Source organism: Acomys russatus, chromosome 6, assembly GCF_903995435.1.
Source record: "Acomys russatus chromosome 6, mAcoRus1.1, whole genome shotgun sequence".
In the NCBI taxonomy this organism is placed as follows: domain Eukaryota; kingdom Metazoa; phylum Chordata; class Mammalia; order Rodentia; family Muridae; genus Acomys; species Acomys russatus.
Genome location: NC_067142.1, coordinates 65934954 through 66403038, shown reverse-complemented (window position 1 = coordinate 66403038; position 468085 = coordinate 65934954). Strand labels below are relative to the sequence as shown.

The 468085-nt window shown below is 45.7% G+C and overlaps 5 protein-coding genes and 2 pseudogenes across 8 annotated transcripts; 2 read left to right on the top strand and 5 right to left on the bottom strand.

Moving 5' to 3' along the window:
- Nucleotides 1-20933: 20933 nt before the first annotated feature.
- On the bottom strand, nucleotides 20934-58764 carry Olfml2b (olfactomedin like 2B). Of its 2 annotated transcripts, none has more exons than XM_051147821.1 (8): nucleotides 58162-58764; nucleotides 55368-55631; nucleotides 53424-53531; nucleotides 40950-41126; nucleotides 34621-34852; nucleotides 32240-32752; nucleotides 22484-22660; nucleotides 20934-21997 (listed from the first exon to the last, which is right to left on the bottom strand). In XM_051147821.1, the coding sequence occupies exons 1-8, from the start codon at nucleotides 58375-58377 to the stop codon at nucleotides 21396-21398; spliced, it is 2289 nt and encodes a 762-aa protein (XP_051003778.1). In that variant the 5' UTR covers nucleotides 58378-58764; the 3' UTR covers nucleotides 20934-21395. The 2 variants fall into 2 exon arrangements, with proteins under 2 accessions (XP_051003778.1, XP_051003779.1); XM_051147822.1 differs by having other exon boundaries at nucleotides 34621-34846; nucleotides 58162-58763.
- Nucleotides 58765-101568: 42804 nt separating this feature from the next.
- On the top strand, nucleotides 101569-389984 carry Nos1ap (nitric oxide synthase 1 adaptor protein). Of its 3 annotated transcripts, none has more exons than XM_051147818.1 (12): nucleotides 101569-101822; nucleotides 180050-180121; nucleotides 297000-297092; nucleotides 312353-312411; nucleotides 340834-340942; nucleotides 352803-352944; nucleotides 362468-362634; nucleotides 364102-364287; nucleotides 371385-371550; nucleotides 373274-373426; nucleotides 388255-388582; nucleotides 389487-389984. In XM_051147818.1, the coding sequence occupies exons 1-12, from the start codon at nucleotides 101718-101720 to the stop codon at nucleotides 389980-389982; spliced, it is 2076 nt and encodes a 691-aa protein (XP_051003775.1). In that variant the 5' UTR covers nucleotides 101569-101717; the 3' UTR covers nucleotides 389983-389984. The 3 variants fall into 3 exon arrangements, with proteins under 3 accessions (XP_051003775.1, XP_051003774.1, XP_051003776.1); XM_051147817.1 differs by having other exon boundaries at nucleotides 312338-312411; XM_051147819.1 differs by lacking the exons at nucleotides 388255-388582; nucleotides 389487-389984 and having other exon boundaries at nucleotides 312338-312411; nucleotides 373274-373869.
- Nucleotides 222324-237612, bottom strand: LOC127190893 (protein FAM162A-like; annotated as a pseudogene).
- Spata46 (spermatogenesis associated 46) lies at nucleotides 379275-382159 on the bottom strand. Its single transcript, XM_051147820.1, has 2 exons — nucleotides 382057-382159; nucleotides 379275-379786 (listed from the first exon to the last, which is right to left on the bottom strand). Exons 1-2 carry the CDS (start codon nucleotides 382157-382159, stop codon nucleotides 379275-379277), a joined length of 615 nt encoding a protein of 204 aa, XP_051003777.1.
- A 26353-nt stretch (nucleotides 389985-416337) lies between the features above and the next one.
- Nucleotides 416338-434826, bottom strand: Sh2d1b (SH2 domain containing 1B). The gene is made up of 4 exons (XM_051147816.1): nucleotides 434603-434826; nucleotides 421109-421172; nucleotides 418327-418489; nucleotides 416338-416449 (listed from the first exon to the last, which is right to left on the bottom strand). The coding sequence occupies exons 1-4, from the start codon at nucleotides 434734-434736 to the stop codon at nucleotides 416412-416414; spliced, it is 399 nt and encodes a 132-aa protein (XP_051003773.1). The 5' UTR covers nucleotides 434737-434826; the 3' UTR covers nucleotides 416338-416411.
- LOC127190892 (ferritin light chain 1-like) lies at nucleotides 431028-433841 on the bottom strand (annotated as a pseudogene).
- Nucleotides 434827-450729: 15903 nt separating the features above from the next.
- On the top strand, nucleotides 450730-465930 carry Uhmk1 (U2AF homology motif kinase 1). The gene is made up of 8 exons (XM_051147815.1): nucleotides 450730-451105; nucleotides 453400-453692; nucleotides 454350-454541; nucleotides 456975-457069; nucleotides 458869-458945; nucleotides 459080-459178; nucleotides 459926-460014; nucleotides 463777-465930. The coding sequence occupies exons 1-8, from the start codon at nucleotides 450838-450840 to the stop codon at nucleotides 463921-463923; spliced, it is 1260 nt and encodes a 419-aa protein (XP_051003772.1). The 5' UTR covers nucleotides 450730-450837; the 3' UTR covers nucleotides 463924-465930.
- The last annotated feature ends 2155 nt before the right edge of the window (nucleotides 465931-468085 follow it).

The window sequence follows — 468085 nt, the reverse complement described above, 5'->3', positions numbered from 1 at the left end:
TAATTTACATGAGCAGTGATCTTCTTTTGCTGCTAATGTGAACACCAGTCATATTTTTAACCAAAAGGAAAGAAAAGTAAAGCCTAGAAGGAAGATAATGACTTGAAGACATTGTCGGTCCCATCCTAATAGCACTTGGAAGGAGACATTCCTCCCCACTCCCCACTACAAGGATTGTGGGTCATTTTTAAGTAACTTCTGGACTACCTAGGAAGATATCACCAGAGTCCACAAGGAACTATGCACACAGAAGAAATATAGTGTTCTTCTGCCTAAAGAAAGTCTATTAGTGTTCTATTAGCTTATATTTTAATAACTAAGCTTAAAACATAGTTTATTTTGGATATTACTAGAACTTTCAGCAATTCTAATATGTCAGGCACACATAGAATCTATGGGGAAAAAAAAGAATAAGCCTGTGTAATGCAGAAATTTACTGAGTCATACCATGGCAAGCCAGTGTCAAAAAACTGACCCTGTGTTTGGCTACCTTTAGGCATTACAGACCTAGTGTATGAAAATACTTAATTATATTGGGTTTAAGAACTCCGGAGTCAATAAGTCATTTGTGAAGGCCAACAAATACCACACTGGTGTGCTTTTCTCAGTCAAGCTGATAACCACAGGTAAATAAAACAGGAAGTGCGATAACTGGGTGTGGTAATCCCAGCACTAGGGAGGCAAAGGGAGGTGGATTGCTGAGTGAGGCCAGCCTGGTCTACAAAGCGAGTCTAGGACGGCCAAAGCTACACAGAGGAACCCTGTCTCAGAAACAAACAAAAAGGAAGTGTGGTATATTCCCCAGTAGGCTAATCCCAGACTGAATCAGCAGATTGAATTGAAGCAAGTGTGTATCAATTGAACCATCTTATTCATTATCAGCTCTGATTTCTGGGCAGTCGTCAGGATACAGGAGATGTTGACAGCGATGAAGCTCTGCTAGTCTCTGAGATTCTAGTCTTGCCCCTGATTGTGGTAACAAGGTTCAGGGAATGTCAGCGGCACAGTATCCATGATCATTTTTAACAGTCTGTTGGAGAGGGCTTCTGTACTAGCTCAGGTGGAAGAGTACTTGCTTAGACTGCCAAAGCCATGATGGGTTCCTTCACCACAGAAACCAGGATGGTGGTGTGTGCTTGGAGTCTTAGCACTCGGGAGGCAGAGGTGGAAAGATCAGGGTCAACCAGGGCTACGTGTGTAGAAGATGCAGGAAAGATGTATTGTTCTCTCCCTTAGTAATTATGTCCGTTTACAGTAAATAATGGCAACAGACTATTTCATATTTTCAAACAAGTCTTTATAATGCAATACCTGTTCTTTCTCTAAAATTCAAATAAAGAGTTTTAAAACTTGGCTTGTCTGTCTGTAGAAAGTAAAACAAAACAAAACAAAAAAAACAAGCAAATCTTCAATATTAAGTAGTTAGTAATGAGAACAGAAGCCTAGAGAGGTTCTGTGGTTTGTGTGTGTTTAGATAGAACACCAAGTTTATTTCTACTGTCCTCCCAGGATAGGCCAAGCAAAAGTTCCCTTAACTTCTTCCAGAAATTTGGACTACAATTACATCAGACAGTAGAATCAGCTAAAACCCTTTAACCTTCTGCATCATCAGGAAACTAGGTTACTCAAGTACAAATCCAGTCCTTACCAAAAAGCTCTTTCCTAGCTTGGCATGGCAGTGCCACCATGAGTGAAGCTAGTCACTGTGGGCAGACAGCAATTTAATACAGGTGTTTTCTGCGCCTCAGACTTCTTCAAGTTCATTATCTTATTCAGGCCTCTGTGGCATGTTTCCTAGGAGAGCTATATGGTTATTGAGCAGTTGGGCCAAGGCAAATTATCAACTACTGTATTCTTTCACCTTCTGAGGCAACGAGGTTGCATAGGTTCTTGCCCTGAAAGAACTCATGTAAAGTCACAAATAGATAAAATTATAACATCAGGATTCTTTGAAAGGGTAGATCGGTCAACTTTATGTTTCTGTGATAAAATGCCTGAGCTAACTCAGCAGGAAAGATGTATGTTGGCCCATGATTCACTGCATAGTTGGCCCCTTTGCTGTTGGGTCTGTGGTAGAAGCCCATGACAGAAGAAGCTCTTCATTTCATGGCAGCCAGGAAGCAACGAGGGACAGAGCTGCAATATCCCCTGCAAGGGCACACCCCCATGACCTAACCTCCTCCACTAGGATCCACCTCCTGATTCTGTCAACTCCCAAGAGCACCACAGGCTGGTAACTACACCTTCAACACATGGCCTTGAAGGGGGCTCAGGATTCAAATTGTGGCAAAGGCAAAGTAGCATCCCTTCCCAAATATACTTCAGTAGACTTTAGAAAAGTACATCTCATCCAGAACATCTCAGATCCCTTCTGCAAGGAAGCTTAGCAAAGAGCAAAGAAATAAGCAGCAGAAAAGAGTCAGACATGGCTGTTGATGGGGCCTCCAGAAAGGAGACTCCCAGGAAGGAGCTCTGACGGCAGAAGAGCCCTGGGACTTCAGTGAATTATGATGATGAAACTTCCATCCTCTTCCTTTTCCGAACCCTTCAATCAAAGCGGATATGTGCCTTTCTACCACTGTTGTTCTGGGAAGGGAGGAAGGAAGGAAGGAAGGGCAGGTTTAATGTGACACAGCTAATGAAGACGAAAGCACGCTGACATATGAGTGAGACAAGCCGTAACAACGAAAGAAGACAGCTCCTTCCACTCCACCATCACCATCAAATTCATACAGGAATGTCCCCTGGGACTTCCCACACTGTGTGGAATGTAGGTCAAGGCAGTTTTTGCATCTCAAAGGACAACCACAAATGATACTTGGTTGTGAAACACATGGTGTCTTAAGTAGAAGAGTCTTGTGGTGTAACCTGGAAATTTCTAACTGTTGCTCCTTGGATAGAGACTTGGATCCAGTGTTTTGCTCATCACAGGAAATCTATAGCCTATTCCATTGCATCACACTCATGTGCCATGACCTATGCAAATGGTGGAAGAGAATCCTTCCTTAGATGGTAATGGCTGATGCTTATCGAAGATGTAACTTTCTGTCAGACATCGTGCTAAAGCTTTACAAGCATTACTCATATAAGCTCCAAAGCAGTCTTCGTTGGGCTAGAGAGATGGCTGAGAGGTTAAGGACACTGCCTCTTCCAAGGTTCTATTCCCAGGGTCCACCGGGCAAATCACAACTGTCTCTAATTCCAGTTCCAGGGGATCTGAGACACACACACACACACACACACACACACACACACACACACACACACACACACAAAGCAGGCAAACATATACACTGAAAATAAACATCAAAAAAAAAATTAAAAGATACAAGTCATGGTAGACATCATTTTCCATTCACATCACCGATGAAGAAACAAAAGGGCTTAATTTTCCCAGCATCTCATAACTAATGTAAAATGAAGCTGGAAGTTCACCTTAAGTCTGATGGTTGGACAGTCACAGCCTTCTACATCACCCACTGAGGCCATCCATAAAGGACAACAACAGGTAACAAAGCAGAGAGAAAGAAAGCAGGCCACACAACACATGCAAGCCTGTTGTGGTGTTGAGGCATGTCCAGGAAAGGGGACCATCACTAAAAGGCAAGTGCTGAGGAGGTTGCCACGGCTGACTCATTCCCTCAGAAGACACTCAGAGCTGACTGCATGGATAACAGCTGTTGCACTGCCTCCCCTGGACGGCGGCCTTTGTGGTCTCCATCTGTATGAGTTATACAGTGGGACAGAACATGCAACTCTATTCCCAGGAAGCAGCCACTGCCTGCAAAACTTTCCCCAAACCTATGCTCCCTTAGGTGTAAGAGAAATTGTGGAAAGTGCTGTGTCCGGTTGTTTACAGGCATAACTCACAAATCTGCAAAGAATGAACCAGGTACTCAGGAAGAGCTCAGAGCCTTGGGAGCGTTCTTTGACTTTCATTTCCAAGGTGTCCAACCTGACTTCTTAAGTCTCCAGGGTCATCCCCATTGTCTGAGGGCCAGTGGGGCTGGTGGGGTTCTTGGGCTGTTTGATCCCAGACAGTGGGCTAGAAGAAATGGCCCTGGAATGCAAACCTTTAACCACAGTCTAAGTGCTACTCCAAGCGCACACATCTAGTATTAGGCTGTGGGAAACTGCAGAGAGGCTGAACAATAATCTTTCTCTTGGTGATGCTTAAACAGCGTCTCTTCCCTGGTTCCATGTGGTCACCCCTCTGCCCCCACAGAAGGAGAGGCAACTTCCAGAAGTTGCTGGTCAGCCTAAAAGAATAAAGTTAGACACCAGTTTGATCCCAGGAGAGATCTGGGAGTGGGAGGCTCGCTGCCAGGGTCTTACCACAGCCACAGAGCTCACCCCCTCATTTGACTACTGGTCCCGGGGAATAAATGGTGTGTTTACCACATTGCCTCTGGTTTCCAGTTGCTGGAATTCCCCACTGCTAAGCAACGTTCTGTACATCAGACCAGCACATCACCCCTTTGAGTCTGGCAGTCTCCTGGAAGACAAAACCCAACAGCCCTCATCCAACAAGCCAGGCCCTTCCCATCAAACCACCGGCTGGGAGGAACTGGAAATGCATCCTGATTTAAACAGCCTGGCCAGGAAGGAGAGTGAAGCACTGAGACCTTTGGCATAAGTGGCTCTGTGGGCCACAATCCTGGCGAGCATCTCTAGCGACACCCTTCTACTGGCAGCACACGTGGGACTAATTCCTCTGGCCAGGAGTTATAGTCTCATTCAGATCAGAAGGACAGGGGCCACCCAGAAGGAGTCTTGAACTCAGAGAAATTAGATTTTTCCCCCTCTTCATCATCTCTGAAGTAATGTTTGTTAAATACTTGGCATTCCTGTGAAATAGTGACTAGAGAGGCAGGAATTCTCTCAGGGTCTCAGCCATTGTGTTAGGCCCAGGAGTGCTATGGACAATGAGCTGTGGACATAGGGTTTGGGGCATGTTAAACTAGATCCAGTACTTTGAGTTGTGTTTGTGGTGGTCTGAATAGGAATAGCCCCCATAGACTCCGTGGCCCCCACAGGAAGCGGCACTATTAGGAGGTGTGGCCTTGTTGGAGTAGATGTGACCAGGTTGGAGGAAGTGTGTCACTGTGGGGGCGGGCTTTGAGGTCCTCTATGCTCAAGCTACCTCCAGTCATGCAGTCTCCGTCTGCTGCCTCTGGATCAAGATGTAGAACTCTCAGCTCCTTGTCCAGCACCATGTCTGCCATGCTCCCTACCATGACGATAGTGGACTGAGCCTCTGAACCGGTTTTGTTGTTAACTTGTTTGTTTGTTTGTTTTTGAGACAAGGTTTCTCTGTGTAGCTGTTGCTGTCCTAGAACTCCCTTTGTGGACCAGGCTGGCCTTAAACACACAGAGATCCACCTGCCTCTGCCTTCTGAGTGCTGGCATTAAAGGCATGCACCACCACGCCCAGCTAAACCTCTGAAAGTATAAGCCAGCCCCCAAACCATTGTTTTTCTTATAAGAGTTGGCATGGTCATGGTGCCTCTTCACAGCAATAGAACCCTAACTAAGACATAGTTGTTGAGTCTTTACAAAGCCAAAAGTATACACTGTCTTTCCATAAGACTATACAATAAACTTGCATTCATCACATGTGGTTTGCACATCACCACGTGCTAATAGTCTCACTAACTGTGACAAATGCTTGGGGCCTAGGACTGCCAGAGGACAGTCCTACCTCAACAGATAGAGTATCCTTAGCTTTCTCCTCCTCTTTTCATTGTTTCCTACTGCCTTTCCCCTCTGCCTTCAGTCTGGCAAGTTAGAACAGGCCTATAACTATAGCCCCTAGATTGCTGCAGCCCCTGAGAACTTACTAGCAAGGCCACTTCCTTGACTCCAAGTCAATGAAAATGGCTGCCACAGGCTCATATATTTGAATACTTGGTCTCCAATTGTTGGAACTTTTTGGGAAGGCTTTGAAGGCATGGCTTTGGTGGAGGAGGTGTGTCACTGTGGTTGGGCTTGAAGGTTTCAAAAGCCCACACCATTCCCAGTTATTTTTCTCTGCTTCATAGTTGTGTCTCAAGATGTGAGCTTACAGCTACTGCTCCAGCACCATGCTTGCCTGCCTGCTGTCACACTCCCCTCTTTGATGGCCATGGGCTCTAACCCTCTGAACTGTAAGCCTCAAATTAAACACTGCTTTTGCCTTTATTATGGTATCTTATCATAGCAATAGAAAAGTAACTAAGACAGACCCTGAGGCTGGCTAGGCCCAGTAATCTGTTTAAACAGGCCCGTCGAAGGATCCACATGGGTGTCTGAGTGCCCGGTATGAAGGTGTTTGCCCAAGCAGCTGGAGTTAAGGACATCCACACTCTGCTACAGGTAAACCTTCTGAAGCTTCCATCTTTTCTTTTTGGAGCTGCCATTTTGAAAGCCCACAGGGGTCATCATGAGCATTCACAGTGTCCTACCCTTTGTTGGATCACAAGGTCTCTTGCTGTCCCAGATGGCTGCATTCCCAGCTAAAGTGACAGGAGTCAGGAGTAGTGCTTCACCAGGCGCACATGCACAGCCAAGCCAGCAACCATCCAGGAAGGAGACCCACTGACAACTTGCTGTCCTCCAGACTCCTGGACATTGAGCTCCGAGGTGTCCAACTTGAAATGGCACCCTCTGTTGAGGAAAGAAGATATCTCCTGGGCTGCTGGTCAGCCCTCCTTGAGATACACACTGGGAGAGCCCAGGTCTACCTTGAAGTTATCTGGGTGCTGCTTGTCATTGTCATGGTTCCCCAAGCTCTGTGGATTATATCCCCTTGGCTACAGGCTCTCACTCCCTTCAGTACAACTCTCTACAGAGGTGGCGCTCAATCTTTAAGATCTGTTGGAGTCATTGGGAGTCTTTAAATCCTCCTGGAGCCTGGCTCCCACCCCCAGACATTCTGACTTACTTGTCATAGGGTGTGATCTGAACACAGGAGTGTTACATTCCCCCAGATGATTCCAATGTGTAGAAGGGCTTGGGAACCAATGAGTTACATTGTTTGAGACCTACATCTGATGTTTATGAAGCAACATGATTCAAGACACTGAGGGTAGAGCAGGCTTCCGGGGACACACAAAATTGTTTAAATAATCAGAGTCAAGACATAGCAATCATCTAGTAAAGAAAGAAAAGGCGAGAGTAAGTGGGGCGGGTGGCTATTGGATTCTCTGGTGGCGATGACGTCAGACATTCCTCTGCGATGTTAGAACGGGAAACACATGAAAATAACCATGACGGCAAATGGAACTTTCTGTGAAATGGCGTGTTCTTGGAAGGAGAGGAAACTGGACTGGGAGGAGGAGAAAAGAAAAGGAGCATGGCAGAGGGAGGGCAGGGAGGCCCGGGGGAGGGGGGGGAAGAAGGAGGAGGAGGAGGGAGGAGGAGGAAGAGGAGATTCTGCTTCCAGGCCTCTGGCCCCAGAAGAGCTGACTAGAAATAATATAAACACAGGGGAAGCGAGAAGGCATGGGTCGGTGTGAGGGGCAGGTGAAGGAGGACAGTGGGTGACCCAGAAGAAGCCTAAAGCAACACAAGTAGAGATAAACCAAGAGAAAGAAGAGGGAGCCACCCCCAAGAAGAGAGACGAGTTCAAGCCTTGGGCTCTGGGGGTTGGAGGGTTTCTTGGGAGGAGGCTTAGCATGCAGCCTCTGGTGACATTGGTTCTCCAGGGAAACAGTCAGACTCAGCAGTGCTTTCCTTCCCGTTCCTCCTTCCTCTTCGGGAGAGAGGTCCTGTGTTTCAAGAGTAGCCTGGGAACAGTGCCTGAGGGGCAGGTGGGCCAGCTTGAGCCTCTGCTCCCATATATGTTTATTGGGGTGCAGAAAAGCAGCTCAACCCCGAGCCTGGCACCAATCTCATTCTTAGATCAAGCCCTAGTGACTTTTCTTGGGGGAATCATCCAAATACAGAGTCAGAGAAAAAAGAAAAAGAAAAAAGAAAGAAAGAAAAACAAGTTTTTTGAAAGACAAGGAAGGTTACACAAGCTCTTAAATTCTTGGAGGAAAGATTTTATAATGACTGTGCAACATCAAGAGACTCTTCATAATGCCTTGTGCTTAGAGCCCACCTATGGTGACAAGGCACTACAGAATAGAAATGCCAACCGTGTCACTTGGACGAAGGCTCTGACTCCCTGAATCCCTTGGCACAGGCAGGGGCATCCCACCTTTACTAGTGAGCTCTCTGGGAAGAATCGGGTGCTCCACATCCATCCCACTCACTCCCTACCGTTTGAAGTTGTTTTCCTGGGAGGTTCTGAGGAGATGCTCGTGGAAGCGCATGACTTTGAGGGAAGCCCATCACCAAAGGTTTCAAGATACTGAAGGTATTTACCAGCTGGAGTTGCTTCTCTTAGGCATGGTAGACCCTCAGTGCAGTTGCGTAGAGGACACCCTCAACTTGGCCAGGCCTTCGAGCTCTGTTTGAGTGCTCTGGAGTCTTTGAGCCTTGTAGCCAGGAGGTACCATGGGGGCCCCAGTATTTCCAGTCAGCAGTTTGCTGTGGGAGAGAGGCCCAGTTCCTGGCAGGCCTCCCAGCTTTCTGTGTAGCCTCCTATTTATCTTGACCACTGGCCTGGCTGCCACAGAGAAACAAAATGTGAACAGCTTCCTCAGAGTTCAAAGGGCAGCAAGGCCTGGGGGCGCGGGGCATAAGCAGTCACTTGCTCTGAGATTTTAAGAGAGAGAGAAGAAAAGAGGGGCCCTGGCCCCTCGGAGTCAAGAGCTTGTTTCCTACAGAGCCACAGAGGGCAAGATGGTTTGTCCTGCAGGAATGCTGTGACCAAAAGGGCATCGCTGTGAAGGCCCTTTCTGTTCTGAAAATGCATCATGGAAGAAAACGCCCCTCCATAACAGAAGTGGCCATTGTGGGGTGAAGGAGTCAGCATGGGACTAGGGTCTATGGAGGCAGAGAGGAATTCCTCTACCAGTCATGAGGGCTAGAAGGGTAGAGTACCCCAGAGGCCACTGAGGCCTGGTGGGTATCAGGGGCTATTGAGAGGATGAGATGACTCAAATGGTGTGGTCATCAGCCTATAAATCTGAATTCAGTACCTAGGATCCTTATGGTGGAAGGAGAGAAATGGGTTGTCCTCTGACCACCATATGTATGCATTATAGCACATGTGCCTGCAAACAAATGAATAAGTGTATGTTTAAAAATGTAAAGGTTCAACGGTGTGAGTGGAACCAGAGCTTTCTGATGGCAGCCAGGATGTCAGTCCACTACCGACCTTGCTGAGCTCTGACAGGGACAAGAAATGTTCTCCAGAGACAACCAGACCAAGGAGGGAAACACTTGGGAATGTGAGACCCTGAAGTGGCCTCATGGGGCATATGCTAAGACACAGGTGACCAGGTTTGGGGGCCACAGGAAAAGATGAGGTCTTCCTGTGGGAGGGAGGTTTGAATAAGGCCTTTAGGAAAGGGAAAACTTCATCTCATGTTGACTGGGAAGGACAGTTGAGCCAAGGCAAACAAGATCCCGTAGGGGCCAGAGTAGCCTCATGGGCAAAGGCCTGTTGTGCCCACGGAAAAGTCAAACTGGCTAATAGGTAAGGTCTTACACAGAGGGTGTCACCCTGGTGCTAAAACTGGTCTTGAGGAAACATGAAGGATTCGGATGGCTCCTTGAAAGCTCTGTTGCAAGAGCCATGCTCGAGGGGCCTAGGAGGGACTGTATAGGAGCCAGCTTGCAAAAATTAGTTCTTTGAAAGCACAGAGCACTGCTGTGATGGTTGTTCTTGGTTGTCTACTTGACCACGTCTGAAATTAACTGAAACCCAAGTGGCTGGGCACACTTGTAAGGGATTTTATTATTATTGTTGTTGTTATTTAAATCATTTGATGAGGAAAGACCCACTTCTAAGGTAGATCTCCGAGAGGAGGAAGATACAGTTTCTTTTTAATCCAGATCTTTTGGTGTGGGAAGATCTACCATAAATCTGGGCCACACCTTCTGCCAGCAGCCTTTATAAAGAACATGGGAGAAGGAAGCGTGCTTTCTTTTGATAGCTTGCTCTCATTCTCAATAACAAGAGTCTATCCTTCACTGGCTTTAGAACTGACGTCTTCAGGATTCTGGTGTATACTGTAGACCAGCTGAGACATCCAGCCTCATGGACTGAACAAGTGCTGGATTCTCAGACCTTCCATTGGTAGACAGCCATTGTTGGACTAGCTGGACCACAGACTGTAAGCCACTGTAATACACGCTGTTCTGTAAGTTATGCTCCACCAGGGAACCCTGACTAATACAAGGGCCTTTCACCAGTGGTCCAGGCGCACCTCCTCTCCTCAGAATATTGAAAGCGATGGCCCTGGAGCACAGGAATACCTTCCCATCTGGATCCAAGAAGGCTTTGAGGTGACCTTTCAACTAAAGGGAAAGGTCAATGCTGACAATTCAATAGACTTAATATTTATGGAGCCCTTCTATGATCCTAGAGGAATACACTAAGGATTTCTCCTAGCCAGGCAGAGTGGGTGGGGGCGCTGACCTCTACAACCAGGACCAAAGAGAGTATGCCACTCCCAGGTCCCCCCCAGTCACTGGCTCACAGGCAAAATTTGAGCTTATCAGAGATTGGAGGGTGGGGCTGGGGTTCTTTAGAGAGTGGCGTCAGACTTCGCATCTCTCTCAGCAACATCAGTCTCACTACTCCAGTCAAGAGCTGGTTGCTATGGGACTCTGGAAAGTTCACCAGAGTTCTCTGGCCCAGTCTTGGCTCTTGCGGCTGTTGGCGGCTTCTTAAGTCCCCCAAGCACTGCCAGATTTTCCTTGGTGCTCCAAGGCCAGGCCATCTCCTCCAGAAAGAGAGCTCAGTTGAGGTCACTTGGAAAGTCACCCTGGAGCAGAGCCCTGCCCCACATTGCCTCAGCCAACTAGTCTTTGTTCTTGTGTCCCCCTCACCCCCACCCCCACTGTCTTGTTGTCCTGGCCTGTGTTACCATAGGGTCATACTGTGGTCCCCAAACATAAAAGTACTAGGCAGCAGAAGCTTGGTACAACTTGTTTGCATCTAGTGACTCTGGGAAAGCACTAAAAATGGAGCACCCTTGGGACACTGTGCCATGACATCTTTGTAACAAGTGGTTTCCAGAAAACCCTTAGTATAGACAAGCTTCGTCCTACAGCGTCACACATTCCTGAAGAGTCACAGGTCGGCTGCTCATCTAGGTTTTGACTTATCCCAGAAATTCGAGCGCGCGCGCACACACACACACACACACACACACACACACACACACGCAGCCACGCATGCACGCACCCACGCATGCACGCATGCATGCTCACTTGCTTCAATATAGCTAACTAGAAAGAAAAGGGAACGCTGAAAACATAAAATTGACCTGGTAGAGAGGCAAGACCAATGTGGACACCATAAAAGCCCCACATGCTTCTGATGAGCCTAAAGCTTTTCCAACAGCTAATATGAAAAGAGAACTTTGTATGAAATGACCTTTGGAAAAACGAGGTGGATTTTGAATGTATTAGTGGAGGTTGCTATTAAGTGTAATGTTTATAGTGGCCATCTGGTTTAGTTTTGTTTTGTTTGTTTCTGTTTCTGCTCAGCAGCTCTTCCTAGAGGAACTGCCCCTTCCTCACTTGGTACGAAGAAGCATCGCTCAGACCCCACCCTGGATATGAGGTAGGGCTGGCACCCAAATTCATAGTCAGACACTCTTGTGGAAATCCGAATCTTGGATAGAGACATGAGGATCTGTAAGTGTCTAAATGGGAGGTTCCTGTGAAAGCACCATCTCCAGGAGACACGTCACAGAGTTCTGCTGTCCAGAGCTGGTCTGCTTTGTCCTTCCTGTGACATGATTTTCCGCATTTACCTCTGAGTCTGTGAACTTCCCAGTGTCTTTCCAATACATTCCTTTTGGTTTAAGATAGCATGAAACTATTGTTGAGGATTATAACTGAGGGCTTCTAAAGATGTGAGGCTAATGGACATTTGTGTAGAATATGAAGGTGCCCTCAAAAAGCAAATACCTCATTATGTGTTGGCTTTTTAGAAAGTCACAATCCCAGACCTTTTTATTCATGCCCATTTGTGATTTCACAAGAGTTGGGGAGCAGTTAATGAAGCATGTGGGTAACAGGAATCTGGTGTTGGGGTACTCATAGGAAGCCAGAGAAAACACTGCGGTCAGGAGCCCTAAGTTGATCTTCAAGTTCCCCATGACAGAAGCCTCAGAAAATAATACTGACCACCGCTGCTCTTCTGGGCTCAGTGAAAATTCCAGTGACCCCATTTCCAGCAAGTTATTTCACTAGTTGACCTACAGGGTACAGTGCTGCTTCTCCAGATTTCCAGAAGAGGCAGTCAGTCTCCCTCACTCAGACCTTGACCGTGACGGATGAATGCTATAGGCGCCATGGTAGAGAATGTGGACTCCTCTAGAGATCCTCTCTCAGTGTGTCTAGAGTCTGCCTTCCTTGAGCCGCAGTTTCTCTTAAGTCTCATCATGGCCACTCTATAGCCTGCCTGGCCTATGGGTAGGAAGCCCGTGAGGACAACAGGGCTTGAAAATGGCTGCCTGAACACTCGCTGCAAGAAGCCCTGTGACTTCAGCTGGAGTCCACTTTGTGAAGTCTCTAATCTGACTTTGCAAATCGTATGGTCAAGTCAACTGCTGTTCATGCAACAGATCCCTAATGGGCGGACGTTATAGGTTAGACTTGGTGCTGAAGGGAGTCCCAGGTGAAAGAACAGGCCTCTTCTCAGATCACAGACAGAATGTTCCCTGCAGAGAGACCACCCGTTCACAGACAACAGAAGGCAAGCACATTCATAAGCGTACAGTTCATATTTAGGGTTACCTTGGCTGTGTCTGGGGGAGTGAATGTACTGGCTTAGTCTTAGGTCAGTTTGACACAGAAACTTGAGATATCTAAAAGGAAGGAATCTTAATTGAGAAAAATGCCTCCATAAGATTCAGCTGTAAGGCATTAATTAATAAATTAATCTTAATTAACTAATTAACCTTAATTAATTAATGGTGGGGTGGGAAAGCCCAGCCCATTGTAGGTGGTTCCTACCCTGGGCTAGTGGTCCTAGGTTCAAAAAGAAAGCAGGCTGAGCAGGCCATGGGAAGCAAGCCAGTAAGCAGCACCCCTCCATGGCCTCTGTATCAGCTCCTGCCTCCAGGATTCTGCCCTGCTTGAATTCCGGCCCTGACTTCCTTTAGTGATGAACAGCCACGTGAAATTGTAAGCTGAATAAACCCTTTCCTCCCCAACTTGCTTTTTGGTCACAGTGTTTCATCACAGCAATAGAAACCCTAAGACAGCGGGCATGACATCACTTGGATAAGACCTTGCCGACAGGCCAAGTGTGAAGGAAGACAGGACACAGGGGCTGGGAAAGTGTTCTGGCTGCAGGGCACTGGGGAAGTATCACAGGATGGAGAAGAGGGGGGCCAGTTTCAACCAAGCTTGCCTCACATTCCAGAGATGGATTCCCAAGCTTGAGCCAACCAACAGCTAGGACTCAGCGGGGAGGGTTCGGGGAAACTTTTAAACTTGTTCCTGATGTGGAGAATATAGAAAGTATCCAGAGTTGGGAGGCAAGTTTCGAGAGAATGTTTGAAGGATTCCTTTGGAAATAGCTCTGCTGGGTCCTGCTGCCTTTCCGGGTATGCCTCCTCTTCATGCAGGACTTTGGGAGGATGTTTTTAAACACACATCTGGGGAACACTTAATCCATGTTTTTGTAGTTCGGGGGCCACAGTGGACAACGACTGACACCCATTTGGGTGACCTAAGATGGGGAGATCGGCTGGCAGCAGACACACACATACACACACACACACACACACACACACACACTACTTAACTGGGATGAGCCTGCACTCCCAGAGGTTGTCAGGATAATGTGTGAGAGTTTTCTGTGGGCCAGATGTGGCCACATATGAGGTCATCCTGGGTCCCGTCCAAGTGGACCATTCAGAGGGGCAGAGGAGACAGTTCTTCGGGTTCAGGAAAGGAAGATGACCGGCTGGAATAGGGGTTAGTCACGCGAGGAGAAAATGGCCGAACATCCCTACTGAAGAATAGAGACTTCTTCTGACATGCCCAGCAAAGTTTCTGAAACTCCTCAGAGACCTCGACCTCTGGCGCCAGAGAGGCAGGCAGTGCTTTCCCACCCTTGCACTTGGCCTCCTTCTGCTCTATCTCTTCCTCACCAACCTCCTTCTCCCCACTCTCTCCTGCGACAATGACAACTCCAGGACCCTGCCTACAGCAGGCCCAAGTAGGGTAGTGGCTGAGGCAGCAAACTGAAATCAAGTTCAGTGTTTTCTTTTCCTTTTTTTTTTTTTTTTTTTAATTTTAAAACTTTTTTCAAAGTTTATTTTTTATTTTATTTGTTGTGTATGGGTGATTTGCCTACATGTACCTCTGTGTACCATGTATGTGCCTGTTGCCTGCAGAGTCCAGAAGAGGGCATCAGATACCCTGGATCTGGAGTTACAGATGGATGTGAGCCACCATGGGGACTAAGAATTGAACCTGGGTCTTGGGAATCAAGCCTGGGTCCTTGGGAGAGCAGCCAGTGCTCTTAACTGCTGAGCCATCTCTTCAGCCACTTGGTGTTTTGATACAAAAACTGATTGACCAGTGAGGCATGGTGGTGTACAGCGAGTAGTCTCAGTGCTTGGGAGGCTGATGTAGGAAAATCACAGGTTCTAGGCTAGCCTGGACTATATAGTGAGACTATGTATGTATACATGTTTGTGTGTATGTTATAAATATATATGCACACATGTATATACATAATGTATACCAAAACACATAAAATAAAAAATAAAATTTGAAAAAAACGTTTAAAAAGAAAAAAGGAATATGTGTGTGTGTGTGTGTGTGTTTATGTATGTGTGTGTGTTCCAAGTTAAAATTAATTACTCAAGGGAATCTGTGTTGCTGCTGATATTGTTTGAGTGATCATAAGACTTGTTATGACCTAAAAGTTATCAAAAAGATCTGGGCTCATCTAAGCTCTCCTACAGGAGGAAAAAAACCAAGCTGAAGCCAACAAATAAATTATAGGATGTTGCTGGGGCGGGGGGAGGGGGGGAGTTGCCTAGTAACCAGCCACACAATCAAAGCCAGGACTATCTATCAGCAGCAGGCGAGGGAGATCCCACAAGAGACAGGTGGGCCTGGCGGTATGTTTGCATATGGCATCCCAGGACGGTGGGGTAAGCAAGAGGGATGGACACAGGAGGAGTGGGAATGGCTGAGCACCGAGTTCATAGTGTCACGGTGACGTGTTCTTTTCAAAGCAGCTCACGGAATCTTTAGACCCAACTTCATCTTTAAAGGGAAAGTAGGGTGAAAGAACTAAGTTAAATAGTGGGAGAGAATGGGCCGAAAGAGGCATTTTCACGGAAAAACAGCAGTCTTTTCAAGGCGGTGGTGTGACAGAAGGCGGGCAGGAGGGAGCCATCTACAGGAAAGAAACTTGACCACGATGGACGGAAGTAGTGTGCCGTCTGCTTCTTAAATTTGTCCGAGGCCAGTTCTGTGTAAAGTGTTAACATTGTGGGAAACTGGATAAACGGTGTGCAGGAAATCTCTACTGATTTTGCAGCCTTTCTGGGAATCTAAAATTAGCCCCCTCCCCCCAAAAAAATTTGTAAGAGAGGAAAGACTGAAGCTATGAAACCCTAGGTTCAATGTGTGGACACGGATTGTCCAAACCTCCCAACTGTCCAAGATGTCTCAGACCACTGGGAAATTAAATGTGACTCAATGGTAATGATCTCAAAGAATGACCTTAAAACTCGTTAAGTGGAAGTCATGTAGGAAAAATACCCTTTCTGTCGGAGAGGCTTACAGCATGCTGGCGCGAAGTGTCAGGCTGTCTTCAGTTTAGAACGTATCAGCAGAAAAGGAAATTCAAAACAAATATAACTAAACACTAATGATCATGACAACCTGGACAGATGGATATGGGAATTCTTATGGCAACCAGTGGGGGAGGGAGCCTGTGCATGTGTGCCTGTAGAATGGTGTGTGTGTGTGTGTGTGTGTGTGTGTGTGTGTGTGTGTGTGTAGGCTAGAGTGTCCTCTTTAATCACTTTTTTTTTTTTTTTTTTTTTTGGTTTTTCGAGACAGGGTTTCTCTGTGTAGCCTTGGCCATCCTGGACTCACTTTGTAGACCAGGCTGGCCTCGAACTCACAGCGATCCGCCTGCCTCTGCCTCCCGAGAGACAGAGTCTCTCATTGAACCTGGAGCCAGCCACTTCAGCTAGATGGAGGGCCCATCAGGTCCCTGAGATGCCTCTTCCCAGAATTAGGGTGACAGGTATGCACCACCATATTCTGTTGTTATTGTTTATTTTTATTTTTGTTTTTGTTTTTAATGTGGATACAGGAAACCCAAATTCAGGTCCTCCAGCTTGTACAAGTACTTTACCCACCGAGCTATCTCCTTGGCATCCTGGTTTCTGCTTTTTGATATTATTTTCATAACAAAAGCTAAAACTACTAAGTGTTTATTTTTTTCTTCTACTTTAGCTGTTTTATTGTGTCTCCAAACAGGCCTCTAAAACAGACCCCTTATGCTTTTAAAAGGAGAAAAGTAAGGCTCAGAGAATCTAAATGGCCTAAGATCACACAGCCAGCACACACTGGAGCGAGGGTTTGTGTGACAGAGCCTATTGTCCCCTGGATCGCTCTGTGGAGACTCAGGAGACAGGAAGATAAAGAGAGCCTTTGCTTGTGTCCCAGGGGGCCAGGAGACTATCAAGGCAATTCAAAGGAGGAGCTGGCTTGGGGAGTCAAGATAAGGCATTTAAGATGACAACAACGGCCAGTTTGTTGCTGCCGCTTTTGAGACAGGCTCTCATCTATCCCAGGTGGCTTTGAACTAGTTATAGAGTTGAGGATGACCTCGAATTCTTGATCCCTCTGCCTTCTCCTCCCCAGGTCTAGGATTACCAGTGTGCACCGCCAAATATGTAGCTCTCTTTCATGTTATCCTGGGGATGGGACCCAGGACCTCATGCCTGCTAGGCAAGCATGCTACCCTCCGAGCCCCAACCCCAGCCTCATGGCGGATGCTCCTCACACACTTGCTTGACCTTCCTTCGATATTTCACAGTCTACCCCTGTTGCAGAGACAACTAGACTCAGGGTGGTTGAGGGACTTACCCAAGGACACACAAGTGTTACAGCAGGGAGCCAGGACTTGGGCCCAGGCCCAGAAGATAGTTTCCTGGACCCAACATCCCTCCTTACGAGTTAGGAGCAGATGGAAACGAACTATGCGCAGTCACCTGATGGTGTTCCCGTGAATTGGCCAAGCAATGGCAGCAGAGTGCCACCAGTCTCCCCAAGTGAGAATCTCTGGGATGGCACAGGCCACAGGCAGTCTATACTTCTGCTCCTTGCTGCTCTGCCTGCATCTTTACCCTCAGACCCTCATACTTGTCTTCTGCTCCTTCCCAAATGCCTGCCGAATGCAGGCTTGCACTGACCTGAGACAGCAGCCGCTCCCTTCCCCGTTATCTCGAGCTCTTCTCTGTGTTACTCATTTGCACCCATGACAGTACGTGCCATGTACTGGTCTCTCTCCTCTAAAGGGGGTTTTCTTATACTGTCTCCATCTGAAACCCCTCTCCATCTGAGAAACTTGTACACATCCCTGGGTACATAGGTACATAAAATAAGAGTACAAATTAAAAGTACTCATAATAAGTCATGAATTTGTCTTAAAACATCGTTCGGTGTACATATAATTTGTCATTTGATATGTTTAGTATTAATTGTCCACTGGACAAAAATCTAGAATCATCTGAGAAGTAGGACTTTGAGCCCAACAGGGATAACATGAAAGGATGGGAAGGCTTGTCCACTGTGGGTGGTGCCACTCTTTAGTTACAGGATCCTGGATTGTTGCAGAGTACAGGAAGTCAACTGAACACTGGCCTGAACACATTAATTTCATCTCTGCTCCTTGAGTATGCATGCACGGTGACCAGCTGTCTTAGACGCCTGCTGCTGTGGCATCCCTGAAATGACTGGCCTTAAGTAGAACTATAAACAAAAATAAGCCCTTCCTCCACTAAGTTGCTTTTCTCAGGATATTTTATCACAGTAACAGGAAATGAACTATTTATTAAAGATGAAAGCAATTTTCATACTAATGAGATGAATTGCTAGGTTATTTACATCTTGCTTGACTATTTGATACTTCAGAACCTAGGGTCTCAGAGTTGATTCACATTTTAATTTTTTTGTCATTGATGCTGAAAATGCTGCTTAGCAGAAAGAAGTACATAGTCCAAAATGGCAGAATAATAATTAGGGTCATTTTGGAAATAGTTGGAAATTCCCAAGCCAAAATTCATTTGATTGTTTCTATGAAATTCAAGTCAGTAACTCAAATAGCAGTTTTTGAAGTCAAACATTCTAATGCAATCTAATTAAAAAATATACTAATTTGGTACTTAAATACCGGGGAATGCTGGTAGGAAAATATCAAAAGCTTTTAGTTTCTATAAGCCAGCATGCTTCTATAAGAGCAGAAAACTTCGTGTGTGTAAAAGGAATGCAGCCCATAGCACACAGGTCTCAAATTCGAGCTGAGGTAATTCTGGTGTTCTGCATGGCCCATTAGCACATACAGTGCAAAGCCACCATGTGCGTGTTGCGGGTTAAGCAGCACGGCAGCAGTGAAGTAAGGAGAACACGGCAAGTCAGGCCAGGAAAACCTGAGGACCGCTGTGTATTTGACTCTGAATTAATTGTTGACAATTACACCTTTCACTGCTTGTGGCCAAATTGCAACCCTTACACAATCCCATACTCTAAGGACTGGACTCTAGGATGTAGGTGCCTGAGTGGCTTGGTCTTATTTACTCAGCAGGACTTCCAGGAATGTTTGCTTTCTTTTTGCAATTTTTTTAATGACTTATTTTTTTTTTATGTGCATTGCTGCTTTGCCTGCACATATGTCTGTATGTATGTGTTGTGGGGCAGGAGCTGTCAGATTCCCTGGAACTGGAGTTACAGACAGGTGTGAGCTGCCATGTGGGTGCTGAGAATTGAAGCCAGGTCCTCTGGAAGAGCGGCCAGTCCTCTTAACCAGAGAGCTATGTCTCCAGATGCCCAGAAATGCTTTCTAAAGGAGTGCACGAATGCAGAGAAAAACGGGAGGGTGAGTTGCTGTTTCCTCTAGTTTTGAAATGATACTGTTGGGAATACCTTAATAGGGAAATAGCAAGTACAGATTTCTCATCGCTATCAAGCAATTCAAGTGTCCTAGGTTATGTAGGGTGACGAAGTGAAAGAAGATTCAGTCAGTAAGAACGGGAAGTTGAAAGGACCCGCTCATTGGACAGGTGAAGCTGCGGCTCAGGGAGAAGGGATGTGCTTTAAGCCTTTGGCTTGCAGCAACAAGCAAAGGCACATCTGTCTTCTGAGACACTTGGTCTCTCAGTCTTGACATTTCCAAAGTTTCACCTCAACTGAGGGAACAGCTTAGGAGGAGTCTTGAATGTAGCCAGGGAAGGCATTTCCCACCTCCCAACCTGAGGCTGCTGTTGCTCCCTCTGTGGTCACCAACTCCTTCCTCTCCTTCCTCTTTGGAGCTGGTAGAAGGCACCAGAAGGCATGAATAGTCTTTTGGTCGTAAGGTAATGAGTTTACCCAGATACACTGAACCAGCTTCCCCAGATGGCTGTTCCTCGAGGCCTTCCCTTGGTCTGCATGCAGGGGGTACCTGATAGGTTACCTGACATGAGGGGCAAGCAGAGAGCCCGCCCCCTCCCAAGCTCCTCTGCTGCTACCAAGACAAACTGCTGCTTGCATCTTCTGTGGAAGAATTGACTACCTGTTGTTTGAAAAGGTGTTAAGTGCAGGAAGCTACTGGGTCTGGGAGTGGAGCGGAAGTGTAGGCTGAGGAAAAAGCACACACTGACAGCACATGAGGAGGAGGCTGAGGTCCATAAGGACATATGGGCAGTTGTGGCTCTCCAAAGAGAGTGGGATGGACAGTGGGCCTTGTGTGGTGACATGTCCTTGTCTCCCCACCTCATCCACCAGGCTCTGCCTCCTCCCACACCGTCTCTCATGCATCACTGGGTGTTCTGGCTTCTGCCTGTGCTTTTGGAAGAGAGTTACACTGTGGACCGCAGGTGTCACACAGGGCTCAGTCTGAACTGGGAGGGGCTGCAGTTCTTCCCTGTCCCTTGGGGAACATGGTTTATAAAAGCAAAGACCTATCTTGGGGCACATATGGGATGGAACTGTGGGCAGGAGGAGTAGAGGAGATAGATTGACTCACTAACTGGGCGAAGATGTCTTAAGGCCATGGACAGTCACACTCAGCTTTATATTTTCAGCAGTAACTAACACCAGGCTAGAAGCTGGGTTATTGGCATTGCACGTGGTGGCTTGTGCTTATAATTGGAGTAGCTAGGAGGAGGATTGTGAGTGTGGGGGCTATCATATGGGAGAAAGGGGGAAATAGGGAAAGAAAAGGAGACAGACAGGGGAGAAGACAGGAGAGGAAAGAGCACACACCACCACTGTCACCCCAAGGAGGGGAGAGGGGTGGCTTGCACCTCAACTTGTATATAGGCTAGTTTGTCAACAGTTCTCTCTCTCTCTCTCTCTCTCTCTCTCTCTCTCTCTCTCTCTCTCTCTCACACACACACACACACACACACACACACACACACACACACACAGCCTTGGTAAATTGCCTGGCCTGGGCTGGGATTGAGGCTGCTGCAGCCCATGTGGCCTTAACTTTTCAATCTTCCTGGAATCTCAGGTGTGCACCACCAGGCCAGGCTGAAAGAATATGCTTCTGAGCAGAGAGCTAACACCCAGCTAAATACATCCTTGAGAAACAAACATGATCTGGGAAAGAATTTTAAAATATCTCCTTTATTTAAAAAAAAAAAAAAGCTTTTTTTTTCTGAGTTTTAAGAACTTCTATAATACATAAAAAAAAAAAAATTCCCGCCACTTAGCACTTCTTTCTTGAGCCCTTCACTCCTGCTCCTGGCACAGTGTGGCTGCAAGACCCAGAGGAAGAAACATTTCAATCCTTGAGCTCAGGAGCTGGAGGTACAGAGCATGAAGGAAGGTGGTTACTGGTCAAAAGAAGTTCATTTGCACAAAAATATACATTGTGGAGGATGAGACCAGCACATACGCGTATGGATTGATCTACAATCCATATAAAAAAAAATAGACCCAAACTGTCATTTTTACATTTGTACTATTATACAAAATAATATATATTTTAAAACAACACACACCCACCTGCACACTTTCTCGCACACAAACATGCACACAGACACACACAAGGTGCTAGCGGCTCTTCTGTGCTTCCTTTTGCAGGGTCGGGCTTGTCAGTAGGCAAAGATGACATGGTAGGTGACCTGGTGGCCATTGTCCCAGGCGTAAAGGAGGCGGTCTTTGGGGTTGTAGTCTATCTGGGTGGTGTAGGAATATTCGTTCTCAAACAGCAGCCTAGGGACAATCTGTGTGTTGGTGTGGGTGTCGAAGGCGTAGGAGATGTTGGCATTCCTCTGGTTGTAACTGTCCACAGCATATAGCACTCCGCAGATGACGAAGCAGTTGCCGTAGAAATTCCTACGGAGCCCAGTGCGCCACGTGGTCTCCTTCTGCGTGCTCAGGTCCACTGCGTTGAGCTTGCTCAGGACAATGACCTCCTGGCTGAAGCCCTCATCATCCAGAGCTGGGTAGATGAGCCACAGACCGTTCTCATCCACAGCAAAGTCCACATCCGAGTGGCCCTGCCACCGCCAGGGTGTGGCTTCATCATAGGCCACGTCGTGGAGCATCGCCCAGGCAGCCACGTAGCGCTGCCTCAGGTCATACTTGATGATGTTTCGGGTGAAGGCCCGGTTGTAGTAGAAGGCGCCATTGTACACCACGTGACCCGTGCCGATCCAGCTATACGGAAGCTTGTAGGAATTGCTCCAGCGACCTGTAGTGGCAAGAAAGGCGAGAGGCTTTAGGGCCACACTGCCTGTGACGGAGCCAGTCTAGGGTCTGCACGCCTGGGTTTGTGTCTTGGCTCTGCTGCTTTCTAGTACTCTACAGTACATTGCTCACTGCTCTCCCGCGGCATCCTCAGCCGTCACACAGCAACAGCAATCTCACTTGCCTCACTGAGGGTCCCAAGGGTCCCACACTCGTCATCTGACTGTGATTTGTAAACTGTTGAGGGCCATGGGGGAAAGAGAGAATGTTTAGCTGTTTTTTAGACTGGCTCAAGGTCATCTGTATCCCAGGAGTCGAGAGAGGGGACAGAGCCAAGAGAGCAGAGAGTGGGGAGAAAGGTGACTGCCCTTTTGGAAATGCTCTTTCTGTAACCCACTGAGGATGCTCTGCTTCTTGCATCGCTATGCCATAATTAGCAGAGGGAAATAAGCCTGGGAAGGCACTACCACATCATAGCTGAGCCACAGACCTTGTTTGAAGTTCTCCAGATTGCGGAACTCTACCAGTGTGTTGCCATAGTAATAGTTGGTTACGTAAATCCGGTCATCCTTGGCCAGGGGGTCTTTCATCCAGGCCCCTTCATTCCGTCCGTACGTGTTCTGGGTAGTCGGCCCCGTGATTGTGGAGAGGGTGTCCTTGCACCGTCCTAGTGGAGAAGAGATGTGTAGAAGGATTGGAGCGATCTAGTGATGCCCTAAATCTTACCTTTCTTCTGACCCCTTGGGCTGAACTCTTGGCAGCCTTTAGCAGCCCCATGTAATCTGACCTCTGTCATCCCAGCACCATCCAATGCTACTCCCATTGGGTAGCACACACACAAAGCTACCTACAGTCACCATGGTGAGCCATTGTGATACTGCCCTGCCTCCTTCTCTTTGACCCTATCCTTTAACAGGCAAAGATCCAAAGTCATTTCTGGATACCATACCATTTCCCAGAATGCCATCCTGTCCTGTTCTGTTGATCCCTGCTACTATGGTGCCATCAACATACCTCTATAGCAGGACATGCCTGTGTGGGTGTGTGTGTTTTAGTTACTGGGGGTTAAACTCAGAACTTCTAGGTAGGCAAGCACTCTATCGCTAGGCTAGTCACCAAGGCCACAGTGTGCCTCTCTCCACCATGCCCATGTCTCTCTCTCTCTCTCTCTCTCTCTCTCTCTCTCTCTCTCTCTCTCTCTCTCTCTCTCTCTCTCCTCACTCCACACCCACCCCAACAAGAGCATTCGCACCAAGCGGCAGAGGGCTGTGGTTTTTTCTGTGTTCTCAGAACTGAGAACATGACGTATCTGGCACACCACAGGCACCAGCAGATGGTCTGATCCTTGGGTGTGAGGATTGGGAACAGAGAGAAGTGTGAGCAGAAACAACTCTGGCAGGCATAGCCAGGAGCACTCGGCTGTACCGCGCCAGCCTGGAGCGGCTCCGACTGGATGGTGGGCACTCATATCCCGAGGGAGCTGTCACCAAGGCCACGTTCTATCTGTTGCTACGAGGGCAGGTTGTATGGAATCCCTGCTGGGGAGTTGGAGGGACAGGGTGCCCACTAGCTTACTCTAGTTACGGAGGTCCTCCAGTCTTCCTTAGTGGGGCAGGAATCCAGTAATATGCGTCTAAGTGGCTCTTTGAATCATCTGGTACCCAGGAAAGGCCCTCACAGGCCACTAGAACTATTTAGGATTCTAATCTAGACAAAATTGAAAACAGGAAATGCTTGATATGTGACATTACTGAACATGGGCTTGAGTGACACTAAAGTTACATACAACTACTGGAGGATACACTCTTCCAACCCTGTATTAAGTGAGCTCTGCTGAAAGAGGATAACCGGAGAACCAGATGCCCTTTGACCCCTGAGAGTCTTCAGGGTCCTCTAACCACAGGTACCAGTAAACACCACCCCACCTACCACCAAGACCAGCAGCTCTGGTGAACAGTGGTGATGAGGATTGGTTCTCTACAACACTTGGGACAAAAAATAACCTAGGTCTATAGTTTGGATCCAGGGTTTTCTTATTTCCAGGTGACTCTGTGTCCAAACCCTGCCAGTCTGTTGCATGAAATCTGTGTTCCAGTGATCTGAGGCAGGAGGAACCCAAGGTCTACAGCTGGCAGGGCAGGAAAGCACAGTTGTGCTTTGGCCCTGACTCTGGGGGCAGACATGGGGTAGAGCCCGGATGAGCAGTGTTTTCCAAGCAGGCTTCACAGTCAGGTGCAGATGGCTGACCGAGGCGGCTTTGTGTGGGGATAATCGGGTTCCACTCTGACAGAGTGTGGAGAGACTGTCTCCATTTGACAAACAACAGAAACCACCCAGCCTTGCTTCATTCCCTCAGGTCTGAGCTCATTTGTTCAAGACAATAAAACAGAAGTCTCCAGCCGAGCCTGGCAGCAGTCGGATGGAAAATAGCTCATTTCCTGGCGCTAAGCGGGACCTTGACTGCCAGTGGATAAGCCACGCTCCTCAGCACCGAGGTGAGCCCTCCTGTGCCATCCCCAGGCAGCCTATTTTTATGGACCTCTTTCCTTGGCAGAGTCCCTCAAAGACACTAATTCTCTACCAGGCATGCTCTGAAGCCCCACAGCTGTCCACGTGAGGCAAAATGTTTCTGTCACAGTTGCCCCAGCCATGTTCTTCGTTCACTACACATTAAGATGCCAATGGCAGGCTGGGTACGGTGGTGCACGTCTGTTCTCTCAGCACTTCGGAGAGGCAGAGGCAGGTGGATCTCTTTGAGTTCGAGGCCAGCCTGGTTTACAAAGCAAGTCTGGACAGCCAAGGCTACACAGAGAAACCGTGTCTTGAAAAACAAAACAAACAAAAAAGCCAATGGCCCTGGAAGCCAAGACAAACTCTTATTTCTTGGGTAACCAGACCCCTAAAGGATATAATCTCAGCCCTGAGGTGGTCAGTGGCAGGACCTTGATATAGGACTAATATCCCTGCCTGGGTTTGGAGCCAATGGCCTGGCCTCCATTTTGGGCCCTCCACTCATTCCAATGTCTGTGTTGCCCCCATGGTGGCATGGAACCTTAACTTCTTCACAGTGCACAGTGGAAACACCCAGAGAACCCACTCTGACAACAGAGGGTGCGCTGAGCAGCTGCTCTGTGATCGTCCGTGTTAACTGTCACCCTGGCAGAGTATGGAATTGTTTGGAAGATGAGCTTCTCTGGACCTGTACTGATGTGGGATGACCTGCCCACGGTGGGCAGTGCAGCACCATGCAGCCATTACGCTCTGCTTCCTGATTGTGGATGTGTTCATCAGCTGCGCTGAGCTCTTGCTGCCACAATTTCCACTCCATAAAAGGTACCTTGAACTGTAAGCTGAAATAAGCCCCCTTTCCATTAAGTTGCTTTTGTCAAGAGTCTTTTGCCACAGCAACAGGAAAATAAACTAAGACAGGCCCTCAGAGATATCCCGGCTCTAACCCTTCGGACTCATAAAGGTGACCTTCTGTGGCAAAAAGGACATTGTGTGACTGAGTCCAGAGCCTCGAGATTAGCCTGGATCATCTAAGTGAGTTCTAAGTGTCATTACAAATATCCACATGCCAGAGGCAGGGAAATAATTACAGAAGAGGAGGAGGCAATGTGATGGTGGAAGCAAAGACTGGCTGGCCGGCCACAGGCCACAGAAGGCTGGCAGCGAGTGGACTCTGGGAAAAACAAAGACATGGGTTCTCCTCCCCTGGAGTTTCTGGAAGCAACAAGACTTCTGACACCAAGGGTTTAGCCCTATGAAACTAATTTGAGACTTCTAGCCTACAGAACTGCTAGAACTACAGAACTGGATTGGTTTATCCAGTAGGCCCATGGCAGTTTGGCGGAGTGGGAATGAATGCAGATGAGGTCCGTTTCTGGAGCAAGGGGAGGTGTCCATGTTTCAGCAGGAATAGGGGAGTCCCAGCTTGCAGTTGTACAGTGCTGATACCTGAATCCTTGGGGCAAATTTCCATATGCTACTGAGGTGCAGAAAACCCCACAGAATGGGTGAGTCCTTGCAGCAAAGCAGGACTGTTGTGTGTGTGGCTTCAGATGGGACCCAGGAGAGTTAGAGGGCCATGAGGCCCAACACATCACCATGTTCAGATGAACCTGGATGGCTCTTGTGATGGTTAAAACGGTCAGTTTGAAGGGGTCTAGTATCATGGAGGAGACAAGCGTTGGGCAAATCTGTGAGGGATTATGGGAAGATCACCTTAACTGTGGGTAGCATCATTCCATGGGCTAGAGTCCTGGGCCAGATAAAGAGGAGGAAATGAGCCAAACACCAGCATTCATCACCTTCTGCTGTCTGACTGTAGATACAATCTGACCCCAGGACCCTGCCGCCATTGCTCCCCACTCCCCATGACAGACTGCACCCTCAAACGTGAGCCAAAACAACCCTCCCCTCTCTCTTTAAGTGTGCTTCTGTCTGGTCAGGTATTCGGTGACAGCAATGAAACAACTGCTATAGTTTCAAAACTCCCACCCATGGGCACAGACCATCAGCCTGAGAAAGAAGGGGAGAAATAGGAGGTGGTTCACAGGACATTGGGGAGGAGGCTTTGTCTGTGGTCCTCCAGGTCTCCCCGAGGCAGGGCAGACACCAACACTCAGGGAGCATTTTCTGTTCTAAACCACTCGCTCACTGACAGTTCTTCAAGGCAGACAGACAGCCCTTGCTATAAAGCTTACCAGGGCTGGAAGGGAAAGATCCCTCCTCCCTCCATATGCACATCATATTTTAGATAGCAAATGTATGCCCCCTGCGCCTCTGCCAGCTCACCACCTGGCCCCTCTGTGAGGTCCTCCTTCACTCCACAGGGTGCTCCCTTCACCGTGCCTACGTGCTCATGGCCTTTCAGTACATACTGTTTTACATACCTGCCACTGCATCTCAGGGATGTTGGTATCCCTCTATTCACTTCAAGGATCTGTATTTAGGTCAGACACAGAGAGCCATCCGCAGCACCCGCACCCATCTCAGGAGGCATTACCTCCCTCACTGGCTCCCCATCCTCATCCGCATATGTTACTTCTTAGACCCCCCTCTCCCAGTTGCTTCCTCTGCTCTCAGCTCTTACTGAAGAAGCACAGCTCAGCCAGATTCTCCGGCATGGCTCATCTAATGATCTACTTGACATTTGTCCCCGGGTGTCCTTCTGTTCCTCAAACTTGGTTACTGTCAAGCGTACTCACGCGCTCCTATTCACTCCCCACTCCACCTGTCCTTCCCCGACACCAGTCTGGCTCCTGCCGGTGACAACAGCTGTCTTGCTGATTCACCTCTGCCTCCTTCCAGCCTGCCTGCCCAGGACCACAAGAGCTGCTTTCCCACACATACATCTGCTTAACCCTTAGTAACTTGCCATCTCTAACTACCATACAAAGCAAGTCCCTCCGTCCTAGCATATCAGCCCCTCCAGCGTCACTATTCTTACTTCTCACCACTTCTTTCTATTCAGAAGTCTTGACTCAACAGCTTCTGGGAGGCAAGAAGACACTAAAATGAGCCTTTGGGCAAGCATGCACGCGCGCATGCGCCCTCTCTCTCTGTCTCTCTGTCTCTGTCTCTGTCTGTCTGTCTCTCTCTCTGTCTCTCTCTGTCTCTCTGTCTCTGTCTCTGTCTCTGTCTCTGTCTCTCTCTCTCTCTCTCTCTCTCACACACACACACACACACACACACACACACACACACACACACACACACACGACAACAGGTTGCTACAGAGATGAGGGAACTGAAGAGCAACTGATCCAAAGGCATTTAAAGTAAGAACACACATAGAAAAACATACCTCAGAGTGACCTCAGTCCTAAGGTTGCCAGCCATAGGCTCATCACTCACTTTAAGCTCTGCCTGTGCCAGTAGCCTCATTGGGGCCATATCCCCACAGACAGCTTGATAAACCTATGATCTGTGCAGTAACATAGGGCCCTTGCTTGGAGGGTCTGTTCCATGTTAATTCCCTGAAGCTGCCATTCCAAAATTCTTAAGGTATGGTGGTCTGAGAGAAAAATATCCCCCATGAGCACATGTGTCATTTGGGGAGGTTATGGAACCTTTAGGAGGTTCAGTTTTGCTAGAAGTGTATCCCTGGCAGAGGGCTCTGAGAATTACTCCACTTCCTGTTACGTCTCTCTGCTTCCTGTATATGGACATCCAGGCTGCCTTTCCCTCTCCTTCCAAGCCTGGCTCTAACTATCATGGGGTGGGGGTAGGGGGCATCCTTTGTCCTGTGAACCTGCAATGTATGACTACCTTTGGATAGAGAGCCCCACAGCAGAACAGGGCCACATGCACCCGATGCTTGCTGTGCCTGCAGACAAGGTTGCCACCCTGGCTGCTGGCCTCCTCCCGTGCTCAGCCCCACTCAGTCTAGATCCCCATGGCCTGGCTTGGGGTAGCTTGATCCCCAGGGCCTGGTGTAGCTTGACATACAAAAAGCCTTATCCTCCATGAGGGCCTCAGACTCTGGTCCTGTACACATCTAAGGGAGCAATTCTACTTTATAGACTAATTTCTGGGACCTGTGTCAGGCGACAGCCAGATCCTCAGGGAGCTAAGGGCTGGGTTAGAGGAGTGACTAGAGACTTGTGCCTGTGGCCTCAGTTAAGGAGCTGTCTGTCCTACTGGGAGAGGCTTGAAAGCATGGAGGCTCTTGGAAAACAAAGCCCCAGCCCACATCAGCATCCCTCTCCCCGGGCATCTCTGTAGCAGCCTCCCCTGGCCAAAGGCAGGCAGGCCTGGCCCCTCACACCACTGCCAGAGTGCATGGCCAAGCCCTGGGGTTTCTCAGGCCATGTGCTCTGTGGGGGAGACATTCTTTACAGATCATGGTAGATTCAAATATGAGACAAACGCTTGCTGGTATTGTCATAAGCTGACTGTCCTCTTTGTGCTTCCTCCCCTGCTGCTGCCCCTAACTGGCCCCTTGTAAAAATCACATCAGGACTTGGCATTGAGAATGTCTAGGAATCTGCAGAGCCGTGGCCATTTAGCACAAGCTTTCTAGTTCTCCGTGACAGCTGGAGCAGCTGAGCAGAGCCACCGGGCTCCTGGGTCCTCAGTCTCTCCTGAGCCCAGGCTGCCACTTGGCACTCCCAGGATCTTCTCTCTCTCTCTCTCTCTCTCTCTCTCTCTCTCTCTCTCTCTCTCTCTCTCTCTCTCTCTCTCTCTCTCTCTCTCTGTCTTAGAGCTATACTACAGGGCCCAATAAAACACAATCCCCATTTCCTTGTCTTAGAAAACTTCCTGAGGATTTAATATTTCCTTGAGGATAGTCCTGGGTACCTTAGGTCTAGACGCGTGGGGTAAGATAGTCCTTTTGGAGGCTGGGGATGTAGCTCGCAGGCGTGAAGCCCTGGAGTTTATCCTGAGCACTACATATGCCCTGGCTGTAGTGATACACACCTATAATTCCAAAACTCCAAAGAGTCAGGAAGACCAGGAGGTGAAGGCTGAGGCCAAACTTGGGTTTAAAGGCAGCTGCCTTTAAAACCATACAGTAAGGTCAGGCATGGTGGGGCATGCCTTTATTCCCAGCACTTGGGAGGCAGATGCAGGAAGCTCTCTGTGAGTTCAAATCTAGCCTGGTCCACATAGTGAGCTCTGGGACAGCAAGAACTACGTAGAGAGACCCTGTCTCAAAAACAAAACAAAACAAAACAAAAAGCATATGGTAGTTCATTCATGCCTATTATCCTAGCACTCAGGAAGCTGAGCTAGAAAGACTGTGAATTGGAGGGCAAAATGTTGTTTTGTTTTGTTTTGTTTTGTTTTGGAAAAGCAAAGAGAAAAAAAAACATCTTAAATTATTTTTAAAAAATCAAAACTACCAACTCTCCCCCAAAAAAAGACACAAACAAACAAACAAAACAAAAACAAACAAACAACAAACTGCCTTAGCCGGCAACAACGCAGTGGCCTGTATATGTTTCAGTCAAAGGACCTTTGCTTAACTGAGGGCTGGGAGGCAGCAGCATGTTGGTGTTCTTGCTTAGCTAGGCACAGGAAAGTCAGGAATTCACAGAGAAGGTTCTAGTAACAAAACCTTATCCATACTCCTAGCAGCCAGTGGGAGGCTCTTGATGGCAAGAGGTGATGAGGAATAATTACCCAAAGAGCAGAAAGATACTAAGAGCCAAGAGGCTGAGGAGGACTGCCACAAAACCCTACCATCCAGATATGTGCGCGTAACCACGAACACACAGCAGCTGTGGGTGCAGCTGTGGGTGCAGCCCTTCAGCATTCCATCCTGCCCCACGAGGCCCCGCCTCTCCCTGAAGAGCTGTTGCCTGCTAATAGGTGCAGGAGGGGGGACTAGTCTGGAAGAAAGGGCAGAGAGCGGAAGAAGTGGCTAACGGGGGTGGAGGGGGGTGGGGGGGTGGTCGGGGGGTGGTGGTGGGGGTGTGTGTGTGTGTGAAGGAGGGGCTAACAGAAGGGAAGGAGGGGCTAACAGAGGGGAAGGAGGAGTTAACGGGGTGAAGGAGGGGCTAACAGGGGTGAAGGAGGGGCTAACAGGGGTGAAGGAGAGGCTAACAGAGGGGAAGGAGGGGCTAACAGGGGAATGAGAGGGGTGGTAAATATTAGCACAATGCATTGTATATACCTGTGAGACTATCAAAAAGGGGGAACCACTACTTCCCCAGGTCACCCCCTTGTCACACCCTTGTCACCTGAGCAAAACACTACATCTATGTCACAGTCCAAAGCTTTGTTTATTTGTTTGCTTGCTGTTTTGAGCAAATAGAAACAACAGGAGCCCCAGTGCTTTTGAAACAACACCCCCTGCCAGAGTCTGCAAGACTCAGCCCAGTCAAACAGAATATTAAGCCACAGGAGAACTTGTGTCCCCAGCCTACAGCTCCTGCCATCAGGTAAATCGCTGTCAGGACACAGGTTTTCTCTGCAGACCAGCTGAGCTACTAAGACGGCCAAGACCCAAGAACTCCAGATAAGTACCTATCAGCAGTTACTCTGGTTTAAAGGTCCACTGGTGGAAAGCCTGGGAAGGCAGGTAGGAGAGGCTGGGGTAGGACCCAGGCTGGAAACAGTGGGGGACTCCACTTTTGGCTAGCCAGTCTATGAAGAAGAGGCTCCTAGGCTCAAACCTGATGCCTTAGGACCAAAGGTATATGGACCTCATCTGCAGACGCTCTTCACTCAGAGCTTTCCAACTACCTGCATAGGGCAGTGGGGACAGGCAGTGAAACAGCCAAAAGAACTTCCCATTCTACCCAAGGGTGCCAGGAAGCTGAAGCATGGAATATGGGCCAAGGGAGCTCAAGGTGCTGGGTCTGGGGCTGTAGTTTCAGGGCAGCCCCCAGCTAGGGTAAAAGAGAGGGCTTCTATTTAGCATCTAGCACATTCCGCAGACAAAGGAGGACATGGGGCTTTGAAAAGGTGGTCATCCATGCAGTGGGAAACTGGTCTTGGGCTCTTACATCCCATGGAGGAAAAGAAAGTGGAAGGGCAGATGGGGAGGGAAAGGAAGGGGGGAGGGAAGGGGGAAGGAGGGTAGGGAAGAAAGAAGAGGACAGGAAAGGGGAGGAGAGGACAGGAAAGGGTGGCATGATGGTTAGGAGGTGAAACACAGGGAATGAAGATTTGGGTTCAGGTCCCCATAACCACTTAAAAGTCAGGGTAGTGTAGTGGTTACTTATAGTCCCATCACTCAGGAGGCAGAGACGGGGCATTTCAGGAGCAAGCTCCAGGTTCAGTGAGAGAACCTGCCTCGGTAAATAAAGTGGAACACTGTCAAGGAAGATTCGTGGTAGCAATTTAGGACTGCCCCACACATGTCTATACATTCCCACATACACATGTGAACACACACAAACACACACACACGCGCGCGCGCCAGACAGAGCAAAACAAAATTGTGAAATTAATTAAAATATAAGCTTTGCCTGCAGGCTCCTTTTTCAAGCTCTATAGCACAGTCGTCCAGTGTGTGAACTCTGTAAACGACAATGTCGTGTTACAACTTGAAAAAGTTAGCCATGCTGCTGGATGTGAAAAAGTAACTACTGGTCACAGACACACCACCACTGACCTATCTTGTGTTGCATTGCTTTGGCAGAGGAAGGGTGAGGCCCAGAGCCTCACTCGCGCAAGGCCAGTGTTCCACTCCTGCTAAAAGCCTGGCTTCCCAGTCCCTGTCCCCCGCAAAGCTCTCTTACCTTTTACTGAACTGTCCAGAGGACCTCCAGTCCAGGCAAGAAGAACTCACCTATGACATTCCGGATGTCATCTTCTTCTTCAGGGCTCAGGATGGGGCCAGCAGAGGTTGCTTCCCGCCCGGCAGTCCCCTCTTCCTCTGGCATGTCTGTCCCAACTGGGTCAGGAGACTCTGGGACCAAGTATGGAGTGTCTACAAACATGTCCCCAGGAAACATTGCCGGAGGTGGCTGGATGGCTGTGTGGGCCACGGTGGTGAGTGGAGCTTGAGTAGAAGTCGTCGCCTCCGTGGGCTCTGGAAACATTGTGCTAGTCTGTGGGCTTGCCAAGAGTTGCCCATCTGAGGCCTGGGTAGCAGAGTCAATAAGGCTGGGCACTGAGGCAGATGCCTGTGGAGGTGCTGAGGACAAGGCTGTGGCCTGGACGCTAGCATCAGTTGTTACGGCGGCACCATGACGAGTGGTGGCCGGCCTCCGGGTGGCTCTTGTCAGTAGGTCCTCATGTCTTAGGAGCTGATCTTCAATCAGCAAGTCTACGCCGCTGTCCCCACTGAAAAGCTCATCATCTATGGAATAGACACGAGGCTCATTTGTGGCATGGGACAGGAAACATTGTGACCAAGAACGAGCGGCAACTAACAGGCGAATGGAGGCGCCTTGCTGTGACATGGCAGTGAGCTTGGAGACGTAGCACAGCCAGGATTTTACCTTGTCATTTTTATTTTCTTTTTGGAGATTGAACTCAGGGCCTTGGGGGATGTTATACAAGCCCCCTAGCTGAGGTCCCACCCCTAAACCCTTCTGGATGGGGATCGAGAAGATGGCCAGGAAGATGCTTCGTAGAAGTGAAGCCAGCGTTTGCTACTTTATAAGTTCCATTTTCTCCCTTCCACTCTTATTAACCCCCTAACACTAGATAGGAGAGGAAAGAAAAGGACAAAGGGAAAGGGGACGGTGTTACTCATTAGACTACTTCCTGTACTTCCTGCTGATTAGGGGTGTCGAGTTCCTTGGGGTAAGTTTCACCTTCGCTGTCATGCTGTCTAATTTCTTCCGGCTGTTTCTTTGCACTACCTGACAAACAGCAACCAACAGCAGCCAACCACCAACCAGCTAACAACAGCGCTCCTGGTAGAGCACAAGGCAAATCATAGTCACCTTCTGTGAAGCAGTTTCTTATCCCCATACCTGAGGTGAAGACAAAAATATATCCCCATAACATTTCTAGGGGTTTTCTTTTTCTTTAAGAAAACAAAAAAAAAAAATCACAAAATTCTTGCTACACAGAGGCCTCGAGGGCCTCTGGACAAATTATTGCTCTCCTTATCCCAGCCTTGTGGGGGGCGGGGGAGGGCTGGGCTATGAGCCTGGGTAGCTCACACCTGCAATGTTAGCACTTGGGAAAGTGAGTCAGGGGATTAAGAATTCAAGGATAGCCTGGGTTACATAGCCAGTCAGAGGCCAGCCTTCAGAACAGTATCTAAGAAACATTTTAAAGGAAGAAAGAAAAGAAAAAGGATGGAAGCTCTCAGGAGTGACTGGAGTGGTCAGATGAGGCTCACTGAGGTGGGTAGGCAGTGTGTCCTCCTGGAAAAGGTAATGGCATAGAGGTGGGTGACAGGAGGACTCCGGAGGAAAATAAACAGTAATGTAAAAGCGTGGGTCCTGAACAAGCCTGCGGGGGCTGAGGAGCGATGAGGTGCCCAGTGCAGACACAGCAGAGGGTGTGAGCGGGAGGTAAGATCAGAGGAAAACTGAGCTTAGATCATGGGCAGCTTGGGCGTCATAGAACTCAGTTTGTATCCTGAGTGAAAGGGGCGAGGCCAAAGGCTTCTGAGCAGACAAACCAGGAAAAGGCAAAGGTTTATTGGAGAGGACACAGAGATCTAGGTGCAACAGAAAGACCCAGAAAGTGAGATTTCAGAGGTTCACCAAGAACGCCAGGAGGGAAATGAAACTGCAAGTGACAGGCAGGGAGAAAACATCCTAATGGCTGGACTGGAAGAAGACCATAGAGAGAGCAGATGGCAGAGCCTACCAAGTGTCTCCAAGAAAGTCATCTGCCCAAGCCTTGGCTTCCCCATCTGTAAACTGGAAGGATAGGACGGGAGGATGCAGTGGTCCCTCCCACTCAGCTACCCTTTCCCTTAGCGTCTTCTAACCCCCAGAGATGTTAAGTGATCTGCCTAAAACCATGGACTAGGGATGGGTTGCAGAATGCAGTCTCTACAAGATCCAAATGGCGGCTGGGCGTGGTGGCGCACACCTTTAATCCCAGAGGTAGGAGGATTGCTGTGAGTTTGAGGCCAGCCTGGTCTACAAAGTAAGCCCAGGATAGACAAGGCTACACAGAGAAACCCTGTCTCGGAAAAAAAAAAAATCCAAATGGCCATCTCCTCCCCACCCCACCTCTGTCCTGCTGACCCAGACTCACGTTGTTCGTCAATGTCATTTTCCTCCTCAGAGACCTTGGCTTTGTAGTAGGTGACTCCCCTGATGACAGTGGGCTTGGAGGCCAGCCGACCTCGCAGGTGCACCTGTCTCTGCAGGGGCTGCTGTGGCTTCATCATTGCAGGTGGGACCAGCGGCTGTGTCCTCAGGAGTTCGATGGAGTTGATCTGCTGTGACACAGTTTCCTCCTGCAGAAACCTCTCTTCATACTGTTCCTCAGAGGGAATAAAATGGAAGATCAAGTCAATCACTGGTGAGAGAGATGGGATGGGATGGACAATGATGAGGTGGAGGCCATGTCAAATACAGCAGCAGCACTTCCTAGGAGTGCTTGGTGTGTGTTTAACTATGTCAGCTGACGTATCTTTGCATTTGGCCTTAAGAATCAGGAACACTGCCAGACTTTGGTGGCACATGCCTTTAATCCCAGCACTCAGGAGGCAGAGGTGTAGTGAGAATTTTGTCATTTTAATTTTGGTTTCTTAAAAAAAAAACACCAGAAATATTATGGGAATATGTTTTCCTTTTAATGCCAGGTGTGGGGGATATGAGGCTGCTTCACAGCTGGTGACTGTGATTTGCCTCGTGCTCTAGTAGAGGCGTGGTTTTGCCAGCTGCAGATAGTTTCTGCGAGTGTGTGATGTTTGAAATTCTGGGAGCTTTTCAGAGGATATATAAACGCTAGGGCCCCAAGAGGTGGGGTTGCTGTTGTTGGCTGGTTGGCGATTGGGTGCTGTTGGTTGCGGTTTGTCAAGTAGTCGTGTGACAAGAAACAGCAAGAAGAAATTAGACATCTTGATGACGATCAAACTTGCCCTAAGGAACTTGACACCCCTAATCAGCAGGAAGTACAGGAAGTTGTCTAATGATGCCCCCTTTCCTTTCTATCCTTTTTTTCCTCTCTCTCCTATCTAGTGTTAGGGGATTAAAAAAGAGTGGAGAAGGGTGGAAAAGAGAAAGGAGCCCACAAAGTAGCAATGTTGGCTACACAGAGGCAGATAGATCTCTGTGAGTTCAAGGCCAGCCTGGTCTACACTAAACTGAAAAGGAGGGGGAAAGGGTCAACCCCATTTTTATCATGCCCCTTCACAGATTAAGAAACTAAGACACAGGCCCGGTATGGTATGAATACCTTTAATTCTAGCGTTCAGGAGGCAGATGCATGTGGATCTCTGAGTCGGAGGCCAGCCTAGAAGCCTTCTCCGATGTTAAAGGTCTTTGAGCCACAGACTCAATTGCCAAGAGATATAAGATTACACTTCTGGGGCTAGAGAGATGGCTCAGAGGTTAAGATCACATTATACTCCCATGGCAGGGCCTCTCCTGGATGCTTTCCATGGGCCCCACTTAAGGAAGCTGTTGCTTCTCTAGGCTGTGGCAATCTGAAAGACTAGCGGCCATCTCATGCTGACTTCCCCAGGCACACAGTCCTTAATAGTTATTAAGGTTTCATATCCTAATAAATCCCGAGGAACTGCCTACATTTGTGACTGGCATTTGATTCTATCAAGTCAAATGAAGCTTCAAAGTAGGTAGCCCAGTGTCTGGGGAATCCTGATGACACTATGACAATGTCACCTCAAGGGTGCTGGCTGTGGTGAAGACCTGTCTTGTCCTTCAGAGAGCTGCTTGCCTCACACTGGCCTCCCGGGGCCTGCTGTATGACAGGGTCTCTAGGTCCTCCCTGGGCAGGACAATCACACACTTGGTAAGCAAAGGACTGTGGGTGCAAGATTAGTGCTTGCTGGACTCAAAGTCAGGGCCACCTAGGAGGTGACTGCAGTGAGAGCAGTGGACGTGTAGGAACATGTGGCCAGCGCTGCTCTCACAAGGACTCTAGTGTCTGAGTAAAGGTGGCTTCCTATAGTCACCTAAGCAAACAGCATCTACCTTGCCCAGAGGAGAAAAGAAACTTCCTTAAGCCATGAACTTCCAAGCCTTCCTTGGAGATATCTACCATCTACCTGGGAGGAAGGCCTTAATAAAGACAAGACCTCAGCCCAGAACCATGTCCTGAGCAGAGCAGGACCACACGAGCTGTAGACATTCAGCTACCATGGAGACACACACACACACACACACACACACACACACACACACAGAGAGAGAGAGAGAGAGAGAGAGAGAGAGAGAGAGAGAGAGAGAGGGAGGGAGGGAGGGAGAGAGAGCGAGAGCCTCACTGTGCACAGAGGGCGGCAAGCAAGGCTTTTGTTCTGACCTTTAAAGTCCAGCCTGGAGAAAACCTGGCATGCTCACTTCCAACCACATCTCACGTTTACACTTGTTTTCTCATGGCAAGAGTTTAACCAGACAGTGAAATAGATATGGCAGCCCCTAAATATGTGCTTCTCTGACATGAAGTGGTGACAGACAGCTGGAAGAATGTGTATACATCTTTGCCAATCTTCCTTCACTGGGGCAAAAGAACTCCCCAGGAGAATACAAAACATGCTAGTATGCTGGCTGTGCCCTGGGCAGCCTGCATCCTCCATGCCAGGTCCCTGTACCTCCCTCAATCTCTGTTTGGTTACCTCTACCAAAAGTATGGGGATGTCTGGTTGTTGGTGATACCGTTTAAGTGTGCACCTCTTATGGCCTATCCACTATATATTATTTTTAATCCTCACAACAGTGGAGTCAGGTAATGCTACCAGCATTAAATGGATGAGGAAAAAGTCATTTAGTGACTCTGAAAAAAAATAATCACTCAGTGAAGTGGCTGAGGAGGATACAAATGAAGTCACGCAATCATCAAGTAGGCCAGGCTGCTACTTCCTGGGCCTGTGCTCCTCCTTACATTAAAGCCACATTGGTTGTGACCTCGGGACTGCTTATTTGCCATCCAAAAAGTAGCCAGCCCAGCAGACATTGTAGATGGTTCATTTCCCAGTGGAAAAAGCTGCCTGGGAGGCTGACAGGAGGCCCCTGCTGCAACCCCTACCTCAAATGCCCAGGAGCATCTAATTGCTGGCTCTGGTTTCCCTCTGTGTTACTGAAGTGAGCTGTCATTTCTTTGTGGCAAACCCCAGGAACTGTCTTTAAGTTCCAGGCTCTCGGGAAAGGGCAGGGCGGTAGTGCTTTGTCCCAGCCAAGGATATGGAGCAAGACAGGCGGACAGCCTTTACCAGACACCATATAATTTCCTTGGATTTGCTGGCGACGAGTTGAAATGGGCAGCAGCTGCCTCTACCATGTTCTGATTGCCTCTCTGTTCATCTAAGTGTCTGCCAAATGATTTCACCACCTCTGGGCATCCAGCGTTCCCACTCTGCCCTTTCCACTACCAAGTTAGCCTCCATGCCTCCCCACCACCCTTCTAAACATGCTGGAAGCCCACCTTACAGACAATCAGTCGCCATTCCAAGAACTGCCTGACATCATCTTCAAGAACCAAAAGTAAATAGGCAAACTATCTCCCGTGTTGCAGTGTGGTGCTCACCAAAGACACAGGGCTGCGTACACAGGGAGAGAATGAGGCCACCTTTGGGCATCTTACATTTCCCTCTGCACTACCAGGCTGGCTGGGTGGATTGTGCTAACTTCAGCAGTGTGTGCTGTGGGGACTCAGGGAAGGATGGAGACTTTTGCTGAGCAAGAAGAAAAGAAGAGTTTGATGTGTTTGACTCGGCTTGCAGTTTGCCCTCAGAAAATCTGAGCTGGGTTCCTGGACACACCACAGAATTTGTCATCAAGACAACAGACCACATTCTCCAACGTAGCTGGCTGACTGGGAAGCTGGAAGTGGAAGGCAGGGAATGCTGGCTGTACTGGGCAGTCGGAGGGGGGGGGAGGGGGAGGCTGAGATGAGGGGCACGAGATCCAAGTGTGGGGAGCAGGTGCCCTTAAGTCTCTTTCTGGTCCCCCAAATTTTCTGGCTTTGGAGTTATGATTTCAGGTTCCCTCAGGGGTGACACACCAGGCAGGCCAAACACATGCTTAGTGGCCAACATGCCAGGGACACTCAAAAATGAGAAAAATTATTTCTGAAGGAATATAATGCTTCCAGAAGCATTGGAAGGCAGATAATGACCGCCTCTCCTCACTTTCCAGCAGGAAATTGCTTCTGACTTAGCATATAGGGGATGTCCACACACCAGACGTTCCCAGTAGTTGCTGTCTCAAAGTCCTCATCCGTCATCTTGCCTTCAGAACACATGTGCCCCAAAGTTTCCCAGCCCACCAGGTATGCCTGCTTGGCCCCACTATGATGAGTTTCTTTGCCCAAGAGTTCTGAGCCTGTAAGCTGGGACTGTAGTTCAGCTTGAAGAATGCTTATCCTGCACAAAGTCCGGTGTTCAATCCCTAGCATCGCACAGACCATTACAGGTAGTCTATACCTGTAATCCAGACATCTGGGAGGAGAAGGCAGGGAATTCAAGAGTTCAAGGCTATCTTTGGCTACATAGGAAGTTTGAAGCTAGCCTAGGATACATGACACCAAACAAACAAACCACGGGGTTCTGAGCCTACCTACACAGCCTGCCTTCTTCTCTATGCAAATTCACAATGACCCGGGTAACAGAGTACCACAAAGCACTGTGACCTGCTATAATTTGGATCTTAAATCTCTCAAAGACCCACTTATCGATGGCTTGGTCTCCAGCCTATGGTGCTATGATGTGCCACAAGCTTTAAAGCATGGGGCCTTGTGGGAGAAGTTAGGTCTTCAGGGCTGTAGCCTCTTCCAGTTCTCTCTTCCTTTCCCAAATCCTGGGGTAAGTGGCAGAGCTTTACCACATACCCCCTTCCTGCCCCCCAAACCAATGACAATGCACAGAAGCTTCTGAGGCCATAAGTCAAAACCAAGCCATTTCTCTTTGTTAGTTGATTATTTCAGGTAGTTTGTTACAGTAACAGACAACTGAGCAGCCCATTTCCCACCTTTTACGTGTCACTGCACACAGACGAACCAGCTCAAGGCCTCTAATTAACCTAGGCTCTGCTCAACCCCATACCCAGAATAATTATGCAAGGCAGCAAAGTGTTTCGGCTCTGCCATCCACCACTGATTCAGAGAGGCAAAGTGAGCCAGGTTTCAGAAATGACCTTTCACAATACATCATCCAACCTGCCTTGCTAACAGGGTTCTGCAGGTCTCGCACCAGAAGGCTTGTTACTTCCTCTATGCTCGTGGACTTGGACTGTCTTCTAAATCAATGCCTGTTCTTTGGCCATTAATGCAGTACACAGCTCACTATATTGCATGTAAACAAATGTAACCACATAGAAGTTTTGTTGTTTTGTTGTTGTTGTTGTTGTTGTTTGTCTTTTTTTTTTTTTTTTTTTAAGACATAGTCTCTCTACATAGTTCTATCCTGGAACTCACTATGTAGAACAGGCTGGCCTCAAACTCACAGAGATCCACTTGCCTCTGCCTTTCAAGTGCTGGGATTAAAGGAGTGTACCACCATGCCTAGCTAGTATTTTTTATGAAGAGGTTACCAAGTGAAGTGGTATTTTTATGCAAGTAGGTCTTGTGGCATCACTCAAACTATATTAGCCATCATATATATATATATGGGTAGCTTTGTGCTAGGAACACAACTGGGTGGAAGGGACAGAGTTGGAAGTGCTCTGCCACAGCTTTCCAACTGATCCAGAATCTATGTCCAACTGTAAGATAGGGGTACTGACCTGCATCTGGCCTGCTTTCCAGAACTGCAGTGATGGCCACACAGTGATCAAAGTATCTGGTAACTAAATGAGTCCCTTGTAAATAGAACGACCATATCATTTATTGTCTCCAAGCTAAGACATTTCTGAGAGGGGAAAATGTGGTATTAATAATGATGCTGGGGGTGGGGGTGGGGGGGTGGCTCAGTGGTTAAGAGCACTGACTACTCTTTCAGAGGTCCTGAGTTGAATTCCCAGTCACCACATGGTGGCTCACAACCATTTGTAATGTGATCTGATGCCCTCTTCTGGCCTATGAGTGTATATGCAGGCAGAGCACTGTATACATAATAATAAATGAATACATCTTTTAAAAAATAATGCTAGGGCAGGTGCAAACCTGGATGGTCCCAGGTAAGACAGCATTTATGTCCTGCGAGGGATGCTCACAAAAACAGGATGGGATATTATGAGAAGAATGGGGCCAAGGCTCAGAAGACCCAGATTTGAGTACCAATTTCCACCCTTACTTGCTGAACTTTCCTGGCCATCAGTGTTGAGTGAAGCCAGGCCAAGCCCTACACATCACACATAGATGTGAGACCCTGGCTGTAGAAGAAATGGTGCTTGAAGAGCTCTTCCTGAAGCTGATCTCACACTTCCAGGCAGAGAAGATGCCCTGGAGAGATGGGGCTGTACCTGTGGGTGGGCGTAGGCTGCGGCTGCATCCCTCTGCAGGGCTGAGCGTATGTCCGGCATGCTGTCTAGGATGTTGTCAGAGCAGTTCTCTTTGCTCCGCTTATTCATCTCAGTTCGAATTTCTTCCATGTCCTCTTTGATTTGCTCATTTTCCTTGGTGAGGTTTTTAGAAACTTCCTGAGAAGAAAAGAATTTTTGAAGAGAGGATACGTCAAGATGCTTTGAAGACAGACAACTTGGTGACTGGCAGCCATGAGAACGTGGTGAGGTGGGATGGCTTGGAGCATGGAGATAAGATGTGGGGTTGGCTCAGAGTGTGGTGACACATAGACATGGGGAAGCCTTAGAGGACAGAGCCACCTGCAATGGCTGAGACACCAGCCAGTGTGCCTAGCCCTGTGCTGGCACCAGTGACAGGCACCCAGGCAATGTTTCCAGCTCTAAGACACTGTTAGAAATACCCGGACTGGATGGAGAGATGGCTCAGAGGTTAAGAGCACTGTCTGTTCTCCCAAAGGTCCTGAGTTCAATTCCCAGCAACCACGTGGTGGCTCACAACCACCCATAGTGAAATCTGGTGTCCTCTTCTGGTGTGCAGGCACATATGCGAGCAAGAATACTGTTTATATATTAAATAAATAAATCTTTAAAAAAAGAAAGAAAGAAAGAAATACCCAGACTAACATAGCTTCCTTCCTAATACCACTGCAATGGCCAGGGTACCCAGATCTTTTTTTTTTTTTTTTTTTTGGTTATTTGTACACAGTGTCCCTGCCAAATGATGAAGACTGGTGGCAATGGTTCCATTCACTGGCACAAGTGAATCCGTCCGTCAGTGTATGAAAGAAGGGTACTGAAGTGATTTTAGAAGAGTTGGTCCAAAAGGAGTGCACTTACTTCACTTTCCTCTGAGCACAAACCGTCCCGCCCCTGCCCTTTTGGATCACTCACATAGAAAATGCATAGCCTGGCATCAAACTTTCCTATCTGTGCGTGCAAACAGCCGCCTGAAATGACCCCAAGTGGGCACTTTCCATGTTGTAATCCCTGCCTACTACACACCAGAAAGGGCCAAAGCAGCATCTTGGTCAGCTGGCACAGCGGAGCAGGCAAGGCTCCAAACGCCCCTCCTGGAGTTCTTCTTGTCTCGCGGAGGTGGCTGCCGTCACTGGGGAGAGACACTGCTGCAGAGCCTGTACATGCTGGACAGGAGGGTCAGAACATGCAAGCAGGAGTGTGGAGGAGTCAGGGGAGTGCACCCGCAGAAGAAGGTGGGTGCCGGTGAGATCTGAGCCACAGAGCTTAGAGACCCCCTCTGTCCAGTAGTGAGCACAAATAATAAGTAAGTAAATATGTAAAGAAATAAATGGTTTTAAAGGCAGGGTTGGGGATATAGCTCAGTGGCAGAAGCCTTTTATGTCTTTCATAAGGCCTCAGGTTCTATCCTCAGCTCTGAAAATAAATAAAATGTTCTATGTAATGAGGGTTGGTGAGTCAGACCTATAGCCCTAGCTGTATAGAAGGCTGAAACAAAACAACCACAAGCTCAAGACCAGCCTGGGATACAGAGCAGGCTCAAGACCAGCCTGGGATGCAGAGGAGGCTCAAGGCCAGCCTGGGATACAGAGCTGATTCAAGGCCAGCCTGGGATGCAGAGCAGGCTCAAGACCAGCCTGGGATGCAGAGCAGGCTCAAGACCAGCCTGGGATGCAGAGCAGGTTCAAGACCAGCCTGGGATGCAGAGCAGGCTTAAGACCAGCCTGGGATGCAGAGCAGGTTCAAGGCCAGCCTGGGATACAGAGCAGGCTCAAGGCCAGCCTGGGATACAGAGCAGACTCAAGGCCAGCCTAGGATACAGAGCAGTCTCAAGGCCAACCTGGGATACAGAGCAGGCTCAAGGCCAGCTTTGGCAACATACTGATAAAATAAGAGACACACAAAGAGCTGAGGATACAGTCTGTATTAGAACACTTGCCTAGTATGTGTGAGGTCCTTGGTTCAATTCCTAGTACCACATACATGCAAAAGCAATTAACATTAGATATCAGATGAGTTCACCTTTGGACCCTGTTTTTGAGGTTGGTGAGGTTGGTAGAGGAAGAAACCAAGCAAAAGAGAAGACACATTTGCTCTCTACCCTTTACCAGATACAGGAAGTGCAAAAGCTCAGACATTTCCAGCCCCAGCCCTGGGTGGCTCGGAGCCAAGGTGATGGTCATATAGCCAAGAAGACGGTGACACCCAGACACTGTGGCTCCAAGGGGGGTCGGGTCCCCAGGGGAAGCCCAGTAGATTCTTGATAAACTTTCCAGGCTTCAGAATGGCCAGCACACCATTCTAGGGGCATTTCACCCTCAGCCCTTGATGGGTTTGCCCTGTTCTCTACCACTTAGCCCAAGCCAGACTCTCTAAATTGCACAGAATTAACTGTTGAAGCTACAGCCTGTGAGAAAGGGGCCTGGTTTGGAGATTTCAGCAAAAAAATGAGTGTGTGTGATCTTTGCTGACAGGCTTTCTGGCGGGGGGTGGGGTGGGGGTACAATGGTTAAAACCATAGATTAAGGAGGAGAGTGTCCAGCTCATAGCTCACTGCTGCTATTCCCAGCTCTGTGATCTCAGGCAAATTATTTAAACTCTCTCCATATCCATTTCCCATTAGTAAAAAGTAGACAGCACTAGCACATTCCTTGGGCATGCTTATGAGGATCAAGTAAATCAATACAGCTGAATGTATAAGAAACATATTAGGTAGTTATTGTCTATCATTATTGGAATAAACCCCAACACTCAGGCCTAACTTTACATATTACAGAGTGGTTGCTGAGGCCTGCTGCTGTAAAGATGTGATTTGCTAAATGCCATTAAACAAAACAAAACAAAAACTGGCAGAGGGCCCAAGGGTAAAGGTTATTGCTTCAAAAGCCTGGAGACCTAAGTTCAATTCCCACATAAAGTTGGAAAGCAAGACTGAAGCCATAAATTTTCCTCTACCTGTGTGCTATGGCATACATACACTTATTACTCTCTCTCTCTCTCTCTCTCTCTCTCTCTCTCTCTCTCTCTCTCTCTCACACACACACACACACACACACACACACACACCAATAATAAATACAAGTAAAAAGTGACTGAGCTGACTCATCACCAGCCTCCTGGTCTTCACTCCTGAAGTTCACTTCCTGGAGCAGTAAGGGTGCCCAGACAGCCCAGACAGCCCCCAGCAGCACCAAGCCCTTTAAAGATGCCAGAGCATCCTTGCAGCTTGCTTTCAGATGCACCAAAGGCCATGCATCTGCAGAACGGCTTGGGATACTGGACTCCCACAGATCCTCACCACTCAAAGTACAGCAAGAGGCCAACACAATCAGAACCACGCACAGAAATGCCATTCCCAGGCCTTTCCCAGAGCTGCAGAATAAGAACCTGCAGTCTCCCAAACTCTCCAGGTGTGCAGAGTCAACATGGGAGTCTGTGAAATGCTGCATTAAAAAGAAGCTTGAGATAGCTCTAGGACAAGTGAGCAGAAATGGGAAAGAAGCTATTTGTGACAGCCAGGGTCTTCCTGAGTGAGAGCGGAAAGGCTCCTGGTCTCTGGAACCATGCGACCATGCATACAGCACCTGTCCCTTCTGTAGCTTCTCATGTAAGATAGAACAAAGCCTGGCAGTGCAGAGACCAGCAGTGGAATTTCTCTGTTAGTGCGTGGATGCTGAGGACCATGGGACAGGGCGGCTCAGTGACCAAGACCAGTGAGGAGCCCACCCTGGGGATGATCTCTTTCCATGAAGAGGAAGTAAGTAACAGACCAAGAGATGAGAAAACATCAACCAGAGAAAAGAATTGGGTGGGAACTATGTCAACTAACAAAGGCCAGTGTTGACCCCTCGCCAAGGGCAGGGACAGCACTTCATGGGTACTGAGTTTTGTCCTCAGCCCCAGGACACCAGCCAAAGTGCCAATATCTTGGAGTGCTCAGGATGGTGACATGCGGGTTGAGTATCTTCCTTGTGTGAAAGGTGGCCCCCCTGATTCCTGAACACCCCAAGCATGAGCTTCCAGAACTCTCTGGGAGGTTCCAGCAGCCCACAGGTGCAATTCCCACCTCCTGCCTGCTGGGCCCCAGGGTTTCGCTGCTCATTGATTTATAGTCTCCAATCCCTTTTCTGATTTTGTCAAGGCCGTTATTTTGGATTCTCACAGAGGAGGGTTTGAGGCAGGCCAGCTCTGAAAGCCCAGAGGAGCTGTATAGTTTATTTCCCTCATGGGAACAGCAAAGACTGTTGGCCGCCTGAATAAACACTAGGCTGGAGGTGGCATCACCCCCATCAGCTTGTTGGGCTGAGCCAGCTGATGTCCCCAGGGCAGCAGCAGCAGCTGTCCCTTTGTGGCTACCTCCAAGCAGCCACCTCCCATGAACTGCTGCTGGCCCTCAGCAAGGTTTTGCCTTCCTCACACCAAGGGCCTTTTGTGGAACACTTCTTGGAGGTGTGGGGAGTGGCATTAACCCCCACCCCCCCAGTGCTTAGGATCCTCCCCTGGCAAGTAAGAGAACTCCATGACCTCATGCCTTGAGCTCTTCCCCTCTGGGACAGCTGTGCTCATGACATTTACAATGTATGCGAACTCAGCTGAAAACAGCAAGAAGGGTGCCTATCTGCCTTAAGCCAGCATACTACATGGTCCCTGCCAAGGATCCTGGCGCCATGAAGTGGAGGGTGGGGAGAAAAGTGAAAGAGCAAGGCATCCCAGAGGACTGGAACAGAAGTCTGAACACAATTAAGGATCTGGAGACTTGACTATGAGTCCCTAGACTAGGCAGGGCTAGGGGACTGGCGAGTGTTCCTTCAAAAAGTGCCACGTGCTAGAGAGTCATGCACTCCAGCATAGCAGGCTATCAGCTGAGAGCAAGCCCCCCGTGCCACCAGACCAGGAAAAGGTGTCAGTTCTAACTGTAACTAGAGGCACAAAAACCAGAGGGAGGGAGGGAGTATGTGAGTCGAGCAGAGTCCCTTGGCAATGTAGAAACAACACATAGGTGGTCTTAGGGTCAGCACGGGGCCTTTATCAGCACACTGCTCAGCAGTTAGTCAGCGTACACTATGCAGAGGTGTGGAAGACAGTACACCCAGATGTGTACACTGGTGGGGTGAGCATGGTGCAAGGGTATCCTCTGGGTAAAGCTTCTTGCCTGAATTGGACAAGGGTAGGGATGGTAGGTACAGACAGAAGGTAGTATGGATGCCTTACTTACAACAAAACCATCAGGAGCAGGGAGGAAGGGCCAGAGCTCCAGAAGCTCTCTAGGACCTTGCTTTTCTAACCAGAACCAGAACGTGTGCGTGCGTGCGTGCGTGTGTAGAAAGGCTCTGGAGGTCACAGCCTGGTTATATAACCAAGCCACCGATGAAACCTCTCCAGGACTCTTGGAGAACAAATGAAGGCATCAGCCACACCCAGGGTGGTTACAGAGAACAGACAAGGGGCTGTGTGTGGCAGACTGCTTGGGGTGCAACAAGGCTGGAGACTGTATAGGCGACGCTGCAGTAGAGTAGCTCTTACAGTGACAGTAGCAGACAAACAGATCTTAAAGGAAAGAAGGGCTGTGGTCGGTATGGCTGAGGCCGGGAGGAAAGAAAGAACCCCGGGATGCACGGGGATGCATGTAGGAGGAAGCTGGGCCAGACTGCATGTAGGCCAAACCTTGCTCCCATGAACACGCAGCAGGCTACTTGCTACTTGGGCCAGGCTCAGGTTCGGAGCAAGTTTGAAGTGGTCTTGCAGCAGTGTTGTGCACATGTGTTGGGGTGAAGGGGGTCTACAGTGGGAGGGCTAGCGGTTTCTGTCAGCTTGCCTTGACTGTCCCTGCCCCCTCTGAGCCCTCAGGGGCCCAATTTGAACCAGATGGCCAGGGACAGCCACCCCAGATGACAGCTGTCCCCCAGCTCCTAGTAAGGAACTAGAGTGGGAAGAGCAGCTGGGAACAGCCGGGGCTCCTGACGGCAGGACAGACAGGCTGTGGTCCGATCCCCTCCGACCACAGCTGGTGCCACAGGCAGACCTGAGGGGTGAGCGAGCCACCAGCTGCTGCTCTCAATCCCTCCCCAGCTGAACAGCTGCTGAGCAGCTTGTGTGTGTGTCAGGTGCTGCTGATCCAGGCCTGGGGAACAAAAAAGGCTGCTACCCAGCTGCCCTCAGGAGATCCCAAGCTTGGAAGGAGAGACAGACCAGATAAATTCCGGGCCCCTGGGGATGAGGTTGTGTGTTAGACCCTCAGACACTTACTTCTCCAAACCAAGCCGCACGCTCCCTCATATCCTGGCAACTATGAGGTGTTCCTAAGCCAGCAGATGGAAGGCTGACTCCTATACCTTTAGCCAAGAAGTGGAGCTTGAATTCCACAGTAGCAAATTGATTTGGAGCATATGTAAGCCCAGGAGAGGTGATACCTCGGCTTGAACTCATATTAAGATGTAAATTGAATTAAGTAAAGCTGAAATGTATATTGGAAACATTATCGCTGACCCTCCGCCTTTTCAGCAGAGTACTGCAGGAGACAAGAAGAACCTCCCTCTCCAAAGCCGCACTTAAGGAAGCCACGAGGGTGAGATGACTGCAGAGAGGCCCTTCTGAAGTGGCACCTTTGATCAGGAGAGTGAGCACTTGAGGCTTTTTGATGGGCTGGGAGGTAGGGTGGGAGGGAAGCTCAGAAAGCGATGGTTTCCCTATCTCAGAGCCAGCACTGCCCAGGTGAAAATTACATTTTCCTATTAGCTAGTGTAAACATATATCCCCCCTGAGTAAGGAACACTACTCTGACGTTGCCTTCTGAGCCAGAAACACAGCTGCTAACAGAGCTTCAGATTTCGGGGAGAACCTCACCAAAGCCTGGGTCAGTGCATTTGAGGGCGAGGGCTAGTTCTGACCCTGGAAAAACCCATCAGAGACAGTTAATCTTCCTCAGAGGCAATTGTATCTGGGGGAAAAAAAAATCAGCTGACACACAATGTTCCCTCCATCACTCCCCCCCCCCCCCCCCCCCCCCGCCACCGTCCGCCATGCTCATCTGTGCACAGGGATAAAGAAAAAGCCACACACCAGGAGGGGCAGGGCTCAGCAGCAGCAACTGTGCTTCTTTGCTGTCATCTGAGATGGTGTCTTAAGTCCGCCAGGCTGGCCTTGTACTCCCTATAGCTGGGAATTGCCTTGAATTCTTTATCCTCCTCTCTCCAGCTCCCAGGGCCTGGGATTACAGGTGAGTGCCACCAGTTTGCATCATGTATTTTACAGGTATGGGGATCTGCAGTCACACGTGTATAAATGCATACAGCCCCAATCATAGACAGGTATATCCAAATGCTTACACCCAAGCATTTATAGGTCTCCTGCAGCTAGGGGTGAGGGCTCTACAGAGATTTGCATATCTTATGGAAATCCTGTCCCATAGAACATCCTTTAAAAACCTGCTTGGAAGCAGTATGCTATAGTAGGCATCACAGCCCGGGCTCATCCTGCATCCCTTGGCACACCTGTAGTTCAGGATGAAAGTCTTTGCTTACATTGACTCAGTACCATCTAGGGCCGTATGCAATGAACAGGGTTTACTGTTCTCTTTGGAAGATAGAGGTTTCCCCCTACACTTTCAGTCCCAATCTGGCACTAATGTTCTGTGTCTACCTATCTTTCAACTCCAACTCCCCTGTCATATTCTCCAAATTCTCCTCCCTTCCCTAGCCATTGGCAGGGAGTCTGCCATGTTTAAAGTGTTGGGCTGTTTCTTCTTCCTGGACCAGTTCTAAAAGCAGGGTGTACTTGTTTCAGGCCTCCCCAAAGTGAACAGGAAAAATATTTGAGGCTCAGATTTTGGAACTCAATAAAATGATTTCTACTATGATATATCTCCCCTTCCCAGATTAGAAAGCCTAATATTATCAAGTGCTGATGAAGGTTCATATCTGTTTAGAGGGTATATAAACTTGTATTTGCTTGAAAAGAGAGCTTGGCAATAACCCCTTAAAGCCAAAGACAGTGGTTCTCAACCTGCGGGTTATAACCCCTTGGGTTGCATATCAGATATTTACATTATGGTTCATAACAGTAGCAAAATTACAGTTATGAAGTAACAATAAAAATAATTTTATCATTGGGGGGGAGGGGCACCACAACATGAGGAACTATGTTAAAGGGCTGCAGCATTAGGAAGGTTAAGAGTCACTGGTCTAAGATAAATAATAAGCCACTCACTCCATTACTTGTCCTATGCCATAGAAAATGCAAGTAAGCATGGAAGGGCACATTCACAGGGCTGTTCCTACACAGCAGAGTTCCTGGGATATTCTGAATGATGAATCTGGAAATAACTCACATGTCTACCATCACCAACGTAAATAAATTGCAACATGTCCATGTAGTAAAATAGTACACAGGCATAAAAATGGGTGAATCAAAAGACACAGAAACAACAGTTAAATATTAACAATGTGAAGTCGAGTGAAAGCAACTCAACACATAACACATTCCTGAAGACACACGTGCTCTGTAGGATTCTATGTGATCAAAGTTCAAAAATAGGTGAAACGACCATGCTTGGGAACTCATCCTTAAAGAATAAATTATACAGAAAAGCAAGGAGGGGCTGGAGAAATGGACCCATGCTTAAGAGCACTGGCTGCTCTTGCAGAGGACAGGGTTTCAGTTCCCAGCACCTACTGTGAGGCTCACACCCTCTGTAACTCCAGTTCAAGGGCATCTGATGCCTTCTTCTGCCTTCCATGGGTACCAGGTACACATGTGGGACACATACATTCATGGAGACAAACACTCAAACACATAAAAATGAAATACATAAATCTTAAAACAACAACAACAACAAAAAGAACAATGTGAAGAAGGAGGAGGAGGAGGAAGAGGAGGAGGAGGAGGAGGAGGAGGAGGAGGAGGAGGAGGAGGAGGAGGAGAAGAAGAAGAAGAAGAAGAAGAAGAAGAAGAAGAAGAAGAAGAAGAAGAAGAAGAAGAAAGCTGATCAACTTCCCTTGGGGTGAGCCTGGGAGGACCTAGGGGGCTGCGGATGCACTAGCATCACCGTGTCTTCAGCTGGAGGGTGGTTTCCCTCCAGGTTAGCATTATAGTGAGTTGTCAAGCTGTGTGTTTACTGTGGGTTTCCCTAAGCATGTATCTTCTCCATCGTTTAAAACAAAACCTTCTACTCGGCCCACGGACAGAGCCACCAGGGAGGACTTTACTGAGAGCGAGGAAGCTCTGAACCAGAATCCACTTCTCTCTTCTTCCTTCCTCTTTCATCTGCAAATGAGGTTTCCATGCCTACATTCTCCTTTATGCCCTAGACAGATGTGCACACGTGTGCCCACTTGTGCTGCCAAGCAGCCGGCTTACTCTGAGAGGGCGGCCCCTCTGATCTGACCTCCTTTGGTCTTGTCTGACCTCCAAAGAAATCCCCTCGGGATTCAAGAATCTGCAAGGAAAGAGTGGAAGCAGAATTTTCCTTCCATTCCTCTTACAGAGCTGGGCTGGAGAGAGAGAGTGTGTGTGTGTGTGTTTTTCCCATTTACCCAGCATTCTGCCTTTTCAATTACTGCATACCCCAGACAGACAGGCTGCCTCAGTCCACCTCAGCCTGAGGTACAGTGCTTCACTTCATGGGTCTAAAGGCTCCTGTCAGCACAGCAACCCGTCGCCTAGGATTGTCTGGCTCAGGGAAAGCTCTGTGGAGTGGGACCTTTATGTGTATGGGACACAGCCGCAGTTCTGCCTAGAAACTCCCTCGGAAGAAAACTAATGCCTACAGAGCAGACAACAAGAACTCGAAGGAACTTCTGAGATTCATTAGAAAGAGCTCTGGACCAGAACCAGAAGGTCGGAACCAGAACCCAGCCCTGGGCGTCTTTTCTCTTGATTTCAGGCAATCCATGGAATTTCCTGAGGTCTCACATCCTGCCCATGTATACGGAATGTTAAAAAAACAAAAACAAAACCGTAAAATGCTGTGTAAATACAAGGATTATTATTATAAAAGTCCAAAGCTGGCTACTAAACATGCGAATTTTGAAAAGATACTCCTGTCATGGTGACGACTGGGACAAAACCTCAGAGTGACTAAGTGTCCTCCTGCTGGGCCACTGCAGTGCACTAGGCTCCTCCCATTTTTAACCCTCAGTCAGAGGAGGGTCTACTATGGGCGGTGGGGGCGGGGCTGGGAATGGGCTTGGCCTCCTCAGAGGTTGGGTATCATCTGACCTTGGCCTTTAGAATCTTCTCACAGAGCCATCATTCCCAAGCTGTGTTCCCTAGAAAGAACGGAAACTATGTGGCTGTCAAGGTCAACTGAAAGTAGAAGAGGTGGCTGCCCTTCGTTTTCTTAAAGGGACATCACACATTTGGACAGTCCTGGGGGACTCTAGGAACAGTGGTTCTTTCAAGCTCTGGACCTTGGTGGGATCCCTCCAGAACCAACCCATTTGAAAGAATAGTTAGTAGTTACACTGAGAAGGGTCCTGTATCTGTGCCATCATTCTGCCATCAGCACCAGGGCCACCTCTCCAGCCAGCCCCTCTGATGGGTGAAAGATGGCACAGTCGAGAGAGCTAATGTGGGCCATGTGGCTGCCTCACCCCGTCCGCAGACTCAAGCTGCAGACCCTGGACCCTCCTTATCACACTTAGCAACTAAAGTGACTTTGGGCCCACTAATGACCCCAGAACAATTCTCATCCTTTGATCACTCCTTACAGCGTGGAAGGGTCTAAACCTAAGGGCGACTGAAAGGAAGTGATTAGAGACATGGGCTGCCATGATTGGCTTTTGGGGGCATTAAAAGTTCTCTCTCTCTCTCTCTCTCTCTCTCTCTCTCTCTCTCTCTCTCTCTCTCTCTCTCTCTCTCCCTCTTGTGTGTGTGTGTGTGTGTGTCCCACAAGATAAATTCATGTGGAGATCAGAGGCCACCTTAGGGAAGCCTGCACTCCCCTTTCACTATGTGGGTCCCAGGGACTGAACTCAGCTAAAGATGCATGCAACAGGCACCTTCACCAACTAAGCCACCTCACAGTCTCCCAGCCCCCTCTAGGAATGCCTTTTAGGGGGCATTCCCCTAATTGAAGGGGAGGTACTGAACTAGCTAATCCTGAATGCAGTGGTTTGTCTTCTCTGGCCCAACATCCCTGGCAGTGCATTGTGGGAATATTTATCCTCATCTCTCTTTGGTCACGATCCAGACGTGGCATTTCATTCAATGGTTTTGAAGGAGTTTGATCATGACTAGTGTACCTTTGGTCCCCTGGACAATCATACAAAGTGGACAGGATAGCATGGGTGGGGTGGGGCATGGCGGCTTGGTGGTAGTAGACGGAGTCTGCTGACTTGACTCTGCTCTTCTTTCTACATAAACTAGAGACCCTGTCTTTCTCACATTTTACCAATCACTCCCCAGGGAACCTCGGATTCCCCATGATAGAACCCCTAAAGACTATTTATTCCATGAGGAATATGCATATGCTTGTGGCCCTTGCATTATTGAATCCATCACTTAGAGCAGCAGTTCTCAACCTGTGAGACGTGATCCCTTTTGTCGGGGAGGGATGGAAAGACCCTTTCACATGGGTCACATATCAGATATCCTACGTATCAGACATTTGCATTATTACAAAATTCAGATCCAGAGACCAACAGCCAAACATTTGGCAGGCCTTGGGCTAATCCTGCAGAAGAGGGGAGGAAGGCTCGTAGGAGCCGGAGGAGTCAAGGACACCATAAGAAATCCTACAGAATCAACTAACATGGGCCCATAAGGGCTTGCAGAGACTGAACCAACCAGAGAGCGTGCATGAGATTGGCCTAGGCCCTCTACGCGTATGTAACAGCTGTGTAGCTTGATCTTCATCTGGGATTCCTAACAGCAGGAGCAGGGGCTGTCTCTGGCTCTGTTGCCTGCCTTTGGAATCCTGCCTCCTAGCGGGGCTGCCTCCTCTAGCCTCAATAGGAAAAGATATGCCTAACCTTACTGCAACTTGATATGCCAAGGCTGTTTTAATATCCATGGGAGGACTCCCCTTTTCTGAAGAGAAAGGAAAGAAGAGCAGACGGCTGGGGTAGGGGTAGGGGACTAGAAGGAGGGGAGGAAGGGAAAACTTCAGAAGAAGAAAAATTAAAAAAAAAAAAACAGTAGTAAAATTACAGTTTTGAAGTAGCAACAACAACAAAAAAACCATTTTATGGTTGGGGGTCACCACAACATGAGGAACTGTATTAAAGGGTCAAAGCATTAGGAAGGTTGAGGACCACTGCCTTAGAGTAATACTCCAAAGCTAACGTTATAGATTTGTGCTTAAGGCAGCAACCGTTTGGGCACAAGAGTGAGATGTCTGTCAATGGCACCTGTCAGAGGGCTGAGTAAGGACCACTAAAGCCTTATATCCTTTGGGGCTGGAGTGCAAGAAAGATAGTAAAGCCTTGGACTCTTCCTTACCTCCTCCAGTTTGTCCACTCGACCCACCAGTTTAGTGGTCACTGAATGCAGCTTTAGGAGATCCAGGCCATAGAAAGCGCCTTCCAGCATGTCTATAATTGTGGAGAGCTAAGAAGCAAGAACAGTGGATTAATTAGTTCATGTCTGGGACTAACAGAGACACAGGGAAGAAGCTTCCTTTTAGATCTCCATGTTGGAGGCTCTACAGCGAAGCCACTAGCCAGGAATTGAGAGGTGCCCTCAGAGGTGCATTTGTGCAGGGAGGGACACAGATAGGCCCCAGCTGTAATATATATATATGTGTGTGTGTGTGTGTGTGTGTGTGTGTGTGTGTGTGTGTGTGTGTGTGTGTGTATGTATATATATTGCCTTCAAGATAAAACAATTAGATGACCTTACATGGCCAAGTGAACCTGAGGTCTAGACACTTTCAGAGGCTATTTGTGTCTGTTACAAAACAGGTCAACCACCTACATTCTGCAGTTCTTACTAGATTCTGAGCTTTCTCGGGCCTTTTTCAACTCTGCTCCCTCAAGACATACATCAGGCTTTTTTCTATCAGACCCATAAACACTCAGCAGAGTGACTACAAATGTCAACACCTTGAGGGTGGGCTTCAGGAACCCTTCACTTCAGCCTGGACCGAAAACCCTGAAAGGCAACCACAGTCTTTTCGGGGGGCGGGGGGAAGCAAACTAATCCTGGAGTATCAATGGCACAGTAGCCCATGTCTGAGACAGCAACCTACCCCAGGGCATGCAGTCTTCTTGTCTTTTCCAAATGCCACCTTCCCTGAGAACATAGGCTCTGGCAGCATCCAGGGTGCGCAGAGCTCAGACTAAAGAGTAGGTGAGACATGGAAAAGAACCTTCCTACCAAAGAGACCTGTGCCTGGGGGATGCGAGGACATGCTTCTGTAATCTCTGCTACCCATCCATCCACCTCCTTGCTTTGCTTCCAGATGAGGAACCCCACGCTGAAATGTTCAGTGTTTGGAAGAGTTCCTTCTGTCCAAGGGGATCTCACAGCCGGTCAGTATGGACTATGGTACCTTTTCTGATTCCTAATAGAACATTTGCCTGGTGTAGTTCTAGAAATCCCCCAGAGTCCAATCTTAGAACTGAGTAACTGTGGCACTGGGTTCAGAAAGTAGCTCTGTGTAGAACTAGCACTCTTGAGTCCTGTGGCCAAAGCTGGGACATTTCTTGTCCAATTGAACACTTTTTCTGCTTAAAGAGGAATCAACGGTTTGCCATGTGAGCAAGTGGACGCCAGGTACCAGACTCAGCAGAAGCAACATCGTCTCTCCGCTCACTCCTTCATTTACACAGGGTCCATGGGCATCGTGCCCACTAGTCACTAGAGATGGCATCTATCCATGTTCCCAGGCCCTCCGAGGCCACCACATTACATTCAAGAAGGCTGAGCTCAGAGAAGTGAAGGAGGATGCTAAACACAAGGCCGTCTGACCACCTCACCGTGCAAGGGAAAGAGGAAGAGCAGGGGCAGCTGACGCCTTCAGCCAACCATGGGGCCGCCCACACCACTACAGAACACCAGCCCAGGAGCAGCGTCATTCTAACAACGGTGCCAGGACCAAAGCCCTCACTCCTTTGTGTCTTTTACATCTGTGTTCATGGTAGGCTGACAGTAAATTGTGACAGGGATTTTCCTGGAGAACACTGAGTTCTTTTGGCCAGAGGGTCCTGGCAGCTCCTTCTAGTCCTGGCCTCTCTGGTTCCATAGGTTGGGCAGACATAGGGCATAATTTGTTTCCCCCTCACCCCCCTGTCTGTCACTGACTTCAGAGCTGAAAACATCCAGCTTGTTGGATTAGCCTCAGATCCACACTGAAGACTCCGGGGGGCCAGGCTTGACTTTCCTCAAAGGCCTTTCGTGCCCAGCTGTGAGTCTGCGGTCTCTTAGCCCCTTACCAGCTCCTACCTTCAAATCCCGGCTGTCAGCTTCCCGAAGCTTCTGGAGCCTGAAGTCTCCCTCACAGGGATTGACGGCGGATGGGGGAGCGACGCAGGCACATTTACAGGATGAGCCCGAGGTGATGGTTTCCACCGTGTAGAAATCTTCCTTCCCGGAAGCCCCCTCATTGATCCTCTGGCAGGCATCTCGGCCCAGGGGTCTCACCACACACTTGCAGCGACAGTCGGAGCCCTCAGATACAGCCTTGACTTTGTCGTAATCTCCCAGTAACTAGACACACAGAGAGAGACTGAGTTGGAAGTAAGCAAACACAAACTCCTCGAGGAAGCTGCCATTTCACTCTGTCAGATGTGCTGCCCTAGCCAGAGACTTCAGCCCTGAGCCGTGGAGAGAACAAGTCATAGCTCGTAATTCGCTGACACAGACCTTTCCTTGAATGTTCTTAGGGCTCTGCTAGCATGAAGGCCTTGAAAAGACATATATTTCTCAGCAAGGCCTTCACCTTTTAGCATGAAAGAAACACAAAAATGAAACAAACAAAAACAAAGCAAGACAAAAAACCAAGCTTCATCATTCTTTTAGTAGCCTTTTCCCTTAGCTCAAATCCAGTTTTACATTAGAAATAAAGACAGAGTTGAAGGAGGGATCAGAAAACTGGTCTTTGACTGTGAGGACTACAGGCTCCTCATTCATTCATTCATTCATTCATTCATCCATTCAACACTTAGAGAATTCCTCCTCATGTCTGTGCAAAGCACACTGAGAAGTAGTAACCGGCCAGACAGAGAGCCTGTTCTCAAAGAGACTACTGTAAGTAAGCCACACAGACGAGACAGTGCTACATGCCCCTAAAGAGCTGCGATAACACTTGTGCTGGGAGCTGAGGCTCCACCTGGGATCTGGGAAAGACTTCTTGGAGGAGGTGGTATTTGAGTGAGCCCTCATGGATAGATTCTTTCTGTCTTCAAGGGTGGAGACAGAAAGAAAACAGGTCCAGAAGTCTGTAAGATTTACATAGTCTAAGAGTTCCTTTGGCTCCTGAGCCAAAACCCCAGGCCAAAACCAGAACAAAACTAGCTGTGCTTGCTGCTTCTACAATGTGAAACATTTCCTTCTGGGTACATGTTCCTCCCAGCCCTCCCCCCGCCCCCCCAACCCATGCCAGCTTTCTGCTGTCCCTACCAGGAATAAGATCTGCCCCCGCCCCCAAGCTCCATCAACTCATCTCCTGTAGGCTATATCCTCAAAGCCAAGGCTCCCATCCTAACCAGGCAGGGGGCTCCTTCGTTTGTTTAATGAAGGCAGCGGGCAGGCTTACAGCCTGTAAATGTTCCTTGGGATGCGGGAAGAAGGCATGTAATGTTTTCCTTTCTACGCTTGGGTTTCCTCTAAAGCTAATGTTTGCTTTAGGATTGTTGTGAAATGCAGACTGGACCTGTGGAAGCCAGAGGTGCAGGTAGCTCAGGGTGACTTAAGCAGCTAGACTCTCCGGGTAGATAGTAAACGGTTCTTGCCTCCTTTCTGAATCTGCCTAGATTCCTACGCACCCTACTCAGAGAACCCTGGACGGGTTCCTTTCCTTCATGGGGCTCTGGTTTCAGGCAAGCTTTTCTTGATGGTTTTCCAGAGCCCCAGCGGGAGGGGTTTTAAGTCTTTTCGATTTAAGGGTCAGTGTGAGGTTACGAGTGGGCATAGGGTATATGTCAGCATAATTATTAAAAGAAGAAACAAGCGTTTGATCAACCCCAAAGTAGGGCTGCTGGCTCTCTCTACAGAGAGGAAAGAGCCAGACTGAGGGCCTGGAGGAGGTGCAGGCAACGCTCTCACTCTCAGCATCCTTCCTCTGACATTACTCATCCTGAGGACCATGGAGACGCTGCCCACTGTACATCAGCATGCCAGCTTTGGAGAGCATGAATACCACATAAGTGAGAGAAGCGTCCCTCACAGTCCTGAGCAGTAGGCTGGGGAGTGTCGGAAGCCAGGCTCTCCCTCGCCCTTTCACCTCTAGCTTCTGCTCCTCATCTCTGGGAGGGCCATCAGGGTGTTCTGGGGACTGAGTTAGTTCATGAATGGACACTCTACAACACTCATCACTCGAGTGGGTCACTTGGTCCCCACTGAGAATCAGCCACAACTGTGTGGATCTGTACTAACACTTTCTAATCCCAGCGCACCAAGTCTTAGCATAAATCTCTCTGCTCTGGGGTCCCCCTCATATGCATCCCACATGTGGCAGTCCCGTCTTCACCCCATGCTTCTGCCTGAGAACCTAAAACATCTCCCATGGCTTATGCCATCTGCCTCCCTAGCCAACATACTCTCCTGTTTACACATTCCAACCCTGACAAGCAGTCTCCGAGGCAAGAAGGACTTTTTCCGCAACCACTACACCAACATGCACACACACCCCTGTCTTCTCAAGGAGTGTATGGAGTCTTCCATTCTCCCGACTTGGTAAGCTTGTTATACCTCACAGTTGTGAAAGTAGGACCCATGTGACCTTACTTTAAAGACAATACCTTGACACAACCAAACAAAACAAAAGTCAGTGTGATGGAATCTCCACCCTTGGGAAGTGGAGGTAAGAGGGACCAGAAGTTGAAGGCTAGCCTCAGCTACACAGTGAGCTGGAAGTCAGCCTGGTCTATAAGAAAGTCTGTCCAACACCAAACAAACAATATACTGTGATAAACGAAAAATAAATACCCTTCTCATGAAAAATAAAGAGGAAAAACGGACCAGCCATCCATCCCCCAAGGGAAGAGGGGTGGGCATGGGATGAGATTCCTCTTCCTACCTGAGATAAAACGTTCTCCTGGTTGTCCGCCTCGTTTTGCAAAGTGTCATCCTCCGTGGGCGCCACTGTTTGCACGTCAGGGGGCTCGCTTGTCCCTGCAGGAGTTGTACTGGACCCCAAGACCTGTGCCACCACCAGAGCAAAGCAGAGAACTAATGGCAGAGGGTTGGTCATGAGAGATGCGACAATAGGGACCTTACTCCCTACAGAGACCATCTCTGTTGGGGGGGTGGGGGTTCTCAGGAAAGATAGGCTGGAAGGAATCTTCAATGAAGTCCGGAAGAGTGGCCGCTTAGAGAGAAGTCTAAAGTTGGGTGTGGCTGAGCGGAGCAGGACTGTGCTCCCCAGAGACCCTGAACATCTCCCCCGCAGACCCCAGCAGCCTAGACTGTGCAGAAGTCACAAGAAAGAGGTGACCGAGGGGGCGGAGACGAGCGCCGGCTCGTGGAAGGCGTCGCCGCCGCCGGGTGAGCTCAGGTGGAAGGCTGGTCCTGGTAAGCTCTAGGCACACTGGGACGTGCAGGACCGACAGTGGCCACAGCGCAGGAGGCGAGGGAGGGCTGCTGGCCCTAGGCGCCGCGGGGCCGGCGCGGAGGGAGGGCGGAGCCTCTATTGTGCCGGGCCAGAAAGATGCAGCCAGTGACGGCGCGGCGCGGAGGAGGAGGACCGGGAAGCTCAGACCCGGGCGCTTTGCCTGGGGACCCCGCCTCCTCCCGCTTCTCTAGCGGACAACTGCGGCCGTGGGAAGGGCGCTGCTGGCCTTGCATCTGGCTGTAGGTGCTGTCCCGAGCAGGACTTCGGGTGCCTTTTCTCGAGTTTTCTTCACGGCCGAGCCCCGGCGGAGCCCAGTCTTGTCTGCAGTGGACAGTGGAGAAACTCGGTCGCTCCTGTTGCAGTTTTTCGCCTGGCTTGACTCCATCGGCAGTGCGGGCAGTTTTGAACTCAAGGCCAGTCGTAGTACGCGTGCCTACCATAACTTTAGAACCTATTATCTCCACCCAGAGGATGCATCTTAAATCTCTGCCAGAGTGTGGCGGGGTTGGTTGGATAAATGTTTAAAATAAAAAGACTGGCTACAGGTCTCTGCCGCTTTTCCTGTCCTAGTGGCTATCCAGAACCAAAAGGCTGCCACGGAGAACACCTCTTAGAATCTCCATGGTTTGGGACGAATAGACGGACCCCTCTCTCTGGCTAGATAATCGTGCAATGGCACGATAGTTACTGTGCTCTTTAATTAGTGATCCCTGTCTCTGCCTACTCTGAAGATTAACAATGTGCCACTTTCGGGAAGAGCATTCTGACTTCGAGGACAGCTTTCATTCTGAAAATACTCAACAGAACCAGATCAATTCTGAAGGACTCTAGCTGGCCTGAGCACGGCAAACAGGGCTCTGGCAGGCCTTCCCCTGCCACTATTCCCTCTTCCTTGCGAAGAACTGTTAGACTACATTCCTAAAGCCAGTTACCAAGATCTATTCCCTTATATGGCCACTTCCTGCCCTCTGAGGCTGACTGCCAAAGTCCAGCAATTAAAATCCACCCCCCTTTGGCTGCCCTAATTAGTCTGTCCAATCAAAATTAAACACTTCATCCTAACACAAGGTTTCTCCCTTTACCTTTATAAACTGCTCTTTGTCTAAGGGCCGCAGCTGTCTCCTCTCTATCCAGAGGTAGGCCTTTCTTTCCCCGCTATGCCTTGGTCCTTTCCTCTCCTCCTTCATCCTCTATCTCCTGTCTTTGTCTCTTATTCCCTGCCCTTTTGTCCCTGGGCGAGGGGCAGGGGCAAATGAATCTCCTTTGTTCTGAGAATTTGGTCTTGGGGTGTCTTTGCTGAATACTGATCCCGTCAAATTCAAAGACCTAAAAATATTCTACCTCCGTGAGAAATCTAAACACATTGTTCCCAATGCTAAACAAAGAGGTTGGAATATTTTAAGTAGTCAATCAAGCTGGCTCCAGATTAGATGTGATGATAGTTGACAGAAGTGTAATGTTACTGTTACTATTACTACTATTATTACTATTATTACTATTATTATTATTATTATTATTATTATTATTATTATTATCATTATTTCAGTGCTAAGGAGCCAACTCAGAGTCTCCTGGATCTTAGACAAGCTTTCTAACACAGAGGCGAACCCTTGACCCCAATAATAACAAGTATTAGAGTGTTTGTTTGTTTGTTTGTTTGGAGACAAGATTTCTCTGTGTAGCCTTGGCTGTCTTGAACTCACTTTGTAGACCAGGCTGGCCTCTACCATGTCTGGTAGAAGGTCAGTAAGGATTTCATGGAGGAGGAAGGCTGAGGATGGCCACCACAGAGAGGAAGGTTCACGACACGCAGGCAGGAGCCAGATGAATTTCTGGGCAGACAGCAGCCTTAATCTTTACATTCCTGTTTCAGCTGTCAGGAACGCCTTCCCTGACCCCAGCTACAGGGGGGAGCCTCTGTGATGTGCTCCTACAGAACTGGTTGTTGGGGGTTTCTACCCTTCATGCGTGTCTTCCCCACGGGAACGTGGCAGGGAGTGGGGCTGGCTTTGCTCACTGTTACACCCTCAGAGTTCCACCAGTGCTGAGAGTCATGTCTAAGTTACTTTTCTATCGCCGTGACAAAACACCATGACCAAGACAACCTCTAAAAGAAAGCGTTTAATTGGGCTTCACAGTTCCAGAAGGCAGTAGAGTCCATGCCCATCACTGAGGAAAGCACAGCAGCTGGCAGGCAGTAACTGGAGCAGCAGCTAAGGGCTTACATCCTGGTCTGTATGCAGCTGGCAGAGGGAGAAACTGGGCTTGGCATAGGCTTTTGATACCTCGAGACTCACTCCTCCTCCAAGAAGGCCACACCTTCTAATCCTTCCCAAACAGTTCCGCCAACTTCAGACCAAATAGTCAAATATACAAACTCATGGGGGGAGGGGGTGCGCATTCTTGTTCAAACCACCACAAGCACAGTGGCCACTCAGTGAATATTGTTTGAATGCATGGGAACATCAACTGGATGTATTTCTCTGTTACCCTCATCAACAGCAGCTTTGCATCCACTAGGGTGCATTTGACTGGAGTACTAGAGACTCCTACCAGCAGCGACCTAATCAAACACACGTTTCCCGCCCCCCACCCCCCCCCACCCCTGGCAATAGAAGTCAGCCATTTAGCTGCTCAGTCATACAATCAAGGAGCCATACTCTTTTCATTATCTACTCTATTATTGTTAGGATATTGGCATGTTGGCCTAATCATAATTGATTTAAGCTACCCATGATTGATTTGACTACCCATTAACTAGATGCTCAATTTCCTTGTCTCCTGTACAGCCAGAGGTAGGCATAGGATTCTGTTCTGCTCAGCAAATAGAATAAATCTGCAAGGAGTCTCAGGAAGAGATTTCCACCAGCGAGCACAATGGAAAAGCTTTCTGATGCTAGCCCTTCCTCCTTCTCTTTGAATATGGTCATGGTGCTTGGAACTGTAGCTGCTGTTCTTGAGACAATGAGTCTCTTCTGCTTTTCATCTGGAAAATAGCTCTTTCTGAGGCTCGCATTTTAAAGTGTCTTTAAAATGTTCAGCCCTATGGTCCCGCATAGAATATGACTAAAAGCGTTCCCACCAGAGGGCTTTTCTTTCATGTGATGGTACGAAGCACAGGCCTTAAACCACGTCATTCTCAAACCAGGTCCCTCTTCTCTGTGTTCTTCCTGCGTTTTAGCATCTTTCTCAGCCCGCGTGGCTTTCCAGATCCTCCATTACTCTAGGGGCTTTGCTTGTTTGCTTGTTTATTGTTGCTAGTTTCTCTCTCTCTCTCTCTCTCTCTCTCTCTCTCTCTCTCTCTCTCTCTGCTCCAGTTTAAAGAGAGCGTAGAGCATAGAGAAACTAGTTTTTTCTCTCTCTCTCTCTTTCTGAACTCAGCTCTTTTGTAACATTTTGGATTTTGTTTTATTTTGGTTTTGGTTTTTGAGACAGTCTCACTCTGGAGCCCGTGCTGGCCCAGAACTTGCTATGTGGACAACGCTGTCCTGGAGCTCACAGCAGTCTCTCTGGCTCAGCCTCTGCAGGGCTGGGATTACTAGTGTGAGTCACCACGCTTGGTTTCTTGGTGCTGCCCTTTCATTAATGTAGCACACAGCCACCTCAGCTTGTTTGGCAGTCATGTTTCAAAAGTGATTCACATTGATTTATTTTTTTAATGTAGTTTTCGTTTTTCATATGTGAACTCTATGATGGTTTTCTCTTTCCTCTGCATTCCAGTGATTTTTGTTTGACCCAAATATGGGCTTTTAGATTTTTAATCACTGAAAAATATGGTGGGCTTGGCCCATCTTTTTTATCCTGTTGAAGGCATGTATTTTTATTTTTTTTTAACTTTTGTTCTAACTTTGGGTGAGTTCCAAATTCAATAAACATAATTTCTGTCTTCATTCAAATTATTCTAAAAAGTTGATTCAGATGGGGTTAGATTTAGAGCCTTACAGCCATCATAAGAAAAGTCTCTCCTCAAGCTTTTCTCCTTGCCTCCCTCCATCCCTCCCTCCCTCCCTCCCTCCTTCCCTCCCTCCCTTTTATTGGATCCTAAGCCTCACTCTAGCTAAGCCTGTGCTCTGTCACTAAGCTACCAACCCCTCTCCTTATTGGGGCTTGAGCTGACAGTCAGAAATGCGGGTGCCCAGGCCACATGCCTTTAGTGCATCCTTAAGCATTTCCCAGGAATCCTTTGTGATATATCTTTCAGAAATCTGTATCCTGTGGCATCCTTCTACCTGCTGATCTGGCACCCTGGTCTGACGATACTGAGTTAGGCTTCGTTTGGTTTTCAAGCACCAGAGTCACCTACTGCAGACACCCTAAGCCCCTTACTAAGAACCTGTTGATTCCATGTCCCTCAACTCTCAGCACGTTAGTACAAAGTAAACACAGCCCTCCATGCCTAACCGATGAGGTCACCAAGACAAGAGTGTGTATGATGGCAACACTGCGCTGAGTGCTAAGCCTATGCCAGGCATCAGGCGATGTTCAATCCCGGAGTCGGTGACGTCATTTGCTCTTACAAATGCGGAAATGGATTTGGAGTGGGACATGCTGTGGAAATGTTCAACAGGGTCTCTGAAGCTCCTCCAAGTGGGCCACTTCAGCTCCCAGAGACCCGGGACCCTTCCCGGTTTTGCCTGCCATCGTGTCGCTAGATTCTGCAACTGCCCAGCTACCTCAAGCGTCACCTCCTCCCCAGCCAAGTTTGCTTCTGGCAAGCGCATCTGTTTTCCAGTTTACCCAGGAGCCCCCTGGCTTTCCTCTGAAGCGTCTGTCTGTTGCCAACCAAGGCTTCCTTCATTTGCCAGGTGGGGCCGGTGGCTAGAAATGACCTGCCACCCCCACGTGTAATTTAGAAGAAGCACCTGCCCCCACGGCGGCAGAATCAAAGAGTGGAGCAAAGTCCCATGAGCAACATCATTCTGCCATCTCCCTTGCCTGGCTGGCTAGGAGTCGGAGCCAGGCCAGGGAGCTGCAATAAATGCTGGGGAGGGAGGGAGGACCGCTCAGCTGAAAATGAAGTCTTTCTTCTCTGCTCCCTCTGTTTTGCCCTTGATCTTCTGTGTTCACTCTCCCCTGCCGTTCAGCTTAACTCAGTTCCTGAATCTACCTTAAGGGCCAGGCGCTCTGATTCACCGAGCGAGCACAGGACACGAGGATGACCTCTGACTTCAGGAGCTCGTGTTCCACAGATTATGAATATAGGCGCCAGGAAAGCGGCTCCGTAGATAAAGTACTTCCTGCACAAGCAAGAGGACCACAAAAAGCTGGCACAGTGGCGAGTACCTAAAATTCCAACACTGGATGGCAGACACAGGAGGATCCCCGGGCTTTGCTGGTCAACCAGTCTAGCCAACTAGTCATCTCCAGGTCCCCTGAAGGGCGCTGCCTCAACCTAAGAAGGAGATGGAGTGGATAAGAGAGAGAGAGAGAGAGAGAGAGAGAGAGAGAGAGACACCCGATACCAACGCCTGGTCTCCATATATGTACTCATGTGTGCGCACGCAAAAACCATTCATGTGGAATCCTAGGAACAGGCAGCCACAAAAGAGAATTATTTTTTTTTCCATCATGAATTTTTGTTTGTTTGTTTGTTTTTTAGTCCACTAAAAATATATGTTTCTTCTCTGGATTTCCCCCAGTTTTTAGGGACATTTACATTTTCTTTCTTTTTTCTTTTTTCTTTTTTCTTTTTTAACCATGCCAACCCTGGAAATTTTTATTTTTATTAAACCAAGTATTCTATAGTAAAATGTAGGTTTTAAGCCAATCAGAGTAAAGTCAGCACACACCTACCAAGCAGAAATCATGTTTTCAGTAAAGATATGCTGCTTAGGTTCTGCATTCTGAGCCAAAAATATGTTGTTGGAATTTACATTTTTCCTCACATGTTCTATGTATTCCAGAAAAGGATATTTTCCTCCCCGTCCCCTGAGACTTGGTCAGCAGGTCCAGATATTATCTTGGATGGCCTTAACCCCACACACACCTCGGTTGTATCTGCTCCCAGCCCGATGGCTCTCCACCCTTCTTGTCAGCTCTGATTTCAGAGAGACTCTAGAGTCAGCCTCTGCTCTGTTAGTGATCTTGGGGAGTTCAACTCAGAGATCCAATTCAGACACCTTCTTACTGGGCTTGGGGGAAATGCTGTGAGAGCAGGGGTGCTGGCCAGCTTGCTCTGTAGCCTGACTTCCTCCCCAGCACCAGGACAGACTGACCCCTATGTTTGGAGCAAGGAGGAAGTCAACTTACTATCTGAGCAGAAAGAGAGGAAAACCTGAGTAGAGGTTGGACGAGGCGGGTCACACCTGTATTCCTAGCATTCAGAAGGTAGAGACAGGAGCATCAAGAGCTCAAGGCCAGCTGGAGAGATGGCTCAGAGACTAAGAGTGCTGCCTGCTCTTCCACAGGTCCTGAGTTCAATTCCCAGCAACCACATGGTGGCTCACAAACATCTATCATGAGATCTGGTGCCCTCTTCTGACAGTCAGACAGAACACTGTATACTAATAAATAAACAAATAAATCTTTTTTAAAAAGTTTAAGGCCAGCCTGGGCTACATGAAACTATGTATAACAACAACAACAACAACAACAACAATAATAATAATAATAAAAGAAAGAAAAAGAAAAGTGAACTAGAAAGAAAAAAAGAAGTGAGACAGAGAAGTGGTGCCATAGTTTCTGTGATAAAGTAGGAAGCGAGGAACTTGAGGGAAAAGGTACACTCAGCTCGCAGATCCCGATTGCCCATTGCGGCAGAGAAGTCACGGTGGCGGGGGCTTATGGGAGCTGTTCTCATCACATGCGCGTCCAGGAAAGAGAGATCAGTGAATGAGCACCCAGCTTACCTTCTCCTCCCGCGGTTCCCGGTCTCGGGCCAGGGAACGGTCCTGCCTACTGTACTGTACCCACACTCACAATGTGGTCAAGTTTACTTATCATTCTTTCCCCAGTGCTACAGTTCAGAGTAAAGAGTCTCAGCCGTTCTTCCGTGAAGTAGATGGTGCCCGCTGCTTTAGTGGACAGTGGGCAGTGTGGAGGGGTGTTGAGGACGAATGCATCTCATTGGCTGGGACTAGGATGTTGCCCGTGCTCTATTTGCATGGGGTGACAAGCTCACCTGTTACCGCCTAGGGTTACACGCTCTTGAGGCGGGCCCAGAAACAGGACAGAGCTTTGCCCCACACCTTTCATTCTCAGGATGAGATTTTTAAATCTCAAGTTTGAGATTTCCGGGGTTTGAACATGCTTTATGCCGGCAGTTCCGTGCCATTCCCTCCTCTGGAGGCAAGGTCCACAAGCCACGCATCTGAGTGCCTGCGGTAGAATCCCACAAGGTGCAGAGTGTCCCTTTACCTTTGAACACGGATGGCCCGGTGGATTTGACTACTTGGTTATAAGGGAGTGGTGCTACTTCGCTGCGATTAGGGGCTGTGGCCTTGTTGGAGGAAGTGTGTCACTAGGGGTGGGCTTTGAGGTTTCAAATGCTCAAGACAGGTCTAGTCTCTCTCTCTCTCTCTCTCTCTCTCTCTCTCTCTCCTCTCCCTCCTCAGTCCCCCTTCCCTTCCTTATCCTTTCCCCTCCCCCCCCATCCCTTCCCCTCCCTGCAGATCTGGATGCAGAACCTTCAGCTCCTCTGTCTGCCTGCCTGCTGCTGCCCTACTTCGCACCGTGCTGCTAATGGGCTGAGCCTCTGAAACTGTATGCCAATCCTAATTAAATGGTTTCCTTTATAAGAGCTGTTGTGGTGACGCTGTCCCTTCACAGCAGTGGAACACCGACTAAGGAGACTTTTAACAATTCATATGACCCTGTAGGGCATCTCAGTCTGTCTTAACAATCATACTGGGTAGACATGGCCTTCAGGCTGCAGGCGAGAGCTGGACTAAATTGTTGAAGGCAAAAACAACTGGGAAGTAGCCAGCTAGTTGGTTTGTAACTTACCCGGTCTGGGATTCTCTGTGCACCCCGTAGGGGCTACAAACTCATGATGCTCTTGCCTCAGCCTTCTTAGTGCTATCATGTCCGGCTATCACTGGTAGTTTTGCCAATGATAGCAAACTAAACTAAACTAAAAACAACTCAAATACAGCTATGAACTGAGGAGCAGAGTTTTAAAAAAAAATGTTATATGCTCCTGCCATGAACTGATTTCCACTAAAAAGAGGCAAGCTGTAATTCTATGTGATAATAAGAAAATTCAAATGAATTCTTTCTTTTGTTCCCGCTTATGGTTTTTCTGAATGGACAAAGGGACTCCCAGGGAGAAGCACACCTTCCTATGTGCAAACTGTCAAGATTAGAAGAGGAGGCACACTTGATAAGCAAATTGTAGTGCTTTCATACAGAAAAAAAAATGCAGAAGAAAAAAGCTAGTACAGATAATGACAGAAACAAAGCCAAAAATTATTGTGCTGGGCCAAAAAAAAAAAAAAAAAAAAGAGGCGGGGTGGTCGGAGGGCGGGGTGAGAGGCCAGACCCAATAAAAATAATACATTGCCGATAATAGTGTGCAACTTCCTGGGGCTGAAGGAACATTCTGTGTCTAGGTATGGATGGTGTTTACATAAGCGTGCACACGGTTAAAAGTCGATACACTTAAGCTTTGAGGATTTTTCGCTTGAATTTTCCTATAGTCATTTAGAAACGTCACACACTTGAGGTCTGGGGGAATGCCCTCTGTCTTGGCCTTCAGTGGTGGCTGAGGGGTGGCCTACACTCAGCGGAACTGTGTTCAGCAAACTTGCTGAAAATGGGGGAAGCTGCCATGTGAGGTGACAGCATCTCCACAGAGAGAGAGAGCAAAAAGAATCCTGGACCAAGGGGAGAAGTCTCTATATCTAACTCCTGACTGGGCTCGGGCATGCTGCTGGCCTGGTTGACAGGCGCTGCGGGCAGCTCACAAGCCTCTGGGCATGTCTGTGAGGCATCATCTAGATTGGAAGAAGCATCTTCACTGTGGGTAGCACCATTTGTGGGCCGGGGTCCCGGGTCCCGACATTTATCACTTGCTGATTCCTGGCTGTGAGTGCAATGCAACCAGCTGCCTCAAGCTCCTGCTGCTGTGACGTCCCCCACCACGGTGACTGTAAGCCTCAACAGTCACAACATGACTGTTCTCGGTAAGTTGCTTTTATCAGGGGTTTTGTCACAGTAACAGGACAATTAATACAGCTGCTACAGTGCCCCAAGGCCCTTGCCATAAAGGCTTGGTCCCATCCTGCGGCATTACTGGGAATCAGTACAACCTTTAAGAGATGGACCAGAGGTCCTGAATTCAATTCCCAGTGACCACATGGTGGCTCACAACCATCTGTATTGGGATCTGGTGCCCTTTTCTGTGCATGTAGGTGAGTATGCAGAACACTCTGTCGTGAAAAACAAACAAACAAAAGAACAGAAAAAAAAAAATATATATATATATATACCTGCCTCTGCCTCCTGAGAGTTAGAATTAAAGGTGTGCACAAGATGCCAGATTCTTGAGCAAACCAAAGAAGCGTGACTTACAATAGGACCAATACTATTGTATGTTCTCAAACACAATGGGTTGGCTTTACATGTAGCTTCCCACAGAAAGCCGATGCCTTGTATTCATATTTTTTTAAAACGCCATCAACTGGTGCAGAAAATACTGATTACCTGAGGTGTGAAAAGGGTGGATAATCTGCATTTTCATAGTATACACACCAACATCTCTGCATCCTATGTTCCCTTTAAATTCTAACCTGATGATTTGGATAGCCACTATATACTAGTTAGGTGTGTGTTGGGGGGGACGGGGCTGAAGAACAGGGCTACCCCAAGTCTGGCTTCAATGAGTGAATTTGCTGGTCGCTTTTGGTGGACATCTTCTGGTCTCAGGTGACCCTGGTTGCTGAACTGTAGCTAGCATGCTGTAGGATTGGGACAGGCTAAGCAGTGACAGCAGCATGCATGGCTGTGCCACTCCGTGGACGTTTTATGACCTCTTGCCACTGCTCTAAGCTTCGCTAGCAAACAGATGTGCTTTCCTTTATGTGACAGGAGAGAAAACAGGAACTCAGAGTGTGAGTGATTAGAGTGAGGCCCCCGAGTTCTTGGCTCACCGTGGAACCCAGAGCTTCTCTCTTCACACACTCCCACCTGTGACGTGAGCGCTCGGTCCCTGGATCCCCAGCATGTGACATTCTTGTTTCTGGGAGCACTTGAAAATATTTCAGATGCTAGATGCCCACTTTTAATTTTAGTGGCTCTTTGGGGCTTTGTGTTTTGTTTTTCATTTAGAAGGGTGTTAGAAAACAACGCATTGGGGCTGGAGAGATGACTCTGTGGTTTGGAGCGCATACAGCGTTTGGGTCCCAGCACCCACATCGGGAGTTTACATCTTCCTGTCACCTCAGCCCCAGGGCATCTTCTGGCCTTCACAGGCCCTACACTCACATGCCCCACACCCTCCCCCTAACACCCCTATAAAACCCACACATACAGTTCAAAACAAACAAACAAAAAATGCCATATCATTAAATTTTTAAAAAGAAAAACAACATGTAAAAACTCCATGGCTACTGTTTAAGTCTAAAATTTTTAAAAAGAATTGACTTAATGTCTTTTAAAAAAAACTGTCTGTTGATATGGAAAAATACGACAAGCATTTGAAAACCTTCACAAACACCTGACGTTTTGGGACAGCTGAATCCAGATCACACTCTCCTGTGTCTACTGGTTTCATGAAGACAAAGCTGGATCAAGGTCGCCCTAAGCCTCCAGCACTGTGACCCACCCCTTGAGCAACTGGTACCCTCTGAGTGAGGAAAGAAGTGAACTATGTCTACAGACGGTGTAACAATAGGCAAAATCTCATTTTATCCTGCTTCTAGCATCTCCATCCTAGGCACTCAAGGCTTGCTCTTGGGGATCTGCTAGCATTTTCTCCAAGTGAATGGCTTGTCATAGGTTGCAGGTGTGTTAGTTAGGCCAATACTATTATTTTTGTTTGTTTTACCTTGTGAATTTCAGTGTCTTTAGATAGGATGTGTAAGCCTGGACTTTTGAAACCTCAAAGCTCACAACTTCTCCAACAAAGACACACCTCTGTCAACAGGGCCACACCCCCTAAACCTTCCCAAACAGTCGACCAACTGTGGAACAAGCATTCAAATATATGAGCTTATGCTGGGGGCTGGGGGAGGGAAGGCATTCTCACCTAAACCACCGCAGGGCACATACTAGTTCGCCTTGCCCTTTTCTTCCCCTATAGGAACAAACTTGGTAATTACATTAGTGCAAGTTTGCAAACCCTGGCTTAAAAGGTTTCCCTTCCCCAGTGGCTCAAAAGGCTGGCTCTTCAATCATAGATTTTGGTGGCATACTGCTTGGATTCCCAGGGAGCCATCCACATGTCTAGCATGCCTTTGAATCTAGCGTAAAAAGAATTTCTCCCTGCAGGAGAAAGCGCGGCCGGACGGAGCCCAGCCAGCAGATGGCGCTCGCACAACTTTGGAAGCTCCTTTGTCAATTCAGTGGCTGCTCCGAAGTTTTCAGGCTTGGAGTATAGCGACACCTGGTGCCTGGCAAATTGTTACCTGATTTCATTTTCTCCAGCTCCAACCAGGTTCTTCTGCGTCAAGGCCTCTTGGAGGCAGGACACTTCACACACATCCTGAAAGCTCCTGTCCCGTGCCCAGGTCTACCAGTGTGATCGCGCTCTTTTACCAGTTCACCACTTCTTGCTACTGAGGTTTAAATGTCCCCAGCAAACTCGGGCTGAAATTGAATGCCCCTTGTAAGACCCTAAGAGAACGGGCCACCTCCTAAAGGATCACTATTTCCCAAACCCGAGTAGATGGGGGACATTTCACATCTCTCCACAACAGCACTTCCATTGCACCTTTCAAGACTCGACGGTTGCAGACAGTCTACAATCCCTCTAAGAACAGAGCATCACTTTTGAGTCACTAGTTTTCTAGACAGAGACATCTCTGGTGGCTTCTAGTTAATCTTTCTCACTCTAATGGCCCTCATTCACTCCATAGGTTAGAGAACCAGTGTGTGGATTCTGTCAGAGAGTAGGTATGTCTAGTCTAGCGTGTACTAACACTTAGAGAAGCACCACAGAGTAGTTGCAGGACGCCCTGGACCAACTGTGAATCAGATGGAAGGTAAAACTCCCTTGGTCACATGACCTCCACAAACCTCTTAACACTGGCTGCAGGACTACAGTGACTTTTTGCGGGGGGAGGGGGGAGTTCTGGGGAGGGACAGGGGAGAGTGACTCAGATATGTCTTTGGGAGTGCACAGGAGATCTTCCTCAAGGGGGTGCCCCCTCCCCACTTCATTCAAAGGAATCTGGATCCATACACTGAGACAAGTCTGAGAGTTCATTCAAGGGTCATGATTCTACTTTTGCAGTGAGTTAAACTTTTGGTTGGTTAAGCCAAAAGATTTTATAAGTCAAGAAAAAAGTAGTAAATTTTCTTTTTTTTTTATTTCTACTTTATTTTTATTTTTTTTAATTTACATAAACTCTCATTTAATTTAAAATTTGTGCATACACTAGGCAACTTGTATCTGGTTTTTTTTTTTAATTTTTAAAATTAATTTATTCTTGTTACATCTCAATGGTTATCCCATCCCTTGTATCCTCCCATTCTTCCCTCCCTTAAATTTTCTACCTATCCCACCTCTAGGAACTTCATGATCACCTAGCCCTAGGCAGGGGTCTGGTTATTGCTTTGTCTCTGCTGTCTACTATGGCAGCAATGCCTGCTTTACCTCTGACGGGTTCAATGCTGACACTTGGGTCCTGTCATTCCCAGCGCCAATTGCTTTCATTGTATTTAGGTTTACCAGTTCCGGAGCCCAAGTTCCAATGTCAGGCCAATCCACAGAGAAAAGCCATCAGCCACAGAGCCCTTCCAGGTCACTAATCTTCCCCTACAGGTCTTTCTCTGAGACGTAATGAAAGGCCTGTGTCCTGGACCCTCCTGAAGTAGGTAAGTTAGCTACATCTGTAGGTGATGCGCCCACTCCAGTGTTTAAGTCTCCCTGAGCCTAAATCAAGAGGGATCAGGCACCTCCAGTTCACTCAGAGTCACCCCCTTTTCGGATCATGCTTCAGTCAATCAGAGAGAGGAGGAGACATATTTATCTTCCCTCAAGCTTGGATTAAAGGCCAGCTCTCTTCTCAATAGGCCCGTTTCAGTGAATTTAGCCTGTCTCAATTGCTGGTTCCTTCTGCTGTTACCTCGCACTGGGAATACCCATTTCCATATATGCTTCTCTGATTTCTGCTTGGTTGGGATTTTCCCGCATTCGATTCATTGATCTTATATGCAGGATCCCAGAGTTTGGCATGGTGGTGCATGCCTTTCATTCGGGCACACTGGAGGTTAAAGCAAAAGGACCACAGATTCCAGGCCATCCTGGGACACATAGTGAGTTTGTTTGCATTGATTTGTTTTAGTGTTGCTCGAGTGCTTTGTTTGTTTTCTTATTTTTTGAGACAGTGTATCTGTGTAGTCTAGACTGGCCTCAAACTCATGAAGTTTTAACCTCATTCACCTGAGGCCTGATATTGTGTGTGTCTTACTACTTTCAGCTGCTACATAGCAAATTTGAGGTCAGCCTGGGCTATATAGTAAGACCTTAACATACACACGTATACACACACACACACACACACACACACACACACACACACACACACACACACACAAACCAAAAAACAAAACCAGATTCCATTTTCCAATCAGTGACCCCAATTTAACAGTAGACATCTCACAAGGCTGGGGCTTGACTTTAGTTGTGATTCAGCCCATCAAGCATGAGAAGGATTTGTGCTTTGACATAAAAGTCTCCCTTCCAGTTCATCTAGAGTTTTTAGTTCATGGATTGTCTGAACCAGCACCTCAGATCTCCAAGTTCATTTTTTTTTCTCTCTCTCAGCAATTTGAGAGCAAACCAACAATGCTATTTTATCACTTAATTCTCTGATAAGATTTGGTATGTTCAGGGTCCTTAATTTTCTAAATGTTTGGAAGTCTAACATAATCACTAAGTTTCTTGCTCTCTCTCTCTCTCTCTCTCTGTGTGTGTGTGTGTGTGTTTGTGTGTTTGTGTGTGTGTGTGATGTGTGTGTACGAAGATGCATGTCCCCATTCTTGCACACAGGGTTGTTATAACTGCACACCAGATATGTAAACACTAGCAAGCAGGAAGTTGATAGTGGATTGCTTGGCTCCGCAACTTCCAAAATCTGTCAACTGAGAGTAAATCCTGCTGAGCATGGTGGCTCACACCTGGGATCCCAACGCTCAGAAGGCAGAGGCAGAAGGATTGACACAATTTCCAGGCCAGTCAGGGCTACATAATGAGACCTTGTCTCAAAACAAAACATGAGTGAGTGCCGTGATTTTTCTCTGACAGATCATCTGCCATCTGAGCTGACTATGGGCCTTACCAAGGACATTTTATGAGATGCAGTCTTCCCTTGATAATGGGTCCCCTTGTCTGTTTGTCACTTGTGCAATCGTGGTGTCTGCATGCTGTCTGCATGGTGTCTAACCTGTGAACATTCTGGGCTTGTCACCTAATCTGTGTTTTAAGACAGTGTTGGTGAAAGCATGCTTTTAATGGGTAACTGGCCAAGGATTCAGAATTGTTTTGCATTTTTCCCTTTCTGGTAGACCCTAACCATCTTACTTCCAGGTTGTTGAAGGCACTGATGCTGAAAAGCAGGCACCTGGAGAGGGATGGAAGCATGGCACCCCATGTACCTTGCCCTGTGTGTTGTCTCATAGGCCTTCTTATACTCCTGACTTAAGCAAAACACCTTTGTGAGTTTCTCAGGTCACATTAGCAAATTATAAACAGGAAGGTAGGGGGCTGGGGAACCCCCAGTTAGGTAGCTAAGTTAAGTGAACCATGACTACCCGGGGATCTGCTGATAAAGAGAGGCACATGAAGGAAGTACAACATTATAGGACTAAAGGCCTAAAGACTAAAATCTGATGTAAACTCGGAGTCACTAGAGTTAAATTTCAGGACACTGATTGATGTCAGAATTGGTTGGTCATGAGAGAAAAAAAGAAATCCCGCCAGTATCACTGAAGGAATCTGCCTTAACATTTACCATTAAAAAGTTAAATAAAATAGCCTCAAGAAGAGTGAACTGATAGAGAATTTAGCTACCTCTTAAAGGAGAAGTAAACTACTGCATGCCTTTAATGCCAGCACTTGGGAGGCAGAGTCAGGCAGATCTCTGTGAGTTCAAGGCCAGCCTAGGCTACATATGAGGTTCAGGCCAGTCGGGGCTACAACATAAGACCCTGTCTCCAAAACAAAACAAAGTTTAGACATACTCTCATAGTATAGTATTCTGAATGTTCAGTATCTAACAGAAATATTTCTACACACACACACACACACACACACACACACACAGAAACTAGAAAACTATAGCTCATCATCAAAAGGAATACTCGATGTGGGAGCTAAGCCTCTAATCCTAACACTTGGGTGGTTGAGGTGGAAGGGTCACAAGTTTGAAGGCAGCCTGAGATACAGAATAAGATTTTATCTTAAAATCAAACAAAGCAAAATAAAACCAGTTAATAGAAATGGACACAGCTAATTGAAAAACAAGTAGATAGTGTGACACTCCATATGTTAATAAAGGGAATCTTTAGAATTTTAATGTAGGAGCTGGGCTGTTGCTGAATTGGCAGCGGCCTTGCCTGTTGTACTCTCGGTTCAACCCCCAGGACCAGGTGAAGAGTGAGAGAGAGCTAGGGTAGCAGAAAGGTCATTGATTGCTTTGGTCTAAGCTTCGACGTGTGTCTTTAACAGACAGGGCAAAAGTGAAGATGGAAAAGCTCATGGCATAGCAAGCTGTATATCTGACCAGCCAAGAAGCCAGGGGTAGAGCGATAACTGCTCAATTTCCCAAACACGGCAGTAGCAACTGGCATGATAAGGAAGTGTTTCTGAGGTAACCCCATCCTCACCAGCCAGCTATTTTTAGATTCTCCTCCCCAGGCCTCTGTGTGTGTGTGTGTGTGTGTGTGTGTGTGTGTGTGTGTGTGTGTATGTGTGTTTGTGTTCTCTCTCTGTCTTTCACTCTCTCTGTTCCCATTAATATACTTACTCTGTTTTAAGAAATGAAAGTTACCTGACACCAGAGTAAAAATATAAAGCCTTTCAATGTACATAAATCTCTTTGACAAATGGAAAACATGAATATGAGCAAAAACCAGAACCTACGCAGCATGCTAGGTACTATAGAATACCAATGAATAAACTTGAAACCGCGGGAAGGAAGGTTATCTAAAGTGAGTGTCAGAGGAAGGAGAACCGGGGTGTGGGGTGGACAACAAAGTAACCAGCGAATCTTCCCGAACACAGTGAGCTGCAGGAGAATAGCAGGGAAACACTTCCGTTGAAAATGCCGAGTGAACAGATGTTCCCACCTCACTCTGTCTGGCGGGAGAATATGAAGCTCAGGAACATGGGAACGTTGGAGATACTATGTGAGGATTGTGTACCGCCAAAAGACGTTGTGCCATCAGATGACTCAAAGGACACACCGTTTACCATGGCCCTCAAGGGCGCGTTGGCAAAGGGGCACTAAAACCATTCAGATGCCCAGTGTGGCTCTTCCATACTAGGGCCAATGGCATGAGAGGCAGGCTTCTGGTATACGTGGGAGTGATGGCAGTTACGAAGCTAAAGACTGGGGGGACGTAGCTATCTGGAATCCACACAATCATGTCTGGCAACAGCAGGACATCTTGTGAGGCTTGGCCGGCCGGGATTTGTAGATCTGGCTAGTAGAGGACATCATCTCGGGAGGGCGGACAGATAAGACGCTCTGAGCTATAGCAGACAAAGTGAAGAAGGCTGAGGAAGGCTGTCCCAGTGAAAGGTCAGGGTCCTTTGCTCCATTCCCAGTCTTGAGTAAAACTCTGGATTTAGAATCTATTGGCTGAATGTGCAGCCAATTCCTTGAAGGAAAGATTGTATAATCTTATAAAAAAACTATGTGTTTGAACGATGAACTCAATCTGTCTGGCTCTAATGCCACGGCCCTAATGATGAGTTTATTTTGGAAAGAAAATTATATTTACTCTGTGTGTGTGTGTGTGTGTGTGTGTGTGTGTGTGTGTGTGTATACAAGCTAATGAATGCATGGGCTCAAACGCCATGGCCTGAAGGTGGAGATCAGAGGACAGCTCCTGGGAACTGGTTCTCTCCTTCCATCATGCAGGTTCTGGGGACTGAACTCAGGTCCTCAGCCTTGCCAGCAAGCACCTTTGTTCACTGAACCACCTTGCCCCCTGTCTGGCTATAATTTTCTATGTTCATTTTCTTTCTCTTGGCCACGGGGTTAGCCCATTCCTTATGTAGCCTCATGACTGCATCAATTACATGTCAATTTATAAATGTCTTCCAAAAGTTCCTACATGTGGGTGATCATGTGACCAATGGTCCAAGCATATGTGGAGAGGAAGATGTGTGTAGACCTTGCATTGTGATAGTGCTGATGCTGTCTTAATGTTACACTTGTAATCCCAGCATTCAGGAAGCTGAGGCAGAAGGATTGCTGTGAGCTTGAGTCTAGCCTGGGCTACATAGTAAGAACCTGCCCCGCCCCCGACACACACACACACACACACACACACACACACACACACACACAAATAAAATCCCAAGAACTAAAAGAAGGAAAGAAAACTTTGTTGACATTTAAATCTCATCAGAATTTTTAATTTTGAAATTATTGTAAAGGTCACGTGTGAGGCATTCTAAATAGGGAACAGCTACTGTGGTTTTAGGGCTCACATTTACATTTGCAGTTATGACTTTGAGGCTCCTGGTGGTAAGCTAAGTGACAGCGCTTGGCTTGTTATCCTTTATCGTTTGTAGTTTATCTATCAGTTTAGTTGTTTGTTTATTGGAGACGGAGTCTTGCCATATAACAATATACACAGCGATCCACCTGCCTCAGCCTGACCTCTGGGATTCCAGGTGCTCCCCACCACACCTGGTGTGGTACTTGATTTTTACCGTGTTGGTGTCAAAGTCAGATACGTCCTATCATCAAAATGACATTGACCCACAGCCATCGTGATCACGTTGAATTCTTTGTACAGTTCAAGGACTAAGGTTTCCTTCCTCAATGATAACTTAGGCTGTAAACTCAATTATTTTTTCTTTAGCATAAATGCATCATTCATATTTTTTAAAAAGAATCTCCTAAAATAGTACTGATGCAAACAAGCAGATTATTTTGAGTTCAGCATACCTGGAGATAACTCAATTCTCCTCCATTTTCCTCTATTTGAACTATCAGGGTTTTCTCCTGTATGCGACGTTGGACTATGCCTGTGAACAGCAAGTAGCAAACACAGTCTTGAAATCTATGCCAGTGTTTGATTATATGTTGGCATTCCACATAATGCCAGATGTGCTTTTTATTGTGTGTTTTTACTTTTAAACTGAAATGGAAGCTTGGGCATGTGAAGGAGGGTTTTTTCTGGGGGGGGGGGGGTTAAATTGGTACCAGCTAGCTGATCTGTGACTGGAGGGGATGCATTTGGGCTCACGATGCACCAGGTGCCAATGTGCTGTGCACACCAGCTCCTGTATCTGCACAGCTTTCATGATGACTGGCCAAAAGTTTATATTTAACAGCAGTAGTTGACCAGTTAACTGTGTAATAGAAGATATAACTTAGAGAGACAAGCCAGCAGTTAAGAGCACTAGCTGCTCTTCCAGAGGACCTGGGTTTGAATTCCAGCACCTACATAATAGCTCAAAACTGTCTGTTTACTCCAGTTTCAAGGGATCCAATGCCCTCTTATGGTCCCCATGGGCACTACATGCCAGTGGCACATGGACATACATGCCAGCATAATACACACACACACACAATTTTTTCAAAGAAAATATAATTTTCATTCGTTTTTGAGACTATTTTCTCTTTTTTAAAACTTTTTATTGATTCTTTGTGAATTTCACATCATATACTCCAATTCCATTAATCTCACTGTCCTTTCATCTCTACCTTCACCCTTGCAGCCTCCCCCCCAAAATAAAATTAAACTTAAAATCTCGTCATGGAAGCTGCAGTGTGCCACGGCGTATCAGGCAGCACATCCTTTTGTCTGCACATCTTTACTTATGAACGTTCATTGCAGCGAGTCATTGGTCTGGTTCGAGACCTCTGGCTTCTGCGGCGTGATCAATACAGGATCATCACTGGCACTCCTCTCTGATAGCCTGTTGCAGCCCTGTGTCATGGAGATCCTGCATCTTTGGATCTGCAGGCCTGCCTTCTTTGTATGCTCCAACAGTTCACAGATGGAGTGGATGTTGAGGTGGGCCAATTCAAAGCCCTGGATCTGGGCCTGGATGGTAATTGAGTTGGTCAGTCTGACAGCTCTTCTGCACCCGCACCATCAGGGTGAGCTTTCCATCACTGCCCCAGCTAGCTTGCCCTATGCCAGCAAAGGGCGGGGTCAGCTCTCCTGAGTGTCACAACCAGTGAGGGGCAGGGCCAGCTCTGGTGGCCCTTGGACATCGACATGGTCCCAGGTGGCATCCCAGACCAGGGTAATTCACGTGGTCTTTGGTGGTAATATGAGCCATGGGTATTGACACAGACCCCTGCTGCTGCATGGCCACAGACCCAGACATGGCCCTCAGCAACAGCATGGGCCGGACTTCACCATGGCCTCAGGTGGGCAGGCTACTCACATCAGGCTACTTCTCCCCACCCTCGCATCTCCAGTCTAGCCTCTCTTCATAGTGCTTCCTCTCCTGTCACTCTGCCACATACTTGCACTCGTAGTGGCCCCTGCTGCAAGCAGGCCACATAGTGCTTCTATTTGTTTTTTATTTATACAAAGTAACAGGTCTCATCATGGCATTTTCATACATTTATGTCATTAGGTTTTGTATATCTTTTTCATCTTCTTCCTTCCTTCCTTCTCCCATTTCTCCTGCTTCTCTCTCTCACTCAGCTTTTTCTCCCCACTAAGTAGTCCCCTACTTCTACTTTCATGTCATGTCACATGTACTCTATAAGGTCCTTTCCTTTTTCCACTGTCCCTTAAATTCCCTTCCTAGCCTCCTACAGACCCCTTCTATTCTTTTCTTTTTGCATTTTCGTGTGTGTGGGTGTGCAAATGTGTGTTTATGTGCATGCTTGTATGTGTGTGGGCACATGTGTGTGAGTGTGCAAATGTGTGTTTATGTGCATGCTTGTATGTGTGTGGGCACATGTGTGTGGGTGTGCAAGTGTGTGTTTATGTGCATGCTTGTATGTGTGTGGGCACATGTGTGTGGGTGTGCAAGTGTGTGCTTATATGCATGCTTGTATGTGTGTGGGTGTGCATGTGCTCATGCATATAGAGACCCAAGGCTGAGGCCAGGACTCTCAATCAAGCCCAGAGATCATCTATATGCCTGTTTCCTTCTGCTTTCTGGAGCTGGAATTACAGGCAAAACACCATACCTGCCTGGTATTTATGGGCCCTAGGGATCCAAATTCCAGTTCTCACACTTTTGCTACACTTACTTTAATCACTTATCCATCTCCTTAGCCTTAGCTCCCCTTTCTATTTTTAAAACACATACATATATATAATCTATATGGAAAAAAGCAGAAAACCTAATTAATTATATATTCAAATTTTAGTTTCTCAGATTTTCACACAAGTTAGGATAAAAGTAGATAATGCCATAAAAAAAAAATCCACCCTAGGATACATAAAACATGATATGTTCAAGCAAATATATCAGTGCATCCAATTTCAGTCAGAAATTTCTGGTACATAAAATTATTGATGTTAAAAGCGGCATAGATCAGCTACACTGCTTCTCATATGAGTGCATGAGTCCTTTTCAGCAGCGTATTGAAGTCTTTCTTCTGTAAGTGCTGTGCTTTGTGCAAGGTGTAGGAGGAGCCTTGTTTCTCATCTAGACCCTACTGCAGCAAGGAGGAAAATTTCCTCCCTGATATGAATCCAGAGAAGTTTTTCCCACCAGAGAACTCTGTGGATATCCACCAGATCTGCTTAAATCATCATTCTTGTTAAAAGGAGGCCAGTAGATTCTCGAGAGTCGTAGTTTTCCTCTGGTAATAATGAAAACCCCAAACTTTTCTTTTTCTTTTGGATGCTAATAGAAATCCATTTCATTTCTATTATGTCGAACGAACTGGTGCCGGGATGTAGCCCAGTGGGTAGAGTGCTTGCCTAGACTGCGTGAGCTAGAGACACCAAAGGCCTCAAGTTCAGTTCTTCAGGGCTAGCGACGGCACCAGAGGGGTGAGGGTTTCCTTCCTCTCTGACTCTTCACACTGAGGTTATCATCTTTCTAGGTTCAGAACTCCAGCCTGGGGGAGGTGATCAGCTGTGGTGTGCCACTGTGCCTTGCTGTGTGGATCTATAAAGAAACGGAACCTTCACCAGGAAAAATGTCAGTCTGCTTTCCAGGCTGCCACAGAAACGTTCCTCACCCTGCTCATCTTCTCAGTAAGCCCCAAAGGGCAATTTGGTCTATCTCTTGTCCCAGTATTTGTAACTTCAGTACCCACTCTAACTTTGGTGGCTACAGAGGCTCCGTATGGTGCAGTAGATAAGGCCTCAGAAACCTGCCCAGCCCTTGGCTGCTTTCCATATTGCCTGCCTGCCTGTCTGCCTGCCTGCTTACTTACCCACCCACCCACCTACCTACTTACCTATCCACCTTGAGCCAGGGTCTCATGTATTTCAGGTTGGGACCTTCTACTCATTATTAGCCAAGTATGGTTTTCATTTCTGATCCTCCTGCCCCTATCTCCCCAGTGCTGGGATGACAGACCTAAGCCACCACAACCAGTTTATATGGTACTAACAATAGAGCCCAGGACTTCCTGACCCAGGCCTTCTACTCAGCTATATCCCTAGACCCAAAGTATGCCATTTATATGACAAATGATTTTTCCCCTCTTATCTCTCATATCAAAACTTCAGTGTCTCTACTTATTACAAAATACTGTTCTGGCCTAAGTGATTATAACAAAAGCTTATGATCCTTCACCTATTAAGAATCCCTATGGCCAGAGAGCCCAGCTTCAGTGCTCAGTGCACCAAGGGGGATCAGGTGACTTAGCCTCACCTGAAAACTCCCAGCAAAGGTGAGGCATGCTGCTGGCCTGAGGGGACTAAGTTCTCTCCTCCCTTGAAAGCAGTCACCTGACTGAATATGTAGAGTCCTGTGAAGATGGCAGACGGCTGGAGCAGGTTCCTGCGTCATCGTTTTGTTTCCTTTCAAAAGTTTAATAAACCTTTGTTTTGTTTTGTTTTTGATACAAGGTTTTTCTATGTATAGCCCCACCTGTCTTGGACCTCACTCTGTAGACCAGGCTGGCCTAGAACTTAGAGATCCACCTGCCTCTGCCCCCCAGGTGCTGACATTGAAGGTATGTGCCACCACCGCCCGGCATTAAAAAAAAAATCTTGCAAATAGAAAATATCACTAGCCGGATGCAGTGGCGCACACCTGTAATCCCAGCACTTGGGAGGAAGAGGCAGGTGGATCACTGTGAGTTCGAGGCCAGCCTGGTCTACAAAGTGAGTCCAGGACAGACAAGGCTACACAGAGAAACCCTGTAATGAAAAACAAAAGCAAAAACAAAACAACAATAAAAACATCACATACTGATAATAACCAGACCCAAATCTTATAACTTCTAAACCAGTGGTTCTCAACCTGCGGGTGGGTAGTGACTCCTTTAGGGGGGCTGACTAAACCCATCAGAAAATGCAGATATTTACATAATGATTCAGAACAGTAGCAAAATTACAGTTGTGAAGTAGCAACAAAAATAATTTTATGTTTGGTGGTCACCACAACATGAGGAACTGCGTGTGATAAAGAGCCAAGGCATCAGGAAGGTTAAGAGCCGTTGTTCTATATACAGACCTTGTACGAGTGTTTCATTTCTCAGTTCTGCCTCTTGAGGGCACCAGAGACCGCTCAGCTTTACAGAGCAGAGGCAGAGCTCGCCGAGACCCGGCTGTGCACAGCTGTGCTCCTGTGAGCTCAGTGCGGTGTCAGCACAGCTGTAAAGCTCTAAAGCGGTCCTCACAGTTCACTCCTCACAGTCCAGCGGGCGGATCACTCTCCAAACACAGCGCTTTAAATTCCCTGAATAATAAGGAAAGCCAAGCTTGGGGGAAGCAGGCCTGGAATTCCAGCTACTCATGAGGCTGAGGCAGGAAGCTTACAAGCTGAAGGCCAACACAAGCAACCTGGTTAAGACCTGATCTCAAAATTTAAAAAAATACCAAAGAGGTCTAGAGACACAGCTCAGCGGTATAGTGATTGCTTAGCAAAAACAAGTTCCTGGCCTCAACCGAGCTCTACTCGGTTAGGAATGTCTGTAAATGATTTAAAACACACACACACACACACACACACACACACACACACACACACACACAAAACATCATACATTCTTATTTCCTGAAGCCTTTGAAAGTGTACCTGTCCTGGGCACTAGCTCAGCATCACTAGAAATTCATTAGGGCATGATGGCTGGAAAAGCATAATGGTTACAGTGTCAGGAGAGGAAACTGAGTCCCAGGAGATAGATTAAGGGTAGGAAGATCTCAGTGGTACACAGCACAAACAGAGCATGCTCAGGGCTTCCCCCTCCCTCACAGCTCCTTTAAAACAGACGTTTGTCTCTGATGAGCTTTCTCTTCAAACCTGAGTTGCACAGCTGCTCTGCCTCATAGTGACTCACTGGCGTGAAAAGAGAAAACACGTGTGTACAGCATTGCTCCCGAGTAAATGAATGAATCAACCACGTGAAAGCAAGCCAGCACTGAAGGACTGGCCCCGGCTGAGGATGGAAAACGGACACATAGGCGCACACCTCAGGAAGGAAAGCTTCTGTGCAAGGTGAATGTGCAGGCTAGAAGGGGGCCTGTGTCATCGTCTCAGACCCAGTTTGTGCCCAGGTTGGACTTGGAACGCAGGCATTGCAAAGGGCTCACGAGAGCATGTGGGGAATGTGAGAAAGGGCCATCTTCTGTGCTCCGGGGAGAGGAGGTGCGAAATTCCGGCTTTTGTTGTCACTGTGCTGGGGACAACATGAAAATTGAGCTTCTTGCCTATCATGTGGAACAGGGGCCAGGAAACAGGAATGATGTCCAGAGAAGAAAATTACTCAGAGAGCCACGGAGTCAATGGGGCCGCTGGGAGTCTTTCTAGAAGGCATTGCCCTCCTCGCTTAGTGCTTAGCGTTGACCGCTCTCCCAGGGGAGTTGTATGGAGGCACCTTAGGTTTCCTTTGGTCTTGGCTTCACAGCGCTTCCTCTTTCTAGAAAGCTCCTCCCACAAAGGGGTGGGCAGACAGATTACAGAGCAGGCAAAGGAACCGACGGGCCCTGAAAAGGTTGCCTTCGGCATGCTGGGCTGGTCTGAGCTCCAGGCCGGCTGTTACATCCAACTGATCTTGGAAAACTTCATAATCCACCTGAGTCGAGTCTCAGTTCTACACAGGGGGAAAACCCTGATCAGTCGCCTTTCCCTCAGAAGTTCTCATGAGCGTCAGGTGAGCTAACAGATAAAAAGGGGCTTTGTAAGCTGTAAGGAGTGCCTGAACATAGAACACATATGAAAGACGGAAGCCGTGGGTAAGGATCAGACCGCCAGATGTGTAATTCTCCCCACTGTATGTTTCAGAGACCCCGGAGGTCTTGCCAGAGGTCTTGCCAGAACCACTTCTATTGGGTGACTGCAGATGCTCACAACCTGGGTTTGTAAGCGAGGTCAACGGCACTCCCTGTGTGGCTTGAGTCCTGGCACTTGTCTTCTTCAGGCTGGCTGTCAGACATCGCTTTTTGTCACAGACTGTCGGGGGCGCTGGAGGAAGCCTACACATATGGTTTGTAGTTCTGTGCTTTGCACAGGAGTGGATTCCTTCTACCTTGTTTGGCTCCCTACAACCTATGTGACAACTGACAGTGGTGACCAGAAAACCAATAGGCTGTAAACACCTCCACAGGGTACCAGGCAATGCCACTTACGTACTGTGGTTGAAGAGCCAGGTGATACAGATGCTCACAGGCAGGTCTAGTCATAGGGCCTAGGAGGAGATGTTCTGGGGGCCATATTACCAAACTGCCACAGCTGGGGTTTTTGCTCGTTAGTTCGTTCGTTTGGGGAAAGTGTGCGCATGCGCACTAAGAAGGCCGGGGGGGGGGGGCGGGGAGGAGGGGCTGTCTTAAGGGTCAGTGGCCTTGGCTTACTATGTAGCTGAAGATGACCTAGCTGGATTACAGTCATGTGCCACTGTGCTGGGTTCTAGGCAGGGTTGGAATGGAACTTAGGGACATATGCTTGCATAAACACTCTGTCACCCGAGCTACATCCACAGCCCTAAAATACCTTTCCGCAAGGCTCAGTTGTCCTTCTTGTATATATGAGGTGAACACTCTGCCAGTGGGCTCCATCTCCAGGTTACGTGGGTGACTCCTCTCATCCAAGTGCAGCACTAATGCCGCCATGATGTGCCTTCGACAAGTATCAGTCAAGAGCTCCCAACGTGATGGAAAGTGTGTTATGTACTTATCATGCACGACGTCATTGTTTTAAAACATTTATCTGGGCAAAAACGCACTTTACAGAATTTTTTCTTAGCCTTTTCCTTCTTTGGAAGGGTCAGATTTGTATTTACCAGGAAAGAAAACAGAAAGAGGAAATCCACTTTGCTACAGTTCCCAAGTCTCTGACCTTCAATTGTGTGTTGCCGGCAGGGGCAGTGAGTGCAGGGCCATGGTTCCAACAAGTTGAGAGAGAGGCAGAAGGCACAGTCCTCCCCATCGCAGGCCCCAGACTCAGCCAGCTCTCCAGCCCTTGAGCTCAGCAAACTCAGATGTCAATGTGCTCCTGGCCCAGGTTTTGTCTCTTCACCACAAACACCCTGTGTCCTGGCAGGCTTAGCAGAACCGTGCGTTCTCCACAGACCATAGGCAGGCCCCTTGAAGGGGGTGCTTGTGTCATGCTGTGATCCAGCCAGAAGCCACAGACCATAAACAGCTCCAACACAGTGCTGGCTGCCATGTAGCCCTAGGTAACTTGGAACTTGCAAAATTGCTATATAGAGCAGGCTGGTCTTGAACTTGTGCTGATCCTCTTGTTTCTGCTCTTAAATGCTACAACGTTAGGCTTGCCTGCACCGCCACTCTCAGCTAAGAATTCTTTTTCTTTTTTCTCAGCTTGACTTTTATTTTTTTTTTATTTTTTATTTTTATGTATTAGGTTGTTTTCCCCATGTGTATTTCTATGTACCACGTTCATGTCTGGCACTCACAGAGGCCAGAAGGGGACACCCAGTTTTCTGGTACTAGAATTACAGATGGTTGTGAGCCCCCATGTGGGTGATGGGAACCGAACCTAGGTTGTCTGGAAAAGCAACTGGTGCTTTTGGAGCTATTTCTCTAGCCCCAGGAATTCTTTTCTTTAATTAATATTTCTTATCTCATTGTGTACATCCAACACACTACATTTATCTTTTCATAGACATTTGAATTGTTTTTACTTTTTGGTTATTATGAAAAATACAGCCTAACACATTCTAAAATGTTGGATATATATACATAGTGTGGTGGGGACAGGGCATATATGAAGGCCAAAGGCCAACTAGTGACAGTCAGTTATCTCTTTCTACTAAGTGGGTTTCAGGGACCAAACTCAGGTTTCCAGCTCATGGTCCTGATTTAAAACATTTTAAAGTGGAAAATTCTAAACATATGAAAACTTAGACAATGATGACAACAACAAAGGGAGTGGAAACAAACAAACAAACAACAACAAAAACCCCCACAAAACAACCCCTAAACTCAAATAAACCCAATGAGCCCCTCCATACAACTTTAACTCAGCAGTCTTGGGTCTTCAGTGTTTCCGCCTGCTTTGCCTGCCGCAGCCCATATCATGATGAGCCAGATAATACGGCAGCCACAACTGGCATGTAGACTTTGGAAATGACTGCGTGAGTCGAGTTGTCAATCAGCTCAGGAATCGCTGGCCTCCAGAGCTGTGGGCCTAACAAGACAAAGGTTTCTTCTGCTCTTTGGCTCCGAGGAAGCTCTGGGAGTCTTCCTTACATGTGGCGTATCAGTACGTGTCTTCCTTTTCCTCCTTGTGGGGCAGTTGCTTCTTCCCTCCATAGCAGCAAATATTAATAACCTGGAGCCAGCAGAGGGTGGCTTCAGAGCTCGCGGAGGGTTGGGCTGTAAAATCCAGGGTTTGATGCTTTTGTCTTGAGGAGTAGCGAGTGCAGAGCATCGGTGGATGATGAGTTTTTGCTGTTGGAATCCTCTGTGTGTGTGTATGTGTGTGTGTGTGTGTGTGTGTGTAGGAGCATGTGCACTCATGTGTGTGCCTGTGTGTATGCATGTGCACGTGCATCCCTGCCTGTCTGCCTGTTGTATCTATACCACGTGTGTGCAGTGTATCTAGTGTGTGTGCGCGCGCGTGCATGCCTATTGTGTGTCTATGCCATGTGTGTACAGTGTGTCATGTGTATGTGTGTTTGTATGTCTACAATGTGTCTGTAGTGTGTGAATACATGTGTTACACTGTGTGTGTCTATAGTGTGTTTAGTGTGTGTGTGTCTATATGCACAAATGCAAAAACAATCTCATGGGCAAATTAGACTTTCCCTGTCATTTTTTTTCCCTGTAAAGAATGATCTCAAAGCCAGGCATGGTGGCACATGCCTTTAATCCCAGCACTCAGGATGCAGAGGCAGGCGGATCGCTGTGAGTTCTAGGCCAGCCTGGTCTACAAAGGGAGTCTAGGACAGCCAAGGTTACACAGAGAAACCCTGTCTCAAAAAAACAAAAAAGAAAAATAAATGATCTCAAAATAAGCAACTACATTTTCTTATCCCCTTTCCTCTAAGCTAGGCGTGGTGGCATATGCTTTTTAATCTCAGCAGTTGCAGGGAGTCATTGGCAGGTGGATCTCTATGAGTTCGAGGCCAACCTGGTCCACAAAGAGAGTCCAGGATAGCCAAGGCTATATAGAGAAACCCTGTCTTTAAAAAAAAAAATGTCCTCTATTAGTTAAAACAGGAGGAGAAGGCACTGTGGAGCTCTCTTCCTTTTCTGGCCAGGTATACACAGTCACAAGACAGAGGTCTGAGTGCAGGTGAGTTCAAGTGCGTCCTCCTAACCCTCAATGACCAGGGTTCTGTAGTTAACCTGGGAAAGGCCCGAGAGCTCCCTGGACAACTGAACAGGACTCAGCTCCTAGACCAAAAGACAGAACAGATGTGCAGAGGTGGCTGGGGTGCTCTGGCTTCAAGGACACAAGCCCAAAGCTCTTTTGGCTCTTCTCTCTGCCCAGAATGATCTTCTCTGTTCTTGCTTATGCAGTAATATAACTCTTCAGTGCTGGACTCAAATACCGCTTCCCCCATAGCACTTCCTCCGGTTCTCCATCCCACCCCCTCCACCCCAGGCTGGCACACAAAGGATGATTGGTTCCCCTACTGCCACTCCTTATGGCATCATTTTGATTCCTTTTTTTTCTGTTTTATTTCTGTACCATGGGCATACCTAGATACCAGTCCTCTTTGGTTATTTAGACAGGGCCTTGCTATGTAGCCCTGGCTGGCCTTAAAATCATGGCAATCCTCCTGCCTCAGTTTCCTTGGTGTTGGGATTGCAGGCATATACTACTACTGCAGGTGTGAGGTCAGTCTTAACACCTTGTTTAGATCAAGGTGAATTTCTTGAGAAGAGAATTTATATCATCTCTCTCTATATATTTTTTTATTGTTCAGAGCACAGTAGCACCTAGCTACTATTGACTACATGGCCAGATGTCTTACATAACAATAGCGTCTGGTAGGCGCTCACTAAATGCATGCAGACGGAGGTAACATCGACCTCCAGGCACCTGGTAAATACAAGAAAATTTTGCCCTATCCTTGGAATTCAGCTTGAAACCAGCTTCATGTAACTCTTCCAGCAGTAAAATAGGTCAAAATTTCCATGGAAAAAGCCATAAAAGTGCCTTGTGTATCTACTGCCCAGGCCTCCGTCAGAGTCTCAGGTGGATCCAATATGTCCAAGTGTGACATTTGTTTGTTACTGCCAATTGGTCTCCAGAAGAGCTTGAACGTCCACAAAGCAGTACACATTTGTTTACTTCAGACTGTCTCAATTAGAAGATAAGGATCAGCCAGAAAATGTCGTCTCCGTCAGCAGAGTGGACATTGATTTCACATTGATGGGCTGACTGTGTTTGTGTGTCCAGGACACTGTGTGGAGGTCAGAGAAAAACATGCAGGAGTTGCTTCTCCCTTTCTCCAGTGAAGGGTCCAGGGGTCAAACTCTGGTCACCAGGCTTGGTGACAAGTGTGTTTATCTGCTGAGCCATCCTGCCAGCCTGCCTTTTATCTTTTATTTTGGAGACAGGGTCTTGTGTGGCCCAGGGTGACTTCAGATCCACTATGTACCTGGAGATGGCCTTAAGTCTCTGGTCTTCCTACTCTGTCTTCCATGTGCTGGGGTCACTGGAGTTGTGTGGCACTAGAGATCGAAACCAGGGTCTTGTGAATGCTATGCAAATCCTCCATGAGCTGAGCTGCAGCCCTAGCCTGAAGTCAAGGGACAGGGTGGTGGGATGGCTTCTCCCCTTCTACCGTGTAGACATTGAGAATTGGATTCAGGTCTTAAGGCTTAGCCTTTCCCCCACTAAGCCCTCTGGTAGACCCACCCCTACCTATCCCTTAACCATCTTCATCACCTTGAAGAGAAACTTTGTACCTATCAAACTGTATCTTATTTAAGGGGAAGAATAGTGTCTGTCTTATTGCAACTGGCTTGTTTCACTTAGCTTAAATCCTCAAGGTTGGTCCACACTAAAGCAGCTTCCAAGATCTCCCTCCTCTTTTAAGGCCACAACTCTGTTAAATGTAGACGCCATGTTGCTGTTTATCCAGCCATCTTTCAGTTGGCAACTTGAGTTGCCTCTTTACTTTTTGCAAAGTTTTGGTGGATAGTGATGCTATGAACACAGGGCAAGTAATTACCTACCTGTTCTGAAAGGAGTGCGCCTTGGTCCCCTCACTCACGTGCTTTTTGGCAATTCCTATACCCATGGCAACTTCTGCTACCTCAGATACTTGATTCTCTAGCCGACTCCATCCCACCATGGCAAGGACTCTTCCTGGGCGCTGAGTGCGGTAGATGCACAATACATAGGAAGGGACAAGAGTTCTGTTGTCATCTCAGGAAAGGTGATTGGGATTGCATGGACTGCGGTGGCCCACTGTGTGGGGGCAATCAGATTTTGGTTTGGACATCCCACCCGGTTCTACCCCTACCCTCATCCTGATCCCCTCACTCTTCTATCTATTAGGCTGGGATGTTTTTCCAAAAGGGTATGAACACCAGGAACATTTGTTCCGAATTAAAGTTGGCTGCAGTTAAAGTGTTATCACATACACGAAGCTCAAGTTACAGAGGTTGCCTTTAGCCGGTAAGTGGCACAGGGAGGTCGCTCAGAGGGGTGGAAAATTCTGGGGCCCCCTCCAGCATGGTCGCAAGAAAAATGCTCCAGGGGGTGTGGAAAGGGGCCAGCTGGTGATGTCAAGGGATTTATAAAAAAGATTACAAGACCTTTTAAGGGAATGAGGCAGCTGCTAATGATGGAAAACTGCTAAGGCTGAATCGGAGCTCCTGCCTCGTTGGCTGGTTTTCCGGGGGTGCCTGTAACTGTGGAAAAACATACTGTGCCACCTACTTTGTGTAAAGTTCAAAAGATAGCACCAGAGTGTGCAGAGCAGAACCTGTTTCTGTGAAACCACTTGGGGCTCGTAGAACACATGAAGTGCGAAGTGGGGCCCTGGTGCTGTGAGTGGGAACACACCTGGTTGGACTGCACACCTGTATGGTCTTTTCTTGTTTGCTTTTAAGTTTTATTATGACTCACCATGCCAGGGATGGGATCCAGGCACTTACTTATGCCAGGCAACCACTCCACCACCAAACTGTGCCATTGGTGCCTTCTTGTTTCTTTCTAGCATTCGTGTGTGTGTGTGTGTGTGTGTGTGTGTGTGTGTGTGTGTGTGTGTGTGTGTGTTTTGAGGTGGTTTGGAGAATGCCTGTTTGCTTAGTTTTTGTGGTGGCCAGAATCAAATTCAGGGCTTTCTGCAGGCTAAGCAAATTCTGTATCATCCAGGTCCTTTACTGATCCATCTATTTAAAACTCTACTCTGTGTGTGTGTGTATGTGTTAGGTGGAGGAGGCATGTGGGTGGAGGTCAAAAGACAGCTTTATGGAGTTGGTTCTCTCCTTCTGCCTTTACATAGACTTTGGGGACCAAGCGCAGGCCATCAGGCTTGAGTATCCAGTCCTTTCTCCCGCTGAGTTATCTCAGTGGCCCTAGTTACCAATTAAAACAGCAGCAACAACAAAAATAGCTCCAAACGGCCTAAAAGCCTTCTATCTCCAAAGAGAAGTTTTAAATGAAATATTATGTCCTACATTACCACCGCACCCCCAACGGTTCCTATGGTCTTTTTACAACCCTTGTATCATCTTATCTTGAGAAATGTGGGTTTTATAAAGAGAAACCAAGATCCATTACAATTTCACAGAATAGACTCCGTGGAATAGACAAGCCCCAACTTTGTAAAGTTAGCAACTGGCTTTCCTTGTGTTTTAAATAGATGGCTAATGGAAATAGTTCCAGATTTAGGAACAGTGAAGTTTAGAGGGTTAAAAGTAGAGGCCTTGATATCAATTTTCAGTAGAGGAAATAAATGAGAAAAATTTTTGTCACAGTGCATGTGTTTTGCCTACGCACACATGCATGCATGAGAGAGAGAGAGAGAGAGAGAGAGAGAGAGAGAGAGAGAGAGAGAGAGAGAGAGAGAGAGGAGAGAGAGAGGAGAGAGAGGGAGGAGAGAGAGAGAGAGAGAGAGAGAGAGAGAGAGAGAGAGAGAGAGAGAGGAGAGAGAGAGGGTGTGTGTGTTAGGGGGTAAGGACAGGCATAGGGCATGCATCTCTAGACTCAGTCCAAGAGTTCAAGACTACTCTAGACAACTTAAAAAATACACCAGGGGCTGGAGAGATGGCTCAGAGGTTAAGAGCACTGACTGCTCTTCCAAAGGTCATGAGTTCAATTCCCAGCAACCACATGGTGGCTCACAACCATCTCTTCTGGACTGCAGGCAGAATGCTCTATACATAATAAATAAATAAATCTTAAAAAAAAAAAAAAGATTGTTTAAAAAAAATTAAAAAAAAATACACCAAACAAATGAGCACACCAATAGAACTCAATTTGTCACTCAATGAAAAAGACCAAAGCTAAAATGGAATAAAAGCAAAAGTAAGAGCTATTCGGAGGTGAGCAGTAGAGAGATACTTTGGGCTCAGAGATACTGAATTGAATTGATTGAAATGTTCTCTTCATCATATTTCATCTGTAGATACAAAAGACAAGTGCAAGAATTGTCTGGCCACTCTGTACCTTTATAGAACTGATAATCTACTCATTTCCTGTAGTGTCAAACCTTTTGTCAGCGGTGATGGTGGTGGGCTGTGGGAATTGAACCCAGAAGCTGGGGCATGTTTGTCAAATGTGTCCTTGGCTGCTTTTCAGGGAGAGGCTTCTAGTTGCTTCTTAAAATAAAAAGGCAAGGGCTGGAGAGATGGCTCAGAGGTTAAGAGCACTGTCCGCTGTTTCAGAGGTCCTGAGTTCAATTCCTAGCAACCACATGGTGGCTCACAACCATCTGTAACGTGATCTGATGCCCTCTTCTGGCCATCAGATGTACATGGAAGCAGAGCACTGTGTACATAATAATAAATAAATAAATGTTTAAAAAAAAAAAAAGGCAAGACCATTGGCTAGATAGGTTTTTTTATTTTTTCCCCTTCCCTCCCTCCTTCCCTTCCTTCCTTCTCTCTCCCTTTCCCTTTCTACCTTCTTCCTTCTCTCCCTCCTTTCTTTTTTCCTTCCTCTTCCTCTTCCCCTCCCCAAATTGTGTGTGTCTCTGTGTGTTTGTGTGTGTGTGCATGCATGTGTGCGCACGCGCGCATGTGCACATCAGGACCCTCAGTTCAGACACTCTGATGAAATAGAGTCATCAAGCCGAGTTCAGAAGCCCTCCCCTGGCTGTCTCCAGCAGCTGCCAGCTTCATCACCAGTTGCTCCCAGGAGAAACTCCTTCCTGGGAGCCTATCTTCCTACAGTCCTCTAAGGACATTTTGCAGACTAACTGTCTCTAAAGACCCCATCTCCAAGTCTGCTGCATTATCAAACTCCTTTCCTTCTTTCAAACTCAACTCAAGCCAGACCTGTTCTTTGAACCTTACTTGATCATGGATACCCAATGATTTTTCTCCCCCTTCATGCTGTACAGAAATGTTGCCTTTTGCTTTGATGCTTGGACTACACGCTACCTTCTGTACTTCAAAAGTCTTTCATCAAGGGTGCAACACAATCTTATGTTCGTTGTTACTGGTGAAAAAACCTTATAGCAGGAACACTTAATAAAAGGAATGTTACTTATTTGTTTTGTTGTTGTTTGTTTTTGATTTTTGGCTTTTCGAGAACAAGGTTTCTCAAAAAGGTAGCCTTGGTGTCCTGGACTCGTTTTGTAGACCAGGTTGGCCTCAAACTTTCTGCCTCTGCTTCTCTGAGTGCTGGGATTTCAGGCGTGGGCCACTGTGCCCGGCTGTGATGTTACTGTTATTTATCATGAACTAATGAATCAAAAGGATTTCTTGCCTGAAATACAGAGTAGAACCAATAAGCACGGTTATTAAGTTTAATGTGAAAATTAAACTTGTGAGTTAAAAAACAAGCACAAGATGCCTATACTATCTAATGGAATTCTAAACATGCTAAGAACTTAACTTTATTCTTCAGCTGAAAATTCGTAAGACTTTGTCTCTTTTCTCACCTCTCCTAAGTCCTTACCACTGTCAGGCAGCTGGCATCAAGCTCAGGGCCTTAGGAGTCCTCTTTCTGCAGCTCCTTAGTCTCTGGGACCACAGGTACACACCACAGGGCCCAGGGCCATAACCTTTGGTACGGAGCACATGTGTCATGACTTTCTGGTCCAGGAATGTGTGTGGGAAGGTAGCACAGGAAGAAGATGCTGCAGCCAGGCATATCCCTGTGCTTCCCATGCAGCGTGCCTTTACCCTCCTTACTTGACCTGGACCCACAGGCTGTGGGGGAAAGCTAGGTGTCTCAGAGGCATTCCCACCAGGAAGTGGACTTGACAGCATATTTGCTTTATAAAAACAGAATACACACATACTTTTGTAGAAAGAGATATACTTTAAAATTACTGGTGGTATGGTGCTGCAGGTAGAATACGTGGGCCCCCCAACACAATCTGTGGTATTTTTTAGGATACATTTCTTTTTCTTTCTTTCCTCTTTCTTTCTTTTTTTCTTTCTTTCTTTTTGAATCAAGGTCTCAACCAAGTAGCGCCGGCTGGCCTTGAACTTGTGCTAACCTTGCTGACTCAGTCTTTCCAGTGCTGAGGTTACAGGCATGAGTCATCATACCTGCCCATTTGTTTTACGCCTTTTGAGACAGGACCTTGCTATGTAGCCCAGGCGACTTTGCACTCTCAGTAATCTTCCTGCTCGGTTTGTGCTCCACCACACCCAAGAGGGTCATCTTTCTTACTGGGAGAGCATCTCACATAGCAAAGACTATCCTAGACCAAACTTGGATTAGCAAGGGTTAGTAAGACAGGATCTAACTATGTAGCTCTGGCTGACCTGGAGCTCACTATGTAGACCAGGTTAGCCTTGAACTAACAAAGATCTGCTCCCTTCTGCCTCCCAAGTGTTGAGATTAAAGGCATGTACCACCACACATATCTGAGTATGCTATTTTTTCTTTCCCAAAGGGAAATGACTTAGTATCTTTTAAAGTAAAGATGTTTTTGTGACTATATAATTTTTTTTAACAGTACGCATGTATGTATGTATACATGTATGCCTGGTCCCTTGAAGGTCAGAAGAGGTGTCATATCCCCCTGGACTGGAGTTCTAGGCAGTTCTGAGCTGCCGTATGTGTTCTCTGAGAGAGCAATGAGCACTCCTAACCACTGAGACATCTCTCCAGTCCCAATCATGGGAACATCTTTATTGCCATCCTCTAAGATGGGTTAATGGTCTCTAGAGTCCCCACAAACACTGTCAGATAAAAACGGTACTGTGGATGAGATGAGGGTACAACACTACAGAACTGTAACTCCACTCAGGAGGCTGAAGCAGGGGAGGTGCTTGTCCAGGAGTTCAAGGTAAACCAGAGCGATACAGTGAGACCCTGTTTCAAGAGGAAATGGTGCTACGAAAAGTAACTTGAGCCTTCTAAGGCTAAGTATTACCCACTGGTGGGAAATAATATGTTGTCAATGTATGATCTTTTATTTATATAATACTCTGTTTTGTTCTATCCATCTATGTGTGTATCATTTACTTTTTTGCTGCAATGATAAAATACCATGACAACAAGCAAGAAAAGAGTTTAATTTGGCTTATGGTGCTAGAGGGATAAGACTCCATTATGGCAGAGCCATGGGAGCAAGCTTCAGGCGCAAGGGACTGAAACGGCACATCCTTAGCCACTACTCAAAGCAGAGAGAGTGAGCCAGAAGCGGGGCGAGGCTGTGAATCTCAGAGCCCACCACCGCGGTGACTACTTGTTCCAGCAACCTCCACCTTCTAAAGATGTGCACACAGCAACAGCAAACGGGGACCAAGGGCTCAAATGTGTGAGCCTCTGGAGAACACTTCTCATGCACACTTAGTCCGGGATGGACTAGAACTCACGGCAATCCTTCTGCCTTAATATTTCAAGTGCTGGGACTGCAGGCTTAAGCCATCATCACACCTAGCTGCTGATAAGAACATTTTAGGCTTTTGTTATGCTTGATAAATTCTAAATCTAAATCTTTTTGTTGTTGTTGTTGTTAAACAAGCAAACAAACAAAAACCAAACCTGGCTAGAATTTGCAGGGGCTTCTTATGGGGTGTTTTCTCTGGGCTTGACTGACCCCTGATCATCACAAAGCAGCGCAGCTGTGGGGACCTACAGGGGCTGTGGCAGCGGTCATGGGGACAGAACAGAACTGAACCGCAGAGCAATAAGGGTGTTGACATTTCTTTTTTTTTTTTTTTAATTTATTCTTGTTACATCTCAATGGTTATCCCATCCCTTGTATTCTCCCATTCTTCCCTCCCTCCCATTTTCCCATTATTCCCCTCCCCTATGACTGTTCCTGAGGGGAATTACCTCCCCCTGTATATGCTCATAGGGTATCAAGTCTCTTCTTGGTAACCTGCTGTCCTTCCTCTGAGTGCCACCAGGTCTCCTCCTCCTGGGGACATGGTCAAATGTGAAGCACCAGAGTATGTGACATTTCTTCTTGGAGAAAGGAGGTGAAAGGCACAAGACCTCCCTAGAATCCCTTTTGTTTTTGGTCTTTGGTTTTTTTGTTTGTTTGTTTGTTTTCTGGATAGGGTTTCTCCCTGTAGCCCTAGACTGGCTTTGTAGACCAGGCTGTTGCTGAGCTCACTGAGATCTGCCTGGCTCCAGTGCTGGGATTACAGGTATGTGCCAACCTCTCCCGATGTTATAACTACCTCTGTCTTCTGCTCCAGTGCATAGAACCTAGAAATGCTAAAACATCTTATGGGGTAGGAAATTGAGGTAGGTTCCAATAAACTGAGCCCGAGGAATCTTTCTTTTATCTGTGAGCTTCTCCCTGTTTTTGGTGAACAGACCTGTCTTTTACATCTCCCCAGGAGAGTCATGAGAAGCAATGAAGCTGTCCACCCGTATGCCCAGTGCATGCTTTGACATAGATCTTTTGTCCTGTGGCTATGAGTTCTTGTCACCTCTTCCATGGCAGAACATGCCTTTCGGGGCACGGTGAGGGGTGTGACTTCGGTCCACATTCCTTGGTCATTTTCACTCCTATTTAGCTCAGAGTAAGCTATGTTCTGATTTCAGGATGCAGCCTGAGTGGTTCCAAACAACGGCTGCCTCACAGTGGACAGCATGGGCACTGGCAGTTGCTCGTCTATTAAGACTTGATCCCAGCTTGATGCGGGAAGTCTAGAGAGTTACTGGCCTTCAGCCTGGGTTGGAATCCCGAGGAAGTCCGTTCTAATTTTGATGCAAGAGTTCTGCAGCAACAGGATAGATGAATTTGGCCAGCAAGAGTGTAAGCAAAGCTGGGCTGTGGTAGCTAGCACGGCACTCAGGAGGCAGAGGCAGGTGGATCTCTGAGTTTGAGGCCAGCCTGGTCCACAGAGTGACTTCCAGGACAGCTACACAGAGAAGCCTCGTCTCAAAAAGCAAAGCGACAACAACCCCCCCCCCCCAAAAGAGTGAAAGAAAGCAGGCAAAAACTTCCCTTTTCTGTATTCTTTTATCTGGGCTGCCACTGGAAGGTACAGCCCAGGCTTTAGGTGAATCTTCTTGCTTCAGATACTATGATGAAGAGGGCCCCTCATAAAATAATAGTGCCTCAAAGCTTGGGGCTTGGTTGAATTCTTGTGTGGTCAGTAGACAGCCAAGATCAGCCATCATAGTGTGTCTGGGCAGGATTTAGCAAGCTAACACATTTTTTTCCCATTTTTGTTGGCTATGTTCATGCAAGGATTCCAGGGCCTTACTGCTTGTCCATCAGTGCAAACGATTTCTTTCTCTCAGCCTCGGTTTTCCTCTCCTGTCAAAGGATGGCAAGAACAGTGCATAGCTCATGTGGTTTCAAGTAAGACTCCATTAGTAAGTCAAAGTAGGGCTTGTCTATTTATTTTTTCAGTACTGGGGAGTGAAGCTAAGCTGTATCTCCACAAGGTTGAAAAAGAGAGCAAATTTGTGTTTTGAATTCTAAATGTTATAAAAAATTTAGATTTGCTGTAAATCTCAACTCGTTTATTATTGTGTGATGGTAAGATTACTGAAGATTACTGAGCTGCTACGCAGGTGTTCTGCCACTAAACTATAACCACAGCTTCTTTCAATTTTTTTGTTTGTTTTAATTTTTTAAGGCAGGGTCTTACTCAATATGTAGCCTTGGTTGGCTTGGAACTTACTTTGCAGAGCAGACTGGCCTTGAACTCCTGGAGATTCACTTGCCTCTGCCTCTTGAGTCCTGGGATTAAAGTTATGTGCCACCACACCCAGCCTGATTTTGATTTTAAAAAATTTCATTTTTAATGCGTTGAGGTACTTGACCTACATGCGTGTCTGAGAATCACTTTCATGCCTGATGCCCGGCAAGGTCAGAAAACAGCATCAGATCCCCTGGAACTAGAGTTCCAGACAGTTGTGAGCCACCATGTGGGTGTGGGTAAGGGAACACAGATCCTCAGGAACAGCAGCAAGTCCTCTTAACTACTGCAATCTCTACGGTCCCCAATTTGACTTTTTGTTTTTATTTATTTTTTTGAGCCAGCATCTTGCAACATAGCCCAGACTGGCCTTGACCTCTTGACCTTCCTGCCTCAGCTTCCTAGCCTCTTGTGTACTAGAATTACTGGCATTTGCTACACATAGACTCTACAATTAATTTTTAAACAAAGTTAAGGGGCTGGAGCAACGGTTCAAAGGTTCAAAGCACTGGTTGTTCTTTCAGAGGACCAAGGTTTGGTTCCCAGCACCCACATGGCAGTTTACAACTGTCTGTAACTTCAGCCCCAGGGCAACAAGAGTAGGTAAGCATGGTGCCTACCCATACACACAGGCAAAACACTCATATACTTAAAATAAACATAAGTAAATCTTAAAAAAAATAACTAAACAAAGTTAACACAGGAAGTATTTTTATAAATAAGCAATTTCTATGTAAATGAAATATAATTCAAATTAAGTTTTCATATGTAATGATTAAGATACAGAAGAGCTGGGGGTGGGTGTAACTCATGGGTACAACACTTGCCTAATGTGTACAAAGCCTTGGATTCAGTTCCCTCACACTAAAAAGAAATACATTTTTTTTTCATGCAAATACATAGATAATACCAACACGAAGGAGCTCTGTGTGGTCAGGCACACTTGCAACCCCAGCACTTGGTGAGGCCTGAGGCAGCAGAATCAAGAGTTCCAGTCCAGTCTAGGTAACATAGTAAGAGTTTGCTTCAAAAACTGAAGCAGGATGGGCCTGGTGGTGTAGGTCTGAAGCTGAAGCAATTTTGGAGCCAAAGGAGGGGTATTGAACACTTAAGTGCAATCTGGGCTATTGAGTGAGGGCCCAACTCAACTTGGAAATTCTGAAATAATATTCAGTTGTATTTTTTAAAAAAAGATTGATATCACTTTAAAAATATTAAAAAAGGAAATCACTGTGGATATCCATTGTTTTCTGAAAGAAGGCTGTTTGCATGCCTGTCTGGTGCTGATGTGATAGAAGGCAGAGGCCAAAGCCGAACAGGCTCTGATTTTTGGAACAGTCCATCTCTCTGAAACAGAAGGAATACAGGCTAGCAACAATACACACAGAAAGCAGTCATAAACCTTGAGTTTCACATGTGTCTTATTTGCAAACGAAAGCATTGCAGAGCCAGTGTCCACCTTTTGAAATAGGGTTCACTCGGATGGGATTCTGGCTCCACTCCTTTGTACTGTGACCTTGGCAAGTTGTGAAAAATCTCTCCGTACTTCAGCGTTTTTATGCAGTCTGCTAGGGCTGACGTATATATCATATGAGGCCAAGTTAAGATGACAAGAACAGTGTGAGACACACCAGGAAACTAACGCATATTAGCCTTATCATTATCCAGCCTCATAAATAATTATTGGGTGTCTTCTATGTAGGACTCTCCATGCTAGACCCTGACAGATCTTTCAGGCCTCCTGCCCTTTTGTGTCATGTCTAGTCAGAAGATGTTACAGTCTTAGTTAGGAAATTATGGCAAATTCATCTGTCCAGTGAGGTTAGGGTTAATCTAGAGGAAAAGGCCTCTGAGAGCCAGGGAACATTCTTAATTTGGGATAGACTATGAGATGTAAATAAAAGTTCTTTAGCGGCTTGCCTTTAAATTGCTGAGTTACTGTTCCAGGTTTTAAAAGGCGCATTTCTGATGCATATTAAAACCACAGTGACATTCAAAGAGTCAAACATGCCTGATTAGAGCTTTGGGTCTTGTATTTATAAAAAGGTTACTGGTGCATTTCCTCCGTGCAAATTATTTTTGGCTCTTACTAATATTTACGGATATAATAAAGTCTGTGCAGCATAATGTATGTGATTAATTTGCTCTAGTCACTGGCTAGCTTTTATTTAGGGAGATATCCCAGAAAGATGCTGTCTCTTCATGGGAATTCCTGTAGACAGGGAACAGCAGTGTATAGCAAAGGGCAGCTGCACTTTCACCCGAGGAGACAAGATAAGAAATATCAGCAGTGCAATAATGTGTTTGCTTGCATACATTTATCACGGAGATGACACGGATTGGTTTCTTTGGGGGTGTTTCATGGAGATGTCAAAGGTAGCCTATGCAACAAACAACAGTTTGGGCGGATGTGTTCACAAAGCATTAAAGGCGGGGCTATTCTGGGCCTCCTGACGCAGGCCTGTAATGCCTGCCACTGAAGACAATGGATGAGGCAGGAGGATCTTAGGCTCAAGGAAAGCTTGGGCCATTTAGTGAGAGACCCTATTTTCAAGCAAAAGAGAGGGGGCTCAATGGTAGATTTACTCCTCACTACTGGGAGAAATAAACCCAAACCTAGACCAAGACAAAACCAAACCAAACAGATGCGCTCGTCACTTCTCTTGTTGCTGTGATCACGTACCTGACAAAACACGAATTAAGAAAGGAAGGAAGGATTTGTTTTGCTTCCCTATTCCAGCATAGTCTGTCATGGTGGAAAACACAAAGTGGCGCAGGCGTGAGGCAGCCGGTCTCATTGCAGTTGCAGCCGGGGAGCAGAGAGAGATGACCGCTGGCCCACAGCTCACTTTCTCCTTTTCACTCTGTTCTGGACCTCAGCCCATGGATTGGTGCCCTCACCCTTAGGACGGGTCCTCCCATCTCAGTTACCCAGCATAGAGCCTTCTTCACAGATAGGATCAGAGGGCCTGTCTCCTAGGAGATTCTGGATCTCGTTATGCTGATGATATTAGCAACCGCAACAGATCGGTACAACAAAAGTTGATCATTTTTGGCTCAGGGATCTCAGCTTTGACACTAGCTGGGCTGGTTATTGCTGGGGACTCTGGAGCTCTATGAAGGGGTAAAATTGTAGCTACTATGTCTCTGAATGTTGTATGACAAACTTTTCCTGGGGAGACAGTGCAAACATCTATTCACCCCATAGGAAACTCACTACAGACCAAAATATGTATACCACCAAAGTCTAACTTGGTTGAAGCAATGACTTTTATGGGGTTGCTATGGGTGAGAGGTTACTTAGAGGAACAGAAATGACTCAAAGGCAGCTGCATCCCCAGGGCCTACCACCAGAAGGGTGATTGATGGCCGGGAACCTGGAGCACAGTGCGAAGCCCACGAGCAGCTCAACAGGTTGCCGAGTGTCCTTTCCAAACGACCCTGATCATTTGCCCGCCACCTTGCAGGCCAATGGGCTGGTTTCTGTTTCTTCTGTGCAGCTGGTCCAGTTTCACAGCCTTCTTAGCTGTTTAGCTCTACCTTATCAGAGACTCTCTGATTTTATTGGTTACTTTGACAGGGAGGGGCCTAGTGGATCTGGCCAGTTTCAGGAACTTCCTGAAACTACATTGAGCTGTTTACCTTCCTGTTTCGGGAGCTTTGCTCCAGGGTGGAATGTTTCAATCTCAGAGGAAACTATACACACACACACACAAACTCTCATCTGTGAAGTTTTGATGATACACAGTGATGTTTGGTCTCTAAATCCTCCTATAGCTATGGCTGCTTCATATCTTCGTTTTAAGAAACCACAGAATTTTGGAAACTTAAAAAAAAATTAATAGCCAGTTTTAGATGTTTAATTAAGGACATAAGACCTTTCTGAAATTTCTTGTCTCTAGTGCTCTATTTTCAGCCTTCTCCAGTTCCAGGTAGCTGACAACTTTTAAATATTTAAATTCTTCCCAAAGACACCATGTTGTGCACCCAAATGCAAGCCACAAACCCGAAGGGACAAAAAGCACTGGACCCCGCTATTTGGATTTCGCGGGAATCTTAATTAAAGCGGCCCAGACCGTGGGTATTTGGGAACAGATCTTGGGTCTTTTTGAGAAAACAAAACCCAACAAACACCCATCCTCTCTCGCTCTCAAACAAAACAAACAAGCAAATGTAAGGTGATGCTATTTCGCTGCTACCAGCTGAGCGGATTGTGCCTGGGTCGCCACGGTCCTGCCTTCTGGCCAGGGCGAAGTTCCCGCGTCCAGGCTAGGCGCTGCGGGGACTTTCACCTGCTGGGCGCGCGCGGGGCGCGGGGCGCGGGGCGGACCCGGCGGCGGCGGGCGGGGCTCTGGCGCGCGGGAGGAGTCGGCCCGGTCCCGCCCCGCAGGAGGAGCCGCGGGCTGGCAGGCGATCCGGCGTCTCCGTGACAGGCACCCCGCTCCGCCGCCACTGCCGCCGCCGCCTTTCTTCCTCGTCCCGGGCCGTGCGCGCCGAGCTCGGGATCGGGCTCCCGGTCTAGCTCCGCTTCGGGCCGTGCGCCTTTCGCTCGGCGTCCCGGTCTGGGACTCCGCGTCTCCTGCTCCCTCCTGCCCGGCCGCCTTGCCCGCCTCCCGGTAGCCAGAGCGCGGCCACCGAGCTGCTCGCGCCAGCCGCATCCGCGCCGCCCCTGCCGCTCGGCCCTCCGCTCTGCTCCGGGTTCCCCCCACCCCCCGCCATCGCCTGGCACCCAGGCTGCCCACCGCACCACCCGGGTCCTCGCTGCCGCCTCGCTCGGCCACACGGTTGCTTCCCCGGGGTCTCTCCAGCTCTTTCTCGCCGCCGCCACCGCCGCCTCTGGAGCAGCGGGTCCACCGCGGGTCACCATGCCCAGCAAAACCAAGTATAACCTTGTGGACGATGGGCACGACCTGCGGATCCCTTTGCACAACGAGGACGCCTTCCAGCACGGCATCTCCTTTGAGGCCAAGGTGAGGGGCCACGGGGAGGGCAGTACTCGGAGGGGGCAGGTCTGGGTGGATGGGATGGCAGCGGTCCTGGACTCAGAGCTGGTGAGTTAGGCCTTTCTCAGCTGCTGCCCAGCTAAAAAGAGCACCTGCAAAGTTTGAGGTGTACTGCCTCACCCTCTTCTCCCACCTGCAGACACCCCATCCTTGCCCGCCAAGGCTGGATTGAGTTACTTCCCGGAGAAGCCTGTGCAGAGCAGCTTGCATGCCTGGTTCTTTAGAAAGCTTTAAGGAAGCGCTGGTGTTATTTACCTGCTGGGCTCCCATGAGAGTGGTGCTTTCTGGGGAGGTCTTTTAAAAGGAGAGTGCCTGTTTCCTGACCGGTTAAAATATATGTTAAAAAAAAAAAATCCAAGTAGCTGAGTTAAAGTTACTTCCCGAACGGCTGCTTTTTGCAGTACTCTTTTGCATGTGCCCGTCATTGGTATAGTGTGGTAGGGTGAAACCAGCTTTCTAGTTTTGTGGTGCCCTGTTAAATCTCAGCAGTTGCTGATGAAGAATTTAGCCCAGACGACTGGAATTTGCAGGGCCAAGGCCCAAGCCACGCTTGGGGGGAGGGGTGGAGTGGGAACCTGCGTGCTGGACCTAGTGGTTGTGTGTAAGATGGGCGACCCTGTGAGGGTGAGGCACCTCTGGGCCAGGAGTTCTGGCTGCTGAGACCTGCAGTGGATTTTCCCACTGCTGTTTTCCTGAACAAGTGCTCTTGCTTGGTGCCCTGCCTTACCCCCCTAACCTATAACCTAAAGAAGGACACAGGGAACCAGCATGCTTGTCGCTTGTCACCGAGTGAAATTTCAGGGAGCTCTGTATAGAATGGGTTTGGGTGGTTTTGAGAACGGGACTTTTGACGAGGAGGCAAACTTGCTTCGTTCTCTCTTCTTCGGTGACCACAGGTTAGGGTATTGTGCAAGGACTACCATCAGGTGTCTATTTCCTTGAATTTGCAAAAACATCTTTGAAGTGTCAGATGCCCAAAGGCCACACTTGTCCTTAGATTTCCTCCCCTCTTCTCACGCAGATTAGGAATTGGCGAATCATACCTCCCCCCAAAACAACAAAACAAAACAAAAAACCCAAACAACAACAACAACAGCTTTTCTCACTGATGAAATTTGCTAGAACTAGAGTTGTCATCCCCTGTTGATGTCAAACTCTACCTTGGAAGGCAGAGCTCATTGCTGAGTATAGCTGGAACCAGAGGGGAGCTGTCAGCCAAGATCTTATCGCTGCCTCTTCTCTATCTCACAATAGATCTGGTTGGCCTAAGATACGGGATGTTTGGGCTCATGTATGTCTGGGCCTGTGGATTTGGTAAGCAGTTTTTAAAAAGCATAACTTTTTTTTTATGGTTATGGTTGAATTTTCTTGCATACCCATGCACTAAGAAATTGGCTTCTGTCTTGCTTGGTTAACCAGTGAGATAATAAAAATATTTTTATTATTTTTAATTATGTGTCTGCGCGTGGTTATGTATATGTGAATGAAGGTTCCTTGGAGTTCAGAGGCATTGGCTCTCCCTGGAGCTGGAGCTACAGGCACTTTAGAGCGGCTTGATTCAGGCTTTAGGAACTGAACTCTGGTCCTCTGCAAGAGCAGTGTGTGTGTGCGCTTAACCACCGAACTGTGTCTCCAGCCTTATCAGACACACACACACACACACACACACACACACACACACGCGTGCGCGCACTAAGGTAAAAAGAATAATCAGATTTAGAGGTTTTTTTGCTTTTAATTCTTTTCTCACTGGCCTCTGCAATTGGCCACAGCTAGGTGTCAAAATCTAATGTGTGTATATACAAATTGCAAAAAAAAAAGTCCAATTCTTAGTATAATCTGCAGTTGGAATGCTGAGGCAGGGGGATTGCTATGAGTCGGTGGCTTGCCTGGGCCACATAGTCCTATCAGAGAAAACCAACCACCCAACGAAATAATAGTTTTGGACAAAATAGTTCAATTCTTCTGTGCTCAGTTGCAGCTTGATATATTTAGGGAAATGTGCACCTTTAATGAGCAGTCACATGACCTAATGAAGGTGATTGCTGACCTCAAGAAACGCTGTGCTTGAGGCTTGCCTCCAACTTGCTGGATCCCACTCTTGTTTTTTTCCCCTAGTACTAAACATGTAATTTCTTTTCTGAGCAAATGTCTGGGGGCTGCGTGGTGTAGTTTCTATAGTAACTCTCGGGATTCACAGACAGTGGTGGTCAATAAGAGGAGGAGCCATGGCTGGTTGTAGGTTGTGTTTCTGATGCGGATCTGAAACACAGGAGGCCAGGGGTTCAGCAGCACCGAGGCAGAGAAGGAAGAGCTAGGGCAGGTGGGGCTTCTACAGGCAGAGGCTGACTTTATGCACCGGGTCCTGACTTCAGGCTCTTTGTAGTTGATGGTGGATTCTGGCATGCTCACATACCATGGCAGCCAAGACCTGTGCAGAGGAGGGGAAGCAGGTCTGCTCCCCCTCCACCCCTCACCCCAAACACCTTCATACCTAGCTTCTACCTCTCTATTGAGCAGTGTCTGTCCCTAGGAATGTGCCATCCTGGGGATTTCAGGGTTAAAACCACAGGGCACTTGCTCCTTGTTTTGGAAAAGCATAAACTGTAAAATGCAAATGCACTGTTAGGGACCTTGGAAAATGAGCCCAAGACTTCCTCTTCCAAGGGCTGGCAGTTTTTCAGAAGCAACACTGGATGGACTAAGTCTCTGGATGTGTACGCTTCTAGTTTTTTAGCGTCCCAAAGAGACAAGTTAGGTAGGAAGGTGTGTCCCTGGCTGAACTTCTGTGTACTTAAGAAACACACATACCTTCCGGAATCTCAGTTGGGAGAGTGTTTGCCTAGCTTGCAGGAGGCCGTGCATTACGTCCTCAGCACCCCTGTTCCAGATGTGGTGATGTATGCCTGCACTCCCAGTACCCAGGAAGTGGAGGGAAGAAGATCTGGATACCTGAGGCCCTGGCTCCCTGCATGCACCCCATCCCACATGCATATAACGATGACTGCCCAACTGATGTTTTCACCTGCTAGGCTTCATTTAAGTCTTACCACCTTTTCTACCAGATATGTCTCCCATTATATCTGTTTACATGAACTAAGATATAGGCTTGGGGAGGCTGCTGCCTGCCAGGGTCCTCACAGCCGAGTTGACAGTGTTAGCATTTGAGACTCCTGCTTTTGACTTTACACCCTTATGTCCTCCTAGTGCTTACATATTTGGTAATTTTTTTCATGCCTTCCTTGCATGGTGCTGCTGATTACTTTGCATGGAACTTTCACAAAGAGTATTTTGCAAAAATAGGTACATTAGTGTTGTCTGTTTTTCAGGCGGGAAACTTGGAGAGGAGACTCACAGAGCTTGTAAGCAACAGATAATGAGAGATATTTTGTATCGGTCAGGCTTTGGTCACTGTGATCGAATCCCTGATTCATGCAACTTAAAAAAAAGGGGGAAGGTTTCTTTTATTTAGCTAATGGATTCAGAGGTGTCACGGTTCTAGTTGTTGGTTCTGGTGGCAGATGGGAACCCTAGCCCTCCAGGATGGCTCACGCACCTGACACGCAGCCAGCAGGAGACACAGCTGACATGCAGCCAGCAGGAGGACAGCACTCAGGTGTTCATGCACCTGACATGCAGCCAGCAGGAGGACAGCACTCAGGTGTTCACACAGCTGACATGCAGCCAGCAGGAGGTCAGCATTCAAGTGTTCACACACCTGACATGCAGGCAGCAGGAGGTCAGCACTCAGGTGTTCACACAGCTGACATGCAGCCAGCAGGAGGTCAGCACTCAGGTGTTCACACAGCTGACATGCAGGCAGCAGGAGGTCAGCACTCAGGTGTTCACACAGCTGACATGCAGGCAGCAGGAGGTCAGCACTCAGGTGTTCACACAGCGCACAGAAGCAAACGCTCCACTCAGTGGAGTGCTCTTCAACACCCATCAGGATGGAGGAAGTACTTGGCAGAAGTCACCCACCTCAGGGCGTAAAGCAGAGAAAGGTGGCGGTGAGGAGACTGGGGACCAGTACAACTTTCAAAGACATATCCTCATTATTTCCTTCCTCTGGCTAGCACCCAGTTCTTAAAGTTTCTACATCCCCTCCCCTAAAATAGCGCCACCAGCTGGGATGGAGATGTCAATACATGAACCTGTGGGGAACATTGCATATCCAAACCATAATGTATTTACTGAGCACCTGTGTGCCCTGCACTGCTGTAGCCACTGTCTCCTTTGATCTGGACCCTCCAGCCCTGCTCTGTGGCTGCCTTACCTACTCCTGAAATAGTTGTTCTGCCTGTATTCCTAGCAAACACTGTCTGGACTGTGGCTCCGGTTGTCAGAACTGAAAGGCACCTTAGCTATCTAGTGTGGAGTCACTTTATGGATGGAAATTGAGGTCCAGAGGGGAAGTCTTGACCCAGGGTACATAACTACATAATAACAGAACCACTGGATACTGTTATCCGTTGCTATCTAACACACAACCTTAAGACTTAGGCAGGGCAAAATACACAGGCTGGGCTGTTCTTCTGGTGCACGTGGTAAGCATTCTTTTTTTTTTTTTTTTTTTTTTTTTTTTTGTGACCAGACTGGAAAGTCCTAGAAGGTTCTACTTACATGGCTCCTGCTGTACTAGTCCTCATGGCTGGCTTATAGTCCTACATAGCACTTTTGTTTGGCTTTCCAGAGGGGATGTTTTAAGATAGAGGATACTGTTAAGGTTTGGCCTTCTGAGTTTTACAGCATCTTTCCTGCTGTGTTCTGTCAGTCATAACTGACTGTGTAGGGGAATAGAAATAGATTCCACTTCTTTTGATGTCTTTGAGTGTGTAAGTACACATGCATGTGTGTATACATGCATGTGGAGAGCATGGGTCCACCTAGAGTGTTATTCCTCAGGCGTTGTTCACCTTTTTAAGATTTGTTGTTAAGCGTGTGTTTGCCTGTTTGCCTGTGTGTGTGTCTGTGAACCATATACATGCAGTGCCAGGAGAGGCCAGAAGAGGGCACTGACTCCTCTGGCATTATAGACTTCTGCCATGTGGGTGCTGGGAACTGACTCTTGAGTTATCTGCAGGAGAACCTGTGGTCTCCAGCGCTCACCTCGAGTCTTTGAGTCAGCCAGCAGGCCAGGCTGACTAATAGACAAGCCCCAGCAATCCTTCTGTCCCTGCCTTCTCAGCTCTGCCTGGGATTACAAGCATGTGTCACCGTTCCTAGTTTTTTGATATGGGTCCCGGGCTCTGTATGCTTATGTGGCAAGCACGTTACCAGTTGAGCAATCCCCGCCCCCCCGCCCACCCCCGGTTTCCCAGGCCCTACTTCTTAGTGAGGGGGCGTCAAAGTGAAATTTGCAAAATAGCACTCGGGGTGAGAGATATTACCGATGCATAGAGTTTCATCACCCTTATAAAAGTAGCTAGGCCAAAGTGTCTTGGGGTTTGATGGACAAATCTATTTATACCTTAGTGTACATTTCACGATTTAATGGCATTTGGTCATGGTTCATTTGCCCAAAACATCTTTTAGTCCTTTTTAGTGGTCAAAATCATGCAGCCATGTGTAATGATGGCTGGTCACCTATATATAGGACCCTAATTAAACTCAACTTACTGTTTATTATTGCTTACTGAAAATGGTGCTGCGAAGAGCTGGAACACTCAGTGCCATTGCTGGCTATAATTACCCATCTCCTCCTCGCACTCGTCCCTGGATGCTGCCTGTAGCTTCTGGGGGACCTTTTAGCTATCCTTATCCTTGATGCCCAAGAACATAGCTTGCTTCTTTCTTTTCTGCCCTATTTTTTGGAAGAACTTCTTATCTGTACCCTCTCTCCTCCCTCCCTTCTTCCCTCCCTCTCTCCCTCCCTCCTTCCTTCCTTCTTTCTTTGGAGCGGTGCATTTGTGTGTGTGTGGAAACCAGGGGTTGATGCCCTCCCTGCCTGTGGGTATGTGCACGGGGAATACAGGTGCCTGCTGCAGAGGCTGGAGAAAGATGGTCCCCTGGAGCTAGAGTTAGAGGCAGTCATGAGGTGCCTGATATGATGGGTGCTTGGAACTGAACTTGGGTTCTCTGCAAGGGCAGTAGGTTCTCTTAACTATGGAGCCATCTCTCCAGCCCTCCACTTTGTGGTTTGAGACAGGGAGTCCTGCTGAATTTGGAGTTCACTGATTTGCACAGACTAGCTGGCCAGTGAGTTCCAGGGATCTGCCTGTGCCTGTCCCCAGAGCTAGGATCCCGACACGTGCTGCCATTCCTGATTTTTTAAACATGGACTTCGCTGATCTGGACTCAGGTCCTCATGCCTGCACAGCAAGCACTTTATTGACTGGGTCATCTTCCCAGCCCCGTTTCTTCTTTCTACTACTGAGATACGATTCATGCACCATATGATCCATGCACCAGTTTAAAATGTATAATTCAGTGATTTCTTTTTAATGTGTTCACCAACATATCCATTGCCACAGTCCGTTTTAGATCACTTGTATCGTCGGGAAGGGATCCCTGTCTCTAGCCCTAAGCTGTCACTATTCTATGTTCTGTTTCTAGATTTTTCCTATTCTGGACATTCCGCAAATTTAAACATATAATACAAATGTCTTTTGGGTCTGACCTCGTCTTGGTTTCTTTTCCTGTTGCTGTGATAAAACACTTTGACAAAAGCCACTTAAGGGAGAAAGGGCTTACTCTGGCTCATAGTTCAGGTGACAGTCTACTGTGGTGGGGAAGTCACAGTGGCAGGAGCTCGAAGGAACTGGTCACACTTGTGTTCAAAGGCCAGAAAGAGAAAGCAACGACTACATACCTCTCTGCTCCCTTTCTCTATCTTATCAGTTCTAGACCCAGGCCTACAGTGAGGGCCTTGGCCCCATTTTAGTCTCCATAAAGTCTTTGTCTGGGTCTGCATTCTTCTGCCCCCTGTGTCCCCCACAGTGACAAATGCAGTGTCTTGCATATATAAAACATGAGTGAGGAGGCTGGAGAGATGGCTCCGAGGTTAAGAGCACTGGTGCTCTTCCAGAGGTCCTGAGTTCAATTCCCAGCAACCACATGGTGGCTCACAACCATCTATAACATGATCTGATGCCCTCTTCTGGCCTGCAGGTGTACTTATAAGTAAATAAATCCTTATAAAACAAAAACAAACAGACAAACACAAACAGAAACCACGAGTTAATGAATACATGTAATTGCTTAGCTGTTCCCTGTGAGGACTGCCAGGGTCCTCCCTGGCCACCCCTCTGTGAGAGATGCTGTGTTGGCGCCTGTCTTCTCACTGTTCCTCGTGAACTTGAGGCACTCTTCTGTCATGGTGTCTCACCCCCAGTTTACACTGAGCTCCCGCCCCACCCCCCACCCCCCTGACTGAAATGAAGCCCCTATGATTGCTGGTGCAGTGGATTGGAGTTTCAATTAGAACATATGTTTAACTTCAGGGATAGGCAATTATCATTACTAATTATTCTTTAAGTATTATTTCCCTTGATGAATGGATTCCTATCCCGTTCACTGTTTATTTTCTTTACTTTGTTATTTTTATGTCATATAAATTTGGATGTCAGGAGTGTCGAGCTTAGATTTAAGAGCCCGTGCTGTGTTTGGCTTTCTACCCTAGCTCTGTCTCTTGCTTGCTATGTGACTTTGTATGAATTCCTCAACGTCTCTCATCTGGAAGGGAGGTTCCATGTGTCGTATGATAGTCCACATATCATAAGGTGGGTGGGAGGGGGAAGGGAACTGTCCCTGGAAATGCCTGGCACAGTAGTACAGGGTAGACTTCTGTTTTCATTAAATTAAATTCTGCAACTTGCAATCTGCTTCATTTGTTTGGCCTGTCCATGGTTGGAGCCACAGAATAGCCACACATAGTTGTCTTTCTCACTGTGAGGCTTGGTAAGTGATGTATTATCTTCAGTATACATGCCTGCTTTAAAAAACAAAAAACTAGCTAGCTGAAGAATTGCTCTTGATTCCTCAAGCTGCAAATCAGACAGCAAGACGGCTGTGTAGGCTTAAAATAGCTGTCAGCTTTCTTGGAAGGGGGTGGGGAAGGGTTAACTAGGTGCTGATGTAAGCCCCCAGCACATTTGTTCCAGCCTTTTAATCCCTGTTATGATTAAAAGTCACAGCATCTTAAGTATGGCGTGTTGTCTATCTTCACTTGCCTTTGAGTTTCTTGGGTAAATATTTCTTTAAGCAGGCCTAATCTAAGCAGAAGGAATCTTGCAGCATGGGATTAATTAATACCTTGCAATGCTTACATTTCCCTTTTCGGTTTTTATGCTCAGCACCATGTTTACTTTTAAACATCAGAGCAGCTGGCTTTAAAGTTGTTTAAAAAGGCGCGTCTAGCAAGTTCTGTGCCCATAGAAAGCTAAATCCCCACACACCTCTGCATGTAACCCAGTTGGTTTTTTATGGTAGGATTTGGGTGTCATCTGAGACCTATTGGCTATGCCCCACTTAGCTTTACTTTTTAAACTAATAAATGCTCTCTCTGTGTGTGGTGTGTGTGCCCATTTGCTTGCTCTTGAGCACATATATGCGTATACCATGTCTGGGCATCAGATTACAGCTTTTGGGAGTTGGTTCTTGCCTTCCACTTGGTAGCATACTCCAAGGTAGCTGGCCCATGAACTTCCAGGTGATTCTCCCTGCCTTTACCTCCCATCTCTCCGTAGGAGTGCTGGGGCTATAGAGATGTGTGCCACCAAGTCTGGGTTTTTATATCAGTTTCTGGAATCAAATTCATGTCTGCAGGCTAGAGCTGCAACTACTTTTTCCTGTTAAGCCATCTTCCTGGCTCCTACCTCCACTTAGAAGTCACCCCCTTGGGAGGGAGTGACAACCCTGTCAGCCTTCAGTATTGAAGGAGACAGAATCCTCACTGTGTGTTGGGTGTAAGGAGGTAGCTGGGAAGAGCGTGCTTCCCACTAGTGCACAGTGAATTGATAATAGGCTGATGTCTGTTAGTCTGTGTGTGTCTGTTTGGGAGAAGAGAGGAGATGGAGGATGAACATACTACAGAGACAGTGTCCATGCAGAAATACTTCTACTTGAGGACAGTACCTTGTAGGTACCTAGGTGTCCCCTTTTGCCTATCTTCATTGTAAACTCTTCTTTTTTCTCCCCGCAAGACAGGATTTCTCTATGTAGCTTTGGCTGCCCTAGACTCACTTTGTAGACTAGGCTGGCCTCGAACTCACAGCGGTCCGCCTGCCTCCGCCTCCTGAGTGCTGGGATTAAAGGCGTGTGCCACCACCCCTGGCACATAGTAAACCCTTCTGCTCTGGTCTCTGGGTGGAAGGGACGTGACCCATGTGGAAGTGTTTTCTTTCTTTTTTTGTAAAGAGGAAGATTAATGTCTCTCATGGGCCAAGTGACAGATAACATATTATCTCACCCTCTGCTGTTTCCCGCAAGCATATAACCTGTACTGGAACTACATTTTCAAACTTGCTCTTTGATGTGTGTGTTGGTTTTCTCTTCTTAATTTGGCAGCCCAGATTAAACACATACTCTGGGCACCCCGTAGCCAGTGTTGGTGGAACCTTCATCTCTGCCTCCAAGGTCACTTGAATGGAGCTCTTTCCTCGGGGTCAGGAGTTTTGCAGTTTCGACAAATGAAGGGAGTTTTGCCTGTAGATGCCTTTGATCAATAAACCAGCTGTTCTCAATTGTTGGCCTGTATCACAATAATGTGAAATTTAAAAGTAATAATAAAAGCCTTGAGGCCCAGGCTTGCCGGCTTGAAGGCTGTCTAGGCTGGTCTGATTGGGTGTTTGAGCCATGACGTTCGAGCATTGTTTCTTAGACACGGAGCTAATCAGGATCTCCAGGCAGTTCAATAAAACAAGAGGAAAAACTACTGTTGGCTGGTGATGGAGTTTGGGCCTTGGGTCCTCAGAAGGTCCGTGTCTTGAAGGCTTGCTTGGTCATTGACCCATGGCACTATGGAGAGTGGTGAGACCTCTTGGGGTCAGGTCTACTGGAAGAACGATTACTGGGGAAGGTGTCCTTGAAGATGATCCGGAACCTCTGGTCCCTGCTCTCCTTCTCTCTCTGCTTCCTGGTTGGATGAGGTGAGAAGACCTCCTGTGCCACACATGTCCCCACCCTGCTGTAGTGTACCAGAGCAGACCCCGAGCAACAGTTCAGGCTAGTTGACCTTGGACTGATGGCTGCGACTGGAAAAAAGAAAGAACTTTGGATACCTGTCCTGCAAAACGCCAGCAAGCAGAGCCAGGGACACATCTTAAGTTGTGCTTTTTTTCAAGGGTTGATGGTCTGTGAGGGTGGCTAGGAGACACTGCTTTTGCATCCTGCCTCCGTCTGGCTGGCTTTACAGGGAGTCCCAGAGCTACCCCCTCCCCACTCCTCTGATCCCGTGGTCAGACATGGTTTTAAGACTTGTGATGTCTTTGTCTCTTTTGTTATCATCCTTGGTACCCGTTTCTCAATTTCTGCACACATGGGTTCAGGGGCTTTTGGATCACTGAGTCTAGTTAGAGCCCCGTGCTCCTTCAGGTGCCCCTGGACTCGAGAGTCAGAACAAAGAAATTATTGGCAGTGTGTATATGCTAAGCTAAAAACAGCATGTATGTTCGGATTCCTTTCTACAGTATCCAACGCAAATGTGTTTTCATTCATCTCCTCATCTCTTTTCAAAACCTCTGAAACTAAGAGTCAAAAAAAAAAATAAAAAAAAAAGTTTTTTTTAAAAAAAAAAAAAACAGTTGATTATCTCAGGCATTTTTTTTTCCTGTTTTTTGTTTATTTATTTATTTTTTTTTCCAGACAGGGTTTCCTCTGTGTAGCCTTGCTTGTCTTGGACTTGCTGACTAACATCCTAGAGATTTTAATGTATAGTATGGGGCTAGCCTGGGGCACTGTGACTTTTGTCTTTTGACTCATTGCTGACACTTCATATTTTTCATTTGTTTCAAGCGTTTGCATAATGGGTGGAGGCATTTCGAGTAGAGCTGTCACCTTTGGGCTTGGCATCTGTTTTCTCTGTTCACATTTGTGTTGAGCCCTTTCTTGGTTCTTTTCGTGAGGAGGAAGCATTGTGGAAGTGGTTCTTTCCTTCCACGTTTATGTGGGGCCTGGGGATTGAGCTCAGTCATCAGGCTTGCATGGCAAGCATTTTGCCTGCTGAACTGGCACCCAAAGCTTTTCACTACAGTAGTTGTCTCTGCTTTTGTACCGTACTCCCATCCCCACGCCCCCAATGGTGTGTCCACACTGCATAGAACAGTGCTTGATCTATTGGAGACATGCTGTTGAATAGACCAAAGAGTGAATGGATTGGCATCGTTGAATGTACACGGCTTTGCTTCTCGTCATATTTTCTTGGGTACCTTTGTCGGGAGTGGGGTCCTCAGCATGGCTTTTCTTTTCCTAAAATTTAATTTAGAATTTCTGTATATGGGTGTGACGTCTGTGCATGCCTGTTACCTGTGGAATCCAGAAGAGGGCGTTGGTTCTCTAGTTGTGAGCGCCTATGCAGGTGCTGGGACTAGAACCTGGGTCCACTGGAAGAGCGGTCAGCGTTCTTCTGTTGTTCTTGTTTTTTGAGACAGGGTTTTTCTGTGTGGCTCTGGCTGTCCTGGAACTCACTCTGTAGACCAGGCTGGCCTTGAACTCAGAGATCCACCTGTCTCTGCCTGGGTTTAAAGGCATACGCCTGGTGAGTTAGTGTTCTTAACTACCGAACCAGCTCTACAACTCCCCAACATGGCTCTTTGGCAGTGTAAAAGTTCTGTCTCCTGTGCCCAAGCCTGTTGTCATCAAGGATGGATTGGTTTAGTTTACAAAATGGCTCTCTGGGGAGGATGTGGTGTGTGACTCCCGCTCCCAGGCTTTCTTTCCTTGGCAGGGCTGTAAGGGTTTTTATGGCGAGGTGCTCACGCGTCTTCTAATGGCAAGCCAGTTGGTGATCTGAAGCCAGCTTTGTTGTTGGAAGCCTAAGATGATGAGCACCCCAGCTCCGTGCTGGAGTGGCTTAGCCCATCAAATACTCGTTTCTCTTTCTCCTCCATCTATACATGTGTTCCTTCTTGAACAGCCATTATAGCAATTGGTTGCTAGTCCTAGATTTCCTTGTGAACTTGCGTAGCGTAGACCCATAGAAATGGTTCCACTTTTATGTTTCCTATAGCACTGGCATGTAGCAGCTGCAAAGACACATAGAGGTTTTGTTTTGTTGTTTTTTGTTTTTTGTTTTTTTTTTTTTTAGAGTGAAACCTATATCCTTAAAGCTCTTGAGGCATCAGGCATCTTGTGACAGTGATGCTTCTCCCTGATTCTTTATTTCCCTTCTCCAGCAGTAGCTGGGAATTGCTTTTCATTAAAAATATGCCTGAAGCATACACTTGAGGCTACTGACTCACCTCTTCTGAGGGAGGAGCCTCGGTGCCTTGGATGTGTCAGCTGAGAAGGCAGCAGTGTTCCTGACTCCCCATCCCAGTTTATATTTTCCTTCCTTAATAAGAACTTTTTAGCAGGGAGCTGTGGCTGAGGTCTGGAGTCGGGGCAGGGAAGCCGTCTGAATTGGCTGCACAGCCCATCCCACCTCTCGTTGCATCAGCGGCCTTGAATAAGGCCCTTCCACCTCTTTGTGCCCCAGTCCCCTCATCTGTAATTAGTGGAGCTGAGTCAGCACCTGAGTCTTAAGTGAGGCTCGGAGGGCCCCCCAACCGCACCTCCCTGGGGCTCTCTGATTCTTTCCATGTTTTCTGCAGACCATGCACCCTGGCCCTGGTCAAGTGACATCTTCCAAATGTTAAGGCCACATACTGGTTGACAGATCAATTAGAGCAAACAGCCAGAGCTCAGCAAGGCTGCACAGCACTCACAGCATGGGTTCCTGGGCTCCGTAAAGGGCCCTTAGTGATCAAGATAGACAGAGATATGTGCTATTTCTTCCTTGGTCCACATGTGGCTCAAATGGAAATACATGCAGGCAGAATGGATTCTCTACGTATCTTAAGTTCTCAAGTATTTATACCTTTTACTGGTTCATGGCACATATATGTATGCATGTACATGTGTGTGTGTACACATATGTATGTCCCTATGTATATGTGTGCATGTATGTATGTATGTATGTATGTGTGTGTCTTAGTCTTCACTTTTGCCCTATTAGAGCCAAGAGGGGAATTTTGAACAGCAACAGAGCTCCATACAGTCAAATTCCACAGAGAAGAAAAGTGGGAAAAAAAAATTGGAGATAGCATCTTGAATTCTGACAAGTTGAAGGGGAAAAAAAAAAAAAAAAAAAAAAGAGGCCTATGTGTGCTTGCCACCCCGAGGGGCTGCCCCAGGGGCAAGGTCTTGACCTTAAATGGTGGCATTTGCAACTCACAGTTCAAAAGTCTTCCCCTTAACCTTGTTGCTCCAGAAACAGACTTCTGTATGGTAGTGTTTACTGTCTAACTGAGCCTAATGATTATCTAGGGAACTTACAAAACATGGGCCCCCTTGCACCCATGGCTTCTTATTTCCTGTGTAGCTTGTTGGCGGGACCCACATTATGATTTTTAGAAAGGTTCCAGTGTGATTGCACCGTGCATCCTGTTAGCTGCTGGTATGTGGGCACACAGAATAGGGGCATTTATGGGCAGACCTGGGTTTCTCAGGTTGTCAAACCTGATTTATTAGTCCAGAGTGCCCTTTTTTATGAATTTACAATGGGGTATGTAATTGCATGTGATCCTGGATATGCTCAGTGGATATGAAACCAGCCCTTATCTCCCTGCGGGGATGCGGGTGATGCCTAGGAGGAGATGTTGTTTGGGAGTGTCCGATGGCAGCAGGCCAGGGATGCTTGGTGCATACACTGAGAGACACTTTCCTAGTTGGAATCAGTCTGCAAAGTCTCCAGGTCAAAGCTCTCTGCTGTGGTTTTGATTAGATACTGCCAGCAATTACCTTTTAAAAACATGTTACTGATTGATTGGTTGATTGATTGACGTCTCACAATGTATACAGCCCAGGCTGGCCTCAGATTGTGATCCTCCTGCCGTAGCCTCTGGAGTGCCACCCCTCCCTATGCCTGTTGTGTTCAGGGTTGAGAGGTGTTCCCTTTCCCCTTGGGATAATGCCTGCTTTTCTTCTTCTTCTTCTTCTTCTTCTTCTTCTTCTTCTTCTTCTTCTTCTTCTTCTTCTTCTTCTTCTTCTTCTTCCTCTCCTCCTCCTCCTCCTCCTCCTCCTCCTCTCCTCCTCTTCCTCCTCCTCCTCCTCTTCTTCCTCCTCCTCCTCCTCTTCCTCCCCCCCCCTCCTCCTTCTTCATGTTGGGGATCCAGTCAAAGCCCTTTCTCATACCTTTGTTTGCATTTGTAAATATATAGTTTAAGCCGGGCATGGCATCGTAGGGCACACCTTTAATCCCAGCACTTTTAATCCCAGCACTTGAGAGGCAGAGGCAAGTGGATCTCTGAGTTCAAGGCCAGCCTGGTTTATAAACCAAGTTCCAGGACAGCTAGGGCTATACACTGAGAAACCCTGTCTTAAAAAAAGACCTGAAAACAAAACAAAACAAAACAAAACAAACAAAAACCCATCCACCCACCCACCAACCAACTAACAAAAACAATCAAACAAATACCCCAAAGTCTAGGAACTGATTTGTCTGCTGGGCTGAGCACTTCTCTCTCTTCCTCTCCCTGTTACCTTCGAATCTTGTTGTCCTTCTTCCTTTTGCTTCCCCTGGACTTTGTGCATGTTTTTGCCTCGGCCCCTGAACCACGCATTTCTCTAGGAAGACCTGCTATCTTGTACAGCAGCAGTGCAAAGAAGCACTGTCTTGGGCACCAGGGCTGCTCACTTTTACTACATAGCCATTGTTTGGGAGGCCTCAGTTTTCAGAAACGGAGCTGGGAAATTACATAGAAGGGTAGAAATGCATGTGCTAAGAGGGGTACTGGTGAGTGGACACCGATGTTTCCAGAAAGAACTTGAGCCTAGAAATTTGATACTCTTTTATACTTTACTGGTTCTTCCTTTCACACCAAGACTCCTAGTTTTTGTGCATATAGGAGAAAGTATCAATTGAATATCCCATAATTACTCATTTGTTTTGTCCTGTAACATATAATTAACACTCTCAGACTAATGATACTAATGTCGGTATCAGTTGTGGTTATTGAATACTTTTGTTTTCTGCATGTGCCATCTATAGTCTACCATTTAAGAAGTGAACATATGCTGAGCCTTGTGGTGCAGGCCTGTAATCCTAGCAAGTCTGAAGGCTGAAGTTGGAGGATTGCAAGTTCAAGGACAGCCTGGGCAATTTAGTGAGACTCAGTCTCAAAAATAAATGCAGGAAGGAAGGAAGAAAGGACTGACGGACTGGGCATATGGCATGCAGTTCAGTGATCAGTGCGTAGTTAGCACAAAGGAAGTCTTAGGTTCAGTCTCCAGTACCATACAAATAGAAGAAGAGACCGGCTGGTGAGGTGGAGAGGTGACCCAGGGCTTAGGAGTGGTGGATACTGCTCTTGCAGAGGACCTGAGTGGAGTCCCCGGCACCCATGCTGTCTATAACTCCAGCTCCGGGGGCCCTGCCACTCTCATCTTGATCTGTGCATCAAATGTGCATCTACGCACTAGCTTGCACATGACCACACTCAGGCACACATACACATAAATAAAAAGTAACAAAAAATAAACACCCAAAACATTATTATTGGGATCCGCTATATATTATTAGGGTCTGAGGAGTGGCTCCTGTAAGACACACTGTTCAGACAGTCAGGCTGGGGAGCCGGCTCAGGTGGTAAAAGCACTTGCTCTATGAGTGTGAGGGCCTGAGTTTGATCCGTGTAAAGGGCCGGATGCTGGGGAGGCAGAGACTCCTTGCAGCTTGCTGAGGAAGGTACCCAGCGTAGATGTCTGGTCTCTACACACAGCGTGACATCAGTGGGAGGTTGTAAAACCTTTAAGAATTGGAACCATATTTGGAGTGGTGTTCCACCGCTAATTCTAGCCCTTGGGAAGGGAAGGCAGGAGGATCTAAAGTTTGAGGTCATCCTAGGCTACGCAATGAGTTTCAAGCCAGCTTGGGTTACTTGGTATTCAGAGAGATGGTTCAGTGACTGAGAGCACACACTGCGCTGGCAGAGGACTCAGAGTTCAGTTCCCAGCACCTATGCCGACTGGCTCACAACCACCTGTAACCCCAGCTCCAGAGATCTGACACCGTCTTCTGGCCTCTGAGGGCGTTGCACATGTGGGGCACACGTTCACAGACACATACATACCCAGAAAAAGAAAAAGCATAATAGATCTTTAAAAACCCATAAATAAGTGGGGCCTCATGTGTGTGTGTGTGTGGGGGGTTATTCAGCCATTGGAGAACCGACCTCGGAGGGGCCTCTGGGACTCTTGATTGTCTGTTTTCATATCCTGAAGGTAGAAGGAGCCCTCAGTTTGCTTTTGGTGTGAAATTCATCTTTGTTCCAGGCCCCAAAGCAGCAAGGCCAAATTACTATGAAGGAAACATCTAAGCCTGTGAGCTGAATACTGTTTATGAAGAGAAAAGTACGTGCGCGCTACAGTAATTGGAAGTTAGCAAGCCGTGCCACTGTGAAGGATAGGGGCCCTTCAAACAGCCCTCCGCTCTTTACCCTGGAACCCGGTCCCGTTGCTATGCACAACAGAGTTTGCATCCACAGTTGTGTTGAGGAACTTGAGAAAGGGAAGCTGTCTCTCCCCTTCACCCCACACGCCCCAAATTATCTGGGCAGGCCTTAAATATAAATCACACTTGTCCTCACAATGAAGGCAGCGGGAGATTATACCCAGAAAGAAGAAGTAGTGTAACCATGGAGACCCAGGCTGGCTCTGTGGCACATCAAGTTGGAGGGGGCGAGGCAAGACATGGACCCTCCCCGGAACATCTTCAAGTGACACAGCCTGCCAACACCTTGCAGGTAAAATTGGTTTTGGATTTCTGACTTCTGGAATGGAGAAAGAATACTTTTTATTTTTAATGTTCCTTTTACTCCTTTTATTTATTTTTTTAATTTAATTTAATTTATTTATTCTTATTACATCTCAATGGTTATCCCATCCCTTGTATCCTCCCATTCCTCTCTCCCTCCCATTTTCCCCTTACTCCCCTCCCCTATGACTGTGACTAAGGGGGACTTCCTCCCCCTGTATATGCTCATAGGGTATCATGTCTCTTCTTGGTAGCCTGCTATCCTTCCTCTGAGTAACACCAGGTCTCCCCCTCCAGGGCACATGGTCAAATATGAGGCACCAGAGTACATGTGAAAGTCATACCCCACTCTCCACTCAACTGTGGAGAATGTTCTGACCATTGGCTAGATCTGGGTAGGAGTTTAAAGTTTACGGCCTGTATTGTCCTTGGCTGGAGCCATAGTTTGAGTGGGACCCCTGGGCCCAAATCTGCCTATCATAATGTTCTTCTTGTAGGTTTCTAGGACCAAGAATACATTTTTAATGTTTGTAGCCGCTGACTTTGTAATCAACTGTGACAGTGTAGCAGCAGCCTGCCCAGCATCCCTCAGGACCACACTGAAAAAGTCTCCTTTTTAACCTTCATTTAATTCTTCAGCAATTACGCACCTAATATTACTAAAACTTGGGTGTGTGCACGGTCATTTTGCTCTTGTAAAGTTCTTCTCTGGGATCCATAATAAGGGCTTCTGAGGATAATAATCCTTTTATCTTCATGTTATTAAGCTTTTTTGTCTGTGAAAGGTCAAAATTACCAGATGTGAAATCTTTAGTTTGCGTTTTCTTTAGTGTTTCTCCCTCTTCAGTTGATAGACCTTTGTGGCATGATTTATTTTGTGTGCCTGGCCCTTAGATGGATCCCCAGTTGCTAGCCGTTCTCCTACTGGGCTCTTTACGCAAAGGGAAGATAGTATTTTAGAATGGCTCTTCCTAGCACACAAAGAGAGTAAAAAAATTAAGAACTTACATAGCAAGGGTTTCAGATTTAATTATGATTTAATTATAAAAGGAAGAATAAGATTTTGTCAAAGTGTTTACTTGTTATTCGTGAATTTTGAAAAAAAAAAGGGGGGTGGCCAATAGATGGTCTCTAAAGTATATTAGTTCTTCCTGAGATTTTTTTTTTTTTTTTTAAAAACAGAGTCTCATGTAGTTAGGTTAGCCTCCACAGGCCAGTCGTGAACTCCCGATCTTCTCAAGTGCTGCAATTACAGATGTGCACCATCAAACTCAACCCTAGAGAATACCTTGGTACAGTTTGAGTTGGTACCCCAGGGGTACAGTGTGCTTCCTCTTCCCATGCTGGCACAGGTTTGGTAAGGCTGTGCAGTGAGCTGTATCTCCAGCCACGAGATGCTCTTTTCTATATGAACTTCCTAATCCTTTCATTTATTTATTTATTTATTTATTTATTTATTTATTCATTTATTTATGAAAAGTGTTCTCAAATCACTGTTTGTGGACCTTTGTCTTTTGCTTTCGGTTTTGCTCGTTACGCACTTCTCTCGTTCGTGTTGTCCAGGGTCTTGTTCTCTTTGCTTCCCTTCAACGTTTACCATTTTAAAGTCTCTTTATCTCTTCCTGTATTTCTCATTAAAGTTTCCCCCTATTTTAGTCTCCACCCCTCTTCCCCCCAACCCCCCTCCTGGGAATCAAACCCTGGGTTTCATAACTTAGGCCTGAGTTTTTATTTCTAAACTAACTTTCCCAACTTCCATTTTTTTTTTTTTGAAATCTGTCATTTCACTTGAGAATTTTCCTGATTCTAATTTATGTTTTTTTTCTTCCAAGCCTTGCATAGTTTAAAATATTTATAGGCTATTTTGAAATATGTTATATTTCATGTGCTTTTTAAAATGTGTTCTTGGCATGCTTTCGTTGTCACATATCGCTAGAGATGCAATTTTGTCCCTTAGCCGCTCTTTTCCTTGTAGGAATGCTTATAGATTTATTGCTTTTCTGTTAATATTTATATAACTAGTTTTCATGAAGTTTAAAAAGGAGTCTTGAGTGCTGGAGAAATGACTCAGTAGATAAGCTGTTGCTTGTGCGGAGGACCCAGGTTTGGTTCCTAGCACCCACCTGACATCTCGCAGCCACCTTCATCCCCAGGCCCATGGTTTCTGACGCCCTCTTCTGGCTGTCATGGACACTGCACATACACAATGCACAGGCATAAATGCAGGCAAAACACACTCAGGCACATCAAAAAAGGAGTCTTGCTTTGGTGGTTTTTCTAAGTTAACAAAGCTCTTATGTCTTCATGTCAATTAAAAAAAACTGGTAGTCGGGACTGGAGAGATGGCTCAGAGTCTAAGAGCACCGGATGTTCTTCCAGAGGACCCAGGTTCAATTACCAGCACCTACATGGCAGCTCACGATTGTCTGTAACTTTAGTTAAAATAAAAATAAATAAATTTATTAAAAAAGCTGGTGGTCTGGGGCTATAGCTCATTTTCCTGGCATGTATAAGGCCCTAGGCCAGTGGTTCTCAACCTTCCTAACGCTGTGACCCTTTAATATAATTCATTATGTTGTAGTGACCCCCAACTATAAAGTTATTTTCATTGCTACTTCCTAACTATAATTTTGCTACTGTTCTAAGTCGTAATGTAAATATCTGATATGCACATGGTCTTAGATGACTGCTGTGAAAGGGTGATTTGCCTTCCCAAGGTGGTTGCAAACCGCAGGTTGAGAAACCGCCGCCCTGGGCTCAACATCTGGAGTTTGGGAAAGAAAGCAAAATAGTGGCCTTGCTTTCAGAGTCCATCTCCCACTTTTATCTGTGTCTACTTATTCTCTTACTGCTGTTGCCTGGTTGCCCAGCTCTGTTTCTCTTCTGGCCGTTAATCCTCAGTGGTGCTGTGTCTTCTCAGGACTCAGTTCTGAGGGTTCCAGTGGGTTGGCGCCCCAGCTCTTCTTGGCCACACTGTGTGTGCCTTGCAATTCTGTGTGCAGATAGCTATAGCTCTCCAGTTCTGTCTGTTGATTCTTTTGGGGTTCCTCTCACTCAAATCTTCATGTGCCCTATCACTTGTTTTTTTTTCCCCCTTTCCTTTTATTTTATTTTTTATAGTGCTGAGAATGGGCCCAGAGCCATCCAGGCAAGTACTCTTCCACTGTGCTGCATCGGAGGCCTTCTGGCCTCTGTTTCAACTCACACAGATGCCAGTATCACACTGCCTGCGGGTGATTTGCTTGTAACTTGGGGGGCTGTGGTAACACCTTGTCACATTTAACTTTTTTTTTTTTTTTTGGAATGTCACCTGAGTTTTTAGTTTCGCTTAGTTGCTCTGTTAACATCTTTGTAGAGATGCAGAAGACCCCAAATGTACACTGGAATATCATTGTTAAAAAAGTTCCACCATAGTGTGGCAAGTCATTGTTTAAGGTTATTTGCTTATTTAATTATTGCCTGTTGAGGCAGCAAAAGACATATTTACATGAGACGGCTTGTAAGCCCATTCTGCCTGCATTACTTCCGTTTTCTGTTTGATCCATGTATTGATGAGGAGCTCCTGGAAGGAAGATCACAGGGCCCGCCTTCCGTGGCTCACGTAGGGCACTTTACACAGCCCAGGAGCCCATGGAGCTCAGCAGTCCTGCTGCTCGCTGTTGGCTCTGATTGAGCTGGTGTGTGAGCATGCTGGTGAGGGCTGACTTCACTGGGGCAAGGGGCCATGTTTTACAGAGAACAGGAAAAGAATCGGAGTCCCAGAGAGATGGAACAGGATTGCTGAGGGGACCTCAGAGCCTTAGCAAGATTCAGATTCTGCACTAACTCACTTAGAAGAAAAAGTGGGAAAGAGCCTGGAACATATTGGCACAGGAGACAACTTCCTGAACAGAACACCAACGGCCCAGGCCTTAATGTCAACCATTAATAAATGGGACCTCATGAGGCTGAGAAGCTTCTGTAAGGCAGGAGACACTGTCAAGAGAACAAAGCGACAGCCTACAGACTGGGGGAAAAAATCTTCACCAACCCTACATCTGACAAAGGTCTAATATCCAAAATATATAAAGAACTCAAGAAATTAAACACCACCAAACCGAATAACCCAATTGAGAAATGGGGCTTGGAACTAAACAGAGAATTCTCAACAGAGGAGTATCAAATGGCTGAGAAACACTTAAAGAAATGCTCAACCTCCTTAGTCATCAGGGAAATGCAAATCAAAACAACTCTGAGATTCCATCTTACACCCATCAGAATGGCTAAGATCAAAATTCAAGCAACACCACATGCTGGCGAGGATGTGGGGAGAGAGGAACACTCCTTCATTGCTGGTGGGAATGCAAACTAGTACAGCCACTTTGGAAATCTATCTGGTGCTATCTCAGAAAAATGGGAATAGGGCTTCCTCAAGACCCAGCTATTCCACTCCTTGGAATATACCAGAAGATGCTCCAGCACACAACAAGAAATTTGCTCAACCATGTTCATAGCAGCCTTATTCATAATAGCCAGAACATGGAAACAGCCTAAGTGTCCCTCAGTAGAAGAGTGGATAAAGAAACTGTGGTACATATACACTATGGAATACTACTCAGCTATTAAAAACAAGGAATTCCCGAAATTTGTGGATAAATGGATTGAGCTAGAAATGATCATAATGAGTGAGTTAACCCAGAAGCAGAAAGAATCAAATGGTATACTCACTTATATCTGCATACTAGCCCAAGGGCATGTCCCACGAAAGCCTTCACTTACCAGGAAACTGGGACAGAGGGGAAGGCATCCTATGGGACTCTAAATGAAGACGCATGGGAGAACAGCAAAATAAAAGGATCCAGAGGGTCCTAGAAATCTACAAGTAGAACAATATGATAGGCAGATTTGGGCCCAGGGGTCCCGCTCAAACTAAGGCACCAGCCAAGGACAATACAGGAGGTAAACTTTAAACCCCTTCCCAGATCTAGCCAATGGTCAGAATATTCTCCACAGTTGAGTGGAGAGTGTGATACGACTTTCTCACATACTCTGGTGCCTCACATTTGACCATGTCCCCTGGAGGGGAGACCTGGTGGCACTCAGAGGAAGGACAGCAAGTAGCCAAGAAGAGACTTGATACCCTATGAGAATATATAGGGGGACGTAATCCCCCTCAGGAACAGTCATAGGGGAGGGGAATAATGGGAAAATGGGGGGGGGAGGAATGGGAGGATACAAGGGATGGGATAAACATTGAGATGTAACAAGAATAAATTAATAAAAAAAAAAAAAAAAAAAAAAAAAAAAAGAAAGATACCTGGCAAAAAAAAAAAAAAAAAAAAAGATTCAGATTCTGAGTCAACGACATTATTTATAGATGAGGAGACTTGGGACTTGGGTAGAGAGAGGTGTAAGGGTCTGGTTCAAGGCTGCTGATGCATCAGGGAGCTCAATGGGCTTGTCAGGCTGTCCAGCTTCCCTCGTCTGTGCTAGACTCTCAGATCCCAGACTTCCTGTTGAGGGCTTGCTAAGTAGGCCATTGTAAAGAGAAGAGGGCTTGTACAGAGTAAACTGGAGTGTATTCGCTCTTTTGTTTTAAGAAGTTCAGTGTTTCAAATAGTGGGTTTGCTTAAAATAGAGGGGTACATAATACGGTGTTTGTGTGGAGTAATTATGGAGTAGGATGGCGGATTTCCAAAGCAGTTTCACAGCTTGCTCATGGGAGAAGCAAGGGCAAGACCCAAAGGCCTGGCTGACAGGTCCCAGAGAACTCCACTCTGCCAGGTGGCAGACATAGGATTGGTGACATTCCCAAGAAAGGGATTCTTACTGATCAGAGGTTTGTGACGGTTGACTTAATGAGCTGACCTTATGTCTGTCAGCATGCCTTCTGTCCCAGTCGTCTTGTTTCCTTGGTCAAGAGAATGGTAGTTAAAGGTGACGGCTGTGTTGTGGTGGCACGCACATTTAGTCCCAGTGCTTGGGAGGCAGAGGCAGATCTCTGAGTTCGAGGTCAGCCTTGTCTATAGAGCAAGTTCCAAGACAGCCAAGGCTGCACAGAGAAACTCTATCTTGAAAAGCCAAATCAAACCAAACCAAACAAAAAACAAAACAAACAAACAAAAAACAAAAACACAACCCAAAACAACAAAAACAAAAAACAAACAAAAAACAAAAACCCCAAAAAAAACAAAACAAAACAACAAAAACAAAAAACAAAACAAAACAAATCTCTAAACCAAAAAAAACCCAACAACAACAACACAACAAAACAAGCCACCAAAAAGATAACATCTCATAGTTGTGTAGTACTGCCTAATACAGGCTTTGTGTTCAGTATGTATGCACTGCGTGAGTCTGTTTGGAAAAAAGGAAAAGATGAGTGAGCATGCGTGCATGATTGAGTGTTAAGTCTTCAGTTCCTATGGTGGTTTGAGTGAGAATGGCCCCAAAGCCTCCTATGTTTGAATACTTGGTCCACACGTGGTAGAAATATTCGCGGAAGGACTAGGAGTTGTGGCTTTGTTGGAGATGTGTCACTGGGGGCAGGCTTTGAGGTTTCAAAAGACTTGTGCCATTCCCAACTTGTGCCATTCCCAGTGTCTTTTTTTTTCTCTGCACCTACTTGTGAATTAAGGTGTGAGTTCTCAGCTGCATCTGTGCCTTTGCCCCATGTTTTAGCTAGGGCTTCATTGCTGTGAAGAGACACCGTGATCATGGCAACTCTTATAAAGGAAAACCTTTCATTGGGGCTGGCTCACAGTTTCAGAGGTTCAGTCCATTATCATCATGGCGGAGACCATGGCGGCGTGCGGGCAGACATGGTGCTGGAGAAGAAGCTAAGAGTTCTACATCCTGATCCTCAGACAGCAGGAAGAGACTGTGGGCCACACTGAGCTTAGCTTGAACACAGGAGACCTCAGAGCCAGCCTCCACAGTGACACACTTCCTCCAACAAGGCCACACCCACCCCAGTAAGGCTACCCCTCCTAATAGTGCCACTTCCTGTGGGCCAAGCATTCACACGCCTGAGTCTATGGGGAGCGTACCTATTCACACCACTTCACTCCCCCATCATGGACTGTAACCCTCTGAATCCAGAGGCCCAAATTAAACAGTCTCTTTTTTATACACTACCTTGGTCATGGTGCGTTATCACAACAAAAGAAAAATAACGAAGATAGTGCCTTCATTTGAAATGGTGGTTATTTTTCACTTGTGGCTAGAACTAGGTTTTGGCTGCTCAATATTATAGCATCCCTTAGCTAAGGGAACCTGGACTCCAGAGGTTCTGACAGAGAGAGAAAGACTGCTGCAGAGATGGCCACGATAAAATTATCTCTCATCCGGGAGCAGAAGATGAGTGGCAGTGTATTAAATTTGGAAGAGAATTAATTCCAGTCCTGCCACCAATGCTGAGTACTGCGGCAAACCAGGCCCCACGCTGGGTGCTGGGGAGGGACCCCTGAAGGTTATCTTCAAGGATCATGCGATGAAGATACAGAGTCAGGCAGCGTTGGGATGGCCTGTAGACCCTTCTGACTTCTCCTGGCAATCACTGGAAAACAAATTCATTTTCTCGTGCTTGATGAGGTAGGCCCGTGTTCCACATTTGGTATCTCCTTTGGGCTACACACAGACTAGTGGAGGAGTAGGATACCGTGGGCATTCTTGAAAAACAAATTAAGGAGCAGTACAAAGGAATTAATAAATTAATGAATCAACATTGGCAGAGATCACGGTATAGTTTTTTGCCTTCTAAGATGTATAGCTGATGATGGTGACCAAGGAGATAGATTCTAAGATTCTTTCAGGGAGCCACATTACCACGTGACGTGTTAAGAAATTAGGGTGTGTCAAGCGCTCATCTGTAACCTTCGTGGCTCCCCTTGTGTCCCATTATGTCAGCGTCCTGTCCTAGGAGAGACGTCAGTGATGGCAGCTAAACAGCTGGACTCTTAGCTGATGGGTGGAGCCGAGGGAGGGGACTTTACATTCTCTTGCTTCACCTGAATAACCATGGCTACTTGATGGAGTGGTCCATGGCTACTTGATGGAGTGGTCTTCATGGCATCATAAAAGGGTTGGTTCTGTGATCCGTCTGCCCCATGCTCCTAAGCCCATCGACTCTCCAGTCTCCCATCAAGACAACAGACGATTGATGGGAGAGAGCATGACATTTGCTTGTTTTGCAGACTTGAGGTCTCATTTAAAGGTTTGTGGCATGTGCCTAGTCAGACTTGGGAAACTCTTGCTTGATTTATTCTTCCCTTGTAGCCCACAAAACCTGTAGAAGAGAATTGGAGAAGCACCCCTTAATGATGTGTGGTAAGGCTAACCATCACCATAGTCCCACTGACGGATGGTTTACCACACACCTGCTGCGTGTTGGAGCCGGGTCTACAGGCATCGGCCTTGACCTGGCTGGAAGGTGGACACGTGGTAGATTCCTGGACTCTTAGAAGGCATTTCCGTTCTTTTGTTCTTTTCCTTTGCACTGTTTGAGACTCCGACTTCAAATAGTGAAAACTAGTTTGGCAATTTATCCAGCATCACCTAGTTGCCTTGGGGTTGAGCAGAGAAGACACATGCCTGTCTCTTGTCTTGTTGATGGTCCCTTCCAAACTGTGGTTCTGGTGTCAAAAGTGTGGGCCAAGTATTTCATCTTTTGTAGCTACAAATCTAGTACCAGATAGCTGCAGCAGCTTATACAAGTTCATTCCACACATGCTCCCTGTGGAATTTTTATAGGTGTCTTGTGCCATGAACATAGGTGTGATGTAGCTTTCTGTTTTCCGTGTTCCAGCGCAGGCCCTTACTAATAACCCAGAGTTGGGTAACACAGTTGCTTCAAGCAGAGACTTGATTAATGACTTAAAGACAAGGTGCTGTGGACTGAATGCTTGTGCGTGCTACAAATTCATATTCTGAAGCACTGATCCCTAATTTGATGGCATGGCATTAAGGTAGGACTTTTGATAGGTAACTAAGTCCTAAGTGTGGAGCTCTGAGGATACAGTGAGTGGGTGAGTGTCTACAAGCAAGGAAGGACCTTTTCTAGAGACTGAGTCTGATGGTGTCTTCTGGCATCCAGGAGTGTGAGAAACAAATGTCTGTTGTGCAAGCCATAAAGTCCATAGAACGTCTGAGGCTAAGATGTGTAGGGGGTGTGCAGATACGATCTGGCATTGGAAGAAGACGTTGGGAGATGGGACAAGAATGTTACAATGGATGGTGAATTTAGAATGTTCAGTTGTCACTTGTCCTCTGCTTGTCAAATTTTGTAGGGACTATTTAGATTGTTAACACATCTGTAGGTGGGATTTCTAGTATCCTGTACTTAGTGTCATGTGTAAGATGGAGGATTTTAGTGCCTGGATACCTATGTTCAGAAGTCAGGCAGGTCACCTTTTCAACTTTAGCTTCTTTTCCTTCCTTTCTTCCTTCCTTCCTTCCTTCCTTCCTTCCTTCCTTCTCTTTATTCTGAAGCACAGGAAACTGAACAGAGTGCCTCATGTATGTTAGGCAAGTACTCTACTGCTGAGCCTCAGCTTCAGCTCCCTCATTGACAGAACAGAGAAATAAAACTGCCTCACAAGATGCAGCTTCCTCCTCCTCTTCCTCTTCTTCCTCTCCTCTTCCTCTTCCTCTTCCTCTCCTCCTCCTTCATTTTTAAAGACAAGGTCTCCTAGTATAGCCTTGGCTATCCTGGAACATCCTCTGTAGGCCAGGCTGGCTTGAACTTCTAGAGACCCACCTGCCTCTGCCTCCTGAGTTCTGGGATTAAAGGCATGTGTCACTACCTCCCTCGTGCCTACCCCCTCTCTTCGAAGGCTCTCAGGCAGTGCCTGCTGGCCCCAAACTTGCTATATAGCTAAGGACATCCATCCTCTTTAATCTTTGTTGGTGAATGTCAATTGATAGTCTTAATTGTTAATAAGCTTTAGGGTTATTTTTCATTCATTTCAGTTTTCTTCTGCTAACAATTAGTGGCTTAAAATTTCCATTAGTCAGCTGTATTAATCAAGGGCTTCAACCAGAGACATCACAGGAGAGATGTAATTTATTTTTGCAGGGAGTTGACTTTTTTGAGATACAATCTTCTTTTGTAACCCAAGGTGGCCTGGAACTCAGAACCTCCTGCCTTAGCCCTCTGGGCAGTAGGGTTACATGTGTGCACCACCCTGCCTAATAAGAGGATAGTTGTCAATGGAGACATTAATGGGCCTTCCCTCTTCAGCCTCTTGCTTCTGTCTATGTAACTCCAAGAATGGCAGAGTCTTCATTTTCACAACAGCGCATTTTGTGTAGAGATGGCTTTTGCTGTTAGAAGATTCCTCCCTTAGTTTGAACTGGGCTGTAGAGCATTGCCAGTTAGAACCACAGTCAGGCTTTAGGCATATGCTATAGATAAAACTACAAACACATGGGTGCAGTGGCCACGCCTCTAATCCCAGCGCTCCAGAGGCCAAGGCAAGTGAATCTCTAAGCATTTGAGGCCAGCCTGGTCTAAATAGGGAGCTGCAGTCTAGGCAGAGAGGCCTACTTAGTAGACCCTGTCTCAACAAATAAAACCAACCAAACAAAGAAGCGAATACACATAAAATTAAGCCCCTATATACTCAATTTGTTTTCATTCTTTATCTTTTTTCGGTAGCCACCATTTTCAAGTCATTGTTTTATTCTGCTCTTGCATGTGTTATTTTGAAAAACATGTATATAAATTTAGTTTGATGACATGTTCCTGTAATCCCAGCACAGGAAGATATGTGAATTGAGGCCAGCCTGTACTACATGGTAAGACACTGACTCAAGAAGCCTGCTTGACACTAATTATTTAATACCATACTTACTCTTTTATACTTCTCTTACTTTTGCTTTTGTGTGTGTGTGGGGGGGAGGGGAGGGAGGCACTCTATCTGCAATGAAATAATCTCTAGGCTATGTTAGGTGAAAGCACAAGATAATATTTGTCTTAGAAGAGACTATATGTCTTTGTTTACTCCTTGTTTGTTTTTAAGAAGTGGAAGAGTGGGTCATTTAGTCAGAATAACAACAAAAGGCTGTCCTCAGGAGAAAAGAGCTGACAGCTGGGATGGGGGTGTATGATGCAATCTTTCCTCAACACACCTGTTTTTGCTGACTTAGTATTAGAAAAATGTAAAGTTATACATAATATTAAAATAAAAAGCAATCGCTGAGAAAGCCAAACAAACATAACTGTTTTGAGCTGTTTGGCATGACCCAGCTGAGCAGAGGAACTCAGCAGCCTGGCCTCATGACACCCTTCAAGGACACCCATCACAGTGATCTCCATCCCAAGTAGCATGTCAGTAAAACGCTGAACACATTTTCCAGTTGTCAGTGTTGGTGGCAGTGTTATTCTGAGATTCCTACATGTGTTGTGGGGTAAACAGCTAATTATACTGCCAGGAGGAAGGAAATGCTGACATAAGGACACTGAGGTGATGGAAGTCCCACAGCCCTGAGTTTGGTGGCTCATGGTAGGAGTTTGTGAAGCATTTCATTATTATTCTTATTTTTTAAAGTGCTCAAGTTTTGACAGCCAGGTTCCAAATGACCTACCCTGGAGCAGGAAGCCTTCCTTTGGGCCAGGTTGTGATTGACAAGGACGATTTCCCAAGAGAAGCAGCCAGGGCTCTTTGGAGAAGTGGCTTCCTGTTCTGGTACAGGAGGTAGAATGTGCCTGGAGCTTCTTGACACACTAGCAAGCAGGGAATCCACCAAGGACTTCCAGGGTCGTGCGAAGAAGGCTTCCAAATCAACCCGGAGAGGCTTCTGCTGGCCAAATGGGGACAGTTTGGACATCCTTAAAAAGTAGCATGGCAGTGAATTGAATGATAACCCCATCCCCACCCCTCAAAAAAAAGGTCAGTCATTTTGTTGGATGCTTGGACATTAAACTCATTACTTTGACAACTGGGAAACAAACAAACAAACAAACAAACCTAACTCCCTTAAGTGCTGTGGGAGGTAAGGATAGGTAGGAGGAGAAGGGTGTGGCAACAGGATTGCCATGGTTTTTAATCTCTGTAATACATCCATGGATCTAGGCAGGAGTTTGAGGACATTGGCAGTGCATGGAGAAGCTAACCAGGCTTTGTGTGTCTCTGGATTAAAAAAAAAATTAATTTGTGTGTGTGTGTGTGTGTGTGTGTGTGTGTGTGTGTGTGTAGTAGTCAGAGGGAATCTTGTGAAAGCCAGTTCTCCTCTTCCATCAAATGCAGCCCTGGGTTTAACCTTAGGCCCACCAGTACCTTTACCCACCGAGTCATTTTCCTCTGTCTTTGGTTTTATCTTGGCTATCAAATGGCTTCATCTACCCAAACCTCCAGACTAAAATTTTGAAATTTGTTTATTGAGCCAGTCTCATATAGCTCAGGCTGTCCTTGCGCTTTCTGTGGAGCCAGGGCTGTCCTTAGACACCTGGTACTTCTGCCTCTAGTCCAGGTGCTGGGGTTGCAGGTGCATGCCGCCATGCATGGCCAGCGCATTGTTTAAAAGATCTACAAGGAGCGGAGGGGGTGCTCAGTGCGGTCGAGGGAACACAGTCAGCAGAACTTGGCTTGTAGAAAACCCACGGGAATGATCTGGGTTTCCTAATGATTGCCTAAAGTAAATGGTAGAGAAGAAAATTCAAGATGAGCCCGAGGATTAAAAATAGATGAATTAAGCAGTGGTACTTTGGACTTCATTTGCATATTAATTATAATGAAATATATACCGATGTTTTTGAGGATGTGAGGGGAAACCTGGGCAGTGATTGATGGTAAAAATCTTGGATGGTGGTAATGAGGCTGTGTAAGGGAGGGCCATGGGCTGGGAGACAGCTCTCTTGGTAAAGTATTTGGTGTGTAAAAATGACTTGGTCGCAAAAATCCACATAAAAAGCCAGGTGTGATGACTCACAGCTGTAATCTCAACATTGGAGAGGCGGAGTAAAGTGGATCTCTGGGGGGCCAAATGGGCGGACAACATCCATAGAACACTGTACTCTGGCCTACACACACACACATACACACACATACACACACACACACAAAGACACACACATACACACACGCACGCATGCACGCATGTTGGTGTGTGTGCATTCACAGGTGTATGTGCGTACATACGCTCACGATCTTTATCATGTATATTTTGAATTACTTACTTTTGAAATAATTTGTACCTGGGATTTTCTGTAAGATGATGCGTTAGGGAGCAGTATGGACAAAACTAAAATAAGTGGCTCTGGGTTGGTGGTGACTGAAACTGGGTTACCACTGGGGACCATTTCCTGCGTTCCCTCTACTTCTGCGCATGTTTAAGGTTATCTGTGGTGAAACGTGAAATGAAAATGGGACACCCGGCAAAGATCCGGCTCACACAGGGACCGTCTGAAAAGTTCCATGTAAATGGTAGGGAACTTCATTTTTGTGTTGTCCCTGTGCATTGGAGACAAGTTCCTGAAGGGGACAGAGCATAGGTGGGTGACTTGGATTTGTTCCTGCTTGGGTTTACTGGTGTGGTGCTCACCGGGCGGTCAGCGCATGCTGAGGGAGGCAGCCCAAGCTTGCTTCCTCAGGAGGCCTTTCATTAGAGGACTCACTGCAGATTTTCCCTTTCTCCTCCCTGCTCTTTTGTCTTCTGTTGTTCCCTGCAGCCAACTAGATACTGCGTGGTCTCCGGGTTGTTTCTCCATCCCTAAGTTTCCTGGGTCTGTTGAGGGGCTGTGACCTCGCAACAGCTGGGATTTAACCCTGGGTCCTACCCTGTTGCTTTGCGTTCATCAAAGTCTGCATGTTGTACTGTGTAGGGAGGGACACCTGTACTTCTTCTTGAGCCTCTAGCATGTTATTTAGAGTTGTGCACTAAGTCATTTATGGCCCACTGCCTGTCTGGGCACACATTCACTAGCTAGCCCCTAGCCCCCCTACTCTCACCCCTATCACCCTTTATTTTTTTTTTTTAGTGTAAAGGATTGAACTCAGGGCTTCCCAAGTTCTGCCACTGAGTTATATCTCGGACCCATTTTATGTTTTTATTTTAAGATAAGTTCTTTCTAAGTTGCCTAGATTATCCTTGAATTCACTGTGTATCCCTGAGTGGGCCTCAAAATTGTGATCCTTCTAGATCAGCCTCCTGATTGGCTGGGATTATAGGCTTGTCCTACTAGACATGGTGGCCAGAGAGCTTTGGACATGTTCAAGGAAGTGAGCAGAGTCCTTGGGACCCAAAGAATATTAATAATAGACTAGGGAAGCTCTCATAGTAAATTCAGTGCTCTGGCATTTAGGAAGCTTTCACATAAATGTACTGTTTCATGCCTTCCTCCTGCACATACCTGTGTCCAGGGAAGGGTTGACTTGTCATGTTTGAAACACCAGTCATCATTGTCGCCTGGCAATAAACTCCTTGCTATCTCTGCTTTGTCACACTGCTTCCTTCCTTTAGCAGAAGTTGGTAATACTAGGTGACACCAGTGCTGACCATTTGATGGCAGAGGCCACCACAATTATTGCCATGGCCAAATGAGTAGCTGTTGCTGTTAATATCCATTCAGAACATAACTGTGCTCTAGGGATACCTGAGTCCTTAACCCTAACCCTAATATGTAAAAATAATAAGGCTTAATTCTTTTTAAAATTCTGTGGTATACATATTAAAAATACATTAAGTAGCTGGATGTGGTGCACACATCTGTAATCCTAGCATTCAAGAGGACTGTTAAGATGGAGGTTAGCCTTGTGACTTTAGGTAAGATGAAATACTTGCCCAAGTCATGGTACTAATGAATATCAGAGCCAGGATTTGAACCAAAGTGTATCTGATGCCAAAGCCTGAGCTGCAGCCATGAAATTACTCACAGATGTCCATTCAAATAGCATCTATTGAGCATCTGTCTTCTGCATGCCAGGTACCAGATAGTCTTTTGTCCTAAAACAAGTTTAGAGGCTGATAGAAAATTATCTATGTATGTATGTATGTATATATATATATATATATTATAAATATATACATAAAAATATATTTAGGCAAGGATAAGTGGTTTGAAGGAAAGACAATGGAGCCAAATAACACAAAATATGTAAGGTATATGACTGGGGCTGCTGTTTCTGGCTCAGTCAGGTTTTCTTTAAGTTAAACAGGACTTGAATGTTCTGGACAGAGGGCCGAAGTGGGAAGAGGTCTTACAGTGGGAACTGGGTCTTAAATGATGTCAAGTGAGAGCAATGTCAACAGAGTGATTTGGTTGCCAGAAAGTTGTTGCAGCCAGAGGCTTTCCTGATGGATGAGGTACAGAGAGGCTTGATGCCTGCCAAGTAGGAGGTCGAGGTTCCTGGGTGAAATGGACACAGAATTTTTGGATGCTGCTGCATTCCCTCATGGCTGTCGAGAAGTTGCCCTCTTCCTCATCAGGATGAGTTGAACCTGACTGGAGGTGGAGGAGAACTTGGACCAATTGATCTCTGAAGCCATCCATCCTACAGGCCTAGAAGCCTTATAGGCCAGGCATCAGTCTGTAGGCAGTGACATGAGTGGTAGTAATGATTCAAGGAAGATCCCAAATGACGCCCTCTTTGCCCTGGCAATCCATGGTGGTATCTCCTCACAGCCTGACTCTTCTCAGTGTCCTGCAGCTAAAGGGCCCTGAATAATTCTTGCGTCTCTATTATTTATTGTGGTGCCTTGTTTAAGGTGGCTCTAGCTTTTCCCCTTAGCTGGTGGTCAGGAACTGCACTTCTTAGAGCCTTGAGGAGTTTGCCTGCTGCTCTGGCAGTTGGGAACCCTAGTGGTAGTCTCCGAAGATGTGCGGTCGTACTGCAGAACTTCTTTGTATGGCCAACAGAGGTACTGTACAGTGTCTGGGTGTCAGCAAAAACCTCAGAGGGAAGGCTTGGGTACCCATCTCAGGAGCTTCTGGTGGAAGGCGCATGAGAATTTGTCACTGGGTTTGACTGCATAGTCTAGGCCACTTCTTTCAGTCTCTTGATCTCTAGCTGGTGTATGTGTAAGCATGTTGGGGAGTTCAGAACAGTAGCTCCCAGAAGGGCTGTCCCTATTTCAAGTTTTTTTTTTTTTTGCTGCGGCTTTTAGCATTAGTGATACGTATAGACTTCTAGACAGGCTTTCTTTCCTCGGAGCTTGCAATCTAAGACGTCCTGACACAGATGCATGTTTAAAAGATAGACTCCCTAAAGACTGTTGTTTTGTCAGTCGTGTGCTAAAGCTGTCGCTTAATGAGAAAGGAATGCTAAGTTTTACCTCTTACTTTTGCTATTTCAGTCAAATCACTTGCCCTAAGCACAGGTGTACTTATACCATAGAATGCGTGCATTAGTGTTCTAAACAGCTTGGGGTAGACCAGTAGTCCTCTGTATTAGTTACATTCCCCAGTGCTTTGACAAAGCACCTGACAAAAATAAACTTCAGGATTTATTTTGGCTTGTGTTTGAAGGCATGTCCATCATGGCGGTGGCATGGGCGTCAGTCAGTGGGTCGCTTTGTGTCTCTAATTGTAAAGCAAGGAGAGATGAATGCTGGTATGCAGCTCATTCCCTGCCACCCTGTTTTCTACTTACTCAAGGATGCCACCCACATTCAGGATAGCTTTCCTTCCTCAGTTAAACCTTCTTGGAAACCTCCCCAAAGATAAGCCCAGAAGGGTGTCTCCTAGGTGATTCAAAATCTCTTCAAATTGACAGTGAGAATGGGCTCTTCTTTCCACCTTCTGCCTACATTGTTTGTGTCCTTAGAAAACTATGGAGTGAGTTGTTATACTCCAGTGAAACGATGTAGGACTCCAGAGGGTGAAGCATCCAGAAAGTTCTACCATGTTGTTCTCAGTGCCTGGTACTTTGTTAGCTTGTTCTGTTCTCCATCTTTTGCATGGACATGTTGGGTTGGCAGGTAGATCAGGAAGAGGACGGCGGCACAGAGGCCACTGAAAGAAGCAAGTTGACAAGATCCTGAGTGCCCAGAAACAAGGATGAGAGCACACATATTCATCTCTTCCGGAAGGCCTTTGGGGGAGGTGACATTTGGGGCTGGCAGCAGGCCTGTGGTGGGTGATCTTGGTTCCTGTAGTGAGCACAGTTGCTTCTGAAGGAGAAGGACTGGCAGATGGCCAAGCATGACTCAGTTGGCAGGGCATCCACATATCAAGTGCAGAAATGAGTCTGGGTGCTCAGTGCAGTCCTGTCGGTGGGTGTGGTACAGTGAGGGACTTAGGCTGTCTGGAAGGGTATCTTCTTCTACCTCTGTATCTTATCCTCTTAGGAAGCAGGGCAGACACAATAGAATACCTACTTGCCCCTCATTGCAAGTGATGGGGTAGTAAATATGGTTTTGTTTACTATTCTGTAATATTGGTTTAAGGTGGCACACACAAAGTTTGAATGGGAAGGGTTGCGGTGGCTTTCACTTTGGGTGCAGATGATGGGAGAGTCTGGGCTATTCTTCAGCAGGACAAGGTCATCCTGCTTAGCTGGTGTTATCAGTCAGGCTTCAACTAGAGAAATGGATCCGTGGGCAATGTGTATGGAGAGACGTACAGGGGAGAGCTGGCTTACGCAATCGTGGGAGTTGTTAGACAAGGCTCCGGACAGCGCATCACGCAGGAACACAGGGCAGGAAGGCAAGCGGCTGTCTGTAGGAGGAGTTCCTTCAGGGGGGTCCCCGTTCTGCTGTGCAAGTCTTCTGACCAAATCAGGCCCGTCTGGATCACCAAGGAGAAGCTCCCTCTACATCCATTGCCTAGGGCTCTGAATCCCATGCGTAAGTATCTTCACCCACAGAAATGACTAGACTGTTTATTGTTTGCCTGATTGACAGGGCTGCCCCTTGACACAATACACGCTCAATACCCTGTATTAATCTTGGGACTTGGGTGCGTTTGTGTAGACATTCAACCCCTCCTTGAGCAGCTCTCCTGGGAAGACAGTCTTGCTGATCTCCCCTGGTTCCACCCACGCAGGGCATTGTTTGTTTATTTGAAATTTTATCTAATCCATCCTGTTTATTTATAGTTCTATTTCTTAAGTATGCTTAAATTGTCTTGTATATCTGAACCCTCGTCCCTAGAGTAGATGGAAGGTTTTGACAAGGTGATGCATTAGTTAATTTTCTTGTTGCTGTGACCCAATATTGGGCAAGAAGCAAATAAGGAAAGGAAGAATTTATTTTGGTCACAATTTGAGGAAATAGAGTCCGTCAGAGCAGGCATGACTACTGGTGGCTCCACTGTGGCAGGAGAGTGTGGCTGGGACCCCTCGTCTCCTCATCTCAGTGTGACAGAGGCAGAGACAGAACATGAAAGGGGACCCAGCTATAAAACTCAGAGCCTTCCCCTACATCAACTCACTTCTTCCAGCTATGCCCGGTCTCCTAAAGATACCATAGCTCCCAAGACAGCCACCATCCATGGCAAAGTCTAATTCCTCAAATGCAGGAACCTGTGGGGACACTTTGCATCCAGACCATAACAGATGGGCTGTCATCTTCTGCCCCTGTAACCCCTGCTAATCCGTGCCTGGGCTGTAGTGTTCTGAGTAGCTTCTCAGAAACCAGTGGTTGATCCTTACGACTTAACACCAGCTTCCAGAATGGACCAGTTCTTGGTTTATCATTTTATAGAGGAAGTAGCAATGTATTTCGTTTGTTTGCATTTATTCTTTTCATTTCACAGATGTCATCTAGTGCCTCCTATGAGCTGGACATCGGTCCATGGTACATCTGGGGATGCAACAGTGAAACAGACAGACGTTTTTCTTGTTAGTTCTGGGAATGACAAGGTAGCCTCAGTGTTAGAGGTATGGGCAGAAGGAGAGGAAGAGCACTAAGTATAACAATATAAATAAAATAAATAAAACGAGTAAAATGAGTAAAGTAATTTCAGATAGAGTTAAGTGCATTGAAGAAATCAAAGTGGTTTAATGTGATTCTAAATTCGGTAGCTCCTTTCGGAGTGTAAATGTTTTGTGGCTGCAAGATATGGGGTGAATGGCCTCAGCCCTCGGAACCTCAGTTGCAATGTTTTAAGGAAGGACACATGGATATGAGAGATTTGGATTTTGAGGTATCCACTGTGGGAACCATAATGCATGTTTATGAGGGGGGCGGTGTCCTAGGAAGGTGAATTGTTTGGAAATGTCACTTGAGGTGGTTAGAGCTTTACTTTAAGAGTGCTGCTTTGTAGACCTGTGTGAAGTGTCACTTGTCAGAAACACAGGCCCATTGAGCCAAGTGTGTATTTTACCAAGATCTTTCAAGTGAGCCTGATACTCAGATTGAGAAACACTTCAGGGAGAAGCTGCGGGCAGTTTGGATGTTGGGAGAGGAATTTAGGTCTAAACCATGGGGTTTGGCTGGCAGGTGGGGGTGGGCAGTGCTGGGCATCATAAGAGAGTGAATTATAATGTTAGTTTTTTTTTTTTCTCTAGAGTGAGGCCAATCTCTGAAGAACTGACTTACAGGAAACCATGTTGTGGGTTATGGATGGATGGCTCAGCTGTTAAAAAGCACGCATTGCTCATGCAGGGGACCCAGATTTGGTTCCCAGCATCCACGTGGTGGCTCACGGCCATCTATATCTCCAGTTCCAGGGCATCTGACACCCTCTTCTGGCCTCTGCTGGTATCAGTCATGTGTGTGGTACTCTTACATACATACCGGCAAAAGGCTCATAAACATAAAAAAAAAAAAAATTAAACGACAAGAGAGCCACAGCAAAATCAACTTGTTGCCAAGATTGTGGGCTCATTGAATAATAATGAAAAAAATGTGCAGTTTTTTTCAGTTCTGAGAATTTCCTGTCTCTGCACAGGGTGCCTCTCTCTGTGTCATCTCCATGTGGCAGACGACTGACTGAAGGAACAGTAAGTTGGAATTGGTCTCCACCAGAAGGCCTTTCCACCTGCTGTTGCTAGATAACACACCCCATGTCCGGAAATGTCTCCTTTAAGGTCTGCGACCAGCCTTGGGCAGGCTGAGCCTGTGACCTTGGAAGCATGGGTTCTGGTCTCTCATGTGTGTTGCCTTCTGCAGAAGCTGAAAATTGACAGGCCACGGCCTGACCGGCTTCCTTTGTAAATGTCACTCTGTGGGCTGTTTATCTCACGTCTTAAGTTCTCTGCTCCCTGATGCCCCAAGGTAGCAGATCCGCTCATCGGCTCTGCTGAGAGTTTCAGAACAGGATGCTTCTGGTACATTTCTGGGGCAGCGAGTCTCATCCACCGGGTGGAGATTCTTGCATGCCTCATTCTGCAGAGGGTGGCCCCATCCTTCCTCAGGCTCTTCTCTTGTCCTTTTGAGACCCATTATACTCAAGACGTTTACTACACTCAACACTGCCTTTGTGCCCAAGGATGCTCAGAAGGCTCTTATATGAGTTGGGAGCTTGATATGCCAGAGTCCTAGTGCATGACCTTGGGATCAATCCTAATTACAGACATCTGTGGAGGTGAGAGCTCTCCCTCCTGAAATAGTTTTGTGTCCCATAGCAAATGCAGAAGATGGGGACAACTCCAACTTCCGAGCAGATTCAGGGCGGTTGTGTCTTACAAGTTCTATGCGGGGGAGGCTTCGCTTTTCCCCCAAAACTTCTTTCGTGGACGTAGTCTTCTGGGAGAGCTTTCAGTTCGGTTTTCTTTGATGTTCCTATGTGGATCTGTACTCTTCTTGGGGCTAGGGGAGCGTGCATTTCATCAGCTTTGGGAAAGAGGCAGCCTCTGCTCCATTGTCTGAATCTGAGCTAAACACATTTCATTTAAGTTGCTTAAGGTCTAGTGGTGCTTCTTGCGCGTGTGTGCATCTCTCAAAGCCCCAGGGACTAAGAAGGGAGCTAAAGGTATCCCTGTGGACAGCATTAAGATGTTTTCTTGGGCTTAATAATCAGAAAATGTTGGCTTCAGTTTCCTGGGGACAGGAGCTCATTTCATGTGCTCTTTCTGTTCATAGTGGCTGTCTCTCCAGATAGCGTGGGTTTCCTTCCGTCGGTCCTGTCGTCAACAGATTAACGCCGGCCAGCTACACCTAGATTTGTGTGTGGATTTACTTGGTGCTGCTTAATGGATTACAGCTTGTGCCTGACACTTTAGCATACTCTCTCCTTTCCCGGTAGAGAAGTTACCATACTTTTTTTCTTTCTCTAGACAGGAAGCACACACTGAGCCATCCCAGCTATTATCCTGCTGAGGGGAAAGCAAAGGGGCCTAAAAACCAGGGTTCAGGTAATACGCCCTGACAGATCTCCTCAGCTGCCCCTCAGCCCCCATGGCTGGCCTCCTTTCTCTTCGCATTTTAGATATACTGCTGAGCCCAGTGCTGAAGGAATGTGTCATTGTGCGTGCCATAATAAAAAGGGCTGGTGCCCTGCCAGGCTGCAGCTAGGATGCCCTTTAGTTCTTCCTGTGGAGAGGCCAGCTATCCTTCCAGCTTTTCCAGGAAGGCTCTGAGCAGGAAAGTGTGTGTGTGTGTGTGTGTGTGTGTGTGTGTGCGCGCGACTGAGAGTTGGGGGTGGAATGGGAGGACAGGAGGCATGCATCAGGACACAGGGGGCTTCCATTGTCTCCTGGGAGCCTTAAGGACCCTTTGTGGCTGCTGGCCATCTGATGGACAGGCCCACATATCCGTCCTTTGTTTCCACCTTCCTACTATGTATCAGTCAGGACAACTTCCCTTAGCGTCTCCGTGCAGGCCGTATTGCATTGTCTTCCTTCACAGTGTTATGAGACGGTGCAGATGAAGAGATTGTGAGATGTCTCCTTGGTCCCACATGCTTACAAAGTGGGTTGTTTTGCTGATGCCACAATCAGCTCTTGACTTGAAAACAAAAACACGGCCCCACAGATTGTCTGTATGATTAACCAGTATTTGGGAGAGCTTTTTACATATCCCACTGTTCTCTGATCTGACCCCATAGTCATTCACACTTTAAAATCTGCTTGCACATGTTTTGGCCCTGTATGTGACCGGGGCTGTGCAAAGGTTGTGGTAGAGGTTGCATGTGTCCTGTGGGAAGGTTCTGAGTTCCTGTGAGTCTTGCAGCTTTGACCTCTGTCTTAGTTAGAGTCACTGTTGCTATGACCATGACCAAAAACAAGTTGGGGAGGAAAGGCTTTACTTTGTAATCCATGGCTGAAGGAAGCCAGGGCAGGAACTTAAGCAGAGAAGGAACCTGGAGGCAGGAGCTGATGCAGAGGCCACGGAGGGGTGCTGCTTACTGGCTTGCTCCTCATGGCTTGCTCGGCCTGCTTTCTTATAGAACCCAGGACCACCAGCTCAGGCATGACACCATCCACAGTGGGCTGCACCCTCCCCTTATCAATCACAAATTAAGAGACTGCCCTACAGGCTTGCCTGCATCCTGGTCATGTGGAGGCATTTTCTTAATTGAGGTTCCCTCCACTCAAATGTCTATAGTCTGCGTCAAGTTGACTTAAAACTAGGTAGCAGTCTTTCTTCTCAGAAAACTGCTCCTAAACAGAATTTAGCATATCATTTCAGGAAGCCAAGACTCCTATAGGAAGATTCACAGTGATGTCTAGAACTCTGGATTGGGGGTCACTCATCTTGATGATATGGGTAGTCTTATAATTTGCCATCATTTCCGACGTTTTGGGGGAGGTAGAGATACCAGGTTTTTTTTTTTTTTTCTTGAAAAAAATTTACTTAATTTGTGTGTGTGTGTGTGTGTGTGTGTGTGTGTGTGTGTGTGAGAGAGAGAGAGAGAGAGAGAGAGAGAGAGAGAGAGAGAGAGAGAGAGAGAGAGAGAGAGAGAGAAAGGTGGGGAGTAAAACTTGAGGGAGTTGCTCCTCTGTTTCCACCATGTGAATTCCAGGCATCACAGTTGGGTCTTCAGGCCTGGTGGCAAGAGCCCTTACCTGCTGAAGCATCTCACCTAGCCCAGGTATTTTCCTTTTAAAGAAAGACCTAGAAACGAAAGCACTCTATTGCCATAACAACCAAAGAGGGGCTACTCTGGGACTTCTGGTAGGAATTATTCTAGTAGCCTGAGGGACAGCACAGCCAGCCTGGAGAGTCTGTGGAGACACTCCAAGAAGGGCTTCACTTCCCTGGCTTTACGAACAAAAGCCAACGTGAAAACTGATGAGCCAGGAAGTCTACAGTCGCCATAACTGTGCTGGCATCGAGCCCGGGTGCCTGTGCTTCCCTGAGGACTACACTGGGTGTCTCTGCTTTCAGTTTCTGTCTTGATAAAAGGGAAACTTCCACTCAGTTTATTCCACATCCTACAAAAGCCCCAAACAAAACATAACAGAAACAGCAAATGGCAAAATGTAAGCAAAAGACTTGTGTTGTCGCTGCTCTTTTTGTTTTTGTTTTTAAGGTTTGTTTAACAGTTGCCAACACAAAGAAGGCTCAGTTTCAAAGTAGTAGAGACCTATCCCCGTTAATTTTTTTCCCTCTATGAAAGAGGTTGTGATTGTCTCAATTGTCAATGCATTTCTACCTTCTTGAATCCCATAGCACATGGCTTCCAAACTTGGGGCCTCAATCTTGTTTCTTAAGGTACCGAGGGCAAAAACAGGGACTCCCAATCAAAAAGGAGGACTTCCAGGGACCCTCGTAATTGCCTGGAACAGTTCTCTGGGGACACGAAGTGTGAGGCATATCAGGGATCGTTGGCTCACCGTGACGGAAACGGATGGTGAGGAGGAGGCAGCATAGGTTGGTAACAGTCTGTACACGGCCCAAGTGAAAAATAAGATCTGATGTGAGTGGTGGGGGTGTCTTCGTGCTGCTGGCGGCAGTGAACCTTGTAAGAAAGCTGTTGGGTTTTAGGTCGTTGACTGTGCGTGTGTATGGGCTGTGTGGGTAAGTATGTGCGTATGAGGTGCACGAATTGAGGCGCTTCATTCAATCGACCTTTCCTACCCTTTCGTCAAGTCATGCTGTCATCTGAGAACCTACCCTAAAGAAAGCCTAAAACATGGCCAGTTGCTTTGCATTTAAAACATGTGTTTACATTTATATGGCTTTGGCAGTGTGATGACGGGGAGCGGAAATAGGGCTTTGAGTATTCACAACGTAGGAATTAGTCTTTAGGTGAAGAGTCATTTGGCGGATGGAGATCCTGTGCAGTTATTTGGCTGATTGGCAGGTAGGAAAAAAGGACAAAACTGGCAGTCTGGCCCAGGAATGAGGCAGAGGATTGTTCTAAGTTTTCTCCTTCACTTTTAAACATGTTCTTGATATACCAGTGTGTAGTTTCCCCAGTGTTGTCTCGGTATCTTCCCCCGCTCCTCCTGACTTCCTTTCTCAGCAGTCTGCTGCTCCCCCAGGGTGTCGATGCCTCTGTGCCTTCCCCCAGGGTTTGTTTCTCTTGGATATGGATCCTGTGCTGGCTAGTTTTATGTCTTCTTGACACAGGCGAGATCGAGCCCTTTTGGAAGAGGGAGCCTCTGTTGAGAAAATGCTCCCACCAGGTTGGTCTGTGGGCAAGCTCGTAGGGTATTTTCTTGATTGATGATTTATGTGAGAAGGTCAAGCTCACTGTGGGCAGAGCTACTTCTGGGATGATGGGTCTAGGTCCTATAAGGAAGTAGGCGCAGCAGGCCATGGGGAACAAACCAGTAAGTAGCACTTCTTGATGGGCTCTAGCGCCTACTGCCAGGTTCCTGCCTGACTTCCCTCAATGATGGGTTGTTTCCTGGAAGTGGAAGGTGAAACAGACCCTCTCCTCCCCAAGTTGCTTTGGACATGGAGTTTTATCACAACTATAGAAACCCCTATCTAAGACAGATTCTGAAAAGAGACCCATACTGAGCTGGGGATAGAGCTTAGTTGGTGAAGTACTTGCTGTACAGCGTGTGGGACTGTGTTTCATGTGTGTAAGGAGGCTAGGCATGCTTGTAGTCCCAACCTCAGAGAGCTGAGCACAGGTGGGTCCCTGGGACTCAACTGGCCAGCCAGCTTAGAAAGCCTTATACAACAAGGAAAGACAGAGCTGGAAAGATGGCTCAAGAGGTCTTGCATTCAATTCCCAGCACCCACGTGGCAATGGCTCACTACTGTCTATAGCTGTAGTCTCATGGGATCCGGTGTGCAGACACACATGCAGGCAAAGCATCCATATTCATAAATAAATTAAAAAACAAGGTAGGGTGTGTTCTGGGAATGATGATACTATGATTAATTTCTTGCTTACACACACACACACACACACACACACACACTTTTTTTTTTCTTGAGCCACCTTTTTAAAAGTTTAACTGATTTTATGCATATGTGTGTAAGCCTGAGTACCACGTGTGTGCGGTGCCTGCGGAACTTAGAAGGGGGCATGAGATCTTTTGCATCTAGAGTTGTATGCAGTTGTGAGCCCACCCCCCACCCCCCGTTGCGGGTGCTGGGAACCGAACCCTCTGGAAAAGCAACAAGTACTGTTAACTGTTGAGCCATCTCCCCAGCCCCTTCCTGAACCATTTGATGGTGAGTCGCCCACATGAGTCTCTTTGTCCCTAAGTACTTTCGGGCAGATTCCCGAGAATCAAGAGTGTGTGTTCTCACATGCTGCAACACCGTTGTCAACTCAGGAAACGAGTGGTGATGCATCGTCTGTTAGTTTTGTCCCTGGTTGCTTTAACACGGGCTAACAAGATAGCTTAATGGGTAAAGGTGCTTGCTGCCAAGCCTGAGGACCGGAGTTTGATTCCCGGGGACCCAAATGGCAAGAGGGGAGAACGAGGTCATGCAGGTTGTCCTCTGGCCACCACACATGCACACACAACCCCTCCCCCAAACAAAGAACCTAATTTTAAAAATTATATGGCATCTGACAAAGGCTTATTCTGGCTCAGGTCGAGGGTTCAGTCTGTCATGGCGGGGACATTACAGGTAGCTGTGAGCTGCTGACGTGAGGGCTAAGAACTGAGCCTAGGTTCTCTGTAGTACCTGCTCTTCACCGCTGGCCATCTCTCCAGATCACCGCCCCTCCTCTCCCTGATCTAAATTATATTTCTCTAAATTGCAGTTTAGTTTTCTGAGTAGTATTTCCAACATTAGTTTTTCCCACCTATTAGGATTACAGGCTTTATTATACATTACATTTCCATACGAGCCTTGGGTTTTTAATGCTATTAAGTTACGTTGTCTGTCCTTGGGGACATACTAGTTCAATTGAGTTGAAAACACTATCTCTAGCCTCCCACGGTTTAACTCTGAACACAGAGCCTTCATTCCTTATACGCATTTACAAAAATGTCATCACGCCATAATGAAATATTCAGTATCATTTAAAATATTGATAACTTTATTCGTCATTATTCAATAACCCTTAATGAAAACTCCCCGTACAAATGTCTGTACTCTCAGCGTGCTTCTCTGTGGTGTTCCTTGAACAGAAGTTAGCTTTCCTTCCTTTTCTTTGTAGTCTGTGTTCCTCCTCTTTGGTCCTTAGTCACAGTGCAGATATGTAGATGTCTGCTGTTTGCAAGGTAATTTGTGAGCAAGTGACAGCACATGGATTGTATAAGTGGGGCAAGATTTTGCTCCATGGTTGGCCCCTGTCGCCTCTTCTTGTTTGAAGAACTGCTTCCGAACCTCCAGGGATTTGCTGCAGCCTGGGACTTCTCTACTGCGGGTCACTTTGGTGGCTGTTGAGTCACTCGAGGGTGGGTCTGATGAGTCCTGTGATTCCTTCTCCTACTCTCTGGAGAGTCTCATTTTCCTTTGGCTTGATTTCCCCTTTTGTCTATACACAGTCACGAGGACTTAAATGAATTTTTTTTTGTAATCTGATTTTTTGTAATCTAATTTTTTGTGAATTTTTAAATTAATTTTTGGATTTATGTATTTATGTGTGTGAGAGTTTTGTCTGCACACATGTATGTATATCACTGGTGGTCTGATTTGGATTCCCTGGAACTGGAGTTACGGGAGGTTGTTAGCTGCTGGGTAGACGCTGGTACCTGAATCCCACGTCTCTGCAAGAACAAGTGCTCTTTACCACTGAGCTATCTCCCTAGGTCCTTTATTCATTCGTTTGTTTATTTACTTAATCTCTCCAGCTCTATTCATTTGTCCATTTATTTATTAGGCAGGGTCTCATATATCCCAGGCTAGCCTCAAACTTGCTGTGTAGCTAAGGATGGCCCTTAAATTCCTGATCATCCTGTCCACACCTCTTAAGGGTTAGAATTACGGATGTGTCCCATCATTGCCAATCTTATACAGAACTAGGGATCTCGTCCAGGCGTCTTCCATGCTTTGCAAGCACTCTGCCAACTAAGCTACATCCCCAGCCATCTGAGTGTTTGTTGAGACAGTGTCTTGATCCACACTAGCCAGGGGGCTGACTATGTAGCCCAGCCCCTGTGAGCATTTTCATGCTAAGTGCTTTGAACTTTCAGCTAAGCTTTCTCTCCTGTGTCATCTGCATTTCTTGTGTTCAGGCCTCCTTCATGATGCCACTGAAGGCCTCATGTGCCAATTGTAAACCCTCTGTGATCGGCTCTCCTAGGAAGGGTCTGTCTTCTTGTTTGGCCTATGGGTCACGCATGCCTTATGACATCCGTTTTCTCTAAGTGGCTTCCCCTTCAGTAAGCAAAGCTGGCCTCTGTGCCACCCAGCTTCATTTAATGGTCCTCCCCCACCATTGTCCGTTGGCCTACAGTTTCAGCTTCCTACACTGCTCAGGCCAGTTTTGTCACCTCCAAGAGCTCATACCACACTTTGCTGCAGTTAATGCCTGCCATGTCTTCCTGGCCTGGACACCCTCTACCTCAGCTCAAACGCTGCATCTCTAACATTGTTTCCGACCTCAGCCTCCTTACAAAGTCATGGCATCCCTTCTGAGCCCTCAGAATGCTGATGCCAGTCTTTGAGGGGCCTCTAGCTCTTTGGGGTTGGAAAAATCTCTTTATTAAGCTTCTCCTATGTTGATAAATGTGGTATTAGCTCCATAGCCACACTTGTGTGCTGAAAAAATGAACGAATCCAAGTGTTTCCCAGGCACAAGTGCAACCGCTTTTCCTTTGAAAACCCCGAACAGTGTTTAGAGAGCGTGTGACTCTACGGAACACAGATATCGTGCTGGGAGTATCTGTGATTTGATTTATTGTATTAATTCTCCCTATCTAAATTGCATGTCACTGAAGGCTGGTGGCCTCTCTTAACTCCCACAATAATGAATGTGATTAATAAATTGCTTGAGCCTAACAGCACTCGCTGGCTTCCTTGTATAGCATAAGCCTTCTGGAGGGAGATGCTCTGCTGGGCTTGGTGGTCCTGTTCTTCCTGCCTCAGCTGCCTGCGCCTCCAGGCTCACCGTCTGAGGATCCAATTTATCACAGTATAGCAATGGCTGCTGTCTATTGAGTTCCTATTCTGACAGTGACTCTGATGAAAACAGGGCTCCAAGGAAGGAGGGGGGCATTTCCTCCTTTCCGCAGATGAGGAAACAAAGCCACAAAGAGGTAAAGAACTGGACCAAGGTCTCCAGGCTCCTTAGTGGCAGCAGTGTGATTTGCGTATATCGTCAGGACTCAGTCCTCCCCAGCACGTAGAGGAGTAGGCTTGCTTGCCTCCAGGCTTTGCATCTAGAAGCATCTCTCTGCGTCCCGGCTTTGGTACCACAGGTGTGGACTCTTTAGCTTCCTGCTCCATTTCTCCAGCAGTAACTATTTGGCCATTCTGGCAGCCTCTGAGAGCCTCATTCCTGCCACTTCCCAGGAACAGGAAGAACAGATAAGGATATTAGAATGTCTCTGTAGGGCCAGACATAGGCCAAGGCAGGGGAGAGTTTTTCTAGAAGCTTCCTTTTTTACTGAGAAGACTGACGACCCTAGGAAGCTACCATGTGTCACACCTCCACACCTGACTGTGGGGTCAGCGTTCTCAGGTAGGTGCTACACTGGTGACATTAGAGTAAGGACTTCGCTTAGTGTTGTGCTGTGACATTTAGTGGGCGAATGAGCTGCTAATCTCAGAGTCATCCAAGGTCTGCACAAGAATGCTACCAATCCTTAGACTTCTCTCTAGACTAAACAAATGAAAATTTTCTAAGTTAGGACAAATAAATCAGAATTTTAGTCCATCCCCTAAACCCTATCTTTTTGCAGCAAAGAGAATTAAGATTTTGGGATGTGGATTAAAATATATGAGAAGTAAAAAAAGCATAAAAAAACAAAGCCAAAAAACAACAACAACAAAAAACAAAAAACAACAAACAAACAAACAAAAAAAAACTACTTTTCTATTTTCTTACATTATTACAATTTTACTTTCACAACTAGGTTTCCTCTTCAGATTTCTAGGGTGGAGGTCGGTGAATACAGTGGGCATCCACGATCTATGTATATTTTATGTTTGAGTAAATAAACATTTGAGGGGTTGCTTGTGTTCTGCCCATGGTGTCAAATACGAGGACTCGTGGATTCTCTTTAGTCTTGCGACCTCACAATGTGCAATTAGGAGTAGATGTGTAAGCACATATAAGCTTCTGCAGTTAACTCACAGGGCCCAACAAGGCATGAGGTGAGCACAGTAGGGATGGTAGTCTTCACTGTGACAGCTACAGAGGTAGGTGGAGGTGAGAACTGCCTCTTCCCACTGCTTTTTGTTGCAGTTGTAAACAGCTGGATCCTGGTGTAGTGTCCCTGCAGGATGCTTCCTTGTCATGTATCTACTGTCCCAGCACTGCAGCATGTTGTGTGACAAAACTGTGCCTGGGGAGATGCAGCCCCCACATCCACTCATCCCAGATAGGGGGCCCACAACAGACCAAAGTAGGGATACTACCAAAGTCCAAATTGGTGAACCAATGAGTTTTATTGGGGTTCCTTGCAGGGATATTGGGGAGGGGCTACTCACAGGAGCAGAAATGACTGACTCAAAAGACAGCTGCATCACCAAAGCCCACTCCATGATGACTGACAGCTCTCAAAGCTGGGAGCACACCTGGAGCACACTGTGGAGGCTGCAGGCAGATCACCAGGTTGGAGAGTGTCCTTTCTGTGTGCCTTAGTTGGTCTAAACCTCTTCGCAGTAGCTTGGTCGGTTTCTGCTTCTTCCAGGCAGCTGGTCTGCTCTCAGAGTGTTCTTTGAGCACATACAAAAGCAACAGCCCTTTTGGTGGGCCTTTCACGGGCCTTTTGGACCATTGTGTGGACTCTAGTATTGTCTGGTGGCATCTTTCTTTGGGATATGATTAAGATAAACAGAAGAGGAAAGCAACTTTCTCCTCTGTACTTCATTGGACACTCTGGGGGAAGTGTCTGTTTCTTCACTCCTTAAGCGTCTAGCCTATTGAACTAGAAGCTGCAGTGTTGCTTGGGTGGAAGGGGAGAATGTGGAGGAAAATACATTAAAACTGGAAATTGCACAACAAAGGGTCCTTTAAGTGGCTGCTGAGAAGTTTCGTCTAGCCGTGATGGCACAAATGTGTATCCTAGACACGTGGGCCTGGGCCTACATAGGAAGGTGGGTTGAAAACACCTGACCGCCGTGGAGGATTATAGGAGGTTTTCAAGAGTGGTTGTTGGAAGGTGAAGGCCACAGGACCTGGAGTCTGCCAAATACTGTGCCTACCATGCCAGATGCATTACTCCTTCTACCCAAAAGCAGTGACACCTTAGACTTTGTGGAAAGAGATAGTACACATCAGTTATACCTTACCAGGCAGGGGACTCTCATGAGGGCCGAGGTACTTCTGGGGGAGGATAGGGTAGATGGATGCAGAGCGAGTCAGCATGCAAGCCATTTTCTATAGCCACCGTAATTCCACCTTAGGGAAAATTACCTTAATAAGAGAGAATAGTCAAGAAAACCCAGAGTCCGGGTGCGATGGAATTTCCTGGGAGCTTTGCCTTTAATTACCCACTGAGATAAGCTCACGGGAATGCGACAGTTATTATTCAATAAGATAACTTCATAATTATTCAGTTGAGTTTCAGCTCATTAAAGTTAACATGGAAAGTGACGGTTACCCTATTCTGAGGCTCTGTCACTGACATAAATCTTCTTCCGATGCTGTAGAAATAGAGAGCAGGGCTCCCCAGCCCACATCTCCACGTTGAGTCCTGAAGCCCCATGGCACTGGGGGTGGCCTCTCAACCCCATCAGTGTACCTTGGTTATTAGGGCTCTGGGGCTGTTATGGCACAAGATCCATTTCTGGAACTGTGCTCCCTTCTTGGGGACTCCCCCACCTTCCTTGAATCCTCAGTTCCTTGTTTGCTCTGGCCGGTCTCTTTAAGCTATGTAGTTTGTACTTTCTCTTTCTGATAGCTTTTGATTATCACTGAAACTTAGGTGCCAACGAGGTCTAGTGTGATAGTAATGGATGTAATGATATAATATTACCTGTTGGCTTAGATGTCTGATCTGTGGCTTAAGGTCCTTTTGAATTCATTCTGTGAGCCACCAGGTGGATTTGAACTCAGGACCTTCTGGAAGAACAGACAGTGCTCTTAACCTCTGAGCCATCGTTCCAGCTCCCCTTGAGTTCACTCTGTAACAGCCATGGACCCAATTTTTTTTCTAGGTGTGTATCATTAGTTATCCGTTCTTGATCAGAACCAAGATTGGTAGATTTCACGTCTTTTTTTGGTTTCTATTGTGCCTGAATTTGAGACTATTTGTAACAGACTATTTGATTGTTAAGTATTTTGCTCCCTGAGGTCTGCTTGCTGTCTCGTATGAGCAAACTGTCACATACCCCAAGTAATGTTGTGTAACCTTGCCTCCCTGTTTGGCCAATAAGAGGCCTACATCTGGGCAAAGCAGAAATCAGGTAGGTGTGACTAAGGTTCACGGGCTTTGGGGAGAAAAGGATCTTGGGAAAGAGGTGAGAGGAGAAACAGGGAGCAGAGTCGCCATGGGATACAGGGAAGAATCACTTGGGCCAGAAGGAGGAACTCTGAAGTTCCGCATGGAAAGAAGTGGCCCAGATGAACAGAATGAGCGAGCACTTTGGGATTATGGATGGGAAACAGCCCACATAAAAACGATAAAAGCAGATGGCTTGGGATGGGGGCTGGGTTGGGGGGTAATGGGAAGTAGTTAGGGGTTAATAGCTGCCCAGCCCCAGGTACAATGAGGCTTGTTCTAAATACTACAGGTGTCTGTATCTTTTATTGATTATGATAGTGGGTTAGATAATACCACTGGGATAATTATAGGTTTTAATAATAAACTTTATTAGATATTTTTATATCTTCTACAACTAATATTTGTTCTAGAGCAGTGGTTCTCAACCTTCTTAATGCTACAACCCTTAACACAGTCCTTCATGTGGTGGAGACCCCCGAATCAGAAAACCATTTTCGTTGCTACTTCATGACTGTAATCTTGCTACTGTTATGGATCAGAATGTAAATATGTTTGGAGGTAGAGGCCTTTCAAAGGGGTCATGACCCAAAAGGTTGAGAACCACTCTTCTAAAGTATGATTTAAATATTTTATTACATTTGCTCAGTGTGTGTGTGTGTGTGTGTGTGTGTGTGTGTGTGTGTGTGTGTGTGTGTATGCATGCATGCACATGCCTGCCTTCCTGACATGGCATATAGTCTACAGGACCAAGTTTCATCACAAGTCTTTTTACCCACTGAGGCATCTTGCTGGCCTGAAGTATGATATTTTATATGAGCTAGATTCATTAGTTGAAACTGTTGATGCTTCTTCTTCTCCTCTCTTCTGCATCATGGAGGATTCTGTTCAATTTTAGCTTCTGGGTGACTCATAACTGGTAGCATTCTGCTGTGGCACTGGGCGGTCTTTAGTATTTTATGGACTGCTTTATAAAATGTCACCAAAGAAATATGTTGGAGCTGGTCCGTATTGCCTTAATCTTGTTGTCTACATTGGGTAGCTGCTAACTAAATGTTTTCTGCAGCTTTTCCTTAATTGCAGTGTGGTTAATTCCTCTCAACTGCAGGAAGCCAAGGTATTTATAGATTGTTATTATTTTTGTGGTTGGTAGAAGTAATCAGCGTTCGCTGGGTGCCAAGTACACGCTTGACATGAAAGAGAACCTAGAATCAGAGTGAGCTTTTGCCCTGTGAACTTGATGGTGGGGTGAGCTAAATGGGGAAGAAGGAAGGAGAAGGATAAATTTTCACCAAACTGTGTTTTCAAAAAAAAAAAAGGGGGGGGGGGAAGGTAATGAACTTCATTTCAAAGGGACACCGGAATTCGACTACAGAATGTGGCACTCAGGTGATGCAGTCCTCAAGCCAGTATTTGTGATAAGTCTGACAGATCTGAGGTGTGAGTCAGAGCAAATCTAGGTAGAACCAATAGCTTATCTCAGAGCCAGACCACAGAAAAGTAAGTGGAAGAGGAGGAGGAGAGAGCTGAGGAAATAGCTGGTAAGCTTTTGCTGTAAAGGAACCCTGAAATATTGCGTTCTTCTCCCTAACTTGTGGCTACATGGCTGGTCTCTGACTTTCTAGACATCCCCTGATGCTGCCCGATTGTCTCATCCTGGTCTAGAGCCTCCTTCCCTCTCACTGGTGTCTCTCTCATTTTGCCCTCTGATCCATCATGCATGAAGCAGCTAGCTATGTCTGATCCAAGTGCATTGCTCAGGGCTGGAGAGGCAACTCGGTGGGCAAAAACAACTTGACAACCCGAGTTGGATTGCTAAGACCCAACTCCCACAGAGTTTGCTGCACAAAACCCTAAATGGTTTCAGTAAGGATATCAGGCCCTCCTGCCTTGCCCTGCCTGCCTGTTCTGCCACATTTCACTGCTGGGCCAATGGCTGGTAGCATCCAAATGCATCAGTGAATCCCGCTAGCCTGGCTTTTGTTTCCATGCATGTTGCGCACCTGCCAGGAATGGACCCCTTCCTCAAGAGTGACAACTCATCCTTTGGATTCAGAAACGACTCTCGGAGCACTTTTGGCCAGTGCCCAAGTGAATTAGGTGCTTGTCCATCTGAACTTGTGCTGGCCTTTGTAGAGATCATCTTATCACAGCTGTGACCCTTGTCTGCTATCACTGTTGAAGCTCGTATCTGTCTCTTGTGTACTATTAGCACTTAAAAGACTAGTGTCTTTGCCGCCCCCCTCCTGCTTTGTAGCCGTCATTGCTGGCTCCATGAAGGACCGGGTCACGTCAAGCTGCCAGATCCTCAAGGACACAGTGTGTATTGAGAATCTGCAAAGGTTTTCAAGTTTATTGCAAGGGGAACAGGCTCTTGGATTCATAAGAGGATGTATTTATCTCTGGTTCTGGAAGAGCTCCAGTCCTGGAGGACAGGAACAGTTGGTACAAATGTCCTGGATTTGTAGATGTCATCTTGATATGGGGACACCTGTTCTGGGTACAAAACTGGCATTTTCTTTGGACCCTGAGAAGCAGAAGCCTTCAAGTCTTCTAAGGGAATAGCAGAGTCTATGAAGGGGATGGCTGCCCCAGATTTACTTTGTAACACAATTACTGTGGCCATCTGGGGATCTGCCTTGGAGCGAGAGGATGTCTTGGGCACTTCTGATGTTTGGAAACTCAGGAAAGGGAACTGATTTCAGGACTAGTGGCAAACAGGCACACGTCCTTTTGAGAGCACCACGGGTGTTGTGGTAAATTAACTTCATGAGACACATTGCCTTTGACCTGTGCAGATTTCCTAAATATGTGTAGGAAATGATATACGTAGGCTCAATTTTTTTTTTTTTTTGAGATAGTGTTTTCCTTTGTAGTTCAGACCTGCCTCAAACTCCAGATCCTTCTGCCCCAGCCTCCTGAGTGCTAAGATTAGAAACATGAGGCAGCCAGTGTGGTGGCGCATAGCTGTCATCCCAGCACTCGGGGAGGCAGACACAAGTGGATCTCTGTGAGTTCAAGGCCAGCCTGGTCTACAAAGCCAGCTGAGGACAGCTAAGGCTACACAGAGAAACCCTGTCTTAGGAAAAAAAAAAAAAAAAAGTAACGGGAACCAATATGTCCAACCAAGTATTCTATTGCACGAACCTGGATCATGACCTCCCATCCCCTTCCTCGTGCCTGTTTGTTGTTTGTAGACCCACCATACCTGGGTAGAAACAAAATGTGAGACATTGTTCTTTTCTCCTAGAGCTTAAACCTCATCGATTACCACATTATATAGAAAAGTAGAGCAGCAGCTGCAGCGTTTAGAAATGACAGTGTAAAGTTACGGTGACCTGATCCCTGGGCTTGCTCATTTTCCCACAGCTTTCCCTGTGTGTGTGTGTGTGTGTGTGTGTGTGTGTGTGTGTGTGTGTGTGTGTGTGTCCTCTCATTTGCAGAAGTGTGTAAGTTTCCTCTCCATCTGGTTGTTGAGAAATCCCTTTTCTGCCCTTCTGGCATTAAGACTGCCCTTCCAACCATGCCCTGCTGTGCTAAGAGATGTGGATGATGCAGCCAGCCAAGAGTTAGGCTGGGGCCCAGCAGCTCCAGGTCTGCTGCAGAGGGATGAGTGGCCTTGCTTGCTCCTGGACTCTGCGATTCTGCTCAGCCTGGTCCTTTGACCTTCCACCTCCCCGCCAGCTAACTCCCAGGGACTGGGTTTAGTGATGAAGGTGAGAATTAAACTTTGGAGTCTGTGCTCTTGGGCTTTCTACTTTTGTGATGGGTACACATCCCAACTCGAGAAAATTAACAGGCAAAGTGTCCCCACAACCTTCCATAGCAAGGCTAGTTCCCTACGTTTTCCATCCATCCGTCCCCTCTGGGTCAGTGTCATCTTCCTAGCCACACTGATGAGCACATTAAAATTCTGGGTGAGTCTTGCTACCCCCAGAATGGTTGCTTTCTACTTTGTGCTTTGTTTCCTGTACTTCTCTGGCACTCCTGATTTGCCATCCTCCGGCGGTATATTGGGTTGGCCTGTGCCTCTGGAAGCCTTTCTATCAATCAGCAGGTCTGAATTAACACCTATCACCATGGTTTCTGGGCAGGATCAGCACAATGTGATTTTTTTTCTATATGGTTTTTGCTCTAACACCAAGGTAGTCTTGCATCACCAAGACCCTAAGAAGTAAGCGATGGAACTTTGCTTTCTCCACGGTCCACACTTTTCATTCCAATCCATCTCAGAGTTCTCGTGCCCAGGCATTAGTTTGCTTGCTCTGAATTCTGTTCTCCAGATAACGAAACACTTCTGCCTCCTTCTGTGTGGTTACTGAGGTCTCCACTTGTGTACGGCTGCACAAGCAGCTGGGTGTTGCCATAGATGTAGAATGTTATAGTTGCTTATGTATGTCTCCACCTTGCATATTAATTTGTGAATCCACAGGCAGGTCACCCTTTTTAACTGAGAGCAAGAAGCAACAGTTCTGCTTCGATTGGGGTATGCATGTAAGCACGTGCTGATCTGTGAGAGAGACTAAGTATGTAAGGGGGGATGCTGAGATGGTCCTTGAAGCCACTGTCCATTCCTCATAGTCAATATTGTGTGTAAACTCAAGGCAAAGATTGTATTGGGAAGCTCCCTTGTTTTTCTCTTGACTATGCAGTATGTTGAGTTGGTAAATAACTGTAGTTGAGTTAAGAAATATATACTACTTGTTAGTAGCCAGTTGCTTTAAAACTCACCCTGATGACCTGTGTATGATCCCTGGGACCCACGTGATGGAAGGAGAGAGCCTGACTCTTGGAAGTTGTCCTCTGACCTCTACACTTCTGTTGTGGGAACGTGTACCTCCTTATGAATAAATACTTGTAATAAAAAGGAACAAAAACCGTATCAATTCAAAGCTACCCTAGTCCATTTTTTCCTCATAGTTTCCATGAGTTGGGTTTAAAGGAGGAAAGTAACTGTGGTTCTTGCTCAAGGTCTTGGGCGATTATATTTAGTCTGTCCCTTTATTGTGCCCCGGGGCAGGCTGGTGAGGGATATGTGGTTTTCCTTTGGTTAGGTTTTGTAAATGTGGGCACAGTGACCCAAGAGGATAAGACTTTGTAGAGATGGGTTGGGTAAAGTTCTTAGAATTTGTATAAAAATTTAAGAATTGCTATTAACGTGGTTATTAATAATTATAGTCCTAGATCCTTCATTTTCTTTATTTGCTCCCTATACCAGACCTAAGCTTGGCTAGGGGGTGGGGGTGAAGATGCTGGTGTGACTGAATGCCTGTTTTCAGAGGGCGTCCCCATAATCCTGGCCAGGCAGGGCCTCAGGTTGGGGAATGTTGTCCGCTGGCTGTTGTTAACAAAAAAATATCCAAGGCTGGATAATTAATAAAGGAGTATGTTTTATTTAGCTCATGGTTCTAGAGGTTGGGAAGTCCAAGGGTGTCTTTCTCATCAGCATCCTGTAAGGGCCTTCTTGCAGGGTTACAAGGAGACAGTGGGCATCCCATGATGAGAAGGAGCAAGCCAATCAGAAGAGCTTTAAGACCAAAGCTGCTCCCACAACAGCACATCCATGGCAAATCCATTCACAGGGGGCCCAGCCCTCCTCACCCAGTCACTTCCCAGAGGCCCCACCTCCAACTACCACCAACACATAACTTTGAGGATTTTCTGATACATAGATCCTGGGGAACAAGGAATAAGCTTTCACAGCACAGCTACTTTGGGTCACCCTAAAGGGCCGTTTCCCTCTTGAAATCTCCCTTTATTCCCATTTCCTTGCAGAGTGCAAGGAAGGTGTGGGCTGAGCAATGCCTGTGGTGTCTCAGGTAGGTTAGGGGTGTTTGGCTCCTTTGCTACTGACACCGTCCAGGGCAGGGAGGAGAGGACACCTTATCCTGGCGTTATCTAGGACTGGAGATTCCTGGAACGTGGGGATTTGCATGCTAAAACCAGGACGTGGCCTGGAAAACTGGACTGATCGTTCTAACTGTGCCTAAAGTTGCTTCCTCTTGCGGCCTTGCACCTAGCCATTCTTGCCCCAAGGAACTTCTCAGCTCAGGAGAGGCATACGTGTAGCTGAGGCTTCCCATGGCTCAGGGCCATGCTTGGAGAAGTTGCAGCATTTCCCCTGACGCAGTCGCTTCCTGTGCCTGCCTGAACTTTGGCCTGACCTTCCTTGTCAGTATGTTTCTCTGAACCTTTCCTAACGCCAGGGGTGAGGTGATTGAGTACCACAGGTTCTGACCGCCAAAGCACCCATGTTTTGTGTGTGTGTGGTGCTGGACTGGGTGCCAACTTAAGCTTATGGCTTGCCTTCTGTTTGTCTCTGAGGGCGAGCTTTCCCCTGTCACCCATCCCAGGAACAAGCCTTGTCTGTGAGTGACTAATAGGTATTCTGTGACTGGAATTGGTGTCATGGCACCAAGCTGTCCATTCCATGTAAGGAGCAGTGGATGTTTCCTCAGAGACTCCCTTCTGAGGTTTTTGCATGAATGGGGAGGACAGAGTGACTGTTGAGGAGACTTCCCTGTAAAGAGGAGAAAATGGGATGTGGCTTCTCCTGGGGTACATGAACAAGACTGTCTAATGGAGATGGTGTTAGGTTCCGTTCCAAGGAACGTGAGTCTTTTGCACCCCTCCATAAAAATTCTTGTTAAGAGATCAATTTCTCCTCAAAATTATCTTTTCCGTTTTGAACCCATCATGTAAGTCTGGACCCTTGCTGATGATTCTTGGGGCCTTGGCCTGGGAAGCAAACGGTGTGCATGGAGGCTGTCTTTAAGCCAGGCCTGGCACACCTCTCCTTAGATTTCCAAAAACATTCCTCTGTGTCTGAAACAAGACTCTTGTCTGCAGCCTCTTCTGTCTGGGGTGGTGTCTTTCTCCTTTGCTCAGTTCTTACTGAACCTGTGCCAGGTCCTCCTGTCATTTCCAAACCATGCTATCTCTGTGTTTATGTTTTTTGTTTGTTTGTTTGTTTTAAACAAACAAGGCCGGGGAGAGTGGGGAGGGGAGGATTAAGGGCCTGGAGTGAAAAAGGAAACCAAAGGTGAGGACATCACTGAGACAAGCTGGAGACCTGAGACAGGGTAGGCAACAGGGGAGGATATAAAGATGTCCCTCGCTGAGCCTCCTAGCAGAGACTGAGGAGGCCACCTTCTAGCCAGGCAGGATCTACAGTGGCGGGAGGGGAACAGCAAGCCACCTACAAAACCTTCGAACCAAAATTTACCCTGTCTACAGGAAGTGCAGAGAAAGGGAGACTGAGAGAAAGACCAACCAATGCCTGGCCCAACTTGAGTCCCACCCCATGGGAGAGAGCTAACCCCTGACACAGGAGCTTAACTTTACAGTTCTCTGAGAAGACCCATCCAGAAGTTGACCCAATCAGATGTCTAGACTCATGGCCAAGCATTAGGCAGAGCTCAGGGAGTCCTGTGGAAGAGTGGGAGGAAAGGATAGAAGGACCTGGAGGGGACATGGACCTTGTAAGGAGACCCACAGAGTCAACCGACCTAGACCCATGGGGGCTTAAAGAGACGGAAGCACCAACCAAAGAGCAGGCATGGACTGGACCTTGGTCCCCTACACATATGTAACCAATGGGCAGTTGGGTCTTCGTATGGGTCCCCTAGTAAATTGAATAGGTGCTGTCTATGTATGACATGGACTCTGTTACCTGGTTTTTAAAATCACTTTGTCCTAACTGGGCTTCCTTGTTTGGCCTGAGTCGGAGCTTAGTCCTGATGTGACTTAATGTGCTGGGGTAGGCTCCCCTTTTCTCAGGACAAGGGGAGAGGGTATAGGGGGAAGAGGGGAAGAAAGAGACCAGGAAGAGAGGAGGGAGGGGGAGGGTGCTATGATTGGAAAGTAAATAAATATGTAAATTAAAAATAAGGTAAAAAAAATTATAAAGTGCTCTTCAACTCTCTAATAAAGAAAGTAGAGTACCAGGGTAGGAGGACTACAGTCCTTCCCAGCACAGTCTTGTAATTTCTGTGTTAGCATCATTCTTTTGCTCTGACAAATAACTGAGGAAGATAATGGAGGAAAGATGTATTTTTGGCTGTTCCAGTTAATTGTGACTTGGGTCTGTTGCCTGTTTCTGGGCCTGAAGTATGCCAGTGTGTGATGATGGCAGGACACAGTGTGACAGGGTGACTGTCTACTTCCTGGCAGCCAGAAAACAGAGAGGGACATGGGACAAGAGATACCCTTCAAAGGCATGTCCCTAGTGACCCATTTCTTCCATCTTGGCAGGATCTCATATAAGTCTTTGCCACTTCCCAGTCATTCCATCAAATTAATTCATCAACGAAGCCAGAACCCTCATGAGCCGATGATTTCCCAGAAGTCTATCATCTGGCTACTGAGCCTCAAATTCTGGAGGCTTCATGGGGCATTTCAGATGCAAGCACTGCTGGGAACAGTAGGGGACAGAGCTTCACATGTGGGCTGCGGCAGCCTAAGGAGTTAATTTCTGAGACCTCTGCTGGGGTGAGGCTAGGGTTTCGATTAATGATATAGAAAAAATTTCAGGATGAGTGAAGGAGAGAAAATTTGGAGTTTATTGGGTAAAGAAAAGTATACTGTTTAGTATAAGAAAATATAACTCACACCATGCAATTGAGCATGGGCATTAAGACACACACACACACACACACACACACACACACACACACACACACAAACACACAAATACATGCACAAGAAAGGATAGTAGTACATAGCAAGGTAGGAGGTAGGTCCCTGCTCCTCAAAAGGAGAGAACTGTTTTATTTATATATATATATATATATATATATATATATATATACATACATACATACATACATACATACACACATATATATATGCTTATAATATACATGTTTATATATAATATATAGTATTTGGATATAAAATATGTAAACACACAGTATTTTATATAATATATGATATTTAATATATGCATACAATATTTGGGGCTTTTAAAAATGTGTGTGTGTAGACTAGTGGCTGGGCCTCAGATTCTTTTTTCAACTGTTGTCCACCTAAACTTTGAGGCAGGACCTCTCATTCTGAGTACTGACGTTTCTGACTCCTGATTTGGTTAGTCTAGCTTGCCAGACTGCCCTGGGGAGTCCTGTCTCCATATGCCAAGTGCTGGGATTGCATGCAGGCCGCCAGGCCTACTGAGCACGGACATGGGTGCAGAACTGTCCCCTTAGTGTCCAGTTTGGATTGTGGTGGCTTTTGAAGTTACAATGTCCGAAGGATTTAAAAAATTAAGTAGAACTCACTTGGGTACTTACTGTCTTAGGATGACTGCTGCTGTGATAAAACATCATGACTAAAAAAAAAAAAAAAAGTTGGGAGGAAAGGCTTTATTTGGTTTATGCTCCCATGTCACTGTTCATAACTGAAGGAAGTCAGGACAAGACTCAAAACAGGGCAGAAACCTGGAGGCAGGAGCTGATGCAGAGGCCATGGAAGGGTGCTGGTTTCTGGCTTGCTCAGTTTTTTTTTTTTTTTTTTTTAAATAGAACCCAGGACTGTCAGCCTAGGGATGACACCACCCACAAGGGACTGGGCCCTCCCATATCAATCACTAATTAAGAAAATGCTCCACAGGCTTGCCTACAGCCCCCTATTATGGAGGCATTTCTCATGGTAGCTCCCTCCTGTCTGATGCCAAGTTGGTACCAACTTGACATAAAACCAGCCAGGACACTTACTTTAACCAAATGAATTTTCTGTAGTGCGTGGGATTACAAAATGGTTTGTAAGGATTTATACAGTTTCCAAATAAGAAAGGCTTACAGATAAATGTGCTAGTTTAAAAAAATAAAACAAATGAAAAAGTAAAAGGAATTCTTATTCTTTATAGGTCACAAAGAAGTCAAGATATATGGTTTGATTGTATATATGGCTCAAAATCTTGTTTGTGATATTTACTTAGAAAAGTAGAGATTTAAAGATGAGAAAGGAATGTTGATGAGGTTAAAATAAAGGTCAGAGTGGTTTAACATTCCTGGTTGAAATATCTTTCGAAAAGAAAGGGGTGGTGATGATGGGAGAAACTGTATCTAACTAAGTCACTTTGGTCAGCTGTGTCAAAACACACACACTCTCTCTCCATATATATAATATATATATAAATATTTTATATTTATGCACAAACATGTTTATATATAAATATATAATAACTTCTTTTAGTTGGGGGCCTATCTGGTATAGTCTGCTGGGCTGGAGCTTATATGTAGATCATACTGGCCTTGAACATACACATGCTGGGATTAAAGGCATTCACCACCATGATATGCTGCTGTGTCAAAATTCTTAACTCTCAGGCAGATCCTTAGAGCAAAAGTTCTACTTTTCCCTTCCAGTGTTCCCTAAAATTTCCCCTTCTATCCAGCCTCAAAACCATAGCATTCCATTTCATATATGAGAAACTGAGGTAGCAGCTGTCGCAAGCTCAAAAGCAGATGAAAGTAGTTGAGCTAGACATGAAGGTCTATAAACTGACCACATCACTGCTCCATGGTAGGTATGGCTAAGGGGAAGGATTGTATTGTAGACATGAAAGAGAGAGAACAGCATTTGGAAGTGTCCAGAGCAGAGAAAGATGTACACTGAACATGGCTGGCAGACTGGACTTGGCCATGAGAGAGAGAGAGAGAGAGAGAGAGAGAGAGAGGGAGGGAGGGGAGAGAGGAGAGAGGAGAGGAGAGAGGAGAGAGGAGAGAGAGAGAGAGAGGAGGGAGAGAGGAGAAAGAGAGAGGTGGGAGAGAGAGAGAGGAGAGAGGAGAGAGAGAAAGAAGAGGAGAGGAGGAGAGGAGGAGAGACAGAGAGAGGGGGGAGGGGAGGGGATGAGATGGAGGAAGGAGGGAGGGAGGGAGGGGAAAATAGCAATGTGATAAGGAAACTGAGTAGCTGCTGGGAGGGAAGCATAGCTGGAGGAAGGGCCTGGATGCTAGCTAGCATGGCCTTTGAGTTGCGCAACAGGTACTTGTGATAAGGAGGAAGCCTGGAGACCAGCATGGTGCACTTGGGTATGCTAATAGGCACCACAGATGTGCCCCTTCTGCTTTTTGGAATGTGAAGAAATGCAGTTTCCTTTGGGCTTGACTGGAAGCACTAGCCCTCTGGTGCGAGTCTGTCTAGTGTGGTATTTAGAGCATCAGCTTTGAGGCAGGGTCCCTGGGTCACCGTGTCAAGGCCACTGTAATTGAAACACTTGTCTTTGACCATCAGCACTGGGCCTTGTTGGAGTGGCAAGGGACCTGGGCTAGGACCCACCTCCCTGTGTGTCTTCCTTTCTTGCCAGGGACATCTGCCTCCACAGTGCACTGTCCCCCTCACCTTTGCTGGCTGCTCTTTTTTCCTTTTGATTAGACTTCATTATGCTTTTCTTAACCCTTTCCTTCCCATCTTTTGGAGGGAGGAATGACGCTCTGACTTCCTCCTTCCTATAGGTTCCTTGGATTGCACCATTGGAAAAATTCTTGTTAAAGTATGTGCTATTTTGTGACGGTGGTTATGTTAATAAGAATGATTAAGTCCTCAGCTATGAGGACTCCTGGGTGGGTCACTGTAGGAAGTTGGCTAATAGAGGGAGTCTTTACAGCGTGGGAGGTGTGGGATTGCCTGGAGGCAGGTAAAAGAATGAGATAGCATCATAAATGTTCTTGCTTAAAAACAGGAAAAGCGACTGCTGACTGCTATCTTTCTTTTGGAGAATGGGCCAGGCTTTGGATCAGATGCTTAGGGTACAGTGGCCTACAGGGGCACACCAGAGTAGCTACCCAAGTCTAGCTGTTTAGCTGAAGAATCAAGCATATGTTAACTCAGGACTAAGCTGAGTGGAACCAAAGAGAACAGGAAGAGCTAACCCAGACAGGGAGGTGAGAGGCTGTGAAGAGCAAGCGCTGTCACCCACTTGCCACAGTTTGACTCCACTGTAGCTCTCGGAGCAAGATGATGCTCTCCCCATCTTATAGAAGGTGTTAGGCTCAAACTTCTGTCCATCCCAAAGCCATAGCTCGCTAACTCCCTGGAAGGCTTCCCCGGTAATTTTCTGTGCAGGAGTCATTTACTCAGAACAGATGGTGGCTTCCAGGCTGTGATTTCAGGCACCTCTGTCGCTAACTACTTTCTCTGCTGACCTGCTAGGCAGTGCTGGAAGTCCTGATGACCAATGAATAGCCTCTAGGATACTTGGTTTCTCCAAAGTGCTAGTCAATCAAATGGGGATGGTGGTTGGTGTCAGTAATCCCATAATTTGGGAGGCTGGGGTAGGAGGGGGAGTCCAGGCAAATGGAGGAGCTCCAGGCCAGCCTAGGGAATAGAGTGAAACCCTGTTTTCAAAACAAAGCAAAAGAAAATGAGTAAGTAAATATCACAGGGACAGACAGAGCCTAGAGTACATTAATTCTTGCTCACTCAGGGTTTAGGTGGCACTGGGCGGAGTCAGGGCTGTGCTTCTATCAGGTACCCTTCTTTGACCCTGTGCTGGTTAGTTTTGAGTGTCAACTTGAGCGTAGAACCACCCAAGGAATAGTCTTAGCGAGGAATTGCCAGGCTGGCCTGTGGGCGTGTCTGTAGGGGGGGCGGGAATCTCTTGATTGTTGACTGATGTAGGAGGACCAGCCCACTGCCTGCTATCCGGTTTCATGGGCAGGCTCTGGGCTGAGAATTAAGCGAGCAGCAAGGTTGTATTGGCTGTGGATGTGGTGTCACTAACTGCTTGAGTTCCTCCTGCCATGTCATCCTCAAAAGGTGAACTGTAACTTGAGGCTGTACACGGAACCAATGCTTTGCTTTATTCTCTGTTGGAACAGGGCTCAAGAATGGCATTGTGTGAGGAGATTTCTGAGTGCTTGTGAGAAAATTCCCAAGAAACCAAGGCATGAATGTTATGACCTCAGTTTTCTCAGAATGCAGACCAGCTCTTGGAATGTGTCGTCCTGCCCCTCCCGGTTGTAGTGGATAGGAGTGAGTTGACTTCAGCCGCTGTTATTCACATGCCCGGATAGAAAAGCAGGTTTTTGCCTCCTGCAGCTTGTTCTTGTGCTTGGATACTTTATTTGGGTAACTCTCCTTAACCTTCAGAGTATAAATTGGCTGATGCTCTGAATAAAATTGGCTGTTGCTTGAGACCTTAGTCTGCTTCAGCTCAGCCCATCAACCAGAGCGTCAAACACTCCCCTAAGTTTCTTTTTGTCAGGACGTTTTTATCACAGCCACGAAGTCCCCTCCTTAGCTCCCCTCTCCTGCTTTCTTCCTCCACCCATCTGCATCATTTCTTCTCAATTTTCTACTTTCAGGCACTGTTGCCCTCCTATACCTCAGCCCGCCACAAGTGGTGGCAGTGGTCATCTTTGACAGGGCAGGTGGCCTTTGAGAAGAGTGAAGCCTGTTTACACTGTGTTTGTGTTTTACACATGAGAAGGGCTGCACTGCACAGAGAAGAGCCTGTGAGCGCCTCAGGGAAGAGCCGGTGTGACAAGGGTGAAAGAGAAGATTGACTCCCCAGACACCCTATTTAGCTTGCATATGTAGAAAGGGTCTCACAACGTAGCCCCTGCTGGTCTATCTCGAATTCACTAGATAGCTCAAGCTAGCCCAAGACTTGCAGCAATCTTCCTTTTATATCCCAGCTTTCACTTTCACTTTTTTTTTTTCTTGAGTAAAGGTCTTGTTTTGTCACCTAAGATGGCTTTGAACTTGTGATTCTCCTACTATTACCTCCCAAGGGTTGGGAGTACCTGTGTGTGCCACAATGCTTGGCAACATGTTTGTTTTACGTCTCTTCTAACCCTGAAATTCTACTTCCCTTTTTAAGTTCTTGCCACAGTATGAAACAGACCCCCACCTTGGTCACTGCGTTTGAGTATTTAACATGTGCAAATTGAAAAATGTGTAATGTTTGAAATTTTCTCTCGGTGTGTCTTTAAAGACACGCTCCTGTCTTGAAGGTTGGTGCTGGCAAGAAGCAGGCCTGGAAGTGGAACCACTTCGGGTCACCTAAGGCAGTCCCAGAAAAGGCACAGTGGCTGCAGAGTTTGTTCTGGACTCCTTAGTGTGGTGTAGAAATAATCTTATTTGTGAGCTTCGTCCCATTTACCGCTTCAGGGAGTAGGCGTATGAAATGAGATCGCTTTCTATGAGTATAAAAAATATGCTCGTAGTCCTTGGGAGAGGAAAATACATCTTCTGGAAGAGTAAAATTTAGTGTAGTTATAGCTCTGCTTCTCATGAATTATTTATCTAGTGAATGCAAACATCCAGATGACAGCTGGCATCACTGAAAGTCACATAAGGGAGGTAGTGGCCGGAATGGATGGCGGCTTGGTCTTTACTCAAAAAAGTCCTCTTCAGAAGCTCGTGCAAAACCTAGTATTAGTTCACAGAAAACCAAATGGGGTAGATAAGGTGTGTATGTGTTTGCACATATGGATCTATATGGGTAAGAATATGCGTGCATATATGTTTGTGTGCATGGTGTGTTGTCTATGTGTGTGGATATGTGTGTTGTAGCTCTATGGAAATATAGTTCACTTATTATACTTATCCTTTCAAGTATATACAGTTCCATGGTTTCAGTGGTATTGCACAATTATGCAGCTATCACTTGATCTTATGTGGCGGGCTGTGCAAATGCTACAGCTGTCAGGGACATGAGCCATGAGAGGCAAGACAGGAAATCTGGTTCAACACAACTTAGTTATATGGACTAGTTCAAACACCTAGAGTCTGACACTAGGCAGTGTATTTTAGACATATTTAAGTATTAGTGCAGTTTTGGGGAAAAAATTTCTGATAACAATGATCTCAATCCCGTGTGTACAATAAAGCTTAAGGCATGACTGCATTGAAATTCTTTTGCAAAGTCTATGTGATTTCTACCATGAAGATGGATTCTGTAGCTTAAGGGCCTAGGACCTGGTGTCTTTGGTCTCTTGAGTGAGAGAGGGCAAAGGTCACCAAGCTATATGAAGTACATGTGACCTCTCCTCTAACTACAGGTTCTAATGACTGAGAAGCAATGCTCAAGCTAATCGTGGAGGGAGGAAGAGTCTGAGATCAACATAACAGTCTGGGGACTTTGGGTGTGGCCTGGCCATAAAGATAGCACTGGTCCCCAGGTTATAAACTACATCCACTCCGAGCTTTCTGAGTGGAGAGCTATTATACGCCTCCCTTCTGCTGAAGAGACAAGGCTGTGTGCCTAATAGTCCTGGTTTCTCTGGTGCGTCCATGTGAGCACAAGGACCTTGTGTCCGTCTCTACCACCCAATATGAGTTTGTTAGATGCTTGGATCGTCTCTGTGGCCTGGCTGTTTGGAATGAAGGCAATGTGACCATTTGTTTATAGGTCTTTGTGTGGCTCTATGTCTTCCTTTCTCCTCGATCTTTACTAGGAGTTGAAATGCTGATTCCTGTGCTAACTCTAACATCTGGGGACCAGTTTCCCAAAGTGACTGCACCACTCTTCATAGCTGTAGATGAGGATTCCAGTTCCACGGCCTTGTGAATTCTGTTTTCCTCTTTTGAAAAGTTGGAGCTCATTAAGAAGAGGTTTTAGTATAGACTTAAGTACAGGCATTAAGAGAAAGGGGGAGATGTTAGCGAAGCACGGAGCACTGACTGTAGAGTATGTTCTAGAGTGGGTGTGTAGAACGAGAGAGAAGGAGAGAGAAGGAGAGGGAGGGAGACAGGAAGAGTGAGGAGGTGGGGGGAGGGTAGGAAAGAGAAAGGAAGGGAGAAAGAGGGAGAGAGAGGGGAGAGATAAGGAGAAACAAGGAAGGAGGGAGAGGGAGGGAGAAATCAAGAGAAGAGTAGGAGAGGGAGAAATGGAGGAAGGAGGAGAGGAGAAGGGGAGAGATGGGGAGGGGAGGCAGGAATAGAGAAGAGAATGGGAGAGGAGAGTGAGGGAGCAAGAGAGGGAAAGAGGAGAGGGAGGGAGGGAAGGAGCGAGAGGGAGGGAAGGAGAGAGAGGGAGGGAAGGAGAGAGGGAGGAACGGAGGGAGGGAGGGAGGTTGTTTTCTGAAGCCTTATTTTACTGCCTCTGTGAAGTGCATCACAGTGCCAGTGCTGCTTTGAGACAGGTCTCTCTATAGAGCTTACACTGGCCTTTTACTTGCCATGGACCACAGGCTGCCTTTGAGCTTGTGGTCCTGTCTCAGCTTCCTGAGTTGCTGGGGTTACAGGTGTGCATGTGGAGCCTGGTCTACTATGGTGGTTTTGATTTGTGTTTCCTAAATGACCGATTGTGTGACCTCACTTACTGTCTCTGTGTCTCCTTAGAGAAGTTTCTGTTCATATCCCCTATTTCTCTTTTTTCTTTCTTACTTTTTTTTGGAGATGCTTATTATTATTATTTTTATTGTTACAGCATAAAGATTGTATTTTGGATATGTGTCCTTAAAGAGATGTGATTTGTAAAACAAACAAACTTACGTTGGGCTCATTTGTAACTCCAGCTCCAGGGGATTTGACACCCTCTTTCTGGCTTCCAAGGATACGTGAATACACATCTCTCTCTCTCACACACACAGCAAAATATAAATGAATAAAAATACAAACTTAAAACTTCTGTCCTAGTCCATTGTTTTTCCACTTTATTCAAAAATATTTTCAATCTCTCTCTCTCTCTCTCTCTCTCTCTCTCTCTCTCTCTCTCTCTGTGTGTGTGTGTGTGTGTGTGTATGTGTGTGTGTGTGTGTGTGTGTGTGTGTGTGTGTGTGTATGAGAGTGTTGATTCTCTCATTTTATTGTGTGCATCTTGGTAATCCAACTCAGGTCATCAGGCTTGGCAACAGGTATCATTACCTGAGGGGCCATCTTTCCGGCCCACATTTTTCCCAGTATCTTGATGAATTCTATTGAAGCGGTGTTTTTCATTTCAGCTAAGGCTAATTTATTTTCTTCTGTTGTCCTTTGTTCGTTGAGGTATCTAGGCAACCATTCACTCAGGTTCGGTTTTCTCCTAAGAATTTTATATTAAATGCATGATACATTTTGACTTAGTTTTTGCACATGGTTTGAAGGAGATGTCGAACTTTTTCTCTTGCTCCTAGCACCCGTGTAAAAGACCATTCTTTCATAAATGACTTGTCCTGGCTCTCCTGTCAAAAGTCAGCTGATGTGGTGGCACAAGCCTGTAATTGCAGGATGTGGGAGTCAGGAGCGTTCTAGTTAGGGTCACTATTGCTGTGATGAAATGCCACGACCAAAAGCAACTTGGGGAGGAAAACTGACTTGCACCTTCTACATCACTGTTCATCACTGAAGAAAGTCAGGACAGGAACTCAAACAAGGCAGGGCCCTGGAGGCAGGAACTGATGCAGAGGCCATCGAGGAGTGCAGCGTACTACCATCGTCTGCTCAGCCCTCGCACATCAATCACTAAGAAACTGCCTTATGGAGACATTTTCTCAATTGTGGCTCCTTCCTCTCCAATGACTGTAGCTAAAGTGTCAAGTTGACATAAAACCCCCAGCACAAGGAAGACCAGGAGTTTAAATCCAGCCTGGGTTGCATGGTACTAAGACAAACACCTGTATGCCTAACTGACCATGAGGACTTACTTCTGAACTCTTTTGTTCTACTGATCTGCTTATCAAGCTGTGTGCAATGCCACAATTGTGTTGATTGCTGCAGTCAAATGAAGTTTTGAATCTCCCGATGTCTTTTTTTCAAGATTGTTTTCTTTATTCTAGGTTCCTTACATTTCCACATGAATTCTAGGATTTGGCTGGCTAATTTTGCGGTAAAGACAAGCAAGATTTTAATAGAGGTTACACCGACCCCATAGACTCACCTGGAAAGTTTCTCACCAGTTTAAATCTAACCCATGAGCGTGGGATTTCTGCCTATTGATTTATTTCTTCTTCAGTTAGGCTTTCAGTTATATTTTATAATTTTCAGCGCATACATCTCACTAGAGTTATCCCTGAATATTTTGTCCTTTTTTGGTAATTTAGCAGATGTAATTATATCCTTAATTTCATTTTGAATCCGCTCAATGGTTTAGTACTTTTTTTTGGAGATTCTTAGGGTTTTATACATATAAATTTGCTACCAGTGAATGTAGATCATTTACTTTTTGTTTTCTTGTCTGGGTGCTTTTAACTTCTTTTTTTTCTGTTCTTACTTGAGTCATGTCTCCAGTCCTGTGTTAAATAGAAGGGATGGGTGTGGGCATCTTTGTCTTGTTTCGTAATCACTTTGTAGCCCAGGCTGATCCACCCCATGACCCGCCTGCCCATGCCAATGAGTGCCTGGGCTGCAGGTGTGCACCACTACATCTGACACATGTGTCCGTCTTTCCCTTTCCATTTTTTTTTTTCTTGATGGAAAGAGGCTTAATCTTTCGCAAAGATATGTCATGGAGTTTTCATAAATGCCCTTTATTAAGTTTGAGGAATTTCCTTTCTATTTACAGTTTATTGAGTGGTTTTTTTTTTAATCATGAAAGGATATTGAATTTTGTCAAATTCATTTTCTTTGTATTTTGAGGGTGGCACATGATCTTTTGCTCTTTTTTTCATGAAGATGGCATCTTGCATTTATTGATTTTCATATGTTGAACAAACCTTTCCTTCTTGGCATAAATAACTCTTGATAATTGAATATAATCCCATTTATGTTTCTGGGTTGGGCTAGGTGATACTTTCTTGAGGGGTTGGGATAGTTATTGCTAAAGATAGACAGGTCATTCTGATGAGGGGAAGAAAGTACCAGAAAAATCTTGAAAGTCAGTTTCAGAGGCTCAACAAGGTACAGCAGCAATGTGGGGCCATTTCTCAGGGTCATCAATGCATTTTAGCTTATACATGGAGGGTGTAATTAGTGGTTTCTCTGATCCCTAGGAAGTGCATTGAATTCTTAACTTAGTGCATTGCATGCATAATAGGCTTTAGGGAGAGCTTAAAATAGAGGAGGCATTGCTGTTTGGGTGGTGTTACTTACTGGTTATCAGGGGGTACAGCACACATGTAGGAGTTCATTTAGTACCAAGGCTGCTCGCTGATCTGTGACATACTGTGGATCCTACATCCCCAACCTTAGGAAAACTTTTCCTGTTACACCTCAGAAAGGAGCCAAGGTGAGCTGAGCCCAGCCTGTGAGCTGTGTCACTCTTGTCCACTCTCTGAGGGGGAGGGCTGGTGAGTCAGGGCATTGGTCAGTTGTCTGTGTGGTCTGGTCACAGGTGATCCGCTTGGATCCTTCACCCTATTCCCTGTCAAGGCTCTGTGATTCTGTGAAGTCTGGTCTCTTGGCTTTGCCGTTCAGCTCACTTCTTTGGTGTTTTTCAATCACTCAGTTCTGTGCTTGTTAGTCTATGCTAATTCAAAGGCACAAATTATGTGTCCTCACAGTCTCAGTTGCATAGTAAGGTAAAGTAAGCCAGACCGAATATCAGCATAGAGAAGGGAGTGATTGGCAGTTGTCAGCTGCCAGGAAGAAAGCAGCCAGTGCTCTCTAAGAGCTAACTCCTGGTAACTCAGCCATGCTCCAGTGGAAGACCACATATCCAAGCATATGTTTGGCAGCACAAATTGGTCTTGAAAGGGAAAAACAAAGCACCCCTCCCCACATACACATTTCCCCCACAAATGACACAAAGTTGGGTAGATCGGGAAGGGGGTAGATCTGGAGAGGGTTGTTGAGGATGAATACGATCAAAACATGTAGGAAACTTCCCTCTTAACTACTTAAAAAATTAACATTGCCTTACCATTGTATATTTTATACATGATGCAACTTTGATTCTATTAATTATTTTTGTTCTTGTTTTTGTTTTCTGTTTTTCGAGACAGGGTTTCTCTGTGTAGCCTTGGTTGGTCTGGATTCTCTTTGTAGACCAGGATGATCTGGAGCTCACAGAGATCCACCTGCCTCTGCCTCCTTCTGTCTCCTGAGTGCTGGGATAAAAGACCTGTGCCATCACGCCCGGCCTATTAGTTAATTTTATTTATTGATTGATTGGTTTTTTTGAGACAGGGTTTCTCTGTGTAGCCTTGGCTCTCTTTAATTCTTTTTTATTCTCTTTCTATCTTTCTCTCTTGTCACACACATGGAGGAGAGAGAGGGAGAGAGGGAGGGATGAGAGAGAGAGAGAGAGAGAGAGAGAGAGAGAGAGAGAGAGAGAGAGAAGAGAAGAGAAAACACCACAACCTTGTATAAAATAAGCATTCTTCTGTTGGCTTCCATTTCCAGGTGGTGTTGTCTAATTTGTTCCTAGGACAGATCTGACACAGATGTAGGACACACAGTAGGTTTAGTCCATGGGTAAAACAGAAGCTTAGAAACTTGAAAACTTAGACTTTAGTTGACTAGAATGTTGATATTGCCAAAGCAAAATATCTTGATTATTTTTTGCAGAAGAGGAGGATGTTCTTAATGTTCCTCCTCACTAATTACTTTCTTCAGTTTCATATTCTTCTGTAATAGTGGGATTGTCTCTCCCTTCCTTCATGCTAGGGCTTCATATTCATTGCTGAGCTTTATTTTTTTATTTTTTATTTTTTTTGGTTATTCCACGCAGGGTTTCTCTGCATTAATAGCCCTGGCTGTGTCCTGGACTCGATTTGTAGTCCAGGCTGGCCTGAAACTCATAGAGATTGGCCTGCCTCTGTGTCCCCAAGTGCTGGGATTAAAGATGTTTGTTATAACGCCTGCCTCAGCCAGTGCCTAGCATCAGACTTAGAACTGGTGAGGACCAGGGGAATCCAACTGTTGAATTAAAACAAAGCATCTGGAAGGCCTGTGGTGGGTGTTGATGTGATGTAATTTCTGCCCAGTGCTCTGAATGTCAAAGTGAGATTCATTGCTGAACATCTTAACTTCACCCCCAAGGTTTATGATGGAGTCAGATAAGGACCCTTTGTCCTTTCCCTATATAACTCAGTGCTCCTAAGTCTTTCACTGGTTTTGACCTCAATAGTATTTGAATGTCTGCACGGAAGTCCTCATCCAGCTTAATTTGCGTCTAATGCAGCGAATCAGGCCTGAATGGGCCGCGCGTTCTTCTTGATTGTTTTTATTTCCTGTTGGAGCATGGGGTAGGGGAGGGAACCCACACTGCTCTCTGATTCTGCCACTCACAAGCTATGTTTCTGTTTCTTCTCTGAGTCACAATTTTCCCCTCTGTGAAGATGAAGGGTTGCATCAGATGCCGCTTCAGGCCACCTAAGCTCTTGACCTGGCTTCGTGGTGTTCCTGGTCCAGGGCCACATGCCTGGTGACTGGCTGTTTCTCAGGCGGTTGAATTTCTGTGCAGCTTTCATAGGTGCTTCTCATCCTCACGGCTAAAACTTCTCCTCGCTGCTCTGCAGACCAAATATGAGTCCCAGGTGGGCAGATGGAAGGTGCTGCCTGCCCAGGATGCTGCCCTAGTCTTTGCCCAAAACCTGCCTCTGTGGCAAGATCCGGGGATATTAATTACAACAATGAGGCTCCAGACAAAGGCTGAACAAAATCCAGAGACGGTTTTGTCTTACAGCTTTTACCTGTCAAGTCCTCATAAAGAACAATCAAGCTACCATATCTAAGCTTCTGCTAATGGTGACTAAGAGACAGTCCCTGGATGGTTCTGTCCTGCCTCTGTCCCTTTTAGAGAATTGCATAAGCATTAGCCTACAGACAGGTCAGCACTGTTATTTTGCACCCAGACCTGAGTGTTGAAGAGTAAGAGAGAATCTGCTGTGAACTTTGGCACACTCACTGGCCCCACTGTGTTATTACTGATCAGTTGTAACTGTCACAGCAGGCAGTCTTCAAATACTTGTATTTTTGGGTGACTAGAAGAAAGACATGTGCTTCAATCGTCTTTGACTAGAAATATAAAGATGTGGCTTATAGCCGCATTTGAAACTTTTTCCCGGAGTGTGTGTGTGCAATTGTGCATGGATGGGTGCACACATGCCTGTGCGCATGTGCGTGTATGTGTACGTGTGTGTACGTATACCTGTGTGCAAGGGAGAGTTGGGGAGGATTGGCTTCTGAGGCTCCGTCTTGACTGTAGTTGAAAGAAAGGACTTGAGCGTATGTCTTATCTCTCTTCAGGTCCCCTGCACCTCAGCACCAGAGGACAAACACCGCAGGCCTCGCAAGTGGGAGTGAGACACCGCGTGCAGGGCTCTTTCTCTCTTTCCTCCCTTCCCCCACGGAGTTACTAGAAGGTCATTTTCTGAGTGTGCTCTGGAATCTGGGCTGCTGCTTTGTTCCATGCTAAATGAGGCGAGAACTGCCGCCCAGGTCACATTGGGCATCCAGCTCGGCGGGACACTCAGCTGTGCACAGAGCAGATCTGCAGGCCAGGAAGGACTTTCCCTTTGGAGCAGAGCCACTGGCCTGCAGGAGTGTGTCCTTGGGCCAGGCTCCACTTCCCTTTCACTGATTCATTGGAGCTTTTCTTGTTGTTATTGGGTTTTATTTATTTTATTTTATTTAGTTTGGCTATGGAGCAGGGGTTGGGGCAAGAGTCCCACTCTAGCTTAGGCTGGACTAGCTCACTGTGTACCAAAGGCTGGCCTTGAAGTCACAGTAATGCTCCTGTCTCAGCTTTCTAGGTTTTGGGACTAAAAAAGTGTGGGCCACCATGCCCAGCTCAGGGGCTAGTTGAGTCTTCCCTTTCAAGACCCCATTCTAAGAGCTATAGTACAGAATAAAAATAAAGTCCCCGTAGGGGCTCACACTTTATCCGGGAGGAGAGGAACCATGTGAGCCAGATAGAGCTCTCCTGGCAGACCAAATAACTGTGGGGAAGGATATGAGCAGGGTAACAAAGAGCAGCTTTAGCTGGGGCCACAGTAGAGAGCGTTTATTAGCTCTGGCAGGATGACCCTACTGAGTTTGTGACACTTTCCCTTGTAAGCTGTAATTCCTGTGAGTCCACTCATCTGTAGGGCATCAGGACAGGGGATGGACCACAAAACTCAATGAGATGGGTACATTCCAGCTGGAGAGTTCTAGCCACATGCAGGCTGTCACATGGCATTTGTGTGTGTTGGAGAGGGGACAGGGTGTGGCCAGGAGAACAGAGGGGTGTGAGGAGATGGCCAGTGCATGGGATAGAAAGCAAACCTGATTTGGGGGAAAGAATTGGGGAGAATATAGTGGGCTGGGTCCTGCACCAGAAATTGGAGGCTCTGGAGAGATCTGGTAGCTTCTCTGTCTCTGGCGTACTCCTTCAGAGTGGTGCTCTCTGTAAAGGGAAGGCTGTTATGACATCTCATAGCACGTGCTGGGGTTGAGACTCATCCGGGCTGTTTCAGAGAGAAGAGAGCTGGGAAAACAGCAGCACTGGGACCTTTTATATTTGATCTGTTAATGTCACTGTGTCCTTCTGGTGGGGTGGCTGTACTTTCGTTAGCCAGTCAGTGGGGTTTGTTTTTTGTTTTGTTTTGTTTTTGTAACAGATCCATGCTGGAAGATTCTGCCGCCTTTCCGAATGTGGTCTTCTTGTTCCTCAAAAGAGTTGACTTGGTTGCTCTTTAATCCTAGCTCCGAGGGCAAGGACTCAGCCAACTCCCATTTTGGATGATCTGTCAGAACAGAACCCACATGTCCCTAAGCATACTTCCTCTCTAGGGTTGGAGACTTACCAGTCTCAGCCTGGTTCAAATTATTCTAAGCATTCAAATTATTACTATTTTAATTAGTAGTCTTTATTTTGGGTTCACATGGCAAAAAAACGTCATTGTCAGAAATATGTGCTGGGACAGGGAGTCCGATACCCCTTCTGATCAACAACTGTATTAACATATAGTTGGCCAGTAACGGATGCCTGTTATAAACAGCCTTAGCTTTTGTTATACTCTGCTCTCTATGCTGTAGTCTACACATCTATCTATCTATCTATCTATCTATCTATCTATCTATCATCTATCTATCATCTATCAATCTATCATCTATCAGTCTGTCAGTCAATCAATCTGTCTGTCTATCATCTATCAATCTATTGTCTGTTATCTATCTATCAGACTGTCAATTTATCAATCTATCTGTCTATCATCTGTCTGTCTGTCTGTCTGTCTGTCCATCACCTATCTTGTTGAGTATGAGTTTATGTTTGTTTTTTGTGGGAGGCTTGGTCTGCTCGTCCAATCATGTCAGAAGCAGACTTATATGCACTGTTGGTCTTTGATTGAATTTCTGCCCTGTCTCTGGAGACACAAGCTTTGTAGACAGAGAAGCCCCTAGAGGAGGGCGACGGCAGACGTCACAGGGGCCTGTGGGTGGCGAGTGTTACATGGGTGGATATGCCAAGCTGTTCTATCTTCCTGCTGCTTTCGTTCTCAGTCACCCGCTGGGAGACACCACAGTTCAGTGCACCACAGTCTGCATGAGATTAGGTGGAAGGAAGGCCATGGAAGTTCTTTATGAGGGGGCGTCATGTCTGTTCATGCTAAAGTTGTTCAGAAACCCACAAAGAAGTACTTGAAGTTCTTTGGTGAAATTTGTGTGTTTGTTTCTTCGAGACAGAATTTTTCTGTGTAGCCTTAAGTGTCCTGGAATCACTTTGTAGACCAGGCTGGCCTCGAACTCACAGAGATCCACCTGCTTCTGCCCTCTGGAGTGCTGGGATTAAAGGTGTGTGCCACATGCCTGGTTCTTTGTTAATCTTATATGCAGTTAATTCGTGCTTCTCTGAAACATGAAGCCACAACTACAACATGTCTGTCTGCTTCTTATATCATGATTACTCATAGAGTTTACAGTTCTCTTAAAATTCCTTAAAATTTTTCCTTTTCTTTTTCATTGTCTTTGTGATAGAATCTCAGGTAGACTAAGCTGTCCTCACATCCATGAAAATTCTCCTGTCGCAGCTTCCAGGTGCTGACATGACAAGTATAAGTTACCAGATCTGACCTTTTTTTTTCTTTTTTTTTCGGGGCGGGGGGGAGGGATTATGAAATTTTTCTTTCATTTTAGGCATTAATCAAAAAATTGTAAGCTGTGATATTTTTAAACTCCTTTATGTGAGTCCTCCCACTGCTCTGAATAGGGGTCCTATGTGATGTTGCACAGTAGGGGTACCTGGAAGGAGGACATAGAAATATTATAGATGCACTAAAGGCCGAGCGATTAAAAATCCACCAGCAGCAAGGTTTAATATACCACCGTCCTTTGGTAAGCTGGGAATTGTGTGTTATGAGTATCTGGCTTGGTCCAGCTCAAGCACCCGGATGACAGTCAGGTATATTATAAAGCCATACTAGGAATGGGAAGGATGGCCCGACGTCGGGAAGCAGAGTAGTAAAGTCAGTGTTGGAATTCCAGCCAGAAGCCAGGGGTTAGGCCTTTCCTTTAATCTCTCCTCTCAGCCGAGATTCTCCCATGAGCACCTGGGGCAAGCATACATTCATTCTTATGAGAGTGCAGTCAGCCAGTTGATGTTTGAATATGTCCTTTATACCTTGACCTGTGGTACAGTTTGTGGGCATGGTCAGTCCCCGAATACTTGTTTTTAGTCAAGTGCGGATGCTGCAAAAGAGAGTTGTGGCGCAGGGTGTAGAGTCAGGGTAAGAGCCTGCCTTCTTTACAAGTCAGCAGTGAGGTAGAGATCCAATTCAGTTAGGCGGAGAGGGACCGGAGTATTTAGAAGTGCAGGTAAGAGCATGTGCAGAACAGAGCGAGTGTATGTGCAGAGCTCTCTGAGGAATTGGAAAGTCTGCTGGTGTGAGGTGAAGCTGGACCACATAAGGCCAGGTGAGGCTGCTGTTTGTCATCCTCAGAGCATATAGAAGCTAGCATAAGAGGTTCGTACATGATGCTCACAGGAGCATCAGCTCCTCTGGACCCGGAGTTCGAGATGGTTAGGAGCCATCATGTGGCCTAGGTCCTCTGAAAAAGCAGCCATTGCTCTTAACTGCAGAGCCATCTCCCCGTCTGCAAAGTGACAAGAGCGAACAACTCTCAGTGATTCCTAAGCTGGAATTATTTGGTGAGAAGTCCTTCTAGCATGAAGCCCGAGGTCCAGGCTTGAACGACTGGGGTGCTCATACCAGGGTGAAGAGGGATAGGAAGGGAGGGAGATGGGGGTGGGGAGGAATGAGGAAGTGATGTGATGTGGGGAGCTGAAGGAAAGAAAACAAGCTGCCATTTTGAAAATTATTCTTTTAATTTCCAGTTAATTGAACAGGCTCCTTTCGTTGTCCCATTCATGGTCAGTCCATGAATACTTGTATTTAGTAACGTGTGGATGCTACGAAAGGGAGTTGTCGGCGGGGGGCGGGGTGTAGAGTCCTCAGGTAAGAGCTCACCTTCTTTCTTTAGAAGTCAGCAGTGGAGAGGTGGAGACCCAGTATCCTGCAGAGGATGCAGATAAATGGAAGGCTATTTCTCATTGATAACTCCCACACCCCCAGCCCCCCACCCCCTGCTTTTGATATGAGACAGGGAACTAGCCTTGCCTGATCCCAGTAGGACGGGAGTGTAGCCACCACCTCTACAGTTGGCTCAGCTTGGTAGCACCTTTCTGGCCTAAAGTGGGAGGCTTCTAGCTTAGTATGGTTTGTTTTGAAAACGAATCGCACTTGACCAACCAAACTGAGTGATCAGCAGGATGCTAGGCGACCAGCAGGCAAGGAGGACTGGTTGTGGATTGTCTCATGACTTGCTTGAGGTACAAGCTTTAGCTGTGGGGGTGGTAGCGGTTCAGGTCAGGTATGGAGATGCTCATCTGGCCGTGGTAGAAAGGAACGCGGTTTCACCCATCACACCTTCTGCTTTTGCCCGAGGAGCTGCATTTCTGACTGCTCTGCTTCCCCGGCATCATGTCGTTCGTGTGGATATTTAGCTTTTGTCTGGGAGATGTAGACCTGAGTCTGCTTGGTGTACTTCCTTCTGATCTCTTCAGTTGACCCTAAGGTGCAGCTTGGTGGAGCCTGGCTAGCTCCCCCAGACACATTTTTTTTCCGGAAGGCAGATTTGTGATTTTCTTTACAGGGAAGAAGGTGAGGGAAGAAGAAGGGAGAGTAGGCAGGTGGTGTGAGTGTGATGAGGCAGTGGGCGTGCGGTACGAGTGGGTGGGTGCTCGAGGTATGTCAGCACACACATATGTATATAGCAAGTGTGTGTGTAGGTGTGCGCTTTGTGTATATACCAGCTTGGGTCAGGGCTGGTGGGATGAGGCAGGCCCTGGTAAGGTGAAGATGGCTGTGTGAATAGGGGCCCTCTCATGTAGAATTCTGCCCCCCTTGTCAGAGGACCTCATCAGAAGCTGGGGAACTATACCTATGTTGCCTCTCCTGCCCCCCCCCCCCAATTTCCTTACTGTTCCAGTATTACAGTCTAGCTGCCCCCTTCCCCCAGGAAGGAGAGGTGGGCTGGGGTAGAGTAGCCAGTGGACGGGTCCTCTGTGGGTGCTGGAGTTCAGGCTCTGTGGTTAGCAGCTGACTTGAGGACATGTACCTCCTCCCCTTCCTGCTCAGGCTCCTCTATTGTGAGTGACCTTGTTCAGTCCTGAGACCTTGGCCTTCACGTGATTGTAGGAGGGAATTGAGCCCCAGAAGGTTGTGTGTTTCTGACCGCAGTAGGTTCAGCGAAGATCAGCATGGGACACGTAGGAGAGGGGATCCTGGAAATTCCCCCTGGACTGGAGGGCCTTTCAAGTTGGGCAATCATGAGTGGCGTCGTGCCATCTCTCTGCCTCCACAGGTCACTGACATATTGCTGACCTTGCGGCTCCAGCAGAGTTCACGGGGGGGGGGGGGGGGGCGGGGGGGGGGGGGGGGAGCATTGCTAAGCACAGAGAAGCCTTGACCACCTATTCAATCCAGGGGCTTTGTTGCCTCAGCAAGGTGCAAGGTCCTATGCCAAATAAACTCAACTACTTGGGTGGGCTCTGCCAGGGGCCAGCCTACAGTGTGCCCATGGGTTACCAGCCGGCTCCTCTGCTGCTGGGAACTTCATTCTTCTTGTGTCAACACAAGCCGTTGAGTCAATACCAGGGGAAATCCATTTGTTCCCAGTGTCATTTGTGAAATGCTTCTAACCAGAACCAGTTCTTAGCTCCAAGTGCTGGGAAAACTGTGCTTTTCTTGTACCCACAGAAACTATCTTTCAAACAGGACTGTTCCTATTTCTTCTATAAGCACAGTCTTTGCATAGGTACATAACAAGCTATCCAGGGCTAGCTCCTTGGCTACTTCTTGGACATGCAGATAAGATGAGTCACTGAAGTGCAGCGATCTGGTGTGAAGGGTCTGTCAGGAATGGAGGCGATTCGTTCAGTCTGATCCACCTGTGTGCGTGGACTTAGGTACCTAGGTTGTGTTTAAAGTCTTGAAAGGATACAACCTTTTCCTCCTTGGAACTAATTGTCTAAACCTATGCCCATTGGTAAGCAAAAAAGGCGACTGGCACTACCCTGTTGAGAGTGGGGACTAATCCCTTTTGTTTTGCTTATTTTTGCATTATTTGAATAGTCGTTAGCAAGGAAATGCAGGTTAAACATTAACCTGAATGCAGTCTGGTTTGGTGGATTACTTTAAAGTATAATCAGGGGCAGGTGTGATGGTGCACACCTGTAATCCTAACACTTGGGAGGCTGAGACAGGAGAACAGGTGATTTTGAGGTCAGCCTGACTGAAAAACCAAAGACAAATAAAAAGCACAATTGGGTAATTTATTTTTTTTACATAAAAAGTATTACTCTATTCTTTCCCCAATCAGGAACTCACAAAATGTTGGAGGTCTCCAATATGTCTAGAGATAACTTGGCAAAATTCCAATAATTCAAAAAAGAGTAGCCAGATGTGGTATTTCAGGCTGCAGTCATAGCACCTGGGAGTCTGAGGCAGGAGGGTTGCCATGAGTTCAATACCAGCCTGGACGACATAGTGAGTTCGTGCCAGGCCAACCGGGGTTTAAGAGTGGGGCCTTGTAAAAGTGCAGACAGAAACAAAGCAAAAACCAAAACCAAAACAACAGAAAAAAAAAAAAAAACCCAAACAATAGCAGGTCCAAAAGTATCTGTTTTTCCTCTTAGTGCATTTATTTTTTGGCAAGCACTTTTATGTAAGAGGTGTGTGTGTGTGTGTGTGTGTGTGTGTGTGTGTGTGTGTGTGTGTGTGTGTGTAATTTATTTGTTCTTAGAGATGAAGAAACTGAAAGGAGAAAAGGGAAAACGCCCCTTCCCGTCGTGCCATACAGTCAGTGGTGACGATGCCTACAAGTAGCCTTTCTGATTCAGACACCTGCTTACCCAAGCACAGGGCTTTGCTCCATTAGGGGCGAGATGAAAATGGAAGGTAATTTCTGGTTAGGCTGCTTGTTTACTATTAAAAGCTAGAAACTATTTCAAAACCAGATGATGCCCCATGGCCTTTCAATTTCCCCGTATGTAAAATGACAGGGCGGGGGTGGGGGGGGATAAACCATGGGGCCTTAAAGGCTTTTTGTGCCCTAACATTCTGGAATTAGGCACATTGCCTTCCCTCCTCTCTCAGTCTCTCTTTGCTTCTTTTCCACAGTACGTGGGAAGCCTGGATGTCCCAAGACCCAACAGCAGGGTGGAGATCGTGGCTGCAATGCGCAGAATCCGGGTGAGTAGTCAGAGGTGGGGCTGTGTGTGAATCTGGACTTCAGGCATCCTGCTGCCAGAGCTGAGCGCCAGACTAGGTGGCTTCACCCGGCCAGGCCTCAGGGTCCATGTTCCTGTATCATGGGGACACAAACTATGGTGAACTGTGCAACAAGGGCCAATGGTTGAAACCGATATAATGGCTGATGGCCAAGCAGTGTCATCCTTCCTCTCTCCTGCCCTGCAGCTCTTCCTGCTGAGATGCACACGTGGTAGTTTGCTAGGCAGAAATGCATGCGTGGTGATTGGCTAGGCAGAAAAAAAGAATGGCAAAAATACAAGAGCAAAAGTTTAGTAAGCCACTGCTCATTCGTCAAAACATCTTAAAGAGGTAATTTATTGTGGTACAGAAAAAAATTGAAAAAAAAATTTGAATTTTGAAAAAATACTTGAAAAAAATTTTTTTTTTTCGAAACAGGGTTTCTCTGTGTACCCCTGGCTGTCCTGGACTCACTTTGTAGACCAGGCTGCCTTAGGATTGACAGATCCGCCTGCCTCTGCCTCCCGAGTGTGAGGATGAAAGGTGTGCGCCATACTTGAAAATTTAAGACTGGGCTTGAGATTTCAACAAAACTTCCTTGGTCAGCTTCTTGAGGCTTCAGGATATAGGAGCTTTTGTTTGTGTGTGCGTGCACGTGTGCATGGACACATACACCCCTACCCCACTCCTGGAAGAGTGTGGTTTGTGTGACAACCCACTGATGTGTGGGAGCCCACTGTCTTTTGACTCTGGTCCACAGAACAGGGGTCGTGAAGGCGCTCTCAATGGAGCTCTGGACAGGAGAACAGGAGAAGAGAGTGTTTTGGAGGTGGGCTCGGGATTGCTCAGGTGTACTGTAGTGTCTTGTGGGGAGGGAGGTGGTGTTAGGGTGGCTGGCTCTGTCATCTCTGGGTGCAGCCCGGCTTCTGTCTCTGTCCTTTGGAGTGATCCGTTCACCTAAATGGAGCCTATTGTTCTGCTTCGCTCTCAGTAGTTTGCCTCTGAGCTGGTTCCTTCCCCTATCAACAGAAACCTCAACTTGGTGGCGTCAGTGGCGGAGAGAGTGTAGACATGCTTGCTGTTGGCTTTCCGCATGGCCCATTGATGTTTCCAGTGTTGCAGCCTCTTCTTCTTTACCAAGTTGAACTTATTAAGACTACACTGATATACAACCATACTGCTTTCATGGACGTGGTAATAAGGAAATTTGAAGTCCTTTCATGAGAGTAATTCCACTGACCGGTCACAGCATCAGAGGATCATGTCACGTCTTTTTCTAGATTAAACTGAAGCTCAAAGAAATATATGGAGAAGTCATAGAGGCCCAGGAATTCACTTGTGGCCCGAATGCATTGCGTCACTCGACACTTGGTCTTATGGAAAAGCTGTTTCACTCCCCTTTTGGCTGCAGGTCAGGGCTTCATACTTCCAGGCCTCTTTACTTCCTCCTTAGCCCTCCTCCATGGATAGAGGCAGAGGGCCTGTGTCCTGCTCGCTGCTGCTGTAGAAACATGGGGCCTGGAGCTGCCCACACTCTGGGGTGTCCACCAAAGTCCTCTTTTATTTGTGTTTGATATTGAATATTTATTATTTATAGCTACTTTAGGTGAGGTGAGGACACTCTTAGTTCATTTCATGGACAATGACCTGTAACCTTAGGTTACAGGCTAAGTACCTCAGGTCAGGTCGCTGTTCACAGGCAGCCCAGGGTTCATATTCAGTCCGTGCTTTGGCCCCCAGTGTCCTGCGAAGTGTTCCTCGGAAGGCTCATTGTGACCCTAGTTGGGTGAAACCAAAGGACTGGGACATGGCACCTTCCTGGAAAGGGAGCCTGTGTCAGAAACACAACTTAGACTGGCTAGAGAGGCACAGGAAAACATTACCTGGAAGCTGGGGCGGGCCAGACATGATGTGGCACTAGTTGGTCTTGGGCTCTGCAGGAATCTGGCCTGGAATGTCTCCTCTTCCTTCGTTACCTGCCAGCGCTGGCAGCTGCACGGCCCTTCCTACAGCTCCTTTTGTGGGAGCTGCTTCCAGCTCTTAATGAGCAGCTCATTACATTTGAGGGAGAAATTAATTGGTTAGAAAGTTGTTTGGGCTGGCCGTCCAGTCGCTTGTGTGGACTGGCTGCCATTAGTGGCAAGCACCCTGATTGTGTGTCTTCCCCCGAGCCCCACAATTCACTGCTAGGTCCAGGCTGCTATTTTCCTCTTTCTCTGCCTTTCAAAAGCTATTTGGGCTGTAATTACAGCTGTCAAGAACTAGGGCATGGGATTTCTGTGTAAAGGGCTGTAGCTGACACTGTCCTTTTATGTTGAGTCGTGCCAGGCTAATGCTGGACAGGACACTGCAGGCTTTGGTTGCTGGGTGTTTTTCTGGGTTTAGAAGCCCCATGTCTCAGGGCTCAGTCAGAGCAGTGGGTAGTCCTGAGAGCAGCTATTGATAGGGACCACAGAGCCTCATAGGTGAGATGTGAACGCTTTGCCAAGGCCTCTGTTTTATTTTGTTTTGTTTCTTTTTCTCTTTCCCTTCTCTCTCTTTCTTTTTTGAGACAGAGCTTCACTAGGTTGCCCACTCTGACCTTGACTTTGAGATCTCCTTGCCTCTGTCTCCTGAGCGCTGGGGTACAGGTGAGGGTCACCATGCCCATTATGTCCTAACTCTGTAGAGCTCATTTCCTGGTCCCCTCTGGAGAGCTGTGTTGTGATGTGGGAGTAAAAACCCTTATGTCTCCTGAAGGACACATCCAGGGAGTGAAGGGATCTGCCCGGCAGCGTCTCCAGCCCTCTTAGGAATTAGGGCTCTAGTAGGAGAATGTTGCTCATCTCCATCCCCATGCTCCAGTGTGGGCTCCTTGACTGCTGAGCTTCCTCTGCACTCTCCTCGTTTTGTATTTGTTTTTTCCCCCTTGTCTCCATACTCTTTTAAGGGGAAAAAAAAAAAAAAAAGGGCTGGAGAGATGGCTCAGCAGATAAGTGCACTGGCTGTTCTTCCAGAGGTCCTGAGTTCAATTCCCAGCAGCCACATGGTGACTCACAACTATGCATAATGTGATCTGGTGTCCTCTTCTGGCCTGCAGGTGTACATGCAGGCAGAACATTGTATCATCATCATAATAGATTTATTTATTTATTATGTATACAGTGTTCGCCTTCATGTACACCTGCATACCAGAAGAGGGCACCAGATCGCATTATAGATAATCATGAGCCACCATGTGGTTTTTGGGAATTGAACTAAGGACCTTTGGAAGAACATCCAGTGGTGCTCTTAACCTCTGAGCCACCTCTCCAGTACCTTCTCCATACTCCTTTTGAACTTAATGGTATCTGTCTTAGACATATCTATTTTTCCCCCTTTTAATATGCTCCTAAGAAATGGATGGCAAAGTGCATAGCATTAGATTTTGCTTTTAAAGGTTGACAGTTCAGTAGTTAATCTTCTTACTCTTGCATTTAGAATCTCTAGTCTTTTTTTATTCCTTCTTCTTCTTCTTCTTCCTCCTCCTCCTCCTCCTCCTCCTCCTCCTCCTCCTTCTTCTTCTTCTTCTTCTTCTTCTTCCTCTTCTTCTTCTTCTTCTTCTTCTAACACTGAAACTTTGTAACCATTAAATACAGTCCTCTCTCCCTCCAGCCCTGGGTGGCTATCTTCCTACCTTCTGTTTCTGTGATTTTGACTACTTTAAAATGTCGTAAGAATAAAACCATTCTCTGTCCCTTTGTACTGGCCTCATGGTCCATCCATGGTGTATAGTGTCAGAATTTCCTTCCTTTCCAAGGCCCCCTTGTATTCCTTTGTGTGGGCAGACCCCATTTTCCTTATGTATTCATCTACTGACGAGCATTTGTTTGCATCTTTTAGCAGTTGTGCATACTATTGAATGTATATGGCTGTGCAAATGCCTTTATGAGAGCCTACTTTGATGCTTTTCTCCTGTGTGTACATGCAGAAAAGGGATTTGTAGATCATGTGGTAGATTAAATATTTGAGCTGGCATCTCATTATGGTATCTAGGCTGGTCTTGAACTTGTGGGTGTAAATGATCCTCTTACCTCAGCCTCCTGAGTAGCTGGGACTATGTGCATGCCACTGTGCTTGGCAGCAGCTGTGTTCTTTGAGGAACCTCCAACACACTTTTCATAATGGTTTCATTTTGCCTTCCTACCAGTGATGCACAGCAGTATGTACTCTGTACATTATTGGTAAAGGGAAAAGAAACTAAGAAGGTATATGTGCAGTTGGGAGATTAAACCTGATGGCATAGAAGGGAAAAGCCTTGTAGAAGTATAGAGAGATGAGCCAGTAATGATAGGTGGCACAGCTTCGATGATGAGGGTGTCCAGCTCTGAGAGGTCTGGTACTGGAGGAAGGGACCACATCCTGTCACAAGCATCTTTGACTCTCTGGTGTCTAAGACGATGCCTAACTAGCCTGTGCCCTTTGTTCCCAGATAGCAAGCCCGGTCCCTGCTACTTCGCTTTCATCTCCTTGGGAAGGGCACTCAATATAGTCAAGAGGGCTCTTAGCAAGGAGTAACGAGAGCTGGGCTTGAATCTTCCCCTTGCCTTAATGTGTGACCTTGGCAAAGCAGCTGACAGCTGTTAATCTCCCTTTCCTCATTTATAAAAGACGGCATGTTACTTTTCATCTTGTCTCTCCAGTGCTATTGTAGGATCCAGGATGGTGCGTGAAAAAATGCTTTATAAACCATAAAGGGCTATTTATATTCATAGCCATCATTTTTATACCTTTCCTTTGGGTTTCAGAGCATTTCATACATGCAGATAAATACCCCGAGACTTCTGGCTGCTTTTAACAGTCAGTCTCTTCAGTGGAATGTTCCTTCCTTGAGGACGCCATCTTGAGTAGCTCATCTTGTCCTCTCCTGCTCCTGCCACAACATATACTTCCCTGGTCACATAAGGGTCACTGTATTCCTAGTGTCCAGCACATGGCCCTGGCCTCCCACTGGCTTCTTTGACTAGGAATGGGGCATATTCTGGTCCACACTGCAAATGGCTTCCAAAATGATGCAGCCTGGAATCAGTTACCTCCTTAACGTGTCTTGATTTTCTCTGGTGTGGCTACACAGGAGAAGGATGCGGTCATTGGCTTGGTAACCAGGAACTGGCCATGTTCACCTCTTCTTCCTGCAGCTGCCACCTTTGCCAGTTTTCCTAGAACTTTTCTCAAGGAAAACAAAAGGATGGAAAAACATAAAAGGCCCTGCGTGCTTTTTTGTGTGTGTGTATGGGGCCTTCCTTGCATTGGACATATTCTTAGTAGCTCATTAGTGGCTTTGTAGTGGTGACTGGAGCCATGGGCTCTGTCTACATGCCCTCTTTCTCCATGTAGTGTGGCTTCTTTGTCACCTTGTAACTGTCTCCCTGAGTAGCTTACCTCAGTCAGCACTGGGCTCCTTGGTCATTAACTGCTCTCCTTTTTGTCACAAATTCAGACTCTGCAAGTACCACCACGGTTGTGTTAGCTTGGCCACGTCACTTCACAGGATACAGTAACCAGTCACTCTAAACACAATGGCTTAAAATATCTCCCAAATTCTCTTGTAGTTCTGGGGGTCAGAAGTGTGAAATGGGGAACCACTAAGGCATCGGTAGGGCTGCTTTCCCAATGGGAGGACCGAGGGAACAGTCTGTTCCTTGCTGGTCTGGCATACTGGCAGGTGGATCCAGTCTGTGGCCCATTGAGTACAGTCAGCTGAAGGTCTCAATGTAGGTGACCCAACATGCAACTATAAACTTACAACATGATGATATTTTTAAAAACTGTTGTTGTTAATCTAATTGCATGGTTTTCAAATGTGAACTTTTCATATCACAACATGGTGTCACCTGTCAAAAGGTTGGATATGCCCAAAGGCTGCCCACGATTTTGGCAAGCGTCTCCTGTTTGTCTTCAGAACCGGTGGTGCTGCCACTTGTGACACCTGCTTCCAATCACCCCATGGCCTCACATTCTGTTGGGGACCTTTGTGATCATCTCTCTCTCTCCTCCGTTTTCTCCCAAGAATCCCAGATTATTTCCCCTCCAGGGTTCATCATCTCATCACACCTGCAGAGTCATTGTGTCACGTAGAGTAGCAGCTTTAAAGGGTTGAGAGGCATCAGTCTGTCCATCCCAGTGGGTCAGAGCATCCGGCCTCACCTCTTAAGGAAGTTTTCTAGTGAGGCAGAGTGAAATTCAGATTCTGTTTCTACTGCATGTGGTCTGGGGACTTTGGACAAGGTTCTCAACCCATCAGTCATTGCTTCATCATCAACAAAACTAATATGAAATCTTTTCAGGAGATTGATTTAACCAGATATATGTGAACACATGTACAATACAAAGAGATGTGTGTGACACTTGGACTGTGTACCCTTGACTGTTGTAGGCTGAAGCAGCTCAGTGGTAGAAGACTTGTCCCTGCACCACCACAACAAAACAGCAACAGCAACACACACTGTCATTTGCATACCTCCAGCTCCAGTGATCAAACGGCAGAGGCAGAGATGGTCACTAAGTTTGAGGTTGGCCCTGCTCTACACAGTGAGTTGCAGGCTAGCCAGGTCTATGTAGTGATAGTGTACCTCAGCAAACAATGCCCCCCTCAAAAGCAAAGCTAAACCTTCTAAATGCCAACAGATCTCCCAAAAGGTTCCTTCCTAATTACTGTCTATTGAGAGCAGTGATGAAAGGGTCAGGAGACCTTGCAAGTTGGATGGCAGGTGCACACAAGCACCCGAGAACCATTAGTTTTTGGTTTTTTTGTTTTTCGTTTTTTGTTTTTTTTTTTAAATTAAGGACATGGATTCATTGGCTTGGAGCCGAGTTTGTTATTTTCTTTAACCAGTTTCTCAAAGTAGGTTCTCTTGAAATTTACGGTTGTATTCTTAGGAGCATGAGAGGTTCTCCGTAAGACTTTAAAAAAAAAAAAAAAAAAATCCTGTTTTCATTTGATCCTGATGTGAACAAAGTAAAATAAGCTTATCCTTGAACAGCTCCTGGGCTTTTAGCCTTCACTCCTGAGATTGTGTGCTGTGTCTTCCTAGTGTGGACACCGACAACTCCTTTTGTTGTTGTTTATGCTCTAAAGGAGAACGGAAGGCTCTTAGTATGTATGAAATGAATTCCCATAAGGCAAATGGACATGTGGGTTCGTTGCACAGGTAGGTGCTAGGAGTTAAGATTTTGTAGAGTTGAAGTAGGGGAAAGTGACTGAAGAATGGCTCCAGAGCCTGACACATAGGCTGTATGGAGGACTGGCAGCAGGCCATGTCCCTGGCACGGCCATCTGGGTCTCTCTCAGAAAGTGTTTTTGTTGCTTTTAGTGTCTCTTCTGACTTGTTGGTACCTGTGTGGTCCTGGTGGACAGTCTGACTATCACTGCTGAGTCTGCCTGCTCTGGACTCCAGGGAGCCCAGATAAAGCATCCACTGTGTGTTCCTGTTGAGAGCAGCGGTATGAGTTCAATTCAAAGTCTTCTCTGACTTGGTTGAATCTATTGGTTACACAATATAACTTATGTTTAAATTATAAATTTATATAAGGCCTGTATGCATAAGTAGTTTATATCTAGATATATATTTTACATATTTAAATGATATTATAATTCGCCAGTACTTTTCTGGGTAATGACTTTATTGAGATATATTTCATAATCCATATAATTTATACATCATATACTATACAATTTTAGCAATGGGATTTAGTATATATTCATATATGGCTTTGTGCAACTGTCACTTTAGAAGTTATTTCTTTCCCCAAGAAAACTCTGAAACTACTAAGTTTTTAAATTTTTTGCAGCATTAGAGGTCAAACCCAGGATCTCCTGCATGCTAGACAAATGCTTTGCCAGAGCGGTGTGCTTCTAGCCAACTCTGCACTTTTTTGTTTTGTTTTGTTTTTTTGACACAGGGTTTCTCTGTGTAGCCCTGGCTGTCCTGGAATTCACTTTGTAGACAAGGGTAGCCTCAAACTCAGATTTTCCTGCCTCTGCCTCCCAATTGGGGGGATTAAAGGCATGCGCCACCACCCCTGGCTCAACTCTGCACTTCTAATCTTGTATGTCCCAGTCTCCCCAAAGCTCCCAGACCCACATATCTACCAATCCACTTCCTGTCTGAATGGATTTGCCTATTTTGAATATTTACTATTGATGGCCTCATAAAATATGTGGACCTTTGTGTCTGGCTTCTTTTAGGGTTTACACAGTTCATCTGTGCTTTTTTATGCATCAATATGTCATTTATTTTTTATTATTGGCTAATATTACTATACTTTCTATATACTAGACATGAGCCAGACAAATAGTGGGTGTTTGCTTTTTTGTTTTTGTTTTTTTTTAAAAAGGGGACTGACTTAGTTTTGTTTAAAATTAAGAAAAAACTTAATGTGGTTTCAGCAGCATATGATGGGGTCTACATCTTGTTTTCAACCAGAAGACACAAATCAACATCCCCGGGTGGGCAGCGGCAGGCATTCTCAGCAAGAGAGACATTGGTATACAGAGAGCCGACCTTGAGTTTTTCCTTCTCTCACTCATTGGGGGTGAAAAGTATTGACTTCTGAGCCAACGTTATTTTAGGTTCTGGAAACACAGTCTTAAAAAACGAAGTCCCTGCCTGGATGAAGCTTACATTCTGTGCCCAAGGAAGAGTAGAAGGAGAGACTAGAAATATAAAGTCACATGTAAAGTCTCTGCAGAATGCTAAATTAAGGCATGAGGCTAGGTAATGCCAGGAGGTGGATGGAGTACTGGTTTTGTAGCTATTGTTGGGGAAGACTGCTTGGTTATGTTGACATGAGTCTTTAAGTATGTGAGTAAGCAGAGGAAGCAAGCCAGATGGCTCTCCACAGGAAGAGCATTTCACATTGAGGGAACAGTGAGTACAAAGCCCTGAAGCAGGGATGGGGTTTCTAGGTTCAAGGAGGAAAGCACGAGTGGCAATGTGTTAACCTGAGGAGGAATGGTAAGTCATTTGTAGGGTGTTTTCCTCCAAGTCTCATTACTAAGAGCCTGATGAGCAAATGGGTTTATCTTCCCTTAAGTTTGAACCAAGTGAAAGGTCACTTAGTTCAGTTCTGTGCCAAAGATGACGGATTCAGGAATGATCTCTCCTCACACCTTTTTCTTTTCAAGATAGGGTCTCACCATGTAGCCCTGGATGTCCTGGAACTCACTCTGGCCTTGCGTTCCCAGAGATCTGCCTGCCTCTGCCTCCATAGTGCTGGAATTAAAGATGTGCGCCACTCCACTCTGCTCCAGATTTTGTTTTCTGTTTTTTTGTTTTTTAAACTTGGGGAAATAGATACTTTATTAAAGCCCAGACCTGTTGCCAAAGCAAAACACATGCTTGCTTTTAAGGAAGGGGCGTGGCTCTATTACAGCTGTGTGTGCCTAAGAGTAAGCATCGATCTTTGAGTGTCCACAGGAATGTCAGAGTACATCCTGCTCAGTCCTGTTTCTCCTCTTTCTTCAGCCCACTGAGTAGTTAGTTGTTGCCTTTGGTTTACACCACCGAGCCTGGCTTTCGGGTGTCCTTTGGACAAAGTTTGTCTGTCCTAGAAAGAGAGAATGCGGAATGCCAGTTTGTAGCTACTACAGTAAGCAGCCTTTAGGGACCCTTTGCTCATTTTCCTGGCATTGGCAATAGGTGGCATTGGACATCCTCACTTTAATGACTTCTTTGGCTTTAATGACATATTCACATACAAATGAGTTTTCATTTTAACCACTTGTAAGTATACAACTCAATGGGTTTTATTATACCAAAATACTTTGTGTCCATAATCACTGTCAACATCCCAAGCCTTTTATTATCCTTGTCATAACCTGTGCCCATTAATCGATAACTCCATCTGAGGCCCTGGAACTCTGTCCTGACTCTCGTCTCTTGAATTGATCTGTACTAGAGATCTCACACAAGTGAAATTGCATGCTGTATTTGTCACCTGCTTCTGTTTATTTCACTGAGCAGGATGTTTTCAGGGTCCATCTGTGTCATGGCATGCAGTACCAATTCGCTCCCTGCGTATAGCCAAAAAGTGTTTTCTCTTGTGACTTCTGTGAGCTGGACTCTGACAGCCCAGTCTGGTCTCCTGTGACTTTTTGTACTTAGCACATGACACAGGTTTTGATGAATGGCCAGAGTACTCCTGGAAGCATACATACCATGTAGCATAAAGGTGTGGTGCTACCTAATGAGACAGACAGCTTTGGTACCAAGTGAAGACTCAGCTTCCGACTGTGTGGAGAGGTCCCCATTTGTGGCTTCCATCTTCTTTACTTACTTAGGTGGGTTTTCATATCTATTCTGACTTGATCTCAGTTTCCAACAACCCTGTAAAGAATGTATTACTGCTTCTTCTTTTTTTTTTTTTTAAACAGAGGAGAGGCATAGGAGTGATGTCACTGCTTCATGTTCCTGCCCTTATGCAGCTCATGCAGGCCTGAAGGTGTTAATTGCCATCACTCTGTGTGGATGTGAGTGTAACCATCACCCCATTTTATAGATGATATCACCCCATTTATTGATGAGATCACCCCATTTTATAGATGAGGAAGTCGAGGCAGAGAGTGGTTAAGCAGCTTGCTGTAGCTCAGAGCTGGGGAGTGTGGAATCTAGCCTTTACTGCGAGCCTGAGCATGGCGCTGCTGCAATTGGGAACCAAGAGTAGAGTCTGGCTCCGAGATCCTACCAGAGCAGGCTGATTGTCCTCATTTTCCAAGTGTCTGGCCAGACAGCATCATCTGTGCTCCCGATTGTGTCTGTCTTCCATCCGGGAACACCGCCAGGCAGTGCATAGCACTAGATGTAAATAGGGCCATTATTTGATTTTTATAAACTTCTTTTTAGAGCTTGAAATTCATATATCCTGTGTGGCGCCCACTCCTTTATTTTCCAGCTTGAATTCAGTATGTCAAAACCCAGAATCATCATCATTTCTGCAGAAGTTTCTTCCCCTTTGCTTTGAGCTTTTTTACTTATGCCAGTTTATGCCAGTGAAAGTCATGTTACCCGGGGTCACCTTAGACCCCTTTCTCTAGTTTTCACATGAGCCATTCATGCCAAATTGCCCTCTAAGCAAGTATTTCTCAAATATGTAAATCCCTCTTCACCTCAGCTAGTACAGGGAGCCCTGTCCTTTTATTGCACAGGTGGCCGCAGTGGCGTAGTGTGTGCTTTGCGGAGGCCCCCTGTGCCTGTGTGCCTTAGGCTAGCTTCCCTCTCCCCTGCTGCCCAGCTTGTCTCTCTAAAGGTAGTCCTATTGGCACTGTCCTCTTTACAGCTCCTTGGGATGCCTCACCATCTCCAGATTGGACTCTGAGATCCAATCAAGGTGTTCAGGCTTCTGCTGGTAACTCCGGAACACCCCAGGAAAGCATCTTCATCATATGTCTCTCTCCCTCCTTCCTGCGGCCTGGGAGGCACTCCCTTCTCTGGGTGGCTGAAGCTTGTCTCTTTAGGACCCAGTTCAACTTCCGCTGCTTCTCCATGAGCCCAGTTCCGGTGTCCATTTTTGTCTGCAGTTTTTCCTCGACACCCACAAAGTGCCTTTCCTGTCTTTTCTGTCCCCACCACACTCTGTAGAGACTTGTGGCCTTCCCCGGTTATTTCAGACATTGGAATAGTTTCCACGAATGGTTTGTAGAGTTCAGTGAGAGAAACCTCACTAAGGCCTTTGAAAAAAATGGTCAGGGGTGTGTGTGTGTGTGTGTGTGTGCGCGCGCGCGTGCACACGCACTGATAGGTGGTGGCTGGGCACAGAGTGCAACAGGCATTGGCATTCCAATCCCTTTGTTCAGGGCCCTGGCTAGGAGAGCATTCCCCATCTTGTGGTTTATGCCCTGCTTGGCTCTGTCTGCACTGAAAACCTGCAGAACAGAGACCTGCTGACCAGTGTGCACCGTGCAGCACCCAGCCCCTTGGTATTTAAACAATATCAACAACACTGAGGCGCTGCTGTTCCTCTTGCTCTCTGGGCTGCATGAGATCTGCTTTCCGGGAGAGGCCTTTCAGCCACTCCATGGCTGGCAGTTGGAATGACAAGTGGGTCCTTAACATCCCTCTCAACCCTGTTGTCTACCCCGGCAGTTACCCTGTGAGTGAGATGCTAGTGGCCTGTTAGCAGTGGGCCCTCCCGCACCTGCTTTGTTATCCTTCATCTCATTCCCCCAGGGCTGATCAATTAGGTGAGCTCACACCTGCCTTTGCCCTCCTGAAAAATAACCACTGAGAGAGCTTGGCCTTCGGTCTTGTCTCCCTTAGCTGCCCTGCTGAGCCCCAAGCCTGGATGACAGGGAGGGCTAGCAGTAGGCCAGGGAGTCAGTGGTTCGCGTCCTGGCCTTTTCAGTGTCCTGAGTATGTTACTGCAGGGTGCCTGTGGGCTGAGGAAGGTCAGGTGTGTCTCAATTTCTTTTCCTTTACAAAAGCAGGCTGTGCTGTCATCCCCAGCCGCTGTTGTTTCCTGCCTTTCATTGTATATATCCCCCCATTGCCGCAGCCTCTCCTAGAAGGAGCCATTTTGTAGAAAAATCAGGAAACAGCAGGAGTAGGGGGTCAATAAAAAAAAAAAAAAAAAGAAGATTCTATCTGTCTGTCTGTCTGTCTATCTATCTATCTATCTATCTATGTATCATTTATCTATGTATATCTATGTATCTATGTCTGTCATATTATCTGTTTATCTATCATTTATCTATGGATCTATGTCTCTATCATATTATCTATTTGTCTTCATCTGTCTATCTATCATCTATAGCATGTCATATCAATATATCTATATCTATTATCACCTCTATATATTCATTCTTTCTATCTATCTATCTATCTATCTATCTATCTATCTATCTATCTAAGTCTCACTCTGTAGAGCAGGCTGGCCTAGCACTCTCAGCAGTCTTTTTGCCTCCTCCTTTTGTGTAGTGAGGTTACGGGCATGAGCCATGCATGACTCCTGGCTTAGTTTTCTTTCTTTCAGGTGACCCACTGAGTCATATCAGAATTCAAGTGTCTCATTAAACACTCCAGTACCACACGTCTCTTTGACAGCAGGCATTCTAAGAAAGACGTTGCTCTCTGCATTTTGCCCACTGTTACCTCACTGAGCTTAGGGAGTTGCTTCGGAGGAGAAGGTTCAGCAACTTGCTCAACATGGCTCTATTGGTAACTGCCCAGGATCTGGGATCTAGAACTTGGCTTCCTGACCACTGTGCTGCCTCTCTGAGGCAGACAGAAATAGCTGCTGCATCACCCCATTGGGAGCCTCTGCTACTTGGACAGTACATGTTCCTTGCCAAGTGTGCCTGTGACCTCTCCCTAGGCCTGGCCCTGCATAGACTCAACACTAGCCTACATTTTAATCTATCCTGTTGAAACTAGTCCCAGCCCTCCATCGGCTGGCCTGCACAGGTATGAATTTCCACACCAACCTGTTCTTCTTGGGCCACAGCCAAGCTTTGTGACATGGAGCTGGCACAGCTGTGGTGACAGCTGATAAAGACAGTAAGGTTAGAAATCTATGTGGGGCAACTCTTGTTGAAGCCCAGGAGCTGCTGGTAGGAGCCTGGATGATGAGCACACATTTTGAACCTCTCCTTTTTCCTTTCCTTTCTTCTTCCATTGACAAAAAACAAAATGAAGGGCTGGAGACATGGCTTAGTGGCTAACGTGAGTGCTGTGCAAGCATAAGGACCTGAGTTCAGATCTCTAGTGTCCACGTGATTGACATGCATCCGTCACCCCAGTGCTGGGGGGCGGGGGCTGATGATAGACAGGAGGGTCTCTTGAGCTTTCTGGCCAACCAGGATAGTGGAATGTGCAAGGTTCAGATTCAGTGAAGAAACCCTGTCCCAAGAAAATGGTGGAGCACTGGGGGCTAGCTCACTTGGTAGAGTGCTTGCCTTTCAGGCATGAGGCTCCAAGTTTGCTTCCCAGTACTGCATAAAGTGGGCATCATGTCACACACCTTAGCACTTGGCAAGTGGCAGCAGGACGATCAGGTGTTGGAAGTTATCCTTGGCCGCAGAGTGCGTTCAAAGCCAGCCTGGGTTACAGAAGACCCTGTCTGAAACAAAACAAGACAAAAATAAAAAAACACTAGGGGCTGGACAGATGGCTCAGAGGTTAAGAACACTCACTGCCTGTTCTCCCAAAGGTCCTGAGTTCAATTTCCGGCAACCACATGGTGGCTCACAACCATCTATAATGAGATCTGGTGCCCTCTTCTGGTGGGCAGGAACACATGTGGGCAGAATACTTACTGTACAAATAATAAATGTAAAACAAACAAACAAACAAATAAATAAAAACACTAAACCAACACAAAACAAATAAGATGGAGGATGACAGAAGTAGATGGCCACTTCTGGCTTCCAAACGTGTGCACACTTGTGAGCATGGACCCTCATATGTACATACACAGACATAGACACAGACATATTCCTCCCTCAACAAACCGGGATGAGCTAAGCATGATGACTCGAGTTGCTGTTCCAGCCCTCGGGAGGTGGAGGCAGGATGGTCCTGAGTTTAGGACAAACCTACGCAAAAGCCTGTCCAAGAAAGAAAGAAAGAAAGAGAAATGGGGCTTGGAACTAAATAGAGAATTCTCAACAGAGGAATATCAAATGGCTGAGAAACACTTAAAGAAATGCTCAACCTCCTTAGTTATCAGGGAAATGCAAATCAAAACAACTCTGAGATTCCATTTTACACCCATCAGAATGGCTAAGATCAAAAATTCCAGCAACACCACATGCTGGCGAGGATGTGGGGAGAGAGGAACACTCCTTCATTGCTGGTGGGAATGCAAACTAGTACAGCCACTTTGGAAATCTATCTGGTGCTATCTCAGAAAAATGGGAATAGGGCTTCCTCAAGACCCAGCTATTCCACTCCTTGGAATATACCCAGAAGATGCTCCAGCACACAACAAGAAAATTTGCTCAACCATGTTCATAGCAGCCTTATTCATAATAGCCAGATCATGGAAACAGCCTAAGTGTCCCTCAGTAGAAGAATGGATAAAGAAACTGTGGTACATATACACTATGGAATACTATTCAGCTATTAAAAACAAGGAATTCCCGAAATTTGTGGATAAATGGATCATAATGAGTGAGTTAACCCAGAGGCAGAAAGACTCAAATGGTATATACTCACTTATATCTGCATACTAGCCCAAGGGGCATGTCCCACGAAAGCATTCACTTACCAGGAAACTGGGACAGAGGGGAGGACATCCTATTGGGACTCTAGATGAGAGAAGCATGGGAGAGTGGCAAAGTAGAAGGATCCAGAGGGTCCTAGAAACCTACAAGTAGAACATTATGATAGGCAGATTTGGGCCCAGGGGTCCCGTTCAAACTAAGGCACCAGCCAAGGACAATACAGGCGGTAAACTTTAAACCCCTACCCAGATCTAGCCAATGGTCAGAACATTCTCCACAGTTGAGTGGAGAGTGGGACATGACTTTCTCACGTACTCTGGTGCCTCACATTTGACCATGTCCCTGGAGGGGGAGACCTGGTGGCACTCAGAGGAAGGACAGCAGGTTACTGAGAAGAGACTTGATACCCTATGAGCATATACAGGGGGAGGTAATCCCCCTCAGGAACAGTCATAGGGGAGGGGAATAAGGGGAAAATGGGAGGGAGGGAAGAATGGAAGGATACAAGGGATGGGGTAACCATTGAGATGTAACAAGAATAAATTAATTAAAAAAAAGAAAGAAAGACAGGGAGGGAGGGAGGGAAGGAGGGAAATCTCAGATGAGGTCCTAGGGAAATTGATGCGGGGAGGAGCCTCCTTGGCCTCCAAAGTTGTACTTCTTGTCTATGGTGGACTAATTGTTCAATGATGCTTGCAGGAGACTTTAGGGGAGCAGCTCTCAACCTGTGGGTTGTTGTAGGATATTTGATCCCATTGCGAACCCCGAGATTGTGAATCATAAAACCCTGCTTTTTGTTTGGTGTGGTTGAGCCCTAACACATACCTTTACTCCAAGAGCTTTCTGTACATAGGATTTAAGAAAATTAACCCTAGGTGGGGACAACTAGCTGACAGGTATTAAAAAGTAAGAGGAACTTTGGGTTGAAAGGTATTTGAGAGCGTGGACAAGAAGGAGGAGCATTTGAACTTTGAGCTAGCAAGCTCTTTGGCTTTTAGTTTTGTTTTGTTTTTTGTTTGTTTGGTTGGTTGGTTGGGTTTTTTGTTGTTGTTGTTGTTGTTTTGTTTTTTTGTTTTTTTGGGCTTTTTACTCCTGGGCTGTCAGCTGAGCTAGTGAGGTTTTGGTTTTTCCTCTGGGACGTGAGCTGAGTAGGAAGGTCAGCTGGGTGCTTTCTCTGCCTCCCTGAGCTAGCAGGTTTTCACCCCAGCATCTGGCTCTTGAGTCTTTATTGGTAAAATCAAACATTTGGATTTTTCTTTGTAAAAAAAAAAAGTCTGTCATGACCCCTTGGGGCTGGGGGTCATATGACTCTTTTACAGGGTGCCCTAAGGTCATCAGAAAACACAGATATTTACATTGCCGTTCATAACAGTAGCAAAATGACAGGAAGTAGCAACAAAAAAATGTTATGTTTGGGGTCACCACCAACATGAGGGATTGTATTAAAGACTCTCAGCATTAGGAAGGTTGAGAACTGTTTTAGGGGCCGAGGCAGTGAGAGATGGAAGAGAAGTCGCTTGGTTCAGGCCTTCTCAGGAATTAGCCCTGGCTAGTGTAAGGATTACAGCAAAGATTTTTCTTTTGCCTTCTTTGGGAACTTGGCTGCGGCAGTGTTCTCATTGGACTTAGAGGTGAAAATAAAAAAACTGACTCCATGGCTGGTGTTTCTAAGACTGTTGGGATTCTCACTACCTAGAGAGGAAACCATGGGGGCCCCCATGTTTGGGCTTAGGACACTGGCCTTCCCTTGCCAAGTGTCCTTCCTGGGAGCTCTGGTTTGACTGTTCCTCTGAGCACCTGCCCTCCTCTGTTGGATCTCAGCCTACCTTGGTTTTTTCATTTACAGCAATCCTTTCTTCAAACTTGATTAGATGTCTTTGTTGGCTTGCACATCTGTTCTTCATTTAGCAGGGATGCCACTTAATTTAAGTAAGAGTTTGGCTGCTTCTAAGCTAAACAACCAAATCCTGCTGAGAGGCTGATGGGGAGTCAGTAGCTGGATTGTTTATTGAAAGAGATCATATTGATTTATGATTGTCGCTTAAGAAATCTATCCCTTATTCTCTGCCTTTAATTGAATGGCTGAGCACCCCTGTAGCTCCTTAAAGAGTCTGCTTCTGGTTTTCAGAGAGAGAGAGAGAGGAACTCTTCATGAAGGACCTCTGTGCCTGGACATGCATCTGCATGTCCCAAAGAGAGCAGTCGAAAAGTAGGAAGGCTGGGAGCTCATCTTATCCACATAGGAACCCACTTTTGGTGACCCACTAAAGCCTTAGGTCTGTCATGCCTCATGTGAGTGAACTGTGGGGTCCACAGGCTCTCTGCAATAAGGGGTCTCCAAGGTCTAGTGTTGTCGTGCCTGTTCAAAGTCATTTTGCCTGTATCTGTGCCAGGCCAAGTGACTTTGTACAGTCTATGGACACTTGATTTTTGACAAAGAAGCCAAATCCATACAATGGCAAAAAGATAACATCTTCAACAAATGGTGCTAGTCTAACTGGATGTCTACATGTAGAAGAATACAGGCAGATCCATATTTGTCACCATGCACAAAACTCAAGTCCAAATGCATTAAAGACCTCAACATAAAACCAGATACACTAAATCTGTTAGAAGAAAAAAATGGAGAAGAGCCTTGAACTCATCGGCACAGGGGACAACTTTATGAACAGAACACCAACAGCCCAGGCTCTAAGGTCAACAATTAATAAATGGGACCCCATGAAACTGAAAAGCTTCTGTAGGGCAAAGGACAGAACAAAGCGACAGCCTACAGATTGGGAAAAGGATCTTCACCAATCCTACATCTGACAAAGGGCTACTATCCAAAATATATAAGGAGCTCAAGAAATTAAACACCTCCAAACCAAATAACCCAATTAAGAAATGGGGCTCAGAGCTAAACAGAGAATCCCCGCAGAGGAATATTGAATGGCTGACAAACAAAGAAATGCTCAACATCCTTAGTCATCAGAGAAATGCAAATCAAAACGACTCTGAGATTCTACCTTACACCCATCAAAATGGCTAAGACCAAAAACTCAAGTGAGAGCACTTGCTGGTGAGGATGTGGAGAAAGAGGAACACTCCTTCATTGCTGGTGGGAGTGCAAACTTGTACAACCACTTTGGAAATCAATCTGATGCTTTCTCAGAAAACTGGGAATAGAGCTACCTCAAGACCCAGCTATTCCACTCCTTGTCATGTACCCGAAAGATGCTCCACCATACAACAAGGGCATATGCTCAACTATGTTCATAGCAGCCTTACTCATAATAGCCACAATCTGGAAACAACCTAGATGACCTTCGATTTAAGAATGGATAAAGAAACTGTGGTACATTTACACAATGAAATACTACTCAGCTGTTAAAAACAAGGAAATCTTGAAATTTGCAGGCAAATGGATGGAGCTAGAAACAATCATCCTGAGTGAGACAACTCAGTCCCAGAAAGATACACATGTTATATATTCACTTATAAGTGGATATTAACCCAACATGCATGTCCTCTGAGAGTCTTCACTCAATGGGGGATTGGGACAGATGCTGGGACTAGCTACTGGACTCCAGGTAAGAGGGGTATGGATGAATGGGAAGATAGAAGGACCCAGAGGGTCCAGGAACCACACAAGAAGACCATCAAGGCTGGTGGACCCGGGTGGGCCTGCACAAACTGCTTGCCTTTGAAATCAGTGGTTCTCAGCCTGTGGGTCATGACCCCCCTTTGGAGAGAGGAGTCAAATGACCCTCTCACAGGGATTGTCGATCAGATATCCTGCATATCAGATATTTATATCACAATTCATTAACAGTAACAAAATTATACTTACGAAGTAGCAACAAAAATAATTTTATGCCTTGGGGGGGGTTTCCCCACAACATGAGGAACTGTATTAAAGGGTTGCAGCATTAGGAAGGTTGAGACCCACTGTTTTAAGTCTTCACAACATCTCCTAGAGGGAGGAAAGCTCTGTGATCAGTGCTGTTTGACTGGTAAAGTAATTGGGACAAAGAGCAAATAGCTTGCCGAAGGCCACAGGGTGTGTGTGTGTGTAGTAAGTGACAGAGCTGGGGAAACCTCCAGGACTACATGGTGTGTGTGTGTGTGTGTGTGTGTGTGTGTGTGTGTGTGTGTGTGTATAGAGTAAGTGGCAGAGCTGGGGAAACCTCCAGGACTACATCGTGTGTGTGTGTGTGTGTGTGTGTGTGTGTGTGTAGAGTAAGTGGCAGAGCTGGGGAAACCTCCAGGACTACATGGTCTTTGACTCCAGTTGTGTTGCGTGATGTCCTTTATCATAGGTACTTGCTCTGTACATGCTCATAAAGGAAAGTTGTCCTGATGACAAGATACAAAGATGAGCAGGAATAGAAGCGAGAAAAGGGGAGAGGAGAAGGAAAATGGGAGTGACCAGGTAGGAGTAGATGACAGGAGACCCAAGAAACCATGGAACAGAAGAGGCCAGGCTGCTAAGAGGGCAGGGCTAGTCCCGTGGGGGAAGCTGGGGCTGTAGCCAAGCCTTTGGAGTGAGGTAGAGTGTGTCTGAGGTGTTGAGATGATCAGCCGACTGGTGCTGGTGGGGACACAGGAAGTGTTCATTACTGTACCTGGCTCCTGGCGCACTTAGTATGGTTACTGCAGATACTCCAGATGTGGTGGCAGGAGTGGGGAGACACAGAGACCAAAACCCAGCAAGTCCCTTTCTGGTGAGGAGGAGGAGGTTCGAGAGGTGGTAGCGTGCTGGGGATCTGTCCTTAGAGCAGCCGTGCTGGTCAGGATCAATTTTACTGCTCTGGGCAGCCTCTGTGCCATCTCTTCAGCATGCACAGGTTCCTGGGTCACTGGTCTGCTTACTGTCACCACGGTCTTGTCTTTCCTGAGTGTCATGTAATTGGAACTACAGAGGGGCTAGCTTTTTCAGACCTGCTTCTTTTATTCAGCAGTATGTAGTTGAGAGCCACCTCTGTCTTTTGTGGTATGAGATCACGTTCTTTTGGTTGCCAGGCAATATTCCAGATATATGGCAGTTTATACAGTCACCCACTCAAAGGCCTTTAGTGACTTCCAGAATTTGGCACTTACGAAAGCAGCTGACATAAACACCCATGGGCAGGTTTTTATGTAGATGCAAGTTTTCAAATCAATTAGATAAATACCTAGAGGAATTTTTCTCCTTTGACTATCCTTTTAACATCTGCTTTCACCCCACCCCACCCCCCAATTCTGCCAGGTCACTATCAGCACATTCTGGAAATTGGTACTTTTGCTATTGACCTCCCTAATACTGATCTGGTGACCTAATTTTCTTCTCCATCTGTAAGTGGCAAATGTGGTCATGTCAGAGAACTTTCAACCATTTTTTAAGGTACATTTATTCATTGGTGTGTGGCTCTGTATGGACACCTGTGTGCCACACTGCATGTGTGGAGATCAGAGGACAACTTGTAGGAGACAGTTCTTTGAGTCCACCATGTAGGTCCCTGGATTCAAACCCGAGCTGTCAATCTTGGCAGCAAGCGCCTTTATCCACAGAGCCGTGTTGCTGGCCTAGAGAACTTTCTTTTTTAACTCTAAGAAGTGGTATGGGAGAGAAGGGAAGTTCTGTTGTTGAGAGCAGTTTAGTACCACATGATGACTCCCCTCTGCTTTGCTGAGGTCTTAAGGTCAATAGCCCTGGAGCAGTTGTGCCACGAGTGACTCATCTCATGTGACTCAGGAGAGGAACTGGCCCACACATGACCCTTTCAGGTCTCTGGAACAGGCTGTGATGGCAGGTCCTCCAGGTAGGTCGGAAGGAAGTCTGCCATTTGAGCTGTTGGCGTGAGGGCCCTGAGCATGGCGCTGGGTCCCTGCGCGCGGTTCACCCTCGCTGGCTCTCTCACATTTCCATTTCCCGGCAGGTTGCTGCCCTGTAGTTTCAGATGTTGACATCCAGAATTTGTCTACTCTTTTATTTATTTATCTTGGCATGCTCACGGATCTTTTTTATTTATACAGATTTTTAGTCGTATAAAGATAGAATTTTTTTTCCTGCTTGATAAAAATGAATAAACCAATTTTTAAGAACAATTTTAGCAACACTACGTGGAAAGTATAGAGGAATCCCCTGTATCACCCCACGTTCAGTCACCCCTGATACTGCTGTTCTGCCCCCAGGTGATACAGTGGTTACAACCAGTGACCCCACAGTGACCCGCTGTTACCACCCAAAGTCCGTATGTCATGTCAAGTTCACACTTGCTGTCGCATTCCCCGTGGCTTTGGACAAATAGATGATGGTGAATGCACAGGGTCAGAGGTCGGAGTAGAGGACGTTCACTGCCCTAAAACTGTGCTCTCCCCACTTCTACTCTTTCCCCCCTGGGCCCTGGAAACTACGGATCTTTTTGCCGCCTCCATCATCTTTGACTTTTCCAGAAAGTCCTGTCTCTGGGATCATACAGGAAATAGTTTTGCAGACTGACTTTTTTCAGAGCGAGGCATGTTCAAGGCTCCTCCATGACTTTCCATGGCATTCTAACTCATGTCTCTTGACCCGTGATGACTGCTTCGTTGTTGTTTGATGTGCCACAGTTTGCTTACCCGTTCCCTGGCTGAAGCCCGTGTTGCCTGCTTCCAAGCAATTATGAATAAAGCTGCTGCAAACATCTGTATGCAGGGTGTTGTGTGGGCATACATTTTCATTTCGGTTGGATAAATACAAAGGTGTGTGGTCTTAGGGGAGGGATGTGTTTAGTTTTATGCTGTTTTTAAGCTATTCATATTTTAGAGGTGATGAAACCGGGGCACGAAGAGAGGGGGCAACTAGACCTGAGTCACAGTGTGTTAGTCTTTGGTGCTGTTGTTGTTGCTAGTAACACAGTTGTGCATACCAAATACAGCATAACGAAAAGAGGTTTTTGGAGGTCAAAGTTGGAGGGCCCAAGTGCGGCTTTCTGTGGCAGAATCCTGAGGTGATACAGGGCATAATGGTCTCTCTCTCTCTCTCTCTCTCTCTCTCTCTCTCTCTCTCTCTCTCTCTCTGTGTGTGTGTGTGTGTGTGTGTGTGTGTGTGTACGTATGCTCAGCCATGGGGACTCCTCCTGATGATCTTATCCAACGCCAGTGACGTCCTACTAACCCTACCTTAGCCACACCTGTCAATACCATATTGTTTTTATGTCGCTGTGACAAAATACTGGAATCAACTTACGGGAAGAAAAGATTTATTTTGGCTGAGAGTTGTGAAGCTCCATGTCCATTGCTCACAGAAACCACGGTGGAGCTTTTGGTGGTGGGAGCATATCAGGAAGCAGTACCAAGGCTTGGGCTATGACCTTTAAAGACTTGGTGCCGAGTCCCCTACTTCTGTACGTTAAACCCTCCCTCCATAGGTTCCGTAGCTTCTCAAAGTTGCCCTAGCCCCTGGGGAGCAAGTGCGAAAATATGAGCCAGTAGAAGGTCCAAGCCATTAAGGTCTTGTAGCCGTAGGGAACTGAGCCCTGATGACAACCACTTGAGCTTAGAAGATGCCAGGCTGTTCAATAGAGCACAGCCTGATGGATGCTGCAATAGGACCTTGCGAGATCCTTGGTAAAGGATCCAGAAAAGCAGTGTTGGGAGGGTTGACTCAGGGAAGCTGACAGATAATAAATGTGTGTTGCTTTAAGTTGTGAAGTTTGCGGCCGTTTATTATTGAACAGTGGGGAGCTAAGGTGGGCCCTATTCTTTAAGCTCCCCCCTCACCCCTCTGGCACGAGCATCTGTTCGTGTGCTTTCTTCTGTTATCCACGGCTGAGCTTTCATATCTCACAATACAAGGCGAAGTCCACCAAATATATTTCAAAGTCAAATTACAAATCTTGTGGATGGCATAGGATTATAGGTAGTCAATAAAAGGATTGCTGGAGACTGCTCAAACCTGTCTGCAGACAAATGAGAGCTGGGCAGGGTGAGACTCACACATAATTGGTGAGAAAAACATTCAGCATGCTTCAAAAGAGGAGGCTCTGAATATCTCTGAATATTAACACACACCTTTGAGAAAGCCCTTACATAATGTTTGTGAGGATTATCCTTATTGGAGGAGTGTTGTCAGAGAAGAGGTGAAGTAAAGGATGCCGTGTTATTATGTTATGTCAGACAAATTACAATAAATCAATAGTTAATTAGCTCAGCCCAGTCTGCAAAGTTAGGCAAAATTCAATATAACCTACATGTCCTATATTTTAAATAATGATTTCTATTTAAAATATCTCATTTGCATAATTCGCTCATTTGAGAAGATTAAGCCTCTCTGTCAGCCCTTTAAAATTTTTTACATTATTTACTGTGAAGTGGTTCCTGTGTTCAGGGCCAGCTCTGGTGCCTACTGCTTGAGGGTAACAGTTATCAAGTAGCTCTGAGTAGGTAAGCAGTGTTGGCCTGAACTTTTGTTGGTATGCCTGGAATAGAGGATGGACTTCGTGGTGGTGGTGGTGGTGGTGGTGGTGGTGTGTGTGTGTGTGTGTGTGTGTGTGAGAGAGAGAGAGAGAGAGAGAGAGAGAGAGAGAGAGAGAGAGAGAGAGAGAGAGAGAGAGAGAGAGAGAGAGAGAGTGAGTCAGTCCAGAACGCGCATCCGTGGCCTCTGGAGGCAACAATACCTCAGATGATATACAAGCTCTGTTAGCTACACTCCTCATACCAGGCAGGAAAGACGTGGACCTTCCACAGTGGGCTGAGGTGAGCTAAGTTGTGCACAACTGTGAAGTTTCTTTCCTGCCTCTGACCCGAGAAGACCAGCTTTCTGGAAAGGCTCCGGGAAGTTCTTGGATAGAAGTGTGAGCTCTCCAGCTTTGTGCTTGTGTTGGGCTTGTGTTTCCCGCTGGGCTTCCTTAGACACTGCTGTTCTGATCCTCAGAGCAATGGAGTGCGGTGGGTAGGGGACTCTTGGCTTCCTTTAGGTACCAGAAGAGAAAGCTAAGGTCTAGTCATGTGACAGTCAAGGTCACATTGTTCCTTACCCTGACTGGAGGTGGGGGGATAGTAATTACCATTATTATGGCAGTCACCATTTATAATGGCTTATTTCCTGACAGGAACTATGCAGGGGGCTGTCATACACATCTTTGTAGTTGGTCACAATACTGTCAAGTTGGTGTTGTTACCTTGTTACAGGTGAAAAAATAGACTTAAATGTGCTGCTTGCTGCTTGCTGAGCGGGGGAGTTGAGGTTTAAGCCCCACTTTACCTGACTCCAACACCATACTCTTTCTCCCACATTACATGGTGTTCCAACAATCATTTCTGATCCATCAGTACTGTGTCCAGCTCAGTTAGGAAGGTCCCCAGAGGATGCCTGTACAGAGTTGACAGTCTTGTTTTATGGTAGTGCCCAAGACTGTCTGACTGGGGGTACTGGATTGAATTAAGAAATCTTGTTCATTGTGCGCAGTGGGGACCCTGGATAATCATGACAGTGATGGCTCAGTTTGGGCTGGTAGTACATGCCTGAAATCCCAGTGCTCTGCAGGCGATAGCAGGAGAATTCAGAGGTAGAGGCCTTCGTGGGCTACAAAGAAAAACTCGGTTTTAATACAAAACCAAAGAATCAAAAGGTAGCATCTATACTGGTTTATATTGCTGCTGTAGCAAATTACCACAAGTGAAGCAATTCAACCAGCTTGTTGTTAGGTTATGTATGTCAGAGGTCTGACAGTCTCACTAGACTAAAATGAAGGTGCCGATGTTGCTGTTACTTTAATGGTATGGCCAAATAAACGTTTATTATTAGGCTTATAGTTATTATGGCAGTATTATTAACCCGCTTTCACAATCAATAAAGACACAGACACCAAAGAGATTTTAGTATAGCTTTATTCCACCTGGGGCATGATAGATCCTATCACCTAAGATACCTTCCGTTTTCTCCCAGCCTCTATCCCATGCCAGCTGTTTGAATCATTTCTATCTGGGCTGCCTCCCATTCCACAAATACTTGCTAATGTTCTCCATCTTTGTCGCTTTCCTCTATCCTCACTGATCCGGCCATGTCTTCTCCACACTAACCCATCGCAGCTCTCTTCCTTCCTCCTTCAGTACCTGTGTGCTTCTTCTTCCCAAAATCCTTCTCCCCCAAACCCCACTAACTTTGGCCACACCTTACCCCATTCTGTCCTGACCAGGTTTAGGCCTTTTAATCAGCCAGTCAGGAATAATTGATTAGGCGACGTGAACTAGCAATACTTGGGATACATGACAGTTTGCTTGTAAGAAGTAAGACTCTTGGTGGGCAGTGGCAAGCAGTCAACAAACACAAAGCGCCCCACCATACTCGAGCACGCCGGCAAGGCTGTATTTCTTTCCACGACTCCTAGAGAATCCTTTGCCTCGGGTTTTCCAGCTCCAAGGGATTTCTGGGATTCCTGGCTGATGGCCCCTTACTGCATCTTGAGCCCTGTTTCCTCTGCTCCCCTCCTGCCTCCTTTTCCACACTTCTTGTTATCACATTGGTGCCTGGATGATCCAAAGTAGCCTATCTCCGGATGCTTGACTCAGCTACAGCCTGTCGAGTTCCCCTCACAGCGTTTGAGGTTCTGTGTTTACTGTCCTGACAATCAACATGGGAAGATCTGTGAGAGGGAGGAAGTAAGTGCAGCCACAGCTATTCCCCTTCACCCCATCCCCTCCCACCCCCCCACCCCGTCTCTGCATCTGCTGGCAGCTCAATGTTTATTCTCCGTTAAACTAAGGCTCTACTTCCCAGAACTCATTGCTATAACAGAGTACTTTAGTCTTTGGTCAATAATCTAGTGCCCTGAGGAACCTGATCAACATCCTCGGAAACAGCCAGTTGGGTAAAGGGCAGAAAAATAAGGAGGTGGCTGAGTCGGAGCTGTGTCCTTCCTTAAACTTGAGCTCTCGTGTTAACCCGCTGTGTTCAGTGGGACGAATTACATTGGCATGTGTTCCTGATTTTCTGTAGGAGTGAGTGTTCCCTGCCCACTCCAGAGCTGCCATGATGCATGTTCGAAAGGAACATTTTCACACATGTGCACACAGTCTAAAAACAAATAGAGTAAGGAGGAATGCCATGGGTTTAGTGATGAAGGAGGTAGAGCATCATGCACACACACACACACACACACTCTAGGAAGAATGTACATGCGTCTCTTCTCTTAGAACCAGAGTGCCAATTCTGAACCCTTGACTGACACCTCCTGCCCCCTTTTGAGGGCACTCTGAGCTTCTGCGGCTCCCCAGGGGTCATCAGAGCCAGGTCCTAGGAAGGGAGTAAACCGATATGGTTAGCCTGGGAGCCAGGGCAGATCCTAACTTTTTGTTGTGTGTGTGTGTGTGTGGTTTTTTTTTTTTTTTTTTTATGAATGTTAAGAGAACACTGGTAATTATGGCATCAAGGCAGGTCTATATCCAGCATCATTTGTTTAAGCTCTGGAAGCACGCAGCAAAGCCGCACTGTGGTTGGCACCGTATTCTAATGCCTGTCGCTGGGCAGAGATCTTAATACTGGTGCACTTGCTTCTGAGATGTTGTGAGCATCTCCCACGCATGCGGTTTTTTAAGCCTATGAGATGTTCCATGGTACATTTAATTATTTTTAAATAGCATTTTCTATTTACTTTGATGCAAAGCCTGAATCACATTTTTTTAAAATAAAAAGTTGATTTTTTTTTTAAATTAAATGAGAGGAGTGAGGAAAGGAGAAACGCAGATATCTCCCCTTACCTAAAATAGTCTCTGTGCATTTTGATTTTTTTTTTCCTCCCTGTGGATGGCATGTTTGTGTCCTTTCTCCCCAAATTCATGTGTTAAAAACTCAGTTCCCAGTGATACAGTATCAGGACGTGATGCTTGGGTCCAGGTAGTATCCCCAGAGGAAAGCTCTCACGAGGGGCCTGGTAGTCTTATAAGAATTAGAAGGGATCAGAGCTAAGTCCTTTGGCTATTAGAAGATGCAGTTTGAAGTTGGCTATCTGGAAAGTGGGAATCAGGGTGCTGTAGTTTGAATAAAGTGGCCCCCCATAGGTCCATAGGGACTGGTACTATTAGAAGATGTGACTTTGTTGGAGTGAGTGTGGCCTTGTTGGAAGAAGTATGTCACTGGGGGCTGCCTTTGAAGTCTCAGAAGCTCAAGCCAGGCTTAGTGGACCACCGGTCTCTTCCTGCAGCCTACAGATCAGGATGCAGACCTCTGGGCTCCTTCTCCAGCGCCATGTCTGCCTGCATGCTGCTGCGTTTCTCACCATAATGATGATGGACTAAACCTTTGAACTGTAAGCCAGCTCCAGTTAAGTGTCTTCCTTTTTAAGAGTTGCCTTGGTCACGGTGTATTTTCACAGCAGTAAATCCCTAACTAAGACACAGATCCTCAACTTTGGACTTTGGACCTGCCAGCATCTTGATGTTGGCTTTCAAATTTTCAGATGTTTTTGTTGTTTACATCACAAGTTTAGGGCGTTTCTGATACAGTAACAGACGGATACTTTCAGCTTATAATTTCTGCAAATAAAATTGGTGGTACATGTGTGCAATTTCAACATCCCAGCACTTATGAGGGTCAGGAGTTGAAGGTTATCTAATGGACACTGCAGAGTTGGAGGCCAGCCTGTGCTACATAAGACTCTATCTCAAAATCCAAAAAGGAAATAAAATAGATTTTGTAAACATGGAATATTTTTTAATAAAAATAAGATGTTTCCATGAAGAATGTCTAATCATCTTCATTCACTTAGGCTTCATACAATAATTTTATGTCTTTAGATACTTATTTCTAGCATCATTTATTTTAACATTTTAAGTAGCTGTATATACTTTATTTTAATAAAATGTGTAAAAAAATTTATTAGTATGTATGTACAGTTGTGCATGTGTGTGCTCATATGTGTGCATGCATGTATGCATGTCATGACATGTGTGTGTTTAGGTCAGAAAACAACATTGCAGAGCTGGCTCTTTTTTCAGCCTTTACAAGGGTTCTGACTGCAGCAACTCTGCCTGCTGAGCCATCCTACCAGCGCTTTCGTTTTACTAAATCGATATAATTTGCTTAACCAGTCTCCACTGTTTGATATTTAGCTTGTTTCTAGTTTATCATAGACCATATTTATTCTGGTTTATCATTGACCACATTAAGGGTTCTTTCTTTAGAATACATTGCTAAGTGGAATAGTATTCAAAGGGTTGCAAAAATCTAGACCTTTTGATGCACACATTATCAGTGCCTCTCTACCATGTCCTCTGAGGCTGGGAGTGCTGGCATCCCTGCTTCCCTCTCTCTCTGTGCAGGGGTAGAAACAGACACAGGACTCTGGTTGAGCATGGTGGTGATTCATGGGCATATAGATCACTGGTTGGAGGGACTCACACAGACTCTTCTTACTAAGCTGGGATCTGAGTCACAGTGATCCCGTGGGCTGGTCACATCCAAAGCTGTGGTGACCTTTTCAGTCTTGACCACTTTGTTCAAGTCCCGCCATGCTCAGGCAAGCAAGCCTTTGCCTGATGCAGCGATGCATTCTCAGTCACGTAAGAGCGTAAGGCGCCTTGGATGTAGTGAGAAAGCATCTCTTGTCTTGTCCCTGGCTTGCCACCTTTCTGTCTGTGAGGAGTCCTTTTCATCACGAAGGGAGTCAGTCAGCAGAGGTCAAAGTCATAACCAATAATCACCCATTGACTAACCATCTGCTGGGTATAGAAAGGGGCTGGTCTTTAAAAAAAAAGGCATCAGTTTTCACTGGCATTTAGGACATTCATAGAAACAGCCTCTGGTCAAGTGGCGTACTGCAGTTGGCATATAGAAGGTACCATTCTGCATCAGCAGATAGCCCTTTTGTAATCGTTTTGTAAATCATCTGTGGCCTGCTGGGAGGCTGCTCAGTGGGCTCCTCCACAAACTCTGCTTAATGAGATAGTTCTTCCCCGAATTTCTGTGGCTGTAGTCACGCTCACATGCTGTCTCTTTATAGGCCATCTTTATAATGCTTGATTGATGCTATGTTGCTAATGTCCCGCATGAGACCCAGATCACTGGCTTTACTGATTTTTTTTTAAAAGAGTACAGGGCCAGCAATCATGTTTATGGGCTCTGATGTCCATGCCACATAGCCCAAGAGCACTCTGGCTATCTGTTGAATCTTTGAAAAAGTGAACAGAGGAGGTTTGAACCCAGGCTACGTGTGTGATGGTATTATAGACCAGCTTGGAAGTATGGTAAATTTTGCTGAATAGTCCCAGTATGACAGACATGTCTATTCCCCTTTTCTTTTGAGGTCATTTGTTTCTGTTGTGGTGGTGGTTTGGGTTTTGTTTGTTTGTTTTGCTTTTGGAGACAAGTTCTTACTCTGTAGCCTAGGCTATCCTAGAAGTCACCATGTAGGCCAGGCCACCTTAGCTTCCCAAATGCTGAGATTATGAGTTTTAGCCACCACGCCTGTCTTTGTTTTTCATTTTCAAGTTCTTTTCGGTCAATTTTAAGATTAGCATTTTCTGAAGACATGTAGAGCTTGCACTTGCATCTCTATGTATGTATGTATGTATGTACGTACGTATGTACGTACGTACCTCTGTGTGTGTGTGTGTGCATGCGTGCCTCTCTGTCTGTCTGTCTGTCTGTCTATGCATCAGGATACTTACTTCCTGCGCTTTGACCTTATGCTAGAAGGTCTAAGAATGGTCTTCTGGGGTTGGGGATAGAGCTAAGTAGTAGGGTAAATACCTGGTGTATCTGAGAGTCTGATGTTGAACACTAGCACTGCTGAAAAACAAAAGCTGAAAACAAACCCAGCACCTAGAGGATGGTCTTTTTCATGCTGAACATTTCAGCTATTAATAACCACCCAGTAATTATCACTTGAAACCGGCATTATGAAAAACCAAAATAACACGCTTGTCTAAGCTGGCTTCACCAGAAGCATCTAAAATTCTTATTTACTAATGAGTTATTTTAGAGGAAATGGCATCACTTCTGTTAATGATCTGAAAACTCTTTCCTTCCTTCCTCCCTCCCTTCCTCCCATCCTTCCTTCCTTTCTTCCTCCCCCCACCAGACAGTGTTTCATGTAGCCTAGGCTAGCTTCAAACACTCTGTAGCTAAAATGTCCTTGAACCCTTGACCCTTTTGCTTTTGCTCCCCAAGTCCTGGGGTTAAAGGCATGCACTGCTGTGCCTGGCTTTGGTGGACTAATTCTTTAAAAAAAATTTTTTTAAAAAAAAGACATTTATTTATTTGAACTTGTGTGTGCACACACACATGTACCACAGCGAGCAGGGAGGTCAGGGGGCATCTCGGGGTGGTTTTCTCCTTCTGCTGTGTGGGCCCCGGGGACTGAACTCAGGTTGTCAGGCTGGCTTGGTGGAACTTGGTCATGATTCCCAGACGTGGGAAGTGGAAACAGGTTCCCGGGGGTTCCCTTGCTAGCCAGTCTAGCCTAATGGGCAAGCCACAAATCCCAGTCAGAGAGAGACCTTGCCTCAAAAATCAAAACAGTAAACCCAAGGTAGGTAGCAGGTAAGGAACAATGACAGCTAAAGTTGGCTTCTGATTTCCACACACCTTCTCTCTCTCTCTGTCTCAGTCTGTCTGTCTGTCTGTCTGTCTGTCTCTCTCTCTCTCTCTCTCTCTCTCTCTGTCTCTCTTTCTCTCTGTCTGTCTCTGTCTCTCTCTCTGTGTCTCTCTGCCTCTGTCTCTCTCTCTCTCTCTCTCTCTCTCTCACACACACACAAACACACACACACACACACACAAATAATAAAAGTGTGGCAAAGACAAAAACTGCTCAGAGGCCCTTTCTGCATGCCCCCTCCACTTCATCAGGCTGGCTTTCTTCCTCCTGGGGTACTGTGTCTTCCCAGCTCTTCTCTGAGCCTTCTCGTCAGGGGAGGGAGGTGTCTTTCTTGCTTGAAAACATCTCAGCCTTGTGGAGAATTGCCAAGGGAACCGCTTAACTTGTTTCTTTTCTGTTTCTTCCCTGTTACCGCAGGGCTGAGAGGAAAGACACCGCCTAGGAGGGGGTGTGGGAGAGCCCCGGGATCCTCTTAGTACTGTTACTTTGTATTCTCTGATATACTGAGTTGCTTGAGGAATCCGTGTTTGGCCTGGCAGAGAAGATAAGGGATTCCAGAAATTCTTGCTGCCTTATTCCAGATAGCTGGCCACAGTCCCCTGCTCTGTTTGCCCGTGTAAAGAGGCCTGGGAGCAGGAGAGAGCTGAGCTCAGATTGATCCTGAAATTGACCTCTGTGTGTTTGGCATCTACTCTCCATCCTTCTGATCAAGATTTATTGGCCAATTAATTTTAATAATGGTGATAATAATAATTACTGTCATTGCAATGGCACCATTCATTTAGCCTTGGCATTGTCCTATTCATTTAGAGTTAGATAAAGTGTGCTGAAGTGTCTGCATGCGTTCTGCCTGGTGGGTTTCTGCTCAACTAATAGTTTGTGTTACTGCTTCTCATAGACAGCGAGGGGTTGATTGTCCTCTTGAAGGGAATTGTTAGAGGGATTGTCTTTTAACAGCTAGACTGTGCGTGTTCTGTGTTCAAGGCACACACACACAGACACACACACACACACACACACACAGAGAGTGAGAGAGAGAGACAGACAGACAGACAGACAGACACACAGAGGAGAGAGGAGAAAGAGGTTGTAAGTGTAACGTAGTTTCATATGGAGGCTCGGCCCTACCCAGGACCCTGGAGCTGGAGTTTAACAGGATGTACTGTGACAAGTCCTTCAAGGGCTTCCGAGGTTTGCTTGTTACATCCTCTAAGCCATCAACTTGGATATCTTTTCAGGTATTCGTTCTTGTTTTGGAGGCAAGCTGTTCCTGTGTAGCTCAGGCTAGCCCCACACTTGGAACCTAATTCACCCTTCCAAGTGCACATGGGTTTGGGGTTTGTATATTTATTGTGTGTACAACACAGCTATGGTTCATATGTGGAGGTCAGAGGATAGCTGAAGAGGAGGCCAAAGGAGGTGATGGGAAGTAAGACCGTGCCACGTAGCACGGGCGCATGTGCACTGGCTCTCATACCTGTTGGGCATGGAGCTGTTGAAATGGCTCTAAGAGAGATCAGAGAGGAATGGATGAAGGCTGGGAAGGAGCTAGATGGCGGGAGGGGAGAGTGCTGGGGAGTCTGCGCTGTGGAAGAATAGTAATTTGTTTCCTTTTTTATCATTGCAAAAATGTTTGTCTGTCTTGTTGAATAGCAGCCAAGACTGTGCATCCCCACGGCTTTCATCCGTATCTGTTTGGGTTGTCTGTTCCTCTCCTGGATAATTTCCCCAAGGATCTCACCTGCTTTCAGAAGGGGAAATGGAGGAAAGGGATGTGTCTTAGAAATCAGACCTCTGTCCCATAGCAGGGTTGCACTTCCTCACCCTCTGCTGCCTGATAGGTCATCCTTCTTTGTTCTGGTCTCTGGATCCAGACAGATGTTTCCCTCTCTCCCTCCCTCCCTCCTTCCCTCCCTCCTTCCCTTTCTCCCTTCCTTTCATCAGCTTTCTTTCTTTCTTTTTTCTCTTCCTTTATGATTAAGAGGTTACTTTTCTATCTGAGCTATTGGCAGGGGCTTGCCTGGAGAGCCAAGGCAAAGTTGCCAGCTTACTGGAGTGTGAGGCAGCTGCTAAGGCTTCCTGCCTCACGAGCTCTGCAGAGATCCTAGGCTGACACTTTAGTGTCACAGAACATGATGCTTGCAAAGTTCCCCATTGGCAGCCTTGAATGAGAATTCCAGACATACAGTTCTGTTTCATTTTTCCTCCCCCTCCTCCCCTCCCCTCCCCTCCCCTCTCCTCCCTTCATTCCATGTGTGCATGTGTGATATGTGCACATGTGTGTGCATGGAGGACATCCCATGTCCTCTCTATCACTTTCTGCCCCATTCCCTTGCTCTCACTGAACCTGGAATTAGGCTGGCAGCCAGCAAGCCTCACTGCTCTTCCTGTCTACATACCCTGGCACTTTGGTTGCAGACATGCACCTGCTGCCTTGCCTGGCTTTTTCATGGCTACCGGGGGTTTGAACTTGGTTCCTCGTGTTTGCACAGCAAGCTCTCCTGTCTACTGAGGCATCTTCCTAACCCCCAGCTACCCTTAGTCATTCTCTCAGTTTTTGCATGCCCTGCCCTCCCACCCCACGACAACTTATCACACTGTAGCCTAAACTAGCATGTAACTCACTGTGTAGCTCAAGCTGGCCTTGAACTTGCAGCTATCCTCCTGCCTCAGCCTCTCAAGTGCTGGTTTTGTAAGTGTGATCTACCATGACTCTGTTTTTCAAGCACAGTTTTCCAATTTCCCAATGACCACTTCCCTGCATCGTCCGCTAGTCCCTTCCATTCTCATCTGATAAAATAAGGAACGCAAGCGGCCATTACCACTCTTCTGGAGTGGATAGTCTGCTGTGTTGGCTGCTCTGTCCGGCATGGGTTGCTGAGAGCCTGGCCGGGCCTTGCCCTCGGTGGGTCCATCTCTACCTGAGGAGTCTTCCTCCTCATGAGCTAACTTCAGTTCCTGTAGTGTCTCCTTTTGAGTCCTTTTCTCAAAGGACACTGTGGGTTCTCTTCCCTACTGATTCTGTGTCTGTGGCAGTTTCCACACAACCTTTTGGGGTTTGTGCTGTGTTCCAAAGGGGTGTTCGGGTATGAAAATGGTCCTTTTCTTTTCTTAAACAATCTCACAGATCATCAAAAGAATCACATTAAAAACTGCTCCTGGGGCTTGGCAAGGTTGCTGTGTTCTCTTTACCTCTGGGCTGGGATTGCGGGGCTGAGACAGCGTCTTGCCAGCAGCCCTTGGCTATCCGTGGGGACAAGGATGGAAAGAGAAGAAAGGGAGGGAGGTGGGGTGGGGGGACGGGGACTGGAATGCTTTAAGGAAGTAGAGCTGTGTTTTTATCCTTGAGGTATTTGAAGCTGGGTTGGCATACTGCGTCCTGGAAAAAAGCAAACTCTGCAGCAGCAGTTGGCTGTTGAGCCACGTCTTAGACAATTGCTTGTGTACATGGTGTCAGGCCTAACCCATCTCAGGAGTCTGTTTGGCTTGGGATTTCTGTGCTCTGTGCCCCTGGCAGAGGAAATGCCAGGTGTGCTGGTGTTTCCTGAGTTCGGAGGCTGCCACTGAATTCAGCAGTTCTGTGATATATTTTATTTTATTTTAAGCATCGCTTCTTTCCTAGTGCACTGGGGTAGGGTTAACTAGAGAGAGTCTTCTTTCAGCTCACTGAGGTGATACCTAACTAAGGTGTTTGGTGTGGTACCTGCTGGATGCTGTGATGGGCACCTGTAAACCTAATACTGGGAAGGCTGAGATAGTACCTCTGGAGCTTGCTGTCCAGGCAGTCTTGTACCAGCATGCCCAGTTCTGTTTCCTGGACTTTGTAAGAGAGATGCGGGTTTGCAGGTTTACTGTCTTGTAAGTCCCTTGTGCTTGTTGTCACCCCCGCCCCAACCCCCCCACCCCGAGTCCATTTTCTAAAAGGCCTGGTGACTTTATGTTAACTATCACACCCCACCATCTATAGTATCTGGCACAGTATCTGGTCATAACCATTGTCAAACTAATTAAGGGGGCAAGGGTAATGAAAACGGCTGCAATGGAACAGTCGTTAGCATTGTCTCAATATGGTGCTTTGAAAACAGGTGTCAACACCTAACTGGTTTGGCTTGGTTTGCTTACAGTTCTTTCTCTGCTGTCATATTTAGACATCAGTTCTTTGCTGAGTAGGGAGGAGGTGTGTCTTGTACTTGGGAGATGAGCCTGGGTCAAGGACCCACCAGACTGAAATATGGAAGAGACTGTCATCTTTCTTGATGCTGAAGTCTTTCATTTTCTCATGATGACTTTTCCCCCCACTATCTGAAGGGTTCACACCTGTCTAAAGGTTGGAAGGAAAAGTGTGTTAAAATGAAAACTTCTCATCTGGTTCTGGGGCAAGGATGACATTGCTTGGTCCTCACTAAGGAGCCAGGAATGACTAATAGTGCATTGAAGTGTACCCCTGCTTATGGCTTATAGCTGGACTCATGGGGCCTTCATTTTTATTAGGGTTGTTGCTACCCAGCTGTTTCTCAACCAAGCTATAACTTATTAATTGACCCAATTAACCTCTATTAAGACTAGATGTACAGCAGAGGACTCTGTCTCCTGGGGAAATTTCAGATGTGATCATCTCAGTGTGGTAGCTCATGCACTTGGGAAATGAGATGAAGAGGTTAATGTGAGTTCAAAGCCAGCCTAGGCTACAGAGTGCCGGCCTGTCTTAAGAAGAGAAAAGGGAAGCTATGATATGCAACACACAGTACCTGCTTTGTTAGCGTTTGGGGCTGATCTGCCCTCAAGGAATATGTAGCCTGCCCAGAGCTGCACTGTAGTGGCAGTCTGTGCGAATGTGTGTGTCTTGTGGGGATCGTGGGATCAATCAGGGAGTCGATGGGGTGAGGGCCGGGGAGTCAGGGGGTACATCTTCTGACAGGAGAGGGTGCCAGCTCTCAAGGGGGAGCTGGCAGGAAACGGGCAGGAGAGATGCTAGGTGAACCTCTCACGACTGTAAACAAAATGCTGTATCATATTCTATTATAAAATCAAAACGTTACAGAATAATAGTGGTTTGACAGAATAGACTTCCTGTTCCTTAGCAGATAGAGATATTTATTGGGTGAACAAATCTAGGGCACAGGGGGTTAGGGGCCTCACCATGGTTTTGATTTGGGGGGAGGCGGCGGCGGGGGGGGGTGGTGGTGGTACCTACTCCAGCTCCTGGTTCAGGCAGCAGCTTTTCATGTTCTAAATGTGCCTAGAGAACTTTCCAGAGTGGTTAGGATAGTTTCTGGGGTGTTCTTTTCTTCTCCTCTACCCTGTGAGGAGGAGTCTGCAGAGCCACTAGTATACTCATATTTACTGACAAGTGAGTAGAAATAAAGGTCTGGGGGCAGAGTCCATGCATTTAAGTAATAATTAACTGCTGTTGGCAATGCCATGGGTGTTTGTTTTATAAAAGCTCAAGAGACAGTCCTCCCTCCGTGAGAGTTTTTAGGCCAAGGCAAAGGCCACACACAGACAAGCTTAAGAGATCATGTTTGGACCAAATTGGATGGAACAGTGGAGGAAATTCCTGGCTTTACATAGCCATGTTTAGCCATTTTCCTTGGCGTTTTTTTGTACCGTGGAGGGTGCACACATAGGGGTGTCCTGCCCAGTGAGGGGGATGGAACTGAGGCTCTTGACAGTGGCCACATAGGCTATGGTTTCCAACTGCGGCCGGATCTCAATTGGGATCCCATTTTGAGATCTGAGTCTATGCAAGGAACAAGTGAATTGAGCCTGATCAGGTCAAAGAAATAATTCAAGACCCAAGTGGAAGTGCATTTTGCTTGGAAGCCTGCGGAGAAAGAGCCTGCGATATGGAGGAGCTGTAAGGCCACTCGGGGCTCCTCTTTCCCAGCCATTGGAAGGCCCAGGAGAGAGGAAATGCTTCTTTCTGCTCAGTTAGGATCAGACCCATAGACAGGGGTTGCTGAAATTCTGTCTGGAGCTCTTTTCCAACTACCAGCTCTGTAGGCCATCTCTGAGTGGGCAAGCAGAGATGCCTGGGCCTCTGGTGTGCCCAGAGCCCAGGACTAAAACACTTCCCTTCCTGGCTCCCACATAGCATGCCAGAGGCTGGCGGCAGGTGGCCACTCTTCAGGGTACTGCCTGGAGAGTTGCACTTACCAAAGAGGGACAGAGTCTCCACCAGGCTGCCCTGATTATGCCTCAGCTCTGCTGCTGCTACTGCTCTGTGGCTGGGGGAGGTGGTGTCTTGGTCCTGGTGGCTGCATTCTGGGGTCACCTCCTCCAGGTTTGACCTAGCAGGCATTTTAAGAAGCTCTGAGGGAAGGATGAGGCAAGGGTGTGGGAGAGAATGCTGCTCACAGGCTTTTGGAGGAAGCTAGGGGAGCCAGGGAGAGAATGACATTTTAATTACACTGTGAGCTAGGGGCTGTCAGGCCTATAATCTTCCCTGATGGTCCTTCTTATTTTTCCAGTCACCAGAGGCATCTGCATATGAATCAGGGGCTAGGAGCTAAGGCTTAAACTGTCTGGTGAAGCTAACCTTTGTGATCCTGACCTGGGTGAAAGGACCAGGTATAAGCAACAACTGACAACCAACTGAGTTAATTCAGGCAGTTCTGGGCTGCTTTTTAAGACACTTGAGCCAAACGTCAACCCCCAAGAGACATCTGGGAACAATGCAGGGGTCTGGCTTATTCCTGATGCCCTGACTTCTTGGAGAATGGATCTTAGGGGCCTGGGACACTTTATTCTCCTTGAAGGCATTGGAAAGCCACATGCCAGATCCTGCTCTTCCTCCTAAGGTTGGACTTATTTCTTTCATGGATTCATTTATTAACCTGATGCTTACTGAGTCCCTTCCTATGTCACCCTTGCGCCCTGAAAGGGCTGTGGCAGACCTAGCTTACCAACCCTTGCCTGCCTTCCCAGCTCACATGGGGCCTGCCAGACACTCTCTGTCCAGTGCCCTCTGTCTAGATGTGGCCTCTGAGGAAGTGAGATGCCTTCCATAAAGAGCCCATGGCTTGGGGCCACGTTTTCCCAGCTAGCAGATAAGCGATTAGAAGGCAGAATCAGGGTTTGCCTTTCTGCTTCATGGCCCACAGAGAATAGCCACACAACTAACGTGGACTCCTTAACTAAATACGGCAGAATTCGTATCTCCCAGCATCTTTCAGGAGAGACTTCTAGTTTCCTGCCTTGGAGCAGCTAAGACTTGGAAATTTCCACTACTCCCACCAATAGCGGTTTCAGCCACCATTTGACCATCAGAGCTCCCTCGGCTTCTGGAATTGTCTGGGTCTCAAAACAGGAGACTGGAATAACTTCGCTCTTTTAACAGAAACCCACAAAGGTGTCATTAACGAAAAGATGGGAGAAGGAAGGGTCGGCACCGATGGCAGAGCGCGCTGATCTCAGATGCTTGCACTGGTTAGTGTGCACACTGATGTAATTTCATCCTTTAAACCTGTGTAAGGCCCTGTGGACGGTGCCACCCCCACTTTGCTGAGGATGGAGCTGGCTAAAGCTCCTGTCCTAGGTTTTCCACTCCGATTTGCAGCCAAAGAGTGGACAAGGAGGTGAGATCACGAGCTGGAGTGGTTCCGGAGGCCTCCGTAAGGAACTCCTGGGGATTCTACCATTGGTCCTGGACACGCGTGTGCATGCCTGCCTGCCTGCACGCATGTGTGCACACACAAGTACACATGTGGGTGCACATACACACTCGCCTGTGGATGTGTGCAGTGGCATTCATCTTCATGGCCTTTCTACTATTCATTTTTACAAGGCCTAGAATGTGGCACACAGCTGTCCCCTGAGCCTCACTCAGGATCTGCTGAGGACCCAGTGTTGCCCCTGCCGTGTCTTAGAACCTCATTTCCTCCACGACTGTTCCCAGTCAGCAGAGGCGCTGTCTGTGTCCTTTTCGGGCCCAGAAAAGCAAGCGAAAGAAACTCTATCCCAAGAGCTCCCATGTATTGTGAGGCTCTGGACCTCTGGTGCAGGACAGAGAGGGTTATCTCCATAGAGCTTTGAAACCCGGGGCTTTGGGAGGAAAGTCTGTTTGGCTGAATCTCAGATCCTAGTTAGGTCTTTTCCCCTCCTGAGAGGAAGAAATGGGACTTTAGGCAGGTTTGCTAAGATATGTGTATAGAACAGGAGAGGTGAAATTCACACTTTGTGGATACACTTTACTTTATATATATACATACATACATATATATATATATAATTATGTTGCATATGTATGTTTTTTGATGAGGTAGATCAGCATCTTCTAGAGAGTAACAATATATTAGAACATGTTCAGAGAAGAAGCGAAGAGCCCACTCTGGTCTGTGTGCATGGGGGAGGTAGGGTAGTAATTTTAATGTCAGGTTAAGGTCATTGGCACACCCATGTCTGAAGTGTGCCAGCGATGCTTACAGTGTAGTTAGCAGCCTTAGGGAGGGAACAATCTATCTCATATAAAGAGAACTCCCTCTTTTATTTTGAGGGATATGTTGGTCTTTTTTTTTTTTTTTTTCCTTGATAATAAAAGTACTATGTGCTCATTGCAGAGTATTTGATGAACAAATAATAATGATAATGATAATGATAATAATAATAATAAACATGACATTTATACACAGCTCACATAGAAGCAGCCACTACTTGCAATGATACAATGTTTTCTGTATTTTGTGTGTTTTGTTTTTCTTCACAAAGTTAAAGTCAGAATATAGGCACTTTGAATCCTTTTACTCATGATCATAGGCAAAGTAATTAACAGTAAATTTAGTAATTTGTGGAAAACATACATTTTAATGGTTTCATTAAAATTTTCATTAGTATTTTATCCTAAATCTATGGAGTGATTTTATTTAATCATTTCTTCCAGCGTGGGCCATTAAGTTTATGCCCTAGTTTGTCCTTTTATAGTAAACATGGCCACGCATAAAATTTTGCATGCATTTCAGATTATTTTCTTGAATTAAATTCCTAGAATCTAATGTCCAGAAATTTCAACAACAGATTAAATCTGTTGACAGATCAAAATATAGGAACAATTTAAAATTCCTGGCATACATTGCTATGTGGCTTTGCAAAAAACCAAAAACATAAAAACCCAATTTTTAATTTTTTTATTAACTAGATGGAGAGATGGCTCTAGAGCACTGGGTGCTCTTCCAGAGGACCTAGGTTTGATTTCCTTGTAGCCAGGGGGTCCAGTACCCTCTTCTGGCTTCTGCAGGCACCAGCCACACACATGGTACACATAACATACATGCAGGCAAAATACTCATACATGTAAACTAAAATTAAACAATTAAAAAAAAAAAAAAGACTTTTTCCAAATGATCAGAAGACTTAACACTTAGCTGATTTGGATAAAAAGGAAGCTCCACTCACCTCTAGTCCCAGCACTCTGTAATCACAATATTTGGGAAGCCTGGGCTACATAATGAAACCTTATCTCAAGTAGTAAACAAGACCAGAACAACAACAAAATCAGAAGTATAGTGTCTTTATTAGCGGATGTAAGGCTAGTTTAGCATTCCGTGTAGTTGGATACAGGGCCTCAAATAATATATACAGAATTCTACTTTTCCCTTACCTCCGCAGGAAGGCCTTGTTGCTAGGAAGTGTTTATGGTGACCTTGTGCAGGGGAACTGTAGCTGAACTTGGGTCAGCAGGCTGCCTGTCACACAGTCCGAATCTTGCCGAGGAAATGTTCATTTGTTTGGCTCTAATAGATCTGGTTTCTCGACATGAACGAAATTGTTTCCTGTTAACTATTTTATGAGATAAAGGAGGCGGACACTGGACCTTACAGTGCTGCCTGGGCCATTCATCTCGTGCTTGTTTTAGTCCCCCATACACGTCTCCAGCCAGGTGAGGAACTTCAGTGCGCTCTGGACCCGGAGCTAGAGTTGCAGATTCTAACCCAGATCCCACCTGCTGTCCCATGCCTTAATTGCGTTGACCACAGCACAGAGAGGAACAGTTTTCTTTCTGGGGTATGTCCTCCAAAATGTTCCTCCCTCCTCCCTTCCCGTTCTCCTTCTCTCCCTCCCTTCTTTCCTTTCTACCCTTCCCCTTTCTTTGTCTAAGACAGGGTCTCCCGAACCCTACACTTGCCTTGAACTTGCTAAGTAAACAAAAACGAAGATGATCTTGAGCCACTAATCTGCCTCTCTCCACCTTCCAACAAATGTACATCGCCATGCCCAGGCCAAGTGTCTCCTATTAGTACTTTTTTAAATGTGAGATGACAACATTGTGTGTGGGGGGGGGGAAACAGCAAGACCAACAGTAGAGGAGAGGAGTGTCGGGGCTACCCAGGGGAGATGGGCAAAGGTTGCAGTAGTGGGGTTTTTTGGTTGGTTGGTTTTGGTTTTGGTTTTTAAATCGACTCATTGACATTTTTCTCAAGTTCACTCATGACTTTGGCTTTTGCCTCTGTGAGTCTTTCTGACAATTTCCCCATTATTTAAAAAGGCCGATGCCACTTCTGCCTGTCTTAGGAGATCAAGTGACAGTCATATGTGCGACTTGAGGTTTTTCCTTAAGTGTTGGTCACCCGGCTCTCTCTTGCTTCTGAAAGACATTTCCCCCAGCTGTCCAACAGGGCCCCAGAAGAGTGGGCTTTTTTCCTACATTAAGCCTTTTAGGAGCATGTGAAGAAAGTGAGGCCCAGGACATGTATGCCACAGCCCAGGTGGGGTGTATACCTGTGACCCTAACACTCAGGAAGCCAGGGAAGGAGGATGTTGTCTTTGAGGCTGCCCTGGGCCTCAAAAGCAGAGTTTTCTTTATACCAGTTGTCACCACAAGTCCCTGGAGCTTGGTTATATTCATCTATTCCTTCTTCCCTCCCTCTCGCCCTTCCTCTTTATAATTTTTTTCTTTACAATTGTTAAATTGAGCTAGAGAAATGGCTGAGGGATTAAGAGCACTGGTTGCTCATTTAGAGAACTGGGTTTGTTTCCTAGCACCCACACCTTAGCCTGAAACCATCTGTAACTTTAGTTCCAGGGGATCCGACACCCTCTTCTGGTCTCTGGCAGCACCAGGTGTGAAAATGGTACACAGACAGGCATGCAGACAGTTCATCTACACACAGCAAATGAATGAATGAATGGATGGATGGATGGATGGATGAATGAATGAAAAAAGAAATAAGAGCTTTTTGAATTACATTTCTGTGTGTGTGTGTGTGTGTGTGTGTGTGTGTGTGTGTGTGTGTGTGTGTGTGCGCGCACGTGCACCAGTATATATGTGCCACAGCACTTACGTGCAGGTCAGAGGACAATGAATAACTTGTAGGAGTTAGTTCTCTTTTTCCACCTCTTATGGGTCTTCGGAATAAAACTCAGATCCTCGAGCTCAGGTCCTGTTTTTAGTTTTTTTTAGTATAGTTTAGTTTTGTTTTTCTTTATGAAAATTTATTTGTTCCTCTGTAGCAGAAATAGGGAAGTAGAATAAGTCTGTGGAAAGCGAAATGGCTCTCCGTATCACTCCCTTTCTAATGCAGGCGTGGTGTTGCCACCTTACTCCGGGCTTTCCAGATTCAGCAGGAATGCTTCTACTCTGTTTTGGCCTTCAGAGCTGCCTCCTCTCTCAGACGGGCTTTCTTTTCTAGGTTCAAACTTGTTAACGACTCATGTCTTTTCATAGCCTTCTTGCCCTCCATGACCACGTAGCTGCATCCTGCCACCGTCAGGGCAATCAGTAAATAGCTGACCTTCACCCGGAGCTTGCTCTCTCTGGCATCAAACATCTCAAATGAGACCGTCTCCGGGATCTCTTCTTCCTTCTTGAAGCAACCTGACCACACCAGTATCTTCTTCTCGGTTTATGCAGTGGCACCCTGTGTCTGTAAGACTGGGTTGTAGCTTTGGGACTTTCCTGTGGTTTGGTGCAAAATCCATTGATCTTCAAGTCAGTGTTTCTGGTAAACGTTAGAGATGAGGAGTGTTTCTTTCATACAGCCTAAAACAATGTCCAGCCGCCAGGGAGGCTCATCATGACTGCCTGCTCCGCTGACGCACAGCACCTATGGCGGCCACGGTGCTGGTGCTCAATGTTATTTTTATTATTATTGTGGCAACTTCAAACTTCCTATGTAGCTAAGATTGACCTTAAACTGCTGGTCTGTCTGCTTCCATGTAGTAGGATTACAGCGAGCTTAGATTTCTTCCTTTCTCCACAGGTTACCCAAGCGCTCTTTCTAAAACATCTTGTCTGAACCTCTTGCCCTGCTCCACTTCTGCAATGGCCAACCATTGTTCCCAGGGCTGCAAACTTCCCCTCACATCCTCAAAGGGCACATGGAAGTGACCTGGCCTGTTTTTCCCCTTTCTTCTCCACTGCTCCCTCTTGACACTGTAAGCACACCTGCCTCGGGCCTTCCTGCATGTCACCACCCTTTTTACCTCAGCCCCAGAGGTCATCTCTCAGGTTTCTGTTTGCATATGGTGCCTTTCACTTCTCCTCTGTGCATAGCCAGTCACTCATAGAGAGACTTGGGATTGTGTTGCTGCTGTGTGGGTATGTGGTGACTGGCCCAGAACCCAGGCCCAGCAACTGGCCAGTAGATGTCAGAGGGGTGTGGCTGCTCTGAGAACAGTTCACAGTAGAAAGTACAATGAAGATGTGCCATGTCCCCCTGTGCCTTGGCTATCCCCCTGTGCCTTTCCTCCTTCGGCATATTCTGCTGTGTGTGAAGGCCTAACCTTTTGGTCCTTGCAGCTGCTCTCCTCTGTTTGAGGGGCTTTCTGAAGTGGGAGGAGTGGGTACATCAGGCTCTCTGATTTCCTAGAAACCATTATGAATCTGAATGACTGGTTGGTGGTGCCGCAATTATCTGCAGGCTGTATGTGCACATGTGGCTGTGGGTGCTTGTGTGGGACCTGAATGCATGATAATTTGCTTACAGAGTAGGAGTCGGGGAGAGGGGGAGGGGGTGGCTTTGAGAAAAAGCCACTCACGTTCATCCCAGATTTTGTTGGATCAGATTTTTTATTTTAAAAAAGACACAGTTTTGGTGGGGTTTTTTGTTGTTCTTGTTCTTGTTTACAAAAGCAAACATTTGTTTTATTTTATTTTATTTTATTTTTCAGATAGGGTGTTACACTGTAGCTCAGGCTGGCCTGGAACTTACTGTATAGCCTAGGCTGGCCTTAAGTTCTCATTGCTTTTCCTGCCTCAGCCTTCAGTGTTCAGATCACAGACATACCGGGTCCTGCCAGGCATCCTTCAATTAAAAACTGAGTAACAGGAGACCTAGAAACTGCTTCGCAATGCTCGATTTACCACAGACCTATGGCTAATGGGCACATTGCTAATGAACTGGTCTTAGTGACAAAGCCTTGTAATGAATTAGGATATGAAAAGAAGATTATTGAGTCCCAGACAGGATGTTGGTTCCTGGTGATTATTCATCCATTAGTTGAGCAAACGTTTATTGATTACTGTGCGTCAGGCATGCCTGGACCTGACGTCTAGCATCTGAGGTGCTAGATGAATCTGTGCTCTATTTTAGGAGTGTTTAGTAATTAGCATTGCCTTGCTTATAGATGCTTGCTTGTCTAGTTAATAGGAGTGGGCTTACTTGTGTCATCAGCTTGCAGGACAGAGCCTTGAAAACAAGTGCGGCTCTCTTCGGCTGACAGCACACCATTGAGCTTTTCATAGGTGGCCTATACCCATCTGGTGAATGGGGACCAGTGGCAGCATGGTTAAGTCAGAGGCTTTTCCTTTGTTCTAAACACCACTGTAGTATGGCTGCATTTACCTTTCCATTTGCATTTTTATGCAGAGTAATGCATTACGTTTCCAGGAAATCTCCCATCTCATTGATGTTGGATCTTTATTAAAGGGGGGCCGAGGGATATGTTGACTACAGAGATCAGTTTGGGAATTGTGGGTGTCCTATGTTAGGTCAGCCCTGTTACAACTGCTAGCATGTATGTGAAACTGGCTTATAATGTAGACCTTGCTCCACAGCCCAGCTGGGGCCTTGCAGGTCTTTCATCGCTCTTCGCTGGTGTCAGGAGTAATAAAGGTTTTTGTTCAGCTGTGTTGTATCTATTGGCAGAGTCCCTGCTCCTGTCCTTAGAGTGAAGACTCCTCTGGGAAGGACCTAGGAACCATCTGTTCCTACTTAGAAAGGCCAAGCAGGGTCAGAAAGCCTCCTAGAGAATGTTATACCTGAAATGGGAAAATTGGAAAGAACCGTGGGTTGGGGGGAGGGGAGGAGGAAAACGTTGTGTATGCCAGAGAGAGCATGAAGGGGGGAGAGAGAGAGAGAGAGAGAGAGAGAGAGAGAGAGAGAGAGAGAGAGAGAGAGAGAGACAGACAGACAGACAGACAGACAGACAGACAGACACACACACACACACACACACAGGAAGAAAACACACCCACAGGGAGATTTGGCCAGTGGCTGGAATGGATAAAGAAGTGTTTTAGCTGTTCTGCGAATGAAGTTTGGAATTGTTCTTTCAGGGTCTGTAAAGAATTGTGTTGGTATTTTGATGAGAAATGCATTGAATCTATAGATTGCTTTAGGTAAGATGGCCACTTTTACTCTGTTAATCCTACCGATCCATGGGCATGGAAGATCTTTCCATCTTCTGATATCTTCTTCATTTTCTTTCTTCAGAGACATGACTTGCTTGTTTAGAGTTACACCAAGCTATTGTTCAGGGTGTTGCTTCCCTAATTTCCTTCTCAACCTGTTTGTCATTTGTGTATAGGAGGGCTACATATATTTGAGTTAATTTTGTATCCAGCCACTTTGCTGAAGGCATTTTTCTGGTAGAATTCTTGGGATCATTTCTGTATACTATCATATCACCTGCGAATAGTAATACTTTGATGTCTTCCTTTCCAATTTGTCTCCCCTTGACCTCCTTTAGAAAGAATGTCCAACCAATGTCCGGGCCATGCTGAGATACACCCCATTGGAGAGAGCCAGCTCCGGACACTATTAACAATATCCTGCTATGTTTGCAGATGGGAACCTAGCATAGCTGTCCTCTGAGAAGTGGTTCGAAACAGATGCTGAGACTCATAGCCAAACACTGGGCATAGCACATGGGTTCTTATAGAAGGGTGAGGGGAAGGATAGAAGGACCCAGAGGGGACAGAGCTCCTCAAGAAGACCAACAGAGCCAACTAGTCAGCGACCAGGAAGCTTGTGGAGACTGAAGCACCAACCAAGAACCATCCATGGACTGGGCCTAGGTCCCCTACACAGATATAGCTGATGGGCAGCTCAGTCTTCATATGGGTCCTCTAGTAAGAGCAGGGGCTGTCTCTGACATCGACTCTGTTGCCTGCTTTTTGATCACTCCCCCCTCCAGACCACAGGGGAAGAGGATGCACTCAGTCCTGATATGACAGGATATGCTAGGGTGGGTTAGGGGGTGCCCCTTTTCTGAGGAGTGGATGGGTGGGGTATGGGGAAGAGGGAAGAAAGGTGAGACCAGGAGGAGAGGAGGGAGGGGCCTATGATTGGGATGTAAAATGAATAAGTAAAAAGTGTAGAAAATAGGCAATACTGCCTACCTCCTCCTACCCTGCCAGTGCATACTTCTGATGGAAGATTTGGGTCGTGGCTGTAGCGGAATATATGAAAATTGCCTAATGGAAGCAGGTTTAAAATACCCAAGTGTATCATGGTGCCCTCATTGACTTCCAGATACGTATTATTTGTTATCAGTTGCAAGTAAAACAGGAAAAGGAAAGGGAGAGGAGCTGCACAGAGTGGTTGGGTCATGACACCACTCCCAGGGCAAGGCCACTGTGGGTAGAAGACTTTGTTGTGTGCTCATGAGTAATGCACCTTACCTATTTGAGCCTCAGTTTTTTTCTTCCTTCCCTCCTTTTTTTCTGGGGGGGGGGAGTCTTTTGGCACAGTGTCTATCTATATATCCCTGGCTGTCCTGCAACTCACTATGTAGACCAGGTTGGCCTTGAACTCACAGAGATCTGCCTACCTCTGCCTCCTAAGTGCTGGAGTTAAAGGTGTATGCTACCACACCTGGCTTCAATTTTATATTAATTTAATTAGGTCTTTTTGCATAGCTATCAACAAATACATATTGAGTAGGGAAAAAAATAAAATCTAACGGAAAAAGTAAATTTATCTATTAAAACCAATTACTAATTTTCATATGTAAAGATTTTTTTTTAAAAAAGCTATCGTGTTAGAAATACATCTCCTTTATTTTAACTTTTCCTAATGTCATACATGAATAAAGTTTAAAGCCCACTGGGTACATGGGGTACATGGACTGTGCCACTGGGGAAACTGACATGGAGCTAGAGTGAGGTTCAGTCACCTTCTTTCTTCTTCTTCTTCTTCTTCTTCTTCTTCTTCTTCTTCTTCTTCTTCTTCTTCTTCTTCTTCTTCTTCTTCTTCTTCTTCTTCTTCTTCTTCTTCTTCTTCTTCTTCTTTTTCCTGGTTTTTTGAGTCAGGGTTTCTCTGTGTAGCCTTGGCTGTCCTGGACTCGCTTTGTAGACCAGGCTGGCCTCGAACTGACAATGATCCGCCTGCTTCTGCCTCCTGAGTGCTGAGATTAAAAGCGTGCACCACCACGCCCCGGCTGAGACCCGCAAGAGTCCAGATCGCTCTGTGCCTGTTCTGCGTCTACGTGCCCCAGTCTGGAGCCCCTACCTCTGAAATTTTTGAGGTGGTCATGTAGCTTAGCACCTGGAAGCCCTCTCCATGGAGATAAAGGATTCCCACCGTCTCAGCCCCAGCCAATGATATGCCCCTACCCTGAACGTCCCTTCCCACCCCCGAAGGTTCATATATCCCTTGTTCACCCCAAATAAAGCGCACAAGCGGTTTCACCAAATGCCGCGAGAACTCCGAGCTAAAAGTCTCTAACATTTGACGAGCTGTTTCAGAGAAGGAGTTCTCTCTCTGGATATTCACCAATGGACTGGGACCCTCGGGCACCCCCAACTCCCTCCTCCCCTAGGCGTCGTTCGTTCCTTTCCTTCCTCTGGTGCCTGCATGCTCCAGTGCGGTGCCTGGACGCCCGAAGGTCTATTGCTGGCTCCGCTTCATCCTTCCAGCCTGGTGTGCGGTGGCGCCTGCAAGTCCCTGAGGGAGGAAGCGGAGTGCAGAACCATACACTAATGTTTACTGAGTTAGTGTTGTCAGCGTGTATCATGTACCCTTACTGATGATCAGGGATTGCAGAGTAGAAATGGGATGATATATCATCTCACATAACTAGAACAGTAGGACCGCCAGGAAGATGGAATAGCCAGACTGACTCGCCCTGTTATACCTGATGCTTGCTGCTAAATATCTCAAAGAATATATGTGAATTAGACTAAGACGGGCCAGAAAGATAGATGGATTGGGAGTTGGATGAAAAGTAGAAAGACTGGCTGAAGACTTTGAGTCATTGGAAACAGCATGCTGATAGATCACCGTGTCGCGGCCCCCCCCCCCCGCCCTCCCCCCTCGTCCCCCCTCCGTGTATAGCCAACACCGAGAACCAAAGAAAGCAGCATCTCAGATTCAAACTAAAACAACTGAAGCATAACAAACAAGGGGGGGGGGGGAGATTTTAGTGTTGGAGATAGACTCAGTAGTGACCTGTACTTACTGCTGTTACAGAAGACACAGGTTTGGTTCCCAGTACCCAAATAGAGACCCCAACCTTTTGTAACTACATCTAGGGGACCCAACGTCCTCTTCTTGCCTGTACCAGGCACATATGTAGCACACACACATAAATTCTGACAGGCTCATATATGTACATGTATTTTCTAAAACTCGTTTCTAAAAGATTCTAACTTTATTTTTAATTATGCATATATGTATATGTGTGTATGGTTTGTGTGTGTGTGTGGTTGTGTGTTTATATGTGTTTATGTGAGTGCAGGTGCTGTCAGAAGTCAGAGAGTGAGGCATCCCTGAAGCTGCAATTATAAATTGTTGTAATCCACCTAATTGTTGGTGCTGGCAACTGAATTCAGGTCCTGTGTAGCTCTCTTTTTTAAATGCTCTATTTGGGGTGTTTAGGCCTCAACCTCTCTTCCAACCTCCTTATCCTATGTAGGAGAGAGAAGGTTAGTAGGGAGATGGGGCCCCTTTACTTCTTCCAGCTGTTTAGGGTCAAAGAGTCTATACCAATCTCCGTCAATAGCAGAGGCGGCCTGCAGTCTCCTCTGCACCCGAAGGTGTTTCTCTCCATTTGTCTCTCTGCTCCACACTGTCATACTGTCTGTCTCTGGTCTCCTTAAACTTGCCCACACCACACTGTGTCACGCTCTCTCTGGACTCTTATTTCTATCCTCAGAGCCCTAGACCACACCCCTCTCCATGCTGGAGGAGGAGGAGGAGGAGGAAGAAGAAGAAGAAGAAGAAAAGAAGAAAGACCTTACCAGCTGGCAAGAGCCACGATTCACATAAGACAGTTAAGAGCTGTGGACAAACGAAAGCTCATGCTGAAATCCCATGCTTGGGATTAAGACAAAAACATATTTACCACCCATCAGAATGGCTAAGATCAAAAACTCAAGTGACACCACATGCTGGCGAGGATGTGGGGAGAGAGGAACACTCCTTCATTGCTGGTGGGAATGCAAACTAGTACAGCCACTTTGGAAATCTATCTGGTGCTATCTCAGAAAACTGGGAATAGGGCTTCCTCAAGACCCAGCTATTCCACTCCTTGGAATATACCCAGAAGATGCTTCCGCACACAACAAGAAAATTTGCTCAACCATGTTCATAGCAGCCTTATTCATAATAGCCAGATCATGGAAACAGCCTAAGTGTCCCTCAGTAGAAGAATGGATAAAGAAACTGTGGTGCATATACACTATGGAATACTACTCAGCTATTAAAAACAAGGAATTCCTGAAATTTGTGGATAAATGGATTGAGCTAGAAATTATCATAATGAGTGAATTAACCCAGAAGCAGAAAGACTTAAATGGTATATACTCACTTATATCTGCATACTAGCCCAAGGGGCGTGTCCCACGAAAGCCTTCACTTACCAGGAAACTGGGACAGAGGGGAGGACATTGTATTGGGACTCTAGATGAGAGAAGCATGGGAGAATGGCAAAGTAGAAGGATCCAGAGGGTCCTAGAAACCTACAAGTAGAACATTATGATAGGCAGATTTGGGCCCAGGGGTCCCGCTCAAACTAAGGCACCAGCCAAGGACAATACAGGTGGTAAACTTTAAACCCCTACCCAGATCTAGCCAATGGTCAGAACATTCTCCACAGTTGAGTGGAGAGTGGGACATGACTTTCTCACGTACTCTGGTGCCTCACATTTGACCATGTCCCTGGAGGGGGAGACCTGGTGGCACTCAGAGGAAGGACAGCAGGCTACTGAGAAGAGACTTGATACCCTATGAGCATATACAAGGGGAGGTAATTCCCCCTCAGGAACAGTCATAGGGGAGGGGAATAAGGGGAAAAGGGGAGGGAGGGAAGAATGGGAGGACACAAGGGATGGGATAACCATTGAGATGTAACAAGAATAAATTAATAATAAAAAATTAAAAAAAAACATGTTTACATAACACAACTGAGTTTACAAAGAAACCAAAACCCCCATTAGAGTCATGTGCAGGAGCAGGGTGTGTCTCTCATTGCTGCACCAGCTCATCAGGCCCAAGCCCCTGCTTCTTTAGCTGTAAAATGGAGATAAGCCAAGGGGTCTTATAGCATGAGTGCTTGGATCTAGTGAAGTTAGACCATCGGGGCCTCCTATAAATGGCAGGAGAGCTGTATAAATAGAAGGAATTAACCAGCACCCATTTGTGCTGTCGCAGCTGCTGCCAATACATGCCTTGTAAAACTACCCTATTATTTAGAGACGGAGAAATATTTGGATGGTGGTAACACACTGCTTTGGGAAAAGCAGTTGCCAGTGGGGTTTTTATCACATAATTAGAGAGTGTGTTAAATGTGCAAGTGAAAAGGAGCTGCACGCACCCCGAGGCCTGCCTTTAACACATGCCACAGTTTGGACTTCATCCCCAAGGATGCCCTAGGATGCTGTCCTTGTCCCGGTTTCTTTCGTGGCACTAGCTTCTGGCCAACAGAAACCCTGGCATGTTCTGGCTATGGTGTAGCACCAGTGCCACAGTGGTCTTTGAGGTGCTTTCTTATCTACTTACTGGACACATCCCGCTGGGCACAGCTGGGTGCTTGACAGTCACTGCATGTGTGGATGTACAGAAGGGTAGAGCAAGGCACCTAGAGAACAGTAGCAATTGTCACAACCCCAAGTTCATCTCTTTAGGCTGCCTCTATGTTGGGTGGTTGGCTAATTAATTAGGTAATCTATATTCCAGGTACTCTACAGTGTTGGGGTCAAGGACTGAGTGAGATTGTACAGGAAAACTGTTATAAGCAGTAATCTGGCATGGAGTAAATGCTCTGTAAAAGGGAGTCTTTATGTCATTTCCTATTCATTAAGGTCCTCTCTTGTTGCAGGCATGGGGGAGGGGCAGGGTGGGAGGAAACCATGTACTGATTCTGCCTAGCCTTGGCTTCTGCCAGCTGGCTGTGGTGTGGGAGGACCAGAGAAGAGTGTGTTTCATGGGTTGTCCAAGTAAGGCCAGGAAGGCTATGAATACCCCGTGGCTCAGCCTGTTCCCCTCCCAGCCTTCCTAGTCAAGTGTTTCCTATCCTCCAAGATAAAGCATGGTCCTTTCTACCTGATTAATGCCGTTAGTAATGCTAGCTGTACATTGTCACACGTTTCCCCAGTACTAAAGCACAGTTTAACTTTGGATCGTGTCTCACCTTACGTGGACTGGGCAGTGGGGAGGGAGATTGGGTTCCACATATCCCAGGCTGGCCTTGAACTCACTTATTATGTATGCAAGGGTGAGGATGATCTTGGACTTCTGATCTTCCTGATCTCTCTTGCGGGCACTCTACCAACCGAGCCACATTCCCAGCCCCACATCTTGTATTTTACAAGGGTTTCATACAACTTTGAGAGAAGACTCATTTATCTTTCATCCTCAAGTTCACAAGTGCGCTCTTAATAAACACTGAAACATGTCATTTCTGACTGAGCTGAGCCGTCATATTACTTAAGCATTCTCTTTAGGCTTTCTCGACCCTATTTCTCCATCTTGGACCATGTGAGGTCGGGCATTCAGTAGTGTCCCTGACTCCTGCCCTCTGCCCTCTACCCACTAAGAGTACCTTCTGATTGTGACCATCAACAAATGTCTCCCAAGGTTGCCAGGTGTTCCCTGAAAGGGCACAGTCACCTCTAGTGAGAAGCATCGATTCACTGTATTTTGGACACTATGTCCTGCCTTCTCAGCTCTGTTATAAATACCTGGGGAGGAGTTCCTGTTCAATGCCTCTAGACCACAGGGTCGATGTCTAATGAATGTTTGATGACTCGAGGTGCTCATCTCCCTCTCCTGCTTGAACTACCTTCACGAGGCTGGCAGTACTGACTGTTTGTGGCTATCTTTATTATCCTTACTTAGCATATATGGCCTTAGAACAGTGGTTCTCAAATTGTGGGTCGCGACCCCTGAGGGTATCAAACAACCCCTTTTAGAGGTGTTGCCCTAAGACCATCAGAAAACATTGATTTTATATTACTACTCATAGCAGTAGCAAAAATGACAGTTATGAAGTAGCAACAAAATGATTTCATGGTTGGGGGTCAGCACAACATAAGGAGCTGGGTTAAAGGGCCACAGCATCAGGAAGGCTGAGAACCAGTGCCTTGGAATCTCCTGGCTGCCATTTTCCTTTGCTTATGGCCGAGCCCCTTACATTCAGAACATCAGTACTGCAAAGAAATGAGGCAGTCTCGCTTGGAAAAGGATGCGTACAGAGGCTGAGCTCCTGAGGAAGTCTGCGAGGACTTGGGTTAAGCTGATTTTTCTCTTTGAGATTGGGTTTCAGCTATGAAGAAAGAGATATAAATTCAATGATCTCTGTGAAGTTCAACGAACTGAAAATTCATTCTAAAGACCACTTCTTTTATATTTCTGGAAGAGAACATGGTAGCAGAATCAGACTGGAGTCCCCCTACATACTGTAAAGGCCAATCATTTGCTGGTCATCTTCCAGTCCTAACAGACTGTCATAAAGTGAAGACCCTGGGGTGTTTCTGTGCCCTGAGAGTAGAACCAGAAGAAAAGAAGCCAGCTTTTTAGGTAGATGTAAATAAAATCTTCTAGCCGTCAGAACTGTTGGGGCACTTTCCATCACTTAGGACGATGTAGTAGAGACCCATGAAGACCTGAGAGTGATGAAGTAATGAGACTAGCGAACTTTAAACCCTTTCTGGGAATTTTAACTATTACATGGTAATTATATGTATTTAGTTTCTTTGTTAATTCTAGGGAGATGGAGGGATCGTCATGTTGGGAGATGAGTCCTCGGCAGGGGTAGCTGTTACTGTTCAGGTTCTGAAGGATGATGTTTGCTTTATTACTCTAGGGGTGTGCACCAGTATGGGGGCCTGAGGGCCACAGGCACTCTGTTTTGCCTGTAATACTGCTTTTTAAAAGGCAGCTAAAGTGGGGAGTAGCCTGAAGTAGAGAGGCTCAAGGCGCATTGAGTTAACTCTTGCCTGATACCTTCATCTGCACAGTGGCTGTCCCCTCCTCAACCCACAGCTCCACCTGCCTCATTCCGTGTGAAGCTGACTGCCTCACAGAGCAGCAAGCAAAAGCTCACTTTCCCAGCTATCTCCTGTCTGTGTCTCCTTATAACTCTAAACCAGCTGTCATAGGAGGTGGCTGGCACTGGAATCAAAATCAGTCTATTTTCTGGGAACATCTTTCTCCCAGGCTCGTGATGGTCTCAGCGTGGAGCTGTCAGAGGCCAGCCCTTTTCCGTGATGTCCTTGGTCTTCATGCACGCGTTTCTGTAGGACTCCATAGATTACCTGTTCCACTCTGTAATTGAGTGGACATGTTTTCGCTACTTGTAATTACCTTCAGGTAATCACCATCTGCCAGGCTACAGCAGTGGCCCTTCATGAATGTGGTGCCCAAACACTCAAAATAATGCTTCCTTGAATGTGGAATAGGAGGTCAATTTAATTCAGATCTAGGGAGAAGATGACATGTCCAGATGGCCGTGTGACACTGGCTCTCTTCTCTATACCCACTTTATTTGCCTTTATTTTTCATCTCTGTTGTTGTAGACAAACACACTGTGGCCCGGCATCTGAATTGACACCAACCTACTTAGCTGGGTCTGATCCTGTCAGGATGCCAGTCTGCACTGCTGCCCTTGAGCCTCGAAAGTTGGAAAGAACGTTTTAAACATTTCCCTGGCTGTCTTCTATTTTACTCCCACGGTGTCTCGCTGTCTCTATGCTTCATGTTCACTTAGCACATATTTTTATGTGAAAGTGTGGAACCCAAGATGCGCCTTTCTAGCTTTGGAAATGAGGGCGGGTGGCACTGGTGCAGTGCAGGGCATTGTGATTAGGCAAAGTGGAGGGTTGGTATCTTTGGGCATCATCGCAGGTTAGGCTGCTTACCTAGTTTCTGTGAATCTGTACCCAGTTAGGGAATCCTGGCTAGCCTGGAACCCTAGCCTGTTTCAACAGAAAGGAAATAAACCTGTGATCACGGCCCCGTGTGTATCTAAGTACTACTTGAATAGATTGGCCACACTCATCCACAGCACCTGCCATAGTAATCATCTTCATTTCCCGCACAGAGCATTTTCTCCTCCAATAATTAGCTCCTTTGTTTTGTCCTTTTCGTTCAATGGAAGATATAGTGGGTACTGCCTGCTCATGGAATTTTTGAATCATAGGAGTCTCCCATTGACCCTGTGCAAGCATGTTTGCTGACAAATGACTCAGCTGGAGTTGCCAGAAGCAGGAAGCAGAACCTTCTGCCTTTACCTGGACTGTGTGCGTTAGCCAGCCTCCAATCAGCATCTGATTGTCCAGGCTGCTGTCCTATCCAGCACATTGGATCGTTTTTACATTCTCCACTGGATGAACTATGCGCTTTCTTGACACTTTGGTCAGGATGCCTGGAGTCCGTCCCAGCGTGGGCAGGTGCTGTGCCAACCTCCATGGCATGTGCCCGTGCCAGCGGGTTCTACTGTTGACCCCTAGCTCTCCCTGGGAAATAGCAGGCATGGATCTCTGGAGAAGGCACTGCCACTTGTGTAGTTCTCAAAGGCCGCCTTTGTCCAGAGGAATGCCTGTCTCAAGGGAGTCTGATAAATAGCCAGCTCGTTTCTCCTGTAAATTGAAATGAAAGCGCCTCGCCTGCTAGAAGTAACTTTACTCGTCTCCTCTCATGTTCTTTGTTCAAGCCTATTTAATTAATATCTTTTTGAGCCCATAGAGCTAGTGCTGTGCCAGGCACTATAATAGAGGACAGAGAGGTAGACATCTGTAGTCTCTGCTCTCCATGACTTAAGACATCTTGGTGGAGACATGGTATATGCAAATGAACATCAAAGAACACATAAAGTTGAAGTCAATTAAATGCCAAGTAAACGTGTTGCCCTTTTGTAGTTTTTTGTCGGTGGTGGTGTTTTTGTTTGCTTGCTTTTGGTGTACATCATGGCCTTAGTTTCCATTACTCATAGTTTTCAGAGGATGGCTTTTGGTTGCGTCCTTTTAATGCACTCATTTGTTAGGTCGGTCATTCATTCATTCATTGCCAGTGTAATATGTATTCCTTGCCAGGTTCTCTGCTAGATTCGTGAGTAGTGAGTGTGCAGGAGGATCCTCTCTAAGCTCACAGTCTAATTGGAGGTGAAAGGAACGAGGTAAGGACACAACAGAGCAGTCATTGCTGTACCAGAGGCAAGAATAACGTGTCAGGTAAAGAAGAGCAGGGAAGAGCTGCTCAGCTTCTAGGTTTTGATTTGACGAGATAATTTGTCTTCTGCTCAAAATTGCTCTCAGCGTTTCCCTTATCTGCCCACCACTCAAGTGGCTGAACAGCCTCCATTTTCTGCCAACTTGCTGGTCTTCCTCATTTTAAGAAATTCTTTTCTACATAGTCATTGCATATTCCTTCACCTCTCATCTTATATTAGATATTTACTGTTTCTCTTGTGCCTATCAAAAACCTTATAGTGCTATCGTTTTGCTTAATTTTTATATCTGAATTAGCTGTTTTCTTCCATGAGGAATGGCTGACAGCTCATGGGATTCCTGACTCTTATGTTTAGATTTACATATTGCTCTTGCCTATTGTAGTTGCTGGTCTTGAGTTACTAACACACCACCGTTACTACTGAATTCTTAGCATTATTTTTGGATTGCTACTTTCCCCCTCTCTCTAGGGCATATCAGTGACGGAGCACTAGGAACTGAAAATATTATTCTGGTTTTGTGTGTGCCCACTAGAACATCTTATGTTCTCCTTAAGAGTTTCCCCCCAAGAATTCTTGAGTGTTCCTGGTAGGTGCCTGATGTATTCTCAAGACCAAGAGATGTCTAGGATGCCTTCAGCTATGATGGCTGCGTGAACTCTCAGCTACAGTCAGCCAGTCCCAGGATGTATCGTCCTGAGGCCTTAAGGCTTACTGTTGGGGATACTACTACCCTGCTGTGGTCCTGGTACTGCCCTGTGTGAGCTGGCTTTGCTGGGATATTAGTGACCCTGCTGTGCCCTCTATTGAGCTGGTGTCACCTTAACCTGCTACAATGGGATGGATTTATTGCTGGAGCCCCGGGACATTGTTGTCTGTGGTTCTCAGACTTCTCTTTGGTCTTTCCCTGAGATGCAAATGTAAGAGCCTGGATGTCAACCAGATGGCAGTCTGAGTGGCAGGTGATGTGTTATGTTTGGAACTGCCCTGTGTCTAGACCAAGCTTACGCATCCAACTCTTTGGCCTCAGAAGAGTAGATTCTTCCCCTCTGGTAGATTCTCCTGTCCATCATCCGGATGGCCTCTTGGGTCCTTCACTTACTCCCAGATCAACCTGATTCTTCCAGTACATGCATTCTAAACCTTTTAAACGAACATCTGGAGAGCAGAGGAGAGGGGTAGAGGCAACTCACCATCTTTTATGTTGTTTTCATCACTATCAGCTCTTCTTATGATGCAAGTATTCATTCTGTTACTATCCTGTGGTGCTTCTGGGCCATACTCTGGGGTATGTGCTTGCATCCAGCTTCTGGTGTTCGCCGGTGTGTGGTACGGTAAAGGGAACGCATGCAGAGCTCTCACACGCACCTCTCTTTCTTTCTCTGACTGCCCCTCTCCCATCATCACTCTTGAGCCCAGTGACATTTGTTTACATTTCTTTGCCTCTGCCCCTCACTGATTCCCCAAAAGCCTTCATTAGTCTCCCACCCACTTTCACCCCCCCCCCATCTCTTAACTCCTGCTGGCTACTTCCTCTAGCTGTTATGTACTGGGTCTACCTGCCAAGAGACAAACCTAAAATGGCTGGCAAGACAGAGGAAACCTAGGATGGGGATGGGACTTGTCTCAGGGTCTGTGCACAGCAAACTGTCCAGATTAAAGCTGCAGAGGAAGAAGGGCTGCTGATGGGAGAAGCACTATGAAATTGAGCTCTTGGTCCCCCTCCCCAAGAAGACAGGAACTTTATGTTGCCCAGGCTAGCCTTGAACTCGTGATCATCCTGACTCAGTCTCCTGAGGAGCTAGGGATTATGGGTGTGTGCTGTCGAGTTTGGCTGAAGTTGTTTTTCTCTGTACCTTGACGATCATTGACTCTTACCCTCCGGAGTGTATGTCATATCTTACGGCTGGAATCTTGGCAGCCTGCATTTTCATCGTAGGCTCATCTCTGCCACTTAGGCCTGTTAGACACTTTTCGGTGAGTTGCTTAACTGCCGTGGTGTAGTTCATTTGTCAGGTGGGAATGTAAACCCATGTGTGTGTTTGCAGACAACATGCAAAGCCTACTGTCTGTCGTTCTAGGAATGGCATGGCATGTAAGATAAAAATAACTATGTTACAGATAAATGGAATTCTTAGAACTCGAATACTAGGACAGTGAAGATGGGGCCCAGCAGCCTCAGTGCACATCTTGGCGCTGCTATCACTAGCTCACCTGGTGAATTCCCTGATTCCTCTTACCTGACATTCTTCTCCTTTCAAATGGGCAAAGTGGTGTAACAGTGCGTAGCACATCTGTATTACTGCTGTTGTTGTTATCTCTAAAGGCCCTTGGTCAATAGCCTTTGTCAGCTGTTTATGGAAAAGTCCCAAGTGACTCACCCAGAGAAAGGAAGGGAGTTGCTATCTATTTGGTGCTCGCCACGTGATGGCATGCCTTGATAATGTCTGTGTTTTATCTCCCTTAGCCGGAGAAGGTGAAACTCCCCAACTTTCAAGTCAATGATGTTGTGTCTAACTGTGCCACTTTCCGTTTGTGTCCCCAAACCTGTGCTCTCAGCTTCTGGCTTGGTCACTGCTGTGCCCTCATGAGGATGAGCGCCCGGGTGACCCTCCGTGCCAGTGAGGCAGCGTGAGCGTATGACACTGACTCAGTGATGCCAGAATGAAGGGCAGTCTCCTGCTTTCACCCCATGGTTATCACTGATACCTGTTCAGATTTCCCTGAACCTTTGCCCCCTTTCCACCTGTTTCTCTATGGTTCAGTCAGTGTTGGTTTCTGTCATGAGCCTTGGGCCACTCTGCTGCCCAGTTTGCTGAACTCTGTCAGCTTCCTTCTATCCTATAGGTAGGGTGGTGGGAGTGATGAGTGACTGCTGTGTTTCAGGCCTCCCAGAGACTTTCCATGTGGCAGGGTTATCCTTATCAGAGAGTGTATTTTTGCTTTTCTCGTTGCTGCATCACGATAACTAACAAAAGCAACCTAAGAGAGAAGGGGGGTTGTTTGGGCTCCTAGCTTAAGAAGGGTTATGGTCTGTCATGGTGGAGAGACATGGCACAGCTGGCCACAGGTAGGAAATGGGGTATGCCTGTGAAATCGCAGAGACCCATTTCCTCCAACAAGACTGTGCCTCTGAACGATTCTACAACCTTCAAAGCCAGCATCTCCGTGTTTTCAAGCACACGGGCCTGTGGGGGACATATCTATTTAAACCTCAGCAAAGCTGAAGAAACTGAGTCTCATCGAGATGATTTGACTTCAGGCTACTGAGGCTAGTAAGTGGCTGCGTGGAGATCGGCTTGCGATCGCTCTGCGCGGGCCTTCAAAACCGTCAGACTCGCTCATCTTTGGGCTGACTTAGAAGGTGAGCTTCCAAAGAGGATTGCGTTTGAGCTGGCACCAGGACTTCTTCACCAGGCAAAAAGTGCTGCAGTAGAGGAAATGGCCGATAACTTAAGATCTTACCCTGGGATGATGCAAAGTCTCTTGACCTCTCTAAGCCTCAACTTCTCCATTACACTTTAGGTCTCGAGCTAACGAGGATGCCACTGTGGTGGCAATGCCTTTGACAAGCCCCTTGGCTTTCGAAGGACTCCTCCTATCCCCTGCAGGGCTGGGCCTGATAGCTATCATTTACAGATCTCCAAGATGACGAAAGCCTGTAGTAAGTACTGAAGATACTGCCCCGAGATCTCCTGCTGACTTGCCCGTTGCTCTCCCAGGAATCCAGCAGTGAAGGAAGTGGAAGAGGTTGGCAGGACTATCTAGAGAACACTGTCTCTCCTCCAGCCCCATTCACTGGCACCTGGGGCTGCAGCCGGACAACAGGTGTGGCTCGGGTGCTACGCCTTCCACCTTGCTTCTCCAGCGATGTTGCAGTGTCTCTTTTCCACCCATGCCTGGCTCGACTATTTGTTGCTGCCTGGCATTAGAATGAGCTGTCTTAGGACATTCACTGCCATGCCCAGGGGAAAACCTCAGGTGCAGCAGGCAGCAGTGAGAAGTCCTCAGGGAGTGGGTGACAGTGCGGGTGCTAAGTGACAGCTGGATTCCTAAATGTTATGTATCAACTGTCCCTCCCTAAGCAGCTCCTGAGTTTTCAGCCTTACTTCTTGTGACGTGGGCATGAGAACAGCTCCCCTACCTCACTGGGCCATTGTGTGTCGTGACATGAAGACTGTCCGGGTGTTGGACAGTGCCTGGTCCTCTTGGTTACTCTGGAGGTACTTGGCGAAAACAGACGTTACTAGTATTTTTCCTCCAAGGGTATGAGGATCAGACTGAAACCCTTACTGACTTTTAGGTCTTGGATTGCCTGTTGGCCTATCTGTTTTTTATGTTTTGGTTCTAGAAGTTGGGCCCTTTTATTTATTGCTCTACCTAGGACCCCTGGGTCCAGGGCACATGCTTTTCGTTCACTATCTAGTCTTTCTTCCTATTCCTTGCCTGATATCCCTCCCTCCCTCCCTCCCTCCCTCCCTCCCTCCCTTCCTCTCCTCCCTATCTCTGTATCTACCTATATTTCATCTGTTTGTGCGTGTGTGCAGGTGTGTGTGGGGGGGGGCGGGGGAGGAGAACATATACTATGGCTTATATATCGATGGTGGTCAGAGGACAGACAGCTTGTAGGAAGTGGTTCTCTTTATATCATATAGGTAGGTCTGCTGCATCCTTGTCAGTAGTCACCCTTGCTCTCTAGGCCACCTCGCAGACACCCTTTCCTTCTTGGAGGGGTATGACTGCTGGCCTTATCCGGAAACTGACAGGGTGCAGTAATTATTCATTCGCACAACTGCTGGGCAGTGTTAGTTTGCTGAGCAGCATGTCACCCCCGTCGGAAGCAGTGAGTGCTGAGAGCACAGCCCTGCACACCTCCGGCCTGCCATCAAGGACCCGTCCTCCTAGGACCAACTACTGTATGTTAAGCTTTAGTCTGTGATCCTCCTGATTAGAACTGGTTGCTCTGTTGCTGGAGGGGGAGACTGGTGGCTTGGAAAAAATGTTGCCTGTAACTTCACGTTCAGGAAGCAGCTTTAATCTGCTTTGTGCCCCTGGGGAAGAGTAAATATTGACACACGGAGTGAAGAGCGTGTTCTGGTCCTGTGGCTGCTAGTGAGAGATGCTATGGGTCTCTTCCTTCAGCAGAGTCTCTTCTTTCCATCCCATAGGCTGAAATCTGGAGTACAGATGAAGGGCCTGCCTCTGAGATCAACATTGTAATAAGGGTTAGAGGTGATCAGGAAGCCTTGGTATGCAGAGTGGGTGAGAGCCCATGGTTCTGGGTGGTCTGTCAGATGGCTCTTCCCAGACCCCCTGCTGTTTGCTCTGAATGTGCCAGTCCATCTAGCTGTAATTTTCCACACTTGGCTTCCTTCAAGCAAATTTACTCCTTCCCAGGGGGCCCCATGCCAAGAATGCCAGGTTATTTTACACATGTGCATTGGTTTTCTTTGACTTATGTTTGTAGAACATTTGAGCTAATGGGAGGACTCACTGGTGTGATTTTTCATCTGAATGGGTGGATCAGTAATGGGTCTTTTATCCAGGATAGGTTAAACTAATGATCAGGGCTCTGTTCTGAACAAAACATAACAAACCCCCTTTAAACACTATTCTTATATTTTGGAGGTGGTGGTTAAGTTAATTACATGGTGTTAACCTATTCAGGAATTTACAATGAAGGCTTGAGGAGTGTGTGTGTTCTCTCTCTCTCTCTCTCTCTCTCTCTCTCTCTCTCTCTCTCTCTCGTGTGTGTGTGTGTGTGTGTGTGTGTGTGTGTGTGTGTGTGTGTGTTAGGAAGAGGACAACACAGGGTGGCATTCCTCGTGAGCAATCACCTTATTTTTTGAGACCGGCTCTATTAGCTTGGAGCTTTTGCCTATTGGGTTAGACTGACTTGCAGGTGGCCCCTCGGGAGCCATCACCTGTCTCTACCTTCCTAGGCAAGGATTGCAACTACATATCGCTATGTCAGGCTTATTTTAAATGTGGGCTCTGGGGATCCAAGTTAGATCTCTATGCTTGTACAACAAGGAATTGGCTCTGCCAATTTTGTTAGGAATTATCAAATTATTCTTTTAAAGTGCCATGGAGTTTTGAGCTTCTCAAACTGTAACATTTGACTATTGAAGTGTTGTTAATGCTTCTACTATGCTTTACTGTTAAACATGCTAGTATATAATGTCCCTGGTGGACAGTATACATGTCAAAGACATTTTAATAATTTATTCAGAATACTGGGTGTGTGAGATGTAGAATCTTTAAGAAAATGGTTCTAAAGGCCAGCATGGTGGTGCCAGCTGTACCCCTGAAACCTAGAAGTGGAGGGAAGAGGATCAGGGATTTCAGACGTGGTTTCACTGTGAGTTGAAGGCAAGCTTGAGATAGCTAAGACCATTGCCTCAAGAACTAAAACAACCAACAGAAGAAAAAGAGAAAGAAAGAAAGAAGGTTCTTAAACTATGTCTAATACAGTTGTGTTTTCCTCTATCCCTGTGTGATTTTAAACAAACAAAACCGACAAGCACCTTGTTTAGAACAGAGAGAACCTACTTAGGTAATTCTTAAGCATTTGGCTTTGAGGTGGAGTTTGAAGATCTGTCTCCTAACCCCATGTCATCTCTCCCTTTCTGTAACATTTGGGGTGGGGGAGCCCTATCTTGAAAAGAAATCAGGGAAACTCAGATGAGGATAGAAAAACAATGAAGGCCTAATGTTCCCATGTGGTTATGGTATGGACTTTACGCTGAATGATGAAGGTAGGAATGGGGCTCGAAGCTGCAGCAGCTGAGGAAAAGCATCCAGGAGGACCTCTGGAGCCAAGGAGAGCTGCATGGTTGAAGGTGTAGGGAATGGGGTGCCAGGGATAAGGTATGGGGAAACCTTCAGGAAGTTGAGGCATAAAGTCTGAACCCAACTAAACAGGGACTTGGAGGAGAAGTTCCCAATTTTATTCGTCATTGTCTACATAAAATATTTTTTTTGCTTTAGTCATCTATTATTAAATTCAATATTAGTTCTTGATCATTTTAACAGTACCAATGTTGTAGACGGAGCATAGAAAGTGAGTAAGATGCCAGACCACATGTCCTGTGGCTCTACACACCTATCCCACTGCTCACGGTGTAGCTGGTTTGGAAGACAAACCAACACCAATACTTCAGTACTATTCATGAGAGTATAGAATGTGTGAGATTTGTTTTGAATCCAAAGAGCTCCCTTCGCCTGTGTCTGGGCGCCTGGGGTAATGTTTTCTGCCAGACTCATTCACTAAGGGCCGTGTCGAGTTCATTTTCAGGAAGTGTGTGTAAATAGTGAGTTTAATTTGTGGTAGATGGCGGCTTTCATTCGCAGGGTTAAAGACTGTAGAGTCATTAACTTGTAATTAACTTTGCCATCCTCACACTTTATTGCAGAGCACAAGAGTGTTTTCGGGAAAAGGGGGTGAAAAACAGAACTTCAGCGCACACGACACAAGAGGTGACACCTGGGGTGTTTGTAGGTAGAAATCTTGGAGACAAGACAAAGAGAGCTTCCTCCATCCGTTGTCCCTCCTCCCTCCCTCTCTTCCTCCCTTCCTCCATCTGCCTCCCCTTCTATCTCTCCTGCGCCAACCTCTTTGCCTCTCTCCTTCCCTTCCTGTCTTATGAATCCTCTTATCGTAGCCTCCCGAGTAGCCCAACCTACCTTTCTGTGTGTACAGCCACGCCTGGCAGAATTGATTTGAATAGTTTCTTGTTGCTTCTGGCACTCACACATTCTTCCTGATTTTTAGTAAGGAGCACTCATGACTTCATTACTTATCCGAGAATGAGAAACTTTTTGGTAGAGGGGATCAAAAGTTGTTAGTGAGAAACTAGGATATTATTTAGTTTTTTAAGCTCATTGTGCTTGAGAAGAATCCCATCTTAAGCCTGGAACCACGGAAGTTGAGGAAAACAGCATACGGAAAAATAAGCACCATGTTGGAGGGCAGCAACTGCAGCGTGGCGATGGATTACCTGCCCTTCTGATAGAAACCTTGGTTTTGGCCAATGGAAAAAAATGAAATACAATTTCTGAACAAGAAGACAGGAAATGCTATGGAGTCTGATTTAATTTAGCGTGACTTTGGTAGGGAGTAAAAGAAACATTTTGGGAAGACATAAGGAAGTTGGCTGCCTTGTTGCCACCGTGACTAATTAGACTTTCCACTACCATTTTGACTGAGGCTGGTGTTCAGTCCAAAGTGTCTGCTTTATCACAGACTGATTCTAGTGTTAAAAGCACCACCCTGGTGAGTCACGGTCTTACTGTGCAGCCCAGGTCACTTAGGATCATCCCCACTTGTTTCTTATCTATGAATCTTGGTTCCCTCAAAAGCCTAGGATACTGTCATGGATACAGAGAAAATGTGAGCACTCACAAAAAGAGTGTGACCACCTCTACACTCTTACCCTCTCTTCCCGGCTTCTGCTCCGTGGACCTGGCATCCTCCACTGCAGCAGGTGCACCAGCCCGCCATACCTCCCAGACAGGCTTCATTTACTGTCCACAGCATAAGAACTGGGCGGAACAGTACCCACACTGCCTCTCCCTGATGATGGTCTGCATGGTTGCTGTCCTGGGGTGCTTTTTATTCACCACGAGTCAAAGAATGTAGCCTCCCTTTCCCAGAGGCTGTCAGCGTGCCTCCAGGTGTGTCATAAGCAGTCAGCATTGTCCCCTATGCTGTTTCCTCTGCTCTAGGTCTGGAGACCCCATGTGACAGGTGTGCGTTTCCAAACTGCTGAGGTTTTATTCACTTAAGAGAGTGGGCGCTTAGGAACCAGGTCTCACTGTGGCTTGAAAAGATCCCCTATGGCGTTCTTCATCTTTGCTACTCTTGGGTTGTTGCTCATGGTGCTTTACAGATTAGGACCAGCCCGGGAGAGCCTTCTGCTCCTGCCATTAAAGCCTTAATAGCTCAGGATGTATTTTTTTGTAAAGTGATTTAAACTGCTTGATTAACTGTATTCTCTGTTTGGAAATAAGCCATATTATTGAGGGAATGGAGAGATTAAAGCCAAATAAAAATATTTTTTGCTTCTGTCAGTCATTCAATTAAGAACTGTTTCCTCTTCTCTAGTGACAGGCCCCGGGGATCTAAAGACAACGTAAAGTAAGCATTCCTCCAGGAAATGTGACATTGCCAGTTGTTAGACGTCAGTGGAGGTGTAGTACGGCTGGCAACAGGAGAGCGATAGTTACCAGATTGACTGGGCACATAGCAGAAGGACCTAGCAGAGCCATAACTAACTTAAAAACATCATTTTTTTTCAAAATGCAAATTGTTCATCCCTAGCCTGCGATGCTCTGAAATGCTCCTAAAACTGAAACACAAAACCCAAAAAATGTCAGATCTCAGATCACTTCAGCTTTAGGACATGCGGATTTGGGGTGTTTAACTGGTAAAGTCTCCGCAGAAAACCCCAGATCTGACAAACTTGTTAATCTGAAACATTTCTGGTTCTAGGTGAGCATTTGTATCCCTTGGACTTGTGCTTACTTTCCCTGGTAGGCTGGTTCAGTCGATTTCCTGGCTCTGGACTGTATTTCTTTCTAAGCTCTGGAGCCAGTTAGGGGAGGAGTGATAAATACCCCCATTAGCACTCTGTCTCTTTCTAAGCTAGTGCTGCCCTCGGGAGCTCTTAGCTTCTCCCCTCTTTAATCGCCTTTGATGACAGGCCTTGTGTGCTGCTCTTAGGCTTCTCTCTCTCCAGTGTACTTTGTATGCCTCAGCTTGTTTGTTTGTCCGTTTGTTTTAATTCCCAGAGAGCAATTTGTCTGACAAGAGGGACAGGAGAGATTATCTAGACCCTCACGCTGCCTGAAATCATACTGTCTAGTTCCCTTTTGGTTGTGAGGGCTCAAGAGGAAAAGCAGCAGGCTGCATCTAGGGCTATCGTAATGAATGCACATTTAGGATGTTTAAGAAAAAATACATATATTACAAACATATACACTATGATGCATCACCCGTGGCTTCACCATTCAGAATCATCACCTAACATCACAGAGCTTATAAACCTAACAGCATAGATAAAACTTTTAATCTCCCTGCTGATGTCTTTTATCTAATATATCTATATCTCTCTATAAAATGTATTCATAACTTTAAGCATGCAGACTCCTTGTACTTAAAATGGCCATATTAACCTTTCTTGGTAGAACTCCTTCCTTCCTCCCTTCCTTTCTTCCTTCCTTCCTTCCTTTCTTTCTTTCTTTCTTTCTTTCTTATTTGTTTCTGTTTGTTGAGACAGGTGTCTAAGACCTAGCCGTCCTAGAACTTGCTCTGTAGACCAGGCTGGCCCTGAACCCAGAGATCCGTCTGCCTCTTCTCTGCCTCTGCCTCCTGAGTGCTGGGATTAAAGGCGTGCACCACCACCACCACCAGGATTTTTGACAGGTCTCTTGAAGGTGCCATAGAATCGGCACACTCAAGTCGCCTTTCTTCTCATCTGAACACACAAAGACAATTATTTTTAAAAAGCACCCAGAAGTGATTTAAACATCAAGTGGGTTCAAGGCCAGCGATGGCGAGGGAGGGTGTGGCCAGCCCTAGGAAATGGTTGCAGTATCCGTTGCATGTAGCAAGAGACCAGAGCCAGGTTCATGCATGGACCGGGGGTTGGAATTGTGTAGATTGGGACCTGGTCATTCATGGTGAGATTTGACGATAGGAATCTTGTGACCCAAGGGGAAAGCAGAGGTGACTGTGAGAGTCAGACCTAGAACCATGGAGCACACAGTTAAGTGTCTAGTATTTTACTGCCCGTATTCCACTTGATCCTGAACATCTACTTTCGAGCCTTGTTCAGTGTTGGCAGAAAATAAAAAGTCTATAAGTGTTTATTACTAATAGCCTGTAATTATTATGGCAGTTTTTATTTATGCCACTTTCTATCAATGAAAGACACAGACACCTGTTATATTTTTAATATGCCTTAAACTTGGGGCTAGGCAGAATAACCCCCCAAAGCTAGATTGTTAGTTCCCAGCCCCACAACCCATGCTGCTTGCTTTAATCATCCCTATCTGGGCTCCTTCCCATACAATATCCCCATAACTACTTGCTTATTCTGTCCATCTGGGGCTGCTTCTCTTCCCAATGATCCTTGTCCGCCAGCCACGTGGTTCTTCTTCACCTAACCCGTTGTGACTCATCTTCCTTCTTTTCTCTCATCCATGTCTCTCCTCATCCCATGATCCGTCTGTCCTCCAAGCCTGCTTGGCCATGCGTACCTCACTTCTGCCTGCCCCCGTGTGTAGGCCTTTGATTCAGCCAAACAGGGATAAATTTGGAGGCGAGGTTACACAGCATTACTTGGGGTACGTGATAGCCTGCCTGTAAATGACAGAGAGCAGACCTCAGGGACCAAGATAATTAACAATGAAATACAAATAACATAACATAAAAGGCAATAAATGAGACAGACCTTTGAGTAAACCCCATAAACTGCAACTCTTCCACGTGAATTTTTAGCGTGATTATGAAATTAGAAACTATAAGGAAATAGAGGACAGGATTTCGGTCAGGGAACTGGAGTCTACTAAAAGAAGTAGCACAGGAATACTGAAACAAAAAAAATTTCCCAGGAGAGACAACATTTTATCCTTTCTCTACTAAATGTGGAAGTGGGAGTCTGGGCTGGGATTCTGGCTGGTGAGGTAGTGCCGCTTGTTTGTTGAAGACTGTCTGCAGTGCTGTGCAGCTGGCTCGGGGTTCAGGAAGGAAGCTGAGAGCAGCGTGGAAATGGGGAAGCAGGCTCAGGCTGTGTGCATACATGGATTGTGTGCATATGCTGCATCCTGAATTGCTGAGTGAGAGTCCAGGCTTAGCAGAAACACAGAACCCTGGAGGGAGAAAGAATGTTCCATTGAAAAGAAAATTTGTGAGTTTTTTTTTCCTCATAAATTTTTCTGTGATTAATTAGGGTGCCCAGAGTAATAGTATATTTCCTGCTTTAAGTTATTTTATTTTAACATGTATTCTTTTTCATAAGTGTATAGCATTATATTTAACCTCCACCATTACTCTCTCTTGTTGCCTCTAGTATCCCCTGCCAGTCCAGCCCTCCATGCAAATTGCCCCCTTTCTGCTTTCATGTCATTTATAGGAGAAAAAAGCACACACGTTTCATTTCTTTCATCATTTTCTCTTGTTCCACCCCTCCATACACTGCTTCTGTCCTCTAAAGGTCAAACACTAAATTCTACATTCTACATTTGGGAGAAAACAATAATATTTGACCGTGTGAGTCTTAACTTCACTCAATACATTGATCTCCAGGCCCGTCCATTTTCCAGGAAGTAACAGCCAAAACTGACACACACACAAAACCCTCCCATCCTGCTTTGTGTATCAGCTGATGGACATCGAGGCTGGTTCTGTCTCTTGGCTATTGGGAGTTGCCGTGGGTGTTCCTATCCTGTTGTGGGTAGACTGTCTCTGTGGTGCACTGATCAGAGTCCTTCACGTGTAGACCCAGGAGCCTGTGCTGAGTCATACGGTGGCTCTGAGGACTCACCACACTGATATCCAATAATGGCTGCACTGTATACACTTCCATAATCCTTTCCCCCTGCTTCCTCACCGTCACTTACCCTTCCTCATCCTCACGGTAGACGTTTTGACTGGGGTCAAATGGAGTTTTTGTGTATCTTTGTGTTGACTTTTTTTTGTTTTTAAACTTTGAGACAAGATCTTACTATGTAGGCCAGGCTGGCCTAGAACTCACAGATAATCCCCCTGCCTCTGGTTCCCAAGAGCTAACATTAAAGGGGTCCACCACCACACCACTTCCTCCCATGCATTTATTGGCCGTTTATATGGCTTCCATTGAGAACTATCCACTCCGTTCACTTGCCTATTTGCTGGTTGAGTTAATGACTCTTTTTGACTTATTGTTTGGAGTTGGATTTCTGGATGGCCGGGATTTTCTCTCATCCTGTGCAGTTGTCCTTGGCTTTGCAGAAGCTTTTCAGTTTCGTGAAATTCCATTTGTCAGTTCTTACTATTACTTCCTTTTCAGAATGTCCTTTGCCTGTGTCCTTGCCTGTTCCTGTGGCTCAAAGGATTTCCCTTATGTTTTCTTTTAGCTGTTCCAAGGTTTCAGGTCTTTGATCCACTTTTTAATTGATGTTTTTACAAAGCTGGAGATAAGGCTGTGGTTTTGCTCTTCTGCAGGTTGGTCTCTAATTTTCTCACCACCATTTGTTGAAAGGACCTTTGTCCAATGTATGTTTTTGACGTTGGTCAACCTCAGGCAGTGGTTGCAGTGTGGGCTAATGTCTAGCCCTCTATTCTACTGCATTGGTTTGAGGGCCAGTGCTGTTTATTTCCTTAATTCTGTAGTGTAACTGGAAAGTAGATGCTGGGATGCCATTAGCAATTACCTTTCTACCCTAAAATTGCTCTGATTATTTGAATCTTTTGTGTTTTCCATATGAATTTCAGGATTATTTTCTATTTCTGTGATGAATGTCATTGGGATTCTGATGGGGATTGCGTTGAATCTATTAATTGCTGTAGTAATATCACTATTTCATCATGTTAGTGTTTCTGTCTCAGCATTGGGGAGTTTCCCATCTTCTAGAGCAGTGGTGCCCACCCTTCCTAACGCTGTGACCCTTTAATACAGCTCCTCATGTTGTGGTGACCCGCCCCCCAGCCGTAAAATCATGTTGCGGCTACTTCATAGCTGTAATTTTGCAACTGTTATGAGTTGCAGTGTAAATATCTGCTATGCAGAATATCTGATACTCCACCCAAAAGGGGTCTCGACCCACAGCTTAAGACCACTGTTTTAGAGGCTTCTTCAAAGTCTTCAGTGATTTTTTAAAATATATTTTATTAATTTATTCGTATTACATCTCAATGGTTATCCCATCCCTTGTATCCTCCCATTCTTCCCTCCCTCCCATTTTCCCCTTACTCCCCTCCCCTATGACTGTGACTGAGGGGGATTACCTCCCCCTGTATATGCTCATAGGGTATCAAGTCTCTTCTTGGAAGCCTGCTATCCTTCCTCTGAGTGCCACCAGGTCTCCCCATTCAGGGGACTTGGTCAAATATGGGGCACCAGAGTTCGTGTGAAAGTCAGACCCCACTCTCCACTCCTGTCCATTGGCTAGATCTGGGTAGGGGGTTGAAATTTACTGCAAGTGTTGTCCTTGCTGGTGCCACAGTTTGCACAGGACCCCTGGACCCAAGTCTTCAGTGATTTAAAGTTGTCACTACAGAGGTCCTTCCACCTCTTTTTAAGAATGTGAAGTGCCCCTCCTTTTTTTGCCTTTGATATCATTGTCAGAAGTTTGTCATCGGTTATGTAGTAAACCAGCCGATTTGTGTATGCTTATTTTGTACACTGCTGCTTCACTGAAAACGTTTATCAGACCTGCGGATTTTCTGATGAAGTCTTTAAACATCTTTTAAGTAGAGGGTTTTACTGTGTTTGAATAGAAATCGTTTTATCTTTTCCCCTTGCCTGTTGTTTTAGCTAGGACTTCAAAACGCTCTGTTGAATAAGGAAAATCTCATTGCTGGTTTTGGAGGGATTCGTTCAGGTTTAGTAGACTGTTGGGTCCAGGCCTGTCATGTTGGGGCTTTGCTGTGCCGAGAGGTGCCCCCCTACTGTGGCCTTGTCAGGGCTTTCACCACGAAGGGGAAACGTGATGATGGTAAGATCCCTGTTCTTGAGTCACTGGTGCAGCTATGGGCTTGCTTATACTGAACTATCCTTGCATCACAGGATGAAATCGATTCTACGATGGTGTGTGGTCCTTTTCATATGTTGACTTGTTAGTATTCGATTGGGAAATTTTACACTGAGGTTAATTAGGGAAACTCATCCATAGTGTGTGCTATGTTGTTAGTTGTGGCGTCAGATTCTTTCTCTTTTTGGTTGATTTTTTTAAATTGTTTTGTGTTTTGTTTTCTATTGAATATAATTTGCAGCAATGTTTGTGTGCTAGGTGGTTGTGTGTGTTACCCAGGGTTTCTCTTTTTATCTGTTTATTCTCGATTTCCACAGTCACCTTTCTTTCCCTTCTCTCAACTACAGTCTTCCCACATGTAAAGCATCACCCACCTTCCCATTATATGAGCTAAGGTACATGTGCCTGGAAGGAATGGCAGGAGCCACAGCGCTCATTTGACTCATGAATTTGCCTCTGTAAAGTATTTCTGAATGTGAACTGATCCCAGGGCGGTAGGTGTGCCATGGAAGACACATAGTTACTGTGGGGATGTTAGAATTAGGGAGGAGGAAGTGAGAGTCACCGAGTGGAAAGAAAGGCTGCATCGCAGCTGTGTCTTTGCCTCCCTTAACACTTACCTCTCTTCATTACTGACTATGTGTAGTGGAGTTCAGACTGTAACCATACTTTTCTTATGTAAACCAGGCTAACCTGGATATTGTAATGCTCCTGCCTCAGCTTCCCAAGTGTTTTGTTCCACATACTCACATGTATGCTTTGAAGGAAATTTTAATACAAATAATTATTAACCAGCAAATGATAATGATAAGGAACTCCTGAGAAGGGTTAAGGAGAGCTACACATGTGCACGCGCACATGCGCGCTCGCGCGCGCGCACACACACACACACACACACACACACACACACACCACATCACCACATATATATTTGCTATAGTCTAGGCACGTTTCCAAAAGGCCCATGTATCAAGAGTTGGTGACCAGTCTGTGGCCCTTTGGTGATATGGTGGAACCTTTGGAAGTTGAGTCCTGGGAGATTGAAGTAAGTTTATGGTGGCATGTCCTTGAAGAGGCTAGTGTACATCTCTTGTAATCCTAGCACTGGGGGGACCGGGCTGGGTGGATCCCTGAGCTCACTGGCTAGGAACCATGACCAAGTCCAGATCAATGAGAGATACTGACTCAAAACAAAAACAAACAAAAGTGGGTGGTGCATGAGGAACAGCACCTGACGTTGTGTTCTGACCTCTATAGGAATGTTCAACTGTGTGTAACACACATGCGCGCACGCACGCACGCGCCGCGCGCGCGCACACACATGTTAAATTGCAGAATACAGAATTTCAAATAGTAGAATGTCAATATCTTTTTGTTGTTGTTTAGTTGGGGTTTTTTTTGGTTTTTGTTTTGTTTTGTTTGAAACAGGATTTCTCTGCATAGCCTTGGTTGTCCTGGAATACCTGCCTCTTCCTCCCTGAGTGCTGGAATTACAGGCGTGGGCCACCACCGCACCCCGATCGAATGTCAATATCTTTTTTTGTTTGTTTGTTTGTTTGCTTTGTTTTGTTTTTCAAGACAGGGTCTCTCTGTATATCCCTGGCTGTCCTGAACTCGCTTTGTAGACCAGGCTGGCCTTGAACTCACAGCCTCTGCCTCCTGAGTGCTGGGATTAAAGGCGTGTGCCACCATGCCCAGCTGAATGTCAATATCTTAACAACATAAAACTCCAAACAGACATTTCAGTGTGAGAATATACCATCACATCAACAGGATGCCTTGTGCTCAGCTCATGTGATCTGAAATTACCTCTAATGAGCCCACAATTAGTCACATGAAGGTCCCTGTTCAGAGTTCAGAGCTGTTATCTGTGACTCCAAGCAGACGCGCTTCTTCGGAGGGCCAAGTCCCTGTCTGTCCCCCTCCGCCCCAAGAGAAAAGAGTTGTAAGGTGCAATGCGTTGCTGTTCTGAGATCGAAGTCATGAGCAGAACCCTTGAGGTAGCCAGAAGCCTCACCTCTGGGTTTGTGGGTAAAAGATGGCAGCCTGTTCAGCTCCATCTGAAAGTTGCTCAGCGATGGCAGGCCTGGAATGCCTGGCATTGTCCATTTCCTTTCTTCCTTGGGGGCCAGGGGATCAGAAGGCTGTTATTAGAACTGATTTCTTTCGCCTCTTCTATATAGAGCATTTTATCCTCTCTTTCATTAAAAAGTCAAGATGCTTTTGTGTTCTCCTTGGGGAAGCTGATGATGGGAATGCTGTGGTCTTTGATGGGCTGTGCACTGGTGGGAGGGCCTGTGCACAGCTGCAGGAGAGGTTGCTCACTTTGTCATGTTTTCTCATGTGCTTTGATTCTGCACCTCATCTTCTTGCTAGTTTGTTCCAGAAAGGCTGAACGAATGTGAATCTGAAGATATCAATAAAAAGCATTATGTAGTAGACACTGTGTTAAGTGCTTGTCATGAAATAAATCCTATCATGTAATTGCTTCCCCCTATTACATATGTGGTGAACCAATGCACAGAGGTTTGATAACTTACTAAAGGTCACACAGCCTGTAGGAGGGTGACACATGATTCCAGTGTTCAGTCTGTCTCCAAAGTCTGTGCCCTTAAGAACTAAGCTGTTCATCCTGTGTTACTCGCCTCCATAGAGAGAGGCTTCCTGTCTGGAGTTGGAAAGCTATGGAGCTGAACAACAGGTAGTCTCTACCTTCCCTGCATGTCAAGTCTTTTGGGAAAGGCCATGTGTGGAGGGCAAGGACCCAAGGCAGAGTGTGACCAAGCTACATAGTGCCTGAGAAGCACACTTTGCTCACACACTAGGAGGCGTAGACAGCAGACCTTGAATGACGAGTATTGTTTTAAGATTACCAGTATTATCTGTATTATCAGTATGCCCAGCTAGCAATCAATTAAGACACTGACACTTGTTATATTTTAAAATAGCCTTAGTTAATTAATCCTCTAAACTACTTCCCATGGTGGGGCAGGTATGTGATCCCTGCCTCAATCCCATGTCATCTGCTTTGAATAACTTCTACCAAGCTACCTCCCATCCACAATCCCAAATACTTGCTAATGTTCTTCATCTGGGCCGAATCTCCATCCACACCTGCCATGTGCTTCTCCTCCATCTAACCCATGGTGGCCTTCTCCTCCTCCCTCCTCTGGGGTCTCTCTCCTTCCTCCTCTTGGTGGTCTTTTTTCTTCTTCCCAGAATTCCTTTCTCTCCCTCTGCAACCTTAGCCATACCTCTATCTCCTCTGCCCTGCCCAGGTGGGATGGCTTTTTATTAATCAAAAGATGGGTCACAAAGACAGCAAGCAGTAATTAGCATCAAAATACATTAGACCATCCCCCAACAGACAAGTGTGGTGTTTTTTTGTTTGTTTGTTTGTTTGTTTTCAGTAGATGAAGATGAGGAAAAGCTGTAGGCTGAAGGAACAGCATCCAAAACTGGGGAAATGCCAGGTAGAGTCCAATTGGCAAGCTGGCCTTGGGAACAAAATGGAGTTAAAGGAACATACGTAGGAAGCCATAGTGCATTTACATTGTAGGAGGCAGAAAAATTGAGTGTCTGTGTTGAGACAGTAGAAAAAGCCAGTTTGTTTTTGACATGGAGTCTCACTGTGTAGCCCAGACTGGCCTCGAACTTGTAATCCTCTTGCCTCAGACAATTAAGTCCTTGGATTACAGGCATTTGGCTCCATATCAGGCTTAAATCCAACTTTTTTTTTTTTATCTGAGAATGGCCCTTTGAAAGCTGTGTTCCAAGAGGTCTTTGTAATAGAACTTTTGTTTTGTGAAGTTAGCAAGACCATTCTAAGTGGCCCAAGGCCTCCATTTTTCTAAATTCCTTCCAAATGAGGCTCGTCTGCTCCTCTTTCTGAATCTTGTATCACTTTATGTCTGTATCCTCCTAACTCTGCCTCTTTCAGCGGCATTGCCCTGCTTTCTCTCCATCATGTTTCTAGTCCAGACCCAAAGATCCCCTCCCATTGTGGGAAGAATGGATACTGCTCCCGCACAGGTCCAGTCGAGAAGCCTCAGGACATGTCTCAGAACTCCACAGAATGCCTGTCTACACCCCCACACCGTGCCCCTCACTCCTGTGCCTAAACAAAGTGCATGCTGAATTTGTAGCCATGTTATTTCCAGGGACCTGCTAACTTCATTTTGCCAGTAGCCATTGTGACGGAATTCCACACTGATTTTAGCCTATCTTTGTCTTGTGTGCGGTCCTCTCTGGTCCCAGTGTGTCTTTTATAACATTCTCAGCCTGTTCATTTAGATTCTGGTGACACTTATTAAGGGTTCCTTCCAAGAGCCCTCAGGAAGAGAGAGATGCAGATAGGAAGAGTTTTACTATTATTATTATTATTATTATTATTATTATTATTATTATTATTATTATTATACTTTGGCTTAAGACATTTTTTTGTTAATTGTTATGATGTTTAGTTCCTGGTGACCCACTTTTGAGACTTCTCTTTATAGAAAGATTGACTCAGCGATCCAGAATTTGAACTCAGTCCTTTTCTTACAGCAGCTTCTCCATCAAGATTTCACTGTACCATTGTAGCAATTAGCATAACTTGCTGGGACCCTGCTTAAGGCTTCTTCAAATTCTCCCTGGGCTCCAGGCTGGGAGCTTTGCAACACAAACCATAACTGCCCTTCTCTGCCACACTTTCCCTGGCTGTTGCACTAGGAGTTCTGTCAAGGCTGAACTGTCAAAGGCGCTCTGGTTTGTGTTTCAGGCTCTTTGGAGTGTGGGCAACAGTGCAGAAACATGCCCCATAGGGAGATCAAAGCATTGGTGGCAGACACATGCCCTCATTGCTTTGGCTTAATTAAAATCAGGCTTCTGTGCCGGCCAGTGTGATTAGAGGCCAGGGGTAGTTATCTACACACACAGAGGTAATGGTGAGCAATTCCTGGCATTCCATCTGCTGGTCCACAGGGAGCTGTTATGTAGGGAGCACTTGCCTGCCTCACTCGCTCACGATGTGAGCCTACTCATGTGCACACCCCCTGCAAGCGCTTAGGAATCTCTGTCTGTGGTTAGATACGACGTTATACCTGTCCTGTTTGCTGAGCAAATCATAGAAATACAGAACTTGAGAGCTGGAAGGGACTTAGGGCCATCATGCCCCCATTCCCTTTGAGGTGAGAAACTAAGGTCACAGATGCTCTGTGACAGTTGGTGAGGAGCAGAGCCAGTTTTCACATCACTTCTTCTCCTGTCTCACCATAGAGTCATGTTTCAGATGTTAAGTACCGGGCGGCTGTTTGGATTCTCAGCCATCCACTCCACAGGTGCTTATCAATCAGTCGCTGTCAAAGCCTTTGCTTTCACTGTTGATTTCCCCCTTACTGGGTGCCTTTGTGCCTTAGAACTTTAGGCCAGCCAATCCAATTGCATGCTCCCTGTGTGTGCAATCCCCAGGCTTCTAATGCCAATCAGTAGTTCTGAATACCTGCTGCGTTCCAGGCACGGTGTGGACATTTTCCTTGGCTGCCAGTTTATTTGTTTGTTTGTTTTGTTTTGTTTGAGACAGGGCTTCTCTGTGTAGCCTTGGCTGTCCTGGACTCCCTTTGTAGACCAGGCTGGGCTCGAACTCACAGCAATCCACCTGCCTCTGCCTCCTGAGTGCCGGGATTAAAGGTGTGTGCCACCACGCCCGGTGGCTGCCAGTTTAGAAGCTTACAGTATAGACCCCTTATAAATGCCTGTATCGATATTAGGTGCCTTATAGAAACCTTATCATTTATTTAATACTAAGGGAAATGCTGGCTGGCTTATTTCTCACAACTTGCCACTCATGCTTTGAAATTCAGAGCGTCCTGCTTGAAAAGGTGCCCAGGAGTACTTCGAGAGTCACTAGCAGACAGCTTTACATTCCTGTGTGCCTGGCACGCTGGCAAATACCTCTGCTGCTTTGGTTATCTCTGGGGAGGCGGAGCTGGTTACCCTTTAATCCTGTCTCATCGGTTCATTCTCTGTCTTCTACTCTTGCTTCTCTTTATAGAGTTGCCCCTTTCTTAAAAGAATCTCTCTCTTTGTCTGTCTGTCTGTCTGTCTGTCTGTCTGTCTCTCTCTCTCTCTCTCTCTCTCTCTGTCTCTCTCTGTATCTGTCATGGGGGGCATCTGGGAGGGGAGCGCACATGACATGGAGCATGTGGAGGTCAGAATACACCTTCCCTTTTTACATGGGTCCCAAGGTTAGAGCTCAGGTTACCTGGCTGCTGAGCCCCTTGCCTTTAAAGGGGGGGGGGGGGCTCTTTTGCTTTCTCTTTGGCCCAGGCTAGCCTTGAATTATAATGTTGTTGTTGTTGTTCTGTTGTTTTTGTTGTTTTGTTTTGCCTCAGCTTTCTAAGTGCTGGGATTATAGACTAACATATTTGCTTCTTTGATTTTTAGAAAAAAAAAAAAAAATGCTCCCCAGCTGTTGGGGCAGGGTGCGTTGTTTCTCTGTTCTGCTTGTTTCTGGTGTTTAAAAGTGCAATATAAAATGGACCCCATAACTCATGACCAGTCTGCTTCTGCAGAACCCTCCTCTGTGCTGTACCCATGTGAGCCCTCACTGTCCGTGCTCACCCTTCACAGCCAGAGGAACCTCATCAGGTGAATTCCTACTTTCACAGGAGCTGAGATCATTTCACCTTGATGGCAGCTTGTCCATCAGTCCTGGACAACCCCCAGCTCTTACAGCACTTCATCTTGGAGTCTGGAAACGGGGGTGGTTTAAACATGTTTGCTCCCCACTCACTGCTGAGGCCAGCTCACCTTTGCCTTGAGGACTCTCAAATCTTTCCTTGTGGCAGGAACTCCTGAGTCAAGTGTTTTCAAGAGCTTCAGGCTGAAAGCCAACATCCCTTAGGCTAGATTGATGTTGGGATTTTAATTGGGTAAATTCTCATTAGAGTTCAGTCTGGAGACTGTGCTGGGGACATGCTATGTCTTGTAACATTGCCTTCCAATAGCAGCACCCTTGTTAAAATGTTTGGCTGTAACGTTGGAGTTTGGAAAGATAGCGCAGCTGCTGGGGTTAGAGGTTAGGAGCTTTAGGTTCGGTCTGCTGGCCTCTGTCAGTCACTTACTTACTTACTCTCAGGCCTATGGCCAGACACTTCCCATCACTTTTCCCCCATTTTGTGATGAGGAGTATGCATTAGCTTGGGGGTTGGTTTGTTGAGGGTACTGGTAGTGTTAGTATTGATCAGTTTTGCCATTGCTTAATGAAATACCTAAGTCAGGCTAACTTTATAGGGTAAGATTTTTTCAGCTCAGCACGTAGTTCTGGAGATTGAAAGGTATCTACACTGGTTCAGCTCTGGTGGTTCCCCTCTCTACTGCACCACATCATGGCAGGCAGCAGTGGCAAGAGCCTGTGCAGCTATGGCCAGTCAGGTAGCCATAGCAACTAGATGGAGACTGGCCCAGGATGTTTGATAACCGTTCTACAAGAATTACCAAAGGGGTCACCCTGTAGCCCTTACAAGGGCCCCAGTGGCTCAATGACCTCCCATCGGTCTTCACCTTTTAAAGATTCCGTCACATCCTACTAATGCCACCCTTGGAACTGAGCCTCTAACGCATGTGCCTTGGAGGGTCAGAACGAGCTAATACCACAGCCCTGTTCCATCTAGATCTCAGCACTCGGGGGATTTTGGATTAACTTTATTAGCAGTGCCTGAAGTGAACACGGGAGAGTGTCAATTGGTTGATAAGACTGAAAATGAGGTCTAAAGAATCAATGCCTTCATGAGTCTTATTATTAAAAGGACTCTTGAGTGGACACACACCATCCATTTCAACACTTCATCCCTGAGAAAGGGAGAATTTGCAAGGAGACAAGCCTAAATATTTTGAAAATGTTAACAGTGCACTCTACAAATAAAGACTATTTTTGTTGCTGTTATCTTTGGTCTTTATTAGAAATAGGGGTCCTTTGTGGAGAACACAATAGAGATGTAAGTTGCTTGTAGTCTTCTTGTCTGTCTGTCTCTGGGGGTAAGATGAAAGAATCAGGGTACACAGCTATGATATGTAGCTAGGCTGGGGGTAGGGTAGCTTGGTGGTAGAATCATCGGTATCATGGGCCAGGCCTGAAAGATCACATTTCCCTATGCAAGCTGTTTTTAATGAAGATGTTTTTCTTGGGGTTTTTTTTTTTTTTTTTTTTGATGAAGGTGTCACCTACAGGGTACTGCAGAGTTCAGTCTAATAGCTCTGCTTAGCCGTGTTGTATTCAGAGCAGTGGGTTTTAACCTTCCGAATGCTAAGACCCTTTAAGAGAGTCCCTCATGTTGTGGTGACCCGCAGCCATAAAATTATTTTTGTTGCTACTTTATAACTGTAATTTTGCTACTGTTGTGAATTGTAATGTAAACATCTGAGTTTTCTGGTGGTCTTAGGTGACCCCTGTGAGAGGGTCGTTGAACATCACCCCCGCCTCATCTCGGGGTCTCTGACCCACAGCTTGAGAACTGCTGGTTTAGAGTGTGGACTTGAGTGACAGCATGGAGGCAAGAGGAGCTAGGGAGGGTTGTCTCCTTTTTGGGAAGGTAGGCCCATCCCAGGATGTGTGACAAGAAGAGCAATGTAGGAGAGATTCACTCCTGACTGACTTAATGCTTCCCTGGGTGCCTTTGTGCAGGCCACAGCCACCTTACTCATCAGCCCTGCTGGGAATGGAGCCCACAGTAGCGATGGGGTTGGAGGTAGAGGAGGGTAAGAGGTCAGAAGGTCTAAAAGGTAGAGGGGACGTTCTTCTAAAGTGACCTCTGCTTGACTTTGTGGCCTCCGGGTCCTTGTGTGAACCTATATAATGCTTACTACTGCTGTATGCTGGTGCTCTGTTCATTGTGTTCCGCCCACAACTTCCGCAACTTCCGGCTTCCCCTTTGGGCTTCGTGCATGCCGAGAGCCAATCATGAGTTCCTGAACCTGTCTGTATCAAGTAAGTTCGCTACTGTAACTGAATAATAATTATATAATTAAATAATCATTATATATGAATGGCACGTGGTGAGCACAGTTGCTAGCTTTGACTGATGACTCTATGTACTCAGCACTCTCCTAGAAGCTTCGTGTGCACTCTCGAATGTTGGCTGTGTTTACAAAACCAAGTTAAGCGTTTGGAACACAACTGATAGAAGTGAGTTGCTGCAAAAGAAGTTGCCAATTGGTTCATGAATTAGGAACGAAGAAAACCATAAAAGCTGGAAGGCAGCGACAACCCATGGAAGGGGCTCTGTACGTAGGTCACTTAATAGCAAACGCCTTTTAGCGCTTAGTTCACTTAAAAGGATACAAGACTCCGAGGCAGAGCCAACGTGCTGTTTGTGCATGGAATACTGTGGGAACTTACTCCTTGGACCTCCACAGAGACTGCCAACCTAAATCAACACTGCAGTGAATAAATGTATGTTCACGCTTTCTAGTAATGTTTAAGGTATGCACAGATTATTTTCAATGGCTCCTTGCCTTAACATTTGTTTTGATTAATGTGCCAGGCTTTATTGGTCATGGTTGTGTTGATGAAAAGCCTTTTACTGTAAGAAAATCACTGAAGCCAAATCAGGTGTGAGTGACCCCTTCTTGTGGGCTGGGCCTGTAGTGTGATCTGCAGAGACTCATCTGGGGAGGTGTCTATGAAGTAACCATCTGATTGACAGGTCACACTGTCTTAATACAAGTCCCCTCTTTCCCCAGTCACTGGGTTGGGTTAGATTGCAGCATGTCAAGTATTCTTAGAACTCAGTAGACTGCACCAGCCAATGCTTCAGGGTGCTATTTTGAGCATAATGAAAATTTATGTGTAGTAACTCCACACTTTGGTCACAGTGGTTTGCCAAAGGAATGTATTTGTTTTTTGGTTTTTTTTCCCCAATGATCTGGTCCTCTGAAGACATAAGGGTGAGCATGTCCATGTGTGCATATACACTAACACGGGTTATATACATGGTACCAGTCTTCATCCATCTGCAGTGTGCAAAGGGCTGTGTTGAGTCATAAGAACCCAGAAGATCCATCATGTGCTCCCTGGCCCCAGGTGACCTGGGAGTGTACCTGGTGAAGTCACACATTTTTAGCTGAGAGAAATGGGACAGGGAGGCCATTGTCAAGGGTGAGAGCAGCAGGAGAGGAGCCCAGTAGAAAGTGCAGACCCGGCAGGGTGCGGGGGGATGGGGGGCGTCTGAAGGAATTCTGCAACTCAGTGAGAATAATAATAACTTGGAGAGCGACTTGCTTTCACAAGATGAATTTTCTGAGGTCCTTTGGTGAACCACTGTGACCAGGGTGTGGAGTTTTACATGTAAATTTTCATTATGCTCAAAATAGCGTCCTGAAACATTGGCTGCTGCAGTCCACTGAATTCTAAGTATATTTGACATGTTGCAATCTAATCCAACTCAGGAACTGCGGAAAGAGGAGTCTTGTATTAAGATAGTGTGACCTGTCAATCAGATGGTTACTTCATAGACACCTCCCCAGATGAGTCTCTGCAGATCACACTACAGACCCAGCCCACAGGAAGGGGCCACTCACACCTGATTTGATGTCAGTGATTTTCTTACAGTAAAAGACTTTTTATCAACACAATCATGACCAATAAAGGCTGGCACATTAATCAAAACAAATGTTAAGGCAAGGAGCCATTGAAAATAATCTGTTCATATCTGAAACATTACTAGAAAGCATGAACATACATTTATTCATTGAAAACAGGCCACTGGGGATTTTAATGTGTACGTTTTTTGACACTCATCTCATCAAAGGTGACTTTTGCCCGTAAATCTGGGCTGACCTTAATGATTTGCTTACAGACAACAAAATACAACTGAAGTACGTGATTTCTGAGACTGCCTCTCATGGTCAGGCTGCTCCTGCTCCCTCAGAGGAGATACTAGCTGCTAAGAAACTTATTGGCCAGATCCAGACATGCTGGGGAGGCCATGTGTCGGCATGCTGGCGGCAGCTCCAGCTGGGTTCTCGGTGGACAGCCAGTGTCCTCGGCTAGCTTGTGAGCGAGCCATCCTGAACATCCAGCTGAGTGCAGCCTTCAAAGGGGGCAGCGCCAGCCAGAAGCATACTGTGACTTGTGACTGTGTGACGACCTCAAGCTCAGACTGCCCAACCCAGCCAAGCCTCTTCATATTCCTGGCCCACAAGTGTGAGCACAAGAAAATGGAGCTGAGATTCTAGATGTGTGAGCTGTGTAAAAGTTAAAGTCAGAAAGCTGGGTTCTCAAAGGGAGAAGTGGAGAGAAAGGCATGGATAGAGCTCAGTGATGGAGCACATGCTTGAGGCCTTAGGGGCTACCGTCAGTAACGCATGCAGGCACGCACGCACGCACGCACCCACCCCCCCCCCCACCCCCGTCTGAGCTCCATCATTTGAAGGCAGCAACAACTTACGGGACTTAGAGAAATGACTCAGATTTTGAGAGACCTGCTTGAATCTTGCAGTGTAGCTGTGAGCTCTGAGCATGTTCCCCCACTTTTTTTTGAATTGTTCTTTGGGAAGGAGGAGGCAGGAAAAAACAGAAAGAGAAAAAAGGGAAAGGAGAATTCTCTAAAGGAGAGGAATTGATTTTTTTTCGTGCTGTTCTAGGCTCAAAACACACACACGCACGCACGCACGCACGCACTGCTGCACATCCACCCATGCGCACATCCACCAAAACAGAAATATGATTAAAAGAGAAATTTCTGTGTCTCTCATGGAGTCCACTGACAACCTGAAAGCTGATGGTGAATCTTGCTCTCCATTTAGGCCTGACCATCTCTCAATGGGTTAAACTTAGTCTGCAGTAGTTTTGCTTCAGGTGGGGGGGTGGGGGGAGGCGGTTCCATGTTGGTGACCTCTGCAAGCAAAGGGCTAAATGGGTAAGAAGAGTCCGTTGTTGGAGGAGAAAAGCCATCTGCTCTGAGAAGCCAGTGAGGTGGGAGTGTGAGGGCCAATGGGCATGGCCCCCTACAGAAAGAATGCCTCTGTCCAAAGAGCCTGCATCTCAACTTCGCCTTTGATTTCCTGGAAACATGCAGATGGGAGCCTTCCTTTTCCTCAACAGGCAAGAAACAGGGAAGACAGAAGCCACCAGTGAGTACCCTCACCTCATTGGGAGGAGGCAGGAACGTAGTCTCCTTTCAGACCAGTCCATCCTAAAGAGCAAAATCTTTTCATCCTCTCCAGGAGCTGGCCTCTTCCTCCTCATGTCCTGTCCCCATACAGAAGTCATGAGGCTTTCCACTGGAATAGTCATCCCAGGGCAGCTGGGGAGGATCACTTCCGAGAGGTCAGGCGTTCCTGGTGACTGGTTTTTAATGAAGTTTCGAATTTTCAGTTATTTTTGAAATGGATGTACCTTACTCGTGGACAGTCCATATTAGCTGGCTGCTCCTCCTTGCAGGGAACCACAGGCCATTTCCCACCTCATTAAACCTATGAAACAGCTGTTACAAGGATTGTTGAAAGATCTCTTTCCTCTCTAGGGAAGGAGGCGTGAGTGGCAGACACTTGATTAGGATTCAAGGCTGGCACTGACCTGTCTATAGGCAGTCCTGTCCTTTGACTGGGGACTGTCATGAGATGCTGACATGAGGCAGCTTTCTTCCGCTGGGGATTCTACCTAGCTTTTCAAAGACACCACACCACTGGCGTGCTTTCACTTTCAAGGTGAAAAACATCTCTGTGAGGCCCAGAAAGGTTTGCACCTGCTCAGCTGGCACAGTCAAGTTTGCTCTGGAACTCATATTTTATATGTGGAAGGGAGAAGAGAGCCGCATCATTGGTTGGGTTCTCAGATCTCTGGACAGGCACTTGGAGCCATCTACTTTGCAAACACTCTCAGAGCTCTTCTGTTGAACATTTTGTGAAAGCCCGGACGCGTGCGACTTTAAGGACACCCCCGTGACTGCTCTAAGAGCTTTGTGTGGTTTTGCAGAAGCAGTCATAGGATTGTGCGTCTTTGTTTCTGGAGGAGAATTTACAGATGACTTTAGCTAGCTCCCTGTGGGCTACAGGGGGGAAGTTGGGTTCTGTTCATTGCAGGTGACACGACACATGAGAAAACTATCCCTGCCTGCTGCTTTACTGAACTTGGCGCTTAGACTGTAGTTCTGCTTTGATGGAGCAGAAGATAAAGGTGGGAAGAAGGAAGAGAGGAGATCAGTGGGATGCTTAGGTTTTAATTTAAGGTAGGCAGTTGCTGTAGACACTTGTCTTAGGGACTTGTCTCGAAAATACATAAGATACTTAAAACTCAATAAGAAAATGATTTAGAAAGTGGACAAATGTTTGGTGAGATAGCTCAGTGCCTCCAGGGCAAGCAGGAAGACTTGATCCCCACCACTCAGGTGGAAAACTGTGGGGGGTGCATGCTTATAATACCACTGTGGGGGAGATGAAGACAACAGGATCCTTGGGGCGGGCGGGGGGCTTATTGACCAGCCAGCTTAGTCTAGTTGCTGAGCACCAGGTCCCAGGGACAGATGGTGTCTCAAAAACTGAAGTGTGCAGTAGCTGATGGTCAACACTCATGGTTGATCTCTGGCCTCCATACAGTTACACGCACATGCATGCATTTTCCCCCATATACACACATGAGCCCTCATGGAATATGCATACACCCTGCATGTACACACAAAGGAAATAATATTTTAAGGTAGATGAATGGTTTGAAAAGACACTTCACCAGAGAAGATCTACAGATGACCAAGAAACATTTGCAATGGTGCTCAGAATTGTTAATTGTAAGAAAAATAAAAATTATTGAGGCACTGCATGTAACTATAAGATGGATAGTCTTTAAAAGACTGATCGTATCAGGTGCAGATGAGGGTGGGATTTTGGCGAGGTAGGCCTTTCACGCCCTGCTGGTGGAAATGCACGGTGGACTGACTATTTGGCAAACAATTTAACAGCCTCTTAAATGTTAAACATTCACTTACCATAAGACCCAGCCATTCCCTGAGAGAAATGAAAGCATATTTCTATGCAGAGATGCATACATGGATGTTCATGGCAGCTGTAACAATAATGGACAAGGCTAGAAGCAACCCAGATGCCCACAGCAGCTGCATATTTTTTTTTTTACATTACCTTGAAATCCCAACAGCTAGTCAGGTTTGGTGGAGAAATGGGTCTGACTGGGAATATCTGTTTGGGCAAAAATACCAGGTTGATTTGAGAGTGTGTCAAAATGTCATTAAAATAAATATTTTCTTTGGCAGTCGAGTTGGCAATCCTTTTCTTTGCGTCTCCCTGTTGGACTGTTCACTGATGATGGATAATGATGGACCTTGTGCTCTTCCTAAAAAAGGAAGCTTTGAAAGAACACATGTAATTCCACCACTCGCTCCTTTTCTTTATACCAGCATTAAAATACATTAGGGAAGTTAAGGTGCTGTTGGTCATTATTGATTTCTCCTGAAGGCCATCAGGCCAGATGCTCTTGTGGCTGGAATTCTTTCTAAAGAGATAAAGCAGTACTGCAGGGGGCTTGGAATGACGGGTGACTGTCTCCCACCTGTGATATTACTAGGCATTTTGCAATGTGTGCAACTCTGAGCCTTTTTATAATCCACCCTTTAACTCCTAGTATATGGAGATGCAGGAAATAAGACATGATGCAGGAGATACGGCTGCCCAGGACAGTATGGAGTGATGCAGGCCATAGTAGGATGGAGATTGGATGCCACTGAGAGAGGACAGTGGTTGTTGACTCCTCAATAAAGAGTGGGTTGGATCTGGTCAGAAAACACTTCAGTGTTTTTTTTTTTTTAATAGATGTCTTAGCATGGTTTTTGTCTTGAACTACTAGGAAAAGTATCATGCTTCCTGTCCCAGCCTTTGTGGTATAGTTAGGGAGAGATGTGATCGGTGTACAATTGTATGTTGATTATATGTCATATGGTGTAAGTATAATAATTCTGCAGTGAAGGTCAGTGAAGGTACCCAGCCACTGGGATGCTCACATACTAATGGAATTGCACAACTGAAGAGCTACTTGGCAATCTCTTAACATGTTAAACATACACCTACCATATGATCCTACCTTTCTAAAGCATATGTAAATGCCAAGACCCATACACGAGTGTCCATGGCAGCTATAACTGGCCTCGACTCCCATGCCACTTGCCCCTGTGCCTGGGCAAATCACTTACCGGATCTCTTGAACTTAGATTGTAAAACTCTTATGAGAAGTCTGGTCCATGTGTCAGTTCCATCCTAGCTCTCTCTTCTGTGCTGTGTGAGGGGGCATCTAGGCAGGAAGGAACAGGGCTACTTTGTCCTTACTGGAGCGGGAGGTTTACCTTCATGGAATACAAAAGCTGTTGAAAGAAATGTTGCCCATTGTAAGGCGAGGCAAATCTGTGGGACTGAGGATGTGCTGTGGGTCTCTAGAAGTGCTCTTGTGGGAATTGTACTTAAAGGTAAATTAGGAAATGCATACTAGCTCCCTGGGAGCAAGAGCATGAGCTCCCTCAGCCACTGTCCCTCAGCAACTCTCTTTCATTACCTGGTGGTGATCAGAGGGGACATGCACCGTCGGGGCTAGAACTCCTGGTGTTCTGAATTGTCCTGGTTCCTGGCATCTAGAATTAGTGTCACACGGGCTCTCCCTGCCCTTTTCTTCCATCACCCCTTCAAAGCCAATCCCCCTGAGACAGACTCTGCTGATCTGAGAGGATTCCCCACAATGCCCAGCGGTGTTGTGTGAAGGGCCTGTGCTGTGTTTTCTTTTCTCTGCCCCATCCACTGGCACCTGAATGCTTGCTTTGTCTGCCTCCTGGAGTGCCCCAGGGCTGAGGAAGCATTTCTGGAGCAGACCTGGAGAGCGGCAGGTTCCTCCAGGCAGCTCTGGAGTGCAGGTGCCATAAGATGAAATTCAAGGTTGAGGTTATCTTCATAAAAGATGAGACTTGGGTATCAGCAGTAGAGCTTCTACCCTGTTCCTATACCTCAGAGCTTCTACAGCTTCCGTTTTCTGACAGGCCTGCCAGATACATTCATTCTCTTTCATCATCCAGGGTACCTATACATGATGTAATGTGTGGATTTGTTTCCTAGGTTACGCATGACTTAGTTGTATTGATAAGAAGGCTAAGAATAGGCCAGGAGTGGTGGCGCACGCCTTTAATCCCAGCACTTGGGAGGCAGAGGCAGGTGGATCGCTATGAGTTCAAAGCCAATGTGGTCTACAGAGTGAGTATAGGACAGCAAAGGCTACACAGGAAAAAAAAAACCTATCTCTAAGATTTAAAAAAAAAAAAAGGAAGGCTAGGAATAAACAATCCATATCTTTCTCCACAATTTTAACATCATAGTGATTGGTTGGGTACCACATACTTTTCAAATGGAAACTCTATGTGCCCATATTCTCATACCTGATAATACACACACACACACACACACACACACACACACACACACACACACTTTAAAACTTTAAAAGGATTCTTAGAAGTCAGTACTTTAGAAATAGTATTATAAGATAGTAGCAAAAATCAAAGGGACTTCTCAAAAGTTCTCCTCTTGTCCTGGAAACAAGCTTCCAACAAGGAAGGGGTTAGGCAGACAGGTCACGTGCCTCAGTATTCTTACAACTCTGACCCTCCATGGCTTAGGGTGTGGGCCATGCTTGTGTGTCTCTTGCTCTAGTGCTTTTGCTAGAGGGCCCCGTCGACAGAGCGTGGAAGACAGATGGGTGGAGGCCATTCTCATGTGCCATTTTATTCACCCCAACTGCACCAACACTGTAACAACCAGCCATCGACACTCATGTCTGTTAATTCGTTCGCTTTGGAAATTAGACATTTTCTTATGGATGCTATTGAAGTCTTCGGGGACCTATCTCAATGTTTCTTTCATCTTGACTTAAATCCAGCTCTTCTTGTTTCCTTCTCCCATCAAAACACAGTGCCCTCCTTTCCCTTACTGTCAGGGGGTGATGGACAATAAATGGTAGCAATAGTTTCTATGGTAACAACATCTGACTCATCTCCTTGGAAACTTGCATAAAGGCCTTCCATCTCCAGACCAGCTCAGTGCAACTTGGAAGGGCTTTGTTCCCTTGAATGGATCAGCATGGGGGAGCAAGCTCTCCCGGGCTTTGGCCTCTACAGTTTCCTTTGGCTCCTGATGTGCGTGGCATTTTAGATATAGAGTTGGATTCAACCAGAAGTGGGGGATGGAGGGACCCAGAGTGCTTTTCGTGAACTTGCTCATGGTCGGAATGCACTTTCCTTGGTCCAGCACCAGATTCCCTGCCGACTTAGCCAATAGACATCTCACTCTTTTGGATGCCCATGTGACTCAACCCAGCCTCCCACAGTGGCCATCTATGGATCAGAATAAAGACCGTTCCATCTGAACACAGACAAGCTGGGCGTGTTGGCATGGCCCTGAAGAGAATCCTGAAACCGGGCCTTGTGGGGCAGCTTGTCAGAGTCCCTTGTCTCATAGAGTCCTTCAAATGGGGCAGTTTGTTACTTGAATGAAGGCAGAATGATTTCCAGCAGTTAAGCGGATTACTTCTCGTCATCCACACCGTTTAAGAGCCATCCACATTTCCACCGTGCTTTATATTCTACAGATCATTTTCACATGCATGAGCTCATTTGCTCAACTAACTGTTCAATGCAGTTTAATTGGAAACCAGTCCATTGGAATTTGGGATTCAGGAATGAGATGGAAAATAGGCCTGGCTTCTATGCTAAATGAATGTGGGGGCAGGGAAAGTGAATGACAATTGCATAACTGCAGACAAGTATGAATATTTGACCTAGATTTGCTCTCCAGGAGAAGGGACCGTGGTATTCAAGTGTGTGGTGTCCACTTGGGGATATCTTCCTTAAAGTACAGGATGAGTGGTCATCAGCAAGACCTAGTATAAAGGAAGCAACGACTCAGAACTTGAAGATTTCCGCATAGTTTACACAAACTGTTGACAGCCATGGGATGTGACCCTAGGACCCAAAGACCTATCCGTGACCTCATGCTGGCACTCACTGCATGGCTGGCCTTGAGTCAGCCCGAAAAATAACCAGTCATATCCTGTATCAAAGCAACAATGACTTCCATCTTGGAGAGACAGTGTTAGCTCCTATGGAAGCTACAAAATCGTTGAAAAGGAAAAAGACAATTACTCAATTCTGGATCTGGGCAACTGAGACAATTTGCTCTTCCCATATGGACAGTGAACAATGAACATTACCTTCTCAATGTTCTGATAAGTCCTTCTGGTTTGTGTGGGGGTTGGAGAAGGGAGACTCGTATCATTGTCTCTAAAATTTGGCCAAAGTATGTCCTTGTAAGTGTCTATAGATTGAGTCCCCATTAAATGTACTCTCAGTAACTGGAAGGTAATTTGTTTCTGTAACACCAGGCCGGGAACTGGAATTTCCCTCAAATAGCTTGAGATAATATATGTGTATATATAGGTATAATATATATTTATATATAGGTGGAGAGCTACCTGTTCTCATTGAAGGCTCCTGGGTGTGAACTGGGCTGCAAGAAGGCAGCGAGAGAGAACCAGGGGTGAGGATGTATCAAGGGAAAAGCAGTAGGGCTGTTAAAAGGGCGGTAGAGAGCTTGGAAAACTTGCGCTCCAAAGGAGGAACTGGCAAGAGGACTGAATGGATTGCCACCACGCTGGACATGATGAAAAACATGAGGCCTTAAAAGCTCATGGAAGAGTTTATATTACATGAGGATTAGGCTAGTGAGTTAATGTAAAGGATTTGAGGATCGAGTTTCTCAGTTATAAACCATAGTATCTTATAATATGCTATAGTTTATTAAACAGTACCAGTTTTGCTGTAACTATAGGTCACTGTAAATGTGTAAAAGACATGACATTTTACCAATAGACTTTGTGGTATAGGTGGATTTTTTTTTTTTTCAGATAAAGAGGGTGAGGCTTAGTAGGTATAACTACCTTCCCAGGGCTCACACAGCTAGTCGATGCCCGATCTAGGCTTTTGCTGGTCCCTTTCAGTGGGCATTCTATCACGCTGTCAAATGCTGTTCCTCAGAGGGCCCTTTCAAAAGCCGTTGGAGCTCAAGGAGTAGTGCAGATTGAGCTCACTTTGTGGGGTCAGGAGGGTTAATTGGCATTCGTCAAGCAGATCAAACATCCAAGGCCTTGGAAACGGCCTTGAGGAACATCTTATTTTGAGATGGATTCCAAATGTCCTAGTTAGCTTAACTGTCAGTTTGACAAGGTGGAGTCACTTGAGAGGGAAACCTTTATTGAGGAGCTGCCTGGATCATATTGGCCTGCGGGCATGCCTGCTGAGGAGTGTCTTGGTTGTTAATTGATGCGGCAGGGCCGAGCCCACTGTGGGCAGCATCACACCTAGGCGCCCTGCTTTTGAACACTGTGAGAAAGCCAGCTGAGCCAGTCAGCTGGCAGTATCCTGCATGGTCCCTGGTGTAGCTTTTTGGCTGTGGAGCGAGTTCCTTGGTCAGAGATAATGCTGTGTGGAGTAGCAATCAGTTCAGGTTCCTGCCTTGATTTTCTCAAGAACAAACAGACTGTGGCCTGGAGCTGTAAGCCAAAACAAAAGTTTTCACCCCAAAGCTGCTCTTTGGTCAGAGTATTTTAGTACACCAATAGAAATGAAAGCAGGACGCAGGGTTTATGGAATAGAGTGGTCACGCTCTGCATTTTGTTTGTTTTCTCATTTAAAACAGGGTCTTTCTATATAGCCTGGGCTGGCCTAGGACTTGTAATCCTCTGGCTTTACCCTCCCTAGTACGGAGGTCCCACCACACTAGTTCTGGGAACTTTCTGTTTCTTCTCTTCTCCTCCCCTCTTTTCTTCTTTTTCTGCCCCCCTCCTTTCTCTCCCCTTCCCTTATCTTCCTTGTGGGTGTATGTAGTATATACATAATTGTGTATGGATGTGGAGGCCAGGATCAGCCTCCAATGTTGTTCCTTAGGAGCCATCTGTTTTTATTATTTAAGGCAGGATCCCTCCCTGGGACCTGAGGCTTGCTGAGTCAGCACAGCTGGCAGGTTAGCCAGCCCCAGGAATCCTCCTCTATCTGCCTCCTAAATCCGGGGATTACAGATGCATTCCACCACACCCAATTTTTACATGGGTGCCTGATGATTGAACACACGTCCTCATGCATTCATGGCCAGGCACTTCGCTGACGAAACGATCTTTTCAACCCCTCTGATAACTGTTTTCGATGACAGTGGCTTTTCCACGGGAAGCCAGGGTCTACAGATTTGGCCATTTTCCTATGCCGTGTGGGTCTGGTAGCTTCTCAGGTCCTTCCAAAGGCAGTTTTTTGTTTTTTTGTTTTTTTTCCTCAAATGCGGTGATTCTCAACCTGCCTAAAGCTGTAACCCGTTAATTCAGTTCCTTGTATTACGGTGATCCCCAACCATAAAATTACTTTTGTTGCTATTTCATAACTGTAATTTTGCTACTGTTATGAATTATAATGTAGATAGCTGATATATGAGATCCCTGTGAAGTGGTCCTTTGACTCCAAAGGGGTGGTGACCCACACCCAGTTGAGAACCACTGCTTTAATGACTTATTTTAAACTGTTTTATGCCCAGAGACCTGTGGGGCTGAGGAGGGGTGTAGGGAACATGGTTCAGATGTGGGTTATTTGCTGATGGGAAGTAATTTTTTTTTTTAATAGGACAGGTAAGGTACTGCTGTCCAATAGCCACAGCCTCTGATTGCCTCTCCCTTAAATTTCCATTGCTGCCTGTAAGATGCTCATGAGAGACAGAGCCCCAGCCAGCCTAGGTGAGCGCTGTATTCAGTGGCCTGGAACAAGCAAGGTCAAGTGAACTCTTTGAAGAAGGATTTCTGTAGTGCTGTAAGCTCACTGCACACACGAGATATGCTGCAGGGGGTGGGGTGGGGACTGGGAACCAAGCAACTGTGCCTGTGATTATTTTCTTCATGACCAAGCAGGCCCAGATGTTAGGGAAGGAACAAGATAAGAAGGAATTGGGTAAGTGACAGGAGCAGTGATGAGACAGACAAAACATCATCTACCCTGGCCAGCCACAAAGGCACACTGACACACGGCAGTGAATCTGAGTGAGAATTCCGGTCTTCGGCCATCTGGTTTACCTACTAGGCTTTACTGCAGCTCCTACTCTGGCTTCAGAGTTGGATGGATTTAACTCCCCTACCAAGGTCTTTGTTAAGCATCCTAGCTGCTCACGAGCCCTTGAGATTTCCAGGTGTTGGCCGCAACTACATTGGTTGTGAACTTCATTTCCTCTGTAAATAAACTGTCCTTGAGCTCCAGTATGACTCGCCTCCCGTGGACACAGCTGCTCTTCCTCCTAGCCATCACTTACCTTCCTCCTCCTTTACATGCACATGGTTCCTCCCCTTCTTACAAACACGCTCACACATGTGCGCATGCACACATAAACATTTGGCTTAGTGGAGTAGCAGGGTCGCCTGATTATTAAGTTTTAATTAATTAGAGACAGAACCTCTCTGTGTGGCCCAGGCTAGCCTAGAACTTGTTGTATAGCCCAGTCTGGCCTTGAATTTGTATCCTCCTCCTTCGGCCTCTCAAATGTGAAGAAGATTACATGTGTTTGTCCCCTCCACACCTGGCTGGAGGGATATCTTAGAGAGGGGGCTTGCCTAAGTAGAGAGGTTGGGACCAGAGAGATGGTTTGGTTCCCTGCACCCTAATGACTAACAACTGTCTGTAATTCCAGTTCCAGAAGATTTGATCTGATCTGATGCCTCTTCTGGTTTCTGCAGGCTCCTGCTCACATATACTCTCAGGCAGACACATAAAATAAAAGAAAAGTATATTTTTAAAAAGAATGGAATGGTTGATGATACCAAAGTGATGAATTCTTAGGGTCCCTTATGAGTGTAGTCTGAAACTTGAAATGCAAGGACTTAGCTTCTTCTTCTTTTTTTTTTTTTTTTTAACCTTATGCACACACCATAGTACACATGTAGAAATTACAAGACAACTTATAGGAGTCAATTTTCTCCTACTATATGAAGTCCAGAGATTGAATGCAGACCATCAGGTTTGGCAGCAAGTGCCTTTACCCAGTGAGCCATCTCACTGGCTCCTTACCCTGTCACCTTGAGCCAGTCATCCAGAGTTGCTTATGAGCGGGCCCCTCCTTAAGACATCACTTCTAGATAAACTGAAATCCTTCAGTCCCTTAACACTTCTAACTCTTCCATCACATTTGGGATAGTCTCTGCCCTCTGCCCCTTCAGTTTGGAATCAGCATCTCCAGGTATCCCAGGCTGGTCTTGAAATTGTGATTTTCTAGCTCTGATTCTGGGTGCTAAAGGTCTTTTCTTATTCCTACAAATTATTTCTGGATGAAATTAGCTTTGTTTCAGGCTTCTCTTAAGAATAAATCAGAGGATAAAGCTGGTAGAGGTGAAAGGGCTAACAAAGGACAAAATAAAAGAATAGAAAGATAGAAGAACCTAAAGATCATTTAAAAAAATTAGCCTAATACACAGCCAGTCACCCTTAAATTCATGATAAGTGGAGCATAACCTTTTAGTTGGAGAATTGATTATTAAGTTTTAATTAATTAGAGACAGAACCTCTCTGTGTGGCCCAGGCTAGCCTAGAACTTGTTGTATAGCCCAGTTTGGCCTTGAATTTGTATCCTCCTTCTTTGGCCTCTCAAATGTGAAGAAGATTACATGTGTTTGTCCCCTCCACACCTGGCTGGAGGGATATTTTAGAGAGGGGGCTTGCCTAAGGCCAAGGAGTTGGCATGTTGCAGAGAACACTGGAAGACAGTGGGCTTCTCTGGTCCTGGCTGCATGTCATTTTTCTGAGTGCTGCTAGATGGTCAAGCCCATGACATGGACGCCCATCATGGCACCATTCCTGTCTGACCTGTTGTGGCACTGGATGATGTTCTGAATGTCACGTTCAGTCCCTGCTCTCTGTCATGGCTTCCCCACTAGATATACATTTTTAGGGGAGGTAAGGATGCCCACAAAACAGCCTATCACTGAGATAAGTAAATGTTGGATGACAAAACTTTCCTAGTGAGTTACAACACACACATCTAGGGACCCCACAACAGTACAGATATCTCCCAAGTCCAACTTGGTGAACTAACAAGTTTTATTGGGGTTACTGTCAAGAATATGGGGGAGGAGTTACGTATAGAAGCAGAAATGACTCAGAGAGCTGCATCACCAAAGCCCACCCCAGCATGGGTGACAGCTCACAAAGCTGGGAACCTGGAGCACACTCACCAGGTTGGAGAATGTCCTTTTTAGGTCCAGTGGTTGGTCTAAACCTCTTCCAGGAAGCCAGGCTAGTTCCTGTGTCTTCCAGGTAGCTGTTCAGCTCTCAAAAGTCTTTGCAACTCAGCTTCACATGTTCTAAGAGAGACTCCCTGATTTTTTGATTACTCTGTTGGAGGGGGCTAATGAATCTGGTCAGTTTCAAGGATTTCCTTAAACTATGTTTAGTTGTTTACCTTCCTTCCTGAGGAGCTTCCTGCAAGGGGCACTGTTTTAATCTTGGAGGAAACTGTTAGGCAGCAGGGTTTTTCCAGAAGTTGTCATGAAATACTGGATGTAAGTATGCAGGCATAATCCTGGGATTGGCAGATCCCAATTCATAGGGTGTGGGATTGTATCGTCCTGTTTGTGAGAAGACCAGTGCTGGTTTATTTTATATATACACTTGACAGTTCTGCATAATATAGAACCCTTTCCCTGTAACCCTTGTAGAAAGGTTGATCCTCACCATTGCTGACATCAACAAAGGAAGGAAGTCTCTGATAGGTTGCTTGATAGGTGTCTGGTTGTGGTTTTCATCATCTGGACTGGCATTTTCCCTATGGCCACAACCCAGTTGTGCTCTTGTCTTTTCTGAGTTCAGTTGCTTTTGGGTGACTGGTTTGAGCAATATTTCTACTCGTTGAAAGACTATCCCACGTTTAGAAAGGCATTCCTGAGATGCTTCTGGAGTTGTAAATCAGACTATTAATTATAAACACTTGAAAGGATGAGCTGGTTTCTCTAAGCTCAGCGGTCTATTTCTAACAATGCGGACAGACGCTCTCATGTTTGAATAGACAGTCTTAGGGCTTGGCTGCTGTCTCACTCCCTCTTCCATGGATCCATCAGTCTTTATGAGTATTTTAGAAAATGTTTTGTTCAACGTTTATGTAATAGTTTAGCTTTGACAACCTGTGTTTGAAACTTCATAACCATAGTTCTATTATTTGGTATTTGTGATTGCAATTTTTGTCTTAACCTAGTATTACAGAATTTAGCTGTATATAGGATTCGTTTTTAGTTGAACTGTCAAATTTTCATTAAAATATACTTTGAATTATATTAAATTCATAGCATATATATATATGTGTGTGTGTGTGTATATATAAAGTCAAAAGAGACATTAAAACATTGAATGTTTTAAAAACCATCCATTCATGGACATTGGAGAATTATAAGTATTATTTTAAGAAGAGTAAAATTTTCATATAAATATGGCTTATTTAAGGTACAGTATATTTTATTAAAGAAGGAAATTGAGCAGTTACAATTTCTAGTTATTTGTAATATTTTTAAAATCACAGGTTTTTTTCTCCCAAGAACCTAAGAGACACTCAAAAGAGCACATTAGCTAAAAGCTTACTTATTCCAGTTCAATTGTTCGGGTTTTGTCTTCTCTGAGAATCTCTTCTAGTCTCTCCTCCTTTGAAAATGTGATGTTGTTTCTATGGAAACAATGATGTCATGGCTATGAATGGGGCTTTAGTGACCACCAAGAGTGCCATATATCAAGGCTTGTGATAGAGCCCAGCTTTGCTTATGAAGTTGTAAATGGGAGTCTGCTGTCAGAAACTTGAGAAATGTACAAGTGAGAGATAGCATAATGATTCTGGGCAGTTCATGTGGAAGTGTGTCCTTGTGAAGCACTGTGTGTGTGATTGAGAAGTGCACACCATATTCCAGTAGATCATCTGGCTTCCCAGATCTGCAGGGTGGAAACCTCAAACCTATGAAGCTATGCTCCTCGCATCTATGGGAGTGAGGGGGACACATAGGTCTGTTTGGCCTATGGTGTTATCATCAACACATATGGGAGCTTTGTAAATGCAGCTAATCTGTGGGTATCAATACAAGTAGATATCTCATTTAACTCTCCTGAGTTTGTATTTCTCTCTACATAAATGAAATTCAATGGACGATACATATAGATAGAGACCATTTGATCAGAGACAGAAAGCTAGCTGCACCTATCACTTCTTTCTAAGGAGTGTGGTGCTGTCCAGGGAAAGTGCATGATTATGCCCCTCTTTTGACACTTCTCTTTTAGAACTAGATCCCCCTGTTCTTAGCATCTAGAGCTTATACCTCACTCTTTGTATTATAATCAGGGCAGATAATATTTCTTTTTCTTAGGAATGGGTAAAAGTTCATTTTGAACCAACTAATACTTACCTGTCTTGTTCAGTCTGTTTTGTGGTTATTCTAGTTTTAAAAAAAAAGAAAAAGAAAAAAGCTGTGATGTGCTTCTGAAGCCATGAGGCTGATATCAATTGTTTATGTATTAGTTTTAAAATGCTTTCTTAAGGGTTTCCTTCAAGTTTTAATCAATAATTATTGCATAAGAATTTATTGCATTTCTGTTTTGAGAGTTAACATCTATTTGGTTACGTAGAGTCAAGAATGCTTGGTGGAAATAAACCCCCGATAAACAGAGTAAATATTATCTTTGCTTGGCATCAGAGAATGATGCTTTCTATATAAGCACAATTTCCAGGTAATAAAATATCTTACATTAAGCACCCGTCCTGTCTTTCAAGGTTAATACTCATTTAATTGAAATATTTTGTTATCTGTCATACTCCTTAAACCAAATATGCCCCGATACTTGTTGCCATGTGTACATGACAACAAGGACTTTGAAGGCAGACTGAAGAATCTCGTGGTGAGATTAGCCTTGATTATCCGGGTGGGCCCAAGATAATCAGAAAGGCCCTTGTAACGATGAGGTCAGGGAGACACAAGGCACTGTCAGAACAGATGTAGACCTAGAAACCGTGCTTTGAAGGAAGGAGCTGGGAGCCAACGAATACAGGCGTCTCCTAGGAGCTGAAAGAGCCAAGAAAATAAGTGAATTCTCCCTAGGAGTCCCCAGAAGGAATAGCTCCCTGTACTGACTATTTTACACTCTGGCCTTCAGAACTTACACTAACATTGTTTTAAACCAGAAACTTCATGGTGCTTCTTTACAGTAGCAATAAGACACTAACACACCACCCTTCTTCTGACTTTCTGCAGTAGATTATACAGTTAAGTTTTTTAGAAATAGACCACTGCTCAACAAAAGCTTGTTATCAATTGTATGGCAGGTGTCCTGAGTGGGGAAAAAAGTAAACATTATGACCCCAGATCTTGCTTTATGATGGAAATGGTGTAGTTGCAAGATTGGGGTGGGGATCGACAGTAAACTAATCACTGCAATGCAGGGTGTGTGTGTGGGGGCGGGGCTGACGCTGAATTATAAAGAGAGCTAGAAGCAATCGCAGCAAGGTGACTGTCGTATGAGGGGGCAGGGGTCATGTTGATGTTTGTCTCACAGGATGAGTGTGTGTGTGTGTGTCTGTCTGTCTGTCTGTCTGTCTGTGTGTCTGTGTGTATGTCTGTGTCATGGTGGCCACGGAGTCAAGAGGGGTTTCCTTGTATGATAAAGTTCTAGATAGGAAAGGGTAAGTGCAGATTCCTCCCCTTCAGGGACTGCGACGCCTGCATTGGTTCCTAAGGTCTCTGCTTTTTGTCCTTCAAAGTGAAATGTCACTCATGGGTAAGAAAAGCATGGGAAATATAGACTAGGATTAAACCTTTGTCCAGTGTATTTTCCATTTTATCTAGAAGAAGGAGGCAGCTCCATTCCCAGATGCTGGAGGCTCTCATAGATCGATCTCCTATTAAATCATCCAGTAGTGGATTGTGTTGCATACCAGCATCCAGCATCTCTTTGTATGGATACTTTTGTTTTCTTTTTTCTTCCTTTTTCTTTTTTCTTTTCTTTCTTTCTTTATTTTATTTTTTGAGGAGAACTTTATCATGGTAATAGTGCAATAACGTTCTGATGAGAGAGTTTTGCTAATTCAGAAAATGAGAACAAAGAACACAGAATCATATTTACACTAACTTACATTTTTATGGAGGGAAAATAGGCCATCTGATTCTCTAGGAATGTTTAGCTCCTTTTAATTACACATTACGTGGAATGGTTTACGATACTTTTGTTCCTAAATAACAGTTATTGCCACATCCAACATATTTACTGGGTACCAGCTAAGTACAAAGCATTGTAAGAGCCCGAGACCCAAAGTACCAGTAATCTTAAATACGAGATAAAAATAGACAAGGTAAGCAAGTATTCAATAGTTCCTACCTCACAAATAAGTCTGTTTATTACCTACTTTATTATTGAGCTAGAAGGCCGAAGATGATGTTCCAACATTATAGAGAGTGTTGGGTGACTGTTCAGGCAGTAAACTGTCTCAGTCATTTTTCCATTTTGGAAGCTGCTAACTGCACTTCCAGTTCACGCAGGTATTTAAGTTTTATTCCTTCTCAAGTCTCTGATGATGTTGAAGACCAGATAGTTTAGTCTTTACAATTAAGCTTAGGTAGTTAGGGGTTAAGATGTTTTTAGATCAAGGTAGATGTTTTAAGTTAGTAGAGATGAGATATGATAGATATTGATTTTCATTCAGAAATTTAGGCCCAATGAGATAGGAAAGATGTTTACTTCAAGTTTGCCAAATACAAATAGCCAAATCTCTATGAATGTAACATTTATATAATTCCTGATTGTCTCTTGGTCCTTCCTGCTGTGTGTAGTTTATTTTATTCATGTGTAATAATATAAGTGTATATGTTAAAAAAGAAACATAATAAAATGAAGAAAATTATATTTAACCATTTAAACCACTTACCAAGCCTTTTAAATAAACCAACCACTACTAAGCTTGTCATTTGCTTTTCAACCTTTGCCAGTGTGTTCAGATTCCATTTCTTGCTTTTTCATCTTAAATGGATTTTCAGTCACATCTTTTTTTGCTGCAGAAAATCTTGGTAAAGTAGATGGCCATGGTCCATTCTCTTCAGACCCACAGGATGTTTTCAGTTCTCTTTCTTGGATTCTGAGGACCAGATTGTTAGCATGGATGTTGATTGTCTCTTTAATTAAAAAAAAAAACTTTGTCTATTACACTATCTTGCTATTACCTCCTTTGGCCCCCTTCCCGTTAGTTTGATGTGTATAAAATGTCCTGTTGTCTTAGAATGTCTCATGCTGCTGAAACAGGATGCTACAGACTAGGTAATTGATAAAGATGAGAAATTTATTTCTCACATTCCCAGAGTCAAGGAAGCCCAAGCTTACGGTTCTGGCATCTGATGAAGGACTTCTTGCTGTTTCTTCACATAGCGGAGACACAAGAGAACAAGAAAGCCTTTTTAGAGAGGCATTAATCCATTGAATGCTTGTGCAACCTAACCACATCCTATTAGGCTTCACCCCCATGTTTGTACTGGTGATTAAGTTTCTGACACATGAATTTTTAGGGATACATTCAAACCACAGCACGGGTAATCAACCATGCAGGTCTACCCAATACCATATTCCTGTTGTTTCGCAACGGATCACAGCAGCCTATTGGTATCTATACATTATTTGTGTCATTTTTCTCTCTTTGTAAAAATCATTCTGCCCAATTTCAGATAATTTGCAACTTTCCACAGACTTCCAGAAATGGAACTTCTGGCCTAGCTCTCTTTTCTGACTCCAAACTCTAATTATATACCCATTTCCTGTGTAATTTCTCTTCGATTTCTCAAAAGCATCTCAAAATTGTTCTGCAAAAAATCAGGCTGTTTTTTTTTTGTTTGTTTTTTGTTTTTTGTTTTTTTTAATTTTTGAGATAGTCACCATCACAAGCAAGCACCACCAAACCTGGTCCCTATCAAGCCGTTCATCTTCCCCATCCTAAGTCTGCTTCTATTCCAGTTTCCCTGATGTGGTGCCTGATACTGCTCATATGCAAATCCACAAACCCCAAGACCTCCCTCATGTTTCCACCTTCTTGCTCCAGCACAGGAACTGCTTGAATCCAGCTGTTTCTGCCCACCTCCACCCACCTAAGCATTTTGGTTCCCAGGACTTCAGCAGTAGCATCAGACAGGTCTCCCCATATCAGTACCAGCCTTGCCCCTGAATGACTATGGCAAGAAGAGGCTGCCTCTGTCAGAATCCTAGCATCTCTAAGACTGCTACAGGAAATTATACCAGCATTTCCCCCGGGGGCCATACCAGGGTTAGAGAACGTCAGGTAACCCAGCGGGTTGTCGTCTGTGTCCCTGGAACACCAGTGAAATAACTAGTAGGCAAAGGGAATGGGAGGATAAATGGCCAATGAAGAGACTTTCCTGACTGGAAGCCAGAGCGCATGAGCAGGTGAGACTGATGACCTCCTAGGTCAGAGGCAGTTTCTTCAGCCCAAGGTCTGCAGAAAGAGGAGTTGATTACAAGACAGGTGAGCGATGCTAGAAGGTCTGGCGAGATCTTTTTCTATGAAGGTTTCTACAAATAAAAGCCCAGTCTGTCTTCTGGTTGCTTTACAGCAAAGTCCAGTAACAGTGAACTCTTCCGGGCAACAAATGTCCCCCCATAGTGTTTCCACTTCCCTTTTACTGTCCTTTGTAAATTTGGATCGGCACCCCGACTTACTTAAGTAACTTATTTAAGGAAATAGACACACAGTGTGTGTGTGTGTGTGTGTGTGTGTGTGTGTGTGTGTGTACACAAATATAAGCTAAAGAAAGCAGACAGCATAAATCACACACACATATGCATACACGTGTGCACACACACAAACTTGGGTGTGGGGAGACAAAAATCAGTATTAAAAAGGCACTGCGTCCTAAAACAAGAAAAGGACACTGAGAAAATGAATCGGAGAATGCTCAGAAATTGGAGCCACGAAAGCCAAACTGAAAATGAAGTCAGTAGAATGGCTCATTCTTTAAAAGAAGAAATCAGCCAAGGAGTAGCATAGAAATCGAAACCAGGAGCCACCACAGGTCCATCTGAGAAGTCCAGCATCTGAGGACTTGAATTCCAAAGCAGAACAAGGGGAATGGAGTGTGTGTGTGTGTGTGTGTGTGTGTGTGTGTGTGTGTGTGTGTGTGTGTGTGTGTGTGTGTGTGTGTGTGTGTGTGTAGGGGGTGGGAGTGAGAGTTGTCCAAAGGAGGAACATGGGAAAGTTTTTTTTCCCTGTTATCAGAGTTCTACTTCCAAGTGGAAAGGACCCAGCGAGTCCCTAGGTGCTAGCTCTCTCTCTCAGGCAGAAGGCACATGGAGATGGGTTTTTCCCACACTGGCGTGTGAGAGCATTTCTTGTTAGCCCCCCTCCTTCCCTTTTTGACTTAGAAGAGGCTTCCGCATATGTAAAGAGACAGGTTGAGTTTGGGGGTTCCTTCCCTATTAAGCTCATTGAGTTTGAGAGTGTGAGCCACCTTGTGGCCAGTTTTTCAAGGTCAATGCCCCTTTCAGATCCTCAGGGCACTGGTCATTATCAGACATAAGATCCCTGCATTTAACTTGGCTTTGCCTTTATTCTCCGTAGTGAGTGGAGAGGCAGTTCAGAGACAAGGAGATGTCAAATGAGAGACCTACTGAGAAGAGATCTTTAACATTTTAAGAAATGGGCAAACACAAACACACTGAAGCTAAAAAAATAAATTAGGGTGTATTTTTAAGCTGTAATTGGTTGCAACTGAGTATCTTCCTAATTATACATTTTTAAAAGCTAGGTGGGTGTGGGGGGTGTATTCAAAAGTGAGCTCCTTTTAGCCTGGAGGAAAATTGTTTTCTTTTTGGCATAATTATTTCACACCGATAAATTGTTAAATGGCATATTATTATGGAACTTACTCCTAGAAGATCTCTGATTTGGGCTCAGAGTGCACTGATTGCTACAAAACAAGTTGCACATTAGAGGTAATTTTCAAAGAGCTGTCACTACTGTTCTTTTTCCTTTTTCAATTTTCTTCTGAAAAAGCAGGAAAGAGCCATTTACTTGTGGCCCACTCGGTAGCCCCATTACCTAAAAGTCATCAAGCTCTTAGGGAAAGGGAAATAGGCTACGGAGGCTGAGTCTGTAGTCTGTAGATGGAAAAACATGGCGCTGGCCTTGGAGTCTGGGGACCACTAAGCAACCACCACTAATAGGATACATAGATCCATCAGTGCTGAGCCTTTATGCTGTGTTCTTTAGAGCAGCCATTAGAAAAGCCAGATAGGCTAACACATAAACAGAAGGAGCAGCCGAGCGGCTTTTGGAAGACTGTTCCTCTTCAAATTAAATGGCAGCTAGCCAAGGGGCCACCCACAGACCCTTCTTGCCTTTAGGTGTTGATAATGCTAACAAGCCCGGGTTGGTAGATCTTGTATGCCTTTTCTGCCCCACTGGGAACAGCTGGGCTCTGTACTGCTTCCTTGATTCGTCCTTTTGCCTCTTCATAGTCCTAACACAGCAGCCCCAGCCACCCACCTACGTCGTCAGAGGAAGTCCTTGTACTTGGTTGGAAATTCTATGAATAGGCACTGAAGAGGACAAAAGGCTGACTTTATATACCATCTACCTTCAGGGAACACACATGTCTACTTTCAAAGAGTTTAGGTACTGGTTACAAGGACTAGAAAGAACCAGGATGTGTGTGTGTGTGTGTGTGTGTGTGTGTGTGTGCGCGCGCGCGCGCGCGCACGCGTATATGTACATGTATACTATATAGCATTATTATAAAGCTAGCCCCCTGAGTAGTAATTGCTACTATTCCTTCAGGCTGTGATAGTCAGAGGAGGTCTTACTTGGAATAGAACTGTAGGATATTTTAGATGGACTAGGGAGTGAGCAAGAATTTATGGATAGTTATTGCTAAGTCCAACTATAGACATGGAAAAAACTAAGGACCCCCAAGAAAGAGAGACCACTTAGTGCATTTGACTGTTTTGTTGCGGTCTCTTACCACACATGAACACAGCATAGAAGCCGCACGTTACGTGGAGCTGCGTGGTGAGAAAGAGAACACTGATTTGCGTCCTGTGGCAGTGTTTAATGCCAGATTTGATCATCTTGTTTAGGCAGTGGATGATGCGGAACACATCTTGAGTCAGGTCCTAAGATGTCGTGTTTTAGAAAACATTAAGATGGGGAGGGGTGATGCCCTTTCCTCCGACACCCAACATGATCCACGCACTCTTCCCAGAGGTGCAGTGAAGGGAGAGTGGGTACTTTTCCACACTGAAATGCCGTTGTGTGTGACTGGACTAACTTATGGGGAGAGACTAAGGGCCAAGTTGGTGAGCACTGGATGATAATAGCTAGGATATAGGAAGATAGTGCCTGATAGCTATGAACAGGTAATAAATTTTTTGAGAATGATTAGGACTGTTGTGGCAGAGCAAGGGAGAATAGGTGGCCTCCGGATGGGAGAGGCCAGTTCAGCCCCATGTGTGCTCGTTCCCAGGGCTTGAGCTCAGCTCTGCACTCCTTATCATGAGCAGCCATCTCTTGCCTCTCTTACTGATAATTTTCATGATTTCCTCCACCAATTCTGTCTTAATCAGCTTGGACTCCATACAAAAGCACCTTAGACAGGGTTACCCAGATAGCAAGCATTTATTTCTCATAGCCTGGGGACAGGAAGTCTGTTGGGAGCCAGCATAGTTGATTCTGGTGTGGGCCCTCTTACAGGGGGCCACCTTCTTAGGTTCCTCACATGGTTTTTTCCTCAGCCTAGGTCTCCTTCTCTCTCTATCCTTTCTTTTCCCTCTTCACTGGCACCAAGGCTGTTGGCTTTACACTTTCAATCCTCCTGCCTCTACCTCCCAAGCCATAGGACAGAATCACAAACGTGCCACCACACCCAGCTTCTCAGTCACGTGCTTATGAGGACACCAAGCCCATCCTTAGGAGCCCCGTCTCCCTGAACCTAGTCTAAACCCAGTTATGTTCCAGACTTGTAACCTCCTTGAAGCTAGGCCACCAACATAGGAATTTGAAGGGACACAAACTCTACCTCCTAAAAAGCTGTTTTCCCCTTGTCTTGTGTGCTGAGAACAAGAAGGCGGGTTCTTCAGAATGCGGGCTGAAGAATGGGGCACTCTCAAGCTCATAGACCCCATGTCTTCTGAGCTCCATGGAATGAGCACAGAGACTTGATGGTCTGGTACAAGGAACATGGGCAGCGGCAGGGGGGGAGATGGTGTGAGGATGGACTGAGCACACCAGATTGTCCTCTTCCTCTTTAACCTACGATCTCCTGATGACCTTATCAGCTCCAACCCCGAGGACCTTCCTTCCTCTGTCTGCCAAGACACACGTCTGTTATTTTGTGTGCCCTTTTGCCTGAGCTGCACCGCTGTACATGTTTAATACACACTCGCTGAGGAGGCAGAGATGTTCAGACACCAACTAGGCAGTGTGTCCAGGGTTGCTGTGAACAGAGCTGAGGTGGATGAGGCTTCTGCCCAGGATAACTAGACTAGACAATTAATTACACTTATGGAGATGATAGAGTTCTTTATATGGAGCCTTGGGGGCTACAGAGACATGTCCAGACCTGACAGCAACTACTCAAGAAACTAGTATATCTCCATAATGGCTCCATGGCGTCCCACAGGGGATGCAGTAATCAAAGCTTGGTAGCAGGGTCTTTTGATGACCCTGTGCTGTGACCCCTCCCCGGGGATCTTGTCAGTACCTGGACTGACTGCATATGTGCTACAGGGGACCCACTGTCCAGGGAGCCTCCCCTTATCTTCTCAGTCACTATGACATTTTCTTTAAGGAGGCTCTATAGACCCTGACCTTGACCTTGGAGGCAGCAAGTCCAGAACTGTCATTGTAGTTTCTGCTGTGAAGGGCAGGGTGCTTTTCAGCCTATTCTGGGACTGGCAGTCTGTGATCTTCCTGAGGAATAAGATCATCTTGGGAGGTGCTCCCTATCCTAACATAGCCCAGCCTAATTTTCATTTTGCTTTTGAAGTTACCACAGTAAAATAGATTTTATGGCTGTAGTTTTGGAAATCTTAATCTTTGAGTTGTGTAACCACCCCCACTGTCAGACTACAGAATATTCCATCGTCCTTAAATTGTCCCTGGTGCTATCACTTCATAGTTAAATCTTTTTTTTCTTCCCCTAGTCCTTAGCAACTGCTAATGTTTGTTTCATTTAGTTTTGTTTTCCTAAGTCTTAAAGTCTCAAATTTAAAGATTTATATTTTTGCTTTTATGTGTCAGCGTATTTTGCCTGCAAGCATTCATGTGAGCATGTGTGTGCCTGGTGCCATGGAGGTCAGAAGAGGGTATTGGATCCTCTGGAGATACACTTAGGGATGGCTGTGAGCCACCATGTGGGTGCTAGGAGCCAAACCCTGGTCCCCTGCAAGAGCAGAAAGTGCTCTTAACTGCTGAGTCATCTCTCCAGCCCCATGCTGGTCTGTCCTTTGGAGAATGTCAGGCTTCCAGGATTATGCAGAATGTGATCTGTTGAGACTGGCTTCTACCAAGGAACATAATGTCTTTGAGATGTTCTATGCTTTCTAATATTTTTATCAATAGTTCTATCCTTTTTATTGAAATTTTTTATGTTAGCCAATTCACTTGTAATTTTTCTGTATTCATACTGTACCATGCATGAACTACATAGTTTCCATTTCATTCCATAATAAATATTTAAAATATTATTTGAGATAGGGTCTTATTATATCGCCCCATGACCTCAGACTTGTGATTCCCCTGCCTTGATGTCTTGAATGCTAGGATCACAGGTGGGCAAACAATGGCTCATGGGTAAAATATGACCCACTGCCCATTTTTATAAATAAAGTTTTATCAGTACATGGCCACATTCACTTATCTGTGATTGCCTATTGTTACTTACATGTTCCTGTGGCAGACTTATGTTGTCAAGACAGATAAAACATGTCCCTCAAAGCATAAAGTAACAGTTTCATTAGAAAAAGTTGTTCTTACAGTTGTGGCTGGTACTTGACATGAGTTTGCATAGACAGTTTGCTGTGGTTAAAATGGAGTCCCGGAGCTAAACAGATAGTTCAGAGCATGCAACAGAGCATGCACGTTATGTGGATCCCTGGAACTCATTGCCCAGCCAGCCTAGTAGTTAGGTTCAGTGAGCAATATATTTAAATAAAAGAAGATAGGGATGATAAAGGAAGACACCTGATGTTGACCTCTGGCCTCCACCTGTGCGTGCACACACTCACACACACTTGCATGCTTATGTGCACACACCCACAGGGAGATGTGCACTAACTTCCTCTGCTCCCCATAGAAAACAAAGGATGCTGCTGTTTTTCCTACCCAAGCATCCAGGTATCATTTTACCCAGGACCGTGGGTTGTCATGGGAATTTGGAGCAACCTAGGTGAGAGGCTGAAGGGAAAAATGGAGTGGAAGTTATATGTGGTGCATTGCATCGCTTGAGGATGGGGAGAGATGAGGACTAAAGAGTGATTAGATGGCCCCTTATTTCTTGGCTTCTGTGGTCTGCTGTAACTTCTATCGCTAATGGTCCTCAGACTTAGCTGCATATTAAAATCACCTTGGAAATTACATATCCACCGGAGCACCCAAGATACCAAAATGTTTTGGAGTGAATCTGGATGCCGACATTTTATATTTCCCACGTGGTTCCAGTGCTCAGCATGCCTTGAGAATGTTTGTCCCTTGGACCCCAAGGAAGTATTGCCACCTACTGACAGCAGGTGAATGTTAGGCTTTGAAAGGAGCCTCTCCTGAGAACTTGTGACGTGGATGCTCTCATCTTTATCGTGTATGTATCAGAGCTGTAGGGGTTTCATCATATGGCTGTTTCTGAAAATAGCTTGTGCTGTGTGTTTATGTCCCTTGGAATACTGATGTATCCTAATGCCTCGAATCATCACATGTTAGCAGCCAACAGCTCTAGAGCCTTGCTACTCAAAGCTGGTTCTTATAGTGTCAGTATTGTTGAGACCCTGTTAGAAATTAAGGATCCTTGAGTCCCCTGACTCCTGCACAGTGTATAGTCGTAAGGACCTTAACGGTTGCGAAACACACCTTTAAAGGACAGTGTGAGTGAACGGTTGATAGTGGGGCATTTAGCAGTTGTACTAGAAGAAACTACGTTCGGAGACTCCATGGTGGTTAGAAGCTGGGTGACTGACAGCTCTTTTGACTTCTAACATCCCTCCCAGTTCTGATTTTATTATTATTGTCCTCCTTGTCATTTCTTCAGCATCGCCTTAGGATCCTTCCTTCGTCCTAGCTTCCTCTCTACCTTGGGTGTTCACCGAGGCCTCCATCCTTCTTCCTGTAGTTTTGGCCTCAGCCTCGTGCCTGAAACTCTCAAGATCCTAAGCGATGAACACAATCTGTTTTCTTACTCCGCTGTAGAGGAGAGTCAACATTTCAAGGACTTGAGAAGGACTTTAAAAGGAGTCCTAGTGAATGCCTGGCCTCCGCAAATCCCCCCTGACTCTTCTTTCCTGGTTCTCTGGTGCAAGGTGCATAGTACGTCCTTTGTGCTGTCTTCGTTGAAAGCATTGCTACTTTTTCCAGGTATGGGATTTAGAGACCGTTTCCTCATCCTGTTTCTCAGCCTCTAACTTAATGTCTGATGTGTGTGCCTGTTCTTTTCCCTAGATTTCTTGTTTCCAGTATCTTTCCTTCGGAGTCCTCAGTGCTGGTGCCAAGATCATGCTCAACATCTGCCTCTCTATTTTTTCACTCTTTAAAAAAAAAAAAAAAAAAACTCTTAGGCATGAGACTACCTCCTACTCTCAGTACAAAGGAAGCCCCATTTCACATCTCCTCTACAGACACATCCCTTTTCTCCTCCATCTTTGTTATTAGCTTCTAAGGTCACCTGATGTCACCAGACTCCTCCCGCTCTTGGTTTCTGTACGTTCTCCTTCATTTCCTCATGTGTGCCCATCCTACCCTTCCCACCAGGGTTCCGAAGTTTGTATTTTTCCAGGAAGTGTCTCAGATACAATCTACACTAAGGTACTCACTTTGCAGAAGGGAAAAATGATACCCAGAGAGGTTGGAGGGCTTGACGCGGTTATACACAACAGTACGAATGCTTGCTCTGAAATTCACGTTAGGGTTCAGTGTGGCTTTGTCATAGAACTTTATGCACGTTTTTCCACTTAACTTAATACAGTAAGTGTGGGATGTGTGTGGTAGAATTTGAAAGGTCCTGGAGACCTTGAAACACGTCTCTTATAGAGAGAGGGAAATCAAACCTTAGAGACACAAGGATCCATCAATTGACCCATAACCATCCCTACCAGCACCACCACCACCACCTTAAATCGTGACTCTACCAATACCTAAGAAAGTTTAATCCTTCCTAGGAGCGTGTGGCTGTCAACCATCTCCATGAGCAGTGTTATGCTCCCCTCCCACTTCTCAAAGACAAGTTTGATGTCTCATCTTCCTACTTGTGTGATACATTGTACTAACCATTTAAAGAAAAGTCTGGCCTAAGTAGCACAGGAGAATGGTAGAACTGGCTAGAGTTCAGTTAATTCTGTTACATTTTTAAATTGTCCTCCGTCTCTACCTCTGATTTTAGTTAAAGGTAGGGGGTCCAATGCAGTGGGTTCTCCGTACCGCTGAGCCACCCAACCGTGGGGGGCGGGGGGGCGCAACTGAACATCTGTCCTGAACACGTGCACACTTTTTTTTCTCATTAGTCCCTAAACAAAGGCGTACAGCAACTGTTTCATAGCATTTACATTGCATAATGGATTATAAATCACCCAAAGATGATTTAAAGTACACAAGAGGATGTGCATAGGTCATGTGCCTGTGTTGCACTGTTTCAGATAAAGGACTTCAGCCTTTGAGGTTTTAGGGTATCTGCAGAGGACAATGGGGCCAGCCCCTACAGAGTAAGGGATGTCTGACGCTGTTTCTAATGGGCTGTGGGAGTTTCTAGAAGGAAAGGCAACCTGAAAACAACGGGTTATTTTGCTTCATAAATCAGCTCTGCGGGCCCTCAATCATTTGGGATGGTTGTTCGGTTCCCCGTGACCTGTCAACATGCTGCTAGCCAGAGAAAATAAAAAGCAATGGCTGTATTCCAGGGCATGTCTTGCGTCTTCACTTCAGGGAGCAGCTGCCACTCTGGAACTCCCCTGAGTACACAGCCCAAAATTGCCTGCGCTCCAGGCTGCCACTGCCGCTCCTCCGAGGGCCTGCTTAATTTGCCCTCTTCCATCATTCTGGTCTCTTGACGCTATGAAAATGCCTCCTACCCCCCGCCCCCTGGAACATCTGTGTTTGGATGGACTTCTCCCCCCACATTCTCAGTCTTCCAGACAGCAAGAACTTGGCTACTTCCTGTCTGGAAGCCATCTATGCTCAGAAGGTCCTTTTACCATCTTTTTCTGACCTTGTTAGTATTCTGTCCTTTCCCCGGGTTATCGGGCGTGTGTTCCTGGGTGCAGAAGAGGGTGGGAAACAGCAAAAGAAATGAGAGCAGGCTGTGTTATTAAGGAGAGAAGAACTACTCAGGAGGACGGTGTAGCTTCCCACCGAAAGTCTAGAAATGTCTCTGGCCCTATAATTTCCAGTGACTTCCTCCTCCTCCTCCTCTTCTTGCTTCCTGTTTTAAGATAGGCTTTCATATACATCAAAGAACTCATTGAACATACACTGAATGGATGGAGATGTTAATGAATAATTTTATTTCCTGGAGCAGTGATATGAGACTAGTGAAAAAGACAGATGTCAGGCAACATAAAAAGGACCAAGATAAGAATCAAAAGACATGAGTTCCAGGCTTGAGTTTTCTGTAGAGGGTCCCAGAGGCAAGTCTTTATTAGCCTGACACACCAGCCTCTTCATTTGTGTGAGAAAAACCTTGGTCAAAATTTGTTAATCCAGATGTTTCAAACACACACACACACACACACACACACACACACACACACACACACACACACACACCTGGACACCTACCATCCAGCAGGGTTCTCTTCTAGTGGAGCAGTCATGATTTTAGCAGCCTGCAGTTTGGAAAATGGATGATGGTACATCACAGTGGTTCTTTCCTTTCTTAAGCACCTGTGTTTGAACTGTTAGAATAATCAATATATCAAAAAGTAACAGACATATGATCCAGATACATTGCTTTCTCCCAAGGCAACTCTTTTTCTCCTTATTGCTTTTGCATGTTCCATTATATGAGTTTCTCATCGCCATGATAAAAGCCTCTGACAGAGACATCTTTTTTTAAAAAAAAAGATTTCTTTATTATGTATACAATATCCTGCCTGGAAGCCAGAAGAGGGCGCCAGATCTCATTACAGGTGGTTGTGAGCCACCATGTGGTTGCTGGGAATTGAACTCATGACCTTTGGAAGAGCAGTCGGTGCTCTTAACCTCTGAGCCATCTCTCCAGCCCGACAGAGATATCTTAAGGAGGGAAGGGGTATTTTGGCTCAGGGGCTTAGCGATTTCAGTCCATGGCCAGCTTGGCCTCTTACTGTGAGGCTGCGGTGAAGCTGACGATCATGGCAAATGCGCATGTTGCTCACCTTGTAGTAGTGAACGTGAGAGGTTTGCTTATAGAGCTAGTCACACAAGCACACTTGATGTCACGGGCGAAGGGAGGCGATGCTTCCGGACGCGTTAAGGACAGCTGTGGGCAGGTCTTGAGTGATCTTCCTCCCATCACCTGGACTTGTCATGGCTGAGGAGTCATTGTAGGGCATCTGGGATGGCTGTAATGTGGTAGTGCAATCAATGAATCCTGTGACTGGAATACAAAAGTCCCCTTGGGTCACCAATGACTGTTTAAATTTCTTGCCTTACATCAGTGGACTAGACTGGAGTTCTCAAAATGAAACTTTTTCACTTCTTTTTTTCTTTACTTTTTTTTTTTTTATCCCCTGTTGAGGGTTGAACCCAAGGGCTTGCACATAGTGTTCTACCACCCATCTACACCTCTTACCTTTGTTTATTGTTTGTCTTGTTTTTGAGACCAAGTCTGGACTCCAACTTGCAGCAATCCCCCTGCCTCTGCTTCCCAAATGCTCAATTACAGCGGAGTACCATCACACCAAGCTTCCTGGCCCTTGTTTTTGAGACGAGGTCTTACTATGAAGCTCAAGCCTACTTAAACTGGCTGTGTTAGTTACCCAAGATGGTCCTGAACTTGTGATGCTCCTCCCTCAGCCCACCAAATACCAGGGTGGTTGTTATGTGCCACTATCCCTGGCAATTAGAAAGTTCTGTGTTCAATCCAGATCATGGCTTCTGTGAAAATGGTGGAACTGAGATTGCGTTTGGGGAAAGGATACAACTCTGTTGTTTATCTGAACATCCTGGAGATCTTTCTGGTCACTTCTCACAAGCCCAAAAGCATGTCAATTCCACACATGCACACACATACACACACACACACACACACACACACACACACACACACACCACACACACACAGAGTACAGGTGGAGTTGAGGATGTGTGTGGAAAGGCATCCTTTGCTCATTTGCAGAAAGCAAAGCCATAGGCTTCTCTAGAAAGATAGCAAGCCCAGGACTTGCCCAGCAAGCCAGTCATGATTTGCCTTTGCAAACCCTATTCCCCTCTTCCTGGTGGAGTCACTCAAGAGCATTTGACTCCTCAGCAGGCCGTGGCTCACATCTGTAGGAAGGGTAAAGGCCAAAGTATTTGTCATCAAGGTGACCAGAGAAGTGAAAAAAAATACAATCTGCCAGAAAATCAGTATTGTCATCCAGGGGTTCTTAGGAGAGCAGCACTTTGCTATGAAGGTCACCAATGAATATGTGTGGACTGTTAATAGCCCTGACCCTGGCTCTGGCTCTGAAGTCACTGTGTGACTTCTCTTTCTTTCTAGTGTCAAGTTGTTCTTTCGGTGGCTGTCAATCTCAGCTTCTTCGCTTGCCCTGCTGCTCACCTCGCCTTCCTCGGCTCCCTGAAGTAAGACCCAGACATTTGGGTTTAGGAGGCTGGACTGGGAATCTGTAGAGGCTGCTGGGCCAGAGGCAGCTCTGGCTTCTAGCCAGTGCTCTTCTTGTTCCTGTCACTTCTTGAGTGCTTCCTCCTGACTCCTTTGACATCCCCTAGCCAGCCTCCCCTTCCCGGGCCTCCCTGACTGACACAGCACACTAAGGTCCAGGGCCTTTCTTCCAACACAAGGTCCCAAGGCTGTTGTTTATGAGCTTCCGACAGTTTTCCCTTGAACATTCCAGTGTTGTGTGGTTGGTGTTCCAGAACGTTGTATTGTTTGCGTCCTTCAGATGTTGGGTTTAATGTAGCCAGCAAAATGAGTCTATCAGAACAGTCTGGCCGAAGTGGGTGGAGGGCCAGGCCTGTTGGCATGTACCCTGATGCTGGCCGGAGCTACAGCTGGTGGCACCAGCAATTCTGTTTGTTCTTCAGCTCCTGGCAACTCCTGAGCACATTGGATTCCTGTCCCAAGGGACACAGATGCTTCCTCCGAGCCAGCTTGCCCTGGCAGCACTCTGCCTCAGAGCAGCAGTGTCTGGGGAAAAGGATGACTTGTTTCTAGCCCCTTCCCTTCTCTCTTCCCCTGGTTACACCGTTCTCCTCCTCTCCTCTTCAAATCCATTCGTTCTCCCCCTAATGTGCATGAAAGCATGGTTGTCTAAGTGAAGTGTGATTGCCCTGTAAAGAAATGGCTTAATGATAAAAATTTAAGCGTTTCTCTTGTGTCCTGAGTTGCCAGCATAAGTGCAGCTTCATTCCAATTCCGCAGGTGGAAAGCGGTTGGCCATCAGGAGGCAGGTGGAATAGTGCAGAGTCTGATGAAGCTCAGAGCCCGTGCCAACAGCATGTAGGTAGTGCTGGCAGCTGTCCTGGGACCTGGAGGTCTGCTTCCCGCCTCTCTCATTCACTTTTGTTTTGAAGCACCCCAGAGCTTTCTGCCAGCTGTTAGAAGAAGCACCTGTGTTGACAATGCCATTTCCTTGTGGGAGAAAATAGGGTCTCTCTTTTGTGTGTGTCGTCATTGTACCCATAGGCCTCTAAGAGCCTTGTGTATGGGAGTTAAGTGTGTGCATGGTGAGGGAGGCCGAAATGCTTTCCAATTGTAAGAAAGTTTAGCTCCATTTTGTGACTTTGTTTTTGTTTGTTTATGTGCTCACTCAAACATGTACAAACCACAGAGCAGGTCAGAGGATAACCTGCAGTAGAGTTTCTCTCCTTCCATCATGTGGGCTCTGGGAATTGAACTTAGGTTACCAGGATGGTGGCAAGCACCCCACCCACTGGCTTATCTCAGGCCCTAGATTTTGTGGTTTATTTGGTTGGCATGGCTTATTGTCTTTTTTTGTTTGTTTGTTTTGGTTTTGTTCCTCTTTGAGATAGGGTCTCATTATGTAACCCAGGCTGGCCTGGAACTCTTCATGTAGACCAGGATGATTGAGAACCCATAGAGATCTGCCTGGCCCTGCTCCTAAAGCTCAGATTAAAGCCATGTGCCACCATCCTCAGCATATTTTGTTTTTTAAAGTGAAGGAATTAAAATACATGGCCAAACATCAAACCATGACCTGTAAAAATACAGGTAAGATTAAGAAACACAACAGGGAGCTAGCTGGGCATCTCTTTCTACGCTTGGGTGATGGATCCTATCTGGTCTCAAGAGAGAGTGAATCCAGCAGAGAAGTGGACCAAACAAGATGTCGTCAACTACAAGCATCTTCTCCAACCAGGAGGCCCCTGTGTTTGGCTTAGCAGGCAATTGAGTATCTAAAATTAGGGCTGAGGGGGAGGGAAAGGGTGGTCAATGTGCTTGACCTTGAAAACATCGAGACCTGAGTTTGATCCTCAAAACCCGTGTGAAAGGGTTAGGCATGGCGGCGTGTGCTTGTAATCCCGGTGCCATGCAGATCCCTAGGGTTCACCGGCCAGCCAGCTGGCCTTATCGGCAAGTTCCAGGCCAATGAAGAGGCTTTGTCTGAAAGAACAAGGCAGCCATCTTCTGAAGAATGATACCTGAGTTGACTGCTGCTCTTCACATGCACGTATACAAATGGGCACCCACATCCACACATCCACACCCAAAGATAATAAAATTGAAGGTAGAGGAAATGACATAGCACCTGACAGAAGTAGGTACTTGGTATTTCCGCTTTAATTTTGTTGCTATAAAAGAGGAAAAATTGAAGTATGTAAGAGAATGTGAAAGCAGCACCCTTAAGGAACCAAAGACAGAAAAGTGGTTAAGACTGACCTGTGTGGGGGATGTTTTGCCCTCTGCTGGGTCTTTGTTTTGTTTATTTGCTTGTTTGTTTGCGTGTTTGTTTTTACTCACTCGACATCCCAGTCATAGTCTCCTCTCCCACCCCCTCCCCCATCCCCTACTCCTCAGAAAAGGGGAGCTCCTCTCCCCACCTACCCCAGCTCATCAAGTTGTGTCAGAACTGAATTTGGCCTTTTCCTCTGTGGCTTGGCAAGACAGTCCAGTCAGGGGAAAGTGGTTGAAAAGCAGGCAACAGAGTCCATGTCAGAGATAACCCCCAGTTCCCTTAGTAGTGGGACCACATAAAGCCTTAGCTGCCCATCAGCTATATCTATGTAAAGGACCTAGGTCCAGGCCATGCGTGGTCCTTGGTTGGTGCTTCAGACTCTACAGGCACTCTGGGCGCTGGTTGGCTCTGTTGGTCTTCTTGTGGAGCTCTTATCACCTCTAGGTCATTTTATCTCCCCCCCATACACACACACTTTTCCACTAGATGCCATATGTTTCACCCAATACTTGCCTCTGATTCTCAGTGTCTGGGTTGAGCTTCTCAGAGGACAGCAGATTATTGTTACTAGTGTCAGGGATTGGCTCTTTTCCATAGGGTGGGTCTTGGGTTGGGCTAAGCATTGCTTGGACATTCCCTCAATCTCTGCTCTATCTGTTCTATCTTTATCCCTGCATATCTTGCAGGCAGGGTAAGTTTTGGATCAAAGTTTCTGTGGGTGGGTAGGTTGGTATTCTCCTCCCTCCACTAGGAGTCTTGTGTAGTTAGAGCGTGTCCTCTTTTGCCTCTAACTTCAGCCAAAGTTTATTGGCATGCCTCTATAGCATGCGAGTGGCTGCAGGAGCAGCCTTCACTTTCAGGACTTGTTCTGAAAGGGGTGCCACTGGAAGGTGTGTTTATTCAAGTTCAAGTGAACGGAGGTAAATGCAGGTGTGGTCAGGAACTGTGGCTGGTTCATCTCTCCTGGTCGGCATAAGGCCAAAGTCAGCTGTATTATGAATTGCCATGGCTGTTTTCTTACCCAAGGTCATTTTAGTTCATCCAGACTGCAGCTGAACAGAGTGCTGCAGTCCAGGGACAAACTGAGTTGGAGTCATTCCCCAGGTGCCTGCTAAGCAGGTCCAATTTCATCCACCCCTGGTGCTCATGCTGCAGAGCTGGAGGGCGCTATGTTTGGAAGCTGAGATCCTGTCCTAAGGCAGACGCCCATCCCCATCCTTCCACAGACATGCCCCTTGTTTGCTTTTATTCTCCATGAGCGTTGGATTATGGCTGAAGTAGACTTTTGCTCTCTCCTGTGTAATTGCTACCCAGGTTTGCCCTTCTTCCAGGCCCTCATGATAAGAAGCGGTTGGGCAGGGCAGAGTGATTGGGGCTGGTGGACGGGGCCACCAGACTGAGAGATGTTTGGTGCTGACACCTAGAGATTATTCAGCTGTGATTCATAGCATGTGCTGATAATAGACCGAATGATGTACTCCCTTGTCTGTAAGAAGCAGGTTGCTAAGAGGTTTCAGCATTGTATGCAGAACAACAGGACAATTACCAAAATCTTGGTGGAAGGGAGAGTCTGTCGACAGAAACTGTGTGTTTACTTATGTTTATTATTTGTACGTTTACATGGATATGGAGGACAGAGGACAACTTCATTGAGTTGGTTCTCTCCTTCCACTTTTATGTGGCTTCTGGGGATTGAACTAAGGTCACCAGGTTTGCTTGGCCCAGTGTCTTTAGAAGCCAGTCTGGGTGCAACTTGCTATCTAGCCCAGGATGACCTTGGCTTCTGCTCCCCCTGCCTCCACCTCCCAAGTGATGGAATTACAGGTGTGTAGCACCACACCTCCTGCTTGCCAGGCAAGCACTCTTCCAACTGACCTACACTCCCAGATTGGAATCTCTTGAGATCTGATTGCTAAATGACGTGGCCAGGGAAAGAAGGCTCTGGATTCCTTTCAAGGTTTTCAATGTGGGTCATCTTTTTTTCCGCTGGACCTGATTACTTTGATTCCTATCAACATACTCACTGTTGAAATAACTGACTTTTAGTAGCTCATCGAGGAGCTGGGTATCTTTAGCTAGGACTGGCTGCTGGTGTAGTTGGGAGGTCTTGGCTCTTGGACTGAGGTTACTGATAACTTTAGTCTGTATCATTTCATGTTTGATTGAGAACTTCCCAGGTTAAGAAAAATTTTTATGTGGTGATACTAAGATGGAGGCCAAGTGGAAGTGTTTTTATGTGTTCTTGTTTTGGTTTGGTTTTGATACAAGGTCTCATTCTGTAGCCCAGGTGAGCCTGGAGCTCCCCCACCAGCCTCTTGAGTGCTGGGATTACAGGCATGGGTCTTCAAGCATCTCAAATGGTTTTACTAAACTGGAGGAGGACTCAGAATGAAGTTCATTAGGGAAAATGATGAACTAGACCACTAGAAATAAACATAAAAATAAGCATTAAAAATTGTTACGACTGGGGACACGTAATGGAAAGACTGGGGGCGCAGGCTGAGCAAGTGTTCTACAGCAGTGCAGAATGGTCATTGGAACAGCCTGTCAAGGGCTTCAGATGTAAGTGGAAAACAGAGATGTGAGGCAACACAAGTTGCAGGAGTATCAATTCTCTCCCCGCCCCCAATACCTTTCAGCTTGCCAATCTTCCGACTGATGAGAATGTGCGAGACTGGCCAACAGGTAAAGGAATTTGGGGATGGAACTCATTCACAGTTATTTTTGTTGTTATTTTATTGTTATTGTAAAAAGCCCTGGTGTGAAGGCTGGTTCTAGCACTTAGTGTTCACTGGGGATGGAGTGGCCCAGTGACATTTGGTTGGACACAAGGGGTACTTGCCTGACAGTGAGTCATTCAATGGCAGGATGGATTATTGAAGGAAGGTTTGGTATATAGAGGAGACCCTCAAAGCAGGATATTATTTGTATTTGATTAGAATGGCTTAGGTCCGTCTTCTTAGGAAGTTTTAGGTTTATTGCCTTGGTCCTAGGTGGTGGCCAAGTGGGGAAACTGATGTCGACGCAGGATGCTGCTCATAGCTGAAGGTTCCCCCAGAGCCTCCCCTGCAGTTGTCCACACGCCCATACATCCCCCGAGGTACTTGTTATCCCATGGACATCTCCATAGCCCTTGTTGCCAGGCTGGAGGCCAGCTGTGGTCCTGCAGACAGGCTGGTCTAATCAGAATCCACTCCTCTGTTCTCTCTTTGCAGTATGAGTTTAAAGCCAAGAACATCAAGAAGAAGAAAGTGAGCATCATGGTGTCCGTGGATGGTGTGAAAGTGATTCTGAAGAAGAAGAAAAAGGTGAGTGACTCTGAACCAGAAACTGGTAAAAATAGGCATGGGATACTGTTCCTTTCTAGAACATTATCTAGTGGTATCTTCTTCAGCTGGCAAGAGTGTTGCTAAAGCCACAGCTGGAGCAGAGAGTGAGGCAGAGGCCAGTGGCCGAGTGGGACTGTTGCTCAGAGTGTGTCTCAATAGCTCATAGCCTGGGGGTCTTTTCCCAGCATCCTCATGTTCAAAGCCTCTTCTCCATTTGAATGCCTTTAAGTTTGTGTGTGTGTGTGTGTGTGTGTGTGTGTGTGTGTGTGTGTGTGTGTTGAGACAGGGTCTCACTGTGCAGTCTAGGCTGGACTTGAGTTTGCAGACCTCCTGCTTCAGGCTCCTGATCACTGAGATGACAGGCGTATTGTCCTACTTGATCTATCTTAGTCTCAGTAGTAGGAACTAATTCCACATAAGTGATACTTACTGAGCATTCCTCAAACGAAATCCAAAATGTTTCAGAATATGAAATTGTTGGGCTGTCAAGTCAGTACTCCAAAAGTTTCTGATGTGGGAGCATCTCAGAGTTCAGGGTTGCAGACTGGTCAAGTCTATACAAGTATTTTCAGGTTCGTATCCCCCCTCCACCAACCCTCTGAGATATGAAACTTACTAGTGTTACAGGTTTTGGATAGAGATCAACGTGCAATTAGTAACAAGTTTCAGAAGGGGAGTGTTAGGATCCAGACCCAGGACAAGTGGCTGAGGTACCCAATTAACCTCGCCTCCAGGTTTCCCCAGCGTCCCTCAGTCCCTACTAGTTACAAGGCATGGCTGGCACACTGCACCCTCTACCCTGTACTTTGCAGCCCAGGGGCTGGGCATCCCCTCCCCCAGAAGCACTTCCCTATATAACCCAAACACTGATCTCTCTCTCCCTCTCTCTCTCTCTCTCTCTCTCTCTCTCTCTCTCTTTCTCTCTCTCTCTCTCTCATGTGTACTTCCTCTCTCCTCTCTTTCTTTCCTCCTCTTTCCTTCTATCCACTTTTCTGTCTCCTTCTGCATGGCAACTTCATTGGCTCCTCCTGTGTAGTCAGTGAACCTGCCTGAGAGCTGCCCCCAATAAACCCGCATTTATACTTTAATTTGACTTGAATTGGCTCATTTCATCAGCAGAGAATACCTATCATCTAGTGCCGTGACTGGGATTCGAACTGCGGTTGCTGTGGCCACAGTGCAGAGAGAGTACTAACCACTAATGATCATGGCGAGCCACACACTTCATCTGCAGAGACCTCCTAGAAGGGAGCAGCACATGGAAGGAAAAGCTATCCGGAAGGACACTCAGCCCCACCGCTGGTGCCTTGCAGCCCTTATCTTAAGTGATCTGTGCTTTTATTTCACAGCCGCTGACACAGGGACGTCCTCGGTGCCTCCTCCCTACCCCCACAGATCTGCACATTGTACAGCACATTGTACTAGGCATGGGAGAGCGCGAGAGTATCTTCCTTCAGGAAGTGCTTGGGCGAGGGAGTTGATGAAGCAAGTGGATGCCTATTAAGTCTCTGGAAGTGAAATTATGAGTGAGAGGATGTTAAACTTGAGTAAGATCTATTTTTGGAGTTGAGGGGAAAAACCAGTACAGCCCACGTTCCCGGTTCAGGGAGACTGGTTTCTGTTATATGTGTTAGATTGCTTCCCTCAGCCTTTCATATGAGGGGAATTAGGGGCTCAGCACCCTCCACTGATAACAATCACTTCCCAGGTGACAGGATGCTTTCACACTCATTGTCACAAACAGCCCTTCAGCAATCACTGTGGCCATTTCCTTGCCTGGTGATTTCCTCACAGACTTTCCTCACCCCTTGCCAGTGGCTGAGTTATTAGTCTTTCAAGACACAAAATCCAGGGAGCATTGTAGAAGGGGTGGGGTTGGGGTGCTCTGCGGGGCATGGTTTGTAGAGGTCTAAGAATGGGGTAGAGTGCTCCGAATTCTGTCTTCTGGATGTGTTGCTGAAAAGGAAGCCACGAGCCTCCTGCAGCTGGAGCTGCCTGTGCAAGATCTGTACAAAGACGCCAAGGGCGTGAAAGTAGGAGGGAGACTAAGAAGGAAGGAAGAAGCCATCAATGGGAACAGAAAGGAAGCAAGAGAGGGCAATGGGGTGAAGATGATCCCTGTGTGTGTGTGTGTGTGTGTGTGTGTGTGTGTGTGTGTGTGTGTAAGAAATTGTCAAAAAATTTAAAAAGGAGAAAAATACACAATAAACTTAGTCCTCTGATCTTAAAAAACGTATCCAGACTTACAGCTTTGAAGTTATGGCCCTCAGGATGCTAAGTCATCACACTGACCAACTCAAGGTGGTAGATGTATAAAGTAGACCACTGGTCCCTTAATCTGCTCTGAAACAGAATTATCTCCAGGACTAGAGATTATCCTGATAAGCATATATTTCCAACCAACTGAAGGCAAGCTATATGAAAAGGCAAATTAATACAGGGTTGCTGGGTGGACACAAAACTGGGCCAGGTCTGCCTGTCTTATAGTAGGAATTTTGGGTCCACCAGATGTTTATAATGACCTTGTTGAGTCCCTTCATGACTCTCTGTTCATCTACAGCTAACAGTCCCCGAGTCTCCCCGCCACCCCACTGTGCATATATAGTACTTCTTGTTAGGCCCCTGGGAGCTATTATGTCCCCTGTAGATCTCTCAGTGTACCTCTGCCATCGTCCACTATGGAGTGTCCTAAATGGCTAGTCTTCATTTCCCATCCCACTTCCAGCCCTGCCTTGTATCAGGTACCATGTGTGTGTGGTGCCAGTTCCATCAAGTATTGAAAGACAGGCTAGATCGCACACTGACAAGGGCCACAGGATGCTGGGGTGTTACCTGGGAGAAAAGCCACCCCATCTTTCCCTAAGCACATGAAAGCTAAGCTAGAGCAGCAGGTCCCTGAGGGAGTCCTGGGGACATTGTGACTCACTCTGAAACTGCATGCTTGGTACTCTCTAGTATTTGCCCTCCCGCCCCACGAAGGAGGCAAGGTAACAGGTCAGCCCTAGATCTGAGTCTTCCCATGCCAGCTTGGGAAAGAGGAGCCTCCTATCTTGTTTCTCCCACCCACGCCTGGTGTCCATTTCAGGGCCTGGGCTGTGGTGTGGATAATGCCTTTAATCACTGTGTGCATATTCTACCGCCTCTGGCAGATGACTGTGCATTAGCAGCAATCAGCCTTTTTGTCGCCTGCTTCCCACATGGCAGTCCTGGTAGCTGAGAGTGCTGCCACCAACCTCAGGCACACACGCGCTCTCTCTTGTAGAGTTGAGAAGGGCAAGATGTGCCACAATGTAAATGTTCAGTTTTCTACAAGGAAATAGAACAGTTAGCGAGTGCCAGGGCGTGGCCGCCACGGTTAGGGCCTGACCCTCTTGCCAGCCAACCAGAGCAGCAGCACAGCCTATGTGCAGCCTAGCAGTAACTACCTTGTAAGATGTTGAATAGTCCTCTCTCCTGCAAGAAGCATGTTGGTTTTCGTCAGGTCAGTGTGACATGCTGGAAGGAGCCCTTGGCAGAGGCAAGAAGACGTGGGTTCTTGTCCTGGCTCCCCCCCTTCCTGGCATATGTTCTGGGCAATTCCTTTTGAGCTTTTAAGTATGAAGTGAAGATTTGGCACCAAGGGATTGTAAATTTTTCAGTTCAGATCTCAGCATGAGCCGTGGCACCATGCTTTTTAGTGCTCACATATAAATCCAGGTCACCTATGTACTCAAGCCTCTGAGAACCAACTCGGCTACAGAAAAGGCAGACAGACCTCAGGGGCTACTGGTTAGCTGAATGTTTCTGTCTTCTGGGCACACTCTGAGGTCACACACCTCCCAGAACAACCATCCGCCCCCCTTTTTGTCTTCAAACTCTCCATATATAACTCAGCAGTGGTGGTCTTCCCACCAGAGAAGACATGTTTTAAAGGGGCCCCTGCCTCCTAGTGAGCTTCATAAGGGTTGGGCTATCTTTGTGTGTGAGCTCAGTATTTTTTCCTGGATAGCCTGGCATCTCTAGAATGTTGTCATTAACTGTGGCTCTTGGCTAGCTGGATGAATGAATGTTATTTGTGTGTCCTGGTATCATTAAATCCAGAAGAGATTAGCAGTGGGCTATAGTGAAGTCTTAACATGTTGGTTTGGGTCAGCAGACCCTCCTCTTTTTCTGTCAGTTTGTCAGTTTCAAAGGCTAATGAGGGACTGGAGAGATGACTGAATTCAGTCTCTATAACCAGCATAAAAAAGCTGAGCATAGGGGCTTGAGAGGGCTCCATGGACAAAGAACTTGCTGCTCAAGTCTTAAGGACTGGAGTTCAAGATCTCTGACACCTGGGTAGAATCCAGACATGCGTGTTCCCTGGAGTCTGTAACTCCAGCACTCAAGACACGGAGACAGGGGTCCTGACTGGCTAGACAAGCTGGAATCAGTGGGCGGTGGCTTCAGTGAAAGACTCTCCGTCAATAAAGAGAGAACAACAATTTTTACATGCACACATGGTCACCCATACACATCCAAAATTTACATGCTCTACCACAAATAGATCGGAGCTTGGCACAATCCTAGCAATGGGAAGATGGAGACAGGTGCATCTCTGGGTCTTTCCAGGGCCAGTTTAGCCTCCTTGTTGAGCTCTAAACCAAGGAAAGAACCTGTCTCAAAAACTAAGGTGGGTGGGTTCCTGCTGAATGTCACACCTGTGCAAGGAGCTCTACCCCCCCCCCCGCCCGTCTGTCTCTGTCTCTCTCATACACACACACACACACACACACACACACACACACACACACACACACACACACACACACCAGCCTAAGAAGGATCAGTGTAGAATTTGTTCAGGAAGCTCAGATGGCCATATACACCCCACTAGCGTGGGCACTGGCCACATACACTGCAGCCCTCTCGTTGGCCCTGTGAAAATCATCTTTTTGGTTTTGTTAACAAGCGTCTGGGAAGGCTCTCTTCCTGAACTGATGCCAGCAGATAATGAATCTGAAGTTGAATTAGTATCATAAGCTCGGTTGCTAAGATAATTGGCTTTCTTTGATGTCATCCAATCAGAACATCATTTTCAATGTTCAAGGAGACCCAAGTAACTATCTTTTCTGTGTACCTAATCATGGTTATTTATTATAATCCCAGAATGAAGTAGCTATCTTTTCTGTGTATCTAATCATGGTTATTTATTATAATCCCAGAATGAAGTAGCGATCTTTTCTGTGTATCTAATCATGGTTATTTATTATAATCCCAGAATCACCATCTAGCGCCATTTGCTGGGGCGTAGAATCCTGACTAAGATTAACCTTGAACTTCATCCCAGGGATTTTTCTGTTAAGCACCTCAGGTCTGTGTAATCTCTTCAGTAAACCACTAACTTTGCTGGGATCCCCTTAGGTAACAGATTAGGATGGCTTCAGCATTCTAATGAACACATACTAACCACAGATCCACCGTATTCTGGGAACTGACAGGACGGGTACATAAGAGGAATTACAGGTATGTGTGTTTCATTGTGGTGGTGTTTTGCTTTTGCTCTCTCCTTCCTCTCTCCACCTTCCAAAGTCGATGAAGTAACATGTTAGAGAAAGCATGCTCCCTTCTCACTACAGACCCAGACACGGGTGGGGAAGGAGAAGGGGGAGAGGGAGAGAGAGTGTTGGGCACAGTATGTATGTTTTGTAGGTATGTACACATGCTCATGGAGGGCAGAGGCCAATGTTGAGTGGCTTCTATCACTCTCCACCTTATTTTTGAAGTTTCTCACCGATCCTAGAACTCACGGATTTTGCTAGGCTGATCCCCTGCCTCAGCTACTCTCAGTGCCTTTTGTATGGGCGCTGGGAATCCAAATGCAGGTCCCGTGTATGGAGCAGGCACTTTGCTGACTGAGTCTCCACAGCCTTAATATAGCTATTTCTTTTTTTTTTAAATAATTATATGTGTGTGCATACATGTATGTTATTTGTCTTTCTGTTTGTCTTGTCTGTCTGTCATCTATCTAGGAATCCAAACTCAGGTTCTTATGCTTCCATACTATCTGTGACTTTAGCCATTGTCTCAGCCCAAAATGAAATAAAAACATTTTTATCATGTGTGTGCATCAGGCTTGGTTGCAAATGCCTTTACCATTGAACTATCTTGCTTTCCCCAAATTAACTACTTCTAATGACACTGTGTTTACATATAAGGTCTTAGAAAATTGCAGTAGAGTTGTTTTACTGTATTTTGGGTGCTGGAGAGTGAATACAGCACTTCGCTTGTGCTGAGGCAAGTACTGTACCATTGAGCTATGCCTCCATCCCCACAGTGGGGTAACTTATCCCTCTCCCTACCTGAAGTGAGCCTCTCATGAGAAGGGAATGTGTCTTCTGTAACGTGCTATTTCATCTGCTTTGGAAGGTGGAAAGAGAGGGAGCGACGTGACGGCAGTAATTACACACTAGGATGATAATGGGACCTGCTGCTAATAATAGTGCAAACTAGCATCGTGCACCTACGCTTTCCTAGTGCTGTGTGATACACTCATACTTCCCAAATCCTCACATATACCATGATGTGAAGACTGTTCTGGTGCTCTGTTGCCCCACCCTCATTTGTTACTACTGTTCCAGACCTGAGGAGTGAACTCAGGACCTTACACACACCAGGCAAACATTCTACCACTAAACTACATCCTCTGCAAAATGCAGTCTTTAACTTCTATCACAAGGCCATCACCTCACAAGGAAATTATCTAACTGTCCAACTGATAGTGTTACTATGGAAACAAAGAATTCTTTCTGATCTAATGGTGGGTGGAGGTGGGGGATGGGCGCTCTCAGAATTACAGAATCAGAATTTAGAAAGACTTCAGAAATGATCTGAAGTTGATTGGACATGGCAAGAGAGGATGAGAGCTAGGTCACCAGGTTGTTAGTGACTGGGCAAGAGTGAATCCACAACCCAAGCCTAGTACAGGTGTCTTCCGGTTGGATCATGTAGGGCTTTTATTTTCTGCTAGTTTTAAAATAATCACTGTTGGAGTCCGTTAACACTTGGGTTTTGAAATGCACCATCCTATAGCCATAGATTACCCTGGGTGTGGGAGACAGCTTTATTTTCAGTCTAATAACTATTCACCTAAAAGCATGGAGAATATGTCAAGCAGAGTTTATGTAGCGTCTGGTTTATATAGCCTTGCTAGGCCTTTTATTTTTATTTTAAAATAAGTCACCATTGATGTCCGGTGAGTGACTAACACCAGATTTCAGGCTTTAGAGCCTGCTTACCTGTGATCTCCAACAGAGATAGCAAATAAATTTCAATATACGTTCCTTCTCTGCTTCTCGGTTCTTAGGAGAGGGCTTCAAAGATACATATAGATTTCTAACATTCAAAAGGAGAGAGAGGACCACGATGCTAATTATTCTTGACTCTGTTTTCTCTCGCTCCACTTTTCTAACCAGCCACCTCTGAACCAGACCTCACAAAATTCTTCCTGGAGTGAGCTTTTGGAATGGCAAAAGGGCCATGGCTTTCCATGGAGGACTTGAAGTAAAGTCAGTACATAAAGGAATGAAGGCCCCACGTCCATGCATGCACTTACCCCAGTCAGCAAGCTCGCAGAAGCACTGCAGGCCCATCGTCCCCGCTCTCTGTTGGAAGCCAGACCTTCCTGTGGAGCAGTGGAAAGGAAAGGATTTTTTATTTCATCACCTGATGTGACAAAGAGAACAGAGTTTAGAAGCAGAAGATAATGGGGGCTATTTACAACAGGCCTTGGGGGGAAAATCATTTGTCCTCTGAGCATCCCTGTTCATCTTTGAAGTGGGAGGCCAATTTTGATGTGTAAATGGGGGTGTTATACGGAAGCCCCTGACTTAAAAATATCAGTGGGGCCTGGAGCTAGTTCGGTCAGTGGGTTATTTGCCTGATGTGCATGAAGCCTTGGATATGATCTGATCTGCGGCAGCACGGAACCCGGCAGTAGTCCTTCACACATATTGTTTAATATTCTGGAGATAGAGAAGTGAGGATTACAAGTTTAAGGCCATCCTTAGATTTGCATAAGTTCAAAGCCAACCATGGCTACAAGAGATACTGTCTCAAAAACAAAAGAACAAAAACCAGTGGGGGTGGTAATTGGAGTGATGGCTCAGCAATTTAAGAGCATGGGTTGTTCTTGCAGAGGACCCAGGTTCCATTCCCAGCACCTACATGGTGGCTCACAACCATCTATAACTCCAGTTCCAGGGGGACCTGATGCCCTCTCCTAGCTTCCGCAATCACTAGACATGCGCACAGCACACATACATGTAGACAAAGCATGCAAACAAAATAAATTTTATATTTTAAAAAAAGTCACAGTGGGTTTTTCCTCCCATAACAACTAGGAAACATTTGAGAATAAAAATTGAGAGAGGTAAAGGTGAGTTCCCTGTTTTTTCTGATCTGCCCTATTAGTCTGAGAAGAAGCAAGTAGCAGGCAAAGACCTAGAGGGAAATTGTAAACAGCATCTGGGAAAGGCTGATGACTGCCAGGCTGCCAGGACACTTGGCTAGTCACTCAGGTAGCCTTAGGACTAGCAAGCGGTCCCCAGAGGCTTCCCACCATTTCTGGGAGGACTACATTAGTCTCTCTCCTCAGTGACAGGATAGGAGCAGCCCAGCTATGCATGATCCCTGCTTGATTTGTTTAAAAAATGATTTATTTATTTTTAATTTTATGTGCATTGGTGTCTTACCTGTATGTCTATATAAGGGTGTTGGATCCTTTGGAGCTGGAGTTATAGACAGTTGTGAGTGGCCATGTAGGTGCTGGGAGTTGAACTGGGTCCTCTGGAACATCAGCAGTGCCTTCTTAACTCCAGCTCCCCTGCTTGATTGTAGTGGTGGGCTTCAGGGTGCAGCAAGCAGACACTGGGTTAGTGTCGCTCTGTAACTGGAACTTACTACTGTATGTTCTGTGCCCACTCCTTCCAGCTTATGGGCCAGAACCTTCCTTGGAGTTAAGTGATTTTAAAAACTACTGAGGAAGTCGAGTATAGAGGGACCGGATCCTACCTTTGATCCTACCACAAAGAAGGCAGGCAGATCGCTATGAGTTTAATAAGAGCCAACCTGGTCTATGTAGTAAGTTCCAGGTAAGCTGTGGCTACATAGTAAAAGCCTGTCTTAAAATAATCAAATAAATAAAATAAGCATAGACAAAATGCTTTGTAGTAAGGAACTTAGAGAGGTGGTTAGGCTAGTAACCTTGGGCTCAGAGCACCCATAAAAGGCTCCGCAGTACCCTTGGAGGCAAGCAGGGGACAGGAATCAAAGGCAGGTGACATACACCTGGAACTGTAGAATGGGGTGTGGCCAGAGGCTCGTTCTTTGGATGCTCCATCAAGTACCTGCTCCACACTCACGGCTTGTCTCCTTTCTGTTCTATCTGCAGAGCTAGTGAGAGGTGACTGTTATTTCCTGGGGACTTAGCAGCCTTGCCTATCATTCCTTCTGCTGTTAATGCTTGCACTCCCAGAGGGGTCACAGGAGACATGTCTGGGGTGGAAGGGGGCTGAAGGCCGCCAGCCTTGCTGCTTGCTCCTCCATGCTATCAAGGACACCCTGTCCCCAGAGGCTTAGAGGCCTGTGCCCTCTCCTCTATCCTTCTCCTCCAATCTAGACTGGGGGTGTCTTCATTTCCTGCCTGGCTCCAAGACCACAGCTGGGCCAGGATGGAGAGTCGCAAAACTAAAAATGTCCTCACAGCTACCAAGAATTGAAGCCCTATTTTCAAGTATTTATGTAAGGAGGGAGAGAGGGAGGGAGGAAGCAGGAGGCTGGCGGTGGGTACAGCTTAGAAGTTATGTGGGCTTGTTGAAGATGGTGGAACCAGATTGGCCATAGTGACTGTTCAGTTATACATCTCCAGCCACAGCTTGAAATTAACCTTAATTTGTAATCATGTAAAGCCCACTCTTTCAACCTGTTTTCATTCTCTCATTACCGTCACCACCACCACCACCACCACCATCACCATCACCACCATCATGATCTGGTTATTTTTGTCCATGAAGAGTTATTTCCATTTGGAAAAGTAAGAAGGAACTGGCTTGTTTGTATTGTCGCCTATTTGTCTTTAAAACATTCGCAAAGTAGAGGAGATAAGAGAGCAGTCACTTCAGACTGAGGAGTTAGGCTAGGGGCATAGCGCAGTGGTAGTGTGCTGCCGGAGTCTCTGGGTTCAATCCCCTGCGCTGCGGAAACAAAGCCCCACTACTGACCTGTGTGGAGCTTCCCCTGGGCTAAGCCATTCCTAGCAGTGTGTTATTTCTAAATTGTCCCCCTCACTGGGGTCAGCATTGTTCTAAGAACCAGGAGGATTCAGGTCCTGAGCTGACCAGGCTGCTAACCGGGAGCCACACCTCGCCCTGGTGAGTCCATGCTTGGGAAGGTACCTAGGAAAAGCACCAGGTGGATGACAGTGACTAGGGGTGCAGACCCTTCCGTTCTGATGCTCTGTGAGTATTGTTGCCACATGGAAGATACTGGGTTTAAAAAAAAAAAAAAAAAAAAAAAAACCAACAGTAACAAAGCCCCTTGCATTTGCCTTTAGGTTCTTGAGTAACCAAAACACTAGTGAGGCTGCACTCGCCCCAAACCCTTTGAGTTACCTTGACCATTTCCTGCTCTCTTCATAAGTTTAATGGGATTTTTCAGAAAACAAAAATAACTAGGTGGACGTATTGTTAAGGGTTTTCCTTCCTTCTAAGGACATGTGGATGTGCGGATGGCTCCTGAAATTAATTTCTGATTTCTACAGATGCTGCCAGTGTTGGTTAATCCCCATGAAATTCATACAAGATGCCTGGGGCCTAGCCTTGCCATCCTCCTGTCCCAGAATGCCAAAAAGGGAAATATAGCTGCTCTGCACTGTTCTTCCTCTTTGGTCCTTCCTGTTCATGAACAGGTTCGTTGCATTCTCTGTAGTTGCAAAGAAGAGTCCTCCCTGGTTTCTCTTTGACAGTGGAGGAGCATTGCTGGGCAGGGAAGAAATATAATCTCAAACACATAATCTGGTTTCAGTCTCAGCATCACAGCCATATTCAGCAGGTCATAGAAACCATCTGCTGTTATTGGAGCTCAGAACCTGGAAACCAGAAATTAAATGGTTGTGGGTGGAGGTTTCTTTATGCCTCATTTGTCCCAGACTCAAAGCTTAAGCTGGCAACCCGGATATACCGTGGAGGCACGTGGCAGCCTGCCCTAGCCAGGAGAAAGGAAAGGGGCAGCTTGGCAAGGCAGAGCACTGTTAAGCACAGCTACTCTTGCAGGCAGATGCTTAGAAAAGACAACTATTCTCCAAAGCCCCACCACTAGGCCAACCTGGCTAAATAGAGGCCTGACACCCCACCCCCCACTGGTGGGCTCCAATCAGGCACTGGCAGAGAAGCTTGAGGTCAGGACTTGTGTCCTTGTCAGCTGGTAACCTGTGTCTCTTCCCGCACCTCACCTTGTTCCCTGTGTGACATCAGTGGAGGCCCCTGGGATGGGGAGCGGGGGAGGGCGGGGGGAGGGCTCACACCATTGCCCAGGAATAATGAGACTGAGTAGGCATGCAATAGTGGATGGAGGACACGTGTAAGTGGGCACCAAGCACTCTTGCCTCTGTGAGCCAAGTGTTGAGCTGCAGCAGCAGCAACCACAGGAAGTGCCCTGCGTGTCTGCAGAGGCCAGAGGGAAAGCCACCATTGATAATGTGGTGCCTTTCTCTTTCCCCTATTGGGACATTGTTGCTGTGGGATGATACTAAAACAAAATTTAAATGAATCTTAAGTCTTTTTGTTGGTTTTTTGTTTTTCAAGACAGTTTCTTTGTGTAGCCTTGGCTGCTCTGGAGTCACTTTGTAGACCAGGCTTGCCTTGAACTCACAGAGATCCATCTGCCTCTGCCTCCTGAATGCTAGGATTAAAGGCATGCACCACCACACCTGGCTCCTTAAGTCTTAAAATAATTTAAAGGTCCTGGGTTTCAACCAAAAGTCATTTCCCATAGAAGGAAGAAGGAAAATCTACATTATAAAAAGCTTGCAAATAAAGAACATCATACACTGAAATTAACCAGAGTGCTGTGTATCTCAGTGAGCTTCTATAAGGTTGGAACAACCATTCTGAAGATGCAAAGATGAGAGAAAAACCTCACTCTGAGCAGAAGACCGAAAGCTAATTAGCGAATGTTAACACCAGGATGCCAGAAACGCTAAAGTTACCTGACAAAGAGTTTAAGGAGACAGTCATAAAAATATTTTTATCAGAGTACGTGAGAAAGTCATATCACACTCTCCACTCAACTGTGGAGAATATTCTGACCATTGGCTAGATCTGGGAAGGGGTTTAAAGTTTACCTCCTGTATTGTCCTTGGCTGGTGCCTTAGTTTGAGCGGGACCCCTGGGCCCAAATCTGCCCATCATATTGTTCTACTTGTAGATTTCTAGGACCCTCTGTATCCTTTTATTTTGCTATTCTCCCATGCGTCTCTCATTTAGAGTCCCAATAGAATGCCTTTCCCTCACGTACTCTGGTGCCTCACATTTGACTATGTCCCCTGGAGGGGGAGACCTGGTGGCACTCAGAGGAAGGACAGCAGGTAGCCAAGAAGAGACTTGATACCCTATGAGAATATACAGGGGGAGGTAATCCCCCCCAGGAACAGTCATAGGGGAGGGGAATAATGGGAAAATGGGGGGGGGGAGGAATGGGAGGATACAAGGGATGGGATAAACATTGAGATGTAACAAGAATAAATTAATTTAAAAAAATATTTTTATCAGCAGTCATAAGTACTCTTGTTTTTATTTTCATCTTGAGATCATGCCTTATTTCATAGTCCAGTCTGGTCTTTAACTCCCGGGGTCGATGATCCTCCTGCCTCAGTTTCCTTTAGCACTCAGGATTTTACACATGTGGCCTCATGTCTGGCTTCTTGTCTTTGAACAAATAAAAAAGTAGGAAGTAAGAATATAATTAGCATGAACCAAATAGAAATCTTAGAACCCAAATAGTTGACAATTGGAATGAGCTCAACAGAGGGGCGCAGAAGCAAATAGTAGGCGTTTTATACATTTTGTTGATTGAGTTGAAAGTGGGGCAGACTATAGATCTGTGACTACAGATGTGGCTTAATTTAATGCTCATGTCAAAAAAAAATTTCCACCCCTACCTCAAATTACACTTTAAATATAAAATTATATGTTGCTATTTAAATAGTGCTTATAGTAAACATTAGTGTGTTGAAAATAGGCATCCAAGTATTTAGACTTTAAACTTTGAAAATATTTCTGTTCCTCAGCTGGAAACCAGCTCCAATGGATGCTAGTAGGGTTCTGAGGCAAGTAATGGATGTGGTGAACCTAATGGGTTCAGGGTGGTGGGTGTCGTGACTAGAACACAGAAAGGAATGTGTTTCTCTCCCATGCTGATCGGACCACAGAGAAGCAGGGTTTAAGGAACAAGTGTCATATGTTTTAAAAATGTCAACTATGGTAGCAAAAAGTTTGGAAAATGTAAGAGCTGTTCGCCAACCCTGAGACTTAGTGTAAAGAAGTTCTGGACCTGCTGTGTTTACGTGTCTGAAAGGGCTCTTAAAAAAATTGTCTCCTCATTCTGTGGTGTTCTGAATAGGCCATTGAGAATGTTGGCCGGTAGCGAAGAGTCATTATGAGAAAGGCTCTTTAAACAATAGTTACGTTACAAACTGAAATGTTGTCGGTAAAACTGTTGAAACTGATGAATAGTAGTGAGTGCTTGTAAATCAGTCTAACTTGACCTCCAGTGTTGGATGATGTTTACATCTTCAAGAACATCGGAGTGCGCATGTCAACAGCTGTGACCACTTGTACAGGATCAAGCCAGCTAAATTCCCAGCATGGGGTAGAGATCCCTGAACTTCCGCCCTCAGCTGAGAGACTGTTGGCACTTGATAGTTGGTGGGAAAGAGTCAGTTGTATGCTCCCATAATGGGTGTTATACCTATGCCCATGCAGACGGCACTAAGTGGAATTGGTGCATATAAGTAAACAAACATATGATGTTGGGAGTGCAAAGTGGGAGCTAAGGGAACAAGTGAAAGGGAGGAAGGAAGTAGGTTTGATCAAAACACGTTACATGCATGTATGAAATTATCAAACATAAAAAAGAAACTTTTAATGGGAAAAAAGTATGTGTGGAGAGAGGAAATGGGAGTGAGACAGAATATGTGTGTTTCTCTGGGTTAAGCTGCTTCCTTCTGATGTTACTCTCTGGGCCTGAACATGGGCTTCTGTAGTCTCCTGGAAAGCTTCCAAACCCCCATGTTTTGAGAGTGGCCAGCCACCCTGTGCCTTCTATTTAAAACTCCACCTTGCTAAAAGACCTCATTCATCAATGTAGTGTTTCCCGGCTCTCTGGAGTCTTTTTGTTCATAGATGAGTGCAGTCTCCTCCGGTTTCCTGGACAACACTGTGTATCTATGACAAAGATCAGGAAGGGTGGAGCAGGATCCTCTGTTCCTGCACTGAGGAGTCAGGCCCAAGGGAAGGTGGTTGGTTGTTGACCTTGGGTGCTTTCCCCCATCTCATTGAGGTGCTGCTCACTTCTTCAGACACCTCAGTTTGAGTCTACTCACCCCCATTCCCAGCCTCATCTGTAGCTGCTTTAGCAGTCTCTCTTGTGGTCACAGGAAGTTGATCACAGCCAGAATGAATATCCTTTTATGTTTAACTGTACATACACTCATTCACTTGCCTGACGTTCAAGTGAAGGCCTCACATTCCCTCCCAGAGGAGCCTGGACTGCATCACACTTGGTTTGACAGCATCCTCCACACATTTGGAAATTTTATCTTTGCCCCTTTCTCGATTTTTTCCACCTCTCTGGATTGATATATGGCTAATTTCCAACACACACACACACACACACACACACACACACACACACACACACACACACCCCTTAATTTCTCTAAGGAAATTTAGAGTCTGCATGGGCTCCCATGAGGCCTTCTTGGCTCCTGCCCATCCCCTGTGCCCAGAGAGACACTTTCCTAAAGTGCTTGGAGGAAACTGATCAGACCAGACACAAGACATTTTTCACTTGTCCTTTCGAAGCAATCAACTCTGAGCCTCTTAGAGGGAAAAGGCCAGGAGCATAGTGCACGTGTTTGCATTCGCATTAGTAGCACAACGTGTGCCCTGGTTCTGTCCTGAGGACAAGCCTAACTTATTCATTTACAGCTTCTTTTATTGCAGAAAAAGGAGTGGACATGGGATGAGAGCAAGATGCTGGTGATGCAGGACCCTATCTACAGGTAAGAGCCCAGCCCAGCGCTCAGGAGGATGCTGAGTCCCAGGGACCCTTGCTGTCTCCTGGAGCCATCTCTTCTGCTGGTGGGTGCAGACCAATCTAAATAAAGTACTAATGCCTTTCCCCCTCTGAGACCTGGTACTTCTGTGCATGTAAATATCTTTAAGATTAAAAGTTTTTTTCTCGTCATAAACTGCCCTGGGGGAGGTTTGAAGGATTTCTCCTTAATTCAAATGACCACACTGTGATTGGAGACCTTTTCAATTTGTGGTTTTGTTGCTCCTTGAAATTTCATAATTGCATAGATTATTGATAATGAGACGTGAGATAACCGAGTTATCTCATCCCCCATACTTCCAATCTCCCAGTGGCTGTCTCTTCTATTCTCCATCCTCTTTAGAATTTGAACATAGCGAAGAGGTTTTGATCATGTGAAAAGCAAAATGTCCCAAATGAAACCTACAGTACAATGGGTTGCCCAAATGCTTACGGTCCTCCAAAATTCATCTGCAGAGACGTTAACCCTCAAGGTGATAACACTGGGGTGGGTGGCATTTGGAGGTCATTAGGTCACGAGGGTAGAGGTTTAGGATTAGTGCTCTGATAAGACAGGCCCCAGGGAGCTATCAGCTTGCTCCTATCAACATACAAGATCAGGCTACCATCTTAGAACCGGAAAATAGACCTTTTATCAGGCACTGAGCCTGCCAGTCTCTTGATCTTGGACTACCCAGCCCCTCGTACTATGCAAAGTAAAATGTTAATGTTACAGCTGTCCAGGTTATGGTGTATGATTATAGCAGGTTGAACTGACACACAGAAGTTGCTTTCACAACCCATAGAAGCCACATGGCTGCCACCCGTATGTTTTCTCTAGAGAGGAGAAAACCAGTAGCAATAACACACAAAACCCAGGGTTTTCTCCAGCACCATAGCATGACCTTGACTTGTGGCCATCATTCTTCTGTCCTGGATGTCACAGATCCACCCCGTCCTTTCTTCCTGTTTTCTCTACTAGGAAAGTAGTTATCCATAGGAGAGTTTGGAGACCCAGAGTTAATTTTTTTTCCCTTTGCCCACCCACAAATCGTGCCACGCATTTGGTGGTGAAGTGGATAAGGGTTCTTGAAATAGTTGTTTTACTGTGTTTTTGCAACTTGCTTGTTTGCTCATTACCTAATTTATTAATTCATCACCCTTGCCATGAGACTGTAAGGCTCTTTAAGGGAGGACCTGTTCCCTGCTCACCTTTGTGTATGTAGTGTCAAGCCTATGCCTGGCTCATATAAGGCACTTAATAAATGTGCAGTAGGTGGGTAGATGGATGCATTAAATCACCATATGAAAATTAGCATAAGTTATGGTAATTCACTAGAGGGAACAATTACTTTCTATTTGATTGATGAGGAACGGCTTTAAGTAGTAGATTGCAATCAGAACTGGGCTTCAAAGATATAAATAGGCAAACCACTACGGTGTACATTTTGTAAAAGGAAGACATTATTTTATGTGAACATATGATGTCAGTGTGTGCATGCCACGTGGGTGTGGGTGCCCGTAGAGGCCAGAAGAGGGCGTCAGACCACCTGAAGCTAGAATAACAATGTCTGATATGGAAGCTGCAAATGTGGGTCCTCTGGAAGAACAGTAAGTACTCTGAACCCCGCGTCATCTCTTCAGCCCCCAGGAAGAGGTTTGTTTTGTGGGTTTTTGTTTGTTTCTTTGTTTTGTTTTTATACTATATACATTTTTTTTAAATGACCTTTTGCAGATACTGTTCATGATTTGTTTTGTTGTGGTGGTTAGTTTTTTGTGGGGTTTTATTGTTTGTTTTGTTTTTGAGACAGGGTCTCACTGTGTAGCCCTGACTGTCCTGGCTTCAAACTTACAATCCTCCCACCTTGGGCTGCCAAGCACTGAGGCAGAACCATTACATCTTCTTGAAGCTTCAAGTTTTGATGGAAGTCAAATTTATCATAAAATCTTTGCCTGGCTCAAAGACTTTCTGTTTCCGTCTGCAGTGTGGTAGTTATGATACGTCTATGATCGTGTGGATGAGTCAGTTTGATTCTGTATGAGGGAACCAAAGCCTACCCCTCCATTTTTCTCCATCCACTGCCGTTTATATTATCACCCATGGAAAGCCAGTTGTCCTGACCCATTTGTTGAAGATTCTTCTTCATCCATTGAACTGGCCTTGCATCTTTGTTAGAAATTCGTTAGTCATGTCTTTATGGCCAATTTCTAGTCTATTCATCTAATCATACCAATTCTTGAAATTTCGTGGTAATGGCCCTCCAACTTTCTTCTATTTCAAAGATTTATTTCAATTTGTGTAGTATATTTTTCCCATCATCTACTCACTCTGAAAAAGAAAAATATACTTTGAGGAGGGAACATCATTTTAAAATGAAATTTTCTTTGTACCCGAACACACAGACACTTTCTCTCTCCCTCCCTTACTGCCCCCTCTGTCTCACACACACACACACACACACACACACACACACACACACACACACACATTTTTTAACTGTTAGAATTTGATAGGCTAGTCTAGATGATATATTTACTACCACAATGTGGAATTTTATGATTCCTAAATATTATTTGATATTATCACTTATTAATATAACTAACTGTATCAGGTCTTAGCTTGTGGTGTTTTCTAGACTTTTATGAATATTTACAGTAATTGCTTTGAATTCTATTTTATGTGTCCTTTAGTGGTTTTGTTTGTTTAGTTGGTTGATTTTTTTTCTTGTTATTTTGCCCAAATATAAACATTGTTGTTAACTGCAATTCATTTGACCCTGTTTGGTTTTTTAATTTTTGAGACACTTGTTCGGTAAGAGCCTCAGGATGGCTATGGGAATATGTGCTAAGGACTTTGTTATGGGATTTAGACTCGCATCATTGGGTGGGAGTTACAAATAGAAGGTCCAGAAAGTTTCAGAGCAAAATCTTTCACCAATTTGCCTGCTGTGGGTTATGAATCTGCACATCCAGAAACAGCCATGAACCTGAGCTAGAGTCTACTAGATTTCACTCTGCAGAGGGGCCGAGTGCAGGGTCTGTGGAAGGCTGCTGGCTCTTCGTGGTGATGCTTTTAAGTTGGCAGTAAAGCTTCTGAGATCACACCCGGGCCCACTGATGTTTGGCAGATTTGACCGTTGTGAAGGAGAGCTGGATACAGGGCATATAAAGTGATGTTAAACTCCAAAAGCTAACTCAAGAGAGCCATGATGCCCATCCTTCTTGCCTTTAACATTGATGATCTCCAGAGGGTAGCTGCTATTTCACTTCCTCTTGCCAAAATTTCACCAGTTTCTCTGATGGGCAATCCCAAAAGGGAGCTTTCTAGGGAGGAAGATCCCTGGGCACACAGGGCTAGCTTGGCTAAGGGGTCTCAGGAAGAAAGCACACAGCGGATGCTAGTAGCTGGCTGGCTCTCCCCCTAGTTCGCTGTTGAGTGCTAATGTAATGAGAACCTTTGTTTCCAAGTCACACATAAAAGTCACAGAACAGAGATAGGCCTGAAAAATGAGGAGTGGGAGGGTTTTTTGTTGTTGTTGTTATTGATGATGATGTCATATTTTGCTTTGTTTTGTTTATAACTCGTTACTAACTTTGGATTCACGTCCATCATGAAGATGCCTAGTCTACCTTTCTTTAAACGACATAGTTCCTAGGATAAAAATAACTTCAATGGTTTACTTACTTATTTCACATTGTGGAAGCCATTGCCTTTGAATCTCAGTGTGATTGCCTGGGAGGCGCCTCTCCTACTCTCATTGAGTCCTGACAGAACTGCCATGTTTGACCACATCAGTCCTGTGCTATTTATATTCCTGGCTACTAGAGACTGAGCTACAAACAACACGCCCCCCCCACCATCTTTTTTTTTTTTTTTTTTAAATGCTAGAGGAAAGAAGTTAATATGACTAAAAGCCCGTGGGAAGCAGACTGGAGTAGTGACCAAGCCAGGTAGAAACCCTCTCCCAACAGGTTTCCAAACACGTCTCAGAAATGGCACTAATAAGCAAACAGTTGCTCTGGTAATTTGCAGTGAGGGCAAGTATATTGCAGCATTGATCACAGTTTAAGGAGACGGTCCATTATGACAGAGAACAGGTGGAGCTTGAGGCAGCTAGTGACATCACTGGTCACATCACATGCCGCCAAAAGCCAGACAACGCCAAATACTTTGGCTGACCTGAATTCCTTTTTATCGAGGGTGCTGAGCCAGGGAATGGTGTTACCCACAGTAGGCCAGTCTTCCCACCTCGAGTAACCTTCACTGGCATGCCTGCAGGTTCACCTCTCCATTGGTTCTACATCTAATCAAGCTGACAGTTGAAAGCCAGGCAATGGTGGCACACGCCTTCAATCCCGGCAGAGGCAGAGGCAGAGACAGAGGCAGAGGCAGGCAGATCTCTGTGAGCTCCAGGTTATCCTGATCTACAGAGTGAGTTCCTTGACAGCTATACAGAGAAACCCTGTCTCAAAGCAAACAAACAAAAATAGCAATGGAAATTAAACATCACAGGGTCCCCAACCTTTCTTGAAGATTTGTATGTAGATAATGGTTGCTTGGAAAGGGACACACTTTCTTCAGTGGGTTGTAGCCACTGGTAAGATATACATGCCGCTGTAAAGAAATTCTCACTCAAGTACCTGCAGCAACCCCAAAGAAAGACTTTGGTTCACAAAAGTAAATAAATAAATAAATAAATAAATACAACATGTAAATAGAAGAGTAGGGTGGGTCAGTAAAGAAGAAGAGATCAGGAGGAGAGGAACAACAAAGAATAATTGGAATGTATGTGAACATAATCAGAATATATCGCATCTGTGTATTTAAATGTCATAATGTAATAAAACTCACTATTATGAATAATTAATATATGTTAAGTGTATGAGTCAAGGTTCTAGAACAGAACTGAAGTCCCCAAAACAAAACTGGCAGTTTCCACTGTTTTTGATTACCCACCAGAACTAGTTGGTAAGACTCTTTTACTGAAGACACTGGCTTATTCTTTATGGCTTACTCAGCCTGCTTTCCTATAGCACAGAGGACCACCAGCTCAAGAGTGCACTGCCCACAGTAAGCTGGGCCAGCCCACATCAATCATCAATCAAGAAGATGCACCACAGGTGTGCCCAGAGGCCAAGATTCTTAGTGTGTTTTCTCCAGTGAGGTTCCCTCTTCCAAAGTGACTATAGCTTGTGTTGTGTTAACAATCAATTTGGCAAACTAGAGTCACAAGAAGAAAGTCTTGGGGATTTGTATGGATCCAGTTGACCCTGTGGGTGTATTGATGGGGAATGGGTTTGATTGTTAATTCATCTGGGAAGAACCAGACCAGTGTGGGCAGCACCATTCTCTAGGCATTGGATCTTGCTCTATATAAAAGTAGAAGAAGATAGATAAATGACAAATAAGCAGCATGGGTATATTTGTCTCCCTGCTCTTAACTGTTGTTGTAATGTGAGCATCTGTTTCAAACTCCTGCCACTGTGACTGACTTCTTAAAGTAACGGCCTTACCTTGGCGCTATAAGTCAAAGTTAGCCCTTCTCACCTCAGTTGCTCCTGGCCAGGGTATTTTATTGCAGGGATAGAAAAGGAACTGGAGCACCTGCAAAGAAACATGCTTTTTAGAACAATGGAAGTCAGAAAACAGTAAATTATTGTTAAGAATATGTTAAGTGCCTGTCAAGTGCTAAAGCTTGGAAAGAACACCTTACACCATTTTAACTATGAAAACCAGGCAGAGAAAAAAAAGCCTTGGTAACCTTTGTAGAAATAAGTGAAAAGAGCATCCATCCCGAAAGAAGGATGAGGAGTGTGGCTCAAGGCGAATTAAGACAGCAGGAAAGATGTTTTAAGGGCATCTGGGTGGGCGGTGGGCGGAGCTGCTTCAGCAAGGGGTGTGGATAGAACTTTTCAGTCAGTTGGCATCGGAAAAAAGAATCGTGATGTGATGAATTTTAACTTAATGATGAGGTGAAGCAGAAATCTATTTTAAGAAGAAGAAGAGATAGTAATATGCTCACAAAGGGAGGAGGAATGTTTCCTAGGGGACAAAGATTGGCAGTCTGTAATAAATATAAAACTTTGGGGTTTGCTATTTTTAGGCATGTAATTACATACAACTCTTAACTCAGGTATCTAGGTAGGATCATGTAATCACGAGAGACGGTAAATGCACTAATCATTAGTCACTCTCTTGTTTTATGAAGCCGAAGCACAACATTCTCAGCACCCTTAAAACTCTCCAGAATTCATACTGTCCTTCTAGAATCAGGGATGGTTCTGCTGCAAAAGCATCCTGTCTTAGACTTGACTAAGACACTATGACCAAAGCAATTCTTATAAAAGGAAACATTTAGTTGGGGGTGGCTAATGGAGGGTTAGTCCATTTTCAAGAAGGTGGGAATCATGGCAGTGTGCAGGCAGACATGGCACTGGAGAAGGAGCTGAGAGTTCTTCATCTTTATCCAAGGCAGCAGAAAGAAACTGTGTGCCACACTGGGTGTATCTTGAACATGGGAGACCTCAGACCCCATCCCCACAGTGACATACTCCTCCAACAAGGCCACATCACCTAGTAGTGTCACTCCCTATGGGCCAAACATTCAAACACATGATTCTATGGGGGCCAAACCTATTCAAACCACCACATTCCACTCCCTGGGCCCAATAGGTTTGTATCCATAATGCTTTCCAAACTGCATCTAGTCCAGTTTCAAAAGTCTCCATAGTCTGTCACAGTTTCCACAGTGTTTAAAAGCCCAAAGTTCAAAATCTCTTCTGACATACCTGCAATCTCTTCTAACTGAATCCCCTATAAAATCAAAATTAAAAAGAAGAAAGATCATATACTTCCAACACAGGATATACATTACCACTCCCAAGACACAGGGAAGGGAGCATAATGAGGAAATACGGGACCAAAGCAAGACCAGAAACCAGCTGGGCAAACTCCAAACTTTGCAGATCCACATCAGATGTCAAATGTTTTCATTTGATAACCAATTCATTTCTATTGACTGCAACACACTTCTTTCTCTTGGCTGGTTCCACCCCCTGTTAGCAGCTCTCCTCAGCAGGTATCCCATGGCTCTGACATCTCTAACCTCTTGGGGTCTCCAAGACAATCCAGGCTTCACCTTCCCAGCTTCACACAATGGCCTCTTTGGGCCTCCATATTGGGACACCCCTGCTACATACTTGGCTTCAGCAGCCTTCCTTGGTCTCTGAGGGAGATTCCATAATACCTTTCTTATAAAGCCAGAGCCATGTGGCTGAAGCTGCCAAGTTCTAGTGCTTGCTGGGACTGGAACATGGCCTCCTTGTTCAATTACATCTTCACCAGCTTTCTGTTTTTGATTTCCTTCACTGCCTAAGGTTGCCCTAGAAACTATTCACTCTTATTTACTTACTTATTATTGTCACTCTGTAAACCAGACTGCCCTTGAATTAAGAGTTCTGCATGCCTCTGTCTCCTGCGTGCTGAGAGTAAAGGCATGTAACACAAGGCCTGGACTTCTTTGTTTTAACTTAACTGTTCTTTAATTCCTTTTCACAAAATGGAAGCTTAGTTGGATGGGATCTTGCCCTGAGGTCACCACTCCTTTAATTCCATTTGATATCTTTAATCTGTTTATTTCCTTGAACATAGCATTTAGCTCCATTTCACTTCCTGGTGCCTGTTTTTCTCCTTGAAGCATACATTTTGTATTTTTCCTTGCTCAGCTTGTTCCTTTTTATCAAAATCTTCTTTATGAACACTAATAACCACATGATAGAGTCTATACTAGGCTGTGTTGAGATTTCCTTTGCCAATGCAATTCATCTAAAAATCTTCACTTTAGCCTCAATCAGACTCTTCAGACAAGGGCTAAAAGCAGCCACGTTCTTCACCAAAATATCACAAGAACAATCTCTAAGCAACATATTAAAATTATTTTTCTCTTAAATCTCTTGATGCAGGTCCCCAAAGTTCAAATCATCCTCAGTACTGCTGCCTTCTGTGCTCCCGCCTGTGTGGCCCATTAAGCAGTGCTTAAAGTATTCCACTGCATTCTTAGCCCAAAGTCCCCAAATCCATATTCCTCCAAACAAAAGCACAGTCAAGACTATCATAGCAATACTCCAATCCCTGGTACCAACTTCTTAGTTAGGATTTTGTTGCTATGACGAGACTGCATGACCACAGCAACACTTGCAAAGGAAAACATTTGATTGGGGATGGCTTACTGTTTCAGAGGTTTAGTGCATTATCTTTATGGCAGAAATCATGGCAGTGTGCATGCAGACATGGTGCTGGAGGAGCTGAAAGTTCTACAGCTTGATCAAAGGCAGCAGAAGGAGACTGTGTGCCGCACTGGGCATAGCTTAAGCATAGGAGACCTCAAAGCCCCACCCCCACAGTGACACACGTCCTTCAACAAGACTACACCTCCTAATAATGCCACTCCCTATATGCCAAGCATTCAAACAGATGAGTCTATAGGGGCCATACCTATTAAAACCACCATACATCCTTTCTCTATTAGTCATATCTCAGATACAATAGCAAATATTCAGCCCTGGTTACTTATAAAGTAAGATGAGGTTTATTTTTGCTCACAGTTCAGATGGCTTCATTGGTTTGAAGCTCTAGTGAAGGTTGCTTATGCTTGAAGTACACACTGGAGTCAGTGGTCATATTTTGAGCCAGGGAGCAGAAAGAGAGAGATGGAGTATGGGTGTAGATTCCATGGTCCCCTTTTGGGGTCATCTCCATTGACCTAAGGAGCCTCCTATAAGAAGACCCCGTTTCCCAAAGATTCCATCACCAACCAGTAGCATCCCACTGAGGACCATGCCGTTACATATGAACTGTTGGAGACACAGCCAAACTATAGCACCTTCTTCCAAACCACCACAAGACCACAGCTCAAACCCTGACATGCAGTCTCCTCTTTCCATTCCCATTGGACTCTGAAAAGAACCCAAGCTGCAACGGATCCAAACAGGTCAGAGAAGAAGATAGAGACCAGGAGCTTGAGCTAGCTCTTGCTTAGGCATCTCTTAAGTGTAGCTATTTACAGATTTCTGGACCATCCTAACCCTAAGCCTAACCCTAATGTTTCCAGAAGGATGAGTACCTTCACCTCCTCACCTTCCCCTCTTCCTGCTCTTACCTCCCATCATCTAGGTTCTTACGGGGTCTCTGCTAAACTAAAAAACAAAAAACAAAAAACCAAAACCAAACCAGCAGCAGCAACAACAACAACAAAAAGCTGATATAAGGAGTGTAAAGGCTGCCCAGCCTAGGGATCTCTCCCGAACTCTCCTACAGCATTTCTGGACAGCTCATTTGACAGATGTAATGTCCTATCACTCTAACCATGAGTAATGCTTCATGAAGAGTTGATGTTTTTATTTCTTCCAGCTTTGAGACCTTTCCTTGACAGTGCCTCATACATATGCATGAATAAGAATAACTCACCCAATTTTCTGCATGGAGAACATTATGAAAAGAACTGAGAAGGGGAGGAGGAGTGCATTCATTCTGTCTGGCTTCTGTTACCTCTCCTGGGATCCTTTGTTCACTCTGGTAGAACACCCCCTCACTAACGTCCCAGCTCTATTCACCTTTTTCTACTTGTTAACAGTACCCTCTCACTGCCTGTGGGAGACCCCTTCCTCTATGTGAATCCGCGGCTTTCCTCTTGTGCCTTAGAGCATCTTCATACCACTGCCAACTGTGTCTGTTCTGCACGCACCTTCACTTGTGCTCAGCTTCAGCTGCTGTTTTCCTTTGCTCAGTCTCGATGGGCTCTCTGGCTGTCTTCACACATGTCCCCATCCCTGAAATAACCACCTTATAGTCCTGATGATCTCATGTAAGAGAATGTCTTCTGTCTACCCTCTTTCCTTCCCAAAGTCATGGTCCTGTCTTCAGCACTTCTCCTCGTGTCCAAATACAGAGATGTTTTTCCTAGATTCTTCTGCATCCCCAGCATACACTTCTTCTCTTGCTTATCTTTTATTTCTGTATATTTTATATCCCTTCCTTTTGGTCTATTTTCTACATTGTTATGAGAAGTCTTTACCTTCCTCAATGGGGAAGTTCTGTATTTAGTCTTTATTCATCTTCACAGAATGGAAAAAGGTCTCCAGTATTCTGTTGGTGCTCTGTGAGTCTCAGTGAACACCTAGGTTGGGCACTGAGTTTCTCACTAGGATTGATGGCTTATAAACCATTTATTGCAGCCTTGTGCTCTGTTAGACATGTGCCTAACCTTTCTTTCCCTCTCTCTTCCTTCCTTTGCTTACATCTGTTCTTTTCCAATGTCAGTAATGCTACTCTGTAGAAATCCATGGGAGTGTAAATACTAAAGGAATTGGCCCTGTATCCAATAGGCTTTCACTTTGGCTTCTACACCCTATGACAGGCTTCAGACAGATGTTCTGGGACATATGCAAACTTTTTTACATTAACCTACTATTGTGTATGTGTTTATGATTTATATGTATGTGGTTTAACACACATGGAATTAAGGGCACAGCGTTTTAGAGTTGGCTCTCTCCACATTTATGTTGGTTCCTGGGATCAGACTCACGTCACCAGGGTTGCACAGCAAGTGGCTTTTCCAGATGCACTGGTTGGTTTGTGTCACCTTGACACAAACCTAGACATATCTGGGAAGAGAGAATCTCATCTGAGAAATTGCCTCCATCACACTGGTCTCTAGAGAAGTCTATGGAGCATTTGCTTGACCAGTGGTTGATGTGGCAAGACCGTGCTCTTTATGGGCAATACCACCCTTGGACAGGTGGTTCTAGGTGGTACAAAAAGGCAAGGTGAGCAAACCTTTGGGGCAAGCCAGTCAACAGCATTCCTCCGTGGCCTCTGCTTCACTTCCCTCCCCAAACTCTTGCCGTGACTTCCCTCTGTGATGGAGCCAAGCCTAGCCTGTGAGCTGAAGTAAAGCCTTTCTTACCCAAGCTACTTTTGGTCATGAGTTTTGTCCCAGCAATAGAAAGCAAACTAAGACACAAGCTGAGCCATCTGGCCACCCTCAAACAAGTTATTAAAATGACCAAATAACATGTACATGTTGTATACAGTAAAGTAATAGTTTTCTAAGGGATAAACTACCAATATTCCCTGTGTCATCAATAAGTTATGATATATCTGTCTTATCGCCCTGTTTAGAGTACTGTATTTGCAAATATATGGATACACTGTTTTTTTTTTTTTTCAAAGCTCAGTATAATTCTGCCTTACAGTTTTTCCATAGTGGGTTTGGATCTGAAAGTGCCTAAGTGAAATTAGCATTGCACAGAAGGCTTGGAGTGCAGTGCACTCTAAGTGGGTGGACTCTCATGTCAGCGAGATGAGCACAGGAAAGATTGCCTAGTAATCTGAATAAAATGGGAAATCCCAGTGTCTGGCCAGTACAGACGAGAGCAGCAGAACTACACCAACTGTGAGCTGTTCTAGACGTGGACAGACCAGTGGTGTGTGGATATAGGGAGTAAATAAAGGAGGACAAGGAGGTGCCTGTGGCCCCCATGTGGGACTTCAGTGCTTTCACAGCTGTCCTCTGTGTCCCCCGTGGCATCCCACTTGACTGAAAACTCAGTCCTGGTGAGAGGATAGAACTTTGTGTCAGGCTCTTAGCATGAGTGCTATGAAGGCAGGGAACGTACCTGTTCTGACTCCTGTTGCATCCATGGTACATGGAAAGATCCGTAGGACATGATGGGTGTTGGGTATTGCACCATGATAAAGGGAAGGTAGGCTAGATCTTCTCCTTTCCTGCGCTAAAACACACACTTCAGGGCTGAGGGCCTACCTAAGAAGTAGAGCGCTTGGCTAGCATGGGGAAGAGCCTATGTTACACAATGGGTAAGGGTGCTTACTGTACCTGTAGAGGACTCAAGTTTACTTCCCAGTACCCCCATCACCCTCCAGGACGAGCCAGTGCCCTTTCATGACTTATGCAGGCACCAGGCATACGTGTGGTACACATATATAAAGGCACGCAGGCAAAACATTATGCACGCAAAACACTCACATAAAATAAATAAATGTAAAAAAAATTACAAAGATCCTGTCTTAGATCCCCAGTACTATCAAAATAAGTAAGTTAGTTAATAAAATCTTTAAAATGCTCATTTCAAGAGGTTCTCCCCTCAGTCACAGTCACAGGGGAGGGGAATAAGGGAAAAATGGGAGGGAAGGAAGAATGGGAGGATACAAGGGATGGGATAACAATTGAGATGTAATATGAATAAATTAATAAAATAAAAGATATTGGAAAAATAAAGGGGTTAAAATATATAAAAAAATTTAAAAAAATGCTCATTTCAGAAAGGTCATTCAGCTTATTTATCCTCTTGATGATTGTCTTAGTGTTCTATCACTGCGAAGAGACACCATGACCAAGACAACTTATAAAAGGAAGCGTTTAATTGGGGGGCTTGCATACAGTTTCCATGATTATCATAGTGGGGAGCATGGTGGCAGACATGGCGCTGGAGCAGTAGCCAAGAGCTTACATCCTGCCCCACCGACAGCAGACAGAGAGAGTGTGAGACCTCAAAGCCTACACCCCAGTGACACGCCTTCTAATTCTTCCTAAACAGTTCCACCAAATAGATGATCCTGTAGGAGCCTCTCATTCAAAGCACCACAGTAGCTCTGCCTTTTATTCTCTTTGGTTGCCTAAAGCACAGTCCAAGAGTGGCACAGAGCCCACTGAAGAATGAGTAGACAGATGTGGAAGAATACCGAAGCAGACTCAGCATCCTCTCTGGGCCTGGCCTTCTGGGGCATCTTTTACACTAATGATGAAAAATCCAATTAGGTCAACTTTAGGAAATGTCCCATAATTAACACTGTCTTCCAGGGAGAGGATTGCCCTATGGAGGAAGGAGCAAGGAACCAAGGAGCCAGGCTGGGCCCAGTTCTGCTATGAAACAACTTTTCATTCATTACTCAATGCTTCATGTTCCCCCTTCTTATATATGCAGAGAACTGATTTAGAGCTTGTTTGAGGTACTGAAGAGTCTCAGTTGGGAAAGTGTGTGCAAAGTGAAAGCCCTCCCTCCCTGCTGCCGGGCGGGCATTGGCCTGGGCACCCATTGAGGGGACTTGACACTCCCTGGGATATTAAGTATCTTTGACCATCTGGTTAAAGCTGGGGAAAGACTGCTTTTTTACATTCTGGGCCTTCCAAGTGCTGGGATTACAGATGTGAGCTACTATGCCTGGGTCAGAATTTTCAATTTTAGGAAACCTTATGAACTTACTGTTCTTTGACGCCATTAACTAGTGAGTACCCTCTTTAAATTTTCACTTTTGAAGCAAAGCAGATTTGCCATCAATTCTAAGAAAGAGCTAAGTAGTCAGAGCTGGCCAACAAAAACAAAATCAAAATCAAAGCTATCTCGTCTTCCTAACAATTTAATGTTTAACTGATGGAGGATTTTATTACACCAACCCAGGAGCCAATTATATCTTGTTAGAAGAGTTTTGTTATTCAAAACAAACCAATCTTGTATTGATGAGATTGAAATAGCTTTAAAAGAGTGAGTTTACATAGGTGTAGGCCTTATGGTATCCTCAGTGTCCTTCAAACCTTCTGGATTACGAGGAAGGTGATGTAAGGTCTGGGTTTCACACCCCCAGTCTAAAAAGCAGGCAATATGTTGGTAATAGAGTGCTAAGGCCAGCTGCCTTCCGATGACCAAGTAACAATAACCAAAGGGCTACTGTGACCAAACGTACAGACAAATGAAGACTGCCCTGGACTTGGAGGAGGGTTTAGTCCCTAGCTGCCAGGTTTTTAATATTAATAGACAACTTCCAGGGTGGCAATAGGCAGTGTCATTGCTCAACCCACAGTAGCCACTTAAAACTGAAAACCAGTCTAGACACTCTTGCAGTGCCCTGTTTTCTGTTCAGGCTGGTAAGCTCTCTGTGGGATCTTTCTTGCGTCTTAGCACGGTTGGGAGCACAGTTCAATTGTGACCCTGGGTTTTCTTTCTGGTAGTACCTCAAGCTGAAAAAGTTATGCATAGAGTTCAAGGATGGGGGGCATCGGGTGGGATGGAGGTATGGGAGGATGGAATGAGATGTGACATGACGGAGGATGATGGGAAGGGTTGGGATGGGATACAATGATGGGATGGAATAATTGGATGGATGAAGAATGGGATAGACAGGAAGTGAAATAAGATGGAATAAGAGTTGGCCTGTCTGCAAGGCCTGTGCCCTTTATCAAGAGACTCTAGGGTTTGTCCCAGTTACTGGCAGCAGTCAAGATCAAACTGTGATTAATTAAGTATTCTCTGTGTTTAGCTTAACATTTCTACCTGCCAGAGTCTTACTCACCTTTCAAGGTTTATTTTAAATATCACACCCAATGGGAAATGGGAACTCCTGATTTCATCCCTGCCTTCAGAGTGGAGATCTGTTATTTTTTCCTTTGCTTAGAGATTTCTGAGACAGGGTCTTGCTATATAGTGTTGGTTGACTTGTTACTTCCTGTATAGCTCAGGTTGGCTTCAAACTCAGCAGCAATCCTCCTGCCTCAGCCTCCTGGGTGCTGACATTACAAGTATGCACCACCATGACCTGTCTGCATTTTCTTTGGTCCATACTTCTGTGTAGCCCTTAAGAGTTGTTTATCTGTCCAATACATTTTAGTAGGGATGACATTTGAGGGCCAGCAAGATAGCTCAATGAGTAAGAACACTTTCTGTGTAACTTAAAGACCTGAGTTCAGTCCCCAGAACCCATGTAAAAGTTATGGGGGAGAACTAACATGCTCTGTGACAGGCACACACCTACACACGCTCCCTTCCTCCCCTCCTTCACACACACACACACACACACACACACTGCTCCCAAGTGATAAAATTTTAGGGGAACAGAACTGCAAATTACTGATTTCCCCAATTCCTTAACCTCTGACTTTCACAAATAGTGTTCAATGCATATTTGTTCAACTTAATTGATTTCTTCTGGAATCCTTACAAAATTCTCTGAAAGTAGGAATGATCCTTCTGCAAACTTTAGTTTAAAAGTGAATAAACAAAGGAACTGACCGGTCCAACTGTAAAACTCATTCACTGAACACTGACTGTCTCCCCTGTATGAAAGTGTTTGGAAAGAGAAATAAACACTACCATTAGACCCAGAGAAGGTGTGTCCTAACAGGAACAAGCGGCTGACTAACACTATATCGCAGATCACTGTAATTGGGAATGTGGAGAAACAAGAGTCCGAGGGTCCTGTTCACTGTCCCTCAGGGAGCCCAAAACCGCTTACAGCTGTGGGATTCACCACCGGGCAGGCTGCCTTGGAAACGTCCACCCTCCTGCCTGCAGCTGGTGGAGGATGCCTGGCTAAGGCCTGTGGCTGTGCCCTTATCGTTTTGCCTGGTTGTTTATTTGCTTGGCCTCTGACTTCACCTCCTGTTCCATTTGTCACAGCTTGTTTCACTGATAATTCATGACATTCAGAGATTAGGTGGGAGGATGAAATGATACAAAGCAGTAAGTGGACTCATCTTGATCTTATTGGTGGCCCTAATATAAAATATTTTCTTCTGGAGGGGATAAATAGAAAGAGCCCCCCAGAATGACAGCCCCCAATAGTCATGGCATGTACCTAGGATAGCTGTCTCCCATAAGCACATAATCTTTGAAGATGGGAGAAGTTACAGGTACATTTCCTCCTATACTTGGGGCACCCATCCAAACAGGACAGTGGCCTGGTCAGTCTGCTGTAATACCCAAACGTTGGTGTGTGCACATGCACGAGTGTGTGCATGTGTAAGAATTTGATGAGGAAAAGAGCTAAGCGCAAATCTTCGCAGTTGCCTTTGTTCACTGAAGGAAAGACAAAGCCCTAAGGAAATAATTAAGCCTGTCAGACACCTCGGTTGACGAAGAAGAATTTGACAAGCTAAATGTAAAAGAGAAACTCCAAATGCTCAGAAGCCAGGTCCCAAGAGAGCCTTTGGTGCCTGGCTTCCTGGTGTATCTAGGCCCCATGTTTACCCAAGCCCCGTTCCTCAGGAGCTCAGTGACAGAGTAAACCAATCTGCATCTCTTCTCTAAGAAGACAACAGTAAAATGTTTCTGATTCTGCATGCTTCAGACCCGGGTCACATGTCTGCTAGCTCTCTGCACCTTCAGAAAAGTCAACTAAGCCATGGCCAGGTGAGCCGCAGACCTGGGCAATTAAGTCATCCTTGACTTTGATCAGGATGCTGCCCTCACACCCATGCTGACCTGCTTCCACCAGCCCCACTCAGATTTCCACATCAAACAGCTCCAGCTCCTGGGGACAGGGGTGGCAGCTTCAGAAGGCTACCCAAAGCTATCTAAAGAAAGGAGAGGGAGTCAAGGCAAAAGTGGGACCAATGCCCACCCTAGTGGCAAGTTGTCCTCTTCTGCTGCCTCTCTGAATCTTGAGCCATCATATGCTGTGTAATTATCCCTGGGTCCTGAAGTTGTTTCGTTCTGTGTCTCTGTCTGTGTCTCTGTCTCTCTGTCTCTGCCTGTCTGTCTGTCTGTCTGTCTGTCTCTCTCTCCCGCCCCATTCTCTCTGTGTATGTCTGTGTCTCCCTGTTTCTCTGCTTCTGTCTCTCTGTCTCTTCTCTCTGTCTTTGTCCCCATTCCAGCCCCTTGTGTGTGTGTGTGTGTGTGTGTGTGTGTGTGTGTGTGTGTGTCTGTGTGTGTGTCTGTGTCTATATGTCTGTGTCTGTGTGTGCACCCAGCATCTTTTATGTGCAGTTTTTGAATTGAACCGAGGTTCAAGCACATTACCCACTGAGCTATTGTCCAAACACACTCCCTCTGCCCTCCCTTACTGCCTCCTGCCCTTCCTTGTTCCTTTCTAATGCACTCTTAATAAAAGAAAGATGGCTCTCAGCCCCTCAGCCTGTCTTGCCCTGTTGCTGCTGAGCTTTTTAGCTAATTGCATTTGCTGTCTATCTTTGGAAAAGTCTCTTGAGCATTTCAGCTCTTTCTAACAGGGCCTCCCAAGTTACTGCACCAAGGTCACTCTTACTAAGGTCACCAGTGACGTCAACACTAAGTCCGTTTCCATCGGCACCTCCTGTGATTTCTGAAAAAGCCTTGATGTGGCTCTCCAGTTCTCCTGGACCCTTCCTGAATCTGTCAATCCTGTGATGCTCCTTCTCTGGTCCCACCCCCGGCCCCCACTGCCCCTGCTCGCCTTGCCTTTCCCTTCTACTTGCTACATAAATAGACTGTTAACAAGTAAGCTCTGTTGTGGCTTGAATGGGAAGTCCTCCCTTCCCTGCAGAGACCTGTGCTTGAACACTTGCTCCCAACTGCTGGTCTTGTTGTGGAAGGTTACCTTTAGGAGGTGGGGCCTGGCTAGAGGAGATGCGTTGCTAAGAGCAGCCTTTGAAACCTTTGGGAATACCCCAAGTCCATCTCCTTATGCCTGTGATTGCAGCCTTTGCCTTAGGATTTTGGGGTTTTCCGTTCGTTTGTTTGTTTTTGTTTTTGTTTGTTTGTCTGTTTGCATTGTCCCAAGTTGCTCAATCTAGCCATGCAGGCTGTGTTCTGCATAGTGTCAGGGCATGCCATTCACCCTGCCCTGTGGCTGGCATCTGACTTGACAAACTGAAATTGTCAGGACAGACCCAGAGCCTATAGATAAGAAAACCAAATCCTGGGGATTAAAACTCTCACTGTGTCTCACAGTTATAAACAGAAGAAGAGCAGCAACAGCCTTTCCACCTGGCGAGCCCCAGGTCCAGACTCCTCCTGTGCGCCCACGCACTCTTTGTTGCAGCAGCCTCTTTGTTCTCGTGCCTTTCCAATCCATTTATCCTATTGACTTTGCTACCATGTGACCCTGCTCAGAACTCCTCCAGTACCTTGGCTGGTGAGGTAAGCTCTGACCTATGCAGCTGGCTTCACCACTATCAGTCCTGACAACCATCTGGTCCCAGCTCCTACTGGTCCTTGCCATACCCTGGTGTCTCCTGACCATGAATGGACTGCATCTCATGACTGTGTGTCCTTCCATATTCAGTGTCCACTATGAGGACTGTTCCCCTCTTTCTGTGATTGACAGCTTCCCATTGTCCCCAAAAGACCTGCTCTCCAGCTCTTCCTTCTTCTTGCCTTTTGTGGATTGGGGTTTGGGGTTCCCGTAGTGGGGCACACAGTTCTCTCTGAACCCTGAGAATTCCCATTGCTCCATCTCCTTAGGTCTTAGGGTGCTGAGGGTGTCCAGGCTCCTGCTCTGTCCTCAGCTTTTGATGACCCTATACCCTGCCTTGTCCTTTATCAATAGTACCCTGTTAATTCTCCTTAGATTGTTCAAGTAATGCCATTGCTTTCAGGACCCTGACTGAGGTGCCCACATCCCTGTCTACACCATGTATTCTTAATCTCTCCATAATACCACGAGCCTCTCCTCCCACTCTGCAGTTGTAAAAGTCTCAAGATGTCCGCTAGGTTTGATGAAGTGGTGGGGCTGCTGTGTGGCATGTGCCTCTGTTCTGTCTGTTCTGCTGCTATTTCTCTACAACATGGGAATCTCAGTGTGCATATGGGGAGCCAACAGTGAAAGGTTTACACCTTTGTGTATGGTTTTCACTGGGACATCCATCACTAAAGCCTCTCTCCATGGGATACTTGAGGGACCGTGCTCACTGTGTTGCAAACAAGAGGGGAAACTGTCCATGAGAAAAGGAGGGGAGTCTGCAATTTTGTAGGCAAGGGCCCTTAACATGTACCAATCAGAGGAAAGCTACTGGTTTTCTCTCTGCTTTCTGGTTCTGGCCAGAAATTCTGTCTCTGAACTAGAATCTTCAGGAAGTGTGAGGTCCCCTGAGAAGTATAGAAAAAGCAGGGGTTGCCCTGGGCAAATCTGAGTAAACTCAGTGTATAAACTGTGTTGGGTTTTGTCTCTGTGACGAAATACTTGAGAAAAACAACCATGGCAAAGCTTTCAGTTCAAGGTCAACTGGCTCTTTTAGGCCTGTCACAACTCAGAAAGGTCATGGTAGAAAGGCATGAGGAAAGCCTTGAGGCAGCCAGGAAGCAAGGAGAGGGGGCACAGAAGGAGAGGGGACACAGGGAAGAAGGGAGGGAGGAAAGAAGAAAGAAGGGACTGGAGACATGGTGTCCTTCCAGGGCATGCCCCCTGTAAACTGCCCCTTCCAGCTTGGATCAGCCTCTCAGGTACTGTCATCTCCCCACAATGTCATCAAATTATGAGTCCATGCATGGATTGATTCCCTAATAAGGTTCAAGCTCTCACAATTAAGTCAGCTCTGAATCCTGGTTCAGGACCAGACCCTCAGCACCTGAGCCTCTGGGAGATGCTTCATATCCACACTCTAACACTCTTTCAGACGAAAGAGAATTGGCAGGTTGTATAAATGGATTTGGGTCTTGACAGCCAACAGCAGGTGAAGTTATTTTAAAGACATTCTAAGTGTTGGGAAGGAGTGAAAGCCTTGAAGTATATGAAAAGGATTTTTGTATAGTGGTTTGTTTTTTTTTTTTTTAAGGGATGCTGGCTGGGTTTTTCTTCCTTTTTCTTTTTGCCTGCCTGTCAAGTATAGAACAAGAAGAAATTGACTTATCACGCACTTGGCATTTAGGAAGGGCTCTGTGATGCTTTGTGGTTGGTTCAAGCAAAGCAGGGGAGATTTTAGTGGGGCATAAGAAAGAACTTGTTAACAGTTGTGAGATTAAAACATAAATTAGCTGCTGTGATAGACCACGAGGGTGCCTTAGCTAGACTTTCAAAAGATAAGTATACATTTGTCTGACTCTCAGTAGATTTTTTTAACTCGGTAGAGTGTTTATTTCCTTCTCTAGGTACGCAATAGATATCTTGCAGCAGTAAGGAAGACATTTATATATTTGTTCCTCCAGGAGACTTTATAAGCCAGCCCCCGTGTTTGCATTTCTATGCCTGCAGTTAAGGAAATGAGCCTGACTGTTAATGTTTCATCAGGCCCTGGGATCCCAGCCTTCCTTCTATAGGATAGATACTGTGGCAGGTGACATATATCCCATTCATGGTGACACTGGACAATGTGTCGCCATACCTACATATCATGTGGAAGTTCCATGAAGGACTTGTGGGCACCATTGCTGGAGTTAATCTCCCTCCCCACAACCCCCCACCCCCCACACACACATTCATACTTCATGCCAAATAGCAGCCTTGAGAAAGTGAAATCTGAGCAAAGTGTGCTTCTGTTTTGAGCATGAGGGATGAAAGAAATGAAAAGTAACTATTAATAAAAGAAAAGCAGCTAAAATGAGCACTATTGATCCAGGAGAAAGAAAACACATAAGCAAACAAAGCCAGTAATAAGAGAGAAAAATAATCAACTCAAATGTAGGTCAGTGTTATCTAAAGATTAGAGTAAAAATAAGTAAGTGGCGTGGGGAAGAGAGTGAGCGATAACCTGGGGCAGGCATGTGACACTCTACTGATGTTGTGACACTATGTGGGAAGAGAAAAAGACACACCAGTATTCAAGCAGTATCTGAGGGCGGGGGCCAGAACTGTGTTGCTCCCTTCAGACTCTCTGTGTGTTCTGTCAGCAAAGCATAGAGGACATTGGCCTCCCTCCAACCCAGCACCTGTTCTGGACTCTTCCCAGAGTCCTGTGAGGGTAGCACACTCATTTGGGGCATGGGTCACCAAACTTGTTTGAGATGTCCGGGAGTCATTGTGCCTGGGTGCGGAGTCAAGCTGTAAGGATGGTGCTCTTCACAGTGAAGTGTCACCTGGCTGGTCTGGAGCTGTTTTCTAGTTTGCAGTTTTTCACCTCATACTTACTGTCCTAGAGATTTCCCTTAAGAATTGACTTGAGGGGCCAGGAGAGATGTCTCAGTGGTTAAAGAACATTGTCTCTCTTTCAGAGGTCCTGAGTTCAAGTCCCAAGCACTCACATTGTGGCTCACAACCATCTACAATGGGATCTAGTGCCCTCTTCTGCCATGCAGGTGTTACATGTTGATAGGACACTCATACATTAGAGAGAGAGAGAGAGAGAGAGAGAGAGAGAGAGAGAGAGAGAGAGAGAGAGAGAGAGAGAAAAGAAGAAGAAGAAGGAGGAGGAGGAGGGGATGGGGAGAAGAGGAGAGGAGAGGAGAGTCTTATGTCCAAGAAAGAGAAGGGAGAGATGACAACTTGATTATGTCTCTACCAACTGTGGGTTACTTCATGACCTGTCTTTTCCCCTTGGCTTTCATTCTCCTCTGTCCTGTAGGATGCCTTTCTGAGTTAGGCTTGCCCATGTCTTACAGAGCCTTAAGAGAAAAGTCTGTTCCTCCTGTGATCCAAATGTGATTTGTCATTGACCCATCCCACCCCAAACTCTTGCAGAAGTTTGATACCAAAAATACTGTAGTGCTGATAGTGAATGAAAGCTCAGAGGTGGGACTTTGGAAAGCACTTAGATTTGATTAGATCAGATCATTAGGGTAGAACCCCCTAGCATAAGAAGATGCTTCGTATGGAGCAGGAAAAAGACCAAAAGACGTGCAGATGGATGCACCTTTTTCACTATGGTCATATGCTACAGTGTTCAGATATCCAACCTCCACACTGTGAGCTGTATAAATAAGCCCGTTTTCCTTATAGAATATGTTGCCATGGATATTTCATTTATTAAAAAACCAAACTAATATAGTTCCATGTTGAAGCTAGAAAACTACCTTGCCTTACCTCTAAAGATGATGATATTGGGAGAGCAATGAATGTGTTTCTTTGAGCCTCATTTGATGTTTCTAGGCTTATTTCCATAGTCGTAAAATATTTGTACCACGTGGCCTCCCACTGCTCGTCATTGTCTAATATGGACATGATAGCCCCTCTAAATGATGATTTTACTATTATCACTCCAAAGATTAAGAGTGAAGACTGAGAGAAGGAACTGGGTTTACCCCAAGGCCCTTGGCAGTCCAGACTGCTGGCCTCAGGTTCGGTGCTTATGGCAAGGTTGGGGTGGCTCGGGGAGACCTAGCAGTAATTGACTAGGAAGAAGGTAGAGGCTTCTCAGTGAGACGGGGCGGGGAGGGGGACCCTAAATACAGACCTGCGAGGAAACCTGCGGGTAGCTTTAGACTTCCCACATTCTTTGCAACCATGGCGTTGTAAACTCCGCAGACAGTCTCTTTGGAAATGAGAGACACTGGAAGAGGGATGCTAACACACTGAGGAATATGGCTCTATTGATCAAGGTTCTGTAGGAAACAGAGCCAACTGAATGAGTATGGACGTATATATACACATGTGTATGTACACACACACACACACACACACACACACACACACACACCACGGACTTATCATAAGGAATTCATTCATGTGATTCTAGTGGCTGAGGATTTCCAAGATCTGCACGTGGGAAACTGGAAACCCAGGAAAGTTGATGTCTGGTTCCAGCCTGAGTCTGAAGGCCTGAGAACCAGAAAAGCTGATAATATAACTTTCACTCCAAAAACTGTTGGGTTTGCAACCCCCAAAGCTGGTGTTTTGGTCCATGTCCACACATCAGAAAAGATCAGTGTTGTCACAATGTTCAGGCAGGAGGAAGTCCCTCTTGGTCAGCCACTGTGTTCCACTTAGGCCTTCACTTGAGGCCCACATATGCTGTGGAGGACAAAGTGCTTTAAAATCTTGTCATTCTGAAATGTTCTCAGACATATACCCAGAACAGTGCTAGACCCATGGCTCAAACAAGTTGACATAACAGTAGGCACCAAAGTGACCATGCCACCGTAGATGTCACGGAGAAGAGTAAGAAGTGGCCTAATGGCTAGAGAGATGAAAACTTGAAGACAAAGGCTCAGCATAGTTGGTTCAAGGCTGTGGTATAAGACCATCAAGAAAACTCATGTGGCTGTGTAGACGTCCATGGGGTGTTCATTGGGAAGTCCGTATGGTGGAAGCAGGGATTCAAAACAAGTGCAAGAGAAAAGCCTTCAGTGAGGTAAGACCCTAGACACCTGGACTCATGGGAAAGGCTGAAGATGAGGGAAGGACGGGAAAGGGAGAAAAGGGTGGTGTGTAGGGAGAGGCTTTCAAATCTTTGTTTTCCCTAATCATCTCTTTTCTGTTTCTTTCCCCTGCTGTCAAGTAGAGAGCTGATCTTCAAGTTAGAAACACCAGAACATATCTGATTTAGAACAGAAGATATTACATATGTAATATATATAAATATATATATATTTTTACATATAAAAGCAAGCAAGTAAGGCCGCTCCTTTCATTGTGCCCATTGTCCCTCAAATCCTGAGAAGCAGGATTCCAAAATATCATTTGGTTGTCTTTGCGACATTGTAAAACATGTACATGAGATTATAATGCATCCTGCCTTATAAAGATGGGGACCTTTGGACTAGAAATGGCAGAGGAGTGTATTTGTCATTACCCATAGACAGAATTCAGAACACAGAGTTGAGCAGATGGTCAGTGAGAGGTTGGAAAAGGAAACAGTGGCCATTAGGAGCCAATCCTAGAAGCCAGATACCCAGATGTGCTCAGCAAATCTGCTTCAGAGCAAATGTGCACAAAAGCTTTGAAGCCGTGAGCTGACCACAGTGTGAGCCAGCAATGGGATGCTGTAACTAAAGAAAGAAAAAAACAAAACAAAACAAAAAAACAGATGCTCTGGTGAAAATTCAGCTCCCGGGCATAGAAACTATTCATCATAAGATATTCTCTGTGATGTGAGATTGCTTGATGAAAGTGCATTTGGTTCTGTGAACTGCATTTCAAGGGAGTCGATGGCAAATTGTTGTATGTATAGAAAAGGGTAACACGGAAGGTGATGCTCCTGTTTACTGAACACGTAGCTCGTTGTGTCTTAGGCATCGGGCTAGATACAGTATACAAGTGTTACTACTTAAGATGATGCCAGATAGAAGTCATCACTGTGCTGTCTTAGATGCAGGAGTAAAAGGTTATATCATGTAAGTATCTTGCTTAAGCCCAGCATCTAGGAAAGAGCAGACCTATGACTTGAGCTTGGATTTTTCCTCATCCTGAATCTCATATTCTTTCAGTAGTACCAACCTGCCAGAGCAGTAAGATATCTGGAGATCGGCTCATTGAGAAAGTTTAGTTAAGGTCCTAGAGTAGAGAACCTAAGGTGAAAAATATGAATGTAGCTGCCTTTTATCAACCATTTTGTAAATCAGTCCCCTGCATCCTTTCTTTCATCACTGTCAAAGAGGGTCAGCACTATGACCACACCCCCCATTTCGCAGCTGAGGAGCAAGGAGCCAGAGTGGGGAGATGTGGCGAAGCACAGAATCCTTGCAGCTAGTCAACTACAGAGCCTCAGCTAAAATCTAGGTCTTCCCTACCCTAGGGCTAGTGTTTGTACCCACTTGCCCTCACTGAATTCTTGTGGGTAGATTTCCAATCAACACAAGGGACCATTTCCAAGTAATTAGAACCTTCCCAAGGGAATGGAAGCGTGCTCCTCCCTCCCCCCTTCTCTCTCTCTCTCTCTCTCTCTCTCTCTCTCTCTCTCTCTCTCTCTCTCTCTCTCTCTCTCTCTCACACTGAATTGCCTATCACTGACAAATCTTGACTGGCAGAGATGCTGGCTTCCAAACCTGTTGTCCTTATGGTTGTTGTTCATTTGTTTTAATCTTAAATTCTGTTTTTACTCTATGACCATCGTCCTCAATGCAAACACAAGTATGCCTGTAAATTATTAGTCTGGGAAGAGAGGGAGGTACTAGTGGTGGGTCTTATGGGTTGTTATCACTTTTGTCTACCTGAATTCCCACATGATGATAAACACCAAACGTACTTTATACATGGTACTGTGTAGACTTCACTCTTTGTGGAAAGTATACGGACATAAGAATCTGTACAGGCTCATTGTTATGGTTCCTTAAATAAGTGTCTTATAATTCTATGCATATTATGAAAGGAAAGCAAAAGAAATCTTTGCATTTGATGAGGAAACAAGGCCTTACACACCTTAACAACCGTTAATGGCTTCAGCACCCTAACCTTGATAATTATGGTGAAGCTGAGAAGATTATGCAGGACATTTTTTGGAAGCAGGCCCAGAACCACCCTCGTCTTAAGAATAAAGGTAAAGGCAGAGGAGGAAGAAGGTGGGGAGGCAAATCCATGGAATACATTTCTCCTCCCTCCCTTGCCTTGACCCCCACCCTCATCCACAGTTCTTAAGCAAACCACACGATGGGGGAATAAAGGACCTTGGTGTATATTTCTGTATCTAGAAGTCTAGGGCTGGGCCTTCAACTTCTAGACTTAGCCATTTGCTGAATGAGGAGTGAATTCTTTTGGGAAAGCTTTCTACTTCTCGGTTCTTCCTGCAGAACGTTTCCTGTGTTTACCAAATAATTATTTTTGGCTACATAGAGGTTGCGTACCTTTTATAACAACACATGACATTTCTGGACTCAGATACAGCAAGCAGAGTGGTCTCCAGAGAGCTACGGTCCAAAAAGAGCGACGGCCTCCATGCAGTTTGTCACCAGATGGCTGAAGAGGCTCTTTGTCTGTTAAGGTTACATTAACCTTAGCTCACCGATGCCCCTGCATACTTTCTGCATCTCTGTCTTGTTGGCATGCTGGTTCATGTTCATTTCTGCTGTATCAGTTTTAAATCCCAGCTCTCTGTCCTTAAGGGTATTACATAATAAATTAAAAACTCGATCAAAGGAATTTTGTGTGCAGTGCATCTGAACTAACTGGTGCTGACTTCCTGCAAGGGAAAAAACGAGTAGCTGGGCAGACTACATTATAGGTTCTCATTAATGGCAGTGGGGATGCCTGTCTCCCACATGCCAGTCACTGTGCTGGCCCCGGGAATGCTAGGATAGGTCCTTGATTCTTCAAAGAGCTTCTGTACAAATGTCATAGTGTGATACATGTTGTGACACAAAGAAGCCCCAGGGGTTTGAGCAGCTCAGACTGCTGAGGGAGAAAGAAGATTTCTCTGATCCAAGTCTTAAAGGATCCCCAGGGTGTCCCCAGGGATTGGAGACTCAAGAGGATGTACACTGCTAGCTGTGTAGGCCTGGACAGGCTAGGACTCTAGAAATAGATGCAAACAGGGCAGACACTCCATGCTAAGGGATTTAGGCTTTGTCCTGCAGACAGTAGGAAGCCTTTAGATGGTTTTAGGATAAAAATAACTTTAAAAAAAGATCACTGCTAGTGCTGTAAAGAATGGGTTGGCAGTAAGGTAAAAAGAGACATATCATGAAGGGAAATATTACAACAATTCAGATGAAAAATGAGAACAAAATCAGACTATGGAGATGAGACAAATGTAGGGACATGCTGGGAAGGCGTACTGAGAACCTGCATCACAGGAACAGGTATTGGCAACAGTGGAGGAAATGATGAAGACTGTTGTCTATTTCTCCCTGGAGTAGACACTGTGCCCCTCAAGGCTGGCCTGAAGAGAATGATGGGAGGGGCTGACGGTGGACTCAGGTAGAAGACAGTGAGTTTGAGAAATGCACGTCTGTGGGAGGGGGCATGTGTGGGGGTACAGCCGTATGAGCCTAGAGTTCAGTTAGGAGAAACCGAGGCTCCAATGCTGGCTTGCTTATTCCTTTGATATGAATACAAGTTGGCGTCTTTAGAAGGCTAAAAGGTGATCCTGTGGGCCCAGCAACCTCAGATTACCTTCCTGGGAAGCCATGTTGTCGATTTGAGTATCATTTCAAGGTAGTGAGTGTATGAGATGCAGTAAAATGCCTTGGAAAGAGTTAAGCAGAGGAGCCGTGATAACCACGCAAGATGTATCTATGAACAGCCCCACTTCATAGACAACACATTTAGGCTTCTAACTGGCTCCATCACTTCTGGTGTAGGAAACTAATAACAAACTTGTAAAGGTGTAGCCACTAAATTCCATCCTTTCCCCCATATCCTAAACACTAATTTTCTTTCAAATGGGCCTGTTGTCACATGCGGTGGTATGCATCTGTTATACACCTATAATTCTAGGACTCAGGAGGCTGAGGCAGGAAGAGAGCCATGAGTTTGAGGGCAGCCTAGGATGTATAGGAGTTTCAGGACTCCTATAAATAAAAAGAAAGGAAGAAACTTGCCTATGAAAGTTACCAATGTTGTCAATGTCATTCATTATTGAGAAAGGAAAAAAAAAAAAAAAAAAAGATATGTGAAAAGCTTGAGCCCCAGTGGAATTCATCAAGAGCTGTACTCCAGATCACTCAAAACTTACCCCCACTGACCTGTTCTGCCCCATTTTGTGCTCTGATAGCCCCCTGGGCCAGGCCTTGTTAAGACCCAGCCTCCAGGACTTTGTATATAAACTTTCCCCTTTTACTCTTGCCTCCCTTTGTCCCTACCTCTGTAAACCCCCAGCCTCAAGGCCTTTTAGAAGCCAGAGGGGCCTTTCAGTTCTAGGCATAAGGAAGTTAGTCCTCTGCTCAGAAGCCTCCAGGGGCATCTCATCTCCAACTTAGAATACAAGCTGTGTACGTGGTGGTTCTGTCATCCTGCTTGAGTCACACTGTTCATTTTTCAAGCCCTTCTAGCACCTTCTGTGCTTTGTGAGACTTGTAGTCTTTCTGTTTTCCTCTTCCTATAGTGCTTTTTCCCAGCAGTCTCTGCGGTGGCATTGTACGTGTCATCTAGGTCTTTGCATCCCTGTAACTTTTTTTGGCCGTCTTTTCTAAGACAGCAGCCTCCGCTGTACTCTGTCCCTTTCTGCTGGATTTTTCACCGTAGCACATCTTACTGGTGTGGTGACATTTACTCTAAGCCCTGTGAGCTCAGGAGTTCCCACTGCCCTGCTGCTGGGATGGCACTGGCTACTCTTGCTTTCAAAGACTCATGCTTCAAAGACGCTTCAGGTAGAGGGGGTGGGCAATGGAGTCACTGTCACCAAAAGACCCGTAATATTGCAAGTGTCTTAGGTTTCCCAACATGGCCATGACTGTTAATTTTCCAATTAACTTCTTTGGGAATAAATGGGAACATGTCTCAGAAAACATGTATACATTCTTCTGGGTTTAATACAGATTTATTGCTCAGGTAAAGAAGAGAACTGCCCCTACCTTTGAACAGACAAATTACCAAAACAGGTCTGCCACCTCAGGAAGGAGTTGATAATAATGTGGTTCCATCCCCCGCCCCAAGCCTGCTCTTCCAAATCCGGAAGTCACTCACAGGGGCAGCCATGTTTGTAGAACCTGTGGAAAATGCCTTCTGCATAGTGGCTTTTTGATCCCATAGGAAGAGGACTTCCTTTGAGAGCTTGGCATTAGTAAACTCTTGCCTTCTGCCTCTTTGGTTAGAGGTTTCCTGTTGACACTCTGGACTGAATGCCACATTCAGGGTGTTTTTCTGTTGTTCTTTCTCTAGGATTTTCTACGTCTCTCATGACTCCCAGGATTTGAAAATCTTCAGCTATATCGCTCGGGATGGTGCCAGCAATATCTTCAGGTGTAATGTCTTTAAATCCAAGAAGAAGGTAAAGGGGCTGTCATTGGTCCTCTGCTGTTTTTCTCTTGTGGGCCCAGCACATATCTGTCATTGATTTGTCGCCCTGTTGAAGGTTTTGGAGGTGGATGTTTTAACACCAGGCCTGCACAGTCATAGGGGAGGGCAGTAAGCGGAAAATGGGAGGGAGGGAGGAATAGGAGGATACAAGGGATAGGATAAGAATTTAGATGTAATATGAATAAATTAATAAAATATATTTTAAAATATTTTTAAAAAAAACACCAGGCCTGTTAGCACTGGTCATTACTTCTATATGATGAAGCCCTCTGTGATATAGTCATAGAGTAAATGGTTCATTGTTTTGCCACCCCTTTTGAGAGAGGACCAGATAGACGGGACCAAGCGATGCTGCTGACCTTAGCTTGCAATAGGAAAGAAGCATTAACTAAGGTGACCCTTCACCCTGATCTTGCAGGTAAATCAGTGGTCCATCTGTATTAGTAAGTCATGATACAGGGACGTTAGCTGAGGTTAGGGTATAATATTGGTTGTCACAGGAAATTATTTTAATATGGCAGCCTTGACACTGAGTAAATGTAATTTTTACACTTCTGTAGAGTTATCCTTTCTCGCTGCCATTCCTCTAGGAGCCTGGCACACTAAGCTAGGGTTTGGGATGCCTCCCTGCCTGGGGAGCAGAAAATCTAGACTTTAGCCCACCCTTCTACTTGTAGTCCAGAATGATGGTAAGCTGATTGCCACCCCAGTAAGTCTCAGCTTCTTTGAAGATATATTAGGGATATAAAAATTAGCATTTTATTTTTTAAAATGTCTTATTAGCATATAGTAATTATACAGTTATACATAGTAATGTGATTTATTATGACAGTTTCATACATATACATAATTCAGTTATATTCATTCCAGTTATCCTGTCTTATTCCCTTCCTACTTTCTCTGATGCTCTTAAATCAGCATTTTCTAAAAGTAAATATATTTCTTAACATTTATCATCTAAAATGTTTCATGTTAATACTACTGCATTTAAGTTTCTGAGAGTCCCTGAAGTTAAGGAAACCCTTTAACTTATTTAATCTAGCATTTCACAAACTGATTTGGCTACGGAATCTTGGTTGGTTTTTTTTTTTGTTTTTGTTTTTTTGTTTTGTTTTGTTTTGTTTTGTTTTTCTTCCCTACAGTCTGTGTTAGTATCCTGGGAACTCTTTTCCTTCAAAAAAAAAAAAAAAAAAAAACTTTGGAAAGCACTGCTGCCATTTCTAAGACCTTGTAGGTCCACTCTTCCAGAGGAAACCATTATATCCAGCTCCTTCTAAGACTTCCCAGTCCCCTTCCTGCACATTCCATCTTAGGCCTTCAGTCATCTTTCATAGATTCGTAGGTACTTTGTCGTTATCAAATGGGAGAAACATGAATAATACCTGACAAGGTTAAAATTTACACATACAGATGTTTCTTGACTTGTGATGGAGTTGTATCATAATATGCTCATCTTCAGTTGAAAATATTATAAATTGAAAATGTATTTAGTAGATTCAACATAGCATAGACTGTCACCCAGCAGCACAGTATGTTATGGACTGAGGGAAATTTGCAGGAACTGGTCTAGCTGCTACTGCCCAGTGTCACAAGCATTTCCTATTATACACTATTAGTCCAGGAAAAGATCAAATTTTGAAGCACAGTTTCTACAATTTGAAGTACATAAATAGATTTTGCACCATCATATAGTCAAAATTACAAAATCAAACCCTCATAACTCATACTGTATAGGTGACTTGTCATGCAGGGAGTTATACATTGCTAACTAGTCATATCCTCCAAAGACACTCATGTCCTCACTCACTCTGTTCTTAGGCCCTTCATTTATTATTTGATTGATTGATTGATTGATGCATGGACTGATTGATTACACTAGGGATGGAGTTTAGAACCTTTACAAAGGGTCTGTCATTGGGCTGCATTTCTAGCTCTCAGGCCCTTTTAAAATATGTCATCAAATTAAAAATAGGTATTTGATGACAGTTGTAGAAAGTGCTAGAACTGGAAAGAAGTATAGGCGTTAGGAAACCAGCAGTAATTTCTTTGATGAAGAGGGGGATATGTTGCCAGACTTAACCATACAGATGTAGCCATACAGATAAAAAGAGAGAAGATGAAAGTAAGGCCACATTCAGCTGTGTATTTGAGAAGTGATGAGAAACTGAGTAGGAAGAAGGAGATAAAATAGTCACTGGAGATGGATGAGTTTAGGGCCCAAGAGAGTGAAGGGCCCTGAAAAGGAGAGGAAAGCAATTGGAACTGTCTCTGAGGGATGTAACTTGGACTGTCTGCAGTGTTCTCTGGTATGCCACCAAAGAGTGAAATTTCTCTTTTGTGTTGAGTTCTTGTGTGTGCTGGGATTATGGTCTTGTACATAGGTGTGTACAGTGTAGAGAGTTGAGTTATAAATAGCACATAGTCATTTACCAAGTGCTCCAGTTGTTTATCACACTACCTCCTCATAGTGCATATATAAGAAAGGTTAAAAAAAAAAACAACAACAGCTTTTTATCCTCATTTTCATAGAGTAGCCAATGGAGACTCAGCCTGAGTGGCTTGCCAGGTTCTCCCAGAAGGGTAGTGGCTAGAACCAGGGAAACACGCAGAGCAAAAGAGTTTTGAACAAGAAACATAGGTAAAGGAGACCCTGGGTTCTGTTTGCCTTGCTGTGGGATCTAGTCTGGTTGCACAGGGGTATCCTGCTGCCAAACCAGAGTGTGGGGATGACCACCGCCTAGAATGTGGGTCTTCGAGTTAGGAGTTTACTGCCCAAGGACAAGCACTCAGCTTCCGGTCACGTCAGTTTGTTCTTTTTTTTTTTTTTTTTTTTTTTTTTTTCTCACACTTCATAGATCTCAGAGTTCTATCTCATTCTCTGGCCCGTATGTCTTCTGTTTTCCTTTTGCCCTTACCTACCTCCACTTCCTGGGTTGGTTCTCAGGCCCTGTGCTAGCCTGCAGCCATGCAGCTAAGAGAATTATTTCCAGACCGCCTGGACTGTGAGCTCTGTTGCTTCAGAACTCTAGACAGGAGGACCAGTTTCCAAGCCAGAAAAGAGCAAGGAATTGTTCAGCAAAGGAAACCCAGTTGGGGAGGGGTGAGGAGATTTTGCACGCCATCCTGGTTGGCTTCCAAATAAATGTTTAACTTTCTTACAAAACACTTCTGGTTTTAGGAGATAATAGCTTGGGAAGGAGTTTTAATTGGCAAAGCATAGGCATATTTAAGAGATGGCGGGGGAGGGCTGTAGACCCTGAGGACATGTGACCCGCAAGGACGTTTGTGGGCCAATAGAGCCGCATTAGAGTACTGTTGATGGGAAGCCAGCAAACTGTGCACTCTCCTGAGTTCTCAGATTGATCACAACATAGAAAAGCCTTGAGTGAGTAAGTACCTTACCATGCCTACGATTTTGTCACCACTGTTCCACATCACACGTTATCCTCTGTGTGCCTCTGTGTGCCATGTTTCTCATGACAGACCTCTAATGCAGTGTCCCCCTCACTATGGAGAATGGACCGTCTCTTCTGCTGATTGAGCAATCCAGGCCAGGCATCTCAGTCTCCCCCACCCCTCGCTTCAGCACGGTGTTACTCTGTGTCTCTGTATCTTCCTTTAGCTATTCACGTGCATGACCAGTGTGGTTCTCAGATGGGAGATTTTAACTCCCAGCTGTTTGGTTTTCCCCTGTTGGGCTCTCACTAGAAGCTAAATAGCAGACTGCCATGTGGCTACAACATGCTGCCTGTCCCTCTACTGTTCTTGAAGGTCTGAGTTGTAGTCCAGTGGTATCTAAGATGTCTTGATTACTTGCTGTGTAGCTAAGGCTGCTCTGTCATGTATACGTGACCAATTTCTATTTTGTTCTTATGGTTGTCTTTTATGATAGGAACTGTTATGCTCCTCACTTTACAGATGGGAAAATGGGGCTGCAAGGAACTTAACTTTTGTAAGGTCTCATGATAAATGAGGAGAACTGCAGCCGAACTGACCGAGTCTCCTTTGTTCTTCATGCTCTCAACTGCTCCTTTGTTTCATAGTCCTTGGCTCTTTAGAAAGTTATATAACTAGCTGAGTGTGGTAGTGCACGCCTTTAATCCCAGGCCTGAGGAAGCAGAAGCAGGCAGATCTCTGAGTTCAAGGTCAGCCTGGTCTATAGAGCTACATCCAGAGCCACACCGGGAAACCCTGTCTCAAAAGGGGGGGAGGAGAGAGAGAGGAAGAAGAAGGAGAAGGAGAGAGAGGGGGGGAGAAGAAGAAGAGGAGGAGGAGGAAAAAGAAGAAGAAGAAGAGAAAAGAGAGAAGGGGGAAGAGAGAAAAATTATACAACTAAGGTATAGCCTTGGCCCCTCTCCAAGGCCGGTTTGCAGTGTCTTTTACTGTAATCACTACTTAAAGAACTCCTTATCGCTGAGTGTCCAGAATCACTATGACATAGATTCCCTTCCCACCTCCAACAGTGTCTGTGTATGATTAACAGTGCCTTGCCCCAGCATTATAATTGGCAAAAGAAAGGGCCCAGGATAGTCAGTTATCCCTGCACACACAGGGAATGCATAGAAGGCCACTGAGATTAGAACTACGTAGGCTTCCTGCTTCCCAGTCCAGGGCTGTGACCACAAGCCCTGTAGCATGAAGCACAGAACCCCAGGGGCCTCTCTGGGCTTGAGTTTCTCCCCTCCACCCTGAATCAAATAGATGAAAGTCAGGTTAGGAATCCTGCTGTCATGTGTGCCAGGAGCTGTTGCTTCTAAACTCTAAGGAGCAGATTCTGCATGCAGATTGGGGGGTGATGAGGCTCCTCCCGCTCGTGCTAGGAAAGAGTGGGAGCTCTTGATGAAGACTTCCTGATGACTTGGTGTCTCCTGTGCTCCCCTCTTTGTGGAATGTCATGACAGTATCATTTGCAAGGCCATTCCCCTCTTGAGCAACTTCTTGCCAGGCCTCCTGTCTCCTGTGGTGTGGCTGTCACTCTCCTGTCATTTCTTCACAGCCCCAGGAGGGTACCCTCTGGGCCTGATGCACATGGCCGCACTTATTAGTGTGTCACCACAGGCACTGTTAGTGGTTAGCAGGAGCGGCAGGGAGCTCTACCAACCAAAAGTCAACTCCTTGTCACCATTTTTTTTTCCTGCAGTCACACTTCAGTTGGCTTGGCAAAGGAGAAGTTGCTCCCTCCTGTCACGCTCTTATCAGCAAACTGGGGGGGTAGGCGGGGCACAGCTCTAAGGCTGAACTGTCCTTCAGAGTTTACAGTAGATTTGGAAGGATGATGACAGCGATGTGCTAAAGATTGACATGTGTCTGGTGACACTTGGAAAGGTGGGTTAACTTGTCCATTGTCCTCAGCTGCTTAGTGACAGTACCAAGATCGTAGCCTAGGAAATGCTGTGAGCCATTATTACTTGTCAGTGGTGAAAGTCAGATTCACTTTGAAAATAAACTTTCTATACTGGGCAGTGATTGATTGTCTAAGGCAATCCATCTATTAAATTATATAATTGAGCCATCAATAGCATAGTGGACAAACCTGGCCCACTTACCATTTCAAACCCTTAGCACCTTACATGTAGATGTCCACAGATATCCATGCTTCAGCTTGTTGTCATTTGATAACTTTAAGCTAAAAGTACATTTGAACAGAGGCCATGTACGGGGCATGCAGAGGCCCGAGGTGGATCTTGATATCTTTCCCCAGGTACCACCCAGCTTGTTTTTTGGAACAGTCTCTTTGTTGGCCTAGAACTTGATTAGGTGAAGATGGATACACCTGTCTCATCTCCTCAGTGTTGGAATTCATTATAAACTTGGGCCATCATGCCTCATACACTCCTCTCACTTATGCCCCCAGTGTGTGTGTGTGTGTGTGTTGAGTGTGTATGTGTGAGTGTGTGTGAGTATATGTGAGTGTGTGTGAGTGCATGTGTGTGTGAGTGTGTGTGTGTGAGTTGAGTGTGTGAGTTGAGTGTGTGTGTGTGTGAGTATATGTGAGTGTGTGAGTGTGAGTGTGTGTGTGTGTGTGTGTATCTAGGAATCGAACTCGGGCCCTCATGCTTATGTGGCAAACTCTTTACCAGCCGAGCTATCCCCTTAGCTCCTTGCTGAGATACTTTTTAAGTAACATGTTAAAGAAATGTGGCATTCAATTCTATTTTTGTTATGATTCGAGGTGGTTGGCTTCTACATGAGGGCGCTGTGCTTTATTGCTGTGGGAGATAAGAATTATAAAACTCATTGCACGGCTGACATTGTGGAAGTCAACTCTCTAGAACTCAGTAGTACTTGGAAGGCAGGTCCCCAGTGCCGAGAAGATGGAGAAGTGGGTATGCACACAGGGCAGAGGAGGATGGCAGCCAATCGCCACGCTTCTTGACAGAGTGGGCCGTCACTCATCTTCCTTTTTCTCTTCTCTGGCACCTTCGTTCTCTGTCCATCTCACGCACACCTTGCACTTGGTGCTTTTGTTCTCTGCTTTCCTTGCTCCTGTGGTGACTCTTTAACCATCTCCACAGGACAGAAAGGAGAGAGAGCTTTGTCCAGGGCACGGAAATTCAGTAGAGTGCCAATAGTTATCAGGCCGACTTTAGGACCTGACTAGTCAAACCACATTTTACCTATTACAGCGTTGACAAGAGTCTCAAGTGTATACAGCCAACTAGCAGCAGGCTCACTTGGGCTGGGAAGATGGTGCTGCAAATGGGTTTTCTGTGGACCAGTCAAGGATGGGAATCAATATTGGATTTCGGTCTTCCTAAAGCAGAGTGCCCACATTCACAAAAAAAGGTAGTGTTACTTTCATTGCAGCACTTTATAAAATACTGAAGGCTGCTCTGTTGAATCCCACATTAAGCATAAGGAGGAGAAGAACTATTTGCTGCACTTTGACTTGGTTCCTCTATTAGGGTGAGGGGTGTCCTAGGCTGGGAGAAGGCATCTGTCAAGAGGATAGGGAGATAGTTCAAAGGCTTACTGTGTGGTGGGATCAGAGGCATACGGTTCCCGAGGTAGCTTTCTTTCCAGGCCTGTTTTCACAAAATTGCCTGTAATTGGCACTTCTAACGAGTGTCAGTGCTCTCCATCTGCAGCTGAGAGCCACTCCGAGGTACGTATTCCTTTCCAGCTCTGAAAACATCAAAGCAGCCGTATCCAGGCTAATCTTGATAACCACGAGGCCACACATGCTTTGAGCTGCTAAGCGGAATTGGCTGCTGGGCAGGAAGACTTGGTCCGTGTGCCACCCAGCACTTTTGCAAGAGATTATGTAAAACTAAGCTGGATTTGTACAAAAATCATGTGGTATAATGATGCTTTTTTTTTTTTTTTTCTTCTCCCAATCTGGTAAATCCCATAGAGTGGCCAGATCTCTGAAAGCTGGAAAAGGCTGTCTTCCTCATAGTCCACTTGCAGGCTCTGCTGTGCACATGAATTGCCTGTAATCTTTAAACCTCCACTTTGAGCTCCAAATGTCATGAGATCTGGGCAGCTGCTTCCGTGTGACCCAGGAGACCTAAAGTATTCACAGAAACTTCTGAAAGAGTTCATTTTAAAGCTTCTCTCTAGCTGAGCTTTCCCTCTTAGGTACAGACCTGGCCCTAGCTTCAGACGTGGCCCGCGATTAAGTCCCAGCGCGTATGACTTCCTGCATTTCGGGACAGCAAACAGAGCCAGTTTTCTGGCCTAGGATCACCAAGTGGAGGTGGCCTGTAGAAAGGAACCCGCTGAGCTGTGCCAAGAGGGGCTGTGAGAAGATCAGCCCCTGCTAGGTGCATACTTCCCCTGCTGCCCCCTTCCAGTAATGGCTCTGCTACCAAAGTCCTCTTCTAAACTCCACTAAAAAGACTTCTCAGTGATGACAGAAGGAAAGTCCTAAAGATCAAGGGGCATCTGGACTCAACATAGCCATTGAGGCGTAGTGTTAGGAGCCATCTAGCTGCGTTTGACCTCCAGAGTGATGAATGAGAAGGACAGGCCTTTATGAGTATGCGATCATTCTGCAAACCAGACAGGCTGGTCTCATATGTCCCAGGTCGCCTCTCCTCAAGAACACTGGGCTTTTCATCAGACATGCTGCCATGACCTTTTTAATTGTGAATGGAGACATAGCCTTTATATAAAGAAGAGTAAGAGAAACTGAGATGAAATCATTTTGACACCGACTATGAATCTAGAAATTGTATTCTCCAACTGCTTCCTGTGCAGAAGCCGTTTGCCTAGCTCAGAGCTGAGATTCATTTGCCCTTACGGGTTTTCCTCTTATGCTATGAGAAGGAGACAGTGGCTGTTGCCCTTTTGACCATAGACTAGATAAAGAAAAAGAGATTCTCTTAAATTCTTCACATTTCTACTATTGGTTTTTTTTTTTTTTTAATCTGAGCCTATTGTGGTCTACCTTTTTTTTTTCTGGCCTAATTACCTTTTGATGCAATTAATTTTATAACCAGAATAAAAGTTTATATTTTTATTGCATTATTTAGTGTGTGAGCCGAGACAAGGTCTGGATATGTAACCCGGACTGGCTTTGAGTTCCTAATCCCCTGGGCACTGGGATTACAGGACCTCTGATACTACACCAGTCAGCATCCAGCATTTCCTGAGCACCGCAGAATGGGAGCCCTGTGGGAGGTACTAGCGTGCATATTCCTTGCCTATCAGTCCTCCATGTGGTACATGAGATACATGGAGAGACATGCACTGTTGGTGTACATCCTACGTGAGCTAGAGAAACTTAAATGGAACAACTGTGATAAGGAAGGAGAGGAGGCCACCAGGAGCTGAGGGGACAACTCGCCTCTTCCAACATGGGGGAAGGCACAACCAGTAACGCAGAGTGAGCACTTGGTACGTTTTCAGGGGAATTGAGTAGAGCTCAGAGTCAGTTATTGATTCTAGAAAATGCACAGAATTGTGAAAGTACTGTGTGCAGTAAGCATTGAAACCAGCGGTCTTCCTGACAGCCGTTTTGAGCTTCTAAACAGCCGACCCTCTAGACGTGCCCGCACCTCTATTCTTGCTGACGGTGGCAGAATAGAGTCCGAGACAGAATTTAGAGGCTTTCAGTGCTCAGGTCTGAGGGTCCCCACCATCCATTATCAGCCGGGGATACAGGAGAGATAAAAGTCCTTCATAAAGGCCTTTCCCACCAACCCTAGGCTCTTATATAAATGCCAAAGTAAGTTTATAAATCCTACCCCTGCTCCTGTCCAATCCCATAGTCCAAGGACATGTTTATGGACCTTTAAAAATTTAATATCTTAAAAGCTAGTTAATAGGAATGCCTGTGATTTAAAGTGGTAATAGAAGCAGTACCATGTCTTTCTTGGGAAAATTTGAGGTTTTACAGCAACAAACTCAGGAGTGAACTTTGTTTCTGAGACTTTTGCTCTGGGAATTATGGAAGAAACTGACCAAGTCCTTGAAAATCTTTACTCAGAACAAGATTTCTGGGTCAATTTATATAAGAAAGTCACAGAATTAAGCCCTTCATCTTTATATATTACTTAATTTTACCCATTTTTATTTCAAGAACCTAAATAAAGCATTTAGCTTTTGGGCTTCATGGAACGATATCTAGGAGAGGGAACTCTTCAAAAGTTAGTGGTGGAGAGGAGTGAAGTCTTATGTGTAAGGGACATTTTCAGGCAGAAGAACACCACACACTCAGTGACTTGGAAATGAGCTTTGCTGTGAACGACTGAGAAGCCATAGGCAGCCTGCTCTCTTCAGAAAGGAGACAGGGAAGGAAATCCAGAAGATGAGCATAGGATCATCACTGAGGCTGCGGCAAGTCTTCTTTGTATCTGAGAGTTGAGCATCCTGGTCTAGTTGCCTGACCAGGGAGCATCTTCATGGTCGAAAGTGATGTAGATGTGCTCATGAACTCATAGAAGCTGAGGTTTCCTACACTAGATCTGCACAAGATCTGCAAAGCGGTCAGTATTCCAGCCTAGAGTAGGAGCGGTTTGTGAGCACATCCTTAATTAAAGAGCTAGGGACAATTTATGTAGGGACAGTCAGCTTCCCTTAAAGCTGTAGCTCCCGATAAAGTATCGCATACTTCACTGGATAGCCCCACAGAAGAATATAAACAGAACAAATTATAGTTGATGGTTTATTAAAACAGAGGAGGGGTATGAGGTTCAGAGGGGTAGGCAGTTTCTGGGAAGAGTTAAAAGGAGTTTTGGTGAGTAAAATCAAAATATATAAAATTGTCAAATAGATGATGATGATGAGGAGGAGGAGGAGGAGTATTTTGTAGTATTTTATGGAAAAGAAAGATGTAGAAAATTGGGGCATGTTTGTCATTGATTTGCTAGGTACTGTGCCCTCCAGAGTACAAGTTCTCATGCTTTTGAAATGGGAAGGAGTTCACAAATATAGTATGGGAGGGTGCAGGCAAATATCAACATCATGAGATGCATTGTGTGAGCTCAGCAGGACCCCCTAGGCCTACCAAAGCCCTGGAAATTAGTGTAGTGATGCAGTATCAGCTGCCTCATTCTGAGTAGCTCTACCTGACTGCTAATGTCACCAGGGTGGGGTTGGGGTCTTGCATATGATCAGCAGACTGTATGATGTCACTATGTAGTAGTCACAGCCAAACTCAGATCATTCAAAACATGGCTACTGCTCAACTTAGGCATAAGGTAAAGTCTAGTGAAATAGCCCACAGTTGATGATGAGGAAATGTTTGGGTTCCTCACTATGGGCTCTGAGACTGTATATTTTACATATATACTCTGTGTGTGTGTGTGTGTGTGTGTGTGTGTGTGTGTGTGTGTGTGTGTGTGTGTGTACACAAATTATATAAACTGGTTAAACCCATGTTGAGCCTTTGAGACTATCACCAGGGACCCACACCTGTGCCTCTGCCTTGTAGTCTCTTGGGTTGCTGAAGACAATCTAGGAAGGCTTCTCTGTCCTCTCTTCCTCTCCTTATTAAGTGGTGGAATCCTGGAAGCCTAGAATCCCTCCCATTGGGCTCTAAAAGGAAACATTTAAGTAGCAGAATAGAAGTAAGAAAGGAGTCTCAGCGTGTCCCAAAATGTCATTGCTCAAGCCAGGGCCCGGGAGCTTCATCTTTGTTTTTTTTTTTTAGTAGTTTTACCATTTCAATGCTCAAGTCTTTAATCCATTGGAGTTCATTTCTTCATATGGTATAAGGTGGGACTCTAATTTCCCTCTACTGCGTGTAAATATTTAATTTTTCTAATACCATTTGTCGAAGAGATCCTCCCCGTTGCGTGCACTTGGTGAGCAGACCTGGGTGGGCAATGTCTTGGGGAAAGACTGGGGAAGGCGTGCCTCTGCTTTCTGCTGGCCACCAAGGGGGTGTGAGGATGCCCGTTGTCAGTTGGTTCTGCAATGACCCTTGCCTTCTCAGCCCCATGGGGTCTGTAGAAGCCTCTAGAAAACCTGCAATTTGAAGCAAAAAGATGGCTGAGTCCTTCCTAGTGTGATGGACTCATTGGGCATTTTTTTACAGTGGCTAGTGAAGGATTCTGGAGGGTCAGAACTACTTTTGCACTGGCAAGGACAAATGAGGCCACGTCCAGTTCTAAGTCCAGAACTAGAACACTTGCCTCTGGCACCTGTCTTCCGGTGATGGCAGCCTCAGAACTGTGGTGGCATTGGTGCTATTTCTAGAGTGTGTGTACGTGTGAGAAATCTTGCTCTTTTTTTTTTTTTTTAAAGCTTATTTTATTTTTACCTCTTTCTTTCTCTGGCTGCCTAGGTCTCTGACCACCTTGCACGTCCTCAGCCACACTGACCTTGTCCTAGCCTTGGAGTCTCTGCATCCTTTACTCTTTCTTTTTCTTCTTCCTTCCCAGAGTCAAGCCATGAGAATTGTCCGGACAGTGGGACAGGCCTTTGAGGTCTGCCACAAGCTGAGCCTGCAGCACACGCAGCAGAATGCGGACGGCCAGGAAGATGGGGAGAGCGAGAGGAACAGCAACGGCTCAGGAGACCCAGGTAGGCACCACGGCTGCAGACGGAGAGGACACAGTATGGGCTGGCGAGCCCTCCCCCTTAAGAGCCAGGCTCTTACATTACCTTAAAAACTAGTCCTAATAATTTTGCCATTACATCAATTACATTTCTCTTCTTTTGTTCTCTTTTTGTTTGTTTTAGCTTTGAGACAAGTTTTCGCTGTGTCTCACAGGCTGACCTTGACCTTGAGCTCTTCCTGCCTCAGCTTCCTGCATGAGAGATGGTGTTACTACATTCCAGCACTAACTAGTCAGAAATCATATCTTCCATAATTTCTCCTTCAGGAAGTCCATTAAAATGACAATTTAACAAAGATAAATTACTTAAGAATAAATTATGTATTCTGTTTGAATGCTGGAAGGACAAAAGAGTATTGATTGTAAAACCTGAACATCATAAACATGAATTCTGTGTTTTACATGGCATAGATTTCTAACAGCAAAGGGAGCATCATGGTAACCTTCGGTACACACATACTACATTATTAAAAATGGTTAAAGTGGTGCCCAAAGAAAATACAAAGGTTCAGTTGTTTGCATTAGCAGATGGCCATCCCAAACGTCAGATGAATTAAACATTCACATGAAAGAGTTGGAAAAGCAAAGGGTTAGAGGCAGGAGACTCCTGAGTTCAAGGCCAAATAGCAGTGTTGCCAGGTGGTTGGACAGACAGACAGACTCTTGCGTTGCATTGCAGCTACCAAGCTACATTTAGTAACATTTTGTCATGGGTGAGTTCTACTCAGCCTTAACCTAAGTGTCTACCTCTGAGAAAGAACTCATAGTGTGTGCCTCAGAGTCACATTGTAATTGCCTGATAGATTTTAAAAGGCTAAGTCTGGTGCATGGGGCATAGAAAACACTAAGCATATGCACGCTAACTATTATTGTTTTGTTATGCTCAAATTGTGAGAGACCCCCACACCCCCAAACAGACCACCTAAGAGCCGAGTCTAAATGCAATCACAAGGAAGTCTTTATTGCAGGCTCGAGCCCCGGGCACACAGCAGATGCAGGGAAGCGGCCCTGAATCTCAATTGAGAGTGATTTTTATAGGTTTTAGGCAAAGAAATGGGCTTTGCAGTGTATGATTGGATGACATTTGGGCAGAAAAGCTGCAAGCAGGGAGTTACAAGCCTTGGCGTTTTGTGATTGGGTAATAGGTATAGGGGCGAGTTGACCTGTAGAAAAGATTGGTTGAAGCAGTCATGGGGGCGTCAGGAACTTTGGCCTGGCTCCTCCTAATTGGCTGTTGCTATGTGCCAGACCATCTGCTGATCAGCTTGACCAGCAGAGAATATATTTGGACTTTCCTGAGGTGAGCTGGTTGTGTTGCTAGGGTAATTTTTCTGTTTAGACTACTTTGTGGATTTTCCTGAACTCTGGGCTCAGCCCTTGGCCAGGTTTAATACAAAATGGAGTTTTCTTTTTCAAAATGGAGGTTGTGTGTCCCTTACAGTTTGAGCACAAATGTGTGAAAAAATTTAAGAATGGGGGGGGGGGAATATCTTGAAAGAGTGAGTAAGAGAGGGCTGGCTTCCTATATTTAAGTAAATATTGTTGTGTGTGCGAACAGATAAAACTATACTAATGTAAAGTAACTGAACGGGTCAAAGCAGGAGGTTAGAGCCAGAACCGCTCACATGTGCTAACTTACTGCAGAATCCCTGGGGAGGATAATGTGGAAATTCCTATAAAACTTGAAAATCTACACACCTAAATTATCCTCATAGATAAGAGCTCTAAGAATGTAGTCTAAAGATAGACCCTACATGTGAAATGATGAACATCCTGCACGGTTACATAAGTGAAAAATCAGTTATAAAACCAAAGGATTATAAAAGGCACACGTTTTTCTTTTTTTCTTTTTCTTTTTCCTTTTTTTTTTTTTTTTCAACAGACTCTCACTTTGTAGTCCTAGCTACCCTGAAACTTGCTATATAGACCAGGCCAGCCTCAAATTTACAAAGATCCACCTGCCTCTGCCACCTTTGCCTCTGTTCCTGCCTCTGCCTCTGCCCCTGCCCCTCTGTCTCATAATTCAAGGTGTGCACCACCATGCCTGCCTATAAAGTCACTACAAGTAATGAACTATTGCACTGATTAAAAAAGAATGAGCCAGCTGTCTGTGAAGTGATATAAAGCCATCTAAGATATTTTGTTCATTTTTAAAAAAAAAACTCAAGATCTAAAACTGTGGCTATGCTTGCTACCAATTACATTTTATTATAAGTACATAGGAATAATTATCTGTATATATGTGGGTATTCATGTATGTTTCATGTTGTTCATATACAAGTTTACTATGCATAGAATCTTTACAGCGTGATACACAAGAAAGTAGAAACATGCATCATCCTGTAAAAGAGAGCTAAGTGGCTGAGGTGGCAGGAAGATTTACTCCCCACTGTACTTATAACTTTTCTACTCTGGACAAATATTAGTCATAAGTTAGGAAAGCCTATCATTTCGTCTGGTACTCTGCTTCTGTGTGACCACAGGGAACCACCTTGCTTCTTTGTTGGCTCAGTCGTTTGTACCATCTGATGATGTCCTCTGGCCAATGCAAACATCACAGTGATCTTGACTAATAAAAACCATCACTAGACAGAGCCTTGTGTTTTCCTGTGTGTCCTTGACCACTCCTGGATTATAGCAGGCCATGGTACTAGTATAAATTAAAAACTTTTACACCTCTGTGCACCGAGACTTAGGAGTTGGAGTTATAGGTAGACTTTGGCAAACACATCAGGTGCCTCTGTAGCTATGAGCAGAGAGCACAGTAGAAGACAGTTCCTGGCCTCCCCTGAATACTCTGTGAGACCTATGCTGGACCACTTTGCTCAGAGAAAGGAAGCTGTCTGCTCGCTTCTGCACTGTAAGATACGATAGACTGCTAGCTGAGGACATGAATTTCCTGCCTGTTAGCACTCCTTTTGTGTATGTGACTGTGGAGGCATGTGGGGACACATGTGTATGCGCATGTGTATGTACACATTTTGTACATATATAGAGAGGCAAGAAGACAACCTTGTGGCTCATTCCTCTGGAGCCCTTCACCTTTTTTTGTTGTTGTTTTGAGATGAGTTGTCTCACTGAGTTGCAACTCACCACCTAGGCTGTGATGCTGGCCCGCCAGCCGCAGCGATCTCCCTGTCTCCCTCCCAGCGCTGGGATTACAAGTGCACACCCACCATGTCCGGCTTTTTACCACATGGATTCTGGGGACCAAACTCTAGTCTTGCAAGCACTGTACAGACTGAGCCACGTCCCCAGCCTCTATGAACACTTCTTTGCCAACGCCCTGCTGCCTTGTGAGGGGAGAGTGGCGGCCTAAATCTGAAGAGCTCTCAATTGCACACTCAGTCACACTGGCAGGCAGCATACGCATGCTCAGAGAGATTCTAACCAAAAAGTAAAGTGTCTGGTGAAGCCACTGACTCCCAGAGTGGAAGGGACCAGACTAGACAGGACTGTACCTGGAAACCGAGCATTTGAAGACCATTATCCCCACAGAAGTCTTGCCTCAAGGGGTCACTGTCACTTGCAAGTAACTACTGAGCCCTGTCCCTCAGCTGCTGGCCAGGAGGTCAGGATGGCAGTTGGGGGGGCAGGGAGGGGAAGGGGGCTGACCTTTGACAAGACCTGCCAGTGGTCTTTCTTACAGGCAACAGGAAGACTTTCTGCCGTAGGAACACTGCTCTCCTTCCACCACCAGCCCCTGCTGGGCGAGTTCAGGTTCTGGACAGTCCATGGAGTTCACAGTTGAGATCACTGTTCTTTGCTTTCAGTCTTACTAGCCCCCCCCAACCTCCTCCCCCACCCCTGTGTACCCCACACTCCTTCCTTCCTGCTCTGGGCATTTCATGTACCTTCCAGCCATTGTTAACACTGTGCCATCTGCCAAGTGTCCCCTTCATGCAGACTTCCTCCTCATCCTACACTCCCTTTCTTTCCTCTGGGAGGCCGGCTTTCCAGCTCCAGCTCTGGCGTTCTCCTCCCTTCCCCCCTTCAGAAACTCAAACACATTGTTTTCTGCTGTGTTCCTGTGTCCTCATCACACTTAGATGATGCCACTGACATTCAGCCCTCTGTGTCCTAGGGGGAGAATGCCCTCTACCTGTATAATGGGCTGTGAGCTTTGGTAGCATAGGGACCTCTTAGCATAACAAGGACCTGTTGAATAAACTGATGAACAGTTAAGTGTGGCCAGTGACCGCATATTAGTCACTGTCACCAATCATCTATAAAATGCTTACTCTGTGCTAAGATGACTATCGGGATGAAGCAATTTCAAGCCACCTTCTTGATGAGGAAAGATGGCACATGGGCTGGGGGAGTTAAGAGAATTGGGGCGATAAATACAGAGGGTGAACTCAGAGGGCTGAACTGAGTCTTATTGGGAAGAGTCCAGCACGGTTCCTCGCTTCTGGCTGTAATAGAAAAGTCAGCAGCCACTTCCCTACCCTGCAGACGTGGCAGGCACCACTACCTCTCTGTTCTGTTGCCTTTAAAACTTTTTTTTTTTTTTTAAGACAGGGTCTCTTTATCTAGCCCTGTCTGTCCTAGAACTTGCTAAGTATTCCAGGCTGGCTTCAAACTCACAAAGATCTACCTACCTCTGCCTCCCTAGAGCTAGGTTTAAAGGTGTGCATCATCACACCAGGCCGGTTCTGTTGCCTTTTTAGAGGCAGTGTTCTTAGATCACATTAATATGCACGAGATGCCAGCTGCCTGGCATTTCCCTATACCTTAAAGATTATAGAACTGTGGAACTGGTGTTCCGCAGGTGGAATCAGGTCCTCTAAGCTGATTTGCTTTTACCATCCTGACGTAAACTAGACTCACTTGGAAAGAGACAGCTTCAGTTGGGAATTACCTATATCACGTTGTGCTGTGGGGCATTTTCTTGATAAATGATTGATGTGGGACGGTCCAGCCCCCTGTGGCAGTGCCACCCTGGGGAGGTGGTCTTTGGTTGTGTAAGAGGGCAGGCTGCTGGGTGATGGCGGTGCATGGTTTTAATCCCAGCACTTGGGGCTGGGGGGGGGGGGGGCAGAGGCAGGCAGATTTCTGAATTTGAGGCAAGCCTGGTCTACAGAGTGAGTTCCAGGACAGCCAGGGCTACATGGAGAAACCTTGTCTTGAAAAACCAGAGAGAGAGAGAGAGAGAAGAGAAGAGAGAGAGAAAAGAGAGAAATGTGAGAATCTGAGAATGTACACTGAGGAAGCCACTAAGCAGCGCTCCTCCATGGTTTCTGTCTCTGATTCTACTTGAGTTCCTGCCTTGACCTCCTTCAGTGATTGAGATGTATCGGCAAAACAGCGTTGTCCTCCCCAAATTGCTTTTGGTCATAATGTTTAGTTACAACAATAGAAAACAAATGAATATGCCCAGTATGCTTTCTTCAAGGTGTAAGATGTCAAGGATTCATCAACTGTGTCTTTTCAAGGTCAGTTGAGCTTGAGTTGGCACACTCTAAGTTGTGCTGGCATCCCCACGTGAGGGAGGCAGGCATCTGCAGGTGCAGACTGGGATGTGGCCTTGGAGTAATGTGAGAGAAGAGTATGCATGACATACCATGTGTGTGTTTATATTACTGTGTGTGTGAATGTGTGTTGTGTGACTTTCCCTGCAGAGACAGGGAGGAGACACACATAGGGACATGACAACAAAGAACAATTACACCCAAGTCTGGCTTAGTAAACTAGTGAGTTTATTGGGGTTCCTCGCAGGAGCGTGGTTGACTTAAAGAAAGCTGTATCAAAATAAGTAAATAAATAAACTTAAAAGAAACCACCTCAGTTCCGATGAGGAGTCATCTCTCTCCAGCAATTAAAAATAGTTTGAAATATCTACATAAAAATCTCTTGCTACCTGGTGTGGTAGCACACTCCTCTAATCCCAATACTTGGGAGGCAGAGGCAGGTGGATCTCTGTGAATTCGAGGCCAGCCTGGTCTACAAAGCCAGTCCAGGACAGCAAGGACTGTCTGGAAAAGCAACAGAAAGAGAAAGGAAAGAAAGAAAGAAAGAAAGAAAGAAAGAAAGAAAGAAAGAAAGAAAGAAAGAAAGAAAGAAAGAAAGAATAAATAAGAAAAGAGAAGGAAGAAAGAAAAGAAATAGAAATCCCTTCCCTCCTCCCCATCTCTGCATCTGTGTTTAATGGGGGCTTCATTTTAAATAATTGTTTCACCTGACTAGAAGCCTGGTCAATCAATCATTTGCGGGTTGGACTCACAGGGAATGATGAATTCCTGAATTCCCTCTTCTTCATGGAGATTAGTCTTTGTTCCATCTGAGCAGCTGAGTCTACCACACACAGGGTCTACCCATTTAAACACTAATGGCAACTGCAAAAGAACTTCACAGCATCCTCTAGAATAAACATTTGTCAGGTGCCTGGGTTCTGTGGTGGCCTGACCCTTTAGCAGTTGGCTTTTACAGAGGTGAGGGGCTCACTGGAGCGGCAGGCTAGCTACACAGGGCAGTTGCACTTTCATCTTGGCCCTTACTCTTGCTCACTCCGTGGTCTCCAGCAACACAGCAACAGGGTCTGAGGTGCTGAGAGTGTGCAGGGTTAATGAACCCAGGGTATGGTGTGCAGCAAGCTCACCACGCAGGCAGTGTTAACTAGGGTTTTGCATGTGCCACACACGCACATGGGAATAGACAGGGAGGGCTCTGAAGGTCTGTGGTTCACAACACAGATGAGTGATTGATCTGGCTTTCCTGTGGCTGTGACGCTGAGTTTAGAGTGTCTGCATGCAGTCGGTACCATCTGGGTCTGGGCTTGGGACCCTTGCTTCTTCAGCAAGGCTGCTCTCTGCCTTTTCCCTTTATACGTCCAACGCACCTTCTTGGTGTGTTTAAACTGCTCGCAATGTGTGTTTTCTTTTCCCATCTGTTTTCCCCAGAAAGATTTTCCTATGAAGGTCCAGAGGAAAATGGATGGTTTCCTGTGGGGATCTGACTTCTGTGTAGAGACACTTTTCATTGAATGCAGTGTTTATCTTTCCAGTGGAGCCCTGCTTATGATGGGATGGCAGGCCCTTTATTGTGCAGAGGAAACTTATTTACACAGGGAGCTTGAAGAGGGCAGAAGCTGGAGGCTCCCCTGGCGTCTTTGATGTCAGCTGTCTCTCTTCTGGGACTCAGCAGGGGTGTTCATGTCATTATTCACTGCACCCCTGTGTGCCCTCTCTCCTTCCCTGCTCTGTGCCAGTCTTTCTTCTCCCCCTTATTCTCCTGCTTCTTATACTACTGGGGTGCAGGGGGGGGATGGGGAGGTAATATCTTTTGTATCTTTGGCAACAGCTGCCTTTGGCTATCCCTGAGGCTCAGAGCAAGGTGGGGCCACTTCTCTGGAATCACTCGCCTGTTTGCGCAGTGTACCCTCTTTCAGAACCCTCCAGGAGAGTTCCCTGGGAGAGATCCCATTTCCTTGGCTTTCTCCCATGTAGCAGCTGTCCTGTGTGTGTGTGTGTGTGTGTGTGTGTGTGTGTGTGTGGACTGTGAGGCCTCTGGAAGGGCTTATGCAAAATAAAACCTGCTAGCAGCCAGCAAAAGAGCTCAGCAGGTAAAGATGCTTGCTACCAAGACTGACAACTTCAGTTTAATCTCTCAAACACATGTTGCAGAAGAGAAATGGTTCATACAAGTTATCTTCTGACCTACACAGGTGCAACGTGGCACATATTCACCCATACACACACACACACACACACACACACACACACACACACACACACACACGAATAAGCAAATGCAATTTAAAAAAAAGTAAATAAAAAGCCAGGCATGGTGACACACACTTGTAATCCTAGCATTCAAGGAAGCTGACACAAAATATATACATATATGTAAACCCACATAATTCCTACGTTGTGTTTGGCAACAATGCCCTGACTACTCTGAGCAAATGAGTGTATGGGTTAGTAGCCAGCTCCCACGCCCTAAGTCAGAGCTCCAGGCTACTCACCCATCGTACCTGCAGCTTTGTGTTCTTTCACCTTCTGCCATCTTGCCTTCTTTCACCTTACCCATGGGAACCACCATTTTAGTCTCTATTTCTGTCTGTCCAATTTCTTTTTCAGACTAGTATTTCCATTTTTTCCCCCATTGTCTCTACTGCCTGCTTTCCAGCATCCCCTGCACACCCCTCTTCACCTCCTGTAAGTGTTGAAGCTTCTCCTGGATGGGGTCCCTGGGGTCTTTTTCTGACTCGTGCTCATGGCATATTTCTGCCTACAGGCTGAACCTTTCTTGATTTCTCCATCCGTATGTTTAGTCTGCTCAGCCCTGTGCCCCTGCCTGCTAGCTTACCAAGGATCAGAATTGCCACCCTAGCAGCCTGCAGCAAGGACTGAGCTTGGGCTCCCAATGCAGGAAAACCAAGCATACTATTGACTTGTAAAATATCAGGCTTATATCCTGGATGACTGGGTACGTCTGCACTGGAAGGATTTACAACCACGTTTTTAGTTCCTAATGAAAAAAAGAAAAGAAAAACTTACCCAAACCTACCAATCCCTGAGCATGAAGTCCCCCTGGGTGTGGATTGAAATCTCACCAACCCTCACCCTGGAAATCTCCATTCTGGAAAACTCCACACCCCCCCCCCAAGAAACCCTATATAAAGGATGCCTCCTGTTCAGTTGCCTGCCACTTCTCACTCTGGCAGAGGCAGCCGCCATCTTGTGTCTCTCCCCATAAGCCTCTTGTGTGTGGTTTGTTGTGTATTGTGACTGTGTGGTATGCCTTGGTTCCTGACTGCCAGGATTCCTTTCCCTTCAAAGCTGTACTACTTACACACTTGTTCTGCAAGGCAGGTGCATACCTGACACCTAGTTGACTGGACTAGCTCCAACACTACGGTATCAGCATCACCATCCTGCTCTGGCTTCCAGCTGTGGCTTGGTCTCTAAAACTATTAAGAAGCTGCACTTGAAGTCAATAGTGGTGAACCGAGAGCAGCATGGTGGTGCATGCCTGTAATTCCAGCACTCGGGAGGCAGAGACAGGAATAGGTTTGAGGCCAGCCTTGGCTAGAAAGTGCATTTCTGGGCTATCCTGAGCTACAGAGTGGAGCCCCATCTCAAAACAACAAAACATAGTGGCAAACCCAGTCCCAAATAGAGAGTAAGAAAATATTCTCTACAGAACAAAGAGAGTAAGTGCCAGGCTAGGAAACTGAGCCCTGAGCTGGGATGAAGTAGAGACGACAGTACCATTCTTAGTTCGAGAGTCTCTACACTTTGCTGAAAGAAGTGTACCAGGGTGTGGCACTGTTGCTTCCAGCTTGAGGAAATGTTCATTCATTTCTGAACTTTAGGATGACATTGAAGTGTCATCCTGGGTTGAAAGGATGTCTTCATGTACTGGAACAAAAGGATGTGTGAGACGTCAGAGAACCCATGCCATGCCGGGGCTTGGCTAACTGAGAACACAATGAAGAGCGACTGTTGTTCCGTGTGTCACGGCTCCCTTCCCTGTCGTCCCTGCAGGCCGCCAGCTCACTGGAGCTGAGAGGGCTTCCACAGCCACTGCAGAGGAGACTGACATCGACGCTGTGGAGGCCCCACTCCCAGGAAGTGATATCCTAGAATTCAGCCGAGGTGTGACTGACCTGGATGCCGTAGGGAAGGAGGGAGGCTGCCACATAGACTCTACGGTAGGTGGTCTCCATGTGTGGTCCTGGCGCCTCTGAGAGAAAGCTGTGCCACAGCGGTGGCTTTAGGCCATCAGTTGCCCACTGACGCAGCCTCAGAGTGAGGTGCTCTGTCACACAGTGACAGTACTGGAGCATATGTCACTGCCTCCTAGAGGGGTCTGACTTCCACAGATTCAGCGTCCACGAGTCAGCATTGATGTGAGGGTGCTGTGGAGTTCGTTTCTGAGGTGTACTGCCCACCTGGGGAATCTCATCAGTGTTCTATGCCTTTTTGCCTCTACAGCAGGTTCTTGTATTTGTGCGGGGCTCATCCAGAAGACCCATGTGACGTAGGTGATCACATGATTTAGCTTTATAAATAGAAGCCAGTCTGTTTGAGATCTCTCACCTTGTCCAGTGGTTGTGTGCCTTCAAAAATTCTTGGACAAGGGCTGTTATGAGTCTGGAAATGGGGTCGCTGCAGGTTAGAAACTGAGGCAGCATTAAAGGCAAGCCTCATTATCTCCAGCCTAGAATTCCATGCGTAGGATGACTACAGGGTAGGGGAGCTTCTAATCTAATCCAGGAAACAGACAAACCCCAAGAGCCCCAAAACTAAATTCAAACCTGAAGACAACTAAACTGAGAAAAATAAGAGCCAGAAGGAAAATTTCTGACCCAAGTGGCTCAGCCCTTGGATTCCCAGGAACCTCGCTGGCAACTTTTTCATCTTCCATCTCAGATTCGGCCAGTTCATGAGGGAATGCCTCTGTGGTTTGGTGTGTGCTGCTTCCTGTTTCCTCTAATGCCCTGGTACATCTTTATGAGGGGCTGTTAGGCCTTTGTCTCTGGGGCTTGATACCTTCTTCCTGCCCATCTGAAGATCAGCAGAGCCACCGGAAACAGAACTTAACCTCCCAGACACTAGACTCTGACCTGTAGGAGCCATCCGAGTTAAAGAGACAACAGCTGTGGTCACTTAACTAACAGAGGTCCCTCTGGGTCATTTGGTGTGATGTCCAAGTGTTCCTCCCTCACTTCAAGAAGAGGTGGGAGAAGGAGGAACATCTGACCTGGGACGAGGAAGAGGAAGTGAAGGATGGCCCAAGGAAGACCTGAGGCGATCTCTCTCTTGTTCTCCTAGCAACATAGTATGTACTTATGTATATAGACATTGATTCTAAAGCTAGAACCCCAATTCATCAACAAGGCGTAGAATTGGAAAGGAGGGGTAAGAAATGACATTTTATCAGCTGTCGTCTACCCTAGCATCAATGTTACCCAGGTATAAAGATAGAGTTTTCTATGTGGTCCGAGCTCATGTGTGCCAGCACTTCCACCCTGGAGCTATGACTATGTCATTCAAGATGGAGCATCTCTAGTGCATGAGTGTCACTCTGTCCATGTACCCATTGTGAATATGACAGTGAGGGTGGGGACACCCAAAGGTGGCCTCTGCTTATGAGGCATGCTGTCTTCTCTTCTCAGGTCTCACCCCATCTTCAGGAGCCCATGTTGACAGCCTCACCTCGCATGCTGCTGCCGTCGTCATCTTCTTCCTCAAAGCCACCAGGCTTGGGCACGGGGACGCCCCTGTCCACTCACCACCAGATGCAGCTCCTCCAGCAGCTCCTCCAGCAGCAGCAGCAGCAGACACAAGTGGCTGTGGCCCAGGTTCTCCTCAGCCTCCTCCCTTCTTCACAGGCTCCACTCTCATGGGCTTGATGCACCCTTCCCTAGCAAGGGGCTCAGGGCAGGTTTCAAACCTAGGGAGCTCTATAAGGAAATTGCTCACGCTACTGGATCATTGCTTGTTGGGGTTCCGGGAAGTGAAAGGGGAGGGGGACAGATGGGGACTGCGGTTAAAAGTGGAAAAACGCCATTGGTTCCCCATGTGTCCCTCACTCTGAGTTAGGCTTGGCTGGCTTGGCTGAAAGTTGTTGGATAATGACTTGAACGGAACAAGGAAAAAAGATGCACACAGCCCCACTCGCACCCGCTTCCTGACCTTGTTTCCTTGTGTTTGGGGTGGGAAAGGGGTGCCTCTGGAGGTAGGTCAGGTGCGACGGATACAGCTCTTAAAATGGCTCAAAGTATGAGTTTGTGCCCAGCATCCTTGCCCAGACTGCTGCTCTGGCATCCCAAACACTCTTGACCGTAACGGGTACTCAAGCCTCCATTAGTGACCTACTTATTCCACACAGTATTCGATTAGGAATTCATTACAATAGCAATGAACTTAAAGGAATTTAGGTAGATGATCTGAGCCATTTGAGAAGAACTGGCTACCTCTTAGCATCCAGATGGAGTCTGTGCCCTGAAGTCGGGCTGGACTATATCGCTGCTTCGTGGGAGACTGGGCTGATCGCCCTTGCTGCTTTTGGCAGCATCCTTCTGTTTGATTTCCATGGAGGACATTATACTCTCTTGGAGTTCAGTACTCTGAGCCCTCTCTCTCTCTCATGGGCAAGTCAGGGGATGGGGAAGACACATGCGCTCAGACAAGATCGGGACTTAATGTGGGTAAAGGAAGGTGATGAGGAAGATGGGATGGTCGGAGAGTGGTCCAGAAGTCTCCTGTGTGCACCAGCATTCTAGATCTTCTAGGCTCAACTGTGTGCTTAGATCATCTGTGTTCTGCAGCGCAGGGAGCACAGGCTTCTCCAGGGAGAACTTCTTGAGTGTTCTGCTTCCTCTTCTCCTGGCTCCTGGGTAAAGTGAATCTCCCTGAAAGACTAAGCCTTTCCTCAGTACACCTTCAGGAAGCATCTTACAGCCTAGGCTTAATAAAATGTTATAAGAATCTGCTATGGCTTGGCCTTAAAGTGCCATCACTGACTGTACCTGAGGCACCAGCCTTGTGAGTCGCTTGGCTACACGTTTCGGGAGAGTTGGAATCAGCAGTGGGAAGCTGCTCCTGCTCTGAGGTTTAGAGCCTCAGAGGTAGGGTGGGAGGTGGGAGTAACTCTGAAACCAAAGGATTCGCCAGCAGGAGGATTTTCAGGTGTATCCAAAACAATGACAAAGAAAAGGGAATGTCACTAATGGCTTCTTATACTTAGGGAGAGAAAAATCTTTGTCAAATTAAAGAATCTATCTCTGGCTAATGACAGCATGGCAGTCTGAGATGCTCCTCCTCCGCAGGGTAGGGGATGACAGGAACACAAAGCCTGAGCCTTTCAGTGCTGGCCCATCCCAAGGCTCAGCATTTCTGTTTCGCATTGAATACAGATCCATTCTCCGAGCAATTCTCTTTTCAGCTATCAATCCCCACGTAATTATTATTTATCCAAGACTAGGTCTGATGCATATTCATGCTGTTTTTATTATCAGAGGGCATGTGAATTGGAAGTCTAGGCTAAGTACTAAAGAGAAACCAGTTGCAAGTGTGTGATCTGCACGTGGTGTTGTGGCAGTGGAGGGACGCATGCAGCCTGCACTCAATGAGACCCATGGCTTACCACAGGTCTCCCATGGTTGGGACAAACCCCAAGAGTGGTTTTTCTGGCATAGCAAGTATCTGTCTGAACAAAAACATCCTTGGCCTGCCCTAATCTAGAAGACAGAGGGTCTAAGAAAAGGAAACACTATAGTGTCCCAGATTCATTTCACGGGTCTCTCTCAGAGTTCCAGGCATTTTACCAGGGTGGTCAGCCCACACCCCTCATATCCTCAGAATTTATTGGCTATAGCTGCTGGACTCTCAACTCAAGCAGTATTGCGATGAAAGGACACCTTAGGGCATTAATGCCCTGTATTGACAGAGTGACTCTTGAGTAGAGTAGTAGACTTGCAGGTCTCTCAGTCAAACTAGACTTGAGGTCACTTGGTGACTTCTTAAACACAGTCCCCTACCTGTCCTTCCTTCCCCCCTTAGTCAGTCTCTGACCACCTTCCTTCCCTACCTGCGTCTTATATTTACTGCCAGGCATGCAGTAGGGGACAAGAGTACCTCTCGGCTGACCCTTGGCTCCCTGGTGCTACTGGTGCGTTCAGTCTTAAACCCGCCTCTTTATGTCTCTTACTCTGTAGGATTTGGTCTGAGGACTTGTTGTTAGTATCTCCCTCCATGGGCAAAAGCAGTTATGTAAGAAATGCAGATGGGTTAATGATAGGTCGTCCTGGCATCTTTCACACACCTGCCGCAGACCAACGGGAGCGTGCTTGGTTTTCTGCAGGCTGACGAGCTTCCAGTGGGAAGTTAGCCTCTACCCGTTCTGGCAGACTATTGCTGGCAACCTGCAATGTCTGTTTCTTTCATTGAACCCCCAGGAGTCCCTGGAATTCAGTAGGTATAATTGTCATTCCAGTGTTTTGGGTGAGAATGTCGTAGTTTCCCTTTCTCTGAGCTTCCAAGCCCTCCTGTAGCACTTCTCAGTTTAAAATCTAAGGGTAACGTTCCAGTTTCATGCAGATGTGTGTGCTCTTAAGGTCGCTTAGTGCATTCTTCATGTCCCCTGCCCAATTCGCTCTCTCACACCAATCTGATTGGGCTGTTATTTTAGGACTTCATTTAGTTCTCTTTGAAGTTGTCGTGACTTTTTCTAAGACCTCTTGCAGCCTCACCTCAATTCTTTCAGAGCTGATCTTAAACATGCCTTCCTCGGTCTTAAACACATAGGGTCAACCAACTCCTAAGTATTTCGAGGTCATTCTTCAGTGTGTAAATAGTGACTTACCTTAGTCCCTCTGAAGTTCTCCCAGCCCAGCATGAGGCTTGCCTGGCTGCATTAGCTTCCGCTTTGACATGGACCAGAAGTCCAAGGGTGTGGGTGAAAGCATAGCCACACCTTGAATCCTACCTGTGATGTAGCTGGTGCCTGCATAGCTGCATGCTGGGCCTGCCTGGCTCCAGGATTGTGGCTGACTGACAGCGGTTAAGTGAGCCAGATCTGGTTGTTGTTTGCCAAGCCCTAGCCGAGCTCTTGGGAAAATGACAGTGACAGTGACGTGCGTTGTTGCTATTTTAAAACCTCCTCTACCTGCCACTTCTGCTTATTTAGAAACAAGTCGTTTTGTTATTTATGCTTTGTGGTGCTGTGTGCTGTAGTTAGAGAAATAGTGCTGAAAATGCTCTGCGCCCCCCACCCCACCCCACCCCCAGGCCCTCCATGTAGCATCTGTCCTTGTGGCTTCTCCCAGTCCCTGGCCCTGCCCAAGTCCCTGGCATATGCATGCTGAGACAGCGCTGCCTGCCTCTGCTTCTTCCCTCTGGTATTGGGGCGGGGGGAGGGGGGAGCAAATTGCTCTGGTTATCTCCACTGCCATTTCCATGTGCCTGCCACTCCCTCACTTCAGCCTGGCCCTGCCCCCACTGGTGATGGAGGAGCTGGAGTCCAGGCAAGTAGGCCCGGAGAGTGAGTGGGATAATGGTCGGAGGTGGCCGGGGTGGGTTGAGGGTGAGTGTCAGACTTTGGGGAGCAGTACCAAGCCGGAGGGGAATAGGGTTTGGTGTTATACGTGCTGTTCTGGGATTGGGGTGCAGAGCTAGACACCAGCACCAGGTATGGCCTTAGCGCCGCATTGCTGTGTTTGTGCCACTGGCCTAGAATGATGGAATAGTCTAAATGCTTGAGGTGGCATGACTCTGGAGAGGAGATATTCACACTTTGCTTTCAGAAAGTACTATGGTCAGGTTAATGGGTGGGGGCGGGGCGATGTTAATATTATCTGAAAGTGTGCCAAAGATAAATGTCCATGATGTGGGGTCGGGGTGGGGATGAGGGGTGGGATGGGCATCAAGGTGGTACTTCCACTCCTGTCATATGTTGAGAAACAGAGCCCAAACCAAGGGTGAAGCTAACACTACCTCATCATAATACGCCAGGTCCGTATAAACTTGGCTTCGGAGTTTGAGGACGTGTAAGCAATGTTGTCCTCACTTGGCCTGGTTTCAGTTCTGCAGCGCAGAGTGCAGTAACCGAGGTCTGATCCTCATGCCTGATGCCACCTCTGATGGTTACAGAAGCAGCAGGCTCATTAGTGCTGGCTTGGGCAGTGACAGCAGTATGTTGCTTCTGTGCTCGTGGAGCTTAAAAACATCTGAAATGATATGGCTGTACACTCGCAGAGGTAGAAATTCTTATGTAATCGGGGACAAGAGGCACTTACACTCTGGGGTGTTGGCTCATGGCACTTACTGTCAATGGGTTTTACCAGAAGCATAGTGTTTGAGGGTAGTCTCTCTGGTGTTGGTGGTGTTCCTTTTCTCCGCCTTTGGAACTTTGGATACTGGCCAGAGAAGGATCCAACTCCACCCTAATGTCTGTAAGAAGGAACAACATTTTTTGTCCTCCTTCCTAATTCTCAGATGCCACCATGAGGATCTGAGGACTTTCTTCAGTGACTCTTTAGCAAGTAGTGCCTAGTGTTTACAACTAACTGAACGCTGAATCAACTGTCTCAGCCCCTAGCCAGCCCTCTCTTTTGATGGATAAGGAAGCTGCGGCCCAGAGGAAAGTGCCTATAGCTGTCTCAGAAATAAAGACTCCAGCACCCAAGCTGCTAGTCCCATGCTTGCTTCCTAATGGTCTATTCTGTTGGGATGCTGGGATGCTGGTACCTGAGGATGCACCAGATGTGTAGAGAGCTCATAACAGATGCTAATTAGTGGTGTGCAGCCATGTTCCATATTTCTATCTTACATTTCTATTTGATTCCAAAGTAAGTAGAAAGTGAAAGATCTAATCAGTAGATGGTAGATTCCTTTCCCCGATACTCTTATTCAATATAACGATGCCGGCAGGTACAGTACAGGTAGGGGCTCGCACTGCCATTTCCCTGTTTCTTAGATTCAGTAGGATTTGATTTAGGAGGCTCCTGGGTGAAATTTCTCCATGCCTCAGTTTCCAAGGAACGTACAGCCTTCATAGCCACCCAACATCAGAAACCCAGGCTACTATGTTGCTGACATTTCTTTTCCTGGTCTCACCCCTCTTCCGATCCCGCCTGTTAGTATGAAACAGCAAAGGGGCTGACATCCTGATCAAAATAAGAGCTCTGCCCTTAGCAGTTCTTTATGGAGGACAGATTTTCTTTAGATTTCTAAGCATCATCTCCCTGGGGGAGTAGCTGGGAGGGGGGGCCGTGAGCCCACCTTGAGGATCCACTAATGAAAAGTGGTGGTAAATCTCATTAGTAGCTCTGCACAGTTCAAAGCAAAGCCAGTTGCAAGGTCAGGTCCTAGAACAGGGAAGAGAAGAAAGGATAGTTTTCTTAGTCCTATGTCCTGAAAAGGCAGGTGTGGAGGCCTGTGGAGGCCTTGGTCAGCCTCAGTAAAAAGTGAATTTTACAGCACACTGCTTTTTCAGAAATCAAGAGCATTTGCCTGAGAAAGACCCAGTGAATGCTTCCCGTCTTTCAGCTTTCTCCTCCTCCCAGTATCCCACCCATCGTGGCTCGTTGTCAACACCATGGTTTGGATCCGGGTCACCAAACTCACCCGATCCCCTTTCTCAAGGGCCTTCTTAAAAACCCTCTTGGTCCACTTCCTAGCACAAGAATCATGTCTGTGTGTGTGTGTGAACACTGACCTTGTGACCTTGTTCTTGGATTCAGAGTCCTGGATATAATTTCCCCCTCTCCTCCCACTGCCAAGGGTTATACACCAGGAACAGACATGTAGACACCATTGGCGTAGAGCCTGCTTGAATGTGCTATGGCTGGCCCCTGTACCGCAAGGATATGAATAGATGAGGTGTTTTGTAAACACAAACCTCAGCTTTTATATGGCTGTCAGAGGACCACATCTGTGAGTCACTCAACAAACACTTAACCCCTTCCAAGAAGGAATCAGGGTTCTATGGATATCCATTGGGAATAAGAAGAGAACAGGGAGACAGAGAAGCTGGTACCCAGACATGAGAAGATAAGCTTTATTACAGCCAGCTCGCTGATAGCAATGTGGTTCTACTTCCTGTGTCCCGTTGCACTGATGTTCAAGAAATTGGGAGGAAAGATTCTAAGACTGTGGGCAGGAGGGGGGCATGTTGTGATGGTCTAGTCAATATAGTAGCTTTTGCATTTTGAGACAGGGTCCTGCGAGGTATTTCTGACGGGCCTGGAAGTTGCTATGTAGACTAGACTGGCGTCAAAATTCTTTTTTCCAAGTGTTAGCATTGCAGCAGGTAACCACCATACCTGGCTACTTTTGTTCTATAAGAGATACAGGTAAAACTGGGTCCGATGCCACATGCCTGTAATCCTAGCACTCAAGAGGCAGAAAAAGAGAGAGCGACTGCAAGTTCAAGGCCAGCCTGGACTTATATAGCCAGTTCTAGGCCAACCAGTGCTACATGTAAAGACCGTTTCTCAAAATGAACAAAATGAAGTAAGAAGAGGGTGTCTCCTTTAACATGACTGTGCTATTTCAGGCCTAAGTAAACTCTTTACAGCAGTAATGGAAGGCACTTTATCTGTGGGGGCACTGCAGGAAGTGAGAATGTCTTCCTTGCCTCCTCCACTTGGCACGGGGCCCAGAATGGTGCCTGAGTGACAGACACATCACAGCCCTTGAAAGCATATAGAGAAATCCACAGGGCCAGTGACTTGTCTTCTCTTGGCTACTATTGCCGAATTACAAGTCCAGGCGCTCAATTTTCCATGCAGGTTTCCTTCATCTCAAATTGAACATGACAAGGCGGTATCTCTTTGGTCCTGTCCATCCACTGGCAACTGTCATTTGTATTAATGTCCCTCTCTTTTTCTTTGCCCCTTCTCCTCTTTCTGCCTGCCTTCCTGCCTTCCTGCCTGCCTCCTCCTCCTCTCTGCAGGTTCATTTGCTGAAGGACCAGTTGGCTGCTGAGGCCCAGGCACGGCTGGAGGCGCAGGCGCGGGTGCACCAGCTGCTGCTGCAGAACAAGGACATGCTCCAGCACATCTCTCTGCTGGTCAAGCAGGTCCAGGAGCTGGAGCTGAAGCTGTCGGGACAGAACGCCAGTAAGCCAGGGAGGGGGACAGAACGCCAGTAAGCCAGGGAGGGGGACAGAACGCCAGTAAGCCAGGGAGGGGGACAGAACGCCAGTAAGCCAGGGAGGGGGACAGAACGCCAGTAAGCCAGGGAGGGAGACAGAACACCAGTAAGCCAGGGAGGGTCCCACCCAGCTTCGGGGTCTGTGTGTGAGCTTCGGAAAGCAAACGGTTGCCATGAGCCCCGGGATGCTGTGCTTGGAGCCTTGATGGCACCCTTTTATCTCAACAGAACAGGCAGCACTGTCGTTAGCCTTTACATCTCATAAATAAGGATTGCAAGGCCAGAGTGCGTCTTGGCTGCCTTCTACCCACCACCCAAACTTGACCTTGGAGGTCCCTAGAGAGACTGCTACATGTCCACCCACTCTCACCTTGCAGAGAGCTTGGTCACCATGCCCATTTCTTCCTCAGATTTCCCAATGAAAATATAGTGAGTCTATATGGGGTATCACGTTGTGAACTCTGCGGGGCCCACGAACTTTTTTTTTTCTTTTTCTTTTTTTCTTTTTTTTTGATTTTTTTTTTTTTTTTTTTTTTTTTTTGGTTTTTCAAGACAGGGTTTCTCTGTGTAGCCTTGGCTATCCTCGAATTCACAGAGATCCACCTGCCTCTGCCTCCCAAGTGCTGGGATTGAAGGCGTGCACCGCCAATGCCACCACTGCTGCTGCCGCCGCCGCCACCACCGCCAGGCACCACGAACTCTTTAGTAGTTGATTCTCTGGCTCACCAACTCCTTAGTAGTTGATTCTCTGCACTGTATAGTCACAACTCCGTTACACAGAGAAATGTATGTCCATTTAATTGATAAGGTAGCTGAGTGAGTAACTGCCAGTAACCAGCTGTGCTGGTCAGTAACTAGACTGTATAGTCCCTGGTCTGAAAGTCTTTGCTGCCCGTATACCAGACACTTCCAGGCTGAACTGGAAAGCGAAAGGCAGTCTAGCTCCAGGCCTTCATCATAAACTTGCCTATGGGTAGATTCTGGGCGTGCTTGAAGTCTGTGTTGACTGTGGGCTGACAAATACCTATTTATTGATCAACTATTACAAAGCTTATTACCCTGTAGTGGAACTGAGGGAACAAACTCAGAGAGGTTTAGTAAGTAGCCCAGAGTCACACAGTTAGCAAACTGTGAGTGACACCTAGATTCACACTTAGACTTCATGGCAAATCTAATGTTTTTCTAACTCTACGGGCAGTTCCCCAAAGCTACCCCCCTTAGCTGTTAAACAGTCCAGCCCATTGAGATTCCTCAGCAGTAATCAAGAGACAGGGCTGAGTGACTGAAAGGTGTAGCCGGGAGGCACTGTGTGTAAGCCAGTGTCCAGATTCCTCTCTTACAAGGTTCTGCTTTTACTCCATACTTGGCGTGTGGCTGGGTCACTACCTTTTCTCCCATCACAAATCCACTACAGAGAATTCAGCAGCCTTCCCGACCCTCCAAGAGCTGTTCCCCTGCAGCCAGGTGCATCTGTCTGATGTTGCAGGCGTGGAAGGGAAGGAGTGCTTGGTTAAGATGTAAAACCTAGCAGCGCTGCTACTACAGAGACAATCAAGGAAGGACCCTTTCAGGGTCCTGCCTTGTCAGAGCCAGGGCTTTCCAAGCTACAGGGTTAATAGAGAGGACCGCACATTTAAAGCCGCGCCTAACACTGCCTCTCCTTGTCCCCTGTCCCTTGTCTCCCTGCAGTGGGCTCCCAGGACAGCTTGCTGGAGATCACCTTCCGTTCAGGTGCCCTGCCTGTGCTTTGTGAACCTACCACCCCTAAGCCAGAGGACCTACACTCACCGCTGCTGGGTGCGGGCTTAGCTGACTTTGCCCACACAGCGGGCAGCCCCTTAGGTAGGCGTGACTGCTTGGTGAAGCTGGAGTGCTTTCGTTTCCTCCCGCCCGAGGATACCCGGCCAATGGCGCAGGGTGAGCCGCTCCTAGGTGGCCTGGAGCTCATCAAGTTCCGAGAGTCAGGCATCGCCTCAGAGTATGAGTCCAACACGGACGAAAGCGAGGAGCGTGACTCGTGGTCGCAGGAAGAGCTGCCACGCCTGCTCAATGTCCTGCAGCGGCAGGAGTTGGGGGACAGTTTGGATGATGAGATCGCCGTGTAGGTGCAGGGCAAGGAGCTGGCAGAGGTGATGCCAAGGAGGTCAAGTCTGCCTGTTCCTGGCTGGGGACGCCCAGGGGAAGGCGCTGCTGAGAGTAACACCCAGGGCAGAGAGTGTAGGGTTTCAGAAGAGGGTCGTGATTTTGCTTTGGAAGGTAAATCGGGAAGAAATTGGATTCGATTCTCGGAAACGGGAATCAGCGCCTCCATTCTGCTGACTGAAGGGGGCGGAAGCAGAGCTTTTGAGGGAAGGGCCTGCTGCTCTCGCCACTATAGTCAGGTTCCAACCAATCTGTCCCGTGTTGCCTCAGTGACCCACACTCTCCTGTCTCTGTGGTGCACGCCATAAAGGGAAAGCCATGGGTACCTTCTCTGGTACTTAGTTTTTGGATATCAGGATGCTACAAATTGCCTAACCCTCTCTTGAGCTATAGGAGAATTCCTTCCCCAAGCCTTGGCTGAGATTGTAGGGGCTGGATGCCCTGGGCTGCTGGGCAAGTGAGGCTGTCTATGCCTTTCAGAGAGTGTGGAGTTGACAGGAGTCGCAAGTCACAGTGGAAAAACTAGGGAATTTCTTTATCTGGGTGTTGGATGTTGCCTCTGAGGAAGCCATGATTGTTAATACAATTCAGGACCCTGCTGTGAGATCCCAGGGAAGGACAGCTGATAGTCACTTAGGTCTGAAAACCCTGCCCCAATCCTCTTGCCTGCAGCCCAGTTCATATAAATGAGGCTAAGAACTACCCTAATACCCCCTTTCTGGCCTTAGGGGGCGTGCCTGCCTTTTGCAGTACTATACCTCTGTGCAAGTCTCAAAGACCCAGAGGCCCCTGCCTTACCTCTCTGCCTGTCCCCTCCACTGGGCAGTAGTGGCCAGTTTTTACTGAAGAAGAAGAAGGAAGAGGAGGAGGAGGAAGAGCAGGAGGTGTAAGCCAATAGCTGAGATTGTCTACCCTTTAGAATCACTGCCACTTAGATCCAATCAGGAACCACAGCCGTGCCACCCCAGGCCATCTCTCTGTGGGTACATGCCTTGAGCACAGGTGTTAAAAGTGCAACTTTAACCATCTAGGCCTTGCCTAGGGGGGGTCTCCACTCAGTAATAGGCTAGCTAGGCCCACGAGAAAAGTTGCTTTGCCCCTTGTAAGACCTTAAGGGGTTAATAGATTTTTTTTCAACCCCTGAAGAGAGAGCTGAGACATGTTCAAAGTCATATGATGGGAGGGGGGGGGTCTGGGAGGAGGGTCATGTTCATCCTAGACGAGCTGTAGGCCAAACTGCAGTGTTATCAGAGGGAGAGCTGGTAAGGATAGTGTTGCCCAAGTGGAGTTCTTCAGGCGCAGCTTTGCACTGAAATGGTGTCTGATTGCAAGCATGGCCCCTTCTTACAGCCACAGTGGGGTTTCCTTTAAACTAAGCAGTCACGTTAAAGGGAATTAACACAGCTTTATGTTATTACTCTCTAGTGCACCAGGGCATTGATTATAGTAAGGTGTGTGTGTGTGTGTGTGTGTGTGTGTGTGTGTGTGTGTGTGTGTGTTATGGACATACTTTTGGACTTGCGAGAAGTGACTAGAAAGATTTCCAGGGTGTTCAGATAAACAGTAACGTCGCATCCTTTTCCCACCCTGCGTTTAGTTGAACGGGTAGTATTCTGTTTGTTAATTTTTTAATTAGCCACTGGAAGGAAGTCCACATACACAAGGGAGAATTCCAGATGTGAGGTCCACAAGACTGAAGGGACAGCTGGCAGGAATCGAGGTAGGCTAAGCCTGTCTAATTGACTCAATCCCAACCCAGCGTCCCTTGAGTCTAGGACCTTTGGATCCAAGCTTTTGTGTATCTGGAAGAGTGGGTAGTCTGTTTCTTCAAGGTCTACTTCCTTGAGCCAGGGGGCTCCGGGATAAAATCAGAGTCAAGTGGAGGTGTATGGGCGTGGGCAGGAGGGCTGTAGGATGGCATGAAGAAAGAAATGGGCAAGATAACAGTTTTTAAAAGCTCGTGGAGGAAAAGGAAGACATGGAAGTGAGATGGAAGAATTGGAGAGAGTAGTTAATGGGTGGATATTGACTGAGACTTGTACAAGACTTTTTGCCCTTGGTCTCTGCCTTCTTTCTCCCTGCCTTTCACCTTTCACCTTTCACCCTGCCTTCTTTCCCCTGTCCCTGCTTAAGGCCTTCCCTGGAGAATTCATTCCTGTGCTGTATCCTCCCTAGTTAGAACCAAATCTGGACACACTTGGTATGTGGAAATGAGAGTCAAAGAGCAGATCTAGGGGCCTTGCGGGGGTGGGGTGTCACCAGCCACCGACCCTTCATTTAGGCCAAGGGTAGAGACAGGAAATGTTGCAGACCTGATTTCGCAGCAGCAGCAGCAGCAGCAGCAGCAGCAGCAGCAGCAGCATCCTTCCTTGCTTCTTTCTCTGCTAACTCAACTCTGCCTTCCTCCTTTTCATCCTTCTCCCCTGCCCTATGTGGAGGGCACATGGACACCAGGGATTCCTCGTTGGTGCCTGTGCCGGGTGCCAGAAAGCTCTTGGGCACACAAGGCTTCATAGTTGCAAAGGTAGGACAGAATTTCTCTGCACAGGATGGACTGCACATGGGAACTGAAAGCTATATTCCTTCTATTCCTGCTTATATCGATGCTGTCTGTAAAAACCTTCCTGAGCCTCGCTCCTCTCAGCTGACCTTGTTTACGAGTTGTATTCCTTTATTTACTCGTTGCTTGATGGCTTTCCTGTACCCTCCCTCCCCCACACCCCCCCCCCAGCCCTCTGCTTCCTAAAACTGTCATTAACTGTTGGATCAGCTCTCTGGGAAACTATTCTGTTAATGTAAGTGCACTTACTCCCTGGATGTTGTCACTAGTTAGTGGCTTTTGCTAAATAAACCTTTCTTATTTCTAAAAACCTTTCCCATTGTCTCTACTTGCTTCTTCTATTTAACCTGCTCCTTCTGTTCCTTTCCCTTGTACCCACTTCCTGAGCCAGGTCACATCAGCTCTGGGACAAGATATAGAATTCATATTCCCCAGAGAGGAAGAGCAGAGTGGACCATCGGTTACAGGCATATGGACCAGCTGTGTAGGGTTAGACTACCCACTGGTATTAACTGGTAATAGTTTCACTTCCTGGGCAGGGGGTGTTGGTGGGGGAGGCATTTGACAGTGTCTGGATACTTCATTCTTCATAGCTAGGGAATGAATGTTTTGGGAATATAGAGGGCAGAAATCAGATTTCCTGCCACACATAGGACAACCCCAATAAGGAATTATCCAGCCCAGACCATTAAAACATAGGTCAGAATGCCCCAGCCAAAACCCAGTTTTTTTGGACTCCTCTGACCCCAGGTATTTTCAGACCACGGATACTATTAGCACATGAGGGTGGCAGCAGTGAGTTTGGAGCATAAAAACACTGTGCCATTTTCTACCACAACAAGATGAAGATTATACAATTTCACTGACTCCTGGACTCCGTGTCTGAGATTTCTATTTGGTTGGTGCCCAAATGGGCCCATTCCAGTCAAGTACAGGGAACAAAACAAGCTCATCCCAATATCTTCCCAAAGGATCATAGTATCGAGGACTCACAGAGGAACTCTGGGCACAGAACAGAAATGAGAGAAAGGAAGAAATGTTGCAGCAATGGCCTGCAGAGTCTCAACAATTGCAGCTCATTTGAGAGGCTTTTCTGACTTCCAAAACCTGGGACTTTGGCTGTTCTGGAGGCAGGAAGCTTGTTAAGCAGGTTGCTTTATCAGGCCCAGGCCGGAGGGAAGACTGGGAAGGCTGTTGACCATGTCTCCACTCCACCTTTTCTCCTCTTGACAGTGAAGTGATCTGGGCTATTTTCTCACCTGTATACTGGGATGGTGTATGCCACACGCAGCTTTCATGAGAACGTACAGCGTTTTAAAAGCCCCAGCAGAGGGTGCTAGCGCTGCCCCAGGGTACAGTAAAGTTTGCATTTAGTGTGCTTCCTCCTCTCCACTCCTGTCCTAGAAATTTTCCTGGGGTTATGATGACACTGAGTACATTAAATGCAAGAAGATCCTCAACACCTGCTGGATAGTAATGAGCCTGTGCTGTGGTCCCTCAGCTTGGCCTGTAGCGTCTGCTTTCCCCCTTGGCTATTTGGGGTGGGTGATGCAGAGGCCCTAGAACAGGGAGCAATGGGCTTGGCTGAGGAATAAGAGCCAGTTCCATAGGCATTTGGTAAAACCAAGAGGGGCCTCTCCTGTGTATGTTCTCCCTGTACTTGCTGAGGAGCCCTGTCAAAGGGTCATGACACATATGCACGGTCACACCCATCAGCAGCCACCTTCCAGACTTAAGTGGCTTTTCCAGTTAAGAAACAGCATAGGTGGAAGAAAGGCGCATCAGTCACTTGTCTTCCTTGGCAAATGGTACCCAGGGAGTGATGTCAGGTTGTGACCTTCAAATTTCAGCTCTTGAGGCCTACAGTCAAACACTAGAGTCCTGCTAAGTAGAGAGGGCACAGAGAAGGCAGTGAAAAGCAGGGATGGATGATGGACCAGGGTGGTTTTCATAGGAAGTTAAGTGACAGGGATTTGAGCAGAGCGTTTCTCATGCTGGGGAGACATAAGAACTGTACATGATATTTTAATAACACAATGAGAGGCAGCTCTACTAAAACCATAAAGTCAGGCTCCAGGAAGAGTCACTGTGTATTATAGGAAAGACAGAGGAGGTACCATGCACATGATTAATACCAAGTCCCCAAGAGGAAATGCAGAGTCATCTTTCTGCTTTAGATTGGCAGAGAGGCTTGCCCTGAAACAGAGTAAGGATTGGGACTGTCCGTGTGGTACATTGTGTGGTGACAACACATAGTGTTGTCACATGATTACCTGCCCGTTTTGACATGACTCAAAATGCCATGGAAAGCTATCCCCTAGGTTAAGCATTCTGCCCGCTTCAGCCAGAGGTACCCACTCTGAGCAGTAGTCATGGTACCTGTGGTGGAGATAGCCCACCTTCCTTGTCTCTCCTCGCCAGAGCTTTACTACCCTCAAAAGGTTAATATCTAGGATGCTTTCAAACTGCAGGCACTACTCTTTGTCCTCAGTGTGGGCAAGGACTAACCCTGCAAACCAGCACCCTGGAGCAGTGGTTTTTACCTCTGAACTGCTTCATTCCTAACCTTGGAGGATCCTTAGAGCAAAAGGTGGCTAGGCTCTTACCCCAGAATTTCTGAGTTGAGTAGGACCAAGTGGATTCTAAGAATTGTGTCTCTTATTAGTTCCCAGTGGCAGCCACCACTGCTAGTCTGGGCACCTTGCTTTAACTGCCACTTAGAGGATAGTCTCAAACTATTGGTTTTTCTTAACAGAAAAGAGAAAAGGGGGAGGCAAAGAGGTGGGTCTGGTGTTGCTAAGCAACCACTAATTGAAGGTGATGAAGATTTAGTAGGTACCAAGAGGATCAGCAGATAATGGAGGGTGACCAAACTTGACCAAAAAAAAAAAAAAAAAAAAAAAAAGGCTATGACTAACTTTGAGTTTATTGTTATTTCTCTAGAGGTATAAGTAGGCTTCATCCCTATTTACCTGAGGTGTCAGTAGACTACTTGAAGGCCTGGCAGCTGCCCAAGGAGATCCTCTCTCCTGGCCGGGCCTTCTGCTCCTTGCCCCAGAGCGTTTTGAGCTTTCGGTAGTACACCTTGCAGCTGAAACCTTCCTTGAAGCCCCCCTTGATGTGGCTCTTGAGGGAGTGTAGAGTGGGGTACATGCGGCAACAGGCTGCACACTTGTAGCCATTCTGATGGGCTGGGTGCCACTTGGAAGCCACTAGGATGTCCTGGGATGTAATAGAATCCAAGCTATGCTTGGATTTACTGTTGGCCTCCCTGGGGTATGTGTTCTCGTGGGAGGAGGAGGACGAGCAGACACTCTCAGCTACATCCTCAATAAGGCAGTTGTCCCCTCTTCCCTCTTCCCGGTCCACCTCTGGGAACCCATAGGCTTCCAGGGAGCTCTCTTTGTCTGTACATACAAAGTAGCTGTAAGGGGAAAACCAGGGCCGGTAGATGGTGCAGTTCCGCCTCAGCTGCTCCCCATTCTGGGTGTCCCCCAAGTCTGCAAAGGAAAGGGCAGGGTCTGAGTCTGGGGCCGAGGGCAGCGGGCAGCGAAGCAGAAGTGGCTAGAAGCAGTCAGAAGAGGCAGACAGACAGGCGGACTAGGCATAATCTCAGGGGGACTTGTGCTCCAGATAAAGATGGGATGGAAAAATGACAGCCTAAGACATCCGTTCCTGCTGCCGCCTTTCTCTGCTGATGAAAATGTAAATCCCTGTAAACATCACATGTCTGGGCAGGAGACTGACCCTTCCCTGTGTAAAGACACCTTGACTCCTCACTCCTATAAAGATAGGCAAGAGAAAGTAGCCATCGGATATCTTAATCTTTCTACCACAAGTGGTTTGACTACCTTGCCGGCCACACTGCCCATCCTCATCCATCCATAGATTGCTCAGACAGAAAGCTTCACGTGAGCTCTTCACGTGAGCTTCAAGTACGGGACTGAGGAGGCAAGCAGCCCTCATGGGCCTGTGAGCCTCTCCTGAGGGAGGCACAGATTCAAAGGCAGTATGTGGAGTGGTCTTTCAGAGATCCGTCCCTTAGGGGAACAGCCCCTGTTCCACTTTAGCGTCTCACGGGTCCCTGCCCAGAAGAGAAGGCCTCACATGGTGAGAGTAGCCAGCTATGCCCCCACGCTGGAGAGCATCTGCTTGGGGTCTGGGGTAGCAGGAGCTGAGCTGGGCTGGATACCTCAGTGAATACCATTGCCTTTGTGGTGTCTGGGTTACAGATGAAAGAGGAATGAGCTGAGCAGGATTGGGAGTACTCTTTGGGGAGCTGGGGGGGGGGGAACTCCCAAAGACATATTTTAGAGGTTCACCTTCTATGTGCTGTGTGTAGGGATCTCAAAAGTAATGAACAACCGTGGCTTCTAAACTCAAACAAGCAGGCCTATTGTAGGCAGTGTCCCAGAGAATCACAGGTGGGGCTGTTCCTTCAGACGTACAGAAAGATCCTCTGGAACCCAGGATGTAAGACTTGGCCAGGCCAGCGGTGTGTTGTAGCAGTAACGGGCATACCTAGCGTGAATTAAAGCCTTGGTTTCAAACCTTTCTCCTTGGCCCACCCCCAACCTGATACCTCCTGTTTTAACACGAGTAACTTCACTCTCTCAGGACTCTGGACACAGGTTCCAGGAAGGAAGCTCTGGTCACGGCCCACCTAGGCATGTCGCATGATCCCTTAGGAGAATGAAAAGCAAGCCAGGTTCTCAGTTGAAGGATCTCAAGCCCTCAGCCAGAGGCAGGCATGTGGACCCTTGCTGTGTGTTGTGCACAGCAGTAGTTACTAAATCTCAGATGAAAAGTTCACTTAAGAAAAGTTTATGGCCATCTAGGCTTGAGGGGTAGCTCGGTGGTCCTTGCCAAGCACACGTGAGGCTCTGGCTTCGATCCCCATCACTGAGCTTGAAAGTGAATCTGCCTTAACCTCCTGAATAACTGCTAGGCTTTTAGGAGATAGATTTGAAAATGTTCTCTGTAGAGGCAAATTGATGTTTAGGAGAACTGCCACAGCAGTACAGCTCAATTCCTGTGCACATGGGAATTCCATAGAATTAGTTCTCAATTGTGGGTTGTGACCCATTTCACAGGGGTCGCCTAAGACTATCAGAAAACAGATATATTTACATTACCATTCATAACACTAGCAAAATTATATTTATGAAGTAGCGACGAAAATAATTTTAGGGTTGGGGTCACCACAACATGAGGAAGTGTATTAAAAGGGTCACAGCATTGGGAAGGTTGAGAACCCTAAAGGATCTGTTCCAAACCATTGCATCTGTGGAGGCCTGAGTGCCAGCCTTTCTCAGCTTCCAGGTGACGCTCACGTTGAAGAGCCAGGGTCACACCTCAGCTGACAAGTCTTCACCTGTCTGCCTTTGTTCCTACCCATGATCATCAGTTAGCCTAACTGCACTAACTAATGTTTTTTTCCTGCAGTTGAAGGCCAAATTAATGCAAGCACGTGCTCTCTATGTAGACAGACCACTGCCTCAAGATTTTGTGTAGAAGCAGGCCCTTGGGGGAAGAAATGTGACAACAAATTATTCCCATCTGTCCCTTGCAGAGATTTTGAAACAGCAAGACTTAGCAGTAATGCAGTCTTTTGAAAACACACATTCTCTCCATTTAGTATTTAGCTTTCTCAACCAATTGTGATCCTATAGCGTGACCTAACAGGATCATGTATTTGAAACAAAACTCAGATAGGTTTAATGAGCAAAATCCCACATCACTTTATAGTCCTAGTGATGTCAGCAGTTACCTGGCAAGCTGGTGGCAAGCGAGGACATGATATCAGGAAAAGCACTCAGGGCAGAGGAAGAGATGCGAGGTCTAGAGATGCTGAGGAGTGAGAAGTTCTCCATGGTCTGGCCACTGTAAGGTAATGGAGGTCACCCGCCTGCTCCTGAGATGCTGGCCAGGTTGTCAAGGCGATAAACATTCCGCATGCAGCTGACATCACAAGGTCCCATGATTCCATTAACCAGTTAGGTTACAAGTTTGAGAAATGGATGTAGGGGCATTTTGTTTGCTTGTTTTGTTTTTGTATGCAAGACTTTTCCCTTTTTAAAACTTAGCTACTTTTTTGTTTTCTTTTTAATTTTGAATTTTGAGTCAGTATACAAAAGATTACCTATCATTATAGAATTTTTGAACAAAGTGTGTTTTAGTAGATCCTTCTCCCATTTCTACCCCAACTCCTAGCCTCCCAACCCCCACAACCTTTCCCAGCACCTTTCTGCTTTTGTGTTACGTGTGTCCTTTTGTCCTTTTCCACTTTCCTTAGCATCTCACATACCTTTTAATTATCTCTCCATCTCATTCTAGGGTTTTTTTTCTGGCTTTACCAACCTTTATATACATACATACATACATACATACATACATACATACATACATACACACACACACACACACACACACACATCACATCACATCACAAACTAGAACCTGCACAGGAAAGATGATGCCCAGCTTTTATCTTTTTTAGTTGGGTCATCTTGTTGAATATTATACTTTCCACAGACAGACTAATGAAGCAGAGTCCTGGAAACAAACTGGCAAAGCTATAGCCACCTAATTTTTAGCAAAAGTGTGCAATGGGGAGGAAAAACAAATAGTTCTAGCAAAACTGGATATTTATCTGCAAAAGAATAAAATTAGAACCATTGTCTTTCAGCCTGTGCAAAGGTCACTTCAGGGTAAATCAGAGGCAATTACAAACCATTTGAAATGCTGGAATTGCTAGAGGAAGCATAAGGAATACACTTCAAGGTATGGCTGTAGGCAAGAACTTTCTAAACAGAACTCCAGTGACTCAGGAAATAGCCTCAGGGAATTACATGAAATTTAAAAACTGCTACACAGCAAAAGAAGCTGTCAATGGAGTAATTAGGTAGGCCAGAGAATGGGAGACAATCCTTGCTACCTGTACTTCAGGTGTGGGGCTAAGAGCCCAGTTTTTGTTTTGTGTTGTTTGTTGTTGGGAGGTGGGGTTCCTTTTGGTTTTTTGAGACAGGGTTTCTCTGTGTAGCCTTGGCTGTCCTAGACTAACTTTGTAGACCAGGCTGGCCTCGAACTCACAGAGATCTGCCTGCCTCTGCCTCCCAAGTGCTGGGATTAAAGACGTGCGCCACCACACCCGGCTTCCACATTGTTTGGTTAGCTTGTCCATTCCTCTGTAGCCTGTCTTGGCTGAGAATACCCAGCAAGAAGGAAAACTACTGTAGAGCCATTTACAGTGGCCTATTTTCTTTATGATTGTCACGTCCCCTGTGTGTACATTCTCATCCCTCTGAGAGCCTCCTATCTCTGGCAGTGACCACCTCGCTTTTCTTCTCCCTTATTCTTCTGGCCTCTACCACTCAATATTTGTGTTGTTTCATTTTACTGGCTATGTTGTTGGGCATGTTTCTTAAAGTACACTTTGAGGAAATAATCTGAATTTCTAAAATTCACAAAAGTTAAAATTTGTACCGTATACTGTACAGCCAGTTTTCCTGTTTTAACATTTTATCCCATTTTGTGTTATCAGTTCCTCCACCTGCTATCGTGTGTGTGTGTTCACGTTCATGTGTGTGTGTGTGTGTGTGTGTATGTGTGCATGTGTGTGTATGTTTGTGTGTGTTAGTATCAGTCAGTCATTGGGTATAAAACCGTCATGGACTTTGTGCATGATGGGTGAGCACGCTGCCATTGAGCGACATTTCCAGTCCTTACGTGTGTTTTGTCTGCTTATTTGTGTTCTGAACTATTTGGAGGTAAGTTACCCTACATCCTTTCATACCTAAAGACTGGGGACCAGATCCTGTCTCTAATAGAAGGTGCTCTTCTAGGCAAGTGGCTTCTTCCATCCCATGTTGCTCACTGTAAAGCTGTAAGTGTGCTGTGTGACTGTGAACCCCAGGGCATCCTCGTTTCTTTCCCCATGCCTTCTTTCCCCATGAAACAACCTGGCACCCTAGTCTGATGCAGAATAAGAGTGAAAGGTGATTGTGACACTTGGAAGAGAAGATGCAGGTGCCCCATGCTGGGCCACCACAGCCCATCAGCCTAGACACGTAGAAGGGCTTTGACTGTAAGTGGTGATGTGTTTATACTGGCTACAAAAGACAGTCTCCTCCTAAACTCCACCTGTGCCCATCCTGTAGAACACGTCTGAGCATTTGTTCCCAGCTACCCAGCTACTTACACATTTTAGGGAATAAGGGAAACCTAATGTCCCTCCAATTTCTCCACATAGTCCGCTTAGAAGGTTTACATTGTAAACTGAACTTCAATATTTCGGCGCCTCTGAGGTTGTATGGCCATTTTATTTGGCTGACCATAGTGTCAAGGCAAGCTCAGGGGACTGGGAGTCAGGATACATGAATCTGAGTCCCCTTCTCCAGCAGCTGCCTGTGTGCTGGGCAGCCTGTGCCACTTGGCTTTTCCATACTGTTTCTTAAGACTGAGTTAGAGTGAGGAGTGTCTTCTGGGCCACAGTGTAGCAATTTACATGTGAAAGGAGGACAGAGGTGAGCTACATGCACAGGACCCAAGGGACTTAGAAGTGTTCCTGTTGCCAGCTAGGTAGATGGAGTTCTTATAAATGGCGGTCCAAAATGTTGGGAGGGGAAACTGGGGAGGCTGCAGTATTGTCTTTGTGTTGCTTTGAAATCACAAACCTGTTTTGATTGAGCTATGGGGGAGTTTATGGGAACTTGGCTGTTTCCGGGTTGGCTGCACTCCTGTGTAGCACAGCCTTTGGCCTGTGTTGTTGCTGATGGCTCAAACAGAAGATAACCCTCTCTGAAAGTGGTTGGTCACTACATAAATGTGTCTTTCTCTCATTTGTTTCCCACCTGCTTTTCGAGCCCTTTTCTCGGACAGGTAAGAGCCCATCTTTCTCGCAGATGGCTTATCTTCCCGGATGTCCCCCTCTGCTTGAGTGTGTGCATGTGGCGGGGTGCTGTTGGGAGGGCCTCCCAGCTGGGACCCAGTCATTTGTCACGCCATCACCATCGTCCTCTCCATCACCAAGACGAGTGCTGAGGCTGAAGGGACAGGGCGTGAGAGGCTCCCTGTGGGCACCACAGAGGCCCAAGACAGAGGCCAACTTCTCAGAGACAATGGTTTCTGGCCTGACCTCACAAGCCCTTGGGACCACTGCCACAAAGAGGGCTTGAGTGGCTCCTGAGACCGTAGTCACAAGTCTGGAGACGGTCTGCGTGATAGCCTTCTTCTGTCAGCTCATCACTGAGATGTGGTTAACAATCCACAGAAAAGTCAAATTCACAGTGATTTATTAAATACTTGTTGTTAGGCACGCCCCTAAGCGAGGCCTTATAGATCGATGGTGAAAGCACTCAAGTTCTGTCACCCCTTCTGAGGGGTTTCCCATTCTGTTATATAGACGAGGTGCACTTCACAGAAATTGAGGTAATGATAAGGAAAGCATATATTAGGCTCATGTTAAATTACTGAGGAGCTTAGAGTCTTTCATAGACTATATTATAAAAGGAGAGAGGTAGTACAGGAAATCCAAACGAGGCATCATCTAAGCTGCTTATTAAAGATATGCCTGGAAAGTAATAGACGCTCACTTTGATGGGCAATTTTAGCATTTCCGGTGTTAAGAATGAGTGTGCTTAGCCAAGCGATGGTGGCACAGGCCTTTAGTCCTAACACTTGGGAGGCAGAGGCAGGCGGTCTCTATGAGTCTGAGGCCAGCCTGATTTACAAAGCCAATCCAGGACAACCAGGACTATTACACAGAGAAACCCCGTCCAAAAAAAAAAAAAAAAGAAAGAAAAGAAACCAACAACACAAAACAAAAACAAACAAACAAACAATTTGTGTATCTACTCTGAAAATATAAAGAAACCACCAGAGAGATATGAGGTTCAACAAACAGGGAAGAACTTCCTGCTCCTAACACACACCCGTGGAGCACTGCAAACAATTCCCTTCTGTTGGGCTCACTTTCTGGATGGGGGGGGATGGGGGGGGGATAGTGAAACCAGTTCCCAAGTCACCTCTGCGAGCTTGCAGAGTGCAGAAGTAGAGAAAATGAGAAGGAGCTGAGTCATGATAGGCAGATTGACTATGTCAAAGGGTATGACATGGAAGGACATGGCACGCTGAGGAGAATGATCAGGAGTGGCTGTAGGGTAGGCTGACAGCTCTGCCAGTGTGGTGGATGCGCATCTGGAGTCCAGGCAGCTTGCAGCTTGTCCCAAGTTCCCTGGCATATCCCGGCCACCAGAGGAGGCTTGAGGAGCTGTCCCCCTATGGTTTGCAAGGCTCCTCAGAGGTGAGGGCCATGGAGGTCCTCGCACACTCCTTCCTGTGGCTTTCTCCCTGCCACCCAGGGAATCCTTCACCTACAACTTATCTAGGGTGGCTGACCCAGTTAGGATCTCACAACTCAAATCACAGAAAGTGAAGCATGCCCTCCCCCACCCCCAATACCCTAGTCTGGAGCTCAGCAGTGCCGGACCAAAGAGACTGAGCATATGGACTTAGCTTTCACATCCACAGACCAACATTGAAATGGGTTAGAACAGGAACTCAAACAGAGGGGGCTGGAGTTGATGCAGAGGCCATGGAGGAGTGCTGCCTACTAGTGTGCCTCCCATCGCTTCCTCGGCCTGCTTTCTTATAGAATGCAGGACCACCAGCCTAGGGATGGCACCGCCCACAGTAGACTGGGCCCTCCTCCACCAGTCACTAATTAAGAAAAGGCTTTCTAGGCTTGCTTACAGCCCTATCCTATGAAGACATTTTCTAATGGAGGCTCCTTCCTCTCTGATAACTCCAGCCTGTGTCAGGTCGACATAAAATTATCCAGCAAACAGTGTGTGAGCAGTGTAGTACAGAGCTCGGCGCTTCAGCCATGTCAACAACAGACCTCAGCGCTTCAGCCATGTCAACAACAGACCTCAGGGCTACCATCTTGTCCTTCATAATTCTCTGCAGGCAAAGTGAATGTGGGCCGTTTGCTTGAGATACTCATGGAGTACCTGCTGTGTACTAGGCCCAGGCTTGGTGTTGAAGAAACACATACAACGATACATGGAGTGTGATCTCAGCCTTGGGGATGTTTCCCTTCCAGTAAGCTAACCCTCAAGCTAACTATTCGAGCCATACAGAGGTCCCAAGATGGCTCTTTCCCATAGCTATCCCATGTCCCACGTAGAAGAATGAGCCATATACTCTGGGTCAGAAGACCTGAGTTCTAATTCTAGCTGGCCAGTAACTGGTCTTGTGACATCAGGACCACAGTTACTACTCTGAGCCTCTCTCTAGTCTGCTGAGCTCCTTCATAAGATAAGGTTCTCATGGGGAGCAAGTGAAAGCATGGGTTTGTCAGGACATGTGTGCTTCTCACCAGTAGCAAGTTCTTGTCCACGTGGCACACACTGGGTCTGGCTGACGGTCTGGCTTCCATGTCCACAAGCTTAGCTACTCTCCCAAGTTCCACTCCATAAGAGCTTAGGAGCTGCTGGCCCATATCCCATGGACAGGATGTGTCATGAATCAGGCCTTCAGTAGGAAGCTCCCAACCCAGAATCCTCATCTGCCATGCCTACAGCAGCCCCTGTCCTCAGTGCCTGAGAACGAGCTCAACATGTGCCCCCCAGCAGTGTAAACATGTCACATTTCATTGATTCATCCTCATTTTCTCTGTACTTCAAAGGGCCTGGTGACCCCAAGGCCAAAGAGGTCAAACTATGAGTCAAGAAGGTTGGGTTAAAGGAATACACTTGACTTTTCATGACTGGAGTCACTCACTAATTAACCCCAGGTGGGAAAAACAACAAACCTACCCTGGACAGTTTAAATGCATCTTTACTGGAAGTTTCCAGAAAGTTGTGGGGTGATAAACTTTGGGTGTGTTGTAAAAAGGAGAGCCAAGTGGCAAAGTCCAGGGTCTTACTCCATCCCACTTACACATCTCATTTTCCTTTGTTCATAGTTGACCACAGCATGTTTGAGAACTTGAACACAACCCTCACTCCAAAGCTGCAATCCAGCCGTTCCTTCCCCCACCTGTCCAGACCTGTGGCCCCAGGCTCCATCACCCCTGGCTCTGCAGAGCCAGGAGGACCAGGACTGAGGGTGGGCAGCAGCCAGCACCTTAAGAACCTGGGCAAAGCCATGGGGGCCAAGGTTAATGACCTCCTGCGAAGAAAGGAGTCTTCAAGCCTGGGCAGCATGGGTGTGACGGAGATAAACAAGACTGCCGAGGCCCAGCTGGCTGGTGGGGAAGATCTGGCCTGCGGAGCCTGGCTGGGGGATGAAAGGTGAGTCCTCTCAGCCATCTGCCCTTTATCCCACTTGGAGAGGTAGGAACAAGGACAAATCTCAGTCCACTCAAGAGAGAACAGATCCAAGGAAGGGATGAACATTTGTCAAAAAAAAAAAAAAAAAAAGCAGTTGGCCTGTGTTTGTGAGAGCCCACTTCAGCCTTTGTAACCAGAGAAATACTTTTCTGCCTTATCTCTGCTTCACTCTGTAGCTCAGGCTGGCCTGGAACTCACAGTCCAGACTGATCTCAAAGTCATGGCAATCCTTCTGTCTCAGCTTCCCCGAGATTGTCAGTGTGAGCCACCCTGCTTTAAAAGATATATTTTCATTTGCAGATGACCCAAGTTTAGAGAGGTGGCAGTTAGTGTTTGGAACTGAATTCGAACCCTGGTATTACCCCAAAACTCCTCACATGGGTTCTGGTGCCAGCTCTTCCTCAGAATGGCTCAAATAGACTTGAGTGCCAGGTGGGGAGGGAGAAGCCTGATGCAGCTACTTCCGTCTCTGTCAACAGCACTTTCCTGGGCCTTGACTCCAGCACCCGTAACTGTGATCTCACGTGCCCTTTAATGGGGCCCGGTGCTTGGGTTCTGAGATGACTCGCCTCCCTGGGATCGTGGTCCAGCCTTACAGAGGCAAGACTTTGTGCTGCTCTGAGCACTGACAGAGGAGGGAACCAGCCTCCTAGCTGATTGTTGTGCTAAAGTTGCAAAGACCTACATCCTAAACCCAGAACAGGAGCTCAACTGAGGAAGCGCTTGCTGTAGCGGGTGGGGGTGGGGTGAAGGGGGGTCTGGTTGAGGTAGTTGAAGGAGCAGGTGGAATAGAGAATACAGAACATTTATAGACTGGTACCTCACTATCCATAAAGCCTAAATGTTTATGATCGTGGACTTGCAGGTCAGTCCAAGAAGCCTTCCCTCTGCTGGATCCTCCGCCTCCCATAACCCGGAAGCGAACCCCTCGGGCCCTGAAGACGACCCAGGACATGTTGATTTCATCTCAGCCCGTCCTAAGCAGTCTAGAATACGGGACAGAGCTGTCCCCTGGGCAGGCCCAGGACTCTCCACCCATTGCTCAGCCTGTCTCTGCAGATACTTCCCGGCCAGAGTCTACCATTGAAATGGGAGATGCGGGCAAGGCCCTGCCCAATGGTGAGGTGTCCCTGTTGGCACCTGATCTCATACATAAGAACCGTCAGGAGGAATCCAAGTTAAGGGCAGCTGAGTGCAGAAAACCCTCCTCCCCTGGCCCCACTGAGAGAAATGGCCTCAAACTCAGCTTGAGCCCTGTCAGCCTGGCTGAGTCCTGGGGGAACAGCAGCCCACCTCCACAGCCACGGACCTCCAGCCTTGACAATGAGGGTCTCCACCCAGACCTGCTGTCCTTCGAGTAGTGACTCTTGTCTTCCCTGCTGAGCACCCTCTTCACTTTGTCATCCACTACACACAGGTCCTTTGTCCCAACTCTGCCACACCCCATCTTCCTCGTGGAAGGCCCAGCAGAGCCCACTCTCCACCTGAGGTGTTGTGGGACCCACTTAAGGAGTCTAGAATATGGGACAGAGCTGTCCCCTGGCAGGCCCGGGACTCTCCACCCACTGCTCAGCTATCTCTGCGGATACTTCCCAGATAGAGGCTACCACTGAAATGGGAGACATAGCAAGGAGTCTGCAGAATGGCAAAAGGACACAGGGGCATCTCAGATCCTGCTGCTCTGCAAGCTCCCCTGGCTGCTGGAATTCATCGTCCCTCGGGCCTGTTTCAGCTTCCTACTGACCTACAGGGCCACCAGCCAAGGAAGACAGATCTGGCAGGGATTCTCTGTCTATCTGCTCAGATTCACACGCTGTGTGGTCTTTCACCCCTCCAAGCCCTGGTTCTGTCCCTTTCTTCTATAGCGGCCCAGAGCCTCCCTGCCTTGAAGGGAATACAGCTAGGGAAGAATTGTAGGCTTTGGCCTGATGGTGGGACCTGGCCTGGAAAGCTACACCCTGACCACAACCTTGCCACAGTCCCTTTCAGCTGTGTGGACCCCTAGCCACCATCATCTTTCCTCTGCTTCTGCCTTGGGGCCAGAGGAAGTGTTTCTGAGGCTTATGGCCTTGGGAGCTTCCTCAACATTGAACCTTGTTACCCAGCATTCCCAGGGTCTTCTCGTTCAGTTAGATGCGCCCCTACCTATCTGGCTAGGCACTTGGGCTAATGATATGGGCAGCCGTGCTGGGGCTCCTTGGCTTTGTGTGTGTGTGTGTGTGTGTGTGTGTGTGTGTGTGTGTGTGTGTGTGTGTGTGTGAAGACAGGGGTAGGCAGGCCCCTGCAGAAGCAGCAGAGAGCAATCTGGTGTTCAGAGGGAATGTGGTAACACAGGAGCCAAGAGCGGAGATTCTAGAAAAGAAGGAAGTGAGGGACTGAGAAAGGCATCGCTAAGACTCAGAGCAGCTTTTCAGGCTACTCCACACCAAGAAGGAGGCAGTGCGGGGGGGGGGGGGCGGGGGGGACCTGGGAACAGCACGTGTTAGAGCCAGGCTGGAGCATGTTTGAGACTGGAATGTGGTGAGGACTGTGTGGACTGTGGTGGCAAAGCCGTTGTCGTTAAGTGAACGTGTTTCTTTGTGCTTGTGCTGAAGTTGCCTGGATCCCCGCCACAGCACCGGGCCTGCCCAGATACCCTGAGCCTCAATCCTTTATTCAGGTAACAGCCATTCTCCTCTGTCTCTGGCAGCGGGATCTATGTAAGGAACCAACAAGGCTTATCAACCCTTCACCGGTGCCTGCCTTCCAGGTTAACTTGCTTTGTATTCCCTTCTCCCTGCAGGGGCCCTATCATGCTGTCTTCCTGTGGCCAGGAGACTCTGTAGTGATCCCAGCCACAAAGACCTTTGTAGCCAGAAGAAGACATCCCTATTCTTAAACAAGGAGACCAGAGCCCCCCGAGGAGGCTGGGGATGCTGCAGTCAGCCAGAGCAGCCCGTGCGGTGGTCCTCTTGCTTGCTTGGCTTCCCCATCTGTGACACTGGGAGACCCAGGTCTCACTTCCCAGTTTAACATCACCAGTGTTTCTGCCTTCCTCCCAGCCAGCGGACATCTGAGCTAACTTCCGCAGAACCAGAATAAGAGGCCTCAGCCAGATCCCTGGGATGAGGTTTCCTTTTCATATACTTGCTTCAGCCGTCTCTGCCCTCCAACCCTCTTCTCTCCCCGCCATCTTCCATTGCCACCGAAAGCAAGGCTTCTTCCCATGCTCTCTGCAAACTCCCATCTCTTCCTTTCAGATGAGAATCCATGCAGTCAGGCATCTGAAGGCCCTAGTGGAGCAAACAGGACTGGTAGCACACAGGTAGCACATGTGCCTTACACCAAGAGCATCCCAAGGATGTGACACCTGATCCTAAAGTGAGAGAAGTCCTTAGGACTAGCGTTTGAGGACCTGTTCATTTTCCCAGAATGATTTGGGATATTACCCAAAACAGAGAGAGTTTGGGCTGTAGGGTAGAGGGTCTAAGCATGCACCAGAGAGCAAGCCTAGTGTGGTCTGAGCTCTCCATACCAGGATCTAGGTCTGCTTCTCTCATGGGAAGTTCAGTAGGTAGCTGTCCTCTGAGTGATATGGTTGCCTAAGGCTGACAGCATGAGGCTTGCCTTGCTTAAGACCCTAGGATGCTGCTGGAGCCTTGGCCCTTAGGCCCAGGACTAAACAAGAGATCCCATCCTATTTGTCCCAGGCCCCCTGAAAGGGGATGTCCTGTGTACTTGAGACTTGGACCTGATGTTCAAATAGGTGTCATGGATGCCTGCAGCACCTTCTAGGATCTTGACCATCCCCCGTTACAGGAATGACATTGCTACCTCGGGAAGCCCTCTGAAACTGAGCCTTGTCTTAGATGCTGCAGATACCGCCTGGTGCTGGGGGCTAAGTGCTTCCCCGGGGACCAGCACGAACAAATTTCTCCCAAGTGCTTAGACTCACATCAGCTCTTCCATCTAGTGCCCCTTCAGGCTCACTGACCATCTTGGCAGTGTAAACTGCAGCATGGCAGCCTTCACAGTGAATCCAGGTCCTCTGCAGCTTGGCTGTTAGGTAGCTTGATCTGCACAGGGCAGAAGCAAGCTAATGGGGGAGAAATGAAGGGTCTAACTTCTGTATCTATTTCAAGAAGCTGGGGCCTTGGAGCCTTTTTCTCCCCATTTCTTTCCAGCCCCATTGTACATCCCTATTCAGCCTATAGCTTTACCTTGATAGATCACAAAGAAGCTTCCAGAAACAAGGAAAGAACGTCTCTTTTCCTGGCCCCAGCCTACACTTCTCTCTAGAAATGTATCTGTGAATGTTCTGTTTCTGGAAGATACGAAGACACAAGTTTTTAATCCATCATCTTTTAAAGAACAAGTTTGGCCCCTTTTTGAAAGAACAAGATTATATAGTTCTATTCTTGAGTTTTAGAGAGTTCATATTTATATTTTTAGAGATTTTTTTCTTGTAGAAGGAAATTGCATAATAAAATGATAAATGTGTCTTGCTGGCTTGTCTTTTTTTCCTCCTGACTGGTGGAGAGTTCTGGAGTCCTGGGTTCCTGGAGGGCACCAAGGTGGGTGTAGAGCCATGGCGTCTTACTCTGCAAACCTGAAGACTGGTGAAGCTGCAAGAAATAAAGGAAGAAGAGTACCACAAACAAACCTCCAACATGAACCTGTTAGAGTAATGAGGACAAGTTAGGATGAGACATCTTTACATCACTGACTGGCTGACTGCCCTGAGGGTCTCCACATACATCTGATTTGTATCATCACCATGATGTGTACTTGGCCAGCCCTCCTTAAGGGAATACTGTAAGGAAACACAACCCCCGTTGGATCCTCCCTAAAGGTCTTACTCTAGGGTCTGTAACCTGCTTCCACCACAGGGGGATGCAACATGTTAGCATGTACGTTCTTCCCCACAGGGACCAGAGCAGCTCCCTCGCAGGGAGTTAGCACCAGCAGCGAGCAGCAAAATACACAAAGCTGTTGACTTTTGGGGAGTTGTTCCCATGGCTGCTCTGAACTGGAGCAGCCCTTGATGTCATTTGCTGAGATCACATAATGTCACTGGCTTGACAGATTTCAGGATCCAGAGGAATCACGTTCTAGAGTAGTGGTTCTCAACCTGTGGGTCGAGGCCCCTTTGGGAGTCGACCAATCCTTTTGTAGGGGGCACCTAAGACCATAGGAAAACATGGGTGTTTACATTATGATTTACAACAGTAGCAAAATTACAGTTGTGAAGTAGCAATGAAAGTAAATTTATAGTTGGGGCCACCACAAACAGGAGCTGTAATAAAGGGTCACAGCATCAGGAAGGTTGAGAACCGCTTCCCTAGAGAATGAATGGGGCCTTTGACTTCCTCAAAAGAGGAAGGTAGGAAGGAAGAAGCGGCTTCTGTGGTGTTCACACAGCAACTCACATTACCAACAGGGAAAGATGGGGTCTGTCTATCTAGACCTTTCACCTGCTGCCATGACTAAGCCAGGTTTTGGAGTGTATAGTCCAGCATGCAGAGACTCCCTGGTTCTGTGTCAGGAGAATCTCTACATGAGGTGAAGGCTCTGACCGTTTCTGTATCTCACTGTGATTTCCCAGAGGTGTCAAAGAAGAGAAACACTGGGCTTTCTAAGCTTGCTTGCTTTCCCCACTGTGGGGCACAGCTATGTCGTTCCAAGAAAGCGAGAATAACAAAAACCAACCCAGCGGTATTCCATGCATGGGAAAAGGCATTGAAAATGCTTATAATAGCAACGTTTTTCTTCAAGTGTGTGCTCCAGTGACCTTTCTTTAGGTGACCTCTCCCATTGGATGGCTTTGGGATCCACCTCTGTCATCAAGTCAGGTGTAAAATGTGCCTGTGACATGCTCTCCTTTCCCACCACTGTGCAAAGTTTTTATTTTATTTTATTGCCTACAGTTAAGTATGCAGAAATGATTAGGAAAAAATTTAGGGAATTTTTTAAGTGTAGAAATGGGTGTGCATATGACACTTTTTCAGTGTGGTCCTCTACGCTGAGCCACTGGTCTGGAAACTCGAGGGGACAAAGATGCATTTTTATTCAGACACTGGTGACAAGTGATACAGCACCCTGTCTGTTAACAATGGATGAGGATGCCATGCCTACCCTGTAGGTATTAGGCCAACAAGATGTATTTGAGCACAGACAGGATAACCCAAAGCAGGCCAATTAATTTTAGGGGCAAGAGTGTCCATTTCCTCCAGGCTTACAGCAGTTGCTGTAGGACGCTGACAATCTACTGGAGGCTACTGAAAACTCTAGTTGGTCCCTGGAGTCTGTGCAACACTGGTAGAGAACCCCAGTTGATAGTCAAAGGTAATAAGAGTTAGTGCTTCCATATGTGCACCCCAGATGCTGTTCCAGACTCAGAGAATTTCCTCTTGGTCAGTTTGCTCACCGATTTTGGCATCTCTCTGAGGCGTGTGGATGTGAAGAATGTTCAGGAACTTTGTAGGCTTTTTTTATTGTCTCTTCATTCCCTGTCACCCCACGCCTCTGAGTTGCCCAGCCTAGACAACACATACTGATTATCTCTGAGATTTTGGCCCTCATGGCCTCCTAGGCTTCACTGTAGTGTTCCCCCAACAAGATCCTCCCAGGTTTAGAGGGCCTCGCAGGAAGCACCTCCCACCATGGCTCTCCTGGGAGTAGGAGAGACAAGTACAGATAGCTCCTGTGGGCAGAGCCATCACCTCTGTAAGTACAAGTGGCATGTCTGCTTTTCATCTGCCAAGAAAGCTCACTCTGGAAACTCCCAGGTGTCCAGCGAAAGCCCTGTGGAGGTCTTTACCCCTCTGGTGAGCCTTCCGCCCTGCTGCCATTTGCACCAAGGGCACACGATGAAAACTAAGGCTACCCACCACCGACTTCCTACTAATGAAAAAATTCCTCCACTTTCCGTAGCTAGGGACCGACCCTCTTGAGACACAAGTCTTTGTGTCCAGCTTATCTCCAGCTGATGCCACAATGAATAGCCCAGCCCAAGGGAGCCCGGGGAAGCTCTACCCCCAGGAAACTTGGCTATTAATACAGACAGGGAAATAGGCTTGAAGAAATATTTAAGGACCAACTCGAATACACCAGACTGCTTTCTCTCTCGTGGGAGTTGCCTAAGGTTACGTTGGTTGCGTGGAGCAGGGGGAAACATGGCCTGTGTTTTCCTTTGCTGTAGGAAAAGAAAAGAGCCCACAAATAGAACCTCCCCAAACAAACTGCAGCTTTCTGATTCTCCTTTTACCGTTTCAACAATCAGCTGGTCCCGGTGCCATCTGCTTAGCTACTTTCTTCCTTAAAACATCCCTCTGTTTGCCACCGTATCTATCCTCAACTTGTGCCTCTTACATAATTCTAGTTGGCTTTCTCTGGCGTTCAAGGACATCTAAGTGTTCAGCCCACACCGTGAGGCAACTCACAACCCCCCCAGGAAGGTTGGGATTACCCCAGCCACTGAAGGTAGTAGTGAAAGAGCAGCCTGGATTCCGAGGAAGAGGGAAGGAAGTCCCATCAGCTTGAGACTTCGGCACCGTGGATGAGTCCCCTATGCCTGCGATGGACACACCCAGTCTTGTATTACCTCCCCCGGCACCTCCTGGTTCTGGGTAAACGGTTCTAGTTCCGGTTCCGGTTCCGGTTCCGGTTCCAATTGGCCTTCCTGGCTCAGCTTAGTGCTGGGTGCTCTGTCTGGAACAGACAGCCCAGCTGGAGAACGCTCTGTAGTGGGTACTTTTATTTTCCCTGGCAGCTTCATCTTTTGAAGATGCTGTATTGTCCTGTGGGGAGTAACTGTGTGCGGTACAGCTCACATGAACATGTAGGTTCAGGGGCTTTGACCATGCCTCCCCTGTATCAATCAGTGCCTGCGGGTAGTGAACGTTGTGGTCAGGCCTGGGACCTTGCTGTGAAGCTAGGAGTGAAGATGTCAGGAGGTTCTCGGCGTTCTAGATCATCTTCTGCCCAGCCCCCACCTACTTACTATTCCAGGTTTGTATGACACCATTCCATCTCTGTCCCAGGACCCCAGATCGTCCAGAATTGCTTCCCTGCCATTGTTTTAGTTCTGCTTTTTTGTTTGTTTGTTTGTTTTTGTTTTTTTGTTTTTGTTTTTGAGATGGGGTTTCACTGCATAGCCTAGGCTAGGCTTGATTTGTAGTCCCCCTGCCTCAGTCTCCCAAGTGCTGGGATTATAGGCATTCGCCACCACCTTCCTTCCCTTTCTTCTGATTTTCTCAGGTTGTGGCAGTTCATCCTTCACATTCCCGCTGACCATTTTCCCTTCCTCTGTATTTCTTTTCCCTGTTCCCACCCTATTGCTCGTTGAATGTGAAATCACATGCTCCAGCCCAGGCTGAGCTACCCCTTCCCAAATAGTGCCATAAGCCGGGGGACCAAGTAGTCAAACACTTAAACATATGGGGAATATTTACTTTCAAACCACACCCACCCCAGCTCACATTTTTTGTTTGTTTGGTTTAGGGTTTTGTTGTTGTTGTTGTTGTTTTTGTTTTGTTTTGTTTTGTTTGTTTTTTGGTTTTGTTTTGTTTTGTTTTGTTTTGTTTTGTTTTGTTTGAGACAGGGTTTCTCTGTGTAGCTTTGGCTGTCCTGGATTTGCTTTGTAGACCAGGCTGGCCTCGAACTCACAGAGATCCACCTGCCTCTGCCTCCCTGAGTGCTGGGATTATAGGCGTGTGCCACTGGGCCCGGCTACAGTCCACATTTTTGATCATATATTCCCCATGTGGTTTGCAGAATAGTACAGGCTTTTGAGTCCCTCCACAAGCCTCTGAGCACTTTAGGGCGGGGGTCATATGGTCTTCGTATATCATCCTCAGTTCCCACACAGCCAGCACCTGCATGTTGTGGGGACTTGAGAAAGATGTGCTCAACTCAAGGACATTGTCCTTTGATTTGTGTGGGGCAGATGAGACTGAGCTTACCTGTGTGTGGAGCCGACCAATGCTGCCTCCTCTTCAGCCTGTGTTCCTCAGTGTCTGTATCTGGAGCAGACTTTCTGGCCCTGGTTATTACTCACTGCATGGAGCACTATGTTAGGCCATGCGCAAAATGAGTCAGTAAGTAGTTCATTTATGTGCATCCAGAGCCTTCATTAACTCTGCTCCTTAGAAGGGGTGCCCGGAAACGTGCTGATCCTGAGGCTAACGCAAGTATACTAGGCACCTGCTGATGTCCCATAGATGCTCACACCCCTGAGCTCCAGATCTTAATACTCCCGCTGGTCTTTCTAGGGATTCACTGGTGCTTAGTTGTATCTCCAAAGCTCCTGTGGGGTAGTTAGCAATTGTTCTGATCAGTTTGCCCACACCCTCGCTTTCGCTGTTCTCAATAATAGTATAAAGCAATCTAATTAAGCCCATTTTCCAGACACAATCCTTTACTATGTAGTTCAGGAAAATCCACACATGGGATGCCATTAATTTTTATATCTCCAGAGGAAGTATTTTGTCAGCAGTGTGTGTGTGTGTGTGTGTGTGTGTGTGTGTGTGTGTGTGTGTGTGTGTGTATGTGTATAGGGGGCAGCCATGAACCTTACAATGGAAGAAAAGCAAAATAAGCACACGAGGCCAAGGTTTTCAGACCAGGGGTCACTCATCTTCCCTGCCACCCACAGCCCCGTGCACGCCCTTCACACCAGTTAAATGCACAACTCCAGGGCCTAGTCATGGCCCAGAAGTCGCTTTTTGAGTTTGACCTTCACCAAGGATAAATGCAACTCCCCCCAACACTGAATATCCAGTCAAAATAGGAATCAGAAACCCTTTCCCCTGCTCCCTCCTTTGTCCAAAAGAGGGAACAGCAGACTACATTTTTGAAATAGCGCTAGGAATCTCGTGGAGTCCCCTAGGAATCTCGTGGAGTTCTCTAGGAATTTCATGGAATACCCTGGAAACCTCGTGGAGTCCCCTGGGTATCTCATGGAATCCCCTGGGAATCTCATGGAATCCGCAGCATAAACCTTTGCAGCAGGAGTCTTTCCTTGTCTTCTATGTATCCCAGATCAAAGGTTTATGGGTTTTAAGCACTTTGCCCACAGTCCATGGCAGTCAGTAACAAAGCTGGTGTTAGTGTAACCACAAAGCATTCATTCTTCAGGGTGTCCCTGAGAATCCACTTTGAGATGCACTCACTTGCAGAAGAATGGTGGAACTCCGAGGCAGGCAGGAGCACTTGTGACAAACACAGGGAGGACTGGTTTAACACAGGGAGGACTGACTTATGCACTTACCTGGTCATCGACCCTGGAGTTCAAGCCTTCAACGGGGCACCGAGTCCTGTTTGGCAAACACCTGCTGAGGAAATCCTTCCAGTTTTGCAGCTACCAACAGTGCTTGAAAAAAGCAAAACAAATTTCCTCGTGGTACTAGCTTTCTTTTTTTTTTTTTTTTTTTTTTTTTTTTTATTTATTTATTTATTTATTTTTATTAATTTATTCTTGTTACATCTCAATGTTTATCCCATCCCTTGTATCCTCCCATTCCTCCCCCCCCATTTTCCCATTATTCCCCTCCCCTATGACTGTTCCTGAGGGGGATTACGTCCCCCTATATATTCTCATAGGGTATCAAGTCTCTTCTTGGCTACTTGCTGTCCTTCCTCTGAGTGCCACCAGGTCTCCCCCTCCAGGGGACATGGTCAAATGTGAGGCACCAGAGTATGTGAGAAAGTCGTATCACACTCTCCACTCAACTGTGGAGAATATTCTGACCATTGGCTAGATCTGGGAAGGGGTTTAAAGTTTACCTCCTGTATTGTCCTTGGCTGGTGCCTTAGTTTGAGCGGGACCCCTGGGCCCAAATCTGCCTATCATATTGTTCTACTTGTAGATTTCTAGGACCCTCTGGATCCTTTTATTTTGCTGTTCTCCCATGCGTCTCTCATTTAGAGTCCTAATAGGATGCCTTCCCCTCTGTCCCAGTTTCCTGGTAAGTGAAGGCTTTCGTGGGACATGCCCCTTGGGCTAGTATGCAGATATAAGTGAGTATATACCATTTGATTCTTTCTGCTTCTGGGTTAACTCACTCATTATGATCATTTCTAGCTCAATCCATTTATCCACAAATTTCGGGAATTCCTTGTTTTTAATAGCTGAGTAGTATTCCATAGTGTATATGTACCACAGTTTCTTTATCCACTCTTCTACTGAGGGACACTTAGGCTGTTTCCATGTTCTGGCTATTATGAATAAGGCTGCTATGAACATGGTTGAGCAAATTTTCTTGTTGTGTGCTGGAGCATCTTCTGGGTATATTCCAAGGAGTGGAATAGCTGGGTCTTGAGGAAGCCCTATTCCCATTTTTCTGAGATAGCACCAGATAGATTTCCAAAGTGGCTGTACTAGTTTGCATTCCCACCAGCAATGAAGGAGTGTTCCTCTCTCCCCACATCCTCGCCAGCATGTAAAAATGGCCATCCTACCAAAAGCAATCTATAGATTCAATGCAATCCCTATCAAAATAACTACACAATTTTTTAAAGACATTGAAAGTTCAATTCTGAACTTCATATGGAAAAACAAAAAACCCAGAATAGCTAAAACAATCTTGTACAATAAAAGATGCTCCGGAGGAATCTCCATACCTGATCTCAAACTGTACTATAAAGCAATAGTACTTAAAACAGCATGGTACTGGCACAGCAACAGGCTGGTTGATCAGTGGAATCGAATCGAAGACCCAGATATGAATCCACACACATATGGTCACTTGATTTTTGACAAAGAAGCCAAATCCATTCAATGGAAAAAGGATAGCATCTTCAACAAATGGTGCTGGTCTAACTGGAGGTCTATGTGTAAAAAAATGAAACTGGACCCATATTTGTCACCTTGCACAAAACTCAAATCCAAGTGGATTAAAGACCTCAACATAAAACCAGAGACACTAACTCACTTAGAAGAAAAAGTGGGAAAGAGCCTGGAACATATTGGCACAGGAGACAACTTCCTGAACAGAACACCAACGGCCCAGGCCTTAATGTCAACCATTAATAAATGGGACCTCATGAGGCTGAGAAGCTTCTGTAAGGCAGGAGACACTGTCAAGAGAACAAAGCGACAGCCTACAGACTGGGAAAAAATCTTCACCAACCCTACATCTGACAAAGGTCTAATATCCAAAATATATAAAGAACTCAAGAAATTAAACACCACCAAACCGAATAACCCAATTGAGAAATGGGGCTTGGAACTAAACAGAGAATTCTCAACAGAGGAGTATCAAATGGCTGAGAAACACTTAAAGAAATGCTCAACCTCCTTAGTCATCAGGGAAATGCAAATCAAAACAACTCTGAGATTCCATCTTACACCCATCAGAATGGCTAAGATCAAAAATTCAAGCGGTACTAGCTTTCTTGATGGCTGGCTGACCCCTTGTGGATCGATTTATGATCGCAGTTTCTCCTCTTCCACAAAAGGAAGATTTTTTTTTCATGACAAAAATGGCATTACCAAATGCTGCCCTCTGCCTAGAGTTGCTGGTATTTATGATAAGACCATTCCACAGGTAGTTTGTAGAGGAAAAAATAAAAGAGAGGACACTTCTTAACTAGACATTGTGGATGGTGAGATGACAGGAAAGAACATTTTTGAGTAAAGTCTTGCAGTCCTATAATGCTGGTAGAAGGGAATCTGCAATGTGAGGCTAGCTTGGGTTACTTAGCAAGTACCAGGGTATCCTTAGATACACAGTGATGGATGACCTGTTGACAGACAGACTGAGGGTTTCCAGACATTTGAGATCCTGAGAATCAAATGATATAAAGTTTTAGAGAGAGAGATAGAGAAAGAATAATAATAAAAACCTATCACTGAATACATTTCATGGAAATTTAATATTATAAAGACAAACCAGCTTTTAAATTTCCAGGGGAAATAAATCAGCTATGAAGGAGAATCCAGTTGATGTGTTTTCTCAGTAAGACTCCCATGCACAAAGTTAAAGGGACTAATGATAGTAACTTAGCAGTTTTACATTGTCAGCTTTTAATCTACTATTTGCTGTTTAGTCAATTATAATGTCTGAAAAGTGTAAAGTCTAAAAGACACCACAAAGCATTCAAGACCAAAGAAAGTTTACCACTCAAAGACCAGCTTTGATGAAGGCCAAGGTTTTCAGACCAGGTGTCACTCATCTTCCCTGCCACCCACAGCCCCGTGCACGCCCTTCACACCAGTTAAATGCACAACTCCAGGGCCTAGTCATGGCCCAGAAATCGCTTTTTGAGTTTGACCTTCACCAAGGATAAATGCAGCTCTCCCCAACACTGAATATCCAGTCAAAATAGGAATCAGAAACCCTTTCCCCTGCTCCCTCCTTTGTCCAGAAGAGGGAACAGCAGAGTACATTTTTGAAATGGTGCTGGGAATCTCGTGGAATCCCCTAGGAATCTCGTGGAGTCCCCCCAGAATCTCGTGGAGTCCCCTGGGAATCTCCTGGAGTCCGCACCACAAGCCTTTGCAGGAGGAGTCCTTGTCCCTGTTTTCTAGGTATCCGAGGTCAAAGCTTTAGGGGTTTTAAGCACTTTGCCCACAGTCCATGGCAGTCAGTAACAAAGCTGGTGTTAGTGTAACCACAAAGCATTCATTCTTCAGGGTGTCAGTGAGAATCCACTCTGAGATGCACTCACTTGCAGAAGAATGGCAACTTAAAAATTGCCATTAAACACATTACTAAAAATACTAAAGGCAGCAGGACACTGTGTCCTTTGAGATGCATAAGAAGAAAGGACAGGCTCAGAGGTCTACTGTCATCATCTAAGTGATAAGGGATACAAAATGAGTAGGCTGAATTTTAAATACTATCAGAACACCATGTGGGATTGGTGACAATTACAAGGAAAATGAGAATTTGCTACATTGTAACAATTGATATACTTACAGTATTGTAGAAAAAAACAAAAGTATAGGTCACAATGAATTATGGGAAAACCAAAACACTTCAATAGAGTTTTTGTAGTAAAAGAAATAAACTCAGTCTTCCCAATAGAGAGCAGAAAAGGGGAAAAAAAGACAGTAAATGGACAGAATAGAGTTGCCATCAGTCTGAGGCCAGCCTGAACTACATAGTGAGTGCTAGACCAGCCAGAGCTACATAACAAGACCGTGATTCAAAATAAATATAAATCACTGTCTTTGAAGTGACTACGACAGAATTGATTAATATGGAAGAGAAAGAAATAAATAAGGTACAGCGTAATGAAGGAGGTATATCTGTAGTTGCAAAAGAAGCATTAAATTAATAAAAAGGATATCATGTCAGTGAAAATGAACTGTCAATCATTATGGAAAAAGGAGTGGAAAAATGATTGCAAAGACAAAAAGAACACTGGTAAAAATAATTTAATAAACCAGTTATTATTTAATTGGTAATAAAAGGCTTCCTTTCATGAAAGTCTCAAACTTAATTTTACAAAAGTGCTAACATTTCTAAAGAACAGTGAGGAAAAGGTGGAATGCTTTAATTCATTTATTTGCTGTATTATGGGCTGGATCTGAAACATTCCCATGGCTTATGTGTTTTGTTGATTTGCCTTATATTTTTGAGATAATTTTTTATGTGTATGGGTGTTTTTGCCTACATGTATGTCTGCATATCACATGCATGTGTAGTGCCCATAAAGGCCAGAAGAAGGTATTGAATCCCTGGGAAGTGGAGTTACATACAGTTCTGAGCTGTTGTATCAGTGCTGGGAATTGAACCTGGGTCCTCTGAAAGACTGGCCAGTTACTTAACCATTGAGGCATCTATCCAGCCCCAGGTTCATGTGTTTGAATGCATGGATCCTAGTTGGTAGTACTGTTCTGGAAGGTTGTAGGGCCTGGCTGATGGAGTCTTTGAGGGCTATGGCCCAACTTTGCTTCTGGACCTATTTTCTTTGCTTCCTGATCTGCCAAGTGTGAGTAGCCACCATGACACCCTTCTGTTGCCATGTCTTCCATGTGACAGGCTAAACTTCTTGAGGCATGAGCCAAAATAGTCCCTTTCCCCTTTAGGCTATTTCTGTCAGATATTTTTGTCCTTCTACTAACAAGAAAAGTAACAAATGCATTTAGTGAATTTTAATGTAGAAATCTTAGAAATTAACTCATTAAATCGAATAGATTATTAAAATATAAATTATCAAGTTAAGCAAAGTGCAAAGATAGTTTGATGCCTATTTCTTTTTCTTTCTTTCTTTCTTTCTTTTTTTGTGTTTTTTATTTTTTGTTTTTTGAGACAGGGTTTCTCTGTATAGCCTTGACTGTCCTGGACTCGCTTTTTGTAGACCAGGTTGGCTTTGAGCTCACAGCGATCCACCTGCCTCTGCCTCCCAAGTGCTGGGATTAAAGGCATACGCCACCACTGCCCAGCTTAGTTCATTCATTTTAGTGACTAAACTTTATAATGCACTGAAGATATAAGGAGTGTGCTAATCTCAATAAATGCAGGAAAATAGCACAATAAACTTAAAATTTTTTATGTAAATATCTTTAAACTGCCTTGATTTAAAATATTTACTAAAAACTATAACAATATTCTTACATTGAGAAAAAATAAGCATTCCAGTCTTAGTTACTTTTCTATTTCTGTGACAAAGCACCATGACGAAGGCAACTTACATAAAGAAAGTGTTACATTGAGCCTAAAGTTTCAGAAGGTTAGAGTCCATAATGGCAGAGCAAAAGCATGGTAGCAGGAAAGCTAACAGCCCACATCCTGATCCACAAACAGAAAGAGAAAAAGCGCACTGGAAATTGCACAAATCTTTTAAAGCCCACCCCTTATGGTACATTTCCTCCAACAAAGCCAAACCTCCCAATCCTTCCCAAACTCTTCCACCAATGGGAAGCAAGAGTTAAAATATATTAGCCTATGGGAACCATTCCCATTCCCTCCACCACAATTCCCCAAAATACCGAACATAAGACAAGAGTGCCCATTATCCTTACGAGGGCTAATTTGTATAGTAGGAGTTCCAGCCAACGAAGTAAAGCTAAAAAGAGGACACACTGATATTGAAAAAAAGAGAATTACTTAATCACACTGGTTATTAAGTACACCCCAAAAGAAATCTAGGCAGGACAAACCAAGAGTCAACAGATAAACTAGTAGGTCTATTGAGAAAGTATTCTCCAACTCTCATAGACTAATGGAAAAGCAATAAAATATAAGGTGTAATTTAAGGCAACTGAAAAGAACTAATACAATGGAATATACAAAGCCTGTATGGTAAAATTTGGAACTCCTTTACAAACCACCAATGATGACTGGTAAATGCAGGAAGCATATTTATGTATAGGGAAATACCCCAAGGATGACCATTTCTTTCCTAATTATAAGATAATGGCGGTTTCACTCAAAATTCTACCACAATATCATGAGCAAGTTAACACATAATATGAAATGTATTGGAAGATCTGTAATAGATAAGACAGTTTTGAAAAAATAGGAGAAGGCATCTTGTCCCACAAAGCAAGCAATAAGCCACAATTTACTAAGGCAAAGATATAAGGCGTAACAGAGCTGGAGTTTTAAGACCATTGTGATATTATACAATGAAGGAGCCATAAATCGAAGTAGGGGGAAGGATGGATTGCTAAACAGATCCATTACTAAGATGGATTACTAACTAGTAGGGCTCCTACTAGTGAAATGTGAAAACTGGCTTAATGGAGTTGAAAAAATATAGTTAGGTTTGTATCTCTTGTGACATACAATGATTACACCTATTTTCACCATGTACTCAACAGATCCTTATTGAGAATCTACTATGTGCGGAAGATTTCTCTGGACACTAGATATATGTTAGTGAAAAGGGTTTCTCGACATTGTTAACCCCTAAAAGTAGAGGGTAAATGTTAAAAATCAATAAAAGAAAATGGAGCATCATTTTTTTATGACCTTGCAGTGGAGGAGGACTGCTTCCTACAACAGAACCAGAAAAACACAGAACATATTGGGAAAAAAAAAGGCTTCATGACATAATAATTAAGTATAAGCATACTTTTTGATCCACCGATCTGGTCTGGAGGATGCCTCACTCTTCCCTCGGAACCTTGTGAAAGACTACCATCACCATGTTGATTGTGGAAGCAGAAGCAGGAAGTTGGAACCAACTTTTATGCTTAGTTCTAGGGGAACAGGTGAGCAAAACATGACAGGCACACACTGGAACATGATGTGTCAGAGGCACATCAGATAGAATAAGATGTAGACTCAAAGCTGTGGAATAAACCACACAATATTACAGGAATCAAAGTAATAACAGAATGCTGCCATACTGTGTACAGGAATGCCAGAGGCACCGGTCCAGAGTCAGTGATCTGTATTTTAATCCACATCCAATGCCTTTGATCAAAAGTATAGAAGTGACTTCTATGAAGTGAGGTGAGCGTTAGAATGGAAGAAAAATAAATGAAATAAAAAGCTTTTTTTATAGACTAATGCTGATAGCACACTAAGAATTAAGGAATGAGCCTGGCATGGTGGCACATGCCTTTAATACCAGCACTCAGGAGGCAGAGGCAGGTGGATCTCTATGAGTTCAAGACCAACCTGGTCTACAAAGAGAGTCCTAGACAGCCAGGACTACAAGAGAAAGCCTGTCTCCAAAGACCAAAAAATAAAAATGAAAGTAAATAAATTAAAGAATGGATAAACTTAACTTCCAATACCTAAATACAAAAAAAAGAAGAAGAAGAAAGAAAGAAAGAAAAAAGGGAGGGAGGAGGAGAAGTGAGAGAGAAAGCTTCTCACTGTGATCACTAGAGATTGGAGTGATAAGTTGGAAAATGTATCACCTTCCACTTGGACCATTATGCAGGATAGACTGTCAGGCTGTGTGTGTGTGTGGAGGTGACCTTCAATCACACTGTATTAAGTTGTGTCTCTTTATATTCGGCTGTTAATTGCAGTGAGCTAAATGCTAACATATTCTGGTATTGCATTTGCTATTGGGGAATCTCCTGCCTCAATGTTGTGTAAAAACTACTCCCCATTTACCTCTGATTGGTTAATAAAGAAGCTGAAAAGCCAATGACTGGGTAGAGGAGACAGGAAGTGGGATTTCTGTTCCCAGTCTGGGGATCCCAGGTAGAGGGGGTGGGGAGAGGAGAAGAGGGAGTTTGCCAGAGCCTTGAGGACCAAGATGAAGCAGGAGTGGCTGGGATGAGATCAGATGGCAAGTAGCATGGCTTGGAAGTAGCCAGGAGAGTACAGGCAGGTTAGAATAGATCAATCTGCCCAGCTGTAGTGCTCCAGAGTTTATTAATGAATATACTAGGTCTCTGTCTCACTAACTGGGAGTTAGAGTGGGCGTAGAAAATACCTTTAATTCCTACAGCTGTGGGACATCTCTAGAAATGTAAAAGTATCCTTTATTCGCCTGTAGTAATTGTCATCTCAGAGGCTTAACACCTCCATCTGCTAACCTAGGCCTAGTCCTGGAAGCCTCAAGCCTCTGTACAATCTTATCTAGGCCTAGAATGCCTTCACCCCCTTAGACTTACTGCTGAATAAAACTCACCCTTTCTAGAGCTTTCTGAACTCTGTCTGGCTGGTTCAACTCAGCTGTTCTGACTCAAACTCCTCTCCAAGCTGATTGACTCAAATTGGCTTCTCTCAGCTTCTCACTGAATTGCTCTGCTTAGCCACACACTCACTCTAACAATCTGTTCTCATCTCTGGCTCCTTCTCATTCTCTGCCTCATTCCTCTGTCTAGCTTGTCCTCTCTTCAACCTGTCTCTGTAAAACACTCATGGTAAAACTACTTCCCCCTCTAAAACTGTTCCTCTGTGCTTTTCTCTCTTAAGTCGCCTCTCTTTTCTCTCTGTGCTGCTCTCCTAATTCCTCTCTCTTTCCTCTCTGTTCTCATGAGAGTCAGGTATATCCTATTCTGTCAAGTTTTTCTCTAATTAGTCACTATGTCTTCCTCTCAATTAGACATCACTTTCTTTAATAAAGATTTATTTATTTATTATGTATATACAATGCTCTGTCTGCATTAGGCCTGCAGGCCGGAAGAGGGCATTAGATCACATTATAGATGGCTGTGAGCCACCATGTGGTTGCTGGGAATTGAAATCAGAACCTCTGGAAGAGCAGACAGTGCTCTTAATCACTGAGCCATCTTTCTAGCCATAGACATCACTTTCAAACATGGGTGTAGGCTTCAATTTTCCCAAATCTACTTTATTTAGGCTTCTTACATGCTTTTACCACTCTTCTAACCCACTGACCAGAGACAGAGGAGAAAGAAAGTTAATAGAAAAAGAAGATCATGGGCCTGTTTAGAAGTAGTTCCTTGGGTCTATTCTTCCTGTCTTGTCAGGATACCAGCAGTCCAGTCCAATAGCAAACACCAAACAGCAACAGAAATCAGTAGCAGCAGCACCATCCAGCCAGAGCAGCAAGGCTCCACCTAAACGGCCCGAGTCAGCAGAAGCAGCCAGATTCAGCCGGAGTACCACCAGAAGTTCTCTAGAATGTTTCTCTCTGTGAAGCAAAGACTAGCAAAATGATGTAAAACATTGCATGGTGTAGCAATGCAAAAGCATTGTCTCACTGTCTATGGGGTTCTATTTATATTGTTTCTAAACACCACATACCCTCTCATCTGTCTCTTTTCAACAAAATATCACACGTCCGCTGAGAAGACAGCTTCCAGAAAAACATCATGTGCTGTCTCATGGGTCTGTTCTCCCCCAACAAAGTTCACAAGACTACCTTCAGCAGTCAAAAAACACTCCCACATCCCATACTTAGGGCCAAAACAAAAAACACTTGAAAGAAACCAAAACTTTCATGACAGCTTCCTTCTACAAACTAACTTTACCTTCATTGTTTGGGATTAAAGGTGAGTCCTAAGGGCATGTCTCTAGTCCAGCCAGAACACATAGACCTAGATGGTCTTTGGATGTGATCCTTTGCCAAAGCAGTCATGTTGCTGCATTAGAATTCCTCCATATCTTTCCCTTTTCTGTTTAAGCTAAAAACTGTACACTCTTTAACGACTACAACAGTAGTTTAATAGTCAGAATGTCCTTATGAGTAGCTGTTGACGTGACGATCTTTATCCCATAGCTGCAGTGCTGATCATCTGTCCTTCAGCAACAGTCCATTTTGGCATCAAGGTTTTCAGCCTGATGAATGATCTGTCTTTCTTCACTTGGTTTATGAAGCTGTCTCCATGCAGGGGAGGCAAGGGGTGGGGGGACCATCTTTCTGTGTCTCTTCCTTTCTTGAGCCGTGCCTTTCATGTGGAAGCTTCTCTCACTGATAAAGATTGGACCTTTATCAATTTTGATGGAACCCATCACTGATAGAAATATAAACGAAACATCTTCTCCAATATAACACATTGCCTGGCTTACATTCTGATGTTAAAATATCTTTAAAGTATATAGGTTGATCTAATCCAACAACTCATAAAATGGGGTGGTATTCAAGGTTTCCTTTAATAGGCGCCCACAGAGTGCTTAATTTGCATTTTGGCAGCATAGTCCTGTCATAAGAATGGGAACACAATATCCAATTATCCTATGGGCAGCAGGGAAGAGAGTTTGTGTCAAAGGTTATATTCGAAATATGGTTAGGCATCTGTGCCTACAGATGCTTTCCAGACAAGATCAGGCAGGGAGTGGAAAGCCCTTGCTGGGAGGAGAGAGTCCTCCACTTCACACTGAGCTTGGAGAGCAATCTAGACATGGTGGACTGCAACCTTAAACAGCAGAGCCCTCTGGCATCTCCCCCTATTTTATTTTCTAGTGGAGAGGTGTGGTCATGAGCCCTGAAAAGCATGTCATCTGTATCAGAGGGATCCGGGGTCTGACAATGTTCCATGACCTGATTGGTGGTGCTTTTAGCAATGACAGCAATTTGTCGCTAGAGGAATCGTATGAAGCAAGAGGCAAGCATCAAAATAAAGCACAGAATAATTAGGGGGCTGATAAGGGGTAGGAGCCAGGAATACATGGGCTATTGAACCAACTTAATTGTTCAGTGGGTTAAAATCTTGAGAGCGAGTTATTATGATTTTTTTGAGGGTTTTAACATTAGTCTCAACAACATTTGACTTGTTTACACAAAAGCAGCATTCTTATCCCAATACCATGCAAGTGCCCCCATGTTCAGCAGTTATTAAGTCTAGTGCCCTCTTGTTTTAGAGCATGATCCCAGCAAGAGATTTCATCTGTTGCTGGAGGGATTAAGAGCTGTCAGTTGTGGATGCCATTGCCTGGTTGAGTTTGTCCCGAAGGTCTCTAGCCAGATAGTGTGTCTGTACAATGGCTGCTGTCTCGGTTCCAGAGATCCAAGGGGTCTTATTCTTACTAGTAAAGAGAGGAATGCCTCTCATCGTGTCTTGTTTGTAGCAGTAGTGCTGCCTCTTTTTCCTCGTAGAGATAAACCTGTAGGATAATCCTAACAGGGGGTACAAACCCCTAATAGAGAGGTGTTTATGCAGAGGGTTATCTCTCCTTTACACTAAAAGAAGAAAGGGGAAAAAAATAAAATAAAATAAAAATAAAAATAAAAAATAAAAAGAAGAAGAAAGGGGACGATGCACAAGTTAAGCCAGTAACAGTTTGATTGACAGCACATCATTAGATCATTGGTATAGGCCTAGGGAAAAAACAGAGAAGGTGGGTGGGCATTTGATTGAAAGGGGGGAATGCTGCCCGGTAGGTGGTGCATGCCTTTAATCCCAGCACAGCAGGCAGAGATAGGTGGATCACTGTGAGTTCGAAGCCAGCCTGGTGTATAAAGTGAGTCCAGGACACCAAGGCTACACAGAGAAACCCTGTCTCAAAAAACCAAAAACTAAACCAAACCAAACCAACCAAATAAACAAAAAGGTGTGGGGAGGGGGAATGTCATGAAGGTCCGGGTAGGTGTCATTCTTCTTTGTTGGTATTACCACAGAGGTATTTGTGGACACTGCAGCAAGCAGAGAGTGGGTGTTAGAGGTGCAAAGAAAGGCCTGAGAGGCTTTGGGGTATGTGGTGAAGGGGGCAGGGGATTAGTAAAATATTGAATGTATTTATTCCAGGATGCTGTCAATCTTATTTGTTCCAATGTTTGTTTTTCCTGTAAAGCAGCATTATGAGGAGTTGGCATGGGCTTAGCTGCTGGTACAAGCTGTCAGAGATATGGAGGAATTAGTGTTAAGCAGGATAAAATATCCGTTAGCATGACAGAGAAAAAGGCTTGATGCATGACTTCACTTGAAAGAACTCTAACTGCAGGGCATTCAGGTGCCTCTCCTTTGCCCACTGTGGTAGAGTCAATTTTTATTAGTCACCTCTACCCTTGTTTGTTCACAGAAAGTTTAGATTGTGAGGGAATCAACTCATATTTACTCATTTTTTCATTTTAAAGGAAGAGAGGCTGCCTACTTTGTGTTGAGGATTAATCTTTGTTATTTCCTGTTTCTCTTATAGTTTCTCATTTTCTACCTGTCCTTATTTTTTTTTTCTACCTGTCCTTATGAAAGCTCTGTTCTCTTCTTTTTCCTCTCTTTTTTTTTTTTTTTTTTTTTTTTTTTAATCCAAATATCCATGTCAAGCAATGTTTTTCACAGCCATAGTAACTTGACCATCTATAATATCAGGCTGATTTTCATGCTAGGAACTGAAACCCCAGTCTTCTTGATCTTTGACATTTATTTTTAACTGCCCATTAAATGTTTTTACTTTGACATTAATAGTATTGGTCAGAAACACCCACTAAAGGCCTTTTGAGATGCTTTGTTTTAATTAGCAGTAGCATCTCCCTGGTCTGCACCAGTTTTGAGTCTGCTGCTAGGCACTGGCCAAGGCAAGGCCTGGGAGACTGGGGGAGCAGGCTGGACAGGTGCCACCCCAACTCTTTCACCTGAAGGATGGAGGAGAAGGCAGGAGCAGGAGAGGGTTGGCGTGAAGGGGACAAGAACCCTGCTTGTCTGACACCATCCCATGCACACACTCCCCGTGGAACTGTGACACCCCCTCTGGCCTACTCAGGGTGGACCCACCAACCCTTGGCCTGCATATCTCAGCTGTCCCACTGCTGACAGGACCCTGAACATCTCATTCCAGAATTCTCCTTTTGGGAGATTTTAAGTCCTCTTCATTTAAATAGTGTGGAATTCAAGTTAAGCAGAGTGCTATCAGCTTTAGCCAGAGTGCAGCCATTATGCTTTCAGCTTGTGTAAGATTCCAGTGGCTTGGCCTTAGCCATCATAACAGTAGCATTGTTAGCTGAGCAAAGCAAGTTAAGAATTTGTGGGCTGATAACAAGGGCAAACAAGGCAACAGTAAACTGAGAACAAGTTAAAAATTCTCTACCAGCCTCCATCTCAGCCCTGCCCCTAGAATTTACTGCCCCCATCTCACGCTACTTGGAATTGACTACCTCAGACCCCCATTCACCTAAAAGGTCATCTATTGTTAGCCTATCACTTGTCAACTGACTACTGTGTGCTGAGTTCTGCTTCTGTAAAGGGTATTTAAACCCTCAGCTTTTGCAGGACGAGGTCTTCCATCTCCTCGGAGTTTGGTGGACCCTGGCGCATCGGCTCAATAAAATTCTTTTGCTTTTGCATTGGCTCTGGACTCTGACTCTCAACTGGGCTTCCAGGAATAGACTCTGATGATCTGAGTCTAACAGTAGGGTTCTAAGGGAATGAATTTGAAATTCTGATGTAATATTGAGTTCCCCAATGATAGAAAAAAAAAGGAAAGGAAGTGTCCATAGAGATGCTCAACTTCCCTGGGATAATCACCACAGGAGATTGAGAAAATAGTCACAAGCCTTTCCACAGATTTAGCAAAACTGGCAACTGTCCAAGAGACTTTTAAATGGTTGTTGCATCACCAGGTTTGTTTGTTTGTTTGTTTGTTTGTTTGTTAGCATGAGAGGCTATAAGGTTATAGCCAACACCCAGCTGGGCTGCCAGAGTCTGAAAAGAAGCTAGGAAAAATCATGGGCCAATACTGGAGAGCAGCCCTGATCAAAAAGCCTCAGTTATCCACAAATCGTATCTGGTCCCTCCAAAGGCTCAAAAGGAAAGTACAGCAAAAAAGGAAAAGAGACTTTCGGTCCTCAGGTCAGGATGGTCAAGAAAGAATGCAGCTACCCTGGGGGAGGTACTCACCAATCCTGAGCATTCTGGATGTCCCTGTTCCAGAGCCATCTGTGTCCCTCCCTTCCCCTGGGGGACCTTGGTCACCAGCTCGAGAGGACAAAGAGAACAGAAGCAGTCAGCAGGGTTCAGATGGTGTGAGTATGGTAGAATAAATTTCCAGAAACAGCTTCAGTGAGATAGTTCAACTTTATTCACCCAAAATGAAGAGAGTATAAAGATGGGGCAGTATATGAGTCATCATCTAATAGGTGCCCACAGTGTGCTTTATTTGCATTTTGGCAGCACAGTCCTGTCATATGGATGGGAGCATAAAACCAAATTATTCTATGGGCAGCAGGCGAGATCATTTGCAGGGAATTGTGTTAAAAGTTATATTCCAGATATAGTTAGGCACTTGTACCTAGAGACCCTCTCCAGATAGGGGCAGGAAGAGAGTGGGAGGCTCCTGCTGAAAGGGGGGGTCCTCCATTTCATACCAAGCTTGGAGAGTGATCTGGGCATGGTGGATTTCAACCTTAAACAGCATGGTCCTCTTATAATTATATTAATAATAATAGCAATATGGCCTTTACCAGTGACACATGCTCCAAGTTTCTGGTTGTTCAACATATGACCCATTTAACATCTTTGAAAACTATCAGGGATTCACAGCATGATGTCAACATCAGGCCTGGGCTTTGGTCGTCTGGAAAGGGCTCCAAAGGTCACTGGGATCAGGTATCACACAACCCTCAACATGGGAACAGAAGAGGAGATTGCTTCTAGGAGGTGGCATGTGCCTATAAATCCCAGCATTGATGGGCAGAGGCAGGAGGATTTCCATGAGTTCAAATTCAGCTTGGACTACAGAGAAAGACTGGATTTAGAAATGTATAAAGCTCTGTCAAATCTTGGCTAGCCAAAATGAGTGATCGTGTCCTTATAGATCTATCCATATGTTCATTTACTCAAGAAATAGTCATAGGATATATTTCCTAGCCAACTATTCCCGCAGGCTCTGGGAACTGAAGCATGCTTGTTGGTACCACAGAATGAGAGATTAGGAACTGACTCTCAGGGAGCAGACTTGCTTCTTGTGCTGTCTTTACTGACGATGCCTGCAGGGTTTCTCCCCTCAGCTTCCTGAACATGGCTCCATTCATGTCGCTGCCTCTCTACTGGGTAGTAGTGAAGGGATTTCTAGGACTCTGCTCACAGTTGTTCACATCTGGGGGGAATATGTGACAACATCAGTTTATCTGATTCCTTTGGAGTTCCTCTCTTCAACATAGACCGCTTATAGTTTGAAAATAAAAAGCACGGAACGTGTGTGCTCAGCACGATCTAGGTTGGCTAACTATTATTCTTGAGAAGGGATATTGCTGTGTCAGGTCCTGGCGAACGTGGGGAATGTCTCACTCGGTAGCTGTGGTTCCTCTCAGCATTTCTCACCCTGCTCCCTTCTCTAAACCTCTCTGGCCCAGGACTGGCTTCCTGTCTCCAACTTCTCCTTCCTATATAAACTCAGCCATCTGACTACAGGCTCCCTTGATTCCTGCTTCCTCTTGTGGCCTCTTGGTTTCTTGGTTCCCATGTGCTCTCTTTGCTGCTTCTCTCTTCTCTTTCTCTCTTCATACCAGCTCCACCCCCATTGCCCAATTCAGTCTACTGACTTGGTTCAGCTTGGAACCTTCCAGATGATTCTGGCTGTTCTCTCCTTCATATCTACAATAAAACTTTCTCCTTAACCATTACCTTGGATCAGTCATGTCCTCATTTTCGATCACCACTGTGCAGCCTAGGCTAACCTCAAACTTTTTTTTTAATTTTATTTTTTATTTTTCAAGACAGGGTTTCTCTGTGTAGCTTTGGCTGTCCTGGACTCACTTTGTAGACCAGGCTGGCCTTGAACTCACAGAGATCTGCCTCCTTCTGCTTCCCTGAGCGCTAACTTCAAACACTTAATCCTTTAGAGTTTTAGATGTATACTGCTGCAGTTGGCTTCTGACCATTCCATAATTAACTCTCTTTCTTTCTTTGTTGAATATATATATATATATATATATATATATATATATATAATCATGATTGCACATGCTAAGCAAGTTCTCTACCATTGAGCTACATGTATAGCCTTCAGATTAACATTTTTAACTAGCAGAAACATTTGAGAGACTTTAACATCAACTGAACTAACCCTTCAGGAAAAAAATGCTTTCAGTTCATGGTTCCTGTGTTCAGGGAGCGTATATCTCTGTCCATCATGTGTTTCCATGAGCAGGGCACAGCCATGCCCTGAGGCACCTAGATCATAGGCAGGAATAGAACCACCCACACAAGAACATCTTTCACACACTGGTACACATCTGCAATGGAATTAGGACAATGGACTTATAGCATTCCCAAACAAAAATGGAAAAACATGAAGATCATTACGTTAAGTGGAATTTCTCAGATTCAGAAGGACAAGCCACGTTTTTTCTCATATGCAAAATCTAGATTTAAATTTGTATGTATAAATACATACAAACATATGGAGGACATGAGAGTTTAGGAAGCAAACTATGAGATGGAAGGAAGAGGTCTAAAGTAGAAGAAAAGGAAAGGCAATGGGACACAAGCAGAAGAGGGCCTCTTTGGGGATAGGAGGGTCCCAGCAAGGAGGGAAGGATGGAGCAACACAAGGGAAGGTCGAGGGAAAAGACAGTATTGGGCACATGTGGTCACTCGCACCTGTAGGAGGCTGAGGCAGGAAGATTGCCCTGTTTGAGCCCAGCTTGAGCTAGATTGAAATTCTGTCTCAAAAAACCAAAATAAAACAACAACAACAACAAAAAGACATCATCAACAACAACAACAAAAATCTATAGGTATAAAAATTTTGAAATGTGACCCATTTCTTTGTATGCTAACCAAACATTAATAAAAATAAATATTTTAATCACATTCATTAGAAAAATAAAGCTGGCAAAGTGATTGCTGCATATATCAAATTGGGGGAAAATGTGGCCAGAAGAATGTCTGGAAAAAGGTCAACCTTAGAAAGAAGAGAGGGGACTAGCCAAAACTGAAAGGAGAGGGAACCTGGATGGGTCACAGCTTCCATCAGGACCAAGACCTCACAGGTGGAGGACATGTCAATTCCTCAGTATCCTTAGACCCTGGTCCCACTGCTCATACTCCAACTCCACTCGAGACAATCAGGCTCAACAGGGGGTCCAGGTAGTGTGTATCAACCACTCAACCACTCATTCAATAGACGAAGGAGCTGAGAAGAGGCTGGAATGATTTGTCCAAAGTCACAGAGCCATGGGACACTGTGGAGTACTCTCTCCTCCATTTGAAGCTGCCCTTTCCATTGTCCTGTTGGATGTTGTCAACCATGATGCCAGGGTGGAGCCTCTAACCAGTCTGGAGCCTGGGTTCTGGCTGTTCAATTCCAAGACAGGGGAATGAGAGGTAAGTAGCAGCTGTGAAGCCTTTTGTGAAGTATGTCCAACAACACCAGGCATGTAGGAAATGACTCCTCTGAGGCTGCAGGACAGAAGATCTTGGTACCCAGATCAGGAGGGTCTCAGTGGCCCACTAGAAATTGGTGTCTTAGACTGACACTTGCAGATGTGGTGTGGCAGCTGAAAGCTCCCCCATCTCTCCTTCAGCTTGTTTTGTCCAACATCCTAGTCTTCAAGGCAAGACATCCACATAGTCACTGTTGGTGTTCTCTGGGGGGAAAGTGAAAGACAACCGTGAGATTCTACACCCAGAAGTCCCAGCAGCCAGCTCCACTTGAGGGCAAGAAAAGCAGGGACAAAGCAGTGCTGATGCCATATCCGAGCCACATCTTCCAAGGATACAGTGTCATTAGGAGCTTTTCTGACCAGATAGGGGTTCCTTGACAAGTGGAGCCTTAGTTTCTAGTACACAGTGTCTGCCTTCATCAGTGGAAATCCTGTGCCTCCCTCAGAATAGCACTGCCCAGAGCTTGTTCCAAGGAGGGAAGAGGAAGGGAAGGACATGTTCAGCCAATGGGAAGGCTCATTTTCCCTTTGGTTGCTAGGTCACTCTGCCAGGTCTGACCATGTTTGAAAAAGTGATGTGGTCAGACCCATGTCTAGTTCTTGGGGAAGATCTCTCTAGGGATTCAGATTTGTCTTCTAGGGGTTTGATAGCATTTTATTACAACGTAGACAAGATTCTTGTCAGCACAACCACCCTGCAGCAACCCATCTTGATTTCCACAGGTATCTGGCTTTGATTTAGGTTTTCTTTCCCTCAATCCTTCTGTGTATAAGTGTGTAGGCAAGTGTGTGCAGGTGCGTGTACATGTGGGTGCCTGTGTGTGCGGAGGTCAGAGGTTAACTTCATATATTGTTCTTCAGGTTTCATCTACCTTATTTCTTGAACCAGGGTCTCCCTCTGGCCTACAGCTCACCGGATATGGCAGTCAGGGAGCTGCAGGGTTCTACCTGCCTCTGCCTCAGCATTGGTATTATAAGCATGTGCCACCATGTTCAGATTTTTCAAAACCATCATTTCTAAGGGTCAAATTCAGGTCTTTAGACTTGCAAGACAAACACTTTACCAATCGGGCTATTTCTCAAAAATTTTAAAAATACTTCCTACTTTGTAAATTTTGTTGGAAAAGGGTGGTGGGGCCATATCTGTGGCTGGACATACAGAAAAATCATCAGATTGTAAAGGCCACACAGTCCCCTGAATGGTGGTGAATGGACATAGACACAGTAAATAGGGGCCAGGTCTTATCTTAATCTTTAAAATTCCATGCTTAATCTTTTTAGGGAAATGAAAAGTTTACCATGGCAACTTAAAGAGCAACTTTCCTTAGACAGAATAGCACAGACATGGATGCTTGCAGGCTCCCTGAGAACTCATGCCCTCTCATCTTTCTCCCTAGTTAGCGGATCTGCTGTCATCACTGTTGCTGCCTACAGACAACTGAAATCCCCTCTTGTGAAGAATGAAACCATACATTTCATCATGAGAAACTGGATGGCACCAGAAGTGTCTCTGGGTGTCTGTGTTTAATTCAAAATTCACCGCAATGAGTAGATACCCCGCAATAGGTAGCCGACAACAGTACGGATAAGCTCCTACTATGGTCTGAAAGTTCTGTGAATGGACTTTCTTCATGTGTACTGACCATCCCTCATCCTTCTCGATGACTTCAGAGCTTTAGGGCTGTATTTGTTCCTGATCATTTTATAAATGAATGTGGAGCAAAAACATGTAACAGAATAAACCTTGGTAGGTGGTTTGACATGATTTTCTCAGTGACAACCTTTCCACGTGTGCATTTATTCCCAAACTTGAGTGGGCTGCACATGGTCACAGAATGAATGCAAAGTCAGCTTTTTGCCTGGTACCTTCCCCTTCTCATTCCTGACTGTCTTAGGACAAACAGTTGTGTCCTGGCCTGTGGATGGGCTAGAAGATGCTAGCTCTCAGCACAATAGGGATTACAACTTGGTGGGATGCAGCTCCTTAGAGAACAAATCATCAATTTCCATTGACTCGGCAGGGTAGGCCATGGTGACACGGGGTTAGGGAGTCCCTTCTGACCCCATGTCAGGGCTCTTACCATAAATATTTGGCTGTAACGTTGGTCTTTGCCTTCTTGGGCAGAAGTTCTTTCTCATTATGGGGTTTGAAAGGTGGACTATCATTCCTTGACCTGGTTTTTCATATCTGGAGATTAATTCCTCTAGGTTTGGAAAGATCTGTTTTGGAGTACCATCCTCGGTCTGCAAAGACATAAGAGTGGTTGCTCTCAGTTGTGCAACTGCGGGTAGAATGCAAGCCTTCTTGCAACAGTGGTTTTTAGGGCTGCTTCTAAAAGTTGATAAGTGGAAAGAAAGTGGTCAGCATCTCAGGCTGAGTGCTCTCACAGAGGTTCCTCATTTTGAAGAGGAAAGTGACTCTGTATAAAGGGGACATTTATTTGAAAGATCCTCAATTCACTCACTGTATTGAGTGAGCCCCATCCTTGGCACTTTCTCTGCAGTGGTTGCTATTGTAGATCAACTGTTAACAGCCCCCGAGACTTACATCAGACCCTGCTATGCTGTTGGCCTTTGCTGAGTTGTGGGACTCCTGCTAGAAAATGCACACTATGCAATTAATGTAGGAGATGCATGCGGACTCTCCATGGGGTGCAGATAGGAGAACAAGTTCCAGTTTATACTGAGAGATGTGGCTGTCAGCTGCGACTGAGTTAAAACCACAGGCCTGTCTACAGAGCAAGTTCCGGGACAGCCAAAGCTACACAAACCAACCCTGTCTCAAGAGCAAAACAACAAAAAAAAGAAGTGCATCTTCCCACTTCAAAGTCAGCAAAAGAGGTCCTGAATTGAAAGAGAGCAAAAAGAGGAGTATGTATGAGGGTCTGAGTGGGGCACGCCTGTAATCCCAGCACTCGTGAGGCAGAAGCAGGTGGATCTCTGAGTTCAAGGCCAGCTTGGTCTACAAAGGGAGTCTAGGACAACCAGAGCTACACAGAGAAATCCTGTCTCAAAAAAGGGGTGGGGTGGGGTCTGGAGGGAGGCAAGGCCAAGGCAATAATGCAACCTCATTATATTGTATAAGATATAATTATATACTATAATCCCCCAAAATATTAAAAAAACATTGGGGAGTTAAGTTGAAGGCCTGATATTTCTTTCATTAATTCTAAGCACTTCAGTAGTCCAAAAGGAAAAGAGGCTGCACCAAAATATTATAATGATTCAAATGAGAAAAACCAACTTTTGTGAGGTAGCAGTTACTAATCTTGCTTGAAGTTTGAAATGAATCCAAGTTTTACTAATTGCCTCAAGGATGACCTCTGCAGTGGAAGAAAAAAATAGATGCTTAAGTATTTAAGGTATTTTAGGGATTCTTTTGTGTTCTAGACTCTTTTGGATACTCACAGCGAACATAAGCATATTGAAGATGATGCTTTTCAAAACGTATTTTAGGATCTTGCGTTGGTAGCTAGGAGTTCCATTACATTTGCTACATTGACTTCTTGAGGCAGATAACTGAATTCGAGCGAAACATAGAAATGTCCCTGCAGGGGTCACAGTAAGCCAGGAAAGATAAGGGAGCCCCTAAGATCCTTTGCGTGTTTTCAGACAGCAGTGGCCCTTCCACTCCCACCCTGGGGTATGGTTTAGCTTTCTAATTCAACAACAGAGCTTTCTGTTTGTTTGTTTGCTGGGATTTTTTGTTTGTTTTTGTTTTGTTTTGTTGTTGTTGTTGTTTTGAGACAGTGTTTCTCTGTGTAGTCTAGGCTGTCCTGAAATTCACTTTGTTGACCAGGCTGACCTCAAATTCAGAGAATTGACTGCCTCAGATTAAAGGCATGTACCACGTTTCTCGGTAAATTAAAAAAAAAAAAAAAAGAAACAAATTGTTCTAGGTTTTTTATTCTATCAAATTTGAAGTACATTTTTTTTTCCCCACTTGAATCTTTCATTTACTTTTCAACCATCTAGATTGCCAGCCAGTTAGATTGCTATTTTATCTTTGTCTTGTTTTAAATTTTTTTATTTATTTAATCACTTTACAGCCTAATCCCAGCTCCCTCCTTCCTGTCCTCCCAGTCCTGTCCTCATACCCCCTTCCCCTCCACTCTGCCTCTCAAAAAAGGGGAGACCCCCCTAAAGGGTACCTCAAGTCACAGCAGGACTAAGGGTAGCATCTCCTACTGAGGCTAGACAAGGCAGCCCAGCTATGGGAAAGGAATCCAAAGGCAGGCAACAGAGTCAGAGACAGCCCCATTGCTGGTTGAAGTGCAAACCTGTACAACCACTTTGGAAATCAACCTGGTGGTTTCTCAGAAAATTGGGAATAGTTCTACCTCAAGACCCAGCTATACCACTTCTGGGTATATAGCCAAAAGATGCTCCACCAAACCTTGAGAACACTTGCTCAACTATGTTCATAGCAGCTTTAGCCATAATAGCCAGACTCTGGAAACCATCCAGATGTCCCTCAACTAAAGAATGGGTAGAGAAACTATGGTACATTTATACAGTGGAAATCTACTCAGCTATTAAAAACAAAGACACCATGCAGTTTATAAGCAAGTGGATATACAACAGTTTTAAATGGAGTTCAGGTCCACGTGTTTCGCCTTTACAGGAATGAGATTGGCTGCCTCTATGGTCTGGGGGAACTGCCAGGATTATTAAAACACAGAACACAACTCGAGCACTGGCCTGTTGCTCTGAGAGATAGACAAATCTCACTGTTCATCTAACTTGGTGGCAGCACCCCTGTTTTTGCAAGCCTCCATGTGATCATGTCAAATATTCAAAAGGTTACCCCAGGCTTTCCGTAATTCCCACACTGTTGCTGTGGCAGTCCCTGTGTACGCTTACCTGTATCTTGTAATAGCCATGTTTCTCTCTGAAGATTCGGTAGGTGTACACAAACTTTTTAAACCTGTGAGGAAAATGGCTCTGTGAATCATAATGTTCTTATATACAAATCTCTGTGATGGCTGTCTTTATATTTTAGATACAATGTGTTTTTCAGTCTTAAATCCCACGAAGAAACTGGTCGTTCCCAGACCCTCTCCTCTGAATTTGAAAGAAAGAAAGATTTTTGAAACGCGGGGTCTCTTAGAGATGATGGGGGTGTGAACTCTAGGAAAGAGAATGAGGGAAGGAATTAAGGTCCTTGCATACAACTTGATCTTTGTCAGGAAATACGACTGTTTCGCAATCAGAACTCCACACAACCAATTGCTCTTCTATCGTTTCTCCTCTCTTCCTCTGCCTAGCTGGTTTCACTAGTCTTTGATCCATGAACTTTCCAGTCCATCAGGCCCCACCCCCTTCACTGTTTTCACCTACATGCCTTCAAATCCTTCACTGGTTGTTCTGGTTATTTTCTGTCAGCTCGACAGAAACTAGGGTCATCTGGAAAGAGGGGTCCTCAATTAAGAAAATGCTTTTATCACAGTGCTCTGTAGCAAACTCTGTGTGGCCTTTTCTTGGTAAATGGTTGATGTGGGAAGGCACAACATACTACGAGCTGTGTCACCCCTGGGCAGGTGGTCCTCTTAAATATAAAAAAGGTAGCAAAAGTTGGTTTAAGAACACAAAGGAAAAATACCATTATTCCTTTTGTGATAATAAAAGAAACTCCATTTATGATCGACATGCATCCTGGCAGTGACTAGCCATTTGTCTCTCTCTCTCATGCCGGACCTTGGAAGATACTCAGTGACCGCCCCCTCCCAAAAATGTGCAGCCATGACTATCTACTTGTTGTGATATGACTAACTGCTTTTTTGGCTTTTGCAACCTGACTACGCAGATACTCATGGTCTTCTTGTGGTTTCACCTTTCAGAATCTTTCCCTCACCTCTTCTCATGGCACTCTCAAGTTTTGCTCAGAGGTTGTTGCTGTGCTAACAGTTTTCATGAATTTAACTAATTATAATCCGGATTTCATCTGTGGTCTTTTCCTCGGAGTTTCAGACTCTATAGCACTTCTCTGGCTTGTGCTACTATACATACGTACGTACATACATACATACATTATATATGTGCATACATAATTTTTTATATTTTGTATTTCCTTTAAATTTCCAAGGGCATATTCTTTTATTACAACAGAAATAGTTTTGTCTCCGTGCTTAAAATAGCATTACAAAATAACTTCTTTTAGTGTTTACCACGGTAGGAGAAGGTCATTTCACCTGTGATTCCCTAGGGGGAAGAGGTGGGGTATTTAAAAGTCATGCATGCATCATTATCAAGACAGCATGAAATACTCTGAATCTTGATAGTCAGAAGCAAACTTCTCCTAGTCACAAATTGCCTTTGCTTGCTCATTTCTAATAATGACCATTGTGTTTCTACATCCCACGTGAATGCATTGTTTTACATATATGTGTGTAATAGATATACCAGATATGATGGCTTAAAAGGAGCCGGGGTGTGTGTGTGTGTAGCTGAACATGAGCCTAAGGAGCAAGTCAGTAAGCAGCTTCCTTCATGGTTCCTGCTTGGGCTCCTGCCCTAATTTTACTCTATGATGGACCGAGATCTGGACGTGTAAACCAAATAAACTACTCTCTCCTGAACTTGCTTGTGGCTCAGCACCAGCATCTTACATCTTCATCTGCCGCTGCCAACTTCAGCGCATTTCCACTGTAGCTACCAGTCGTATATTTTCCCATGAGATGTGTGTGCACCCTTTAAAAGGTTCCTCTCCATATCATGGCCCTTCCTCAGTTTCCCTGTCTTCTAGTCTCCATCTGTCTGCCTGTCTACCTGTCTGTCTGTCTCTCCCTTATGTCCCCACTCTGACACCTCTTACCCACCCCCCTTCAATAAACCTCTTGCATTAGGTCTGTTGCATGGTGTGATCTCTTAGTGGCACACCTTAGCCCAGACCCACCAAGGCACCTCCGCCACTTAATCCTAACAGTCAAGGTATTTATCAAAGCAGTAGGAAACAAGCTAATACATTTATCTTGCTTAGATTACTTACCCATGACCATCAGCACTTCCTTAAAACTCAGGCGCTACATATGTACATGATTTATATAAATGTATAAGAAGTAGTATAGCCTAATACAATGGTTTGATTTACATACTACAACTTTATGATTTCTTTAGTTTATGTGTATGAAAATTAACCTTTTTTTTTTTCAGTAAAAACTACAATTCAGATCTTAAACTTTTATTCAATATACTATATCCATTCCACATGGTACTGAGCCACAGTGACCCATGAGCCAAAGCCAGTTTTCTGAGGTGCCCTGTGTTGTGAAGCTACGTTGTTTGGTATGTCTGGTGTATTGTGTGTGATTTGGATAATATTTTCAACTTACATGGAGTTATTGTGACAATTTTATTGTAAACCAAGGAACATCCACCCTTCGATTATTTTTTACCATCTTTTGCTTTATTTACTCAGTCAAAAAACCAGAACCTTCATTAAGCTCAGCTGCCTACATCTGTGTACAGCTGGGAGGAAAACACAGTCCTGTAGATTGGTTTTGTTTTAAGGTAAGACTGTCTCCCTTTGTTCTCAATCTCCCTCTTGCTTCCCCGCCCCCCCAAAACAGGGTCTCAGTATGTAATCCCATTAACCTGGAACTCACGGTATAGAGCAGGCTGGCCTTCTGAGGTGAAAGACCTATGCCACTATGATCAGAGCTCTGGCTGTCCTGGAACTGGCTCTGTAGACCAGGCTCGGCTTGAACTCAGACAGCTGCCTGCCTCTGCCTCCTAAGTGCTGGGATTAAAGGCAAATGCCACTACCACCTGGTGTTAGTATGCAGGCGGTCCCACTAGCCTGCCTTTCAAGGGACCTATCAACCACTGATGTCATCACCTGCTGCTGCCACCACTGCCAGGTGCACACCAGGTGTGTGGAATAAAAAGGACAGCTCCCCCACCACCACCCCTGCCACACCAGCCTCTTGCACACACTCTCTCGATTTCGCTCCCTTTCTCTGCCTCTCTGTCTCTTTCTCTCTCTGTCATGGGTGCCCTCCTCTCTCTCCTCCCCATCCCCTTTCCACAGTAAACCTCCTTTATACTAAATCTGTTGCGTGGCATATCAATCATTATTATAACGTCTAGTATCACTCAAACTTTTTTTTTTTAATTTTTTTTTAATCACTCAAACTCTTAATGGCTCCAGGGAATCAATTATTTTCCGGTGCTCCCAGAGGAGCACAGGAGATTTTCTACCTTGTCTTTTCTCCTTAAATCTGTTATCTGCCTTTTTATTTTTTTAATGTGTATGGGAGCTTGCATGTATGTTTGTGCACCACATAATTGTCTGGTACTTAAGTTGGCCAGTGCTATTAATTGTTTTGGGGAAGGAGGGAGGGAGGGAGGGAGGGGAGAGACAGACAGAGAGACAGAGACAGAGAGAGAAAAACAGAGAGAGAGAGTCTTAATCTCTCCTGATTGCTTGCATCTTCTCAGTGAAGTCATCACAAGAAATGGGGACTGAGAAGATGGAAACAATCAAGAGACACTCCCAGCCCACATGCTCCTCAGTATTCCTTCTCAGATACACTGCCACACCTATGACTGCCACACCTATCGCTGCCACACCTATCGCTGCCACACCTATCGCTGCCACACTTGCACCCATCAAAGCCTCCACTCAAACACTCTGTCATTTTCACTGTAGACAGACTCTGTGTATTGCTCTCCAAAGCATGTCCTCTTATTTTCCCTTTTACCTATTTAAGGACACAGCTCAGGCCATTCTTTGCTCACTCTCTCTGACATCACCATTCTCTCCTCAAGAGCCTGCATGGTCCTTTTATAAACTGTGAGTCAGATCATGTCATTCCTCTGCACACAGATACTCTAGGCTTAGAATAGACAGGCCAGTTTTAGAGAAGCAGAAGACTGGAGTGTGTGTGGGCAGGATGGGATGGGGGTGTCCTGTCTCAACAGATCATGAGGCTTCTTACAAAGCTGGCGAGGAGCTAGTTTCAACAAGAAAAGTATTAATAGCACAGACTATTAATGGGGGGGGGGAGAGGGAAGAGACCACATGTGGCGTCATTTTCATGTAGGAACTCATAAACTCGGATCTCTGCTCTATACTCCAAAGACTCTATTATGGAAAAAAAAAAAACAAAAAAAAACAAAGCATTAAACTTTGGAGAAATAAGTATAAATGAACAGCCTAAAGTCCTTGAGGTAAAGGAGCCTTTTATTTTCAACTGTAAAAGCTGCAAGCTATAAAGCAGAGCAATGTGTTTGTGTGTTTAGTTACAGTTTCTGTTTATCAAACTGTTCTATTAATGAAATGAAAACGTCCAGAGAGTGGGAGAAGTCAATTACAGCGCTACTATATAATGAGAAAATTAAGACAACGGAGATGTCGGTCAGTACGCATAGGAAAGATGCTTCGTCTCACTACCAACCAGAGGAATGCACATTAGGCAACCCCAAATTCTCATCTCACACTAGTCTGCCAGAGCTGGAAGAATTTACCAATGCAAAACATTTGTTGTGATGAAGCCCCAGAGAAAGTTTAATACACTGTGGAGTGTAATGTCTTTGAGAGCAATTTGATAACGTTCAGTAAAATTAGAAAATGTATATCTTGTGAGATAGCAATAGTGAAACAAAGCAGATAATGCCAACATTTTGTCACTTGTTAAAAAGTAAAGATTGGTGAGCCCGAACATTTAATTCATTTAAAATATTTAAGAGGGGGCTGGAGAGATGGCTCAACAGTTGAGGACAGTTGCTGCTCCTGCAGAAGACCCAGGTTCAGTTCAGCACCCGCAAGGCTCACAACCATCTGTCCTCAGGTCAGGGGATTTCATCCTCTCTTCTGTTCTCTGTGGGTACCAGGCACACTCGAGGTACACACATACACATACAGGCAAAAACTTGAACACTAAAATAAATACATCTTTAAGATAAAATAAAATATTAAAAATTCATAAGTATAAAGCCCAAGCAAAAGCATAAAGTAATAAAATACCTAATTATTTCTAATAGGAATAAATTGAGCTGTTAAAATAACTACAAGATCGGGGCTAGGAAGACAGCTCAGTGGTTAAAGCATGTGCAATGCCAAGTACAAGGACTGGAGTTTGGATTCCCCAGAAATCCATGAAATTCCCAGTGGGTGTGGCTGACTTCCGGTAACTCCATTCTCAGAAGACATAGGTGGAAAAGGGGAACCTCAGAACAAGCTGGCTGGCAAGTGAAGGTCTCTAAGAAAACCAAGAATGGTACTGTCTAAGTTCTTCAAGGCCAGCATCACATTATCTGCTTTATCCATTCTAGCACAAAGCCTGACTCTTAATACAGACCCAGTACACAGTTCTTGACTTACATTGAATGTGCTGAGCCTATATAAAAAAATTTTACCAGGAGACTTTGAAAGAACTGTTCATCAAATAAAGAAAGCTTTATTTTATGTTTTAAAGCAGAAAGACCTACTGGTAAAATTATTTTATGAAATTATATTTTAATTTGTGTTCCTAGATCCAACTTGCCCATGGTTCATTCTTTCCCACCTGTCTACTTCATGTCTCCTCTTGTATACCTCTGTGTTACCTTGGACTTGTGTGATGAATTCCCCAGCATAACCCCTGTGTTGGGTACTCTGTCCTACATCCTCTTCCAACCCTTGTCCATGCTGCCAGGTGTTTTGAAGTCTATGATCTCCAATTATTCTTTTGGTTCATCCTTCTTGAAATACTCATGTTCTATTTCTGTACATGCTGTTTATATACATGTCTCCCTTTGGATGAGCCCCACAAGAGACACCAATTTCATTTGCTAAGATCATAACGCAAACCCAATATCCCATCTCTGGAAAAAATACCTGTCTGTATGAAGCCCCAGGAAGAAATGAACTGTGTGTCGTTAAGTCCTCATTTTACTTGGGTCTTTGACCAGCACAAAATTCAAATATATCTTGGAATGTGGATGAATTAATTATTGCACTCTTATTAAAAATTACTCTATTATAGTTACAGTTTCACACCTGAATGTTCTTTTTTATATTAAATAATCACAAATGACAAGCAAAAATACTTTCCTTATATATGTATGTATGTATGCACACATCCATTTAAAATTAATTTACAATAATGTTATTAAAACCAGTTTGCTTTCATCTGATATAAGTATCAGAAAATAGCCATGAATTTGCCTCAAGTATTATGCCAGTTTTTGTGCTCATAGAAAAGTCCAGATGGACCATAATCATCTCCATGTCCTATAATACAGATGACGGCTGAGGACCTTAGTGGCATTTGTTAACTGAGCCACATCACATCACTTCCGTTATTACTGCCCTCACTTCTGATGACCACTGAGAAAAGGGGAAGAAATTATATAAATCTTGCTACATTGGTTTCAACTGACAGACATTTTTCTTGTGGCCTGGCTCAGACAATGGTGACTCAGAGCAAGGCTATCTAAAGAGTTCCCTTAACACAAAGAGAAACTTGAGCTGGGGGAAGGCCAAACTCCAAGAGTTTGTGCTCTAAAAATACTTCTCCTTCTCGTTGAACATCCTGTATATCCATCAGTAGGCTGTGCAGAAAGACAGCGTATCTCTACCCAAGTGGGGAACAGAAGTCACTTTGGAACCATAGCTAGTCTTGGTTCTAGTAAACTCTCAAAAGATGAGACCATTTCCAAGTAACTCGATGCTTCTTAATACAAAGTTCAAGAATATTCATGGGGGGGGGGCTGGAGAGATAGCTCAGTGATTAAGAGCACTGCCTGCTCTTCCAAAGGACCCGGGTTCAATTCCCAGCACCCACATGGCAGCTCACAACTGTCTGTAACTCCAAGATCTGACACTTTCACACCAATGCACATAGATTAAACCTAAAAAAAAATAATAATAATAATACTCATGGGAACACTAAAAACTTGACACCCAGAAAGGTAAAATTCACTATGTCTAATGCCTAGTCAAAAATTTGGCAGGCACAAATAAAGACAGAAAATAAAGTCAATAATGAGAAAAGGTAAACCCCTAATGAGAAGCTAATCAATAGAAATAGACCCAGGAATGGCACAGATAATAGAGGAAGCAGACAAGGATGGTAACACAATTGGTTTTGCAGTTGTTTAAGAATCTGGAGAAAAGATGAAAATTTAAAGTGTGGATGATGGTGATACAAAAAAGAGTGAGATGAAGCTTAGTTAAAAGGCTGCTGAGTCTGAAAAGAAGAGTATTCTAGATGGACCTAGCAGCACAATAAATATCACAGAAGAAAGAAACTTTAGTATAAAGAATATCCAAGATTAAAAAAAAAAAAAAAAACATTGGAACGGTTAGACCCTCTTAGCTTCACTTAATTTGAACTGCATCATGGGCTAGCCTTGGGAATGGTCATTTCGTGCTGAAGCATGGAGCGCTGTACATAAATCTCAGTTGATTCAGGAACAGTTCATTCATGAATATTTTGTCCCAAGCCATGGCCAGCATTGTGGAAAATCATGTTTGTATTACATGGTTTTAGTTTTATTTTAACCAAACTTTGAAATATCAGTGGAAGGAAATGGAATCTATTGGACCCCAGGATGTCAAGCAATTGTGAACTACATTTTTTCCATGACGTGCCTGGAAACCCTGGAGGATCCAAGGTAATAAGCAATGCTTTGAGTCTGTTGACATCCCATCTTTTTCCTGCTCTTGCTTAGAGGCATGCCAGTGAGAGCTGGTGTTGTGTTAACTTGTCAATGTGCATGACAAAATCCAAATGTCTAGATTTTTAAGAGAAGCAAATTTTCAAAGATGTAAGTACAAAATTGGTCCAAACTACGTGTGAATCATCAAATAAAATGCAAAATAAAAATGGAAACCAAGGATGTTTGACTATATATAAATTATAATAATTACAATCAGCAAAATGCTACTCAGTCACGAAGGAATGATAGTGGCAGCTTTGTTGGGCTGGGGAGATGGCTCTGTCAGCAAAATGCTTCTTTGCAAGCATGAAGAACTGAGTTCAAATCCCCAGCACCCATATGAAAGCTGAGCATGGCATTGTGTGCCTATATTCCTAGCATTGAGGAAGAGGGGTCAGGAAGATCATTAAGGATGGCTGGCAAGCTAGTCTGGCTAAATTAGTAAACTCCGGGATCAATGAGGGATACTGTCTCAAAATATAAGGTTGAAAGCAATTTAGGAAGATGTCTGACATTGACTTCTGGCCTCCATACATACATATGCATGTGTATGTGCATACGCACCATTCTGTAGTGAGAAGTTTGTAATTTGGTTTCTTTAAAAATGAGAAATGTTATAGGAATACGGTTTCACTGTAATCCCAGGTGTAGGGATATGGAGCTACTTTGACGTAGCTGACTATGATTTGCCTGGTGCTCTGGCAGGGAGGTGGTTTTGCCAGCTGCAGATAGTTTCAGAGGATTATATAAAAATGCCTCAGCCCTGATAGGTGGGTGGCTGGTTGGTGGTTGAGTGCTGTTGGTTGTGATTTGTCAAGCTGTTGTGTGTAAAGTAATGAGAAGAAGAAGTTAGATACCTTGATAGTGAAGAGCACACTTGCCCCTTATCAGCAGGAGCAGTCTATTGACAACCACGCCCCCTGTCCCCTCTACTCTTTTTTTTTTTTTCTTCTTTTATCTAGTGTTAGGGGGCCGAAAGGGAAGAAGTAAAGGGGTGGAGAAGAGTAGAAGAGAGAAGGGAACTCACAAAGTAGCAAGTTCCAGCTACATGACCAACGTACTACCATGCACACACACACACACACACACACGCGCGCGCGCGCGCACACACACTATGTACATTGAAAAACAGGTTAAAACTATCACGTGTAGAGAGCCATTCATTATATATGCAATTGCAAGATGTGCACTGCAAAAGGTCTGCTGATGTGTGTCTTAAAATATGAATGGCTTTCTGAGGCGGGGGAAATAATTCACTCTTTCGTTTTCATACATCTTTGATGGTTATACCTCAGAACCTTGTGCGCGCTAGACAAAACAAGTTCTTTACCACTGAACTACACCCAGCATTTTGTTTTTTCTTTAGAAAGGAGTTTGCATATGTCTTATGCACAGTATACATTGTTTGGGTTACTGCCTTTCTTTCTGGAACTCCTTCTAACTCATTCTCAGAATTTGGGAGTTGCAAATGACTCGGGACAGAAAGGCATTGCTCCAATCCCTTCATTGCCCATAGCACCTGCAGCCTCCCCATGGCTACAGAAAGTCTACCCTTCCCTTGATGGATTCTCCCCACAGATGAATCCGTTTGATCTCCTAATATCTATCCTATTTGGATGGTACAGGTTGCAAAGACAGACCCAGTTTCAATTTCCTCACTTTCACAAAGTCACACTACACAGACATTTCACATGTTGAGGTTTTCTAGCTTGTGTGTTGAGACACCAGGGTGCCGCTTCCTGTCCCAGTGTACAGGAGCTTTCTGGTTAAGCTGCTAAGTGGACGACGGTCCCTGAGGCTTTTTCTCTCCCTTTTCATTAGATCCTCTTCCTGTCCTCCTCATCTTCTCCCTCCATTTGTTTGTTTTTGTTTGTTTGTTTGTTTGTTTAAACAGGATGTTGCATAGCTCCGGTTAACTTCAGACTTACTACATAGTCAAATCTGGCCTTGAACTTCTGGTTTTGGTTTTTTTTTGTTTGTTTGTTTCTGTTTCAAAAGGCTTTATTTTTACTTGGTCCAAGACTTGGGAGGGGCTCCAGGACGGATACAAAGCTGCCTAGTGGCTTGAGCAGTTCATTCAGGTGGACCAAGGGTGCAGAGCTGAGGAGGCGAAGCCCTTGGAAGGCAGGAAGGCCTCCTAGTCGTGCTTGAGAGTGAGCCATACTCTCCCAGGGCCCCCTGGGGCCCGCCAGTTGGTGCTGGCTGTGGCCCAGTCACCCGACGGACGGATGTTGGTCAGGTAGTTGCCCATCTCCTTGATGAGCTTCATCTCCTCATTCAGGAAATGGTTCTCCAGGAAATCACAGAGGTGAGGGTCTGCGTGAGCAGAACCCAGGGAACGGAGATCCAAGAGGGCCTGGTTCAGGTTCTTCTCCAGGGCCAAGGCAGCGTCCATGGCCTCCTGGGTTTTACCCCACTCATCTTGAGATGGCTTATGCACATCCTGGAAGAGAGCGCGCGCCCTTCCCCTCCCTGTCCCCGCGGTTGTTCGGCCAGTTCACGGAAAAAGTGGCCTACACCCTCCAGAGTCACGTCATGTCATCCCGATCAAAATAGTAGCCCAGAGAGAGGCAGGTGTAGGAGGCCCGCAGGTGCTAGTTGACCAGGCGGTTCATGGCAGCTTCCACTTCGGTGGAGTATGCAATCTGGAGCTAACCGCAAAGAGACGGTGCTGGCTGGTCCTAGGAGCCGAGGGAGGGCGGCGGCTGGGGAGACCCTAAGGCCGCTGGAGGCCAACAAAGGGGAGTCCTCGGGTCTGTTCCATCCAAACACTGTTGAAGCAAGAAACAGATCCACCGGACCTCCACGGCGCTGCTCTGAGCTTCCGGTCTTCTTGCCTCTACCTCTCAAGGGCTGAAACTGATGACACTACCATGCCTGGCTAAATGGTCCTTCCTTCCTTCCTTCCTTCTTTCCTTTTCTTCTACTTTTTGGAATTTTGAGACAGGGCCTCACTCTGTAGCCCAGGTTAGCAATACAAATTGTTAGGTTCACAAGCATGAGGCCCCACTCCTTTATCTCCAACTTTTCATCCTTTCCTCATTTGGCTCTGCGACAGCCCAGAAGTCCATCTAGTGCAGTAAAGAGGGGGCTTGTCTCTGGCAAGCAGGATGGCGAGATTCTGGATACAAGGGCAGAGCCAAGGCTCCCTGCTAGGGCACTTTATAACATGGTTCTGGTGTAACTACCCTAAACATATTTCAGTCACCCCGGGGACGTTAGTAAAGTCAAAGCATTGTGGGAATATGGACACAGTCTGGTCTTCGAATAAGCCATTGGATCGGCTTGACACACACTTGTAATCACAACATTTGGATGTCAGACAGAGGATTTTGTGATTTTGAGGCCAGTTTGAGCTACGTAATGAATCCAAGGCCAACCTGGACTTTGTGAGACCCTGTCTCCAAACCATAAATAACAGAAAAGAACAGTTGTCTCCCCCCCTTAAAGTAGGGGCAACACTAGTTACTACAAGGATCTCAGCAAGGGACATTTCCCCAAGTACTTGTCACCACGCTCCAATATTAGGACCATGCCTGAACCCTAAAGAACTCGAGGACATGCTTACTGACTGAATAAAAGGGGGTTCCATCCATCCCCCGAGACTGCACCAATGTGAGGCTTTCTGCTTTTCAATGGATCAACCATTCTTTGCTGCCAGCTCCCACAATGCCCCCTGCACTGCAGCAACTGTGAGCACCACAAGGTCCACTGCCGTAACTTTCCATACTATGTTCTGGCCCGTGTCCTCACTACCCTAGATCCATCAACTAGAGATCTAGCATAGTGCTTGGCCTATGAGAGACTTTAAATAATGGTGATAACAAACTATCACCCAAGTCTGTGATGAGGTCACTGGGGTCACTTGTTCTCTACACCTTATGACTGAGCACACATGACATCTCATCTGCCCTTCCATGACATGGGCAGTCGGGGCCTGTGAATGTGCTCAGCAAATATTTATACCTTTCTCATTTGACTTTTTAATTTTTTTTTTAAACACAAGTCCACATGACCCTTGCTTTCGATGAGTATACGTGCTGGGCTGACAACACCTCAGGAAGCTGTGAATAAGTATTGAGATGAAAGAGAATCTCACTGTAGGTCATGCATGTGGGATCCTGGCCAAGATCTGTCCTGTCTCTAGAATGTTCCTTGCATTTTTTTCTATTGCCATGTACTCCACCATAAGCAGTCCCTTACTGTCTCCCATCCGGAGCTGCACTGTGTAGGATGCTAGCCTCCCAGCTTTGGCACTTCCTCCTCATCAGTGTCAAGTTCCAAACCCCAGCACTTGCCACTCATCTGCTCAGTATGGCCCCAGTTCAGATGAGGGTATACTTGGCTGTATGTCCCACACGGTGGCAGATAGTGTCATGCAGAGGGAGAGATCACATAGAGGGACAGTAAACCAGAGCAGGGGCCGGGGGAAGGGCCAGTCTTATTCATGTTAGAACTGCCCTCTTAGGAAGCACTGACACAGCATCCCTTAAGATTCCCCCTGCCAGGGTAATAGTTCCAGGGACTTGTGGTTTCATCTTAGGCCCCATCTCTTAAAGATCTTACCACTTCTTTACATCACCGCATGGGGACCGTGATGCCGATGCATAAACTACCAATGGATGCACACCCAAGCAAACAGCTGAGTATCACCTTTATCTTGAAAAATGACGAGAGACTTAATGTTGTCTTTGTCACCAGTTTCTCTGGCACCACGTAAAGAACCGAAGATCCCCATGCAACAGTCAGTAGTGACAATCACTTTTGCCTTCGTAACTTTCTCCCAAGCTCTAAGAAGCAAAAGTCTTACAGTCTTGGTGCACCCAGACTTCAGTCAACCTCCTAGGCCCACCTATGCATTTCCTTACACAGTTCTGCGTCATTAAAGACTCCTGATCCAATACTATCTGGGCAGCCTTACTGTCTCATCAACGTCTTCATCTGCCACCATCCCTCAGATGATATCTAATCACAGTGGCCTTTCTTCAGCTAGGGGTCAATTTACCTAGAGTTTCCCTTCTCTCTGAAGTTTCATCTTTGTACTTTTCCATGCACTGGCCCCCCATCCTTCTCCTTGCTATGAATTCCTACTTGTTCAAAGTGTACTCAAAGTTAAGGCCAATCTTTCTCCCCATCAGTCACTACCCCTGTCAAGAGGACCCTCAGTAAAGACTTCCTCAGTGTCCATAACAAGGACAGTGAAGGATTCAGTGTTTCTCTATTTCTTCATCTATAAAATAACAATGACTTCTTCTTGCCTCAAGAGACCCAAAAATATATAATAAAAAGAAACAAGAAAATGCTGCTTGGTTGGTAAAGTCCATTAACACACTGACAAAGTATGAAATACTAGGACTTTAAACATTGCAACTGAATGCAACCAAGTAGCCTTTCAGGCTGAAAGATGATAAAGCACCCCTGGCCTTTTATCAAGTAAAGAGATATGTAGAGGAGATGGTGTTCTGACAGCTCATTCTCCCCGTTACTCTCTCGCTTTCCTTCTTCACCATCCCCACTTCTGTTGTCTCAGGGTCTGCCCCTGTGGCATCCACAACGCAGAGGGGAAAGGCAGGCAGAAGTGCTGGGTAGGCACATCCTTCTGTCTTCTCCTCGTCGCCGTGCCTGCCTTGTTAGCATTGCAAAGTAGAATGAGATAGACGCAACTCCCTGGCTGCCATCTGGGTTCGACTGCACGGAGATGGGGCTACTCACGAGACACAGAGGCATAGGGCTCCTGGCACAGACTCGCTGTCTCTTATCAGAAAGTTGCCATCCATCCCTCCCTTGAGGAGCAGGGCTTCGCACTCTCGCTTGGTCAGCTGGCCATGGTAGTAAGGCAGATCCATGGAGGGCTGTTAGGCTGAAGCTGTCCTGTGGACCTGAGATCCGCTTCCTGGCCAAGGGGTGGTTCTGAAGAGGGACGTGGAGAGAGCAGTGGAAGGCGACTGTCCCTTCCTTCAGTGTTGCCCAAACAAGATGAGGCTACTCTGTGGAGTTCAGTAAGCTTTACAAGATTCAGGAAATGAGAAGCGGTGGGGGTGGGGGCGATGAAGTGACCAAGACACTTCTAGGTCTTGTGTGGTTGGCCTAGAAGTGGGCGGCTCAAATATGACTCACAGAAGTATGTGAGAACATCTTCCAGCTCACAGGCAGTGCTGGTTGTGGCTGCAACGGCGGCACTGATGCCAGCCTCCCTGGAGCCAGGTTATAGGATGGCCCGAACCCGTTTTCAGCCCTTCTTGCTACTAGTGTGTTTTCTAGGGAATATACCACAGACCCTGGGGTACTGGGCACCCATTTTCTGCTTGGGCTTTCTCTGATAGTGCCCTGCACTCACCATCATCTGTTCAAGGGTAAGATTCTCTAATGAAGGCTGATCTGTGGCTGCAATAATAGTAAGTTTTAGGAGTTGGCTTGGTACCATGTCATTTTACAAAGCAAGAGTAAGTAGGTTCTACGCTAACTACAAGGACATCTCTAGACATGGGTTCTTAGCTCCATAACAGTGTCAAGCATAAATTATAAATTTCTGTTTCGGGGCATCCATTAGAGAAGACTACTTACATACGAGTTTAAGACAGTAGAAATTCTTTATTAGTTGGACGGCAACTACACTAGGTGTTTGAGATCCCAGAGTAGCCCTGAGCCTTTCTCAGGGTGAATTTTTAAAGGATTTTATTTGTTTATTTTATGTATGAGTGCTCTATATTAATTTACACCTGCAGGCCAGAAGAAGGCATTGGATCCCAGTATAGATAGATGGTTGTGAGCTACCATGTGGTGGCTGGGAATTGAACTCAGGACCTCTGGAAGAGCAGACAGTGCCCTTAACCACTGAGCCATATCTCCAGCCCCCTCTTGGGGTGAAATTTTAAGCACAAAACCATATCCTGGGTTAACACACCTCAGCAAGAACAGTTAGCCTGAACCAGAACCACAGGGGAAGGAAAGCAAGGTTAGTACCTTTAGCGACTTTACCAGATCTGCGGGCTTCGACAGATTAGGGCTTTGTTTTTGTTTGCTCACGGTGGTTTGTAACTTGCAGTCCGTGACCCCAACATTAGTCATATATCACCATTCATAACAGCAGCAAAATTACAGTTATGAAGTAGCAACAAAAGAATTTTATGGTTGGGGATCACCACAATATAACTGTATTAAAGGGTTGCATCCTTAGGAAGGTTGAGATCCACTGTTTTGGCAGGTACAGCATCTATATGCTGAGTTTTATGTCCTGGCTGGTATTTTCATCATGGAGTCAGTTGTGCTAAGGCCCGGGAGCCTACTAAGGTTTGGGGGCATGTTACAATTTCAACTACTGGAGTGAGCCTTAGAGCCAACCAGAAATTGGGCTGGTTACTTCTATGACATCTGTGCCTCTGTTGCACGAGTGGGCATGTATTGCTGGGTTGGTCATTATTTCAGCTCATAGGGTCCGCAGCCAGGTAAGAGTAATGATTACTTTTCTAGTAGCATGCATAGCACTATGGAAGCTAGCTAAGAAGGATAAAGCTTCCAACTGAGAGGCAGCTTAATTTCTCTGTGTTTTGGGACTCAACTATATGGCGCCTTCAGCAGCAGGGTCTTACCATAGAGTTCTGGAGAATAACTAAGAACAATGCAGTACTTTATAAGGTGTGAGGTCTATGGGACCTCACTGGACAGCTCCAAAAGAGGCAGCGCATTCCTGGAAATAGGACTTTTAGTTTTCAGTTTGCAGTGTCTGACAGGGGCATTGTTGCACAATCACAGGCAACTCTGTTGTATTTTTTTTTTTTTTTTATGTTTATAAGACACACATATAGCTTCAGTAGAAACAGTAGAAAGTTTTGTTTTCAAAATGTCTTCAGTGTTAGTTATCCCTCCCCTGGTCCTTCCTCTAGCCTACCCTCCCATCCAACTCCTCATTTAACCCTTCCTGTACCATAACTTCCCTTTAACCCTTTACATCACTGCAATCTACATTGAAATACCACCCTGTGGACTCTTACTAATTTCCTGATCTCTATGGGTATTTCAAATTGAACATACATGTTTGAAGCTTCAAAGTTATCATCCACAAATGAGAGAAAACATGTGACTTCTGTATTTCTGGGTCTGCATTATTTCACTAAGAATGGTTTTTCTTTCTTTCCTTTTTTCTTTTTCTTTTTTGGTTTTTCGAGACAAGGCTTCTCTGTGTAGACTCACTTTATAGACCAGGCTAGCCTTGAACTCACGACAATCTGCCTGCCTCTGCCTCCTCCCAAGCATTGGGATTACAGGCATGCGCCACCAGACCTGGCAAGAATGATTATTTCAAAGTCCAATCATTTACCTGAGAATTTATTTTTGTTCTTTTTAGTAGATGAATAATATTCAATTTAGCAAAGGTGCCACATTTTCATTATCCATTTATCAGTTTATGGGCACCTAGGATATTTCAGTTTCCTGCATCAGCAATGAGCATGGGTGAACAAGTGTCTCCATGGGAGGACATAGAGTCCTTTGGGTATATGCCCAAGAGTGGTATAGCTTGATCATGTGGTAGCTCTATTTTTAGCTTTTGCAGAACTTCCACACTGATTTCTACAGTTGGCAACACACACTTGTGCTCCCACCAGCAGTGAATAAGTGTTTCTCCATCTCCATATTCATGACAGCATTTGTCATCATTTGTCTTGTTGTTGGTTTTTGTTTTTGAATCGTAGCTACCCTTATTTGAGTAAGCTATTTCACAAAGTACTTTTAGTTTCCATTTACCAGACACGTAGGGATGTTGAACATTTTAAAAAATGTTTCTCTGCCATTCCTATTTCATCTTTTGAGAGCTCTGTTTAATTCCATGTCCCACTTTTTAATCAGGTTGTTTTTTTGTTTTTTGTTTTGGTTTTTCGAGACAGGGTTTCTCTGTGTAGCCTTGGCCATCCTGGACTCACTTTGTAGACCAGGCTGGCCTCGAACTCACAACGATCCGCCTGCCTCTGCCTCCCGAGTGCTGGGATTAAAGGCGTGCGCCACCATGCCCGGCCTCAGGTTGTTTTCTTGATGTTTAGGTTTTTTGTTTTGTTTATTTGTTTGTTTTTAGTTATTTGTGTATTCTAGATACCATAGCTGGTAAAGCCCCTGCCCCCAACTCTGTAGGCTGTGTCTTCACTCCAGTGACGGTGTCCTTTACTATACAGAAGCTTCTTGACTTCCTTAGGTCCCATTTATTAGTTTCTGTTCCTAGTGGCTGCTTAGAGTCCTGTTCAGAAAGTCGCTTCCTGTGCCAATAATTTCAAGCATGTTTCCAGTTGTTGTTTTTGTTTGTTTTGGTTACTTGATTTGTAGAGCAGGCAGGCTGGCCTGGACCTCACTGCAATCCACCTGCCTCTGCCTTCCTGAGTGCTGGGATTATAGATGTGCACCACCGCACCTGGCTCTAGTTTTCTCCTCTATCACATTTAGGGTATCAGGTCTTATGTTGAGGTCCTTGGTCCATCTGGAGTTGTGCAAGGTGAGAGATGAGAAATAAGTATAGACTTTTCTTCTACAAGTAGCTATCTACAACTTTTTTGTTTGTTTGTTTGTAACAGAGCTTTGTGTGTCTTAGACTTACTTTGTAGACCAGGCTGGTCCCAAACTCACAAAGCACCGCTTGCCTCTGCCTCCTGAGTGCTGGGATTAAAGATGTGCACCCCCATGCCTTGCCCAGAATCAGCAACATTTTTTGAAGATGCCACATTTTTTCCAATGTGCATTGTTGGCCTCTATCAAAAGTCAGGTGGCTTGTATGCATGTGGGCTTCTATTTGCATTCTCAATTCTATCTGATTGATCAATGTATCTGTTTTTATGTCAGTACAATGCTGTTTTTAGTATTATATATCTCTGTAGTATGGCTTGAAACATGGCTCACAAAGCCCTACAACTCCAGCTCCAGGGTATTTATGCTTTATGCACATGCATTCTGGTGAATGTACACACGTTCCCATAATTAAATGTGAATTGTACATGCATATACATAAATAAAAATAATATAATTTTTTAAGATAGTACTATGTTCATGGAGAAATGCTCCTTTTTGAGGCTCTGTGTAAAAGGAAAATCTTCTGGGCAGTGGTGGCACATGCCTTTAGTCTCAGCACTTGGGAGGCAGAGGCAGGTGGATCGCTGTGAGTTCGAGGCCAGCCTGGTCTACAGAGTAAGTTCCAGGACAGCCAGGGCTTCACAGAAAAACCTGCCTCAAAAATCTACCAAAAGAAATCCATCTCCTGTGCACTGGGGCCATCGGTGGACTCTAGTTTCATTACAGTTGCAATTAAGAGGATCTAATGGTTGGATTTTTGTTGTTCAATGTTGGTTAAGACCATTATCAATTTTCTAACACTTCCAAGATTCCCTGGTTCATTACCTTCATCTTCTATGATCAGAGCAAGTCATAGTGATGACTGACTTCTCTGTCAGTCTCTCTGTGCTCTCGTTCTCTCTCTCTCTCTCTCTCTCTCTCTCTCTCTCTCTCTCTCTCTCTCTCTCTCTCTCCTGCATATCCATGACTGACATACTTTCTTCCTCCACTTTTTTTAAAAAAATATTTTATTTATTTATTATGTATACACACCAGAAGAGGGCATCAGATCTCATTATAGATGGTTGTGAGCCACCATCTGGTTGTTGGGAATTGAACTCAGGACCTCTGGAAGAGCAGACAGTGCTCTTAACCTCTGAGCCACCTCTCCAGCTCTTCCTCCACTTTTAAGAACACCTCTTTTTTCACACTGGATATATCTGCGTTGAATCAGAATAATCTTATTTTAAAACTGGCTGTCTGGGAACCTTAATTTCATCTGAAAACCATCTTTTTAACTTTTATCTTATTTTTAGATTAAAAAAACTAGTTTTAAAATCACTAGACAAAGTATTAGGTTTACTCATGGAGCTGTCAGACAAGTGTTGTTTTTGATTCCCTCCTGTCGCTCTGTTCCATTTTGCACCTTATCCCCCAGTTAGCTCCCATGTCACATGTTTTTCCCTTTGGTCAAGTGACAGAATGTATCTACACGTATCTACATGGCTAAGGGCACGGAGGGCCATTTTCTAGCCTATCAGACTAGACGTGGGGCATGACCGAGGGAAGATACAGTACCAAAAAAGGATGCAGAAGCAAATGTCAAGGTCAGGCAGAAACGGAAGTTAGGTAAGTTGTGTGGCCATGGCACCCTACATATGTCCCGTCTCATCTCGCCTCAGAAGATAAACACGGCTAAGCCTGGTTAGTACTCAGACAATAGGAAACAAAGGAGGTGCTACCTGGTCAGCATGAGGAAACCACATCTGGCTCCATGCCCCTAGTATGTGTGTCAGATGCTATCTTCTCTGACGTGCTCTTTACTGTTGCTGGTTTTTTGTTTTGTTTTGTTGGGTTTTTTTAGTTTTTAGTTTTTCGAGACAGGGTTTCTCTGTGTAACCTTGGCTGTCCTGGACTCTCTTGGTAGACCAGGCTGGCCTTGCACTCACAGCGATCCGCCTACTTCTGTCTCCCGAGTGATGGGATTAAAGACGTGCGCCACCACGCCTGGTTTACTGTTGCTGTTTTAAGAAAGGATCTCCTGTAACCCCTGCTTGCTTTGAACTCACTGTTATTGCCAAAGATGACTTTGAAATTCTAATCCTCCTGGCTCCACTTCCCACATGCTGAGATCGCAGGCATGTACCACTCCTGGCTCTGCCTCTTTTAAGTATGTTTTCTGGGCTTTAATGGGAGCCAGGACCTTCAGAGAGGTTGCGGGTCATCGGCTGTTCCCATTACAGCTATAGCATAAGCACGGACACATGTTGCTATCCAGTGTTTCTGGTGGCTCCCCTATGATGATCGTGAGGCAGGGTAGAAGGGAAGAGAATATCTGGGGAGACATAAGAGGGAAAAAATATTCCCTTACTAGGGAAACTGGTTGATGCTTCTCCCCAACAGAAATCCACAATCCAGTGCAGTAAAAATTGCCTAAGCTGTGTTCCCATCACAGCAGGATCTCACCAAAAGCCCCATTTACAGGGAAAGTATGATAGACTAAACTTCTTGGGCAACCTAGTGGCTTGTGGTTTCACTTTATCATATCATATCTACATATAAGCCATCCGGAACCAATTCACTTATCTCTTATCAAACGAGGGAGGGGCCAAAAGGCTTATCCGCAATGATCTGAGATGTAACTTCACAGTGGCTCTCAACCTTCCTAATACTACGACCCTTTAACGCAGTTCCTTGTGTGTGGTGATGCCCCCCCCACCATTATTTGTCTGTAATTTCATAACTGTAATTTTGCTACTTTTACGAATTGTAATGCAAATATCTGACATGTGACCCCTATGGAGGTCACGACACACAGGTTGAGAACCACTGTCTCAGTGCCACCATAATGTCATAGTGCTGGGACAGTGAATTGCTTACTCTCTCTTACAGAAGCTCATACCCGTACTTTGGTGGGAAGCCTGAACAAAAAGCCTCTAATCCCTGATCAGTAAAACCCACCAATCCCTGAGCTTCCCACAGAAAACCACCAATCCCTGACCAGGAAATCCCACCAATTCCTGAACAGGAAGATATACCAATCCATGAGATTCCCCCAAACTCGGTATTTGAAATCCCACCAATCCTCACCCTGGAAATCTCCGCTCTAGATAGCTCCACCTTCTAAGAAATCCTATATAAAGGTTGTATCTGCACAGTTCCCTGCTGTCCTCTCCCAGGGGCGGGGGCAACTGACCCTGGATTCGTTCCTTCTCTCTCTGGATCCCTCCAATACATCTCTTTTTAAGAGATTCGCTGCCTGATGTGACTCTCTCATCAGAAGAAGTCAAGGAACAATGAAGAGAGGGGAAGAAGTGAAGACGTGAAGCAGGCCTGAGGGTCCTGGGCTTCTCAGCTCAGCTGGGGTATACCCTCCCCTGGGAGCTGCAGCACCTCTGCTGAGGAGGCTTCCTCTCAGAGTATGTGGTTCCTGGGCTTCTGAGTCCCGGGATATCTTTCCATCTGACCAGGAAGGCCAACACAAACGACAGATTTGTTGTCTCTTAGCTTTAGGGCAGAGCCTTGTGAATTTTGTTTCAGGAATTCACGAGACTCGTGAGTTTATTACTTCCTGTGTCATCAGTAATTTTCCTTCAAGAATGAATGTTTTATTTGCAGGAAATAGCTACACAGCACCAATCCATTATATACTGCCCAATTATAGTGTTTAGGACTATCTGCTTTAGTGAATATCTAAAAATGACTATGGTATATTTAGAGCTGGAGATCAGCAATCCAGACTGTCCCGTGTGTGTGTGTGTGTGTGTGTGTGTGTGTGTGTGTGTGTGTGTGTGTGTGTGTGTACGTGCTTGTGTGTGTACTTACTCTAGAAAAAATTATAGTGGTTTATTTTGTGTGCCTGGCCCTTTAAAGGATCTACAGTTGCTAGTCAACCGGTTCTTTGGGAATGCTTAGCTCTTAGAGCTGCTTGACCCTAGATCCTTCAGTGTTGGTTGCCTCTTGGGTTTCTGGGAACAGGAGAGGACATAAAAAGCCAGCAGAGGAAGAAAGAAGCTTGAACAGAGTGGGAAGTGAAGGCAGTTGATACAGAAAAGAGATTGAGCCGTAGAATGAAAAGAGAAACTGAGCTGACCCAGAGAGGATACTGTTAGGAGACAGTTAGGAAAAGAACCTACAAAGAAAAGTAGCGAGAGGGAAAAAGAGAAGAAAGAAAGCTACAAAAAAAAAAAAAAAAATCATCTAGATACCATTACTAATAATTTCTGAAGGGAATAAGATTGTAAGATGCCTGCTCTATTCTGTATGCCTTTGGATTGTGTTTGTTTTCTATAATGAACTTGCAGAAATGTTTTCTTTTTTAATATGCAGACACTTTGCAAAAACCCCAGAATCTGAAAGTTGAAGATCACCATGAGAACCTACCTGTCTCACATGTTCCTTCCTTTGACTGATGCCCTCAGTGCAGATGACACCAGGCCAAGGCTCCTCTCTCTCTCACATATGGCCTCTCTATGGTTAGAGAAAGTCCCCCACCCCTTTCCCTTCACGTGGACCAAGAAATCCTTCCCAACCATTGAGCGCTCACTTGACTCCACAAGTTACAAAGGCAGACACAGTTTCAGTTTCCTCATCTTCGCCAAGCCATACTGAACAGATGTTATTTCACACAACAGGCTTTTCTAGATCTGTTTGTGTTGAGAAATCAGTTATGGTTTCCTGTCTGTGCTTGCCGCAGCTCTCTGGTCAGGCTGTCTTCTGCTAGGCTGACTCTTTCTGCAGCTTCTCTTCCTCATTTAGAACTCTTCACAGTATTCTCACTGGTTCTGCTAAAGGTTCAGAAGATGATGGCTTACTATTCTATTACAACAAAGAAGAGGTTCATTTCTGGAAAGTGTCGATGGGAAGATTCTGCATGTGAGGGGTCCCAGCCAAGGCTCATGGTCCCTGCTTGGGTGCTTTGTACCATGGTTCTCAAGTGACCACTCATATTTCAGCAGTCCTGGGGACACTGATAAAGTCAGAGCCTATGATAATATATATAAACAGGTCAGCCTCAGACAGGCTACAGTTTCTTTCCTTACAAAATAATAGAGATATCACCAGCTGCAAAGGACTTTGCAAAGAATAAAGAAGACGCTGATGTATCCTGTACTATGCTGTTCTGCTCACAAAACACTTGCATGTGCTGAAGGCATCACTTGAGTGCCTAACCCAACTTGAGGCTTTTAACTTTTTAGGAAATAAATGATATTGCTAATAGCCATTGTCTTGGGGAAGTTTAGTGGGCACGTGGGCTTTCTGGAAGGTACAGTCCAGTATTTTTAAAGGTCTGAACTGTGATCCACCCCACAATTGCTCCCAGTCTCTGACACCCCCTTCTTCTCCGTGCTGCTGCATCTCTCAGGAAGTCTGGCTTTGGTGTGAACCCTCACTTTCTGAGTTTTAACTTACTCTGATTGGGCAAGCTTCCTGTGGGAACTTTATGAAGAGGCACTCTTGTTCAGATTAATTAATTTCTGATTATGGAATTTCTGATTTGATTCAAACAATTTTAGAAGTTAAAAAGTTAAATAGTTGAAAGAAAGTTTATGGCTTCAGTAAGTGTTTTTGTGCACCTCCAGATGCCTCACTAGGAGACAGGCCTGAAAGAGACTTATGGCCCAAGATAAGCTTTCACTCTAGAGCTAGCCCCCATCCTGGTAGATACTTTAAGTATATCCATGTTGGTTTAAATTTCCATGAGCCCAAAAAATAATGTCTAATTAAGTATAAACCTTAATGTAACTCCCCCCCAACACAAACTGTTTTGTTGTAATTCCTTATACCTTGTCATCTTATGGCATAAAATACTGTCATTCTAAATTCACTTTGTATCTTGGAATGAAAGACAGATGAAATTATTGTCCTGAGTTCACTATAAACTAAGAGATAGCTGTAAACTGTGTAGCCAGGTCAGTCCTAATTGAAAAGACATATATCTTGTTATAACTTCTTGGACACTGTTTTTAGGCCTTGTCAACCTTTGTCATTCTGAACTTACTATGAACTTATGTAATGGATATACAGATAAGAAGTGTTTAGTTTTAATGAAAAAAATGTAACCTGTTATATTTTCGAGTTTATCTGTTTTTGCAATTAATTGCCTTTTTGACTAGGAGTTAATTCCTTTTCTGACATAGAGAACTTTGTCTCAGAGGTATAAAATCTATGGCCAGGCAATAAATGGTGTTCAAGTTTTTAATCTTTGCCCATCTTTTCCATTTGAATGCTTGTGCGTGTGGGTAGTCTATTTTCTATCTCACTTGTGTTTCTTATTTTCCTGTAGATTCACAAATATAGTTAACAGACTCAGGGCCTTACCGTCAGCCTTCTAAGGCTAGCAGGCCGAAGTTTACATTAGCTTGTGGACCTGATCTACAGGAAAATTGTGGTCAGTTTACATTTTTCCTCCTTAGCTGCAGTACAGCCTGTCCCAGGTCCCTAGAGAAGGAATCCTGGGCTCCCTCCCCTCTTTCTTCTTCTCTTAATTGTTAGTCGATATCAGCTGCCCTCAGCTTTTCCACCTAAGAGATAAAGCAAATGCTGGATTCTGTGTCCCATCCCAGATTCTCCCCTGAACTCCCCAAAGCAGAAGCTTTGGTGGATATTTTCCAGTAAAGTTATACCATATTCTGTTATACTGTCTTTGTGTTATTGCTGCCTAGTGTCCTTTTTTAAAAGTTTTATTAATTTATTCAGATTACAACCCAATTGTTATCCCATCACTTGTATCCTCCCATCCCTCCCTCCCTCCTGCTTTCACCCTATTCCCCTCCCCTAGGTCTATGACTGAGGGAGACCTCCTCCCCCACTATATGGTCATAGGCTATCAAGTCTCATCTTGGTAGCCTGCTTATTCTTTCTTTGAGTGCCACCAGGCCTCCCCACCAAGGGGAGGTGGTCAAATATGGAGCACCAGAGTTCATGTCAAAGTCAGTCCCTGCTCTCTACACAACTGTGGAGAATGTCCTGTCCACTGGCTAGCTCAGAGTAGAGGTTTGATGTTTACTATTATATTGTCCCTGGTTAGTGCAATAGTTTGAAATTAACACCACCAAACCAAATAACCCAATTGAGAAGTGGGGCTCAGAACTAAACAGAGAATTCTCAACAGAGGAATATCAAATGGCTGAGAAACACTTAAAGAAACGCTCAATGTCTTTAGTCATCAGAGCAATGCAAATCAAAATGACTCTGAGATTCCATCTTACACCCATCAGAATGGCTAAGATCAAAAATTCAAGTGACACCACATGTTGGCGAGGATGTGGAGAGAGAGGAACACTCCTTCATTGCTTGTGGGAATGCAAACTTGTACAGCCACTTTGGAAATCTACCTGGTGCTTTCTCAGAAAACTGGGAATAGGGCTGGCTGCCTAGTGTCTTATAAGATTGATATTCTAACTTTCTTTGTTACTAAAGATCTTTATAGCAAAGAAATTCAGAATTCTATGTGTCTGAGGCTTTGGGGGCTTTCCTTTAATATTAGACTTCGGTTGTTTTTTTGTTTTTTGTTTTTATTGTAAGTCAGGTAACTTGACATAGATGTTTCCTTGCTGGTGTGTGTGTGTGTGTGTGTGTGTGTGTGTGTGTGTGTGTGTGTGTGTGTGTTGAGACAGGGTTTCTCTGTGTAGCCTTGGCTGTCCTGGACTCATGGCTTGCTCAGCCTGCTTTGAACAGAACTCAGGACAACTAGTCCAGGGGTGGCACCACCCACAGTGGGTTGGACCCTCCATCAATCACTAGTTAAGAGGATGCCCTAAATGTTTATCTAGAGCCTGGTCTTATGGAGGCATTTTCTTAATTGAACTTTCTTCCTCTTAGATAACTTTAGTTTATGTCAAGCTGACAAACTATCCAGCATACTCCCCAAGTTGCTGTGGTCATCACATTTTGTCACAACAATAGTAAACCCTAACTAAGACACTACTACACACAAGATGGGAAGGATTTGGAGAAAGTAAGTTAAGGAGAGGAAGAGGCAGAGGACAAAGGGCTAGGGAAACCCAGGAGGCCATCCATTTCAGTAGCTTCCTTTCCTTCTCCTCTTTCCCTCAGACTTAACAGTCCCTTCCCCTAGGCTACTGTCTGAGCAGTATAGACCTCTTAACCTCCCTGCTCTTGTCTCCACCTTCTGGTGGGAGTGTTAATAAACAGCGAAAAGAAGGTATCTACACTGAGGAAAAACCCTAGTGCTGGGTAAACCCTCTATGGCCTGTGTGGGACTGAGCATACTTTAATATCATCTCTTTCCTGCAGTGTTTATTCCATGGAGAAAGGATGGGTGCAGAGAGAAGGTTGGCAGTCTTTTCTTTCTTTTTTTTTTGACTGTGTTAGAACAGTATCATAATATAGAAAGTAATGACCAGTTTTGTTAAGAACACTAATTGGGCCGGGCATGGTGGCGCACGCCTTTAATCCCAGTACTTGGGAAACAGAGGTAGGCAGATCGCTGTGAGTTCAAGGCCAACCTAGTCTACAATGAGAGTCCAGGACAACCAAGGCTACTCAGAGAAACCTTGTCTCAAAAAACCAAAACTATACATAAATCCCAGTCATTTGAATTTAGCAACGAAAACTTTGGAGCCAGACATTGGGGTGAAAACCTACTAGCTCAGAGGCAGAGAATGCACCCAGCTGGCCTTCCTACTCAGTTCACATCCCAGAAGGTAAAAGCCAAAAGCCAAATGCTTATTAAAAAACAAATCAAAACCAAAACCCCTGGGACTCTGCTGGATAAGGCTGAAGTCTGGCTTCTCCGGATAGCCGTTTTGCACTCAGTCTATGAAGTCTTTTCTCAATGGGGTTCCCACTCCACCTGATTTGGTAACCCCAGATCTTGTAAGGAATGTCATATAGCCTTCAAGAAAGGTTAAAGGTCTACCCTTTCCTGATAGGGAACTTGTTTCAGCACAGGGAATTAATTCCTGGAAGTACCCCACCCTATGCTGAGGAGATCCTAGCCTCAAGCAAATGACCTCGAATTGAACCTAGAAGTGAATCCCTCACTCATAGGACAGTTAAGTACTGTGTTTTCCTTCTTATGATAGGACCCCCAGTAACTGCATGTAAATGAGCTACTGTACCAATGTATGTAGATTAAGTATCCTGGGATCCTTAGCCCTAGCAAATCAGACACCTTCACCCTCAACCCCCCCCCCCACCACTGCCCAAAATTTATAAGTAAAGGCTGGCTGGCTTGCTGGGGGCCAGAGGAGGGGTTAGGGAGGGGAAGTGGCACTTTCTTGCTCACCATTTCCCCACCATGGATCCTGAGACTCCACTTATTCTGAGGAAGACTTGCTGCTGAATGCCTAAGGCTCGACTGTCAATTAAGGCAGCAATGGTGGACCTGCCTGTGCAGCTGCTGGGGCCAGCTCCTTCTTTGCCGATGGCTTGGTGCTGACCCCCGGTGAAGCACAGTGACTCAAACAGGAGCCATAAGACTTTTGGTATCCTCATGGGCTTGTGGCACTCCTGGGTCTCCACTGCCTTCTGATGCCAGCAATCTCATTCTGAAAGAGCTAAACTGTAATACTCCATGAAAAACTTATTTTCCACCTCCCCTGGTAAGACCTGGATTAGCACCCCAGGCCACGAGCCTCACCCTAAGTGCTCTAATCTGGCCCCTGGGCAAGACACGGGACCTCAGGACCTTTGACCTTGAGGTCTGCTGTTCTCGTCCAGAAGTAAGGACCACTGGAGCCATTCCACAGGTGGTCCAGGCCTTGCCGCTAGACACTGACTGATAAAACCCTAAAATCACCCTTTATTTTCTTTCAGGCTGTCTTAAACACATTTTAAAAAAAAAGATTTTTATTTATTTATTATGTATACAATATTCTGTCTGCAGGTCAGAAGAGGGCAGCAGACCTCATTATAGATGGTTGTGAGTCACCTTGTGGTTGCTGGGAATTGAACTCAGGACCTTTGGAAGAGCAGCCAGTGCTCTTAACCTCTGAGCCATCCCTCCAGCCCCAAATATGCTTTTCTTAATGTTTCTCCTTTCTGTTTAATTCCTGTCAGCTGGTTATTTGTTCTGCTTCTTGATGTAGGGTTAAATTTATTTAATCTTGTACAGAAACCTCTTGGATTAAATGTGTGTGCTAGGGCTGAGCAACACCATAACCACCTGTTTACAACAAACAGAAAGTTCTAGGATTAAAGGTGTATTCTAGGGTTGAACCACTCCACAAGTAGAAACAGGTTGTTACCATTCACTGTGGGATCAAATATCCTGCAGCATGCAAATTTCCTACAATCTGAATTATATTTCTAAAACTTTTAAAGTTCTAAAACTAAATTATGAAATAAAATCTTGATAAATTTCCCAGCCTGGCCTAGTCTAATAGTCTAGGTCTAGGCCTGTCTTGACTTTGTGCTTCTCCTGTCTCAGCCCCTCAAGCAGCTGGATTATAGTGCCACCAGGACCAGTAAGAGTTTGTTTGGGTTTTTTTCTTTCAAGTAGAATATCTTTGAGTAATGCCAGCTGCTCACATTTGTAGGAACTGGGATAGAAAAATCTAACAGCAACACACAATACAAAGGAGTTACTTATCTCATATTTATAGATTTTAGAAGGGAGTGTCTGAGTTTAGAGGGGAGGGGTGCCTGAGTTTAATAGATTACTGAAAAATATAAACCCATAATTTAGTGTTGGCTCTATTACTGCCCCCATCTTGGGGTTGCTCCATGCTAAGACTCCAGCATCTTGGTGTGAGTGGTGGTGGTGGTGGGGGAAAGTACTAGATAGGCTATAAGGCATGGTTGACCTCTTCTGTGATCTAACATTACATACCTTTTACTTATATCAAAGACTTTCTAGAAGAGGGAGATGGGGCCCTAGGGACTTACAGGTGTCTACTTCAGTTCTGCCTATTTCCTGCTGAAATTGGAGCATGGTGGAGGCTAAAGTCAAGCCCCACCCCCTATTCATCTCATACCATTTGGTCAGTTAGTGATCCTTGAGTTATGGGCTAGTACTTGTATTCAGTCTTCAAGAGATTTATCCATGCTAACACAAGTTAGCAAATAGACTAAAAAAGAGGCTTATGGATATAAGAATCAAAATGAAATGGTACCTTGTCAGGTGCTGGAGAAAAGAGAGACTGGAGGCTTGTTTAATGGGAAGAAGATTTGGGTTCTGCAAGATGAGACAAGTTCCAAGGACTATTGTTAATAATGTTTATTCAATGTAAATGTACTCCATAGTATTCACCTACACACTTAAAATGATTGGCATGGTAAATGTTACGCTATGCATATTGACCTGCATTAAGAAAATTGTCATATTCTTAAAATTTTAAGAGGCTTTAATCAAATAGGTACTTCCCTCCATACAAACATAGCAAAATGTCTGGAGGATGGTTACGGCTAAGTATATGGCTAGCTAAACACTAGCTAATGGGAGTAGAAAAATAAGTACCACTGTAGAGAAATTTTGTTTCAGATCATGGCTGCTCTGGCAAAAGATCACATCCAAAGACCTTCTATCTAGGTCTGTGTGATCCGGCTGGAATACAGGCACACCTTTAATCCCAGGAGACAGAGGCAGAAGAAAGGGAATGGCAGGGAAGAAAACACAACACCCACCTGGGTCAAGCAAACCTTTCCAACAAATTCTTGGCAGTTATGCAGGAAGGTCTTATTGACCAGACCTGTGGGCATCTTCGTAACCAGTTCTGAAAGAACAAGTATTTCTTCTGTGTACATCACTGTCCCAGGCAAAATCGGGGTTCTATTAGAAAGGAGGGCAGTGATGAGGTATATCAGATGGATCTGAAAGCACGTAGCATTGAACTTGCAATAATAGGTAACTGAAAAATAAGATAACAGCTGGAGACGTCTTCCTAAGGACAATTCAGTTTCCATCACCCAAACCCGGTCGCTTACGAACACCTATAGCGTCATCACCAGAGGATATGACACCTTCTTCTGACTTCTCCCACACATGTGGTATAAACACACAAACATATAAAAACAAATGTAGTAAGAACTTAAAAATAAGTAAAACAAAAAAAAAAATCAGTAATTGACGTTACTGAGGACTAGATCCAGGACCTTTCATGGGAATGCTAGGCAAATACTTTACTACTGTGCTACACTCCCACGCACAATAATTAAGTTTAATTATCTCATAGTCATTCCCCCCCCCAAACAAATTCGTTTCCCCCAGGCCCCGCCCCTCTTAGGCCCGCCTCCTTCAGCCTCTATGATTGGCTTCCCCCTACTTCCGGCTGCTGGGTCTGGGGTGCACTCCCGCTTCCGGTGTCATGGCGGCCTGAGGTCCCGGGAGTCGGTGCGGGCGCTGCAGGCCCCTCCCTGCGGAGCGGCGGGTCCAGGCGGGGATGTGACGGCGGGCGCCGCGGGCCTGCCTGGCGCGTCGTGTCCGCTCCGGTGTCCTCGCCCCAGCCCGCACCATGGCAGGGTCCGGCTGCGCCTGGGGCGCCGAGCCGCCGCGCTTCCTGGAGGCCTTCGGGCGGCTGTGGCAGGTACAGAGCCGCCTGGGCAGCGGCTCCTCGGCCTCGGTGTATCGGGTACGCTGCTGCGGCACCCCGGGCTCGCCCCCCGGCGCCCTCAAGCAGTTCCTGCCTCCGGGAACCACCGGTGCTGCGGCCTCGGCCGCGGAGTATGGTTTCCGGAAAGAGAGGGCGGCGCTGGAGCAGTTACAGGGTCACAGGAACATCGGTAATTGTGACTGTCGCCCATCTCTTGCCCAGGTCCCGGTCCAAGCACACACGTCCTCAGCCTGGCCCCTGGCCTGTAGTCCTTTAGGTGGGAGGAGAGGATCGGGCCGCACTAATTATCATCCGATGCAGGTCCTCCCTTTTCCAGCCTCCTTTACCTTGCAGCTCTCTGAAGTACAGTGGAGGTGATTATCAGATAGCAAATGCTTAGTAGAGTCCTGTTTGCTTCGGTTTGCATCCGGCACTTAGTTGCTTTCTGCAGTAAAAGGCATGACTTTGTTAGGTAGTCATGTCTTGAGTGGAAATTTTTTGCATCCATTCCTTCCAGTAGAAAATGGAAAATATTCTAGGGCTATGGCATCCGATGGCATCCGTGACATCTAATAACACGCTAGCAATTCAGAAGATACGTATTTAGTGTGAATTTGGGAGGGGAACCTAGAAGTTACAGAAGTGTGAAATTTAGGAACACTGCATTTGCTTCAGTGAGACATTCATGACTCAGATATTTAGAGTGTAAGCTTGTATTATTGGTCATTGGTGTATGGAAACAGTCTGTGTTGTTATTTCAACAGAGAACTTATAAGTAGTTATAACTGGTTAATAAATGCCATAGATCTTGGCAAATAGAACCCATGTATAACTTGAAGGACCTTTTAAAATTATATATATATATATATATATATATATATATATATATATATATACATACATACATATATATATCACACACATGTATATATACGCATTGGCAGAAGAATTTCCTAATATATTTTTTTAAGCTTGCTAAGTGAGCTATCACTATAACCTTGGTGTTTGACAGGGAAATTTTTTGCAAGCCTCAGTACTTGTTGAGTCTCTGCATGATGACATTAGCATGTTTGCAATGTCTTGATTTTGCTTTTAATATTTAGAGCATGGAGTGCTGTTTTGAGTCAAGCAGCCTTCAATTTGTTTTCAAGGGTTGCTTAATATTATAGTTTTAAAAACAATTTTATCTTGACACCTTAAGTGCGTATTCACCTGCCCCTGAATGCTTGGTGACATGTAGGTTGAATCACTGTGCCCTGTACAGTACCTTATTTTATTTAAGTAGCCCAGTTGGCCAAAGATTTTACTTGCTGGAAAAATAGTGGAGGTTTCCTGCTTATCAAAGTTATCCTTATCTGGGGTGGGGGTGGGGGCTCAGTGGTTAAATAGAGCTTGCTGTTCTTGCAGAGGACCTGAATTTAGTTCCCACTGCTCTTGATATTTTGGGGCATACTGCCTCAGTGCCTAAAGGACACTGGGGAAATGCTTGAGGACAATTTAATTAGAGTTTAAAAGAAAAACGTCAGGGCAGGCAAGCTATAAATCTCAGCACTGCTCTGAGGAGGGGAAAATAAAAGACAAAAACATGCTGCTTGTGGTAACCCAACATGGAAGTCAAGCATGTTTGAGTGGGGAGGTGGGAGTGGTCAGGCAACCTCAAGGCCTGAAGGAGAGCTTTAGAGGAAGAGTGATTGAGAAAAGCATGGACTAACATTCCTCATACCTAGACAGGTCATTGACCCACCCAACAGAATTAACTTTTTTTTTTTCCGAGACAGGGTTTCTCTGTGTAGCCTTGGCTGTTCTGGACTCACTTTGTAGACCAGGCTGGCCTTGAACTCACAGCGATCTGCCTGCCTCTGCCTCCCGAGTGCTAGGATTAAAGGCGTGCGCTACCACCACCCTGCTTCTGGATTAACTATTATGGGAGGAGACAATGCCAAGTCTACCGAGAACAGTGGCTCTCAACCAGTGGGTGCAGACTTCTTTGGGTATTGACCAACCTTTCCACAGAAGTCATAAGCATATTAGAAATCCTGCATATCAGATGTTTACATTATAATTCATAAAAGTAGCAAAATTACAGTTATGAGATGACAAGAGAAGTAATTTTATAGTTGAAGGTCTCAACATTAGGAAGGTTGAGAACCAGTGATCCAGAGGAAAATTCAAATTTTTAGTATAACACTAGCTTTCACAGCAGTCCTGCATGTGTGTGTATGTGTGCACACATAAAAATAGAATTCTCTTTATCTTGACTATCTCAAATTTATATAGCCGAGTTCTCTACTTTCATAGTGAGTTACTATGAGTTTGGCTTTGGTTTTGATTTTTCGAGACAGGGTTTCTTTCTCTATGTAGCCTTGGCTGTCCTGGACTCACTTTGTAGACCAGGCTGGCCTCGAACTCACAGAGATCTGCCTTCCTCTGCCTCCCAAGTTGAATTTTTTTTTCTTAAGTATTGTAATTGTTTTCTTTTTCTAGTGACTTTATATGGAGTCTTTACCATACACTTCTCCCCAAATGTGCCGTCACGCTGTCTGTTGCTTGAACTCCTGGATGTCAGTGTTTCGGAGCTCCTTTTATATTCCAGTCACCAGGGCTGCTCCATGTGGATGATACAGCACTGTGCCAGGGATGTTCTGGAGGCACTTGCTTTTCTTCATCATGAGGGCTATGTCCACGCAGACCTCAAACCACGAAACATACTGTGGAGTGCAGAGAACGAGTGCTTTAAGCTTATTGACTTTGGACTCAGCTTCAAAGAAGGCAATCAGGTAAGAAATGCCTTTTCTTATCCATTATGGGTTAAAAACCTAATGGTCCAAACCAAATATTGTTTAATAACAGTGGTAGTTTAGGGACTGATGGTTCACTTCCAGAATATCAAAGTGCTCCTAATAGAGCATATTAACATTTTAATTTAACGCTTTGTGAAAGAAGGACATAAATTTGGGTCAGGTAGAAGTAGTTAGTAAGGTTCAAGAAAGCTCAGAAATTAATAAGCATACTTAGCCCTTCCTAACGCTCTTGAGAGTCTGTCAGCATTTGTTGAGTGAGTTGCTGGGTTGCTGTATGTGTTTCTTTGGTGTTGGAGTTCGTGTTCATGGCTGGTGGTGGATGTGACAGTTCAGGCAAGATTTCCTTTCTCTATGATGTATCAGGTTTTTGCAGAGTGTGTTTATCATCAGTGCATAATAGGTAAGAAATTATCTAAAAAAAAAAAAAAAGACTTCTTCTTGAGCAACTGTATGGAACAAGTCCTGCTTTTCTGTGCTAACCGTCTAGTTAAGGAACTAAAGAATTATGGTAGATAAGGACTCAAAATTATTGCATTTATTTTGTCAGTGACCTGTTGTACCCTTGAAGAACTTGTGGTAGAGATGGAAAGTCAGACGCTTCTTACTGGCTGTCATGTTTCTTGTCCTCTATAGGATGTAAAGTACATTCAGACAGACGGGTACCGAGCTCCTGAAGCAGAACTGCAGAACTGCTTGGCCCAGGCTGGCCTGCAGAGTGACACAGAGTGCACCTCAGCTGTGGATCTGTGGAGCCTCGGAATCATTTTACTGGAAATGTTCTCAGGAATGAAACTGAAACATACAGTCAGATCTCAGGAATGGAAGGTAAACTGCATGAGAGTTTGCTTTGTGGCTCTTAACCAGTTTAGGAATATTTGCTTTATGATGATAGTGGGGGGTGTCGGAATCTGATTGCACCCTCTCCTTCACGTTCCCTGTATGTATTTATAGAACTTTGAGTGAGTAGCATCCCTTCAGCTTCAAATGTACTGATGATGACATTGCGTCCTCACAGCTGCTAATCTAGGTCCTGGGGTGTAGTAAGCATTTGCTGAGACATTTGACTGCACTTTCCCAAACAGGCGAGAGAAATTCCCTTTGCTGACTCAGTTAGTTATATATTACCTTTGGAAGTGTTACTCGGTGATAAGTTTAAATAATAATCTTTTAATAATGCTTTACAGGTAATAAGTGCTTTAATGCATAGTGGATATTGGCTGCTTCTGTTTTACAAGTGAAAGCCAGAGGCACAGTTGTATAATATAGCTTGTTCCAACTCACATGCCGGATTATCAGTCCTACTCCAAGCTTATTAATATTCCATAGGGTATTAACTGTCTGCACCGGCAGGTTAGCTCGTGTGGCTTTGGTATAGTAGCCACTGCTTTTGTGGCTTCTGCAGGAATATGGGTCGGGAGTTTAAACCCCTGACATTGGGATAAACTTTTCGTGTGTCTCTAGTTAGGAATTAACCATAATTACTTTTTCAAATGTATGTAAGGATTTCAGTATCCTTAGGCTTGAGGTTTGATATATAATAGTTTGAAGTTATCATTCGATCTAGTTTTAAGCAATAAGTATTTGAAATTAAATATTTTAATAATAAACATCTACCAAATAGTAGGTGACCATTATAATATAGTTTTATTGTGCTAAGCCCTGGTCACTGATTTATGGTTTAGTGATTCTTGGAAGGAATACACTAATTCTTTAGCAGGGTTGCCTTATGTTTATTTTTTGACCCCAAAAATGCTGCTGTGGGCATAAAACCAGTATCCTATTTTCTATTAATGATATTTCCAAATAGCTCACAAGCTAGGGTTTTTGTTTTATTTTGCTTTGTTTTGCTTTCCCCTTTAGTGTTACTCTGAATATGGACCAATCACTTAAATTAGCTTAGACTATGTTTAGGCCCTGTGGACTGTTATCTCCTTGGCCCAGAGCACATCAGAAATAGGTCACACTCAAATTTGTATGAAATTTGAAGGCATGACTTATAGTCATGGCATCTCAGTTATATGTCCCTTTAGGTACAGTGTTATAATCTGTTTTAGCACCTTCTGCAGAGGCAAAATTGCCAAGTGGGTATGAGCACTATTTTGAAGTCCAACTATGTCTTATTTTCACCTCCTACTCAGCTATTGCATTTACTAAGCCATTTACTTCCTGTAATATAAGAAGACAGGTGGTGTAATATCTTACAAGAGTACTAAGGCTAAAAAGGAAATGTTACATAGTTTTTAAACATAGTGTGCGGTGCATGATAAGTCCGCCTACCCTCCCCCCTCCCCTGGTGGTGCATGATGAGTAACCAGTAGACTTGTGGTGGGTGTCTGATTTTTTAGCTATTTACACAATTCTACAGTCTGAGTTAGCGTAGGACCTTGTTTCATAATGTTAGTTACATTTTTGTACCTGCTGGAAATATTTACCTTGGATCCCAGTTTCAGAGGTATTGATCCATGCTGGCAGGGAGAGCATGGCAGAGTAGTCTGCATCATGGTGGCCAGGAAGCAGGGAAGGGTCATTCTAGTGCTTGGTTGGCTGTCTCCCTTTAATCTCTCCCCAGGCCGATGAGATGGTGCCATGTGCATGCTGTGTAGGCTTTTGTCTTTTGTTAATATACTCTGGAATGTCCTAGCAAGCAAATGTAAGAGGTGCTCCTTACTAATGTCCTAAGTTGTTCTAAGTGCACAGTGAAGATTAACCATCACAGTACTCAAGGTCAGGGTACTAGTATCTGTAACTAAAGTTGTGAGTGACGTAACAAAGACGGCATTCTCGTGCTTCCTCCTTTTCCTTAATGACAGTTTGTTTTTACCTGAAACCCAACCAAGACTTATCTTTAGGCACTGTGACCCACCTATTGCATTCATGCATAAAGCTGCATCTCAGTGTAATTTCTTGAGTTTTACGCATTCGTTTTGGAGATGTTCTTAGTGCCAAGTACTGTATTTGTGCCTTTAGAAATTCATGATAAGAATCTGCATGGTGAGCCGGGCGTGGTGGTGGGAGTTTAAGGCCACCCCTGGTCTACAAAGTGAGTCCAGAACAGCCAGTGCTACACCGAGGAACCCTGTCTCAAAACAAAACAAAAAAGAAAGAAAAAGAAAAAGAAAGTCATGATAATGCAGTCTCTTCCATTAAGTTCTTGGAAGAGGTGTTACATGTTACTTACGGAACAGTGTCACATCATGGCTACTGCTTAATAAATGAAGCCAAGTTGCATAACCTAAGGAAGACTTTTCTCCCTTTTAGGCAAACAGTTCTGCTATTATTGATCACATATTTGCCAGTAAAGCAGTGGTGAATGCCGCAATTCCAGCCTATCACCTCAGAGACCTTATCAAAAGGTATGTTAGATATAGCACAACTTGCTTTGCAGACTTTTACCAGCTAAAGTTTTGGGGTTTTTTTCCCCCTTTCTTGAGTTTATTGCTATTATTATTACTGATTTGCCTAGTTATGTAGGCAGAAACTTTAGTCAGGAATTTTAGCCAGGTGAGTGGTACATACACATCTGTAATCCCAGCACTCTGGGGCAGAAAAGCAGGGGGATCTCTGTGAGTTCAAGGCCAGTGTGGTCTACAAAGAGAGTCCCAGGCCAGCCAGAGCTACATGGTGAGACCTTGTCTCAGACAGAGCAGGACAGTAGAGACAGCCTTTCTAATTCCATAGGGGCATCCTCCTGCTGGTCGTATGTGCTGTTATGGAGTCAGGCATGATGACATGTGCTGCGTGCTCAATGCTTCGGAGGCTGAGGCAGAAGAGCTGTAGTTGAGGAGATCTTGAGCTACATGTGAGCCATTGTCTCAAAGCAGCAAACAAGATGGAACACAGGTGTTTTGGTCCCATCCTGTCCCCCCTACCGCCGTGATCTGGTTCTTCTTTCTTGTTTTTGTTTTGTTTTCCCCCCTCAATCTCCATCTCTCTCCCTCTGTCTCCTTGTCTTCTCCCGTTTTGATCATTTGAGTTCTTTTCTCAAGATTTTTTTCACACTGGATTTTCCACGGACAGGTGTTTGAGCTGGCTGCTTTAGGAGGTCTTAGTTTCTGGTTTACTCTATCTGCCTTTTAAGATTTCCAAGAGGCTTGCTTGTGTTTACTTGACATAGGTGAAGAAGTCCCCTGCAGCTCCAGCTGCTGTTTTAACATTGGCTTACTTGCTTCCCAGTGATGATCTGTTGGCTTTTGTTTTGTTTTGTTTGTTTCCTGCCTTATTTTCTGTCATTTATTAGCTGTACACTTGTTTATTCTCCACTTTCTTATAAAAATGAATGCCCCTACTGTGTGAACATTACTCTTTTTTTTTTTTTTTTTTTTTTTAATGTGAACATTACTCTTATCTGTTTCTGGTGTTGCCTGTAGATTTTTACATAAACTTATTTTAACATTAGGGGACTTGGCAAGATTTAATTATCTAACCACTATCTCTGGTTTCTATTTTTGTTTTTTGTTTGTTTCTTGTCTTTAAATTGTATACCACAAACTGGGTAGTGGTGGCGAACACCTTTAATGGCAGTACCCAGGAGGCAGAGACTGGTGGATCTCTGTGAGTTCAAGAGCAGCCTGGTTTACAGAGTGAGTTCCTGGATAGCCAGAGCTATCCAGAGAAACCCTTTCTTGAAAAAAAAATAACAACAAAACAACTATGCTACCATAAACATCTGTCTGTCCCCTTCCCCAGTGTGCTATAGCATGCATACCACTTTTTTTTTTTTTTTTTGGTTTGGTTTTGGTTTTTTGAGACAGGGTTTCTCTGTGTAGCCTTGGCTGTCCTGGACTCACTTTGTAAACCAGGCTGGCCTCGAACTCACAGCGATCTGCCTGCCTCTGCCTCCTGAGTGCTGGGATTAAAGGCGTGCGCCACCAGTCCCGGTTCATCTTTTTTCTTTTTTTTTTAAAAGATATATTTATTTATTACATACACTTTCTCATGCGTATTACTTAATCATTTAATCATAGCATACTGTGTCAGAAATGCTTGATGGCTTATTGCTCTGTTGCTCAGGTGGCCTTTGTGTTCTCCACGGGGAATGGTTCAGCTAACCATGCTAATAGAGGTAGTGCTGATGTGAGCACTGACCCTTTTTTCTGGTAGTTTCCCTTTCAGAAGATTTGGCAATAATCATAATGATGCTGTTGTGTTTCAGCATGCTTCATGATGACCCAAGCAGAAGGATCCCTGCTGAGATGGCGTTGTGCAGCCCGTTCTTTAGCATTCCTTTTGGTAAGTTGTGTCTGTCTTTATTTTTCCTCCCCTCACTTGCCAGTCATTTGCCTTTATGCTCAGGCTCCTTATTTGGTCAATTCGTCAGTTTGTGGAGGATTTCCATTTAAGTATATTGCCATGGCCTTTCACAGCCCCTCATATTGAAGACCTGGTGATGCTTCCAACTCCAGTGCTCAGGCTCCTCAATGTGCTGGATGACGATTATCTCGAGAATGAAGATGAGTATGAAGGTCGGTGCTTCCCACATGATGCTGCTGTGCTTCTTCCCTGCACACAGACCGCAGCTAGTGTCTGTACAGTCCGCACTGTTCCCAAGAGTCTTCCCTTTTCTTCTAAACATACAAATTTAAAAAGACCATTGAACTCTGTGATGTCTAAAATATTAGAATATTTTGATTCATAATGTCATTTGGACTCTGACATTTCATTTTACCAAATTAACAGAGATTTACCCAATAAGATTCTGTCTTGTCTTTTTCTTTCTTTCTTTTCTTTTCTTTTCTTTTTTTTTTGAGACAGGGTTTCTCTGTGTAGCCTTGACTGTCCTGGACTGGCTTTGTAGACCAGGCTGGCCTCAAACTCACAGCGATCCACCTGCCTCCGCCTCCCAAGTGCTGGGATTAAAGGTGTGTGCCACCACGGCCCGGCAGATTCTGTCTTTTCTGTCCCTTCTCTGTGCTGTCATTTCTGCTTTATAGTGCGCGCTCTCTCTCTTTCTCTCACTTTTTTTTTTCTTTTAGCATCTCCTCTTCTTCCTCCTGTTCTTCTTCTTCTTTTTTATAAGACAGATTTTTTCTGTGTAGCCTTGGCTGTATGTATTTAAAACATTAAACGTAGACTATTAAAAGAAATTGTTAATGCACTGAATTTATATTCTCAAGCTTTATTTCCTAAGGTAAGGAAAATAACTTTATTACTTAGCTACATGTCACTGAATTCTCAAGTAATAATTGGCTGCTGTGTCATTTTATAAACAGATGTTGTAGAAGATGTGAAAGAGGAGTGTCAGAAGTACGGACCAGTGGTTTCTCTGCTTGTTCCAAAGGAAAATCCTGGCAGAGGACAAGTAAGTAAATTTGTTTATAATTGCAGGATTATTTGGAGATTTATTAAACTTCTGTATTAAATGGGTTCTGTGGGAAGTTGTACACAAACTTTTTACAGTTATAGATTATCATTACTTCCTTATCTTTTTACCTTTCTAAAAGTTTTATTGTTTGTGTGCGTACACAACCTGAGCCCTCTCACAGGCCCTCTAAAGCAAGGAAGAGAAGGAGGCGGGCAGGCACGGATGCATGCCTGCACAAGCTTAAAAGGGACGTTGGGGGGACACTTGAGATTGGAGATCATTTGTCCAGCCCTGGGGTTGATCTCCAGCATCACCAAAAATAAAATAAAATAATTAAATAAAAAGAGAAACAAACAAAAAAGACTGAAAAATAATGAATACATCACATCTTATAATACATGTGTTATAAAAGCAAAGAAAGAATATGATCTACTTTGTAGTTACTTAATTTTATGGTATATTGTAAAATAAGATACCTTATTTGCTAGTGTGATTTGATATATGTTGTAGAGCTGCAGGCCATTTGTGTTCCAGTCAAAGAGACATAACATGGGCTTTGCAAATGATGTGTTAATGTGTTGAACTTGGTTATTGATTTGAGAATAGTGGATAATCAGATAAAAACCAGAAATAGACTCATTATTCTCATTGGGTATCATATTTTAACCTTCTTTTTATATTTAGTTTAAAAGTGTACTACTGAAAGCTGCCTGTAGCCAGCATATACTTTTCATTTTATGACAAGAGAGAAGATAAAATATTAATTAATGTGTTAAATTATATATCTGATGACATAGTTGAATAATACAGATTATAACTACCCTATAGGAGGGACGCATACTCTGACAAACATTGCACATAGTTTTATCAGTAGTATTACCCCATACAATTGCATCTAAACAACCTGATAGACCATTGTATTTGCCATTTGCAAATGCTTTTATTTTCATTTAATGACACATTTTAGAGATGAGGTTTCAGAACAGCTGACAAGTATCACTTTGTCTAATTTTCTATTTTCATTTTCATGTGTGCGTGCATGCATGTGTGTGCAGCGTATATCTCTGTGCTGTGTCTATGTGTGTGTGCGTGTGGAGGCCTGAAGCTGATGTTTTGAGTCAGTCATTCCCCATTGCTTTTCCTCTTTGTTTATTGAGGCAGATCGCTTACTTAAACCTAGAGTTTGTCAATATGGCTAATCTTGTTGGCCAGCTTGTTCTAGGGAATCCCCTGTCCCTCTGCCTTCAGAAGCTGGAATTCAGACAAGCTGCCATACCTACCTGTCATTTTCCATGGGTTCTTGGGATCCAGTCTCCAGTCCTCACTGTTACAGGGCAAGCACTTTAACCAGTGAGACTTATCTCCAGTCTCCCTCTTAGCTTTATGTTTTTTGTTTTTTGTTTTTAAATTATCCTATCCAAGGGGCTGTCATCTTTTTTAAAAGATGTATGTATGTATGAATGAATGATATAGTAGTCTGCCTGCATGTGTGCCTGCAGGCCAGAAGAGGGCACCAGATATCATTATAGATGGTTGTGAGCCACCATATGGGTAGCTGGGAATTGAACTCAGAACCTTTGGAAGAGCAGCAGGTGCTCTTCACCTCTGAGCCATCTCTCCAGCCCCCACTTAATCTTTTATATATATAAAAATAAGCCAAGTTTTATCATTGGATAATCATCACATTGTCTTCAAGAATAGTTTGTAGCTTAGGAATATTTAATGGAAGGAGCAAAATTAGTACCACTTCGCCATTTTCCAATATATATAAACTCAGAAAACTCCATGAGAGGTCCAAGTTTCTTAGGTCTTGTGTTACACATCATGCTTAACAGAATACTTGTGTAAGCTAGAAGGACTAGTCATAAGTCACAGAGGGCTTGGTGTATTAATGAAGGGGCTGGCATGTGCACAGGTGAGAAGGTCCTGTACAGGCATGAAGACCTGTTTAAATCACCAGTATCAGTGTAAAAACCCAAGTGTGTTGTCATGCACCTGCAGTTCAGCACTGAGGAACTGGAAACAGGAGAATCCCTGGGGCTTGTTGGCCATCCAGTCTAGCTGGTTCACTGAAAAGCCCTGTCTTTAAAAATAAGGTAGAAAAGTGATTGAGGAAGACAGCTGTCCTCACGTGCATCTGTACAGACCGACACACAGACACACGCATGCACATGGAACTGAATTAGAAACTTTCCTTTTATATCCCACGGAAGCAAATTTAGCTAGTATTTTCAAATGAGAGAAGGGTTCTTGTGAAAGGAGAGGTGGAAATGTGTCTGAATTTGTAGGTAGATTAATTTGAGAAAAACATATAAAAGAAAATGTGTATGAGAGTTAGGCATGGTGGCACGTGCCTGCCATTTCAGCATTGAGGGCAGAGGCAGAAGAAGGAGAGTTCAAGGGAGTCTCAGCTACATAAGTCCAGATCAGCATGAATGACGTGGGACCCTGTCTGAAACAAGAAGCTGAAAGGTGAGGATCTAAGTGTGGATTTTCTTAGGATCCATTTTCACATTCCCTTCAAAAGTCTGCTCATCCGTGCTCAGATGAATTCTTGACATGAATAAGGGACCCAGTAAGCAGACGGTGGAATGAATGACTTGAAATGACTTGTTCTTGGTTATCTCACAATATGCATAGCCAGTGTGTTATTCTGGATAACATTGTGGGATGACCTCTTGGTTATGCCCTTTTGCTTTACAACGACAAAGAGAACTGAATAGTACTGTGTCCTAGCCTCTACCTCCGGAAAGAATTCAGATCCCTGGGAAGGGAGATCACGGGTTTGAACATCTTTGTTACAGTTTTGGTTTGTAGTTTGTATTAATCTTTTACTAGGCATAGTTTTCGGTGGCCTCACTCAGATGTGTCCCCATCATATGCTTGTGTGTAGCTTTCTTCAGGGTAGTGTTGCACTTGCTTTCTGGGCTCTTCGTCCTCACTCCTTGATCTTCATACAAACTTCTATGCCTTTTTCACCTAACTTGGTTTTGACAGCTCTTAAGAATTTGATAAAGTTGAGTTCTAGGAAAGTGTTTTAAACCTACTGCTATAAAGTGTGCTCAGTGTATTATCAGCATTGCCTTCAGAGCTTGTTATGAGATGTGATGGAGCAGACGCAATCAGGTGCGCTGGCTGAGGGTAGAGGTACTTGTGAGCTGGTCTGATGGCCTCAGGTCTTGCAGAATCCCACAAGGTTGCAGGAGAGAACTGACTCCTGAGAGTTGTACTGTGACCTCCACACATATTTTCTCTCTCTCTCTCTCTCTCTCTGAATTAATTTTAAAGGAATTTAGACACTGAAGCCATACTTAGGACTGATGAAAGCAAGATCTGTATTTTAACAAAATCTCCAAGTGATATACAGTCATGCGTTATTTAATAACAGGAAACGTGAGAAATGTGTCTCTGTGTGATTCTTTTCTTGTGTAAACTGATACACAGCATACTTATCCTTACATGATAAAGCCTACAAAACACCTAGGCTGTGTGATGTAGTCTGATGTTGCTGGGCTACAAAACTGGGGTATTACTGTCCTGAATACTGTAAGCAACTGTAATACACTGGTAAGCACAGTAAAAAATATCAGGCAGTCTAAGTTTTCAGTTCTATTTTAATCTTGGAGACCAGTGTCTTACATGGTCTTTCATTGGTGTTGTTATGTGGCCCATGTCATAGTATACACTCAAGTTGAGAAAGCACTGATCTAAATTAAAGGCCCTGTGTGAAATGACATTGTCTTCTCTAACCTCCTTCAGGTCTTTGTTGAGTACGCAAATGCTGGCGATTCCAAAGCTGCTCAGAAGTTGCTGACTGGAAGGATGTTTGACGGGAAGTTTGTTGTGGCTACATTCTACCCGCTGAGTGCCTACAAGAGGGGATACCTATATCAAACCTTGCTTTAATCAGTAACCTAAGAACTATTTCCTGTTTCTCCTCTTCCATTTCTTGGATTATTATATTCCACAGCTGAATGCAGGAGCGCCCCTTTACCCATTTTAAAGGGTACCTTGTACATTTATTTAATCCTACTAATGTGCAGCCATTGCCCAAACAGTGACTGCATTGCAAACATTGGCACTGAGTAGGACAAGACCTCTCAGCTATACATTGAGGGGATTAGCGCACCCATGTGGGCACCCTTTATTTGTGCAGTAGGGCAGGTGCTGCTCTTTATTATGTAACCTAAAAAGATGTCATTTCATGTGGTGATGAAGCAAAGACGAGTAATTTGTCATAGTGAAAATTATTAACAAATTTGTTAGGGTTGGTGACATCACAGTGTTTGTATTGTCAGGTGTGTCCCCTTGTTATTCTAGCTGGCACTGGATGCTCAATAATGTTAAGTCATTGTCAAGCAGCAGTTACCTACCATGTTCTTAACAATGAGTTGTGAATTTTTCTAAAGGAGTACTGTAGGATTTAATATTCCTCTGAAGAAACTGCAGTGAGCCTGTCAGTGTTTTTTAAAATTACTATTAAGGCTTTTAAAATAGAAAGCGGATGCTTGATCTTGCACAATTTTTATGTCTAGTTTGTATGCTTGAGTGGGTGTGTGGGTGTAAAAGAGTAGAGAAATGTGAGTCAGTGTACTCTATAGTGTGAGTCTTGTGAGCTAATACAGTCTATCATTTCTTCCTACCTGTTTCCCACTTGAGAGACTTGGGGTCTAGGTTTCTTGAAAGTTGGTCTGACTGATAGAATGTAAATAGCAAAACAGTTCATTCCTGTAAAGTGCGGAACAAATGGAGGCTTAGACCAGCGTTGCATTACAACTCTTCAAAGTGACTGGAACAAAGAAAGTTTGGGTACGTGTAAATTATCCTGTTCATCACTCCACATTAGACCCAAGATGGGCTCTTCTGCTTTGTACTGAACCTCTTGTGATAATTGTAAAGTTTCTCCGGATGTGATTCTTTCTGTTATAATGGAAAATAGAAATGGATCAGAAAAAAGTTAGATGTACAGTAAAGGGAAAAGTACAAAGAATGTAGCTAATCATGGATCCTTTCCTCCTCTCTGCGTCCTCCCTGCTGCCCTGCCACCTTCAGCACCTTTCTCCTTTGTCTCTGTCTGCAGCTAGAGGGCAGTGTCCCAAGTCATCTGGCTTTTGACTATAAGGGAGTAAAAGAAGGTTGGGGTGTTATAAGGTGGAAGGAGAAAGGAAGAAACACTCAATTTCTAAAAGAGCCGTAGTAGTCTAACATGTCCTTGATAGAGGTGCCTGTTGTCATGAGTGTGGGCACTGGCTGACTGTGACTTGAGTATCTTGAGTGTGAATTCTTACTCTACAGGAGATTGCCTTGAAAGGTGCAAACTTACGAAACCATTGTAAAGCACTGATTATACAAGACAACCCATAATTGTACACTTGGTATGAAGTTTTTCCTATCTCCTTACCTGAATGAAAGTTTTATTTATTTATTTTTCTTTAGGAAAGAGTGTTTGTTTCCTTCCCTGCTGGCAGCCTGCTAATATAGTCTCTTGTCCATGCTATACAAGTTCCTGCAAACTGTATTAAAATTTACATTTTATAGAGGATGAATTATTTCACCCTATTCAAACATTTATTGTCCACATTTTTTAGTATAATCAAATTGCTCAGAGCTCCTTCTTAAGAAGTTTAATTTGGTAAAAGGGAATTTAATACTGATGAATTACCTACTGCTCTAATGCCATGGTCCCTGTTGTGTGCCCTTAGGAAGAATGCTCTTTCAGGGGTTCATTGGGTGGTTGGTTTTCAAGTCAAAATTGAGGAGCACAGAGTCAGTACTGTGAGGCCCTAAGCTTTCCTAAAACATAAATATTTACATGAGGAGCTGCTTCTGTGGTCATTTGTAGCAGGTCTCGACATTTCTACTGATGAATACAGGAAACAAGTGAATTCTTTTGAAGGATAGATATGGTTAGCACATGTCATAAAGAAGAGATCCTTGCAAGTACACTGCAGATAGGCTTCCAAGCTTTGTGGTGCGGCATGCTGCTAACGTTGCTGTGCTTACAGCATCATGTGAGCCTCATCACTGCGGGTGTGGTTATGCAGGTGTGCAGTGTTTGACACTGTAGACTTCCCTCAGAAGATGCTAGCTAGATTTTAAGGGTGCCAAGGAAGCAAATGATGAGCCCAAGTAATTGCATTGAGTTAAATATTTAATATTGACACCACAGAATTGAAAACAAAAGATATCCTACTATGATTTAAACTGGTGAGGGTTTTTAGCCCATTTACCAAAGAGGACAGATGCAGATTTCCTCTCTTCATACTATCAGGGTGTTCATTTTAATATCTTTCTTAAACTGGGACCAAATACAGCAAAAGATGCAATTTTCACAGTTAATATATGCACAGGAATTCTAATTATTAAGAACCTAGAACCTAGAATTCTCTTGTTAAGAGGTAAGGTAAAGCGGTGAGGGTTCAAGTTACTTAGCCCCTGTCTCTTGGGGCAGATTTTATCTCAGGTAGTTTTTCTTTCCCTATATTAACATTTGTGCTTCCTTCCCTCTTGCCCTCCCAGTTTCTTCTTTATTCTTCCAAGGTACTACTATGTGGCGGCACATTTTGTCCCTGAGAAGGCAGAGGAAGCAGTTGCCCCCTGGGAAATGTTTTAGAATTGTTTGGAGGAGGTGACTAGTAGCCATTATCAAAACTATAACACTGTATTTGGAAGAGAATAGTAGAGCTGGGCACCTCAGGAGGGCGTGAGCTGTGTTCCACCCTAAATCTGCATTTATTATCACTGGGTACCCTCCTTCCTTTGTGGCCTTTGGCACAGTGGCTCTCTTGGGGAACACTCCCTTTCTGCTTTCTCTTGAGCTAAATTTATGGCTGCTTTTAGAATCAAATGACTAGCCTAGTGTTACTCATCTGTCTCTGTTTTACTTGAGAGAAGCATGGCCTTCTCTTTGATTACGTAGCTGCTAAAGAGTGTTGAGATATGTTAACCTGCCAACAACCAGGCTGCCACGTAGAAAAAGGCGCAGAAGTATTAGGGGTGGAAACCTTCTTTCTTAGTACACTGGACTTTCCCTCAAGCGAGGGCATCACTTACAGAATAACTTTGCTGTTTTCATGGCTCTTTTGGGGTGACAATTTGGCATCATTTTTGGTAGTCCTTACTCTGGCTTATTAGGTAATTTTATTTTCAGCAGTCACTGAACATGAACATTATCAGACTCAGCAGTAATTATAGCAGCACAGGGAGTGAGGGTATCTGTCAGGGAGACACTGGGAACCTAGAGTCCTTCCCTGACTCTCACCCAGAGGCTACAGGCTGTTAATTTGAATTGGGGCACAGATAGGACCACCTTGTGATTTTCCATCTGTTGGATGTGTAGCTAGCTCAAGTTTTGAGCAAGTGCCTTGTGTTTTCTGGTGAATATTAAACCTCATCTGGGTGAAAGCTCCAGGTGATGACTGTACCATCGCAGCCTTGGAATAACTTGGATTGAGTCATGTGAGTCCAAAATTGACTTTTTTAAAAAAAATGTATAAAACTATTCCAATTTGATTTATTTCAGTATTGCATACTGATGGAAAGGCCAGTCATCTAGCATGTCTAGTTCTGGAGTCGAGTTTCATTTGTCAGGTTCCTTCCTCAAATCTTACTGCTCCTGCTCTCTATTTCTTGTAAGTGTTGGTCACATACAGATCAGTCCTTGGTCACTGATAGCTCAAAAGAGTTCAATTTCTTGAGGTGCTCAGCGATTCACCTTTCTTTCGTGTAGGGGTTTGGTGGTCTCTTCACTTGGTATTAGCTTCCTCAAAGATACACTTACCTTGTTGAGTCTGTCATGTGGAGTCTAGTGTGTTTAGATTATTTTGCTGGAGGGGGTGTTGAGACAGGGCTTCTCTATGTGGCCCTGGCTGTCCTGGAATTAGATTTCAGATTCTTAATCATGGAGAAACTTGGATATTTCCATTTTTAGAGTGCCCCACTGCTTTTTAAAAATGGATTTTTTTTTTCCTTTCTTCATCTTATTCCACAAGATGGACCATGATTTTATCCTTGCCACCTCCCCTAGGTGGTGGTCATTGATGACTAATGCTTCATACGTGACAAGCAG

Excerpts from the sequence above, each read along its gene's own strand:
- Olfml2b (XM_051147821.1), bottom strand. The coding sequence starts at position 58,377 with ATGGTCTCTGTAGGGAGTAAGGTCCCTATTGTCGCATCTCTCATGACC. Across the intron at positions 34,853-40,949 it reads CAGCCTACGCCCACCCACAG|GAACAGTATGAAGAGAGGTT; the intron begins GTACAGCCCCAT and ends ATTCCCTCTGAG. Across the intron at positions 32,753-34,620 it reads AAATGACATTGACGAACAAC|ATGATGAGCTTTTCAGTGGG; the intron begins GTGAGTCTGGGT and ends TCTATTCCATAG.
- Nos1ap (XM_051147817.1), top strand. The coding sequence starts at position 101,718 with ATGCCCAGCAAAACCAAGTATAACCTTGTGGACGATGGGCACGACCTG. Across the intron at positions 101,823-180,049 it reads GCATCTCCTTTGAGGCCAAG|TACGTGGGAAGCCTGGATGT; the intron begins GTGAGGGGCCAC and ends TCTTTTCCACAG. Across the intron at positions 340,943-352,802 it reads TCTTTAAATCCAAGAAGAAG|AGTCAAGCCATGAGAATTGT; the intron begins GTAAAGGGGCTG and ends CTTCCTTCCCAG.
- Spata46 (XM_051147820.1), bottom strand. The coding sequence starts at position 382,159 with ATGGAGAACTTCTCACTCCTCAGCATCTCTAGACCTCGCATCTCTTCC. Across the intron at positions 379,787-382,056 it reads GCTTGCCACCAGCTTGCCAG|ACTTGGGGGACACCCAGAAT; the intron begins GTAACTGCTGAC and ends TTTCCTTTGCAG.
- Sh2d1b (XM_051147816.1), bottom strand. The coding sequence starts at position 434,736 with ATGGATCTGCCTTACTACCATGGCCAGCTGACCAAGCGAGAGTGCGAA. Across the intron at positions 418,490-421,108 it reads ATGGCTATTACAAGATACAG|ACCGAGGATGGTACTCCAAA; the intron begins GTAAGCGTACAC and ends ATGTCTTTGCAG. Across the intron at positions 416,450-418,326 it reads GTTACAGCCAAATATTTATG|AGAACACCAACAGTGACTAT; the intron begins GTAAGAGCCCTG and ends CTTTCCCCCCAG.
- Uhmk1 (XM_051147815.1), top strand. The coding sequence starts at position 450,838 with ATGGCAGGGTCCGGCTGCGCCTGGGGCGCCGAGCCGCCGCGCTTCCTG. Across the intron at positions 453,693-454,349 it reads GCTTCAAAGAAGGCAATCAG|GATGTAAAGTACATTCAGAC; the intron begins GTAAGAAATGCC and ends TGTCCTCTATAG. Across the intron at positions 459,179-459,925 it reads GAATGAAGATGAGTATGAAG|ATGTTGTAGAAGATGTGAAA; the intron begins GTCGGTGCTTCC and ends TTTTATAAACAG.